The sequence below is a fragment of the Leptonotus elevatus genome, chromosome 1, assembly GCF_054856555.1.
Source record: "Leptonotus elevatus isolate MCC_2025b chromosome 1, RoL_Lele_1.0, whole genome shotgun sequence".
Taxonomy (NCBI): domain Eukaryota; kingdom Metazoa; phylum Chordata; class Actinopteri; order Syngnathiformes; family Syngnathidae; genus Leptonotus; species Leptonotus elevatus.
This window is the reverse complement of record NC_141239.1, coordinates 17,090,946-17,666,054: the sequence shown is the minus strand read 5'-3', so window position 1 is coordinate 17,666,054 and position 575,109 is coordinate 17,090,946. Positions and strand designations below refer to the sequence as shown.

General features: G+C 39.5%; 34 protein-coding genes, 5 long non-coding RNA genes and 1 other non-coding gene across 65 annotated transcripts; 24 read left to right on the top strand and 16 right to left on the bottom strand.

Annotated features, from left to right (window-relative positions):
* Positions 1-60,172: 60,172 nt before the first annotated feature.
* Positions 60,173-62,743, top strand: rgs5b (regulator of G protein signaling 5b). Its single transcript, XM_086076664.1, has 5 exons — positions 60,173-60,331; positions 60,421-60,510; positions 60,659-60,717; positions 61,868-62,031; positions 62,110-62,743. The coding sequence occupies exons 1-5, from the start codon at positions 60,288-60,290 to the stop codon at positions 62,317-62,319; spliced, it is 567 nt and encodes a 188-aa protein (XP_085932790.1). The 5' UTR covers positions 60,173-60,287; the 3' UTR covers positions 62,320-62,743.
* A 14,401-nt stretch (positions 62,744-77,144) lies between these two features.
* On the top strand, positions 77,145-95,253 carry LOC147181134 (carboxyl-terminal PDZ ligand of neuronal nitric oxide synthase protein-like). Of its 2 annotated transcripts, XM_086057923.1 has the most exons (10): positions 77,149-77,722; positions 77,994-78,065; positions 82,262-82,351; positions 82,427-82,485; positions 83,141-83,249; positions 84,735-84,864; positions 85,138-85,256; positions 85,540-85,701; positions 88,959-89,127; positions 92,861-95,253. In XM_086057923.1, exons 1-10 carry the CDS (start codon positions 77,618-77,620, stop codon positions 93,400-93,402), a joined length of 1,557 nt encoding a protein of 518 aa, XP_085914049.1. In that variant the 5' UTR covers positions 77,149-77,617; the 3' UTR covers positions 93,403-95,253. The 2 variants fall into 2 exon arrangements, with proteins under 2 accessions (XP_085914040.1, XP_085914049.1); XM_086057914.1 differs by having other exon boundaries at positions 77,145-77,722; positions 82,262-82,485.
* Positions 95,254-99,296: 4,043 nt separating this feature from the next.
* Positions 99,297-100,961, bottom strand: LOC147181133 (uncharacterized). The gene is made up of 3 exons (XR_015095421.1): positions 100,591-100,961; positions 100,152-100,270; positions 99,297-99,730 (listed from the first exon to the last, which is right to left on the bottom strand). It is a non-coding gene; the product is annotated as an uncharacterized LOC147181133 (long non-coding RNA).
* On the top strand, positions 100,098-111,774 carry ddr2b (discoidin domain receptor tyrosine kinase 2b). Its single transcript, XM_086079121.1, has 16 exons — positions 100,098-100,300; positions 101,143-101,245; positions 101,339-101,576; positions 102,952-103,099; positions 103,263-103,365; positions 105,217-105,400; positions 105,493-105,733; positions 105,870-105,935; positions 106,251-106,387; positions 106,479-106,686; positions 108,188-108,408; positions 108,498-108,625; positions 109,110-109,328; positions 110,661-110,895; positions 110,967-111,116; positions 111,223-111,774. Exons 1-16 carry the CDS (start codon positions 100,168-100,170, stop codon positions 111,355-111,357), a joined length of 2,649 nt encoding a protein of 882 aa, XP_085935247.1. The 5' UTR covers positions 100,098-100,167; the 3' UTR covers positions 111,358-111,774.
* Positions 111,775-112,407: 633 nt separating this feature from the next.
* Positions 112,408-120,539, top strand: LOC147181131 (3-keto-steroid reductase/17-beta-hydroxysteroid dehydrogenase 7-like). The gene is made up of 9 exons (XM_086079148.1): positions 112,408-112,548; positions 114,254-114,457; positions 114,534-114,626; positions 114,703-114,817; positions 116,251-116,445; positions 116,546-116,650; positions 116,727-116,783; positions 116,862-116,960; positions 119,255-120,539. Exons 1-9 carry the CDS (start codon positions 112,514-112,516, stop codon positions 119,381-119,383), a joined length of 1,032 nt encoding a protein of 343 aa, XP_085935274.1. The 5' UTR covers positions 112,408-112,513; the 3' UTR covers positions 119,384-120,539.
* Positions 120,540-121,133: 594 nt separating this feature from the next.
* On the top strand, positions 121,134-133,414 carry LOC147181130 (SERPINE1 mRNA-binding protein 1-like). Its single transcript, XM_086079135.1, has 9 exons — positions 121,134-121,507; positions 123,907-124,093; positions 124,184-124,324; positions 126,340-126,411; positions 129,198-129,272; positions 129,429-129,606; positions 130,852-130,917; positions 131,489-131,674; positions 131,971-133,414. The coding sequence occupies exons 1-9, from the start codon at positions 121,252-121,254 to the stop codon at positions 132,028-132,030; spliced, it is 1,221 nt and encodes a 406-aa protein (XP_085935261.1). The 5' UTR covers positions 121,134-121,251; the 3' UTR covers positions 132,031-133,414.
* Positions 133,415-136,804: 3,390 nt separating this feature from the next.
* LOC147181129 (nucleotide sugar transporter SLC35D2-like) lies at positions 136,805-144,005 on the top strand. Its single transcript, XM_086079099.1, has 13 exons — positions 136,805-137,042; positions 137,390-137,423; positions 137,524-137,610; positions 137,691-137,758; positions 138,555-138,626; positions 138,713-138,781; positions 141,585-141,687; positions 141,774-141,866; positions 141,978-142,045; positions 142,120-142,198; positions 142,270-142,352; positions 143,666-143,718; positions 143,808-144,005. The coding sequence occupies exons 1-13, from the start codon at positions 136,858-136,860 to the stop codon at positions 143,816-143,818; spliced, it is 1,005 nt and encodes a 334-aa protein (XP_085935225.1). The 5' UTR covers positions 136,805-136,857; the 3' UTR covers positions 143,819-144,005.
* mier1b (mesoderm induction early response 1b, transcriptional regulator) lies at positions 144,004-154,150 on the bottom strand. Of its 2 annotated transcripts, none has more exons than XM_086079076.1 (13): positions 154,073-154,150; positions 153,382-153,406; positions 152,065-152,213; positions 151,794-151,976; positions 149,715-149,865; positions 149,565-149,632; positions 149,409-149,481; positions 149,166-149,317; positions 148,568-148,649; positions 148,391-148,485; positions 147,941-148,068; positions 145,513-145,640; positions 144,004-145,429 (listed from the first exon to the last, which is right to left on the bottom strand). In XM_086079076.1, exons 1-13 carry the CDS (start codon positions 154,079-154,081, stop codon positions 145,122-145,124), a joined length of 1,551 nt encoding a protein of 516 aa, XP_085935202.1. In that variant the 5' UTR covers positions 154,082-154,150; the 3' UTR covers positions 144,004-145,121. The 2 variants fall into 2 exon arrangements, with proteins under 2 accessions (XP_085935202.1, XP_085935213.1); XM_086079087.1 differs by having other exon boundaries at positions 147,941-147,987.
* A 3,774-nt stretch (positions 154,151-157,924) lies between these two features.
* On the bottom strand, positions 157,925-160,870 carry LOC147181127 (dynein light chain Tctex-type 5-A-like). The gene is made up of 4 exons (XM_086084764.1): positions 160,450-160,870; positions 160,249-160,328; positions 158,446-158,570; positions 157,925-158,356 (listed from the first exon to the last, which is right to left on the bottom strand). The coding sequence occupies exons 1-4, from the start codon at positions 160,554-160,556 to the stop codon at positions 158,153-158,155; spliced, it is 516 nt and encodes a 171-aa protein (XP_085940890.1). The 5' UTR covers positions 160,557-160,870; the 3' UTR covers positions 157,925-158,152.
* Positions 160,871-161,681: 811 nt separating this feature from the next.
* Positions 161,682-180,187, bottom strand: LOC147181126 (SH3-containing GRB2-like protein 3-interacting protein 1). Of its 2 annotated transcripts, none has more exons than XM_086085793.1 (23): positions 179,785-180,187; positions 177,635-177,698; positions 176,328-176,373; positions 175,691-175,747; positions 175,380-175,437; positions 173,453-173,628; positions 173,324-173,335; positions 172,906-172,917; positions 172,350-172,374; positions 172,208-172,271; positions 171,944-172,014; positions 171,793-171,867; positions 171,661-171,726; positions 170,825-171,580; positions 169,057-169,178; positions 168,563-168,713; positions 167,898-168,009; positions 166,765-166,920; positions 166,437-166,569; positions 166,160-166,362; positions 164,304-164,368; positions 164,038-164,202; positions 161,682-163,939 (listed from the first exon to the last, which is right to left on the bottom strand). In XM_086085793.1, exons 1-23 carry the CDS (start codon positions 179,792-179,794, stop codon positions 163,917-163,919), a joined length of 2,622 nt encoding a protein of 873 aa, XP_085941919.1. In that variant the 5' UTR covers positions 179,795-180,187; the 3' UTR covers positions 161,682-163,916. The 2 variants fall into 2 exon arrangements, with proteins under 2 accessions (XP_085941919.1, XP_085941911.1); XM_086085785.1 differs by lacking the exon at positions 172,906-172,917 and adding an exon at positions 168,408-168,464.
* A 17,155-nt stretch (positions 180,188-197,342) lies between these two features.
* Positions 197,343-203,084, top strand: pik3r3b (phosphoinositide-3-kinase, regulatory subunit 3b (gamma)). Its single transcript, XM_086082263.1, has 10 exons — positions 197,343-197,688; positions 199,509-199,620; positions 199,713-199,811; positions 199,907-200,087; positions 200,365-200,481; positions 200,570-200,712; positions 200,785-200,961; positions 201,059-201,133; positions 201,222-201,392; positions 201,488-203,084. The coding sequence occupies exons 1-10, from the start codon at positions 197,634-197,636 to the stop codon at positions 201,759-201,761; spliced, it is 1,404 nt and encodes a 467-aa protein (XP_085938389.1). The 5' UTR covers positions 197,343-197,633; the 3' UTR covers positions 201,762-203,084.
* Positions 203,085-205,807: 2,723 nt separating this feature from the next.
* Positions 205,808-209,842, bottom strand: LOC147181124 (uncharacterized). The gene is made up of 3 exons (XR_015095916.1): positions 209,669-209,842; positions 208,691-208,849; positions 205,808-206,539 (listed from the first exon to the last, which is right to left on the bottom strand). It is a non-coding gene; the product is annotated as an uncharacterized LOC147181124 (long non-coding RNA).
* Positions 209,843-209,890: 48 nt separating this feature from the next.
* ipp (intracisternal A particle-promoted polypeptide) lies at positions 209,891-216,042 on the top strand. 4 transcript variants are annotated; one of them, XM_086078896.1, is made up of 10 exons: positions 209,891-210,087; positions 210,297-210,689; positions 210,783-210,994; positions 211,534-211,753; positions 211,860-212,012; positions 212,117-212,284; positions 212,361-212,498; positions 212,611-212,733; positions 212,866-213,086; positions 214,992-216,042. In XM_086078896.1, exons 2-10 carry the CDS (start codon positions 210,347-210,349, stop codon positions 215,214-215,216), a joined length of 1,803 nt encoding a protein of 600 aa, XP_085935022.1. In that variant the 5' UTR covers positions 209,891-210,087; positions 210,297-210,346; the 3' UTR covers positions 215,217-216,042. The 4 variants fall into 4 exon arrangements, with proteins under 4 accessions (XP_085935022.1, XP_085935014.1, XP_085935030.1 ...); XM_086078888.1 differs by having other exon boundaries at positions 209,891-210,091; XM_086078904.1 differs by having other exon boundaries at positions 209,891-210,327; positions 210,419-210,689.
* A 134-nt stretch (positions 216,043-216,176) lies between these two features.
* LOC147181122 (transmembrane protein 69-like) lies at positions 216,177-218,658 on the bottom strand. Of its 2 annotated transcripts, XM_086078971.1 has the most exons (3): positions 218,356-218,651; positions 217,617-217,659; positions 216,177-216,913 (listed from the first exon to the last, which is right to left on the bottom strand). In XM_086078971.1, exons 1-3 carry the CDS (start codon positions 218,376-218,378, stop codon positions 216,236-216,238), a joined length of 744 nt encoding a protein of 247 aa, XP_085935097.1. In that variant the 5' UTR covers positions 218,379-218,651; the 3' UTR covers positions 216,177-216,235. The 2 variants fall into 2 exon arrangements, with proteins under 2 accessions (XP_085935097.1, XP_085935106.1); XM_086078980.1 differs by lacking the exon at positions 217,617-217,659 and having other exon boundaries at positions 218,356-218,658.
* gpbp1l1 (GC-rich promoter binding protein 1-like 1) lies at positions 218,656-235,204 on the top strand. Of its 6 annotated transcripts, XM_086078959.1 has the most exons (13): positions 218,751-218,897; positions 220,122-221,005; positions 221,086-221,275; positions 222,448-222,562; positions 223,544-223,673; positions 228,171-228,502; positions 228,742-228,817; positions 228,923-229,119; positions 229,195-229,323; positions 232,950-233,105; positions 233,197-233,321; positions 234,426-234,528; positions 234,618-235,204. In XM_086078959.1, exons 4-13 carry the CDS (start codon positions 222,503-222,505, stop codon positions 234,789-234,791), a joined length of 1,482 nt encoding a protein of 493 aa, XP_085935085.1. In that variant the 5' UTR covers positions 218,751-218,897; positions 220,122-221,005; positions 221,086-221,275; positions 222,448-222,502; the 3' UTR covers positions 234,792-235,204. The 6 variants fall into 6 exon arrangements, with proteins under 6 accessions (XP_085935057.1, XP_085935085.1, XP_085935042.1 ...); XM_086078931.1 differs by having other exon boundaries at positions 218,656-218,759; positions 220,122-221,275; XM_086078916.1 differs by having other exon boundaries at positions 220,122-221,275.
* A 2,254-nt stretch (positions 235,205-237,458) lies between these two features.
* On the bottom strand, positions 237,459-243,358 carry LOC147181120 (nuclear autoantigenic sperm protein-like). The gene is made up of 14 exons (XM_086078804.1): positions 243,195-243,358; positions 243,013-243,118; positions 242,089-242,169; positions 241,882-241,985; positions 240,718-241,188; positions 240,584-240,642; positions 240,453-240,526; positions 240,198-240,271; positions 239,924-240,112; positions 238,602-238,768; positions 238,464-238,535; positions 238,132-238,224; positions 237,926-238,059; positions 237,459-237,848 (listed from the first exon to the last, which is right to left on the bottom strand). Exons 2-13 carry the CDS (start codon positions 243,111-243,113, stop codon positions 237,946-237,948), a joined length of 1,599 nt encoding a protein of 532 aa, XP_085934930.1. The 5' UTR covers positions 243,114-243,118; positions 243,195-243,358; the 3' UTR covers positions 237,459-237,848; positions 237,926-237,945.
* A 4,076-nt stretch (positions 243,359-247,434) lies between these two features.
* prdx1 (peroxiredoxin 1) lies at positions 247,435-250,417 on the top strand. The gene is made up of 6 exons (XM_086078866.1): positions 247,435-247,575; positions 248,754-248,869; positions 249,014-249,167; positions 249,258-249,380; positions 249,575-249,705; positions 250,095-250,417. Exons 2-6 carry the CDS (start codon positions 248,764-248,766, stop codon positions 250,175-250,177), a joined length of 597 nt encoding a protein of 198 aa, XP_085934992.1. The 5' UTR covers positions 247,435-247,575; positions 248,754-248,763; the 3' UTR covers positions 250,178-250,417.
* Positions 250,418-250,891: 474 nt separating this feature from the next.
* On the top strand, positions 250,892-253,768 carry zte38 (zebrafish testis-expressed 38). Of its 3 annotated transcripts, XM_086078835.1 has the most exons (12): positions 250,895-251,207; positions 251,385-251,529; positions 251,640-251,703; positions 252,152-252,188; positions 252,276-252,296; positions 252,389-252,415; positions 252,498-252,565; positions 252,655-252,803; positions 252,867-253,090; positions 253,222-253,270; positions 253,347-253,387; positions 253,457-253,768. In XM_086078835.1, the coding sequence occupies exons 1-12, from the start codon at positions 251,160-251,162 to the stop codon at positions 253,505-253,507; spliced, it is 924 nt and encodes a 307-aa protein (XP_085934961.1). In that variant the 5' UTR covers positions 250,895-251,159; the 3' UTR covers positions 253,508-253,768. The 3 variants fall into 3 exon arrangements, with proteins under 3 accessions (XP_085934980.1, XP_085934970.1, XP_085934961.1); XM_086078854.1 differs by lacking the exons at positions 252,389-252,415; positions 252,498-252,565 and having other exon boundaries at positions 250,892-251,207; positions 252,743-252,803; XM_086078844.1 differs by lacking the exons at positions 252,152-252,188; positions 252,276-252,296; positions 252,389-252,415; positions 252,498-252,565 and having other exon boundaries at positions 250,893-251,207.
* On the bottom strand, positions 253,544-261,819 carry aldh9a1b (aldehyde dehydrogenase 9 family, member A1b). Of its 2 annotated transcripts, none has more exons than XM_086078815.1 (12): positions 261,712-261,819; positions 261,325-261,534; positions 260,141-260,286; positions 259,876-260,005; positions 259,599-259,733; positions 258,155-258,351; positions 256,175-256,315; positions 255,902-256,090; positions 255,549-255,636; positions 255,280-255,421; positions 254,195-254,307; positions 253,544-254,085 (listed from the first exon to the last, which is right to left on the bottom strand). In XM_086078815.1, the coding sequence occupies exons 2-12, from the start codon at positions 261,491-261,493 to the stop codon at positions 253,991-253,993; spliced, it is 1,545 nt and encodes a 514-aa protein (XP_085934941.1). In that variant the 5' UTR covers positions 261,494-261,534; positions 261,712-261,819; the 3' UTR covers positions 253,544-253,990. The 2 variants fall into 2 exon arrangements, with proteins under 2 accessions (XP_085934941.1, XP_085934949.1); XM_086078823.1 differs by having other exon boundaries at positions 261,355-261,534.
* A 659-nt stretch (positions 261,820-262,478) lies between these two features.
* uck2b (uridine-cytidine kinase 2b) lies at positions 262,479-268,165 on the top strand. Of its 2 annotated transcripts, none has more exons than XM_086086813.1 (7): positions 262,479-262,643; positions 264,541-264,700; positions 264,986-265,082; positions 265,221-265,363; positions 266,638-266,735; positions 266,817-266,865; positions 266,946-268,165. In XM_086086813.1, exons 1-7 carry the CDS (start codon positions 262,539-262,541, stop codon positions 267,080-267,082), a joined length of 789 nt encoding a protein of 262 aa, XP_085942939.1. In that variant the 5' UTR covers positions 262,479-262,538; the 3' UTR covers positions 267,083-268,165. The 2 variants fall into 2 exon arrangements, with proteins under 2 accessions (XP_085942939.1, XP_085942946.1); XM_086086820.1 differs by lacking the exon at positions 262,479-262,643 and adding an exon at positions 262,807-262,930.
* Positions 268,166-268,399: 234 nt separating this feature from the next.
* czib (CXXC motif containing zinc binding protein) lies at positions 268,400-273,385 on the top strand. The gene is made up of 8 exons (XM_086086830.1): positions 268,400-268,434; positions 268,518-268,601; positions 269,942-269,998; positions 270,109-270,190; positions 270,269-270,300; positions 270,394-270,471; positions 272,301-272,366; positions 273,112-273,385. Exons 1-8 carry the CDS (start codon positions 268,429-268,431, stop codon positions 273,187-273,189), a joined length of 483 nt encoding a protein of 160 aa, XP_085942956.1. The 5' UTR covers positions 268,400-268,428; the 3' UTR covers positions 273,190-273,385.
* A 1,280-nt stretch (positions 273,386-274,665) lies between these two features.
* On the top strand, positions 274,666-277,286 carry timm29 (translocase of inner mitochondrial membrane 29). The gene is made up of 2 exons (XM_086087454.1): positions 274,666-274,826; positions 276,358-277,286. Exons 1-2 carry the CDS (start codon positions 274,721-274,723, stop codon positions 276,987-276,989), a joined length of 738 nt encoding a protein of 245 aa, XP_085943580.1. The 5' UTR covers positions 274,666-274,720; the 3' UTR covers positions 276,990-277,286.
* A 2,046-nt stretch (positions 277,287-279,332) lies between these two features.
* LOC147181113 (U6 spliceosomal RNA) lies at positions 279,333-279,438 on the bottom strand. The gene has a single exon (XR_015093790.1). It is a non-coding gene; the product is annotated as a U6 spliceosomal RNA (small nuclear RNA).
* A 2,284-nt stretch (positions 279,439-281,722) lies between these two features.
* scp2a (sterol carrier protein 2a) lies at positions 281,723-297,260 on the top strand. Its single transcript, XM_086087444.1, has 16 exons — positions 281,723-281,848; positions 282,983-283,040; positions 283,141-283,212; positions 283,333-283,464; positions 285,888-285,952; positions 286,827-286,953; positions 287,024-287,087; positions 287,169-287,255; positions 287,336-287,486; positions 288,903-289,050; positions 289,812-289,919; positions 290,731-290,884; positions 291,957-292,053; positions 292,862-292,991; positions 293,816-293,895; positions 296,465-297,260. The coding sequence occupies exons 1-16, from the start codon at positions 281,795-281,797 to the stop codon at positions 296,558-296,560; spliced, it is 1,623 nt and encodes a 540-aa protein (XP_085943570.1). The 5' UTR covers positions 281,723-281,794; the 3' UTR covers positions 296,561-297,260.
* Positions 297,261-300,938: 3,678 nt separating this feature from the next.
* slc1a7a (solute carrier family 1 member 7a) lies at positions 300,939-330,386 on the bottom strand. Its single transcript, XM_086078747.1, has 11 exons — positions 330,216-330,386; positions 325,147-325,226; positions 318,115-318,330; positions 312,315-312,357; positions 310,797-311,028; positions 310,612-310,711; positions 308,960-309,193; positions 308,296-308,490; positions 306,501-306,635; positions 302,508-302,607; positions 300,939-302,325 (listed from the first exon to the last, which is right to left on the bottom strand). Exons 1-11 carry the CDS (start codon positions 330,354-330,356, stop codon positions 302,059-302,061), a joined length of 1,743 nt encoding a protein of 580 aa, XP_085934873.1. The 5' UTR covers positions 330,357-330,386; the 3' UTR covers positions 300,939-302,058.
* Positions 330,387-333,809: 3,423 nt separating this feature from the next.
* Positions 333,810-335,164, bottom strand: LOC147181110 (uncharacterized). The gene is made up of 3 exons (XR_015094344.1): positions 335,101-335,164; positions 334,086-334,139; positions 333,810-333,958 (listed from the first exon to the last, which is right to left on the bottom strand). It is a non-coding gene; the product is annotated as an uncharacterized LOC147181110 (long non-coding RNA).
* Positions 335,165-342,009: 6,845 nt separating this feature from the next.
* LOC147181109 (protein shisa-like-2A) lies at positions 342,010-344,148 on the top strand. The gene is made up of 4 exons (XM_086086582.1): positions 342,010-342,215; positions 342,545-342,681; positions 342,762-342,994; positions 343,319-344,148. The coding sequence occupies exons 1-3, from the start codon at positions 342,037-342,039 to the stop codon at positions 342,944-342,946; spliced, it is 501 nt and encodes a 166-aa protein (XP_085942708.1). The 5' UTR covers positions 342,010-342,036; the 3' UTR covers positions 342,947-342,994; positions 343,319-344,148.
* A 1,381-nt stretch (positions 344,149-345,529) lies between these two features.
* Positions 345,530-348,271, top strand: LOC147181108 (uncharacterized). Its single transcript, XR_015095719.1, has 2 exons — positions 345,530-345,722; positions 347,928-348,271. It is a non-coding gene; the product is annotated as an uncharacterized LOC147181108 (long non-coding RNA).
* On the bottom strand, positions 346,029-350,436 carry LOC147181107 (uncharacterized). Of its 2 annotated transcripts, XM_086081706.1 has the most exons (3): positions 350,339-350,436; positions 348,364-348,517; positions 346,029-348,201 (listed from the first exon to the last, which is right to left on the bottom strand). In XM_086081706.1, the coding sequence occupies exons 2-3, from the start codon at positions 348,506-348,508 to the stop codon at positions 347,807-347,809; spliced, it is 540 nt and encodes a 179-aa protein (XP_085937832.1). In that variant the 5' UTR covers positions 348,509-348,517; positions 350,339-350,436; the 3' UTR covers positions 346,029-347,806. The 2 variants fall into 2 exon arrangements, with proteins under 2 accessions (XP_085937832.1, XP_085937842.1); XM_086081716.1 differs by lacking the exon at positions 350,339-350,436 and having other exon boundaries at positions 348,364-348,523.
* Positions 350,437-351,629: 1,193 nt separating this feature from the next.
* On the bottom strand, positions 351,630-353,875 carry tmem125b (transmembrane protein 125b). The gene has a single exon (XM_086083048.1). The coding sequence runs from the start codon at positions 353,463-353,465 to the stop codon at positions 352,749-352,751; it is 717 nt and encodes a 238-aa protein (XP_085939174.1). The 5' UTR covers positions 353,466-353,875; the 3' UTR covers positions 351,630-352,748.
* An 11,482-nt stretch (positions 353,876-365,357) lies between these two features.
* Positions 365,358-445,574, top strand: LOC147181105 (low-density lipoprotein receptor-related protein 8-like). Of its 2 annotated transcripts, none has more exons than XM_086078733.1 (18): positions 365,358-365,537; positions 365,921-366,037; positions 388,778-388,900; positions 405,830-405,955; positions 412,405-412,791; positions 419,933-420,055; positions 420,213-420,335; positions 425,855-425,974; positions 426,304-426,429; positions 430,901-431,072; positions 433,286-433,513; positions 434,674-434,792; positions 435,050-435,189; positions 436,837-436,978; positions 438,219-438,371; positions 438,783-439,028; positions 439,986-440,054; positions 442,616-445,574. In XM_086078733.1, the coding sequence occupies exons 1-18, from the start codon at positions 365,471-365,473 to the stop codon at positions 442,936-442,938; spliced, it is 2,904 nt and encodes a 967-aa protein (XP_085934859.1). In that variant the 5' UTR covers positions 365,358-365,470; the 3' UTR covers positions 442,939-445,574. The 2 variants fall into 2 exon arrangements, with proteins under 2 accessions (XP_085934859.1, XP_085934851.1); XM_086078725.1 differs by having other exon boundaries at positions 442,598-445,574.
* A 2,216-nt stretch (positions 445,575-447,790) lies between these two features.
* LOC147181104 (KN motif and ankyrin repeat domain-containing protein 2-like) lies at positions 447,791-461,432 on the bottom strand. Its single transcript, XM_086082561.1, has 9 exons — positions 461,084-461,432; positions 455,328-455,384; positions 453,292-454,666; positions 452,843-453,151; positions 452,676-452,760; positions 452,378-452,597; positions 452,165-452,307; positions 450,455-450,655; positions 447,791-448,131 (listed from the first exon to the last, which is right to left on the bottom strand). The coding sequence occupies exons 2-9, from the start codon at positions 455,344-455,346 to the stop codon at positions 448,036-448,038; spliced, it is 2,448 nt and encodes an 815-aa protein (XP_085938687.1). The 5' UTR covers positions 455,347-455,384; positions 461,084-461,432; the 3' UTR covers positions 447,791-448,035.
* Positions 461,433-467,949: 6,517 nt separating this feature from the next.
* LOC147181103 (angiopoietin-related protein 3-like) lies at positions 467,950-476,717 on the top strand. Its single transcript, XM_086078612.1, has 7 exons — positions 467,950-468,504; positions 470,433-470,543; positions 472,009-472,129; positions 472,543-472,656; positions 473,078-473,173; positions 475,165-475,437; positions 475,517-476,717. Exons 1-7 carry the CDS (start codon positions 468,001-468,003, stop codon positions 475,738-475,740), a joined length of 1,443 nt encoding a protein of 480 aa, XP_085934738.1. The 5' UTR covers positions 467,950-468,000; the 3' UTR covers positions 475,741-476,717.
* Positions 476,718-476,868: 151 nt separating this feature from the next.
* LOC147181102 (phosphoglucomutase-1-like) lies at positions 476,869-485,653 on the top strand. Of its 2 annotated transcripts, XM_086078579.1 has the most exons (11): positions 476,869-477,661; positions 479,073-479,235; positions 479,384-479,530; positions 479,621-479,746; positions 481,342-481,532; positions 481,680-481,834; positions 482,854-482,969; positions 483,048-483,183; positions 483,650-483,833; positions 483,933-484,061; positions 485,213-485,653. In XM_086078579.1, the coding sequence occupies exons 1-11, from the start codon at positions 477,404-477,406 to the stop codon at positions 485,300-485,302; spliced, it is 1,695 nt and encodes a 564-aa protein (XP_085934705.1). In that variant the 5' UTR covers positions 476,869-477,403; the 3' UTR covers positions 485,303-485,653. The 2 variants fall into 2 exon arrangements, with proteins under 2 accessions (XP_085934705.1, XP_085934713.1); XM_086078587.1 differs by lacking the exons at positions 483,933-484,061; positions 485,213-485,653 and having other exon boundaries at positions 483,048-483,256; positions 483,650-483,783.
* A 1,143-nt stretch (positions 485,654-486,796) lies between these two features.
* On the top strand, positions 486,797-489,403 carry LOC147181101 (leptin receptor gene-related protein-like). The gene is made up of 4 exons (XM_086078666.1): positions 486,797-487,136; positions 487,340-487,415; positions 487,765-487,951; positions 488,709-489,403. The coding sequence occupies exons 1-4, from the start codon at positions 487,121-487,123 to the stop codon at positions 488,823-488,825; spliced, it is 396 nt and encodes a 131-aa protein (XP_085934792.1). The 5' UTR covers positions 486,797-487,120; the 3' UTR covers positions 488,826-489,403.
* Positions 489,404-492,132: 2,729 nt separating this feature from the next.
* On the top strand, positions 492,133-533,044 carry LOC147181099 (3',5'-cyclic-AMP phosphodiesterase 4B-like). 3 transcript variants are annotated; one of them, XM_086078519.1, is made up of 18 exons: positions 492,133-492,280; positions 493,942-494,095; positions 498,319-498,426; positions 501,644-501,879; positions 506,266-506,460; positions 506,562-506,598; positions 507,402-507,472; positions 507,836-507,885; positions 517,535-517,647; positions 524,966-525,059; positions 526,067-526,278; positions 526,371-526,469; positions 527,720-527,884; positions 528,222-528,321; positions 528,490-528,644; positions 528,736-528,858; positions 528,942-529,124; positions 530,896-533,044. In XM_086078519.1, exons 3-18 carry the CDS (start codon positions 498,385-498,387, stop codon positions 531,232-531,234), a joined length of 2,214 nt encoding a protein of 737 aa, XP_085934645.1. In that variant the 5' UTR covers positions 492,133-492,280; positions 493,942-494,095; positions 498,319-498,384; the 3' UTR covers positions 531,235-533,044. The 3 variants fall into 3 exon arrangements, with proteins under 3 accessions (XP_085934645.1, XP_085934636.1, XP_085934654.1); XM_086078510.1 differs by having other exon boundaries at positions 501,641-501,879; XM_086078528.1 differs by lacking the exons at positions 492,133-492,280; positions 493,942-494,095; positions 498,319-498,426; positions 501,644-501,879 and adding an exon at positions 505,412-505,565.
* LOC147181100 (uncharacterized) lies at positions 514,302-516,129 on the bottom strand. The gene is made up of 2 exons (XR_015095385.1): positions 515,844-516,129; positions 514,302-514,860 (listed from the first exon to the last, which is right to left on the bottom strand). It is a non-coding gene; the product is annotated as an uncharacterized LOC147181100 (long non-coding RNA).
* Positions 533,045-543,702: 10,658 nt separating the features above from the next.
* Positions 543,703-551,497, top strand: fzr1b (fizzy/cell division cycle 20 related 1b). Of its 4 annotated transcripts, none has more exons than XM_086078542.1 (14): positions 543,703-543,875; positions 544,086-544,269; positions 545,199-545,300; positions 545,894-545,957; positions 546,040-546,170; positions 546,255-546,337; positions 546,408-546,591; positions 547,890-547,955; positions 549,532-549,634; positions 550,262-550,461; positions 550,528-550,761; positions 550,836-550,940; positions 551,016-551,108; positions 551,187-551,497. In XM_086078542.1, the coding sequence occupies exons 2-14, from the start codon at positions 544,192-544,194 to the stop codon at positions 551,226-551,228; spliced, it is 1,485 nt and encodes a 494-aa protein (XP_085934668.1). In that variant the 5' UTR covers positions 543,703-543,875; positions 544,086-544,191; the 3' UTR covers positions 551,229-551,497. The 4 variants fall into 4 exon arrangements, with proteins under 4 accessions (XP_085934668.1, XP_085934675.1, XP_085934682.1 ...); XM_086078549.1 differs by having other exon boundaries at positions 543,705-543,875; positions 550,280-550,461; XM_086078556.1 differs by having other exon boundaries at positions 543,729-543,888.
* A 127-nt stretch (positions 551,498-551,624) lies between these two features.
* On the bottom strand, positions 551,625-567,599 carry LOC147181097 (importin-13-like). 2 transcript variants are annotated; one of them, XM_086078454.1, is made up of 21 exons: positions 567,182-567,599; positions 564,824-564,949; positions 564,133-564,758; positions 562,752-562,892; positions 562,061-562,202; positions 561,817-561,983; positions 560,215-560,335; positions 559,823-559,898; positions 559,359-559,540; positions 559,252-559,278; positions 559,042-559,176; positions 557,787-557,933; positions 556,082-556,162; positions 554,908-555,045; positions 554,741-554,837; positions 554,610-554,662; positions 554,463-554,532; positions 554,324-554,382; positions 554,152-554,241; positions 553,831-554,012; positions 551,625-551,845 (listed from the first exon to the last, which is right to left on the bottom strand). In XM_086078454.1, the coding sequence occupies exons 1-21, from the start codon at positions 567,284-567,286 to the stop codon at positions 551,752-551,754; spliced, it is 2,859 nt and encodes a 952-aa protein (XP_085934580.1). In that variant the 5' UTR covers positions 567,287-567,599; the 3' UTR covers positions 551,625-551,751. The 2 variants fall into 2 exon arrangements, with proteins under 2 accessions (XP_085934580.1, XP_085934571.1); XM_086078445.1 differs by having other exon boundaries at positions 559,751-559,898; positions 567,182-567,597.
* A 52-nt stretch (positions 567,600-567,651) lies between these two features.
* LOC147181096 (uncharacterized) lies at positions 567,652-574,708 on the top strand. Its single transcript, XM_086078642.1, has 6 exons — positions 567,652-567,712; positions 567,838-568,030; positions 570,411-570,620; positions 570,733-570,903; positions 571,969-572,135; positions 572,294-574,708. The coding sequence occupies exons 2-6, from the start codon at positions 567,967-567,969 to the stop codon at positions 572,336-572,338; spliced, it is 657 nt and encodes a 218-aa protein (XP_085934768.1). The 5' UTR covers positions 567,652-567,712; positions 567,838-567,966; the 3' UTR covers positions 572,339-574,708.
* The last annotated feature ends 401 nt before the right edge of the window (positions 574,709-575,109 follow it).

Genomic DNA, 575,109 nt, shown 5'->3' with positions numbered 1-575,109 from the left:
CCAGGTTTTCTTTCTTGATGGAGTTGATGTTATTGTCATTGTTGTTACTGTTGTTCCCTAAGCTGTCTGGCCGAACAACGCTGTCTCCCGTAGGAAGGCCATTAGACGTCACAGGGTTTTCCCACAGGGCACACAGATCGACTTTGTGTAGTTTATTTTGGTGTGTGTGTTTGTGTGCAGTGCGATCTTCAATCAAGTATGTGTCTTATGCTGTGGCTTGAAGTTTTGCATCCTGGACAGGTGTCTGCTACGCTGTCATCCAATCTTTTCTGGTCGGACTGAAGGGCTGGATGGTGACCTGGCCAGGTGGACTGTGTCATCTCGAGGGAGAGACAACTCGTCAAAAGGGCGAGCATGCAGCAGTGCGGGTTTATGTTTTTTTTTTAGAGTGATGGATGGGCGAGTGATATGATTATAGATGGTGCCAATCAAATAGGACCGCCACTGATGGGAAGAGAGTATTTCTGTGTGGTAGCGGGGCTTGGGTGTTGTTTTGCTGTTTCCTGCCGTAGCTGCCATGTAGTGTAGTGGGTGGGCGATGTTTGTAGCGGCTGTCGCTCATGCCAAGATGGTCTTTGACTTTGAGGACTTTTTTTCAAAGTGTAGGTGGTCTGTAGGTGTGTGATTATCTTCAAAGGTTTGTTCTGTATAATTAGCATGGTGTCGTGGTGCGTCACCAAACAAGCATAGTCAATCACTGAGTATGTTATTTGTTTGTATGCTGTGGTTTCTTTGTTGTATCCAAATGTTGGACTGGCAAATATGATCTGAGCGAATTTAATAATTGAGTGGCCGAAATTCCTTGAGTATTTAAACAAGGAAGTAAACCCTAAAAAATCAATAATACAAATGTATTTTCTTGGCCGGAACTCTAGCACCATTGTTTAAAACAAAGGCAACCTTGATACATACCAAATTTGTATCCACATTTGGAAGAGGCCTAGTTCCTATCTGAGAATATCCGAGCTCATGTTTATTGTGTCACTTAAACCCTGTAATGTAAATCCAGCCTGATTGTTTAATTATACATGCATTTTAGTTTTAACATACACACTCTTAAAATGGGCAAATAACAGATGCAAACCAATTAGAGTTACTTTTAAATAATGCACACTTTTTGTTACAACTGGACAGAAACAAGACTATACAGATTAAATCATTAAGCAAAGTACCAAAGCTTTAATTGGAACAGAACATTTTTTTTCTTCACAAATTGCTGCATAATGGCTCAAGTCCTGGTGTGTACTCGGGGCACGGACTCATCCTGAAGGAACTGACTTTTTATACATGGTATTCGCATGACGTCATGTGCCACACATTGTGTGGTGTTCACAGGTGCAGGGAATGTCGGACGTCGAATGTAAACTAACAAAGGAGCATCCGAAGAGAATTGCAAGGATACATTGAAAATATTTCCAACCGACGAAGTCTACCGAAGTGTGTTCTGACCATTTTGATTAAGGTAAGTGTTATTCTAAAATGGTTCAAATGTTTTTTACCGTAATGAGATTGTGATATATGTGCCCACTAGCTATGGCTAGCTTTGGCTAAAAATAGATCTAAAAATGTATAGAGTGGTCAAAAGTTTTGATTTTATTATTTCTCCAAATATTCTATTTTTCTTTGCCAGCAGCCCAAAAGCTGAAATTGTAGTGTATGAAAATAAAAAGTGATGAGTCAACAATTAATTGGTTGTAGTAAACATGCTAGTGCTAGTAGCTTGCGCAGCCGGGGAACTAGCTAACTTGATTTCAAAAGAACCCGAAATTCTTCACCACTAATTCACAAATGATAAATGCACAGAGCAACCAATAAAAGCCGAAAGTACAGGATGTCCGTGTTTTGGGAATGAGCCATCCTACTCAGAGTTTACGTGAATGTCGCCACACCGGCAAATGTTTGTAATCCAATCGATTCCATTAATCAAACGTTTCAATGTGTACCGCTCCAATTTAAGAAGTGTTGATCTAAACCTTCTGCATACGTCTTCTTAACACAAGTAGCGTTAGCGTTGCTTACATTCCAAGTCTGCACTTCATAGTGTCGATGGTTTCAACACATTCGGCAGATTTGTTCTCCATTTGAAGTGCTTGACCTCAACCCTATGAGGAAAAGACGTTACCTGTTACCAGTGCACATCAAACACCGCCTTCATAACACTTCATGAGCTGAAGTCTGCATCTGCCTTATGCTCCAATAAACCACCTATCACCTGAAGAATTTGCATGTGCCTGCAAGAGCTAATGGATTCTAGTTGCAGTCCTTAAATGTTTCAAACACGCAATCCACTGGAGAAGAAAAAATTAGCAATTTGGTAAAAGGTAGACACGCACATGGGGGGATATTTGAGTTATAAATGCGTGCAAGCAGCTATGCACACATGCTCGCCTCTACACTCAAACGCGGGGCAGAGGCTGAGTGATAAGCGGTTGCTTTGGCTTGGCAGTTGTGGGGCTCTCGGAGGAAACATGAGCTCAGCTAATGTGAGTGTCTGTTTAACAAGCATGCTGGTGAGGGGAGGCAGAGGCTCAATGAAGGAGGAAGAGTTTGTGGAGAGGACGAGCCCATGGGAGGCATCCCAAATAATAGCTGATGATATGTCAGAGCCACCCAGATAACCGGCTTTAAGGGGGGGTCACAATTTAGCATTTTAAGTGTACATGACATGTGGTTGACCAGTGTATGGAGGACCAAATGGAACCACCAGTGTATGGAGGACCAAATGAATGAATGAATGGATGAATGGATGGATGGATAGTCATCCAATGAGGATGACAATGCGTGACATCAACTACAAAAATGAACTTTTATCCCAGTCACAAGTTTAGCCGTGTATATGTTGTGTATGATGTTTAAATAGTGAATTGGTGGGAGGAAGATTTGTTTGGAAGGTGTAACTCACATTATGGTTGTAGGCTAGCGGGCTAGCTAGCAAGAAGCTACAGCGCGTAGCATGCCGCTGGACTCTCAGCTCAAACTTTTGCTCCGAGTAAGTTCCAGTGAATAGATAGATTAATAGTATCAAACGCTTTTTTTAAGATCTATGAATAAGCCCATTGCATATTTATTGTTTTCTAAAGATGTACTGATTTCCTCAAGTGCTTCAGTAATTACAAGAACAGTGGATCTGTTTGGTCCAAAACCATACTGACTATCTGATAGTAAATTTTGTTCGTCTATCAATTTTTCAAATCTGATATGAAAAAAAAAATCAAGAATTTTTAAAAATGTATGTAGTAATGAAATTGGTCTATAATTAGTAAATAAATGTTAATTTCTCTCTCTCTATAAATATATATATAGATTGGTCAGAAATAATTATATTAGCATCTATTGTGGCAGTAGTAAGGAGCGTATACGACTGACTGGAAACACGTCTTTATTCATCAACTGCCAACAATAGAATAGCGAATATTGCGCCAACAAACATTCATATAAAACACACCCCCTGCTGTATGCCTACTGGGTGAGAGGCATGGTCCTAAAGTCCACCACACTATAATAATTACTATTTTCATCCACCTATCATCCATTTCCCATAATACTTGTCCAGCTGTCGCCAGTCAATCACAGGGCCATAATTGGAATTTCATTGAACAAAAGCAGGGGTTTGTTGTAGCACATAAAATGTGTGCAATAAAATCAATGCTAATGTCACTGTAGTTTTATGAATCAACAATGTTTAAATCTTCTTTTTCAGTTCAATGCTTCTCAAAGGTATTAAATAGCACATAATCAATTCCACACATCATATGGGAGGGATTTGAACAATTGCAGAGGAATTTTAATAAACACAAATCTCACATCTTGAAGGAAAATGAGTAAAAAGAAAAGAAAGACTGTAGAAAAAGATGTATGTATCGGTCACTCATGTCTCAAGAAGGTTCTCAATAGGGCTAAACTCAGGGTATGATGGTGGTCACAGCTGTTTAAAGCCTCAAAGGTGTTTTTTTGCAGCGTATAATCGTGTATTGTCTCGAATGATAATTATTTTACTGCATTACCATGACAGGAAAAGGTCAGGGAGAAACTCCCCATACTGTATTTTGAATTGGTCTCCAGCAGCTTGAAATACATGTGTGCTGCTTCTCAGTGACTTTTTAATACCTGTTAACCAAATGTGATACGTTTGCTTGACAAAAACTTTCCTTACTTCACCTTTATTTTCAAGTGACTCACAAATGATTTACCAGAATGAAGATTTTCTTGAAATGTCAAGTGATTTCATTATTTTACAAGGTAATGGACTATGCTACTCTTCATCGGCAGAAAGAACCATCTTCTTGTCCATTTTGCATAAAAAACCTGTGACTTGCATAGTAATGCGGAATTTTTTATTTTTTATTTATTAGGCTCACAAATTCTGAGCGCCCATACATAAGACTCCTGAAGGGCCCCCACGACTAGTCATCTCCCATACACACTAGTGTTGTTCCCATACCGTTTTTTGGCCCCCAAAATGTATTCATTTACATTAATTTGTACTGTATTGGGTGTTTGTTTGTTTCTTGTTGTTGTTTTATTTAAAAAAAAATTTGGGGGGGGGGGGGGGCATAAGGCTGTGTATGAATCAGTAGTGACTTGAATTAAGTAGCAAATTGGCCATTTAAAAGCAAACAGATTCCAGTCACATTGTGTCACAGCATTGACGTTTATTGTCACAGAGCAATGTTGAATGACTGACAAGTGGGACTACACACTCTGCATGGGAATATGTTGTTGGCTACTGAGCTTAAAATTCAACCGTGAAGCAGTCAGTGAAGCCCAGCTTGACAGTTTATCAGTGCCTTTGTCTTTGTTACTTCATTACTGGCATGTCACGCTGTCACAGCAACAAATAAAGAAAGTTTGGCCACTTGCATGCTGGAGAGGCGATGACAATAGCACTTAGCGCTAGCTAGTAGCTACCAATCCAAGTGGATGGATTTAAAATTGGTTCAAAAGGATAATCAGTTCATAAAATGGATGGATAGATTGTTGGAAGAACACACCGGGTTCTGCCATTCAACTGTACGGTGAGGAATCCTGGAAGTTAAAGTAAGTTAGCTTAAACTAAAGGTTGATGCTAAGTGCTATAAAAGTGCACTTCATTTACCATGATGATAACATTTTATTTATCTTTAGTAAATAAATATATAAATATATATATATATAATTAATTTTTTTTAATCCATTTGCTGTCGACTGAAGATGACGCCATTTATGCTGAGGAAGTAGGTAACGACCAACTATGGCTCGGTTTGTTGACCAAACTCAGAAAATAGGTGAGCCTTGATTGGTTCCTCAGCACAGGTGATGTCATCTTCAGTGAACAGCAAGTGGAAACATTTGTTTTAAAAGGTATTAATTGTACATGAAAAAAATAATTAAGTTATCAAATCAATTCTGGGCAAAATATTAAGTTTTTACTGCTGAAAGTGGCTGAATGAGTCAAGTATCCCTTTAAATGGTAAATAAACAGCAATGGCAGAGTCGGGCTACGATTCCAGAGATATTGAAAAATGTCAGAAGGCCATATTGCAAAAGCTAACGAGCCTCACTCAATATTAAAAGGGATTTAAATATGGGCAAATATATAAATACATAAATAACTAAATACAATGTAAGTTTACCGAATTTTAATGGCCTAGGAGACTCTTTTTTTTAAAAAACTAGAATGAAGTAAAACAGGCCAACCACTGTAAACTAAATACTGTATTTCCTCCATGCGTCAACAAAGCAATATATGGAATGTTGCCCTCAAGGATGGACCTTTGTGCCATAAAAGCAAATGAAGTTACTGATTAGATGGGTCCGAATAATTCAGTCCTGGCCATTTGCTCCTCGCTATCAGCCATAATCAACACCATCATCTTATTTCATTTGGAGAGCTGTGAGCTGCACAATAAAATGCTGAGGATCACTTCCCCGCCATGATTAACAACAACACAGGCTTTCGGATTTACATAAAGTCTTTCCATAACGAGTCATTCTGTCGCACACACAGAGGTAATACAAAGCGAAGGTTGCCATTCTTTACCCCACCCGCTCATTATTGCCCGAGCGCTAATGACACAGCGAGGATCAAGGAGCTGTATGCAGATGAAAGAGAAGATGGAGAGGATTTACAATGCTTGGCAGATCACTGATACGCGCGGCATAAACAGGAGTGTGCCTGGGGTTTGCACCACGAGGGATTTGGGATTTAGTCTCCTGATTCAGCGTCATCCTCTTTTAACTCTCAGCATTAGAGAGGGAGAGAGCAGAAATCCCGCTGAGGGCCACCGGAGCTCCAACCTGCAACATCTAAGAATACATTTAAAAAATAATAATAATAATAATAATAAAGCAGTTGGTTTGGAGATGCCAAGCTTATACACAGGAAGTACACGCTATCTGCTCCTATTATCTCTGAAGAGCCCGACGTATCCTCCTAAGTGGCTCTTCAGCACAACTGTATAATTGTCCATTAATCAGGATCTCGGGAGTGCTTGTCATCTTAAGAAGCTGATTATTTTTAACCAGATAATCAAGGCTTGCATTCTCTTATGTGTATGACAAACAGATGCAATGTAACTTCCGAGAGAGTGGCATATGGCGTGCAATGTGCGGCAACGTTTGGAGGACATTTCGTCACCTCATTAAGATCTTTGCTGCAGCAGTCCCCTCTTCCCCTTTCAAATGTTTACCCCCCAAAACACATTATAAGCTGCTTAAGTTCTAAAAAAGACATGGTTTCTTCTTCTTTTTTCTTTGGGGGATAACATAATTACAGCAAAACAAAATACTTCTAATGTGGCCTCACTACTTGTGAGCTTTGTCCAAAGGCTCGACGCTAGAGCTGTAAAGGGTTATATGACGGCGCACCGGCTACATATTTGTGAATTGGTCCCATGTGCTATTTGCAGGAAATGGCTCCATGTACAGTGCTGTATTTTTAATGGTATTAATGTACCAATTGTCAAACAAACAATTAGTATGGTTTATTTGTTCAGCATTTGTTGACTGCCTGAAGCCCTGCGGCACTTTCTGCACTCCCTGATCACATTAATCAAACTGTGGCTTTACTTTAAAAAATAAAGAAATAAAAAAGCATCTGAAGACCATTTTGTGATTAGGTAGGAATAAGCTCTTTAATAAAAGCCATTGGAATCAGCACTTCCAGCCCATGGGGACTGTTAGAAAGCAGAAGCTGCCATATCTGGACGGACGGTAATCTCACAGCTGGGGACCTGGTGGCCAATTATTGGGAGGAAAGCAGCATATCCGCGCACGGCTTAGAAAACCCGAGCTGGATGTAGTAATTACGTCTCAAAATCGCAAGCCATTGATCTCTCTAAATGTGTTGTTCGTCAGCAGAATAAATGAGCAGATTGTTTCCTTGTCTGCCGTTGTGCGTTCTGCTGAAGTAGCGTTGAAGTCACTAATCATAGGCGGGTGACAAATCTCACCTCCAGTGAAAATAAACTACCTGAATGCCCTTTGAAAGTTGTTGCCCCCTTCGCTCGCCAGGCTGTCTCTTCAATTAAGAGAGAATTCACTACAGCCAAGCAGCAAAGACTTCATCTTAACTAGGTCACAGTAAATCCAGTCATATGGTCCAGGCACATCGTGTCTTTTGCTTGTGGACCGGGTAATGCCACTGAGCTTTAGATCACACACACACACACACACACACACACACACTGAGTCACACACGTTCGCCGAGGCAGGGCAAGTCAGGTTCAGATAACCTGAGGAAGGGCAGAGAGATGTAAGCATTGACTTTTACTCACTTTTTAACATTCCGCAGCTACAATCTGCCCTCTGCAAGCAGCCGAGCATTATCACGTTGCTGCTGTTAACTTGCAAACAGTTGTGCCGGGTGTGAATAAGTAATTTTGGAACCGATTGGAATCGACAAATTACATTTGCTGCACCGGTTCACTTGCCTTTTGATGGTCATGGGGTGTTATTAACTTGCGGGGGCTGCTTCTTGTTTGGTTGAATAAAAAAAAACGTTTTGAAAGAAATAATTGATTTCTTGGCTTCATAAAACATTTTCTGAAAATATATGCCTGAAAAAATCAAATCTACTTGGGAGTTAAAACCATCATCATGCATGACATAGCGAGAAGTCGGCAAGTCTGCTTTGTGTGAAAGTGTTTTCAGACGATTTTCAACCAGGGGCCGCTGCTGTTCAGTCGAAGGACAAGTGTTGAGATTTTTTTTTCAATTAAGTGTGAGTGCAATTTCTGACTGTGGGTGGGCTGCATACTCTTTCTATTCTTGGCAGCACAGAGCGAGACGGGAACAGTCCAATTCTCGAGCTATGGCTTACCCTCGAATTATTTTTTTAAGATGGCTAGAGGAGTTGCAAAGGTTAAAAAGCGCGAGTGGATCTGCTGCAAGCTCTGGAAATTCGACCTAACGACTTATCCAGAACTTTAAAGGTTTTGTTCAGTACTTGCACCTCTTGACCTTTTTAATGTAGTCCTGGCTTTAGTTTCTTCCTTCTCTCATGTTTCCTGTGAGATCGAAGCGTTATCTAAAGAGCATGCAGTAGAATCTTAATTGACTTTCACCTTTGTTCCTACTGTATGATCTGATACATGAAGGTGCCGTCGAGACACCCGTCCATTAATTTTTTTACAGACCTTATTCTATCCAGGGTTGCTGTAGCCTATTCCAGCTGACTTGGGGGGTGTGGGGGGGGGGGGGGGGGCAGGGGGGGCAAACTACATCCTGAACTGGTTGTCCCTTAATTCGCACTGTCACTGAGTGGGAACTAAACCCATGCTCCCAGTACAGAAGTGTTCATCAATTATACCACCTAGAAATTTGACCTCATTAGTCGCATTCCTAATTTCTTACAAAAAAAAACATAAATTTGATTTTGCTAATATTTAAAGACAGTTTGTTAGCGTTTTTTTTCTGAGAGAGCTCAGTATTTTTTATTCGATAATCTTACCGATTCGACATGTCATCATCATTGCTCTCTCTCTCTCTCTCTTTTTTTTCTCTTTTTCTTTCTTCTCAAACCCATTCTCAATAACGTCATCTTTATTTTTCCCAGGATAAAATAAAGTAGTATCATCTGCAAACAGGATACATTTTAACAAATTAGAAACCGTTACAATATTGTTCACGTAAAGAAAGAAACATACTGGTTCCAGAACAGATCCTTGAGAAACCCCACAAGTTACATTACAGCATTTGGATTGTTTGTTGGTTTCAACAAATTCAGTTTTTTATTGTTTTTGTAACTTGTGGCCCATTTATGTGGAACATCGCTTGCACCGTATTTATATGATTTAATTCATTAAATAATATTTCATATAATAATATTTCCTGTTTTCCACATCTCTCTCAACCAACACAGGTGTTTCAAACGATCAGCCAATCAGTAAGCTCTGCATGAAGCCTGACAACAATCCTTAGCTGTATTGGCTGAGGGAGACATGGAAAACAGGCTGGATAGGGCTACTTGAAGGCCGCAGTTGAGAACCACTGGTATAAGGCAGTGGCGAGCGGTGACCTTTTAGAGTGGACATGCTGTAGTAACACATATGCAAGCACCCTAGCGGGAGTGAGCTGAAAAATGTGGGGGTATTTTTATTATTAATTGTAATATTAAATATTATTTAATTATTATTTCATACCACTACGGAGTTATAAGATTAAAGCGGAAATATTCTGGAACTGGCTCATGCCCATGAAGTGGGCTCAACCCGCAAGAGGAAAAATTGACATCACAGCAGAGCCGCAAGAGGTTTCAACTAACAATAAAGTTTGCTAACCTGTGGACAGCCAGCGAGCCATTTATGTTTCTCATACATCCTTGCTTGAAAGTGACGGATGAAATTCTTCCCCGTTTTCGTGATGATTAGGCTACTTCAGTAGGACAACCACTTGAAATTATATTACCTTGGGCATGAAATCTGGCATTTGCAAGCCCGCATCCTCTCCGGGATGCATACATCGTTGGAAAAGTCTCGTTGAGACGAATCCGGGGCTGCCCATACGTCTACGGTAGAACGTAAGGTTTGGGAGATACGGCCGCCTAAAGACTTCCAGGACACCAAGGATTTTCAAAAATTTACCCCACCGCCGATGGTTCCCATACCGGGTAAAAATCTGGCATTTGCCGGCCCTCTTCTCAACCACTGACTGTTTACCCGAGAACAAGCCAAGTAAGCCAATTATGCGCATGCGCGTTGTTAATGCTGCTTAATGTCAGCTTCTTTTTTTTTCTTTTAAAGGGCGCACGTACAGAAACAACCTGATTTCTCATTGCGAATGCGCAAAACAAGCTGTCAAACTTACAAAGCGCTTTACAGAAACACAACATAAAGTAATGGTGCTTCACTTATATAGCGCTTTTTCACCTTACAAGACCCTCAAAGTGCTTTGCATTTGTAACACAGACATCTTCAATAGTTTTTATTTATTACGGTGATTTAAAGTGAAAGGGAACTTTAAGCGATACATTTTTCTAATGCAGAATTTTTAAAATGTGTCACATGTGACATACAGTAAAACTTTACCTGTATGGTTCATAAAGGTTTTATGATAACGAACAGCTTACAACAACCAGCAACACAGAACTGATTGTGTTGGACCTCATTTGGTTCTATTGTTCCAATTTTTTTTAATAAGTACTGTATAAGTCAGTCTGGATCACCGTCCTTATGGTGCTATTTTGTATGGTAAGAAATGTGTCTGAAAATTATTCACACAAATACATCTGCGATTTTCACATATTTTTCATATCCACAATTTCTGTTTTAAAATCCACAAATATAGCCATGATTTTCATGTTTTTCCAGATACGCAAATGAATTGTCACGTGTTTTACAGATGTACAAATATATGCACAGTTTTCATGTTTTTCAGATATGCAAATATTCCATTCATTTTTATGTGTTTTACAGATTTGCATATATATTTTCACATTTTTCAGATCTACAAATATATCCGTGATTTTCGATTTTTTTTTTTCAGATCTACAAAAATATACGCAGTTTTCACATTTTTCAGATCTGCAAATACATCATCGATTTTCACGTTTTTCAGATCCATATCCGTGATATTCACATTTTCATATCCACAAATATAGCTATGATTTTCTCAAGATTTTCAGATACACAAATATAACCGAGATTTCACGTCTTTCTCAGATCCACTAATAGAGACGTGATTTTCAAAATTCAAAATAAATGTCTGTGCCTGCTGGACTATTAACCCACATTTAACAATTCATAAGCAGAGTTGAAAATTTGCAAATGATAAGGCATGATAAATACACACATAAAGAAAAACATAGGTGAAAATCGTGGATTTGTTTGTGTGAATAATTTTGAGATAAATCTTATTTCGGGGGTATCTGTCCTTATCTTGCTTATGGGGGAATAATGATTTATAATAATGCATCGGATTTATATAGCGCTTTTCTAGACACTCAAAGACGCTTTACAATGGAACGGATACATTATTCATGCACTCACACATTCACACTGTGGTGGCGATAAGCTACTTAAGTAGCCACAGCTGCCCTGGGGCAGGCTGACGGAAGCGCGGCTGCCAATGTGCGCCTACGGCCCCTCCGACCACCACCAAACATTCGCACCTTCCATACACCAGTGTGAGTAGCATTAGAAGCAATGTGTGTGAAGTGCCTTGCCCAACGACACGACGACACATGACTTGGGGAGAGCAGGGATTGAACAGCCCACCTTCTGGTTACTGAACGACCGTCCGTCTCTATTGCTGTCTAACAAAAAGTAGTCAGGAAAACAGGAAAAAAAATCGAATTAATTAGGTTGTTATTAAAAATGATTTGGGTTGTGTGTTTGCTGCCTACATTGTTGTATAGACAGAAACTACAATTTCATAATAAGATAATATGGTCATTTTTATGGTATAGGCAATAGTAAAATGGTTGGTACCCCACCATTTTTTATATACAGAGAAAACACTTATACCAGTCTAATTCAGTGCAGATGCACAGTATCTTCGCCCCAGGACAGCAAACGAATGCATTGAACAGACAGAATTTGACAAACATAGCAACATTTTGCAAACCAAAACAGAGTGAATTTACTCGCTAAGTGACACTCCAGTGACAGGACGAACAGCTCAAGGAACTGTTTGGTGACAAGCTCACAACAATCCCTCGTATTGCAAATGTCTTAAATTTGACACAATATCAGTTAACTGTCAAAAGCACAGACCGTTAAGAGATTGGAAATTTGAGTCATCTGACGCTTTAAACGGGTTTGATGTATGTGTATTCACAGCAGCCAATATGTGGGACTTCAGATGCAATACATACAGTGTGGGATTTTACCCTTGCTGCACCTCTCACAAATGGTTGCAGGGATTGAATCTGCAGATCTGCAAAAGTATGTATTTACTAGTGTCGTAGCTTGATTGCTATTGTAGTTAGACGGTTCAAATTAACACATTTAAATACACTGGTCATCTCACTAAATACTGACAGCAAGCCACAATTACAAACAGATGCCAGTATGATGTTGCGCATTTTCATTACACAAAACACAGTATTAATGCCAATGAAATGAACGAGTGAAGTTATAAGATCTATGCTCTATTGCCACGAGGTACGTTTATGCCCAAAATTTCTCCCTGCATGAAAAGAAGCCAAATTCAGTAGGATTCGACCTAAGCACAATAAAACGTATGATGTGAGGTCATCAACGTTGTAAAATTGCCGCCTGTCAAGAAGTTTGTCCTGAATTCAGTTCCGCCCCATTTTGAAAGGCAATACAATTTACACTATCCATAGTAAATTCCTGGAAACAGGATCCCTACCATTAAGCGTAACGTATGCTACGACCACCACTGAGAAAAATACAGATCTACTAGAGCAGGCATTTGCGCAAAAAAACAGGGAAAGTCTTCACGCAGGCCGCCCTGGAACTCAGCGTCAACACAAGCTCGTTTCCACATATGCTTCGGAGAGTGATCAAGCTTTACCCATACCGACTTCAAGTTGTTCAAAGCCATTGCAAATGAGAATCTGTTCTTAATTGCCTTACCTGAACAAATATTAGCTTTAAAATACACTCAGCAACCTGAAGTCGGTACCGGAAAAACTTGCCAAGGAAAGCGTTGGAGCAGTTTGACGGCCATAAAAAGTCTCAAACTGGCACTGGAGTAGGGGGGAGAAAAACTTCTTTCCAGGCGGCAATTATGCAACGCTTCGCCAAAGTCAACTGGCAAGCCATGGGCAAGGGAATGCTATGTTTACAAAAACTGCAAAGCCTAAGCTGTCAAATACTGACAGCCTCACATCTCTGTCCAAATGGTACTTGAAACAAAATCCTCCCCCCCAAAAAAAGAAGTGCATAGTTTTGAGACAACCGTTATATTAAATTAAACAATATGAATGTATTCACTTTGCACATTAAACTAAATTAAATGCTATGTGTAGATACTCCGGAGAAAAATAGCTATATGTCCAGATCAACCTTTTCTCTTTTGTTGGGTATAGTGAGGTAAGATGAGCCACTGGGTAAGTTGACTCACCCCTTGTATCTAAGCAACCGTGCTGTGTGTGGTCATGTGAACACAAAGTCAGGAAGCCCACATCATTTCCATCTTGCTTTGAGGAAAAGAAGCATGCGGGAAAAGAGGTACGGTATTTTTATAAGAAAAGTCCGAGTAAATTTTCTGCATTTCAGGTAAAATGAGAGTTATGTCAAAGAAAATAATTTGAGACTAAAAATGATAGGTTACACATATTGGTGAATTTGTAACGTATAAAAACATGTAAATCACTGACCTCAAAATTAGCCACGTTTTTTAACTCATTCACTGCCATGAATTAATTTTTTTTTAAAGATTATTACAAATTTGGGGCAAGAGGCAATTAAAGTTTTTAATCGTAATTAATCGCATGACTTCACGAGTTAACTCGCGATTAATTACAAATTTTATATCGGTTCTAAATGTACAATAAAAAATTCTAGGTTTTCATACTCTTGTTAACAAAAGTGGGAAACAAATGTTAAACTAATATAAATAGTTCAAATGAATTTTTGACGTCAATTGCAGTGAATGAATTTTAAAAAAAGAAGAAAAGATAAAAAATGTGGGGCATCAGGCGATTAAAGTTTTTAATCGTAATTAATCGCATGACTTCACTAGTTAACCCGCGATTAATCACAAATTTCATATATGTTCTAAATGTACAATAAAAAAAACTCTTGTTGACAAAAGTGGCAAAAAATGTTAAACTAATAGAAATAGTTCAAATAAATTTTTGACGTCAATAGTTGTCAAAGGCAGTGAATGAGTTAAGATAGCCAGTTTTTCACAAAATGGTGCCTATGGGGCAAATTGAGCCAAAGGCTTTGGGGTCAATTGAGTCAATGGTTCAACTTACCCTCATAAGGCACTGAAATTCGAATGAATCCTTGATGTATTAAATGCTATTTTACTGAAGTATGCGCAACCGATTTGCTGTGTTTATCATATTTTAGTCATTATAGTGAAGAAAAGAAAGCGATAGCATGCCGAGAACCTAAAGGAGGAGAACAAGCTGGGCCTCCACACCCCTTGAAGAGCTGGAGAGAGCAGTCAGAAGTAAAGAGTGGAAAGTCCATCAGATCAGTGCCAAAAGAAAGAAATGTTGACAGGTCAACATTAAGGAGGTACATGAAAAAGAGAGCTTTAAAATAAGTAAAAACAGTTGGATATGTTGCAACGGCAGAAGCAAAAAGAGTCTTCTCAGAGGATATCGAGAAAGAGCTTGCAGACCACATAAAGAACCTTGCAGAGCAGTTTCAAGGTCTGCACATGTACTTTCTTCACCAAGTTCACATCCCAAGGATCCTGGATGTGAGATTTTACCTTTACACGAAATCAGCAGCCCCGGAAACAAACAAACCGAAAGCGGGTGAGGACAAGAGTCCTGACTGATACACCTGAAAAGCTGGCAATTCAAAGTGCGCATAAAGAGCGGAAAAGCAAACAAAAAAAAAACCTGACAGATCCATCAAAGAACAAAGAGTGCTGAAGAGGAAAAAAAAAGCTCAGATGAAAATAGCAGAAAGCAGTTCTGAGGAAAGTGATATTGCAGTTCCATTAGAAGACACTCCTGACAGTTCCAGCAATTAAAGTGGACCTAAAAAAAAGTGTATCTAAAAGCAGGTACAATCACTAGATCATTCGATTGTCTTATTCAACAGCCTTGAGGGGAATGAAGTTAGTGCCAGATTCCTAAGAAGAATCCCAGGAATCACCGGCAATAAGAAACCCTTATGCTTTCAAGGAAAATGATGCGGCATCGTTTATCATGGAGAGATGTGCTGAAGAAACGGCCTCGACCTCAAAAAGCTGGAGGAACTGCAAGAAGGGAACAACAATTTAGATTTGACTGCAACCTGGACACTTGGAATATGTAGTTCTTTTGAGTAGATGGTACTGAAACAGCAAGTTTGTTTGTGGTTTGTTGTTCTCAGTGCAAAACTGCTTGTTGCAAAAGTATGCACAGGCTAACTTAAAAAAAAATAATAATAAATAAACCTTGTTGGTCAGTTTACCCCCTTATGGCTCATCTTACCCCTGACCTGGAAAGCTTAGTCTGATCATTTCATTTTACAGCAGACATCCTGATATGAAATAATATGTTTTCATTTTTCCTTGAATCCAGGACAAAATAAGTCAAAATTGGCTCATCTCACCCCACTCTCCCCTACTTATTGTTTTATTGTTGCCATGCATTAGCTTCAAATGTTGCTAATTAAATAATCAGATTAGCAGCAAATGATGAGCCATTAACACATCTGCAAACACACTCACACGCAAGAAAAGGTAGAGAAGATTCCATTTCTGTCAATCACGGTACAGTGTACACAAATATTCCACATCAGACTAATTACTCGACTGCACTGTATGTTCCCAAGCAAATCAATGTCAATAGCAAAATCAGCAAAACCTTTGCAGGTCACTGCAGTGCCGGTGTCAGAGCACATTCGGAGGGGGGCATTAGGTCAGTACCACTCAGTAAATAATAGATCGTTTTCATTTTCTGTCAACAAGTGAGACAAAAATCCATCTCTTGTACCAAAACATGCGTTTGCATTGCCAGAAAATGTGAGCATGTGCATTCTCACTCATACATTCAATAAACGTAATAAACGTGTATGCTAAATGCTTATCTTTGTAAGAGTTGTGGGCATGTTTTTATACTCTATGCGACATTACATTAAATGTGTCTCAGTTGTCAGTTGTTGATGGTTTAGCCCGCAATAGCAATGTTACTCAGTGTAAACCCACTTATGGAGTTTCCTGTATGTTTGTATTTAAGCTAACAGCTAGTAGCATAGAGCACTTTGTCTCTCATGAGAACTGTTAGCTAACTGCCAAACTAAACACTGTACTTTCAGGGATGGCTGAATACAGAGAAAACAGAAACTGCCGACCTTATTATAAAGAATAAATACGCAGATATAGCGCAAAGTAACACTTTAGCAAAAAATAATGCTAGTGCCTCAGCAAAATAGGAACACCGCCGCATGATGCCCGTGTGAGAAATAAGCAAAGTGCGCATCTCGGACCACACAGTGCATTGTGGGTAGGGGGGGCGTTACCCTCCTACCAAACAGTAGGAAAGCCATGGAGACTTAGACGATTTCAACCGCTTGAAAGTTGATGATTTAAAGCGTTTTTGTAGTCGCCGCGGATTGCCTGTTGCAACGAGGACTGCGTTCGGCAACAGAAACGGAAAGACGAACTGGCTGCCCTTGCGTCCAAAAGCTACCAGTCTCATTGGCAAAGGAGGAAGAGAAAGACGCTGTGAAAAATGACTAAATGTCATTGTTAATCGTTGGAGACAAAGTCATTTCTTACCCCTTGATGACAAGTGATGGATGGCTGGACGAAGCCCATGGTTTGAAACTATGGCCACCTTGCCCAACTCCCAACCGGGAGAGATCTTTCTTTACTGAGGGGGTCAATTGGGGCGCAGAAGCGGGTTTTTTAAATGACCGTCACTCCATTAGTTACTTTACACGTACGTCCGCTGGCAAGCTTCGTGACGCTTTCGTCTGTTCTCTCGGTTTCGGGATATTGACGAAATAAATGTGTTAAAGAAATGTTCCATTTTAGACTCTTTAATGTCTGTTTGGATCTTTCTTTTCTGTCTGGAAATTGTGAAGAGTGAAGGGAGGTTTACGAGCGTACACTTCCGTCGCCATGAGTGCACCTGCCGTGGCGTTTTTGTCACATTAGGCTGAAAGCCGTTTCTCACAATGCTTGCCACCTTTGAGGTGTGCAATTACGCTAACGCTTTCAGCACTCCATTCGCCGCCATTCGAACGACGGCTTGGTGTGGTAGCAAGTTTACTTCACTCTGCTTCGCTTATTACCAATTTAAATGAGCAGTTGACATTTCGACACGAAGCTGAATGCTAAATTAAGAACAACAAAGTGAATTTTTGGTGAGTTGAAGAGGAGCGAATGTGACGCATCTTTGTTTAAACCGCATGGGGGTTCAAATAACCCCAATGTTGTGGTCTTTCTCAGAACGTACACAAGACGTGAGTCCGTAATAGCAGCATAAAATGCATCTTGGAATATTTGGCTCGCCAAGGGTGTTCCGTGTGTTCTTGATTTAGTTGTACTTTCCCGTTGGAGCAGTGCGGCTGCGACTGATGACATCCCCTAAGATCCCAATTGACATAAGAACGGACAAGAATGCCAACCGTGAAACAGCTTAGTTCAGTCGTGTCTTGACTGAAATGCATTCACAGCACAGTTTTACAGACAGTCAATCCCCTATGTTTCGGCCTTCAGAACTTTTTGATCTGATCTCTCTTTCTTAAAGTTACAATGTATATCCAGAGCTCTTAGAAAAGTTGTTTCTCTGCCCCCATCTGGAAGCTTCTTGAACTCATTCAGCATTGTGGCAAGTTTCTTACTCATTCTGTGCCCTGGAGCAAGAAGCATCTCTATTCTCCCGAGGATGACAAACGATTCAATGATTGTTTTAGACTGAGGGAATCGCATCATTCTTTCACATTTCCCATCAGCTTTTGACACAGCCTGAACTGTTTTAGACCACCTTGAGCATTTGTCAGCGGGGAATGGCCTTCAAAGATTCCAATATCTGACAGTAATCTTGAGCCATAATGAATATATATAAAGCATATGCAGATGACACCCTGCTTTACTTCCTGGTCTTGTAACATTAAACTCCCCAATGAGCTGAAATGAGGACATGAAATGGTTGCAGATAAACCATCCTGCAGCTAAACCCGAATAAAAGTTGTTGTTTTTTCTCTTTTAAATACAGCAACAAATACTCAGAGGCCACCAACACTGATCGTGAACTGCATATCATACGATAAATACATCAAATCGGTTGTCAACATTTGATCACTTTTATCCGAGCTTACTTGCAAAGTTATTCTTTGGGCTTTCATTTTGACAGTTGCACTTCTCTCTGTAGGATTCCGTCAGTCGCCTGCAGCTTGTTGTAAATGCAAGCGCTTTGACTGCTCACTGGCGCTGAGAGACCGCGGCGCTCATGTTCTGTCCTCCCATCGCTGGTCACAATTTCAATTTACGTTACAATGATTTCATTATGAATGGTTAAAACTGCCTTCTTAGCCTTTAAGTCGCCAGTCACTCTTATTTGCACAAGAACGGGGGATGTAGGAATTTTAACCCTGGAAGCCATTTGGATGGCTTGCTGGCAGAAAAAACACTTGACTGGTCTTTAATGCTGGTGGACCGGCAAAGCAGCTGTCATTGGCGCAAATGTTATTGTTGGGAATAGCGTGCAGCGTTCATACAAACTTTTCACTAAAACTACGAACAAAAGTGACAAATAGTCCGGTTTTTATTTCAAAATATGCTGCAATGTCATCTCAGGCATAAAACTATTGTTTTGCTTTCTTGCTTTGTTCAAATGCAGAAAGTAGATCAACTATACTGTGAAGAAAATAAACAAAAGGAACACATAATCATCACAGTTTTAGTCCAAGTCAATTACACGCCGGGGTATTGTCCATTTGCAGAGCAATAACATTGAGGAATCAATTTCACATGATTATGCAAATGAGACAGGTGCATAGAAATAATTAATAGGACAACTGCTAATAGGGAATGTTTTTACAGGTGGTTGTCATGGTCAATTTTCCTCTTTCCGCCCTCTTGGACTGATTCCTGCTTTGTTACAATATCAAGAGTGAGAAAGCCAGTACAAGAGTGTGTCAGTAGTTTCAGATGATGAAGGGATTGTTGCTGTTGGCTGGTTCACCACTTCCTCTGAAACCCATCTAGCACATAATGTCTTCAAGCTTTTGGATTTCTAATGTCAATATCCTGTTCCCTTCGTGTTTAATTTTTTTGAGTCGCAATTTTTACGTTTTGTGCTTTTATTCCACTACAGGTGTCTTTACACGTAACTTAAAGACGTTAACAGAAAAAAGGAAAAAGGTCCCGTGATTCAACGTGTTGCTGACTGAAACGCCAACTACATTGTTACTGTCTAAGCACCTAGCTGGAATGAAGGCAAGGTGTTTGTGTTGTTTTATTAGTTTTATAGGGTTTTTTCATGAAGTGAATTACTGAAAAGGAGTTTTTTGTATGTTATTTTCAATTGAAGTAAAGCTAATGATAGCTTCTCATAGGTGGTTAATTAATGCTACTAGCTTTCTGTTTTAGCTAGCTTTTTCACATGTATAACTTAAAAGTGTGTTGAAGGTATATTTGACAATTGTAAGTTGTCAAATATGTTTATTATTTGTCTCTTTACGGCATAGGTGTCAAACTCCGGTCCTGGAGGGCCGCAGACCTGCAGGTTTTGGATGTTTCCGTTTTCCAACACGGCTGATATATGATCAGCTCATCAGCAAGCTCTGCATGAGCCTGATAACGATCCTGCTGATTGGAATCAGCTTGTGTTGGAAGAGGGAAACCTCCAAAACCTGCAGGACTTTTTGTTTTTTGTTTGACACCTATGCTTTACGGTATAGCTCTCACGGTGTGTCAATAAATGGAACAAGGAAGGAATAAAAAGTTCAAGGAACAGCAGTACGCTTCACCATTGTCTGGCTGAGTTTGCTACAAAGCTACCATACAATGCCAAACCTTGCCACTTTCTTCATATAGCACATTTAAAAGATGACAAAAGTTGACACTAAAGTGCTGTACAAGTGCGTGTGGGCTAGATTTGCACATAAAAAAAAATCGGCCCTGGCATGGCCCGACCCGACTCCTGCCTAACATGTAGTTCTGCCACTGATGTTTATTGATTATGTTTCAGTTTGCTATCTATGTTCGAACTGGATTAACGATTTGGTCCCTCTCAATTGTGGGCCAGTTTCTAGGGGTAAAACGTAGGAAAATAATAATTGAAAAGCACTGCATCGGCCCCAAAAAGAGGCCGGCCCACCGGGCTTCCACCCTAAATACCAGATGGCCAGTCCGGCCCTTGGTCACAAGGTACATCATGTATCAATGGATCTGCTATTGTGAAGCTATTTTGAATATGATTTTGATGATTTCACTTGGGATGGGTGAGTACACTGTTATTTCAAAGTTGTGCCTACATTGTATACAATATCAGCTGTCCTCTTGTGGCCATATTATGATCAGTTAATGGAAATTAGAAGAACAGAAAATTGACATTAATTTCATGAAATTTTAAGAAAAAAATGCTATATTGTGGTATTTGGGTCTTTCTTTAAAATTATCTGTCATTGTTTTTTTGTTTGGGGGGGGGGTTATGTATCAAAAGTAGTAGTGGTATCGATGGTTAGTACTAAAAGTCGAGTAAAAAAAATGTGGTATCAAACATTACTCATTTTTACTGATTGCTTTTTTTTTTACAGTTCTAAATGACCAATAAATGTAATTCATTCATCACGATCTAATTGATTAAAGTGTTGTTTTTTTTCTGGCAGTGTAATATATATGTGCATGGCACTCCATCTCTGCCTTTTATCAACATTCTGATAGGCCACAGTAGGCTATACAATACAGCAGTTGCGCTCGTTCAGGTATATTCATCTCTCAAGATGAAAGGAAACAGTGGCGCGCCTGACATTGCTTAAATTCTGTTTCCTTGACAACTGACTCCTCAATGCTGCATGCAAAAGCACCCAATTTCGCCATTTGATGCTTTCGTCCTTAATTTTACCTCCCATTAATCAAAGCCAATAAAAAGGATAGTTACAGCGAAAATAATTGTTACCTTCCCCCGTCCTTTGGAATGCGTGTGCGTACGCGTGTGCCAGCTTCAAAACAACGGAGGCGAAGTGAAGAGTGCTAACAAGACGTAAAGTGGTTAAAGATGTTTGAAAGTAAGACATGTCTTTCCTTTCTGCGGCTAAACACATTTGTACCATGAGCATGCACTTTTTTTTTTTTTTGGGATGATGAAGATAGAGTGGCTCAAGTCCTCCTGAAGATGAAAGAGATGTCTGATCCTCTCGGTGGATTCATTACTCTCAATTCAGGTGACTTTTACACACTCTCGCCAACGCTCTCTTTGCTGCTTCTTCCCACCCTCCACCCTCTCATTGGCACGGCCATGCAACCCCCCCGCTCATGTGTCACATCCCTCTTTGTGGCTCAGTGAAGTCATCTTCACACAGAGACGTCCGCCCAACGGATCACAGGGATGCTCAAAGCGCTCTAATGGGCAAATGGAGACAAATTGGCTGGATTTCAGAGATGGTTGTTACGTTTCACTGACTGGCTTCCTTGAAGCACGCACGTCTCAATATTGAGGCATTTAGCTGTTAAATGAACGGCAAACATGCTAACAAAATGGAGGGCAAGTCTAGACTTTCGCACCTAGAGATTTATGTATACATTTATTTGGACTATTTTGAAGTGTTTGAAGTTGTTTCTACATTTTCCTTTGTAGACCACTTTCAATATGACAGTACGCAACAGTGCCACAGCCATCATCTATGGAGGACCAAAACTACCAACAATAAAATTATAATTAAAAAATTCAATACAAAACATAAATATAAATGGAAATAAAAACAAATATATATATACGCACTTCACGCAATCATTTCCGTGACATCAACAAAAAGGCCGGTGCCGATGTAAAAATAAAAAAAATAAAAAAACAGATTAAAAAAAATCAATATAAAAATAAATGTGAAAAATATATATATATATATATATATATATATATATATATATATATATATATATATATATATATATATATATATATATACACAGAAATAAATAAATAAATATAAATATCAGTAAATAAAAACGCTCTGCTGTCACATTTATTTATTTCATGATGCTCTGTCAGGTCGAAATTTTATTATTTTCACTTTTATTCATTTATTTAGTTTTCCTTTTGGCAGTTTTGGTCTTCCATAATTATCTGGAGTGGTTCAGAATTAATATTTATCTAATAACATGAAAAAAAATTATTATAATCAACAAAAATCATACTCACATGAGATGTTGATTTTTTATTTATTTTTTTGCTAGTAGAAGTTGGTTGTTTGGTTTTGCTCTGCTCACGTTAATGTGGGCCCTGTTAGGCGAATTTGAAATGTCATTGATTCTTTGGAAATTTCAACGCCAACGGTCCCATTGCTAATATAGTTGACCTTACATTGGCCAGGACTACTGGTTCTGAAGGCCTTTAGCAGATTAGATTAAAAAGGCTGAAAACTGATTGGACAAAAAAAAAAAAATGTCCTCCGCATTCTCATACTGAATACAGTGGTAGTTAAAAAATGGAGCTCAATGACATCAAAAGCGCTGCAGAAGACACCATGGAGGACAAATTAAATGGATGCTTGCAGAATACTTTTCCTTGTTAAATTAAAAAGGCTTTCACATCAGCTACTAAAATCAAGAATACTCTGGAGAATAAAGTGTGTATCGTTATCAAAAAATACAACTAAGAGATGCCTTTGTGAAAGTCAATAGCGATGGTAAACTTCATATTTTATGATTTTACATTACAATATGGTTCATCCCCTGATAATGTTCAAGAACAGGAAAGCGGAGGGCCAATGTGCGCTTAAATATGTTTGTTGACGTGGTATAGTTGCTGACAGCGGCCGATGTGCGGTGAAACATATCCATCGACCGCCCCGCAACAATTTCGGCCTGGAATTGTTGTGTGTTTGGAGTGGGGCGGGGGGGGGGGGGTGTTTAGCAGAAACTGTATAGCATACATACATATACGTGCATTGGTCCATGGCCTTTATTCTTTAAAAAATAATAATAATCTTATTACTTCAAGAGCTCTGGTATGTTCATGCAGCAACCTTTGGGCACTTTTCTGCAATGTAGGCCTACAAGACCCCCGTACCCCTGAATATCCATGTGCACATCTCTACATATGCCCACATCAACCTCTGAAAATATTAGGGCTGAACGATTAGTTGCCTTTGCAATTGAATTGCTGTTTGACTTAAAAGCTGCGATTCAAATGTGGAGCGGAAGGATGGAAAGAGGGGGGCCTGGAACGTCACCGCTGCAACTAAAGCCTGGCTTCATAAGTGCATGTAATTTTGGTAAGGTGTTTTTGTCTCATGAGACCTTGAGACGAGTTTAACTTGTTTGATCTTGATTTTAAAACACGTCACCGTTGTGAGCAGGCTTGGGGAGTAACGGAATACATGTACGGCCGTTCCGTAATCAGATTGCAAAAATGTTTTAACTGTATTCCATTACAGTTATAGGAAAAAACATGTAATCAGATTACAGGTAGATTTATTAAAAATGGGGATTACTTCGAGGGATTACAATTCCTACGATGAGAGTGAGGCGAGAGAGAGAGAAGGACAGAGCGAGAGAGAGCGCGTGCACGCCCGCGCGAGTGGGACCGTTGCTACATGTCGGGGAGGTGGGAACGAACGAACGAACTGACTAGTCGTGTCCTCCACACGCGGGCAGTTTGAAAACGCTTCACGAACAGGAGGAGGAAATGGCGACCGGTATCAACTGGAACTTACTCGGAGCGAAAGTTTGAGCTGAGAGTCCAGCGGCATGCTACGCGCTGTAGCTACTTGCTAGCTAGCCTGCTAGCCTACAACCATAATGTGAGTTACACCTTCCAAACAAATCTTCACTATTTAAACATCATACACAACATATACACAGCTAAACTTGTGACTGGGATAAAAGTTAATTTTACAGTTGATGTCACACTATCAATAGCCTACATGCTTTTTAATTACACAAGGATTTTTGCTATTTGTAGGCTGCCCGGGTCCCTATCACCCTCAAATAGCAGAAGCACATTGTATAGAATATATATTGTGGTGATATTTATTTTTATTTTGTCTTCATGAGCATACTCAACATTGGAGTAATCCAAAAGTAATCCAGTTACATTACTTTAATATTATGGTACTTGGATTACGTTACTAACTACATTTTTTAGCAGGTAACTTGTAACTGTAATGGATTACATTTTAAAAGTAACCCTCCCAGCCCTGGTTGTGAGACCTTTCGGCTGCCGTAGTGTCGCACGTTTTGTTAACTGAAGTGTGCGGCCGGCAGCGGCTAATAGATTTGAGTTGTCCTATATGTTGAGGCTAAATAGGTCTGTATGTGGTCATATATTGTGTTGTCCAATTTCATGAATGAAAATTAGGACGAACGAAATGATTATTGCTCGTCTTTACTCACCGTCATTTAGGCGCCGCCGCCGCAGCCTCTTTTAATGTACATGTATTGTAGCGTTGGTGAACTAATCAGACCAAGCGGCAAACAAACAACTCTTTAATGCCGTAACTACGCCAGAACACAACAGCTCAGAACGCGCTTCACTTACCAAAACAAAAGTCTGTGTTGCCTTCATGGCCCATCCAGACCATGGGAAACTACCCAACCCGTGACTCACCCACAAGGATTGCTACAGAATGTTAGTGGTTTTTGAAATCAAATCGGAAAATGTTACTTTACTTGTGTGAGTTTACTGACTGGAGATCGCTAAGTTGTATTTTTTAACATGTATATTGAATTTATTTATTGATAAAAAAGTGCAGTGTTTACATGTCATGTTTCATGCTACATGAAAAGTTGGATATGTTGAAGTGGTAAATTAAGTAACTGTAATTGTAGCAATTGTAATTGATATTCTTTTTTTTTATATATATATATATATATATATATATATATATATAAAAAAGAATTTATTTATTTTAATATATATATTATATATATTTTTTTGTATGTGGGTGAGTATGTGTATGTGCGTGCGTGCGTGCGTGCGTGCGTGCGTGCGTGCGTGCGTGCGTGTATTTGTTAGCTCACCAAAAATCTATTAGAAAAAATCCCATACCGTTCACCTAAACCGAACACCGCCGTCAGGAGACCCGAGGGGACCAAAGAAAACCAAGGAAGGTGAAATCCAGCACCGACCAGACACCACCCAATTGTAATTGATTAATTAATAAGTTAACACTAACTTTGACGGCACTAATTATAATTACACTTTTGTTGGGTAAAAAATACATTGAAAAGAAACTTGCAGCCGCAATTTTTTTGCGGGGAAAATCAGCCTTTTCCATAATTGTCCAGCCCTAGAAAATATAAAAATGATCGCACCGATAATTTGTATCTTATGCACATTGAACGAATGAATGATGTCGTCTTATTCCTCACCCCTCACGACAGCTGCTTAATGAGGAAAACGCTTCCAGTATATCCATAAACAGTTTTCAGATAGTTACGCTTTTGCACCTCCTCGGTCCAAGCTTGCTTTCTGATAATTACATGTTTCTCTCGACTGCAATTATTCTGCCATGCTGTTCTTGGCGCAAATCCAGCATTGCCATGTGTGGTAAATCAGGTGCAAACTGCACTGAACTGTCAAACTTTGTGGGCGTTATGACAAGAGCAATAGCCTTGCTGAATAGGACGTTAACAGGGAGCAAACTGTGCGTACAAATGAAGAGCAATTTATGCCGCTATCAGCGGTCGCAGTCAAGTGTGTATTTGGCCCTCAGTTGGCTAAAACTTTTTATCGCCGAAAGGTTATGGTCACCCCACTGCTGCTGGTCACTGCAAGAAAAGTGTTTCCATTGCCTCGCCGAGCAGGGTCACCTCCTTACCGTCTTTCCCCATCTTAACAGAAAAGAGCAAGCAAAAAAATATTAAAACACTGTTTCCAATCAGTTTCGTCTCCAAGGCACCGATGAGGTATGAATGTTAGATGAGCACTTCAAACCATTTGTCACGGTTTCTCTTGACAGAGAGACGCCTACTGTATTCCGATCACCATCTTGTTCTCGCTTTTGTCAGCTCACTCTTAGTGTGGTTTCTACATTTTAGGATGGGGAGTTAAACTGAATGACATGCGTGCCTAAGAAATCATGTCAGGTACATTTTAGATTCTCCGTTAGAACACAATTGCCAGGAGCTGGTATTGACCTTACACTTGGAATTGATTTGGCCGGTAAAAAAGTTTTTCTGTCTCCGGAGGTAATCGAAAACTCAATTGTTGATGCATGCGTTGCTTATTTGACTGCACCCGACTCGCCCTCCTTGTTTGCTGTGTGTGCTTTTAAATTTAGCCACTCAGTTGTTGGTTACCTCTGATCAAGGTGAAGAAAATGTGAAGCTTCGAGTGATAGAAGAATATATTCCCTGTTCTGCGGCCACCTTCCGATCCTTTCACCGGCGGTGCAAGTCCTGCGGCGCCTTTCAACGAAGCCCTACCAAAGTGCCGTCAACGATGCCGTTTCCTGGGGATGACTCAGTACCACCACAGCTTTTTTCCTGATAGCGGCCGGTATCTCTGTTGACCAGCTTAGTATAAGCTGCGAAAGAAGTTTCCTGTGGTCAGAGAAGTGGCTTTCAAGATCTTAGCGATAAAAATCTTTCTTTATATAAGATAGGAATGTTTGATGTTAGGTGGGGGTGTTATGAGGTTGTGGCTGCCACCTTTGATCTGTCCTTTTATGTTTCCCAGGTTGCTGGCAGTTGATTGGACAACTGCCTCTTCCGGTTGTCGTACTCCCAACTGCGCCAGACGTTCTGATTATCTGTAGTTGTCCTCGACCATTGTTGAACATTTGTTTTTTGTCATTTTTCTTAATTGAATTACAGTCACAGACGATACATGAACAGAACATATCATACAGTAAAAGAAAAACAGAGACAAATAAACAAACAAAATAAAATAAAAAATAATATAAAAAATCTAAATATATATAAAAAATTAACAATACATAAACAAAATAAAAATAATCAAATCTAATAAATAATAAATAAATAAAAATATAACAAAAATAAACAAAATAAAAAAATTATAAATAAAATGTTAAATAAAATAAACAGTACCTATTCACTTGCCAATTCAATAATACAGTTCCATGTACACCAGCCCAGCTCAGTCTTAGAAATGTCAGTGCTGTGTACATCACAACACTACTGGGGTTCCGTCCAGAATCATTAAGTCACATTATTGCTTTGTAACTAATATTGAATAATCCTAAAATTTCCTGCCCAATAATAAAATCAAAAAATCAGGAACACGAGGCCACCATCAGTTCTAGATCTATGCAAAAATTGCCTCAATATCCTCGGGGGCCTCTTGTCCCATAAAAAAGACAATATAAGGCTCTAACTTCCCAAAAAAAAAAAAAAGCCTGAGTAAGAAAGATGGGAAGGCACTGAAAAAGATAAAGAAATCTGGGAAAGATGTTCCTTGCAACTAGCGAGGGCTGAAGTAGAGACCAAATCCTCTTTAACACGGATTAAGAGCGGAAGAATGTATATATTTGTTATTTAAGAAATCAGTCCAGATAGCAGTAGGCGTGGGCAACCATTTTGTTTTCAATATTTTCTCTTGCGTTTATATGGAAGGAGTCTGTGAAGAGACCTGCGTTTGATTTTCCTTATTTCGGGTTTAGGAAGTTAGGTTGGGTACAGTGGGTAGTTTTGTTTGATGTTGACCGCAAATGCTGTGACTTTGGGAGCGGGGGAAGACGGGATCACCTTTCATGTTAAGTACCGCTTCACCTAACACAAAAGAACACTAATGAGGGCTTCACCTGATACTCTTTAACTTGACATTGTTACTCAGTTAGTCATGCTGATTGCGTGCGTGACAGAGATGATGACACGGACTTTTTATCTGCCGCTGGTCATCTGTCCTCTTCATATTAGGGAGTGGAGAGAATAGGTAAGAAGGAGAGGAGAGAAACAGCAACTTGTCCTGACTCTATTTCACGGATGGCAAAGCACCAAAGACATGCAGGCTGACCGTGACACATTTGGCCACCGAGCTCATCCTCATAAATCTTTTGGGAACTGATGGAGTGATTTAAGAATCATACCCTCAATTCTGTCGTTATAGGAGTAACCCAGCGAGCTACGGAAGGAGATACAATTCAAGGGGATTCAATGTTTTGTGATGATGTGAATGTTCAGATGATATGTTTAACATTTGGATGAACTTATTTGTTAAGAACAGAAGTTTATTTTGACATCTGTACGATGTCACGCAGCGAGGTGAATTCCGTTTTTTTATTTAATTCCAGGCTGTGCTGGGAAAGATTACTGCTTTTGTTTTTATATTTCCACCAGTAATTTGATGGTGGGTAGCACGTCTTCCCCATCAAATCTCCATTTGGGCCTTGCTGTGTTGATTTTATGTTTTCACGGCTTTCTTTAACTCATTCACTGCCATTGACGGCTATAAACGTCAAAAATTCATTTGAACTATTTCTATTAGTTGTTAACAAGAGTATGAAAACCTTTAATTTTTTTTATTGTACATTTAGAACAGATATAACATTTGTGATTAATCGTGAGTTAGCTATTCAAGTCAAGCGATTAATTAATATTAAAAATTTTAATCACCTGACGCGATTTTAAAAAATAAATAAGAAATTACCCCCAATTAGGGGCATCAGGCGATTAAAATTTATAATCGGAATTAATCGCATGACTTCAGTAGTTAACTCACGATTAATCACAAATGTTATATCTGTTCTAAATGTACAATAAAAAAACCTAGGTTTTCATACACTAGTTGACAAAAGTGGGGAAAAAAATGCTAAACGAATCGAAATAGTTGACGTCTATAGCCGTCATTGGCAGTGAATGAGTTAAAGACTCGATTGTATGTTGTTCATAGGTCTGAATGTGAGTGTGAATAGTTTGTCTAATGTGCCGTGTGATTGGCTGGTAACCAGTCCAGAAACAAATTGTTGATTTTGTCTGACTGGAAAGCCTGCCTGTATAAATGTGCTTTAACTTGTTGTCTTGTTTTGTTTTGTCTTGTTTTGTTTTCTACTGACGAGGCATCTTTTTTCTCAAATGTAAGCATATTCTGAAATTTGAATTTGGGGGCAAGGCTGTCACCATTAGTTTTATAATATAGTGTTTGGCACATTAAGCAAAAGGTATTAAGCTGTCCACAGTCACAAAGAAATGACACCTAATCCACCAAGTCTTGAAGAGTCTGATCATTAATTCATCGTCAATGGTAGCCCAACTATTGCCCAAAGTCAGCTGGGATAGGTTACAGCTTACCCTCAACAAACACAAGGGGCTCTATTTTCGTAGAAAGCACATTTGCACTCAGGCGTAAAAAATGGCACATTTTCATTTTCTTGTTGGTGCAATTAGCCTCTTTTAGCATGTTTAGGTCTTTGTCAGACCACACTGTGCCATGCTCGACATCCCAAAGACATTTTTTATTTACAAGTCCTCGGCGCGCCTGACAATCTGGTGTCCGAATTTACACCTGCTGGATGCAGGTTTAATGCAGGTTGTGTAACAGTTTTTGTGAATTTGATTGCGTGTAGGCAGACCTAGCCAGACCCAGAGTGACAAACTTGGAGTGGCCTGCATTTTCCGACTTGGTCGGCGTGAATTCTGGACCTTTTGGCCACTATTTTGTGCAGAATGGATCATATACGCATTGTCGAAGCAAGCGTCACGCTCTCTCTCACGCTCTCCGTCTCCCCTCCTCCTCCCTCGCCAGCACAAACAATGTCAAAAGTCAAATCAGATAGCAGAAAAGAGTGGCACAGAAAAGGCAATTATTAAAGAAACTCAAATGTATGCCAGTAAATAATCGTAGAGCCCTGAGGTGCATGTGCCTGTTGGAGACGACAAAGTAAGCAACACAATGTTCAACACAAAAACAAACAATATACTGTAATGTGTTAAAAAAATAATAATAAATTTAAAAAATAATAATAATAATAATAAAAAATAATAATAATAATTCACATTTAAAAATAATAATAATAATAATAAAAAAATTAAAAAAAAGTAAAATTTAAATAAAGGTCCAATAGCATGTTTGGCTGATCATTTTTCTGCTATTAATTTAATGTTGTGGTATTTGTATTTGTTGGGAAAAGTAGGTCTACATTGAGGGGAAATAAAGCCATGCTGCCCCACTCAAATGAAGAGATAAATAGCAGGGCTTGCCCTGCTATTTGGAATTTAAAAATATATAGTAACTAATTACATGGAAAACAAATATAGAAATGACCAGTTTTTAAATGTAAGTGAAAATAACTTTTGCATTTTGTACCCAATTTTGTAAACCCTGTCGTTGCTAATAGTAATTCAAACACATTCTAGCACAAGTTAAAGTGTGATTGCAATATTGCAAGTGTAAATGGTTCGATGTTATGCCTGTTTAATTTCTGGTCAGATAAATTTCTTTAGCGCTCTTCTTGACTTTATGTTTTCATAATTGTTCACATATACTGATTGTCATCTAGTAAGTTATATTAATTTTCGATCCTATACAACATAACTATTGACGTTGGTTGGAATGTTAAGCTATTTTAGATTGACAATTAATGCATATAAAATTATACATCTTCATTAAAACACTGTAAACTCAAGTGGGCTATGGTCAGGGTCTGAGCCATGAAACTCAAGAGCTGAAAATGAGTCTCAGTCCGGCCCTGTTCATAAATATAACAATAGCGTGCTTCAAACCTTCTGAATCATTGTAGAAATCAATTCAGTGAACACATTATTACTACAGTATTAGCATTGTTAATTATTATTTTTTTAAATCATCTCTGTGGCCGCGTTGATCTCCTGCATGGCAAGTTATGCTTCTGGCCGTCTGCCATGTGAACCATGCACCACTCAGGGAATGAGAGGAGCTGCTTTCATTGGCTGAGTACCCAGTGGGCCCAGTGTTCACTCCCACAACGGCATAAATATGTTTCTACCTGTCTGCATCTGCGAATATAAAAAAACTAAACTAAACAAAGGAATCTCCACCCATTCACTCAATTACACTTGTGTGCTAAACTAGCACTGGGTGCGAAAATAGGGCCAGGAGGATATCAAATGCATGGATGGATGTGATTACAGCAGTTAGGACATCTAAAATTGAACTGACATATAGTCAATACCCTTTAAATTACAAGGTATCCGCTGGATACTGAGACTTTTTTTTTTTATGTTTCCATTTGCCATGACATCAGTGCTCATCATTTACGTGGCTATCATGGCCACAAGGGACGCTTCAAAGTGACCCGCAAGGCATGTTATCCTCTGTTAGTGAGATGTTACATCCACAGAGAGCATTCACAAGTGATTCTTAATTAAACATAATCAGTGCTGGCTTAGTCTGCATCTCTGTCTTGATAAGCCGTAAGAGCTCTCCTGGGTAAAGTGAGAGCAGCGAACATGCATGTGGGCGGATTATGATGAGCTCCAAGCCTCCGCTCGCCTGTCCTTGTTCGTCCTCGACAGGCCGGGACACCCCAGTGACTTTACTTACTGTGGGTTTTTGTCCTGTGGTCGTTAAAAGAACTCCCGAGTTGCAGCCGCTGTGCAGCCTCCGCGACTGCCATTTGAAGCCCCGTTGCAAACGACTGACTTGCATTCCGCGTTGCTCCTCTAAGAGGGCTGAAAAATATTCTAATTTAGTATATGATGTCTGCGATGTGTGTGTGTGTGTGGGGGGGGGGGGGGGGGTACGTTTTATGACTGCTATGGCAGATGGATAATGACCCTAAAAAAAAGATAGAATACTTTATAATTATCAAATTTGGACAGCTCCAGGCAGGACTGCTGGGAGATGGTAAAACGAGACAAATTATTGAACACAGCACTGTCCAGAAACATTTAATGTTTTATGTCATGCAGAAAACAAACATGCAGCTTAAGCCTTATTATTGTTTATTGCCTTTGGTCACGGTCAACATATTTCTGTAAAATATAAAATATTGCTTTCATCAAGAAAATGATTCGACTTTATCCATCTCTAGCATGGACTTACCAGTATACATGAATGAACTATCAATAGGCCCTTCATGGCTGAAGTCACAGGGCAGCCATCTTACGGTGCCACCGTGACTGACGACTCGAGTTATTTTTTGGGCCGATAACAGCTATCAGTGAGCGTTTTATGCTAGGTTCCCTGTTCGGAGTCATGAGAGCCTCTCAAAGAACGAACTTCACTATTTGATCGACCATTCAGAGTATATGATCTCAGTATCGTGAATCGTGTCTCACAGAGTTTAGTTTACGTTTCACCGTGAATTATTTCCCGATGGGCTTCGCTTTCATTTCATTGTTGATGTTTCTGACATCATGATGCAGACCAATCTTTGAGCATCACTCAGAAATAAAACATATTAGAGAGTACAGTAACAATACCAGGTATTGGTATCTGGCCGATGCCAGGCCTTATTTCAAGGTATCGGTACTTGCGACGGTGGCCGACACCAGTATCAGCCGTTCTCATGCGGCCGTTTTACGATCAGGAATTAGCCTACAAATTAAAAATGAGAAGAATAGTAAATTGTTATATCCTAATATGGCATTTTGTCCTTACAATTGCATGAAATGAATGGCAGTCTTTTTTTATTATCATTGTTTTTTGGGTGAAATTTTTGTATCAAAAGTACTAACAGCATCAGTACTTGGTACTAGTATTTTGACTAGGCCTGTCCCGATAAGAAATTGCTCCAGAAAGGATTGGGATAAACGATAATATTGTGGTTTCCATATATAATATAATGATAAATGGTATAATAATTAAATCCAAAGAATTCCCTCACATGAGCAGTTGCGTTTGGCTTTGATACCAGCTCCATTTGTCTGCATCATTTCCAAATGATGGCTCTCCCTAATACTCAGGGACCCTCGCGCTGAATCTGATGCGCCAAATGCGCTGCTGTTGTGCCAAGGTGGTTGCTCCCGAGGAGGTTTGCATCCCCTGCCGCGGGATCATGACTTTTACTACATAAAAGTGGCGATTTTTCGAAATTGTTCTTTGTTTCTTACCCTAACTATAACCTTAAACTTCACAAATGTGGAAGAAAACAGAAAAAAACATTAACATTAATGAGTCGTTTGAGCTTTTTCTACATATACTGAGATTTCCTACTGCGTGCGGGTTTACTGAACGCACCTAGACTCCATTGCAGAATACGAGTGTGTTTTTCTGTGATAAATATTATTTTTCTTGTTACAAAACCTTGTTTCTAAAACTCTTTATGCTCTTTATTGAAAAACACGCGTACCGTTTTTCGGGGGTAACTACTTTGGCACAGCACCGCCTCCAAGAGTGCGTGTCAAAATGATTCACTCCTCAATACACTAAGCACGGTTTAGGAGTCATTACAGGAAAGTTAGCTACTGTTAGAAATCATTTCTTTGATTTCCTGCATGTTCAAAATAAAACTCAAAGTTGAGATCTCGTGAAGAAGTTTCTTGCAAGCTTTTATTATTCAGAAATTTCCAAAGTCATTTTAGATCCTTGCCCAAACAGAGTGATCTAGAAGTGTGCTCTCCCTCTCTGCTCTTGCACACTTATACAAAAACATTGTTTAGAAAAAATACTCCCCCCCTGTCATCCTGTCCTGTCAGCAGAGTTACACAACTTAGAATCCTACACCGTTCCTATCTCAGTCCACTCCAGATGTGGGTAAACAATTGGTCCCCGGCACCTCCTTGCACCAGGAAATTTATGGACAGACCTCTGCTTGCACTTTCAAACATCCCCCATTTAGATAACTCAGAAACCTTTACTAGACATTTCTTTCCCAGAGAAGAGAACAAAGGACTATAGATTGACTAACATATGAATTAACTGTTGTCTTATTATTACACAGCTCTAACTAATATCAAAAACGATTAAAATATAAATTGAAACAGAAAAACAATGTTAATAATCTAACACTACCCAACCAGTGTCCTTGGTCAAATGCGAGGGTGTGTGTTGCTTTTTCGGCAGGCTTCGAAGCACAAGCAATGAATAAAAACAACACCGATAGCTGTGGTGCGGCTGCTAGCAATAATGCTACATGGCTATTAGCAGTGCTAATGCCGCGGCTCACAAATGAGAATTGCGTGTGAAGACCCGCGATGGGACACATGCGAACCAAAATGTTTAAACTGGTTTTAAAAGCCGCTTTACGGGCTCCGGGTGGCGGAGTGGTGTCGTCGGTGCAGGCGGCGTGGGTTCGCACACCCGCCCAGGAGACCATGTTCGTGTGTGTGCGTGAGTGAGTGAATAGAAAGGAAAAATAAGCCGCTTTACCCAGTTACTGACAGAGTGAAGCAACGGACTAGCGCGATGACGTATGTAAACAAACACGCACATACATGGCTGAGAATTATCGCATCCGGCAAACTTATCGAGCTCGTTTTTTATTATCGTGCAATTCATTGATTTATTGCATATCGCGACAGCCCTAATTGTGACTACTCAAGAGATGAGTACACGTACTGATGTCTTGCTGGAAAAAAAAGTGGTATTGAATATCCCTAATTTAAAGTCGCATACTTAGCAATGAAATGTAGTGCTTCTCCCACACTTGTTGATCCAACCGTATGCCACACAGTGGCATTTTCGCCATCACGGCAGAAAATAACATGAAAGACCGCGGAGAAATCAATACAGTGAAGTTAGGCAAGCTTAGCTGGTAGCAACGTAAGATGGTCGCTGGTGGCTTCTCTTCTCCCGACGGCGAGTAAGCGGCCATTTTGCTACTTGCTTTTGACTGAAACTGACATCACAGTTGCTCAGGGATCAGATAACGACCAATCACGGCTCAGCTTCCAAATGTCACATGACCAAACTCAAAAAAAACAGGTGAGCTGTGATTGGTCATTCTAAGCCCTGAGCAACTGTGATGTCATTTTCAGGTGGCAGTATGTGGCCAAATGGCCGCCACCTAAGATGAATAAAAACGAGTGGATTTTGATGCTTAATTCATATTCTACAAACGCAATATTAATCAGAATACCGCGTTTAGACTAGTGGCGGCGCATACAACTTAATGTAAAGAATTTGTTTTTTTATAAAAAATGTAAGACTCATCACACAATGTAAAAAAATATTTTTACCTTGAAGTGTGGAAAAAAATACATGTTTAAAGATTACTGTACATGTGTAGAAACTAGAGTAGCTGCAACATAGTGTATACCTTCAGGTAGCCTTTACATATAATAATTCAAAGGTATAGCCTACTTTCTTTAAGGGAATATCTCACACTCTAAGAATGACATCAAATGGTGTGATGCTTTACAAAAGAGATTTCACTCAGGGAGCTCCTTGTGCTGACTTGAAAAAAAAACAATAAAAGGCTCTAAGAAGAGAACTTGACCACATGAGGCACATGAACGACGAGAAAAAGATTGAACAAGGGATTCACTTCACTCCTCCATACTGCCGAATTGGCAAATGCACACGTCTGCTCCAAATCATGACAGCGTTGAGCTGGTGTCGGTGACCTCTCAGAAATGAGAGTTGTCATCTTGGAAGAGAATTCTCCCATTAGGAGCGTATAAAGGCCATCATTCAGGATAACCTCATAGATTTGAAGACGTTTGCCTGTGAGGGGACCAGCACATGAAAGCCTCCGGCAGCGCAGCAGATCCTCCGGCTGCACGTCTGCCTCCAATCATTTATTGAGCTTTTTCCTTTGTCGCCCGTGTGTTGTTCCTTGTGACTAAAAATACTATGAAATTCTCCTTGGAAGGCAGACAAATCATCTTAATGGATTTTATCTCCCATTTATGAAATTACCCTTTTAGCTTAAGTGCTCTGATGAATATGTTCAAAAACTCAACATTGTGAGGCTGTAGTTTGACTTTTTTCTTTTTTTTTCATCCTACAGCCCTAATTCTCCTCTAATAGGACAGAGAATCGCTTGGCATTCTGCCTCAAATGCTAGTTTAAAATAATAATAGCTACACTTGTGCTAAGGGAAGCATATAATAAACTTGGAGGTCACCATAGACAGTGTTTAAGCTACAGTACATACAATTTTTAGTGAAAGATATTTTCTTGGATTGTATTCTTTTTTTAATAGGCTGGGAGAAACGCATTCCGGCAGTTTTTATCTGCTCTCTCCATGCCCGTGCCATCTTGAGCCGAATAATTCTGAAAGGAGAAGTTTGGTCACAGTGGATGTTAACCTCCCACAGCAGACGTCATGACAATTACTTCAAAGTGAATCAGCAAGTGCACTTCTTCTTGAAATTGCCTTAATACACATGAATCAACAGTATTCAACAAGTGGGGATGAATAAAAAAAATATGTTGTTGCAATCAATTCATGCCTTTGGCAGGGAATTTGCAGTTGGAATCTCACACATTTAAAAAATAAATTATGTTGTACTGTAGTTTTCCTGATGTGTCATGTAAAGTTATTTTTTTCTTTCTCAACTGCTCCAATTTAAAACATGAGTGCAGTTTGATGCATAACGACTAAAACCGAACACCCATTTGCCTTTTACAATTGAACATGTTGCCATTACTAAGTCCATCACTATAATACTTGGACGGCAGAGCACAAGCCACTCAACAAAATGTGCCCATAAGTGCTCTTTCAGTGAAGTGTACATTTACTCCGACCAGCGGGAACACCAGTGACGTGCGGTCAGGATAGGCAAGGTAGGCACTGCCTACCCCAAGCGGAAATGAAAGTTGAAACCGTTTGGCTTTAAAAAAAAAAGGTTTAAAAGTGACAACATTTGGGGATTTTCATACCTCAATTACAAATGACTCATTACTTGCTGCAAAAATGATCCCTCCTGAAGGCACACCGCAACTGTGCTTTTCCCAGCCCTGTCCGTGTGTTCGCGCATGCGTAATGAGTTTCCCAGTAGAAAACTCCTTTACGAAAATAGACAGATGGCTACGCAGCTTTTTTACGTCGCTGTATTATTCCTATGCGAACGTACGTTCGCACAGTGCATTTGTTCAAATTCAAAACACACTTAGTGCATTCTCCACTCTGGAGAATCTAAAACTATTTTCATGCCTTTCTTTTGAGAGTTAGGGACCAACGCCTTAGCTATCGGATCTTCAGCAAAGTAAGGGACGAAGAATTATACGTACTTTTCACAAAGAGTGCCAGCTTGATTTTGTGAAGAATTAGGCTGTTTTACAGGGAGATATTCACTTGATTACATTCTTTCGGCATCCGGGCGGGTTTGAAATTGTCCGTTTTTTGTTGTGCGGCAAATGGGACGGCACTGCAAAGTTTACTGTGGCTGGCAGACCGCACACTGACTGCCCAGAACTTTAGCTGAGTGGCAAGTGTTGTATGTAGTGTTGTGGTACGAGCCCCGCTCGAAGTATATATATAAAAATTAAAAAAAGATTGCGGAGCAAAAAAATTTAAGACTTCAAAAGAGAGTAATGTTTTTTTGTTTTATTTTCTACCTATACAGAGGGAGGCATTAGTTAAAATAGTTTGATTGTATGACATCTTGTATCTGAGTATCAAGTATCTCGAAGTCAGGCTGAGAGTCCTCTTTTTTGGGAAATGAAAATATGGTCACCCTCGGATACGTTGTACACTCGCCTGCCGACACACAAATTTGTAATTGGTATGTGCGTCTCAATTTGCGACTGCCCCCCCCCCCACCCCCAAACCGAGAGCTCGCTGCACGTCACTGGGAAACACAAACACATTATGACCATAACTAACATTGTAAACCAGGGATGTCCAAACTTTTTCCTCCAAGGGCTGCATACAGAAAAATAGAAGGAAGTGTTTTGTTGTTGTTGTTGTTGTTTCAACTTTACTCAAATCAATCAAGCTACATTTTTGATTTGATGTTATTCTAAAACCCTGTCATGTCAAGTCTTTCCGTTAAAGGTGTAAGGTAATTAGTTTAGGATTTGTTTTTTCTTACATACCACTAGAGTAGATCCACAACTCCACTGAGCATCAGCTGAATCCTATTTCCACATTTAGAACCAAAATAAAAAAAAATATCTGTAGTAAAATGACCATACCTCAGAATTATGGGGAGAGATTTGTCTCAAAATTATTCACACAAATGATTTTCATGTTTTTCAGATTTCGCGATTTCCACGTGTTTTTCAGATTCACAAAGATATTCGTAATTTTCACGTTTTTCGGATCCACGAACATTTTCTTGATTTTTACGTGTTTTTCAGATCCACAAATATTGTTTTGCCTTCGCTCGAAAGACACTTTTCTTCTACTGTTAAATGTTCTTATTCTACGCCACTAAAGCAGCAGCGGCCAAAGAAGTAACAGGAGAAGAAGAGTGTCTTTCGAGTGAATTGGATTGACAATTTTAAACGGGAGACGGCTCGTCCCTATATGTGAATTCATTTGTGTGAATCATTTTGTGAAATCTCTCCCCATACAGGATCATTAACTCTCTCAATACATGACGTATCAATACGTCATAAGCTCTTTTTTTATGCAAGAGTGTACAGGACGGTCTGGCGCAGCTTCTGACTGAAGGATTAGCCTTGACTGCAATGTTATTTAAAATGAACCCGACTGTCATGACAAGTTTGCTCTATATTATTTATTTGGTTGTTACTAACATAACTATGAGATTAATTAAAAAATAATAAATTCCAGTTTAATACATCTTGTAGAAACTTTATATGGACGTACGATGCCATTGTTATTTATGTCGCAACGTATTCTGTGCGTAGTGACGTAGAATGGCGGCTGGCTCTCTGCCGAGCAATGTGAAACGCCTATAAATTTAAAAAAAAAGCAAGGTAAGCCTCCGTAGCGTTCCTAAAGGGACAATCAAAACTCTTGAATGCGACGAGAGCACGGCGTGGGGGGAGGGTGACTCTCCCGATCGCATGTTGTTTCTTTAGAAATGCTTAAGTAGTAGTTATGTTAGTAACAACTCCAAAAAATAATATAGAGCAAACTTGTCATGACAGTTGGGGTTCCTTTTAAAAGGAACGGCCAGCAGGTGGCAGCAAGTATAAGATCAGCCAGTATCACAAAAGGATCTTGTTGTATAAGAAGAGAAGCAGGAAGTGTAGATTAGGACTGGGAGTGTCGCACTGACATGTGTATATGTATATGGCGGCCATCTTGCTACTCCCACCTCACGAGCAGACTGCTGTATAAACTATACGGTATACGTACAGATGAGACATATACAGCTCGTAGGCAGCTAGTATAAGGCCGGAGGTTGGGTGGGAGGGTTTGTGGTCACAATTTTTTATCAAGTAAAAAAAAATAAAACATTTAACAAGTTGACAGTATGTGCTGCTTTGAAGACCCCCTTTTTCTTTTATCGCTAAGTTCCTTGGACTCCAATATTAGATTTGGCAGATAACAGGAAAAGATAGAAATACGCTTCTTTTTTCAGATTAAACAAGGGATTCTAATCTTTTTTTTGTATGTTCCATGTTTATAAAGTAATAGAACACAATATTCTGTGGGCCTTGCAAGATCAGTCAAAATCAAGTAAAACGGCTGGTATTCAATGAGTTAATATGATAAGAACATAAATGTTAAAGTGAGAGGTTATCAATGTCACAGAAATATGTACAACATTGAGTTTAGAAATTCAGCTGTCAGAATTTCTGACCTTAGGTTTAAAAGTAGGGTTTTGCTTCCACGCAGGGTCCCAATTTTTAAATGGGGTTGCAAAATAAGAGTTAAAAAAATATATCATGAACAGGATTTGCTTCAAAGGAGGGTTTACCTTCCCACGGGGTCACCATTTTTAACAGTTGTTACAAAATTCAATTGAAAAATTCAGCTGTCAGAATGTGTGACCTCGGGTTTTAAAGCTCTCTATATTCGGGAGAGGAAGTAAAAGCAGCTTGTTGGTGGTAGAAAATGACTGAGAATGTCATGGACGATTATAGCGACGTTGCGTCAGACATAGAAATGTCTGAGGCCGTTTCAGCTGGCTGAAGAAGAGACTTTTTCCTTGAGTAAGAGCAGCTAGTGCACACTTGCAACGACCCCACCGCTCCACACCGCCGGTTCTACAAAATAGCAGCTAAGGACGTCATTCAAGCTAGGACCATCACCGACTGGAGCCAGCAGCTGACTTTGGACTGTTTACCAGCCAAGCACAAGCAATGACAAACAATCGTTCCCAGTCACATTCACACGGCAGGCAAAAACACAAACTAAAAACACAGATATGATACGTACTACCTTTCAGTTATATCACACGATATGCAATGAATTTACTTTTACCAGGGGTGTTATCAGTTCAGTTTAATTTTATTTATTAACTCATTCACTGCCATTGACAGCTATAGACCTCAAAAATTCATTTGAACAATTTCTAATAGTTTAACTTTTTTTTCTTCATTTTTGTAGAGTATGAAAACCTAGAATTTTTGTTGCACATTTAGAACAGATATAAAATTTGTGATTAATCGTGAGTTAACTAGTGAAGTCATGCGATTAATTACGATGACAAATTTTCATCACCTAATGCCCCTAATTTTTAATAATCTTTAAAAAAAATAATAATAATTTAAAAGAAAAGATTATTAAAAATTAGGGGCGTCAGGTGATAAAAAAAATTTTTTATCGTAATTAATCGCATGGCTTCATTAGTTAACTCACGATTAATCACAAATTTTATATCTGTTCTAATACAATTTAAAAATTAAAAATAAAAAGGTTTTCATACTCTTGTTAACAAAAACGTTTTTAAAAAAATCACATGAATTTTTTACGTCTATATGGCAGTCAATGGCAGTGAATGAGTTAAACAATCTTATCAACCTCACGAACGCACACTGAGCAAACATAGCTGCTAAACAAATAAAGGTTTTTCTAATGAAGCCAATTTCCTTAGGAAAAGACGATCTGAACCAAAGGCCAAAGCAAATCACTCGTCAGTCGGCGCTGTCGCCACGACTGTCTGTTGGAAAATGGATTGAGAAGAATTGTTTTTTTTTCTCAGCAGTGAGCTGGAGCCTGCATGCCTGCTGACTCCGGGTGACCCTGGACTGGTTGGCAGCCAATCGCAGGGCACAGATCGGCAAACAACCATTCACACTCATTCACACCTATGGAAAAATTTAGAGTCTTCAGTTTACATAACATGCCCGTTTTGGGAATGTGAAAGAATGCAGAGAAAACCCACGCAAGCACAGCGAGAACATTGCAAACTCCACAGGCGAGATTCAAACCTGGAAACTCTAGTCTGTGCGGCAGAGGTGCGTCTCGCTAATGTTTATCAAAGGCACTAAGAGCAAGATGATTGCTCATGGCAGTGCACAGAGGGATAATGTTGTTCATGTGCATTCAAAAGACACAAATAACATAGTGGAAATGTTTGCAATGCAAGCCAAATGTAGGCACGCAATTGCAAAAGTGCTCATAATTGCACACATGCACACACTGATAAAGCATGAAAGCATCCACTTTTGTCTCAGCCACTTTTGTCGACAATGGAAAAATGTATGATAATGTTATTCTTTGGGGGGAAGATGCAAGAAAACACTGTAAAGTATCCACGGATTTCTGCAGGGTAAGAAAATTTATCATAAAGACAGAATACACATTCGCTTTCTGTGTGTGTTCTTACACACGTGAGTGTGCGCGTGCGTCTGTGATGCAACTCCATCCATAGTGTTAATTCAGTAGCTCGCAGGCATACAAGCTCTCACACAATCCTATTATGTGACACAAAAGCCTACTAAATGTTTCTAAAGCTTGGAATTTACTGATTCGCCTGCGCCGAGTGCACAATGCCATCTTAATAATGTGCAGTTCAAAGTATTTTCCGTTTGGAATTAATTTAGTGCGCCTTTTCATTTCAAGCATGCCTGTGACAAACATTTTTTTGTGTGTGGATGTCAGGTAAGGCACGGTAGCTCAATGCGTTGCGTTTTGCACAGAGAGATGTGACTCTGCTGCCACCAGCTGGCTACCACCAGAAATGCATGAATGCAGTAGGCCTACTTTATAAACATAAGTACAAGCATGGTTTTCACGTGAGGAATTTTACATTCATGGTCACAAAATGAGTTGCGGGGGTAAAAAGCTCATCATGTCAACTGACTGCATGATAATATTGAACAGTGTCATATTTACTGAGGAATTGAATACATTGAAATGATACAAAGTGTGTATACACGTTTGGAGGAGCACTGAGCCTAAACTGCTAGATTATGGGGCACAGAGAGAGAGAGAGAGAGAGAGAGAGAGAGAGAGAGAGAGAGAGAGAGAGAGAGAGAGAGAGAGAGAGAGAGAGAGAGAGAGAGAGAGATCGCAACTATTTACATGAGCTTTTAATGTGTGCATTTCTCATGACTCACATTTGTAAATATACAGTTTTATTTATGAGCTACCTGTGTGTTTGTGGAGCAAGGTGCACACGCATTTATTTTTGAGACAAACGTCACGCAGAGTAAAGTTATTCACACACAAGTTCTAAACAATCGCGTGTGGAAAGGTCCCTTCCTCCTCTGTCCGCTAGGAGACAGTGTTGCTGTCTCTATTAAATGGGCAAGGGGTCATACAGTTTTTCCTTTAGAAATATTATTTATTTATTTTTACATTGGAGTATGCAATGTAAAAACGGGAAACAAACTGTTATCTGAATTCTATTACGTGTTTATTAAAACAAAATACAACGGTAATTATTTTCTCCCTCTAACTTGCTTTGCCTTTTTTTCTTCTTCTACGCCAGCCACAACAGCCGCAGAGAAGCAAGCGGTAGCAGCAGCAGAAGAAGAACATATGTGACAGTGGTTCTGAAAAACATGGGTTTAAACATGTGGATATATTTGTGTAAATAATGACTGTTTTTCGGGGCGTGGCTAAAACGAAGCCCAGGTACGCACTTGGCCGTTCTGGCTTGAGTCGGCCCTCCTCATTTGCATAATTATGAGCACCTTCATCCCATTAATGGTTATCCAGCACGCAGTTAGCGGGAAGCTTTGCCTCCAACCCTAAGAATGTATTTTCCATTGATGCCCCGATTTTCAGACCAGGTAAGTGTCATGAGTCACTTATGTGTCACTTATGTGTTTTATTCGGGCTACTGTAGTAAGTTGGAACACAAAGCGTTGTGGGTTCTGTTAAAAATGTACTTCCAATAAAATATTGGCATAATCGGTTGTCGTTTTTATGTTAAGAAGAATTGTTGGCAACTGCTAAAAGTAATCTCACTTGTAATCCAACTTGGTTACTTTTAAAACCACAAAATCCGTCAACAAAGTTACTTTTAAAATCACCTAATCATCAAAGTAACTAAGTTACTTTTTCAAAGTTCCATTTATGGAAATGCATGACCAAAGCTTGGAATGGTGACGATCTCATAATGAAGAAGCAATACAGGAAGTGTGAGAAAATACTCATGTGTGAATATTGCTTGTGTAGCGAGTTTATTTGACCTTTTGGTCTCTGCTTAAGCAGATGTATTCATAGCAATATTCCTGATCAATTTTCTGTTTTATGTATCTTTGACTTTTGGCTCTTGTACTTATTTCCTCATTGGCGTTTTCGCTGAATTTCTGGATATGTAAATAATTCCACAATCATTCGGGAGGCCCCAGCCGCCGCCACCCCCCTCAAAGAAAGAATTTCCACCCAAGTGCATCTCACTTAGTGATGATGCGCAGTTTTCCTTTCATCCCATGGGGAGAGAGCAATTCCCACACATGACTGTGGCTCGCAGTCACATGGCCGGAATTTGGCAACATGGGAAAGTTGCTGGTCATTACTGTCACATTCATTTAGGAAGATAAAGTCGAAAACAGCTGTCAGCCTTTAACGCTAACAATCTGAAATTTATAATTCCACTAAAAGCCGTAATGAAACACAAATAAGTGCTTGGGGAAATCAAGCGTCCAATGTTTGCAAATATGTTATAAATAAATTGCTTATTGTGCTTTGAGCAGACACAGAACAGCCACTTCCTGCTGTTTTCAACTGAGTTGAGTGGGTTTAAAAGTGTCACGTTGTCACTACACAAGTTGCACGCTGGGTGATTTTCTCCTTTCATCCTTTATCAGCTGTTTTAGACACCACCTCCACAGTGGAACATATTGTCTTGTTTTGTGAGTGCAACCCATGAAAGAAGCACATCAGGTTAAAGATAACGATACTGTTTTTTGTAGGGGTGGGAATCTTTGAATGTCTCACGATTCGATTCCGATTTTTGGGGTGTGCGATTCAATTCAGAATCGATTTTTGATTTGATTGCCAATGATTTTTGCTTCAATCTATAGATGTGCAAGGAATTGTAATGATCTACTCCGGTCTGACTCGCTAATGCTAATTAGCGCACTACTCACGGCGCTTTTATCACTCAAAAGAATGGCTCCACACTGCAAAAAAACAACTTTGATTGGAATAACTTAATTGTGACTTTTTCCTTCTACTCTCTAATGTGGCTAAAACTTAACAGTGTATTAGACCGCGTGGAACCACACTGCCCCTAAGTGGCCAAATCGGGTAAAACATGAACAGCGCTCCAAATAAAGGCACAAACAGACAAAGGCAAGACAGTATAAAATTATTTAAATAAAATCGATTTTGGGACATTTAAAATAGATTCTGAATCATACTAAAGGAGAATCGCAATTCTTATGAGAATCGATTTTTTTTTTTTGGCACACCCCTAGTATTTTAAATGAAAATTTATTAGTTATGTAAGAACATTGTTTTTTAAGAAGCCTCACTTCAGATTGAATAATAACTAATTAATCTTTTGGTTATGTTTGTGGTTTGAGGGATAGTTCCGGTTTGATTAAATTTAGAGGATGACGAAGTCAGACAAAACCACCATCCTGGGATAAGGGAAGGCAATGATAGTCAGACAGCGCTTAGTCCTTGTTTAGTGACAAAAATGTGACAGATATAACCGGTATAAACGAGAACCTCAGAACAAGTATTTTTGAAACATGAATTGCTCCAGCTATGTTGATTCGAGTAGGAGTGGGATAAAAAGGACTCAAAATGTGAGTACGCCAGCGTCTTGTGCCTTTCACACCTCAGAGTGAATCTCTTACTATGTTTACATGCAGTCAATAACCCTTTCGAAACCCCAATATTGGCAATATTCGGGTTTTGAAGTGCAATGTAAATATACGCAAAAAAACCCCAAATATGCTCTTATTCGTTTTTATTAAAACTTTGATATATAATAAATAATAATAAATAATGTAAAGTTATTTATTTACATTTTATATCGATTCTGAATGGTAGTAAATGAGAATCACGGTTCTTATGAGAATCGATTTTTTGGGGGTACGCCTCTATCAGCCTTCCCAAACACCCCCTAACATCTCCTCCCCACCCCATTGGTTGTCAATTTATGAACAATCGCCAGTCCCTGGCGGAAAAAAGGCTGGGGACCTTTGATATAGAGTATTCATCCACACGGGAAAATTCAGTGTTCCAGTAATCTCCGCAATGAAAAGAACACAGTACAAGGCAAGGCAGGAATGTCGAATCACTAATTATTAACTCATTCACTGCCATTGACAGCTGTAGACGTCAAAAATTCACTTTAACTATTTTGATTAGTTTAACTTTTTTTTTTTCATTTTTGTTAACAAGAGTATGAAAAAAAATGTTGTACATTTAGAACAGATATAAAATTTGTGATTAATCGTGAGTTAACTAGTGAAGTCATGCGATTAATTACGATTACAGATTTTAATCGCCTAATGCCCCTAATTTTTAAAACCTTTTCTTTAAAAAAATATATATTTTTAATTTTTAATAATGTTTTTTTAAAGAAAAAATTATTAAAAATTAGGGACGTCGGGCATTACAATTTTTAAACGTAATTAATCGCATGACTTCAAAATTCTAGGTTTTTATACTTTTGTTAGCAAAAGTGGGGGAAAATGTTAAACTGGAAATAGTTCAAATGAATTTTTGACGTCTATAGCCGTCAATGGCCTTTCTCTCCCAGGGTGAGATTAAAAAGCCTTATGTGAGAGGGAAAGAAGGATTTTCTCCGTCTGCCAGCGCAGTGACAGCAACCTGCTCTTCTGCCTAGAGATGCTGCTGTTTCATGGAAGCTGATTTGAGGATTGTCCATGATGGGCACAAGCTTGTTCAGTGGCCACTGATGTCAGGATGTCCAAATCTGTGCCCACAAAAGGGCCTCCTTAATTTACCAAATGATCGTGTGGAGGATTCTGTTTAAGTTTCAACCATCATGTTTCATTTTTTTTTGTTGTTGCTATCTTTGAATTATTAAAAACAACAACAATGTTTCAAGATTGTTATCTCTCTGGAAATGCGCAACCAAAAAAGATCAGAACAAATATCATGCGCTACATCAAGGACTATAGTTGGACCGGAGAAAAGTTTGTCAGCGTGTGTAAGAATAGAACGTTTTATGTCACAGTCTTTGTCGTGATTTTTTTTTCTCACCCACCTTGTTTTGTCTTTGACACCACACCTGAGCTATATAACTTTGTCTGTGCACAACTTTATTGTCGATGTGCTTTATTGTCGATGTGCTGTGTTTGTGGATGCTTTTTGTTTGATGGGTTATAGCACGCTTATCAAATATTTAACATGCTAAAACATCTTCTCACACACTATCACTTCTCAGTGTATGGCTTTGTTAGCAACAAAAGTTAAAAAGAAGGCACTGGACAGATTCAAAGACCAAACAAGGGCAGCGGTGCATGGCGTATCGCCACACAGAGGCGCGATAGACTTAATGTTGGTAATTTCACAGAAGAGTGCAGGATGGCAGATCCCGGAGGAATAATGCATAATGCATTGTGGTATGCAGTTTAATACTGCAAAATTAAAAAATAACATAATGCTGTAATATTTTACTGTAGATTTTGCAGTCACAAATCATTACTTTTCAGTAACGCCCACCCCCAAAATGCCATGTTTGTTCAGTCATTTACTATAGATTAAGCCATTTTTAACACTTAAGATTGGTCAGTATTTTGCAAAAAAAATAACACTCACACTGACCAATAGTATAAATTTATGACAAAATATGCAAACGAAAACCAAATGACAAAAAAAAAATTTTTTTGTCTGAAGTGGCAAGAGTGAGTTTTCAGCTTTTTCTTTGCTTCCAGCCTAATGATGTTTAGAGCATTATAAGTCTGTGCTAGACTTGACTCATTGTCAACAGTGTGAGAAAGTAAATTACTACATTATCGCTGACCTAAAATGATATTTTGCAACTATCTTTCCATCTTCTGCCACAGGATATTATTTGCAAATGCGACCGAAAAGCAAATGATCTGCGCCAAAGAAAAGTCAGATAAACAACAATAATAACGCTGGATTCGGATTGACGCGGCCACATCGGTATTCATTAACATGTTCAAATAATGGTTGTCGTTAGTGGTCATTCGGATATACCCTACATCCTACTGAGAGGTCTTTCCATTTTTTTGTATTTACCTTATTTAGCCAAATGAGACGTGAACCTAATGAAGCCGCCACTCTGCACACAGACGTGTCCATTTCGCCAAGAATCCTGCTTAACGCTTCGCTGTGTGCTTTCTGACCACGCTGCGAGCATGACTTTGCAGCCTAATGAGCAGCACACGCAGGTTGACTTTCTGAGAAGAGCGCCTGCCTGCCACCCTTTCTCCACTTCAATATTGCCAAGCAGACTCTGGGAAGATGGACTTTCAAATTTCATCCAGGTTAAAAAAAAAAAAAGACGTAAGTTGCAGGGCAAGTCTACCTTCCTTGATGAAAAACAAACTCCAACAGCACTCAGGAGAACACAAGGGTCCGCTACTGCAAAAACAATCCTAAACGTGACCACCTGACTTGTTGACTGCGGACGTGGTCTTTTTTCAAGGTATTGGTACTCGTGACGGTGACTGATACCAGTATTCGATTCTGCTTAACAAATTAGATTCTTTATCGATTCTCTTATCAATTCTTTTTGGGGAAAAAAAGATGAATGAATATAGATTAGCATCCACTTTTTTTATGTTTTAGATGTATCTGTAAACAAGAGACAAACCAAGCCTTACAAACCCAAAAGTGAAGTTTTAAGGTCCACATTCGAGGACTCAATGGGGCGCCATGGGGTCCCCAGAAAAGAAAGAAAAAAGATTTGAAAATAAACACTAGATTTTAAAAAAAAAGGTTACTTTTAAAATCACAAAATCCGTCAACAAAGTTACTTTTAAAATCACGTAATCATCAAAGTAACTAAGTTACTTTTTCAAAGTGGCAACACTGTTACATTTGCGCATAAATATTGCACCCAATTCCATTTATGGAAAAGCATGACCAAAGCTTGGAAATGGCGAAGAACTCATAATGAAGAAGCAATACAGGAAGTGTGAGAAAATACTCATGTGTGAATATTGCTTGTGTAGCGAGTTTATTTGACCGTTTGGTCTCTGTTTAAATAAATGTTGAAAATAAACACTACATTTAACTCTTTGACCGCCAAAAACGTTTAATAATGTTTAGTAAAATCCAAATGAGTGCCACCAAAGACGTTAAAAGACGTTCACTATGTTATTTTTTTGTTTTTTGTTTTAAATGGGTGGAGTAAAGCCTTGGCAAGCTGTGCTGAAAGTATCAAGCAGGTCGAGTTAGTATAATGCCTATTTTTGGGCACTAGATGGCAGCGATGACTCTCTTTGGACAAGATCGGGTAGGCGTCAGTAGAAGACGTGAGGCGGAGCTAGAGTATTGAGGGGAGAATGGCTGAAGAAGCGAAAATGGCGACCGGTTGCAAGCAGCTCACGCTTGAGCATTTTTTTCAAAGACGAAAAGCATCGACCAATGCTAAAGAGCGCATTGATGATGATGATGGTGACTCCGAGGGTGACGCCGAAGTTGGTACCGTTGACGCCGAAAATGGAAGCGTCGACGCGGCGGCTTCGATCGTGTCGTAAACCCTCACCGGATAGCGATGCTAACGGCGGAAAACGAGCACTTCTGCACAGGCAGACGTTCAATCGGACGATGAAGAGTACCCCGAGTCCAATGCATATTCATCGAAGGAGTGGGTACAGTCTGATCACGGAGAAGACACTGGTTCTGGACTACGATGCCACCATGAATGGAGTGGATAAGATGGATCAGAACATATCTTACCATCCGGTATAGGAACCGAAGGACATGAGGAAGCCAGACGTAACACCACCGTAACGTAACCGTATCATGATCCTGAGAGTAGACTTGATGACAACATGGCCAAACACACACTGCAGTATATACTTGCTATTCCCCGGAAAAAAAGGCCGGCAAGAAAGTGCACGCGAAGGGGCAAACGCAGTGAAACTAATCTGTGGTGCAAATCCTGCTGCTGAGTTTTATACAATATACCTCACAAAAAGAAAAACTGTCGTTGAAACATCCACATAATTGTAAATAGTACCACAGTTGCACACATTTGTAAATAGCTTGCCAAATTGTTGTGTCAAATTGTTACACTGTTGAATGTAAATAAACGTATTTTGCTATCAAAAAACACTTTTTCATTGTTGGTGGTAGTGTTTTACAGAAGTAAAGCACTGTTTAGATGTTTGTGGCATCATTCATGGAAAAAAAAGGTTTCAAATTCACTAGAGTGCATGAAATAATATAGTTTCACTAAAAGCTTGATTTCTCCGTATTTTGGTCCATTTTCTATTGTTGATTACTGAAGAACGGAATAAGGTAGGAACAAACTTTTTTTTCTGATGAAAGATGAGAGTTCAATCTTTCATTTGGTAGTATCTGTGTTTCCATAGTCCAAACACAATTTTCTGTGGACCTTGAAAGATCAGTCAAAATGCTTAAATCAGCTGGCACCCACATATCCTCTTTTCTGAAAATGCTTGGCAGTCAAAGAGTTAAAAAAAAAAAAAAAACTCCAGTAACATTTCAACACTAAGATAAACTCTGAGCACTCAAAAACTCCTCCCTGTCTCAGTCAAAAGAGACGCAGCCAGGGGACTGGTGTGTGACTCAGTGTGGTCGTGTGGAAGTAACGAGTGTTGCTTTTAAGTCAAGTTGAATGAACCCTGATTTTAAAAAACACACACACACACACAACACTCGCGGGCCGCGTCATTTACCCTCGCAAGCCGGCGCCGTTTAGTGAGATATGGGATTTAACATCAGCAGTTACTAACGGCACGTTTCACATAAAGGCAAACTAGCTTTAATATAGTTACTACCCGTACCTGGAGTGTTGATAGGAGAGAACGCTTGCATTGCTGGCGGCCGTTGCTGCTGTGTTGATGCCACCGGGACTCCGTAGCGCTCACAGTCATCGCATGCTGTGTGTTCAAATGCTCTTGCATAGTGTTGGTGTTTCCTCCCTTAGACGAAATATCCAATTTGCAAACATTGCAAGTTGGCCTGTTGTTCGCTTTTCTTAGAAGATGTCAACAAACTTTCGAGCATGGCGCCATGTTTGTTGCGTGGCGCGAACGGAAATGACGTCATCGTCCCACACGGAACCGATAAGGGAATCGTTAGCAAAAACGGCAAACGATGTGACCGTTTTACGATCAGGGACTAGAGATTAGAAGAATGGAAATGTGCCATTAATTACATGCCATTTTAATGATTAATGCTAAATTGGGATACAAGTGTTGTCTTGTTTTCCACTAGGGTTAGGTTAAAAAAAATACCCGCAATAAATCAAATCCACAAAGTAGTTAGCTTTAGGTTTTACATTTATTATAAATGTTTTAAGGCTCTAAAACCCCTCACCACGCAGTTGATATACTTTTCTCATCGAGGCATTTACATTTTCTCACATTTCTTTCTTGTTTAAACATTTTTTATGTTCAAACTTTCCTAAATTTGATCAACTATGTACATTACTGAAATAAAATGCATGCAAAATTGCACACAAAAAATCCGCGATACAACGAGGCCACGAAAAGTGAACCGCGTTGTAGCAAAAAAAACACTGTATAAGGTTTAATCTTCAAAATGATCTGTCATTGTTTTTGGGAGAAAATTATATATCAAAAGTACTACTAGTGGTATCGGCCTCGGTGACTACTCAAGAGTTGAGTACTTGTACTAGTATCAATCTGATAAATAAATAAAAAGTATCAAACATCCCTAAACAACACTCAATAAGTGGTTGCAAACTGAAGACACTAGTTTTTGCAGCTTTGTAGAATGGTGGAATTCCTTCCCATTCTTTCTTGATCTATAACTTACAGTAAGTCTTTGGCCCGGAAGACATGATGGCCCTGATTTACAAACAAAAAAAAACACACAAAAAAATTGAAATGTGGACTCGTCAGACCACAGCACTGTTTTCCACTTTGCTTCAGTCCATCTTCGATGAGTTCAGCCCAACGAAGCCAGCTGTGTTTCTGGCCGTTGCTGATGACTTTCACTTTGCACGCTAGAGTTTTAACTTGCATTTGTGAATTTACTCACATTAAACATCTTGTTTTTCTTGTCATGTATTCTTGAATATAGATTGAAAATGATTTGCAAATCACTGTATTCAGTTTTGTATTTACATTATACACAATGTCCCAAATTAATTGTAATTTGGGTTTGAATGTCAATGTAATGAACCATAGGACTAGTAATGAATACGCTTGTGGTATTAATTATTGAAGGATCAAGGCTGAGTGAAAACGGTCCTAGAAATTCCTGGGGAACAATGAACCTATCAATATGTTACTTGCTTCCATCACTCCCAATACATAACCATATTTATACAAAATATGCCTTTTTGAAACCTTGCCGTATTTCCCATTCATCCCAGTGCGCATAAGGTTCGAAATGAGCATGTTGTGCAACTAAGTGAATCTAATAACCGCGGCAATAAATATGGAAGAGACGCCGGCGCCCTCATCACTCTGAGGTGACATCTGTGCCTTGTTTACTGACACCTTCTGCTCCCGCTTAACCTATTGTGTCAGCGTAGCAGCTATATTTCAGAATAAAAGTGGGCACATTAGCGGTATACAGCGGCGCAGACGTTTCCTATAAATCAGCTTTCTCTTGGCACACAAGCCCATTTGCGGCAATGTACCCAATTAGCTTTTGTGTCGCACATCCTGCTGATGCCTCCCTGCAAGCGTATTTGTTGCTGTGCTAGCGAGTCCAAACTTGTTAGCCTCCTGCGGCGTATTCTTCGGGAAAAATGAAAAGTCTTTTTTCTGACTCATACAATTCATAGAAGGGCTTACCGAGCATATTAACGTGATTGCAGGCAGCGGTGAAGTCCCAATTAAGTCGGCAGTATGGTCATTATCGTCATTATAAGAGAAAGCATGTGCAGCGAGGTAGCAGTTAGGTTCAAACAACCTCGTGCATGGACTTAAACAAATCCGCACAATTAAAAATACATCTCACATTCAGTAGCCGGCAGGTGCAGAGATCTGCTGAGGGAGATGTCTGCGGCCATGTCTTCTTTTTCATGTGCCGTCATTGATATTCTCCTCATGCCGAGGCTGCTTCACATGGATTTGTCGTCTTTGCTGCGGCAAGTCCGCATGTTCAATGTCCAGTTGACATTTGATAACACACAGATAGCATCATGTGCACCTGTGGTGGCCCTGAGCTGAGCTTCTTCGTTGAGATGCATCAGGTAAGCCTCCACCTGTTCTGTGAGACGGTTCACTGTCTGAATATGCAGATGATGGATTCTGCGTCCACGGCCAGATGGCTCTTCTTGAACAGGAGCTAAAAACGTGCTATCCAAAACTGGAGTTGGACAAACAAAAGTGTTGGCATAGTTCTCAGTTTGGACTTTCATCATGTAGACGTGATGGACATGATGAGATGGAGGAGGTGAAATGCTGGAAACAGCAGGCGGAAACTCTATTGGGCTTGGACGCCTTCCAGATGAAATCTTGGCTCATGTCAGCTGGGAAACTATGACTAGTGACTATTTGGGAATTCCATGGTATGTCCCTCTCTTCCAGAAAAAGGGCGGAGACAATTCATTAAAATCATTCTTGTGAGAGAGCCACAGGAAGTGGTGACTCTCCCCGTAGTATCGAGATAAAAGATTTTGACACAACTTTTATCAAGAAAGGTTGTGCAACATTTCAAGTAGCCTGTTCTCCTTAAAGTATGAGTCAGCAATAAACATTTCTTGACATTAACTCATTCACTGCCATTGACGGTTATAGACGTCAAATATTCATTTGAACTATTTCTATTAGTATAACATTTTTTTCCATTTTTGTTAACAAGAGAATGAAAACCTAGAGTTTTGTATTTTACATTTACAACAGATAAAGCATTTGTGATTAATTGTGAGTTAACTCATGAAGTCATGCAATTAATTACGATCCTAATTTTTCATAATCTTTTCTTTAATTGCATCAGGCGATTAAAATGTTTTATTGTAATTAATCGCATGACTTAATAGTTAACTCATGATTAATCATACATTTTATATATGTTCTAAATGTACAACAAAAACAATTCTAGGTTTTCATACTCTTGTTAACAAAAGTGGAAAAAATGTTAAACTAATAGAAATAGTTCAAATGAATTTTTGACGTCAATAGCCGTCAATGGCAGTGAATGAGTTAATATGTTATATGTGACCTCACTAGTCTAAACATGACATTCTGATTCATATTACATTTGTGGAATAAGAATTATGAAGCAAAATCCAGCAATTTTTTACCCATCTCAACGGGCAGCCATTTTGACACTTTATTTTATTTGATTATTTAACAATTATTTAACCAGGAATGTAGCCGCAAGGGTGCACAAGCCAGCGTCTTCTTGTGCCGGTCCCAAGCCCGGATAAATATAGAGGGATGTGTCAGGATGGGTATCAGACGTAAAACTTTGGCCAAATCAAACATGCAAATCAAATATATGACCCTGTTGACCTACAAAACTGGACTACTGTTGATCGAAGGAGAGGAGGAAGATGTGTTCGTAGGAAGAAAGAGAAGAGTAAGAATGTTGGAACGATGACAGGAAAAGGTAGAGAGCTGGTTGACATGATGCAGAGGAGGAAGATTGACATACTGTGTGTTCAGGAGACCAGGTGGAAAGGGAGCAAAGCTAGAAGTTCAGGAGCAGGGTTCAAGTTGTTCTATCATGGTGCATATAGGAAGAGAAATGGAGTAGGAGTTATCGTGAAGGAGGAGTTTGTTCGGAACGTCCTGGAGGTAAGAAAGAGTGTCAGATGAGCCTGAAGCTAGGAATCGAAGGTGTGATGATCAATGTTGTTAGTGGGTATGCGTCACAGTTAGGATGTGAGCTGGAGGAGGAGGAGAACTTTTGGTTGATGAAATGATGCAGAGCATCCATAGAAGTGAGAGAGTTGTCATTGGTGCAGACTTCAATGGACATGTTGGAGCAGGAAACACAGGTGATGAGGAGGTGTGATGGGCAAGTTTGGAATCCAGGAGCAGAACGCAGAAGGACAGATGGTGGTTGACTTTGCAAAAAGAATGGAAATGGCTGCCGGGGTGTGAATTGCCTAGTACCTGGCGATTCAATTCGTATCACGATTCATAGGTCACGATTCGATTCGATTCGATGCCGATTAATCCCGATGCCAATCTATAAATTGATTATTGCGATTTTTTTTAAACTCAAATTTAGAAAATACTAATCAGTAAACTTGTACATGTACACTGTAAGATTTGTATGAAAATGTATTTATTTATCTGAAAATTCAGGTTGCAGTCTGTTTCATGTTTGAACAGCACTGAAATCAAATATGAAGGCTTAATGTTCCATTAATATAACATTCTTCCATGCTTGATGCGTAAAATAAAATTGATGTTTAAAAATCGATTCGGCCGCATATTGAATCGATTCGAGAATTGCGTGCTGTAATATCGCGATATATTGCCGGATCGATTTTTTCTAACACCCCTAATAGAACGGTAGTGTGTAGGATGACTCTGGTGGTGAGGAAGACAAAGACGGCAAAGTGGAAGCTGAAAAAGGAAGAGTGTTGTATGACTTTCAGGAAGGAGTTGATCACAAGAGGTGCTTCCAGATGACTGGACAACGACAGCAAATGTGATCAGGGAGACAGGAAGGACAGTCCTTGGTGTGTCATCTGGAAGGAAAGGAGAAAAGGAGACTTGGTGGTGGAATGAGGAGGTGCAGAAGTGGATACAGAAAAAGAGGTTAGTGAAGAAGAAGTGGGACACTGAGAGGACGGAAGAAAGCAGGAGTACAGGGAGATGTAGCGTAAGGTGAACCCTGAAGGGAAAGGGCAAAAGGAAAAGAAGAAGAAGAACAATTATTTAACAAGGAAAAGCCCATTGAGATCCACAGATCTCTTATTCAATCTCTTTTGCATTACAACATAACACAACATTACATATAGTTGAAACAACAACAGTTTAATAATGACTTAATTTCCAGGTCCTTTCAAATGGGATCAAACTGAGCCAAAGTTATAAAATCTGGAAGTTGAATTTTTTTTTGTAAAGAATTCCAATCAGTTGGTGCCCGTCACTTGCTGTCGACTGAAGATGACATCACAGTTGCTCAGGCAACGACCAATCACAGCTCACCTGTTTTCTGAAGCTGAGCTGTGATTGGTTGTTACCTGAGACCTGAGCAACATTGATGTCATCTTAAGTCAACAGCAAGTGGCAAAATGGCCGCCCGCTGAGATGGATAAAAATGGCTGGATTTTGCTGCTTAACTCATAATCCACTAACGCAATATTAACCAAAATACCATATTTGGACCAGTGGGGCTGCATAGAACATATTATTGTAAAAATAAATAAAAAATGTTTTTGGGTTGACTTCCCTTTTAAAATGCCATGAATACAAATACGCACAATCATCACATCAATGAGTCGTGTATATCACCCTGAAGGTTTGTATTTGAATAAGAACTCAGTTCTTTGACTGAGACGTGGTGGTTATATTTAGGCAGTGATCCTTCATGGTCAAGTTAAATTTGCCTGCAGATATGATGATAAGACTCAGTTGATGCTTTCTTTGTACAACGTGAACGAGTGTGCTGTTTTCGATATGCTCCAAAGTTGTATTGAAGCATCAAATTAGATCAAAGGGAAACTGCAAACAAATAAACAAACACAACAGAACAAGTATAGTACTCTGAGCTGGCTGCATGGACGTTCGGTGAAAGCTGGAGTCAAATGTTGTGTGTTAGGTGCTGACCTTAGTGTGAGAGTTGCACTTTCCATAGGACCAAATGAGTAGCCTGCTCTAAAAAATAGCTCACCAATGACGGGACATTGTGATTTCCTAGGAATATAAAGATTTTTTTAAATAAAGTGTCGTTTTATTGATATTTATTTGTTTCCAACTTGGTGAAATCATTATTTAGAGTTATTGTGAGAATTTTTTTTACTTGATGAAAATTAATATCATATGTAGGGATGGGCGAGTAACAATACCAAGTGTCGGTATCGGGCCAATACCCGGCCTTATTTCAAGGTATTGGTACTCGCGACAGAGGCCGATACCAGTATTGTCGACCTATTCATTCTGTTTTATGATCAGGAACTAGAAATAAAAAATTAGAAGAATAGTAAATTGCCATTTAATTTCATGTTGTTTTAAGGAAAAATGCTATATTGGACACACGGGTGTTTCTTTTAAGTTTTCTGTCATTGTTTTTTTTTGTGGGGGGGGGGGGTATTTATCAAAAGTAATAGTTGTATTGGTTCTTGGCATCGGTATCAGTGACTACTCAAGTACGTGTACTGGTATTGGTCTGAAAGAAAGCGGTATGGAACATCCTTAATCATTAGTAATTATAATAACATAATTAAAGGTCGTTTGAGCAGATTTGTAATTTCTGAAGTGTGTAATAAACCCTTCGTATTAACCAGTACCTAAGAAGTAGCTTTCAGTTTCAAAAAGTTTGGTTGAGCAGTTCACAATCAATTGTTATCACAAAATCATGGCAAAGACACTGAGAAATTCAATTCAATCGAAAAACACTGAAGCCATTGCTTGCTCCATCGACATTAGCGAGGACAAATTTGAAAGCTGATTTAAAAAAAAAAAAGAATTGTTTTTAAGTGCTATTATTTGCAGTGTATCGTTTATATCGGCCATCACTCCTTGTGATTCTGAAGGCCCTGGGGCCGATTATTATGAAAGAGCAGAGCTTAAAGGCTAAAATGTGATTGGAGACAAACAAATAAATCTGACATCCGCTAGAAGCATTGCATCCAAGAGAAAACACTACGATACTAAGAGAATAGACTTTGAATAAATTAATACAATTTCATGGCACAAATATAATTTCGATTGTCAATGTAGGTCAGTGCTTCTGATGGCGTTTGGCCCAGCATGATCCGAAGCAACACAATCAGTGCATTGTTCATTTTTGATTTCATTCCATTCTGGGTCAGTCGTATTGTGAGGCATCAAGCTAAAATGACCACGAAAACATTTAGTCTTAACTTTGCACCATGTGAGTCGCAACCACATTTTATGCAATGTGTGTGTCTTTATTTCCTTCTAACCTAGATTGCCATCATGACACAATGCCGTCAACTGTGACTCAATGTAACTGTGTCACTGGATAAACAATAAGACGAGAATATACAAAAGGCACACATATTACAACAGCGGCCTTTTTTGTTAGATAACACCGGCGAAGCATCATATATTATATCGTTGTTGGGTCTCTGAATGAAAATGGTGCACAGGGACAGGCTGTGCACAAAAAAGCTCCGAGTGTGGTGCATTCAGCAATAGGTGAGCGAAAAACACGGGAAGGCTGAAGCAGAAGTAATCAACTTGTTAAGGCTTGTTTAAAAAAAAAAGAAGAAGAAGAATTCAATAACTGATGTATTTAGTGAAAACTGTTTTTGTGGCGTGATTAATGAAACCTGAACTGTAATTTAGTTTAAAAAAAAAAAAGACTAGGGAGGAATAATAATAAAAAAGTGGTTGAAAGTAGAATGTTTGTTAAGACATTTACAAATAATGAGTTAATCAAGTAAGACGAGATAAGCAGTTGCTTCATTCTATTCCGTTTCGAACAGCAATTCTCTTCTTTTGTAAACTGGTTTCTTCGGTAGTCATTATCATTTATGCAGAACCAAAACGGTTATATTTCATACTTGTTTTGTGGAATAGCTTCGTTAAATGTCTGTTGTTAAATGATGCTGTTGTTTTATTGTTATTTTAAATAAACTGTAGTAATGAGCATTTCTTTTCTAATTTTAGAATTATTGATGCACCCAATTAAACTCTAAGATCAATCATACGCGGTTATTGGACACTAGTCAACTTCTTATTTCTGGTTTAATTTTTTTCCCATATACGAAATTAGTATCCATTCATTTTCTTCTTCCCTGTGCCGTGGACTGCTCACTCTTTGGGCATTTTTAAGAGGAAGTGTATTTCATCCTGTTGTTATTCAATAGAAGAAGTATGTGTGACCACCTCACAACCATTTTTGATTGACTTGGATTCGGAACTGTTTGTCAGCGGTTGCAGATATAATGAAAAATAAATCCAGCGTATTGTTCTGCAAAGGAAATTGGCTCAGACACCTTCAATGAGTCACTTTTATCTGTCACCTTACATTCTCCTTCCCTGAGATTCTGTGAACTCAGCGAGTAACTTCCTGCTAATAATCCTTTATGCTAAAATAGTTTGTGTTTCCTGCACTAAACAATAGGTTTGGTCAAAAATAGCGCCGTTAAGCCTATATTTATCTGCTCTGCGTTTTACCAGGGAAAATAAATGGTCATTCGTCATTTCCTGTTGAGACATACAGTATGCGTGACATGGAGAGGACTTGGACTTTCACTGACATGAATTGTTTTGTGTTTGGCCGTTTAATAATGAATCAAATATCAAATCAGATCAGATAATGACACAAGATTAAATATTTTGTGCGCATGCGTGTTTGGTGCTTGTCTGATTGGCTCTCAGTGCAGCATTTGATAACATATTTTTGAACAGGCTGGAAACTTGGGTAGAATTAAATGGAACAGTCCTAAAATCGTGCAAGTCCTATCATGGGGAAATGAGTTATTTCATGATGATTGGAAGTTTTGAATTTGATTGAATGGCCATGATATGTGGGGGTCCCTCAAGGGTCAATCCTTGAACCCCTTTTGTTCACTCTGTATATGTTACTTTTGGGTCAAATGCTTCAGAACGCCAATGATGGCTATCATGGCTATGCAGATGACGCGCAGCTACAATATATTTATCGGTTTGACTCGCTGCTACAATATATTTATTAGGGGTGTCAGGCAATTACAATTTTTAATTGTAATTAATCGCATGGCTTCCATAGTTAACTCGTGATTAATCACAAATGTTATATCTGTTCCAAATGTACAATAAAATGTACAATAAAATATGTTTTCATACTTTGGTTAACATAAAAGCATAAAAATTTTATAAATATGGCTGCATCTTTTAGTCATTGGTAAAGTAATTTCATAATCATAAAAGAGTTCAAATGAAAAGATGTACTGTACTGTAAAAAAAAACTAAAAGTTTGATATTGATTTGTGTTGAGGTCATTTTTCTGCCACTAGAGGGCATAATTGCATTTGTAAGACGTTGGTGACAGCTCAGTTCTTTTCATATTAAGAGCTATCTAATATATTGTATACATACACATATACATGCAAAACAGACACAAATATTTTTTTTTCTTGATGAAAGAAGAGACTCTAATCTTTCTTTTGGTAGGTTCCATGTTTTTATAGCAATAGAACACAATATTCTGTGGGCCTTGCAAAATCAGTCAAAATCCAGTAAAACAGCCGGGAGTGAAGGGGGTTGCTTCAGTGAACAAGTTAATACTGCGCATTACAAAAGTATGAATATAAATGCTTAATGTATATCATTATGCACACATAGTTTTTGCTCAACATGAGCCAACACGCAGGGTTCATTTATTCATGATACGTCAGTTCCCAAACCAAAGTCCTTCCCGATGAGCTACTGCTTCCCCTGCGCGAAATTAATTTCCACAATTAGGTAATGTACTTCCAGCAACTCCATTCAGTGCGGCTGTGATCTGGATAAAAGTCTCCTCATCATCCCACTGCTCTTGTTCCGCATTGGCTGAGAGCTGTGATGTCACTGAGTGGACCACCCTATAAAAAGGCCTTCTCCCACACTCGCGTCACACCAACTGAGAGCTATCACACACATAAACAGGCAACCAGGCCAGGCTCTTCACAAACGCCCTGGAAATATCCCCTGCCAGCCCACCGGATTGCATCTCAACATGTGTCGAGGACTTGAACTGTTGCCAATCACCTGCCTGGAGAGGTAAGCGATTCCTCTTTCCTATTCAAATGTGCGGTTTATGTTTATTTCCAATTTTAGATGTTTGTTTCATTCTCTTTTTGTCATCACAGGGCAAAGGAGCTGAAAGCGCTGTTTGGAAGTTTGCTGCACAAGTCGGATCACAGCATCCCTGTGCAGCCCAAAAAAAGTGACACCCACAGGTAAGGTAGATATACCTCTTCTTTAGATATACTGGATCTGGAAAATTTATTTTTTTCAATGTGCAACGTAAGAATTGTTGCTTCATAGAATATAAATGGATGAATTTGTTTTATTCTTTCACTTATATCTTCCTCATTTGTGTTGCAGTGTTGTTGATGAGCGTCTGAAATGGAAAGACTCATTCGAGAAATTGCTGTCCAGTCAAAGTAAGTGCAGCCATACAAGACTTTTACTGGACACAACATTAGGCACACTTATACAATCCAGCGATTTACATGCGCTGACAAAAAAATAAATAAATCAAAGACCAATGTTTTGTCACCCAATTTAAATGATAAAATTTGATTTTAATACAGAAGATGCCATTTAATTTAGCATATGGGAAGTTATATTATTATTATTATTACTACTACTAATAATAATAATAATAATAAAAAGAGTAGTCTACTTTAACACTAAAATGAAGTTTAAAACATGGTTTTGAGATTTTGAACTGTAAATCTTACATATAAAGGGTGAAAAGTGAATCAGATTCAGAATATTTATTGTCAGTGTCACAAAGGAACAACAAAACGTCGTTTGGAGCATCCATACAGCAGAGTTGGTAAAGTGCAACCCCCCCCCCCCCAAAAAAAAAATTATAAATAAAAATAATCACATTTAGATTCAGTAATAAAAGCAGGAAAAAACATTAGCTAGCTTAAGCTAAATCAATCAATCAATCGCTGAATCTATCCTTATTTATATAGCACTTTTCGTACAACAAATTGCAACTCAAAGTGCTTTAAATAGTTTAAAAAGTTGAATCCTACAATACCGATCCACAAAAAACAAAAAGTGAGTACAATAAATAATAATAATAATAATAATAATAAATAAATAAAAGCATCATTAAAACTGATACATCATTTGTAGGAAAATGAATTGGGTATTGCTTTACATTTAAATCAGTGTTAACATTTGAATTTTAAGAGTTAATAGTACTAACTTTTTTTTAAAGTTTTTTAAGAATGTTTCAGTTATATTAAGGTGGAAAGTTTGTGGCATTGGCCTCCATTGCCAAATTTTCAGCATCACCCACCGAGTGTTATTAAACTAGCACAGTGTTATTATGGTTATTATTATGGTTTTCGAGCTGCACTGCACCATTCTGAGAGGTGCCTCTAATATTGTGGCTTCTTTCTTTAGATGTGAGAGGAGAAAAATAATAGATATACCTCCCAGTATGGTGCAGTTTCAGTGCAGTCTCATCTTTGTAGAGACATAGACAGCTATTCTATTGGATGTTATTTAATTGTGCAGGTCAAATGTTGGTTACAAAAGGTCATGCTAACTTTTGTCCTCTCCTCTTCTCAGATGGTTTGTGTCTATTCAGAGCTTTCCTCGTGTCAGAATTCAGTGAGGAAAATATTGCCTTCTACTTAGCGTGCGAGGACTACAGGACGACAAAGCCCTCCAAAATGTCCGTAAAGGCCAAGCAAATCTTTGATGAGTTCATCAGCACTGATGCACCGCGAGAGGTAAGAGACGTCGCCCCGAAATGGGAACATATAGTTAGGGGTGAGGAAAATGTCATTGACTGTTAATTCCTTTGACAGGTTAACCTCGATCACGTGACTAAAGCCATCACCAGGGAGAACATCGAGCATCCCACCCTGTCATGTTTTGATCTGGCCCAAGCTAAAATTTACACTTTGATGGAGAAAGACTGCTACCCTCGTTTCCTCAAGTCCTTGAGTCAGCAGAGCGGACAAGACCGGCTAAACGACTTTATCAAGAATTGCGCAACGAGCGGCCGGCAGATGTGATCCTTCTAGCGGAGGAGACGCCGAAGTTAATGACGGCTAGCCGAAAGGTACACAACAAACCTGAGCCGGGGAGTCATCCCCGAAGTTCAGCAGACTGGAGTCCAAGCTGAAGGACGTGAAGCTGTGAGGAATGTACACTGAGCTGCTCGTGAGAGACATCTGAACAAGTCCCCACTCAAGGCTGATGGCCACACGGTGGCAAACGACTTCAAACCACGCAGAAACAGATGGCGCCTTGCGTTCACACAACAAATTCATCACTGTGTTAATTTATTTATTATCTTTAAAGTCAACGTGTATTTATAATGAAAATCATGAATGTTGGCTTTCCAGGTGTTTAAGTGAAAGTGTCTTTTTTTTTTATTGTGAAAAGTGAAATGAAATGCACCAAATAAAGAGAGACACAAATGTCTCTGGAATGTGCTGTTGTTGTGAAGGTGCTAATTCATGTGTGGCCTTTTTTAGTTCCACTTGACAAGTAGGTGACCAAATGACTCATTTTAGCCAATGAATGGAAAGATCAGTTATTATATCGTGAACATGTTTTTGACTCATGTGGTCACTACAATTGATTTGGACATAGAGTGAACTCATACAGACTAATTAATAATGAGAGTGCAAATCCAAACAAACAATAGCTAAGGGCCCGCTTCATGCTATGCTAGCACAACACAGTTGTTAACTGAAATAGGGGAAAACCAGTGTGATTGTGGCCATTTGTGTTCACATCAAACTTTTGTTTAGAAAGGGTCCCAAAGATCCAGTATCTCACTATGAAGAGGAATTGTTTTGACAATGTTCTCATATTTGAGTTAAACTTCTCAAATATAAAATGCTAAATAACTGTTTTTTTTGTTTTGTTTTACATGTTTATTATTGTACTAAAAAATACTCCATACAAGTGCAAAATTATTTTACCGTAAAATGATATATAAACTAGTTTGTATTAATGACAATAGTATTTCTCCCCTAGCCATGCTAATCTCAGATGATTTACTTTGTTGGTCTATAATGTTGACTGAGGTAGACATTCGAACCCCGAATCTCTCAATATAATTTTTTTAGTTTTATGCTAGTGTCTCATAATGAATTGGCTTCTTAAGCAGGTGATAGTGTTGGTAATATTAAACTGCACAAGTAATTTAACATCATCTTCCTAACTACTTACAACACATTCAAACTATGAGAGCACTATTGCCACCTACTGTCATGGGAGTGCAATTACAATTTATTCTTGTAAGGCCAAAAAAAGAAGGAAAAAAACATGTTCCTTGTGGTCACACTATTTGAGAAGAATGGCCTCTAAATACTTAAATATGAAGATAAGAATGAGTACGTAAACTGCTTTGATGAGTTGAACATTGCGTAAATTAAAAAAAACGGTCTTTTTTTTAATCATTCTAATTATGCTTAGGGATGGGCATTATTTCATGGGATCGGTACTCGCGGCGCCAAATTAGAAGTTATAAGAAAAGAAAAATGCCATTTTGGGGGCAATTTTAAGGAAAAATGCTATATTTGTTACACCTGTCCTCTATCGCACAACAATCCGAAGTGGGTGATAAAAGGTAGTGAAAGAAAACTCCATACTGTGGGATTACAGATCTGCAAGCAAAGCCATCACTTATATAAATAGATTCCAGTGATATCAACTGAAATTACAGCCCATTTTATAACCGTTTTATAAATATTAGACGCCTTACAGTAATGAAAAAATGACTTTGATTTCAGCTCAATGTTAACATTTGAGGTGTTGGTGGCAAGAGGGGGCAACACTACGAAGACGATGAGTCACATCGTAGTGAGCCTCGTTGCCTTATTTTGTAGAAGCCACTCACTGCTTGAGTCAGAGGCCCTTCGTCACTAAGCTTCTTTCTTTCTTTCTTTCATTCATTGTTCCGCAGACCCTCATACAGTAGCTGCCTCGGAGGCGCGCTCAGCTCCCACGCATGGAGACTGCCGAGGTAGGATTCCGTTCAGATTATCGGGCCCTGAGGAGGCAGTCATTAACACCACCAGTCTAACACTCCTGAAAATGACTCACAGTGATTGAGATTATGAAACAAAGTCCTGCCAAAATGAAACGGCAATATGTTTTCACCAAAGAAAAGACTTGAAAGGGGAAGTCAACTAAAAAAAAAACCTTCTTCGCGATATGTTCTATGCAAGCCCAGTTGTCGAAACACGGCATTCTGATTAATATTGCGTTTGTGGAATATGAATTAAGCAGAAAAATCATTTTTTCCATTTCACCTTTCTGTTGACTTAAAAGGACATGACAGTTGCTAAGGGCTCACCTGTTTTCTGAGTTTGGTCATATGGCACTTGCAAGCTGAGCCATGATTGGTTGCTACCTGAGCCCTGATCAATTTGGGATGACATTTGCTTGCTGGTCAGCAAAATGGCTGCCCCCTAAGCTGAAAACCTACAGTAATGTCTTGACTCAAATATGATATACACACTGAAAAGCTATTTTTTCTTTCTACTCATGTATTATATGCTTCCCCAATTTGCTGATATCCGTGTAGAAACATGTTGGTATTATCCGTTTAGCAGGTTGATAGTAATACATAGGGATGTAACGATATCCAAACGTCACGTCACAATACGATATTATCACGACATGAAGGTCACAACATGATAATTATCACAATATTGTTGGGAGGTTGGCGATATAAAAAAGCGAATAATATTGTAAAAAAAATAATTTAAAAAACTCATACAAAAAAAAACCACAATGTTGTGCTTTTGTACATAACAGCAATGTATATACATCATATATGTAACACCAATCTCAAATATCACTTAATATTACGAGCCCCTTCATCTGACCATTAGCGTGGATTTTAAACATAGAACGGCCAAAACATGCCTTTTGAAAATTACACTGCACTCAAAAACAGCCACCAGAGGGTGCTAGAACTGCACAAATGGAAATCGACCTGACTTTTTTAACACGTGCTGCTTTTAATATCGTGACATGACGACGACGATATTTTATATTATATTATATATTAGTTTTAATATCGCCATCTCACGATATTGCCGTTATCGTTACATCCCTAGTCGGATTCTTTATCTTTCTTTGTCTTTATCTGCATTGTGGACTTTCACTTTTGTATTGTTTTGAATAGATTTAGTTTTAGTTCATGTCATGTCATGTTTCCTTGCGCATTGTGTGGTCCTGTCTTACTTTTTTCCACCTGTATCCGTCTCTTACCAATCAATTAGTTCCCTCAGCATCTCGTGTCTTGTGTTCCACGTTGCCTTTTCATTTTGCTTGTATTTAAGTTCCCTGGTTGCTTTCAGTCGATTTTCTGTTACCACTGGAGGCACGGCAGCTGTGTCTGCAAGAAGGCACCTAGCAGTGCATAATTGTATTGCGCTGCCACGAATATTGTGCCCATTTTTATTCCTATCGCACGTGCGCCAGTCCACCAAATAGAGCCATACATGTTTGGACACATTGTCTGACTATAAAGAGACATTCTATTAACCTTGCTAAGAGTTTTAGCAGTCAACACTCGATCCTACTCGGAGCTGTCAGTGCTTTGCAGAGAAAAAAATTATAATATATTTGCGTCTGCTAAATGTGTCAATTAACCCTTATCGAGCAACAATGCATTCATGTGTAACAACATAAAAAGGGGCGTGCCGTTCCCTTAGGGGTGTGCATTACTCCAATAAAACATGATTTGATACGTATCTCGATACATTCAGTGCGATACAATACAAAGACAATTAGATTTTCAAGTGGAATGATTCCGTTGAGTTAGATTTGGTGCGATTCGATTCAATATAGTACGGTTCAGTTTGAGAGGGTAATGATGCAATAAGTTTCTTGTTGTTAATTTACATACATACTGTATGAATGAACTTTGGTAGAAGTACATACACAACATTGTGAAAAAAAAAAGTTATGGTAAATACAGTTTCTTTTTTTCTTTTTCGTTTTTCCTTCTTTTTTTTGAGAGAGCTCAGTATTGTTCATTCGGTAATCTTACCGATTGGACATGTCAGCATTATTGCGCTCGCTCTTTTTTTTTCTTTTTTTGTATGTGCGTGAGTATGTGCATGTGCGGGTGTGTGTGTGCATGTGTGCGTGCGTGTGAACGTGTACTCATTAATTCACCTAAAACCTATTAAAAATCCCATACCGTTCACCTAAACTGAATACTTCAGAATCCAGCTGGAGTCGTGAGGTTGTCAGGAGACCTGAGGAAGGATCAAAGAAAAGAAAGGAAAGTGAAATCCATCACCGACCAGGCATCACCTACTACCCGCCGGGTTACCAACCAAAAATTAAGTTTATATCCCATACCTTTGCAAATGTATTGACGAACAAAAAGTAAACTAAGCTAATTCATAGTAACAATTGGAAGGAATACACCCTACCCGTATGTTTTGTTTTGTTTTCTTTTTCGTATTAGATGCTTCATTCGTTTTCTGTTGCCTCATTGTGGATGTTCCTCAGGTCTCTTCGGTCCCATGTTTTTCCCACCTTCCACAAGATCGCAATCAATCAGTCAATCATGATTTTTAGATCGTTGTCGAGTGTTTTTTTTTTTTTTTGTATGAAGTAAGGACGAAAAGGATAATGTGCAACTTTCTCATCTTAAGGTAGAGTAGCTCAGTATTTGTACTTTACTTCCTACCACTGCATCACATGGACAAACAGACATGTACAATAGGCTGGCATGCTCCATAACAGGGTATTGAAACGTGTTATGGGGGTGGGGTGGTGATGGAGCCCTACTTCGACATGTGCTCCACGTGTACAACCCACCTAACTGGCTGACATGAGCCAGCATCCTCATTTTAAAAACATATTTTCCATGTGACTGGTGATTAATAGCATTACTAATAGAGCTTGAATGTATGAAGTGTCGCATAAAAACAAAGCGCAAGGGAACACACCCTTGCAGCACAGACGACCGGCCTTGTTTGTTACCTTGTTTTCATTTCAGTTGCCTTTTTGTTTGTTTGTTAAAAATAGCAATCATCATTAGTGCTATTTAAAGCTAGCGCGAACAAGACTCACTGTTTTTGTTTTTAAGTATCGGTGGTGCATTATTTCCACGGCAGTCAGTCACATAATAGTACAGCAAATACGGTGACTTATCACCACAGTAAGGCCGCATACTGTGTGCTCTTTAGTATGGATGTACAGGAAACACGGGAAGGTTACAGCGATAGAAGTGACAAACTGCTTTCCAGTGTTCCCTCCACTTCCACTTAGTGAAACAGTAGCTACAGTGGATTGTAGATCATTGAGTTTTCAAACATCAGTTTGTGGTAGTAACTCATATGCAACCGTTCTGCAAATATTTGCATGTAATCAGCTTGAGAAGTTGTTTTCGTGTTCCAGAATCAGCCATTAACTCATTCACTGCCATTGACTATAGACGTCAAAAATTCATGTGAGCTATTTCTATTAGGTTTTTTTTTCATTTTATTTCATTTTTTATGAAAACCATTTTTTTTTTATTGTACATTTATAACAGATATAATACGATTAATTACGATTAAACAGCCCTTATTTTTATTTTATTTTTTAATTAGGCCCATCGGGCGATTAAAATTTGTAATTGTAATTAATCACATGACTTCACGAGTTAACTAACGATTAATCACACATTTTATATCTGTTCTAGATTTTCATACTCTTGTTAGCAAAAGTGGAAAAAAAATGTTAAACTAATAGAAATAGTTTAAATGAATTTTTGACGTCAAAAGCCGTCAATGGCAGTGAATGAGTTAAACTGCCTCCCTGGTTCAAAACGCAATTCCGGAACGTTTTGATTTTGTATTTCCCATGACTGCTGCGACCTGGAGACGGCGGGTAAATCTTAAAAGACAGCTTAATGCAATGTTATTTATCTTGCTTTCGATTTGTTGACATAATCATACATCAATTGCGTGAAAGCTGTGTTGTGAAACTAGTGCCTTGTTAAGGTCATGTCTTGAAATGAGTAGTCACGTGCGTTTGAGAGAAAAAAATCAAGCAGTTGCTACATTTGGATCAGTTCATTCGTGCCTCAAATGCACACGTTACATTTTTTTTTTCAACTCATGTGAAATGCATGTTGACAGTTTGACATGTGGCTGACCTGAGTCATTCTGTCCTGTGTGTGGGTGTGAGTGTTCGCACCCTCGCCTCCAGGATGGAAGGCAACCTCCAGAAATGTTGTCAGCAGCTGCTGGAAGGCAATTGCCAATTCAGAGCAGAACACTCTTCTGTCACATGCTGTCAACGCGCTCTTTTTTTCCCTTCTGCATTGATGTGTGCTTCAAAAGTTAGATACAATAAGAAAAAAACCAAGGAGAAGAAATGTATTGAATTAAAAGGTGAATTTGCATTTCTCAAAAATGAAAATCAAGAAAATCGCACATAAATAGTACATTGCTAAAATGACCGATAATGACCCATCTGGCACCTCTGACTTGATTTTTAAAAACCACTGCACCTGAGAAAAAACAACAAATTATAGACAGAAGGCGTGACGTGACGAAGTGTCGATCATTCTCATGGACTGGAAAGCACACGCCCGTGACTTTAAGGCAGAATATCCACCACAACAAAAGTTTTTTTTGCAGTTAATTTATCAAATTTGAAGCCCTGACCCAAATGCAAGCTTCGTCAAGACCTCAGGGGCGTATTCCATCAAGCCGGATTAAGGAAAAGCCTGTCTTATTTTGCTGAACCTGGCTCATTTTTTATCAGTTTCGTTCCATCAAGGTGGGTTATATAAATTCCCACATTCAGTAACCATGAAAATGTATGCTTCAGACCAAACCTGCTCCGGAGCAGGTTAACTTTCAAGCTTAGTTTAGCTGTGTGTCAAAAAAAAACGGCAAAAGACTGTTCCGTGGATTTTTGCGCTTGTGTAGCACCTGCAATGGTATATTTTCTTTTGTATGACATTGTATTTGATTAATGACATTTTGGCATATTTAGTTTTTTATAAGATGTAATTTAGCACACTGCCCTAGAGGGTAGACTTGCATCACTTATTTCATGTAATAAAAATAAAAAGTCACAAAATCAATCGCTTTAATAAAACAAATCCCTATAGAAGTCTTCAATTCACACATCAAATGTAACTCCAAGATGCCTTAAAATTATTATCATCATTATAAGTGCAGTAAGTAAAACAATATAGTCACATTAAAAATGCCTTCCCACCCACATGGGTCAGGGTTCCCCCCTCTATTCCCTCAATGAATTCTCCTGATGTGAATGGAGCAGGCGGAGGTCCCCCACCAGTGGCAGTGGCCTCAGTCTTTTTTTTCAGGTGGCTACAATGGTGGGCAACATATTTACAGCTCGACACCTATTTAGTCTTATTTTTCATATATATTCTTATAGGCTACTTGCCGACTTGTTGCCATGATCGCTTTTGGCTACTGTTGAGATGTAACAGTGAAGAATCAATATGTAGGTCAATTTGAATTGCTTTACATTAAATCGATAATTAATAACACTATTAATGTGAAATACACATCTAACATGAAACAATTGTAACGTATGTATTTAGTCTGTTGGCTTTTTTTATGCAAGCCTGGCTTACGTTAGCCTTGATTAGACGCGGCTGGAACGGGTTAGTGGAACGACTTGGCACTTTTTTTTTTCGGAAATGGTGTTCACTCCAGCATCGCTTTTTTGCATGAGCCTCGCTTTCTTTAGTTGCGTTGATGCAATGCCCCCCCCCCCTTCCTTTCATGTATCCAGGAGGCTTTTTACGAGAGTGCGCCTAATTGAATGTCTAAGCTGCATCTGCTGCTGTTTGATTTGGATCCTGGGAGCGCTGAGTAAACCTGTGCAAAAGTGGACTAAATGGCTAGTGACGTGCATGTGTTGCACTTAAGGTGTCAAAATAACACCTCACAAGATGAATGAGCTGTCTCTAAGAAGGTGGACCCCCCCCCCCCCAACAAATTGTTGTTACTTTTGAGGAGGATGTAACTATATGTGTACATTATAAATACAATGTATGTAGATCTCATACCATTCAGCTTCACTATTATTATTATTATTATTATTATTATTATTATTATTATTATTATTATTATTATTATTATTATTATTGTTGTTGTTGTTGTTGTTCGGGGTGTCAGGCTAATTTTTTATCATAATCGCATGACTTCAATAGATAACAAATTTTATATCTGTTCTAAATGTACAATAAAATGTATAATAAGTTTTCATACTCTTGTTAACATAAAGGTGTGGGGGGGATGTTAAACTAATAGAAATATGGCTGCATTTTTTTAGTCATTGATACAGTAATTTTATAATAATTCATAAAATTGAGTTAAAATTAAAAATGTACTGTAAAAAAACGAGTGTGATTTGTGTTAGGGTCATTTTTCTGCCTCTAGATGGCATAATTGCATTTGTAAGACATTGGTGAATGTCGTCTTGATTGGTTTTTGTGCATGGCAGGTCTTTGTTTTTCTCCTGGCAGGTCAGGCGGGAGGGTGTGGCTGGCAACTGATGGGACACACCTGGGCTCAATTTGTTCATCAACCTTCTCAATAAGAAGTCTGGTCTGCGCCCAGGAAGGTGCCAGAGAATTCCATCTCATCCGTTAGTAATGCACAGAACATCTTCCAGTGTTACTAGTTTTGCATTATGCCTGATGTACCCACAACGTTTTTGTAACCTGTTTTTGGTCCTTAAAGGATAGATCTGAAAAAGCTCTTTCGGAACTCCACCTCCACCGTAGACTATCAACAATGACCTTAAAACACACATACTTGCTCAGACATTCGTGACCAGCACAGAAGGTCATACGATTATCAAAGACAAGTGCCCCCATGGTGAGGATCTCAGTTCTGTGGGTTCATTAGTCTCGACTTATCCACGTGTTCAGCCAACGTTGCTCGTGACCACCCTGTCTACAAATACGGAGTATGGCAGTGACAGTGTCTCTATTAAAATAGAAGTAAGGATTTACATGATGTTATTGAATATCGTTGAAACTGTGACTATTAAAATCCTCACCACAGTGTCATTGCAATCATGCATAATTGGGCTCCCTTCTGACCAAAGTCTGCAGTCTTTTGTGTAGGGAGAGTTAAGAGTGATTTTTTCCCCCCCTCCCTGATCTGCTGGGAAAATGGTGGGGGGTGACAATGGTAAAATTGGTTCAATAATGTCACAAATCCCAGTTCCGTAATTAGGATGTAAAATGGAACATTTACCCGCACACAATCAGATGGGCAACTGGTTGTGTTTGGATAACGAGTCCCCCAATGCAGCTTTGAGTGCGAAGCACACATGCTCAAATTTGGCCCAATTATGTGTGTATGCTAGTACGCTCAACTAGTAATAACTTTAGCGGTACTAAATATTACTACCACTTCTGAGTATTGTATGTAATTACAGTAGTTAAGAAAGGGATTCGCAACTGGCGGCCACACTCTGAGTGGCCCTTTGATTCATTAATTAAATTATTTATTTTAAAAAGCATATTTTAAATTTTTTTATTCATCTATTTTTTAGGAGGGATTTTTATTTTATTTTTACAAAATTACACAAAAAATAATATAGGAGTGGGGGGACACTGCATATGCAAATCCACGGGTGCCGAACTGCAGTTTCAAGTAGTAATATCACCAATCACCACTAGATGACAGACATGTCTTAGTTAACTGCGTCTTATACTGCCAATACTGAACATGAGTTTGGAATGATATGCATGACAAAAATAGTACCTCAATAATGTTAAAATGTTGAGTGTGTTGATTTTTGTGAAAAATAGGTACAAACGTTTTTGTGTTTAACTCATTCACTGCCATTGATGGCTAAAATTACAAAAATAATAATTTTAATTTTTTTCCCACTTTTGTTAACAAGAGTATGAAAATCTAGAAAAAAATGGTGTACATTTAGAACAGATATAAAATTTGTGATTAATCGTGAGTTAAATAGTGAAGTCATGCGATTAATTATGATTACAAATTTTACTCGCCTGACGCCCCAAAATTTTAATAATGTTTTCTTCTTCTTTTTTTTATTCATTGACTACCATTGACGGCTATAGATGTCAAAAAATTATTTTAACTATTTCTATTAGTTTAACATTTTTTTCCACTTTTGTGAACAAGAGTATGAAAATCTAGAATTTTTTTTATTGTACATTTAGAACAGATTTAAAATTAGTGATTAATCGTGAGTTAACTAGTGAAATCATGTGATTAATTACAATTAAAAATGTTAATCTCCTGTCGCCCCTAAAAAAAAAATATGAATTTATAGCAGTGAATAAGTTGATGTTGATTTCTTGTTCAGCAGTTTTGTGCCATACTTAATATAAAATAATGCATTATTTGGTTATTTAGTTGATTGTTGTTTCAAACCCTTTGTTTTAGGACAGTGGATATTTTATAAATGCATTAGGAAAAAACATTTTTGTATGTATTATCTCAAATGAAATACATTTTACAATACATGTATTGTATATATATATATGCATGTATTTTGTCCATATTGAAAAGATCACTTTGTCATACTGATGGGAAAAAAAATGCTTTGACCTCACGTGGAAACGGATCGGCGGATAATAAGATCCACTTGATCCGCAATGAAAAGTCTGCGATGCTGCGAGTTGAAAATAACATAATGATGCAGATGTATGCTGTCCTGTTCACATAATTCACGTTGGTGAGGACTGCGGTGAACATCTATCTATTCAGTAATTAAGCCTTGCAAAGCCCGTTTCGTTGGAACGCCACGCACCAAGAAGATGGTCCTCCATATGAGTCATGCACATGCGAAGGCCTCCTTGTGAACCTGAGAGCATTTCTGTTCTCCCCAACTAATATCTCCAGTACACTTTGTTCCCTCGGTAGGTCACAGGGCCTTCTGCTCTTTTTGACCTTGATGGTAGATGTATAGCACAGTCAAAAAGAGCGCTGGTGAAGAAGCAAAACCTGCAAGGAGCCTCTCATTAAGTTTGACTTGCACTTTTCTGCTTGGTTAACTTTGACTTTTAAAAGACAAAGAGCTCTGTTGCCACCTACTGGGCAGAAAGCATATTACACAGAACACAGCCATGGGTGATAATCACCTACCTAGTGCACCATGCTGCCACTTACCACGTCATTACTTTTCCTTTCTGCTGGTGGAAATGCCATGGTTCTGATTTTCTACAGATTCACGTGGCATCTATTTAGGCTTCCATCTAAGTTACCAAACTGTTTCAATTTCTCATCACTTATTTATTGTATTTTATAGTTGACTCACCCGTTACAAGAAGAGTAAAGGACAATAATACAAATGATCATTCAACCAGCAAGTTACCATCATCATTTTAACCACTGAAGCACACCACAACTCCAAAACAGAAACTCAACCCTCAAAATAGTAATTTCAATTTCATAACATTGTTTCAAGCATATTTATCCTACATCACGGGTAATGTTCTTTGAAACACTGTCAAAGTACTAAGCTAAAAAGCAGGCGGTGCGATGCCAGGAGGGCCCATGTAACCATAGGGTAGCAGTGGCACTCTGATTCTTTTCTCTTTCTTTTTTTTTCTGGCAGATTGATACACCAAAAAAAAGCATGTTAGAGTTATTCTTTGTTGTTAAGTTGATATGTATTATTTTTTTTTCATTCTTGTTTTTCTTTAACGTTCAAAAGGATAGAATGTTATGCAGGTATGTACTTAAAACTATTTTAAAGACAAACGATATTTATAGTCAGAGCAGAGACTAAGAGAGTTGGGAAAATGCACAAAATGTTTGCTTCTTCCTAGGGGTGTAACACAAAATTAATTGAGAAGCACTTGGGTAAGGGCAACCTTCTCCAACTTAATCATTTCCATTGCTTTGGTGATCCATTCTTTCTGAGTTTTTGTCTTTTTCTCCGTGGGCACAAAGAAGGAGAGAAAGATATTTTTAGTCTTTGAAGATAAAATGAAATTATGCAGATGTCCCACTAGGGGAGTGGAATGTTGGTGCTAATAATGACTTCCTTTGTTATGCCTAACCAAAAAGTCCCATAAGAGATGGAGCAGAATTCCTTCACCAGCAATGCATTTCATTTTCATACATTTGCTGTCAGCCTTTAAGCAAATTTCATGGAGCTGTGATACAATCTGTTAAAAATCTTAAACTAAATGAGTTTGGTTTGTGTACAACCAAAGAATCAAGCCTTGTATGGATCATTAAAATGGAAGTCAATCCAAAAGTAGTATTTACAATAATATCTTCTATGCACCTTCACTATTCTGAACATAGCATTCTGATTAATAATGTGTTTTTGGAATATAAATTGAGAATCAAAATCCACCCGTTTCTATCTATCACGGGGGCGGCCATTTTGCCACTTGCTGTCAAGTGAAAATTACATCATCGGACTTTTCCAACCTCATATCAGGAAGTGTGCACAGGAACACCCCTATGAACTCAAAAGTCAGGGGGGAAAAGGACCTTTGGCAAAACATCATTTACACGAATATAATCATATGTATCTCTTTTTTATTTGTAGCATTAATTTAGCTATTGGAAATAACCCACTAAACATCCGACGTCCAGATAAAGTCGGTATCGCGTCGGCCGGTCGTGGACCGCATTTCTACGTCTACATGACCGTGTAGGCTCCACCTCTCTAGACTCTCCCATATGTGCCTTCAGGAAGTGGTCCTGCTGATCTGCTCAAGGTAAATTGCATTAAGATGTCCCTTTTATTTTCTTATAGCCACATTTATACTTTTCGTTTCAATGCTGTGTTGTGATCTGTCACAAGCATTATCAATGACAGGAGGACCTGCTGATAGGGATGGCAGAATTGATTCACAAAAAAATCAATCTTTTGGAACGTTCGAAACATCTCCTCATAGCGACATCTGGTGGCCAAGTGTAAAACATTACAATCAAACAGTAGATCAGTGTTGCCAGATCCCCAGTTAGGAAACTAACTATTGGCTGTCAGTCATCACTTAATTTACACAACTGGCAATCGGGCTATATTTGTAATGGACGCCATAAGAGAGAGAAATAATATCATGGGAAACAAAAACTGAATAACCCCCACCTCGTTAAAATAAGTATAGAAGTACAAATGAGCTTTTTGTTGCAGATACTTGGTTTGTTTTTAATTTTGCCTTTCAACATGACTTAAATGCTTTGAAGAAACCCGCAGTGCTATCACATTTAATCAAAAACTACATTTCAGTAGTTTTTTTTTTTTTTTTTTTGCGACAGGGCAAGTTTTGACAGAAAGTATTAGAGAGGAAAAAGAATGACCTGCAAAAACATGACAGCGCGAATTGAACCTGGGTTACCTGGATAACGGGACTTTTTTTCTCAGACCATTGTGCGGGTGCGTTACCACTAAACCAACCGCCGCGTTCAAGAGGATGTTGACATTTTATCATGTAGGGCGATGAACAGCAGGGCAATTTTACATACGAAGCATACTTGGGTTGGATTTTTTTCTGATTTACGGCATTTTAATATAGTGCAAAGGTCGGATTTTATTTAATTTTAGAAAAGGCACTTGCTGAGACAATGTGATGTTTGGAGGCGTAATGGAACGCGAAAGGCAACTGTCACGTGTCATCCTGATTCTGAGACAGATTTAGGAACGCAATTCGAATTCAAGTTCCGCCTGGGTTCCGGTACGTACCAAAACACAGTTTCGATTTTGCCATCACTAGCTGCTGAGCTCCGTTGTTTTGTTTAGTTTTTTAAGCGATGCGGCTGAAAATGGTACACGTTTCGGCTGGGCGTTATGCTAGGTGCTAGGAGCTAGCTAGCCACGCACCGACGCCACCGCTCGTTGCCACTGTTTACATGTTTCAAGATACTTTGGTCAAGTAATTATTCACCTCTTCATATGTTCTCCTTTTCAGATGTATGCTAAAGCAATGTGGGAGGAGGAAAGCAAAGAAGTGGAGGGCACGGTGCCATTCATCCGCACCGAACCATCCGATGGACACGTTGCAAGGCACACACATGGCTTTAAAACAAAAAGCCTATTGTGACAAACTGGATTAATACGCTATATCTTTTTTTCTTTATTGAGCATTTTCATGCATGATTTCACACCATTATTTCAGTCATTTTAAATGAGGAATATATGCCTACAATTTGGTCTATAAAGGACCAAAACAACGTTCATACAACCTGTTTGGAACCCGGATTCAACTTTTCACAGACGTTTTATATACGTCACTAATCTACATTGAAATGACGTTGACGAAATGACGTAATCTGATATTGCAATCTGCACCGAAATGTGATGTCTTTTCTACGTTGCCCATTACGTAGAAGAGACGTTTCTACGCCGGCTTGCTCAGTGGGAAGTAAGTAACTTCACGGAACACAACATGATTTGGAGTGACAGTGTTCTGGAACACCAAACCATTTATGTGACTCAGCCATCTTTGTTTCATTGGAGGGAATGAGGTCCGAACTGTGACAACCGAGTGGGATACGTATGACTTCCCACCTTCCTCGAATGCAACATTAAGCACTGTGATGCCCTATTCACTCGACAGCAAGTGGTAAAATGGCCGCCCTGGTTAAAAACAGGTGGATTTTTGCTGCTTTACTTTTTACTAATGCAATATTAATCAGAATGTCGTGTGGTGGCGCATAGAAACGTATTATTGTAAAGGGAATTGTTTAATACTTTTTTGCATGTTTTAACAATATTCAAAAATAGGTTTTCAAATGCATACTCATTGTGTCTCTATTCATTATTTTACATAAATGTTCTCTTTTAAATATAACATTTTATAAGTGAGGTTCAATACAGTTACTGTACATTTTTGTTAGTGTCCTAAAATTGTCGCCTGTGGATTTTCTAGAAACGGTATGTTCCCGGTGGTGCCACTAGATGTCACACAAACAAACAACATCCACTCCTGCTGGGAAAAAGACTCTTTGCTCTTCTCTTCCACCCACTTTAGATGATGATAAGCACTCGCCGCCTGTCAACGTTGAGCATTTGAAACAAACAGACGCTTGATGCGGACCTTGGAGCAAACAAGAGTCATGTGTTGAGTCATTTGCAGACCGACAAATCCTCCGTCGTGCCTCACAGCGAAGGACACTAGGGTGGGGGGGGGTGGGGGGGCGCACGGCTATACTGCGCACATCGATCACCGATCAGCTCAACAAGCCGAACTCTCCAGCTCAATCGATCGGGCTGGAGCGGTACGGCTCGACCCGGATGACCTCCAGGGAGTAACAGTGCGCAGAAAGATGCGCACCCGTGCTTGTCTTTAGGGTGTCTGAGGCTAAACAAGTGTCGAGTCCGCAACCATTCGATAAATGAGCGATGCCAGGGGTGACCAAGTACAATTTGGTGGATGACTCCCTCGATTTGAGGATCCCTATGCATAACGAGGAGGTGTTCCAGCATGGAGTCTGCTTCGAGGCAAAGGTAAAGACCCCTACATGATCATTTTTGGACGCTTTTGTCACAAGTAGAGTCTGCTTTATTTTCTCCTGTCTTTCTGTTTATTGCCACAAATGTGTGCCTATTTTAATTGCATTTGCATCACTTTTTTCCCCGCCACAAACATTTCCCATCGTTTTTTCTCTCCAACCATTATGTTTGAAGTGTCAATAGGAGTTTGAGTTGATGCAATATGACAGTAAGTATCAAGTGGTAGTTCCTTTCTCTGACATGGATTTCCTTTGGATTTTTACAGTACATTGGCAGCTTGGAAGTGGGTCGTCCTGGCAGCCGCATGGAAATAGTTGCTGCGATGAGAAGAATCCGAGTAAGAAACAAGCAAATATTGCATACCCGCGAATCGTTCAACTGCTGCAACAGCTAAGGAAGCACATTACCAAGCAATCGATGAAGTGTGTGCTTCCTGGCGGTTGTGTTTAATGTCACACCTTCTGCACAGTGATGGGAGGAGGACCCTTTCCCCCTCATCAGGCAATCCTTACACTTCACGTGGACCTCAGTTATTATACCCCTGCACTTTAGTTATTAAATGAGATCCATATTCTGACTTTATGCCTGAGGTTTATGTGCCACACCATTTGAAAAATCAACATCTCCCGAGGCTCAGACGAGGCCAGCGACTGCAGAGCAATTACTTCTCACTGCAGTGTTAGGGAGACGCGCTGGAGGAGAGGATTTACTATCTGTTGGTCAGCGCCGAGATCTAATCTAACATCCAACTTATTGAGTCGCACAGAGGCTGGTGGGGTCCTAAATGACACGCCATGAGGACTTAATCCTCATCTGGGATAGTGATGCCTTGTTGGCATATGTTGAGGAAATTTGATCTCCTTTTAAAAAGAATCCTTTGAATTAGAGATTTGTCACAGTGTCCGCCCTGAGTCCCCAGGCACAAACAGGAAGAACATAAATATACAGGGTGTCCCAAAAATGGCGATACATGATGCAGACAGACGTGAGGCCGTCAGCATTTGACAGTTTGGGCGTTTGCAGTTTTTGTAAGCATCTCATTCCCCGGTGATCTTCTTTTTTTTTTTCTGTCCTCGACTGCATTTCGAGAAACTTTATGGCTGTCACGCTGCTCCGCCTACAACAACGGCAATCGATGCTATCCACGGCAAGTTTCCTGTACCGACTTCAGGTTGTTGTTGTTGTTGCGCTAACGATCGTGCGCTTCAATCGACCAACTTTGAACAACCTGAAGTCGGCGAGGGTAAAGTTGTATCAGTCCGAATTGAGCTTTTGTTGGCGCTACCTGGCAGAGCGCACCTGTTCTAGCGGTTTAGCAATTTTGTCAGTGTAGGTATTAGTAGGCCCGCTTGCTGCATTGTTTGTCACAAACAGATCCTGTTAAAAGAAACTTGCCACGATTGTCAATTGTTGGAGCAGTGTGACGGCCTTAAAGCAACCTGCAAGCCTATTCTGTCAAATGCTGACAGCATCACATGATGATACATAATAGATGATAAAAAAAAAAAAAAAGAGAGAGAGAGAGAGCAAAAATGATGACATGTCGAATCGGTAAAATTACCAAATGAACAATACTGAGCTCTCGCAAGGATTTTTTATTTTTTTTAATGAAGTGGGTTGTGACTTTTGGGACCCCCTTGAACAGCATTTACACAAGCTAACATAAAGGTAGCACAAAGTGCAGTCTAACTATGCACAAAAGTGCCATTTTCTGTCTTTAAGTATTTTTCTAGACTAGCACAGATAGATTAGGGAGTTTTGCGCCGTTGTGGGAAGGCACACAACTGAATCCCGGCCAGTCGAAGCGGCTCCCCTCATTCTCTTTCAAATCAGGGTGATCAAAGCGCACATAGTGACAGACAAACTGCAAGATCTCCCCTTGCGGATGATGTAGTCGGCCGTGCATATCATGCAGACAATTGGAGACCATCTTGCACCCCTGGATCATGCATCGTGTATGAATCTTGTCCTCCCCGCCCCCACTGTTGTGCCAGTCAGAGGTGTGCGATTAAAATAAATTAAAAATAATAAATATTTTTAGATCATGATGATAATAATAATTCATGCAAATAATAGATTTGTACTCGGGGTTCACCACTCACAATATTTTGGCTGATCACCGATCCCCGATCTGTAAAAAGTCTGACCCGCTGATCCCGATTTATATTCATAACCAACACCATACACTTCCAATTTTGTTTTATTGTAAAACATTGGACAATACCCGTGAAACAATACATGTGTGTAGTCATCTCACAGCAGAAGAGAACAGTGGCTAACCTTTTGGTGGACAAGATCGGTTTTATTTTCAGCGATCGGCCCACTGATGCCCCAAAATTAAGGAAATCATACCGATCCCAACCAATCAATCGGTGCAACTCTAATTTCTACAATGATTCCGAGGGATATATTTATGCATGAAATACGATAACATTCACCTTCGCCTCCATAAAATCCACCAAAATCGCGTTGGAAAACCTGCACCACCACTTAGACCTGCTTTTTGCTAGTCTAAAATCTTGTTTTACTTTTTGTCACCAAATTGCCAGATGTGCACGGAGGCGCGCCCGCTCCGTCCACCGGAACATTCAGTGAGGCGTAACACGTTCCCAGACACAGTACGCTTAACTTAATCTGGCACGAAAATGACAATGCACCTGTTTTTACAGCGAGTGCGCTAAGAAAATAGAGCCCAAAGTGCATAAAGTTTTGTTTTTTTTGCAAGGTCAATTTACCTGGGTAATATTAACGCTGCGCAAGAGTGTTTTGTGTATTAAAGCAACACTAAGGAACTTTCAGTTTACGTTGATTATGGCGGCGCCATATGGACAAAAGCGGTAATGCTATGCCTTAAGGAAGACCTCATTTCCCATGAGGTCAAGCGCATTGCCTCATTTTTGGGCTCATGCCAGCGGGTGAAAGCCAGGCCAATGTTGATCCTTGACTGTCCAGTAATCGTGCGTTGACATTTAAATTGACTTCCGTCTTTGTAACGAATGGGGAAAGGGGGAAGTGACGCATGCCATAAAGCAGTCAGCACATTTGTAGTTTTTTTTGTGTGGCAGTGTTCCTACCATCCTCCTCGAAGTTGCTGAGTGCCAGTAAAAATGATACTGACCCCCTCAGGCCATGGCAAAGGTACCATTCAACTAGTTTTAAGTCGATGTTTCATCAGAAGAGTTATGAAAATATTTTATTAAGGTTGGAAAGTTCCTAAGTGCTACTTTAATGCCACAAATCTGATCTCTATTACTTTTTACCACATTCAAGCCATTCCTATTGTGCTCATGGTTCCCAGTTCACTCATATCCACTGTGAAACAAGAAACAAAACTCTATTGTAAGGACCCTCATTTTTGCTGTATTGCAATACGGTGACTCACAATCAATGGTTGAAATGACCAAATAAACAATCCCATGAATTGTAGTCCTATCAGTGTTTGTTGTCGTATTGCACAAATGCGCGTCTCCATAGTTTACACAATCTGTATTCATACTTCAACAGGACACTGGATAGAGAAAATGACTTCAAAACGTTGATTGTGTCATTGTGAAGATTGAAGAGTGACACACCTGTAGAGAAATTGTTTTCTTTTTTTAGTGCCAGGTGAATGTGCATGTAATTGTGCAATAGTTTCATCCAATGTTCCGCCTCATTTGCCTCTTGACGGCTTTGTGTGTTCAGATGGATGGCATTTCACCATATATACTCCAAGGAATTAGCATCTTGGATCCTCTACACGTGCACGCACACACACACACACACACACACACACACACACACTACCGAGGCCGCGTATCCTTCACCTGAGCGTCCACGATTCGGAATGTCAGAATAATTCCCTCCCCTTGATGAGATTGATGAGTGGTGAGTAAGAGCGTATGATGAGATGTATTATTGAATCTTGTGGACGTTACGCACGCGCGCATCACTGGCGAGTAGATAAATCGCTTAGTGATTCATTGCTAGGAATGTCATGGCTACTTGACTATAAATAAGAGTGACTTTGTTTGAAATCCCGACGGATGGATTTCAGTCTCTTGTGTCAGGACGAATGGAAAGACGAGTGAGAGGGTTGTCAACATGAGGACAAACAAAATATGACAAGGGGAATATCCTCAAATGACTTTGAGTGAGCCTCGTGATCAAACATGATTTCAAATACATTACGATGTCTATAGAGGAAACTCCGTCATTAATCATGAAGAGGGATGAAAGTGTGCCAAACATCTCCACCGCCCGCTGCGAAGTCTCAATTTGAAATCTTAAACAGCCTCCAGAAGGAGAAACTGAAAGCGCCGGCGTGTTTACTCAAGCTTGCATTTCCTCGGAGAGGACGATAATCAAAACTGTCGCGCTATCCGGACGATCCCGTCTCTCTTTTCCAATATATCATCTGTTACTGTGTAAAGTGAGCTGTCTCAGTGGGCGTGTGCGGTATTCATCACTCTCTCCGCCAGCGTGTTTTTCAACCTCTTTTAATTCGATTCCCCGACCTTGAAATGCTAACACCATTGTTTTGTTTTTTCACAGTATGAATTCAAACTGAAGAACATCAAGAAAAAGAAGGTCAACATTGTCGTTTCCACAGATTTTGTCAAAGTGATATTAAGAAAAAAGAAGGTCAGACTCGTAAAGTATCATTTTATGACTGCATCAAATGCTAACTCACTTTTGTTTGATTGTTTGTCCTGGCAGCGAAAAGGGTGGTCATGGGATGAGAGTACAATCTTGGTGACGCAGGATCCTATATTCAGGTGGGTTACAACAATTTTTGATTTTTCATTTGACTTTAGCTTCTTAAATTCAGAATAGATAGTCGCACATATCAGTATCGGCTCATTTCCATCATGAACTAGAAATGAGAAATTACAAGAATAGAAAATTGCCATTCATTTCTGTTACGGATTGTCTGGGTTGGACCGATCGATTTTTAAACATCAAATTTTTATGGAAATATTCAACAAAACGTCTTACTTAGGGTTAGGATTCACACATTAAGCATGGAAGAATGTTATATGAATGGAACATTAAGCCTTAATATTTTTATTTCAGTGCTGTTCAAACATGAAACAGACTGCAACCGGTTTGTTAAATGCAGTGGCTCACTTATAAACCAGAATTTTCAGATAATTACATTTTCATACAAATCTTACAGTGTACATGTACAAGTTTACTGATTTGTATTTTCTAAATGTGAGTTTAAAAAAAAATAATCGCAATAATCAATTTATAGATTTGCATCGGGATTAATCGGCATCAAATCGAATCGTGACCTATGAATCGTGATACGAATCGAATCGCCAGGTACTAGGCAATTCACACCCCGAGTTGTTACCAATCTAAATAAAAACCAGAGGCAATTTCATTAAGAAGAAGAACGAAAGCTGACGCAGTTTGTTCTGCCAGCAGGATTTTTTATGTCTCACATGATGCTCAAGACCTGAAGATCTTCAGCTACATAGCAAGAGATGGGGAAAGCAACAGCTTCCGCTGCAATGTCTTCAAGTCTAAGAGGAAGGTAAGCGAAATTCGCCACTAAACGATGATGTCATGTCTGACCACGAATTCGTAGTTTCACATGGACCTCAAACAAAACTGCAGCTAGTCCAGCAAGCCAGTGCCGATGTAGCGATGAGTTCGCGGAAAAGAAAATGTGCATTTTTATTGTCATAATATCTGCATATCGAGGAGAGGAAATCGACCGCCAAGGCAACGATAATTCCTCTGTGATCTTTTACCATGAAGACGAGACGGACAGTGACTTAGCTGAGACTTAATATTAATCATCCTCGTTGGAAGAGAAATGAGGTCTGTGAAACATCACCTCATTGTCTGGAGAACGGTCCGAGTTTGTATCTGGCTGCTGCAAAGCGCGCGTGTAACTGAGTAGGAGGAGATGGAGCAGCTGATACCAGCAAATTTGATTTGTTTTCATCAGCTCAGTGCATCTAAGGAGCGTTCGGTCTGTTGCGGCGTTGTAGAAGGTTTGATGGGGCAAGAGATAACCAATTACATAAGCTATTTTTGTTAGTTCATTGTCGTTTTGCTTTTCATATCAAATTTAAAGTCTCAAATATAAAAACTAGGGGTGTCAGGCCATTACAATTTTTAATCGTAATTAATCGCATGACTTTAATAGTTAACTCACAGGTAATCGCAAATTTTATTTCTGGTCTAAATGTACAGTAAAATGAACAATATATTTTAGTTTTCATACTCTTAACATAAAAGCGGGAAAAAATGTTAAACTAATACAAATATGGCGGTATTTTTTAGTCATAGATATAGTAATTCATAAAAATTGAGTTAAAATTAAAAAGATGTACTGTACTGTAAAAAAACAAGTGTGATATTAATTTGTGTTGAGGTCATTTCTCCGCCACTAGATGGCATAATTGCATTTGTAAGACGGTGGCAGCTCAGTGCATTTTTTTCCTAATCTTTAACATGAAGTAACTTGAGAAATTCTGCACTTTTTTTTAAAATCGTAAAATACAACTTGAACGCAGTTTCCGCCAACATATGCATTATTATTACATATTTTGACGCAGACATGTTTGCTGCGTTGCAACTGGAATTCCCCCAGTACAGGCTTTCTAAGTAAGGCGCGGTCATTAATTGTGTGTTAAAAAAAAAATAGCGGCATTAAAGTAACATGAAATTAACTCCAAATTAACTCACAAATTTTGACACCCCTAGTCAAAACGTCTGATAAGTACACAGCAAGCACTTTTCTTCCTGTCATAAAATCTTGACCTTATAATATAATTGCTTAATTCTGAGCTGACCAATTCATCATCAGAATCAATACAGAGTAGTTGAAGCTTCTCCCGTTCACGCCCACCACCACCCATGTATTCCTTTACTACCTCACTGTCCCATATACTACCCCCCCGCCCCCCACTGCAACCCTTCCTCCCATTCCGCCTCGGTTTGTCCCCGCTGGCTCCCATCATCTTGCCTCCCGCACACAAAAGACACACACTCTCGTCTCCCTTCCCAGTCTCAGGCCATGCGGATTGTGCGGACGGTAGGTCAGGCGTTTGACGTGTGTCACCAGCTGACCTCGCAGAAGAAAACAGATGACCAGGACGATGAGGAGGGGAAGGAGAAGGAGTCTGATGCGATGCCAGGTGACAAACATCACAAACCGTTCTTCTTGCTCGCAAAGCGCCTGCTGACAAAAGCACATCGAGGAAAATATGGCACTTTTCTCAAAAAAATCGTTTTCATTAGCTTGCAATGCTGCAGCTGCACTTTAGTGTTGCTGAGTCGTTTGAGTCATTGATGAAATCATTTGGGGGTCCTACACACTACATTGCCCCTATAGATGAATTGCACGCTGTCAAGCTCAGGGTAAAAACACGGCATGAAATGTCCCTTATATGCGTCTATTTTGCCCGCAGCCGACAAGAGGTTGGCATTGTCAGAGACCGACCTTGAAGCCACAACAGAGGAGAGTATCGAGTGCAACACGTCATCAGACCTGGAGAGGAACAAAAGGGTCCTTGGTAATAATGGGAAGGTAGAGACCGTAAATTATACTTGATCATTTTAGTGCCGCTAGTTGTTATTCCATTCAAACAATAGGAGGACTTGAGCACACAGATGACACCGCCCCCTTCCAAGTGACATTTATGGAGGCTTTCAGACAATTTACACGCAGCAGACTTTTTATTTGCTACGCCGGGAGAATCTGATGAGACGCAGCTGCACCTAAAAAAAATAAAAATAGGCCTTGGACGGATGAATCTCCATCACAGAAGTTTGTAACCGCAGTCTGTTTGGTAATGTCCTCTCCGCTGCAGGGCTCCGACGGTAGCTCTCTTCTGCTGAGCTCCCCGGCCAGAAAAGCTTCTTTCGCGGGTCAGTCGGCCGCAGAGGCCCCCAGCGCTTCAGAGCACCAAGTGCAACTACTGCAGAAACAATTACAGCAGCAGGAGCAACAGGCGCTGGCGGCATCAGCTCAGGTACTCAACATATATTTGGAATGTGGTTTTTAAAACACCCAAGCATACAATTGAAAGAAAATGTTTCGTACTTCATGAATGGTTACATCAATGGATAGGTCTAAATTGCAATTCTCATACATATACTACTCCAAAAAATGAAAGGGACAAAGTAATAATTCATTCATTCATAGCGTAAACACTTTGTTCCTTTCGTTTTTTAGAGCAGTATATATTATAGACATCTGGATTTCCAAATGAACCTAAAATAGGTGAACCGTATACGACCTCTAAACTTTGAATACTTTTTTTTTTTTTTAAGAGCTCAGTATTGTTCATTCGGTAATCATCATTGCTCTTTAAAAAAAAATATATATATATATATATTATTATTTTGTATGTGGGTGAGTATGTGCATGTGTGTGTGTGTATTCGTTAGTTCACCAAAAACGTATTTAAAAAATCCCATACCGTTCACCTAAACCGAACACCGCCGTCAGGAGACCCGAGGAAGGACCAAAGAAAGGAAAGTGAAATCCAGCACCGACCAGACACCACCCACCCGTTTGTTGAATACAAACGTCTAACTGTTTGCTGTTAGCAAGAAACTGAACATCAAAAAACAAGCTACAAAATAAATAAAAAATGACAAAATAACACTATTCGGAGCATTCCTACTACATTTTAGAGTTGTGTTTACACAATGCTGTGAAGTTGAATTTACTCAACATTATTATGTTGTATTTACTAAAAGTATTTGTGTTTAATTTAGCTGATATTGTTAAATAAAAATTAACAATCCTCATTATGTTGAACTTACTTAACACCATTATGTAGAATTAATTTAACACTATTTTTTCTTGATTTACTAAAATGGTAGCGCTTTTCCAACAATTAAAGCAAAATCAAGGGATGTTGTACTAAGTTTTGCATCATCATGGTCACTCAAGCGTCAGGTATCAAACCCACAACCACTGCTTTGGAAGACGACCACGCTACCATTGATCCATGCCGTTCTACTGCAATCACCTATGTTAAACACAAATTAATTTTGAGAGCAAAATGTGCCAAAAACTGGCCTAAAATGCTTGATGTGTTTGTCTGCGTTTTGACTGTTTGTCCATCTGCAGCAAATGGCCATATGTACATGCAATTGCCAATTAACATGCAAAAACAACATGTACATGCAAAAACAAAGCTGGTTTTGCAGGTAAATTTCTAGTTCATTATGCATATGGCCATTTGCTGCAAACTTAGTACAGTATCCCTCGATTTTGCTTTAAAAGCGCTACCATTTTAGTAAATCAAGAAAAAAATAGTAAAATAAATTCTACATAATGGTGTTAAGTAAATTCAACATAATGAGGACTGATCATTTTTATTTAACAATATCAGGTAAATTTAACACAATTGATTTTGGTAAATTCAACATAACATCAGTAATTTAACTGAAATAGTTATGTGGGACCGGTTGTCTTAACCGTGTTATTTAAATTGAGCTAGCTCAGTTTATACACACACACACATATACATATATATGATATTTTCAGAGATTGAAGTTGACATGAGATGTCCATGTGAATTTTGGTAACGATTTTTTTGTGTAATTAAGCAACATTTAGCTTTTGTACTTTTACACTTGTGCTTAAAAGTTTACATGCCCCAAGGGTATGTACATTTTCAAGCAGGACTGTATATGACAAAATATATATATATTTTTTAAATGCACACAATTGAGTTTTTACTACAAAGTACTTACCGTGATGTATTTTTTTTTATCTTGCACACAAGAAATGCACCAAAAAACTGAAAACTAATACTAAAACTAATAAAAAATTAATCTAAAATAAACCATTTTCGATTAAAGGTAAAAACTAATAAAACTAACAAAAAATTCTAAAAACAGAAAAAATATATATATATAGAAATAATGAAAATTCCAAAACTATTATAACCATGCTATGTATTATAAATCACTATTCATGACAACATGATGACATAAACATAAATGTCTACCATAGTGGTCCTGACAAAGAATAGAACCATGCAGTTCTCACAAGCTTCAAAGTCAGGCAGCACAAACCGCTCAGCCCTACAGCCAGAGTGATGAAACAGCCGGCCAAGCGCAGCCTTTGTTGATCAGGGAACCGTTCAACTCGATCAAACATACATCATAACTTACTTCATAATTGAGGAGAAAAAGAACATTACCATAAAATGAAATTATCAAAATGTCAGAGAATTGAATAAAAAAAGGCAGAGAAGAAAATGTGAAAAGTAGCTATAAAATCCCCGAAATTACCGTAAAATGTACACTAAATTGCCACCAAAAAGGACAGAAGATGTGCTTAAAAAAAAAAAAAAAAAGCAGAAAAGTAGATGTTTAAAAAGTAACTATAAAATGTCCAAAAACAAAAGACGAAATCCTGAAAATTAGCATAAAATGAACACAAAATTGCCCCAAAAGGTCAGAAAAATTATTTAAGAAAAAGCTTGAAAGAAAATGTTCACAAAGTAACCATGACATGTCCAAAAACAAAAAAAGAAATGTTGAAAATTAGCATAAAATTGCCAAAAATTTCAAACAAATGGCCATAAAATGTCTAAAAAAGGAAGATGAGAGGCAAAAAATGATGTCGGAAATTTTACACAAAGGCAACAAAGTCTAAAAATGTTTGGTGCAGCTCTAATTCGCTCTTGGGCCCTCAGTAAATTAGACACGAAGACACTGTTTTGCTCATCACAATGGTCAAATGTTTTGTGGCTCCAGACATTTTTTTTTGGGGGGTGGGGGCGGCTAAAATGACTCTTTTGACAGTATAGGTTGCTGACCCCTGGTCTATGCCTTTGTATGGACATCTATGTACAGTAGACCGAATTGCAAACAGTTAGAAGTGACGTCCGGGATGAAGGACGTTTGAATGTCGTGCCCCACCGTGCGCCTATCTCATGCATTGCAGAGGAGTCAACTGGGTGTGTCAATGAGTGCACATTTCTGTGCCCCAGACTGGATGTGACTTCACTAAGACAGACAACAAAGATGAATGAGACAAGTTTCCCCATCATTACCAATTTACAATTTATCCTGCTCATCTAAAATTAGATCCATGTGTGGTAGGGCGGTGCGCTAGTACTGACCAGCCGCCACTGGTTATCATGCCTCTTACTTTTAGTGTATGATTTCAGAGTAGAATGTGGGTGATGTAGGTCAAAACTACACTGAACATTTTTTTGATTGGATCTGATTTTGAATTTTGTTTCTGTTCGATATTGCTCAGGTGTATGTGCTGCGGGGCCAGCTGTCTGTGGAGGTTTGCGCTCGAAGCGAAGCCCAGACGAGAGTTCAGCGGCTGCTGCAGCAGAATACTGACTTGCTGCAGCATATATCGCTTCTTGTCAAGCAGATCCAGGAATTGGAACTCAAAGGTGGTGGAAATTTAACATCCAGTAAGTGGAATAGACTACTGCTATACCTTGACTTATGAGTGCCTCAACTTACTTTATATGGCTATTTTTCTTTTCTTTCCTTTTTTTTTTGCTTTGTCTTATGAGCCAAAATCAGGAGCTGGAGTCAGTTCCTGTTGTCACTAACTAGGCCACGCCCCGAATGCCCATTTAAAGGCACATGTCAACATTGTGTGGTAATGTGGTAAATTAACTTAATTTTCCCCACTTTTCTTTTAAAATAATCAACTCAAATATGTTAGATTAAAACATTTTAATGTGTAACCAATGTACATGTTTGAATTAAGTCAATTCTAAGGACTTGTTTACAGGCATGGAAGTTTTGGATATACAGAATTGTTACTTGTAGATATGCAACGCATTTATTCCCCAAAATGTATAAATACGTTCTATTTTAAATGTTTTTTCCCCAAACACGTATTTATAGTTTTTTTTTATGTTGTTGTTTTTATGCTAGCGCATACAAAAGGCTTTGATGCACTGAACAGAATGCTTGAAGCAATGATAGGCAGGTTGCAGCAGAGTATCAACCAAGGTCATGTTGCAAAAAGGCTCTTTTCACCAGTGTTTTGAACAGATTGGTGAATAATGATGAAATTTAGCTGTATTATAGTGCTAATTGCTGCAAAACGGAAACAGCTAGAAATGTACTTCTTCCCCCTCATGAAAGAAGAGACTCTAATCTTTTTTTTTTGGTAGGTTCCATGTTTTTATAGTGATAGAATACATTATTCTGTGGGCCTTGCAAAATCATTTAGAATCCAGTAAAATAGCCAAGACTGGAGCGAAGGGGATTGCTTCAGTGAAAATGGCTGGGAGTGAATGAGTTAAAAAATATTGTAAATATCAAGGATGCTTGGTACCACTTTTTTTCAGACACCTGCACAAGTACTCAACTCTTAAATAGTCACCGGTATTGATACCACTAGTATTTTTGATACATAAAATGTTGCAAAAAAAAGAAGTAAATGACAGATAATTTTATGTATTTATTATTTATTCATTTATTTACAATTTTCCTTAAAATTGCATAAATAAATGGCAATTTTCTGTTCTTCTCATTTCTATTTCCTGATCGTAAAAAGGCCACAAGAGGCATCGCGAGTACTGTATTGATACCTTGAAATAAGGCTGGGGATCAGCCCGATACCTGGCATTGGTACTCAGCCTCATCCCTGATAAATATAAAATAATACAAAATTAATCCATCCATCCATCTTTTGCCGCTTATCCGAGCTCGGGTCGAGGAGGCAGCAGCTTCCCCATCCACTTCAACCAGCTCCACCGGCGGGATCCCAAGGCATTCCAAGGCCAGCCGAGAGACATAGTGAGGGTAGGAACGTAGATCGGCCGGCCAATCGAGAGCTTGCCTCACGGCACAGCTCTTTCTTCACCACAACGGACCGATACAGAGTCCGCATTACTGCAGACGCTGCACCGATCCGCCTGCCGATCTCCCGCTCCATCCTGCCTTCACTCGTGAACAAGACCCCAATATACTTAAACTCCTCCACTTGGGGCAGGATCTCATCCCCGACCCGGAGAGGGCACGCCCCCCTTTTACGACTGAGGACCGTGGTCTCGGATTCGGAGGTGCTGATCTTCATCCCAACCGCTTCACACTCGGCTGCGAACCGCTGCAGCGAGAGTTGGAGATCACAGCTTGAAGAAGCCAACAGCACCACATCATCTGCAAAAAGTAGAGATGCAATGCTAAGGCTACCAAGCCTCAATGCCTCGGCTGTGCCTAGAAATTCTGTCTATAAAAGTTATCAACAGAATCGGTGACAAAGGGCAGCCCTGGCGGAGTCCAACCATCACTTGGAACGAATCCGACTTACTGCCGGCAATGCGGACCAAACTCTGACATCGGTCGTACAGGGACTGAACAGCCCGTATCAGGGGGCTCGGTACCCCGTACTCCCGAAGCACCCCCCACAGGACTCCTTCTCCAAATCCAAAAAACACATGTAGACTGGTTGGGCGAACTCCCACGTACCCTCCTGGTGCCAAGTGCACATATGGACACCCCTATGTTTGAACATGGTGTTCGTTATGGACAATCCGTGACGAGCACAGAAGTTAATAACAGAACACTACTCGTGTTCTGATCGAGGGGGCCGTTCCTCCCAATCACGCCCCTCCGGGTCTCACTATCATTGCCCACATGAGCGTTGAAGTCCTCCAGCAAAACAAGGAGTCCCCAGGGGGGCGCGCTCTCCAGCACAACCTCTAAGAACTCCAAAAAAGTGGGTACTTTGGTGCATAGGCACAAACAACAGTCAGGACCCGTCCCCCCACCCGAAGGCGGAGGGAAGCTACCCTCTTGTCTACCGGTGTAAACCCCAACGCACAGGTGCCGAGCCGGGGGGCATTAAGTTTGCCCAAACCTGCTCTGCGCCTCTCACCGTGGGCAACTCCAGAGTGGAAGAAGGTCATATCCTCTTGAAGAGGACTGGTACCAGAGCCCAAACTGTGTGTGGAGGCGAGTCTGACGATGTCTAGTCGGAACTTCTCGGCCTTACACACCAGCTCGGGCTCCTTCCCCGCCAGAGAGGTGACATTCCATGTCCCAAGAGCCAGCTTCTGTAGCCGGGGATCGGTCCGCCAAGGTCCCCACACTTGGCTGCCGCCCAGCCCACTCTGCACCCGATCCCTTTGGCCCCTCCCACCGGTGGTGAGCCCATGGGAAGGGGGACCCACGTTGCCTCTTCGGGCTATGCCTGGCCGGGCCCCACGGGTGCAGGCCCGGCCAACAGGCTCTCGCCAGCGAGCCCCACCTCCAGGCCTGGCTGCAGAGGTGGGCCCCGGTAACCTACGTCCCGGCCAAGGGAAACGTTTTGCCAATGGTTGTATTCATCATAAGGAGTCATGTAAGCCGTGCTTGGTCTGGTCCCTCACCTAGGACCTGTTTGCCATGGGTGAAGCCCCAGACAACATAGCTCGTACGATCATTGGGACACACAAACCCCTCCCCCACGATAAGGTGTCGGCTGACGGAGGGGACAAAATTAATCGATATTATTAATTACAGTTGTTTTAAAGTATTATACTTTTTTAGAACCACCGTTTAAAAGCAATGTTACTGTACTGCATAAAGTTAAAGTGTCTTGCATTAGTTACAATAATACATTACTTAATCTATATATAGCTAGACTTTTTTAGGAATAAAACTAATCTGCTTAGTTGTTATGAACACACAGGGCCTGCTATGTGGGCCTTGCAAAAGCAGTCAAAATCCAGTAAAACTGCTATGGGACTGCTATGTAGGTGTGTATTTTGTGTGTGGCTTTCAGTTTAATTACACTTCCCGTTTTTTATTATGTTTTATATTTGTGTTGTGTATGTATTTGTATTTTACATTACATTGCAATTTTTCATTTTTACGAACTTGGAAGTTGGAAAAAAAAAATTGTTTTGGGCAGGCTGGAGCATATTATCATCATTTCCATTCATTTAAATGGAAAGAAATTATTTGATACACAAGTAAATTGAATGACAAGAATGAGTAAAGTTCATAAGTCAAGGTACCTTTGGATTTTGTGTCTACTTGCGCAATCATATCCTTTGTGTATTTTATCAACATAAGTGTCTGTCCTGTCCATGCATGTGGAAATGAGTCGTTGTCAAATAGTCGAGAATTATTAGTCCAGTCACAGTGCACTTCCCCTTGCTCTTTGCTCAGAAATGTCCTTTAATGTGTGTCCGTCCTCAGTGGGCTCCCAGGACAGCCTCCTGGAGATCACTTTCCGTGCACGACCCCCCAGCACTCCCAGTGAACCGCTCACTCCGTCTCCTTCAACCGGCCCGTTAGCCTCTCTATCCCAACACCAGGGCGCTGACAGCGCTTGGGTCTCCTTCCCCGCGGGGTCCTGCTCCTCAAGCACCACGGGTGCCCAAACCAGCCCCCTGAACCTCGGCGGCAACGCCATACGTCTGGAGTGCTTCCGCTTCTCCTCGCGAGGGTCGGACGGCCAGGAGCAAGACCACGAGACGGACGGGACGGACCAGACGCCCAGCGACGGCGCTCCGGATGACGCTTCGCCGATGGGCGAGCAGGTGCTGGGAGCTCTGGAGCTGCTCCGGTTCAGGGAATCGGGAATCGGATCGGAGTATGAATCCAACACGGATGAGAGTGACGACCGGGACAGTTGGGGCCACGGGGAGGGAGCTGGGCTGGACGGCGCCGCTCGACTTTTCCATGTGTTGAATACTGAGAGTTTGCCAGACTGTTTAGGCGATGAGATGGCTGTGTAGAGGCACCGACATTGCACTCATGCGTCATCCTGCAGGTGTGAAGATCATGAATAAACTGCATCACAAAAAGATATATTTTCAAAAAGGTTGGTCAGTTGCGATGAAAGTAAAGTTCTGGTGCCCTATTTTAGTTCTAGCGCAAAGTGCAGTTAAGCTGTGCGCAAGTTTTCTTTCTTTTGGTATATTAATAGATTTTGCACAGGTAGAATTGAGTATAAAGGTGAACGGTTTGCCCCATTGTGCACCAAATCTGCCTGTGACAAATCCACCGAAATCGCGTTAGATCTGTGCCACAAGTTCGGCCGGGTTTGACCGAGTCTAAAATCTTCTTTTTTTTTGTCACCAAATTAGAGATGCGCTGGAGGGCTTGGCAGCTCGGTGTGCCGGAACGCCCAGGAAGGTGAAGTGCGCCTACCAAATTCACAAACTAGATTTACCCTGGCAGGAAAATTAAGATGCGCCCGTTTTTAGACCGAGTTTAGTCTAGTAGCTGTTACCAATTGCCAGATTTGGCGGGGTTCGCGGCTGCTGTGTCCGCCGGTGTCGTTTCCCGATGTGATCGGGCTGCCAGATCGTATCAGGTTGCCTTCCAATGATGTCACGCTGCAGGATTGGCTGGAAGTTGATGTGGAAACATTGGAAAGAAAATATTAAAGATGTCATTTAAATAACAAAATGTATGGACTGAAATTGTAAAAACGTAAATAAACCGAAGAATATGAGAGCAGGATACTTGAATAAATAATTTAAAAAAATAGATTGAACAACTAATAAATTAGCTAAAATACAAATACATATGGGGCTGGGTTTAAAAAATCGAATCAATATCGAATAGATTTTCCTTTTTGAGGCTGATATTGATTCATAAAACCATGATTATTTTAATCTCTTTTTTCCCATTAATTCATAATAAAATGGAATTTTAAAGGCTATTTTTTGTTATCTTAGTGTTTTCTTCAAATTTACTGTTCATATGAATTTAAAAGTATTTTCTTACATTCATGAAAGACCTGACGCATTGCACTTTAAGACCACTCAGAATCTTTATTTACAATTATTGAATTATTTAACCTGTTGCTGCCTACGTTTTGTGGAGTTTTTAATCATGCCATTGATCTTTAAGGAGAATTGTTATAAAAAGATGGTTCCATAATTAATCAATATTGATTGAATTGAAGCGGATCGGATTGAATCGAATCGGGAAAATCGAACTGAACCCTTGTGAATCGAAATCAAATCGATTGAGCAAATTAGAATCGATACCCAGCCCTTAATAAATAAATATATAAAAATGGAGACAAAATAGCACATAAATGCAAAAAGTAAAACAAATATTGATTATTTAAAAAGAAACCAAACCAAAGTGAACACATGTGAATCGCGCATTTTTTTTAAGTAGCGCTGCTGTACTGACGCCATCAACAGGCGCGAGGGCCACCGATACGATCTGGCAGTCCGATCACATCTGCTACCCACACCAGAATGCCCAGCACGGCTCAACGTGACCCCAAACACAATAGACTAGCCTTGCACCTGCACAAAAGTTGAGCCACGCCCTTTTTAAAAAAAAAAATTTAGAGCCCCTGATGTTTCGCATTTGGTGCGGTGAAAAAATGTCATGCTTCTGAAATTGTGGATGTTATGGCAAAGCGGGCTTGAAATCACATTTCTAACACATGCATGTTGAATCATAAATGTAATATGAGTAGCAAGAATGATACTGTCCAAATCAATGCAAATGCTAATGCAAAAGCAAATGTTTGTTTGTTAAAGATTGTCTACACATTTGGCTTATATATTAAAGGGTTGTCTTGCTTTCTGCTGCCAGACAGTTCACTCTAACAATATAGCATCCTTTTGGGGTGAGGGTGGGGGGGGGGGGGGCACTTGCACAAGCTGTAAATGAGAAGGAGTGTCCACACTCCTTTACTGATACTGTAATTCTTCATATTGCCTGGAGCATCTATTTTGGGTAAGGTGTTTATTTTAAGGGAGGCCTTTATTTGTACAAATGCATTTATATTTTTATGGTCGTCATAGTACAAGTAATTGCTTTTTTTTTTCTGAAGAGACTAAAGTAGGCATATGATGAAACAGATCAAAAGTGATGAATGGAGGTCTCAAACACACAAGATTAGTTTTTTTTTATCATTTCAGAATGTGGTCATAGTTACTAACTGTAATTATGAAACCTAAAGCTTCTGCATCCCCGTATTTATCTCTCTGCAGCTCCACAAGCAAAACGAGTCCAGCATCAGCATGCGTTGCAAAGTGCAAATTGTGTGCCAGCGTTTCTTGTGTTTGCCTCTGCCGTTTCTTCAGTAATGTATGCGTATATATTGATGACTGTGAACAGGTTGGCTTCCCTGCCTTGGCGACATCACGGTGCTCCACGCTTGTTGCCATACCAACCATATTGTGGTAATACACGTGACACATCCAGCAAGGATATGACTTTTTTTCTTTCTTTTTTTTCTTTTTATGTTTTAGAGAAGCGGGGACTGACATCCTGCCTGGTCGCAACTGGGCATGAGTTTATTCACATCAATTTTTGTCTTGTTTATTTTGTGGGAGGAGTTTCTTATTTATGTATGCAACATCACACTTTTGTGTCTTCTTTATAGCCCCCATTACATGTTAAGCATTATTTATTAACAGCATATTGCAGTAGGGCTACTGTGGCGCCCCACGGGGCCACTTTTGGAGAGGCTTATAAAACAAATCTGTGCCTTCCAATTCCTTTGGCCAACTGTCACTCCAGTTTTGGCACGCATGACTGCAAGCCGGCTTTCAATGGCTAAATTGTGGACACGTCGTTCAGTTCTTCCCCAAATGTACCCATCTCGTCTTCTATGCATCCTATTCCTTCCTATTTTTCCCTGATGTTCCATTACTTGAGCTCTCACTCACACACACTTTAGGTTCTAGGGTCTGTTTACATCAAGTGTACTGAAAAAGGAATGAAAGTGCACTTACAAACGCACCGTGTAATGTATCGCCTTGTGGAATTAAACATCATTTCTCATTTGTGTTTTGTTGTTTCACAGTTTTTTGCTGTTAGGTGTTACATTTTGCAAGGATAATGACAAAAATGTGACGCATAAAGGAAAAAGTCAATCTGACTTTTTTTTTAATATATATATATTTTTTTTTATTAATTTAAAAAAAACATGAAATAGGCTATAATATGTAATTTGTCTGTTTTCTCTAACCATGACATGGAAGCTAAGCTACAACACAGAGGCAACTTTAATGTCAAAGACAAATACGTACGTACCTACGTAGAGCTACAATGTTAGTACAGATTAGCTTTCTAAATATTTGGTGAGTTGTCAACCTGTGGTATTTGTGTTTGCTGCATGCACCATATGCACAGATCTGCACATTAATTAATGGTGTGATTTTTTTATTCTTTTTTTTTTTTTTTGTATGAGGTGTTGCATTTGAAAATGTCCACCAAAATCACGTAACACCACCTGCGCCACAAGATAGACCTGTTTTTTGCTCATCTAAATTTGAGTCTACTTTTTGTCACCAAATTGCCAGATGTGCCAGGGGCAGAGCAGAGCTGTCCTCAGGAACGCCCAGCGAGGTGCAACAATGATCCCAACACGGTCGCCTAGATTTGACCCGACACGAAAAATGACGTTTTTATGACAAGCGCACAGGCACTTGTCTACAAAAAGAGAGCCCTTAATGTAAATGTATTGTGCTTACAAGTTAAAAAGCCTACAACTGAACTCTACATACCAAATATACTGTACTGGATTAACTAAAGTTTAAAAAAAAATTCGCCTACCACTAGAGGGAGCCCACGTTCCATTAACTCATTCACTGCGATTGACGGCTATAGATGTCAAAAATTAGAACTATTTCTATTAGTTTAACATTTTTTCCACTTTTGTTAAGTTTTTGTTTTTGTTGAGTATGAAAACCTAGGAAAAAAATACATTTAGAACAGATATAAAATTTATGATTAAGTCATGCCATTAATTACGAAAAAATAATTAATCGCCTGACGCCCCTAATTTTTAAATAATCTTCTTCTTTTTTTTAAGTAATTTTAATTATTTCTATTTTTTAATAATCTTTTCTTTTTTTTTTAAGAAAGTATTCTTAAAAAATTAAGGGCGTCAGGGGATTAAAAAATTTATAATCATAATTAATCGCATGATTTCACTAGTTGACTGACAATTAATCACAAATTTTATATCTGTTCTAAATGTACAATAAAAAAATGTCTATGTTTGCATGATCTTGTTAACAAAAGTGGGAAAAAATGTTAAACTAATAGAAATGGTTCAAATAAATTTTTGACATCTATAGCCGTCAATGGCAGTGAATGAGTTAATGGTAGACGGACCAGTACCGCATTCCGCGATACTGACGCGACTAAAATCCTTTCGACACATCAAACTCAAATCGGTTCACATAATAGCGAATCTAGACTGAAATATGTGTATTAGCAGCGTGAGAGTTTTCAGTAGTTTGCACGAGAGCGTTTAAGAAGTTTGTGTGCGAGGTAATCCTGAATTCTATTCCTAACGGCCTCATCATAAGGATACCAGCCATCAACTCAAAATGCACAAATGTGATGTAGAACTGAGCTAAGGCTGCAGATTGGATGGAAAACGTGGAGAGAAAAAAAATCAGCCATTCGCCTGCCCACATTCAGCCACCACAGCAGGCAGCTCCCTGTAGCGCAGCTGTTGACACTTGATAATGATAGTGGGCGGACCCCCAGGAGCTGACTACTACTTTCATTTCATGTTATAATAACCCACCTCCTCACACCAGTTGTGATGTTTCTCTTTGGCCACAAGAGTTGAGCGGTTGCTCCTCTGTTTCAGTTCAGAGGATAACACCGAGTCTAATCATCCACTCACGGTTGCATTTACGGCATTAGAGGAACATTTTTCTTTTTAAGCGACATAGCTTAAAAACTTACGGCGATTTGGCACAGAGTTGGATTTGCACAAAATGCTCCACATTATGATCCAAAGAGGATATAGCTTCTTAATTCCCTGACTTTTTTGCAACTTGCTATATTAGATGGTCTAATGGAAATATTACAAACATGGAGCAGCATGTTACTGACAGCCCAAAAATAGTGTAGGCCCAATATTAAATGTGTGTAAGGGTAGGTTCGAAACTAAAGCGATATCAACAGAGGTCGCCCTTTCGAGTTGTTGTTTCTTTTATTGTGCTTACTAACTAAAATATGTTGGCTAAATCAACTATTTTCATGTGTATTGAGTTTTTCTCTTCAAATTTAAACATGAAAAGGATTTGAAATGTATTTGCACACAAATATTGGCTTTCTATTACAGGAAAATGGGCAACTGGCGACTGAGCGGTCCTTTGAATATTTTTTTGTTGATTTTTTTAGTTTTATTTTATTTTTATTTTCATTTTATTTCATCAACCCCATCAAAAAGAAAACATTCAATATATTTTATCGGGGAGAAATGGATGGTGGGTCCCGGAAAATAAACGGTAAATATCCTAAATATGAAGGGAAAAAAACTTTAATTAATAATAATAATAATAATAATAATAATAATCTGCAAATATGCAAACTGAGAATATGCATGGATCAACTGTAGTTTTAAGTTGCAATGTCACCATTCACCACTAGATGGCAGATTTTATTATTTTTTTATTTTTATATGGAATATGCAGAAGAAACTGTACTTCAATCATATTAAAATATTGAGTTAGTTAATTTTTGTGGATTTTTTTTTTTTTACAATATTAGTTCTTACACTTAATGTTTCTTAATTGTTCAGCAGTTTTGTGCCATCCTATAATGGTAATTTTATGCATGAGAGCCTCACCTGTGTACTGAGTAACCATTTTTCGATTTCCGAAAAAAAAATTCAGCCTCTAACACAGATTAACCAATATCTTGGTCAGAATGACTAATCACTAATATATATTGTTTGAAAACACTTAGAGTGGTTGTTTTAACCAAAGGATCTGTCGGACACATAACTACCAGCTAGATTGGTCAAATGTAACTCTTTTTTGGGGTTAATTTGACCAATCTGTTTTTAGAGTGTATTTTCCATAAAATGCACTGGGTGAAGAGTGGCACCGTGGCAGGCACAGCTCTCTACCTCTGCAGGCCATAATTTCCACCATTTGTGAATCAGGTGGCATTCTGGGAGGTTGGCCTCCCCCTCAAAACCCCAAAGTGTGTTATTTTCTCAATTTCTTTCCACCAGCCTCCGTTTCCTCTCCCTCTCTCTCTTCTTTCCACTCCCATAAAGTCCAGAAGAGTCCAGCGAGTAGAAGATGAGGACTATTCGCTGAGATTGAAGACTTCCTAACAGCAAAGACATACACAAGTAAGTCAAAATCATCATTTGTCGATCATTATTGATTATTATTATTATTATTATTATTGACTGATTTTTAAAGTTGATGTTGGCTTGCATCTTTGCATTGAGACGATTTGTGTGTACTGAATTACATCATGCAGGAAGACACATGAGAGGAAGTACACACACAGGAGGCCAGATCAGACAATCATTGCATTGGAATATTTTATCATATTTTTTGTTTCTCTTCGGTGTATTAAGCCACTAATAACTCTTATGCATATTGGCTTCAAGTTTGAGACATCAGATGAGCATACAAAGAGGATAATGTGTGTTTATGCATCTACAATGAAACCTTATTTTTGGAAGGATTATAAAAATAAAAACAACAACAACAGTAATATATCCTAAAAGAACAAGACTGACTGTTGTGTTTGCATGGATGTTCTCCACATTCTGGGTCGGTGCACGTGCAGCTCCTTGCGAAGCAACGAAGGTTATGGGAGCGAAAGAGGCAGCACGCCATGTTGTCTTCATCCTGCTGACTGCCGCAGTACGATGTCAAGTTAACCCAGGTAGATATTCATTTTATTCTGTGTTTTTCTTTATTTCAGTGACATTTGCAAGAGATACATTTCAGCAACAGAAGATGTTGACAAGTTGTAAAAGTACTAAGCTAGCTAACAATAAGCTAGCTAGCTTAGTACTTTTACTAAGCTAGCTAGCTTATGTGTACGTGATCAAAACCGCAGTGAGCTTAAAATAACATTTCTATATGGAGATATAATGGCAAGATGAATAAAGAAAGCAATATCAGGTGGGTGGGCCTAAAGCGCAGACTAGTGTGTGCGTGTGTGTGGTTTACCCGATGTAAGACAGCAAATACCGTCCGAACAGGCAGACCTTTCACAAGCGTTTTTTAGGCGTAGTCGTGGTGGGCAGCACACACAGCTACACACTCTCCCACTTTTGAATATTTTCACAGCATAAAGCGGATTCGTCCCGCTGCTCGAACAGAACAGACGTTTTAGCGGGAAAGGGAATCAATTGACAGCTTCCCTTAATTAGCAGGCAGGAACAGGTACAGAACGTCGTGGCTGTGACTTCGATGCAATTAGCGTTGAAATGAAAATCTTGACATTATAAAGTCAAACATGTGTCTCGCGTGGATGTGGTGGAGCTCTGGAAAAAGGAATGAACACTGAAGAGCAAGCCTCCTGAGACTGGCACGTACACAGTGACGCCTCTGTTCCGCTGTAGAGGCCTCGCAGGGCCGCAGGAAGGGGACTGGCAAAAAACACACACACACACACACACAACTCACCTCCACACTGCACTTGTAAATACACGGACTGTATACAAATCCATATGGTATGCGAATGTTTTCCTGTATCAAGGATGCCTTGTGTGTTTATAGAAATGTGCCGCTATCCTCTGGGTATGACTGGTGGGCAGATTCAGGATGAGGACATTTCTGCGTCCAGTCAGTGGTCTGAGTCAACTGCTGCAAAATTTGGGAGGCAGGTTATTGTTATTACTATTGATGCTTGTGGTCTGGAATCTTTGTTATTTGTCTTTCAAAATTTGTGCTCATCCTCTTAAACCCTGTCCAGGCTTGATTTTGACAACGGGGACGGAGATGGTGCCTGGTGCCCTGACGTTTTGTCCGAATCGGACGGCCTTAAAGAATATCTCCAGGTGGACCTACGCTCGCTGCATTTCATTACACTGGTGGGCACGCAAGGGCGCCACGCCGACGGCATGGGGAATGAATTTGCCCAGCGATACAGGATCAAGTACAGCCGCGACGGCAGCAATTGGGTGGGCTGGAGCGATCGAAAGGGGCGGCAGGTGAGCACCTCAGTGTCATCGCAGTTTTGCACGTACAGGACAGTGGTACCTAGATATTGTGTGGTTAACTAGTGTTCCCTCACTTATTTGTGGATTGGTTATTTTTGTTTACTTCATCTTATTACAGTTTTACCTCACTATTTTTGCTGCGTTTTTTTTTTTTTTACGAAAAATTCAACCATGAACATTGGAGCTCTACTACTCCGCCGTTTCTTGCGAGTGGGGAAAGGTAGACTGGTGGAAGGTGACATCATGCTCATCCCTGTGGACATTTAGTGTTAGCGTACGACACAATTGGGATGGAAACTGAAAAAAAACAAAAAAACAAGAGGCTAGCTTTGAGTACAGCCCAAATTCCAGTTCAGACTCCAAGAAAACTGAAAAAAAAAAGGAAAGAAGAAGAGTTTTTTCAAGCGCACGTACTGGCACGCGCTTGCAGTTACACTTTAGGCCAGAGGTGGCAGTCCCGAGTAAAAAAGTGACTCTCCAAAAAGTACCTTTAATCAAAACCAAGTTACCATGACTACGGTTCTCTATTTCCGTAGTTGCTTCTTCTTTGTCTTCGGAAGAAGAAGAATAGAAAAAAGAAGAAAAAGAAAAAGAAGAAGAAGACATCAACCAATGCATTTCAAAAAGATTAGCTGTGTTAGAATGTCCAAAAGAAAACAATGTAGTGCACTCAAAATTAGCCACAATGTACTTTAAAAAAATAAAGTGAACACTTTAAAAAAGTAGTGAACATCAATGGTCACACAACCAGTTGCTATAGACCACAATGCATTGCGAGTATGAAAAAAAAAAGGCGCGAGCAACAGCGGAAGCGCATGAACCAAGGCGATACATTAACTGCAGAAATAATTTGTTTTAGTTGAAAATATGTACGAGAAAGGAAATAAAATACAGTTGTAAAACATTTTTTTGTCATAATAAATAGTCGGTGGTCACGTGATATGCGACAAGGAGGAAGTAGTGCGCTGGCTCTCCGAATCGCCAAACAGAATGAGGAAACTATATATTAGGCAATTATATAGCGCGGGCTGTAAAGTGAATGAGGATTTAGCCGTTAATAGTGACTTACTTGATTACATTTTAGCCTAGCTATATACAATACAAGATTTTACATTTTATGAATACTAAAACCACATTAAAAACTTCAATACATAGAGTCAAAAACAAGTCAAGAGGATCAGCTAAGAACCTATCTCACCAATTTACTGATAGAATATTTCAGAAACCTTGAAATGTTTCACCTGGAGAGATTTACGTTAGCAAACGTCAATAATGCCAAGAACGTAAACGTCAACATCCACCAAATAGAGGCAGCATTCATTTACACCTGTGTTGCGTTAAGTCTCATGTGCCTCTCCTCTACTAGGTCATTGAGGGCAACAGGAATGCGTACGATGTGGTGCTGAAGGATCTGGAGCCTCCAATTATCGCTCGCTATGTGCGCTTCATGCCGGTGACTGACCACTCTTTGATAGTGTGCATGAGAGTTGAGCTCTACGGCTGCGAATGGCTTGGTTAGTCAGAAGCTTCATTTATTTTATTTTTTTATTATTATTATTTAAAAAAATGAAAAAAAAAAATTTTTTAATGAAAAAAAAGAAGCTTCATTTATGAAACTCCCAGTGTTAGTTTGACATTTTGATGATTCAAATTTTCATATCTCTGTTTGGCTTTTAGACGGTCTGATGTCGTATAACAACCCAGAGGGACACCAAATGATCTACCGAGGTCTGGATGTCTACTTCAATGACTCAGTGTATGACGGAGCATCAGCTGAAAAGTGAGGACATTCTGCAATTGGTCCTAATGCGGAAAATTTTGAGCTACACTTCATAAGTAATATATTTACATATAAATGTAATATCCATTTCGATCAGCCAATGTAGGCCCCGCCCAAAACATGCAAACTCCACAGAAAGCACGCAAATTAACAAGTCACGTGACACCAGGGAGGATAAATGTCTAATTGCACAGTTTCACTCAAGGGTCTACTCACTTTTGTTGCAAATGATTTCGGCACAATATTTTCTGTGTGTTCAGTTATACTAGCTCAGGGGTCAGCCACCTTTACTAACAAAGAAGCCAAAAAAATCTGTCAGGAGTCGCAAAACATTTGAACATTGTGATGAGTGAAACAGTATGTTTGCTAGTCTAATTTACTGAGCCCAAGAGCTAACTAGAGTTGCACACAGAAGTATGCAGCATCCACTCTGAGATTCATTTTCATTTCATCTTCGTTTTTGGATTTTCAATCAAAAAAGGAAAAAAAAACGCTTTTTGGGTTATAATTTTTTCTATTTCATTTTTGATTTTTTTTTTTTACTTTTCTGCCTTTCTGTTAAATTTGCAAAATTTTTGGCAGTTTTATGGACATATGGTAGTTTGCTGCCTCCCTTCTTTTTTGGACATTTTATGGCAATTTTTTGTCATTTTTGTCTGCCTTTTTGGCTATCAATTTTCTGACATTTTTGGCAATTTTGTGGACATTTTATGGTAATTTTTTAGATTTCCTCTTTCGTTATTTGGACATTTTATGGTTACTTTTTGAATATTTTCTTTCCAGCCTTTTCTTAAATCAATTTACGGCCTTTAAAAAAAAAAGAAATTATACTTTTTTTTTTGTGGACATTTTATTCAAATTTTCACGATTTATTCTTTTGTTTTTGGACATTAGTTACTAGGGGTGTTAGAAAAAAATCGATTGGGCAATATATCGCGATATTACAGCGCGAAATTCTTGAATCGATTCAATATGCGGCCGAATCGATTTTTAAACAAAAAATTTTATGGGACTATTCAACAAAACGTCTTACTTAGGGTTAGGATTTACATATTAAGCATGGAAGAATGTTATATTAATGGAACATTAAGCCTTGATATTTTATTTATTCAAATCGAATCGTGACCTATGAATCGTGATGTGAATCGAATAGCCAGGTACTAGGCAATTCACACCCTTATTAGTTACTGTACTTTTAAAATGTTTTCTGCATTAAAAAAATTAATTTTCTGACCTTTTTTATGCAATTTTGTGTACATTTTAAGTTAATTTTCGGGAATTTCTTCTTTTGGTTTTTGGCAGTTCATAGCTACTTTTAACATTTTCTCTTCTGCCTTCTTTTATTAAATTCCCTGACATTTTTGGCAATTTCATGCACATTTTGTGGTAATTTTTTGCTTTTCCTCTTACTTTTTGGACATTTTATGGTCATTTTTAGGTTAAAAAAAAATCAAACAAAAAAATATGGGCTCTAAAAAAAAATTTATATTAAATTTTTTTAACCATAGGGTACGACTACGTGGGCTGGAGCAACAGGAGCTCCCCCAAAGGTTATATTAAAAAAAAAAAATTATCTAAATCATTAATTAATTTAAATAATATTTGATGTAAAAAAAATCTAAATAAATATGTTTTAAAAAAAAATACTCATAGATCCACAGGAGAGAGCCCCTGGTTGCAGACCCCCTGTACTAGCTTTGCACTGACTACATTATATTGTAGCAAAGTGTAATTTCTCAAGTTTTGGCCAATGAAAAGATATAATAAAATTTTTACAAAAATGTGAGGCATACTCTCCTTTAGTGAGATATATATATTTATGTATATTTTTCTCATCAATCTCCCTTCCAGATTGACAAAGGGTCTGGGCCAGCTGACCGATGGAACTTGGGGTCTGGATGATTTCCTCCACAGTCACATCTACGGCATGTGGCCAGGATACGACTATGTGGGCTGGAGCAACAGGAGCTCCCCCAAAGGTTACGTGGAAATGACTTTCGAGTTCGACCACATCCGAAACTTCACTTCCGTGAAGGTGACAACAAAATATAGTAAACAGAGTTTGAGAGGGAAAAAAACAACATCTGTAGCTGCTTTAGATTGAAATTTTCGATTTTTCGCCCACAGGTTCACTGTAATAACATGTTCAGTCGAGGGGTCCGGATGTTCAGACAGGCCACCTGTTATTTCCGGTCGAGCTCAAAGTGGGAATCTGACCCGGTGACCTTCAGGCCACCTGTCGACTACGTGAGCCAAAGTGCCCGTTTTGTCACCGTGCCCCTCGGGGACCGTACTGCCATCGCCATCAAATGCCGTTTTCACTTCGGTGACCTCTGGATGCTGTTCAGTGAAGTCGCCTTCCAGTCAGGTGCAACGGGACATTCAAGTCATCTTCCTTCCATAGATTGTTTCTGTCCATTCCTATTTCATTTTGGGGAGACTGTTTGGATGCGTGCTGTCTCGCTCCATCTTTATTTTCTCCCTTTGTCTTTCCCCACTGGCAGGCTCAGCGGTCTACAACACATCTTTGACTCCTCGGAAACATGGGCACCCAACCAACACGCTGCCAGGTTAGGTTTGGTTATTCTTCTAAAAGAAGGTCCAGCAGATCATTGCTGCTGCTGGATATACTGTCGTATGTGTGTTGAACCAGAAAACGCTGATCGATTATACATCTAGAGTTCATTGCTTAAGTAGAATTGGTGCAAAGCATCTCGATGTGATCTATAATGCTTCATTCTATTACAAGGGCAGCTAATTGCATAAAGCAGCTTAAACAGGTTAGCTTATTTTTCATTGTAAGCAGATAATGCCCCCTGCTGGTAGACTTTCAGATTGTTCAAGCATCAAAATGTAATTCAAGTCTCATTTGCTATCTAATTTAGGGGATGATCCAACTCACAAAGTGGATGACAGCAATACAAGGATCCTGATTGGCTGCTTGGTGGCAATTATCGCTATACTTTTGACCATCATAGTTATCATCTTGTGGCGGCAGGTGTGGCAAAAAATGCTTGAAAAGGTGCGAAACGTTCATTTGACTGCAATTATTTTCCATGTATGCAATATCCAATAATTACAAATGGTAGCTATTATGTGTTTGAATATTAAAGGCATCACGGCGAATTCTGGATGAGGAGCTCACAGCACGTCTTGCGGTTCAGACTCAGGCCTTTTCCTTCCAGCGCTCCTCTACGTCCTCCTCTCTCTCCACCTCCAACTCCACCTATGAGAGGATCTTCCCCCTTTGCGCCGACTACCAGGAGCCTTCCCGGCTCATCCGGAGATTGCCCGAGTTTGCGCATTTCACAGGACACCTGGGTGAGCTCATGTAGGGTTGCAAAGGAGCCAAAGATGTCAGTCGATTATTGGATAGTTGCCAGTGATTTTTAGAATAGTGAAGTTAAAGCTACTGAACGCAGAAAATTCGATTTTGAATCGTTACTGCCACCTGTTGATGAAAAATGAAACTGCACACACCCTTTTTTTTTTGGGCTAAGTGTTTTATTTATTTATTTCCTATTTTGAAACTTTTATTGAGACACTCAGAATATAGTTACGTTCAAGAACATATCTTCAAACTGCACACACCCTTCTTAACGTACACAATGTGCACATGACGTCACATCCACAGCCTGAAGGCGGGAATTTCGAACGTGAATCCAGTCTGAAAACTATTGGCCAGAGGCTAGCAGGAGTGACCAATTAGAAGATGTTTCTGTCATAAAAGGTCAAATAAAAAAAGCTATTGTAGAGATATTTTGGATGGGGAATTTTGAAAATATTCCAATTAGAAAGTTTACATGGGAATTATTAGGAATTGAGTGCAATTTAATAGAAAAATAGACTCTTAAAACTGCTGGTTCAAAAGTAAGGTGAAATACATAGCTAACCAATTTTTAAGAGTGTTACATTATTTGCACTTTAAATTTAATACACAAAAAAATTGCCCCAAAAAAAGCCTACTAGCTTCAACTCCTCAGCCCACCCAAATCCATTCTTCAATCTAATACGATGGGTTAAAATGATTGTAAAAATTTTTTTTAAAAAGTGTTCTTTAAAGTCAAGATTACACAATATAATTTCCTGAATTATATTTAGGTTCCCTGTTCGGAGCCAATTTTTTAAAGGGATATTCAGTGATCCCTAGCGCCGTCTAGTGGTCAAAGAATAGCATGAGAAGCACGCAGGAGCATTCACACTACGGTGGCTCAGAGAGATCACATTTCGCAAGCCTACCACCAATTCTTATTTTATGTGAGCAAACGAGCATCTCTGAGAGCGACGGCGACTTGTCAGCCGTTGAGAAATCCGGTGAGCGACGCCGAAAGACCGAGCGAGCCGGAATTAGCCGGAAGAGCTAACAAGAGTGGCTAGCGGAAGGAGCTAGTTAAATAAGAAGCTAGTAAAAGCTTGTGAGAGAAAAGCAGAAAGTCACAAGCGATGATGGTGATGACCACCTGCAGCTGTGGGAAGTAAGCTGCGGGTCCGACACTCGATCCAATAGCACCCGGGCTAACTACATTCGCAAAGTTGTCCTTTGGGCATCTGTAGCAGCTTGCATGCTATTGACATAAACAGCCGTGTTTTTTTTAATGAATGTTTGATTCACCACGAGATGGCGCTAGGGATCACTGAATGTCCCTTTAATTTCGCAAATGTATAGTTTACGTCTGCCCCCCTACTAAATTCCAATTAATTTGGATACATTCTTACAGCCAGATTGATCATTGTGATTCATTTGCAAACCTATAGTCACATAATCCATTCTAAAAAATCTTCTCCCACTGCAATGATCCCTTGCACGTGTCTTCCGCATTAGGACCGAGCAGCTCCTACAGGCCTCTTGCAGCCAGCGGTTCAGAAGGCGCCCCGCACTACGCCGAGGCGGACATTATCAACCTGCAGGAGTCAGGCAACAGCAGCCACTCCATCACGGCCGTCAACCTCAATATCTTTGCTGGCGTGGATCCGTCCATGAGAGAGTTCCCCAGAGACAAACTCACATTCAAAGTGAAACTGGGAGAGGGCCAGTTTGGCGAGGTGCATTTCGCTCTGTGCCTCTTTGTGTTTCGGATTGTCTGGAAATGCAGTGGCATTGAAAATGTTAAATGTGCGTGGGTTTTATTTAGGTGCACTTGTGCGAAGCAGAAAGCATGCAGGCTTTCTTAGATGACGACTCGTCCGGAGAAGGAACTAACCAAGCACCTCTACTCGTCGCTGTTAAAACACTGCGGGAAGATGCCAACAAGAATGCAAGGTAATTTGCCAGTTATCCTTGATTCAAAAAAGAGGTTACGGTACAGATCGTTTTGTAAAAAAAAAAAATAATAATAATAATAATAAAGAAACTATGATAAAAGTAGAAGCTGGTTTACTTGAGTAAAAACAAATACAAACTCTGAAATGTTCTTAAAGAAGCTCCCACTCGTCTAAACGTGGCATTGGAATGTGAATTAAGCGGCAACATCCACCCGTTTTAATGCATCTCACAGGGCGGCCATTTTTGCCACCTGACATCACAGTTTGTCTCCGGTAACGACCGATCCCGGCTCACCTGTGTCCTGAGCTCGGGCATGTGACATTCGCAAGCTGATCCGTGATTGGTTGTCATGAGCTGGTGGCTATTCAAACTGTTGCCGTCGTTCTTAATGCTCTTGGTTCTTGCTGACTCTCAACGTATTTGTGCTTCATTCAAGTCATAAATATTTATCCAATTTAGATTTCTCTGTGCCACACCTTAGGAATGATTTCCTCGAGGAGATCCGAATTATGTCTCGTCTGACCGACCCCAACATTGTCCGTCTGCTGGCCGTATGTGTGGACACAGATCCTCTGTGTATGATCACCGAGTACATGGAGAACGGAGACCTCAACCAGTTCCTCTGCGGCCTCAGACTAAAGGAGGTCGATGAGGACTGTGAGGCAGGAGAGGAGGAGAAAGAAGAGAAGAGTATGGTTAGGTAGGTTCAATATCCTTTCATGTTCATTTTATCGCCAAGACACTTGAGTGCTGTATCAGAAATTCCTTTTGATTGAAGTTGTAAGGTTTTAACATTAGATTGTATTGGTGTGAAATGTTTTGGATCAGACTGTTTTTGTAGTTTTCCCCAATCACCACTGGATAGGGAATATCACAATATGAAACTCACAATAGGGTAATTATCACAATATTGTGGGGATGTTGGCCATATAAACAAAAGCTCACAATATTGTAAAAAATAATAATAATAATGATTTTTTTTTAACTCATTCACTGCCATTGACGGCTATAGACGTCAAAAAAAAAATTGGACTATTTCTATTAGTTTTACCTTTTTTCTCCACTTTTGTTAACAAGAGTATGAAAACCTAGAAAAAATGTTTTATTGTATATTTAGAATAGATATAAAATGTGTGATTAATTAGGAGTTAACTCGTAAAGTCATGTGATTAATTACAATTTAAAAAAAAAATAAAAATGTAAACGGCTATACATGTCAAAAATTAATTTGGACTATTTCTATTAGTTTTACCTTTTTTCCCCACTTTTGTTAACAAGAGTATGAAAACCTAGAAAAAATGTTTTATTGTATATTTAGAACAGATATAAAATTTGTGATTAATCAGGAGTTAACTCGTAAAGTCATGTGATTAATTACAATTAAAAAATTTAATCGCCCGATGCCCTAATAAAAAAAGAAGATTATTAAAAATTAGGGGCATCAGACGATTAACATTTTTTATTGTAATTAATCGCATGAATTCAATAGTTAACTGACAATTCATCACACATTTTATATCTGTTCTAAATGTATAGGTTTTCATACTCTTGTTAACAAAAGTGGGAAAATAATAAAACTGACTAGAAATAGTTCAAAGGAATTTTTGACGTCTATAGCCGTCAATGGCAGTGAATGAGTTAAAGATCATAATGGGGGGGGGGGGAACAACACTGTGTTTTTGTACACAATAACAACAGTGACAAAAAAATGTATTTGGCCATGTCATGTCACACGTCATTGTCATGTGCTCTTATTGGCTCTGCAGCGTAAAGTATCATGGTCGATGTAGTTCACGATGCTGTGTTCAGCTGAAACGGGTGAAAAGTCATGTTTTTTGACTGCGATGTTGAAAAATATTTGCTGGTGTGACTGATTTATTTGAGTGATAACCGCCACAGTGGCCAAAACATTCCCAACTGCACTAATAAACTAACCACCAGAGGGTGCTAGAACTGCCTTTTTAAACACATGCTGATCATGGCAATTTTATGGTAATTTTAATATTGTTTCTTTCTGACCTTTGCTCTTTAGCTACAGCAAACTAATAGACATGGCCATGCAGATAGCCTCGGGTATGAAGTACTTGAACTCTCTCAACTTTGTCCATCGTGACCTGGCTACACGAAACTGTTTGGTGGGCAAGAACTACACCATAAAGATCGCAGATTTCGGCATGAGTCGCAACCTGTACCGCGGCGACTACTATCGGATCCAGGGCCGAGCTGTACTACCAATCCGCTGGATGTCTTGGGAAAGCATTCTACTGGTGAGTGGTCTGAGGGACGAGTGACTCAATCCAATTCAATATACAAATATGTCTGCGTATCGGATTTCCAGGGTAAATTCACCATGGCTAGCGACGTGTGGGCGTACGGGGTGACTTTGTGGGAGATTTTGACTCTTTGCAAGAAGCAGCCTTACGCCCACCTCTCTGATGAGCAGGTGATCGAAAACACAGGCGAGTTCTTCAGGGACCAAGGCAAACAAGTGAGCGTCACACATATTGTAGAATCTTTTTTATCCATACTTAAATGTCACAGATTGATCAGGTCTATTTGTATGTGATTTGTTTCATTTTTCCATTTTTTTTCAGGTCTACCTGCCCCAGCCACCTTGTTGTCCCGACGGTGTGTATAACGACCTGATGCTGAGATGCTGGAGGCGAAATGCCAATCAGAGGCCGAGCTTCCAGGACGTACACAGTCAGTTGGTGGAGCACCTGGCGTAACAGATACAGGGACATATCGTTTCTGTCTGCTTAGCATAGCCTGCCTGGTCAGAAAATGGTTCAGTATGAATGTTGAGTCACAATCAACCCCGCAAATGTTATCCAGTTGTTTTAAACTAGTTTGCGACAAAGGGATTGTATATATGGTAATAAATGTGCAGTGTACAACTGAAGATACCTTTTGTATACACTATTCTCATATTAAAATTACTCAATGTATTTATTATTTTGTACTGCCTATTTGGTGTCTATTTATAGGTTAGAGTTGTTATTATTGCTGTTTGAAACATATTTGGGCAGCTTTTATAATGTATTTCTATTTTCATAAACCATATATTCTGTATAACCCATGAATAATGTGTAAAAAAGTTTGGTTTTTTTAAAGGTAAGCATAGATTTTTCAACATTTGAATGTTGGCTTTATAATTCTAATATGACCCCGTGTTTGGAACACGTAGCAACGCACAATGTTTTGCGGGAATAAATGAAAGTATAAAAAGATTCATTTTCTCACAATAAAGGACACTCATCTCACACTTTGGGACATTTTGACCTGCTTAATCTACCGAATGACAGTAAAATAGTTGTTGTTAGTCTGTCTGCCTATTTCAACATTCATTTGATGTGGTTTTAGATTACAATGACTCAGAAAATACAGGTGAATTTTTATTTTGGAAATATATACAGTATATGATCTGTAAAGCATTGTTTGGTTAATTGTGGTAGTGCTCAGGCCTGGTTTGATTTTGAAGTAGCAATATGGACCCAACTGCGTCATTCATTTGCTCCACTAGAGGGCAACAAGAGATTAAACACTTCTACACAGAAAATTGAAAATTATTAATTTGGGGGGTAAAACCCCCTGCAAAGCTCATTATATTTGACAATAAAAATGGGGTTTCTCTTGTAAAGGAAGTCGGGAGGGTAAGAATGGCCAGCAAAAAGTCTCTTGTCTTTTGGCTCGCCGTAGTTCGAAACTGATTGGCCAGCTTGTCATACCACGTTATCGTCTCGTGCACGTGGATTGGTTGCTTTGTTTACACCGAACTCGAACCATGGGCCCATGGGGACTGTACCAACCCTCCCACGAAAGCGGTTACTGTCTCATTCATTATTAAACTGTTGTTAGTCTACCGGTGACAACCCGCAGTCAGACATGGAGAAAGTTGTTATTGTAACCGGCGCAAACAGGTAAGTTGATTGTACATGTTATTTCCATATCGAAGCGAAGTCATCGGGAATTTGTGATCAGTGTTCTCATTGGGGTGGCTCGAGTAAGCTTCTGTGAGTCTTCTAAAACATAAACATTTGTTTTGCGTAATAAAGTATGGAAACAGTATTGTATGGATAACCATTGATTTATTAATCATCATAAATCACAATGATCAAACATGAACAAAATGCAAATGTATGTACGTTTACATCATTTGTAGGTAGGTACGAAAAGCCTAGTGATCACGTTAGATATGTGGGCATTCCGCAACTGTCAGAGTCTGATCTAATGACAGAGAGGTTACTGCGGTAAAACTAGCCACCTCTTTTTTTACGGAGTCAAGCCAGCCACACTTAATTTCAAGTTCGCCCTTTCTGTTTGCCCATTTCTAGGATTTACAGTAGTAGGCGCAAAGGAACGCTGGCGCGGAGAACGACATCCGGTTTTCAAAATACAAGTTCGATTTTAAAAATAACATTTTACTAACAAGCAGTTTAAAAGGTTTTTATATATTTATGGAAAACAGTTTATTCAGTATAATACATCACTAATTCCGTTTCATTGGGTATGCACTATTTTGGGGTAAATAGGTTCCATGACCTTGTATTGAGCTATAATGCTGATATGTACAGTATTACGTTAATTTCCAAAAAAATCCAAATCAAAAGGTGTGCATCATCCAACATACATGCCACTACGATGCAGCACTGATTTGGGGTAAATAGGTCACATGACCTAGAAGTGATTGAGCAAAAATGCTAATTTTCTTTGAAATAAATTCATTAAAAATAAGAGGAGATCTAAAATGAAAAAATAAGAGGTGTTCAACATCCAGCAGACATGCCACTATGATGCAGCACTGATGTGTTTTGGACTTTGTCACCAATAAATGGTAAATGGTACTTCTTTTATATAGCGCGTTTCTAACTTAAAAGGCCTGACTGCTGGATGATGCACACCTTTTAATTTTTATTTTTAGGTCACATCTTATTTTAATGATTTTTTTTCCCAACAAAAAAATTGCATTTTTGCTCAATAGCTTCCAGGTCATGTGACCTATTGACCTCAAATCAGTGCTGCATCGTAGTGGCATGTCTGCTTGATGATGCACACCTTTTAATTTTTATTATTAGGTCTTCTCTTATTAGTAATAAACTTAATACTGTACATATCAACGTTCTAGCTCAATGCCAGGTAATGAAACCGATTTACCCCAAAAGAGTGCATAAACAATGAAACGTGAATTAGTGATGCATTATACTGAATAAACTGTTTTCCATTAAAAAAAATAATAATAATAATATTTTAAACTGCTTGTCAGTAATATTTGTTTTGAACTATGACTTTTATTTTGAAAACCGGATGTCGTTCTCCGTGCCCTTTGCGCATACTACCGTAAATCCTAGAAAAGGACAAACAGAAAGGGCAAACTTTAAATAAAGAGCGGCTGGCTTGACTCCGTAAAAAGAAGAGTTTTACCGCAGTGAGAGTTTGGTTATTGTTATTTTAATTAATGTTAGTCAATAACCAGTGGTTATTAAAGACGCTTGTATGTGTTGCCACGTCAAATCTAATTTCCCAGGATTTTCAAACTCGGTAGTGCTGGAAAAAAAGCAATGCCTGCCACAGTGCCACTGTCAACATCATTCTCTGCCATTCTTTGTTTGGTTCTTCATGTTGCAGCGGCATTGGTCTTGCCTTATGTGAAAGGCTTCTCACTGAGCACATCCAGCTCCGTTTGTGTCTGGCGTGCAGAAACATGCAGCGGGCCGAGGCTGCCCGCTCTGCCCTCTTGGCATCCCACGCCAGGGCCCATGTGGACTTGCTGCACCTCGACGTGGGCTCTGCGCAGTCAGTACTCGCTGCTGCCCGAGAACTCAAAGCCAGGTCGATACATTGACACATACTGCACCTCATTTGACACGTTTGATGGATTCATTTTAGATTATTTTTTTTTCTGCAGGTACAAAAGAATTGACTTTTTGTATCTAAATGCAGGAATAATGCCCAATCCACAAGTGGATATAAAAGCATTTTTCAAAGGTTTGTTCTCAAGGTAAATTCAGTTTGTTACTCATTTGTTAAAGCTAACAGCCGGCGCACTGGTGTAATGTGTACCCTCCCCTCAACAGAAACGTCGTCAACATGTTTGCGACAGCAGAGGGTCTTTTAACACAGCAGGACCGCATCAACTCTGATGGTCTGCAGGAAGTTTTCGCCACAAACCTGTTTGGTCATTTTCTCCTGGTAAACACCCAACCAAACTATCCAACCCTGCATTGGACTGTGCAGGTGCCACAAATATTGTGAACAGGGAGTACATTTTGAACCGAGTCACTAGATGTGGGGAGTATAAGATCAAACACAGATCGTTCCGTATCAAAGCACCTCTCTACCTTGTGAGAGGGACATCAACAACTAAAATGGTTGGAGTCAGATCTGCAGTAGTCCAAATGGTCCCTAGTCAGTCCATGGGATACAGTTTTTACTATTATATTTTTTGTTGGACCGCTTTGTGGATACTACACAACACTGACTTGTTATGGAGGACCAAAAATGGCAAAATAAATAAATAAAAAATGAAAATAAACCGGCTATACAAATTATAATTCAATAATTATATACAAATAGTAAATACAAATGGAAATAAAAACAAAAAAATATATATGTATATAAATATATACATAAATAAAAGTAAGAAAAAAAGTAAAAAATTTTAAATAAGTATAAAATACATGTGGAAATAAATACAAAAATAAGTATATATTATTATTATATATATATTATACGTGTGTATATATATATATATATTATTTATATTTATCTGATGTTGCATACGCTCTCAGCATAAAATGCACAAATATAAGAGCAAAACTGAAACTAGAGTTTTGATTATTGATGATTTAGATTGAGAGACCCCTCGTAGCAGGAATGACTTATTATTGTTCTTTTAGGATGGAGCGACTGGCAACATGAAATAGTGTTTCCTAAACTTTACGGAGCCAAAGCACACATTTTACATTACATTATAAAAACTAGGAGTGTGCCCAAAAATCGATTCTTATAAAAATCCAGATTCTCACTTAGTACGATTCGATTTTAAATGTCCCAAAATCGATTTTATTTTAAATATTTAATACTGTCTTCCCTTTGTTTGTGTGTGCCTTTATTGGGAGTTCATGTTGTACCCGATTTGGCCACTTAGGGGCAGTGTGGTTCCACGCGGTCTGCTACACTGTTAAGTTGTAGCCACATTAGAGAGTAGAAGGAAAAAGTCACGATCAGGTTATTCCAATAAAAGTTGTTTTTTTGCAGCGTGGAGCCGTTCTTTTGAGTGATAAAAGGGCCTCGAGTAGCGCACTAGTTAGCATTAGCGAGTCAGACTGGAGTAGATCATTACGATTCCTTGAACATCTTTAAATTGAAGCAAAAATCATTGTGAATCAAAAATCGTTCTTAATCGAAAATCGATTCTGAATCGAATCGCACACCCAAAAATCTGAATCGAATTGTGAGACATTCAAAGATTCCCACCCCTTTTATAAAAACCTCACGACACACCACCAAATATGTAGAGTGGAAACAAATCTATGACAATATGGTACAAACTGGACATTACTTGTACTTTTGCATTCTACTGCCTGCAGTCTTCAGTTTTAACACTCATCTTTGTGTGCAAGGTCAGAGAGCTGGAACCTCTGTTGTGTGAAGCGGGTCGCACGTCACGTGTCGTGTGGACCTCTTCAAGTAATGCTCGCCGCACTGCCTTCAGCATTGAGGACATCCAGCATAAAAATGGGACAGAGCCCTACAGCTCCTCCAAGTATGCCTCTGACATGCTCAGTGTTGCCCTCAACAGACACAAGAACAGCCAGGTTTGTTTTCGCACTTCAAATATGAAAGCTTTTTGAAATGTATAGCCGTTGGCCTCTGCAAGGATTTCCTGTGCGGAAACATTTTCTTTATTTTCCCCAGGGGCTTTTCTCCTCTGTGATATGTCCAGGGCTGGTGATGACCAATCTCACTTATGGCATCCTGCCTTCATTTTTCTGGACTTTCATCATGCCAATCATGTGGCTGGTGAGTGCCAGCTGATTTTTTTTTGCCGCTGTTGCCTTTTTCTGAAGCGTCGCCTGCTATTTTCTGTGTTGAGCAGATCAGGATCTTCACTAATACGTTTACCCTTACACCATATAACGGAGCGGCGTCACTGGTAAAGTCAAGTAACCCATCAAAAGGAATGCTAAATTGTAAGCTTCTTAAACGTAAAATTATTCTTCCACTTCCACAGCATTGGCTTTTCCTTCAAACACCAGAATCTCTGGACCCACGGGCAAAATATCACAGCTTAACATCAGGATTTGGAGCAAACTACACAGAGCCGCGGCAAGTAAGTATCTCAAAGACTATTTTATATATATATATATATTATTTGCAAGAGGCAATTTGAAAACGGTGCCAAAAATGATGCCTTCACAAATTGTCAAAGGGGAAGTCAACTCAAAACTATTCATTACAATTATAAAATGTTCTATGCGCCTTCACTAGCCGAAACACTGCATTCTGATTACAATTGTATTTCTGCGATATGAATTAAGTAGCAAAATCCACCTGTTTTTATCCATCTCAGGGGGCGGCCATTTTGCCCTTTGCTGTCGACTGACAGTGACATCACAGTTGCTCAGAGCTCAGGTGATGACCAATCACGGCTCGCTTGTTTTCTGAGTTTGGTCATGTGCAGAGGCGTAGCTTGCCAACTGGCAAGGCAGGTAATTGCTTGGGGCCCCCTTAGCCACTAGGGGCCCCCACAGGGCCAACAGATTTGACACAAACTGCATATCCTTCACATTAGCAGTGTATGTATTTATTTAAAAATAATGACCATGTCAGTGTTTCCCAGATTTGAAATCTACTTGGGTGGGTGGCCTCCTGCGGTGGGGATGGGAGGTGGGTTGGACGGGAGGTAGGTCTCAGTCCTCTTACAACGTCTCCTCTAGCCTCACGATCCACAAGTGAGTGACGGCGAACTAACGTTACATGCGGTATATCCTGTCGCAACACGTTTTTTTTTTCTTTTTAACTATATTTTTGATACATTTTCTTGAAAACTTCTTGGGTGGTGGCCAATTTACTTGGGTGGCCCGCCCAAGTATTAACATGGTGTGGGAAACACTGCATGTATAGTAAGACTTTTTCCTCTCTCTCAAAAAGACAATGTATATATAGTAAGGCTTTTATTATTTAAAAAAGTGACCATGAGGCGGGTTTTTTTAACGACAATGTTTATAGTAAGGCTTTTTTTTTTATGACTACTTGTAGTAAAGCTTCTTTTTTTTTTTAACATTACCTTTTACTAAGGCTTTTATTATTAATTAATTAATTAATAAATGAGCATGTATAGTAATGCTTTTATAATTATTTTTTTTATAATGTTGCCATGTACTGTTTTCTGGTTCGCAGTGACTTGATTGAAGCACAATTAATGGTGATTGTTTATTGAAGGTGCAGATGTGCAAAATTTAGAAATGAAACCATATGTATACAAGGGCTGCTGGGGCACCTGATCCCTTCTTGCTTGGGGCCCCTGGGGAATGTTGCTACGCCACTGGTCATGTGACATACACAAGCTGAGCCATTGTTGGCCGTTGCCTGAGCCCTGCGTAACTGTGATGTCATTTTCACTCGGTAGTAAATGGCAAAATGGCCGCCGCCTGAGATGGATAAAAACAGGTGGATTTTGCTGCTTAATATATTTCCACATACCCAATAATGATCAGAATTCCATGTTTAGACTAGTGGAGACGCAGAAAACATATTACTGTAAAGAATTTTGATCAGTTGTGATTGACACTGTCAGATTGCGTAACAAATGTGTTGAGAATTGTAGTGGTATGTAACTAGATGCTATGCTAAAATGCGATTTACATTGTCAATCAAACAGATTATTTTTTATTTGTTCAATAAGTGAGTTTACATAAACTCATTCACTGCCATTGACGGTTGTAGAGGTAAAAAAATTCATCTGAACTATTTTTATTAGTTTAACATTTTTTTCCACTTTTGTTAACAAGAGTATGAAAACCTAGGAATTTTTTTATTGTGTATTAAGAACAGATATAAAAAAAATATCAATTGTGAGTTAACTCGTGAAGTCATGCAATTAATTGCGATTAAAAAAAATATCGCCTGACGCTCTTAATTTTTAATAATCTTTTCTTTCTTTCTTTTTTTTTAAATCGCCTCAGGCGGTTACATTTTTTAATTGTAATTAATCGCATGACTTCAATAGTTAACTCACGATTAATCATAAATTTTATATCTGTTCTAAATGTACAATAATTTTTTTAATAGGTTTTCATACTCTTGTTAACAAAAAGTGGGAAAAAAATGTATCTAATAAAAATAGTTCAAATGAATTTTTGACGTCAATGGCAGTGAATGAGTTAATTAACTTTTCAATAGTAATAAAAAATATGTAAACTCACTACTGTTACAGTCACAATGCTAAAAACTAAACATTATCTTTGTAAAAGCAGAATTTCTTGTTGTATTGAATCTAATTAGAGCTGGCAAGTGTCCTTGTGATATTGCAAAGTGTCAAACGTTATGAACACCGCATAAACGTCCTCAAACGATGCTTTACGTACATTATACAGCATGTAACAATCCCATTTGTGTTGTCAGATGGACATTGACGACAATATGTGTGAGTTGCTTTACGAGAAACTACTTGAATTGGAGAAAGACATCAGGAGAAGACTCACTGGCCTAAATCAACTTGAGTGTAATGACATAAATGTGTGTCCTACGTAATGGAAGGGTTCGCGGAAAACACAAACTGTGCTATCGATTCATGCTTGTCTAGTTTTAAACAAGAGTAAATAATTGCACAGTTATACTTTTTCCACAATCATTAGCCTCATTTAGTCACAGATATTCAACAAACAAACCCAGTAAAAATGCACTCAGCCGGTGAATTGCTAATCTCGTCCCAGTCCACAATAGACGACAATGGTGTCATTAACGGAGCTGATGGCTAATTTTGTGGAATTAGCAAACTGCCTCAGTGCTGGTTAAACAGATCATTCTCGGCCTAAAACATTTTCGATACAATTTTCTCTTCGGACATTAAATCAAATTAAGAATGTGTGAAATTATTTTTTTTTACAATGGAGGATTTATTCAACCAGCATATTGTATACTTTTTTTCTTATGTGCATTTGAATGATATGCACCATACTTAATACTAATAAACCCTGTTACTCACCTAGTCAGCTGTTGTAGGCTGCAGCCCACCCATGACTCCAATGAGGACAGGTGTTCGAGAAAATAAATGGATGAATATTTGGCTGGTACGGACCTTATGAGAAAGAAAAAAAATCCGGGTATGTGACGACCAAAAGCTTATTATTGCTAGTCTGCTGTTGCTATTTTTGTAAGTGACATAGTCTAAAAAGCAATAAAGTATCCAGGAAGAGGCTGTGGATTTAGACATAAGTGAGAGGCATTAAATGTGACACTTTAGTGAACCAGAGTGGGTGAGCAAAGAAGAAGATCCCACGGAGGACAGACAGATGTGTTTCCACCAGCTGTTACTCACCATGTCCCTGCTGACCACTTAAGTGCTGCTTCTTTCTTTTTTTAACTCATGAATCCAACGTAATCTCAGGAACAGCTGCTACAGCATTTTCAAAGTGGAGGACTTATTTATTTATTTTTTGTATTGGGACCCCTTGCAAGTGGTTCTCAAACTGGGCTCCGGGGACACCCAGGTGTCTGCAAAATAAATCACCAAAATGATGTTGTATCATTTTAAAATAGTGCATTGAGTACCTCCATGTGGCGACTGACATGCCAATAGAACAAACATAAACCAATTACTCCTCCATTTGGCTTTGGGTGAATTAAAACCTCTGATACGATTGAAACTGTTATCCCTCTTCTATGAATAAAGATTTTTGAAAATATAGTCCCTTTTTTAATATACAACATAAAGGTCTCATTCAGAATAAAAGGTGCCGTTTTTCACGAGCCATATTGGTTTCCTTCAGAGGGTCATTATGACTGTGAACTCAAATAAATGTATGATTTACATGACATAAATTGATTAAGGACTAAATTAAAGGCCAGTAAAAATTGTTTGTTGAAATATTATTTAAAAAAAATTAAGGGGGATTGGTAATTTGCAAGCTGCAATATCTTTTCAAAAGTGAAGTTGGTATTTTATCAAGAAACAAAATTGATTCACGTAATTTACTTTCGCGGGCCAGATATGGCCCACGGGCCTTGAAATTTGACACATGTGATTTAGAGCCTACTAATGCCCATGAAATTTTAGTAAAAAAAATAATAATAAAAATGCTGAACGTTTTTGTCCATGTTAGGGAGATGCTGTTTTTTTAATCACATGACTGGGAGCTGTCCGTGCATGTGATACCCAATGGGAAATTAAAAAGCAGATTACTCTATGCAGACATAAAAATGAGTCATTACATAATGTCAATAAAAACATTGCAGACGGGCGCGCGCTCGTTTTGCCGCGCGTCTCCCCGTGTCCCGGATGTTGTCTCGCACCGGAAGAGAAGGGGCCGATCTCCCAGCCATCTTGTGGCAGCATCCAGCGACTCGCTCGCATCAAGCCTCGTCGAATCGGAGGTGAATCCAGCTGAAGGGGCGCCATCATGCCCGGCCACCTGCAAGAAGGCTTCGGCTGTGTCGTAACCAACCGGTTCGACCAGTTACCGGACGACGAGTCCGATCCGTCGGAGATCCTGAAAGCTGCCGAAAACAAGAAGAAGGAGGGGGTCGCTGCTGGCTCCGCTAAGAGCGCAGCTCAAGCCGCCAAGCAGCCCAAGAAGGAGTCGCAGAAGGACAGGAAGAACCCGCTCTTGGATAAGAAGGAGGAGTCCCAGCCTCCGGTGCATCTGAAAAAAGAAGGTAAACAAACACGCGCAACGCAGTCGCTCTGTGTTTATTTTGGTGTGATGCTCGATTGTCTTGCTAACGTGCTAGCTGCTGCTGGACAGCGTCGGTCGGCGGGAGGTCAACGCTGAGCCATGCCTGCCTGCCTGCCTTTTCGTTTGTTGTTGGAGGACACATGGAGGTGGTGGAGTCCTTCACTCGTTGCTGCAACTCTTCACGTCATAGGCAGCGACTCGTGCATGCACGGCGTGGCGGACACATCCTGTTGGGATGTTTGCGCTTGTCTGGATGATGCTCGGAGTTGGTGCGCGGCTCGATGTAAACACGGATGAGGATTGGCCGTAATTAACGTTTGCGTGGTTGCTTGATCGAAGAATCGTCGAAATTAGTGTGTGGATTTAAAAGCAGTTGCGGATTTATGTTTCATCAAATCGAGTTAAATACCTGTAGTTCAGGTTCTCAAAATTGTTTGGGTCCAGAGACGAGGTGAGGGATGCTCAAGTTCGGTCCTCGAGAGCCCCTATCAGCCTGTTTTCCAGTGTTTCTCTCCACTAACGCACCTGATGTATTCTCAGGATCGTTATTAGATTCAGCTGTGCTGCCGGAGGGAAACAGACAGGATAGGGTCTCTCGAGGACCGGACTTGAGCACCCCTGGACTAGGGGAAGAATTTTCATCCAAGGACTCCCTTATATTGCCATTGCCACTGGGCACCGTCAACCTTGAAAATGAATCATGAGTGAATTATTGAGGAAAGAATATCTCAATCAGGTTAGTTTTCAAAATTGTTCAGCCCTAATTACAGTGTAAGTAGTTAATGTTTACGACAACGTTTTCGGCTGAGTGCTCCTGGTGTTGAATAATTTGATAGCAAGAAAAGAAAATATAATATAAGGCCAGGGTTCTACACTTTTGAACTGGTAGCACTGGTGCGACCAAGTTGTCTCGCCCTTTTTGGCGGATTTGGGAGGTACAGCATGACCTTATTTGCTGATGTAAGTTTGTCTTAATTGACATTCTATTTCTTTGTAAAGATTGACAGTGACTCAAAATATATAAACTAAATATTTTACTGCAACGAGTAGGGCTGGGCTATAAATCAAATTAATTCGATACATCGTCATTTTAAAAATCAAATCGTTGAAAATTTGCTAAATCGTGAAATCAAATTTTGTCTTTTGGATTATTAAAAGCTGTTGTTCTTATGTTCTGTTACATTCAAATGTAATTTTGTGGCAGAATACTGGATGGGCGGTTTACAAGACATGTTTACAATAGCTACCAACAACTTAATTGTGGCTTTTAAGAAAAAAAATGAATGTTAAGTTTATGTCAAAACAAATTTAGAATCAGTATACATGATTGTTGTCTGAACATTTTGCACAGGAATTATTTTTGAATAAATAAAATTTTTAAATAAATGTTTGTTGGGTTTATTAGATTAAAATCGTAATCGTCCTGAGTGTCTGTAAAAATCGAGATTCTATTTTTGGGGCCATATCGCCCAGCCCTAGTTACGAGGTATTTCTGCAGCAGGCAGTGGCTGATAACCAGGTTGATTGTATTATGTCATTTTAAAAGATGACATAACAAAGGCTTTGTGTGATCATTATTTTCATCACTTTAATGGGGCCAGAGAATTGTCTCAAAATGATGCACTCTGATATATCCACGATTTTCACATGTTGTAAATATTAAATTTTGCTTGTGAATTGCTGAAGGCGAGTTTGTCGATCAGTAGACACCTTTATTCACAAACACATACGTAAAGTCCGCTAAGAGGCAGTGTTGCTGTCTCTGTTGAAAGAGAACGAGCCATCCCGTTTTTTTATTTTTTGTTAAAGAATTGGAATTTGTCAAACGGAAAACGAGCCTTTCATAACATGTTTACTTCACATAAGTTGGGAAAAACTATACAACCGTAATTTTTTCCCCCTCAAGCTTGCACTGCCTTGAACCCTGAACACCTACTGTTACCTCTTTGGCACCTCTGCAGCTGCTGCTGCAGCGCCGTGGAAGAAGAAAGCAGCAACAGCCGAAGAGGTAACAGAAGAAGAAGGTTTTCCGGGTCAGGGCAATGCCAAGGCTGGATTCTTTGTTCTAAACAAATCACAGGCTTTCCCCAGTGCTTTATGAACCACCATACAACATTTCAGTCACTTTGAAGCTTCGGTTTTTATGAAAGAAAACACATCCACCTCCTTTATTTATTTCTTTTTTATTTATTTTTTTAGAGCTCAGTATTGTTCATTCGGTAATGTCATCATCATTGCTCTTTTTTTTTTCTCTCTAATGAGCTCAGTATTGTTCATTCGGTAATGTCATCATCATTGCTCGTCCACCTCCTTTAAACCAGCATCAAAGAGTGAGTGATGTCAACCCAAGATTCACAAACTGCGCTGTGTGATTGACAGGCATGAGGCGAGTGGGTCGACGGCCAGACCAGCAACAGGGTCACCAGGGCTCCCAGCACCAGGGGGGCCAAGGGGAGGGCCGACCCGGAGACAAGAGGCCAGACCGCAGACCTCCTCGTGAGCGACGCTTTGAGAAACCCACCGAGGACAAGCCAGAGGGCGGCGGCGGCGACTTCTCTGCAGACAGGTGAGAATAGCCATGGAGCGTCACGTGACCATTTTAAGTGTACGAATGCAAGAGCATGGTTGAGCTTCTCTTTCTGTTCCTTGTCTTCAGGCCCTCCGGAGACCGGCCCCCGAGAGGGCGTGGCGGCGGCCGATTTGGGCGCGGTGGACGAGGGCGGGGCATGGGCAGAGGAGAAGGCTTTGACTCCCGTGGCAAACGAGACTTTGACAGACACAGCGGCACTGACAAATCGTGAGTCCGGATTTTTAAATGATTGCCATTTATTTGTATGTGACGTATTTGTATTTTAGTGTTCTTCAGAATTACTTTTTTCTTTATAATTTTTTTTAAAAAGCCACCTGCCTTGGACAGATCTTTGAAAATCCAAAATGCTTAAGTTGTAAAGTGCATTAAAATATTTTCCCCTGCAAAATTAGATGAGCTTAGGTACCAAAGAAACAGTTACCCGTTGCACAAAATCATCCGACACAAATCTGTAGATAGTTTTAGGAGTGACTTAATTTTTTTCGATGAGCAATACCACAACTGCATTTTCTAAAACTAATGTGTGTGCAAAGTTTCATGAATTTACTCCCATGTTTAGACCCTCAAAAACGGCAAACAGTGCATCGCCACGGCAACAGCGTGCGACAAAATCAAAACTTTCAATAACTTTTCTTTAGATCGTAGGGCTGTGCGATTAATCAAAATTCAATAACAATTTCAATTATTACAATCCACAATTACAAATTCGGCATAACCGTAAACAAAAATAAAAGATTATTAATACTAATTTTGAATTGGTTAAGTGTATATATTTGCACCTTTTTTATTTTGAAATGACTAATTTAATAAGTCTTGTTTGGTCCAAAGGGAACTTGCATAATTATAGTGTTTCAAATACATTTATTTTCCTTTTTATATTTTTTACATGTTTAATAAACGTTTTCTTGTTTTGTACCAAAAAACAAATGATTGTCCTAATCGTGATTTCAATTATTACCAAATAAATCGTGATGAATATTTTCTTCATAATCGAGCAGCCCTAAATGGATATATTCTGTAGGAGGAGTTGGTTTTGGAACACTATAAAAAGCCAAAAATGGAACAAAATTCCTAAATAAATGCAAAATGGCCTACTTCCTGTTACTTTTAGCATATTGCTATAAAATACTTTTTGTAGGTCTTGTTGGTGAAACGTACAACCAGGAATACTTTGTCAAAACTGTGTAGGATTCGCTATTGTGCCATTTATTGAAAATTTCACAAGAAATCTCAAATATTGATGTTCATGCCAGGTCTGATGTGTATGCTAATTTCCGTGAGTTTTAGCCCAGGTGCCACAAACAACAGTGTGCCACAAAATAAAAATAAAAACTTTATTTTAAACATCTTTATATGAAACACACAAAGTTTGAAAATGATCAGATCATTTCTGTAGCAGTTCATTAACTCATTCATTGCCATTGACGGTTATAGGCGTCAAAAATTCATTTGAACTATTTCTATAAGTTTAACATTTTTCCCCATTTTTGTTAACAAGAGTATGAAAACCTAGATTTTTTTTATTGTACATTTAGAACAGATATAAAATTTGTGATTAATCGTGAGTTAACTAGTGAAGTTATGCGATTAATTATGATTTAAAAAATGTATCGCCTGACACCCCTCATTTTTAATAATCTTTTCTTAAAAAAAAAAAATATATATATATATATATATATATATTAAAAATAAAATTACTTTAAAAAAAGAGAGAAAACGAAATGTAAATGTTTTCGTAATTTATTGCATGACTTCACTAGTTAACTCACAATTAATCACACATTTTATCTCTGTTCTAAATGTATAATAATTTATTTCTGGGTTTTCGTACTCTTATTAACAAAAGGGAAGAAAAAAAGTTAAATAGAAATAGTTCAAATGAATTTTTGACGTCTATAGACGTCAATGGCAGTGAATGAGTTAAAAATATGATCTTTAGAAAAGGCCAAAGGTATTCCAAGGTAAATCAAAATGGCGGACTTCCGGTTTAGCATATGGCTCCAAAATACTTCTTTTTCCCCCACATTGTGGTCTGTTACTAATGCCTCCACACCAGTGAATATAAAAAAATTCTAAATTTCAATTCCGAATTGCTTTCAAATTCTGGTTCTATAGCAGCAATATGAACGAAACTGGGTTGTAAACCGAAGCCCCCGTCGCAAAGTTTGACTGTCGACTGCATGCGTTAAATGTTATCTGACTTTCAAATGGTCTTGCCTCAGAAATCAGAAGAGCGAGGAGAAGCGCAGTGGCAGCGGCTCACACAACTGGGGACATGTGAAGGAGGAAGCCAGGTGATAATTCACTCTTTAGCACGCGTCCATTTGCATTCCTGCGGGGCTCCAAGTGTCGAGCTGGGAGTGTTGAAGGATACCACGGCAGTAACTAAACTCATTTCCATGCATTGTCAAACCAACAAAGATATTCCTGCCTTGTTTCTATCAAAACATTTCTCTGAGGTCTCAGGCTTCTACTTTAATTCCATTTCCATAAAGAACTATTGGATCAGTTAATCAATTTATTATTTCTGGAATTGGTTGTTGGCCAGGCAAGACATCGCTGTCTTTTGCACCCGCGTCATAATCAAGGCTATTCATAGTCATCTTTGACCTAGTGTTGTCACGATACCAACATTTTGACTTCCTTAAAATACCTCCATATTGGTACTGAAACGGTACATCGACAAAACGCAGCAAAATTATTTGTATTAATTCAAAATGTTGGGCTCTATGCATGTTAATTTATGTAAATACTGAATGTATTTATGCTGTATGTGCTTTCACATTGCATGCCATACTCTTGACTGCATTTGTTGTTATCCGTTTTAAATATTGGTAACACAGTGGCACTCCTCCCATGACTCAACGTAATGTTGCAGGTCTCTGCTCTTCCATTCCGCTCCCAATTAGTCCAATGTGTAATCAAATACTACAAACTGGGAACAAAATAATTCACACTCGACTTATTTTTTTTAAGGGAAGCGTCACCAAATGTGTCACAACCTGTCGCTCTGTCAGTCATCTGAGCTTTTTCTACGTATGTCTGTGATTTCCTACTTTGTGCCTGTTCATGGAACGCACCTTAAGTCCACTGCGAAAAAAACATTTGCTCTTGTTACAAAACGTCACGTCGGTCGGGCCATGTTGAAAATTAGTCACTCAAGCAATTGCATATCATTTATATATTACAGTCTTTTTGTTTTTGTAATCACTACCTGAACAGCATCTACTTGTATAATGAAAATAGTTTAGGATTTTGCAGTGGTCTAAACCCTGGAACCCGCCCGAAAATATTAGCCCCTGCACTGAACAACAACTGAATCCCAGCTCAACATTCAGAACCAAAACAGGAGAAATCTCAAGTCTCAAGCTGGCTATTTTAAAAGGAGCTACTTGGGAATCATTCGTGTGATATTTTCACCATTTGGACCTTGACGCAGAGAAAAAGTGGAGGACGTCATTTTTTTCATACTCTTGTAAACAAAAGTGGGAAAAAAATGTAAACTAATCGAAATAGTTTAAATTAATTTTTGACGTTTATAACCGTCAATGGCAATGAATGAATAAAAAAAAAAAGAGAGAAAACAAAAAAAAATTGAGGCGACAGGCGATTAAAATTTGTAATCATAATTAATCGCATTACTTCACTAGTTAACTGACAATTCATCACACATATTTTATATCTGTTCTAAATGTGCAATGAAAAAAATTCTAGGTTTTCATACTCTTGTTAACAAAAGTGGGGGAAGAAATTAAACAATGGCAGTGAATGAGTTAATCATCTTTATTCACCACTGTGTTATATATAATGAGTATCAAAATGTTACTAGTTTAGTTGAATACAGTTCATTTGCATGTTTTGAAAAGCTCTACACCTACAGTATGTAAAACAAAGTTATTAGCAGCAAATGTCATTTTTAGCGTATGCTGTAGGCCACTTAAAAATGGACAGTTGGGCACACACCTAGGTTACATGTATCATAAGAAATTGAGTATAAGAATGATTCTGGCCTCTAGGGGCAGTAGAAGCCAGGGTAAGAAAATGATGTGCCATTTGACTTATAGAGAAGAAGGGTGTTTTGTGTCAATAGAAAGTCTTAAGACAAGAGAATAAAGATTGAGAGCATCACGTGACGTAATTTGTACTTTTTATGCAGTTTGAGTCAAAGAAACAAAGACAAAGCAAGTCACTCCTGCCTTTTTGTTTCATAGAAACTACCAAGTTGCGTTGCTTCATCTCTTCTTTTTTATTCTTTCATTCTGCTGCCTTGTCTCTCATAAAGTTAGTCTGATAGCTCAAGAGTGTGCCACTAGACAATTTAAATTAATTGGTCAACTTTTTGTTTCTATTGTTTTCTTTACTACAACTAATGTATATGTTCATCTATCTCGGCTAGCGACATATAATGACAGGAACTTAACACGTGTAATTGTGTATCTACTGATTGCTATTTACACAGCACACTAACACTGCCATTGATGGCTATAGACGTCAAAAATTCATTTGGACTATTTCTATTAGTTTAACTTTTTTTTTTTTTTTTTTTTAATGAAAACCTAGAAATAAATGTAATTGTACATTTATAACAGATAGAAAATTTGTGATTAATCGTGAGTCAACTATTGAAGTCATGCGATTAATTACGATTACAAATTGTAATCGTCTGACGCCCCTAATTTTTTATTTTATTTTATTTTGTAATTAGGGCGTCAGGCGATTAATTTTTTAAAATTGTAATTAATCACATGACTTCACTAGTTAGCTAACCATTAATCATACATTTTATATCTGTTCTAAATGTACAATAAAAAAATTCTAGGTTTTCATACTCTTAACAAAAGTGGGGGGGAAATGTTAAACTATAATAGAAATAGTTCAAATGATTTTTTTGACGTCTATAGCCGTCAATGGCAGTGAATGAGTTAATAGCTTTGTATTTAACTGAACAGGCCCGCTTTTCAACTCAATATTCTTCATTATAAGGGCGCGCAATTGATTGTTGTTTTCATTGTTAACTGTATGACGACGCGGTCCAGCAAAGGTTGCGCAACTCAAAACGGATGCTCTTCATGTGTTTCAGTGAGGCTGAACTAACCCCCGCTGCCGAGACGACCCCGGAAGGAGAGGAACACGCACCCGCTGGCTCTGAGAACAAGTGAGTGTCATTGATTGCGTTCCCACGTGCGAGGCTTGACACTTTGGTTTTGGTTTCTCAAGTCTCATTCCATTTCTATCTATCTGACATTGACATGAGATAAGAACATTGTTATGGACCTTGTTATGGACCTTGTCGTGCACCGGGGCTCTGCAGGGAGAACGAGGCGGAAGAAGTGAAACCCGAAAGTCCTCGAGAGATGACACTGGACGAGTGGAAGGCCATGCAGGACAAGGAGCGAACCAAAGTGGAGTTCAACATCCGGAAGCCCAACGAGGGTGCAGACAGTCAGTGGAAGAAAGGATACGTGCTGCACAAGTCCAAGAGTGAAGATGTGAGTACGGGCAACCTTTACTGGTAAAAGAGCCATTTTAGGCAAAATAAATAACAACAAAAATCGGTCTGGTGCCGCAAGACATTTGAACATTGTGATGAGCGAAACCGTGTGTTTGTGGGCCCGAGAGCTAATTAGAGCTGCACCATAACACAAACATGCAGCATCCAATACTTAGAGATTTATTTTCTTCTACCTTTCGTCTTCGTTTTGGGATTTTTTGTGTGTGTTTGGAATTTTTTCAAACGTTTTTGGACTTTCCTGCCTTTCTGTCAAATTTACAAAATTGTTGGCAATTTTATGGACACATGGTAATTTTATTTTATGCCTCTCTCTTTTCTTTTTTTGGACATTGTTCCTGCTTTTCTTGCTATCAATTTTCTGAGATTTTTTGCACTTTTGTGGCCATTTTTCTGTCCATGCTTTTCTTAAATCAATTTTCTGACTTTGTTGTGGGGGCAATTTTGTACCAATTTCTTCTTTTGTTTTTGGACATTTTATATTTACTTTTTTAATGTTTTCTTTTCTCCTTTAAAAATATATATATATATGTTTCTGACCTTTTCTTGGCAAATTTGTGTACATTTTATTGTTATTTTGGGGATTTCTTTTATTTTTCAACATTTTATAGCTACTTTTCACATTTTCTTTTTTTTTATTCTGACATTTTAGGCAATTTAATGGACATTTTATAGTCACTTTTTGGCCTTTTTTGTAGGTAATTTGTAAAAGTTTTTCTTCTACCCTTTGTCTCTTTTTCTGACAACTCCAAAATTTGGACTCTGACATTTATTTAAAGTATTAAATTATTTGTTTTACCCAAATCATTAATTTATTTAAAGAATATTTTATCTAAAAAATGAATATGTAAAAAAAAAAGAATAATTTCTACCCCAAAACATTTTAAGGAGCCACCGGAGAGGGTCTAAAGCAGGGGTGGCCAAGTTCAGTCCTCGAGAGCCCCTATCCAGCCTGTTTTCCGTGTTTCTCACCTTTAACACACCTGATTCATGATCAGGATCGTTATCCAGCTTCTGCAAAACTTGCTGACGAGCTGATCATTGGATTCAGCTGTGCTGCAGGAGGGAAACAGGCAGGATCGGGGCTCTCGGGGACCGAACTTGGCCACCCCTGGTCTAAAGAGCCACATGTGGCTCCGGAGCCTCCGGTTGCAGATCCCTGTGCTAGTGTGACTTCAAAGTGTTGAAAAACTCTGCATTGACGTATTATATGTTGAATTTTCAGAGGCCTGTTGGAGCTCTGATTGATTCCACAGAAACGGAAGTCGATGCACACTCTCTGTACCAAAAGGTGGGTAGTTATAATATTAGCCATACGATGATGACATGTCAATGAAAAACTTGTACAATTGAAATAAGCCCTTGAACTCATTCACTGCCATTGACGGCTATAGACGTCAAAAATTCATTTGATCTATTTGTATTAGTTTTCCACTTTTGTTAATAAGAGTATGAAAACCTAAAAATATATATATATATTAACATTTCGAACAGATATAACATTTGTGATTAATCATGAGTTAATTATTGAAGTCATGTGATTAATTACAATAAAAGAAATTGCCTAATGCGATTAAAAAAAGAAAAGATTATTAAAAATTTGGGGTGTCAGGCGATTAAAAAATTGTATTGTAATAAATCGCATGACTACATTAGTTAACTCACGATTAATCACAAATGTTATATTTTCTAAATTACAATTAAGAAAAATCTAGGTTTTCACACTCTGGTTAACAAATGTGGAAAACATGTGTTAAATAGAAATAGTTCAAATTAATTTTTGACGTCTCGAGCCGTCAATGGCAGTGAATGAGTTAATTTAAAAAAAAACTGCATATGAACTTTCGCTACTGTGCGCACAGAGCACCACTGATGAATCTGCCGACCACCACTTTCGCAAACCGGCCAACGACATCACATCTCAGCTGGAGATCAACTTCGGAGACCTGGGCCGTCCCGGCCGTGGTCGTGGGGGCCCTCGCGGGGGCAGGGGCGGCCGCGGTGGGGGAGGCAGCAGGCCGGCGCGCGGCGGAGGGCGCTCTGAAAAGGTAACAGCGCGAGCAACGACAAAGCTGAAAATGTGCTCGCTGCGGCGCAATGATAATAAACGACTAAGCCTAAAAGCACTGATGTGGAAAAGCTGCTCATGTCGGCGCGTGCTGACAATGGGGCTCATCCACAAGTAATACTTTTGCAGCACCAATTATCAACACCGATCGTTACTTAGGAGGGCCTTGGAAGAGTTTGCAATTTTTATCTTGAAATGACATCTTATTTATTAGATTGATTTTTGTTTTTTTAATAAAATGTTGAATGCCAACCTGATGTCTTGTTTTCCCACCAGGCAAGTGGCGTGTCGGTCCCCAACGTGGACGACCCCGAGGCCTTCCCCGCCCTGGCCTGAAGGCTCCTTTAAAGCCAGCAGCCCTTCCGTCACCCCCCCCTCCCCCAGCCCCCCCACCCTCCATTTACGAGGCTTGCATGCTTACCACATTCTCAGATATATACAAAATTGAATGACTAAAAAAAAAGACAGTCATCCCCTACTCGCACCACCAAGAGGACTTAAATTTTCCCTGAGAACAAGACAAAAAAATGGAAAAGGACCTGTTGTTACACTGACATTTTGTATTTTGAAACATGACAGCGGGGATGTTTTCATTCTGGGGTTTTTTTTTTTTCATCCATAGTTTCTGCAATGTTGCTGTTTCAAGTGTGAGTATATCTGGTCGAGCTCAGTGTTATAAGCTCCTAGAAGACTTTGAACTGGAGTGTTTCTCTTCCCTCGCAGTGCATCAATACACACTGATGTGGTTGCACTACACTACATATGAAACGTGTCATAGATAGCTCAAGTGTGACTTTGAAAAAGTGTAATTATCCTGACGAACCATTTCCTTTTTGAGAGGCAAAAAAAAGCGAAGATGGGTAACCAGGCAACAGTGCTATCCTACTCAAAAAAAAATGCTTGGGATTTTTCTGCTTGTTGTGCAGTGAAAATAAATGCCTCTTTCTTTCTTTCTTTTTGATGGGGAGGAGGTAGGAATTGTATTTTATTTTTATTTTATTTTTTTAAATAAAATCGTGGACCAGTGGTTAGTAATGCTTTGTATCCCCTGATCCAGATGTGCCGCCTGTTTGCAGGATGTGTGTATTTTTAGGCTGGTCCTCTTAGCTCATACGGACTGTACTACTTGTAAATTCAGGACCACTAAACAAATGCTTTTATTTTTATTTCTTATGTCAAGTGTGTGTGTGAGCGTGTGATTGATTGTGCTACTGTGACTGCTAGTTACTAAGAAAAGTATTGGTCTGCTACACATGGTCAAAACCATGAGCGGTTCTTAGGAGCATGTGTAATGTCCACCGCATCTCAAGTCTCTTTGAAGACTCCCACCCATTTCTGTAGACCATGTTTGGTTGTATGTTGTGTTGTTATTTTTTGGGGAGTGCAGCAGCACTATTGCATAAATGTCTGCTGTTGTTGTGGAACAATCAGGATCTACAGAATGTAATGTAAACTATTGTTAACGCGGAGCCACCCGCGTCGCCAGAGAGCCTCGTATTTGGCGGATGGGAGGGGCTGAAGTGTAGCTAAGTTAGTAGTACAAGTGCTGTATTTGAAATGCAGTGCTCTGCTTTGACTTGCTGGTGATGCACTGGTAAGAGGGCTGAAGTTTTTTGTTTTTTTTTCTTCTTTCCCATGTACGACTGTTTGAGCCACATGGCGGTAAAACTTTGTGCAAACATCCCTGTTCTAATAAATTGCTTTAGAGGTGTAATATGTACTCTATGGAAAGTGAACTCTTCATTATGCAAAAAAAAGAAAGTAAACACAACCACGTTTATTTCGAACCTCCCATATACCATTTTTTATTTCATTGTGTTTCAGCCATGTACCCTCCAATGTTCAAGATTGATTCTCATAAATTAAGTGAAAATCTATTATTAGCTTGAAAAATACTACAGTACTATAGTTAGGTTTACAGCTTCACTACAGTTTATGAAGTGTCCAAGCATCACAGAAGCTTTCATTAGTTTTCAACATGAATCGTTCTTTAATTAATCCATCCTTCATCATAAATTTCAACAATATAAAAATGCCAAATCAAGTGTGTCAAGGATTCCAACTCTGCAGAAATGAAAATGACATTCATCTCATCTCAACCAATCTTCAAACATTTATCATGTTCTTTGTATAGTTGCTGTTTGAATGGAATACAACACACAAATGAGGTCAAGGGTCAGCAACTTTTACTGTTGAAAGAGCCAGTTTAGGCCAAATAAAGTCTGTCAGGACTCAGAGCCGCAAAACATTTGAACAATGTGATGAGAGAAACTGTGTTTGTTTTAATTTACTGAGGGCCCGAGAGCTCATTAGAGCTGCACCATAACACAAATATATGCCGCATCCTTTCGTCCTTGTTTTTGTTGTGTGTGTGTGTGAGTGAGATTTTTCAAACATTTTTAGACTTTTCTGCCTTTGTCAAATTTACGACATTTTGGGCAATTTTGGTAATTGTAATGGTCATTTTCAAGATTTCTTCTTTTGTTTTGGGACATTTTAAGGTTATGTCTAGATCATTTTCTTTCCAGCTTTAAACCAATTTTCTGCCTTTTTTTTCTCTTAATTTGCTGGACATATGCTAATTATCAGGATTTCTTCTTTTGTTTTTGGACATTTTGTAATTAATTTTTAATCGTTTTCTTTTCTGGCCTTCAAGACCATACTATAGACCAGAGGTGGGCAATCTCGGTCCTGGAGGGCCGGAGTCCTGCAGGTTTTGGAGGTTTCTCACTTCCAATACAAGCTGATTCCAATCAACAGGATCGTTATCAGGCTTATGCGGAGCTTGCTGATGAGCTGATCATATATCAGCTGTGTTGGAGAAAGGCAACAGGCAAAACCTGCAGGATTCCGGCCCTCGATGCCCACCTCTGCTATAGACCATAGGTGTCAAACTCGGGTCCTGGAGGGCCGCATTCCTTCAGGTTTTTGATGTTTCCGTTTTCCAACACAGCTGATATATGACCAGCTCATTAGCGAGCTCTGCATAAGCCTGATTAACGATCCTGCTGATTGGAATAAGCTTGTGTTGGAAGAGGGAAACCTTCAAAACCTGCAGGACTGCGGCCCTCGAGGACCAGAGTTTGACACCTATGCTATAGACGATACTTTCGGCCTTCAAGATGATACTATTCTATTAATTTATATGGGGGTCACTTTTGTGCTGACAATTGTGAGATGACGTCACAAGCCAAGATGGCCGTCAATTTGGTGAACGAAATCTATCTGCTCATTGAAAAGCGTTGGACTTTGGATTGTTGTCATTTGATTTGTGAGGATTGTTTTAAAATGTGATGCGATGTCGTTTGTATGATAGTCACAGGGAAAAGCATTACAATCTGCTGTTTGTTTTCACCGTATAAAGGAAGCATTTGCATTGGGGACATATCAGAAATGCCCGGATGTTCGGAAATGTCAAAGGTAGTTTTTAAATAAACACTACACACACATAATAATTAATAATACCCCACAACCTATTAGGGCAACATGACTGCAAGACTTGTAGCATAGAAGTAACTTACAGTTATGGTTTGTACTAAATAATAGCTAATAATTTAGCTAATAAAGCTTTTTTTAATACGATTAACCTTAAGAAGCAAATCAATATTAAAATGGGATCTTTAAAAGGTGCTAAACTCTAGTTAACATGACCCCTCGCTGGCCTTCACTCTGACCTTTCATCTTCATGCGTCTTTTCAGCCTCTCTTTTCTATTGGATTGTTTTTGCGGGCAGAGGGGCAAGGGTGTGAGCACCACTAGAGGTCTACCTGTGCACGCCAGTGCTGGATGGCAAAAAAATGTTTACTTATAATTTTAGTAGGACTCACAAGGCAAAATGGAGGTCAACTCTGTGAAAGGACGCTCTTCTCTCCGCTCATTGAAAAGCATGGGACTTCGGACCATGTTATATTATTTTGATGTCAAAATGTGATGAAATGTCATTTGACCATCGTAATAATCTGCCTGGGTTGTATGATAGTCACAGGCAAAAACGTTTAATTGCATTGGGGACCCCTTATGCCCTCAAAATCCTTACCCTCTCTAATCATTTTTCCCTAAAGTGTTACGGGTCCCAAAGCCTTGGAATTCCGGATAATAAAAAGATTAGGGCCGCCGATTATAATCAGTCGATTATTGCCCTTCAAACATCTGCCAAAACAATTGGCCAATTAGTTTCCCCTGTAAAAAAAATCCGAAGTTTCCAACGCTGTAAAGGTACCCTGAACGCATCATTTTGCTCGTTAGCATTAGCAACTAGCAAGTGTGTAGCATATGTTATTCTGGTTATTCTGTTGTCCCCCAAACGTCCTTTAAGATGTTTAATGACATCCCAGTTGGAGTTAACTGTAACACTAAACACACGACGGTAAGAATTACATCCACTGTATTTTTAAATACAAAACATGCTTCGTTTTTAAAACATCGCTAGCCTAGCGCTAATGCTAAAAGCGAAGGGAGGTTGTTAAGGCGCGATCTGCGACTCCTGCACGATCTGTGACGCGCATGCGCAGAAGAACGGCCATCTTGGATCACGAGCTACGGCAAATACACTAAAACAAAATACCTTTATATGCCTGCGCGATAGTGCGCGGTCCTAAAAACATGATCCAACATATAACAAAACTTGTCTGTGGTACAGTTCAGATCAACATTGCGCCAAGATTTTTTTTAATTGAACAAAATATACAATTACAAACAATCTGGGCATTTGACAAGTCAAACCAAGTCAAACATCTTCATACACAGAGCCATACAGCATTTAAACAACAGAATGAAATTAAAAAGACAAAAGAAAAAAATAAAATAAAATAAAGGGCATTAAACATAAGGGCATTAAAACAACTTAACTTTCATCAGCAATAAAATAAATTCCATGGCTTTTTTAATCTTTACAAATATCAAAGATTTTAACCACAAACGTAACTCATTCAACCAATGATTACAACAAGGTTTTGTTTTGAAAAATCTAGATTTGTGTATAAAATATTTCCCTAATATCAGCAACCATTAATAACAAACATTGCGCCAAGATGGTAACCATCTTTTCATTTCCGCTTTCGTCGCAAGCACCATTCGTTCCGCTGTCTACTGCGCATGCCCACTAGAGCGCGCAGCTTTCCGCTTGACAAGTCTCCCAGCATCAAAGCGAGTGCATTTGAAACTATGACAGAGCCGCAGAAACGTCGACGTAGATTGTCACTTGCAGCTGAAGGAGCATCCCCACAAGCCAACAACAACAATTTGGATGTCGGCTCCACGGTGCTTCCCAAATTGCTGGCTGCAGGTTTTTACGGAGTCAGTTCCTTTCTCATCGTCGTTGTAAACAAAAGTGTCCTAAGCAGCTACAGGTAAAGTACAAAGTACGAGAGTGCGTAATTGCCTCGGTGTGGACGTGCGTTTGCTTTCAAAGTTTGAGAGAGAGAACGTATGTATTGGAAAAGGGCCATACTGCAACAAACTTAACCAGAGCCCTCCCGCAAACAGGGAAAAAATAAAAGTGAATAAAATGTTCCGGAAAAATACGTAATGTAATGATTATTTTTATTTTATTTTTTTTAATTGTAAATGAGTTAGCCAATTATTTAACACAATAATTACAAATTATTAAATGTACTACTGTACAGTTTATAGTATTTACAACCGATGAATTAGTTTGTATGTGTCAATATTCATTCGTTCATAACATTTATTACAGATTTCCATCATCAACATGTGTTGGGATTGGACAAGTGAGTACTTCCTGTGCATCACTAATAATAATAATAATGCATTCGATTTTGGTCATGTGAACAGCTTTGTTTACTTTGCCCCACTTCATTTATTTGGCAGATGCTGGCAACAGTCGTGGTTCTGAGGGTTGGCAAAATGTTGGGTGTCATTTCATTTCCAGATGTGGACTCAAGTATACCACGCAAGGTGAGGTGTAAATATCAGATTGTGATCGAGTGTAGAAGAAAAAAAGACTTCATGAAGGTAACCTGTTATTGGTCTTGCAGATATTTCCACTGCCTCTATTCCATGCTGGGAATCAGATATCCGGACTGTTTGGGACTCAGAGACTCAAGTTGGTTTCTAAGAATTAGGCTCTGTTTTCAGCAAGCGATACAGTTTTGTTCTATTTACTCTTTATTGCTTCCGCTGTAGGGCAGCACGGTGCAGAGGTTCAGGGGTTCAAATCTTATCTCGTGTGGGTTTTTTCATGTTCTCCTTGTGCTTATGTGCATAAAAAAAAAAAAAATGCAGTGAATATTAAAAAAATTCTGCCCATATTTAAATTAGGACCCAAGCCATTTTAGTTCTAGTTTAACCTTCCAACAGTGAGGGAAATCAACAAAAATCCAAAAAGTCCAATTTGAAAATGTTGTTTTTGGGGGGGGCAAGATTAAGAAGCAAGATCTATCCGTTTTTATCCATTTCGGGGCGGCCATTTTGCCACTTGCTGTCGACTGTAAACGACATCAGAGTTGCTCAGGGCTCAGGTAACGACCAATCACAGCTCACCTGTTTTCTGAAGCTGAGCTGTGATTGGTTGTTACCTAGCGACCCGAGCAACTGTGATGTCATTTTCACTCGAGGCAATATGGCTGCCTTCTGATATAGATCAAAACTACTGCTTAACAACCGATCACGGCTCAGCTTCAGAAAACAGGTGAACCGTGATTGGTCGTTACCCGAGCCCTGATTTTGCTGCTATATTCGTATTCCACAAGCGGAATGCAGAGTTTAGGCATACAACAAATTATTGTAAAGAACATTTTTGGATTGACTTCATTTAATTGTGGTTAATCTGAACTGTACCACTCTGTGGAGTATCACGACACAAGGCAGTTTTTGTTACACTCTTGTTCTTCCTGTATTAGTTTGCCCATGTTTACCGTTCTGAGGAGGTTCAGCATTCTCTTCACAATGCTGTGTGAAGGCATCTTGCTAAGGCAAGTCTCGTTCGATTCCCAATAATGTCACTGTGCCAACAATCCAGCACAACTTTCGCTTTGCTTTTTTTTTTTTTTTTCATCAGAAAGACATACTCGACTGCAATCAAAACCACCGTGTTTACTATGATCTTCGGTGCTTTGATAGCCGCCAGGTGAGTTCACAACGTGAGTACACCCCGCACATTTTTGTGAATATTGGGTTTATAGGCGTTTTCCCTCCCTGATGTCATGTGACTCATTAGTGGTCTCGGCTATTAATTGGAAAATAGGATAAATGATGTGTTATTGCCATCCATCCATTTACTACCGCTTATCCAGGGTCGGGTTGCGGGGGCAGCAGCTTTAGGAGGGAAGCCCAGACTTCCCTCTCCCCAGCCACTTCGACCAGCTCCTCCGACGGGATCCCAAGGCGTTTCTATGTCAGCCGGGAGACATAGTCTCTCCAGCGTGTCCTGGGTCGTCCTTAGGGCCTCCCGCCGGTGGAACACACTCCAGGGAGGCGTCCAGGAGGCATCCGAATCAGATGTCCCAGCCACCTCGGCTGGTTCCTCTCAACTAGGAGCAGCAGCGGCTCGACTTTGAGTCCCTCCTGGATGACCGAGCTTCTCACGCTATCTCTAAGGGAGAGCGGAGGAAACTAATTTCGGCCGCTTGTATCCGGGATCTCGTTCTTTCTGTCACGACCCACAGCTCGTGACCATAGGTGAGGGTAGGAACGTAGATCGACCGGTAAATCGAGAGCTTTGCCTTTCGGCTCAGCTCCTCCTTCACCACGACGAACCGATACAGAGTCCGCATCACTGCAGACGCTGCACCGATCCGCCTGTCGATCTCCCGCTCCCTTCTGCCATCACTCGTGAACAAGACCCCAAGATATTTGAACTCCTCCACTTGGGGCAGAATCTCATCCCCGACCCGGAGAGAGCACGGCACTCTTTTCCAACTGAGGACCATGGTCTCGGATTTGGAGGTGCTGATCCTCATCCCAACCGCTTCACACTCGGCTGTGAAACGCTCTAGTGAGAGTTGGAGATCACGGTTTGATGAAGCCAACAGCACCACATCATCTGCAAAGAGCAGAGATGCAATGTGGAGGTCACCAAACCGGACCCCCTAAACACTTCGGCTGCGCCTAGAAATTCTGTCCATAAGAGTTATGAACAGAATCGGTGACAAAGGGCAGCCTTGGCGGAGTCCAACCCTCACAGGAAACGAATCCGACTTACTGCCGGCAATGCGGACCAAACTCTGACACCGGTCGTACACGGACCGAACAGCCCGTATTAGGGGGCTCGGTACCTCGTACTCCCAAAACACCCCCCACATGACCCCCCGAGGTACCCGGTCGAACGCCTTCTCCAAATCCACAAAACACATGTAGACTGGTTGGGCGAACTCCTCCCATGTCCGAGTTTTTGCCTCAGCGACCGCCAAAGCCGCATTCCGCTTGGCCAGTCAGTACCTGTCAGCTGCCTCCGGAGTCCCACAGGCCAAAAAGGCCCAATAGGACTCCTTCTTCAGCTTGACGGCATCCCTTACCAGCGGGTTTGAGGATTGCTGCCACGACAGGCACAGGCCACCTTACGGCCACAGCTCCGATCGGCCGCCTCAACAATGGAAGCGCGGAACATGGTCCACTCTGACTCAATTTTCCCTGCTTCCCTCGGGATAAGGGAGAAGTTCTGCCGTAGGTGGGCGTTGAAATTCTTTCTGACAAGGGATTCTGCCAGATGTTCCCAGCAAACCCTCACAATTCGTTTGGGTTTACTAGGTCTGACCGGCATCTTCCCCCGCCAAGAGCTATTTAGAGCTGCACCGCACACAAAAATATGCCAATACTTTGCCATTCATTTTCTTCTACCTTACGTCTTTAGTTTTGGGATTTATTTAATTTTATTTTTTGGGTTGTTTTTTGTTGTCTTCTTTTTTTGGAAACATTTTTTGGCTATTTTTTGACAAATTTGTCTGCCTTTTTTTGCAGACTTTTGTGGGCATTTTATGGTCATTTTCAAGATTACTTCTTTTGTTTTTCGACATTTTATAGTTATAGTTGTATAGTTTTTAAACCTTTTCTTTTCTGGTTTTTAAAAATACGTTTTCAGACTTTTTTGTGGCAATTTTGTGTACATTTTATGGTAATTTTCGGGATTTCTTCTTTTGTTTTTGGATATTTTACAGTTACTTTTTTAACATTTTCTTTTCTGCCTTTTCAAAGAAAAAAATTCTGACTTTTTTGGGCAATTCCCCCAAAAATATTTTGGGGTAATTTTCTGACTTTTGTTCTTGGACAGTTTAGGTTACTCTTTGAACATATTCTTTTCTGCTTTTTTTTCTTTTCTACCTTTTTTTTTTTAATTCAATAAAAAAAAAAATAATAATCATTTATTTTTTTCTTACATTGGGCTCAAACCTATGACCCTGAGTTTAAGAGGCTAGTGGTCTACCGACTGAGCTAACTAGGATCTTAAAATTCAATTCTATAACATTTTGGGCAATTTCATGGATATTTTATGGTAAATTTCTGCGTTTTCTCTTCATTTTTGGACATTTTTAGGTAGTTTTTACAAACGTGTTCATCTTTTCCTGGCAACTTCAAAATTTGGATTTGATATTTTATGAATATTTAATATATATATATTTTTGATCTAAATCAATAATTAATTTGAAGAATATTCTGTCTAAAAAATACAAATAAATGTGTAAAATAAAAATAAAGTTAATCTCCAATTTATTTCTTAACTCATAAACGGTGATAAGATGTTTAGAAATGATTGGCTGTCTGTGGAGTTATTTTGAAGGGACAGCACATTTACAAGCTTTACATTCAATTCCTTTACATTGTGTCAAAGTGTCTTTTTTTGTGCTGTCCCATGACAACACTGAATCAAATATTGCCAAAGTATGAGTGTACTCACTTGTGAGATACTGACTGTGCTTGATCCGTGCGTTTGGTAGCACCGACCTCGCGTTTGACCTTGAGGGCTACACATTCATAATGCTGAACAACGTGCTTACAGCAGCCAGTGGTGCTTACATGAAGCAGAAACTGGACGGCAAGGTGAGAAGAGCTGCTCACAACATCTTCATTTATTCATGTATTTTCTTTTTTTCCGGATTGGAACTCATTGCGGCTTTTTTTTACAGGATCTGGGCAAATTTGGACTTCTCTACTACAACGCTCTGATCATGATTTTACCCACTGTGGCATACGCGTACTACACCGGAGACTTGAAAATGGTGATGGTTGTTGTTTTTTAACTTTACAATAAGAGTACCATTAGTAAGGCTTTAAGTCCTTGGCATAAATATAAACGGCTCTTTTGTTGAGACATTCCTTGTATGTTTTAGAGTTTGGAGTATGACGGATGGTCCGACCAGCTGTTTGTTGCGCAGTTTGTCCTCTCCTGTGTTATGGGGTAACTTTTGACAGCACACTATGAATGGACCGTACCTCCGACACTCGTCTAAGTCGTCATTTATCCCTCCCCAGATTCATTTTAATGTACTCCATCATGCTGTGCACACAGTACAACTCTGCGCTCACCACCTCCATTGTGGGCTGCATCAAGGTAAGCCAGTTGATTCTCAGTGTCATCATTAGAATTGCACAATTGACCGTTGCTGTGGTTGTTTGTTGCAGAATATTCTGGTGACCTACATTGGAATGGTCTTGGGTGGAGACTACATTTTTTCCTGGACGAATTTTATTGGTTTGAACATAAGGTAAGACGGCAGTACCAAGCTATTGAAATTGTGAAGCGAGGTAGAGGAGAAGTCAACCCCCCCAAATTCTTGACAATAATATGTTCTATGCAGTACCACTAGTATACATTCTGGTTAATATTGCATTAGTGGAATATGAGTTTTAAGCAGTAAAATCCAGTAGTCTTTATCAATATCAGAAGGCGGCCATTTTGCCACTTGCTGTCGAGTGAAAATGACATCACAGTTGCTCAGGTCTCAGGTAACAACCAATCACAGCTTCAGAAAACAGGTGAGCTCTGATTGGTCGTTGCCTGAGCAACTGTGATGTCATCTTCAGTCGACAGCAAGTGGGTAAAATGGCCGCCCCCTGAGATGGATAAAAACGGCTGCCTTTTTTTCAGATTTAGAGAAATATTAGGTCAAAAAAATTCTACAACACACTACACTATTCCAAACACGGTATTTGGATTATTATTGTGTTTGGGAAATGCGAGTAAAGAGACAAAATCCAGTTGTTTTTATCCATCTCAGGGAGCGGCCATTTTGCCGCTTGCTTGTCGACTGAATTATTTATTTTTTGTCATTCATTTCAGAACGTCAACTCAACCCCCATCTAGGATACACACACCATATCAAGGTCAAAGTGGGTTATTATGGCTCACAATCAAGTGTCTTATAAACCTAGATTGCTGTGAAAAAGTTTAAAATTGGAAAAATTGTGGCCTCACACCCTCATTTGCTAATTACTCCAAACATCAGCAAAGGTTTCCCAGGCCTTAAAATGGACATGTACTGTAATCAGAAATCAAGGATAATAGTTTAACTTTTGTTCAAGTGACTGTTGGAAGGGGTTTGGTGTCAATTAAATGCTTTTAAATGCAATTAAATGAGGTGACTACGTCATGCGGAACCAGTGACGTAGTCGTAGGACAAACAGCTAAATTGAGTTTATCCCAGTGTTACCTGAAGATGGCGCCAAACAGACGCTTTTTGCCCCCAATTCAAGCTCGAAACAAACATGCACTAAAATGTCAAAGTAATAACCAGGACATGTAGACAGCATTTGTAGACACCAGTTTATCAGCAAAAAAAAGTTGATTTGGTGTTGAGTTATCCTTTAATTTAAGTTTATAACTCTTAAAATGGAAACGCTTCGCACTGCGTAATAGACTAAAAGGGTTTCACTTTCTGAAATGAGCGACAAAAACATTTTTTTAGATGGACCTGTTTATCGTTTTTGATTGGTAAAAATGGGACAATACAATCGCTTTGCTTCTGCTGAAATTTGTTGAGCTGGATTGTGTTATTTTGTCATTTTTGTGTCTCCAAAGCATTGCAGGGAGCCTCGTGTATTCCTTTATCACCTTCACACGGGAGCAAACAAGTAAGGACGTTTTAAGTATTTCATCACGTGCAATGGTGCATTTCTATGGTTCAGTACACTAACTCAACATTTTTACATACTTTCAACAGAAAAGTCGTGATTCTCAACAGACCTACTCCGGAGAAGACACCCATCAAATTTCAACTTTATTATGAAGTGCCTTCGGTGTACGATTATACTTTGACTTATTACGCATGTGGTCATATTAACTCCGTGTTGTGATTTATATTTTTTATATTGAAGCAGGTCCCTAGCTTTATCAAATATAACCAATTATTTTATATGTATGATGCAGTCTTTTTTTATTTATTTAAGTCATTTACAGGGTTTGAACAAAACATCAAAAACAAGACCGGCTGGACGAATGTGCTTTGAGATGAAATGGTCTTAATCTGGAGTGCAGACTGAAACAATTTAAGAGGCAACTTCATCGAATTGGTGGAGTAGTTGAAAGATGTCATAAGCTAAGATCAACCTGGTGCGTATAACTGTACGTAGTGTTGCCACCACAATGACTTTCAAAAGTGTTGGTTAAACCTAGCAACTCTTAAGACCCAACTTAAAATACTTTGAAATGGATTAAAAGTCAAACGAGGAAAAAATTGGAATGGCTCCTATTTAAATGACATATTTCAGAGCAACACAGGCAACGTGCTTCCGAGGAAAGCATAGAAAGAAAACAAACTGATGAAAACTATTTCAAAATGTACCAATGGATATAAGAAATCTATACAAAGCTTAGAAATCACTGACATTCTGCCTAGTAAAAAGAAAATGTCAAGCAAAGAAGCCCATTCTGAAAATTCCAAAAAGCGGACATCTCCTACATGCGTTACAATACAGGACATCACTGATGTCAGCGGCTTGACACAAACAAACCTGTGGTGGTTTATTTCTCCCAGTAAAAATGTCATTCTGCTGCTGCTGCGTGTTGCTGCTGCTTCTCAACCACAGAAATGTACAATGAAAGTGCAACTAAAGTGAACTAGCAACATTACCAGCTTGCCTATGCTGAGTGTGCTCCATCGAGGCAACTTTGAGCACAAAGTCATTTTCAACTCTCTGCTGTTCACAAATGTTCAAATGGCTTGAAAAGCAAAAACCCATCATAGACTTTTTTTCTTGTTAAAAAATATAAATATCTTGTGTAAAAAAATATTAATGGGAATCGTTTTCTTTTTTTTCTTTGAGTACAAATAGAAAAAGAGAGATTCTTTGCAAAACGCTGTCAGTCAGTCAAGTAATTACAGACGACGGTTAAACAAGTCCGGAGCTACATGGATGGGCTGGAGAGGCGTCCAAATCTTTCTCCTGCTGGAGGATCAACGGCATTTTTGGTTGACTCATCTGACCCCTTTTCAACAGAGAAAATCAGCAATCCCTGCAACACAAATTCAGAGTCTTCAATTCTCCTGTGTTCTGGTAGGTTCCACTTCACTTTGGGCCAAAGGCTCCGTCTCCATCTTGAACCTCTTGGCCGGCCTGTCATGCAGCACGGCCGTGTCTCTTTGGTCTGTGGGAGGTTCTGGAGAACCGTTTTGCTCGTGACTGGGGGAGCTGGGGTGGCTGCATCCGTTGGAGTTGTTGTCTGACGTGGGAAGGGCGCCGTCGCCTGAGGGACCGTTGGACTGAACGGGCTCAGGTTTCACTTGGTTTACTGGGACAATATGGGTACCATCTCCAACATGACTGGAACTGTGGCCTGCAATACCTGTCGCAAAAAAAAAAGAAAAGCACATTGAATAAGAAGTTTCCGAATATTTAGAGCAGGCGCGGGCAACACGCTGAGCTCACCATTGTGACCGCTGCTGTCTTCCCTTTCCGAGTGGCTGGCGCTGCTGCTGGACGTGGTGGGAGGGGGCGACGCCGCCCTGCTGGAGGCCACGCTCTCCGTCTCGTCCAATAATCTGTCCATGTAGTCTCTGATGGCACACAGCGACGTAAAGGCACGTTACACACGTCGTCTCAGACTGGCAACGCCAAGTCTCTGTAGTGAGACCAGTTTAGGGCTGATTTGCTATACGGCGCATCCGCAAAGCATTCACAAGGCGTCACTTTTTCGACGTCCTAGAAATGGATTTAATTCACATAAATACCCCATAATGGTATGACGGCGTTTTAGGGCCATGTATGAATATATATATATTTTTTAGAGGGGTCGCAATATTCAGAGAAAAAAAAAATTTGCAAGTTGAAAATTTGCTAGAAAAAAACTCATACATTTGCGAGTTTATGCAGTGTATGACGAGTAATGTTTAAATTAACTCATTCACTCGCAGCCATTTTCACTGAAGCAACCCCCTTCGCTCCTGGCTGTTTTACTGAATTTTGACTGGCTTTGCAAGGCCTACAGAGAATATTGTGTTCTATTGCTATAAAAACACGGAATCTACCAAAAGAAAGGTTCTCTTCTTTTATCGGGGGGAAAAAAAGTGTATTTCTATTTGTTTCCGCTTTGCAGCAATTAGCATTAGAATATAGCTAAGTATCATCATTATTCACAAATCTGATTAAAACAGTGGGGAAAGAGCTTTTTGCAACATGGCCCTGGTTGATCTCATATACTCTGCTGCCACCCGCTGGACGTTTTTGTAATAACTACCATTGCTTCAAGCATTTTCTACAGTTCAGAGGCTGCATCAAAGCCTTCTCTATGCTCTAGCTTAAAAAAACAAAAACATAAATACATTTTTGGGACCATGTTAATAATTAAAATAGAACGTATTTCTACGTTTTTGGGAGCAAACGAGTTAAGAATAAATCTGTCTCCATCCTGCCTTTTCATTTTATAAACAGTGTTCCATTACCCACCAACAAATCCTCATGTTAGACTATCTACGCTACATGTATTTGTCGTAAGTTTCTGAGTTTTGTCTCTCAAATTTGCCACTTTATAAAGTCCCCAACAAATTTCACAAGTTTTCTCTGAATATTACCCCAATTCTGAAAAAACCCCGACATGTATATATATATATATATATATATATATATATATATATATATATATATATATATATATATATATATATATATATATATATATATATATATATATATATATATATGTGGCCCTAATACGTCGTCGTATAATAGCAATGTGAGAAATTACATTTTTTTTCTCGAATGTATTAAAAATAAACACCTTAATCACATGTATAGTGGAACCATAACTTATTGAGTTTGTCACATGAACAAGGTCGTAACTCAATTTATTCATTGTTCAAATAAATGTTCCCATTGAAATTCCATTAATCTGTTGCTACGGTTACAAAAAAAAGTTGTACTTTTTATTTCTTTTGGAGGTGTGGGGTGAATGAATTTTATTTTCAGATAAAAGCCCAAGTGTGTAGCCCTTAGCGCCATCTAGTGGTCGAAGAACAGTATTTAGAAGCAGGCAGGAGCACGCACTCTACGGTGGCTTAGAGAGACCACATTTCGCAAACCTACCACCAATCCTTATTTTGCGTGAGTAAACGAGCATCTGGGTGAGCGACGGCGACTTGGCAGTCGTTGTGAAGCCCGGCGAGCAACGGCAAAAGACCGAACGAGCCGGAAATAACCAGAGCGGCTAACGGGAGTTAGTCGGAGCCATAGGCTGGAGTGGCTAACATGAGCGGCTTGCAGGAGGAGCTAGTAAAAAAAAGCTAGTAAAAGCTTGCGAGAGCAAATCAGAAGGCATTAAGCGACGGGAACCCGAATCACGGGAGTCAGTGACAACCACCTGCAGGCCCCAGATGTGGAAGGTAAGCGGCGGTTGACCCATTGGGTCCGACACTTGATACAAGCACCAAGCGGGCTAACTACATTTGCGAAGTTGTCCTTTGGGCATCGGTAGCAGGAAGATGGCGGCGAAACATGACAGCTCTAGTAAGGTGATGCTACAGCCATGGAATATAATTAGTGATTACTAGACCTATGATTATATATATATATATATAAAAAAAAAACACGTTTATGCGATACAACGTATTTTTTTGCATACTATTGACAGTCTGTTTTTAAAATGAATGAATTATTAGTTCACCAATAGATGGCGCTAGGGATCACTGACCGTCCCTTTAAGGCTGTATCATAACAAAATGTGGGGGAAACTTAAAACACTGTGTGGACTTTGTGTATGCACTGCTTTGGCTTGCTTGCACTTCTGGTTGGACCGCAAACCAACACCCATTGTGTGAGTACATTTAGACAGAGAGGAAAGGGGGAAAAAAAAAACACTTACGTGACACCAGGATGAAGGTTGTATTTCCTTTTTCCAAGTCTGGTTTGCTGTGCAAAGAAATCATAACGCTCAGACTTCTTCCACATGTAATAAAAGGCCACACATTCTCCTACAGACCTAGTTCTCACCTGAAAGATTTAATGCAGCGGACATGAAATAGCCATTATTACCATCGTCAACACAATATACACAAGGAGACAAACAAAACTTTAACTGTGACATTCGTGTCGAGCTTATCAAATCTATTCGGTGATTTGATTGTGACTTCGGCCTTCTGGCATCAGCTTATTTCCTTTTTGTTCATAGAATTGTAACTTAAGATTTATAATTGTGTAATGGGTTTCAATAAGTGATGACATATTTGTGTTGTATTTTCAAACAACTGTAGTCATTTGTTATGGCTCATCATCAAGTATGAGCAGAAAGAAAACATTCAGTCGTTCCGCTTACCTTGTTGGCCTGTATTAAATGAAAGTCTTTCCCATAGGATTTTAGTCCTTGTTCAAAATTTCTACATTCTTCTTCAGTCCAGACAGAAAGCTCCTCTGTAAAAACGACAGCATCAACACTCAAATGTACAAACTTGCCGTCCAAATATGAACTTCTTTGTTGGAGGCGAGAGTTTACCTCTGGCTGCTTTTACATTAAACCGAAGTCTTCTTAAAGCTTCCTCTGTGTCAAAGTCACATTTCACAAGTTCATATAATGCCTGGAGAAAAACAGATTTTTTTTAATTTGCCATACGAAAAAAATGAAGTTAAAGGGGAAAATTGACAATAGCATGTTCTATGCAACCCCACTAGTCTATAAATACAGTATTTTGGTTAATATTGCTAAGCAGCTAAATCCAGTAGTTTTTATCTATATCAGAAGGCGGCCATTTTGCCACTTGCTGTCGAGTGAAAATGACATCACAGTTGCTCGGTCACAGGTAACAACCAATGACAGCTCAGCTTCAGAAAACAGGTGAGCTGTGAATGGTCGTTTCCCGAGCAACTGTGATGTCATCTTCCGTCGACAGCAAGTGGCAAAATGGCCGCCCCCTGAGATGGATAAAAACGGCTGGATTTAGCTGCATAACTCATATTCCACAAATGTAATATTAATCAGAATGTCTTGTATTAGACCAGTGAAGTCACATTTAATATATTATTGTCAAGAAATGTTTAAGGTTGACATCCCCTTTAAGTGATGTTGTTGGGCTCGGGCGCTGTGCAGGTCTGACCTGTTCATTGTCCTTAATGTGGGATCCTTCCGGGATGGCGTCGACTCCCTTCTCTTCTCCCGTACGTCTTGATGCCTCGATCAAGAACGCTACCACTTTGTTTTCAGGTATACACTCCGGGTTCCACAAGAGTTGGTCATCATTTTCATAAACTAAAGACATTAGGAGAAAGAAGCAGGATTGAGAATCAGTGCGCTGCAATCCCTTCGACTCATTTTTAGTTTGCATTTTTTACAGCTTTACCTTTTTCATTGTCTTTATATTTACATAAGCCAATGGGGGTTTCTGCCTGATACATAGAACCCACCATGATCTCCTGTTGGATGTTGAGACAAGATCGTTTAAAATACGGGTTAGAGAGACGAGAAACAGAAGTGGTCAAGAAGAATTACGAAATACCTTTTTCCAGTCTTCAGATGGAACATAATCTTCATCTTCATCGGACTCCTCTTCTCCATCGTTATTACCTGACACACAGCATCACATTTCATGACATAACGGCAAGTGATTCATTTGAAGAGCAAGAGATGTGATGCAACAACAACATACTTTCAAAGTACTTGTGTTTCTGTGGACGAATAAGTTCGGATGTGCCGAGGCCCCGAACGGAACGTGTGCGGCACTCCGTGGTCATCGGGGCCTCCTCCTCCTCCTCCTCCTCCTCCTCCTCCTGTGCTGTCGAGACCTTTAAGCCGTCATCCTGAAATTACACATGAAGGCACACACTCAGCACCTTTGCAGTACTTTCATCAAATTACGAACATAGTGAAGTGCTTGTCCAAAACACATCTCGCTCTGCCTCCAACTGGTCTCAGGGGTCTGCAACCTGCGGCTCTGGAGCCACATGTGGCTCTTTAGTCCCTCTACTGTGGATCTCTTAAAAAAAAAAAAATTAAAGTTGCTTTTTTTTCCACATATATAGATTTTTTAGTTTTAGATCAAATATTCTTTAAATAAATTATCGAGATAAAAATTAATAATTAAATATTTAAAAAATGTCAGAGTCTAAATTTTTTATCTATCAGAAAGAGAGATAAAAGGTAGATGAAAATGTTTTTTTAAAATTACCTAAAAATGTCTAAAAAGTGACTATAAAATGCCCCAAAAGGGAGGGAAAATTGGAAAAAATTTCAATGATTTTGCTAAAAACGTCAGAGAATTCAGTTTAAATAAAAGGCAGAAAAGAAAACGTTCAAAAAGTAACCATAAAATGTAAAAAAAACAAAAAAGGAAATAAGAAAGCCAGAAAATTGGAATTGCCAAAAAAAGGGCTGAAAATGTATTTATATATTTAAAAAAAAAAAAAAAAAGAAAGAAAAGAAAAGAAAAGAAAACGTTTAAAATGTAACTATAAAATATCCAAAAACAAAAGAAGAAATCACGAAAATTACTATAAAATGTCAAAAAAAAATATTTGACAAAAAAAAAAACAACAACACACACACAAAATTTATAGCAAAAAAGGCAGAAAAAAATCTAAAAGTGGAAGACGAAATGTAGAAGAAAAGTAATCTCAGAACATTGGATGTTCCATTTTTCTGTTATGGTGCAGCTCTAACAGCAAATTTCCGTTTTCCGTACTGCCGCCGCAAGGAATAGAAAGCATTTGAGTCCGCGTGTCAATTCACACCAGCTGCAGTGCGTTGCGTATACGGTGCAGAACAGATGCGGCGCTGCAGAAGGTTTCCGCAAGTGTTTTATTTTTTCCGGACACCGCATGCGCATTTTCATGAAGCTGAAGAAATGACACGAGCTGGACAGGAAGCCAAGCGTCGGCATCAAGGTAGATCCGGTATATTTCAAAATAAAACCGTTTGCGAACAAATTTTTTGGGAGGGAGGGAAGCTAGCTAACTACATAGCATGACATGAGTCGGACATTTAAGAGAGAAAAAAACGAGCTCAGAATCAATTAAACATGACAAAATAGCACAATTTAAACACAAAACGTACTTACCCATGGCAGAAGTCCCAGAAATAATGTTCAAAAGGATATTGATCATGTGACAACAGGCAAGTGTGGCTATTGTTTACCAATAGGACTCTACATACACGGTTGTTATCGCGTGAACTCCACTGTTGCGCAGTCGGTGTAAATTGGACGTCATGCCAAGTCAAGTTTATTTATATAGCCCTTAATCACAATAGTCTCAAAGGGCTTCACACACCCTAATTAGCTCTTGAGCCGTCTGTACATTCGACTAACACTAACACACGTTTTCCTTCATCATAATCTTCAAATGTTTTGTGGATCCAGACAGATGTTTTGGGTTATTTATTTGGCCTAAAATGGCTCTTTTGACAGTAAAGGTCGCTGACCCCGGGTCCCAGTTAAGTCCGCAACATTCGCAGGAGCCCGGGTCCAATATGTAATCATTGGAAATGTATATATATATATATATATATATATATATATATATATATATATATATATATATGCAAGAGGAATTTTGTTTCTAATCCAAAAAGCTGGGTATATTTCTCAATTTTTTTGATGAGTTAAAAGGATATCATATGATGGCGTTACATGCATTTAAAAGTCAGTTTTCTTTAGTCAATGTAAATAACATTTGAGGCGTAAAAAATATTAACGCTGTGTTGCCAAGATACTCCAGACACATCAACACACCTCATTTATTTTTAGCTCGCCAGTGCCTCTGCTGCTTTCGTCATTGTCCAGCTCATCATCCTCATCCTCTTCTTCATCCTCTTCTTCCTGTTCATCCTCCTCCTCCTCTTCATCCTCATCTGGTGGCGGAGCACCCCCATAACCATAAAGATTTAGGAGCTCATGAATGGGCATTTCTCCTTCCTAATAAGAGAGGGAGGTAAGAATATCTTGTTTGTGAGACACAAAGCAGTAAAAAAAAAAAGAAGATCTAAGCAATCTGTAAACTTACACGTGCAAGATCTTCAATCTCATTGGCATTGGCTTCATCAGCTGCCTCCAACATTTCCTCCTCCTCCATTGTACGTTCATCATCAAAATCATGGACAAGCATGTCTGCTGATGGGTCGAAGTCCTGGTCAACGGAACCCGCTGAGCCCCCTACAAAAGCGTTATATCAAATGCAGTAACCACATTTAATAATAAAGATGGATGAACAACATTTTTGAGTGACATCAGATCGAAGCAACTCAGTGGTGTCAAGGTAGACATTATAGATATTATTCTCTCCGACTTTGCGACTTGGACCTCCCAGTTTGATTACGGTACTGTTCCAGTGTACTTTTCCTGGTCAGAGGTCAGAATACTCCAACTTTCAACTTTTCTGCAATGCAGTACATGTACGCGGTTTTTACTACCTGTTGTCTCACCAGTACATGTAAGCGAGCCAGAGATGGTAATAACGTGTAAGACCCTCGTTCTCCGTGGTCAAAGAGTCTCCACAACTTGCTACCACAGAACTCAATTGTGCCTGTCAACAGCTCTACGTGCTTACTCTCTAGTTTCAATGACCAGGTGGAAGTCTTACAGTGTTGTCTGCCATGGAGTGGTGAATTGTTGCAACTTAAAGCTGATCAGATGCGGTAAGGGAAGCATTTTTGTTAACGCTCAAAAATGAATCAAGACACACAGAGTTGGCACGAACCAGCTGGCCATCCCTGACAGTGTGCCAACTTGATGACTTTCTCGCTAAATCTGGCAACTTTCCAAAGCCTCTTGGCGACAAATTTTTTTGTCAAAAGCGACCGTTTTAGTGACTTTTTCTGGTGCATTTTAAAGTTTGTTTTTTTTACTCACTTTTTGCCTCTTCCACATTATTCCTCTCTAATTCAGCGTCCATTACTATTACATGGTCAGGTATGCAAATTACCAGTAGGCAATGATGTCTTCTAGCAAGTTTTAGGCCAAACATTAGCTACTTTCCTTACTGGCGAGTTGGCAACACTGATCCCTGATATTGACAAACAACCATTCACAAATATGACGACTATGAACAATTTGGAAGAATAAACAGGTACATTCTTGGAATGTGAGAGTAAGCCGGACTACTTCAGGGGCAAACAGGCAAACGCCGCATAGTTAGGCCAGGGCACAAATTTGGACATAAGCGTCCAAATGTGAATAAATGTCTTACTGAATCATCATTAATGCATTCAATAAATTAAGGAATCATTAACACCTTAGCCATCACATCTGCACATTACTTTTCTATTTGCAAAATGCAAGTGTGACTAACAAATGTGATGACGTAAAAATGAACGTTACATACCTGGGCTCGAATTCCCAAGGGAGGACTGCAAGAAAAAACAAATTTATAAGCAATAGCTTTAAGAGAAACAGCACAAGCATTAATAAAACAATGAATAAGCAGCCTTTTGCCAAACGACAGTCCACAAAAAAGCGCGCCTACAACTGTAACTACTTCCTGCTGCTGGGAATTTAAATTTGACTTTATTTGATACAAAAAACACACACACACACACAGCCGTAGTTGTGGCGCACTGCTTCTGGTAAACGGTCCGCGTTCGTTTACTTAACTAAACTACAGTAAAACTGTAAATTGTACGCTAATTCGAATTAAATAGCAAGCTAACCCTTTCAAGTTACGCGTGGTAACAACAGCACGTACTAAAAGGCAGACGAAATCGCCACTAAAACGCACATTCACAAGACACCCCGGCCGGCAATACATTGGCTTCAAATAGCAAATACAAAAAAGGAATTGTTGATGAACAAAACCGCAAAGTCGCTAACGCCGCAGCTAACGCTAGCCAAATCTGAAGTTTACTAAACATGCTAATATAAGAACAAATTGTAACTATCTACGAAAGCAAGCAACGCGCTGAGGATCTCATATGTTCAGGATGTATAAAAAACACGACGCATAAAAGCGGCTGAACGCATTAGCTTTGGCTAGACATATTTGGGTATTTTCCCGATTATTTACTTCACTTTCTTACCTCCGCCATGTTTGCAATCCTGCAGGGTCACGCGAGTACCCGGATGAAGAACCCCGCCCACCTGAACTCCACCAGGACGAACGTCGTTCGTTTGTTGTTCGTTACTTGATTCGTCGTACGGACGACTGAGTAACTGCTCTGCCATTGTGTGCGTGTGTGTGTGTGGACGGAGGACCACGCGTCATTTTCTTGTCACAAAAGAAACAAAGACCTTAATTACTGTAAAGGTCACAATTTACTTCAAATTGTATGTAAATGCTCAATTTTGATTAATAAAAATTTTATATTCACAGTTGTCCCAACCAAGACTAATTTAGTTGTTTTTTCCCTATTCTTTTCACAAGTTATTGTATTTACTATGATGTATTCCTATTACTGTGCATGATCAAAACATTTTTGGGGGGAAAATAACAATAATTGAAATTCACTGCATCTCTGCCTGTGTTTACATTATGTTTATATGAGCATAATCCCAAATCAAAAATCACACTGAACTTGATTTACACAACATTCCAAGTAATACAATACGAATTTAAAGAAAAAAAGGTGTCATGCTTCTGGACCACGAATGTCCGTCCATACCTTTTCCGCCGAGGGCCACATTCAGAAGTTATTATCAATTGAGAAACTTGTACCAATACAATTGTTCAATATATTTTAGGGCGGCATTTTAATCTGTGTAAAAATGGAAGAACATGTGAAATTTTCATGCAGCTTTTCTTGCTAAAAGAAATACAAACAAACCCATTTAGTAAGAAACATGGCCGACACACTTGATCAACTTTAGTGGGCCACAAAAAATGATGTTCCTGGGCTTCTTCTTTTTTTTTTACATTCAAAATGCAGTCTTTGAGATTTAAGAATTGCATTGCGATAATTTTTTCATCTCTATTTGAAAACACCTCAGCATACTAACAAACATCCTATGAAAGGGCAAACGTTCAAAACAACATTGTAATTGCGCATCATTTCCTTCAATCTTAATCTTTGACAATATTTATATCTGCCTTCCGCCCCCCACCCCCCTCATGAGTCACTACAATTTAATCACCTGCAAATGCAAGTGTCCTTTCTCAGAATCTGAGATTGTGTTCATGATAGTATCCACAAACTCTTCTATGTTGCTATTTATCAAGCCAGGAATACTTCAAGTGCACCATTAAGGCAACCCTTTCCTTAATCTATGGCACTAAAAGCCCTGCAATTATCTCTCCTTGATTATTTACAAAATGTTATGCTCTTAAAGTTCTTATGCAAGATGACGCTACTTCCTGAAGGTGTCTGTGTAACATCAAGTAAATAAAAGGGCTGATCGGGGCAGCCATTTTTCATGAGAATCAGCAACAGCGCATCATGAGATCCGTCCTCCCGTTGGCGATGCTGCTGTGCATGTGCTGTGCAGCACAGGGTCAGGTGCTGGCCAGCACAAATGCACTACGGCTCTGTGGCCGGGCGTTGCTGCGGGCGGTGGTCTTCACTTGCGGGGGGTCCAGGTGGAAACGACTGACGGGAGACGCTTTCACAGATGGTCAGTTGGCGTATCGGCTACTCTTTGCAACAAGTTCGGGATAGTCGGCTTTCGGATGATGATTCAGAATGAGACTGATCAGATGTCAGCATCAAATTTACAGGGGGGATTAACTTGGCCTTGTTGAACTTTGAATGCAAATTTCCAACTGCTCAGTGTTTCAGTACTTTTTGCTGTTTTCTCCTGTTATTAATTTTGTTGTTTAACTCCTTGTCAGAGAACAGCAAGTTGTGCAAAAACTACCGACATATTGAACAATTTGACATGTAAAATTGTTATTTAAATTTGTGGCGCCTAGATTTATTGAGCTATTCAACCCCCAATAGTCAAAACATGGATGATTCCAAGAAATGTTTTGAAGAAAACAGAGCGGTTGTTGCCGCCGGGCACAATGCCAGGATTTGTTCTCTCCTGGGCCGTATGTGGGGGGCCTGACAAAATAATTGATTTTCATAACTTCACTTATGGTTCTCGTTTTTTTTTCAGTTAAAGCATAACACATACAACTATTTGTCAATTTAAGAAATTGTGTAATAAAAACATTTTTGCTAAATGTACTAGGGAGGAATAATAAAACAGTGGTTGAAAGTACAATTTTTGTTAAGGCATTTACGAATAATGAGTTTAAGTAATAAGTGAGATAAAACGGGATAGGACTAGATAAGCAGTTGCTTCATCCTATTCCATTTTGAACAGTTAAGTTTTTTCTTTTGTAAATGAGTTTCTTTGGAAGTCATTATTATTATTGATGGAGAACGAAAACATTTATATTTCATCCTTGTTTTGTGGAATAACTTAAATGTCTCTGTTATTTATTTATTTATTTTACACAATTGTCAAATTATGCTATTTTGCTATTATTTTCCACTTCTTCAAACAAGAGTAAGAAAACCTAGAGAAAAAAATATTGTGAATTTAGAACAGATTAATCGTTAGCTAACTAGTGAAGTCATGTGATTAATTACAATTAAAAATGTTAATCGCCTGACGGGCCTAATAAAAAAAAAAAAAAGGGCATTTAATCGTAATTAATCGCATGATAATTTTATATCTGTTATAAATGTACAATAAAAAAATTCTAGGTTTTCATAAAAATCTAAATGAAATGGAAAAAAATAATAATACTTCACATGAATTGTTGACGTCTATAGTCGTCAATGGCAGTGAATGAGTTAATATAAATGGCGTTTTAGCTGAATTTGGTCCCCCAAAAAATCAACAAAATAAAATAAGAGTGAGCACAGCGCATTGGCAAAATCTTAAACCAAACGATACAGGGGTAGCACAAACGTGGAAGCAAGAAATTGGATAGGAACATAATGGCTACTTGTAAACATCTTAATGTGTTTAACTAACAGTGTGTAATCTTTAGCGCCATCTCGTGGTAAAATAATAATTAATTCAATTTTAAGACCCATGATTGATTTTAGTAATATGCAAAAAATGTGCGCGTCACTTGCATGCGGTTAATGCTACGCCCTACATGAAGTACATTAAAAACCAACAGCTTACAATCGTGTGAAAATGAAGTTTAAAGGTAGCTTTAAATAGTAGTTTAGATACATGATTCTCAAAAACCTATTAAAGGGATACTTGACTCACTGAGCCATTTTCAACAGTAAGAAGATTTCGTCTATAATTTAAAAAAATATATTAACAATTAATACCTTTAAAAACAGATTTAGCTACTTTGCCCCTTTCCATGTTTCTTTCCACCAACACACCTGATTCATGGTCAAGATTGTTATCAGACTTCTGCAAAGCTTGCTGATGTGCTGATAATTAGATTCAGCTGCATTGAAGGAGGGAGACATGGAAAACAAGCTTGATAGGGGCTCTCGAGGACCGGACATGGGCACCACTGCTTTAAAGTAACATGCGGTGTGCCTCAAGGTTCCATTTGAGGTCTTTTCTTGTTTCATTTATATATTTTGTTCAAGAGCAAAAATCACATTAACCAGGTCAAATAAATATTATAGTTGGCCATTATTTTCCAAATATACAGTATATTTTAAATTGATAAGCGAAACAGTCCATTTTTAATTGAAGTTGAGCGCTGACTGCATGCTGCAATAAAATGAGTATGCAATGAAATGATTTCTGTCGCAGACAGCCCGAAATGGCCGTCAAAAAAAACAAAAAAAACATTCAACCATTTAATGTTGCCGGCTGGTTCGAAAGGTTTACGCTACATTTGAGGTTGATTCTGAAATGACATCCGAAACACGGACTCTTTCTAAATAGTGTTGGTAAAAAAGTCCCAACTTGATCATTGGTTTGAAAATGTTTCAGCAGGCAGCGGGGCCCCAAACTTCCTCAAGACAACAAACGCAGTGCCGGTGATGGCTCAATATCGACGTGACCAAGACCAGGCCTTGGTAGCGGTGTGCTGTCAGAAAGGCTGTCGAAGGAGTGACCTCTCTATGCTCTGCTAGTTGGGCGCCATCACTTGACACAGGAATTCATTCGTAATGAAACCATCGCTGATTTCTAGCCACAAATAAAAGACTGAATATTGGTTACGCCTTTTATCTTTGTTCAACAGTCTCGCTTCACTCAAAGTAAACAGCATAGACACTGGCTACGCCATACAGAGAAGTGTTCTTGAAAGACCACGACGCAAAGGTGTCATTTGACGGGTCCCACAGACAGCGGCTGCTGATCTGCATGCTCTGCCCGGCGAGCTGGCCAATGTGAACCAAGACGACCAGCTTGTATCTTCGGATCACGAGCTCCTTAGCGCGGGCTCGTATCACCTGAGGGAGGACATCCGAAATAATCAGCCTGGACACTCAGCGGGGAGACCGATTGGGCTTGTTGTGATGACTTCCTCGTAGGTGCTTACCTCACATAGGGTTTTAGTCATTTGCCGTGACCTTTCCACTTCATATTCTTCTTCTTCGAGATAGTTTGTGAGTACATCCTTCAGTATTTCCAAAATAGCAGGGGTAGGGAAGCGTTTGCGAGGTCCTGTTATGAGAACACAGAAATTATGAACAGATGAATTCATGTTGTAATGTGAGTTAAAATGGTGCTTTTATTAACTCATTCACTGCCATTGACGGCTATAGACGTCAAAAATTCATTTAAACTATTTCTCTTAGTTTTACATTTTTTTCCCACTTTTGTTAACAAGAGTATGAAATCTTTTATTGTACATTTGGAACAGATATCAAATTTGTTAACTAGTGAAGTCATGCGATTAATTATGATTAAAAAATTTAATCGCCTCAGTTCTTTTCTTAAAAAAAAAAGATTATTAAAAAAAATTACAATTACTTTTTTTTTTTAAAGAAGAAGAAAAGACAAAATTAGAAGTCAGGCGATTAAAATTGTTCGTAATTAATCGCATGACTTCACTAATTAACTCACGATTAATCCAAAATTTTGTATCTGTTCTAAATGTGCAATATTTTTTTCTCTAGGTTCTATACTCTTGTTAACAAAAGTGGAAAAAAATGTTTAACTAAAAGAAATAGTTCAAATGAATTTTTGACGTCTATAGTCGTCAATGGCAGTGAATGAGTTAAGTTTAATTGCAAATGAAATGTAAAATACAAAATGATCTATTTTGGATTTAAGGGGAGGTCAAGTTAAACATTTTCCTTTCAATAGTATGTTCTATGCGCCCACACTAGTTTAAATACGGCAATCTGATTAATATCGCGTGTGTGGAGTATGAATTGGGCAGCAAAATTCACCCATTTTTATCCATCTCAGGGGGCGGCCATTTTGCCACTTGTTGTCGACTGCAAATGACATCACAGTGCCTAAAAGCTCAGGTAACGATCAATCGTCGTGTGACATTCGCTAGCTGAGTCGTGATTGGTCATTACCTGAGCCCTGAGTAAATGTGATGTAATCTTCAGTTGACAGCAAGTGACAATATGGCCGCCCCCTGAGATGGATAAAAAGGGGTGGATTTTGCTGCTTAAATCTTATTCCACAAACATACTATTAACCACAATACCGTGTTTAGACTAGTGGTGCCATTTAGAACATATATTGTAAGGATTTTTTATTTTTTTTACTTGACTTCAACCACATAGCTTTGCCTTGTAGTCTGCTAGCTTAATGCGATTACAAATTTAGTTAATTAAATATTCTTATTTACACTCATGTCACCATATTACTGATCAACGGATAAAAGTGAGCAACAGAAGTTTGTCAGCAACATAAAATATTCAAGAACAATAAATAAATTAAAAAAAGTTCTGGTTGTACAAGAATGATTCAATGGAAAATTTACTTACACTATCTCAAATTTTGGGACAACATGCCACCATTTAGGGGTAGTCTGGAGCTACAGGCCTATATAAACAGTATATTACTGCTTTTCTTAAAAATAAATGAATAAAGAAAGAAAGAAAGAAAGAAAGAAAGAAAGAAAGAAAGAAAGAAAGAAAGAAAGAAAGAAAGAAAAAGAAAATGTAGTTCTAATTCAATTTTTTTAATGATATTGGTGGATAAAATTGCTTCTGCAACTAGCATGAGTGATTTTTTTCAATTTTTTTTACATGTGTGCTTTACTGCAAGTTATTATACATCAACACAAAATCAGAAAGTCAATGTTATTTAAATCGATAGATAGGCCTACTAATGATGCCATGTTTTTTGGTCAGATGGGTGGTTATTTATGTAAATTCACCAAGCTGGTAGGTGTTCTCAAGTGTGACAACCATCCGTTCATCATGATGTTCCTCTATGCAGGACACGTTGCTTAAAGAGCTGAAAGACAGATTAGAATTGGAAGTCTCAGAAAAGGTATCTTTATATCGTTAACAGCAGTTTCAACAGGACATTAATGATAGAAAAAAAGTTTTGTAAGGATAGAAGGGTGTCGACTCACTCCTTGGTCTTGCCAACCGTGTTTTTGACTCCGTGACTTCCCTCCGAAGGCACCCTGCTGGTCTTCTTGTCTCTTCTGACAGATTTATCTTTATGCGCCTCAGACATTTTCTCAAGGCAATGAGCTCAAATTCCAAAGAAAACATACAGAGGGAAAAAAGTGACAAAAAAACAAACAACAAACGATCTTACATTTCAAATCAGCACGTTCGCATTTATGGCCATCTTTCTATTTGTAAACCGACACTTTTAAATCAAAAAACAAAACGCGGTAGGAGTCCAACAGGCGTTTTACAGTTAGGCGTCGTCATGACAACTGCAACTTGGGGGCGGAGCTTCCTTTACAGAAGGTAGATTTATGTTTGTTTTTTAGCTGTATATTTTCCTGCACCCAAAATGAAAAAAAATGTAAGCGTTACACGTGTTTGTTATTCATTTTTAATAAATACTACAAAACATACAGAATGTCATAAATGAATGAAAATGTCGCATTTGTAACCAACGTGGTTGCGTCATTACCGTAACGCTTGGTGACGCTGCGCATCTACTTGATGACCACGGATGATTAGACGCACGTAAACATGTAGCCTCCTCCATGTTCATTTAAAATTACGTAAGCATTCATTTATTTACTCTTTTACATGACATGAAAAATGTTCATTGTTCACAAAATATGGTAATTGGTTTTATAACTATATTTTATCCTTGACTCATGATAAATATAGTTTATATTATTTCAGGCTGCTTGTGTTACCAAACTGTTCTTAAGTCATGATAATTTTATTATTGTGAGCAAGTACAAATGACGGATTTTTAATTCTTACATGTCGCCGTTTCTAAAAGAGGACATTTTTCTGAACTACTTTTTTTTTAAGTGAAAATTGAGAGTATACCCACTTCTCCAGAGACCACTACGCAACTGAAATATAGGGATATTGGGCCATTGAGTGAAATTTAGGATGACCCTCTGGTCTAAACATTTGAAAGCGCATGCCCAATTGTTCAATGTTTCAAATCAATACAGTACTTGTAGACCAATTGCTGTTCTCTAAGGATCTGACCAGCAAAATTCACAACAAGATCAACAGTATGTGGCCTTGCATATACAGTATCTTTGTTTGTTTGTTTTGGACATGTGCATTCAAATCTGGTTCTCCTGTAAAGGATATAGTGCAAAGCCCAAATATCCCTTCCTTTTTGGGAGCATTAAAAAGTACAAATGAGAGCGATGAATTTACTGTATTTTCTTTTCTTTATTACCCGAATAAAACAGGTATTACATTATATTGACTTTTTCACATATTTGCTTTCCAAATCTTTGGATGGGAAATGTACATTAAATGTTTGCATATTCTCTGTGTATTTAAAGACGTACAGCCATTAAAAACATCATGTTCAATATGCTCAAAAATAAGGCAAAGAAAAAAGAAGCAATTCGAATTTGCCGTTCTTACACCTAGGTCTTAACTGTGAATCAACATAGTTGATCAACTCTGAAGATGAAATAATGAAATATAAATGCAAAAAAATAAAAAATCAGGTGCTTTGTGTGCAGATCAAACATCTCCATCAGACGACATGCCAAATTCAATGAAAATATGTTTTTTCCAGTAACAAACCAGGATAGAACTGTAGATAAAGTAATAGCATGATTATACAATATTACACCTTACTGACACGGAGAAGCATCACAATGAAACAACGGGTGAAGAGCAATGCAGACTTCATGCGGCACCGAAGTTATTCATGAATAGTAACACTTATTTGTATACAGGAAACACCCATGGTAAACAATAGATGAGGAGAAATGCTGTTGTTCCATATAATCTAAACGCCATATGACCTCAATAAACAAACAAGCACAAACACATACAGTATCCATATGCCCAGAGAAATATTTGAAACATAGCTCTTTATCTACACTTTTTACATTTAAATATTTCAATATTGCTATTAGAAAAATGATTAAACATAGAATCAACAGGGTGAAAATAAAGTCAGTCACAGCAGATACATACAGTACATGTCTCTTTTTTCATCATGTTTTGAGGTCCACCAGTTAATCAAAACCTCCGAAAAAGATATCAATAAATATCAAGCAGCATTACGTCTCCCTAATACAGTATTACTCTTGAAATAACAATCTCCTTTTCCCGATATATGGCACTAACCTTGTCGATCTTAAGGCTGAGTCTGACAATTAACACAAAGTGGAAAAAAGTGTTTCATCACTCACACGCAGCCATAGTCCTCTTCCTCTTATTCTTCTTTTTTTGTTTTGCATTGCATAGCGCATGCCCCACAGTGTTGTGATATATATTTTTTGTTTGATTCAAACTACTGCAGCTGATTGACTGACAGTCTCTACTCTTGTCCTTGCAAATGAGTGGCAACAGTTGTTGTTTAAAACATATCTACTGTATATCAGCCTTAATGTCAACTAAATTTCACTTTGAACACAAATGTTTTTATTTATTTATTTTTTGTTTTGTTTAAATTGCACACACAATAGAAATATCCTTATGAGATTTTAAAGTGGAACATTTCTTGACAATAATATGTTATATGTGACCTCACTAGTCTAAACATGTGATTAATATCCCACTTGTGGAAATCAGAGCTATGAAGTAAAATCCAGCCATTTTTATTCATCTCAGGGGGCGGCCATTTTGCCACTTGCTGTCGACTGAAGATGACATCACAGTTGCTCAAGGCTCAGGCAATGACCAATCACAGCTCACTTGTTTTCTGAAGCTGAGCTGTGATTGGTTGTTACCTGAGACCTGACCATCCCCCTGGGATGGATAATAACGGCTGGATTTTGCTGCTTAACTCATATTCCACTAACACAATATTAACCAGAATACCCTATTTAGACCATTGGGGCTGCATAGAACTTTTTTTTTTTTTAAATTGGGCTGACTTTCCCTTTAAATTAACCTGTTTTACTTCTTACAAGTTGAAGTTTTACGTATGACACATAATATGATGTGTCAATGCTGCACACATAAAAAATAAAAAGCTTTGACAAAGAAATGACAAAGGTCAGTCAAATGGGACTGGAGATAGAAATAAAAATTATATATATTTTTTGGTTTGTTAATGATCTCTAAATTAATATAATTCAATTGGAAAGTAACCCTCCCTATCATATACATTTTTGTACATTTTCCACCTTAAGATTGCGGTCATAATATATAATCTATCTTTTATAGTAAATTTACAATTACAACAAGTTAAACAAAAGTAGGGAGGTTTGGCGGCATCACTATATGGATCCACAAAATTCCCAGGTGTGAATTAGGATTTCCCTCCTTCAGAGCCCAAAAGTGTTTTCAAGTAACAAACTGAATATTTTGCATACACTCAGCAGCCGTCTTTCCGCCGGCGGATGCTGTAAAGTTTAAAATACATGAAACTGAGGACCGATTCATTGTGTTCCCCTGTTTGTGTGCCAAGGCAGGTCCGTTAGTTATCTGCCAAATATTTCCCTGCGGAGAAAAAAAAAGTTTTTTTTTTTTTTTAAGAAAATTAAAATGAGTCAAACTGATTTAAAAAGAAAGCCACGTGGCAAATGGTTCAAACTGACCTGCAGCAAATCTCTTTTTAATCAGGGATAGCCTGTAGCCAGTCCCGAGCAGTTGGATGTCGCAACCGGACATCGTGCTTCCCTCACTGGCGAAGTGAACTGCAAGCTGGGATGGTTTGCATGGACCCTCTGTCGTCTGGAAACGGCCCAGGAGAGCCCCTACTCCTGCAGGACACAAATGCAGCCGCAACTGATTTTAACATAAAATTATCATGTGTTGTGAAAGAAACAGAATAAAATTTGTAAGGATTTCAAAAGTAACTTGCCTCCGTTTTCAGACCTACTTGAAAGGCTGGGAATCTTCCACTGTATCATCTGCTGCTCTGGATTCCTTTAAAATAAACAATGGTGTGGTTTTTTTCCAACTCAGCAAGCCAAATTCATTTAATAGCACACAGTGAATGTCACAATGCAGAGCAGAGTTTCAAATCGTCTTTACCCACTGAAATGAATGGCAATGCAATTAATCCATTCCAGCTTTCCAGAACAAAAATAATGAGAAAAAAAACAATGAGAAAAATAGCACTCTATAATAGTATACTTACTTAAAACATACAGGAATTACATAGTTAAAAATAATTTTTAATCACACTTCATTCATTCAATGCATATTATATTGCTCATTCTGATGTGTGCATCTTGTCAGTCTATACGTCGCTGACACTGATAGAATAAAGCCAGTGTTGACATAGATACCTTGAAAGTAACGTAATAGTATAGTTACTTTGCAGGTTACTTGCATTAAAAAGTAACTAAGTGGATTTACTGATTACTTTCTATAAAAAAAAAAGTAGCAAAGCTAGATTACAAGTTACTTTGAAGGATCTTTGTGCAGTTTGTCACTTTTTTACTCGCGACTGCCACTTCTGGCCCAAAGCGTAACTGCAGCATCTGTGTCAGGCTCGTTCATGGTGCGCGTGCGAGTATGTGCACGATCTTAAGTGCACAGCACATGTCCGCTACTCCGCGGGGAGGCGCATTACTTTACCCTCTACCACTCCATCCCTCCCTTCCCCAAAGAAACTGTGTGCGGGGTCCGCACACTCCAAAGGGAAGATAAAAGCTGATAGGTGCAGTCAGAGTAAAACAGTCAGGGCTCTTCATACTCATCTGGGCATTGGTGGAGCATGCATGATGTAGAAAAAGCTTTAATATTACCTTTTTAAATGACACAATGCACCTTTAATAGTTACATTTAGCACATACCGACAAACCTGCTTAACAAAAATGACACCCGGTTTTGCCACTTAATTGAAAGTGTTTTTAACAGTGACGTTAAAGAACAAAGTTTTTTTTTAAATAAAAAATAAAATAGACAGCAGCCTTTTTGACATAATTTTTTTTTTTTTTTTTTTTTACAGATAATATTTTCAGTATTTCACTTACCACATTTGCTACTTGTTTTCAATTTTAAAAATCTTTTACATTTTTTATTTGTTGTTATTTTAAAGAATTTAAACATTGTTTAAAAATACTTGTTTTTAATTTAAAAAAATCTTTTACATTTTTCATTTATTTCTTTTGTAATTTTAAATAATTTAAACATTGTTTATAAATATCATGATTAAATTTGGGGACCTCCTGCAATCAAAAATTGTTTTTAATTTTTGTTTTTGGACATGTAGATAACACTGCAGACTGTGCAACAATCCTCAAAATTTTTGTTTTTAGCAGACATAACATTTAAAACAGTGACTGTATATATTTATGGACACGTGAGTTTCAATGCACTGAAAACGATGATGTCACTCCCTCAGATGAGAAAGTTAAAAAATTTGAATACTCCCATAATGCATTTCAGTACGTTCAATACTAGAGTTTCCCTTATAGGTCTGTGTATAATATATAGTTATTTGTTTAGTGGGTGAGAAGAGTGTGCAGTTCATTCAATTGTCAATTCTTACTGCCTGGTGGCTTAGTGTTAGTACATGTGGTACTTAGAGGTGACACATAAAATTATCAAAGTAACTTACAATGATATCAGAAGAGTAACTATAGTCTGATTACACAACTCAAAATAGTGTAATTGTTACTTGAAAATGCGCACATTTTGGAGTAACGCTTTATCGGCATCACTGATTATGAGTAGTGAATACATACTTCTGATGTAAAAAGCCCTCACCAGGTGGCAGGTGGGACCATAGCCTGGAGTTTGGCTATGCTTCCATCCACAGGAACCAGAAAATGGACGTTGTGAAGCGGAGCTGGGGTTGCCATCGACTCTGAGTTGTATTTGTAGTCTATTCTTAGGTCTGTGATGTCGGCATCACCACGCCAACTCACGGCTAGATTGAGAGGAGTGGACTGGATTCCATCTGCTGACACCTGGGATACACATAGGGAAGGATTTGATGGACGGGTTGATGGACAGATTTATGGGCAATGGCATGGATGGATACCTGATATTTGATCATATCCACATTGTAGTATGTGGCCTGGGGCTTCTGCTCAGCCACTTTCTTAAGATGACTCATCAAGTTTTGCATATTCACCCAGAACTCCTTGGTGTCTACACTGCCTGTTGGGGAATCACTAAAAGGATCAGAAGAATAGACGGCATTCAGTGATTAAAAAAAAAAAAAAGATAGCATCAAAATGTGCATTTTATTTTTTTATTTTATTTTTTATTTAAAAAAATAAAAAAATAAAATAAAATTTAATTAAAGAAATAAAAATTAAAAAAATAAATAAATATAATGTGCATTTTCTATTGCTGCATATTCGTACCAGCACAGCAGCTGTGGATTGGGAAGCACCTGCTCCAGTCGAGTGTAGTTGCTGATGCTAAAGATGAGGACTGGTTGAGTCGGGTGGCTGGCGAAATGTCTGGTGATGCCTGCTGGGAAGGAGAGCACTAGTTCGCCTGTGATCTTCACTACACACCTGAAATAGCAGTAAAGAAAGAGGCTGATGTGAGATCTAACAGTAGCACCCTATAATGTAATATTTTCAGAAAACGTAACACCGCCTGAAAAAATAAATAAATAATTGCACTTAACTCATTCACACTTAAAAATGTAATATTTTCACCAATAATCTCATTAAAAAGACTGACTGATATTTTAATAATATTTGTGCTGATAATGTAATAGCTTGTTATATTATTGGGTATTCATTACATTTTTAGGTGGGTCTTTCCCCCCCCCCCTCAAAACTGATCATGTAAAACTTGACAGATAATGTAGCATATATGTTCATTTTCATGTTCTAAATTTTTAATTTTGAGAATCTTGAGATTATTACTTGGATTGGAGTGTTATAATGTTGGTGTTAACTGGTTCAGAGTTGATTCCAACACTCAAATTGTATTTTTAACGCTGTCTGATTTAAATGGAGGTCAGTGTTGGAGTTATTTGAGCGTGATGATAACTAACTCTGCAGAGAGTTAATCAAAGTAAGCTCCGCCCACTTAATTAGAGCTGTTCTGCCGCAAAGACTTCTGGGAGTGCTAAGTGTTACAGTAAAATGTACCGTTCTTTTTTTAATTTAATAATTATGTTATTAATTATGTTCATGTTTTATAGTTAAACAATCATTAACGAGCTAAGTTCACTGCCACATTACATCAGAGTTATAGTGTTGTTATAGTAACGGGGCATGTGTCACCCTATAATGTAATAATTGACTGAAAGGGATTTTAAATAATATTATCAGTGAAATTATGACGTTATTGATTTTTATTGCATTTTTGACCGAGTTAAATGCAAATGTTATAAAAAAAATTATTATTATATTATAGCGCGCTACACTAACCAAGAAAACATTCACAAGAAACTGATTGTCACAGTCATATTTGTTGTGTGTATTCCAATATAATGAAAGCATGATAGTTTAAGCATAAACATCAGTCGTGGGCCTACTTGCTGGGGTCAGCGCCTTTGAAATAGGCGTTGATAGTTTCTGTGAAGGCAGCTGCCACTGGCAGAGTGTCTTGCGGTCCCATGGTAAGTGGGCTGGGCCCTCTTGAGCATCCTAAGTGGGACAAATACAGATCAGCTGTGTCAGAGCAAACATTCAGCATTAGGTTATACAGCATCTGCAGGGTTTTAAAGCACAATCAGTCCGACTAGTTCAAAATAAAGGTAGCAAGATGCGGGATGTGATGAGCAATGAGGTTGATTAATAAACAGAAGCGGGGGACAGAACTGCAGCCGTGTTTTAGCCAAGCACTACCGTTCAATTCAGTTCAAAATGTATCACATCAGTATGCATTCATTTACAAATACATTACTACTCTTTGTTGAATTATTTTACACTGGTATGATGTCACACGAAAAGCAAGTTAAATTCAACCGCATTGCTTGGCGGAAGCATGACTGTATCTAAAGGTTCCTATTGCATGCATACAGAAACCTTCTGACTGGACTCACCCTCTAAAGCTAAATAAAATCTGCTGTGGTCAAACCAGACCAGAGGCTGTGTGGCCTCTAAAAGTGAGGAGGAAAGACCAATGAAGAAAGACGTGACCGTGATCCAACGACACAATGATGAGCAAGATGGAAACACACACATAGCCTTAGTGTACCTGTGTTGGACAAATAGAGGTCCCTCCCTAAGGTAGGCGTGGACGCCGCGCTCTGTGACGTTATGGAGGAGATGGAGGAAGAGCTCTCCGCCCGAGCCAGTGGTGCAAAAGGTGGAGGGCTTCCAGATACTGGAGGACTGAATGGCCGAGTCTGGATGCGTAACATAGTTTGATTATGGCAAGCAACCGCCATTATCACACAACAAATTGTGAATGTGAATTGCACAAATTGGTGTGTAATATTTTTGCTTCAATGTTTGCTTCACTTTTATATGTGCATAGTCATTATCTGGTAAATGATATGATGTTATTCTATTTTATAGTGAGGATTTGTTTATTATAATTTTTTTGTCGTTACAGTATTCATGGCACAGCGCAATCGTTTAGTGCCATTGTGTTTGTTTGTAATGTTATTGCATTAATATTGAATAGCCAATAAAACATTCGGTAAGTAAAATGCAAGGTCAAAGGTCAAACCTGGGCGCCACACATACCAGGTCTGGGATTGGTTTTCCGGGGGGCAACTTTGGCCGCGAGGAAGGCCGTGGCGGAGGAGGAGGAGGGACCGGACTGCCTCGGGATTGTGGCGTGACAGAACGGGCTGGCGAAGACGGGCCTGAGGCACATACCAGAGTCTGAGGTTAGCACCGCTTTTATATCAAAGCAGGACAGATTTATTTTCAAATGACAACTTTTCTCGTTTGCTGAATGACTACAATGGGTCACAGAGGTTCTTGTCAGCAAACTACTGCTAACAGTATCATCCATCTTTTAACCACACTTTGCCTATCATACCACTAGATGGCAGTAAAGGCTCATTTATTTTTACTTTTATTTATGAATGACAGGCGATTGAGAACAGATTCTCATTTGCCATGCCAACCACATATACAGTAATATCTCAACATTAATGAACGAATGAATAATATGTTAGATGATGATTCTTTCAGATATTATTATTGCTTCAGTGTACGTATGGTTAGGATGATATTACTGATTAGCTTACTATATAGATTAAACAAACAGATTTATTTTATTTTTTCTTCAAATTTCTTTTTTAATACAAATTGACCTCTCTAGGGTGGTGGGTAACCCAGCTGAGTTTAGGCGAGAGTCGGGATACACCGTCCATTGGTGTATGTTATTGTTGTGAATGTTATTGAATGGCCTGTACAAAGCCCCCAACTTGAATGCCATTGAGAATGTTTAGGGAGAACTGAAGAACGAGGTCCATAGGAAAAGAGTGTCAAATTTAGGGGATCTTGAGAGAAGAATGGGGTTAGAGATTTAAGACTTGTGGAAAACAATAACAAAATATTGCAGCCTATTATCCAGCAAAAAAGAATGCATGATTGCCAGTTAGCATCAGGGGAGCTAATAGTCTCAGGTAATTTTTGTTTTTTGTGGAAAAAAAACCTTCCTGTGTGTAAAATGAACCATTAGAAGCATCCTAAATTTAAGTATTATGCTTGAAAAATATGTTAAAATTAGGGGTGTCAAAATTTGTGTGTTAATTTAAAGTTCCTTCAACGCCACAAATTTTTTAAACGCGCGATTAATGACCGTCCCTTACTTGGAAAGCCTGTACTGGGGGAACTCCAGTCGCAACGCAGCAAACACGTCCACGTCAAAATTTAGCAGTAATAAATGTAATAATCATGCATGTATTTGTGGAGATTGGGGTCAAGTTGTATTTTACAATTTTTTAAATGTGCAGAATTTCACAAATGACTTCATGTTAAAGATGAGATAGCTCTTAATATGAAAAGAAGTTGTCACCAACGTCTTACAAAGGCAATTATGCCATCTAGTGGCAGAAAAATTACCTAAACACAAATCTATATCACACTTGTTTTTTACAGCACAGGACATCTTTTTAATTATAAACCAATTTTATCTCTTATTATGAAATTACTCTATCAATGACTAAAAGATGCAACCATATTTCCCTTAGTTTAACATTTTTTCCCCTATTTTATGTTAACAAGAGTGTAGAAAAAAATATTATACATTTTATTGTACATTTAGAACCAGTATAAAATTTGTGATGAATTGTGAGACTATTGAAGTCATGCGATTAGTTATGATTAAAAAATGTAATCGCCTGACACCCCTAATTAAAATGCATTGCTCTCTTTAACAGTACTTGGGAAATACTTAATAAATAAAACAAAGTCATGGGGAGGGCAAATTATACTGTTCTCAAGTCTATACAATAATTTTGATCAATATTCATTTGAAGAGTTCAATAGTCACGTCTACCTGAGTAAGGCCCAGGGGAAGACATAATCGATCTGTATGTGGTTGGAGGAAGAGGAGGTGGCGTTCCGCGGAAGCTCGGCGTTAGCTCTCTTGGTGAACCAGTGAAGTCTGGGATGTCATCTCTCAGGTGCACTCCTTCTGGAGTCCTTTTCCCCCCTACTCCCCCCAAAACCAGGGGCGATAAAACTCCCGCTCGAGGGGACTTTCTCTCCGCTGGCAGGGGAGGCACAGGACTTATTGAAACTCGGGAAGGTGAGTAATGTGCAAACTGCAGCACCTCCTCATCAATCGCCTCCTCATCAAGGCAGACTGCTGGTGAACTTGTGGGAGAGTAGTAAGGAGGCAGGGGAGGTGCTGGTTCATCTGGAGGAGGAGGTCCGAGCATGATGGAAGGGGGTGAGTCCAGTGGCGTAAAAGGAGGCAAAGATTCCGGGGAGAACACTGGAGGTGAAGGTGGGGGCTCATTAGGAGGCGGTCCAGGTGAGAGGCACGGGGTGGAGGGTGTGGACGAGGGAGTGTCTGGGGCAGGAGAATCTGGCGGAGGGGGCGGAGCGGGCTCATCTGGTGGTGGAGGTCTGTCATTTGTGAAAGTAACCCATCTGGTGGACGTGATGTCCTCAGTGGTGCGCGGGCTACCCACGAGGCCAAATACATCGTCAAGGTCAGGGGCTGGGGATTCTCGGTAGGAAGAGGGGGACAGGATGCTCAGGTAGATGGGAGCAGAACTGCGAGTTGCTCTGCCGTTGGGTAAATCAACTGCAAAAAAATCATAATCATGGCAATCTTAGGTAACTGCATTCAAATCCGATACACAATGCACTTGGAGGGCTGTTTACCAGCAGATTGTGAGGAGTAGCCTTGACTCCGTGATATAACGTTTTTGGGAGGGAGTGGAGGAGGAGCTGCAAAGACGATTCAACACAGGTCTCAACATTTTAGCAATACAGAATATTTATACACAAACTTACCTCCTGTTGGGAAACTTCTGCTCAAAGGCGACTCCGACCTGGGCCGAGATCCTCCCCAGACATCAGCAGGAACCACTGGAGAGATGACAAACAATGTTGCCGCTGTAGTCGCTTTAAATGTATTTACTGTATGTGATATGAGTTTCTATACCATCATATCTGGTCATTTGGGTCTCTGAGGGCAGTCCAAAAAAGGCAGGGATGTTCTGTGGTAGTCTGTCACTGCAAAGAAAATGGTGTAAAGTCTTCGAACTTGAAGTGAGATTCTAACTTCATGTTAGTACAACAGAAAGTGGAGCTTCTTAGCTGTATAGGTGTACACACAATGTTGAGTAGAGAGTGTAGAAAACCTTTGCGGGCTTTGAAATTCAATTTAACCAGGTTGGTTGCGTAATAACAGCCAATAATCAAAGACCTTGGGGTGTCAGGGGCAGGACTTGGCGTGGGGGTCGAGCGTCTCGGTCGAGCAATCTCTTCACCTGGAAGAAGCATAAACCAGCAGATAAACCCGCTGCTCTGTAAAATCTGCATCAAAAAAGCAAAGAAGATGCACTTACATGACAGGTGCCTCTTTATCTGTCCCTGGGGGGGAAAAACACCAACAAAAATTGACAGACTTTCAAAGCAATATCTTAAATCATTTTATTTTGAACAAGGAAATATTAAATTGTCATGTATTTTTAAAGAAACTGTAAAATAATCAATTTTGTGAAGATTAGAACATGACAGAGAAACCTGAAGTTAAAACTGCGGTTATCTAAAACACGCTATAATTAAGGTTGACGAGTTGAGAGTTGACTTCAGTCTAGGTCCAGTTCCCATTTTCTTTCCCAGAGACAAATCTCAACCAAACCGTTGTTGTGATGTTATTTGAACTTTTGTTAAGAGCCTTTGAGTGTACTGAAAAGTGGCTTTACGTTTTATTTCATTGTCACTAACTCAGCACTACTAACAACATACTTCCAAGCTACTACCTCCAATTCAAGTCATCACTTTTCTGAGCGTGCCTAAAGAACTGTCTGCCAGTCTTGTTACATTCTGCACTGCAGAGGAGATGAGAGGTTTTGGGGGTGTCTGCTTTGAAACAGTCAGCAGATGATGCCACAAACTCACCGGGCTGCGTCTCTGAGACCAGCAAAAAGGAAGAGAGAACAGACCTGGGTCAGAAAGTGAGTGACAAATCAGTCAAATGTACGTCAACTAAAACTGCACACAGTGTTCCTTCACTTTAACTACAGAGATTTCATAATGCAATGTGAGCCATAACACACAAGAGATTAGAATGATGAATATTTACAAAGTAGGTTCCAATGAGACTAGCTCAGTCATCGTGAAGACTTGTGTGTTACGTTTGTATGCATTACGTGACAGCCATATCAGTAAAGCTATACTGTATATTCACTGACAGACAGTAATCATGCAAAAATAGGGCGCAGCTCCAAAGGTCATTTCATTTGTGGTAAGCACGACAAAGGGGAGACTCTCGGCGAGTTCTCATGCAAACGGTTAAAAATAAAATGAAATGGCTTACCGGACTTCTCTTCTACAAGAAGACAGGAGATTGAGTTTTAAAAAAAGACAAAGAATGAGATCAGCAACAACAGAAGTCATTAAATATCTCCTTAAAATAAAGACGATTTTTGTCCTTAAGTTCTCTCACCAGAGACGGCGAGAGCGCCAAACCTCCCACTGAGGCTTTTAACTCATCCACTGATGGAGGGATGCACTTGGCGCTCTCAGCCACCAGCGGCTTGATCTTGATTTTAAACTTTTTCTTGCTTTCTTCATCGTCCTCTGAATCGCTGGAGGAGAAAAACTGCTTTCCTGTGGAAGCTGGTGAACATTTGTCAAGGACTTGTTCAAAGGCACTGTAAAAAAAAGAAGAAGAGTAAAATAACAGTAATTTTCCAGCAACTGGGGCGCCAGAAAAATACTGTGAGATAACAGAAAATTACTTTTTCGTAAAAACCCATTTTTTTTCCCCATAATTAAAGTACAGTTTTTAACTGTAATTTTAACAAGATTGTATGTAATATACCAGTATATAACCAGAAAAAATAATGTGATAAATTTTTCAAAACATGGCCAATAACTAAAAAAAAAAACTAAAATTAAAATTGTTAGGGTAATTCATTTATACAGTACAGCATTTTTACCCCTAACGAGGCTCTCAAACTGCTTTACATTTTGACTACCGATAGTCACTCACCTTCTGATGACAGCATTTGGAGTTCAGTGTTTTGCCCAAGGATACTTCAATGTTCATCAAGGGGATCAAACCCATAACCTCAGGGATACCAGACGGCCACTCTACCAGTGATCCACGCTGCCACTGATGTTTTTTAATTTTACATCTCATGAAATGTATACTTGGTAATGCTGATGCAGCATCCGTAAGTCCAATTATTTGCTTTGCGTATTATTCACCTTCTCAAGCTTTCCCCTGTTATATTGTACTGTTATATTGCATACAATCTTGTTAAAATTACAGTTAAAAACTGTACTTTAATTATGGAAAATTAGAGTGGGTTTTTTTTACGAGAAATTAATTTTCTGTTATTTCACAGTATTTTTCTGGCGCACCAGTGGCCGGAAAAATACAGTTTTTTACGAGAAAGTAATTTTCTGTTATTTCACAGTATTTTTCTGGCTCCCCAAATGTCGGGAAAAAAACCGTTTTGTTTTTTAACGAGAAAGTAATTTTCGGTTATTTGACAGTATTTTTCTGGCTCCCCAATTGTTGGAAAAATACCGTTTTTTTTATGAGAAAGTAATTTTCTGTTACTTCACAGTATCTTTCTGGCGCCCCAGCTACCGGAAAATTACCGGGTTTTTTTTTAACATTCTGTTGTTGTTACAGTGTACTTTTCAACCTTCTTCAGCATTAAAATGAAATACCTTGAGATATTAAGCTTTGTATGAAGAGAAAAGTTTTCTGAAGCTGAACCGTGATTGGTTGTTACCTGAGCCTTGAGCAACTGTGATGTAATTTTCAGTCAACAGCAATTGACAAAATGTCCGCCCCTTGAGATGGGTGGATTTTGATTTCAAAATTATGGGAAAATATAGTTTGCCTTGCTTTGATTTATAGATTTAGAACATGTTGGAGCCCAAACATCTCCCACTTGCTGCAACAGTGTAGTGAGACATCTGCCGAGTGTCCCAGTTAACAATATTGTACTTGAGGTAAACAACACTCTTTCTCAGCTACACCTTCCTGCTTAAGGGGGTTTCCTCCATGCCAACTGTCCTGAATTTAATTATTCACATGCCGTGGAAGCCTGCAAGAGCCAAAATTCTAAATGCTATTGAAGCTCAGGTCGCTAGTTAAGAAACCGTGGCTGGGTGAGACAACTCATTCCATATGCACCCAGCACACTGATGGTGTAGTGGTCCATTCGCTTGACTGAATTTGGTGCAGGCAGCATGGGTTCACTTCTCACTCAGGGACAGTATGAATATGAGAGTGAATATTGTTCATCTCTCTTCCACCTTTCACCTGAGGTCAGCTGGAAAAGACTCCAGTGACACCAAACAGGATAAGCAGAATAGAAAATGGATGCCGTCACTGCTCACAAAAAGGATATCATCACCTTCATCACCAGGACGTTGGCTAAAACCTTCCTCATCCACATCAGGCGATGCCTGAAATGACAGGGATAAAAATGGTAAAATACCACAAGTTTCTTTGAACTGTTCTCACAAGAATTTTGTAGGAAACTCAATTGTAGTAGCCGTTACTGACACAGACACATTAGCTAATTTTCCTAAGATATGAATAAATTCTTGTGAAAACAGGCGCACTAAACACGGCGAGCTTGTGCTCTGTTAAAACCAGTGCTCACATGCAAAAGTGAAAGAGGTATCAGCAAGACAAGAGTTGGCAGTGAACACTCACGTATCTGTCCCAGTCAAATTCTCCATAGAAACCATTGGGTGCTCCATTAGTCTTTTTCTGTACAAAACGACAACAAGGAAGCTCAACATCATACTAGTCTGACAAAGAACTACAAGTAAGATAAAAAGAGAAAGAGAAAAAAAAAAACAATGGTATTCCTCAAAAATTTGGGATGAGATTTGCTCAAATTATGAATTGGAACTAGGCAATTTACTTGGACAACGATTCCAACTAACATTTACACCTATGGACAGTTGAGTCTTCAACTAACCAAGCATGCTTGTGTTTGTTGTTTTTACATGTTGAAGGAAGCCGGAGTACCTGTGGAAAACTCATGCAAGCATGGGAGAACATGCAAGGAAGGCCGGGATTCAAACCCAGACCTTCTCGACTGTGATGTTAGACGTGTTAACTACTACACCATCATGCTTCCACCCAATAAACATGACAGATCATATTAATAGTATACGAGTGAACCGGAAAAGATAGCTCGCAATTAATTGAAGTGAATTGCAAAATTCTTGTGAGAACAGGCACTTTCCCTCCAGCATTATATAGTAGTATAGTCATACTGTACACATGCTGAAAAGTACAGAGGAGAAATAGCTACAACAATAAATATCTAACATATACCCACGTTTCCTTTCTTTCCACTTCCAGTTCCTTCTTTGTCAGGTGAGCTCCTGTTAGAAAAAAAAAAAGAAAGGTGTAAATACAATAGTGTGACTTGAGCATCCACACTGCTCTAGGTATACTCTATATTGGTTTTCATTTAAGAGTTCCACAAGCATTTGAGCAATGAAAAGAAAATGTTGTAGGAAAGAATTTCAAAATTAAATGTATTTGTATTGTAAAAATAATATTTTTTTTAAAGAAAAGATTATTAGAAATTAGGACCATCAGGTGATTAAAAATTGTAATCGTAAATTAATCGCATGACTTCACTAGTTAACTCACGATTAATCAAAAATCTGTTCTAATACAATAAAAAAAATTCTAGTTATTGACACTCTTGTTAACAAAAGTGGGAAAAATGTTGAACTAATAGAAAAAGTTCAAATGAATTTTTGACGTCTATAGCCGTTGATGGCAGTGAATGAGTTAAAGATAATATTCCAGGTATCTGATCTAAATGTACAAAAAAAAAATTCTAGGCTTTCATACTCTTGTTAACAAAAATGGAAAAAAAAGGTTAAACTAATAGAAATAGTTCAAATTCATTTTTGACGTCTATTGCTGTCAATGGCAGTGAATAAGTTAACAAGGAAGGCACCAACAGAACAGGAAATGCTCCAGGCTCCAAATGTTATGTAACATTTCAACCAAATAATACTTTTTTGTCTCACATACTGTATCTACAGGTTATCTTTACAAAAGCAAAATCGGGATTGGGATTGAAAATGACTAAAAGTAGTCAATCCACAGTACAGTACAGTAGACAGTAGACAGTAGACAGTAGACAGTAGACAGTGAAGTATAAGCATAGTTTGGTCAGAATTAAGAAAATTTAAATACAATTGAAACCACAAATTGTATCCCACCGGGATGATTTTGGATTGGTATAAAGATCTATTTTCCAAAATTTCAAAATGTTTCTGATCTTAACCCAGTTTCATCTGAATAAAAGGTGTAGTACTGTACTGGATGTGTCAACATGGGCCACATTGGTACAGCCTTCTTGAAATGTGATTTTATTTTTATTTTTAGCATAATGTTTAGAAGAATAATCAAAACTGTAATTGACCAACTTTCCTACTCTATAGAAAAACGAAACTTAAATTGTGCTTTTATCCACTTTCATATGGGAGTAATCATATATGAGAAAATCAAAAGCATGCCCTGTCGGACACATTATCATTTTCTACAAGCTTACATTTCTAGTTACATTTAACTTGTTTTAAGTACTTTTGCAAAGGTCATACCAGCACATCCAAGGTCACTTACGTCGTCTCTGTGTCCTTCTCTTTTTTCCGCAAGCCCAAAGCTTTCCTGGTTCGTTTTTTCAGTCCTAGAGAAAGCAAGGGGACTCTGCATCATGAAGAATTAGCATCGGCATCGCGTGTAGTAAAATCATGTATTGACATTTAAATCAACTTCAAAGTAAATAGCACGGAAGAGCAGACTATGAACCAAGACGCTGTGTATTATCTTGACATTAAAATGTACTCAATAGTAAGTGGAGTAACTTTGAGAAGGTTTATGTAAAGTAACCCGGAGGAATTAGTATATTGCCTTAGGGCAGAAACATTGGCTATCGACAAACAGCTTCCACAGAAAATGAAGCTGCACTCTGCACAGACTCAATCAACTTATGAGACTTAAAGGAAACACAAGCAACTGTTGATTAATGTGCTCACTTCATTAGCGTAATTCAAGGGGAAAAGCAGTGAAGAGGTCTACTCACAACCTCCAACTGCTCCAAGGGTGCAGAAACTGTACAAAGGAGTCACTTTTTACAGCAAAATGTTGCATCTTTGGCTGACCTTTTCTGTGATGCATTAATAATAATAATAGTAATCATTCCACTAAGTAAATATACACAGCTTTAAAACTAAAAAGGGGAAACGTTTGGGAGGCCCTTGTTTAAACACTGTGATTTCCTTGTGTATTTATTTCAATAAAAGGATTGAAGTCCTGCCTCTGCCAGGTGAATGACCAATGTGTCTCACAATGTGTATATAAAAAGTCTACACACCCCAGTTCAAATGCCAGATTAATGTGCCATCAAAATAAAAAACTATTTCAAAACTCTTTCCACCATTATTGTTCCAACTGAATATATATTTTTTAAAGATCTTCTTGAGAAGGGAAGTGAAAATAAACAAATGAAACAATGTGGTTGCATAAGTGCGCACACCCTCATAACTGGGATTTGCCTGAGGTTATAATTAACCAATCACATTCAAACGCATATTAAATCACAGTCAGCACACAGCTGCCACCATTTAAAGTGCCTATGATCAATCCCAAATACACCTCGGTTGTTCTAGTAGGCTTTTCCTGACATTGTTTTGCTTTATGTCAAAAGCGTGAAGGGTTTGTGCTAACACTGACTAGTATTTCTGTCCATAATTCCCTTCACCTTATCCAATGTCCAAGTTCCAGATGAAGAGAACTCCAAAGCATGATGCTGCCACCGCCATGCTTCACCATCGGTAGAGTGTTCCTTTGGGGATGAGCAGTGTTGTGTTTGGACCAAACATACCTTTTGTAATTAAGGCCAAAAAGTTCGACCTTGGTTTCATCAGACCAGCACACATTTGCCACATGAGTTTGAGAATTTGAATTTTTTTTTTTTTAATTGTGTTGAACTGGTTACAGGCCACATTAATGGTGGAAAAAAGGTTGCAATCTTGGAACAAACAAGCCGGACAATAGTTCCATGCAAGAACATTTGCATGTTCAGTCGTATTGAACACAGCACACTTGATAAGAGCGGTTAGCGACATGAGTTGCTAACAAAGGCTATGAGTGGCGTATAACACGTGAATGTCCTCAAGCTCAGGAAGTACATATAACACCACGAGAAACTAGCTGCAGGTCATTGGCCAATTTTAGCTGCCGACCATTTGCATGTTAGCACAGCATTCTAAGACGGGAACCTGTCATTAAGGTTGATGTATATGATTTACCCATGCCATAGTTTATCATTTGATTGACTTTGTTTTGAGGATAACTGAGTACTGTTAGCACAAGGTGCAAGATGCTGATCACCTTAGAGCCATCAATACAAATACAGCTCACAAACTCTACATAGCACACATAGCAATACACAGACAGACTACAGTGACAATGATAATCTATCAGCACATGACAGGACACCAGCAGGACTACATTGCACCAGGGCACCATCTTCTTCTTCTCTTTTTTTTTTTTTTAAACCACACCTCACTCGCCTTTGCATTCATCAAACATAGCTGGCCAGTGCACAACAATTCAGTCACCATGCTTAGTAATGCACGGACAAAGTGTCCCTAGCAGTCCACACTGCATGACAGAGCACATCAATGTATTCGGTTCTTACTGGCCCGGCAGGACACAAGAGGGCAAAAGGGAGGACGCAAAGGTTGGAAGACATTGAGTGTACAGATTACCTTGCATCATGGTTGCGGATTTTCATCCTATACTGCCGCTGGTGTGTAGATGGGCGTAAGTGGAAATGATTCCAGCTGGTCAAAGGATGCCTGGGCAGGGCATGGTTGCGCGGTTCCCCGGCGAAGCACGGAGGTTGACTCCCTCCTCCCCCAGAGGCCCGACTCCCATATACAGAGATGAGGATGGGGGGGTTGGGGGCAGCAGCTGTGGAGGACAGCAGGGGAGAGTAAGAGATAGCAAGGGAGCTGTGGGGGTATTCAGCAAATCCTGGAATAAGGGGTCCTATTGGTGCACGCTAAGTCCCGGACGCCCTGGCAGCACCAACGCACGCCATTTCTTAGAAGAGAGATGCTCAGGAAAGGAAAAAGAGGAACACAGAACGGTAAGGAGAGCGAAGAAGACTGAGACGGAGGTGGGAGGGGATGGGTGCTTTGCTGATGTCACAGCTGCACTAAACCAATCCCTGCATCCGTGGTCACATGGCCGCTGTCCCCTGATGCCTTCGGCTTCCATCGAACAGAAACATCAGCCAAATGCATGCAAATTACACATGGAGGTTACGCATGTATTTTTTTAAATTATTATTTATTATTTCAAAAACAAAACAGAATTGTGTGCATTGTGTTTCAGCTGTAGTTTTTATTTTCTAGTGCATCCATGCAGTTTGGAGATAAATTGACTCCTCTATGTTACACCCTGTGAACAAAAGAGCTGTACATTGACAGCAATCAAAAGTAAATACTGTAGAGTGACATGGGAGGTCCTCTTCCCGTCTATCACGACAAAGTACTATGTCCTTGTAATTATAACATAAAGCTCACTGAGAAGTGAGAGGCGGACAGTTCGGCCTTCCGCCTCTCGCATTTGCAGCCTGCACTAAGATAGAAAAGGACAGCCAGTCTTACGAATAGAAATTGGAGAGGAACAGAGTGACTTTTTTCATATCAGAAAAGACAACGGGCTCTATTTTCGTAGACAGGTGCGCGAGCGCTTGGCATAAAAACTGCCGCATCTTCATTTTGGAGCTGGGGCAAGTCTAGTTTACCGTGTTTGGGGATTTGGAACGCTGGGCATTCAGCGGACCGAGAGCATGTTCTTTTACACGCCCTTGCACTTGACAATTTGGTGACAGAAAATAAAATGAGAAATTAGACCCGCTAAAAGTAGGTCTAAGTTGTGGCGCGGGTGATGTAATGTGATTTTGGTGGATTTAATAGAAGCACAGGCAGATTCTGCTCTCCACTGATATGTCAAGTGGGTGTCCTCATATTTCGTACTTGTAGAATAAATTAATTAAACACAATTTTTTTTATCATCAGCTTTACAGCTACCACATACATAGCATGAAATATCCTTTATTAATGTTTGAAGATGTTGTTACCTTGCATGTTAATGAGCTTATCTAAACTGCAGTAACAGGCCACAGGCTCGTCCCGTGTGCTTTCCTTAACAAGCTCCTTACGTAAGATGCCAGGACAGGGTCAGAAGTCACGCCAACATGGATTTAGCCAAGGAGAGGAGAGTATAACATAATGAACTCCAGAAGCATAGAGCTTTGGGATAGTGACAAACTACTGATGCAGCTCGATGTGGCACATACAGTACAATGCGCAGGATTTGGTTAGCATTGTGTACATTCCTGTTGTCAGGTACTACCTGTATATTGCAAAGCTTTTAGCCCAGGGCAGCCAAACACTGCCACCTACTGAATGGCAATATGGACACTGTGTACCATTGATTGGCCATACCTTTCTTTTGTTGTTCAGTACAAATCAGCAGAGTTGGGCACTTCAGTCTCCTGCCGTTTCCCGTCGTTTACGCTGCCTATCTTTCAGCGAGTCCACAATGATGCGAAGCCTTGAATAAATACACCAACTGAGCGCTGACTGAAGCACGTTTATGTTTGCCGATCGGGTGAGTACCGGTCTCCCTCTTTCCGTGTGTTTTTGGGAGGCTTCGCATCAAAGCACTCGGTAAAAGGTGGGCGTCGTCAATGACGGGAAACAATGGGAGACAGAAGTGCCCACCTCTGCAAATTAGCTATGTAATTAGGGTCCGACTGATTAATCGTCCGGCTGATTTAATTAGCTGATATTAGCTAATCAGCAAAAATCTGACAATTTTTTCGTTCTGTTGCCAATTTTAAAAATATTTGATTGTGAAACAGTCAAATGTCCTGCCAGCAATTTATATATTTATTGTTGTAAGTAAGCATTAATTAATTCATTATATATTTTTTATTAATCGGCCCAATTAATCGTTATCGGAATTTTATTTAGCTAAATATCAGAATCAGCATCTGTCTGAAAAAAATTCCAGATTGGTCAAGCCCTAGTTAAAATCCCTACTTTGTTTTCTATGTTTCTTTGTTATCACAGCCAAATCGTCTGTTTTGTGCATTGTGTAGGGATTAAGACCACAACAATAGTACTTAATAGCAGACATGAAACTTTAGCAGGGTATCAATTAGCCACAACTCATCTATTTTGCTAAATAGTTGTCCATAAGTATCTGCTGTATTTAAATAAGAGAAATTATACAGTATTTCACATGGTGTGTTTTAATTTGTTATAGTAAACGGCATAGATGAATTTCATTTAGTTATTTCTATTTCTGTGATGCAGATGTGACAATTTTTTTCAAATAATAATACTCTAAGTTGTGCGTTGGTGTAAATGTGAATGGTTGTTTGACTTTAGTATCCTGCAATTAGATTAGTAACCAATGAGGACAAGCAGTATGGACGGCTGGATAGATAATCTTGTAACTAGGGAATGTCATTTCTATAGAAATTGCATGTGCATGCTGAAGAACTGACAGTGAAAAGAAATGCTGTTGAATTAGTTGAATGCTGTATTTGTGTTATGATTGTGACAATGTTTTTTTTTTTTTTTGCTGAATTATAGCAATAATATTATGTTAGCTGTTAAATTGCTAACATACCAAATGGCGTTCTTACAAATAGAAAGACTACAACCTTAAAAGTCAAAGTGATACAAATACAAAAAAATTCATCTTGCCCTGTATTCAGGTTTTATTTATCATCTCAGTTGATGAAATGCTGACATGCTAACAGTGGTAATCCTAAAATAATGATAAAGAATTTACATTTGCCCTGATATTGAACGTTACTTACTTCAAATGAGAACTGATGAAATGCTGACATGTTAAAAGTGGTTTTGACAACTTTCAGCAAAAATAGCAACCTAGGTAGTTAGCATGCTGAGTCAGATTGAAAATAATAATATAATAAAAAAAACAGCAGTTGCTATGCTAACATATAACAAAACTGCAATGTGAGTGTTAAAGGCACTAGATACACATTTTATGTATTTCCCTGTATTCAATCACCATGCCTAATGACATTTGCTCAAATTATTAAATCCTAGTAATAGCCTCACAAAAATAGTGCTAACAATTTATACATTAACATTAAGCATTAACATAAAGCAACGCAGAAAACTGATTAGATAGTGTTAATTGTCATGACTTGTTTTTATAGTTTGGATTTCCTCCTTTTTCATGTCTTATTGGTTAGGTATACTAGTTTTGCACACAAAAATAAATAAATAAATAAGTATTTATTTATTTTTAGTTCATCCTGCGCTCGGGCCTTGCTACCACCACAACTTGCACCTTGTAACAGTTATGGCTACTTAATTAGAATTACCCTGCAGGTGAGTATTATTTCACATTTGAAATGGTAAAATGCTAACAGTTGTATGTTACCTTACAGCAAGATAGCAACAAGTGTAACAAAAGCGCTAAGGGATTTAGTTAAGGTTTCGAAAATATTTGTCAGATGAACACAACATTATTATGTATCTTCATCTCATAACGGAGGAGAACATGAAAGCAGTCTGATTGGATGACTAGTAAGAGTGATGATCCTTTAATAGCATGATCTTGCTTCTCAGTCTAGGACTTTGCTGTTGAACTTTTGGTATTGGGTCATATTTGATTACCAGTGTTTTTATTTATTTATTTTTTATTGAAAAAAGCTGAAACTTCAATAGGGATAGTCAACAAACTCACCCAATGAATACAGTACATTTGCTGGTTTTGAAAAATTTAATTGTGCTGAAATGTCTTTAACTGCGTTTTTTTGTGCATTTTTCCCCCCCAAAGCTGATAAGGAGACATTAAGTGCTCATTGAAAGTCTCTTATACTGTAGCTATATAAACATAGCCTACCCGTGAGTGTCAGTTTAGCCGCATGATTTCACACACATACAAGACATTTAAAAAAAAAAAAAAAAAAAAAGTGAGGGGGGTGTAATAGTCTACAAAGAAATTAGCAAGTTGAGGAAAATGTAAGCTATTTTAGTAGCAGTTTGGCCTATTTTTTCCAATAAATAATAGCGCAATACATATGACGTAAGACTCGAACTCCCGCGTTCTGCCACTAGATGGCAGATTAATACCTACTAAACAGTAAATACAAGCCTCCGGTCATCACAATAGTGTCGTCATACACGTCTTGCACATTACGTTCAGAAAAACCTGTCAAAATATGAATGGTGTGTCATTGTTACATGTAAACTTACGCATATACAATGTTCCTCTTTATTTCGAGCAATTAAATTTTTAAATCCAATCTGCGTCAAAGAAAAGGTGCTTCAGGTTTGCAGGTGGATCAGGAGGTGGCAGTGTTATACACCAGTGAATTAACCAATTGTCTCTGGGTAGAAAAGACTGAACAAGGCTAACTGTGGTAACGAGAAACCAGAGCTAAAAAGATGATGTAATCCCTTAAAGGGATATTCACACCCACACAAAATATGACCGCGACAGACGACACAAGGTCGTGTTGCATGGTGACCCATTAAAAAACGAATGCTATGAGGCAATGCGATCTCAGAGTTACCCATTCTTAAAAATACAAAACTGATTGTTTCCGTTTACAAAGGCAAACATTTTATGTCACATGGCGACCCTTGTGAGGACAAGCGGTTAAGAAAATGGATGGATGGATGGATGGATGGATGGATGGATGGATGGATGGATGGATGGATGGATGGATGGATGGATGGATGGATGGATGGATGGATGGATGGATGGTCATAAGCAATGGTGAGGTGGGACAAAAACTATATGCATAGAGTAATTTGTGCTAATGTGTTCACTGAATTTCACCACATTTTGGATGTTGAAAATACAGTACTGTTGTCTGTTTGCATTTTCAATGTATGTCATATTCAACATAGAGTAATATTTTTACATAGTATTTTTATAAGTGTTGGTAAACACAATCCACCCATCCTTCCATCCTTCCATCCTTCCATCCTTCCATCCGTCCTCTTTAGCATTTGTCCCCAACAGGGTCATGAGTAAGCTGAAGCTATAACCCATCTAATTTTGCGTGAGCGCCAACAGTAAGCCAATTGCTAACCAATCACAGGGCACATATAGACAAGCAACCATTCACATTTAACTTCAGGTCACACCTATGGACATTTTCATTTTTGGAATGTGGGAGGAAGCTGGAGTAACCGGAGGAAATCCACACAAGAACAGGAAGAACATGCAAACTCTATAGGCCAGAGCTAAAATTGGAACAACAAACCTCTGAACTGTGAGGCAAACGTTAACCACGAGACCAAATACAACATGTGAAACTAGTTTTTATGTTACAGTTTCTTTCGCAAATTTGCAGTGATCAAATTATTAGATTTGGGTTATTAAAATATGTTTTATATGAGCAGACTTTTTTTGTAATAAAATATGTCCAAATAATCACTCCAACATTGAATTTTGAGGACACTTGCATCTTAAATATTAACATGTTCCAAAGACCGAATGGCACGTATCTCAGGTGTTACACATGGTGCCCGTCCGTGGGCCTGTTCTAGGTAAAACTCACCAGTGGTGGTGGTGGGACATTGTGATTTTCTAGAAATGTTGTACAAGTGATCATTTGAAAATGTGAACATTTCCAGAAATAGGAAAATAAGTGTTACATATTGATTTATCTCTTATTATTTATCTATCTATTATTTACTGATTTATCTGTTTCCTAATTGTTGAGGGAAATCATTATAATGGTTATCATCAATTATTAATAAAATAATGATAACATTATTAAAGGTAATTAGAACAAATTGTTCATTTCAGAAGTGTGTATCTAACTAGCAGCCACTCACATTAATCAGTGCCAGATGTTGTTGTGACTCCAGACAGATGTTTTAGTCAGGTATTTTAATTTTTTTTAATGGTTAAATACGAGTATTGATTTAAATCAAGTAATTTGAATGTGAAAGTCGGGGGTTTTTTTTCACGTGACAAAAGGCAAACAGTCCATACCGTATTTGGTTATGAAAATTATTGAAGAAAATCCAGGATGCTTGCTTTTCTCAGTTATAGTGTGACCATGTAGATTGGGCCAAAGAAAAAAAAAGAACAAGTAATGAGCGGCCCTTGTATAAATTCATGTGATATGTACATTCAAAAAAATTGAAGCCTGTTGGTCAACATGGACCTGAAAAAACAAAATAATTTGCGCTGCATTAAAAAAGTGGAGCTTCAGGATCTGCCTTGTTTGCATATGACCTCAGCTCCGACGCCTTGGGCTAAACAGAAACACCATCCATTATGAAGAGTGGTTAACCAGCTCCCTCCCAAATTACAGTGACTCTGGGCTCCCATTTGACTGATTTAGCGGTGTTGTGGTTTGCCATCTCATGTTACTGACTGTAATGGTGAGATGTGCTCACGCAGGCTATCCTCCCCTTGTAAAAAGTGAGCAGGGTACTTTGTTGGCCATTTAATAAGCACCAAGTGAAGCACAATTACAGATCTGTCACAGGGCCTTTCAAGGTTATTTGCTCAATCTACGAGAGCATATTTAGTCCATCGAACCCTCAAAAGTAAGAGAGGCAGATCATGAAGGGCTTGAGTGACTGAAGCTGGCGACATGTCATCAGTCTTACTGCAGTATGATTGTGATTGGCAGCAGGGAAGAAGCATCCGGACAACAACGTGCTTATACAGTTGACCCTGCTTTTAACCTGCTGGCACAACTCTTACCGTCACAACACCTCGGCATACCCCTGGTCAAACCCGACAACATTGACCCAGCGCCTTGTGCTCCCCTCTTCTCCATCAGTCGTTCAGACATCTGCCCCTCTTTATTACTGCACTTTGACCTCGCAGGCTAAAGATAAGTTAACCTTTCCTACCATGCTGAGCTACCAACATGGGCTCTCTCTTTTTAGCACCTATGTTCATATGTCTGAGCATAAAGAAAAAAATAAATGTTTTAAATACTTTTTCAATTACTCAAGGAGTCAAAAGTATGAACAAAACCACCGCTGTCTGAAATTCAAACAGCTTGAGTACTACTGTATTTCCCCACTTTCTACAAGCTTTCTGACAGCACTAATCAAGGGATTGTGCAGCCCACCATCTCCAGCTGCAAGCCTATTTCCGGATTGTGTCGTTCATTTTTCAGTTTGCACACTTCTCTGGAATGAGAGGCCATGGAAACTAAGGGTGGCAGTGTGGGCTAGGAAGTTCTGGAGGGAGAGAAAGAGGAAGGGGAAAAAAAACGAGGTACATGTAAGAGTGCAAAAGCCAAACCTGTACTGAAATAGCACACTCAAGAATCTTTGCGGTCAACAGAAACTGAAATATGATGAGGGGCTTAACAATGCGACATGAGCAACGTTCTTTACTACTTCACGTTGAGTATTGCATTATCACATTTACTTTGCAGGCGGGCTTCTTGTTTATTTGGCAGGGCATGCGTTTCTCAGAACATCCTATTACACGACTATGTCGCCCCACTTAAAGCTGTTAGTGACCTGTTTGTTTACCTTGACATTTGCAGCGCTGACAAAAAGTAACCCTCTCTGACAGGCATAATTATGAAAAGTAGGCGGTAATAGAAGCTTAAGAGGCCTTTGACCTTCAGGTGACATCCTTTATCCTCGTTTGATGACAAAGATTCAACCCAAGCACTAAGATCATTTTTGCCTTGACGCCATGTGGCTTACAGGATGAACATGTTACATTTGAGATGCCAAACTATCTTATAAATGCCATTTAGACATCATTGGATTGACTTGTTTTGCTAATAGGGGCACCCTGACACTATCTGTGCCATGCTTGGCCAAACATGACACCTAAAGTCAACTTCTTTTTACTGCAGTACAGTAATCTTTTTGCTGGCTTCTCTGTGACATTGAATAGGCATGAAACCTGGATGTGATGTATAATCATCCAATTGTTCCTCCCATCACTTGATAACAATGATCTGTCAATGCCATGTTTAATTACCGAAACAGTGCATAAGAAAATGCACAAAAATATACATGTGTTATCAATATACATGTGTCGTAGTTAACCTCCATGTTGTGCTCAAGAAAAGGGTGGTATTTTAAAAAAAAAATCCACTGTAAAAAATTTTTTTTTTTTTTTAAAGAATATTTACTTGAAAAAGCCTAGTCAATTTTGAGTACATTTTGTCAGTGTATTTATTCATTTATTTTAAAAATAAGTTACTCAAGCAAACTCATGACCTTTAGCTTGCAAGACTCTACCACCGGAGCCATGCCACCCTTGCTTTTTGTCACTATACTGCATTGCTAGTGTGTCCAAAATGAGACCAAAAACAGGTGTTGGAGGTACACAGCATGGCTCAGGTGGTAGAGTGGCTGTCTCCCAGCCTAAAAGGTTGTGTGTTTGTTCCTCAACCCGTGAGTAGTTTTTTTGGTTTTTCCAAATAAACTGGTAAAATCTACTCAAAACTGTCCTTGTCAAATTTGCTTAGAATTTCTGAGTGAAAAAAAGTAGGGTTTTTTCTAGTAAAATAGTTCTCTTTTTTTTTCCTTTCCTTTTATTTTTATATATATATATTTTTTTACAGTTTTGGAGTTTCAGATCAAACCACCCAGCGTTGTGAAGAAAAACGACTCTCCTATCAGGACAAAGAATTGAGGAAAAAAAGATCTGCATATTTTACTACTATGTTTAAGAAAAGGTAACAATAACATGCTTTGATTTTTCTGAACCTATGCGATTGTAACTATAATCACAATCTAAATAAATTCCCCAATGTGTGACGGATGTATGTCGTGGTGTGATAAAGTATCACTTCATTTGTAGTGTCACGGTTTTATGCTATAATTTGTTCCAAAGAAGCAGTATTTTATTTCTTTTTACTCACTTTATTTTGTAATTATTGTATGGGGGGTAACAAAGAATCCAAATTTCTACTTCCACATTCAGATTAAGTCACCGCATAGTAACTGAAATATCTTTGATGTTGCAGGCTACATTTTAGGACACTGTGTGGAAATACTGTTAGGAAAACATGCAAGGTGGTTGTTAAAATGTCAGTAATGACAAGTCGAGTAAAACTTGCGCCATGTTGAAGATGTATATACTGTGTATTTGTTTTTATAATTATTTTTTTTTCCAATTCGAAAAAACTATCTTGTGAACCTGTGGCATTAGAGCGATGCACATTTGTTTTGAGTGAAGTAATTGAGAAGGTCTGGGAAGGTGAGAAGCCTCGTCCATCATTTTTCAGGTTTACGCATGATCACGTCTGCCTGTTTCATGGTACAGTATTCTCTTGAGCAGAATTGTTCATACTAGTATTGAGTGAAAGGTGAAAAGCCAGTCAGAAATTAGTGTTAAAAGTTATGACAACAAACTTAATCAGTATTTCGCAACAAAATGTAAACTAGTACAAACTGTGCATACAAGCAGCATTTAAATATGGCGTGTGGAAAAAAGTGAATGTTTAAAAAAAAAAAGTAGGAGAGATAAGGAAGATGAGGACACGGTGACCTTTTGTATAGTTCATCATGTCATTCATATCAAGGGAATTGTTTATTATGTTGGTATTTTGAGAATATTTTTGGGGTAAATGGGGGTAGCGGAATCACATATCATTTGATTTGGTAGTGTAAATTTAACATTAAAAAAATGACAAACGTGGTAAGGCTGTTCTTCGGTCGCTGCCGCTGATGCGCAATCTTGCCAGAAGTCCTCGACGACTCAGGGACAAAGTGAAGTCAAACAGATAGTGGTTTTAATTCTTAACTTTCTGGGACATATATTGTAACCAGGCTTTTAAACGCCAAGGTAAATCCCAATGCTAAAGATGAGATGACTTGCTCTGGATGTGGTCCAAGGATGTCTCCTTCATGCAGGTTACCACTGCTGCTAAAGTCTTTGTCCTATCCTCGTATTGTTATGTCTCCACAGTGAACGCTTAACACATGTTGAAATAACTTCCTTAAGACCTAGGTCAGCAAATACCACTTAAAGTATTTGTATGGCCGCGCTTGAGAGTGCATGTGTAGGAAGGCCACTACTTGCGTGCAGGACAGCGGTGGTTTGTTTTGTCAGCAAAATGTCAATCTGTCTTTGGGAGGTTATCCCATATGATCTCCCTAAATGTAATGCTCGGTCGCCCATCTGGTTGGCAGTTGAGAGCTCCCCCCTCCCCAAAACACCCGCCGCCACCACCGCCACCACCACTCACCCTGGTCTGGAGGTCTTGCCTTTCTACCTCCCACTGAGAGGATATGAAAAAGCAGACAAAGCTTTCCATTCTCTTCTTTTACTGTCAGATTTTTGGATCAGTGTAATCCAGAAATGGCAGCAACACGTGCGCAGCGGTTTGGTTGCTCCCTAACAACTAACTTGAGAAGCAAACATTGTGACAAATCTTACTGGAAACGGACATTCAGATGAATTTTGTCAGCACACACGCACACGCACTCATATAGTCTGGCAACTTCCCAACATCCCTTAAAACGTACAAAAAGCTCGATCTGTCGCGTCGAAATGGCCTTGGGCTCCCTTAAACTATTCAGCATGTGCAAATGAAAGATACGTCTTGGAACAGCGCAAGCCTCTGAGAAGTGCACAACTCGCCAGGCGCAACGATACACACATCAGCCCTCTGGACAAGTTTGGCACCCACGCCAGCAACTGTAGGCCAAAACTCATGTTGCGTGCTAACTCACTCCCTCCCCCCATCCCCTCACGCTATCCCGCACTGCAATTATATGCATGCTCCCACCCAAACATGCAAGAATAAGCCTTCTCAGTCAACAGACAAAAACGAGTCATTCTGTCCTCAACCCATGACATCATGACTTTTTCACTCCGGCGAAAAATTCAGGCTTAATTTAACTTTTGTCAAGAGAGGGGAAAAAGTGGTATGTGGCACGGTGGCAGAACACAGCGGTGGTGTGAACACTTATAAATTTCAAGGACAGTACTAAAACTTCTATGTGCAGTGTTCCCGCGCTATAATGCGGTTCACTTTTTGCGGCCTAGCTGTTTCGCGGATTTCTGTGTGTGCAATTTTGCATGCACAGTAATGTACCTATTTTATAAAATGTATGAAGGTTTGAACATAGATCATGTTTAAACGAGAGAAATGGAAAAAAAAAGAAAAAAGTCAAGTGTATAAACTGTGTGATGAGGGGTTTTAGAGCCTTAAAACATTTATAATAAATTATTTATTTTTTTATAATAAATGTAAAACATACTTTGCAGATTTCATTTATTGTGGATATTTTTGGGAACCTAACCCCAGCGAAAAACCAGGGAACACTGTACAAATACATCCATCCATCCTTCCATTTTCCGAACCGCTTATCCTCATTAGACATCTTTATAGGAAGAAATAATCTGGGGTATCTATCTGGGGGGGAAAGCTTGAACTTTGACAGTACTTACAAAAGAATAGAAGCAGAAGTAGAATTTTTTTATTAATTACGATTAATTACGGAAAATTGTGTGATTCATTAGTTTTAAAAATGCAATCGTTTGACAGCACTACTAAATTCTAGACTGCCTAAAAGCACGTCTATTGTGTACCGCTGGTGGTGTAACATGATTTTGGTGCATTTGATCAAGGTGCAGACAAATCGGTGCGCCGGCATCGTAATTCTTTAAAAAATATGACAACAGTGTGGGACAATCCCTCTGAATCCTTATAAAAATCAATTCAGTGAACAAATTATTATCCTAATCATCTATGTGAGTGATAATCTCATCTCTAGGAGTCCAGCAAGTCAATTTGCTTCCGCAATGTCAAGCTTGGACCGCCTTGATTTGAATATAAATGAGGGATGCCACTATGATTGGCCGGGAGTCGGCTATGTTCCATCCTATAACAATGCACAACAGTGCAAAGGCCCCTTTTATGCCCAATTCTACCTGCGCAGTGATCATACCCTTTTCAAATTGAGCTATCCAAGCTACAGAACACGAATTTGCTCATAGTTGGAAATGACTTCATGGCTATGCAGTTTGTGGAAGTTTCATGGTATTATTGCAGAAGTGGCATCTATCAAACTGCTGACAGCTTTTGTGTCAAGAACACCTCACTCTCCAAATCTGCCTCGCAACAGAGTCCTCTCCGCTGTCCTTGCGGCTCTGGGAGGGGTCCTTAATAGCGGGTGAGCACTCGTGTGCGTATGCATGTATATATGTTAGGACTGAACCAATGACAGCAACCTTAGCCCATCCCAGTCCTCGCAACAAAAAGGCGGGTGGGTTTCATTGCAGACCCTCTCTCTCTCCCACACGCTCATAAATAACCATACGGACTCTCTGCCCTGGCCAGGGGGAGAAAAGAGCTATTTAGGCAGCTACTCTCCTCTCATGCCTTGTAACTGACCTTTTATAAGGGTCATTCGATAGAACCACAACCCCCCCTGACCCCTCTACACCTCTCGACACACACCTCACGTTCTCTCCTTACTGACACCAACCTGAATCCTCCGAACGCTCCAACTCTGGAGAAGCCACTTAGCAAGCTTGCGTCATTGTGGAGGGGGTGTTTAAGACCCAGAAGGGAGAAATCTTTACAAGCTCAGTCCTGGAGCATGTGAGATGGCAGCACGGGTCAGAGGTGAAGGTCACAATATGGGAGGAGGGGAATAAATCCTGTATCATGAACAACAATGGATGCAATCCCCACTGACAATGATGCCATTGTGGGCTATCGGTTGCTTAGTGTGTCCTGGAGCTGTGCCTAATAGAGTTATAGTGCTGATGTGATGGCTGCGTAGTGAAGAGTGTAGTATCCTTTTATATGAAGGAGGCAACTGCCTAGGAGCTTGAAAAGAGGTCTCAGATTCTCTGATTTTGCGTGAAAGCCTGGTTTCAGCCATCAGGGAGGAGGCACCATAAATGACTCCTCTTTCTCAACGCTAACAAGATGCTTTGGTGTTTCGTTTGCTGATAACAAAATCAGTGTTCTTATTTCAGCACAACTTATAGGAATTGTCTTCTTTTTTTGGTCTAAGCACTGCCATCCATTCTTTTTCTACCACTTATCCTGTTCAGGGTCATGGGAAACAGAGGCTATCGCAGCTGACTTCGAGCAGAAGGCAGACGACACGCCAGTCAGGGCACATATAGAGAAAGTGAATGTTTCTCAACTCACAAACTGTAGCTGAAATGGAAATGAACAAATGTTATCAGTGAAGTAAGATTACAGGTATATTTCTTAAAAATGGGGATTACTTCGAGGGATTACAATTTCTACGATGAGAGAGGGATATATATATAGAGAGAGAGACACACAGCGAGAGAGAGAGCGAGAGAGAGAGAGAGAGAGAGAGAGAGAGAGAGAGAGAGAGAGAGAGAGAGAGAGAGAGAGACCGATGCTACATGTCGAGGAGGGGGGAACGAACGAACTGACTAGTCGTGTCCTCCACACGCGGGCAGTTTGAAAAATCTTCACGGACGGGAGGAGGAAATGGCGACCCGTATTCACTGGAACTTACTCGGAGCAAAAGTTTGAGCTGAGAGTCTAGCGGTATGCTACGCGCTGTAGCTTCTTGCTAGCTAGCCCGCTAGCCTACAACCATAATGCGAGTTACACCTTCCAAACAAATCTTCCTCCCACCAATTCACTATTTAAACATCATACACAACATATACACGGCTAAACTTGTGACTGAGATAAAAGTTCATTTTGCAGTTGATGTCACGCATTGTCATCCTCGTTGGATCTATCTATCTATCTATCTGTCTGTCTGTCTGTCTAAACTGTGAGGTGTGGTTGCTTTCAGTGACAGTTCGAAAACAGCATATGGCCTTCAATCAATCACTCAATCAATCAACCAACCAATCAATCAATCTATCTATCTATCTATCTATCTATAGCCTACAGGCTTTTTAATTACACAATGATTTTTGCTATTTGTAGTCTGCCCGGGTCCCTATCACCCGCAAATAGCAAGAGCACATTGTATAGAATATATATTGTGGTATTTATTTTTATTTTGTCTTCATGAGCATAATCAATATTGGAGTAATCCAAAAGTAATCCAGTTACATTACTTTAATATTAAGGTCCTTGGATTACGTTACTAACTACATTTTTTAGCAGGTAACTTGTAACTGTAACGGATTACATTTTAAAAGTAACCCTCCCAACCCTGCCCTCGACCTGAGCAACATTGATGTCACCTTCAGGCGAGAGCAAGTGGCAAAATGGCCACCCCCTGAGATGGATAAAAACGGCTGGATTTTGCTGCTTAACTCATATTCCACTAACACAATATCAACCGGAATGCCATATTAAAAAGGCATCATGAGAAAGATAAACACATTCAGCATTTCATGAATATTTGCTGCTTGAGCTCTACACCGTCAAACCTTTACTTGAGGAACAGTGGACCCTCATACCACGACCTCACTCAGACATTTACAACGGTATAGCTGGCAATGTGCTGGTCTGCCACCGAGTTCCTCAGTTGTCACCTCCGAGTGTAAGTTTAGGCTGTGGCAGAAAGAAGTGACAAATTATGAGCGGCGGCTATGACCACTGTATGCTTAACTAACAACAGTGCACAGAAGCAGCTTGATTTGACCAACAGAGCCAGACAGACTGACACCGGAACGTTAGGAAAAATTATAAATCATTTTTTTCTGATGCTCAAATTCGACATTCCCTACACCAAACATTGGTTTTCTGTTTGTTTTTTTTCCCCTTACTTATTGGCTTCTCTGTGACCTCCTTTAAAGAACAAGCTATGTTTCCCAGGGTCCAGCTATTTGAAGCTCATAGTTTTGGTCATCTAAGGTTTTCAGTTCCATTCAGACACTGTCCCCACTTACATTTCCACAATGACAAGATCCTGGGGGCCAGACCATAGCCGTCCTACACTCTGCCCACAGTTGCGTTGCCTCTGGCAGGACTACTGCATGCTTTGTGTGCTGGTTCTGGCCACCAACCAGGGAAACCCCACAGTCTCTCCATGGTGAATGCTGAACACTCTGCCAAGACCATTATGCATCCGTTCAATGGCCGTGAATAGCGGCACACTACAGTACGGCAGATTGTTAAGATGTGCAATTCACCCTGGGCTACATGTGAGACCGTGACACATATACAAACACTGGTGAACTACACTAATCTCTGATATGGTTTCTCAGTGTTGTGTCTTTTGATGACGGACAACAAACAAAGCAAATCCAGATAAAATGTGCCCTACATTGAAAGCTATGAAAACAGTTGAGGAATGATGTTCCTTGACACAGTTAGTGGGCTAAAGCTAAACATGCATTACACCAAAAAGCCATGGGATTACGATCAAAATTTGGTGGCAGCGGGAAGCCTATCAAATGCAGATTTAACACTCTTATGTAGGGATTAATGGTCACAATTTCACGACAGCGTTAAACAATATCAAACCAAACAGAATGAAGTACATCGAATGAACAAAATGGCTCATTTTCAAATGAGCCTATATTTCTAGCTAGTTCTGATCTACTTTTGAGGTCATAGATACATGACCTTATGCTTCTGACTATTTCTTTACCATCGTTAAACTCTTAACGTTCATTTGCATATTGCACTTGTGGGTCTCAAGATGAGTCACACCAGCCAGCAGGCAGCGGGCAGGCCTCTGGCGTTAATCTTACGATTAGCCCACATTGATCCCATCAGGACTGCCTCGATCTGTGGAGAAGAGCCTAAAGGTTTATCCCAAAAGTGATCTGTCGCTAACCCTAACCACAGCATGCACAAATGGGGCACGCAAGCGAATACAAGGCACACCGACAATATTCCGGCTGCTTTAAATACTGTTTGTAAGGGCAACATATCTCTAGAGATCATCATGCCATGCCTGCCTGTCCTCGCCTGACGTATCTGGTGCTGTTGTGCGTTAAAGAGTGTGGTGGTGGTAGTGAAATGTGTCACACGGGTCAGACCCAGAAGTTAAGGGGGCAAGCAGTGTGCCCTTCTGACACAGAAGGGGGCGAGGGGGGCGGTATAGCTTCCAAATGACATGCTGTGACAGGCTTCGAGGCTTCCCAAAGTGGGAACGGCGTGGAAGGCTCAAAAGCAAACACTGGCACATTGTATTTGCGGCCAAATGTTCACACACTTGTTTGAACCACCTGCAAAGACGTGAACGTGAAACTCCAGTCAGTATGTGTCTCTGAGACATTGTCAGCTATCTTACACTATTAATATTTTCTATTCAGGCCAGTTAGTTTTAAAAGTTTTATGGACACAGGACAAAATCATCTTACTGATGGGGAAAAGGAATGCTGGAGGCAATTACCTCCCTGACTCTGTGTCCTTAGGTCAAAAGGGGACCAGCCATAAACGCGCGGACACCAACAGAGACAGACCTCTGTCCACGCAGACCTTGTTTCACTCTCCCTGCAGCCACACACATCAGCTGGGGGAAGAGGCCCTGGTTGTTTTAATTTACAGCACCGTGTCATTCTGTGTCATGAGAGAACCACAATGCTTGTATTCATTGGACATGAACACATACATTAATGCTAATATGTTGGTAAATTTCATTATTGTTTCCAGGTACCCATTTCATTTCACTGTAAAGAGTGTGCCACTTGTGTTCTCAACTGAATGATCTCAGCGATAATTACAAGTGTCACACACACACACACACACACACATGCGCAAACGTTGACAATTTTGCTGCTGAACGTGTTTGACAAGCTCAACAAGAATATAACACACACTCGAGAACTACGTAGGCGACACCATCACTACTGAGACAAAGGAGCTACATACAGCAAATGCTTCCTGGATGCCTTCAAGAAAAACTGAAACACTGTTTGGTTATAATAACATGCATAGCATGATGTCATGTTAATGCTATCGACAGTCATTTATTTTGAAGCAACTTGAAAATGATAACTATCATCAGCAATTCATTGTTTTGAATGTAAAAACACAAAACAATGAAATAAGTACGTATATTTAATAATTCTAAGACATGAATTACGTTTTTGTCTTTCATTCATGCCATTCAAGCCATGTTCAGCTGTTACAGTGCAGTTTGAGAGGAACTGAATGAAAAGATCTGGAACGTACCATTCCAGGCTAGGGGTAAAATTAATTCTAAAACGGTATAACAGTTCGAAAAATACAATAACATTCAACATGTTGTTTTGGAAGTTTTCTGCTTGATTCTGATCGCCAAATACAAATATAACAGCGACTGTTGCGTCTGGTTGTGACGCCTGTTTGGAAAATAACCCCCCTACCGTCAGCGCGGGTTGGACCCGTCCAAGATGATGTTAGAACTGCCCTTTAAAGTCGCTCGACTTCCTAGACGAAGTAAAGACGAGGTACAGGTTGACAATCCGCATCTCTTTATAAAGTCCACGGGCAGAATCTATTTAGACGTTGGGATGCTTTATGAAGCCAGAGTTTTCGAGGGGGGGTTCTTTTGGTCGAATCAATTTTTAGGACGTGCAGGCTGATTTGAAGTAGCTGAAATTAGGCTCAGTTGCGAAGGAACAAAGGTGCATTTTTCTGCCTCCCCCCCCCCTCCCCCTTTGTGACAACGACAGGAAACTGGACTACTCTTGTGAAACGGGAATGATTTATCCTCCTGAAGGTTTATTCTACATCGAGATGGATCCAGTACCACCAGGTAACACAAACTACTGCAGCCATTGTCTGTCTTTTAGGGGGGTTAAAATCGCCTGTCAGCTCCCGTTCACTTGGTGTTCAGTTTTAATGGCGTCGTGGGGTAATAATGTTCAGATTGACATGTGCCAAATGTATGTACTTTTGTGTGTGTGTGTGTGTGTGGGGGGGGGGGTGTTCCAATGGTCAAGTCGTGGGCGCTGCGCCTCCTCTGTGCTATTGCCCAGGCATGCATAGCGCAATTCGCTTGCCAATTACGTAATACCTCAGCGGACCAGGCGCAGTGGTTCGGGTCGTTTTCTTTTGTCCCAGCACGTATGACTAATTCACGACAAGCAACACCGTTGAGTCTCGCCGAACCCTCATAAACCGTGACAGGACCCAGTGGACACCCATGACAAGGCACGGGAAACATTTTGAAGGAAATGTGGTGCGTCAATGGACACCGCATGAAACGACCGCTTTGTTCTCCTCTGCAGCCAGCCGTGCTTAATTAGTGCTAGCTCGCAAAGTAGGCTAGAGGCGAGCGGGCTAGACGATCCATCTCATGCCATCATTGGCGTGAACCATTTTTCCTTTACTTTGTCATTTCCCTCGTTATATTACACCGTACTCGACGTTTTATTTTTTGACAGCGTTAACTTGCAAAACTATAATTGTTGACGTGCATACTCGGAAAGCTGGAGAGCAAAACACGACATTGGCCACGAATGCTAAGACTTTTTGACACTGCATCTAAAACCATCCATGACACGACTGTCCCTATAAGTGACGCCTACAAAAGAGTCCGTTTACAATGGAGCAAAACCAGGCTTTATCGTGATTAATTCATTTCTTTAGTTCAGGGTTAATGGCTTGGCTCTGGCTGGTACGTGACTTTTGGAATCCACACACAAATTTCTTGGCAGGCAACAGGAAAAAAAGGAAAGGTGTGCAGGTTTAATTTTGCTGGGGCCAGCAGCAGCAGCTTTTTTAGCCTGCCAAAAAAACTGCTGCTGCTGCACCTGACTTTTGTTTATTTTAAGGTCAGAAAAAAGAGAGCTGATGGTGGGTGAAAACCCACATTTTCTCCTCCTCATAGGCAGCTCTTGTCTTCTACCCAACTGCCCCATGAAAGGCACTTTTGTCCTGAGGTGAAATATATCGCCCCTCACCTTCTCTTGATGCGGTTTGCCTTCCTTTTTCATCCTTAGGAAAACGCTTAGACTTTTGGCCAACTCAAATGTTCTTTTCCTTGAAGGCTGTTGGAAAACTTTTTTGCAAGACTGCAGTAATTACAGAAAGATGGGTCATGAAGTTCAAAATGTAATTTAGTTCTGACTTATCCATTTATGCATAATTGGCCAATGAAATGTTGAAAAGAGTGCTCAAACCTTAGTTGACTATTATGCGGTTTAGGCAAGACCTCGATGATGACATCATGCTGTAACAAACTTGTTCTAATCATCATCACATATTTTCAGATTAGTCTGGAATATTTCATTGGAGCCCCAACAATTACGTTCATCAAGTATCGCAGTCAAAAAGACACAATGCAGGGCAACTTTCAAATAACATTCAAATTCGTGATCAGTCATAACACAAGCTCGTGCAACAACTACCCCTTGGGTGTCAGTCAGGATTTGTCATGTGACATCTTTTGGAAACATGCCTGGACTTGTCCCTGACAAGCCACCAGGCAAGCCTGTGACCGACTTGCATGAGTAAGAGGTGTTTGGTGATCATAGTCTTTGAGAGATTTTAAATGAATGTTTTTAAAAAGATAAGTGTTCTTTCCACGAATTGTCCTAATCAATGACTTTCTCTCATTTCTGTGCCTAACAGCTCTCCCTCCTCGGTCAACAAAGCCAATGTCTTCCGCCATGAACAATAACTGCCTTTCCCCACAGTCCAACTCTCTACAGGATGCTGAATGGTACTGGGGAGATGTAACCAGGTAAAACAACAGGAGCAAATTTAAACACATCCACTTCGATTGCCTTTAAACGTGTCGTCGCGTTTAATCTGTTAACTGATTTTTTCCCTCAGGGATGAGGTGAATGAGAAGCTTCGTGACACACCTGACGGCTCCTTCCTAGTACGTGACGCATCCACAAAGCTGCAGGGAGACTTTACGCTAACGTTAAGGTAATACGAGTTCAGAAAAATTACAGGGAAGTGCATTGTAAAACGGTTTTGTGTCCTATTTGACACTAAATTGTCCAACAAATTGTGGTTCACAGGAAAGATGGCCATAATAAACTGATCAAGATATACCACCACGATGGGAAGTATGGCTTCTCGGACCCACTCACATTCACGTCAGTGGTGGAGCTCATTTGGCACTATCAGCACCATCCATTAGTGGAGTACAACGCCACACTGGATCTGATGCTCACACATCCAGTGTCTCGAATCCAACAGGTTAGTTGAAAACTACTACTGTGACTTTAGATTAGCATTGGTCAGTAGTCTGCAAAAAACACGATTGGGAGGAATTTTTATCTATTTGGAAACTTTTACTGTTGTATTTTTGTTTTACAATTACATTTAAAAACAGTACTTTCTTTGTATTTTTTAATTACCGTTTTTATTACAACTTGCCTTTTTAACTTTTGCCTCTGACTGCGTAATTGTTTGCTTGCTGTGATATGTTTTGTAAATTCTAACCTTTTATAAATTGGATTTGTTTTCACATCAGGCAAAGGAGAACAGTGTTGATGTCGCTGGAAAAAAGCTCAAAGAGGTCCATTGTCAGTATCAAGAGAAATCGAAGGAGTTTGATCGTCTTTATGAAGCCTTCACTAAGACGTCGCAGGTAATAACTAAAGTTGAAATGGCCACTGGTATTCCTAAGACTTTCCCTTGACCAGTGTCCGCTAAACTGATTAATTCTCTGATGTTAGGAGATCCAAATGAAACAAACGGCAATCGAGGCATTCAACGAGACAATGATGATCTTTGAGGAGCAGTGTCGTGAACAGGAGCGCTACGGAGAAGAATTTGAGAGGAACAATCAATCCGAGGGAGCCGAGAAAGATCTTGAGAGGTACTACTAGTTCTAATACGCTTTGCATAATAATCCTGAAATGTTATTCAGACTTTTGCTTCTTTTCTTTAGCTTTCTGATAAACTATGAAAAGCTGAAGTGCCGTCTCAGCGATATCTATGACAGCAAGATCCATCTGGAAGAAGACTTACAAAGCCAGGTAGAAGACTACAGAGAGACAGACAGAAAGATAAACAGTTTGCGGCCAGATCTAATCCAGTTGCGCAACATCAGAGATCAGTATCTCAAGTGAGTATATTGAGGTAGAAGATTGTTGTCATAACTCCTTGCAGTCCGACAAATCGATAATGTTTAACTTTTATTGTTTGTTTTTTTTTACTTGCAGCTGGCTCAATCACAAAGGTGTACGGCAGAAACGCATAAACGACTGGCTCGGGATACTAAAAGACAGCCTCGACGAGTACGTATGAACCAAAGTGTCATTAGAAACACGGACAATCTGTCCAATTGGGTGCAGATGAATAAAAAGTTCACTTTTGTTTTCACAGTACATACGTGTTGAAAGGAGACGAGAAGAATTTACCACATCAGGACGAGTCGAGTTGGTTTGTCGGCGAATTGAGCCGGACGCAGGCCGAAGAGATGCTTCAAGGGAAAGATCCCGGAACATTCCTGATCCGCGAGAGCAGCAAGCAAGGCTGCTACGCCTGCTCTGTCGTGTGAGTTTCTTCAGCAATAACTGGACAATGACGCAACTCTTGATATCCGTGTGGCACTTGTTGATGTCTGACTTTGTTGTGTTTTTCAATTTCAGCGTGAACGAAGAAGTGAAGCACTGCATGATCTACAGCACGCCACATGGTTACGGCTTTGCTGAGCCCTACGACGTCCACTGCTCACTGAAAGACCTTGTCCTGCACTACCGCTTGCACTCCTTAGTGCAGCACAACGACGCCCTGGATGTTAGGCTGTCCCATCCAGTCCACGCCAAAGCGACCGCATTGCCTTCGCAACACGCAGAGGAGCACAAACTCTTACAGACTCCCAAACAGACAGTGAGGCTCCCGCCGGCCGCTCCAGAAATGTAAACCAACTGAGATTATATAAAGGACATGTTTACTGTATCCTGCGAGAACGACTGCATCGAGGTGCATTGTTGAAATGTTGCACTAAAGTGATTCCATCAGTTTTTGTGAATGCAATTTCACAGATGGAAGTGGGACCGGAACTTGAATGTCAGCTTCTATTATTTTAGTTTTCAAGAGACTGTTAAATATTTCCGAAAAGAAATTGTACTTCATATGTTGTTGTTTGTTCGTTGGACGTTATTTGGTGGCGATGTTGACAACCGCTAAATTGCTCCTAGACAGCAGATGCCGCATCTTTGTGCGACTTCTGCAATCTGAGCTGCCGTTGCCAGAGATTTTGGCGCACACACACACACACACAAAAAATAAAATATCGGCTATGAAAAGTGATCAATAGGTTACATAAACATATTAGATTATTACTACTACTTGTGCGGAGAAAATGGTGCTGTACACGGGCTGTTTCTGTCATCATGGTTTGGTGGACCAAACCTATTTCTGGGTAAATACCACTTGTGAATATGTGAAAAATTGTGGTGCATCTTGACAATTTGCCCCGTTCATACAGTGGATATTATGTAGCATTAACATCTATAGAAAACTATTATAAAAGCATACTCAATGTTATACCCATTGACCAAAGCACTTGATAGAGCAAAAATACATGCCTGTTTGTGTTTTGCCCAATCAATGCATTTGGGCAAACCTAGGGCAACTATCTACACCTGCTGATGTGCTGATGAAAACATAATCTGAAGTACTGTACGTTATATTCTGTTACTCGAAGAAGTATAAGCTTTTTGTATTCTATATTTTTTCTACAAACATGCCACAAGATGAAAGCTTGAAGAAAGTGCAATCCAACAGTATTTCTATTGTTGCAGTGTGTGACGGTGGTGTGAAGGTTAAGCTGTTATGAATGGTTGACATGCGCCACAAAAAATGCACTCTTTGGTGGTGTCGGTAAGATATGGCCTCCGATGTTCATTTAAACAGTAAGAGGTCCGGAAGTATCCTGCCTCCATTACTTGAAATGTGGCATTGCTAGAGCTATGAATGTGTTTCATGACATGCAGCCTACATAACTAATGGCGCAAGGAATCTGTTTAACTTGGCACATTTTTTCTCTCCAAGTTTGTGAACAACAGAAACTCTGTACTACAAAATTAAAATGTATTTCTGAGGTTCTTACTTTGGGTGAGCCTCATATAGTAAAAACTCCAGATGAGGATGGAGGAAATGCCTGGGGTGAAGCTGAGCAATGTGAGATCCTGATGTTTTCTTGCTGAAAGACAATAAACTGATGAGGGTTTTGTCATCTTACGCCATGTCGTGCAGTTTTTTTTCTTCATAGTCCATTTGACATTGACGGCATGCTTGACTGGATTGCATTATGTTAAATATTTGCAATCAAAATTGAAAGAAACATTGTATTAGGCCATCTAGCATTTAGTTGGCATCGGGTGGAATAACCCCCCCCCCCCAAAAAACCCCATTGTCAAGCCAAAATTTCACGGTTGAGAGCAAAATTTTTAACTTTAGGTCAATCATTTGTGAAAAATAACAGATCCATATGAGGACTAATCAATAATATCAATTTATATAACTTAATTGATCACATTTGGAGATGGGAGGTTTCGACCCAACGGCAGCTATTTGTAGTTTATGTAACCATTGTATTCCAATGATTTTTGCACTGGGTTCATCAGAGATAGAGGTGGAGGAGGACGTACTGTGGACAGATGGAAGAGAAAGGAAGTGACAAAGACAATAGCAGGATGTGCTGTGGAACTTGTTGCCCGGCCCGGTATAGCCGCATTATCTCACTCCAAGAAAATCTGGATCATTGTGAACATGGAATAATTTCATTTCAGGGTAGAAGAAAATATGTGAATGAAACATAGTTTGCAAACATAATGTAATGAGGGGCCTCAATTTCATTCACTGAAGTGTATCACACATCATTGCAATGTAAAACATACAGAAAATATCTTCTAAAATAAACCCAAGTGCAATCAGTTCAGAAGCACTTGTACAAAACACCGATATATAGAGACCACTGATTAGGGCTATGTCCCCAGTTGACACCACTGTGACCAAGAACAACATGTGGCCTCTTTCAGCCTTCACATAAGGTTCACATTAGGCAGGGATTATTAAGGTGAAGAGGGCAGGGATGTACTCGAGGAGAGCCTCAGTTGCAGGCCATGGATTATTCACCCCTACCTGTGTCAGCACATAGATGGTGGAAAGGTCCCATGACAAGGACCATTTGGATGGCCCCCTTCTCTATAAATGAGAAAGTGGAGAGATGTGTGGGATAAACAGGAAGAACGGTGTGTGTGTGTTTTAATTCATGTAAAGAATCATGCGAATTGAATACTTTAATGTAGGTTACATTGGTCCCTTGAACATTTCCTGCAACCTGAAATATTCCCCCAAACCTAGCTACTTCCCAGAGTAACTTGCAGCAGTTAAACTAACACAACTACTCTCTATTTCTTCCCCAAGCTCCCTCCCTCAAGAAGTAAAAACCCAGCCCCCACGCCCTTTTGCTCTCAAAAATAATATACACATACTCCTCCTGCATTTCCGTCGTCGTTCATTTTCATTCCTATTTTCATTTGTCAGCACACGCACATGAACTCGCCCTAGTCTCCCGTGCTCTGAAGTTCTCCATTTAAACAAGTCCGAACTGAGGGAGCAGTTGGGTGAATTAGTTTTGTTGTCACACTTTAAATGTTGAGTGGAGCGGGCATTAAATGACTTACAGGCTTTCAGGAAAATAGGTTTAGGAATTCAGCGCGGCCACGTCCAATCATGTCACTCCTCCTCTGTCTCCGTCCGATTCCTCCGCGTTCGGGCCAGACTCTCAGCCAATGGGTAGCCGAGAACGTGAAGCGTGTCATCCAATCCGGAGCCAGTTGCTATGTTGAAAGAAGGATCGATAGTGGGATTTTTTTTTTTACCTTCCCCTTTTTTTATTAGCTCACGATATAGCTGGCTCATAGGCTGAGGACGAGAGTCCTTGTTGCTTACCTTTCCAAGCAAAGAGTAAACTAAAGAATTCGACATACACGCTTCACATTTACGATGAATCTGCTCGTACTGTACACTTAACACTGTTCTGTTAAGCAGGAGTTTGCATAAAACCATGTTGAGGGCAAACGGCATCCTAGGCAGAGGTGGTTTTTATTATTATTATGATTTAATAATAACAAGCGCTCTTTTTTTTAGTTATATTATGCAGGTTTGGAAATTATTTAAAATATAGATTTTTTTTAATTGGATGGATGAAACTGTCTTTTATAAAAAAAGCAAGTGCTCAAAAGACTTAGAATGTTACTATAATCGGTTTTATATAACATTTTATGCAGATAGGCAAATTCTAATTAAACTATTTGTTTATTTAATTGGTCATAATAATTGGTCATATTTGGTACACTTAAATGAAAGTATTGTACTTAAGAGGTTAAAGCAGGTTATCTTTTTTTTTAAACATTGCTAGTTATTGGTTAGGTTACTGATCAGTTTGAAGGGCTTCAAGTTTGATACAGAGGTGAAATTTTATTTTATTTTATTCATAACTCATTTATATTAATCAACTGGAAGACACCAATCATGTTCATGACCCCCCCCCCCCCCCCACCCAAAAAAAAACTATTGACAATAATTTAACAAGGCAGGAAAAAGATAAATATCAATACCATGCAACACTTTATTTGGTAAATGGTACTTTATTTATAGGCCTATAGCGCTTTTCCACCTTACAAGGCCCTCAAAGCGCTTTATATTCGACTACTCATTCACCTACTGAGTGATGATGTAGCATCAGGAGCAACTGTTGCCCGTTACTGAATAGCTTTTTTTTTTTAGAAAAGACCAGCGGGTTAATTATGGGATCCTTGGGGTCTTCCAAGCAGGCACCATGTTGGTGACCCTTGCCTAAAGTATACTTTATGATGCGGCAAAAATACTCAATAAACTAAAAAGAAAAAGAAAAAAAGACATAGATGTACAAACTGGACCCATTTATTTAAGCCAAAATTAAATACAGACAATTATGCTGTATGTACTTCAGTACAAAGGTAAAAAAAATATTTGGTTTTGTCTATTATATACAATACTTGACAGCACAGGGGAGAGTGTTTAGCACATCCGCTTCACATTTCTGAGATTCCTCTCATATTCCAAAAAAACAAGCTTCTTAGGTTAAAAGTAAAAAGTTGTCAGGAAAATAAAAAATAAAATACATGTACCTGAAAAATCTACTTAAGTACAGTAAGCATTTGCACTAAATAAAAGCAAAGATAAAAGCTGTATATGTTTTGAACCATCGTGTTTGCATAAGAGCTTCGTGTCACACTGATTAAGGTTGACACTAAATCAGCTACAAGAGACTAATTTAGCACTGCCAATTCATTCAATGTAAATCCGCTCATTATATGATGTTTGCCCACCAAGCTTATCTGTTGCCAATACTGTTCATTCCAACTTTCTAGTAGGCTAAATATTAGCATCACTGTGTGACAAGTTAAAGCCACATGAGCGAAAGTCCATACAAAACACAGCGTGAAAAGGAATACACAAGGACAGGCTTGTCTGGAAAAAACAAAAAACAAATCCGCAATTCAATGGCTGCACTAGGCCCCGTGGTTTCCTCAGAATCCCAGTTCTTCATTTACCAAGACGTTTTGGGCAATTCTATGCTTCCAAAATTGCGGGCAGAGTTTGTGGAAGTTCCCTGTCCTTTCCAGTATGAGTATGTGCTAACTCCACTGTAATAAAAACAAGGTACAGAAAGGCATGGTTAGATCACTTTGGTTTAGGAGAACTCGTCACAGAGCCCAGAAACTGTGTGCCAGGCCCTCTTGTCCATCCTCAGTGACCTTCGACCTTTTAGATGAATAGACAAAAATTCCCACACACTACATAATTGTCCTCTGAGTTGAAGCTATTACAGCTGTAAAGAAGGGATGAAGTTTATTTTTTCCCCAAATTTGACTCCCTAAATGTATCTATATTGTCTATACACGATAATATATGTACAAATTTCAATTTTAACAGATCATTTCTATAATTGATTTTAGTGCACACAAATGGAAGTTTGAAGCATGCAACAATGAGTCAACCAATCTCTTTGTTAAAGTTCAGCTTTTAAATTGATTAGAAAAAAGGGATCACGTGCCCATGGTCCAGTGTCACAGGACTGTCCTTTGGAAGTACACTTGTTCATTCCTTTGCATGGTGAACTCTTTTGTAATTAGGGCTTATTGCAGAACAATTAGTCCTTTAAACACAGTCTATGAGCCTAATTAAAGAACTAAAACCTCACAGCATGTAATTATTTTTCAACAAACTTGAATCTATGATCTATTCCCATAAAACTAAATCTCATGATGTTTTCATTTCTGGTGGAGACAAACCAGAGCACAGGGATCCAACGGAAAGCCAGACACATTGCTTTTTTTTATTTTTATTTTAAAGAATGATAATTATGGTGACCCCATTCCATAGAATGGACCTCACACTATTTATTTTTTTCCTCTAACCTCATGAGATTCTGCAAGAAAGTCTTTATTTTCCCCATCATCACGTTAGCGATCACATGGTGATGTTTGACAGGAAGATAAGTGGAAAAAACGATCACATCCATGACAAACAAAAAAAGAAAAGTTGCAAAGTAAAACATGGGGGAATTCTGTCATCTAAAAAAAATACATTTTTAAATGTAAATATTTGGTTAGATGAACCACATTCACAAACACACTTTTTTTGTTACATCAAAATGTGTGTTTGTCTCCCCAAAACAATTAGAAAAACCTATTATCATTGAGAAAAGATAAACAACACAAATAATGAAAGTCACTGGTAATGTCAGAATTATTTTGGGCCTTTTTTCCCTGTCCACCATGCGTTTTCCTTGGCCGTAATATGTTGCATGTCTTGTTGATTGAATGAAAGCCTTGTGGCACATTACATAGAAACAACTCTTGAATTGCAAAACAGCACTAATCACCTCCCAACTGCTAAACATAATATGATTAAAATATCCAGCATCAGAGCCTTGTGTATGTTCATTCATACTCAATGGAGGCTGATGAGAGGGTGAGAGAGGCATTTATCTTTCAACATTGTCTGATCAGCACTGAAACCAAAAGGACACTCAGACCAACCCCTCAAGTCCATATAGTTTAATTATGACAGTGAAATTAATTAAAATAAAGTATATTACTTCCTGTAATGGGGACAGTCGCTAACCAACCCTAAAAGATTTTTTATAATAATCATAAACCTGACTTTGATAACTGATAAATCATAATTACATTTTTTTAATTTACATTTGACACTCTGACTGGGAGCATGACATCTCTTCAGTTTCTATGCCCCCATGGGATGAATAAATGTTTGTGAATCTGAATAGTGCTTGTCCTTATTAGAGCCATGGGTGAACTGGAGCCTATACCAGCTGACTTTGGGCAAGAGGCAGGTTTCACCCTAGACTGGCCACTACCTGATTGCAGGACACATAGTGCCTTGCAAAAGTATTAGCAATCCCTTGAACTTTTTGACATTACATATATATAATTGGATTTTGAGGGGGGGGGGGGTGAAGAATCCACACTTTGTATACAATACAGTATTTTATTTTGCTTTTTTTTTTAACAAATAAAAAACAGAAAAGTAGGACACGCAAAATTATTCACCCCCTTTTCTCTCAGTGCAGCCAAGAGACTCCACACAATTGGGGAAAATACACTCCACACTGAAAGGCCACGGATTGGATTTAAATATATGAAAATTCGGTTCTGTGATTGAAGTGCTCAAATGCATGAGTCTCAAAAAACAAAGGGCATTAACAATAACCGCCATTCATTTTGTGTACCTTTTGAGCGCTGTTTGACATTTCTAATTTTTTCAATACTCACCACACATGTCATACAGGCTTCCTGTGAAACAACACGAGAGATGCAGGGCCACACAAAGGACCCAATCTGGCGTGTTTGTCAAATCAAGTTCATTACACGATGCCCTATGATTGGCTGGTGACCAATCCAGGGTGTCAGCTAGCTCCAGCTCCCCCACAACTGTAATGAAATTAAAAATAATATATATATTTTTTTTAATGGATGGATGTGTGTTTTGTGACTCTCATTATGAAACAGGTGAAAATAATTAAAAATAAACATATAGATGTGACAAATAATCCTCATTATATATAATTAAAACAGATATCATAGTGTCTACCACAAGGTACAAGGGAAGTTTATCATTATTTAGCATACAGTAACACTTAACAAGTAGGCATTCTTTGCAACTAATACAGACTAGAAGCCTGTGGAAGTGGTTAGGTCTGCAGAAGAAGAGCTAATTATAGTTGAATGGAATGCCAGAAATTTCCACAATAAACACTGAGGTAAAAATGTTACAAAATAAAACATAAGGACGGTTTCTTTTGGGGTGTTGTCAAGGATTCTACTTCTCGCACTTTCCAACATTTATTGTTAAATTCTTACACTTTTGTTTACGCGCAACACTGTCACCTGGCGTTGCATTTTATACTGGTCAAACGAGTGCGAAAGTACAACTGAAAAAAGAACAAGATAATTAACAGCTATGCGGGGGGTGTTATTAAAATAACATCATTAAGATTTTACACAATGGACAAATACCGCAATTATGGCACTCTAGCTCTAGTGATTGGGACCAATCACAGAGCAACATTGTGTTTGGGGGGTGAGATCGATCAAACAGATTCCCTTGGTGGTGTAAAGTTTTTTCCAAGGGAAAAGGCTTGGAACGGCATCAGGTTCCAGGCGTCTGACTTGACTTTAGCTCCAGCCTCCAACAGAAATCCTTGCAGGTGAAATGCTAGTGTAGACGTGCTGCCCAGTACCGTCACTTGCCTTTGAATGTGGTACTTCCTCCCGCCGAATCGCTCAAATCATTTTCTGTTTTAGTTACGTGTCGCAGGGAAACGAATGAAAAGAAAGGTAAGGCTGCTTTAATAAAGTTTAAAATGCAGGAAGACCATCCCAGTATCAGTATGATACAGTGGCTTTTATTTTTCGCCTACACCGTTCTCTGGGAAAAACACCGGAAGTCGCGAAACGCAATGAATACGTGTTTCCGGCCACAAAATGCGGAAGTGTGAAAAGGGTCGACACAAAATGTTTTCGGCTTGACTCCGTGGCTATAAACGAGAACTCCAGGAGCGTATTCCCGTATCTCCGTAAAGACGGCTTCCCCGGAGGCGCCGCGAATGTCTGTCGAATATCGAATATCCAACCTAAAACTAACTTCACCTCGGTTGCTAACAGCTGTGGCAAGTAGGCTATTATCTATCATGTAGCGATTGCAAAGAAACGCCAAGTCTCCCTATTCTACTTTTTCATTATTTTCCGACGTTAAAGTATCGCGGGAAAATGTACTAAATGTTTGTCGCTCAACCATTTCGGGCATCCGTTTTGTCTGATACACGTATGTGTAAATTTGTGTTCAAGACTTCTTCCGTGTCTGTTTTGTGTTACGTAGAAGCAAACGTTTGGGAATAATGGCCCACATGGTAAGCTATCTCAGCTGTCATGTTGTCCTCCACCAAATGTGTGTCATCATCCATTTGTGATGGTGATGCAGCTACTGTCATGGCAACCCAGGCTTCTGAGCAGGCTCTGTTGGGCTCAGATCGCTACGCAAGGCTCATCCTGGCCCAGTTGAACAAAATGAGGCTGCGCACAGACTTCTGTGATGTGCGACTGAGGGTCGGCGGCAGAGTCTTCAAAGTTCACCGGCTGGTGCTCGCTGCTAGCAGCCCATACTTTTCAGCGCTCTTCTCTGGAGGGATGAGCGAGGTAGATAAAGAAGAGGTGGATATTCTGGGAGTAGATACCGAAGTCTTTGAGGTTTTGCTGGAATTTGTTTATACAGGTATTTTTTTATTTTGAAAGACACAGCATTATTTTTTTGCAAAAACTCTCCAGCAGTTTATTAATTGAAAATGTGCTGCCTTTTTTTTTTAAGGCACAATCAATGTGACGGTGGAGAATGTTCAAGAACTGATGTTGGCAGCAGATATGCTGCAGTTGAATGAGGTGGTCTCCATCTGTGGTGAGTTTCTCAAGGGCCACATGGATCCATCCAATTGTGTGGGCATCTTTCAGTTCCTGGAGCAGATTGCCTGCATGGAATTGCTGGAGTTTTCCGAGAATTATATCCATGTTCACTTCCTGGAGGTATGAAACACTTCATCATTTTGGTTTATTTTTCCTCTGAGTGTTACTGTTATTGTTCATCCTGTTATGTTTAGCATGAACCAGCCATCCATTTTCTATACCGCTTAAACCAACGGTGGGCAAACTCTGTCCTCGAGGGCCGGAATCCTGGAGGTTTTGGTGATTTCCCTCTTCCAACACAAGCTGATTCCAATCAACAGGATAGTTATCAGGCTTATGCAGAGCTTGCTGATGAGCTGATTATTTACCAGCTGTGTTAGAGAAGGGAAACGTCCAAAACCTGCAGGACTCCAACCCTCGAGGACCGCGTGTGCCCACCACTGACTTAACCTTATTAATCAGGGTGAACTGAAGCATACCCCAGCTGACTTTGGGCGAGAGGCACACCTGTACAATTTAGAGACTTAAACACAACATTAGTTTTTTTTCCAGAGGTTCAGCAAAAAAAAATTCTTCAGAACTGTTTTATTTACAAAGACTGTTTTTACCCTTAATTATCCACTTTATTTAATTAGTCTCCATCATTTCCCTCCCTATAGACTTGTGTTGGTGATGAGTTCAGGGGGCTCTCAAAGGATCAGATTGTAAAGCTTCTAAGAAGTGAAGAGCTGAGAATTGAGGATGAGTACCAGGTGTTCACTGTGGCCATGGAATGGGTTCTGCAAGATGTGGCTAAGAGAAAAAAATACGTGGTTGAGGTGTTGGAACCCGTGCGCTTCCCTTTACTTTCTCCACAGAGACTTTTTAAGTACATCGAGGGTGAGGAGACTTTTAACATTTACTCACACTTCTTTTCACTTCCTCTTTTGAGTTTTAAAATGGATTATGCCTGATTTAAAGTTTTAAGTTGCTCATTTTAATCAAGGCATGACTGACTTCAGCCTGAGGGTGGCACTGCAGACCCTTTTGAAGGAGTACATTGAGGTGGCAAAGTCTCCAAAAGACAAGATGCACAGCCAACTACACCAAGTTAAGATGAGACCGAGAAGAAAAGCCAGGAAATACGTTTATGCCATAGGTACGGTTTTAAAGTCGTATTTTAGTCTCATGCGCTGAATCCTGTGAGGTGCTTTTTAGCGTCGTCGTGTGAAGAAATAATGTTTGCTTATTTTTTTGGGGCAGGAGGCTACACTCGTTTACAGGGTGGTCGGTGGAGTGACAGCAGGGCGTTAAGTTGCGTGGAGCGCTTTGACACTTTCAACCAGTACTGGACCACGGTGTCATCCCTGCATCAGGCTCGCAGTGGGTTGGGGGTAGCAGTGCTCGAGGGCATGATTTACGTGGTGGGAGGTGAGGAAGCTGGGACCATAAATGTCACATAATCGGCGTGATAATAAGCCTCAATCAAAAATGTTGTCTTCACCAGGAGAAAAAGATTCAATGATTTTTGACTGCACAGAGAGATACGACCCAGTGACCAAACAGTGGGCTGCTGTGGCTTCTCTGAATTTCCCTCGCTGTGGAGTTGGCATCTGCCCTTGCCATGGAGCGCTTTATGCACTTGGTAAATATCATTACAGTATTGTTGGCAGAGTATGAAATGAATTTACCCTTGAGGTATTGTAACCAGTGTAATAAATGACTGAAATACTAATTTACAATGATTTCCTATATAGGTGGATGGATTGGCTCCGAGATCGGGAGCACAATGGAACGTTACGACCCAGAGGAAAACAAGTGGGAGGTCATCGGCGACATGGCGGTTCCCCGCTATTATTTTGGTTGCTGCGAGCTACAAGGTGTGTTACTGTCTCTTTGCGCGTGCAAACTTGAGGTGCAACCTGAAGGCCACAACGGCAATTGACACGTTAAGATGAGATTTGTCTCGTCTTTGAACATTTCTCCACTGATGTCATTGTTTCTTTTTTCAGGTTTTATTTACGTGATTGGGGGAATCAGCGATGAAGGCACAGAGCTGTGCTCAGCAGAGGTCTACGATCCCATCAGCCGTCGCTGGAGCTCCTTGCCTGTTATGCTTACGTGTCGAGCGTATGTAGGAGTGGCCTGCCTCAACAACTGTATTTACGCAGTGGGTGGTCGGAATGAGGCTTTGGGCGCTTTGGAGACGGTGGAAAAATACTGTCCTGAACAGGTAACTTTGTGACAACCCTGAACTCAACTTTATTCTTAGGCAAAATATGCTTTCTATATCCCCCCCAAAAAGTTGAATTGAGGCAACTGGACTTTTCTTGTTGAAGAAATTTGACTTCAGTTCTAAATTTTAGTTGTGGGGTTTCTGTATTTATGCCTCAGAGGATATGTCCCCTGGACAAAATCCTGAATGTAAACTCAGCAGTCTTGTTATGCAGTGAGGAGTGCAATGGCCTCTACCTATGAGAAAACAAACATCCATTCTGTTCATTTGCATCTCAGGAAGAAGGGATATTTCTTTAAGATCGACGGCGTAAACATTTCGAACAGGGAGGACTGCTGGTTTGGAAGAGGTTAAAAAAAAAGGCCATCCATAGTGAAAATGTGCAAAACGAACATGCAGTTTATGTCTGTCAAGACACTCTGCTGACTGTCAATAAAAGATTAATGTTGGCTACTTTAATTAATTCTAGAAATATTTCAATTTCTTTATCCCCCCCCCCCCAAAAAAAAATACAGTACCACACTTTATTGTCCGCCGCCATTTTATTAATATGTACATTTGCCGCAATAACTGGTCAAAACGCGCAGTCCTGCTATCGTTTATTCACAAAACCTGTTTCCAAAGCCATTCATTATATTTTATTTTTGATACACTGAAAAAACACCCTCTTCAAGCGTAACAATGTTTTGCGAATTTGATACTTTTTTTTCCTTTCAAATCAGCATTTTCAATCAACAGGTTTATTTTCGCAATTTTTGAAAATTTGAATATAAATAGGTGGATGGTAACCCACCTTACGTCAACTTAGGCCTCGTCCACACGAAAGCCAGTTTCAATGTATCCTCACAAGTTTCTTACCGTTTAGGCCGTTCGTCCAAACGATGGTGCGGTATCTGAGTTTGAAACCTTTTGAAACCGGGCTCCAGAGTGGAAAGATTTCAAAACGTGCCCCGTACGCGTCCGTCTGGACACCATATGCAGGATACTCCTCCAGTGATGACGTAACGGTCGCAGCTCGATGACATATGCGCCAATTCTCGCGTGACCGTCAGTCTGTCAACAACAATGGCGGATAGCCGTGCCGTAGTCGTTTTGCGCAGCCTCCTTAGCTTGCTTATGCTTTTGCAGCAAAATATTTTGCTTCTTTATTCCCACGTTCAACAAGCGGTGTTGTACTTGAATCGCCCGCCATTGTCACTTCTCCTGTGTTCGTCTTTTTCATGTTGTTTTGATACATGCAAAGCCAGGTTTGTTCTGTAGATTGCAATAAAGTTAGAAGAAAAAAAAAAGTGTTCCTCTTCTTCGCAGATTTTTTTCTAGGCTTTCCGTTAACTCCCTGTGACTGCGCTACAGCGCCACTCCAGACTTGGCATATGCATTACAGTCGTTAAATGTCCTCAGCGTCTGCTTTTGGACACACGCAAGTCTTGAAATGCTTCTGTGTGTACTAGATTTGTTTGAGGAACGAAGCTGGCTTTGCTTCCGTCTGGACGGGGCCTTAGAAAGGCCTTCTCTAAACAGACCTTTGAGGCATCATGTCGTCTACTTGGAACACTGTCTTGACATTCCTCCCTGCAAAGATTCCCTCATTCCATAGGAAGAATAGCCCTAACGTGGCATTTTGCCACCAGACAAGTAAACAACTGATTGGTTGCAGGACAATAGTTTACAAGCCACGCCGCGCAACAAAAACACCCTCCAGGGCATGAATAGGGAGACTCTACAAGAAATTTAGAACTAAAGAAGAAGCCCCTTGAAACATTTTCAACAAACAAAAATGTCCAGTTGCCTTCATTCAAACTTTGCGGATTACCATGACATGTGTGACTAAAACAGACAAAATACACCATTTGGGAAATGGATTAATAGTTCACACCTGTCTGTGTGGGTGTCTCTTTCCAGGAGAAGTGGTTAGAAGTGGCCCCGATGTCCACAGCGCGTGCAGGGGCGTCAGTGTCGGCAGTGAACGGGTTGTTGTACGCTGTCGGTGGAAGGGCCGCCAGCAGAACCTTCTCAGCCCCCGTGACGATCGACTCTGTGGAGATTTACGACCCCCACCTGGACACCTGGACCGAAGTTGGCAACATGATCGCCAGTCGCTGTGATGGCGGCTTGGCAGTGCTCTGATCACCTTTTGCTGGAGTTTTCCACTTGACTGTTTAGGAACCCACTTCAAAGGAAAAGTTGCAGTTTAAGATTACACCTGCTCCACATCTCTGCATATAATTTATTTATACGTGAAATTTGTGTTATTTCCAATTGATGTGATGGAAAAGTACCCTGACTGTTTCTGCCTAAATCTTGTGTGTCTCTATTATCAATCCCACCCATTGGTTTTAAATTCTACAATTGACCAAGTTTAATCTTCTCTTTTGTTTTTTTGGTGTGTGTGATAATGATCTAGTTCTTTTTTCATGTATTTTGAAAGGCTTTTGTCCAGAGGACAGTGCATTGTTTTTGGATCAGATATGAAACCACTTTTTCTTAATCTTTCTTTCACTTTCTTCAAATATGTCAACAGTGTGTGTGGTGCTACTTGAAAGTTTTATCAAAGCATTTTTAGCCTCTATCTATAAAAGAGAATGACACTTGTGGTCTTTGTGGTACCTGGAAAAAAAAAACTTTAAACTGAGGTTGCAAAGCATGTGCTGTTACTACTGAATTATTTTCATACTGATGAATAGAACTGTTTTGTTAGCGGAAATGTCATATTACTCATCCAGTGTTTTTTTCCCCCAGTTTGGGTTAAACTGACAGAGAAAGACCTGAAAAATGTCAGTGTTTTTTTCCACTATGTCTGCCCTTTATCAACCCTAATACAAGTGATGGTAACGGATAAAGATTCGACACTATGTTAGGTTTGCATTCAAGTGACCTGTAATGTTTCACAGAGATTTGAATTCTGAAAATTGACAACAAAATACATACAGTATAAACTAAACACTTAAAGCTGTGTTTAAGCTTCATCGTCTGTTCAAACATTGATACATCTTGTAATTCGGGAAATGTGTCCTGAGCTATTGATAGCATTTCCCATGTTGCAAAATTACTGTAGCAGAGTTCAAGCAAGACCAGAGCACATCTAAGTTGGTTAGGTTAGACTTTTAATTATGTTTACGTAGGTCAAATTGAAACATTTAACATGTTCAATTGGTGCCCTTTTTTAGCGTCTTCTCAGTGCAGACCTTCTTCAAGATCAGCGTTGCCACCAGTGAGAAAGTAGCAACCAGCGTGAGGACAGTTCTCATGGCTTTGAACCAGGCTGGGTATCCAGGTAGCAGTGTCAGGTCATAGTGTAAAGACAGTCCAAGTCCCATTAAAACGACCATAGCACCTTCTACAACGTTGTCCCTGCAAAGCAGAGCCAGCCAAGCCAGAAGTGATGGAACTACGCTGTTGCCCAAATTCATCCAGTCAGGTTGAGCAGGACTACCATCAGGAATGGCAAACCCCCAGCGGGCACCTCCCAGGAAGGATACTATACAAGCGCCGTATAGCATTTGAGAATATGCCACTTCTGGGTAGAAGGACTGAGTGGTCGCCATGAGGAGAGGGGCAGTCACAAATGGGATGAGCCCAGATAAACCAATGTACAATGCTGGTTTGGGAGCCTGGGTCATGGCCCTCAAACTGAAACCTTCTTTGGTTTCTCTCTTGTCTGAATGGCAGAGATGTGAGGCGGCCCAGTAGATAGGTTTGGTGCAGAGTAGCTTGTTAGTTGAAGCCAGTTTGGACGGAATCAACAACGAAGAGAACCTCGAGACCATTTGAACATGTGTTGGGTTTGATGCGCTGTCAAGCCATCGAGGACTCCACACTGGAAACTGGGAAAATAGAACGTTTTGATGCTACTAGGAATTCAAATAATAATGGACAAGGTCCACAAGAACGAGAGTTACAACTGTAACTGCGGTTCTATGAGTCCCTCCCGACCGCCAGATGGCGGTGCTTCAAGCACTGAATGTTTCCTTCGCGCATGCGTAGGAAACATTCAGTGCTTCAAGCACCGCCATCTGGCGGTCGGGAGTGACGAAATAGAACCTACTTTGCCACAATATTCAGAAGCTGTTTGAAATCAGAGACAGTGACTATGATTTGAGGGGTACAAGTGTCTAAAAAATTTAAAACAAGAACAAATATTAAGCAAAGGTGTGTTACAATTAAAGGTGTAAATTTGTGGAATAATTTTGGAATGAACCTGAAAAGTTGTGTTTAAAAGGATGTATAAAAACAAAGTACAACAACAATATTTAAATCAGGTATAACCCAGTACAAATATAGAAAATAGAGTGCAATTAAAAACGTATGTGTAAGCCTTTGTGCTGATTTATATATCTGAAAATGTTTAGCTTATCAACTAAATGCACAATGCTGTTGGCATATCTATGCGCGTAAAAGTGCAGCTTTTTATGTGTAAGTTTGTGTTTTGTTTTGGGACTCGATTTATACTTCTTCCTACTCCCTGTTGAACAAAAGAAAAGAAAACTTTTCACATCAATGTCTTCGGGGAAAAATACATTGACTTACCTTAAGTAGACATCTATGAGGTGCAAATCCTAACATTTTGAATCTAAAAAAAAACATCCTGCATTAATATGTACACAGTATTAAATGAATAAATGTATGGTGTTCTACAGGGTTCGATTTTGGGGCATCTGCTATTTTCATGAGAATACTCTCTGCTGCCCCTGGGTTAAATCTTAGAACAATAGTAGTGGTTCTTTTGAAGTACTCTATAAATATAGAATTGAGTTGAGTGATGGGAGTCAGCGTCCTTACTGCATGATTTGCAATGCCAATTTTAGCAATTCTATCTAGTACAGTACAACTAGCTATCTAGCAAAACTAAAGGAACACTGGGGAATACAAGAACACAATGCTTTCTGAATTCAAGGTTAAGATTCGGTGAAAATGCTACTCTCCCCGTTGATTTTGTTCATCAGTAGGTCTTGCATTTGGAAAAAAATAAAATCATATTTTATTTTTCAATAAAAAAAGGTTCGGTGACTGTGGAAACTGGTGGGGTTGCAAGGTCAAGCAATCGTTCAGCAGCAATCTGCATGTTAAAGTACCTAAACGTTCTTTGGAATACGTGTCACTTGTTAAATCCACATGTACACAAACTTGTCGATTTTAACGTTTTGACTAGCTTTAGCTTTAGCTTTAGCAGGGGTTGTTGTTGATTATTGCATCGATGTTTGTTTAATGTTTCTCTTTCTCTACACTTTATAAAGGCATTAAAGAACAAGTGTTTACGATGTCTTACCTTATGAAATCGCATCTGATCATTTCAGACTTAATCGAATGCGTCCTTGCTATGAAATCGTGCCGTTTTTCACAAACTAAACGTGACAAGTTCTGCTATCGACTATTTTGTCTGTCCATGGAAGTGGAGGTTTACATGTGCTATTCAAGAGGGCAAATGTTTACTAAATATCGCCACAGTATTCTAGAAATGTTACAAATTAAATGTATGCCGTGTCGTATAAAACAAATATTTGCGTACGAATGCATGAGGTATTTTAAAGTATATTTAGTTATTCCCAAATCTCAACTGTAAGCCGTTAAAAGCGTACCTCACAGAGTGGAACCTCTTTCAGTTGCATAATGACGTGACTTCTTGAACGCAGCCTCAGTGAGTGTTCGAATCCCTAGGTGCCAGCGCCAGTGGTAAGCGCACAGATAACCCAAACAAACACCAATCGCTTCTCCACCACAGCGTTATACTCACACTGGAGTGTACTTTCGTTGTTATCGGACTACTTCATACACCCTCGCATCTATTAAAGGCTATTTGCTTGGTAGAAGGTACGCGGAATTGTGAGGAAACATTGCAAGTTAGCTCGCTAGCACTTAGCAAGCTGATGAATGTGTGCTGCCGCTGCTAAGGTAGCCATTTTGAAACTGTGTTGTTCCAACGATGCCAGGACTATTTACCTTTTCTGTCCGTTCGTGACAACTGCTAAAATGTGCTATCAACACGATTTTTGATCATCTGTAACGTTTTAGCGAATTAGCCGTGTGGTGAGTTGGGCCTTGGAACCATTCGAGCTCATTGCATTCCACCTCACAGTTTTCGGGTTCAGTTAACAGGCTAGGTAACACCAGCTACTAGCTAACACTTGCTACGCGAATGTTCACGTCGGTTAGTACACAGATGAGTTAGCAATCGAGTGATAGTACATTTTGGAGCACCGTCCGGCAATGTTTGGCTTTGATAAGTTTAGACATTAGAATCGCTTTTTGTCACAATTGCACCTTTGAACATTTTTCAACTTGTCTCGTGAGCGCGGTGAAACGTGTGCTCTGCGTGTTGAATGTGTCCCCTGTAGAGTAAGAAGACACGTTTGTTTTATTCTTACAATGGTAACGTTTCACTTAACACTTCTACTTATACTGCTAATCCTGCTGTGGAACATCGCTGCTATCAGTAGTAGCGTGTGTGTGTGTGCGTCGCGAACTCATTGATGTTAAGCTATTATGTAACAGTTCAGTGCGAGTGCAATGCTGTTTGCACCGAGCTCGTTTCATTAGAGTTAAATTGTTTCATTAGTGCACATATGAACGAAAGAGGGTTCGACAATCTCAGTTTGTTTGTTTTTGTATCACAGTTACAGCCGTGTTGTGCTGTAGAAGTAAGAAAGTGCCGGGGTATATTTTTGCATTGGTATTAATATTTCATTACAAGCCACCACACATTTCAGCTTTCGTTGTGTGATGGCTGCAAGAGCACCGAGTCTTTGGTTTCGATTGTCTGCTCGAGAGAGTCGTTTTTGTGGCATACAAATGTGTGGATTTTTTTTTTAAAGGTTTGAAACATCTTTTAGTTTTGTGACAAATTTTTTGAATAATAGAAGTTTGTTTTGCAGTTTCATAGGCATATCTCGCTATAACGAATAGAATGTTCTGCTCCAATAATTAGTTCATTTTAATGCCTGTGGACAAATGTGTTAATTCTACTTGAGTTGATGTTTATGGAGAATTTGTGATTGTTGAATTGATTGTTTTCTGACTTAAGTCTTTGATTTGCAGGTGCAGCTCCTTTGCAGAATCAAGTGGAACACCAGGAAGTGATCAGAAAACTGTCCAGCAAGGCATAAGCTCCTTCTCAAACAAGGAAACCATTTTGTGCTCATTAAGGTTTTTGGGGTGTTTTTTTCTGCAAGCAAAGGTTTAAAGACTGATCGATACATGGGAGCTCTTTACCAGTTGTTTGAGCTTGCATATCTATGAAATCAGAGTTTCCCCGACTTTCATCTTCCAGAAAACTCCACACAGTTAAATGGGCATTTTACAAATGTGAAAGCAAATCAGGCAACGATAAAGACATCTTTATAATGCATCGTCAATCAAGCTCTCTGCTTCACTAACCAGAAAGGAAAATGACGGCAATGTAGCTACCACAGGTTTTGTTTTCTTCATTGTCATGTGACTTTGAATTAGCAAGCTTCATTTCCTTCCAACTCCGGCAGTCTTTTCACCACATTAATGAGGTGAGCAGTGGGTTTCCTACAAAAGACTGCCCCTGAACTCCTTTTTTTTTTTTTTTTTTTTCTGCATGCGTTTCACTAGATTCTAAAATGATTTGGTAAAAGTTGAATTGACGCCAAAACCTACTGGCCCACATTGTGGCAGGACAACAGTTGTTTCGTTCTCCCGACTTGGTGTCAAAGTGGAACTGCGACACAAACTGCTGTCCATGTTCAACCTTCTGCACGTTGACAAGATCGCAACCTAGCTCTTCTGCACCAGTGGGACAAATGACCTCATCAGTATAATCTTTTGCCGTTTGACAAAGTGTGATCATGTTTCACGTGTCCCAACTAAATCATTGAACAACTTTAAACCTTATCACCCGGGACGTGATTTGCTCAGGAGCAGCTTGGGAATTGTGTCCCTCAGAGACTACTGCACTTGTGCGTTTGGAAATCCATCTCCTTCCTTTTTTGGCCAGTTTTCTGGATCACAAATTCCAGACCGTTCCTGCATCTCTTAGACCCATCTTCCAGTGTTCCACCCTGGACGAAGTGATCTGCCTCTTGGGAAAGGGGCCGCACTGTCCTGGCAGAAGTTTAGAGGGGTAGACTTTGTGCCGCTCCCCGTCCGTCAGTGCCAACAGGCCTGAAGAAGAGAGGCCAGACGTACGCAGGGAGGAGGCCGAGGACTTCAGAGCCATTGACTCTGGGGTAACTACTATTGCACTCTTACATGGCATGATAAAAACATATTTTTTCCCCATCCAGCCTGCCAACCAGATATTAGTTCAACTAGTGCTTTAGCATGCAATTCTAGTTTCCCACTGGTTTTAATAGCAGGCTCCTTTTTCAGGGCCTTTATGCGTTGAAAAAGACGGCGATAAAAAGACTTGAAGTCGAAGATGTAAAGCCGATTAAAATATTGAGTATATATGAAATTTGTTGATTAGCTCATTCTATGGACCTGTCATTAAAAATATAGCAAATCTGAACTTTTTTGTGGGTAATGCTTAAGTTAGCAATGCAAGCTGTGCAAAGAGTTGTTAAAAAATAAATAAAAGCATTTTGCAACGTAAGTCAAACAGCATTCAGCTACTGGTAACACAAACACGTAAAGGATTCCTTATAACTTGATTAATTAAATGCATTGTGCCACACAGCGCATTCAGGGAACTGAAAAGGAAAGTAAAATTTTGGAACAATGTATTTACAGTTGAGCCCCGCAAATAGGAAAAATTAAGGCTGATTATCGGCGCAGATATTGAGCATTTTAACAAATACTGGTAATGGCCTAAAAAAAAAAAAATCTGACGGCCGATAAAAAGTCTAACACAATTTGAAACTCAGGGAACTATTTTCAGTTGGCTCTATAAGAGATGCTTCTGTCCCTGGAAAACTTGTTTTTGTTCGACATTATTGAAACAAAGGAAATCTGAAAGTTAAAAATTTCAGGTATTTTTAAATGTTGGCATTGTCTAAGATTAAAACAAAATTTGAAACATTTAGAAAAGTCTGAAAAATTGTTCATTAAAAATGCTTTAAGACATTACAACAAAGTAAAGATTGGCGCTTGTATTAAAAAAAAAAAATGACGTCACTATTCCCCCCCACGCCCCCTTGAGTGAAAATGAGTATCAACTTCAAATATCTGTTAATCGGCCTCCTTGGCATAGTTATCAGCCCATAAAATACCATATCAATCTATCTCTAGGAAGAAGCCGCATATAATTGATACCATTGAAATGCATTGGGGGGTTCATTTTATGCATTATATGTAAAACCCCATGTTGATCGGGCCCAAATGGATTCATGATTCCATTGGTGTAACTTTGCAGATTACGACCCGTTTGAATGACATATCTAACGGCCACCTCTCTTGTCAGATCCTGGCCATGAGGTTTGATGCCTCAATCCACTGACCAGAAACACTGGACCTAAATGGCGCAGCATGACTTTGTCCCTGCCTGGCTTAACTTCTCCACACCCCAGCCTGCCAAGGTTTGTGCGCGCACGTTACGCATGCATATGAGAGTGCGTGAAGGAAACATCACTTTGATTATTCTGCTGTTATCATGTGTGGGAAGTGACATTGCACCTCATTATCTTGCAAAGTGCGGATTTGAGTTGAAATGTGCTGCAGCTCAATGGAGATTGAAGAATTGCAGTTGTCAGATTAAGTTGAGCAGATGTGGCGCACAAAGCACATCGTTGTTGAGTTGTTTAATTGTGCAGTGATTGTGGATGTGCTCTTGAATGTTGTCTGCAAGTCAGGAAGTTTCCCAGCCGGGCGACTGACCGTAAAATGCATTCAAGACTGAGAAACGAGCGTCCACTGCCTTGCCAACACTGCTCTGTTTGTGCAATGATTGCAGCATGACGTTTAATGCCATTGTTTTGCCTCTGGTTTTATGGTGTTTTTTAAACCGCCCGTCCAGTTACCATGATGCAATGTCAGATGATGTCAAGGGGATTTTAGTGGGTCATACCAAACCCCGATGATTCTGTATAAAGAATTGTAATAGAATAGATTGATTTTGTTCATGTCTGTTGTTTTTGAACCAGGCCAAAAAATATTTGAATAAAATCCCCATTGTTCAAAATAGGCAATAGTTGGCTCCCATTTCTTGTAAATTTGGTTGGATTTTTGTCAAAAATGTGCTGTTAAGTTAGATCTGACCATGATCAAGAAGATCATGCATCCAATTGTATTACTTTTGATGGTGTTCAATTTTGGAACATTACTAATTATTTGTTGTGCTTATGAAGGCACTTTTTTTTTTTGCATTTTGTTTCATGCATCTGGAGAAAAAGAAAACCCGACCTGTTTGCTATTTGGATCCTCATTCGTAGCCATTCACAAACGTCTGTGCTCTCTGTGTGCTTGTGTTTACACATCCAGCTCTGGTTGAGAGTCTTGACTTTGTTTTGAGAATTGTCTTTCCGTCATTGATTAGAACAATTTCTTGCCACTTCCTCCAGTCCCCTGCTGCCACCCTCGATAAACAAGGTGAGCCCCACCACCACAGAGAAGGCCGAAATGCTGTGAGCCGCCGCCGCCACAACTCTTCCGATGGCTTCTTCAACAATGGCTCCTTGCGCGCCCCGACAGGTACCAATCATGAAGAAAAACCTCTTTGTCATATCAGGGAATGCTTGATGCGCGCTATTTAGATCCCATCGAGGTACGTCTAGCTAGCTGGCAAAACTACATTCACATTGCAGCTGGTGTCCCCGGTCATCTCTTCCGTGGCAGCGATTAAGCCCCGCTTCTGACGAGTGTTGTTATCGCGGAATGAGGACAGGGAGGAAGACGAAGAAATCTCATATACAGTCATTTAGGTTGCAATTGCGCGCGCCAATACAAGCCATCATTTATTAACGATCATGGTTATAGAGTAATGATTATGTTGTGCAATTGAGCAGTAGGGGTATAATTATTTTTATCCTATTAAATATTGGACCGCAATAACCATCCCACGGTAAGAATTTCTGTACTTTGGCAACTCTGTTACTCATAGTTTCATATGCTTTGAATCGGGTCATTGTTGCGGTTTGTCGAAAACAACACAAATTAGTCCAGTTAGTAAATGAGTGTGTTTTGCATGAATGTTCTGGACAGAATTACTGCCAGTTATTCTTTTGTTCTCCTAATGGAAGATACTATAGATTAGATTCATATTTGTCCTGTAGCTAATGGAGACACTTTTCTGTGTGTGTGTGGAACACGGGTCACATTCAACTGTAATATTACGACCAGTACTTCAGATAAGGCTGGGCGATAAATCAAATTAATTCGATACATTGTCATTTTAAAAATCGAATTGTTGAAAATTTGCTAAATCTTGAAATCAAATTTTGTCTTCTGGAGGATTAAAAGCTGTTGTTCTTATGTTCTGTTACATTCAAATGTTTTTGGGAGTTACTTTGCACATGTGGCAAAAAGCTGGATGGCTGCTTTACAAGAGCTACCAACTACTTCATTGTGGCATTTAAGAACAAACTATGAATGTTAAAACTAATTTAGAAGTAATATACTTCTAGTATACTAGATATTGTTGTCTGAACATTTTTGCACACAAATTATTTTTTAACAACCAAAATCTTTTAAATAAATGTTTGCTGGTTTTATTAGATTAAAATCGATTAAAATTGTAATCGTCCTGAATGACTGCAAAAATCGTGATTGTATTTTTTTGGGCCATTTTGCCCAGCCCTTGGTCGATTTTAATTAAAAAATATATATTTAAAAACTAATTTTTCCGCCCCTTAGTGTAGATAAAGCGCTATATAAGTGCACTTCATTTACCATTTAATGATTACATCTGATATGTATGAATTGAGGCAGACTGTTTCACAATACTTTGTTCTTAAATATTTGGAGTAAAACTTTATTTTTACCATTTATGGAAAAGGCATCCCCCCCACAAGGTTCACCTAATTGTGTGCGATACACTATGCCTAATCTCTCGGGCTGGATCTACACTGCATCGTTGTAACTTGTTTCTGATTAATTTTTATTTGTTTGTAGTTTATTTCATTTTCTTTCCCTACACTCAAGTGGCAGTGCGCCATAGCAGAATAAAAAAAAAAGCATGGAATTGGATATAATCTAGGGGTGGGGTGATACGGATAACTCTCGATTCGATACTGTGACAAATCGTTATGTGGCCCACAATAACGATAATATCACGATGCACCAGGTGAGTGAATTGCCTAGTACCTTTAGGATTTGATCTGTATCACGATTCGATTCGATACCGATTAATCCTGATACAAATCTATAAGTCAATTATTGCGAGGTTTTTTATTTTATTTTTACTCAAATTTAGAAAATACAAATCAGTAAACTGTAAGATTTGTATGAAAATGTACTAAGTTCGGGCTTATAACTGTGAGCCACTGCATTTAACAAACAGGTTTCAATCTGTTTCATGTTTGAATAGCATTGAAATAAAATTTTAGAATATTCCATTTCGAATCGCTACTGCCACCTGCTGACAAAAAAATGAAACTGCACATACCGTTCTTCACATACACACCACGCACATTACGCCACATCCGCAGACAGGGCGCGGGAAATTCTAACCCGAATCCAGTCTGAAAACTATTGGCCCAGACGCTTGCGAGAGTACCCATTGTGAACAGCTAAAGTGTTAATCTCGTAATTAGAAGACATTTCAGTCATACATGGCCAAATAAAAAGCTTATTGTAAAGTTATTTTTGGGGAAAAAGTTCCATATTGCAGCTTTAATATAACATTCTTCCATGCTTCAAGTGTGATCCCTAAGTAAGACATTTTGTTGAATATTTCCATCAAAAATGTATGTTTGAAAATCGATTCGGCTGCGTATTGAATCGATACAAGAATTGTGTGCTGTAATATCGCGATATATTGCTGAATCGATTTTTTTTTCAACATCCCTGCGATACACGGCATCGACAATAATCAATATATTGCCAGATATCTTCTCAACGATATATCGCGATATTCAGTATGTGAGTGACAGTGAAAACTTGCCGACTGTTCTTCTTCGCAAATAGTGTGTCGACACCAGTTCTTCACCACTGCTTCTGCCTGCTTTACCGCCATTTAGGGGATTAGTGTTTCTAAAATCTAAACATCACTATTTGACATTTGAGTTGAATGTTTTTTATTTATTGGTGTTTTATAAAATAAATGAAGCCAACGTTCTATTATTTTCTCTTTTTTTTTGTAATGAAAAAGACACAGTGCAATTTAAGGCACATTCCCTTCCTTTAAACATGGAAAGCTAATTACGAAGTAGCCTAGGTCAAGGATATTGAAAAAGAAGTAAAGGAAGCAAGCCAGGTCACTCATTACTGTTGCTAACCATTTTTTGGGTATTGCGCTTCAGGGCCACCGTACCAGCCAGGCATTCATGCTAACACTAGCTGCTAGCCACTAACGTCGGAGACTTGGGCCGTACCATTCGATGACGGCGTGATTAAATAGTGGTTTCTTAGCATCTGAAACAAGCTTTTAAATATACTTTTTGGATGGCATTGTGATACTGTTGGTAAAAAAGATTTTTTTAATTTCAATAAAAACTTATATAAGATAACACGTCAAAAAGGGAAGTCAAGATGGCGGTATCGTCACCATGCAGGCTGACTTCAAAGTAAAACCTCACCAAGGCTGTTTCATTGGTCAATGTATTTTTTGGTAAAGCTTTATTTTTTAAGTTAGCCTTAGCGTAGGCGGTGTGTGTCGTTGAGTATGTTTCCAGCTTCATTGACATGTCTGAATGACGTAAATCCTTTATGTGCATCGCGTTGGTGTGCTGTCATAAAATATCGATACCGCCGTCAGTGTATCGATACATTTATTGCAACAGAGAGCGTTACAATATATTGCAATGTCACCCCCCCCCCCCCCCCCCACCCCTAATATACTCTTATCGGAATCGGGCCCTTTCAGATGTTTATAAATATTCAATTCTTATTGGACTGCAGCGTATAGTCAGATCAGATGTACAGGCCTCACTCTATAAAAGCAAGCTGCATATTATCAAAATACACCAATTAGTGATGTGTATATACACACCAGCATCTGCTCAAACACCACAGATGCATATATGTGGGGAAAACACTCCAGCTGAGAATCTATGCCCCAGTGAAATAAAAGAAGATTATGCTCTCAATATGGTACATTAATAGAAACAAATTGATCATTAACAAACTCAAGTTTACTAACATCTTTTGTCCTTGGTGGTTTTAAACTTCCACCAAACTAAGTGATTGTAATTCAAATTGTTGCTCAAGTTTTGGCAGATACTTTATTTGTTGACTATTATATAGCTCCCTAAAAAAAAAAACCTCCCCCGTACATCTGGAATACCCGTTAGAAGACTATCGCAAAGGCAGAGCACCATAAAAAATCTCATTGATTGTCCTAGAATTGAAAACAGATGATTTATTTTTAGTCTTTTCTCATCTATTTATATGTTCTCAAAATACATATTTGTGCTATCTTAAGCATTTTGATTGAAGAATTGTGAATACATAAAACATATCAGAACGTCACAAAGGAACATCAAACCTTTATGAGAAATGACATTCTTGCATTGTGTCACATTTCTCAAGGCCAATGGTAGTCAAATGCAAATCTTCTTCGAATCAATCAGTCAAAGGTCCATTAATTGAGGTCGGTCAGGCCACATACAATAATACTTTATTATTATTGTCAATATTTTTAAAAACAAAATGTTCTGTTCGTTCAACAACAAAATTATAAGCAAAAATGAAATGTCACTTCCATTTTCTAAATATTACTTGAATAAAACTGAAAAGGGGATTGGTTTCATTTGAGCTTTTGTGTCTCCTTTGTCAGCCTTCAAACATTGTGCCCATCATTTGTCATTTTTTTCTTTTCTTTAAAAAAAAATCAATTTACGATTTGTAATGTGCAAAAAATATATAAAGTTTACATTTTGTTTGAAAAAATATTTCAATGCTTTTATTATTTTAACAATCACAAAATATTTGAAATGTGTTTGTTTTTTTGTTTTTTTTCACATTTTTTATTGTGGAAACCTAAATCTGTAGTTGGTCAGCCATCTGACTACCCTCTTCTTCTTCTTTTAGGTGATGGGTGGCAGCAGCCGTCGCTCCTTCTGAGACATGACTCTGTGGATTCAGGGGTGGCCAAAGGAGGGCACAGCGGGTTAGCGGGGGGCTCGTGTTGGAAGGACACGCCCAGCTGGCACGGAGCTCCGCGGGGTGCCCAGGACGGCCACCACCACCATCAAGGGCGCCACCCTAAACGGGGAGGGGGCGACAGGGACAGGCAGGGAGGGCACCGGCAGCGCAATGGCAACTACCATCCCCGTAAGGGCAACTCGTACCAGGACAAGTTTCCCAATGAAGAACGCAAAGACAATAAGGATGACAAGCTGAAGTTTGTGGAAGAGGACTTTGTGAGTAGCAGCATTGGGATTTGTTGAAGATTCCTTACATTTTCATTATTATTATTATTATTATTATTACTATTAAGTGGATTTCACTTCAAAGAACCAATGTTTTAGAAGCCTTTTTGTTGTATTCTTGTACATCGCAAGCCTGAGCAGGCATGATCAACACGCGGAGAATTCGCTGCTTTTCCATTAGAATGCCAGAATTTTCTCCACAACAGCCAATTGTTGTGCTTCTTTTGTAGCCTTCCCTCAACCCTGAAACAACTGGAAAGCCCGGGACTCAGATGAGAGCGGTGGCTCCCCATGCTGGAGTGTGGGGTAAGAGCTCCAAGGCCATGAGCAGACTTGACAGTTTCCTCCGACACTCATTTAACAGCTGTCTTGATTTATTTATTTATTTTATTTTGTTTTTAACCCTGACAGAAAATCCTCCCAGCGGCAAGCAGATGGTGTCCAAAATGTTGGTTATCAAGAAGGTTTCCAAGGAGGACCCCAGCACTGCCTTCTCCGCGAGCTTTGCCAGCGCCGGCGCCTTGCCGGCCAATGGCGCGAAGGCTCCCATCGCAGGCTCCAGCGTCTACAAGAATCTGGTCCCAAAGCCTGCTGTGGCTCCCACCAAAGTACGACGGACTGTCCTGTGCCACAATTCCTCTGGAACGTCTTCTCAGCAACCCATACAATATTCCTTTTTTAAGAACACCCAGTGGAAAGCCGGCGCTAGGGAGATCGCCAAGTCTGGCCGAGATTCCGTCTTTACCAACCCCGTCTCTGCTGCCAAATCCAGCACCCCGGTCAGTGCACCGCAGCACAATACCCCAAAAGAGGTGAGATTTTTCAATGAATCAACTCAAACTTCAATCCAACACACATTTGGGGACGAAAGGAAATGATTTGTTTAAATTGGGCAGTAGGCTTTATTTATTTATTTATTTATTTATTTATTTTAAGGGTGTCAATTAGCGCGTTAACTTAAAATGCCTCTGGTCTTAAAGTACTCCGGCACGGTGCCGGATTTTGGTGGCGTAAGAGCCACCAGCGCAATGACAAATCCAGCGCAGTAAACAGTTTACATGTGGGGAATATTGGACACGTCTGGCAAAACACCGCCAATGCGGACAGAAGGCCAACTTCAAAATAAACCTTCCCATACAAAGTAATATGTGGAGCGCAATGCCAAGAAACGCTTTTCCGGTTTTCCCAGGAGCGTTTTGCCAGTCGAGGCGCGAAGGATGACTTTACTCGTCCTTCGGAACGTTGCCGTTGCCGTTCTTATTGCGAGCAAAGTCAACAAAACAACTTCGTACAGAAATCCTGTTCGATCGCCAATTAAGGGCACTAAAAGAATTAATTACGCTCACATCGTATTGCTCGGTGCCTGTTGCCAGTGTTTCGGGCGTCTACGGTGTTAGCGTGCTAACGGTACTAGCGGCTGCAGCTATCAGACTACTTTTCAAAGGCAGGCTAATTGACGGGATGATTTACACACTTTGATGCTGACAGACGGACACAATAAACCCATCTCACTCAATTGTGCACTTGACGGTCGGCAAAATCACAACTGTGGTTCTGACGTCACTTTGTCTCATAGACTAAAAACTACTCGACTCGGAATTTCATTTCATACAAAGTGCTGTACATGAAGTAAAAATCAGTCATGGAATAAAGACGGGTAAAACAAAAATAACACTTAATTGGGTAAATGAATAAGTCAATAAAATAACACAAGTAGGTAAGTAAAGAAAATTAATCAATTAATAACAAAATACAGCAGGCACCATAAAACAATGATATAATAATAATGTTGTTTGACTCATGCCGAGTCAAACAACGCCAAAGAACAAAGATGTGTTTTAAGAGTGGGTAGAGAGGGAGGTTGTCTAATATGTAACGGATGGTCATTCCAAAATCCATTGGGAGAGATCTCTCCAAAATCTCCCTAACATTCTAGGGAGGAAAATAATGTGCTGTTAAGCACAATTTAAATTTAAGTAAAAAAAAAAAAAAGTTATCTAGAAATTAAAATTGGTCGATCATTAGTAAGTGGAAATGTATTATTAATGTCTTCTTCACTCATAATTGTTCTTTCACCATGTGAAAATATTATTTTTTCCAACTACCTGATTATTCAATAACATTTTCATACGATATTTGAATACCAAATTATTCTATAGCTGCAGCACGAGAGGGGACTGCAACCTGCAGTGCTATACTGTACTTGTACATAATATAAATGGACAATGAAAGAGATGACCTGACGCTTGGGGAGGACTGGCCATCGGGAATTTCACGAGTTTCCCAAATGCCCAGTCCATCCATGGCGACCAATCGAATAGTAATTAATGTAATGGCTTGATGTCGGTCGAACAACGAATCGGCACGTTGGACGCTGCACCACTGCTCCCCAGAAAAAGTTCAGGCTCAGGATTTAATTTTTTTTTACTTTAAGTCCTGTGCTTTTAACGGCACAATTTTTTTTAACGCTCGATTAACCACCTTCCCTTATTTGGAAAGCCTCTACTCAGGGAATTCTAGTCGCGATGCAGCAGAAATGTCCACGCCAAAATTACCCAATAGAAATGCACTGTACTACACTGGAGGTAAAGCACACAATGTTTAAAGGGCATAATGTTAGCGTGGAGGAGCCATTTGGACTGTGTAGCACGACCTACCCCTGGTTTCCCTGCTTTGAAAGAACGCACTCGGTTAGCCGTTAGAAATGAGTTAGGTTGCTCCAGCAAGAGGTGTCCATGGCACTCTCAAACCCTGTGAGAACCAGCAGCTGAATGGACGCCGTCTTGTCAGTTGGAGTGACCCCAAGCCACTTGATCTCTAGATGTGAGGCGTATTTTATTCAGCAACTCCAGAAAATAGCTTGTCAAGTTTAACACATAGTCGTGTTCTTTCTGGCTTCAGGCTTGCAGTAAAGCGGCGTCACTTTACAATTAATGCGCATCCGAGAACTTAACAAAATAAAAGCATTCAACGTCGTGCAAAGGAGTCACTAACACAATTCAGCAGTAATAAATTAAATAATAATGCATATATTTGTGCGGACTGGCGTTAAGTTGTATTTTACAATTTAAAAATGTGCAGAAGTTCGCAAGTTACTTCATGTTAAAAAATTAGATAGCTCGTAATATGAAAATAATTCAGTAAAGTTGAGTCATTTTACAATGTGCATCCGTATTGAATTTAACAAAATAAAAGCTTTCAACGTTGTGCAAAGGAGTCACTAACACAATTTAGCAGTATGGGTACTGGGGTCAAGTTGTATTTTACTTAATATGAAAAGAAAAATGCACTCACCATTGTCTTACAAACGCAATTATGCCATGTAGTGACAGAAAAATGACCAATCAATGTCACACTTGTTTTGTTTTTTTACAGCACGGTATCTTTTTTTTTTTTTATAAATTATGAATCATTATGAAATTGCTGATTCAATGACTAAAAAAATGCAACCATATTTCAATTAGGTTAACATTTCGTCCCACTTTCATGTTAACAAGAGTATGAAAAATTTGAAAAAAAAATATTGTACACTTTAATATAAATTTAGATTTAAATTGAGTTATAAAATGTGTGGTTAATTTGCGATTAATCGTGAGTTAATTATTGAAGTCACGCGATTAACTACAATTAAAAATTGTAATCGACTGTTTTCTTCTTCTTTTCGGGGAAAAAGAATCGACTGACACTTTTAATTTATTTATTTTATTTATTTATGTCCAATATTTCATTTCTACATAATTGCTTAAAGGGGAAGTCAACTTTTAAAATTTCTTGACGATAATATATTATATATGACTTCACTAGTCTATACATGACATTTGGATTAATATTACATTAGTGGAATATGACGCAAAATCCAGCCGTTTTTATCCATCTCAGGGGGGCGGCCATTTTGCCACTTGCTGTCGACTGAAGATGACATCACAGTTGCTCAGGGCTCAGGCAACGACCAATCACAGCTCACCTGTGTTCTGAAGCTGAGCTGTGATTGGTTGTTACTTGAGACCTGCGCAACTGTGATGTCATTTTTATTCGACAGCAAGTGGCAAAATGGCCGCCTTCTGATATTGATAAAAACGGCTGGATTTTGCTACTTAACTCATATTCCACTAACGTAATATTATATACGAGTAAGGCTGCATAGAATATATTGTCAAGAATTTTTGGGGGGTTGACTTCCTCTTAGAGAAGTGCACGCCACATGTGTACATATTATTTAATGAAACGTGAAAAGCTGAAGTGATAAAGCCCAACTGGACATTATTTCAAGTTAGTAATCATTGTTTGGATGAGGTGGCGTCACCGTTGGACAGCTAAGCTACAGCTGACGAGCTCAAAACCAATAACGGGCTGTCGAGTGTCGGCTCAGAAAGGCAGTCGAGAGAGAGAGAGGGGAAAAAAATGAAGCCGATTGTTCTGGGTGTCATCATCTCCGCAGCATCCTTCCAGCACGACTCCTCCCATAGACATCGCCCCATCAAGGCTGAAGCTGATGCGCCGCGGCCCCGACCGAAAGAGCGAGTTCCTGCGAGCGCTCAAGGACGAGGGCACCGGTGAGCTGACCACAAGCAGCAGCCCGGGAACATCAGGAGAGGTCAGTCTTTTGCATTGTTCGCCACCTGCACTAAATGGAGAGAGAGAATGTTTAGACTTTTGATTTTGAAATGTTGTGTGATTGTGTCCAGGGTGAAAGCAGCACCCCAGAGCCCAAAGCCTACAGCGAGGACGTCTGCCATGAGAACGGCCTGTCCTACTCCCTCAGCGACTCTGACACGGAACATCTGTCCAGCTCCCTGGAGGCTGAGCACAGGTACGACACAACACACACACACACACACAGTTTTCGTCTGTTCCAATTGCCATGGGAATTTAAAAAATATGTATTTGATGGGGGGGCAATTGGATTAGAATCAAATTTTTTTGTGCTAAAATTTAAAAAAAAAGTTTTGTTTCAGGATGATGATGAATCTTCTAATAAAGTTTTATTTTTCCAACAGTCATTATAATATTAAAGTCAAAAGTAGGGGGATGTTCAATACCAATTTTTACTTTTTCAAAAGTAAAAGTACTCAACTCTTGATTAGTCACCGATACTAATACCAAGAACCGGTACCCCTGATTCCCAATATTTCCCCCAAAAAACAATGACGGGTAATTTATTTTAATGTTCATTTGACATATTTATTGTATTTAAAAAAAAAGATAGTTTTTAAGAAAGGACTAAATATCCAAATGCAGCATTTTACTTAACTCATTTACTGCCAGCCCAGTTAAAATGGATTTTTGACGTCTATAGCCGTCAATGGCACTGAATGATTTAAATTGCATGAAATGAATGGCAATTTTCTATTCCTCTCATTTCTAGTTCCTGATTGTATAACAGCGGTATCGGCCACCGTCACAAGTAGTGTTGTTCCGATACCGTTTTTTGGCCCCCAATACCGATAACCAGTTTTGCATTATCGATCGATACTGTGCCAATACCTAGTTGTTGTTTTATTTTATTTTTTTTACATGAAAAAGCTACCCTGCCATTGGTTCAGATAGGATATCGGCGTGTTACTTGTTAGTACTTGCCGATATCGGGACCTCTCCCAATACCAGTATCGGAACAACACTAGTCACAAGTACTGATACCTTGAATTAAGGTCTGGCATCGACACTCCCCAATTCCTAATTTAAAGTGAATTTCAAAAATACAACTTAATTCTTGTAAAATTACCTCTTTTTATTCTGGAAATGATGTTTTTATTCACCCAAAAATACGGCTACATTTTTGGGGGTGAAAATTTTTTGGGGAGGGGGGGGGGTTGCACGAAAACATTTATTCCATTTGTTGTTTAAAAATATAAATAAATATATATATTCAAGCGGGGATGTCATCAATTCAATTTTGAACAACATGTTTGTGCAGGTTACTGAAGGCCATGGGCTGGCAGGAGTACCCAGAAAACGATGACAACTTCCTGCCTCTGACAGAAGACGAGCTGAGAGAGTTCCAGAAGAAAACCGAGCAGGTGAGCGACGGTCCTTTTGAATGGCGCGGCGCCAAAAGATGAGACGTGAGCCGACACGGTTTGTGCGTCTGTCGGTGTTGTCCGTGCAGCTGAAGCGCAACGGCCTGCAGAAGAACGGGGTTCTCCCGAGGGCGCGGGGTGTCACCCTCCACTTCACCCCCTGGAGGAGTGTGGCGGAGGCGCACGTGGAGGAGGGCTCCGAGTCTGAAACCAGTAGCAGCAGCCAGACCTCTGACGACGACGACGACTGCATCAAATCCTAACGTGGCTTTACGGAACAAAAAGAAAAGAGAAACAACGCAGCAGCCAACACATCTCAGCAAGCCACCCGCCCTCCTTTCTCTCTCATCTTTTGTTCTTTTTTTTTTTTGAGCACCATTTTGAATTTTTGATTATTTTTGTTCTTGCACAAGGGAAAAACCAATCATATCCCAGTGAAGGGGGAGATTTCTGCTCTGCCAGACGTTGTTTTCCCTGCGTTTCCTCCTTCACTGCAGTCCTGCGATCTGGCCCCGCCCCCTCCGCCTTTTTCTTCCTCGCTTTGTGGAACTGAAGTGTTCATCAAGAAAAAGGGCAATGAATGCACACTTGATTCTGCTTTAAACAGACTAACTCATTTCATTGATGATGCTGATGACACATTATTAATGATATTAATAAAATTGGTTCCTGACAAGCTGTTTCAAGCTGCTGACTGTGATGTGTGAGTCGGATGGATTTAAAAATGATCCTTTTTCTTTTTTTTTTCTTTTTTTCATACTCTCTGAGAGAGCAGCCATGCGAGTATGCACAAATTACAATGGAATAAAATGTGGCCCAAATTTTTTTTATTGTGAAATGTTTATAAAAGAAAAAATAGTTTTATAATTGTGTGAAATGCAAAAAAAAAAAAAAAAAGCTCATGGCAGCAAGTTGGACCCTATGATTACTGGTTAGCACGAGTGTCTCAGTTTGAAACTTTGATGTAAAGTTAGCATTTTCTCCAGGTAGACCACCTACCTCCCATAAAACATTCATGTTAGCTTTACACGATCAGGATTCTGGAGCCGGCTACCAATCTGAGTAAAAAAAATATGGATTTGATCAGATGTCTCCATCTAGCCAAACTAAACAATTAACTGTACAGAATAGCCAAATTTCACATATAGGCCTAATTGTAATCAAAATGCATTAGGGGAAAAAACATTTAAAAGCCCCCCCCCCCAAAAAAACCTGATACACGGATTATGGGGAAGGGGGAACCCCAAAAGAAAAGCTCAAAATTATTTTTAAATATTGTGGAAAAAATGGTGGGGACTACCTCTATGCTAAACAAATTCTTATTGATGATGGCAGCAAAGAGCGCCTCTGGAGTGAACTAGAATATGATCGGCAAATTATGACATTACAACGCTCAGATTTGACATAAAATGAAAAATATCACAGCCGAAGATCTGTGTAAAGTCTAGTTCACTGAACAGTTGTCCATCAGTGTGACTGAGTAGTTATTTGTGAACTGTGATCCAGCATGTACCCCACTTCTCAAGTCAGCTATGATAAGGCTCAATCTCAATTCCAGCCCCTCCAACCTTAAAGGGACAGTGTGTATTGTCATTTAGAGGCGAACTAATAGAATGCAACCATTTTTATGCACACGCACTACGGTGCCTTAAAGAGACCATACTTTGCAAAGCTACCAAGTCAAGTTTGACTTAATCACACAAAAGTCTCAAAAGGGCCTCACATGCCTACAGTTGACAAATATTAACGACATCCCCTGATCAAACCACAAGAGGGCAAGAAAAAACATCAGGGAAAAAATGAGAAACCTTGAGAAGGGACCGCCAATTATAACTACCAATTATTTGAAATGAGCAGGAGCAGCGTGCAAGAGCGGCTAGCAACAACTTGCTGGAGCAGCTAGCTACAGCAGCTAATAAAAGTAGCTAGCGGGAGCAAAGGGAGACCATTGGCAGGAGCGCGAATCACAGGACTCGGGCCCCGTTCAGACAGAAGCTAAGCCGGCTTCGTTCCTCAAACAAATCTCGTACATACAGAAGCATTTCAAGACTTGCGTGTGTCCAAAAGAAGACGCTGAGGACGTTTAACGGCTGTAATGTATATGCCAAGTCTGGAGTGGCGCTGTAGCGCAGCCACAGGGAGTTAACGGAAAGCGTAGAAAAGAATCTGCGAAGAAGAGGAACACTTTTTTTGCTAACTTTATTGCAATCTACAGAACAAACATGGCTTTGCATGTATCAAAACATGAAAAAGACGAACACAGGAGAATTGACAATGGCGGGTGATTCAAGTATAACACCACTTGTTGAACGTGGAAATAAAGAAGCAAAATATTTTGCGGCAAAAGCATAAGCAAGCTAAGGAGGCTGCGCAAAACCACTACGACAGACTGACGGTTTGCGCGAGAATTGGCGCATACGTCATCAATCTGCGACAATGCGTCGTCATCGAGCTGCGACCGTTACATCATCACTGGAGGAGTATCCTGCATGTGGTGTCCAGACGGACGCGTTCGGGGCGCATTTTGAAATCTTTCCACTCTGGAGCCCGGTTTTTAAAAGTGATCGGTTTCAAGCTCCGAAACCGCGCCATTGTGTGTACGAACGACCTAAACAGTAAGAAACTTGTGAGGATACATTGAAACTGGCTTTCGTGTGGACGGACGGGGCCTCAGTGACGAGCCACCTGCAGTCCCCAGCTGCGGAAGGCAAGCAGCCATGTCAAACCTCCTGTAATGCGCGGTGCAACTTATGTCGTATAATTAGCAATTACTAGATCTACGATTATATAATATGATGCACCTTGATGTGAGATCTTTTTTTTTCTGCACATTACCGAAATCAATGTTAAAAAAAAAAAAGATTAGTTCACCACTAAATGGTGCTAAATAACTGTCCGTTTAATAGAGGATACAGCATGGAAAATGGATGTCACATTTGAAGTCTTTTTATTAGGCAAAACAAGTTATTACAATATCAGGAACAGAGCAGTGCAATAATGCAGGGTGGATCAATGCCAACATCGCTGCTTGCTTATTTAAAAGGAACCAAAGCAACCAAACGGGTGCAATCAAGTGGAAGGCAGGATGGCACAAATGTTGCTAGTACATCAGAAACCATACGAGCGTAACAAATCCAGCAATGTTAAGACCCTTCGATGTTGGCATCGTTTCACCACAACTTCATAGATGTACAAAAACGACATTTTTTTATTCAACTGTACAAAATCGGAACAAGAACGAACAGACGTGAACACGATCTTGGAAGCGATGACGTGTCCTTGTTGAGGTAACGTGAGAACGAAGAGGCCCCTTTAACAAACTGTAAGAAAAGAACAAAAGCTCACCACCAAGCAAAATTACTTCAAGGCCGTTTCAGGAGTTAAAAGCAGTCCTCACCTCAAAAACCTCCACATTGCTTAGTGTGCTTCAGTGTCGCCGTTGGCCTTTTGCACACCATGAGTCTCCCGAGCAACATCCTGCCTCAACTTCTTGACGACATTCTCTTCCGCAGGACTCTCCTCCGGCTTCCTCTGAAACACAAAACATCTGGTTTAGACCGAGGCACGAGTGCCGCTCCGTTCGGGATTAACCGCGACCCCCACCTTCTTTCTGACCAAGTGGCTGATGTCAGAAACCGGGGCATTGGCAGCGGACCCGTTGGAAGAACTGAATTTGGTCGTTGTCGAGTCGTTTGTCTGAATCGGGGAGGAGGAACAACATGAGCGCTTCAATTCATTTTACACAAACGTGTGTGCATTCGCCACCAGGGGGCGTAGCCATCATTTCACAAACACAGGAGTAACACAACTACCGGTATGCGCAAATGAAAGTGAAAATGAGTGTTGTGAATATCATCTGATATAAAAAGAGAAAAACACTTATTTAGGACACCTGCAGGAGTCCTAAATCTGTCAAACTGAGCTTTGGGACTCACTGGTGAAGTGGTTGGCGCGTCACCACTCTGTCCAACGGGGGGTGCGGACGAAGCGGCGGCGGCGCCGCCATCCTGACGAGCAAAACACATAAGCTCGTAGTCAAATCTTTGTAGCGGCCGGATTACGTGACGACTCACCAGCACAGCTTTCACGGCCTCGCCGTTTGCCGCTTTCAGGCCATCGGCGGCGTCCTCCACCTTTTCCTGGATTTCTGGCAGCAGAGCCTTCAGCTCCTCCATCTCCCGCCTCTCGTCAGGAAACTCCTCAGGGCCGGAAGCCTTTGAGATCAGCTGCGTCAGGTTTCCTGCCAAAACAGAAACGGTCAAATCGTGCGATGATAAACGGACTTCAGCCGTACAAAAAAAAAAAAAAAAACCACAAAAGGAGCAAGGTTAAGTTCAAATAAATAGTAAAGGAAATTAATGGCAAACACCACTGCGGATCAATAAATTTCAATATATTCAATTCGGACATTATAACTGTGAGCAAAAATATCGCTGTATCACGGTATTAAAATGACAACGCTAAAGTGACATTTGTTTTTTTTTATAAATACTGGAGTAAATAAAAACAGCATTGCTCCTTATCTTTAACCAAAATATAGAATGTTCAGTAGAAAAGAAACCTAGATCATGTTAAGTTGAAACAAATAAATGTTGACATTCTAATACTAATTTAATTATAATAAGTGGCGTGAGAGTGATTATTGTTGAGGCTGAAATCAGATATGTGGACAATTTAAGTTAAACCATGGCTGTAAATGATTAAGCGATTATTAAAATGATTAATTTCAAAATCGATTAATTTTGACCGCTCTAAAAGCTTAAAATGTCAGCTGCATGATTAAAAAAATAAATCTAATAAGATGAGAAAAGTCAACCCGATTTAAAAAAAATCCTTCATAGGAGAAATGTGCAATGTGATCCTACATAATTAAAAAAATATATATTACAAACTGATAGACGCCTCTGAAAATGTCAAATTTGATTTTATGTTACATTTAAACGACTGCTGAAATTGAAATCTGGATCAGGATGTGGATTAAACTTCATTTTGAAACAAAAACTGCAGATGAAAAAATATTTTCACCCGTTAAATTGATAATCAAGTGGATTACCAATAAAAGTTAACACCCTTTAAAAGTACAGGAGCACTTAAAATAAAGACTAATTACTTATTTTTTATTATTATTATTTTCTGTTTTAAGGAATATGTTTTTCTTTTTAAGTTGTCATTAAATAAATAAATAAAAATATATATATAATCCGAAAAAATAAGAAAAAAAGAGCAAACAAATTTAAATAAATAAATAATATTCAGAAAAACTGAAAAAATATTCCCAAAACAGAAAGAAAAAAAAATCCATAAAACGAATTTATTATAAAACTAAAAAAATATTACAAATGAGAAAAAATTGAAAAACCAAAAAAAGAAAATGACTGCTGGCCTTCGCTCTCACCCAGCCTCTTCTCTATGACAGCGATGGAGAGCTTCAGCTGCTCGATGGCTTCCTTGCACTGCCGGTTCAAGCTGAAGGTCAGACCCAGCTGGTAGTGCGTCTCCGCAATAAGTCGGCTGTCGGCGTCCAAGTGTTTCAGCTGCAGAGAAAGACACTCCTGGAAGTCCTCCAACGCTTGGGTGTAGTTCCCTGCGGGGCAGCGGTAAGAGAGCGTTGGATTCTCAGGAAGGTTAGAAGCATGGGGGCGAGGTGGCGTTCCGCCTCTTCAACCTACCCGACTCGGCAGAAACTTCACCGAGCTTTAAATGGGCCTGAGCTGCCATGAGCTGCTCCTCCTTGGACTTTTTTCTAGGTTCAAGACAACAAAAGGTAAGCTACATGTTGCGCTCCATGAATATGCCATATCAAAAATATAAAACTAACACTAAAAGTAATGTAAAAAAATATATAGAATTTTCGAAAAAGAGACCTAAAAACTAAAAAATATATATATATATTAAAGTCCAAATTAAATAAAAACGTCACTGACCTTTTATAGATGACCTTGGCTACTTCCAGCATCTCCCAGGCCAGCTGAAGATTCCCCACCTCCTCATCACTCTCCTGCAAAAACATTCATGTTCAACCTCGTACGTGCTCGTCTTTTGCAGGTTTTGCTACCTTTTCTCCAGTGTCGTCGTCCTCGTCCTCGTCCTCGTCCTCGCCTTGCTCCTCCTCGTCTTCATCGAAAACAACAAATGAGTTCAAAAGACTTCACGACACGGAATTGCAACTAGTCAAGGAGGTCGACTCGCCTTCAGCGCCTTCTGCTGGTTCTTCCTCCATCTTCTCAGCTGGCTCTTCTACCTTCTTGTCAGCCATTTTGTCCGACGCTTCTTCCTTTTTGTCTGCTGCACCGTCGTCCATTTTCCCTGACGGCTCTTCAACCTTCTTTTCCGTTTCTCCATTTTCCATTTTGTCCGCTGGTTCTTCTTTCTTCTCGTCAGTTGCATCTTCTTCCTTGTCTGCTTTTCCCTCTTCCATTTTGTCAGATGCCATTGCAGCAGCTTCCATTTTGTCGGCAGGTTCTTCTGCCGTTTCCTCCTGCTTGTCTGCCACTTCTTCAGTCTTGTCTTCAGCTTCCTTTAGAAGATCCGTTTTGTCAGCGACACTTTGCTCCAATTCGCCTTCACACTTTTTGTCCCCTTCCTCTTTCTTTGGTGCATCTTCAGGTTTCTCCGCCATGGCGTCATAAACTTGAACCCTCAATTCATCTCTGGTCTTTTCTGTTATGTCAAGAGGACACAAAAAAAATCTCATTTATTCTTTTCCCCCTCTCCAATTTACAGTACAGGTTCTTTTAGGCGAATTTTCAAAAGTGGATTTAATTTGAACTTCCATGAACTTTTCAATGAAAATGTCCAATTATTTCACATTAACTCATTCACTGCCATTGACGGTTATGGACGTCAAATATTAAATTTAACTATTTCTATTAGTTTAACTTTTTTTTACACTTTTGTTACTAAGTGTATGAAAACCTATTTTTGTTATTGTACATTTAGAACAGATATAACATTTGTGATTAATCGTGAGGTAACTCGTGAAGTCATGCAATTAATTATGATTAAAAAATGTAATTGCTTGACGCTCCTAATTTTTTATTATTATTATTATTTTTTATAAATCACGTCAGGCGATTACATTTTTTCATTGTAATTAATCGCATGACTTTAATAGTTAACTCACAATTAATCATACATTTTATATCTGTTCAAAATGTACAATTTTAAAAAAATCTAGGTTTTAATACTTTTGTTAACAAAAGTGGAAAAAATGTTAAACTAATGAATTTTTTACGTCAATAGCCGTCAATGGCAGTGAATGAGTTAAAGTGCCACTGTCCCGCCGCCCCATCCAAAGCTCAATTTCCCTAACATGGAGAGTACTAAATTTTATTTTTCACATTATTCCCTCACCATCAACATTTTCTGCGCCCTCCACGTTGGAATCTTTCAGTTTCTCGTCTTCATCGCCCTCTGGGACTCCTTCCAAAGCATTACCGAGTACAGAGTTCTCTATCCTGCGTCAGAACACCGATATTCAGCTATGCCATTTTTATTAGTGAGATTTTTTATTATCTAAAAAAAGAAAATGCTCAAATGGGATAAACGTAGAGTTCATACCTTGCCAAATCCAACAGCGCTTTACCACACCAAAAGAATGCCTCTGCACACTCATCTGCAGTGTCTCCATATGCTTTTGCTCTGAAAATTATTAGAAAAAAATAAGTATTTAGTAGTTTAGTCTACACCTTTAAAGAAAATAAAACCCACCGTATTCAGGTGCACTCCACAATGTATAATTTTAGTTTAAGAAATTTGATTAATAGAAGGAATTTTGGGCCATCATGATGTTAAAAGTAAAGACTGCTCGCTCGCTTGCAAAAACATCTACACATGGCCACAGGAAAAATAAAGCAATAAGTCAAGTCATTAATAGTCTCATCTTGCATGTATTCACAAAGTCTTTAGACATAGGGGTCGGCAAACGTTTGTGCTCTATCATTTGTTGATGAGGTTAAAAACAAGAATTAAGAGAATCTATTTTAAATGTAGTAATAGATTAAGCCAGCGGTTCTCAGCCGCGGTCCTCGAGTACCCCCATCCAGCCTGTTTTCCATGTCTTCCACAAGCAACACAGGCAGTTTCAAACAATCAGCAAGCGCTGCAATGAAGCCTGATAACAATCCTCAGCTGTGTTGACTGGGGAGACATGGAGTACTCGAGGACTGAGGGTGAGAACCAGTGAATTAAGCAATACACCATTCAATTAACCAATGTATTGCTAAACGAATCTTAAGTTGTAAAGTTTTCAGCTCTTTGTTGGAGAACTAGAAGTTGTGTAAAATGGACAAAAGATTCAACAGCTGGGCATTTATACTCAAAAGTTTAGAGGTCAATTGAGTTCACCTGTCGAGGTTACATTTAGGTTCATCATGAACAATGTCAATCATTTACTTTTTGTAACTGATGCTTATCAAAATTAAAACATCACTTGACAGTCTAGAGAACATGTCCAAACGTTCAACTTGGAACAAACTCACTCACAGTATTCCGCAGGCCTCCTGTAGAGTTGTCACCGCTTCCACCACTTTGCCCATCACCAGGTGCTTCTTCCCCGCACCGATTAGCTTGTTGGCTTCTTCCATGTTGACTGAAAAGACGAAACAATGTTTTAGCGCCGAACAAAAAGGCGTTTACTTGGAAATGGATAGGAGCGCGTAACAAACCACGGCTGTGAGGATACGCGCTTTGAAAGGGGACGTATGTCGCTTGCTAGCGTGACGTCGTGGTGTCGTGCTACTGTGTTCCACTGATCTGGTCTGTTCGCATTTGGCGCCAATTATTCCTAACCGCTTGGGGCGTCTACTTCCGGGTCCAGCGAGAGAGAATTCTTAAAGGCACAGGTCTTTTATTACTTGCACACAATCCATAGGATGAGTCAAAGACAATTAATATCAATGGTGAATCGTCAGGGTCAGTCATGTCTCCTGTGTTGGGCCTGGCCCATGTATGAAAAGCACTTACTTACGTTTACAATTACAACCCCGTTTCATGATATTCCCAGCTACCAGGTGTTCTCAGACTCACGGCCTGAGGGCAACTTTTGGCCCGCAGGATTATGTTTTGCGGCCCCCGACTTGACATCAAAGTTTAATATTAGTGCAGCCCCACCCTTTTTGCCGTGTTCTTAACTTGTTGCCCTTGGCGCTATGTGTGTGTGCGTGTGTGTGTGTGTGTGTGTGTTAATCACTGATGAGCTACCACATTCCACTGAGGACGTCTATTAGATGTTGAGACCAAATTTAATCCGTCTTTAATTGGTCTATATTTTAGCCCAAATCTAGACAATACAATTTATCAAGTGAATATTAAACAAATTAAAAAAATTAACTAAGTTGTATAAATTATGGTAAAATGTTGGATGACTACATTTTAAACATTGATCAATGTACAGTGTTATTTATATTTAGACTTGATTTAGATGGCTAAATCAAGTCCTCATTTCACGTTTCTTTAGACCAAATCCGGACGATTTAATTAAATATATATAGCTCAGGCTCATGCCAGGCTTTGGGGAATCGTGGTTCTGAAGTGACAATAAGTGTCAGGAAAACATCCTGCCACCCAGAGCCAGTCATCTTTTTCAAAACCTGTGAAGAAAAAGGTTGGCAACGAGAACAGCCAATTGCAAGAAAAACAGGATAGAATGTCTTCAATACACAGAGAAAGTTGCAGTGCTCAAGAAATTATTTAGAGATGCTGAAAACCAGGACCAAAGTTGTTCACCTTTTCAAGACCTGCTGATGTTCTCAACTGCTAAGATTGAGATGTACTTTTATTTATTTATTTTTGCCAAAACAAAACAGTCATGTTTTAAAAATGCAACAAAAAAAGTGAGAGGGTAACATTTTGGGGAGACACAGTAAAGAAAGCCCACACTGGTGACTGCCATGTTGTCATGATGCATCTTCTATTTTTTAAATTGTTTTATTTAACAAATTGACATCAAGAGCCAAAATGATGCATCTTGTATGAACACGAGGTTGCGCGCATTATGACATCACAAATATGCGACACTACCATAGGAGAAGGGTGGGGTTGAGGAGTTGGGCACAACTTAAGCCACAACCACAACAGATGGACCAACGTGGTAAGTCTATTATTATCACCGGATTTCTTTATTATCTGGTTTATTTGTATGATGTCAAATTGGTTGATAATTGCCAATAATTATCGGCCACTGTTATTATCCTGCATCCTTAGTACCTGCTTTCCCAAAATATGTACCTTGATTTGAAGCTCATCATTCGAATCACATAAGGGTACAATTTGCAAAACGACGATGTGAATTTGTTACTGTCCATGAGGGGGTACCACATGGTTCTGCAATGGGACCCCTTGTATTTGTCATTTAGATAAATGACTTTCTAGGCCTGAATTTGTCCAATTAAAATGTGTATTTATATGCAGACTACACTGTTATTTATACTGCTATGGATCAACAGTTTTTCAGGCTGTCAAATCTCTCCAGAATTATCTCAGAAAGACAAGTTTAAATAAAATTGTGGTGGTGTTATTTACCGTTCACGCTAACCTGTGTTTTTTTTTCCATTTAAGATACAATTGAATGTTGTCCCTGGCTTTTGGGGTGACAGGTCAGCCTCCTTCCCTCAGACACAACACTGCAAATGTTGCAGACCAGTCATTACTAGGGTAGTGGGGTGTAAGTAACACAGGAATTGAAGGCATTTGTTGTTTTACTAAATGCTTCTGAAGTATTGCAGCTCATTGCTGTTCTTGCTTGACCAGTCTTGATGGAAAATCCAGAGAAGACTTTTAGCAATCAAGTCCGCGTGACAAGACCAAAACAGGCAAAATGTGTTCTTGACCCATAAAACTCTACTTATGATGCTATAAAAACACAACATTTGAATTTGTTATTGCTTACCTCTATTTAAAGAGGCTGCTAGAATTTCAAAAATAACACTTTCAGGGCAAGTCCAGTCCAAGTTGACACGTTTGTCTGAGGCAAGACAAAGTTTGAGGATTCTTTTGCAATATGTCATTGGTTAAGCAGGGTCTACATATCGCAACTACAAAGCCGAATTTGAGCATTTTTGCCCACTCAGGATCAAAGAGCAAGGCCCTGTTATTGGATATCACTGTAAGATTGTCCTGACCGATTATGCTGTGGTGTGGGCTGTGTTAAAAATGATGATTTCCCCCTTCTCTATTTCCTCAGAAAACTGAAAACTTTCACATTTAAAAAAATCCTTTACGATATTAAAAATCAGTAGGTGCGAAACCCACTTCTCATATTATGGGACCTGTCTAGAGTGGCTCTGTCACATCCTGCTGTGATGGAAAGCATGTTTTTACCCTCCCTCCGCTCACTGCCTCGTTATACATGTCTGGACCTGGCATCCAATCAGTGTCACACTGAGATAGACCTGTTCAGTTCTTGTTGTCACTACATACAGTGTATGCAACCCCACCCCCCCACCCTCCTCATTGCCTCACGTCATCATCATCATTGTGTATACTGAATTCAATAGTACCTGCACTTTGAGGGATCTGTCATTATCATTACTGTCATTATCACTGTTAAAATAAACATCTTAATGTGTTTTTGGGTGCATCAGGACCAAAAGGAAGGATGCGAATGCCCTTCAAAAACATCCGGATGTAGCAATTACAGGCATATTGTGAAAGAGCAGATGACAACAGCGTTTGATCAATGCGATGCCTCTCATAAGAGGTTATTATTGCGTGTGTACCCTCTTATCTGGCCCTTGATGCGGTGCCCATGGCAACAACGTGCGAGGACAATCACTCAGTGACAGCAGAGAGATGGGACGCGGTGGAGGGTAGTAATTTGGTAAAACGTTCGTATTTGAGTTTGAAAGTAGCCCTATTTTACAGTCAAATCTTTTCTTTTCTTTTTAACCAAAAAATTTCACTATTGTTGTCAGGGATTAGGAGTTTGTGATGCATGATGAACTTTTTAAAGAATTAATTTAGACAATGATTTGGTAAATTGTGTTTACCTTATATGCCTGAATAATATCTTTACATACTTTTAATATTAAAACTATTGAACATAGCTTTTGTTTGCTGTTTCCTTAATGTATGCAAATCACCGTCAATTGAAACAGACAAGCAGGAAATACGAACATGCAGCACAGGTTAAGTACAGAGTGATGCAAGAAATAATGCATGTCAATGTTTCTTCAAATATACAGTAATAGGCCATGCTGGGAAACAAGAAGGAAATTCACCAGCAAAATGTTTTTTACAACCTTATTGAGCTACATTCTTTACTCTGTTACAGTTTTTGTGAATATGATTTACTGACGAATTAATCCCTACAATTTATGTATTTCACAGTACCATATCACATTTTTCTAATGCAATCTGCTGTCATTTTCATTTAAACAACAACTTTCGCAGTTCAGTCCAAGACCTTTTTAAATGGTCTATTTCTTTGAAGGGTTCTTCAATCAAGACCATTGTTCGTTGGTTTAATCAGCTGATTTTTTTTTAAATTATTATTATTATTTTTTAATCTCAGTCATGGGGTTTGTCTGTGTGACCCCTTCCCAAATAAATAAATACATATTATCAAAATTGATTACAATAAATAAATAATAAAAAAGTAGTAGCCTAGTTACATGCCCACAGCTGTACATTTTAGAAAGGCAGGATGTCTTTTTTGTGTGCGTGTTTGTATTGCAATTTGTTCCGTGTTCGACTATCTGACATTTATTTACGATGTGGGATTGGGAACAGCAGACTATCAAGAGCACTACATGAATTGAATTTTTGGATTCAAGTCTTGTATGTAAATTGTTTGGCTCCCTAACCTTTGTCATTAATCTGAAGTGGTTTCAGGGTCCGCACAAAAATTCCTGGAAAAGTGCAAAGTCATGCTGTCTGTGCTCATAACTGGAGTGGATAGGGAAGTGCATAACCTGAGATCCCGTTTCTGAGGCGTAATCTCGCGGGAAGTGGTTTGCTATATAAAGTGTTCCATCCGTTTGCGCCTCTTCTCCAACGTTTCCTCCTGAAAACGCGCAAGCGGTGAAGTCAAACCAAGGCTGCAACAAGGTATGTGTTGCAAATATTACGAACAAACGCCATCTTCTATAGTTACAGTTTATATTAACAGTATTGCTAGGAGTTATTACCGTATTGGGATGTTTTGTTGAGGTATATGGTTCAACAAGTAATTTTCAGCAAGAACATGTTCAACTGGAGAAACAAGTTCATTTTGTTCTCATAGTACAGTTAGGAAAGCCTCATTTAAAGTGAAAGTAATCCATTCCTGCTCCGACGATTGTGTAAGTTTCATGTTCATGGTCGGTGTCTTTTGCAGCTAAGCGAACTTTATCTACACAAAAACGTACTGTACAGAAGGATAAGGAATTAAATGAGTGTATCTATCTGTTACAAAATGTAACCAATTAACGTTCTTATTCTGTTGGCTATACATTAATTAATCAAGCACAAGACAAGGAAATGTATTTCATTAGTAGTATTAAAATCGTGTGCCCTCTTAAATAATGGCCCAAGTCATCTAAAAAAATAAAATAAATAAAGCCCAAACTTTGTCCTCAGGATGCTGGCCACATCTGCTCAAATCGGCTACACCCTTAGTTAAGCAGATCATTCATTTTTACCTCTGATATTAAATTATTACTACATATGCTACTTGTAATACTATTAATCATTATTCCCCCCCCTCCCTTTTTCAGGGTTTCTTTTTTAAACAAAAATAACAAAAATATTTAACGCCAATATTTTAGGAGTGATAAAGTGTTTCAGTATTTACAGGATCAACTGCCTCTTATTGTTTCTCAAAGTTAAAAATAGCACAAATCAATGGTCATCCATTAGATATGTGCTGTACTAAAAAATTAAATAAAAATAAAAACAATGTAATGGTTGATTTTTGATTTGTCTAAAATACTTTCTAAAATTGACAAGTAACATTTATTATGTAAAAGTATGAATAATTTCTAAATGTACAGTACACTTTATATCTATGTAGGCAAGTGCACAGAGAGCTCCAGCACCCGTTTGCCTAGGATGATTTTTCCCCCCACTCCATTAATCAATTTATATTAAAAATACAAATTAACTCAACTGACCCAAGTGTTTTGACATCTGGCGAGCATTTATTTGAGCCCTTGTGAGAATTGGTCCCCTCACTAATTGCTGCCCTTTACCTCGTTCGTTAATAGTTTTTTTTATTAACTGTGTTATGAATTTTGTCTACTGTCCAGTTACCGAAAGATGGCTGCAGGCAAAGCTCAAATTGGAAAGATGGCTCCAGATTTCACATCCAAAGCTGTGATGCCAGATGGCCAGTTCAAGGACCTCAAACTATCCGACTACAAAGGTAGAGCTTCATTCAGTGTTCGTTCAATGTCTCATTCAAGAGATGTATAGCTTTGATGCCGCTTTCCTCTGTGAAATACATCAATATTAATGCGGTCGTCGTTGCCACATGCCGCCTGAATCCTTTGTTGCCATGTTGATGCAGGGAAGTATATTGTCTTCTTCTTCTATCCACTGGACTTCACCTTCGTGTGCCCGACCGAGATCATCGCATTTAGCGACGCGGCCGACCAATTCAGGAAGATTGGCTGCGAGGTCATCGCTGCCTCTGTTGACTCTCACTTCTCCCACCTTGCATGGTATTTGATCAGTAAATGATTACGTCAACACCTGCTTGTTTGCCCGTGCCGTCATCAAACGTTGACATTTTCTGTTTGTGCGTTCGGAAGGACCAACACTCCACGCAAGCAGGGTGGTTTGGGCCCCATGAAGATCCCACTCGTGTCAGACACACGACACACCATTTCCACAGATTACGGTGTTCTGAAGGAGGATGAAGGCATTGCCTACAGGTAAGTTGACAACACAGGGCCGTGCTAATAAGAATTGCTTTAATGTCCATTGATGACACACTTTGGTGAAACAAAAAAAAAAAACAGTCAGTGGAATGTGAAAAGGATCTATTGCACTGGGTGGTGTTCTACTCTTAGGCACTATCCAATAAATGTTTCTAACATGAAATTTGAAGGACATCTTTGTATTTCAGGGGTCTGTTCATCATTGATGACAAGGGGATCCTGAGACAGATCACCATCAACGACCTTCCTGTCGGACGTTCTGTCGAGGAGACCTTGCGTCTGGTTCAGGCTTTTCAGTTCACTGACAAGCACGGAGAAGGTAAATAATTACTGCAGGTGTCCTTTTGATTATTAGTAACGATCTCAGGAAATACCATAATTATGTAAATATTTACACCTCTGACTTACATTATATATCAGAATATTTGCTCCCAATCATGTAGTTGATAATTCACAGTCTACTGGTCTCAATACAACTTTGCAAGAAATAGTGCCATAAAAATGATATGTCAAGGGTGAGGCTCTAAGGATCAAGGTTCAAAATGATCATCACCTCACCGTAGGGGATTTCAATAATTCTGAGTATCAAACCACATCTTATTGCACTATTGTTTGCCTGTTATGCAAACTGTATGTATGAGTAATAGTTAAACATTTTTAGTCTTTCATGTAAGCATCTGGGACTCATTATAAATCTTTTTTTTCCAGTGTGCCCAGCTGGCTGGAAACCAGGAAGTGACACCATCAAACCTGACGTCCAGAAAAGCAAAGACTTCTTCTCCAAGCAGTGATAAAACCAAGGCCATAATCTGCTGCCCGCTCTAAGAGATTTCATCTAGATAATGTTTGCAGAATTTTTTAAAAATATATATTTTGTTTGTGGAGGTGTTGCTAGGTGACAGTTATAGTCAGCCTGTTGCATCTGATTGTCTTGTGTGTACCGATGACCAAAGGTGTATTGTTTAAATGTCTTTGGTGCCATTTCTTATTATAAAATCAATGTACTGTACCTGACATTATGTGGGAATGAATGATGGCTCACCGGTTGTCTTTTCTTCTCATAGTAAGCAGATATTCTTTAAATGTTAAAAGGAAGTGCTCCCTTACCCTACAATTGATGTATCACCTGTTGTAGTGAAGCAACCAGTCAAGTCACAAGGGTGATGTCAACAAGCTTTTTGTTTCACTATGACTGGCTGCACATGTACACACACACACACACACACACACACACAATTATCAAATAAAAAAAATAAAAAAACATGGAGGCAAAGTGTCCAGAGTTGGAAACTTGCTTCTGTTATACTGTATACTGGTTTCTCTTAAGTATAGCCTATAAGAAAAGAGAGATGTGTTTCTATGTGTGTCATGTGCTATATTTTAGTTTTAGAAATAAACATTAAAAATACAAAAATATATATATTTTAACTGATGAGAGACATTTAACTGCAAAAAAAATGTAATAAAGTAAAAAATCTAACTCGGAAAAAAATTATAATGAACCTTTCATTGACCACTAGCTTAAAAATATTACACGAGTTTAATTCATCTAGTTTAACGCAGCAAGCGGATACTTGATGGCGGGAACCTTGCTCGTTTACGGCTAACTAAACGTGCCTCACATAATTCACTGAAGCTATTAGAAGCAGAAGCTGATAGTGACGTGAATTTGTGATATATACGGTAGCTAATAGCCTCGTTTATTCAGACTCGTCATAAGGAGAGCTAATTAGCATTAGCAACACCCAGCCGAAACTCGTGGAAAGAACGAAGATGGCAACTGCAATGTGCATCAAGAAGAGCAAGAATGATACTGATGAGGTTTGAAAAATAAGATACAAGTAAACTTTCTTAGTTTGAACAACATATGAGTCAATATATGTATACAGTATTGGCCTCTGAAGGCTGTATTCGTTGTAACTGCTCCATCTTGTGGCTAATTGTACATTATACCTTAACTGTTACCTCATTATCAAACGTGTGCTCTGTACTTTGAAGTGGACTGGATTATTTCCGAGCGACCTCAAGAACAAACAGGGGTCACTTGTCTTCGTCAAGCGAATGATGGCGGTGGCCGTGTCCTCCATCACTTACCTCAGAGGCATTTTCCCCGAAGAGGCCTACCGCTCTAAATATTTGGAAGGTGATCACCAACAGTTAAGACTGTAGATTTGGAGAATCGTGAATTCACATTTGAAGTAGAAATGTGAATATAACAGTACAGTATAACCAGCTTGTTGCTGTTTTCAACAGATCTGTGCATCAAACTTCTGCGGGATGACTGCAGCACCACTGGAGCCAACAAAGTTGTCAAATGGTGCTCACAATAGTTCCACTTTTGTAATACGTACACACATTTTACATAATGAAAACCCTTACGTGACACCACCAAACAAAAATACTGAAATTACAATCTCTTTTCAATTTACTCACAAATTGACTTACTTGCAGGAAGTCACTATTCACTTTGCTGTTGTTGTACGAATGGCAACAGGTGGATACACATTTTTATTGTACATTCTGCCATAGCTGGCACACATAGATGAGCAAGATATACTTGGAATTCTTTCAGGCAAGATATAAATTGGAATTGGCCCCAATGATGATCTCTCACGGCACCCTGGTTGGGAATCACTGCTCTCGTTCGTTTCTGCTCTGGTTTACAAGGAGCAGTTGTAAAAATGGATCTCGATTATGTTTTGTTTTTTTAAACTACTTTTTCATAGATTCAGTGATGGTTTAATCTGAATAATCTTTTTGTTCAGGTTGATGGGCTGTTTTGATGCACTGGAAAAACAATATGTATGTATATAAAGATTTCAAATATTTTAAAAAACAACAACTAATCTCTTATCTTGACTGTTTTGTTTTATGTTGTCCTCTTAACAGCTTCAAGTTGTGTTCATTGGAGTAAGTAATTCAATTCAGCAAAGACAGAAATTACAGCTAAAACACCAAATACTCTATTCTGCCACTGACTGTAGTTTTGTTGCGCAATCTAGGTGTACAGAAATCCTAATGAACCTAATGTAAGTTCTCTAAATATTTACAATTTATTTCCAGAGTTTAAGGACAACCTAAAATAAAGATGTTATCTTTTTTTCTTTTTAGCGCATTATTGAGTCCTACAGTTTCAAGTTCAAATACACAGAGAAAGGCCCAGAGATGGGCATATTTAGGTTTGGCACATTTTGTTGTTTTTGCTGGTATTGTTATAACTCGGGTTGAGTCGGGGTGAACTAATAAAAAAAATATTGTGAAATCACAGGAACAATGGTGTTGAATTGAAGGTCACATTGGAAGACACCAAGACAGCGTCTGTGTTGCTGATCAAGAAGCTCTTTCTGCTCATTCAGAACCTTGGCGTCCTTCCCAACCATATCCACCTGTCCATGAAGCTCTACTACTATGACGACAGTGAGTTATGGAACATCTGAGTCGAACCAAATGACAATCGCAATGGTCCTTGTTTTTCCCAAGTTACTCCAGCGGATTATGAGCCGCCAGGCTTCAAGGAGGGCACATGCGACAGCATGTGGTTTGAAGGCACGGCCGTGCACTTCACAGTGGGTGACATCTGCACGACCTTCCACACTTTTGAAGTGCGAGTGTCTGCTGACAAAAGTCGCCTGGAGCAGCTTCAAGATGAAAGCCATCTGAACGACATCAAGCAGATGGCCACTTCAGGGAAAGATGGCAACGAGGTGGGAGTAGTTTTAAGTGCAGCCGTTTACACGCATGGACATAATAGTTGGTTAAAGAAAGAAAAATATGTGCCCTCAATTTAAAACACATTTCTAAACAGTGAAGCATCTAACGCCAACTTCCATTACAGGGACCTGGCAAGATGCCACCCGCTGATGTTGAGCAGTCTTCCGGAGATGGTAAGTTGATCTGCCGCTGTCATTAAAGAGCTGACATCTATATAAAGCCATTCACTCTAAACTTGGCTTCATACAGAGTCAGCGCAGTTCAAGCAGCCCACAAAACCTGTGGTAAAGGTATGCTGCATTCAAAGCACTGCCACGCAACGTACTGGCGGCAATGTTTAGCTCACCTTTGTGTTTTAGAGAAAGACGGCACCCAAAAATGAAGCAAGAAAGAAGAGAAGAAGACTTTGAGTGTGAGATTTACCAAAACGATAATCAACACAGTGATCACAAAATTGTTCCTCATTTTATTTGTACAACATTGAACACCGTAATCTTACATCATTGTATTTTGTTCAAGCTATTTTCACGTTACTTATATACTTCTCACAAGGCACTCAATGTACCATTTGTAATTGGAGCCGCGCACAGTAAGTTGTTCTGTGAATTTGCATGTTCATAAATATATTTTTTTCAGTGAGCGTTCAATAAAAAGTCTTAAAAATATTAAAAGGATGTTTTCATGAATAAGAATGAACGCCAGCATGCAATATATGTGAACAAATTAAAAATCTGTTCTTAATATATTAATATTTGTCAGTCATTCAAATGTCTCAGGGAGTGCAAAACGATTTGATGGCTGATGGCTCGCTCAACAAACATTCAAAGCTTAAACGAAGCGTGTGCATATAGTTTTACTTTACTCATAGTCATCGTTCCAGTACTTGCCGTTCCCTAGAAGAGGCTGTCAACGTCCCCCATCTCCACGTACACCGTCTTCAGCTGCGAGTAGTGTTCAATTGTCACCTGGCCATTCTCCCGCCCTATGCCTGGTCAAAACAGGGAATATTTAACCGATCAAAACCTTTGTTTGTTTGTTTTTAGATCTAAAATTGGTAGTGGTTTGGGGAAAGCGTAGCGATTCAGACCAGAATATACCTGACATTTTGAAGCCTCCAAAGGGAACCTCCACAGGAGTGATATTGTAGTTGTTGATGAAACAGGAACCAGCCTTGAGGTGTTCAACCACACGGTGGGCACGCTTCACGTCCCTGAACGAACGGGTGAAAAGATTAGGAAAAAAGTAAAAGTATGATAGACTTGGTTTTTTTTTGTTTTTTTGCACAGCCTGTAGTTTTTTTTGCTTGCACCCGTTTATTTGGGGTACAATTCCGCTGTCGGCCACTAGATGGTGGCACAGTATTATGGTTTGCACCGTGTATTTGAAAGGAGAACAGTTAATTTATTTACATACTATCAATATTCTGGTTAAGGTCAAAATTCTGGTTTCTGAAAGATTCGGAATAACCTCTTTCCGTGCATGAGTAGACACAGTAACTGCTTGTATTTCAAGTAGGTAGCGTGCATATGCGTGAGACAGATGTGCAGACAAGTACTTTCTGTACTCATAAGACCAAGATTCCTTGTAAATAGAACACGCGCAGAACACAAACTAATGTCTCGTTTGATTGAGAAACCTCGATACGCGTATGTAAGACGAAGAATTCAGTTTAGAAAAGGGGGTAACGGTAAGTCAGGGGTCTTATTCTGATTTTTGCGTGTTTACATCTTTCAAAACCGGAAAATTGCCAATACAGTTTTGAAAGGGCTATTGACTTCATTTAAACATAGTCACTGAAAACAGGAAGTATTTCAAGTTCAGCCTATTTTTTTGCTAAAGATAATTGAATTTAAAAAAACTAATCCTGCTTTTAACGCCTAAAGAAAGACATATTTGGGTATGATTTGGTTACTGTAAACACATGGGGGATCATTACAGTGTAACACTTATATTTTCATCTGGAACATAAACCCTGCGATGGGGGGGAATTACTATATATAATTTTAAGTCAATACCATTGTCAAATCTCATCAGATGAAGTTGACATTTCTTGTTATGTTGGATTCAACTCGATTTCATTTGATCTATAAACATTGTAACAGTTTACTTGAAGGTGACAAGGTCTCTTGGTCAATTTTGTTCTCCTCTATGCAAGAGTCGTTGTGTTGCATTCAACCCTAACCTGGTGAAAAGTCCTGCAGCTAACCCCATGGTGGTGTCATTGGCTCGCTGCAGCACCTCCTCTTCCGTGTCGAAGGACAACACTGACATGACGGGGCCAAAGATTTCCTCCCTTACACAGGTCATGTCATCTCGGCAGTTGGCTAGAGGGAAAACAACACGGATGAGAATATGGACAGAAGCCAACAGACAATAATATTTAATAGCACATGCAGAAGGCACTAAATCCCTGTCACATTCTAAACCTAGGCGAAAACATACAACGCTTACACAGTACACATGGTTTCATGTAGTATCCATGTCTGAGGTTCGGGTCTGAAGGGACAAAGGGCTCACCCCCACACAATACAGTGGCCCCCTACAAACAATGAAAAACAGTAAAACAAATGTTAATGTTGACGTTCTGATACTTTTCTTTATATAGTGTATAAAACGTTTAGTCAAGTTGAACCATCTTTATATTTGCTAAAGTTTAAATCATTGTAAATATAATGTAAATACAAAAAAGGAAAAATACAAAGTTTTATTTTATTTTATTTTTTACATTTTTGTGATGACACATTGAATTTATGTGGCTAGTTGTCACTTGCCACGATATGATAAACAACAGTAAGCAGCCACACCTCCTTCTTCGCCTGATCCACAAAGGCGAGGACTTTGTCCAGATGTGGCCGGCTGACCAGCGCTCCCATTTTGGTACTCTCTAATAGCGGGTCGCCAATCTCAATGGCCTGGGTCCTTTTGACAACTTCATCCACAAATTCTTGCAGAATATTCCTCTGGACAAAAACTCTCGTGCCATTGCTACACACCTGTGATATAAGGAAAAGAGCACCGACTGACATTGACGTAGTGGTTTAATTTAGTGATATGACTTGAAGAGCAGCAGATTCTACCTGGCCTTGAGAGAGGAAGTTTGCCATGAGGGCGCCCCGTACAGCGTTTTCGATGTCACTGTCCTCAAATATGAGCAGGGGGGACTTGCCGCCAAGCTCCAACGTCACTGGTTTGACCCCTTTGGATGCCATTTCCATAATCTGTGGGATCACATGGAAAAATATTAGTGTTGTCAAAATTAAAGCGTTAACTGATGAATTAATCACAAAAAATGATCGCATTAATCATGAATTAACGCAGATTAATCGCACTATTAAGTCATTCACTGCTATAAATTCATTTAAAAAAAAGATTATTAAAAATTAGGGGCGCCAGGCGATTAACAATTTTAATTGTACTTAATCGCACGACTTCACTAGTTAACTCACGATTAATCACAAATTGTATATCTGTTCTAAATGTAAAAATCTAGGTTTTCATACTCTTATTAACAAAAGTGGAAAAAATGTTAAACTAATAGAAATAGTTTAAATTAATTTTTGATGTTTATAGCCGTCAATGGCAGTGAATGAATAAAAAATAAAACGTTAAAAATTTGGGGTGTCAGGCGGTTAAAATTTGTAATCAAAATTTATCGCATGACTTCATTAGTTAACTCACAATTAATCACAAATTTTACATTTGTTCTAAATGTACAATAAAAAAAATTCTAGGTTTTCATACTCTTATTAACAAAAGTAGAAAAAACTGTTAAACTAATAGAAATAGTTTAAATAATTTTTGGACGTTTATAGACGTCAATGGCAGTGAAAGAGTTAATTTTGACCATAGATGATCCCTTAGCGTGACAGCGGATAGCTACGTTTAAGGTAGCAGAAGGTTGTGTTTGAGCAATAAGCATAACTACATGCATTAAAGTAAAGCATTTAATAAATGTTTGCGTATCACATTTAGAATATTTGTTTATGTCAAAATATTGGGGTCATTTTTTTCCATTTTAAATGATGCAAGAAATTAACTGTTTAGAAAAAGATAAAGATGAGCGTGTGCAGTGGATCAAAAAATGTTGAGGACTTCCTCATAACATTAAATGTCAAAAGAATTAACACATAAACGTTGCTCTTCAAATTTGGCGGGGAAAAATGTTGATTAAAAAAAACTTTTTTTTATTAAGTGATTAATCAAAATTCTAAGATGTGATTAATCTGATTAAAAATGCAATCGTTTGACAGCTCTAAAAAAAAATACACTTGTTTAAAAAAAAAAAATCAAATATCTTTCAAGTGTAAGAAAGTGGCATGGTCAAGTGGCTGGTAACAAGAGTGAAATCCCACAGCGCAGGATTGCTCCTCAGAATGTAAAAGACCCCCCTTTAAGTATAATTGAATGATTCTATTTATTAAAAATATACATTTAGAGGGGATCATCTACATACATGAACCAATATTAAATCGTGATAGTTTGCTTAACCGTGAGCAAAAAACATTGCGATATTGATGTATTAAAATGACCTATTTTGAAATATTTGGGTACATAAAAACTATTTTTTCTATTGAACACAATCAATATTTGATATAGAAGAAACATGTACCATGCAAAGTTCAAATAAATAAATGTTAACGTTCTCATTTTTTTATGACAAACGCACATTATCAACAGAGCAAAGGCATCCGTGTTTGCACAGTGTATTGCTCCCTCCCTTTTCCTCCGTGTGTCACTGCTCACCCCTCCCCACTCTGCTCACCGAGCAAGGGAGGGGTGCTAATCGAAGGCAACTGACTTCAATGGGGTGGCTGGTTTACTCAACTATACATCCAAGCAGCCGATCATATTGTGCCCGCTTTGACGTCGGTCAACATTTCAAACATGAGACACCAACAGTATAACAGCATTTATCGAAAACCTACTTTCCATATGTTGCCCTGCGAGTAGACTCAATTTCCCATCATTTTGTTTTTATCCTAACTGTCAACTCCTTGAGGGCCCAACACACACACACAAAAAAAATAATCCCACACTCTGTATAATGTTAAACTCACTTTCTGTCCAGTTAACACGCTCCCAGTGAAGGACACCTTTGCCACATCAGGGTGGTGGCAGAGTAAGCTGCCGGTCTCCTGCCCCCCCTGCACCACATTGAGGAGTCCCTCTGGAGCTCCTGCTTCAGCAAAGATCTCTGCCAGCATGACCGCCGTCACAGGCGTCATGGGGGATGGCTTGAACACCATAGTGTTGCCTGATTCGTGAAACGCGAGAGAAGAAAAAAATTGCTTACATGCAGGTAAAAGAATATTAGCACCTGCCTAATATGAGATAGTATCTAATATTTTCTTCATATATACAGTGGAACAACAAAAGTTTAAAAATATATATTTTAAAAATCCCGAGGATGCATCATTCTGAGCTTTGGTGGTCAAATTTTCTTTGCAATAAAATGTGTGCGCCCCTCACTTGTTTAAACACGACATTCTGTTTGTGGCATAGGATTTAAGAAACCAAATCCATCTATGGAGCGGCCATTTTGTGACTCTTTGTTGACTGATAATGACATCACAGTTGCTCAAGACTCGGGTAACGTCCATTTACGGCTCAGTTTGCGAATGTCACATGACCAAACTCAGAAAATAGGTGAGCCGTGATTGGTCGTTACTTGCGCCCTAAGCAACTGTGGGGCCATTTTAAGTCGAGAGCAAGTGGCAAAATGGCCGCCCCATAACTTGGATAAAAACGAGTGGACAACAAGGTAACAACAATCAATCACGGTAAACTGTGTTTGGTTGTTACCTGAGGCCTAAGCAACTGTGATGTCATTTTAAAGCTGCTCTTTGTGACAATTCACCCCCCACAATCTTTACAATAGCCTTTTTATTTGAACATTTAAGACTGTAACATCTTCTAATTAACAGATTAACACCTTAGCTGTTCACAGTGGGTACTCCGAGTCCTGCAAGCCTCTGGCCAATAGTTTTCAGACTGGATTCGGGTTTCGAATTTCTCGCCCTCTGTCTGCAGATGTGAGGTCATGTGCGCGTTGCGTACTGTACATGACAGTTTCATTTTTCGGCCACAGATGGCAGTAGCAAAATTGAATTTTCTGCATTTAAGATGACAAATGGCAAAATGGCCGCTGCCTATGATAGATTAAAAAACAGGTGGATTTCGCTGCTTAACTCATATTCCATAAACAAAATATGAATCAGAATACAGTGTTTAGACTAGTGGGGGCTGAATAGAACATATTGTAAGGAAAATATTTGGGTCGACTTCCCTTTCTTAAGAGACAAAATGTCAAATGTTTTTTGACGACAACAGTTTAACCCTGAAATGGAAGTAGTGAAAAATCCATTTTGAAATCCCCACAAATCGGACATCCACCGGCATTGTGGAAATGATTGTGCCTCGACCTTAGTGGTTCCACTTTACTGCATCACCATCTATCGGTCAAACATATTTCCTGGGGAGTGCTTCGGAAGACTCCCATACCGCAGGCCAGCGCTGGGGCTGATTTCCAGGCAGCAATCTGGAAAGGATAATTCCAAGCGCCGATGCCAACGCATACGCCCAAAGGCTCCCTGCGCGTGTAGGCGAAAGATCCACCTGGCAACTGCACATGCTGACCTGGACAAATTCAAAACACGACAACATAAAGAAATCATTTTAACACTTCTATTACGTATAGAGATAAATGTGTAACATGTCGTGTTTCTTGTATTCCTTGAACTTCTAAAGTGGTTAAAATCCCACGTTGAGGTACGCTAACCTGCAAGAGTGCTGGACTGTCCCGCGTAGTACTCGATACAAAACCGTGCGGAGTCCACATCCAGACGTGCTTCTGTGATGGACTTCCCATTGTTGACTACTTCCATTTCAGCAATCTCCTCTCTCCTTTTCTGTGCGTGTCAAGCAAAAATAATAGAAGAAACACAGACTTACAGACAGAAGGCAATTATATATTTTTGGATTAATCTGTAATATAAAAAGGTGTCCAGACTACATTGAAGGCAAGTAACAAAACATAAACACACCTCAATGGTGTGAGCAGCTTCTATCATCACCCTTGCTCTCTCCATCCCGGACATTTTACTCCAAGGGCCAAAGGCTGACTTGGCCGCCTCTACAGCTTGGTTGACCTCTGATGAACCACACGGCTCCAATGTGCACAGGACGCGCCCTGTAGAATAAAGTCAGTTGACAGCTTGTCTGTGTCGATTCTCAGTCATCCAGATCATGGTAAGATGCAAAGGTTGAATTGAGGCAAGCAGAGTGAGTTTCTTGTTTGTTTGTTGAAGACTCAACAAACAAGAAAAGTCTGGTTGCCTTGATTCAACATTCGTGGACAAAGTTCAATTCTTACGTCAATACAAATCATGTCAGTCTTCTAATTAGAAACAACCTCTGATTTTCAACACATGAGCTTATCGAACCTCTCAAATTGAATTCAGCGCCAGCGCAGCCCATGATTCAATAACTTGAAGTATTGTCTGTTATATCACTACTATGGATGAATTGCTCTCACTCTCACTCTTCCTTTACTCCATTTCTTAAATTGATGGACGTTTGCAGAGATCATTCACGGTGCCGCTACAGCATTTCATCAGATTAAAGTCTGGACTTTGACTGCGCCATTGCGTCTATTTTGGTCTATTGATAAATTAATGGTTAACTCAACTCAAGGTGCTCAGGTCCTGTGGGGGCGGGACGCTAAACATGGCTTCGGGCATTATAGATAAACATTTCCTTCAGACGGAACAAAACCAAGCAGTGTCGGAATATTTGTTTTGAAATGAAGATGTGTTTTCCTGGAAACTTGTTGAAAGCAATCCTTTTCACTGTGGAACAATAAACTTCTAATTGTTTTGAAATGCTATTTTAACACTTGCCAGATATTTGGGCAACAACAACTGCGTCACTAAGATCATTCCACATATCTTTCCTCCTTGGTGTGAGTTAATGAACACCAGAATGCTCCACAGTAGCAAAGCAACCAGCTTCTAATCTAGCTAATCACGTCCGTCGATGATCAGTTAACCAAAAGTACCCTTCTATAGCAACTTCTTTATTACCATGGAATGCAATGCTGGTGTTGCCTTGCATCGGGTGATGTGAAAATGTGTCAGAAGTTTAAATGGAAAGAATTAGGATTTATGTTATGATAAAGGATTTGATCTGTCAGAGTTGCATGCTCACTGTTTTGAATGCTTTTCATTACCTGTTGCAGGTTCGAAGACGTTCTCCCCACCTTTTCTTTCTTTGCACGGTCTTCTTTTTCCACCCCAAAAGTTTAGCGGGGCCGTGATGTTCGCATAGCCCGTGGAGAGGCTTCGTACTGCAGTCGACAGCGGTATCGCTCGCGGGAGTACAGTGATCCTTTGGCGCATATTGAGCTTGGTGGATCCACTGCTTTCAATTGCACCGACAACTGCAAAACACATGCAGTAACTTTACACACTGTCAAGTGTCAACTCACAAGAGCAAGTTCACATTGCAACGTGACACAAACTGACACTAGCAGCAAGCAACAAAAGTACTGTAAATAGACACATTTTCACTTCCTGTCATTATATTAGTATGTTTCACTGTTTGGAGAGAAACTTACCATGAGACTATGCTGACACGAGGCGTAAAATCAGTGCAACTTTGTTCAATTTTTTTTAGTTTACATTAGCCTGTTGTGCAGATTTAACTTGGAGGCGGGACATACAGATTACGTCACTGTACGTGTGATACGATTGGATATCTTTTATTTAACACGGAAGTTAGAATAAAACAAATAATAGTCTAATTAAAACATCAAGTGCCTATTTGATGGTGAGTAATTATTATAATAAGAAAAACAAATAATTATATTTATATGATCCTCTTCTACAAATTGTACTTGAAGGCGGGACCAACAAGAAACGTCACTGTGCATACGATGGATTTTTTTTCAACCCAGAAATTAGAATAATAAAAAAGATCAATCGCTGCTAAGTGACAGTTTACTACTGAGTAAATATTGGTAAATTAATGAATAATTTACGTAAATTATAAATTTTACTTTAGCCTTTTCTGGAGTTTCAATTTGGAGGCGGGACACACAACTACGTTACTGTACGTATCATACGATTGTGTACGTAAATTATAAATTTTACTTTAGCCTTTTCTGGAGTTTCAATTTAGAGGCGGGACACACAACTACGTTACTGTACGTATCATACGATTTGATGTAATTTTCTGACACGGAAATTAGAATTTAAAAAACGTTAATTAAAACACATAAGGTGCCAATTTTGTGATACATAAATAGAACTAAAATCTAAATGAGCACATATAAAATGTTAAGAAGCACATTTCAGGAGTGGTATAAATCAACGTGTGTCCATATGGGAGGAGCTCAGTCTCAGTGATCTTCCAGCACAGCGGTCTCAGCAGCACATTGCAACTATGGCCGGCGACTCTGAAACACGCCTTCGGGACCGGGGCGACAATAGCGACGTAATACGACAACCTTTTCTCATCGGTGTCTCTGGGGGCACCGCCAGTGGAAAGGTTGGCATCGTAGCTAGTGAATTGGGTGACTATATAGAATGACCACTCGTTTTGTTTTGTTAAATGACGTGTCACATCTCATGTGTCTGCCGGCTGCTGGTTGACCGCGTGGCTTTGGTGCCGCTTGATTGACAGCTGTATCATCTGTTTTACTGCCCCGCTCCCAGCATTCACCCGGTTTAACCTAGCACGAAAGAACGTCATGTAGTCTAGCCATATAGTGATTTCAGTCGTGGTTTTATTTACTTAAAATTGTCATCATGAATCTCGATTCGCCAATTGTGTAGGTGGGGATGCATTATTTCATTTTAGCTGCCAGGCTAATAAATTCCAACACACGCTAACATAGCCGGCGGAAGACAATGGCTAGTGCTAGCGTTTTTAGCCAAGTTGTTTGTAAACAGTTCCAATAATTTTCCCCCCTCGGTCCAGCATATGCATATTTTACTTTAAACAGGGTGTAGTTGTGTGTTAGGAAACTATAAAAATGCGGGTTTAAATTATATCGAAATAAACGCGCTTTGAAGACTACGGTTTAAACTAAAGTAAAGAATGACCCATATTCGCCATAGCGCTGTGAAGCTTTCCCCTTACTCAGGCGCCCACGGCTCTTTGTTCGTATCATTGGTGAACGCAGCGCCACCAACGTCAGAGTTTCAGTGACATAATCTGAACCATCCATTTTGTTAAAAAAACAAAACAAAAAAACGTTAGATTTCTTTTAAAATAAGATTACGTTTTAAGAAAACTGAAATGTCTTATCATAGATAACCTATCGCTCGAGACAATTTGAGTGAAATGTCATAGCAAATATAGATTTATTGGCACTCGTCACCTTTTATCATAATCGAGAAATTCTGTGACTCCTGTCTGCCTGTGGAATAAATACAATTAAGTACTGTTTAAAAAAAAACATGGGTCTGTGTGCTGCCATTTAAGCACGTGAAATTATAAAGCAATTAACACTTTTGCTTTTTGTTGGTGAGGCACATATTTAAAGCTAAGATGCCCATTGTGGGTGGTTTGTTACAATAAACTTCTGCGAAACAGTAGCAAAACCTGTATGATTACATAGCTGTATTTCATCACAGGGATATTTGGATTAGAAATTTAAATCCTCCAAACTAGAAAACTGGTAAAACGGATCCACCCATTCTTAAAACAAGATTGGAACATAGGTTATAATTAAGCAATACAATCAATGCATAGTATAATATGCTCTAATATACTGTGGTTTATATATTTTGGCTCCTCCCTTTACCACCAGTCAGTGGCAATGATTAATTGCCGCCAAGCCAGTGTTATTAGGCACCCAGGTAAACAATTCTCCACTAATGATGTACAGATCTGACTTCACAAATAGCAGAATGCTTAGTTTTGATTGCCGTTCAGAGAAGAATGTGTTAAAGTATACAATACCTGCACCACATCATACTGAGAGGTGTTGCTAATGTTTTCGCTTTCATTTTTACGGCAGCCAAGATAAGAGACTGCCTAAAAAAAAAATATATATATATATATATATTTATTTATTTGTTTTTTGGCTAGTGGCTGTAATAGAAAATTGTGTAAAAAAAAGTCCTGATGAATTCCCTGTAAATCAGTGTCGGAGATGTCTGACATTTGAGCGGCTCGATTTGATAGACGCACCAGCATAGCCGCGGGCAGCCAGACAGAATGTCCTGTCAGCATTCACCAGGAGACACAATTAGTTGTCCAGGTCAACAAGGACGCTGCAGGATGGGAAACAATTACAAATGTATCCAACCGGATTGAGCAGTTTAAAGTTTTGAAATTATTATTATTTTACTTGAATTACTTATAATAAAATGTTGTTCTTTCTGTAGGCTACATCATTTGTTAAAACTGCTGTCTTTCCCTTGATTTGTGCGTGCAGTCGTCCGTTTGTGGGAAGATAATGGAGCTGCTGGGCCAAAACAAGATCGACCATCACCAGAGGCAGGTGGCCATCCTCAGCCAGGACAGCTTTTACAAGGTGCTGACCCCTGACCAGAAGGCCAAGGCACTCAAGGGCCAGTACAACTTTGACCATCCAGGTATGCAAAAGTGAGAAAATAAAATGTAGACGTTAAGGTCCTTCATTCCGTGGAAGGTAAAGCTATGCAGAAGCCCGACCTCCGCTCGAGGATTGCCTTTACCTCCCGTAAAGCGTCTTCTTCCGGTTTCAAATCCCAGCAGTCGGCAGGCCTTTCTCAGAGGCATCTGCTCAGAGATTGAATCAAACAGCTGTTGGCCGAGGGTTACCAAACGTGCCGCGGCAGTCCCTCACGTGTCCCCGAAGCCCGGGTTAAGAAAAGCTGAGCAAGTGTGCTTGCTTTCAGATGCCTTCGACAATGAGTTGATCATGCAAACGCTCAGGGAGATCCTGCAAGGGAAAACTGTCCAGATCCCAGTTTATGACTTTGTCACTCATTCCAGGTGAGCACACATGTGACTGTCTGATGCGTCTTTCTTGTCACTGACAAGTGCTATGTGCGGTTAATTACAGTTAAGTCAGCGACGCCGGTTTCCGAGCACTGGGATTGACTCACCCGAAAACATTTGTGCGAGTTACAGGAAGGACGAGTTTGTCACAGTCTATCCAGCCGACGTCGTCCTCTTTGAGGGCATCCTGATGTTCTACTCGCAGGAGATCCGTGACCTTTTCCAGATGAAGCTGTTTGTCGACACCGACCCAGACACGAGGCTCTCACGTAGAGGTGTGTGGAAAAGGGCGGGGTTTACTTTTAGATGCACACAAACCACACTAATATTAGTGTACATCTGGTGATCCAAATTGTGTTCACCTAGCTAGTATGGCTGCTTTTGAATTTACTTTATCAGATATGGCGAAAATTATCCTTTTTTTTTTTTAAATTTTAGGCTGTGCTTGTAGCCCGGTATGAACACAATTTATAGCGGAATGTCGGTTTACGAGCAATTCTGTTTAAAAAAGAAAAGAAAAAGAAAAAGGTTATGGTAGATTAAACACTATTTTTGATTTACAAATGCTCTTTGCGTGGCCACGGAAGGTGCAGATATTTTAAGCACGCCACATAAACAAGATTAAGTTCTCTTGTTTTTTGCCTAAAATGGCCGCCACAATCCAATCAGCACTAGTTGGAGTTGGTGGCTGTAACCTGCACTTCACTTCTGTCAGTTGGTAGGCTTTGTGTGATAACGCCCCAGGTTTGTTTGCATTTGAATAAGAATGAATGATTTGTGTTAATGCCTCTTTTGTTCAGTAGAATTTTGTGAAGTTGTCCTGGCCGCGCGGTTAAGACTGCAAGTTAAACAGTTTCATAAGTTAATAACTATAACTCAAGTAGATGAATCTTATATTAATTTGTAGTTCATTTGCCTTTATTGTAGCCTAAGCCTAACATTTAAGATCAAAACATTTATGTATAAACAAAATCTGAGATTACTGTTAAAGACATGGGACGGCGACAGTGAAAAAAATATTGAATATTACATCGCAATATTGAGGGAGGGGGAAGAGTCACAATTTTTTTTATTTTTTTTTTAAGGTTCAACACCAACATACCATATATTTATTTCACAAAGTCTTCCTTAAAATGATTTTTATTTTATAACCATGCTGCACAACAAAACTGAACACCTTTAGATATGGCTATCAAAAATAAGAAACCATGAACATGTATGGGAAAAAAAATTATGGTAACAAATTTCTGTCAGCTTTGCATATAATCCTTGATAGAGATCCAATGAGTATGGAAAATTACTGTAAGGGGAATTACCCATACCACATTTTGAGCAGAATTTCTGGAAGGGAAGGAGTCGAGGACACAAAGTTATAAGACATTGATCCAACTTTTTCCAATCTTGTTGGCCATTACTCTGCTAAAATTCCCTTTTTATTCTTAATGTGGCCGTCGTATGAATCATTTTGGGGCTTACTGTATTTGACAGTAGGTGTCTAACTAATTCCCCATTTTCATCTTTTTTTCAATATGTGCCATTTTTGTTCCAGTTTTGAGAGACATCGGAGAGCGCGGGCGGGAGCTGGAACAAGTGCTGGCACAGTACATAACTTTTGTGAAACCGGCCTTCGAGGAGTTCTGCTTACCAGTATGTGATGCGGCCAACTCCATGTGGCACTTTCACAGTTTCCGCTTTTGATCCTTTTTATGTTTTGTCTACTTCAACTAGACGAAGAAGTATGCTGATGTGATTATACCCCGCGGAGCAGATAACCTTGGTAGAGCTCCAATCATACTCTACTGTATACATTTCCCTGTGGCGGTTTTAGGCGGTTCATCGTTTTCCTTTTGTCTTCAGTGGCCATCAACTTGATAGTACAGCACATCCAAGACATTCTCAACGGCGGCCTAAGCAAGCGTCACAACGGCTGCACCAATGGCCACAGCATCCCGCGGCAACGAAGGACGTCCGAGTCCAGCAGTCGGCCGCATTGACCTCGCCGCACCTCTCTCTTTTTTTTCCCGCAGGGCGAAGAGGGGTGACGGGCCAGCGCTGTAAATAATGCCTTGTTGGCACCACTGTATTTAAGATGAGTGAAAGGAAAAATGATTTGCATCAAGAATCAAAATGCCTTTTTATTACTATGACTACTCCTTGCTATGAGTTACATTCATTGTCATTGTTGAATTTTGGGATTCACATTTATGTCAGCAGAGTTAAAACGAAGCTCTTAGTCTCATGATGAACTTGGGTTTACATGGACCCACATGTGTTTTTCTTGCAAGTTTAACTTTGCTTTCAATGTAGCCCCTGTGCATTTATGGAAGTTCATGCTTATGATGAATAAAAGGGGAGAAGTTTTTTTTTTTTTGATCTGATGAAACTTGAACCGTCAATAGTCCGGGAGTCTTTGTTTTGCTGGAATCCAAATATGGATGTGTGCTCCAAGACAAGGTTGAACAAACTCAGATGGTACTTTGTATGACAATCTTGGTATTATTTCCTATTGATTTTCAGTGTTCCTCCGTTCTTGTGAAGTGTAACGTGCAACACTACAGCATATGATGAAATGCCAGGCTTATACCTCGCCAATGATGCCAATAAGCAGTGTGAATACTTTCTATGGCATGGCTGTTTCGTAATTGGACTACTGTTTGGCCGTAGCCCACTTGCTTTGTAACAATCATGGAGAATGTGTACAAGGTGTTGCAAGCTAAATCTTAGTTGTGATTGTGATTTGAAAAACAATTAAAATATTTAAGCATCACATATACAGTATACTCAGGTTGCCAAAAGGGTCATAGATACAGCAGCAATATCACCATGCTCCACCACAATGCCTCCATGAAGTTGCCTCAGGTAGCATGCACAGCAAGTATCCATGCCAGTTAACAGATGGACTTCATGGTACAATAAAACGCTTTGAAACATTTTTTTTTATATATTCCCTTTTTTGTATTTTGTATGATCCGATTTACTGAATAATATACAATATTACACTGGGTAATACTTGAAAGACTTGTAAATGGATGACGTCATCAACTTAATGGCCAATAAAAATAAATTGATTTGACCGAGTCTGTTCGTTCTCTGTGTATGTGTCTCGTTTTTTTAATTTTATGTACATATCTCCCGACCAAACCACAAAAACTCATGAGCAGAACGTAACTGTAAAAAATAAAATAAATAATTGAAGTATATTTTAACAATTATTGCATTCCTTGAAGCAACAAAGGTCGCTAAACCCCGACATTGGTAATCAAATGATTATCGCCCGTTTTGTTTTTATGAGAGTTCCAATATTTACTAAGGGTTCCTGAACGCAGCAGAAGAAACCAAGATGGTGGTACGTTGAACTTCTGCACGTCTCGTTATAAACATCGAAACCATTGCGCTCATTTAAATGTTTTCTTGTCATTCTCCTGACAGAAATTCGGGCTCCAGTTCAAAGCCACTCTTGAGAATGTCACTAATGTGAGACCGGTGGGCGACGATTTTCGCTGGTTTCTAAAGGTAGGATGTCTACCATGCTAGTGTGCTTATTCTGACTACTGGCTAGACAAGTAAACAAGTACTGCATTTTGCTTTTAAACTTAAAATCCGAGTTGTGCTGTGGAGTTCATTACTGACCTACATATGTGGTAAGCACTCGAACTCTACACTTGAGTAGAAGTACAGATACGTGTATTTAAAAAAAAAAAACCTGAGGGAAAAGTAGTACTGTCTCTTGTACTTGAGTAAAAGTAACGAAGTACAGAGGTTTACGTTTACTTTAGTGTAAGTTTAATTTTGTGTATTTTTTAAACTGTCAATTAGAAGTCACTATTAATTCATCAATCAACAACTAATCAATTATCAAATTAATCAAACTTTTAACTCATTCACTGCCATTGACAGCTATAGACGTCAAAAATTCATTTGAACTATTTCTATTAGTTTAGTTTTTTCCATTTTTGTTAACTAGAGTATGAAAACCTAGATTTTTTTGTACATTTAGAACACATTTGTGATTTATCGTGAGTTAACTAGTGAAGTCATGCGAATAATTATGATTACAAATTTAAATCGCCTGATGCCCCAATTTTTTTTAATATTTTCTTTTTTTCTTCTTCTTTTTTTCAATATATATATATATATATATATTTGTATATATATATATATATATATATATTCTTTTTTTTTTAAAGAAAAGATTATTAAAAATTAGGCATCAGGCAAGTACTATTTTTAATCGTAATTAATCGCATGACTTCACTAGTTAACTCACGATTAATCACAAATCTGTTCTAATACAATATTTTAAAAAAACACTAGGTTTTCATACTCTTGTTAACAAAAGTGGGAAAAAATGTTAAACTAATAGAAATAGTTTAAATGAATTTTTGACGTCTATAGCCGTCAATGGCAGTGAATGAGTTAATACTCGGGTAATTGTTTACAGCCATTGTTTAACTTAAAATGATCCAAATCCCAGCGGCTCACCTGTTTTCTGGATTTAGTCATGAGACGTTCGCAAGCTGAGCCTTTAGGCAAGATGTCATTTTCACTCGATACAAAATGGCACTACAAAGCAAAAAGGAAGCCACGATTGATGAATCAGGTGGATTTTTTTGTGCCTAATTTATACTCCACAAACACAGTATTAATCAGGATACCGTGCTTAAAATAGTGGGAGCAAATTGAAAATATTGTTGGAAAAACGGAAAGAACATTTTTGACTTCCCATTTAAAACAGCTGGCAATACAGTGAGTGAGTTAATATGTATTTAATATTTTATTACTTAATGTAGGTCATTTATGCCGTACTTGACACATTTTATATAACATGATTACGTTATTTTCTCTTTATTTAGCTCAAGTGTGGAAATTGTGGAGAGATTCCAGATAAATGGCAGTATATAAACCTGGCGGTAAGAATGGTGCTTGACATTGTGTAGGTTGCTATGTTAGGTATGTGTTGTTTATTCAAGAGGCACTTTTTTTCTTTTTTTTTACACACTTTTGTTTACTGTGTGCTTAGGAGAGTGTACCGTTAAAAGGAGGAAGAGGAAGTGCCAGCATGGTGCAGAAGTGTAAACTTTGTGCCAGGGAAAATTCTATCGGTAAGAGCCAGCCAGCGCTGTCAATGTTTAAACTTGATAATCAAATCTGTGTAGATTCATGATGATACTTTCATGCAGATATCCTAGGGGACACCATTACACCATATGACGTAAGCATACAGCCTGAACTGTACCAGTTTTCAAGTCTGTCATTTGTAAACATTGTGTTTCTCTTGACCTGGTTGACGTCTACTTGATCAAAGGCTGAGGACAGTGAGAGGTTCAAGACGATGGTGCAGTTTGAATGTCGAGGTCTGGAGCCCGTTGACTTCCAGCCACAAGTAAGCACCTATTACAGTGGAACCTCGATTTAAAGGAGTGAAAGGGGCGAGGGGTCGTGCATTAACTCATTCGCTGCCATTGACGGCTATAGACGTCAAAAATTCATTTGAACTATTTCTATTAGTTTAACATTTTTTCCCCACTTTTGTTAACAAGAGTATGAAAACATAGAGAATTTTTTTTATTGGATATTTAGAACAGATATAAAATTTGTGATTAATCGTGAATTAACTGTTGAAGTCATGCGATTAATTGCAATTAAAAAAAATTATCGCCTGACGCCCCTAACTTTTAATACTCTTTTCTTAAAAAGAAAAAAAAGATTATTAAAAACAAAATGTCTAGGTTTGCGTACTCTCGTTAACAAAAATGGGGAAACAATGTTAAACTAAGAGAAATAGTTCAAATGAATTTTTGACGTCAATGGCAGTGAATGAGTTAATGGTTACCCAACAAATTGAGATTGACTTTTTCATGGCCTAAATCACCCAGTACAGTACAAAGATATTGCAATTTTGGGACAAAAGGACAAAATTAATCATCAACTATAGATTATTATTATAGTATTCATAATCACGTAATGTGCCACACATTGTGTGCTGTTCATGGGTGCACGGAATGTAGGACGTCGAATGTGACCTAACAGGAGTATCCGCAGAGAATCGCATGGATAAATCGAAAACATTTCCAATTGACAACGTGTGTTCCGACTATTTTGATTAAGGTGTTATTGTAAGATGGTTAAAATGCATTTTATCATAATGCAATCGTGATATGTGACCCGCTAGCCGAGGCTAGCTCTGGTTAAAAATAGATCTGAGTGGTCAAAAGTTTCGATTTTGAGAATTCTTGAAATACCCTCCTTAAAGGCATGGTCCGAAGTTTTTTCCGTTGCTTTTTGGTAAGCACAACATTCAAAACTCACGTTCGAGGAAGCAGCCAACCAGAAACGAGTGTGAAACCAGCCCACCAATCAGGAGCGTGTGTTCGCACAGCAACATTTGCATATCGTCCCAAAAACGTAAAAATAAAGAAGAAAAAAATAATTTAAAAAATGGACATAAGTGTTTTTCACATAGCAGCGACGATATGCAAACAAGACATTACACTGGACTCAAACGCCTAACACGTCCGCAGAAACAATCCACCAATCAGGAGCAGGTGTTGGCACAAGCAAAATTTGCATACGATACTGATAGTAGCTTACTTCCCGTAGCTTGTCTGGAAGGAAAAGAGTCCCCGCCCAGAAACGGCCAACAATGATGTCGTTGTAGTAAACATGCTAGCGCTAGTAGCTTGCGCGGTCAGGGAACTAGCTAACTTGGTTTGAAAATAACCCGAGATTCTTCGCTTCTAATTCCCCAAATGATAAATGCACATAGAAACCAATAAAAGCCCGAAGTACAGAAGACACAAGAACGTCCGTGTTTTGGCATCAAGCGATCTTACCTCAGAGCGTACGTGAGAGTCTTCAAACCTTTACGTTCGAAGCTATCTTTAATGGTCGTCCACTTACTACATCGTCCAACGATCGGAACGATCGGAACGATCGGAACGATCTTGAGGCCCTCACCCCAAATCCACCAAATCAAGACTTAAGCCATCTATCTCTACAGTCGGCATCTCACTGAGCGGCGCAGGCCTGTGAGGCGTATGGAGCGAGCGTATTTCGTCCGGTTTCGCTCAAGACTGCAAAACGTTGCAGGGGTGTTCGGCAGACCCTCATAAAAGCATTTTTATGTTCAGAATTTCTTTGCGAGCATAAAAACGGTTGATCAACTAACAGTAGTGGTAATGTGGACATTGTGTTTTTTCAAACCCTCTTCAGGCTGGCTTTGCTGCACAAGGAGCAGAGTCGGGAACAACGTTTCCGGAAGTCAACCTACTAGAAAAAGTAAGCAAGATTTGTTCATCTGATTCTCCTAGGCTGAAATATTATTATTATTTTTTTTTTTATGACTGACGTCATTCTTTACTGCTGTTTTTTGTAATAATTGTGCTCTTCTGAAATGCCATAGTAGTAGTGTAGTTTAATTTGAAAGCATTCACTGCCATTGACATCAAAAATGAAATATTAATACTATTTGTATTAGTTTCACATTTTTTTCCACTTTTGTTAACAAGAGTATGAAAACCTAGAATTTTTTTTATTGTACAGATATAAAATGTGTGATTAATCGTGAGTTAACTATTGAAGTCATGCGATTAATTACAATTAAAAAAATTAATGGTCTGACACCCTTAATTTTTTTATTATTATTTAAAAAAAACTTTTTTTCCCCCATGCGATTAGAATATTTAATTGTAATTACAATGACTTCAATAGTTAACTCACGATTAATCACAAATTTTATATCTGTTCTAAATGTCCAATATTTTTTTCTCTATGTTTTCATACGCTTGTTAACAAAAGTGGAAAAAATGTGAAACTAATAGAAATAGTTCAAATTTTTTTTTTTTTACATCTATAGCGTCAATGGCAGTGAATGAGTTAAAAAGAAAGTACACATTCTGCTAGGGTGTGTAAACTTATGAGCACAACTTTAAGCAAGTGCCCTGTGATTGAATGTCAGTCCCCCGTTTCTTGCTCCAATAATTGAACGTGTTCATGCTCATGTATTTTGTTGTCCACATTTCAGGATTGGACAGACTACGATGAGAAAGTCAAGGAATCCGTGGGAATATATGAGGTCACGCACCAGTTCATCAAGTGCTGATGATGTCATGTGACGTGAGGTGCGAATGGACACTATCGGCAGATATCGTCTATCCAGTTTCCAAGCTGGATAGACATGTGGATGATATCCGGGGGGCACAATGTGGCTTTAGTAGGTGGGGCAGACATCAATTTATATGGGCATATAATTACACACGTCAATAAAATTGAGACGATACAATTCTGAGGTTGACAAATCTTGCTTCCACTCTTGTTTTTCTTTCAGATTTCACTCAGTAGTAGAGTTAGTGCTGTACCGTTCTGATAGCAGGCCTGATATGTTAATGGGAAAATAAAAATTAAAACATTATGGAGTTTTAGAACAATACTTCCTCGTGACCATATTTATCATTTCATATAGGTAAAAATGTTCATTGTAAATAATTTTGATTCTCACATTGTACTTCGTAATATTAATTTTATTTTTGGTATTATTTATACTTTATTAATGTTATACCTTGATTTTTTTTTGCTTCATCCTCTCAGGCTCATGTGTTTTGAATTAATGTTTTATTATTTGTCAAATTTTATTTAATGAAAAATACCTGTTAAAGTGACTGTTCTTTTTTAAATTATTATTGTGTATAAATATATATATATATATATATATATTAGGGGTGTGAATTGCAGAGTACCTGGCGATTCGCTTCGTATCACGATTCATAGGTCACGATTGAATTCGATACCGATTAATCCCGATATGAATCTATTAATTGAGTATTGCGATTTTTTTCAACTCAAATTTAGAAAATACAAATCAGTAAACTCTTCCATGCTTAATGTGTGAATCCTAACCCTAAGTAAGACGTTTTGTTGAATATTCCCATAAAAAATTGATGTTTAAAAATCGAATGTCGCATATCGAATCGATTCGAGAATTGCGTGCTGTAATGTCGCAATATATTGCCGAATCGATTTTTTCTGACACCCATAATATATATATATATATATATATATATATATATATATATATATATTAATATTATTATTTTAAATTATGATTATATTGTTAAATAAATTAACATTTATTACCACAAACAGAAGAACAAAAGTATGGAAAATTGGTACTGTTCAGTACTGGTATCGATAACCCAGGTGCTGAGAATTGGAACCGAACCAGTTCAAATGTGAAAGGAACCCATCCCTACTTGTGAGTGAACGCAGCACTTTTTTTTTTCTCATCGTGGTCCGATAAAGGTTGCAAAGCTGTTTGCATTTTTGCAGACAGTTTTTGTTGACGCCATAAAATTTTTAACATTTAAATTCTCCACCCCAAACCCCCCAAAATGTCATCATATCTGTCATTATGGACAAGTGGGAGACATTTAAGGGATAGAATTTGTCCAAATACGGCTAAACAAAACAAAAAAAATCACCAATGAATGGATTCTGGTCAACCCTCCTAACCAGTAGGTGGCGGAAATGCATTAGTACGTTGTTTGCCAACCTCTAAAAATTAACAAGAAGAAGACGACGGCAGAAGAAGAACCACACTGCTGCCAGTCTGACCGACCAAAGATTTGCCCAAGATTATGGCGCTGCGTTTGGTAACCAGAAGGATGTTTTGTGCTGTAGGAGAAACAGCAATCGCTCCTCCATCAAAAAGTCGCTGGGAAAAAATGAAAAATAGTAAAGCAGGTGAGAAACTGTTAGAAGCGCATGATTTACGTTAGAACGTGAATTAGGCAGCACGTCAGGAGCCTCCACTCTTGTAATAAACGGGAGTTTTCTTTTGCACCGTTCACGACAGATGCATAAATGAAGTCGAAGTGCACGTTTTGGATAGTAGTCCTCCACCGAACAGTTCCTCGAAAACCTTAATATTCTTGCCTAAATCACAAAAGTTTGTTACTTAAAGCTAATGGGTACGGTACGTTTGGTTAGCTGCTATAAAATGTTTTTTTTTTTTTTAAATTTCAAAGCAGTGTTTGCCAACCTTGATTTGAGGTAACATTTTATATTTATAATGTGTTCATGTAAAAGAAAACACAACACCAAATAAAAAGGTCAATAAGGTCATAAAAGTGGATAGATACACAGGCTTATGCCGTTTAGGTTAAATGAACAATTTGTTAATGGCTAATTTCTCGACTCAATTGACAGGGTATAACATTAATCTTTATTTGATAGAGATGACACCATGAGCCAAGTTGTGGTGGCCCTGTTAGAACTGGTACAGGCCCCATATAGTCTTGATATGAAAGGTATGGAGGTAAATTTGGTGCAAAACTAACTTGTGCAAAAAATTTGTACCTGTAGAAAAAAGTCTAAATTTGTATCTGTAAAAGTCGTGATTTGTATCTGTAAAAAAAAATGTGTGCCTGTAAAAAAAAAAATTGTGTCTGTAAAAGAAATTTGTACCTGTAAAAAAAAAATGTGTATGTGTAAAACAAATTTGTATCTGTAAAAACAAATTTGTACCTGTAAAAGTCATGATTTGTATCTGTACAAAATTTTTTTTGTACCTGTACAAAAAGTATAAATTTGTATCTGTAAAAGTTGCGATTTGTACCTGTAGAAATGACAACTTGTAGTCAAAGAAGTCGCCACTAGGAGTCACAAGTGGTTTTTCTGCTGCTGTTCAGTGACGTGAGTTTTGCCCCATTTGTCGCGCTACAAATGGAGCAAAACTAATTTGTACTTGTAGAGCGCCGTGATTTGTACTTGTAAAGAAGGGGGCGGGCTCTGGTGTAATGAAGGGTTGTTTTGACCAATCAAGTGAGAAGGATTTGAGCGGATTGGAGCGCAACCTCATTGGTTTAGCGAACGACGGTGGCGGGACTCGCGGAAGGATACAAGCAGGACACATCGTCGCCAACCAACATACATATTAAGAATACTTCTTAATATGTATGTTGAGGAAGAATACTTCAGTATTATTAATATGTATGTTGAGGAAGAATACTTCAGTCGACTTTTACAGATACAAATTTAGACTTTTTTCTACAGGTACAAATTTTTTGCACAAGTTAGTTTTGCACCAAATTTACCTCCATAGAAAGGTTTCAATGATTATTTATACTGCAGTTGTGCAGTAACTGTCCCACAGTAATGTGCTTGGCATAATTTTAAAAACAGAAATTCACACCAATTCTTCTAGAAGTTAACCCATTGTGGTTTATTTTAAACTCCATGTCTAATGTTATTTTGCATCTTTGACCTTGTTTAGGTATATGGATTCGCAGTCTGGCATCTGACTACAAAGAGGCGTGTCTCGATATAGTTGTCGGCATCCGTGAACATCCCGTCAAGGCATCCGTTTACTTGAGCGCGCTCGGAGGCGCATTCACCTGTTTCTTCACAAAGCCTGATTACTCCTCTTTTGAAGCTTCCCTACTGGAGCGCTCCAATCAGCTAGCTCTGCTGTCATCGTGGATCCGCAATGCAACCTCCGATTGCCACGTGCAGAACCTGCTTAAGCTTCGCAATGAGGGCCGTCTGTGCCATGTCAACCTGGGACTACTCTCTCTCATTTATTTTAATGACCATGCCCCGGACAGCAATCTGTATGAAGCTCAGTGTTCTAGTTTGTCTGTACTCTGGAGAGAGTTCCCTAGACGTGTAATGGATGTCGGCTTTGCTGGTCACTGGTGGATCCTGGACTCAAAGATGACAAACTATGACGTTAATGAAGAAGACTTTGCTTACCTACCCGTGCATATGCAGCAAACGTCACCGCCCAGTGCTCAGGTGGTGGAAACAAATGAGCGACTGCACAGAGAGTCCTGGCTTGCGCTGAAAGTGGAAGCTGAAGAGAAAGAAACGATTGAAGTGGGCAAAAGCAGCGCAGTAGAGAAATAAAATATTGAATGAGGATTTGGTTTTTGGAATATCATCAATGAACCTACAGCTGAAAAGGCCCCAATTTTATTTTTTTTAACTCATGGGATTAAATGTGCACCAAATGTTTTTGAATGGTTTCTTGGTAATTATTGGCTGCTGATTCAGAAAGTGACATCCATTTTTATTCAGCTACCTCAAAATAACCTAAAAACTTTTTGGGCACCAAAATATGTTTTGATCAGTGCTATATTTCATTTTAAGGCAATGTACTTACCGGTAATTAAACCATGAGTAAATAAATATACAATAAATGTAGTGCTACCAGTTGTATTATTTGTGGTTGTATAAGGGAACATCTTTGTTACTATGGTTGGGTGAGTACCAATACCGGGTACCGTTATCAGACTGGAGCATTTTCCTTTCAATCATGGATGTCACAAACAAACACACACAGGTCTTTGTATCATCGTGGGGACGTCTCATTGACATGATGCATTTCCTAGCCCCTTAACCGAACCCCAATAATAAATAAAAAAGATTGCCTCCCCTGATTCCTTACCCTAAACCCAATTCAAACCTAAACTCTAAAACCAAGTCTTGACCTTCAAAAAGAGGTCTGAACTTGTGGGGACCAAAATGTCCCCACAATGGTAGTTAAACCTGGAAAAACACGCGTGTATGGGCCCCACAATGTAGCAAAGACAAAGGCACACACACGTATATTGGTGCTGACAAAAAGTGAGGTGAAAATCAGTTGAAAATCTGATATTTGAGTTGTTCTTTTTTCTTTACAATGATATAATCAGCACCGCTAGTATAAACACGACAATATGGTTGACATTGCGTTTGTGGAATATATATACAGCAAAATCTACCTATTTTTATCCATCTCGGGCTGGCCATTTAGCAACTTGATGGCGACTGAAATAGACGTCACAGTTGGTCATCTATCAGTTAACCAATCACGGCTCAGCTTGCGAATGTCACATGATCCAACTCAGAAAACGAGAGCCGTGATTGGTGTTACTTGAGGCGTAATTGTTATGCTCCCTTCGTGTGTTGTGGGGGGTTGACCTTTACCACTTGAACTCGTAATTACGACTGAGTCTTGTTCATGTGCTTTTGTTGTCATAGTAATAAATAAATAGATAAATGAACATGGCAGACACGCCCACCCTACTAGCTGCCGTCGTCTTTGCTCGTAAAACCGAACAATTACGGCAAATAATGAGTTGTAAAGGATAGGACATTGAATTGTGGACGCTAAGTAATTGTTTAGATTATAAAACAACTTGCAAGCGGACGATAACGCCTTTATATGTTTTTTATGTCTTACCATTCATGAATCAGACGCTCTCTGCCATATTGAAAGTTGAAAAGTTATCTTAGCTCGAACTGGAGTATTATACTGCCTCCATCATGGTATCTAAATTATGGTAAATGCCGACGGAGTAGAAAATTGCGCGTGAACGCCCCCTCGTGTCGTATTTCTCCACTAGACAACTGGGAATTTATTTGATACCCGAATTTCCAGCTGAGAGAGCTTTTCACATCCCTGAGATAGATAAAAACGGGTGGATTTTGCTACTGAACTCGTCTTCCACAAAGGAATTTTTTAACAGAATCCATACATTGCATTAAAAAATAAATTGGATTTACTTGTTTCATTTCAAATCTCTCTACAAAACCCATGCACCTGCTCAAATGGGCTTTTCTTAAATTCTATATTTGTGTTGTGTAACTTGGCTCCGTTTATGGTTTTGGTTGCAAATGATGAGCCCATTTTGTAAAACGTCTTTGAGTGTCCAAAACAACAACAACACACAATATAAATCGATATATTTTTTATTTTTAATACACATATATTGCCCAATGGGAACAAGGTGGTGAGTGAATTTGTCCATGTTATTTTTGAGAATGTAATTTCTGTTTCAAGAAAAGAGTCAAACTAATGGATTTTAAAAAAAAAGACTATTTGTAATACATCAATTGAACGAAAAAGTTGTCCCATCCAATCCACATTTCAAGCGGACATTGCCTAAATCAAGTCTCGCCTCAAGAACCATCAGTGTCCTGTCCAAAAAAATCTCGAAACAGTTGTGAGAAGAACATGCTGGGCTGTGGATCCTCAATTCGCTCTCGTAGACTAATAAGACGGGCGATGTTTCTTCTTTTTCGCCGTTCTAAATCCGTTATCTTGGTGTTATGATAGCAGAGTAAATACTATATATTGTAATCCCCAACTCGCCCACCCGGTGGCACTAGAGAAAATAAGGTGTAATTCCCAATGCATCCACCAGAAGGCAACAGAGTAAACACTACTTATACTGATTTTTCAATTTAAATTCTAAAAAAATCATCAAAAATTTAGAACGCTTCACGAATTTGCGTGTCATCCTTGCGCAGGGGCCATGCTAATCTTCTCTGTATCGTTCCAATTTTAGTATATGCGAAGCCGAAGCTTCACAATCTAAATAAGCAGCAGTCTGGTATATAACAGAATGCCCAAACAACACTTCTTACAGGTCATGTGTCAAACCAGCACCTAATAGACACATAATATGGCTTCAAATCTCCATTTAAGAGGGCATATGGAAGCCATTTCAACAATATGTTAGGTATTGTGTCATTGTAAGCAGCAATTCACAGAAAACAAACTAAAAAGGAAATGCCGGCTGAGCCACACACAGAAGTCTGATAGGGTGCCTGGCAAACTATGTAAATATATTTGATATCAGATGATTGCCATTGGTGCAGACACAATTTCCACATTTTGGGGGACACGCAGCCATATATACCAACTGCTAGCCTAACAGACATTTTTTAAACGCACCTATTCTAAAAACAGAAGAAGAAAAACTACAACTATAGCAACAGTCAATTTCCTTTGTGGATTACAATGACTTGGATAAGAAAAGGCACAACTTTTATAAATCACATTAGTGATTTAAAATATATAGATATATTTTTTTTGACAAAAAGTTAAAAATGACTGGTTATCAGGCAAACTCCCCAATGCACTTTCAGCCATTATCGAAGGGGACAAGCATCCAAACACAAAAAATACAAAATTAAAACACAAGAAGAGTGCAACAGTTGTCAGTTCAGTTCCTTCAGTGACCGAAAAAAAGCCACTTAAGCACGGAGGACCTATTACTGGGTCTATATGTGGATAACTGCTACCATCTTGTGGTGGAACGGGGAATGAAAGTTTTTACTTTTTATTCCAAGCGAAACATTATGGGATCGAGACCTACTCAGTCTCGGAGAAGCACATTTTTATCATCAATGCACCATAAAATGCTGTGCGTCCTCCGCTCGGTGAATGATTATTAACTTTCATATGTAAGTCCGTGATGAAAACTCGTGTCCTTTTTTTCCTTTCGTTTTTTAAACATTTGTTGAACATAGGTGAATAATACAAATATCAGTCAATCCAATTTACATATATCAACAACAACAAAATATATAAAATTATACACCATGAATATCAACATAAATCACATAAAAAAGAGGGGGGAATTAAAATAAACCACACATAAATATTAACAATTAGCTCAGTGAGTTATTTCTTAAATATTTCTGCATGGATAGTAATTATAGTAATTATTAATTGATATTTCTCGCTTGTTATCAATTTAAAAAACGTGGTTTATTAATTGTATTTTTTTAAGGGGGGGGGGGTGATATTTTTTTTTTGAGGGGTTGGGGGGAAGCTGGGCTTTGGTGGTGGTGGTGGTGGGAGGGGGTGTTAAATAAATCAATTTTTTTATGGGGCGGGGTTCATAAAGGGTGTGGGTGGTAATTAAATCGTTTTTATATGCTTTTTTTTCAGATTTAATGCTTTTAATGCTGCGAAATGAGCAATGTTTTTTTAAATGAATCTAGGTATAAAACGTGTGCTTTTAATGAGACGATCCTGTACAAATAGGTCGGAAACAATTGCGTTTTCATTCTGAATATAAACTGTCACGAAAACAAGACGCGTTTGTAACTTAAAAGTGTGTTCTGCTTTCAAGCTTATACCTCGCTTTGAAATGCACCCCCTTGATATTTCTGGCTTAAAGGTTGATGAGGGGCATTAAACTCATTCTGGTTAGTCTCTTCTGTGTACAGTGAAAAGCATGTAACAGAAAATCTGGCTCTTATATTGCCAGATTAACAATGATCTCATCCAAAGGAGACCCAATACTGCCATCTGCTGGCCATCAGTGTATGTACAGTACATTTAAGCATAGAAAACATTCTGGGTCTTAGAAATGTGCCCAAATACAGGGGTTGTCTTCTTAAAATGTCTGAAAGTGAATGGTTTGAAATGATGTAAAGACTACAAATATTTCGTAAAGGTTTATGTATGTGTGGATTGTATATCACTTTGTAACTTATTTTGAAAACTAAAATGAAGTTAACATTTTATTCGGTCTGAAATATAACACCCATTCAAAGTTAATATCGCAAGGAGGGGGGGAGGGGTGCTCTCATTAACCAAAGACTGAGCTTTAATTCTTGTTTGCTGTGGAAGAGTACTTACTCTGCGCATTAGTTAGCGAAGCTTGTACAAATACTAGTGTACACAATTTTTATTTGACATCGCCTTCTATCCAAACAGTTGTACAGTACTACACGTCCATTTGAATACTGTGCATGTATTTATTTTTTATTTTTTTATCGAAGCGATTGCAATACTAACTTGCTACTCGCAAACCCGTAGTGACGCCTTACCTCACGATAGTCGATCTTTTCCCACGGGTGGGAACACCGGAAATGTTTTGCTATCACTGCTGACATTCGTGTTGGCGGACTGCACAGTAAAACAACGAACGATGGCTCCAGCAAGCAAAAATCGGGTGTTTGTCATCGGCGTCGGCATGACGAAGGTAAATGAAATAAAAGCTGCTTGTCACAATAATGTCGAAACGTATCTTCATAACGAGGTTAGGTTAGTTAATCTGCAGCGCAATTGTTGATTGTTGTGAAGTTTTTCCAGAAGTTCGCAGTAGTGAAGTGAGACAGTTCTTTAAAATTCAAAGCAACATTCCACATTTGCAAGATAATTTTGTTTAAATAAGCCCAAAACGTTTTGCAATTGGGTGGTCATATTTACGAGTTTAATACATGTTGTTATTCGTTACTTATGCAACGTGTTGAGCACTCTCAGTCCATAGTTCATGTCCAAGAAAAATGTGTGCCAAGGTGCATTTGACCCTTACCCTCATTTCCCCTGTAACAGCCTTCTATCATTAAATGTCCAGTGCATTTTTTTGTTTCTTGAACTAAAATGGTACACCAAACGCAGTAAAATATTGTCTTGTGTACTCCATTGACTTGTGAATGTGTTGTAAAAGGTGAATTTATAAATAATAATAAAAAAACAACAACCCTAAACTCTAGAACACTATCCAGAATTTTGATGCTGATTTGTCTCACCTGTGGTTGAATTCTTTTGAAGTATTCAAATTCATTGATGTTTACTTTTCACAATATTTAGGTATTAACGGAATTTGTGTAAAGATTTTGGAATGAAAGACCCATATTTGTAGGTAAAGAGGTGAGTCGCATCACCCGTAGTCAGTGTTTCTGAATCTTTTTTGAGTCAAGGCAGATATTTCGCGCTATGGAAAAAAACAACACACCACTAAACATAACAAAAATATTACAAAAAAGCGGATTCCGAGGTAAGTCGGTGCCTTCTGCCATCTTGCATGGAATTGTTTGGTCTGTCGTTGTAGGTCACTGGCGCAAATAGTTGAACAAAGATACAATATTGTAAATAAATACTTTTCAGATGAAGATCAATTAAGTGTAGTTGGATAATTTCCCACAATGAAATTCTCATGACACACTGGTTGGGAATCACTCAAAGTATGCAATTAAAAAAAACATGATTCTGGAATGATTTTTGTTGTTGTTGTTGTTGTTGTTGTTGAGAATATCCAGATTATATCACTTGCTGTTGGATTTACCATAATCTTATGGGATGATTATGATTTTCATATATGTTTTTGCTACAGTTTGACAAGCCCGGAGCTCGAGGCGACTATGACTACCCGGACATGGCCAAGGAAGCGGGTGCTTATCTGAAGAAAATGTGGACATTGCTCAGCCATTCACAAGAACATCTGAATATACTTTGACATCTAACAGTATCGTCATCTTCGTTCTTTTGCAGGCCAAAAGGCTCTCGCAGATGCGGGAATCCCGTACTCCGCCATCCAACAAGCCTGTGTGGGATATGTGTATGGTAACGCATTTCATTTATAGTCAGCAGAAATCCAATCCATCTGTAATGATTCCAAAAAGCCATTCTTGATTTTTGTACCGATAATTTCCATCTGATGGAGCTTTTCCTCTACTGTGTTAGGGGACTCTACATGTGGACAGAGGGCCATTTACCACAGCCTGGGCTTGACCGGCATTCCCATCATTAACGTCAACAATAATTGCTCCACCGGCTCCACTGCCCTCTTCTTGGCACGGCAGCTCATCCAAGGAGGTGAGTTAAGAAGGGTTTAAAAGAAATAAATAATTATGTGTTGCTTTCAGGCGTCATTTGCCTTTTTACAAAATGCGCTTAGAGGTGGATTAGTGGAAACAAATCATGTAATTTAATAGTCATATTATAAGTACATGGTAGGTATCTTTTTTTTTTGTGTGTGAGTTTTTGGGAGCCAAAAATGGAATCCAATTGAAGTTCAGATACGCCGCTGCTCAAGTGAAGTGAAACTAAAAGGAGCTCAAGAGTTGCTAATGCACTTTCAGCTGTTTATTGTATTGTACAAACAGTCACACACAAATATAACATGAGCACACTCACAAGTGGCCAAAATTCACGTCGAGACTGTTACAGAGACGAACTGGCCATGTTTGTGACAGTACTCGTTAGGTCATGTCCCCCTTCATGAAAAATGCACTTCAAAAAAGTAGTTCATTTTTTTACATTTTACATTTTTTATTCTTGTCATGCATACAACAATAAGCCCAGCCCGCATGAGTTTACAAGATACAAAACAATCAAAATCAAAATGGAACCAGAATAAAGCAACAACAACAAAAATGTCATGAACAATCTGTCTTGTCTTCTTTTCCAGGCTCTCGATATAAAATTTGATATTACAAAAACATCAAAATCAAAAAGCCACTTTATCTTTTCTTCATCTGGCCAGTAGAACATGTCAGGATTATATTGTTTAAAGTCATTAAATATACATTCCCTTCGATCATCGTAAAGTGTAGAGTACAAAAAAAACAACAACTCTTTTTTCCAAGACATGCAAATCACACATTTCACATATTCTATCATCGTCTGGTATATTAGTAAATCGACCAGTTTCAATGGCTAGTAGTGGTGAAAATCTTTGCATGTCTCATGATTTGGTTCCGATTTTTGGGTGTGCGATTCGATTCAGAATCGATTTTTGATTCAAAATGATTTGATTGACTGATTTTTGCTTCAATTTATAGATGTTCAAGGAATCGTAATGATCTACTCCAGTCGGACTCGCTAATGCTAACTAGCGCGCTACTCGCGGCACTTTTATCACTCAACAGAACGGCTTCACGCTGCAAAAAAAAAAGTTTTTTATTGGAATAACTTGATCGTGACTTTTTCCTTCTACTCTCTAAGTGGCTACAACTTAACAGTGTATCAGATTGCGTGGAACCACACTGCCCCTAAGTGGCCAACTCGGGTACAACATGAACAGCGCTCCCAATAAAGGCACACACAAACAAAGGGAAGACAGTATAAAATAATTGTAATAAAATCGATTTTGGGACATTTAAAATCGATTCTGAGAATTGCGATTCTTATGAGAATCTTTTTTTTTTTGGCACACCCCTAATGGCTAGATAGAGAATACTAGACCTTAACTGAGCAACCAACAATCTTTGATTTCTAGACAGTCAAGATATAACATATTGTTGAGGAATAATCCTGTCCTTGATTTGCATATATGTTCTCAGTTTAGGCTTTAATGAAACTCCTTGAGACCAGTTTTCTTTGAACTTAAAGAGAAGCTTATTTTTAATGGAGTGAATATTACAGCATAGGTTATTCCTATAACCTTACATTGTCTTATTTGGTTTTTATACAATACAGTGCCATTTTTCTTCATTAAAAAACTTGTAACTAAAAACTGTGACGGTTTCCTGGGGCTGAAGCAAATTTGATGGAATTTATTTCAATATATTTCAAGGCGGAGTAGTGATTTCATACATGAGGTGGTATCATCCTGACCATGATGGGTGACTACCGATACCAGGCATCGGTATCTGTGCCAATACCAGTATTGAGCCGTTTTACGATCAGGGACAAGAAATGAGAAAATACATTAATCTAAAGTTGCCATTAACTTTATGCAATTTTTAAGGAAAAACAATATATTGGGATACATTTCTTTAAAATCATCTGCCATTTATGGGTGGGGAATTTTATTTTCCAGTGGTATCGGTATTTGCTATCAGTAGCGGTGACTACTCAAGAGTCACCTATCGGTCGGGAAAAAAAGGTTATCGAACATCCCTAATCTTGACCATGCGCCACGACGTGCATTTAATCTGTAAAATCAACTGACTCGCTTTCATTTTTTTTTTTTTTTACAGGCAACATATAATAATTCCATCTTTCAATAATAATAATAATAGTTCCAATAAGAATATGACTATTCTCAAGTTAAAATTCATTATCAGTCACTTAGGTTGGAGGTGGTGCGCAAATAAGGTGGAGGTGGCCGCCTCTGAATTTTGTACACAGGAAAAACACCTGCAGTAAATTTAGTAAGGAAACCAATTAAACTGATACATCAAGGTAGGTACCACTGTAACTTTGTACTGTTAGATGTGGACATAAAGTATCTTTATTCAAAATGTAAAAAACATATACATAAGTTAATGAAATAATTTCTAATTTGCCTTTAGGTCTTTCAGACTGCGTGCTTGCACTTGGATTTGAAAAGATGGAGAGGGGCTCTTTGTCCTCTAAGGTAAAAAACAAAAAACATCCAAACTGCCAACGTTTTTTTTTGTCTTTTACAGTACTATTAAAGTTCATACTATAGAATAAAAAAAAGAGAAAAATATGATATGCTTACCGGATCTATATGAAAATTGAAAGAGTTCTTCCGTTTTATTTGATTCAGTTGATAGATGAGCCAATAAAATAAAATACAAATAAGTCATTGTGTTTAACATGAGGGGATGTCTCATATAAGGACGACAGACTCAAATTCTACATACAAACTCTGAACAAACTTGACCAAGGCAACAAAACTACTCTTAACTCATTCACTGCCATTGACGGCTATAGACGTCAAAAATTCATTTGAACTATTTCTATTATTTTAACATTTTTCCACTTTTGTTAACAAGAGCATGAAAACCTAGAATTTTTTTATTGTACATTTAGAACAGATATAAAATTGCGATTAATAACGATTAAAAAATTTAATCGCCCGACGTCCCTAATTTTTAATAATCTTTAATCGTGTCAGGTGATTTAAATTTTTGATGGTAATTAACTGCACGATATCAAATGACAAATTTCATATCTGTTGTAAATGTACAAAAAAATTTTTTCTAGGTTTTCATACTCTTGTTAACAAAAGTGGAAAAAAATGTTAAACTAATAGAAATAGATCAAATGAATTTTTGGCGTCTATAGCCGTCAATGGCAGTGAAAATGTTCAGGAGAACACGCTGCTAAATGAATACATCAGTGTCAGTCGAAACGGAGCATTATCTTTCCCTATAAGCAAATTCAGCCCTTGCATTAAATCTCATTTCATTGTGCCGGTGTATGAAATGTGGCCGGTGAGCATTTCTATGGTTCGAAACAGCTCAACTCTTTTCTTATTCTAGTACATGGATAGGACCAGTCCCATGGACAAGCACATGGAGGTGATGATCAACCGTTACGGGATGGTGGCCGCTCCACCAGCTGCGCAGATGTTCGGCAACGCCGGCAGGGAGCACATGGAAAAATACGGTACACGTGGCATTTATAGAGCTGCGTTGGAACGTAACGGTCGATTGCGTCTAACCAGGGTCGTTTGCAGGCACGAAACCGGAGCATTTTGCCAAGATTGCCTGGAAAAACCACAAACATTCCACCAACAACCCGTGAGTTACAAAGAATGCACAATGCAAACACGAGGCCCGTTTTGGTTCAATGCGAATTCATGAATGCTTCTATATGTGTAGTTATTCTCAGTTCCAAGACGAGTACACTCTGGAGCAGGTCATGAACTCCAGGAAGGTGTTTGAGTTTTTGACTCTTCTGCAGTGCTGGTAAGAAACTTCCCGTTGAGTCAAAAGGCACAAATAACACCATAATAAGAGCGTATTGTCTTCTGCGATTTTCTCACTAGCCCCACATCGGACGGTGCCGGTGCTGTAGTGTTGGCAAGCGAGGACTTTGTCAGGCGTCACCGTCTGGAGAAGCAAGCAGTGGAGATCCTGGCCCAAGAGATGGTCACCGACCTGTCCACTACGTTTGATGAAAACAGCTGCATTAAGATGGTGAGAAATGGCTTTGGTGCGTTTCTTTTCTGCGCTTTAGTTGTCCAGTAACGTGCTAAGAGTCCGATTTGAAAACTTAATGAGACAAACAGTCTGGCATTAAAAACGGTTGCAATTTCTTGCTTACTCAGTGGACATTATAGGCGACAAGACTAACCGGGTGGAATTTAGCAGTGTAAAAAAACTCTGTGAAAAGAAATGCAACTAAGTCGTATTGCAGTGAAATGATCTCTGGTCTGGAGCCTTCTCTGCTGTAGTACATTAATCTTACCAATAGATGACGCTATTGCTCTGCGTCTCAAATTCTTTTGCATATGCCAACATTTTGTTGTCAAAATTCTTGGCTATTAACATACAATGTGTTAGTTTGCGTTGCCTTTATCTAAAAATAAATAATCAACGCGGAAGGTAACGCTTGAGAATTAGTGAAATATAAACAATGCTTTTCCTAAAAAAAAATTTGAAGGAGCTTTGAACCCAGTCCCACCTTCACCTTAAGTCCCCCAAAAAATCCTTATTGGTTTTTTTTGTATTGTTTTGAACAGCAACGTTTAAATAATAATAATAATAAATGAAAGATTTTAAATCGATGTATGTTTTGCTTCAAAATCCCTACATCCATCAATTATTAACACGTAAGACACATTTGTCAGTTGCTGGTTGATCTGATTGTCAAATGGGGGTACGTGAAGGCACTCCAGGGGGTACGCAAGATTTTAAAAATAAATTTAAAAAGCTGCATCCATGCAAAACATCCTTTAAAAATAATGATTACATTATTTAAATATTTCTGGAAATTCAAAGTTAATAAAAGGAATTTTATATTCAGTAGGCTTTCCTTGTCCTGCTTCCTCAAACCAGAATGGTTTGACCCAAACTGTCAGTTTTTGATTCATTTTTGAGAACAGATCTTTACTCTGATCACTTAATGGTAATCATTTTTATGTGGACAAATATTTATTTGTAAATAAGTTAATTATTTCCTTCTCTTTTTTTTAAAGTTTTTTTTTTTTTGCCTTTTGATTTCAAAATAGAGACCACTGTACAAATGAAGCTCCAAAGTTAACAAATGACAATGGCACAGCACACTCTGTTTTTTGTTCTTTTTTCTACAAAAAATATTTTTCACTGGTTAGGGGGTACTTAACTGGAAAAAAATATTTCACTGGGGGGTACAACCACTGATCTAGCTCACTGACTTTCATTTATTTTCACATTTGTGATATCTGATGTTATCTATCATGTCTGTGCATCCTTCAGAGCTATTTCAACCTATAAACACCAACTAACTAGCTAGCTAGCTAATTAAATGCCTGCCTACCTACGGAAAGACACTGTTTTCCGCACAAGCTCATTTTGGTTAGTCTCCTCATCTTTCATATATTTATGACCACACTCTTCCTTACGTCTCTTTAGGTGGGTTACGACATGTCACGAGTGGCGGCCAAAAAGTGCTTTGAAGCATCCGGTCTGCAGCCCGCTGATGTTGATGTCGTGGAGCTGCACGACTGCTTCTCTGCTAACGAGCTAATCACTTATGAGGCGCTGGGACTGTGCCCTGAAGGTACTCTTTAACTCACTCACTGCCATTGACGGCTATAGACGTCAAAAATTCGTTTGAACTATTTCGATTAGTTTAACTTTTTTTCCCCACTTTTGTTAACAAGAGCATGAAAACCTAGAGAAAAAAATTATTGGACATTTAGAACAGATATAAATCGTGAGTTAACTGTTGAAGTTATGCGATTAATTACAAGTAAAAAAATTAATCACCCGACGCCCCTAATTTTTAATACTCTTTTCTAAAAAAAAAAAAAAAAAAGAAAAAAGATTATTAAAAACAAAATGTCTAGGTTTTCCCACTTTTGTTAACAAGAGCATGAAAACCTAGAATTATTTGTATTGTACATTTAGAACAGATATAACATGTGTGATTAATCGTGACTATTGAAGTCATGCAATTAATTACAATTAAAAAATGTAATCGCCTGACGCGCTAAAAAAAGAGAAAAGATTGTTAAAAATTAGGGGCGTCAGGCGATTACAATTTTTAATTTTTTTATTTAAATTTTTAATTTTATATCTGTTCTAAATGTACAATAATAAAAGTTCTAAGTTTTCATATTCTTAACAAAAGTGAAAAAAAAGAAGTTAAACTAATAGAAATAGTTCAAATGAATTATTGACGTCTATAGCCGTCAATGGCAGTAAATGAGTTAATATGAGGAAAAAATGTTAGGTAGACTGGATTAAAGCTTACCAAAGCGTCGTCTATAGAGTAAGTAACCAAACGTTGCCGTGATTGGTGGGTTCTTCTCTCAACAGGTAAAGGAGCCGAGCTGATTGACAGAGGGGACAACACATATGGCGGCAAGTATGTGATCAACCCCAGTGGCGGCCTCATCTCCAAAGGGCATCCTTTAGGAGCTACAGGTGCATACTTACTACTTTCTATATTTTACCCTCAAAGATCATCAGTCACTCTCCTAGTATGCATGCCTGCAATCAATTAAAGTGACTGAATTATAGATTTCTGCTTTGACTTTGAATCTTGCACTTACTGATGGGAATTTATCTGCATCTCTGCCTTTTCCCTCCTGTATCAAAGCCCACTTTATTCATGTATAGACTGTCAAGTGGGTTATCCACGTGCCTAACTCATCAACAGTGGTGCTCTTATATTAACTCATTCACTGCCATTGACGGCTATAGACGTCAACAATTCATTTGAACTCTTTTTATTAATTTAACATTTTTTTCCACTTTTGTTAAGAGTTTGAAAACCTAGAATTTTTTATTATTATATTAAAAAAATGCGATTAATCGTGAGTTAACTAGTGGTCATGCGATTAATTATGATTAAAAATTGTAATCACATGACGCCCCTAATTTTTAATAATCTTTTCTTTGGAAAAAAAAAGTTTATTAATTTGAATTAGAATTTTTTTTAAAGAAAAGATTATTAAAAATTAGGGGCATCAGGCGATTAAAATTTGTAATCGTAATTAATCGCATGACTTCACGAGTTAACTCACGATTAATCACAAATTTTACATCTGTTCTAAATGTACAAAAAAATAATAATTCTAGGTTTTTATACTCTTGTTAACAAAAATAGATTTTTTTTTTTATAGTTCAAATGAATTTTTGACGTCTATAGCCGTCAATGGCGGCGAATGAGTTGAACCTGATTTAAAAACGCTCGAGTGTATGTACACTCACGATATGCCATCTTTTGACTCAGGGCTGGCCCAGTGTGCTGAGCTCTGCTGGCAGCTCAGAGGTCAGGCTGGCAGAAGACAAGTCCCCGGGGCGAAAGTGGCCTTGCAGCACAACATTGGCTTAGGAGGAGCAGTGGTTGTCACGCTTTACACAATGGGATTCACACAGGAGCCCAGGTACCGTGTGTTTTGGCACGAGTCATGTACAGTCAATCTTTTATGGGTTAGACAGAAAGGTGGGGGTCGGGGTTGGTGGTGCTGGCATATATTCCCGACTGGACATGAAATACTGCAGATTCCACGTTGCTCATATCGTACAATATATCACTACCCTATTATTTTTATTTTGGGCCGTACTAGAATAAAATGTAATTGTACATCCACAACAGTAGGTGGTGCTCTCATTGTCAGAGTGCGCAAATAGTGGAGGCTAGGTGCACTTACAACAAGATACTATTTATAGTCATGGCGGAGATTTGTGGAGGCATAAAATATTTTCTTCTTTCATCGGGGGCTAGGGCTGCTCGATTATGAAGAAAATATTAATCATGATTAATTTGATAATAATTGAAATCACAATTAGGACAATCATTTGTTTTTTAGTACAAAACAAGAAAATGTTTAAACGTGTACAAAATATTTAGACAAATACATTTATTTGAAACACTATAATTATGTAAGTTCCTTTTGCATCAAACAAGATTTATTAAATTAGTCATTTTAAGATTTTTTTTTTTTAAATATTTGTATGTTTCTGTTTCGAAGCAATTAGCATTAGAATATAGCTAAGTTTCAACATTATTCACCATTCTGTTCAAAACACTGGTGAAGAGAGCCTCTTTGCAACATGGACCTGGTTGATCTCTTATACTCTGCTGCCACCTGCTGGCCGTTTTTTTTGCTTTAAGCGACCTCTTCAGATCAGAGGCTGCATCAAAACCTTCTGTATGCTCTAGCATAAAACAACAACAAAAAACATGGCAATATTTAAAATAGAACGTTTTAATATGTTTTTGGGATCAAAAAAGTGAAGTTTTATTTTTGTTTACAATTATGCCGATTTTGTAATTGTGGAGCGTAATAATTGAAATTGTAATTGATTGTAATTTCGATTAATTGCACAGCCCTAGGTAGTCCAACAAAAATAATTGACAAGCACTGCCTTATTGTACTCCTTGCTCATTGTTTGACCTAAGATGGAGTTAGTTATGAGACCACGGCTGTTTTTTGTTTTTTTTTGCCTCCTCAGGTTACACGTCAGCGCGGTAGCCACAAGTGCAGGCAACAACTTGGAGGGCTTTAAAGCATACTCTGTCTTCAAGGAGATTGAAAAACATTTGCAGGAGGTATGATGGCATAGCAAGGCTTATACTATTTTTGTTGTTGCTCGCTTCGATTTGAACACACGAGCCTTTTTTGACGAAATATTGATCACCTCTTTGTCAGTCAAGAGGTTGAAACCAACATTATATTAAAAGTCGAGATCCAATCGAAACCAGCCAAGTTTTTTTTTACACGTGTACTAATCATATTTATTTTATTTATTATTATTATTATTATTTCTTTTTTCTTTTTAAGAGCTCAGTATTGTTCATTCTGTAATTTTACCGATTTGACATGTCATCATCATTGCTCTCCTTTAAAAAAATAAATATTATTATTATTATTTTTTTTATTATTATTATTTTGAATGTGTATGTGCGTGCGTGTATTCATTAGTTCACCAAAAACCTATTAAAAAACCCCATACCGTTCACCTAAACCGAACACCGCCGCCAGGAGACCCGAGGAAGGACCAAAGAAAAGAAAGGAAAGTGATCATAATCATATTTATTGCTTGGGATACTTTTCAAGCTCAATGAAAATGTCTCTCTCTCCTTCAGGTAGAATTTCAGTCTCAGCATCCAAGTCGTCTAAATGGTCTTGCATGGTCTCATTTCAAATACCTTTTTGTGTGCAGTTAGTTGTATCGGACCCGTTTTTGATGGGTTCTATTAGGTCTTTCTCACATGTTGACATGCTGACAGTGACACGTCTGATGCCTTTTTCATTCAAATGCATTCGCGATCTGGCTTTCTTGACTTGGGCTAGGTTCAGTTTTCTAATATCGGTTTGGTCCCTTGACAATACAAAGGCTTTTTTGTCCTCTTGCAGGAAGGAGCAAAGCTTGTGAAGAAGGTTGGCGGCGTGTTCGCTTTCCAAGTGAAAGATGGACCTGATGGGAAGGAGGCGACTTGGTTTGTGGATGTGAAAAATGGCAACGGTCGTGTCACCACTGAATCAGGTACTGCTGTGCCATTTCAAGACGCTACGCGATATAATGGAACCTCCCCTCCATATATGAACAATTAGGTTCCCCTTTTTTTATTTTTGTTAAGGGAAGTCAACCGTAAACATTTCTTGGCAATAATAAGCTATATGTGACCTGACTAGTCTAAACATGACATTTGTGGAATATTACAAAGCAAAATCCAGTTGTTTTTTTTTAATCCATCTCAGAAGGCGGCCATTTTGCCACTTGCTGTCGACTGAAGATGACATCACAGTTGCTTAGGGCTCAGGCGAGGACCAATCACAGCTCACCTGTGATGTCATTTTCACTCGGCAGCAAGTGGCAAAGTGGCCGCCTTCTGATATTGATTAAAAACTGCCGGATTTTGCTGCTTAACTCGTATTCCAGAATACTATATTTAGACGAGTGGGGCTGCATAGAACATATTATTGTCAAAAGAAGAACGTTTTGAAGAGTTGCCTTTTCACGGGCACTGCTTGGACACGCCCTGTTGTAGTTACAAAAACAAACTGTGGATGGTTTTGTTCAATAAACTTTTGATTGCAATGGAAGTTAATATAATTGAATAACTTTTTAGAAAAAAATGAACAAAAACAGCAAAATCATATGGCGAATAATGTGTATGGTTATATAGGTAGGTGAAAAGCATTAGAATGCTGCAAATTGCTCAATTTAGACACTGGCGCGTGTGAGGTTTTAGAATAAAAATGCAATTCAAAGATGGTTTGGTCAGCCGTCATGCTAATTGATGTTTTTTTAATTTTATTGATTTATTATTATTTATTTATTTAAAAACAAATATATGTTTCTTTCAGGTACAAAGGCAGACTGCACTTTGACCATGAATGATCAAGATCTTCTAGATCTGATGACGGGAAAATTGAACGCTCAGATGGTATGTGCCAAAAAAGGGCTCCGGCTCTCTCGGTCGGCTGTTTTAGTTTCTATGATGTCGAGGACATGTTTTTTTCTTCTTCATTTTTTGTAATCCTTTGCAAAAACTTCAGGAAAAAAAACGTTTCCTTGTTGTCACCAGGGGGGGTTGCATCACATGTACAATTTTGATGGGGTGTATTATTTATTATTTAATTTTAGAATACGGTTGCAACATGATGAATGGCTGCGTATCCAACATCGATGGCTTGATCCTGATCTGAACATGATCTAGTTCCATGCATTATTATGATTACTATTATTAGCATTATTTTGTAAAAAATTTTTTTACACTTTCATGATGCATATGTGAATTGTGCGACCAAGCAGTATAAATCCAGACTTAGAAGATTAACGAATCTAACCAAAAATGATGGCATGATTAAGTTTAAAAGCTAACATATACAAATTATATTTCAAGCCGACGTTAATTGTTGAGTTTCCAGCGTTTTTCCAGCCCAAGTATTGAGCGTTTTTAAAAAAAAAATTAAAATTATTTTATAAGTACTCTACCTATTCATCTGTGCTCAAATGGAGTCCATTTTATCCCTATCTTTGAGCAACCAGCTTCGACCAGTTTCTTTGTATGTTCTGTCATTGAATTCGAACAACATCAGAAAATATGTAACCGCCAAAAAATCTTTCGGAAACATTATCTTTTCAGGCCGCGTCTTGTTTTTATTCTTGAAATGGAAAACCCTGAACCCTTTTTATGAATTATTTTTTTTTTCTTTTTTTTTTTTTTCTTTTTTTCTTTTTAAAGAGCTCAGTATTGTTCATTCGGAAATGTCATCATCATTGCTTTTTTTTTTTTTTTTAATTTTATTTAAAAAAAAAAAAAAATATATATATATATATATATATTTTTTTTTTTTTTTGTGTGGGTGAGTATGTGTATGTGCGTGCGTGCGTGCGTGCGTGCGTGCGTGCGTGTATTTGTTAGCTCACCAGAAAACCTATTAGAAAAAATCTCATACCGTTCACCTAAACCGAACACCAGGAGACCCGAGGGGACCGAAGAAAACCAAGGAAGGTGAAATCCAGCACCGACCAGACACCCCCCACCAGAACTCCTCCCCAGCCCAAGAAACATCCAGACCCCAACAAATCCAAAAAACATAAAATCAGGGAGGCCTCAAGAGACCAAAGGAGAGACCGAGAAAAGGAAGGAAGGACAGACGAAGCCGCGTGAGATCCGAGACACCAGCCTCCACCGATTCAATAACCTGAGGAGGAAACAGATTGTGTCTGAGTTTCGGTAGATGCTGGTGTGGTGGATCTGGCATGCATGAAAATCTCCACCAAAGAGGGGAGCCGTCGACCCCCGCCGGAACAGAGCAAGCGCAACACCTCAGGGCCCCCCAGGCCGCGGCAGCGCCAAAGGACGACCCCCGGGCCCCGCCAGGGCCACCGGCCGGAGAGCAAACCCAGGAGCAGGAGCGCCCCCCGCCCCAACACGGCCCGCGCCCCCGGCCCAACGCAGCAGGACGGGGCACTGCAGGCCCACCAGGCACCCCACCGGCCCCCAACCGCCGCCCCCCCCCCCCCACGACCCCCCGCCCCCATCCACCCCCGCCACCCACCCCAACCCAGCCCCAGCCGCCCCCAATCCCCCAGACACCCCCCCGCAACCCCCACCACCCCCCCCAACAAAGCCGCGCCCCCCCCCCCGACCAACCGGCAGCCCCCCAACCCCCGACCCCCAGCCCCCGGGGACCACCCGCACCCAGGCACCGGCGCCGAAGAGGGGCCGGACAGCGGAGCGGAGAGGGCAGCCGCGCCCACCCCACCCCCCGCCGTGTGGAAGGATGGAACACCGGGGGCAGAAGGGGGAGATGGGGGCACCGGAGGGCGGCCGACACCCCCGAACCCCAGGCCCAGCGGGGGAAGGCCCCGGTCGTCACCCCAGCGTTCTTTGTGAAAATTAACCCCTGTTACTGAGTCCGCCAGCTCGCGGACTGGCGAACTCTACCCCTAAACCGTGAATGTGACCCCACCCAGTGTATATACAAGTGTGTGTGTGTGGTGCATTAAAATTAGGAGCAGGTGAACCGGAGCCGATGGAAATGATATTCCCACGCTCCGATCCACCCGCCACCCAAGCATGTTGCTGAGTGTATGTGGTGCATTAAAAAAAAATAGATAGATTTATGAATTATTGTTTATTGAACAACCACCAGAAATGCTTTCAAAAAGGCCTACAAAAGGCTAACATGAAATAAAAGTTTGCTCTTACGCGTTCAATTCACTTCTTATTCCGGCCTCCTTAAGAGCATCTGTGGTCTCTTGCAGCCTATGAATGCTATTACTTCGTTTTTTATCTAAAGTAATTCGTTACTCAACAAAGTATTGATCAATTGTGAGCTCCTGTCCAGTAGGATTGTTTCATTGACTTTTGAGATTATGCTAGCTATAATTGTCAGAATTGCCCCAAAAAAAACGATTTGAAGTGGATTCTATTCTGTCATTCTCACGCAACACGGCATTCAGATAACAAATCCGAGTTCCTCGTTGAACCTGTGTCTCCTCAGGCCTTCTTCAAAGGCAAGCTGAAGATTGCCGGGAATATGGGCATGGCCATGAAGCTGCAGAATCTTCAGGTGGCACCAGGAAAGGCCAAGCTGTGATTAGCGTGGAATTGGATCAGACGTCAGCGCTGAGAAGCTCAAATTGAGCCGGGTTCTGTGTTGACGGTTTGATCAAATAGTTCTGCTATGAAGCGTTAATGTGGTCCCATTAGTCGTGCAATATATGTATATACAGTGTATGTTTGTGTGTATACTGTAAGTATATATACACACACATATATATATATATATATATATATATATATATATATACAGTATGTATGCTAAACTAATTGTGAATTAATTAATACATTTTAATAAGTAATTGTTGAATAACATATAAAGGCAGAATGAAAGAAGTGCAGAGGCTGTCTGACAGTCATTGGAGCACGTAAAGCGAGCGGTTGTTAGGCTGATATCATGTGAAACTGTCCACGATAATGTACTTTTATTTTTATTTGTACACAATTTGAAAATTTTTGTTATATGGACGCGGGTGACAAGGACTTGCACAAAAAGCCAAAATCATGTCTGAGAGATGGTGACGATTGTGTATGGGAAACTGGAGCGACTAAAATGTTGATTGTTACCATCAGAACATTTAACAACTTAGTTTAAGCTTCTGGACTTTCTCTTTTTTGTTTTCCTGAGAAATAAATTGTGAAACATAATCCTTCTGAAAGTGGTTGCTGTTAATCTCTCTGGAACATTTAACACACTCTGCTCCCACAATATGTTGAATAAACACCAGCAAGATTTCTATGTGTGTGCTTTTTTTTTTTTTTATCCCCTAAGATTAAAACAATCCTTCACACTCTTTTGAGTTTAGTCAGATGCGATGAGGAAAAAAAGAATTTTCAATCGCAATGGTCATATGCAGATTCTGTTCAATATAATTCCATATTTAAAAAAGAAATGTTTTGGGGGGTATGACTGTCATTTCCCAGCTGAACTCCCACCCGGTGTCCCTCAGGGCTCCCATCTTGGGCCCCCTCTTCTTTATTTTCTTGACAAGATTTCCCATAAATTCAATTGACACTTTCACTGTTATGCAACTGCTTCTCTCAACGTAAACATTGGTTGTCATTCAACTTTCTACAACTCGACATCGATGACCTACTGGTGGGTACCAAAGCCACTCGAGCCAAAATGGACAGTTTTTCCATTGCACTTGATAATTCCTCTGTTTCCCCTCACCCTAAAAGTCTTGTCACGATCAACAGCCGACATTCTTTTCAATCGCACATGAACATCACCCAATCTGCATACTCTCATGAAATATAAAAAACTGATCTGCACTTACTAGGCCACCTCCTTCACACTGCTACACGCTCTCGCTCCCTCAAATGTTCGTCCTCTCTCCACTTAACCGTCCCTTCTTGCCAGTTTGGCCTCATCTTTGGAACTCACCCCCACCCGACCTCCGTAACGCAGACTCATTAACTCAAAATACACGTATTTGGAACTGCACTTTAATGTTGCCTTTATCATTTACAATTTTAATTTACGTGTTATGTTATTTTATTGTTTACTGCTTGTTTTCTTTTATTTACATTTGTATGGTGATCCAGAGTGCTATGAAAGGTGACTATAATTAAAATTATTATTATCATTATTTTACTAAAAATATGAGATTCTTTTAAATTGTATTATATAATTTAATTTTACATTAATTTACTGCCATTGACGGCTATAGACGTCAAAAATTCATTTGAACTATTTCTATTAGTTACATTTTTCCCCTACTTTTAACAGTATGAAAACCTAGATTTTTTTTTTATTGTATTAGAACAGATAAAAAAAATGTGATTAATCGTGACTTAACGTGTGAAGTCATGCAATTAATTACGATAAAAAAAAAATGTAATCGCCGGATGCCCTAATTTTTTAATAGTCTTTTCTTTAGAAGAAAAAAAAAGATTAGAAAAAAAAGAAAAGATAAAAAATTAGGGGCATTAATTTAAAAATCGTAATTAATCGTATGACTTCACTAGTTAACACATTTTAAATCTGATCTAAATGTACAACAACAAAAAAAGTTTTTCATACTCTTGTTAAAATGTAAAAAATTAAAAAAAAATCCAACTAATAGAAATAGTTAAAACACATTTTTGACATCTATAGCGTTCAATGGCAGTGAATGAGTTAAATTGAGTGATGTTATGAAATTAAAGACTACAATATTTAATAATAGCCACAGAGTCCGACATTGGGTGTGCTCTGGTTATGTCCGTGCCTTCACTGTGGCAACATTTGTGAGGTCCGTTTATTGCTTCCAGATTCGTGCTCATTTCCGTGCCAACATCCTCTTCACACATCTCAAACGTTTCCATGACTCGCTGCCCTCAATTGGTGGATCACGACCGCTTTATAACGGGAGTCTTGGGAGACTAAAACGCCATTGCAATACATTTTAGGTAGTCAGGAGACGTCATTATTTGGTTTCATAATGTCGGCAAGCAAGACCACAACACTGCCCGACCTCATCACTCAACACATCATGTGACCTTTTCCCATTACACGCGAGTCACCTCATCATTTTTTGCTTCCTAGCAACTGCCTCAGTCCGTCCCCTTGAGCCTTTCCTGTGTATTACAGATATCTTCGCTATTGTATCCTTTTCAAATGATGATGGTGGAAATGCTGTTTGAGTTCACCAATTGTTTATATAATCGCTGATAACTACCATTTCACCGTGCTGCCAATACGTCAGAAAAAAAGATTGTATTAATTAAAAAAAAAAAAAAAGTATTAATGCCAGTAAAAGCACATTTGCATCTAAAATACAGTGTGTATGATATACCATCAAGCTTTTTCTCAGGATGAATTAGATTTTTTAGTCCATGTGAATTTTTCGGTTTCCATCTAGAAGTCTCCTTGATGGCCACTCATCCCATGTGCACCTTCGGCCACGTCCAGACTGTGCTGCCAATTATTCCCATTTTCCTGGTCCACCCCCACCTTCCCCACTTGTCCGTGTGCCAGGGGCCGCATAGACACATGGTGACGTCCAATAATTGCACAAGCTGGTCAGGCTTACTGTCCATAAGCAGTGGGTCACTGGGTCTGGATTTGAAATACATCATCAAGATGTGACTGTGTAGATGAAGTACAGAATTTCAGCTTTCATTGAAGAGATTGTTTCATCAGGTATTGTATTTCTGATTTTGGAATTTGTAGCTCAGACACTTGACCTAGGTATAACCAATAAGTGCCATAATTGGATAGATATCTATGGAGGCACAATAAGATTTGGTATAAAAAAAAATATATCATTGTGGAAAAAGCTGGATTGACATTGAAAATATTGGCATTGTAAAATGTTGTATTGAAAAATAAAATACAGACATTGTGAGCGCCATTTCAGCTTATATATATTTTTTGTTATATATTTGATTTAAATATTTGATATGTTATAAGTTTATTTTTTGGTAAAAGGCAAATTACATTTCATATGTTAGAAATATATATTTGGACTGAACTATACAAAATGTTACAGCAGAGGGCGCAGTGCATTATTATTCTACACGAAGAAGAATTGTCTCTTGTTGAATTGAGAACGAAAAAGATGGCTGGCGGAGCAACACTTGTCTTTTTACAGCAGTCTTGTTGTCACACGCTTAAAGACAGTGTCTTTGTCAGTCATTTGTTCATAAATTCGCCAAAATAAGAAATTAAAAGGAAGAGTGTGGTGGTCGTCATTAGATGACTCTTATTAAGAAAGCAACGCATGCTTTGTGCTATGGACTATCTGCCACAGGGAATTCAGGTATTGCCTCTAGCCGACAGTGGACGCTCTCTCCTCCTCTCCTGAAAAGCTGGAAGGCGTTCTCGCGCTCAAAGCCCCGCCCCTCCACGTTAAAACACATAAGTTGAAACTGAAAAAAAAGAAGAAGTCAAACTGAAAGCCAGAGAGTTAAAACTGAAAACCTGTGACACACGAAAAAAAAAGAAAAAAAAAGTGTAAAAATAAATACATCTGCAGATTGGCATTGAAAAAGACATAATACAAAAAAAAAACATGCTTAGAGAAGTGTTTTTTGTTTTGTTTTTTCTGGAGAGCTCAGTTCATTCGGTAATTTTACCGATTTGACATGTCATCATCATTGCTCTTTTTTTTATTTATTTTTTTAATTCGTTTTTATTTTGTATGTGGGTGTGTATGTGCATGGGTGCGTATTCATTAGTTCACCTAAAACCTATTAAAAAATCCCATACCGTTCACCTAAACCGAACACTTCAGAATCCAGCCAGAGTCGTGAGGCCGTCAGGAGACCCGAGGAAGGACCAAAGAAAAGAAAGGAAAGTGAAATCCAGCACCGACCAGACACCACCCACCGCAGGGGCCACCGGCCGGAGAGCGAGAGATAAAAATATGTTTTTTTTAAGATAAACTGATAGAAAATGAACATAACACACTGCACAAACAGCACATGTAGCCATTTTCAATGTTCATGTTTAAGTTCATTTCAAGTAACACAGATTTATAAAATATATATCTTACATTGGATTTTAGTCGATTGTTGTTGTGGAATTATAGTAAACATGAATACACGTCAGAAATGTTGGGCTCTTTGATGACCAGAACGGAAGTTGACTCCCTTCCCTTCGTTAATAACCGGTGCCTAGTCTTGAGGCTAATATAAGTCAGCTAATGTAAGCTAAGCTAGCACTTTCGACCAAAAAGTGAAAGTCTTGGTTTTATTTGTCTTTACAACCCATAACTAATATGAACTGATGGATGAACACACATAGGTTGCTGTCCCAGTCTTTCTGTCACACTCCTTTTTTACTTCCTGGTAGGCTACTACGTCAGCACTCCCATATATGGGCATGCTGGAAAACTGTGCAGTCGCCACCTCCAACATGGTAGCCAAACCTGATTTGTGGAGCACTATATAGTGAACAAAGAGTGATTTTGTACACAGTCATCGTAGCAATTGCTAAAACATCAAATCATATGGTGGCCGAAGAAATTTTGTTCATTGTTCTGTATGCATGCTCCAGTAATGGAAAAATGCCAGTGAAAGATTGACGTCTTTGTTCATGATTAAAATATAGAAAAAGTCCATTTAAAAATATACTATCCCATACCAAAACAGGTCATTACTATATATAACTGATGCTAGTTTTATTTTTCCACAGTCCACAGAAGGATAAGGTAGATTATTATTATTTTTTTTAAATAACTCAATCTCAAATAAGCTTTTAAGCACTCCCTCCCTTTCTCCTTGTGAGCTGACTCACCCTTAATACAAAGAGTAACCTTGAGCTCAATAAGCCCAAGCCCAGCATCACAACTGGTACCGAATGATACATGTTACATGTGTACACTCACAAATACGCAGGTCATTGTTAAAATACTGTAAAAAAAACAAAAAAACAAAAAAACAAAAAAACAAAAACAGTCTTTATATTCTATTTCATCTGCATTCATTCACTTTCCAACTGTTCCTAGATCTGGCTGGTGCGTGACCTCAGTCACGTCATTAGAGGAACATGCTCGTCCTCTCCTGCTGGGATCGGCAGCTGAGCGCTGAGAGCCGCTCGGGCATCTTCTACACGTTGGTCTCCAGACCGTTCATGTCGACGGAACAGTGGTCCTTGTCTCTGTGGCCTCTCTTGTGGTGAGAGGAGTGAGCGTGTTTCTTCTTCTCGGTCGGCCGAATGCCCTCCTCGAGCTGGATCAGGCGGGCCACGTCCGGGGAGAGGCGGCCGTGCTTGCCGCCCGGCGGGGGCGGTTGGTAGCAGCCGTTCTTCTGGTTCTGGTAGGTCATCATCTGCTGGATGCTGATCATGGGTTTTGTCTCGCAGATCAGAGGCACCTGGTGGAAGACAAATGACTTGAAGTGATATATGACGGAAGGCTGGAGTTGCATTCTTTCTTGGAAAAATTTAAATTTCAATACAATAAGATTTACACTATACTTAACATTTTAGACTGTATTGATTTCATATCATACCGACATTAAGCATCTAAACCTGTAACAAAATGTCAGGCTCTCACCTGTTCGCCTTCTTTAATAAAATCTTTTCTGCAGATGTGGGCCATGATACCTGTGGCCAGGGCGTCGCCCATCACATTGACCATGGTCCTGAATCGATCCCTGCAGGACAAAATCAAATGTCATTAGCCCCGAGTGTGTGCGCGTGACCTCAGGGAACATTCTTTATTTACTTTTGGCTGTACTTGAATGAAGTGTAATTATACATCCTCTACAGCAGGTGGCAGTGGCGCTCTCATTGTCAGAGAGTGTACAAAGGAGTAGTAGCTCTTCTGCAGAGGCAAATCTTTTCCTGACAATTAATTAATAAATAAATGTACTATTTTTTGCTTTTTTACTGTCAACTTAACCTAGGTGTGACAAATAGCCCCTTTCTGCCAGAGACCCCCCCAATAAGCGAAGTGCGCATTTCGTTTGCGCATGCGTGAGAATCAGGTTTGAAAAAAAACTTGCTAGCAAACCAAGCCGTCATTTGAATGGCGCCGAATGGAGTGCCGAAAGTGTTTGCGTAACTGCACACCTTAAAGCTGGCAAAGAACGCCAGGTGCACCTGGTGCCATTCTTATAAACGTCCTAATGGAGTTTATCGGCAAAAAAAACAAACACCATGGCAATGCTCGAGAAGACGGAAGTGTACGCTTGTAAACCTCCTTCCCAATTTTCAGACAGAAAAGAAAGAGCCAAACGGACGTATAAGAGGCTAAAATCGTTTTTTTTTTTTTATATAACACATTTATTTTGTCAATATCCTGCTTTTAGCTCCAATTGACCCCTTCAGTGAAGAAAGATCCTACCCATCTCTTGATCGCGTTCCGGTGTTGTGTCCTCGGTCCAACTCTAGGTAAAGTGCACACATTAAATCAAATAATAAACACTTAAATAGGCTTAACTGTCGTGTCCCGGCAGAGGGTAGTCAGTAAGGACATGCTGTTCATGTTTAAAATAGATTCAATAAAAATCATTAACTTTCCAACGGTTGAAATGGTCCAAATCAGCGTTAGACTCCATCAGTTTTCAATGACAAGTTGGTAGCGGGCTACCAGCCGGCCTACCCATAATGCACCGCGCTGCAGAGATGCGCACTTCGCTTATAGTGCAACCTGACAGTTTAGGTAAAGTTCTAAAAAATGATAATAATAAAATAAAAAATAAAAAGTGAATGGAAGACTTTGTTTATTTGACTTTTTTTTTATAGGAATATTTTTCCCTTTCTGTTTTATGGAATACTTTTTTTCCCAGTTTTTTTTTTTTTACTTTATTTTCTTTCACAAAAGAAATCTTCAGAAAAATAGTTTTCAAGTGAATGCAATACACTTCTGTATGTTTCCAGTAAATTAAATAAATATATATACAAACAAATAAAATACAACAACAAAAATAGTTGTTGTCTGGAATGCGTTTATTTATTCTTTTAATTTCTCTGAAGTTTGCAAAGTGCTGCTTTGTGATGATAACTTGCACCACGTTCCCATGGTGAAAATTGCCTAATGTTGCCCCACGTGGCATGATGAATACTGTTTTCTTTCTTATAGTGCAAAAATGCATCCAGATTGTTTGGAAGTTGCACTATTGCCACAAATCTTTCAGCAGCAACAACTTCAAATACACCACATCGCCAACATGATATATACCGAGATTGAATATTCAGGGTAGGAGTTATGTCAAATATCTGTGTACTTTTACTTTAAAATGGAAGTCAACCCCTCAAAAAATTCTTGACAATAATATGTTCTGTGCAGCACCACTTTGTCTAAATACGGCATTTTGATTAATATTAGTCAAGCAGCAAAATCCAGCCGTTTTTATTCATATCAGAAGGCGGCCATTTTACCATTTGCTGTCGCGTAAAAATGACATCACAGTTACTCAAGTATCAACCAATGACAGCTCAACTTTAAAAAACAGGTGAGCTGTGATTGGTCGTTGCCTGAGCCCTGAGCAACTGTGATGTCGTCTTCAGTCGACAGCAAGTGGGTAAAATGGCCGCCCCCTGAGATGGATAAAAACGGCTGGATTTTGTTTCATAACTGGTGCTCCACAAATGCAATATTAATGAGTATGTCATGTTTAGACTGGTGAGGTCACATATAACATCTTGTGAAGAAATGCTCCAGGTTGACTTCCCCCTTTTAAGGATGTGAATGACATCACTCAGGTCAGTGTTTCTCAACCACTGTGCCGCGGCACACTAGTGTGCCGTGAGATACTGTCTGGTGTGCTGTGGGAAATTGTCCAATTCTACCTAATTGGTAACAACCAGTGTTGGTCATAACGGCGGTTAAACTAACTCCGTTCTTTTTTCATAAACGGTCTAATCTAACTAATTATTCTCCCCATATTTCAAACACCGTTATTGTTATTGGGTGTGAAATGTGTTGCGTTACAATTCATTTATTAGTTTCAAGGCTCGAAGTTGTGCGGTGACGGGCTCTGAAAAATGTCATTTGCGCACAGTTAGCGGCACTGTTGTTGTCGGACCTCGTCGCAATAAAAGTGTCTGACAGCTGAACTGTGTAGCGACTTTTATTTTGGAGGTGCAGCGGGAAGTGTGTCACGCCGTGACGGACGTGTCTTCCTTCCTTAGCATTTTAGCAAAGAGTCCACGTCCCTCGCCTTCAATTGCGGGTTTGACAACGTTGACAAGAGTGACATTAATCAAAATAACGGTAGATATTTGCCATGAGGAACGATTTGTTGACAATTCTGTTCTACCGAGAACCATTTACATCGCGACTCCACAAGCACCATAACAGCGATAAAGAAAAGCTACAGAGCGGTAAGTCTTAGCGACACACTCCTACTACACCTAATTGTGTAATTTATAGCGCCGACAATTGTGTTTCTCTGATTTCACGAGCGCTAAACGCGGGAAAAGTGTTGAAAGTAATATGCAGGGAACACCCGGCGCTGGACTGGCACAGAAAAATCGGCCCTGCCTGGCATTTTGACTTATGCCCACCGGCCCGGCTCGACCCGACTCCTGACCGTACCTGTCTAACACATTGTTGTGCCACTGATATTTTGACTGATGTTGGTTCAGTTTGCTGTTTATATTCAAAATGGATTAATGGGCTAGTCCATCTAAATTGTGGGTCAGGCTCTGAGGGTAAAATAGAAGAAAATAATAACTAAAAGCACTGCATTGGCTCCAAAAGATGCCGACCCACTGGGCATCTGCCCTCTATGCCAGATGGCCAGTCCAGCCCTGGGAACACCAAGTGAGAAACGGTGTGCAGTTGTATAACATTTGTATGTGAATGATGCAACATGAAAGCATGGAATCGGACAGTTTTCTGACATAAATCAATCATTAAACATGTATTTTAATGTGTACAATTATAAACTGAAGATATATCACCATACTCTCTAAATTGAAAGTGTACAAAAGTATGATTTTCAGAGAGATCAAGTGGAAGCTGATGATTTTGAGGAGGTAGTAGTAGTAGTTATAGCAATGTTGGCCATGATGGAACTAAGCACTGCATATTTCTTAGCACTGGCAATATATTTTATATAGATTGATTATAATGTGCATAATGCACCTGTAAGAATATTTAGATATATATATTAGATATAATATAAGCATTAAAGAATGAAACGCTATAGACGTTTTAGTTTAGTCATTTTTTTCCTTCTATGGGTTGTGTGCCTCGGGATTTTTTCAATGAAAAAAGTGTTCCGTGGCTCAAAAAAGGTCTACCCCTATCCAGCCTGTCTTCCACGTCTCCTTCAGCCAACACAACTGAGGATTATCGTTATCAGGCTTCATGCAGAGCTTGCTGATTAGCTGATCGTTTGAAACACCTGGCTGGATAGGGGTACTTGAGGACCAGGGTTGAGAACCACTGATTCAGGTGACTGCAAATTGTGCTGTTGCGGCGATTAAAATGGCCAATGTGCCTTCAGGCAAAAATAAATAAAATAAAAATACTGACTCAAAGCCGGAAAATTACTTGCTCTACGTGCACCTGACAGACTACTGCTGGAGTACTTACAAAGCCCAGTCAACAGCAATGATGAGACTGATGTCATCGGTAGGCAAACCTACAGAGGTCAGCACGATCACCATGGTAACCAGTCCAGCTTGAGGGATTCCAGCTGCTCCAATACTGGCTGCTGTGGCAGTAATGCTGAAAAAGTGCACTTTTTATTGATATTGTTATGTTGTACTAGCTTCAATGCATATGCAAACGTTGCATGCTTGCATGTCATTCAAGGAGCAGTTGGGGGTTCCATATTGTGCAAAAGGACGCTCGGGCAAGAACGACCACAATTCTTTGCGCTGCATGAAGCTCTGGGGTCAGGAGCCAAACAGCACGGGAAGAGAGGGACAAATTATGATAATTCTGGCGTGACAAGAGAGACGAGTCATACAGGTCATATGGGTTTTACTGCCAAGGGATTACGAGGGAATGGGCACAGCCTGAAGCTATGGGCAAAATGTTTGCCTAATGTTATTACATGAGGACATGCCATTAAATCAGTGGGACCACCGCGCACAACCCCCCCACCCCCGCGTGGAATTGTTTACCTGTTGCAAAGGTAGAGAGCAACAGTGTGTGAGTGCTGGACTACTTTTTGTGCAAGCGTCTGTGTCGCTGTGGCTTCCAGACTCATTTGGCAGAAATCAGATCAGACTAAGAAGCTCACATGAGGTATAATCTGTGTGACATTTACATACTGTATATGTGTACCTAGTAAATCCCGTAATATTTGCAATCATTTAGAAAACTCAATATGTGATGTGATTAATTCAAATGCTGCAATGGAAAACACCAAAAATATGCTAAACTCGCTTGCTCAATATGGAGTAAAATGGTGGATCTCGTCCATTAGTCCAATTTCAAGTCCTTTGAGGAAGACAAGTTAAAAATGAAAAAAATATATATATATATGCAATCCCAACACAGTGTTCTGATTAATATTACCTTTGTGGAATGTGAATGAAGTAGCAAAATCTACGTGTTTTTAACCGATCTCAGTGGGCGGCCATTTTGCTAATTGCTGTCGACTGAAAATGACATCACAGTTGCTCAGGTGACGACCAATCACGGCTCAGCTTGTGAATGTCACATGACCATACCCAGAAAAAGGTGAGCCGTAATTGGTGGTTACCCTGAGCAACTCAGATGTCATTTTCAGTCTACAGCAAGTGGCAAAATGGCCGTCCCCGGAGATGGATAAAAACAGCCAGATTTTGTTATTTATTTCTTAATAAAAGTCCACAAACACAATATTAATCAGAATGGCGTGTCCGACTCGTGGGGGTGCAAAAGACTTATTTTTTTAACTTGACTTCCCCTTTTGAATTTATTGTTTTTTTTTAAAGTGAACTAAGAAAGTCTTAGTCTCATAATATGACCAGTTGTAACTCATTTCTATGTATGTATATTCCTGGTTCAGCACCTGCAATTTCCTTATTTATGTTAGATTATTTTTTTTATATATATAACAAATATATATATATTTTGTTTTCCCCCTCAAAGTAAACAGTTGTATGTTAATCCTGTTTAATTCAATAACTTTGTGGGAGATACTTATTTATTTCCCCCCCATCCATTTATAATGGCTGTTAATTATTCACAGATTTTCACTATACGCAGCCCTGTCCGGTCCCCAACTGTACTCTATCATAATCATAAAGCAGCCTGGGAAGGAAACATATTACTCTGCCTGAACCTCAAACCTCTCAGAACTCATCAGAAGTCAAGTTCAATCACCCTGTATTTCATTTTCCATATTGTTGTCCACTTCCAGCTTCACTCAACTTTTACAAACGTATTTTCTTACCTAATGGTGATGATTTGCCCGAAGTCAAGTTCATAGTTATTCACTTGAGCTATAAAAATGGCCGCTACAGCCTCGTAGAGGGCGGTGCCGTCCATATTGATGGTGGCCCCCACAGGCAGCACGAAGCGAATGATGCGTCTGTCGATGTGGTTGTTTTCTAGCAGGCACTTGAAGGTTATAGGCAGAGTGGCAGAGCTGGAAAAAATGTACAAATGTACAAATGTCATCGAGGCTGTGAAAAATAATAAAAATTTGTGATAGACGTATTTTATTTTTCTGGGCAGTACAGTTGCCGTGTGATTAGCACTTCTTTCTCAGTTATGAATTTGGGGGTTTAAATCGCTGTATTTGCGCTGGTCGCCCACTTACGTAGGTGTTATGCACTCTTTGTGTTTTTGCTAGAGAAAAGAAGGACCAATCATAACAAGAGTTGTTAAACGAAGAGTTGAAGAAGAATATGTCAAATCAATTCCTAAAAGAAAACCTGGTGGTCAAACCATAATGTGTGACGTCACATAATAGGTCAGAAAATCATAACTTTTTTCTGTAGCTTTTTATCGCTGAGTAAACGCGTGTACTTGAAACAACCACCACACACTTCACCATGCCCGGGACAAAAAACAGCTTCATGAATTTGTCTAGACGGACTTTATTATAACCTTACCTGGATGAGGTGGCCAAGGAAATAAGTAGGGCCTGCAGAATTCCTCTTATGTAAACAATGGGACTCTTCTTGGTGATAAAGAAATACATGGCAGGCAGGATGAAAAGACCATGTAGCACCAAGCCCATTACTACTGTGATGGCATAAAATCCCAGTTTCTTCCCCATGGCTGATGGATCGTCCATCTCCAAGATTTTCCCGGCAACCAGGAAAACAATACCAAAGGGGAAATACCTAAAAGTGAAGGGACAAAAAAACAAACAAACATCTTTTTAAACTTGTACTGTGTTAGGGTATATCAAGTTTTGCTATAAATCAGTGATTCTATTCTTTTTACGACATCCTAGAGCAGGGATCTTTAGTCCCTCTGCTGTCGCTCCCTCTGTATCTCAAAAAAAATTGTAGAAAGTTTTGTTTTTTATTTGTTCATTTTACCTTTCGGAAGTAATATATATATATATATATATATATATATATATATATATTGTTAGATAAAATATTCTTTAAATGAAGGATTAAGATAAAAATGAATAATTAAATGTTTAAAAGAAAGTCAGAAAAAGAGAGATGAAAAGTAGATGAAAAAGTTTTTAAATAACCTAAAAATTTCCAAAAAGGATGAAGAAAAAGTCGAAAATTGACATAAAATGTCCATGAAACTGCCAAGAATATCAGAGAAATACATTTTAAAAAGGCAGAAAAGAAAACATTCAAATATCCCAAAACAAAAGAAGGTAGAAAATGACCATAAAATGTCTTTAGAATCGCCAAAAATGACAGAAATTTGACTTAAAAAAGCAGAAAAGAAAATGTTCAAAAAGTAACCATAAAATACCCACAAAACTGCCAGAAAAAAAAAACGGCTGGAAAAAATTTAAATAAATTAATAAAATAGCCATAAAATGTCCAAAAAGGCAGAAAATGACCATACACTCTCAAAAGAGTTGGGTCAAACGTAACCCAATTATGGATATATATATATATAAAAAAGGACCGATCCACTTTATGGGTCAATTTGATGCAACTTTGTGGGTTGTTCTAAATGAAATCACCCAATTAGTTTTACCCAAAGGTTTACTAAAATACCCATTTCTTGACTCAAAGTTGATTGACCCAAGTAGAGGATCGGTTCCTTTTTGACCAATAGTTGGGTTATTTTTGACCCAACTTAGTAATGTGTCCATAAAATTGCCCAAAGATGTATAAAAAACGAAGCATGAAAGATTACCCCCCCAAAAAAGGGAAGAGGAAAGTATACGTATTGGATGCTGCTGTCATATTTTGGTGTTGTGGTGCAGTTCTAATGAGCTGTTGGGCCCTCAGTACATTAGACTAACACTAACACAATGTTTCTTTCATTACAATCTTCAAATGTTTTGTGGCTCCAGATAGATTTTTGGGTAATTTATTTGCCCAAAAATGGCTCTTTTGACAGTAAAGGTTGCTGACCCCTTGGCCTGGATAGTTACTGGTAATTATCTAAACAATTTAGACATTTTTTGTTTCTTATAAAATACCACCAACCACCAAGAGTATAGTTCACAGGATTTAACAGGATTTATTTTGAGCCAAGTTAAAAATAGGTCAAATTTGGCCTGCTTTTGAGCATATTTTAAGGTGAAGGTAAATCAGAAGAAGGTAGTAGTTCTTACCAGATAACAATAGCGACAATCTTGAGAACTGCTTCATTCAAACTTTGACAGAAGTTGACCAAAGCACTTCCATTGGGCCCCATTCTCCCCAACATGATCCCTGCAAGAGTCACATACAGTCATAAATCTTACAATGTATGAGCATTTCGTCTCATGTGTATGTGCCCAAAGCATGCCACCCTTACCCATGGTGGCGGAGAAAATGACAATGCCCAGCACGTTCATGCCCTCGCTTGTGCCCGCCGATGTCTTCATGATGACGTCCGGCGGCGGCGTGAGATCCAGGGAAAAGTTCTGGACGTCGGTTCCATTGTCATCCTGGATGCCGTAGATGAAGACCCTCCGAGTGGTGGTCTCATCCAGGAGCTGAGCCACTGTTGGTTTAGGGATATATTCGGGTTCTCTTCGGGTTCGATACTTGAAAAGCAAAAGGGAGAAGAGGCACTTAAAGCTTAATTAGAGTTTAGAGCTCCTATATCTAATTTTATATTATTTACATTATTGTTTTTAATTTTATTTTGGAAATGTACTTTTCTCACTATTAATTTTCACCTTCAGTTTTTATGCTTTGTTAGACTGACAAACAAGAGCATATTGAAAAAGGTCATTATAAAGTCAGTTTTGGTGCAGATTTCCATTCATTTCAATGGGAAGCATTAGAGTGGTCCTCGCTACTTTGCAGCTCACGTATTGTGGATTCACTCTATCGTGGATTTTTATTTGGGTGAATAACTAATTCATTGTGGTTTACTTCGGATTGTAGCTCGATATTTCGTGGGTTTTTATGAGATTATTTCCCTAACCCCCACCCCAAATTTACTGTAGCATATATATATATATATATATATATATATATATATATATATATATATATATATATAGTGTAGTGTACCATAGATATCTATAAGAGCATTAGATGGCTCAAGGTGGAATGTTTGGGTGCGCTGTGCTGTAGTCGGTGGCAAGGTAGATGATTTTTTTCACTTAAATACTTATAACTCGTTGAATTCTTGACAGATAAAAAAAAAAAAAGATTGGTTTATTCCAGTCCTTATTAAAGTGGCTATGATTTATGCTGCATTTTTAAATTGAAGATTTAAAAAATATATTTTTTTAAATCCTGCATAGTTGCTTTGTGTCGGCTTTTGTGTCATACCTAACAAGAACAATGAAAATGGGTTGAGAATTTGGAAGAGTTGAGCAATCTACAGCTATTTGAAAGTCCGTGCTCCATTGACTGTGTTGTTATGAATGCTCGAGCAGCCCTGTCCCAAGATGGCCGCCCTGTCACGTTACTTCTCATTGGCTCACAGCACGCATGAGTCATCTAGTGTTCTCATAAATCTATGTACAATACAGTACAGCTATTTTTCTTATTAAATTTACTAAGTTAACAAGTGTTTAGAAGGGTGATAAATTAGTGGTCGGGTTGTTATGGTATGGATCAGTAGATGCGAACTCGCCCCACCCCAAAAAAGTAACACAAATATATTTTTACATTTTATAATTTTTTTTTTACAAATTCTACTTTGCTGAAATTCAACTATCGCAGGCGGGTGTGGAAGGTATCACGCGTGAAAAGTGAGGGAACAACAAATGAATTAAAGGCATTTCCATTGTATTGTACATTTTGGTGCAGGATAACATTCTCTTTAGCATTCACTCAACAATAAAATTGTAAAAATTGTAACATTCTAACTTACTTGTTGAAATGTAGCTTGAACCAAGTTTGCTGGAAACATGTTGCTGCAGAAGAGAGGTTGAAAAATGTATTCAACAGATTACATATGAAACAGAAAGGACATGCAGTACAACAGTGATTGTGCAATGTATAGAACTGTGAACTTGAACCTTGTGAGCCAGTGATATAAACATGTTCTTCAACAAGCAATAGCTACTTATCGAAATTATTTTCAGCTAACCCTTTTTAAATTAGTAGTATTATTATTTTTTAATTAAACAACACAACACTGGAAGCGGAAAGCCGACTGGAGGAACCACTCATCCTTTTCCCTGAAGCACATGCAGTACTTTCTCTACCAAGGCCAGCTATGCAGCACTCTAAGAGTGGCGACACATGTCCTTGTGGATATTTATCCACAAGTTAAATATATAGCAGAGGGGTATACAACAATACAACACTGATGACTCACCAAGACATCACCAACGAGCCGAACTAAAACATGGGTTTCCCAAATATCGTTGGAGCCATAGATTAATTGTTGCCACATTTTAATGGAAGCGCCATCACCAGCACCTTCATCATGTTTATACTTATTCCTACTCCTTTTTCGAACATCGGCATGTTATGTGTTGATGTTTTCTAATTAAAAGTATTTTATTTATAAAAATCCCACAACCAATTCAGCTACGTGAACAGGAAATGATTTACTTTAATATTAATATTTAACCACCTTACAATACGGGGATCCTAATAACTTGCTTGGAGGCGTTTCTCAATGCAAATAAGGCTAGACTGGCTCGAGCATGGCAGTTTAGAAGAAGTGGGATTTATCAGCACACATCCCTTACTGGTGCGTGTACAACAGGTGTCTGCACGTTTGATGCAATAAATACAGAATTTTTGTACTTGCGCATATCAATTTTCTAAATTGTACTGACTAATTTTCAGTCGTTTGAGCACATTTTGAAGCTGTTCTACACACTAAGCCAAACCCTAACTAAAGCTTGAAAATACATGTTCATTAACAAAATAAAATGAAAAGTGAATATTTGATTTATGGATGGATTGATATTTTTAAAATATTTTTGAAATTAATTTTTTTGTATAATTTTTACTTCACTATACTCACCATGGTGTGTGTGTGTGTGTTTTTTTTTTTTTTTAAATTGCACACAAGTAATAAACACAATAAATAAATCAAATCAAACAAAAATTAAACTAAAAGGAAGCATAAAAAAACACAATGAAGCCCAAAATACATACAAAAACCATAACTCAAAACGAAATAAAAACTAGCTATAATGAAAATTTCAAAACTCTTATAACAAGGGCTGGGTTAAAAAATAGATAAATTGAATATTCGATTTTCCTTTTTGAGCCTGATAACAATTCATAAATCCATTAATAAATTAATTTAATATCTCTTTTTCCCATAAATTCATAAGAAAATAGATTTTTAAAGGCCATTTTTTAATCTTATGTTTTCTTGAAATGTACGGTTCACATGAATTTAAAGAATAACTTAACACCAAATCAACTTTTTGCTGATAAACTGTATAAACTGGTGTCTACATGTCCTGGTCATTACTTTGATATTTGAGTGCATGTTTGTTTAAAGCTTGAATTTGCCTCCTTAAACGGCTTCTTTGTGAGTTGCTGTTGTCAATCACAGCCAGACCACGCCCAACCCTCTCCCCATTCGCAACCCAACGGTCCCCCCTTTGAGCGCCAATTTCAAATCTTAGTGAGGGGTGGAGCAAGAGTCTGACTTTCTGTTGAGTAATCCTTTAACATAATTTTTTTTTTCATTTATGAAAGACATGACTTATTGAAATTCATAATATTTTTAATGTATATTTACAATTATTGAATTAGAATTATGAAAATATTTTCATCTCGTCCTTGCTGATGCCAATGTTTGTGTAACGCTTTTAAGTAATTATAACATGTATTACTTTTGTTAATAAACGCAATCATCTAACCAGTTACTGCCTCCGCAAAATTGTATTTGTAATTTAATGTTCGTGGAGTTTTTATCATGTCCTTGATATTTAAGAAGAAAGGATGTTCCATAATTAATCAATATCAGATTGAATTGAATCGGAAAAAAAATCTAAATTTCATCGAACTGAGGAAATTCGAACCGATACCAAGCCCTAATAATAACCCTGGTCCAAGACGACGCAAATGGAGCTAATGTACTATTTTCATCCCTCACGTGCTTAAGGATCTCCATATTTATGAACACTACGCTCATTATGCGTGCTTATCACACACACTGACATGCACACTGGGCCTAAGTCAGACACTCTGGACCATTTGTGAATGTACCAGTAGAGCACGACTGCATGATAGATGAAGGCTTTAAAGAAGCTTTGCCAGATAAATCCAAAGCACAGCTGTGCTCTTCTACAACACACACACACACACACACACACCCCCCCCCCCACACACACACACACATGGAGAACCTGCGAACGTCACCACTGTGACACATTATCAGTACAAAGTTGAATTGTATAGAAATTTGGCTCATTCATTCATCCATAAAAAGACATTTTATTTCCACTGTAATTTGATTCTGACAATGAAAATAGACTAAATATTTCAAGGATATTTTTCTTTAATAAAATCGAATGGCCTCTTCTTTACATGTTTAGTTTTGAATACTAATACAAATAACATTGAAGTACAACAAAGGTTAGGCTATGGTGTTGCGCCTATTGTTGGCCTACTGTCACACTGACACAGCAAAGGCCCTTAATATAGTTCACCTCAAACACACCCTGCTGGGCTTGAGCAGCGCTAATTAGCTTAGCACGTCAACCCGCTGGCACACATCACTCACGGATTTACCCTCCTTGCTCTAGCACTACACATAAGACTTGTTTCAATTTCATTAATGATACAAGTGTGGAGTAAATTGACAGTAAACCGGTAAAATGACTTGCTTTTTACGCAAATTTCAGATCGATGATTTCTCAAGTAAGGAAAAGGCCAGTGAGACCTTACACTGTCAGATACAATGACCTACTTTTACAATTAAATTGACATGGAATTAATTTATTTCCATTACTCAACCCTCTTCAATTTAAAACATTGATTTTGGCTACACTGCTTCCAGTGCTGTATGTGGATCCTAGTTTTTTTTTGTCCAATCAGATTTCAACCCATTTGTGTTGCTATCCCAGTCAAGTCAGCCCAGGGCCTTCGCCATCAGTAGTGCTGGGCAAAATAACTTCATCTAAACACAGCATTCTGATTAATATTGCGTTTGTGGAATAGAAATTAAACTACAAAATCCACTCATTTTTGTCTATCTCAGGGCCATTTTGCCACTTACTATCAACTGAAAATGACATCACAGCTGCTCAGGGCTCAGGTAACGACCAATCACGGCTCAGCTTGCGAATGTCACATGATCAAAGAAAAAAGGTGAGCCGTCATTGTCAGTTGCCCTTGGAGATGGGTAAAAAATGGTAAGCTATTTCTGAACCTTGCATCTCAGTTAGGATAATGTAACATATAGGTTGGGCAAAAATCATAACCAAACCAAAAGGTAAGTATAGCTGTCGTGTTATGATGGATAAACATCAGCTAATAGTATTTAGCATTAGCTCCTGATAGTTGGCAGATACTGAAATGTTTGCTGAGGTTGTCATGGCAGTGTATTACTAATTGCTCTGTTTAATTCGGCGGCTTGGTGAGGAAGTGCTGCCTCCACAAGTGACCCAAATACAATTTATCTCCCATATTTTATTGTAGGGAATGTGAGATGAAAGTCTGCTGTGTTAAATTCTTGCTAGGCAAGGCAAGGCAGCTTTGTTTATATAGCTCACTTATAGATAAGGTAACTCTTGTGTGATTAAGGGCTATATAAATAAACTTGACTTACCCAGGATTTAATTTAACAGCATTTACAAGGCTTACTTGACTTCTGTAGACAGCTTATTCCATTTGGGTGCAGCATAACAGCTAAATGCTGCTTCGCCATGTTTTCTTTGAACTCTGGGCTCAAAATGTTCACCCGAGTCTGAAGACATCAGAGCCCTACTCGGTTGATATCCATTAGTATTTCTTTAAAGTGTTCCATTCAGTAACAGAACAATAGCAGAATTTTGAAATGTACTCTCTAGCTGACTGAGAGCCAGAGAAAACCAAGACTGGACTGGAGCAATACATATATTCTGATCTCATTGTTCTAGTCGGAGCCTGAGCTGCAGCGTTCGGAATGAGCTGTAGCCCAGGCTCTGACTAGAACAATGAGATCACGCGACAGCGTGCAATGTACACAGTCGCGTGCTTTCCTCAACAAATAACAGCATGGCTCTGAACAACGGTCAAATTGATGGCCCTGATCTCAGTCAACCCTGGGAAGAACTTGAAAAAAAATACGGACATCTTGACTATACTTATTCTAAAACAACATCCAACCATTTATTGATGTGGATGCATGACAAGCAGTGTTTGTTTGAGAAGACAATGTCCTTTTAATAACAGGGATGTGATTTGACCAAAGTGAAATTATCTGAAAATTTAGCCGGGGGTCTGGGGGCCGCGGGCACTCAGCTAGGTCCAGAGCTCATGGGTTTTCCGTGTTTTTAAGTACTTTCAATGCACTCAGATGACAAAGAAATAGACAAAACAACAGCATAAATTTTCAATGTATATTGAACTATCCCATATAAAATTGCAGTTTTAGTCAACTCAAAATCAGTCACATTCAAAAACATTGGACTGCCTTTGCTTTTAAAAACTATCACTGAGAATATCATCATATATATGTACCATGCAATAAATCATTTAATCAATCATTCTTAATTTAATACATAATGCATAACAAAAACATAAAATACCTCATGCAGCAAGCTCTGGTAAAAACACAATCATGCATTCGTCGAATGCATGATTGACTAAGATCATCTCTGTAACTGCATACATCAAGACAGTCAACATATTGAAACCTGAAAAGTGCAAACATGCAGCATTCATTTGAGTTTGTGTCAATGATTAACCATGTTAAATATTTATGGCCATTTTTATTACGTTATAATATTTTCGAAAATTTGATTTCGATTAATTTGAAAAGTTTACCACCGACCTCAAAATTCACGACTGTCAGCAACTGATACAGGTTGTTGGGGTGGATCACGTCTCTCTATTACCGCTTCCGATTGTGATGTCAATAAGGGATGGAGGCCGTAAAGTTTTGGAGTTTTCGTTTGGGCACCGAAACTTCCAGCGATGGAATAATTTGTTGTTCTTGACTGGAGTTCTTTCACGTGTTTTTTGCTCTTTGCGTGACTTTCAAGAGCTTTGAAACCTCTCCCACCATAGTCAATGGTATCATGGCACCAAATGCAAAGCGCTTTCCCGGCACGATCGATCTTCCGAATAAAGTCACTGAACAAATTCGTCACAGTCTTCTTTCCAACATTTGTAGATATATCCTTCTCTAACCAGTCCCATCGAAACTTGTTTTTTACGATCTTGTCAATTTCCTTAACTCGCGGAGCATCTTTGCGTTCGATCACGGACATCTTTCTTTAAACACCCGGCAAAAACGTCTGAGAAATGAACAATGGCATACGCCTATGCCTTTATAACAAGCGCGTTTATTGGTCAACAAACAATGGCATACGCCTATGCCTTTATAACAAGCGCGTTTATTGGTCAACACGGAGACTTCAGCCAATCGCAAGATCAGTTTCATTTCAGTTACGGAAACACTAAAATGGAATGCTGTCGAGAGGAAAAATCACATCCCTGTAATAATTAACTGACGCTGAACACGGAACGCCTTTGACAATCTGCCTCACCGAATGAGATCAAGCAGAGCGTCGGCCGAGCTGGTCATCGGCTTCTTGCTCTCATCCGAGTCCTCCTTCTGAGCAGCTCCTCCGGGGTGGATGATGTACACCATGATGATGCCCACCACCACAGCAACAAAGGTGGTCCAGAGGTAGTAGGAGATGGTCATGATGCCCAGTCGACTGGAGCATTTGGCATCCAGAGCAGCCAGACCGGACATTAAACTGAACCAAGGCGCAGGGTGGAGAGAAGAAAAGGAAGAGGAAAAATATTTAGTGGACATTTCTGTGTGCTTTCAAGAGGCTTTCATCCTCATCCCACACTCAACACAATAATGGTGCTTGTTGTGTTCCTAGGGTTTCCAGTCATTGCAAAGAACATGCACCAGTACTAAAATAAAATAAAAATAACCTTTTGATACAATTCTGATTTGGATTAGACTAACATGTATTTTTGTTCAAAGCCTCCTACATTATTACTTTTATATACTTTCAATTCATACTTTATACCAGGGCTTAAAAAAATCAAATGCAACCAAACAAAACAAAAAGCCTTGGCTAGGGTTTCAATCTAGGGTTAAGGTTGCAAAGTAGGGTTAGGATTTCAAATTAGGATTTAAAATTAATTAAGGTTTCAAATTATGGTCAGGGTTTCAAACTAGGGATAGGGTTTAAAATTAAGACTTCAAACTACAGTTAAGGTTTCAAACTGGGTTTAGGGTTTAAAAATTGGGTTTCAATCTATGGTAAGGGTTTAAAGGTAGGGTTTAAAACTAGGGCTAGAGTTTCTAAGTAGAATAAGGGTTTCAAATTAGTGCTTCATACAAGGGTTGGTGTTTTAAAATGCGGTTTCAAACTAGGGATATGGCTTCAAAGTAGGATTTCAAACTAGGATTGGGGTTTTAAATAAGGGTTTCAAACTAGGAGTAGTTTTCCAATAAGGGTTTCAAACTAGGGAATGGGATAGCATATCAACATCAACATGGAGATTCAAATTAGGGTTTCAAAGTGGGTCAAGGTTTAAAAGCAGGCTTTCAAACTATGCTTTGAGTTAGGGTTTCAAACTAGGGTTATGATTTCAAAACAGGGTTTCAAAGTAGGGGTAGGCTTTCAAATAAGGGCTTCATACTAGGGTTTCAAACCAGCGGAAGGGTTTACTAATAAGAATTTCAAACTAGGGTTAGGATATCAAAATATGGTTTCAAATTAGAGTTTGTTTTTTTGGTTACAGTTTCAAAATGGGGTTATAAACTATGATTAGGTTTTCGAATTAGGAGTTCAAATGATGGGTAGCGTTTCAAATAAAGTTTCAAACTAGAGTTATCAAATCATAGCAATGAATAAATAAAATGTTGTAAATAATAAAGTGTTGTTTGAATACAATTAGCACTGATTACCTGATTGAGGCTTGTTCGACACACACGCTAATTATATTAGTATGCCATTAGAAGCCCACTCAATTAGTCAGGGATGGGCTCAACCACAATAATCTGAATTATTTTAGACGTAATAAATTCATGTATTTAAACATTTTATAAACATGAAAATCCCACTGAGATAACTCTATTTTGCCTCAGGTAAAAATTGGCATGATTAGAATAGCAATGAAACATATTACTGTGTATGAGTACGAATATATTGCATCAATGTACGCATGAAAGAGCTCATGTAAGAGTTTGTCCTGCGCTGGTCACCGATTAAACCGCAGTTGCAAAATCCAATCACAAGGTAAAATTCAAGCTGAGCTTGATTGATAGATTTGCAAAAACGTGCACACAAACGGTTTCAATTGCATTGTGTTGTTGCTGTCCAGATGTTTGATTGTATTGTCCTGCACTATGCTGGGAAGCTAAAACAAAGGATGAAAACAATCCTCAGATACAATTTTTTGGATTGCTTGATGAGAGATAAAAGTTCAAAACAACTGATCCGGCCAATAAATTAAAACAACGCTGAGCAGGGAATAACCAAGGAGGAGGCCAGCCCTGAACCACAGACCTCCAAACTGTGAGGCAGATGTGCTAAGTTGCTAACGTGTCGGCCACTGTGTTGCCTGATTCTGTGCATTTCCTCACCAAATCGAGTGTGAACAAATTGCCCAACTATAAATGATAGGTACAGTATATTTACAATAATGTAAAAGTTGTACAAATTTAGTCTGTCCATTTTTTTTAAACAATTATAGTTAATGCATGCAATGATATTCCAATTATAAACCCAACCAAATGATTAAATAATAAACCTGTAGATCACTATTATCATTATAGTTTGTATCATCTAGCATAGGGACTTAAATGATGGAACAGGCCCACAATTTTGGGGTGCCACACACTTCATAAACAGAAGGGTGCGGCCATTTTGCCACTTGCTGTCGACTGAAAATGACATCGCAGTTGCTCAGGGCTCAGGCAACGACCAATCAGGTCTCAGCTTGTTAGTGTCACCTGGCCAAACAAAAACAACAACAGGTGAGCCGTGAATGGACATTACCTGAGCCCTGAGCAACTGTGATGTAATTTTCAGTCGACAGCAAGTGGCAAAATGGCCGCCCTCTGAGATGGCTTAAAGAGGGTGTTTTTTGCCGCTTTGCTCATATTCCACAAGTGCAATATTAATTGGAATGCCGTGTTTATATCAGTGGGAGCACATACAGCATATTATTGTTTAAAAAAAAGGGGGTTGACATCTTATATAAATACGTGCTGGCCCACAAACAAGGCTGGCCCGCGAATACACAAAATGCACGCAGAATTGATGCCCATTGAAATGCATTGGGAGAATTGGGGGGGGGGGGGAATTTAAAATACATTTGTAAACCGCCCAAAATTCTTTGCTGATAAACATCCATAATTAGCCTGTCATTTGTTTCCCCATGAGAAACCATATTAAAAACAAACAACCAAATAAACAAATTAATTAATACATTTAAAAAACAGGTGAATCTGCGGGTGCTGAACCACGAGTACGTGGGGTCCTATTAGAGAAAACATGTTTGTAATTTGGCCCACAAAAAAATAAGAAAAAAAATCATATACATTTTTTAATTCATGTATTTCTATATTTAAATTAGGGGTGTCAGGCGATTAATTTTTTTTAATCGTAATTAATTACATGACTTCAATAGTTAACTTAGGATTAATCTTTTTTTTTTATATCTGTTCTAAATGTACAATAAAATCCATCAATTTTCTTAACCGCTTGTCCTCACAAGGGTCGCTGGAGCCTATCCCAGCTGGCTTCGGGCAGTAGGCGGGGTACACCCTGAACTGGTTGCCAGCCAATCGCAGGGCACACAGAGACAAACAACCATCCACACTCACAACCACACCTATGGACAATTTGGAGTGTTCAATTTACCTGCCATGCATGTCTTTGGAATGTGGGAGGAAACCGGAACACCCGGAGAAAACCCACGCAAGCACGGGGAGAACATGCAAACCCCACCTAGGAAGGCCGAAGCCCGGACTTGATCTCACGTCCTCTGCACTGGGAGGCGGACGTGATAACCAGTCAGCCACCGTGCCACCCCGTACAATAAAATATACAATAAAATTGTCTTACCCCGAAGTTTTCATACTCTTGTTAACATAAAAGTGAAATAAAAATGTTAAATTAAGAAATATGGCTGCATATTTTAGTCATTGATACCGTAATAATTCATAAAATTGAGTTAAAATTAAAAAGATCTACTGTACTGGAAAATACGAGTGTGATATGGATTTTTGTGAAGGTAATTTTTCTGCCACTAGATGGCATAATTGCATTTGTAAGACGTTGGTGACAACTCAGTGCATTTTTTTTCATATTAAGAGCTATCTAATCTTTAACTTGAAAAAAAAATTGTGAAATTTTAAACATTTTTAAAATTGTAAAATACAACTTGACCCAAGTCCAAATATATGCATTATTATTATATTACTGCTAAATTTTGACATGGACGTGTCTGCTGTTCTATTCCCCCAGTACAGGCTTTCCAATTGGCAGTCATTAATCACACGTTAAAAAAATTAATGGCGTTAAAGGAACTTTAAATTAACTCAAAATTGACGCACTAATTTGGACGAGAGGCCACTCAGAGTGTGGTCGCGGGCCACATGTGGACCATGGGCCACCAATTGTCAATCCCTAATCTAGTAAAGGTTACATTATCTTCGTAGTGGTAGTAGTAGTAGTAGTAGTGTAGGATATGTTACTTGCACAAATGCACACACACATCACTTCAAAAGTTTAATCTGGAGTCAAAACAGAGTAGAGAGCACAAAAGCTGTAGTCCTGCCGCAAGAGTTTGAAGCATATGGGGCTTACTGTCCATTGTGTGCCTTTGCTGAGCAAGAGCATTACAGTAATCCTTTCTTCAAAATAGAGAAGGCATTGAAGCATTGTTGAAGGACAAGTTGTTGTATGGCTTGCCCCCAAAAGGTCACATTAGTGTTCTTTTACTAATTGTATGGCCTATACACTATTTGCAAAAGCATCGACATTTTTTTTTAAGAAGACACTCATTAAAAGGAACCCCGACTCTAATGACAAGTTTGCTCTATATTATTTTTTGGGTTGTTACTAACATAACTATGAGATTCATTTTTCAAAAATCATTTTCAGTTTAATACATTTTGTAGAAACTTAAATTTGGTCGTACGCCGCCATTGTTATTTACGTCGCAACGCATTCAATGCGTAGTGACGTAGCAAGCATTCCTCAAACTCTTGAACGCGCCTGGTGAATGACAAGAGCACGGCGTGGGGGAGGGTGACTCTCCCGATCGCATGTTGTTTCTTTAGGAACGCTACGAGCCTTAACTTGCTTTCTTTATAGGCGTTTCACATTGCTCGGCAGAGAGCCAGCCGCCATTCTACGTCACTACGCACTGAATGCGTTGTGACGTAAATAACAATGGCGGCGTACGACCAAATTTAAGTTTCTACAAAATGTATTAAACTGAAAATGATTTTTGAAAAATGAATCTCATAGTTATGTTAGTAACAACCCAAAAAATAATATAGAGCAAACTTGTCATGAGAGTCGGGGTTCCTTTTAATGAGTTTTACTCTTTTCTCCTGAGTGTCTTCTAAAAAATGTTTTTGATGCTTTTGCAAATAGTGTATAGGCCATACAATTAGTAAAAGAACACTATTGTGACCTTTTGGGGGCAAGCCATACAACAACTTGTCCTTCAACAATGCTTTCTCTATTTTGAAGGTCCAAATAAAGTTTATACAAAATGTATTAAACTAAAAATTATTTTTGAAAAATGAACCTGATAGTTATGTTAGTAACAACTAAATAAATAATATAGAGCAAACTTGTCATGACCAATCGGGGTTCCTTTTAAAACATAAAAAATGTCTAGAAATGTCGCACTATATTGTTTTCTCTAGTATGTCCATAATTGCAGTGTGCCATTAGGAAAATGATTCCCTGCATGCATTTTGATTGTTACATTTTATCTAAGGATAAAACATTTTTTATTACAGCAATCTTTGTATTGAAATGTACTTTTTATTTGATGAGTTGACATTAATTCCAAGATTTTACTCAAGTAAATATCTAGTACAAGCTTTGGAAACAGCAGTAAAAATAGCTGAAGAAAATGCAATTAATCACGATTAATTACAGAAAATTGTGAGATTAATTAGTTATAATATTTTAATTGCTTGAAAGCAACTACTTAAAATGTTTTCATTCGGATTAATTTCTGATAGCAGGCCTACATGCTCATCATTCCATTAATGACAATCTTTGGCTGACAAAGTATGAGTCTCACTGTAACCTTCAAGTGGCAGATGACTCATCAGCTTGCAACCACATCTTTGAAAGTATAAGCAAAATTGCCATTACTAGTACATGTCATGTATTGATGATGTACATTAATGGATTGCGTCGATTGTGTGGTGTAGACGAACACAAATGCAGTAAAGGGAGAGACCATTGATTCTGCATTACACGTCCATGGGATAATCTGGTTTCCTCTTTGGCTGGCGCGCAGATGGTTGGGAGGAGGGAAAAAAAATGGGGACAGACAGGCAATAGGGCTGGGGCAGATATTTCACCCCTCGATAAGCCGTGTCAACCAGCTGATCTGTGCATCGGCAACTAGATACGTTCTGCAGCTACAGAATGACCACATTATGTGTACGGCTGAACATGTATCTCTGTAGATATAAGCAAAGATTGGCTGTGGGCTCATGTTGCCTCCCTTGGCTCCTTGCCTATTATTTCAGATTAGTTGTAGTGATGCCTTGACGTGCTTCACATTTCACATCAACCATACATACAGTATTTCCTGCTCTATACGTGCGAAGCGAAAAAGCAGGACACACATGAAACTAAACATACTCCTCCTTTTCAACATAAAAGGAAGCACTGACATCAAGAGACAGACCGCAGGAGGGAGGATAGATTAACTTCTCATCCAGACTTTGCTGGTGCATGTATTGTAAGTAGCTTATTGCGCAAAGCACCCTGCATGTTACCGGTGTGTTTGCCTGATTTGTTTTTGGAGGTTTTTTTTTTTTTTTTGTACTGGACATCACTGACCTCATGCAGGCAACGAAGCGCTTTGGGACGAAAATAGTCATTGTGGAGAATTTGTGAGTCTATGTACAGTATGTAAACATAACCCCTAACCCCCCACCCCCCCATCACGGAGTTATAACGGAAAATTGTATTTCAATTCAAGTGAACACAAAGATGATGGTTGCATTCGTGTTTACTTTTATCCAATGCCAAAAGAGGACCTTGTTGTGCTCCATGAAATGCAAACTAAAGCGTAAAGGTCAGAGTCCATAGAAAACTGAGATCTTTGAGAACCCTTATACTGTATTCTTAAAAAATTCACTATGCTACGCTAGTCAGAGTCGGCAAAATGGAAAGCAGAAACAAATTATAAGATAGAATTGAACACAGTGTGCGCAGTGAAGGATTAATAGTGGCAATGAAAATTAGGAAATACACTCACTGAAAACTGCAGTATGTTATTATTCCAAAAATAATACAATCCAGTAAATGTTTTCTACTTGACAAGCATTTATCTGTTCTTACCTGGAAACGACAAGTGGCAAGATGAGCATTTTTAACATCCTCATTAGCAGTTCCCCGGGAAACTGAAAGTACTTCACCTCCTGCAACATAAACAGACATTAACTTAAACATGTAATTATTTTTATAATGTACACAGCACTGTTATTTTATACCCAATGCATTGGGTGGAGGATTTAAACCGGCATGTTGGGGCGAGATTTTGATACGACAAATGGTAAAAACTATCCAACGCTACCAAGAAAAGGATTACCGGGTTATTAGTACAGCTGTGTTATTAAATAATAATTAATTTTATTTCATTATTATTCAAGCTTGGGAACCAGGGATCCAACTGGATGCCAACATTGGTACCCCAACTCCCGTGTTCAAGGTCAGCGATGTTACCCAACGAGCATTCCAGCTGCCACTGTTTTCTAAGAATGGTGCATTAAATTTACTTCAACTTTAAAGTGGCCACCAGCTTCAGCTTTTCAGCCCACCCAAATCCAATTAACCCAATCTGCTCAAAATTTACAGCTACCAAGTGAGTGGGTTAGGAAAATAACCCAATAGTTTTTTTTATTTATTAATCTTAAGTTTATTTTATGTGGCTCATCCAAGCATCCTTTTTTTTTCATTTGCTCCCAAAAATGTATAAATACGTTCTATTTTAAATATTACCATGGTCCCAAAAACGTATTAATGCGTTTTATTGGTTTTTTTTTTATGCTAGTGCATACAGAATGCTTTGATGCATCCTCTGAACTGAAGAGAAAGCTGAAATCAATGGTAGTTATTAGAAAACGGCCAGCAGGTGGCAGAAAAGTATAAGAGATCAACCAAGGCCATGTTGTAAAAAGGCCTTTCCCCCAGTGTTTTAAACAGATTTGTGAATAATGATGAAACTTAGCTATAATATAATGCTGCAAAACGGAAACAGATAGAAATATACTTTTTTCCTGATGAAAGAAGAGACTCTAATCTTTCTTTTGATAGGTTCCATGTTTTTATAGCAATACAACACAATATTCTGTGGGCCTTGCAAAATCTGTCAAAATCCAGCCGGGAGCAACGGGGGGTTTGCTTCAGTGAAAATGGCTGGGATTGAATGAGTTAATACTGATTGTCCTTATTAGGGCCATAGAAAGAGACGGGGTATACATTTGCAGTGATTTGAATTTTAAAATATGATGTGGACAACCATGAAAGAGTCATCTCGTCATATGAAAGCAATGCAAACTGAAAAAAGGGCTACAATGTTTTCTTTTGTCACCACTCAAAATAATTGCTTAAATGATCAATTACTATAATGCTTTAATAGTATTGGAAGGACAAGAAAACAGCTGCTGGAATGAAAATCGAAACGTATTTAGTAAAAAGAAATGCAGGGATTTCAATAAAAGTCCCAACTGTGCAACAATGGGGCAAGCAGTAAAAGCTTTTGCAATGAGGGAGCTTTAAGGGCCAAAGTTTGTTTACGTGTGCATGTGTACTGTATGTGTTTAAATGTTTGTGGGAGGAACATGTGTACTTTACTACGACACAAAAAGCATGACGTGCATTCACTCGGGTGTAAAAATGTCTGCTTTGAAACATCTAAGGAATTATACAAAGGCATTTTCTCACTAAAAGAAAAGACCAAAACGAAAAAAGACAACCTAATGGTAAAAAACAATATCATTAAATAACCTTGCAGTCACACCCGCCAAGCTGCGAACCTTCCGACCCCCACCCACTCATAATTGTGCCGCGCGGTCAGGGAGGTGCCATTAAAAATATATTTAGGACGATAATTACACTAATACGTTCAAATAAGGAGTACCAAATGTTTGCCTGTGCCTCGATCAAATCCACCAACATCACATTACACCACCCGTGCCAATAGATAGACCTGGTTTTAGCGGGTCTAAAATCTAGCCTATATTGTTGTCATCAAATTGTAAGATGCGCCGGGGGCGTGACAGCGAGGCATACCAAATTTGACCAAATTCAGCAACATATTGAACTAGACTTTCCCTGGCATGAAAATGGAGATGCACCCGTCTTTGCGACCATATTGACAGGTGCGTCGGGGGCGAAGCAGCTGCAGTACGTAGGTTGGAATGGCCAGAGAGGCGCAACGATCCCAAACATGCTAGACTTGTACGGCGCAAAAATGAAATTGCGCCCTTTTTTACGCCAAGCGCATAGGCGCCAGTCTACAAAAATAGAGCGCATAATATCAAGATGGTTGATTTTGTATTAACAATCTCACCTCATGTTATTTTTTTTTTTAATCAAGAAAATGAAATCACATTCATTTTCAATGACATCAGTTTTTGAGCAATCTGTAAGATTGCCTCTGGAACGCCTCTTTCATTGCCAAAGTTGATATAAGACCCACCCCATGTCTTGTGACATCAATTGGACATTAGGAATGTACTATTCAGTACTATACAACTTTTCAGGGGGGAAAAAACAAACGCAGTCAAGAACCCATCTCTGGCGCCAAAACTAGGGTTGGTCGATTTCCTTTTCTTTTTTTTTTTTCTAAAAAGAGCTCAGTATTGTTCATTCGGTAATGTCATCATCATTGCTCTTTTTTTGTGTGTGTGTGTGTGGGGGAATTCTGACTTCATAGTGAGAATTCTCACTTTAATCTCAGAATTCTGAATTTAAAGTGAGAATTCTGACTTTATTAGTGCTACTATTATTCTCACTTTAAAATAAGAATTATGTGATTAAAGTGAGAATTCTGAGAATAAAGCCAGGATTCCGACTTTAAAGTCTGAATTCTCACTTTAGAGTGAGAAATTGAAACTTTATTTTTTCTCTCTCCACTGGCCCTAATCCTCTTCCGTATCTGTCTTTTGTTACAGGAGGGCATGTAGTGAATTTGCTGATAGAGGATTTACGGCTGCTTCTCAGCTAGCATTAGCAAGTACCCTTTTCAGATGGGTGTGTATAGCCCTTACTTAAGCTTTGTTATATATAGTGCATGTCTTTCAAGCAATCATACTAATAGTCTCATTTTTAGTAAAATTCTGACCGACACTGTTGATAGTTTAGTGCGTGAAGCCACCACCTGTTGATTGATGATGTTGACTGATGATACGCGATAAATTGATCTTGCACTATTTAATGTTATTATGTAGTGGTAAAGTCAACTCAAGTGAACGTCCTATTGTTTTTCTTCCCTTAAATGATCACTATTGAAAACCTATTGTTGAAATTAATCAGCCAAGTTGTACTGAGCATTTTTTTTTTTTTTACCCCTCTCAACTAAAAATCTTAATGTGATCATATGGCGAATTTGAACATGTCTTTAGAAAAAAAGTGGGCTCCCAGTCTAGGAAGGCGGCGTGGGAGAACGTTGCTGCTCGGGTCAATGCATACATTTAAATTGATTTCTTTGCAATCACAATATGAATACAGGGGAAACCTGTTGAATGGTAACTCAATAATTCATTTCATTTAGGTGCAATCCTGCGGGGGAGAAGCGCACTAGACTTAAGATGAACACACAATATATGCTGTGATGTGAGCGCATGCCATGGTGACTCGACGAATCGGGGCTCCGTTGATGTGGGCTTTTTAGTGTAGAGGCAACGCCAGGTGAAACAACTCTGCGTTGATATAACTACCTCAAATCAGCTGTCCTAAAACCGAAAACGCAGAGTTTCTTATCTCAGGGCATGTCAACTTGCTGTTCAGGGTTAGTCTCGGTGTTTGTTGAACATTCTTTGTGAAATGGACCCCTGCTATGTGAAATACACCCCCATATGTATTATCCAAAATAGGCTATGAGGGTACGAAGCTTGCATGGCTGTTGCCCAAAACAACCTTGACCGTACTGTGGAGTATCGTGACCTATTAGGGTCAAGGCATTTTAACAAAGCATTCTGCTGTAAAATTGGATTGTGTTGATTATCTAGGGGGGTTATAGGAGTGTGTCATTGTGCGTCAGTGACATGGCCAACATAGTTGGACAATTCTGGGTAAGTTTCATCATCTAAAGTGCCACTTGTGCAAGGCTGTACTACAAGAAACACTTCTATGATCCCTGGCATTAGGTTGTTTGTGTTATATGGTTAATGTTCAATAATATTTCAGCACGTGTTTACATAGCACACATGAGCTATACTAATGACGAGTACATGGAAATTAGCTCTGAGATCCACAGTAAATTAAAATGTCGAACTTGCCATATCAGTATTTGAGCTGCGTATGTCAACATATCACATAATGCAAATGACCTGATGTACCCTGGTATAAATATTTTGTCCCATCCCTAATCACTATTTTTTTTCATTTATTTCATTAATTAGTTTATTTATAAAAATAAATAAAAATGCACGCAGTTTTCTTTTCTACTTGTAAACCTTTGAGATCTTGTGATGTAAAGGGCATTACATTATAAATCAAATGTATTATTATTATTACTAGGCTGATGTAAAAGTGACATTGTAAAATGTAATGAATTGAAGTGAGGTTTACAGAGGTAAAACCAGATGGCGTATGTTGGCATACAGCATATTCCAATCACATTCTTACAATTCTAATAAGCAAGAGTCTAGTCTCGCAGAAGTGCAATACGACTGGTGTTCCAATCCAGCGCCCATTCTGACTTATGTGAATTATATAAGTGAACATGGGTCTGTTGTTGAACTGATGTCACTGTGAGTGATTGACTACTAATCTCCCCACCGGGAATCCCGATCCATAGATGTGCCCGGAAGCAGCTCGAGGCAATCTGAGAGGCAGATGGGAACATGCAAAGGAGGCTTGTGCCATCAATTTGGCTTCATCTTGAGTCGGGAAAGAATGGAGAAATATAACCTTGCAAGAAATGTTTCTTTTTGATGCACATAAACTCAATCACATTTTTGTTTTATTTAAATGTCAATAAGCAAGAACACAATTCCTTCTTCATTCATTCCTGCATGAAACGGGCTAGGGAAACTCATATATGCACAGTAAATCTGTGCGACTGTGAAATGGCCTTTCTAGAGATGATGATCTAAAATCCTATGGTGTCCAGAAGATCGGTGAGAAATGGGGGCACGGATGTGTTAGGGGTTACAATAAACGGAGCATTTGAACCGACTGACCTGTTCGGAGAGCTGCTTCCCTCTCAGGAAGAAGCCAAGCAGGCAGCCAATTACTACAGCCAGCACTGACAGGATGAGTAGACCATTCTGCTTGCAGACATTCTTCACCCGCCCCCACACTTCCTCCAGCGCCACCGCCATCCTCACCCCTTCCTCCTAAAACAGCTTGGTCCTGACTGCAACTTTGTATAACCCCCCCCACCCACCCACAGAGAAGAAAATACCCACCAAAGTAGACCCCCCCCCCCAACTGTCGATTATTCATCCATATAGAAGCCTGCAGTGCACAGTCGACAGCCACCTGTGCAATCTACTAAGACCTACATGCACCGCAGTTGGTCAAGGCAGATTAAAAACAGACCTATGGAGAAGGGAGTGGAATCAAACAAACGTGAGAAAAGAAAAATTGGAGGAGATTTGGTTAATTGAGGATGGGGCAGTAAAAAAAAAGAAAGAAAGAAAGAAAGAAACACTCCGCAAAGTAAGCAGCAATTCTGCCGGGGCCAAACCGAACCGCTTCCCGGGATATTCCACATGAGACTGACAACATCACACAGACAACCTCTCGATCACTCCGTCAATCACCTCTCTCTCGCAGTTTGACGGCTTCGCCCCCGCCCTTACACTCTTCCCGGTGGCCGACAGAGGGCCCTGCAACAGCTGGTGCTATTGTTAATACTACGATCCTATTAGGTTGTGCTGCACGACTCCCATCTAAGGCCGGATTACAGGGCTCTCTGAACAATTGGACAGCGGATTGTTGGAGACCACAAAAATGAAATGCATAAAAAGTTTGGTGTTCACATAAGTAGTTCACTGAGCATAATATTACCTGAATGACTCACGCTTTTAAAGTCTTATACTGTATATATGTTTGGATGTTCGATACCACTTTTTTTTTTGACTGATACCAGTAAAAGTACTCAACTCTATAGATACCGATCTGAAATACCAATACCACTAGTACTTTAGACAATTTCGCCCAAAAAAACAATGACAGATCATTTTAAAGAAAGATCTACATATATAATATAATATGAATTATATAATTGTTTTGCACCCCATGTATTGCTAAACGTATCGAATCGTCTTTTGTGCAGATAGATAGATACTTTTATTGTCATTGCAGAGATGCACACTTTAAAAATCAATCAATCAATCAATTTTTGGTTTAGAAATATAATTAAAAAGTGTACACTTTTAAGTCAAAGAGGTCTAAAAAGAATCCAAAGTCTGAAATACATTAGAATAGTTTTTAGTTACTCTATGTCATAAAATAAAACCATAAAATACAACCATAAAATACAGTTTATAAACTTGTGTTGTGATTTCACACTATTCTGAAAACCCACATTTCAAAAAGAAAAAAAAGTACAAGACAAAAATATTTTCTTAAATACATTACACATATAGGGTGTAGATCGATCCTTCTCTAAATTAACTACATAAATTGTACAAAGAATAAACTTAAACACCAGAAAAGTTCAAAATGAATGGTAAAAATTACATTCAAATACACAATTCCTTCAATTTAACTTTTTAAGTATGTTAATTTTGATGAATCTATTGATTTTTTTATGCAAATTACACTTTCTTATGTAGGGTGTGTTTTCTTCCAACTCTCAGGAATCAATGGTATATTACGTAAAGCAATATATATTTTTTTAAACCAAATTAATTGTACAATTATCGGTAATTAATTGCGATGAATCACACACAAATTACGTCTTTTTTAGGATATGCTCTAAAATTGATTAGTTACTGTTTTATGTATTATTGACCTATTGACAACAGTTAATGACAGCTCCAATGCTTTTTCTTTCTAAATTCTTATTACATTAGTTGATTGCGTGATGGCTTGATACACTTGTCGTTTACAGTATTATATATTTTTTATTTTAAATAATCCCTCATTTGTTTTGATCATCATTTGATCATCAATTTGATTCTTCCAACTCAGTAAATTTATAGCACTTTTTATGAGATATGTTTCGCCAAGTTTGGCACAACCCTGTTAGACACTAAATAACAATTTGTAACAGGGTTAAAAATCAATGTTGATGTTCAAGTTTTTGTTATGTTTTGGTTTTGTAGGGGTTGGGTTTTGTTTATTATGGGTATGTTTGTTGTTTTTGTCTGTGGTTAGTGATTGTTGTTATGTGTTCCTGATTTCTCCCCTTGTCTCGTTATGTCTGATCACGTCCACCTGTATGTTTCTTCCCTTCCCAGTGTGTGGCCAATCAGTGCCCTCAACCTATTGTGTTCACCAGGTGTCTCATTAGTGTTGGTGTATTTAGTCTGTGGTGTTTGTCCAGTCTGTGTCGGTCCATTGTCATTCCCAGAGGAAAATTTTATTGCTCAAAGCGTGCTCGTCTATGTCTCGTGAGACATATTTGAGAATCTCACTACAGTCTCATTTTAATCTCTCTTTTGTCTCAAACGTTTCTCATTTGTTTCTCCTAAAATTCACTAGGAGAAATAAGGGAGACATAGTAATTAAAGAGGGAGTCATACCTGAGACTTAATGGAGATAATTTTGAGATCTAATTTCAAGTAGAAAATGAGCATAAGGAGAAATAAGTGAAACTATGTGAGACAAATGTGAGAATCCAGAGAAATCCAAAATGTGTCTTTTAAAAAATACAGGCATGTAAAAGTGCAACATTACAATTGTTTGTATTTTTATTGAACATATAGTCCAAGTGAATCATAGTGTAGTGTGTACATTCCTCAGTGATGTCATGAAGAATTATTTTTTTTCTGCCTTACTGTTGTTATCTTCCTCTTCTCGGTGGTGTGTGTTTCAGGTGCTCCCCAGCATGTTTGCAACCTTTTTGTTTACCTTTCAAATTGAACACTGCTGATCAGAAAACAAAAACAATGTTGGAATATTTATGATGATTGGATCTTTAAATAACAGTGACATGAGGAAAACTTACCAACTACGGTAATTTCCCTTTCCGCGTCTTCGACCCCAAGCGCCGCTAAAAGGTTTAACTGTCATTGCCTGAAACAAGCAGAAGACCGTAATAAACATTTTTAGTCGAGGTGCATTTTGATTACTGCGTTCTTTGATTGTCATAGTTTGTAGTTATTATTACTCACAAGTTAAATTAACTATGTGTCTGGTTGCTTGGTTGTTGAGCTGTAGCTGTGTTTGTGGTGTTGGAAATGGGAGATGTGCACCTAAACAATATCAACAACACAGCATGTAAGTTTCAAACATACTGTAAAAGACAGCAATACAGCATCATCAAAATTAGGTAGTGTTCCGAATCATCTACCTGTTCTGCTTTCCTCCTCCTCATATTAGATTTTGTGACCAGAACATAAAAAAAAAAACAAAAAAAACATTCATAGCCCGAAACCTGAGCACAATTGACATTATATTAATATGTTATGTCATATTATGAACTTTGAAAATATACCAACATTACCTTAAAATGTTCCTCTTTGCTATATTTTGTCTTCATGGGAAAGACGTGTGCATCTTCTTCCTCCCCATTTAAACACTTGGATGTGGTGGAAGTTAGTTTACCTCAGCTCTCTTTGGATTCTTCTAATACTTTGTGGGTGTTTGTTCACCTGACTGTTTTCTTTTCATGGAGTTGAAGTTGACATCAAGCTCAGGACAAGGTACACCATGCCTTCTAAGTTTGAATAAGTAGTAAATTAGCCATCCGGTTTCGAAGACGCTGGCACCACCCGTAAACCGTTTGGCTCGTCAAAACAGTACCAACAACCTGTACATGAACAGAAAATATATTAAAAGCAACAAAGTACAACATCTATATATTTGTTATATTATAGTGTGACACTAATGCAATGTTCATCATTAGCTCAATAATTAATATAAAGCTTCTTACTTGCCTCATCAACTGAAAAACCTGCTGCATGACAGATGACACCTCTCTGCTTAGTTTCCTGATGAAAGGAGTTACAGTGAGAAGAAAAAGAAGTTACAGATCAACTTCGTGAATACATTTCTACACCATTACACTTATTTACTCATTTACTTTAAAAACTAAACCTAACATGTAACATATTATACCATTGTTATTAAATGTTCTGTCTTCAACTGTTACGATAGCATGTTAAAAGTAACTTTAATAAGCTTTATTCATGTACTTAAGCACTCATGTCCCGTTTCAGTGCAGTTGGTTAGCTTACTAGCATATGTTAGCAACACAGCACACCTTGCTTTCATTGCTAATGATGAGTTATTAACATTGTTTTTATTTAGTTTCAATTTATATTTTAGCCGTTTTGGATTTAGTTATAGCAGTATGGCTCAATGAATAGAATTGTATTCTTATCTGTGTTACTTTCATGAGAGAAAGGGCAACGGGTTTGTACATTTGCTATCTTTAATGGGAGGGCCGGTCTCTGCCGGTCGGAAGAAGGGAGTCACAGGCTTATTATTATTGTTTTTCTCTAATCTGATTTATATCCATGGGAACAGATTATCTTGTATTCACTGAGTTGTAACCAAATGTACTGTGGGCTGATGGGTGGAGACATTTCGTATTCGCCCACTTTTTAATAAATAAGGATGTGACGGAGAGCCGGACACAGAACCTGATAGAACACGGCTTCAGTGTAGTCAGCCTTTTGTCATCAGAAGCTTCTGATAATTATTTACCTTTGCAAAGGGACTTCTTCACCAGGATCTCACCATTCAGTTAATTGAACACGCAAAGAGTACAATACTTAATATTGTCTACTCTAACACTAATACATTATTAGCAACTTAGCTTCAACGTTTAGGATGATTCAGAATAATTTCTTCAGTCAAACAACCTCTAAAGACCACTAAGTTACAGGAGTGAAAATTATAGAGTGATACACATTGTGTTTGTTTTATTTTAATGCACATTTTACCAACCCGAAACACTGCCACTTTTGGATTCCCGCTCACAGCCACAGATTCAAAAGCAAGGAAAGTCGAGATTCTTCTTCTACGCAGTGTGTGTCTGTGTCTGTCTAGTTAAAAACATGGCGCGCCACCTGGTGGCATAACTGTGAAACTGCGATCCAACTTAGATATTATTAATTCATTTGCTATTTGTTTTATTAAATTGAAGCAAAACTCTGGTCAGATGGGTAAAGATTGTTTCGGCAGCACCTAGTTAAATATTATGGCATTAAAAGAATAACTACTGAGGAAAATTCTGGATAACCACTGTCAAGAAGGGTGTGGTTTGGTGGAGGACCCAGTCGCAGGGACGAAAAATAGCCAGGCAAGGATGCAGTTGATGGAGCAAAAAAAAGATTTAAATTTCTATAAAACAAAGAGCTTCCAAATTACCAGGGAAACCAAAACATGGGGAAAACAACAAGGCAAAACGGGCAGAATGACATGGTGGGAAAATCCAAGGCAAAAACGGGCATCATCACAAGGGACAAAACAGCCAAGGCAAAACCGGGCAGCAAGACACGAGGAAAGACAATGAACCGACCCAGACAGAGGGGAGACAGCAGACTAAATACACAGACACTAACGACACAACAAGACACACCTGGGGCAAGACACAAGTGGTTGAGGGCACTGATTGGTTCACACGAGGAAGGGCAGGATGGCACTTAAACAAGACCAAGGGAGACACACAAGGAAAATAGAACCCAAAACATGACAACCACAAACACCAATGTATGTGCCAAATAGACAAGACCAAAATGTATATGAGGCTATAAAATATCAAATGTAAGACGAAAGGGAAATTATATACTTACTCTTGAATCACAATAAAAAATTGGTGACTGCTTTTTACCTTTCAAGAACTTCTCACCGGCACGTAACATGCACATACTTTGCACATTTAAGTACAATAAATACAAAGTCTGATTGTTTGAGCAGAAACTATTGATGGGACCTGAAGCAAAATTAACATAAAACTAACACTGTCAAATAGCAATAGTATTTGTAGTAGTGTAAAACAAACAAACCAGGAGCATGCAATTACAAAAAACAACAACACTCCTCCAGAAGAAGTTGAAAGTGAAACAATATCACACGGCTAATAATTGATTACCATTTTCTGAAATAGGTTAAACTGTATTTTCATGATATGCAATTGCGAGTAGTGTAGTTCTGATTCCGCAGAGCCATCCACATTTTGTTGTTTCCCAGAAAAAAGTGTTTTTTTAACTTTATTTTTTACTTTCTTTAAAATATTTTTTGCACCGTTTATTATGTAAGTAATATACAGTATAAGATATAAGATTTACAAGATAATTATGATTTATATATAGAGATATATAAGGTAAATAAGATATAAGTTAGCATTGTATAGTATAACTATAGAACTAATAGTACAAGCAAATTGACGAGACGACCCGGACAAGACACAAGTGGCGAACTGAGAAACACTGAGAAATATGTGAGACCTTATTGAGATATCATCTAAAACCCCAAAGGAGACTCATTTGAGATTAAGTGATTAAGAGAAGTAGATGAGACACAGGAGCAACACACTTTAGTCTCAGTTTGGTCTCACACCAATCTCATTGTTGTCTAGGAGAAGTAAATGAGACTTATTTGAGACCTCAAACATGTCTCATTTGTCCATTTTGTTTCTTCTGGGTTGCCACGTTTTGTCGTTTCATCCATATCTTGCCATTTGAGTTTGACCTTGTTGTTTCCTGTTTTTGTTTAATTAATAAAACCCTTTTGTTTTTTGGACTCCACCTCAACCTTCTCGCTCTGCCTCCCCAAACTTGGGTCCACAGTTACAGCCAACCGTGACGGTTTTCGCCAAAGAATAAGATGACTGTTTTATCTGTTTTGCTAAATGATCAAGAGAAACAATTTTGATAATGTGTGTTTTTGTGATCATATGAGTAATGCTGTTGCAGTGGTTGGAACGACAACACTCCATTACGGCTGAAAACATTGAAATGGAAAATAGAAGAGAAAACTTACTGTACCTTAGGACTAGTGATGGGTCAGAGTAATTGGCTTGATAATGTAATTTCTGCTGAGTCATGTCATTTATACCCCCCCCCCTCCACACACACACACACACACACACACACACACACACACACACACACACACACACACACACACACACACACACACACACACACACACACACACACACACACACACACACACACACACACACACACACACACACACACACACTCTCTCTCTAGATGGCTAAAAGGTTGTAGTAACAAAGTTGCTTGTATGTTGACAGACACGACTCCAAAGGAAAATTGCTAGTATTAAAAAATATCTGTGATGTGTGAAAAAAAGCATTTCGGGCCATGTTCAAACGGAAATTGGTATTTTTGAGCTCTTTTTTTCTTTTTCTTTTTTAAATATTCTTAACGCATGCTTTGACGATGGCTAAAAAGTCAAGCTTATGAAAATCGACTGGGAAACGTGCAAGTTAGGATTAATTTTCTTTTTACATGCATTGCCACTGATGGGAACGTTGCCACTACTAACATGGCCACCACGTAGGTATGTTGCTAACTAGAGCCAAATAGTTGATGTGCTGCCTAAAAGGCAACTTCTGCGTCGCATTCTTTTTTAGTATTTTTGGTGAAATATCAAACTTTCAGGCTAATGCAAGGCAGCTATGTTACAGTTAGCTGTGTCTTTTCCAGACACATCACAAATGATGACAGCTCAGCTTCAGAAAACAGGTGAGCCGTGATTGGTCGTTACCTGAGCCGTAAAAGGAGCAAAAGACGCCTTCTGAGATGGAGAAAAACGGGTAGATTTTTCTGCTTAATTCAGATTCCACAAATGAAGTATTAATCAGAATAATGCGTTTAGACTAGTGAGGATACATAAAAAATACTATTGTAAAGAAAATGTTGGCGTTAATTCCCCTTTATAGTATATATTTTTTTAAATCCCTCGTATTCGTCCATCTCAGATGGCGGCCATTTTACCCACTTGCTGTTGACTGCAAATGCGATCACAGTCTCAAACGCTACGTTCAGACCAACAGTGGGGGAGGCGTTTCCAGTGGCGCGATTGCATTGTAGTCAATGGACTTCGGGCGCGTTTGGGATGTTTCCGGCGAGCATTTCACTACTTCGCCCATTTCGTCACCGTTGGCTGAATTGAACATTTGGCGCTGTCGCGTCAGACGCTGAGGACGTTTAATGGCTGTAATGTATATGCCAAATCTGGAGGGGCGCTGAAGCGCAGCCACAGGGAGTTAGCGAAAAGCGTAGAAGAAGAATCAGCGAAGACGCTTTTTTTCCTAACTTTATTGCAATCTACAGAACAAACCTGGCTTTGCATGTATCAAAACAACATGAAAAAGACGAACACAGGAGAAGTGACAATGGCGGGTGATTCAAGTACAACGCCGCTTGTTGAACGTGGGAATAAAGAAGCAAAATATTTTGCTGCAAAAGCATAAGCAAGCTAAGGAGGCTGCGCAAAACGACTACCACGCGGCTATCCGCCATTGTTGTTGACAGACTGACGATTCGCGCGCAGTCACGCGAGAATTGCCGCAAACGTAATCAATCTGCGACAATGCGTCGTCATCGAGCTACGACCGTTATGCCATCGCTGGAGGAGTATCCTGCATGTGGTGTCCAGACGGACGCGTACGGGGCGTGTTTTGAAATCTTTCCACTCTGGAGCCCGGTTTCAAAAGTGATCGGTTTCAAGCTCCCAAACCGCGCCATCGCGTGGACGAATGGCCTGAACGGTAAGAAACTTGTGAGGATACATTGAAACTGGCTTTTGTGTGGACACTTGTGTTTAACAGTGTGATGTTTGTCTAAAAAATAAATGCGTGTGCGCAACGATCCACAAACGCACTTTCGACAACTCGCAAGCAAAAGTCATGGAAAATGCACATACACAATTGACATGTGAAAATCACACATTTATTTGTGTGAATATTTTCTAGACAAATCTCTCCCCATACACCAACGGCAGTGGGGCAGGAGAGAACAAACAAGGGGGGCAGTGGGCTCTTAAAGGGACATGCTCATTCATTCAAGAGCACCACAGCTGGGTCTAGTTGACACTGATGACAGACGAGCAGGCAAGTGCCAGCAGCTCTTAAAGGGACAACCCCACATATGAGCTCAACAGCAGGGTTGAAACTACACTGGTAAAAAAAAAGAAAAAAAAAAGAAGTTAATTTGGTTTTCACTTTAATAGCTAAGTTGTGTTTAATTGGTTTCTCTTGAATCAAGTTGAATCAAGTGATCTTCCAGTAAATCCTATGTTTTTTTATTTCATTTGGAACAAATATTAAGGAGGTTCATGACAGAACATCAAATGTATTGCATGAATGGATACCGTTGTTGGCAAGTGGAGCAGACAGTTCGATAAAGTGGTCGATAAAGAGTTAAGAGATGCCATTACAGATGCTGGCATGATATTATTGTACAAGTTATAAAGTTTCTGATCCAAACAGTCTTTTGAAACACTAGATTCTCCTCAAATTACATAGGTTGCATTTGGGTCAAATACAAAATGAGATTTCAGTGCCTCCTGGGAAAGCATTATCCAGTTGTTGGCATAACAAATACTGTAGATGTTTGGTACAACATAATGAAATGGCCACAGGATGAATGAGATCCACTGAAAGATCAGTAAGGGATAAATTGGATGGAAGGACAGCTGTGTGCTCTTCGCCTGCTCTATTAATAGCAAATTGTGGTCGTAAATTAATAGCAAACTGAAGTACGCTACGATTCAAGAGTATTGGAACAATTTATTATTGCTGTAGACTGAAAATATTCGGGTTTGACTCATAAGATAAATATGAGCTAATAAATGAACAATTCATCTGTTATTTCCACTCTTCCACTAGTTTAATGCTAACACACAAAGCAAAGCGCTAATGAATAGCATCGGACATCCCCGTGTTACAGCCCTTTAAGCAACAGAAATTTAAACATTAACGGTGCATCAATACATGTAGAGAGACAACATAACAATACTCACACGCTTATATTCTTTATCCTCTGCAAAAAAATAATACATGACATAGAAGGCAAGCAGAAGGAAAAAAAAAATGAAGTCAAGGAAGAGATTACGACAAACACATGCACAAAGCAAACATCACATTTAATTTCTGTCCATAACAGCGTAACAGGCTTTGGCATGATGGATGATATTACTCTAATTGCAATCCCAGATGTCACATCTGCATGTGCTGCTGCGTAATCTCTGCCTGGGCTCTGAAATGTGATGTTGTCTGCAGGCCACACACATGAGGCCACAAAGCATGCGTAACCCACGCACGTCTTTGAAGGTGGTCACAGAGGCAAAGATGCCCATTAACACTTTCTGTATGAAATGACACCTGTACTTTTGATCCACTGTAGTTGTCAGATAAATTGTAATATTGTAAAAATGTGGATTGTGCTCAACATGTGCATTTGTATGTCTCGATGGGCTTCAGAGGAACTTGTGTGAGTGTATGTGAGTAATGTTTATGAACAAGCGGTTGTTTGACACAACAACCCCCAACCACTGTCAAATAATCCCCTTTCTTCTGCCAATTTTTTTCCCTGTTTCTGGATTGGACTCAAGAGATAATCTGGGATTAGAGCGATCTGTTCGGCCTGGTGTTCTCCTCATTCATTTTGATGGCCAGACATGTTCAACACCCAAAGTTCATTCACTTTGAACTGTGAGGATATTCAATTGCATGCTAGAACACTTTCAGTTGTAATGTGCATCTGAACCATTAGCCGCAGCATGGAACGAAAACACATTTTGATCGTGTTCAGTTAAGAGATGTCCTTTTCTGCACTGCCACTGCTGTTCCTCCAACAATGCGCAGGGGAATTAGGGGATGCCTGTTCTTCATGAAGTCCACCACCATCTTCTTGGTCTTCATGTTGACAAAGATTTTTGCACCAGTCCACCAGATGTTCTACCTCATCTCTGTATACGGACTCACCGTTCTTCGTGATGCCTGGAGGACCATTGGTTTGCCAATTGGATTGACAGCAGCAACTCGCTAAGAAGGCGTTTAAGGAGGCATGTACTGTCGGTGGCAGCTGACATCAGCCAAATTTTGTTTATCCCAGTGTTTAACGTTAAGATAGCGCCAAATACACGTTTTTTATTTTTTATTTTTTTTTACCTCAAGTCAAGTCATCTTTATTTAAATCCAAGTTTTCAACAAACACGCACTAAAATGCCAAAATAACGACCAGGACATTTAGACAGCATTAGTAGACACCAGTTTATACTACATTTTATCAGCAAAAAGAAGAAGAAGTTGATTTAGTGTTGAGTACACCTTTAAAGTAACACAAATTAGCATTGGGTTTTCGTTGATTATGGCGGCATCTCTGGACAAAAGCGGTATTGTTTTCCCTTGAATTTCCCTTGAAAGAACCACATTTCCCATATACACTTTTACCATTTCCCTCCCTTCCTCCATTACCGCGATGCATTTCACAAGCATTCGTAAACAAGAAAGAACACAACTTTTGAGTGTTGCGTGGCTGGTCGGGTCAGTCTGGAAGGGCAAACTGTCAACCTGATGGCTATTTATTGCTAACCGAAAGCGCCACGAAAGCAACCACCATCATATCCACTAGTTTTTCAAAATAAAAGCTCACTGATACGGCAAGAGGAAGTATTCAAAAATAAAGCCACGACCGTTAAAGAGAGAGAGAGAGAGAGAGAGAAAGAGAGAGAGAGAGAGAAAGAGAGAGAGAGAGAGAGAGAGAGAGAGAGAGAGAGAGAGAGAGAGAGAGAGAGAGAGAGAGAGAGAGAGAGAGAGAGAGACCCTCTGTCATTGATCATAACCAACGAGCATTTCATCATGTACGCAGTCCACCTGTGGAACGCGCAAGTTGCAGTCTCAGCATGAGCGCTGACTGCAGCAGCTACCTCAGCACGGAGGAAGTGTTTGTGGCCGCCTTCTCCTGCCCCAAAACGGGAAATGTTGCTGCTCGTTTCTGTTGTGGATTTAATGACTTGAAGTACTGCTGTGACGATCCCAACAGCTTTTATCCATACGACTATGCTTACATGTGGTGGCTCAGGTAATTTGGAACGTATTTGCACGATTGCACTGATATCCTATAGCTAAAAACAAACAAACAAACAAACTGTCATGACTATAAATTCGAATCTCATCCCCACCTGTAGATTTATTACAGCCGATATTTTTTCTTAAAAAGTCATACATTCATAATATGTGATACAGAAAACTACCTTACATAATTGTAAGTTGTGACTTGTTGCCAATTTTCCCCTCAAACTGTTCTATGTAATAAAGTGTATTTTAAGTAATTAGGCCACAGTAACAGTGGACCAATGTACTGTACAGTGTATTTTCCTTTCTATCACACATCCTTTCCTCTCCTTTTAGTATATGGGCTCTTGTTGGCCTGTCTTTTGCAGCGGTGGTCCTTCTAGCGTTCCTCATAACAGTTTGTGTGCTTTGCTACCTCTTTATCACCACCAAACCAAGTCGCCGTGACAACAACATGCCCTTACAGGCACCAGGTTAGTGTGTGTCTATCATTCTCATTAGATTTTTTTTTTAAGCTATATATTTTTGATGCATATGTCTTTGTGCCTTTCAGTACGTGATCCCCAGGAGGGATCCAGCCTGACCGGAGCGGCGTGTGCCTCTGGTCCGCAGGGATTCAGAAAGCACTTCATGAGCAGGAAGTTGCATTCCGATAACCAGCCCCCAGACCCCGAGCGTCTGTTTCAGAGGTGTTTCACAGCGACTGCTGCAGGCGTTCGAGTGGAGAGTCCCTCATGAACACTTTTAGTGGGACGTTCTGACAAAAGGACAGAAGCAAGATGGAGGGTTTGTTTCTTTTTTTTTTTCTTTTCATTTTTTTCTTTTTCTTTTTTTTTAAAGAGCTCAGTATTGTTCATTCGGAAATGTCATCATCATTGCTCTTTTTTTTTTTTTTTTTTTTAAATATATATATATATATATATATACACATATATACATACATATATACATATATACATACACACATACATACATTTTTATTTTTTTTGTGTGTGTGGGTGAGTATGTGTGTGTGCGTGCGTGCGTGCGTGCGTGCGTGTGTTTGTTAGCTCACCAGAAAACCTATTAGAAAAAAAAAATCTCATACCGTTCACCTAAATCGAACACCAGGAGACCCGAGGGGACCGAAGAAAACCAAGGAAGGTGAAATCCAGCACCGACCAGACACCCCCCACCAGAACTCCTCCCCAGCCCAAGAAACATCCAGACCCCAACAAATCCAAAAAACATAAAATCAGGGAGGCCTCAAGAGACCAACGGAGAGACCGAGAAAAGGAAGGAAGGACAGACGAAGCCGCGTGAGATCCGAGACACCAGCCTCCACCGATTCAATAACCTGAGGAGGAAACAGATTGTGTCTGAGTTTCGGTAGATGCTGGTGTGGTGGATCTGGCATGCATGAAAATCTCCACCAAAGAGGGGAGCCGTCGACCCCCGCCGGAACAGAGCAAGCGCAACACCTCAGGGCCCCCCAGGCCGCGGCAGCGCCAAAGGACGACCCCCGGGCCCCACCAGGGCCACCGGCCGGAGAGCAAACCCAGGAGCAGGAGCGCCCCCCGCCCCAACACGGCCCGCGCCCCCGGCCCAACGCAGCAGGACGGGGCACTGCAGGCCCACCAGGCACCCCACCGGCCCCCAACCCCCGCCCCCCCTCCACAACCCCCCGCCCCCCATCCGCCCCCATGCCCCCAATCCCCCAGACACCCCCCACCCCCAGCACCCCCCACCCCGCAACCCCCACCACCGCCCCCCCCCTAACCCCCGCCGGAACAGAGCAAGCGCAACACCTCAGGGCCCCCCAGGCCGCGGCAGCGCCAAAGGACGACCCCCGGGCCCCACCAGGACAGTGAGTCTTATTTGGGATATTGCTGGAACATTTGTTGCAATTTCGTAGCCACATCTGTGACCGTTTCTTCAGGTACTTCAAGTGCATGAGGAGATTAGACTGTCCTCACCACAATAAAAGTTATTACATGTGTTCTCCAAATGCTTGTACGTCATTGTAGAATTGAAAATGTCAAATAAACTGCACAAAATACAGAAACCTTCACTTGCATAAGCTCTAGATGTCAACTTCTTTGCTATTAGTTTTGTTGACTTATGTAACTTATAATCATCTCAATATAGACATTACTGAAACCTTTTTAGTCATTGAATTAGATGACTCAGCATAAAATGACATCCAGCTAATTGACCTTGTGTAGACCTAAGCCTCACTTCAATTTTTCATGTATTTTGAATGTTTCCATATGTGATGGAGTGCGTTACACTAACAGTTTTTTTTTACAATTGCATAAACACTAATGAAATCATGTTGATATGTTTTGGGGAGAACAACCATTAGACTGAGAATCAATTAATACGTTTAGACCAGCAAGATTTATTTAATTGGAAAATGTGCTAAATGTGGGCTAATTGTGCTAACTGTAGGCTTTTTGTACATAACAATTTGTAAAGATGATCTGAGAAACTTGAGACATGAAATCAATGAGAAATGCCATTCTGTTGTGAACCATTGCATGTTGGTTTGGAGATGTGTCCGTGTTATATTAAGAATATCATTTCGTTCAAGAAATGAGCCTAAACTAAGAGAGAAAAACTGTTAAAAAAAAGAAGAAGCATGAAACAACCATCTTCAACAATCATTCATCATCAACAAGAATTATCTTTTTTTATGCATCAAGCCATCAAGGATTAAGTCATGTTCGGTGCTTCAAGCTCACATTTATTTTCTCATGCTATTGTGGGGAAGAAGAGCATGGAGTCCTGATGACATAATTCTCTTCACATGCAGCGCTCACTGGATTACTTTGTATCCTATAGAAAGGCAGCATGATGAAATAGAGATTTGTCTGCCTCTTTTCACTTCCTTGTGTGATTCCAAGGAAACGGTTCATAATTTAATGACTATTGATTGGCCTGGTTTTGTCACCATATAATGTCGCGCTCGCCTGCTATTTATAGATTTTTTTTACACACATTTTCCCACAATAATCACGCCACTCACACTTGATTTCTGCTTAGTGATGTTCACAGGTAGCAAGCTATGCTAGCTAAGCTAAGTTTCTAGCATTTTAACACAAATTAGTTTCCATTTACAACGACAAACACAATGCAGTATGAGTACTAGCGATACTATAGTACTGTCATGTTTTGGGTTCTGTTTTCCTTGGCGCCACATTAACTGGGCCCATCGTCCAATTGAAATACAGGACTGATGTCACGTGACGTCAAGACCCAATCAACAGACGCTCAGTTCTATTTCGTCCCTCCCGACCGCCAGGTGGCGGTGCTGAAAACAGCACACCGTTTTGGCGGATGGCAGCATACAACAGTAAACTGGATTGGTTTTCATCGGGAGCAAAATGACGACGCAACAACAAACCAACAATAGGAATGAAGTAGATTCGTTGATGATGTCACCGCTCAAGAGAGAGAGGCAGCGCTGCAGAAACGGAGAGGGCAAAACACTTCAGCTGTCTCGTTATGAAAGAAGCTTGTGACTCAAGTGAAGGTGAGATTTTGAGATTTTATGGCAGCACTGCTGGACAGCACACTTTTCAGTAATTTCAGCAAAACGTTTCCATGTGTTGAATTTAAAGCAGCAAAAAAAAAATCTGGCTAATTGGAAATAAAGTTAAGATAGAAACTGAGCTGAATGAACTACACTGGTGAGTAGCATTTTTATTTATTATTTTGGTAATAATTGAAATCACAATTATTTAAATGATTATTTTTTTTATACAAAACAAGAAATTGTTTAAACATTTCAAAATATGAAGCCAAATAAAATGATTTGAAACACTATAATTATGTAAATTCCTTTTGGAGCAAACAAGATTGATTAAATTAGTCATTTTAAAATAAAAAAGGCGCAAATATATACATTTAAACAACTAAAAATTTGTATTCATAATCTTTTATGTTTCTTTTCAGTTATGCCAATTTTGTAATTGAAAAGAGTGTAATAATTGAAATTGTAATTCGATTTCAATTAATTGCACAGCCCTATTTTGAACCATTCGAAGGTTTTATTCATAGCCTTAGCCATGTCCTGTGTAAGGCTACGAATGCTAGGCTACTTCATTTATATAGCGCTTTTCCACCAGATTGTGATCTTGAATTGAATTAGAATTTATTGTGTAGGCTTTGCTGCTAGTGGATGTAAAGTGCCCACTTTTGTGCCCCACTCAACTTTTCATGCCAGAGACGCCACTATGTACGGTCAAATGTCTTGGACCACATTTTTTGTGCTGATATAAACTATATTCTGCAACATGAATGTCACTCAGCAGAATTCAAGCCTATTCCATGACCAAAGCGATCACAGAACTGTAAAAAGGTGAGTTGGTCTGTCTCTTTGTTAGTTAGCAGGCTGTTTTTCTGATTCATGGAAAATTGAGTGGTGCCACAAGGATTTTTAGAGTCGAGAGTTCCATTGATACCGCGAGGTCACAAACGCACAAAGTGAAAATACATTTCTGTATTCAGACTCCATCCTCACATAAAATGTTGTCGCCCCCACCACTGATTCTTGGTTCACAGACCCGCTATTTTGCACATTTGATTGTAACTTTATTGTTCTGCCTCCTGTTATATTTGAGGTGTGTTTCCATTGCCGACCACTAGGTGGCAGCACACTATTTGGTTTGACATCAAATTTGAAAGAAGCAACAGGAAGTACCTCAGCTCAGCCTAGTTTTTGCTGAAGATTATTGAGTGTGAAATACGTTGTAATCCTGCTTTTAACGCCTACAGGAACAGACAGCTGTAGGTTAATTTTATGATTATTGATGAATTATGTGTGATGATAAGTTTTTTAGCTATAAACACGTGCCTCGAGTGTATTTAAATCGGGTTTTTCTTTATCACGGATTTGTTGATGTTGATTATTTCTTTCTCTTTCTCTCATTTACAAAGTTTAGAGTTTATTTTATTTTATTTAACTGATCTCATTCACTGCCATTGACGGCTATAGACGTCAAAAATTTATTTGAACTATTTCTATTAGTTTAAATTTGTTTCCACTTTTGTTAACAAGAATATGAAAACCTAGAGAAAAAAATTACTGTACATTTAGAACAGATATAAAAATGTGTGATTAATCGTGAGTTAACTATTAAAGTCATGCAGTTAATTACAATCAAAAATAAATCGCCTGACAAAAAAAAGAAAACAAAAGGAAAGATTATAAAAAAATTAGGGTTTTTTATCGTAATTAATCGCATGACTTCACTAGTTAACTCATGATTAATCACAAATTTTATATCTGTTCTAAATGTACAATTTAAAAAATTCTAGGTTTTCATACTCTTGTTAACAAAAGTGAAAAAAAAGTTAAACTTATCGAAATTGTTCAAATGAATTTTTGACATCGATAACCGTCAATGGCAGTGAATGAGTTAATCGGGCTAATTGACTTTTGGACAGTTCTGCACTTCCTTAGGTGTTGAGTGACATACTGTCCATAGAAATACACAGGTTCAGACACACAGTCATATTTATCTAAACATTGTTCATGATGGGTGCGTCTGCATCCGTCAAGTGATAAAAGTTAGCAAAAAACAACAACAACACATTACTCTCATCTACTGTATCTCATCCAATTGTGAACTGCAGATCATCATCATCACTATCCTCTAGTTCATACTCCTCCTCATCTCTTTCCCTCTCCGCCCGTTCCTTCTCACTGGTTTGGATGTAATTATCTTCAATGAAGCCGTCGTCGTCATCCTCCAGTGTGCCGACGGTCCCTCTCATCGCACCTACTCGACCTGACACACTGCTTGGGAAGGACGCATCCTCTTGACCGTACTGGCTGATCCCGTCAGCCTCTTGCAGCAAGGAGTGTCTGTAGCTGGCCAGAAAGCGATGCAAGAGGCGGAACTTGACCGACATCACAATGACGAGCGAGACAGCGATGGCCGTGCCCAGTCCAGCGGCCAGATAGGACCATTGCGTCGACCTTTGGGTGTTGTCGTCATTGGTGAGGGCTGAAAAGACGGTGGGAGAAAAAATGCATAATATAAAACAATAAATGTGTGTTGGTTGGATTGCAGTGCACCAGCGTTGCAAACAGGATTCTTGTAAATCAAATGGCAGAGCTCAAAGTTCTATAACACATCTTGTAAAATGTGTGTTAACTATTGACTTACCTCGAGTGTCATTGGCGTTACTGTTGGCAAGATCACCGTCCTCCATCAGAAGATGTCTTTGCGACAGATTCTCAGGTTGGTATACGGTTGCACAATGTGCTGTTCTCATCAGGAACACAATGATGCTGCAGAGCCAATTGAACATTTTTCCAGCCTGCGAGGAAACCGAATCAGACAAAACACTTTTGTTCCCCCACTGAGGATAATAGAAATGCCTTCCGTCTTTCATATCTGCTTTTCCATTGTAGGAAATGCTGTCCAGTGAAACATCAAAACGAATTTGATAGCCATGAATTGGCAATCGTTCAGAATTGTTTTTCAATATTAAGTTCAATATCAATATCATGGTCAATTTGACATTTTAATGTCATACGTTTCATGTTTTAACAAGTTATTATGTGATTAAGTACGACTTCTTCTTCTTTGTTGGTGTTTAATCAAAGTGGAAGTCAACCCCCCAAAAATTATTTACAATACAATGTGCCCCCGCTATTCTAAACACGGCATTCTCATTAATATTGAGTTTATGGAATGAGTTAAGCAACTAAATCCACCCATTCTTATCGATCTCATGGGGCGGCCATTTTGTCACGTGCTGTGAACTGTAAATGACATCATTGTTTTTCAGGGCTCAGGTCGCGACCAATCACAGCTCACCTGTTTTCTGAGTTTAGTCACGTGACCTTTCACATGCTGAGCTGTGATTGGTCCTGACCTGTGATGTCATTTTCAGCTGACAGCTGGCATTATGGCCACCCCAGAGATGAATAAAAGCGGGTGGGCTTTACTGCTTTAATCATATTCAATGCACTATTAATCAGAGTACTATGTTTAGACTATTGGTGCTGCTGCATAGAAAATATTATTGTCAAGAAACATTTGGGGTTGACTTCCCTTTAACGGCAGTCGGCATCGGTTGCAATGCATTACCGCCATCTTTCGTTTCCTTCTGTTCTCTCGAATACATTTTCGATCTACACTTGATAAATTCTTGACAAAAGTCCAATCTTATTTAAACAAATATTAAGGTACCTTTGTTATATTATTTAAGTATTCCACTTCCCTTTATCCCACGGTCTAATATCGCTGGCGTCAATTCTCAATATGGCAAATTTTATATTTTTTTCAAAAATCTGCGCTTTTCGTCAGTCCACATGTGTGGGTGTCCTTTTTTTTTTACAAATTATTGACCAATCTGAAGTGTTGAAATGTTTTTTCTTCTTCTCTTTGATGATGCAATGTTGATGGTTGAGCAAACATGCCAAATTTGGGGTCTCCTGAAAAAAATGACGATTTTGGAGGCACAATAGGTTTTGGCTCTTCACCATTTCTTTATTATTATTATTTTTAATTCCTGAACAAAATAAAAAGCAGCCATTTCTTCTGGTTCAGGTCACTGTTATTAGAGCCATCTTCTTTTTAAATCTTCTATCTTTCTTTTCTTTTTTTTTTACAATATTATAGAAGAGTAGCGTTGTTGCAAGTAACTTTGATTTATGAGATACAAAAAGTACCCCAGCAGTGACTTGAAGTAAAAAAAAAAATTCTAAATACAAAACTATACAGGAATTAGGAAGAAAGAGGCTCAATCTTATTTCCCTAATACAAACTGCCGTTTTAAACTGACTGATCACGTTTTAACGTTAAAACGTGAATATTATCATGTTAATATGATATTGATTTTTTTTTCTTTTCGTTGTATCAAACCCTAACCAGAAATGCATCCGTTATCAAATCAGGTCGCGTTGTTGAAAATCAGGACTAATGATTGAATGATTGATTGACAGCCCCCCCCCCCCTTTCTTACTTACTTCTGCTGTCTGTGTTTCATTTGAAGCAATAAACAGTTAATGGCAACATAGGTAAAAGATTTCTGCAGATAAATGCTAACATCTGACTGACCCAAATCAACCAAGTCACATAATACTAACTTGTCCTAACCACAAACAAACAAGAACAACAAGCGACAACTTACCAAGTGGAAACTCTTTAGTGTGCCGTATATTTAAAGTTCCTGGTTTCAGTTTTTGAGGGCCTTGTTGTTCTTCCTCTCCTGTTTTGCCTTCTTGAAGAACAACTTAGTGGGCAAAGGTTGCAGGATATGCCCTAACGTCAACCTTTCCGAGCCGTGCCCATAAGGCAGAAGTGTTAATGAATAACGTTATTTGGTTTTGCTATTTGTTAACACCCCTTTGCTTTTCCACCATGTCAAGCTAAAACAAAATTGAACCCAGGCGTGACCGTGTGTATTATAAATAATCCAATGAGGAATGAATACATCTGTGCCTTGAGACTAGATGGTGGAAGTGTCCATTCATATTAGCAAAATGTGGCGCTGCATCAACTTCATATTGATTGGCTGAAATTTGGCTCTCAGTGCATCTCCTCTGAATTAGTGCTGTAGAAAGAGAGCAAAGCACATTGACATGACTACAATAATGTCTTCTTTTTTTCAGTGCAGTATTCATTGTGCCTTTCGGTTTCAATTCATGTGATTTCATTAAATGGCAAAGCGTGTCTTAGGAATTCTGACACATGACAAATGAACGCTTTGGAGATACTATAATTAGATGTGGCATATCTTTTTGAACAATACCGTCCCTGCCATACAACTATCAAAGACAACGTTTTATGCGTCCCCACTAGTCTTAACATGCCATTCTGATTAATATTTAGCTTGTGGAATATGAATTAAACAGAAAAATTCCCCGGTCGACCATTTTGCCACTTGCTGTTGACTGAAAATGGCATCACAGTGCCTAAGGGGGCAGCTCATGACCAATCATGGCTCACCTGGATTTGGACGTGTGAACAAGCTGAGCCCTGAGGCCCTGTGATGTCACCTTCAGCTGACAAGAGGCAAAATGGCTGCCTCCTGAGATGAATAAAAAGGGGTGGATTTTGTTATTATTGTAAAGAATATTTCTGACTTAGCATACTAATGATATAAAAAAAAAAATAGCATTACATTAAAAAAGTATATACACACACATAATGCTCATGCTAAACACAAACATAATTTGTCTTTGTGTTAAATAGGACAATGATTAGAAAAGTTGTAAATCCTTTAAGAAAGGTTTGCTACGCATTTTTATTTGCACTTATAAAAAAATGGAAAGAGTATGAACATTACATCACAATTATCATAACCAAAATGTTATCCTCATATTACTGAAATTAAAATATGTACTGTATATATAAAATCAGCAACTCTCTGTACAGGTACCTTTTGAAATTAGAACAGCAATGTACAGGTATGAAGGAGAACATGAAAATGAAAGTGATATATTAGTGGTGATGTAATGACAAGTACTGTAAAATCCCGTGAATAACACAAACAAACATTTATTTGCTTTAATAATGATCCCAAATCAGGGGGTTACTAGACAGGAGGCTTAATGAGAAACTGAATTTTTTCACAATGTTTTGACGTTTACCAGTACCTAAGCAGTATACCTAGGTAAAATTTAATAAATAAATAGAATCACTGATTTAATAGCGGAATTCATGCACAACATAACTGAATATGCTTCACATACTGCCATTAAAAGTACAACATTTAAAAGCAGTTACGAACAGAGTTAAAAAGATTTAAAGGCAAAGTCAAGAAATAAAAAATAGCCTACTAAAATTATTAGAACAGTGTAAAGTGCAAGAACAATATTTTCGAACACATGATTTTTCAAAAATACTTTGAAAGACCTTGAACATAGGTATGGGAAAAGAGCACATTTTAAAACCTGGAATGAAAAGCTTTTGCACTTTTTTGCTATGTTTTGAATCTTTATTCATTCATAATATTCACTCTGATATTGATAATAAAGGATACTAACAAATCGGGGGACCATATTATGCAACAACAAAAGAAAAAAAAGTAGCATTTACTTGAAATATTTAATTTTTATTTATTTAATTTTAATATATTATAATAAATTATATTTACTTGAAGTACATTTTACAAGTAGAGTTTTTAGTAAATTTGACGAGTTTATTAAAAAAAAAAGGATACGTAAGGGTTGACAAACTAAACAAACCTACAACGTTCAGGTGGGGAGTGTCAGGCGGAATCCTTACAACAACAAAAAAGTTTCGTTTTAGACACGCAAGTAATGCAGTATAGTGGCAAAAAGTGGCTCAGGTGGTAGAGCGGCTGTCTCCCAAGCTGAAAGTCATGAGTTTAAAAAAATGAAATAAACTGGTAAAATGTACTCAAAACCCTCCTTGTAAAATTTACTTTGAATTTCTGAGTGAAAAAACTTTACTAGGTTTTTCAAGTAAATATTACTGATTTCAGGGTGTGTATTAAACATGATTAGTCACTGGATTTCACGGTACTTCCTGTTTCAATTCCAAGGATCAACCAAACAGTACATAGTTGCTTTGACTCAGATCAGACTGCTTCTGCTGGAGGCAGGCTCTCTCCTGGCCTGGTACATCTGTCCTCCTGAGACACAGAAGACACGGGCAGACCCATCTCCAAGCCTCCGCGTGCTAATAGCTCTTCTCCTCCTGGAGTACTCTCTTCTTTTCTCAAGGTAGCCCAGCAGACTGTACGCCACTAAAGCCAGAGTCATGCCAAGTCCTGCGGCTATCAGCACCAGACCGGACACCAGCATGTCCCTGCTGCCATCACCTCCGTTGCTGATCGTGGTCGCACATAGTAAAACGGTCCCACACAGCATCACTGCCAAACCTACAACCAGGATGAGCGCCGGGTCAGCCCGTCCGCCGCTCTTCAGCTGGTCGATTCGGCGACGGCTGTGCACGCAGTTCATGTCCTGAATGGCGGAGCTGAGAAGCTGCTTGAGCAGAAGTGCCAGGGAGAGGAGGCACAGGGTGGTGCCCACCCCGAGACGCCACTCACCGGACATGCCGGAGCTGGTGGCGGAGAGGAAGCCGACGCCACCCAGGCCCAAAACTAATATGAGAGCGATCGAAGCGCAGTAACACACGAGGGACTGGCGTGGCTCTCGGAACCACCACAGCTCAGTCTGGTCTTCCAGGGAACGCTGTTGGAGCAGGTCCAGGTAGAGGCTTGGTGGTTGATGAAAAGTGCGGCGAGACTCGTAGGAGACCTCCATTTCAGGCATGATGCCGGACATAACTCAGGGGCACGGAGGTCTTGTAGTTGAAGGAATCGAAAAGAGTTGAATATCTCGGGCATCCCATCCTGAAACGCTGTCCACAGGTTTGTTTGGTCCTGCTTGTAAATGACTAAAAACTGTCAATAGCTTTAGTAATATCCTCCCGCTTGTCACTTGATTAAACCCAAAACCAGGCGCTTGGTAAATTTTTGAGTTCTTTCAGCAAAGACCCTCGGTCATCATCGACACCAGAAGCTGATGAGCCACCCTCTCATCATGCTCTCGATCCCAGTGCCAGGCAGACAACGTCCGGGCAAAATGACAGGTCACAAATGTAGCGTTAGATCATAGTTTGAAGATTTGTTACACAATGACCCCCACACAAGAGCACGACGTTGACTGATGAGCACAATGACTGTGCTGCCCAAGGTGGCTTGTGGTGTGTGTGAGGCCTGAATGAGGTCAGCGTGTCACAATAATGGCGTTTCTGTGATCCAAAAGATGACGTCACGCTCACATAGCTGGACTGCATGGATTGGATCAAGTGAACACTAGTTTTCATCAGGACGGTGGTCACATAACATAAATACTCTTGTGAAGTAAAAATAAGAAAGAAAGAAAGAAAGTAAATGTAAAGTAAAAAGAATCCTTTCATTTCATTCATTTCACAGCGCGCATGAATCAAGACCCATGTGAATGTTAAGCGTCAGTGGGCGACGTCAGAATGCTGATGCGTTCAAGTGCACCATGGAAAATTGCCAAGTTCCCACAGTCCTAGACTCACAACCGAAGCATGGAGGTTTTTGATCTTTTTAGTGTGCTTTTTTTTTCTTTTAACACAACCAAATCATTTAAGAACATTCTAGCTAGGCTTGAGCCTACCTAAAATAAGCCTAACGACAGCATTGGCCGAGGGACTGGATCTGGCCCGCCACATTTTATTCGGTCCACAACAGCAAATAAAGTCTACTTCATGTTTCTTGCTAAATGGATTTATTCCTTTCATTTTGGCAGAAAATCTGTATCGGATTGGCAAATCTTTCATTTGAACCGTTATTACAAGCACTTTTTCACTAAATCACTTATAGAGGAAGTCAAGAAAAAAACATATTTGTAATACACAATAATTGGATTAATATTGCTTTTGTGGAATATGAATTAAGAAGCTAAAATTCACCCGTTTTAATCCATCTCAGGTATGAATTTATATATGAATGGACTAACAATGCCGCTTTTTCGTCAGCAGAAGAAGTGGAGCCACCGGCGGCAATCTTACGTTATCACTCGCTTAACCCGTCTAACTTGAAAACATTGATTTTCCCTGTAGCATTTTCACGTTTATTTTCTGTCTCTACGGTGAAAATTCCATTGCGTATGGTGTATGGTTTTACAAGTTTGGGAGAAAGGCTACATGCCTTGTCATTGGAAAGAATGTTATTTTAAATGTTCTATTATGAATTATATCTCAATAAGATTCAGCTGTATCACATTGCTAGAACTATCAACAATGAAATGAAAGCGAAGCCCATCGGCACAAAATTTGCTGTGAAATCTAAACCTAAACTGTGTCAGGCACGATTCACTATACAGAGGTAATACACTCTGAATCGCCAATGTTACATTAACACTAAGAGTAGGGATGGGAATCGAAAACCGGTTCTTGTTGAGAACCGGCTCCCAGCGTTTCAATTCTTTGGCATTGTTTTTTGCTAATGATTCCCTTATCGGTTCCGTGTGGGACGATGACGTCACCACGCGCGCGAGTCGTGGGACATTTTCGTGTGCCCCAAGCAAGAAACATGGCGCCACGCTCGAAAGTTTGTTGACATCTTCCAAGAAAAGCTAACAACAGGCCAACTTGCATTGTTTGCAAATTGGATATTTTGTCTAAGGGAGGAAACACTAACACTATGCAAACGCATTTGCACACGCGATGACTGTCTGTCGTGTTTGTGAGCGTTCCGGAGTCCCGGTGGGATCAACACAGCAGCAACAGCCGCCAGCAATGCAAGCGTTCTCTCCTATTGAAATGTGTCTTCTGCCTAGATTTAGTCATAACTGTTTTAATTTCCTAATTTCCTCAGTAGAGCTTTGTTCTGCGGATATATCCTTGTGAGTGTTATCGCTATTTCTGCCAGGTGTAGTCATGACTGAATAACTTCCTCTATTCCTCAAATGAGCTTTGTTCTGTGTTTGAATAGTGTCCTTGAGTATTATCGCATGTCCGGTTAACTTTGTGAACTGTTTACTGGAAACTTTGTGGTACCGCCCTTCAAGATAGTATAAGAATGTTGTAAGTCCTCTGTAACTGCACACTTGTGAGAAGCTACAGCCATTGCCTGTAACTCATCTCTGCCCGGAATATTCTGTAGAAATAAAAGCTCTGAAGGAACCGTTCATCGATCTCCAGCCTGTATTTAGATAACCAACATTCTCACTACCCGAAAGAAAACGAACACGCGGAGGAAAAAGCTTATCCTTCCAACACTATCAACACCCCAGGTACTGCTAGTAACTATATCAGCGCCATTTTGCCTTTATATGAAACGTGCCGTTAGTACAGGTAACTGTTAATGTTAAAGCCCGTATCTCACTAAACGGCGCTGGCTTGCGAGGGTAAACAATGCGGCCAGCGAGTGTTTTTTTTTTCTTCAACCGGGTTCATTCGAGGTTGCAAAACGTGCAAAGATGTACAGAACGAATCATGACTACATGCAACACTCTCTACTTCCACACGACCACACTGTCTCTGCTCACGGGAGTCACACACCAGTCTACTGGCTGTGTCTGTTTTGACCGACACAGGGAGGAGGAGTTTTTGAGTGCTCAGAGTTTATCTTAGTGTTGAAATGTTACTGGAGTTGGACATTATTGTCACAAAATAATCTAGGTTATATTTTGTAAATTTCTACAGAAGATGATTTAAAAAAAATTGTAAATGTGCTTATTTTTCAAATCTTTTTTCTTTCTTTTCTGGGGACCCCATGTAGTCCTCAAACGTGGACCTTAAATCTTCACTGTTGGGTTTGTCAGGCCATGTTACTTTTAAACATGTCTCTTGTTTACAGATACAACTAAGACATATTTTTTTATGTTAATCTATGTTTATTCATCTTTTTCCCAAAAAATAATTGATAAGAGAATCAATAAAGAATCGATAAGAGAATCAATAAAGAATCGAATCGTTAAGTCTAATTTAAAACGGAATCGGAAAAATCTTATCAATTCCCATCCCTAACTAAGAGTGTTAAATCTAACACTAGAAAAGTGTTTATGTGTGTCACAGGCTAAAACGGATTGTGCCAACACAGGCACTCTGAGGCCCTAACCAATAAGGTTTCCAGCCAGCAGGTTGACTCCCGTGGGGCTCAACAGCCCAGCCGGACAACTCTCTCTCTCTCTCTCTCTCTCTCTCTCTCTCTCTCTCTCTCTCTCTCTCTCTCTCTCTCTCTCTCTCTCTCTCTCTCTCTCTCTCTCTCTCTCTCTCTCTTCATCTCTTCTTCAAAAAACGGGCTTGGCCGAATCTCCAATCCAAAGAAAGGTCTGCGCTTCTCGGGCCAACACTAAGACCATCTGTAATTACAACTTTGCAAACATTAACCAGATTGGTGCATCCAATTAGGTTAAACAACTAGTTTAAATGTGGGTCCTATGTTGGTTTGATTAGGAAATCCATCACCTCGGTTAAAACCGTTTCTCCTTTCTTGTTTTTGTTTTCTTTGATTATTTTATCATTTGAGTTCTTGTTTTATTTCCTATCACAGTAGTTAGAGTTTTGCTTCTTTTAAGTTCCAAGTAGATTTTCCCAAATAGATTAGAAAATAAACGTGCACAAAATCAAAACCTGATTCTGTACTGTGTGTGTGTGTGTGTGTGTGTGTGTGTTTGATCAATTTATAGGAATCTCTAAGCTGAACAAAGAACTCACTAAATTGTAAAAAGGGTACAGCCTTCATTTTAATGAATGATTCAACGAGGTTCTCATCTGTTGTCCTGATAAAACTCCGCAGTTTTGCTCCACAGGTTCCACTCAAAATTAATTTAAATATTGAGTCTCCTTTAATTAACGAGTCAATTGATTATGAAAGCTGAGAAATACGAGTTCCACTCCCCCTCGGTCCAGTTCCTAGGCTTTGTGGTTGAACATGGGCAGCTTCGGGCAGATCCCGCGACGATTCGTACAGTGTTGGGATGGCCACAACCTTCCACACCCAAACAATTACGATTTTTTTTTCAATTTTTTTCAATTTCATTTTGGGGGTTTGCTAACAAAGTTTGCTATCTTTTATCGTTGCTTCATCAGGAAATTTAGTGAAAGGGGGAGACCACTTACTAAGTTAACGTCTACGAAGTTCTAGTTTCGTTGGACTAAGGAGGCAGAGGAGGCGTTTGTGGAACTTAAGGGATTGTTTACATGCCCGCCGGTGTTACGCCATCCTGATCCTCTTCTTCCATTTGTTGTTGAGGTTGAGGCATCCTATTCAGGAATGGGGGCTTTGCTGTCTCAACGCTCCCCAGTCGACTAGGTGCTCCAGCCCTGCGCCTTCTACTCAAGACAACTCAGCCCGGCCGAAGTCAACTACAACGTAGAGGACAGGGAACTACTGGCCATCATATCGGCGCTACAGGAATGGAGGCATTGGTTGGAGGGAGCAAGAGAACTATTCACGGTCTATACAGACCATCGTAATCTGGAATACCTTGGAGCTGCTAAGAGAATGACTCCTCGTCAGGCCAGATGGGCTTTGCTGTTCACCCACTACGATTTCACCATTTCCTTTCGGCATGGTACGAAGAACAAGAAGCTGGATGCCTTGTTTCACCTGGCCCGGGGGGAGTTCGGACCGAACCCATCCTGTCGGCCACATTGTGGGCGCTCTCCAAGGTGACTGATGCATTGCAGGGCGTGCAAACTCCCACTGATTTCCCCGCTGGACGACTCTTTGTGCCTGTGGCCCTGAAATCCTGAAGTGGGGGCATGATTCCAAGGTGGCTTGCCACCCTGGGGTTTCTCGGACCCAGGACTCCATTGTTCAGCGTTTCTGGTGGCCTGAATTGCGCAGGGACGTGGTGGGCTATGTTGGTGCATGTGCCGCCTGCGCCTGCGGGAAAGCATCACACCAACCCCCAGCGGGACTGCTTCACCCCTTAACTGTGCTGTCCAGACCCTGGTCCCGCTGTGCTCTCAGCCTGGTGTTTTGTATCCACTTTCAGTTCCTGGTTGAGTAAGGGGGCTCAAAGTTTACGTAAGTTGTGTTACGTCGCTTTATGTTTCTCAGCTTTGTGCTGTTCCGTTTTGTAGTCATTGTTTAGTCACATTAGAGCGGTTTGTAGCCTTTGGGTGTGTAACGAATATTGCCCGTCACCCTCAATATTTTTTATTTGCCTTTTTAAACACTTTCCCCTGGGGAATGCACATGCAAGCCTCAACCCTGTGCGGTCTCAAACCAACCAGAGACAGTTCAAAAAGGAAAAACTCTTCCAGCAGGGACTGGATTTCGTTTTTACAACCCACAGGAGACACATACCTCAGCGCCTACCGAGAACTGAAAGCCTGTTTAGCAAGCTAACTAGCGATAAGGCTGCTTATCAGTCCCCAGACCATGTTTTATGGTCTGGTTTATCCACAGAAATCAGCCGAGAGCCGACCCACCTACCTTCCACTCTCTGAATCACGCAGCGCCCTGCAGAGGCGGTTCCACGACGGCTGTTAGGCACGAGCCGCTGCGCACCAGCGACCCGTTTCTGCTCCAGCCGTGCGCCCGAGACGCCTTGCAGCGCCCAAACCAACTGACTTTGGCCTCTCAACCGTGGAAGCACATCACCACCAACCAGGACTTGTCCCAGCCAAGGACCTGCCACGGCCTCTACGCCACCAACCGGAGACCTGCAGCGGCCTCTGAGTCGTGCGCCCATCACCATCAGCCAGAGACTCCAGTGCAGCATTCCAGCTGCGCATGCGCCGACCACCCAGATTGCCTCCAACTGTGTTTTCTTCAACTGAGGATCGACGCTCGCCGAGTCTCTCTCTCTCTCTCCCGTGCACCTGAACCAGTCCGTAAGCGCGCCTTCATTGCAATCTGACCATATACAATTGGTGCAGCGCTTTAATTCAAATATAAAAGGATTGACAGGTCAAAACGCTTCCATCTCTATTCCCCATCTACCTGTTTCATCTACCTTTTTTTTTTAATCTTAGTTCGTTAGGTTGCATGTTTTCTTTTTATCTTTGATTTACATTTTTATTCCGTTTTATTAATAGGTTAGGCTGTGACTGATATATGTGTGTGTTTACGAAATAAATTTGTTGTCTAGAAATTCAATTTCTGCCAAATCATTTTTGTTTTCTGAGTGGATTAGTAATTCTCATATTGAAGCAAAGAACTCCATGATTAATTTAAGTAGCAACTTCAGAATATGAATACTTGATGATAGGATTTTTATCGTTTATTTTGCTCCTATAAACAAGCAAAGTCAATGCGGTGCCCCCAGAGGTTGCTGATTAATTTACAACTCCCCTCAGTACCGTCTAAATTTCTCATTCGCTATTACGGCAACCCAAATAATCGCTACAGGTGTATTTTGGTTGTTTCATTTTTCCCTTGCCTGTTGCAAGCTCCTTTTGTGCTGTTTTCTCCTGGCCTAGTCCAGCGCTTTTTGTTGTATTGTTATGGATTCCAAATTAAACATTGTTACACTTCCTTTTGTGGTCTGCATTTTAGTGTACCTGGACATAATAGTATTTAGAGAACGTGAATTTGTGCTACATCAAATCACCCACAGCTGTTTGCTATTCACAGACATAACTGCAGACAGAGAACATTGTGGTAAATGGGCTGCATCTCTGCAAGTTATTTTCTTACTTTAAAAAAAAAAGACAAAACTAGTTTGATGGAAATTGTATGATGAATAGCAAGTTATGTGGTACCGTACCAAAAAAATCAGAATATGAATTATTCACATGTACTATAAACCCAATACATGCCTGGCTAAATAATGCCTTCTCATTTAATTCCCAGCTGTAACCCTTTAAAAAAAATCAAGATGTGTAATCTTCTTACAGTAACTATCACTGCCATCATACAGTATTATCTTATTATAAATAATGACCAGAGAATTAAACAGCATTTTTTTTCATTCGGATAATTACATTAATCATAGCAAATCCATCCCCTGGGGTGAAATGCTATCATGCCCTTAAGACTTACAAAAATAGGTGATTCGGTGAGGACCATATTTTATTTTGCAGATCAATTTTCAATGATTCCACGATGTGGGGAAAAAAATCTCATCATCTTATTACATGGAATGGGGACAGGTAGGCCTACAGTGAACATTGATTATTGACTGGTACTATATCATTTAAATAATTATTCATCGTTAATTATTAAGTCATGCGAAGAAAACACAAAGAAGCATGTAAAAAAAAAACATTTTTTTTTGACTGAACATAGTATGCTTGTGAAGAGTCAGCCAGGTAAATTTAAGGTAAATTAAAAACGCCCTGGTAAGGGTAGAGTTCAGAAAAGAAAGGTCAGGCTGCCCAAGCTATTTGGATTTAATGAAATGTTAATGACATACAGCATGTACAAGACAATAGCATATTATATTCTATACCTTGAACTCAACAGGCTTTCAATTCCATTTGAATACAGCTTGTGTTAAAATAATTAAACAACATGTTGTCAACATCAATTTGTATGATAATCGCTGGCCAATAGAAAATGAGTGAGCCTCTCAAATTCTGCTGCAATACAGAGACTGACTGTACAGTATAATTCCATAACATGGACCAAAGATTGGAGTACAAAGTTCTCCAGTAAAAAAGGTACAGTCGGTCTCATTTAAGTTCAACAATTCAATACGCATTACAGGTTACCAGAGAATTGTTTCAATTATCTACTGTAAAATTTGGTGGCATGGTGATTCAAGATTGTTGAATAAAGACACAATGTAGAGTAATATGTGTCCATATCCACAGCTTTATTATCATCACATCATACAACACGCCAAAGGGTAAAATCACACGGTTTTTGGTTGTGCGTTGAGGCTTTTAGCTTGTGGTAGTAAAATGTGGCAGAGTGTAATTTGTAATTACAACCAGCAGAGGAAAGCAGAGGAGCGCGCAGGACTCTAGATTTGGTCATTCAGCACAGTACTGATACTACATCATTGCAACAGGGTCAACTACCAGCAAGAGATGATGAATGCCTTTTTTTAAAATGTATGTTTATTTATTCACAGTGCATAGTGGTGAAGATCAAGTTTTGCAGCACCTTTAAAAAAAATCACTTCAATGCCCCAAATTGAATAAATAAATAAATCCATGAATGACAGTGGCCTTTAAAAAATGCAGCATTGAAGTGGTCCTCATCACATCCCGTCCACGCCCTCCAGGAGAGGGAGAATAACTATTTTCCAAGAACTGCTCAACGAGTTTTTTCAATTTTATATTTAAAATGAGAATGGGAGGCTTTAGCTTTCTGATGGTGGTTGCTCACAGTCCTATATTAGACTTCAAACTGATTTTTACAAAGTCTTTATAAAGGCTACTTGACCCACGACAGCCGTCATTACTGCAGTAATTCAATGCAGTAAATGTTCTTCCACTTCTCCACCTGATACAATTTTCAACTGAATTTTCTCACTGCTAATCAGGGATCACTGCCTGGCACTAATAATACTTGGCGCACATAATTTTGACATCCATTAAATGGATCAATTTATACAATCTTCTTGTAATTATTATTATTATTATAGCGAGCATTGACGAAAAAGGACCGGTGAACATTTGCAGTTGAGGATACAGACTTCTTCTCAAATTCGAACCCATGGGAATATGTTGCTTCAATGAGCGTAGGCGTTCTTGCAGCGTTAGGAAGCACGACTAGTCCAAGCAGTCACGCTCAGGTTGTCCACACCTGCTGAGCCACCCGAATTCAATTTCAGAGCACAGCAGACCCGTGCGAGCAGATAAGAGAGGATCACAAGGTCAAGCAATTTTGTATCCCCGTGATGCTTTTGTGCTGAGGTTTGGGGAGAATTTGTAAAAGCACGATTAAAGTTCCTGGAGGACTGCTGGGTGATATGATGGATTTGCACAACGGGAGGAAAAAAAAAGAAAAGAAAGAAAAAGGTTTGCTTTTCTCGTCTGACTATTCAGCTCATGGCTCCTGTGCGATACCTCATCCTGTTCAACAACTCTTTTATTAATACATACCCTCAGCAATAATGTGATGTTTCTCATTTATATGCAAATGATGTGAAGGTGAAGCAGAGGGAATATGATTTTGAACAGGAAAAGGACCCTTGTTCATTTTTCATTAACTAAACTACAAATGATTGCTCTTTCTTTGCACAATTAGGTAATACTTGAGTGCAGATGTAAGTGCACGCCACAGTATTTACAAGGTCAGGGGCTTCCAGCGTGAGCCAAAAAGGACGTCTTTCGAATGTAGGCCACAGCATAATCACTTATTTTAATGGAGATGAGCTCAACGACAACTAATCCCCATGGCAACCTCAACATATATGGGGACATGCGTGCATTTCACATTACAGTCAAGTCGTTTTTTCCTCTCCAACTACATTGTAGCCTCTATTTCATACAGAACCCAAAATGTTTAAGTTGGGTCAAATATGAATCGTTTTGTTACGAGTCAATGTTTTGCTCCAATTTTCTGATCATCATTGTCTCTCTATCTAGGAACTAGGTATGTTGGATAGCATTTTATAGTACAAGTACTCAATGCCAATGCCAATTAATACCGATAACACTAGTACTTTTGAAACATAACCCCCCCCCCCAAAAAAAATCAATGACAGATAATTTATAAAGACCTATCTATCCCCAAATGACATTTCCCCTTAAAATTGCATGAAAATAATGGCAATTTTCTATTCTTCTAATTTCAAATGTCTAGTTCCAACAGTTGTGCTTGAAAGTTTGCATGCCCTTGGGGTATATCATAGTTGAATCAACCATTCACACACAGCCCTTCCATATGAGCAACTTTGTACAGATTTTTCCCATGTTTATTTATTATTTGCACATAGAAAACAAAACAACATAACATAATCAGAAATCCATCCATCCATCCATTTTCTGTACCGCTTGTCCTCACAAGGGTCGCGGGGATAATCAGAAATATTGGATGAAATTGAATAAAGTGCAGGTGAGATAAAAAAAAATTGATTTCACCTCATTATACATCTTCATGTTCAATTAATATACATATTCATATTCAGTATACAAAAAAATAAAATACAAAATAAAAATAGCCTTAGTACATTGAGGACATAGAAGAAAAAAAACATTGTAGGAATATAAAAATAAATATATATAATATCTGTGGTTGAGAATAAGATTTAGTGACTTTGACTTTTCAAATATGTTTTAAGCTTGGTTTTAAAATTATTTAGTGAGGTTGACTGAGCTGATATTTGGATATATTTGTAAATAAAAATAAATTAATTATTTATTGACCCTAATAATAATAATAATAATAATGTATTAGATTTATATAGCGCTTTTCTGGACACTCAAAGACACTTGACAATGGATACATTATTTATGCACTAACACATTCCCACTCTGGTAGCGGTAAGCTACTTAAGTAGCCACAGCTGCCCTGGGGCAAGCTGACGGAAGCGTGGTTGACAGTGTGCGCCTACGGCCCCTCCGACCACCACCAAACATTCGCACCTTTCAGACACCAGTGTGAGTGGCACATATGAGGCATGTGTGTTGCTCAAGGCAAAGTGTCTTGCTCAAGGACACAACGACACATAGAGCTGGGATCCAACAGCCAACATTCCGATTACTGGACGACCGTCTCTACGCCCTGAGCAAGGTTATTAAAGTTTTGGAATTTTTCATTTGAGTTAGTTTTTATTTTGTTTTGAGTTTTGGTTTTTAAATTTTGTTAGTTTTTATTAGTTTTAGTTATTTCATAAATGCTTAGTTTTAGTTTAGTTTAAGTTAGTTTCAACATTAGTTTTAGTTTAAAAAAAAGTGTATCACTTGTACGCAATATTTAAAAAAACACCATGGGAGCAACGTCATCTGAAGGTGCTTTTCTATTGGCTGCTGCTAGATGACGTCACTTTTGTATTCCGGTTAATATCAAAATAATCTACTTAAAATCACATTTAAAATCATCCCTAAAGGCTAATGCATTAAATTAATTACCAAAAGACTAAAACGAAGGACATTTGTGCTATAATTATAGTTAGTTTTAGTTAGTTTTGTAAACATGAAATGTATTTTCAGTTAGTTAAAAAAATCTTTTTTTCATTTTTATTTTATCTCGTTAACGAAATCGTTTTTGGAATTTTAGTTTTAGTTTTTTTGTTAGTTTTAGTTAACTAAAATAACCTTGACCCTGAGCCACGGCCGCCACAATATGCTGTAGAATAATCTCTAATAGACAGTTAAAACAATTAATAAAATAAAAAATATATTTAAAAATTAAATTTTACAACGATATGTTTCAGATTTTTATTTTATTTTACTGCTGCAAGAGTTAAATGAGTGCATTTTTTTTTTTTTACCACCATCCTCATTTATTTGTTTATTTCTTTTTACACAAGTATTTGTCATTCTATTTGCAGGTCTTTTATTTTGGATCTCGTTAGACTATGCAATTGTATCTAATTTTATGACTAGTGAGTAGTTTAGGGGTAATTAAATTAATTAAAGTTAACAGCACTTAAATCACAAGAGGGGTTTCCCCCCCCCAAAACATATATAATTCTATTCTATTCTATTCTATTCTATTCTATTCTATTCTAGTCACCGCCCCTTGTGGTGTCGTCATGCCGGACAGCCAATGAGATTGGAGAGGATGATGTGAGGGGGCGTCATGGAGGGAGGGGTCGGTGTGGATGGTGGAGGTGGTGATTGTGGTGGCGTTGGGGGTTTTTACAACGGCCGCGACATCCTCGCTACGAAGCGAGCATTTTTTTTGTTGGTACGGGCTTTGTCTAGTGCGCGTGAATGAGCCGCATCGCCTCCTCTGGAAATGTGGACGGACGTGAGGATATTGTTACTTTTTTACATGGCACTGCCGAGGATTCTCACCTCAGAAGGTCAGTGCGTGGGAAATGAAAGGATAAGACGTGAGACGGTGGCGCGCGCGCGTGTGTGTGAGTGGATGCTGTGAATGAACGTGAGCGCATGAGGATGCTAGTTAGCGTCTGTCATGTGTTTGCTGGCTGCCATGCTAAAGGAATCTTTGTTCCGGCCAATTTATTATATTTGCAATCCCGATTTGTTTACACACTATACTCTTACCACGTACAAAAGTCCATTTATGAAAAAAACATACCCCGCGCTCGCCTCGGCTAATTGACCTCAATGCATGATGCATATTAATTAGGCATTCATTTGCAAATGACAGTTGGGGCAGCAGACATATTCGTTTGTTATTCACCCATCTGGATGCTGATTCCCCTCTTGTTGTGTCCCCAAGTGACGGAGGAGTGTGAGGATGGACAGTTTCAGTGTAACAACAAAAGGTGTATACCCACTCTGTGGAGGTGTGACGATGACGACGATTGCTCGGACAACAGCGATGAAGAAAATTGTCGTAAGTAGTCACGTCACACGTGTTACAGTTTTGTTGAAATGAAAATATGTCAACGTAAGTCCCTGTGGCAGGAATATAGCATGGAAGCACAACTTGACCTACACTCACCTGTCAGAACATTAGATACGCATGCATACAATACTGCATACAATACACGAGCTGTACCTAAAAAAAATAAAATAAAAAAATCTTCCTTCTCATTGTCTTCACTGTATTATGTTTTATTTGAAACAAAAAACATTATAGCTGGCAAAATGCGATTCCCACCCGTAACCATAACACACATGAGCTACTATTATTATGTCTCCCTTCTTTAATGCACCGACATGATACTGCTGACTCTGCTTTGGATGACATGTGACTTATTGCATATGTTGTGCCATGAATCGAAACCTGCAAATTATTATCTTTGTAAAGACTGGATTTTTATTTTTGATACAGCTCTTGTATTGGATTTCATTAGCTAGCATGGGGAACAACATTTTTGCTTCTGGAACATGTGCAACCTGTTACCCTGGAGCCCAATAATTAGCCTTAGGAGGTACATTAATTTAGATGGTACACTATTAGAGGAACATAATTTGACTACTAATTTCAGTTAGTGTGCAAGGTGTGTGAGGAACCTGGACTGCTATCACAACAGATACTCAAACTCAAACTTCAAACTATGAGTTTTCTCCTTTAATTATGGTCTTTGCTTTCGTTAAGAGATAAAGAACATTGCCACGCTGGAGCAACCTTCCAACTCACCAGACCTGGCTTTGTTTAAATTTTTTTCCTCATTCCCAAGTTCAAGAAGGTCATCAAGGTGACCCAATTTGAAAACAGAACTGTGGCGGATCCTGTCAGAACCCTTTTGAAAGTGCATGAACGTGTGTCAGACAACGGCAGGAAAGTGTGCCAGACGCCAGAGGGATTACTTCCAGAGGATGTAGTTTGTACATTTTTTTGTTTTAAAATCACACCAGTCCTGGAACTTTTCTGACATACTTCCTATGTCTTTGAAAGGTGCTTTCACTTTTGCACAAAAGAAGCTTAAATAACACACTCAAAATGTGGTGCAAGCTTGTATGTGTCATCTACTTGAACAAAATGGAATTTCAGTTTGCTTTCTGACGACGTGCCAGTGGCCTATATTTCTGAAGAAGCAGTGAAATAGTGCCAAAGCTGAATCCAAGCTGTTTTTGCGTACAGCTTTGTTCTTTTGTGTCTGGGTTAATTATGGCTCAGGAGGAAATCTTGCACCTCCTCACATGCAAACATGCATGCGCACGTTTTTCTACCCATGTGCCCGTTTGCCTCAAGCTCTACACTCAATCGTGCCGCTTGGCCTGATCTGCGTGGCCATGTTGGTCTTTTTTTTAACGTAACATTTTCACCATAAAAAGTACCACCAGAGTTTTTGTACGTTTTGCTTGCTTACAGCGAACATAACAGCATGTTGTTTTACATCGCTTTTCCTTTTCAAGTGTAGCGTGACATCCAACACAGGGCCATAGAAGACTCCATTGAGCTGCCCCTCTTTTCCAACCGTGTGCACACAAACACCATTTTCACTCTGTTACTAGCGCCATGGGTGTTTCTGCTTGAAGAAATTCTATATCCACACAGCTTATACAGAACGTAATGCGTGACATTTGGCATGACACTTCCATCATACACTACTTGTCAAACTTAAGAGAACATAACACCGACCCAAAAGCAGAAAAGTCCAAAATGCTTGTTTAAAGTGTGTCTCTGTAGTGTCATTTTGAGGTGTAGATGGGGAAATGGAGCATATATTGTGAAGTTTGATTAAAAACAACAACCGACTCCAGCCTTGCTCCCAAAGGGGAGCATAGTAGGAGCCTGGAAAACCCCCCACACATAAACAGCACATACAGACATTTCCAATCGATCTCAGGACTTGTACATGTAGGAGAGGATGGATTGGGGGTGCGAGAGGGACGTGAGGGAACTAGGCTGGAGAACGAGCAGCTCAGCCCAAGCGAGCGCTCCAGCTCAGATGACGTCACGGGGTTCTTTGAACATGTTTAGGTGGTCTCAGGTAGGGATGCACCAAAATTAAAATGGTCGGCCGAAACCGAAAACCGAAAATAAAAAAACGAAATTGCGAAAAAAAATGATGCCAATTTTGACTATCATTGCATTTATTATAATTAATTAAAATGATAATATTATTATAAAATATAAATTTAGCACTGGCATTTTAACCAAGCACAATATAAATTAAAACATGTTCGCAGACATGCTGGCTAATGGTACATTAAACACCAAACGAGGGTTGAGCATTTTCAATGTAGTTCGCACACGCGGGGACGGAAGCGTGCGGCGGGACAAGGTGCGGCGCACTTAAAATCGGCACATTCACATTATCACCAATGTTAAAAAACACATAAATACATTTGTTCGCACCAGCTAATCGTCTTCGGGAACGGACTGCAAAGTCACACACAGCGTCCTGTACAGGTGTGTCGCCATCCGGAGATAGCGCTAAGTGTTTCAGTGTTTAAAACTCTTGATAGCAAAAGTGCTAGCATTAGCTAAAGTACTTAGCACGTCCACCGGGATGCCGGTGAAAAAGTGGAAGCGATCGAGGAGCTCTTATAAAAAAAAAAGGGGAAGACGCTGTGGGAGAAAGAGTTGCTCACCTGTACTGCAATACACGGCAGTTGTGCCTTTTTTCAACCCGCTTAAATGTTGTACACCAAGCGACGCCCCTCTTCTCCGGTGTGCGCAATGACCCCGTGAGCTGCTGGGACCGACCGGTGCAAACTCACATGATGAAAAGCCAACGTGAAGAAAAGGCGGACACTCACCCCCGCGTTCGCTGTTTAATTCAAACAGACGCTTGCTTGCAGCGTTTTTTTCTGCTTGCGTCACCGCAATCTATTTTTGCCATATTCTTTCGGCTTAAATTTTATTTCGGCCAAATACCGAAAATGGCAAAAATAGCCACTTTCGGACGAAAATTTTTTCGGTGGCCGAATATTCGGTGCATCACTAGTCTCAGGTAACGTTAACAACACCTACAGTATGTCATCACCTTTAAGTGGATACTTTACTAACTTTGCAATTTTCAGCAGAAAAAGTTAATATTTGGTCTATCATGAATTTAATAACGTTATTATTATGTACAATTAACACCTTTAAAAAGGCATTTGCCACTTGCTGTCGACTGAAAATGACATCACATGTTGAGAGCTTACCTAATGTTTGCAAGTTGAGCTGTGATTGGTTGCTACCTCTTTCCTCAACACAGGTATTGTCATCTTCAGTCGACAGCAAGTGGCAAAATGTGTTTTTAAAGCTATTGTCAAAATAATGAAGTCATTGCATCATTCTTCTTACTGTTGAAAATGGCCCAATGAGTTAAGTAATGTTAATGTTGCTAGTTACATTGAAGTGCTCTCTGTATTTCCTCAAGTCTATTGCAAAACATTCGAGGCTCTGTTTCAATGTTCCTTTCACATTTCAAATGAAATTGCGGATGAGTATTTTTGTTGCTGTGTGTGTATTCTGTCTATAAAAACACCGTTTGACTCCTGTGTAGAGATCCAAGTTATTTTACCCCCCAAATTTTACTATAATATGTTGGATGCAGCCACATTCATCTAAACACCGTATTGTGATAAATATTGTGTTTGTGGAATATGAGTTAAGCAGCAAAATCCACCCGTTTTTTTCCCATCTCAGGTGGCAGCCATTTTGCCACTTGCTGTCGACTCAAATTGACATCACAGTTGCTCCGGACTCAGGTAACAACCAATCACTGCTCCGCTTGCAAACGTTACATGAAAAGTGAGGTGTGATTGGTCATTACCCGAGCCCTGAACAACTGTGATGTCTTCTTCAGTCGATGGCAAGCAACAAAATGGCCGCCCCCTGAGATGAATAAAAATAGGTGGATTTTGCTACTTGCTTCATATTCCAAACACAATAGAGGTAGTCCTGAACTTACGAACACAATGTGTTCTAAGAGGTTGTTTGTAATTGTAAATCGAATTACAATAAAAAATTAAATGTTAAAATAATATAAATGTATAACAATTTTTTAACATGAAACAAATTATATGCAGTATATACTTTCTATACAGTAAATAAAATATAATTAAAAAAATAAATAATAAAAAAATATAATAAACTACATCATCCATCCATCCATTATTTGAACCATTTTTCCTCACGATAATTTTGATTACATTTTTACACAGTACAATGCAACAAAATGAAATAAATATGCTTACTGTACATAGTTATTGACTTGAGTCCATGTGAGGCTGCTCAAGTGGAAGGCATTGTTGGTGTAAAGTTCCCAGCAAAGTATGTTTTCCAACTGTCCGTGAAGTGTACATGAATGTGATTGGCGCCTATGATGAGTCAAGATGGCGTCCGCTGAGTCAAATTCAAGAGATATTGTATGTTTCGCTACTAGGCCGATAAAGAAAACGACTGAGAGTTGTGTAGGCTTTCCTCTGTGCCCATCCTCATCATGGCTCCACATGAGTACACAGATAAGGCAAGTGGTCCTGGGTGGACTCATAGCTGTCTGTCACAGCGTCCTTTTGCCGAGGCTGTTTGCTTATCTGACAGGTTTGGCAACTCGGTAAATGTGTTAGTATTCTCGCGTGGTTGCTGCCCGTGCATCCACTCAGTGTGAATCTGCGCAACATATTCTGTGCAGGGTAAAGGTGTAAGTACGCGCCAGGGAATCTGGCTTGTAAACACCGAGAAAATACATACTTGGTTTGTCTATGAAGTGATTTTTGTTTTTCATAAGGTTTCTGAATATCTAACATGGTCCACATTTGGACAACGATGGATACAGTCTACACAGCTTCCCAATATCCTATCCTTATGAATCAAAAGCACCGTCTATCCCCCCACCATGTTGTCATCTCCCCATGCCCCACTAAACCACCCCCATACTGCACTCATATCTCTCCATCCACCGCACCATCCCCCAATCATTCCCACTGAAATTCCCCACTGACCTTCCACTCTCTGTATGCACCCAAACATTCATAATCACACTCTCAATCGTGCATGTACACCGGTACGGACCAGTTGCATGCATAGATAAACAAACAAATAAAATACAATTGTGAAACAATGGATGTCAGTGCACTGCTAAATCGCGCTCAAGATTACAAAGCAGAATCTCCGTAATCCCAAATGTGCATTTGTCAGTGTCATTTGTGAGGGATTAGATTTCAAAGCTGAGCCGTTTTTTGACTTTGCGTGGAGTCGATGGCATCGTAGGTGGCAAAACAAAATTTGTCCGCATCAAGTTTATTAAGTCGAATATTCACCATTTCTGACATGGAGCTCGAGTTGCCCTGATTATAGAAGTATTTCACGGTCTACCGTGTCCTTTTCCTCTCATCCTTAGATGTGATAACGATCTGCTTCATTGGTCGTCATGAATTTAACATCTGCAACTGCAGGGGGGCAGAGTCAGCGAAAATCTCCCGTCGCCTTTTTTCTTTCCTGTTTTGCACATCCGCATTAGGGCCAAAGCCGTGTTTGAAACCGCAATCTTTCCTCCTCCTGCTTGTGGTTGTCTTCATTTCGATATAACAATAGCGTTTTTAAGTTTGTCTGCCTCAATGTTAGGAGATCTGTATTCAAATCTCTGTTGTGGGTTCACATTATGTGCATGATGATCGTGCGCTTCCCCAAATCCAGATGGGATACACGTCATGCACTTATTACCCGCGCCTCTAAAGCCCATATCTTGACGCTGAGCGGTGAAGGCTTGTGAGGGTGTGCGCATATAGCGGATGTTATTTTTTTTGTCAGGGTTTGCTCAAGGTCACAAAGCATTGCAAAGACATTCGCCAGATGTTCGCCAACAGTTCTAATAGCTGCAAACAGTTTTTCTTGACGCCAAGAAATTTGTTTGAAAAAAAACCCCATTAAAACTGTTGCTGAATGTCTAGCGACATCTTTGTGACGGGTCCACAAAATAAGACGTTACATGTTTTATTCATGAAGTTTATCTCCATTTACTTAAGATTTTTCCCCCCTTCATGCATTTCAATTAACAACAATTATCCCTGGGGTAATCGACTACGAAGCAGTGATCAGTGATTTGTTTTGTTAATTTCTGATCGGTGTTCGTCAGAAAAATCCTGATCGTGTCAAAACCTACCTTGAATGAACCCTGACGGAGAAACAACATTTGCTACGATACTACGTATTACAACAACATCCTCGTAATCCTCAGTGAGATACGAGCCTAATGAGTACAAAAAATAGGCTTTACACAATCGGGATTTTGGAATCCATTGCTGATCAGTGAGTTAAAAAACAACGGATCACCGATCCGTTCAGAAGATGGAGTGGCAGTGAGTACAGGGACTGGCCTGGCCCACAAATAGCCAATATTTGTGTATAAATGATGCCTATTAAAATGCATTGTGTAAAATGTTAAATTAAATTAAACCCTAAAAATTATCCCAAAAATTGCTAGTAAATATTCAATACACGAAAAATGGGCCGGAAATAAATAAATAAAACAATATGAAAAGAATCCAACTATATTCAGTAAATATGCTGTGAAACTTTTGATTATTAACTATGGCAACACAGAATGTCCCTGGAGGGAATAAGATCCTGTTTGCTGTAATGTTTTATTTTGCGGATCCGACCATACACGTCGTCGAGCAATCGGCAAATTATATACATCACCAATTTTGCCTAAATAAGCAAAATATCGCCAATCCGATCCAGCCGATCAGATCTAACTGTTAAGTCTAACAAAAAGTATAGAAAATGGATGGAAACGACTTCAAGTACTGACATGAGAAGTTGCAAAATGGACGGTCTTTTGGGATATGCCTTTTCATTCACTCAGCCACTTTGCAGTGTCTACTGATTGGCTAATCTGAGATTTCTTATATTACTCTGCAATACTTCAAACTCAGTAGCGTCAATTTAGAAATCCTGCAATATCATCAATACCTCCTTTTTGAAATCCTTCAGGTGCTCCATGGGCAGAGATTCAAAATAGATTGAAATAATAGTTAAATGTGCCCTTACTTATTTAACGATGTGTTTATGTGGACTAGCAAGCAAGGGAGTGATATTTTCACCAATACGTAGTGTCTAACCTTTAGCAAACAAACTGCAGCAACAGTTTCCCGCTTATCTCAGTGTGGCTGTCAGTGTGGCTACTCGCGTTTCATGCAGCTGAACCGTCATCCTTCCAAGGATGCTGTGGCTCTTTTAAAGAGCATTTACTGGCATCTGCTGTGTCACTCCATTTCCTCCTCTGCTGGTCCAACGTCAACAAGTGAAGTGGAGACAGTTGTGTTTGTTTACTTGGTGAGCCCCACTGGGCCACTGCGCTGGATGGGGATCTCCTTGCAGCATGCCCAAAGTGATCATTAGGAAGCCTGCAACTCCGATTGAGCTATTAACTCAGATTAGTGCATGTCGTTTTAGCAAGGATGCCGAGTGAGAGAGGAGGAGAAGAGCGGAATTAATGGGTGGTTATAAACATTACTCAGCCTCAACCTTTTGCCTTCACTCCCCTCTCCAATGCATTTTAGCCTCATTAATGCCCCAAAAGGGGGCATTCTTGCTTCATTAGTTCTCCCAAATAGAGGATTTTCCAGGGGACACGATTTGCATTCCTTGCATTGTCTGCCGAACGCATCAGTATGATGTGACGTATGTACGTGGGGAGTGCACATACGTGAATGTGCGCACTACATTCTGCACAATGCCCGAGAGCGTATGGGGAAAATCCAACTGGCTGATGAGCCTTAAATACTTTGAAGAAGTCAGTTAATAAAACACAGTTAGGCCGTTTATCAATGACTTTCTTTCTTCACTGCTGGCTTCTCACGCCATCACAACTGCATACGAAAGGAGTTTAGCCACTTGGACTTCGGATAGAAGACGTCACGTTAGCTTAGTGCTAGCTCGCTGGTACGACAATACAGATGGATTTGCTGGGCCACTATAGAATATTTTTAAAATCGATTATCATATCGATTATTCCATCGAGTAATCGACTAATCGTAGTAGTCATAATTTATGATCTTCTTTTCATATGCATTATTAAACGCCAACAAAATTAGCCTATGCTAAACGGTTAGCCAACCTATGGCAGAGTGCTTCTGCATTTTGAGCAAATGCTTTATGACGCAAATCCTCGCAAAAATACACAGAATGTGAGGGACCGTCTGTAGTTAGTCACCAAGTTCGACGGACTTAAACCTGCTTCCGTGTATTTTTACGAGGCTTTGCGGCATTTGGCACTCGTTGAAAGGTGACGATTAATGGAAGTGGCTGCGTCAATGTTACCTACATCAAATACCTACATTATGCGTCCTCAAATAAGTGAGGAAATGCACAATAAGTAACCGATTCAAGTTCATTATGTGCTCGTTGTTAATGTGAACACAAATAACGAGTGTGAGTCTGAGCTCTACTAGTGGCACATTATTGTAGCATTCTGAAATGAAGGACAAGCTACTTGTAAGGCTAAAGTAAAATGTTTTTGTTCTGTTGGCAGATAATTTTGCTTATTTGAAGTAATACTTTTCTTATTTTACTACTGTCCTTTTTGCAGGAGTCCCAGTGAAGTCATTTTACACAATAGTAATGCTTCAATCACTGCATTTAACAAAACCCATTGTACCACATTTTTAGCCTCTTTTTTGAACAATACCTCACAACATAGCTCTCATTTTAATATACATTATATCAAAAAAGGCGAGCTTGCACTGTGACTATATACCCGTCACAGTGGCAATGACGTTTTATTAAGTAATGCAGTTTTTCTACTGCACAGCCACTGTCACATACTGCAAATCCAAGTTTCACTGCACCGTGTCATAAATACGACTGGCAGCAATAATATACAATGTAGGGTCCCATCAGCCACAGGAGGAGATCAAGTAGAAGTCAGCGCGACAGTTAAACCAAATGTAAAGCAAACACATCAGTCAGTTGATATGAATCATCCATTCATTTATCCATTTGCTTTAGTGCTTGTCCTCATTAGGGTCACGGGTGGGTTGGAGTATGTCCCAGTGGCGAGTACACCCTGGATTGGTTGCCAAACAAGCACTGACACTGTCAATAGGCTGTCGCTATCGAATATTTTTTACAATCGATTAATCAGATAATTACATTTTGCATTAAAGTGCATTACAAAATCCTTTTTGCCCATTACTGTTTATCAGGGTCGGATAAAAAAAAAGAAAAGGCAACGGTAGGCTTGGGGCCCTTTCGAATGAGAAGACAGATACATATATTTTAAATAAAGATGTTCAATACCGCTCTTTTTTTCATACCGATACTCAACTGTTGAGTAGTCACAGATACTCATACAGATAGCACTAGTACATAAAAATTCCCTTTTCAAAAAAAGACATATTATTTTAAAGGCAGACCTATACACCCAAATATAGTATTTTTCCTTAAAATTGCATGACATAATTTTGTAACCCTCACAGCACATCCCTGTCTCGTTCTGAAACAAACACACACAACGCAGTATAAGGCTTCTTATTCAGTGGCATACTTAAGTGCTAATGTAGAAATTTCCGCTGTATCTCTGAGGCAAATACTGCACTCCCTACTCCACTATTGTACAGTGCTCAGCATAAATGAATACACCTCCTTTGAAAAATAACACTTTAAACAATATGTCCATGAACACAAAAACAATTTCCAAAATGATGACACAACTACATTTATGTAACATCTGTTTGACTTATGGAATTAAGGTGAATAATATTAATTAGAGAACAACATTTTCAGTTTTACTCAAATAAGGGTGTTGCAAAAATGAGTACACCTCACAGAACGTCTCAAAGTCCAGTCTCATGATTCATTACACAGGTGTCAAGCAAACAGTTGATTATCAATCACTTTCCCATTTGTTTTTGTATTCATTGAGATATTGTTTCAAATGTTACTTTTCAAAGGGGGTGTACTCTTTTACACCGAGCACTACACTATGCAGTACATTATGTTGCCGGTTACATATTTCAAACCCTTCCTGCTCAGCGAAAACCATATACCCCCAAAATAAGGATTTAATGCGTAAAGTGACTTCTTAAGACAAAACTCTGGGCCACTTTGGAAAATGCATCATGACAAGCCTAAAAACAGGCTGGCTGCAACTCACAGGAGAAACAAAAACAAGCGATGCTACAAATATATCAACATTGTTTAAAATGTCCAACAGCACATGAAATCATTTAAAATGAGCTTAAAAATGTCACGTAGCCATGGTAGTGACCTAAATGTTCTAAAAATCATGCGAGTGGTAAGCTGCAACGATAACGAGCACTCACAAGTTCAATGAGATGAAGAAATACTTATTAATACAGGTGAAATGTCACCAGATGTACAGTTACTCACTACTTTTGCGTTCCCAACAGGCATCGATCTTGTTGTTGCATAGATGCAGTGAAAAGACCGTATTTGTCATTTTTGGTAACTTGGCAATAAACTTTTTGCTTCCTTTTTCTTTTCAACCCCACTGGAATAACTTTGTTTCATTTTTTACGTTCTCCTTCCTTCTCAGTGTTGCTCACTTCTCTTTTTTTCCCCCAATTTTCGTGATTTTTTTTCCCCGCCGCCCCTCCCCTGCGACATTGTGGAAAATGCGCTGATATGAACTTATGGTAAACGTTAGCGGGCAGATGAGTTTCCCCTGACCTCTCACGCTTTGAGGAGGTTACATTATGATCAAAGTTCAGCTGCTAAGCTCAGCCTGGAGATGGATACTGGTTAGCTGCCGGACAATTGCATGCACACATCAACGCAGAGCGCACACACATTTCCAGCGGACTAAAAACACATTCATTGAAATACTTGATGTACATGGACAAGCATAACAGAATGAGAGCATTTTGATTGGTCCGTACAGAAAACGCTGAAGCCCCTTGCAAATAGGTCGACAAGGCTATATCAAAGAAAGCCCTTTAAAGATGTTGCGGGTCAGGATGGGTGCAGGGAGGAGGGGCGCTGCAGTCATTGATTTCAGAGTGTTTTTGTAGAGTAGATGGACATTTAATAATAATGATAATAAGAAAAAAATAGTATGTCCAAAAGGTCATCTTTGAGGTTGGGTTTTAATCTGCCACGTACCACCGGGTGCTATTGTCTGCGTACAGAACAGAACAGAAGATAGCTCATGTTCCCCAGAGATTTCGTCAGAACAATCACCATGGCAACAAGGTCACAATCTGAGCATGAAAACAAGACCAAGGAAATCAGAATTTAAACAGCTGCTGTAAATGACGACGTGCTTTACTAACGTCGCTTTTCTGACTTGCAGCAGTCTGAATGCTAGCAACAAAAGCAAACCCGATCATGAAAATAGGATTGCTGTTGATTTGACAATGATTGTGCTCGACTATATTCTGCAAAATGTTTATTTTTCCTCCAAATTTCAAGACTGCAGTTGGTAATTACGAATGCGCAAGTTGAAACAGCAGCAGTCCCAGAAACGGGTTTGGATCATGTTGTGCGTGAACATCCCCTATTGTAAAGAATTTCTTTATATCTTGACATTAATGTGCCAGCCTGCGAGTGTGATTCAAAGGAAGGCTGCCAGCCCCCACTGCAACAAATTCAAGTTGTGAAAAAGATTTACACGTACCCTTCAAAAGAACGACCAACATCCTAAAACCACAGAAATGATGCCGTCAAAAGAAGCCAATGTCGTCACTCAATTTTTGAAGTACATTTTGTTTGCGCAGCCATATTCAGAAAAAGCATGTGGCTGAAATATTACTCAGCCCAACAAAGCCGGAAGTGACTTAAAAAAACAACAACTCATGAATCGCTTCACTTGATCTCCCTTTGGATGAAATGAGGCCAGCCGTAACGTCGCATAAAATGTACCGTGTTTTACGTGGAACCATCTGAGCCGAGCATGCAAGCAAGAAACTGCGTAGAAGTTTCTGCTTAGTCAACTTCAACATTTTTGGAGCTAAAATTAATTTGCACAAAACAAATGAAATTTAGTCCTTCTAAGATTTCTAAACTTTCTAAATTACTTAATGGTGTCTGAAAATATTTCACTTTTCTGTTGGTGCCCCCCCCCCCAGCTTTTTTTTTTAAAATGTCAAATTACCATGAAAATAGACTGTATAAAAAAATTGACTTGAGTGTTTGAGAGATCTTATTTTTTGTAATATGAGATCTTAAATCTATCCAGTCATAAAAAAATACAACAAGCTCTCACCTCCCTCTTAAATTCTTTTACTCTCTCTTAATGTAAATGACACCTGATGGTTTTGCCAAATAGAACTAAACAGTACATCGAAAACTAAAAGTATTTTAGCAGTTGGTGACAATTGATGACCCAATAAAAACTGACCCAGGGACCCCGTTGGGTTGCAAGTGCAACCCTATCTTTGAGAAAGGCTGAGCTTTGACGAGAATATAGCTAATGTCCAATAATACACGGTATATACAGTCATCTCCAAAAGTATTGGAACAGCAAGGTCAATTTCTTTGTTTTTGCTGTATACTGAAGACATTTGGGTTCAAAAGCTGAATATGAGACAAAAGTTCAGAATTTTTTGCACCACGATATTTACATCTAGATGTGTTGAACAACAGCATCTTTTGTTTGAAGTCACTTTTCAAGTGGACAAAAAGTATTGGAACGTGACTGATGGGTGTTTCTGGTTGCCTGTTAGATTGATTGCTTAAACATTAGATAGATTGGATGAGATGGTCGAATACCAAAGGACATCCTGTATGGTGAATTGGCCACGGGTCATCGACCTGTGGGACGGCCTGCGCCCTGCCCTATGCTAAAAAGACGTATGCAAGCCTGACCTGAAGGCAGGTGCCATTGATCCATCACATCTGGAAGAAGTGGCCATATCCATAGTAAAGGCAGGCGTCATGCAAGCTGAGGAGATGAGAGAGATCAAATGGGAAGAACAAAGAGCTCGTAGACAATCCAGGCCGAAACTGGTATCCAAAAGTATACAGGGAATTGACTTCATCTGCACCAAACGCAAAAGAATTTGCCACTCATGCATTGGACTATATAGCCATAGCAGGAAATGCAAAAAAAAAACACAGGCTAAGATGGCGCAAACTCCATTGTTTTACGAGACAGAAGGCTATCAAGGAGATAGATTAGAGGGCTTGTTCTTGGCTTTGGGTTTAACCTGTGACAACTGAATTTGTTGTTAAGCCAGAGACCACGGCTCACTTGAAAAGTAAGTGGCTTCAAAAGGTGGTCTGTCCTGAGATGTTTTAAAGCATTTAGGTGTAAATACCATGAAATAAAAGCTGGAATTCTCAACTTTTGTGTCATATTTTGAGCTGAAACCCAAAATGTCTAACCTGGCAATAGCCAGATTGATCATTGTGATTCACTCAAGAGAGTTCTCCACAATAACAATCTGGGCCTGCTGCACGGTGATTTGCTCAGGAAAGGCGGGACATTCCGTACAATACTTCGAGCTGATTGGACAATGCGGCATCTTCTTCACGTTTGTTTTTGACCAATCACGGCATTGGATGAAAACGTCGTCTTCGGTCTTGTCTTAGGGAAAAAAAGCACGAACATCTTCACCAGATAAAAATGCACGAAGCGCCGCTGTTCAACTTTCAACAAGGAAACGGTGAGTGATTCTGCAAGAATATAATTCATTGCAGCGTCCATTCGTCCATGCTAGATTAGTTTGTTTCCCACAATGTCGGCGAACTCGGCGCTTCCTGGTTTCGTCACAGCTGCATATCCCGCCCCCAAACACAATGTCACTCTGTGATTGGTCCGAACCACAAGTGAATCAGATCGGTGGAAATCAACGGGCACCAGATGTATTCTCCGGAGTTTGTGAACTCACAAATACCGCGAGAATTCAGTTTGCAGAGCAAGGTTACAAAATGTCTTGAGTCTACAACAAAAACAAAGGACTAGGGCTGGGTGATGCTCTAAAAAGTATATCACGATATTTCAAAGAAATTTGCGGTGACGGTATTTTGGACAATATTGGTAATAATTACTGAACAATAGATTTGTGATTGGTGCTTCGGAATATCACTTTTATTGCAGCACAATATTTAAGCCACCTTTTTTCACAATTGAAATGTAAACAAAGTGCAAATATAGCAACCATAATGGAATAAAATGGAAATAAAAACAGGTCAGGTAGTGTTTAACCGGCAACCCTTCTGCGAGCGTTATTCTGCCGTAAATGTCTCTGATTGGTCAATGATCAGAGGAGCGAGAAAATGCTGTGATTGCTTGTAGGCATTACTAGCTGGTATGAATAACACAAATGTGCATTTTTACGCAGCTCGCCGAGAGCACGTTAGCTTAGCGGCCGGTTAGCATCACAAACTCGCGTGTCGTCAACTAGATGGTGAGTTACTAGTCACGGTAAAATAAACACAGCGGGCTGTTTATCTTGGCTAAACAATACGCGGCCGCTTCTGTATTATCCAACCTAAGAAAAGAAAAAGTATTATCCAACATCCGTCTGCTTTCTTTTTTTTCTTTCTTAAGGGGTGCGTGTAATCAAGAGTGCTCCGGTAATGAACTTTTGTTCACGCCTGTCAAGGCGCTATCTGTGACCCCTGCACGATCTGTGACGCGCATGCGCGGAAGATCGGCCATCTTGGATCGCTTACTACGGCAACAACACTAGAACAAAATATGCCTGCGCGATAATGCAAGTTCGTAAAATGATACATGAAAAAAAAATCTTAGGTTCTTGATGAATTTTAAAATAACTAACTAAGTAACTTTTGATCCTATACGTTTTAAAGATGAACATTTGACTTTTGACCCCATTATATTTCCAGTGTGTCTGCATTGTTATACTTTACAGTAGGTCTGCGGTGTGTGACCCCCACCCCTAACCCAGTCTCAACCCCTATGCTATTGTAACCCTAAGATGTTGTTGTCGTTTCCAGAGGCTGCGTAAAAGGCGGGCTATGAATAGCTTAGAGTTGATGTTTTCTGGCATCTTCCTGCTAAATGAACCAGACACGGCAGGACAGGATTCAAGCACGTCTCTCTTATTTAACTCTCTTCTCGAACGAGGCTGGCTCGGTTACACCTCTCTCTCTCTCTCTCTCTCTCTCTCCTCTCGACACAAAACACTTCAGCATGTAAAATTAAAATAAATACAAAACCAAAGGTAATAATTCACAAAACAAATATAAGTCAATTGCAAGTAAATAAAAAAATACACATTTGCAAATGTGTTACACTATGATAATGGCCACACATTGTTGAAAAGACAATAAAAATAAACCGTACCCACTCTCACAGAAAACTATAATTACAGTATGTGTCAAAATCTTTTCTATTCGTACAAGATATGCTTGGGTGCAGAACTGCTTTGATTAAATAAACAAACAAAAACAAACGTGCACCTGACCTTTCGCAATGTCTGTTTAATTTTGCGTGTGTGGTTGCTGTAGTTAGCGATCCAAGATGGCCGATCTTCTGCGCATGCGCGTCACACATCGTGCAGTTGTCACTGAGCGTGCCTTGTCAACGCCAAACAACTCGAACCATTTCCATGTCCTCCTTGCGTGTCTTTAGCCTGCGCCTTCTCTTAACTTTAACGGCAACAGTTTTCCTGCACAATTTGCAAACGATTCTATGTTTTTTTTTTGCTTCATATCTGACCTCTTGTAACTGAGCAGCCTCCATACGACGAAGGTAGCTCACTCCCACTTTGCCGAAGACGCGACGGAACTGGCTCACACGCTCCGACATTGTTTTTATGCAGCGGCGAACGATGTCGTGATTACGTCATCACGGAGAGAAAAAAAGACAAAATTTGTAGCTTAAAGTGCAGAGAAGCAGAAACAGTCCAAGTGTGCGTGTGAGGTGTTTTGGAGTTTTGTTCAAAGACAGAGTGAGTGGTAATTACGCTGCCTTGTTGCTGTAAGCAGATTTACTCGAGCAAGATATTTGACCTCGGGCAGTATTACAGTTATGCAAATTTTTATCGGCAGAGAAAAATGTATAATCCTCATTTTAGTGTCTTGTCACGGCAATTTGAAGGCCTCAGTCTTGAGGCCGGCGAGGGTCCTTCATTCTGTAGCTGGTATTGAGCTCGATATTATTGGAAGGAGGTCTTTGCAAGACAGATATGCCGAAAGAAAAGAAAGGAAAAATAGAGATGCGTCTCATTTTCTACTGTGGCTGAAAGGCTAATCTCCTAATTCCCATTAGAGTTCATTCCCTCGGAAAATAGGTTCTATTATCCAGCATGGCACAGATTCCCTTACTCAAGGGTAACTGTGCCGTAGGCCGTCTTGCCGTGTATTCAGGTCTGTGACAACCAGGGCTCATCATGTCAAGTGATCATGAATACTGTAAGGGCTGTCATTGGTATTACAGTTGTCTTATATATTTGTTTGGATTTGACCAGAAATTTATGATTCTATTTCAGTTCTCTTTTGAAAAAAAAACAAAAAACATCATTCCGCAACAGTTTCACTTTCATTATCATTGTTTGTACAGTACCGCTTTGGCCTTGTTTTGTTTTTCTTTTCCGTATGTTCTCCTAATCTCCTTCTCTTCCACCTTAAGACAAAGAGTGAAGAGAGGGAGAGAGAGCAAAAACGAGGACATCAACATCTCTCGTGATTATTTCAGTAGAGCTGTACTTATTCTTAATAAACTGCAAAATGGGATAACAATTCCATTCTTCTAAATATTTCAAAACTGTTTTTTAAACAGCTTTTAGGCTTTGTAGTGTTGGCTTTTAATCAGAATTTATTTTGCAACTTTACAGCAGTTGAACCGTTTCAAGCTTCTATTCACTCTTGGCCTCAGCTTCAAGGGCCTAAATATTTGAATGTCAAACTCACAGTAGACAGTCAACCTTATCGCAAACATTAAAATAACAGAGAATAATATTGCACTTGTTTTTTTCCCCCCTTCATGGTTTTACTAAAGTCGCATAGTTAAAGCATAAGTAGATGGCGGTGAATAATTTTAGTTGACAGGCTTAGTGGTTTACAACTGCATCAGAAGCCATCTACGTCAGGTCTCAAAATAACCACATCATGGAGCTGATCCATTTCTATAAACGATGGAGATTCCGTGCACTTTATTACAAGCCTGTTTATAATTGAAACATGTTTGAAGCTGTTATTTATAAATGGCTACATATTGCAGTTTTAAGGCTTAAACCAGTGTGTAATCGGTAAATATGTGGTGAGCCTGCTGTGTCGGAGATGGGGAAAAACAAGGCCCGCAGGACAGAACGACATGCAGAGTAACAGAAAGCAGAGGGTGCAGCCTCAGCAGAATGTGTTAAGCAGTTCCTCCAGAATCTTGGGTTGCTGAGGCCAGGAGAAAGGAGCATCTGGCTGCTGTGCTGATTTGGTGCCAAAAAGTGTCAGCTGTCCTACTAAGCAGCCTGCCCCTCAAACCGTGTGTGTTTTCTGCATCAGGTCGGCTTTATCAGTGAAATAAGGAAGGCGACAGCATGCACCAATCAGCACGTGTGATTTAATTTGGATAACACCTCAGCGTGAAGGTTTCCCGATCCAAACCTGTGTTTCATCTCAAATGCTTTTACATCTTTCGGAAAAAGCCTGTGATAGTTTTTGAAGAAGTGGCTCTTTATCTTAATGAGCTCTCATCGTTTTATCCTACCAGAGAGAAGCCTCGCCATCTGCCAAGCAGGATTAGTTTCATCGGGAAGTTTACTGTGTTGCTGCTCATTTCCGATAAAAGTGGGGATTTTGGGGAGCTTGACAGCTGCATGACCCTTGCTATGGAATTAACAAGAACAGCAGGGAGAGGCCGGGGTGCACACAAACTGTTAAAATCTCATCTGCTTTTCTTTGAGTCTGCTATGAGTACAATGTATATGGGGCTGCGTTTAAAAAATCGATATATCGATATCGAATCGATACTCATTTTCATAGTCCAATATAGATTCATAAAACCATAAATTTATACTTTTGAATATGGTTACCAAATGGAAATGTGCCCTTCTGTTATTCAGAGTTCCTCAAGATCGATTTCAATTATTATTTATTGTTTTGATCAGGTCATGTTCAATAAAATATAGATGATTAATGCAACTGCATTGGATTCAATTTTAAATGTAAATATTCCTATATTTTTTTTTTCATACTAATGTGCACCAATTAAGAGCAAGACGTTTCTATTTGCAGCATTGATACTTCTGAGAAGGTCTTCAATATAAAAGTAAAATTGGCATGAAATCGAAAATCAATGTGAATCGTGAATCGAATCGAATTGGGGCCTTCTGTATCGAATCAAATCGATTTTGGAAATCTGAATCGATACCCAGCCCTAAATGTATATGCTCCCTGCAAAATATCCAACCCTGACAGTTAGGGAGTGGTGTACAAATACTTTGTTGCTGTTTTTAAGTAGATTTTTCTATCGGTACTTTACTTGAGTGTTAATTTCTTATAAATCAAAACAGATACTGTATCTGCATTTTCTACTCAAAATAGATTTGTTAAGTTTTTCCAACTAGATGATGGTACCACATAAAAAAAAGATGTAAATAGGGAGTTGTAAAGTCAACTTTGTTTGAGGTCTTGACTAATTGATTTAGATTAACCCCAGCCTATGGCCGCGACTAACTCCCGCTCATAGCTCTTGTTAGCTGCTCCGGCTAATTCCGTCTTGCTCTGCCTTTCGACGTCGCTCGCCGGGCTTCACAACGGCTCCCAAGTCGCTTGCCGAGATGCTCGTTCGTTCACTTAAAGTAGGAATTGGCGTTAAACATGCGGTGTGTGTGGTCTCTCTGAGCCACCGTAGTGTGCGTGCTTCTGTTTGTATTTTGGCTGCCTTCTATGCTATAGCAACATCTAGTGGTCACTTATTACACACTGTACATTTGAATGCAACAGATTTGGAAAAGCAAGACATTCCCAACTTCTCAAGGTTATGATAGTTAACAAAAACTAACAAACATTCCAGTTTCTGTTTAAGTATGAGCTGAAGTGATGTCAAATCTACCTGAATAGCACCAACCTGCAAGACGTGTTTTTACATATCACACTTTTAAAATGTATGTCCGCTGGAATCCCCACGATTTGCTCGTTTTCCACGCATGAATTCTTTTCAGACTTCTGCAACAGAGATAATCATTAAGAATAAAAACTGTGTAAGTATAACTGCACGACGACCACATACGCAGTATGAGGGCTAGTTAACATTACAGCTGGTTGCATCATTGATGCTATGTTTCTCCATTTGCAATTCAACAGCGAGCCTCTTATATTTGGAATATTTCATTATGCTCCCGTGACCTACAATCGTGTGGACTTAATGATGATAAATCCTGACTGCAAACAAAGGAAATGCGTGAGTTGCATCACTCTGCTCCAACAGTGCATGTGTAGTAAAATACGAGTGCTGGATGTCATAGTGGAATTAATCATGAGTATGTAATGTCTTCAAATGTAGGTTATGTCAACACAATCCACACATTCGGCACGAACATCAACTGTAGCGTCAAATTCTATTCTATTGAATGGAATGTCAACAAATTCGAGCTTTCCTGCTGCTTGCCTGGGTTAGTGCATAGTTTCCTTTTGTAATGATATTATTTTCTCTAATATTCCTCATACACAGACGACAGCAGATGAAGCCTGCTCGGGCGAGCGGCGGAAAAGTCTTCAAAGACAACCAGAACAGTCCAGTTGCGATCGATTCAATGCCCTGAGAAATGCATTGACGCGGATGAATGAGAACATTAACAGACATCTGGTGTTTATGAGCAGGTAGAGCAAAAGGAAGAACATTTTGTGGAAGTGTTTTCATCAACACTTTGAGTTCCATCTTAATGATTGAAGATTTTATTTAAACATGGATGCTGCTCAGCAGTGATCATGGGCCCGTCAGAGTTCAGGCATCAAGGTAAATCTCTCGGTGTTTAGCCAAGCTGAACTAAACCACCTTCACTATAAATCACTCTCAGGCTAGCCTGGAGGGACCGAGGCGCTCTGCTGGCTGAGGCTGCCCAAACTCTTCACTGGTCGTTAGCGCCGATTGGAGCTATAATTAACACACACACTCCGAACTTACAAAATGCAAAGACTGTACTCTGAGCAGCCGCCCGTTACCTCTGTCATGTGACACAAGTTCACGGCGTTGAATCATGAACTTGCAATTCAACAGAATATGCGGATTGAGTTTTGATTAATCGGGCCAGAGGCACACCCTCGACCTGAATATGAAACTGAAATAATTGTATGATACTAATCATTTCCTTTGCAGTGCTCAATGTATCAGAAATGTTATGATGATACCACCCAAATGTGTGCAAAGTCCATACAGTAAATGACACGTATGAGGTATATTCATTTATTCAGTTAAATAAAATCTAGTCCGATCTTTCACACAGATTTTTTTTTAACCATTTATGTGTGTGCTTTTGGTTACGACCAATCACGGCTCCGCTTACAAACATCACATGACCAAACTCAGAAAACAGATGTGCCGTGATTGGTTGTTGTTGTTAACTGAGCAAACAGCAAGTGCCAAAATGGCTGCCCCCTGAGATGGATAAAAACAGGTGGATTTTTACTGCTTAATTCATATTCCGCAATATTAATCAAAATGTTTATTAGACAAGTGGAGTCGCAGAATATATTGTTGTAAAGAACATGTTGACTTGACTTCCCCTTTTAGGGACAATATGATCATTTGGCTGTATTTGTTATGTGGTTTTACTTACAGTACACCATATGTGATGTGTGACACACGCAGTACATTTACGATATGTCAGAGGGCTGACCCTGCCTTTGACATTTTTACTGACAAATTTTATTGTCTTTTACACTTTGCATTTGGTCTCCATAAAACATTATAACAACGTGACACAATCCAGCTCTGCATTACTCCCACCCCGCCTTTTCCCCATCAGATCTCTGCTTTCTTCTCATTCCTTGGTACCAATATTCTTTAGCCTGGCCCCCTAACTAGCGTCCCCTATGAGCCTTATGTTTTTGAATCTGTACTAATTAAAACAGAAAGCCACTCTAAGCAGATGGCATGTCATAGCCTGGGTAATTATTGCCAAGTGAACCACAGCCCCTGTAGACCTTGACTCAAATCAGTAGCTGGCTCGGTTGGACTCGATAAGAAGCAAACATGATGATGCGGAGGCCTGCCGAGAGCACACATCACGCCAAGCTCAGAATTACAAGATCTTTGTCACGTCATGTACACTAGTTAAGTGTTATGTAGAAGGTTCTGCTACGACTTCTCATTTCGTGCTGCAATGCCCGTGATACTTTGTCTCCCGATGGATTGTCGATACGCCTGCACAAGTATCGCGATATTTGTAGTTAATATCCATTGTTCATTACTTATTGAGCAATTACTTGGCAGGCCGCTAGGGGGAGCAACCTCATAAGAGTGGCGGGGAAATGTATGGAATTCTTCAGGCAAAGTTTATAAAATGAAACAATTCGCTATGTAACTGACTGACATGTTGCATGTTTAAGAAAGACACAAATTTGTTCACAGAAAGTGGTCTCTGTTAAAAAGACATTTGTATTTGTTTAAAAAAAAATACACTCAGCAGATTTAATATTTTGTTTCAGTGATCGTACAAAAATAAACTATTTTCTCATTGAAAAAACATAAATTTATGTCTTGAGTAGTTTTATCCTAGATTATCGTGGATTTATTACCTGACTAATATATCGATAACCGCGGTATCGTCCTATCGTGGCTGGACAAAACTCACTCATGTGTTTAAGTACATCACAAATTTAGTATGCTGAACACACGTGTGAACATACAAATTAGTTGGATGCTAAGCCACATTGGCAGCATAACAGTTTCTATCAAAAGAGTATCTTTCAAAAAGTAGAACTTTTTAAATACATCTTTTGTAGTGCTGCAGCTTTTGGATGTTTCCCTTCTCCAACACACCTGATATATGTTCAGCTCATCAGCAAGCTCTGCATAAGCCTGATAACGATCCTGCTGATTGGAATCAGCTTGTGTTGGAAGAGGGAAACCTCCAAAAACTGCAGGACTGCGGCCCTCGAGGACCGAAGTTTGACACCTATTGTGTAGATTAAGTTGTTGCCAAATGCATCTCACACTCTTGTAATTAATGAAGGACAAATGGGAATATTTGCCTAGTGACTCAAATCTAAAAATAATTTATTACGTGTCCATCAAAAAGAATGAGCAGCAGCCTGATAGTGTCGGTTAATTCTAATGGCAGGCAAACAAATATCACAGAAAAAAAGCTCTTAGTGGAGGCAGTAAAGAAACACACTAAATGTTAATGTCTTCTACGGAGCTTCTGTGTTTAGAGATGGGTCGTTTTCACAATGGAGACTTCAGCTCAGAGCCTTTTTACACTTTTAACAACAAATGAGGAAAAGTGGCCTTGCTTGTGTTATCCACGTACGCTTAAATTGTGCGTGTGTGCTCTGCAGTTTGTAACGAACACAATGGCAAGATAAGAGGTTTAACCTCCCTGAAATCACAAAGTTTAGTGCCCCATCATTAAGAAGCAAAATATCAATGCTCGACGCTTAGTTTATATGCCAAGAAAGTGCGAAGGGTAATTAGTGAGGGACAGCTTGATGAGGCTTGATGGCCAGCATTTAGTTAATGGCACCAGTTAGGACTGAGATTAGGCCTAAAGGAACAATGATCTTAACATCCTTTTTAAGTCTGTCCTCTCTTCTTCCCTCTCTCTCTCTCTCTCTCTCTCTCTCTCTCTCTCTCTCTCTCTCTCTCTCTCTGAGCAGCCAGGAAAACGTGTGCCCCTACAGAGTTTGCCTGCCTGAACGGCCAGTGTGTCCCAGGGCGCTGGCGCTGTGACGGGGAACCGGAATGTCCCGACGGGTCTGACGAGGCAGAGGAGACGTGCAGTAAGTGAAACCACAGAACCTCTCAGATCAAGGGCGCATGTAAAGGCCTAGATACACCAATTCGACGTGGGCCAAAGGTAACCGACGCCTAGCCCCTGTGGCGTCGGCCCAAACGTCGGCACGTGGCGTAGAAAAATGATGTAAATACGCATCGACACGACTATTGCGTACCTTCAGCGCATGTGCGAAAAGTAATTCCCCTCCGTACCATCGGCGGCGGTAGTCATTATTCCTAAAGGCAACCGGCAACCTCTTTACGGGGGCGGGATATAAAAACGTAAACAACTCATACCGGTGTTGACAGCGACGCCGGGGTAAATGCGGCGGCCAGCTGGTGAAGCGAAAACGGGCGCTGGAACAAGCTTCGTCCCCTTCTCGTTCCCGAACGCATGTCTGTACTCCGTTGTGGCGTATCCTGGACCCTGTCGACTCCTGGCTGCTACCGATCGTCGGTTCACCCGGAAAGCTTCGGCCGTGCTGCCCTCCGCGTTCTGAACGCGGTGCCGACCTCCAGCTTCTAAAGGAGCTTCCTCGAGCCCGCCAGACGGAAGGGCCGTGCACTCCTGCTGCTCCCACAAGAATCACGCTGTTAAATGCAACAAAACGTTAATTTTCAGGGAGTTTTTCCTTTCCAACAACTTGGATTTCCTCTGCCTGACGGAGACTTGAGTCGCCTGTGAGTCCACCGCTATGATTGAATTACTACTGGCTGGCTGTGCTTACTTGGACGCTCCAAGGACGTCGGGCCAAGGTGGAGGAGCGGCAACTATTTAAAAAAAAAAGAAAGAAAAAAAAAGAAAAGTAAACTATGTCTATTTACCACATCGATCACAGCTTTGAAGCCACCTTCTTTGAAGTCGGCCAAACTGTCACTGTGCTGTGCGAGTGTCATTTACCGACCTCCAAAATACAATAAGGGCTTTTTAAACGACTTTGCAAGTCTTCTTGTCAAAATCATGTTGAAATATGATCATATCCTCTTTATGGGGAACTTTAATATTCACGTGTGCTGTCCTGAAAAAACATACAGTTGAGTTGAGCACTGTTTATCCGCGTTGTCACTTGCTCTTCTTGCCCCGTGCGCTGATTCGCTAGCTAACAGCCCATCACATTGATCAAACGAAAGAAACGCCCCCCCCGACGTATTCCAACTCGATCCGACTTCACGACAGTAATTTATACACTGATCAACTAACGCTGTCAAATTGGTGTATGTAGGCCTTAAAGGACGTTTCCGCTTCATTGAATTGTTTTGCGGTGCTTGCTAGAAAGAGTTGTGAGATCTTTGCCCTTTTTAGCGTTTTTTTTTTTAAACTCCTAACTTGGGCTGTCACTAACGAAGCTTTTTAGAATCGATTATCCTGTCGATTATTCCATTGATTTCCCAGGTAATACCCGCCCAAATGTCTGACTGTCTACACATAACATTTTGGTTTGTCAAACACAGGTTTGTCAAAATAGATTTAAAATCACATTATACTCACTTAAAAATAAAAACAATTGTTCATATTAATTTTCTCACCATAGATTTTGGTCTATAAGATAAAGTGACATCAGAACCTCAGTAGCGATTTTGCAGGCTAAGTCAGCATCAAATTTATTTACGCCTATTAAACTGCCTTAGAAAACTAATTTGACTGTTGGTCTCAGACTATAAGCGGCACTTGCTTGTTGGCTAGGTGCTAGCCGCTAACGCTGGTAGCTGCAAACGCTTTTTCATAGACTTTTCCCACAATAATTAAGTCTCTTTACACTCATACTCATAAGACCACTGCTTAGCAATATGTTAATAGAGCAAGCTATGCTAAGCTAAGTTAGCGTGATAGTGCTGGTTTGCTTAAAAAGCACCAAAGCGGAATTGTTATTACCTTGAGTGAGCGTCTGCCGACCAGCTGACCTTCTTGTCGGCACACATACACGTTCACTTACCAGTAATTACGTAAAACTTTGTTTGTTTTTAGTTTAAAATGACCTATTCTTCTTGCGCCACAGAAGTCTGTAATTTGTTGTCCGTATGGTAAACACGAAAGTGAACAATTATTTTTAAGGTTGTTGCAAATATGATTTAAAATTTGCATTAAAGTTTTGAGGCAGACGTTTTTGTGTCGGCCAACTTTTGTGGTCGACTTAACCGAGTTAGCCGATTTTTTTCCCCACAGCCCTATTCCTAATTGTTAATAGGAGACTCAATTTCGCCTCTCCCCTCCCCCTTCCTCCCCCTTGCTGCCTCTCCCTCCTCGCCTCTCCCCGCCCGTCCTCCGCCTCCCTGTCCCCTCTCCCTCGTCGCCCTTCCTCCTCCTCTCCCCCTCTCCTTGCGTCCCTGCCGCTGCCCCCTGCCCTTCTTGTCGTCCCCTTCCCTCCTCCCTTTCCCTTCCCCGGTACGCCTTCCTTCCCCTCCCCTGGGCCGGGGGCTCCATCCATGGCCCGGGTCTCGGTGCTATGGGGGCCGGCGGGGGTGGCTGGGGTTTGGTGTCGTGCCCGCCCCGCTCCGGTGGGCGTCCTGACACCTCGGGCGGGACCCAGTATCCGGGGGGCGAGCCCTATCGCCCCGCCGGACGGGTCCCATATGCCCGCCGGGGTCCTGGTGGGGTGGGTGGGGGCTTGGTGGGCCGGTGCGCCTCCTGCCCCCGCCCGGTTGGGGGGGGCCCCGCTGGTCACACCTCTTAACTCACTACACTAGGTTTGCACAATACACTTTTATAGACATATAGGGCACATAACACACTTTGGGGGGTGGGGTAGGGTGGAAACACCGTCTTCACCCTACAACTCCCCTCCAATTTTAATACACCACACAACTTGTGGGTGGGGGGGGGGCTTGTGGGGGTGCCATCGGTTGGGGGCCGCAGTATAGAGCAGTGCTGCGGTCCCCTGTCCGTGTCGCCACCCGCCCCCCCCCCCCCCCCCCGCCCTATCTATTTTTTTTAATGCACCACATACACTCAGCAACATGCTTGGGTGGCGGGTGGATCGGAGCGTGGGAATATCATTTCCATCGTCTCCGGTTCACCTGCTCCTAATTTTAATGCACCACACACACACACTTGTATATACACTGGGTGGGGTCACATTCACGGTTTAGGGGTAGAGTTCGCCAGTCCGCGAGCTGGCGGACTCAGTAACAGGGGTTAATTTTCACAAAGAACGCTGGGGTGACGACCGGGGCCTTCCCCCGCTGGGCCTGGGGTTCGGGGGTGTCGGCCGCCCTCCGGTGCCCCCATCTCCCCCTTCTGCCCCCGGTGTTCCGTCCTTCCACACGGCGGGGGGTGGGGTGGGCGCGGCTGCCCTCTCCGCTCCGCTGTCCGGCCCCTCTTCGGCGCCGGTGCCTGGGTGCGGGTGGTCCCCGGGGGCTGGGGGTCGGGGGTTGGGGGGCTGCCGGTTGGTCGGGGTGGGGTCGGGGGGGGGGGGCGGCTTTGTTGGGGGGGGGGCGGTGGTGGGGGTTGCGGGGTGGGGGGGTGCTGGGGGTGGGGGGTGTCTGGGGGATTGGGGGCGGCTGGGGCTGGGTTGGGGTGGGTGGCGGGGGTGGATGGGGGGCGGGGGGTTGTGGGGGGGGCGGGGGTTGGGGGCCGGTGGGGTGCCTGGTGGGCCTGCAGTGCCCCGTCCTGCTGCGTTGGGCCGGGGGCGCGGGCCGTGTTGGGGCGGGGGGCGCTCCTGCTCCTGGGTTTGCTCTCCGGCCGGTGGCCCTGGTGGGGCCCGGGGGTCGTCCTTTGGCGCTGCCGCGGCCTGGGGGGCCCTGAGGTGTTGCGCTTGCTCTGTTCCGGCGGGGGTCGACGGCTCCCCTCTTTGGTGGAGATTTTCATGCATGCCAGATCCACCACACCAGCATCTACCGAAACTCAGACACAATCTGTTTCCTCCTCAGGTTATTGAATCGGTGGAGGCTGGTGTCTCGGATCTCACGCGGCTTCGTCTGTCCTTCCTTCCTTTTCTCGGTCTCTCCGTTGGTCTCTTGAGGCCTCCCTGATTTTATGTTTTTTGGATTTGTTGGGGTCTGGATGTTTCTTGGGCTGGGGAGGAGTTCTGGTGGGGGGTGTCTGGTCGGTGCTGGATTTCACCTTCCTTGGTTTTCTTCGGTCCCCTCGGGTCTCCTGGTGTTCGATTTAGGTGAACGGTATGAGATTTTTTTTCTAATAGGTTTTCTGGTGAGCTAACAAACACACACACGCACGCACGCACGCACGCACACACACATACTCACCCACACACACAAAAAAAAAAAAAAATGTATGTATGTATGTATGTATATATGTATATATGTATGTATATATGTGTATATATATATATATATGGATTAAAAAAAAAAAAAAAAGAGCAATGATGATGACATTTCCGAATGAACAATACTGAGCTCTTAAAAAAAAAAAAAAAAATAAATAAATAAATAGGAGACTCAATTTGTTATTTTGTTGCGAAAAACCAGACGGTTCTATAAATTGTCTCTTTGTGAGGCGTTTAGATCCAATTGTGTAAAATCATACCGTATACTTCTGTGTCTGCTTAAAAACGATGGCTTGAATACAGTCCCAGACAAGGATATTACGTCTCCTTGCAATTGAATAATGAATGAACCAGAATTTTCAGTTGTTTCCTTAAAATGTGTTTGTTTTTTAAACTGAGGTGAACCATCTGACAGCTTTGCTGTATAAGTACATTTGGCAAATTAGTTTGGACATTTTGGGTGTTGCATCTTCAAATGCTGTCAGGTATTCAACTCGTGTAGAAAAGCTTCCATTTAACTCTGCCTGTGAGAGCCTGGCTAATTTCCCTTGTCGTCTCGGCTCCTGTGGCACTTCAGCCGCCTTGCCAGCTTCCACTCGCCCACACACTTGAACACAAACTCATGTGGCGGGTGGAAGAAAGGCGGTGATTACCTGCAGCACCGAGAGCGGCAGTTCTCTGGCTGTCACTCAGCAACGCTCACCCACTCACAAATGCTGGCGGGGGGGTTAGATGCGTCCAGAAGAGGCATAAGTCACTTATTTGTTTTATTTGTGTTCGTTTTGCCCACATCTGATTGCAGCAGCATATCTGGTTTTCATCAATGCTCAGTTTATGTATTTATCTTTCCAAAGTCTGCTCAAATGGGGCCATCCCTCGGCATATTACAAACAGTCAGGGATAAAACAGTTTGACGCAACCAATGTATTTTATCCGTAACACATTTTTTCACACGCGATGAATACACTGCAGTAACTAAACAATTACAAATTGGGAATCTTGATTTTATCTGTCAACCACATTTCAACTAGGGCTAGTTTAAAGTCAATAAAATGAACCAAATAATTTTTTTTTTTTTTAATTAATCCCTCATTCTCTGCTCTTTCTGAAGGTTACTTGACTGGCTTTGACTGAAAGTATTTGACTGTAATTTTTAAATTACCAATCTCGGGGATATTTACCAGAACAATTACAATTCATCGACAATAATATGGTGTCATTTTAGATATCTGATAGTATTGTGTTACTGGCGAAATTATTCATGATGTGGGTTTTGTATATTTTGTGGCCAGACAGCCTCATGTATTCCACGCCTTGGTATGTCCAAATGTCTATTGGCAAGATTAGATACCGGTATGAAATATAAAACACATGCTCCAAAGACCCATTGTCATGAACTGTAATCTGGACTAGCATAATGTCATTGAAGAGAGACGGACGATTATCCAAGACTTTTGCGATGTTTCTTAATTTTTTACAAACTCAATCACACTTTGACCTTGAATTCAAATGTAGCTGCTTGTATATTTTCGCCTCATCTTTGTCATCGCTTTATTTGTCAGTTGGTGAGTTGGATGAATAATGTAGGGAGATGTCTCCCTCAGAAAGTTGAGAGCAAGTAGGACCACATGAAGCGACCTCTGATGGAGAGCATGTTTGTTTTTGGAATCCAATTAAAGATAAACGAAGTAGCGATTCTGATCGCCTGACTGCACAATAAGGAGACAGAAATCTGGACTGACAAAAAAAAGCCATTTATATGTAAATCACTTACAGTATGCACTATTTTCACGTGATGTTGCACATTGCAATGTCAGATTTTCACAACACAAAAAGTAAATAACTTTTTTTAAAGGCTTCTGGCAGTTTCCTCTTCATGGCATAGAGATTCGGTAGTTGTGTTGAAGGATTAAAGTAAAAACAAAACAAACTAAGCCTAGAATGAATCAGGCACATGTCCACACAGACATACTACATCCCACCGATGGGTGCGAGCGCGCAAGGCGTCTCAGCTCTCTGAAATTCTTTGGAAAACTGAGACAGACACACTCGCACCCATCGACGTGAATGCGCAATTGAGGGGGCACAAGAGTAGAAGTGCAAGTATTGGGACGCGGCCTATATTTCGCAAACAATAACTAACTAGAAACAGCGTAGGTGTGTGACATACGGAAGTCGGAAATCCTATTTAGTTTCACATTAACGTTCTTATTCTCATCCGCATCCGCATCTAATTGCTAGCAGCCTTGTTTTTGTCATCCTGGAAATAGAACTATTTCCTGCTTCCATATCTAAGAATCATGGGAAATGTAGTCCTACTAGCCTAATACAGTGATCGTCGGTCATATCCAACTCAAGATGAGCTTTTCTTCCACTGTTACAATGCGGGACCGACATGAGGTAAACAGCACAGCCAATATCCAATAGCTGCCGGGACCAAGCAAAAATTTTGGATAATTTAGCGCTGTTGAACTGTCAACCAAGATAGCGTTTAGCTTTAGCTAAAGTAAAACCGACAACCTCCCACCCCTCCGTCAACAAATAAGATTAGGTATGTCACACGTCTTACGCTAGCTAGCTAGCAAATATTGTTACCATTTTACCGTCCTTTAGTTGTTAGGGCAACACATAATTCGACTAGCAAAACATGTTAGTAGCGATCTGAACACATTTCATTAATGCACACAATCATGCTATCATCAATCTGTCCGGTAGGACTTTTTTTTCATTAATCAAATTTCAAATTCACCTCAGAAATCCAACTAGCTAGCTAGCTACTAAATACTGTTAGCATTTGATTTTACCATCTTCTGATTGGTTGGTCAGAGCAACACTTAATTCGACTAGCAAACCATGTCTGTAGCGATCTGAACACCTCACATTAAACAAACATTAACATCTCTGGTTAGTATGATGTATGTTATTTAATGTTTTATATTTTTAACATTGCTTCTCAGCCAATCCAGATAATGCACAGGGCACACTTGGTGTGCCGTTCATTGTTGGATGGAGGGTTGGATTAGGTCCAGCTAACTTTGGGCGAGAGGTGGGGAACAACCTTGACTGGCCTTTAGTCAATCGCAGGGCACTACAGACAACCGGTCACTTTCACATTCACATCTATTGGCAATTGAGAGTCCTCAATTAACCCTGCATGCTTGCTTGTTTTTGGGATGTCGGCGGAAAACAGAGAGAAAAACCCTTTAAGCACGGGGAGAGCATATCAACTCGAATCGAATCCAGAAGCTCTCGACTATGAGGCACATTAACCACGCGATAACCCTAAACTTGCAGCTGCCTCCCGGATGGAACGATGAAATCCGTTTCATCACATCCACCTGTTGGGCTGAATCCGACTGTTCGATAATCACATTGCCTATAAAAAAGGAAGGGAAGAAAGACTCCAAGTTGTGCGTTTGTGTGGATGTGCAAGCAGCATTTTAAGCGATGGCAATTGCGCTCGAATGGCCTACCCCATTAACTTAATTTCACTGCTAAACTACCCATCAGTCTCTGTCACTGGACGTGTTTCAAAAACAGTTACGAAGCAGAATGACTTTGAAAAACACTTGCGGTCACATGTTTTTAAGATCTGCAAAGTATCAAAGTTGTTTGTTATGTATGTTCAATGCGATGTATGTAATACATTTAACGGTTTCATTTACCAACTTTGAGAGAGCAGGGGCCAAAAAAGGTTATTTTTTTCTTGTGAAGTTAACAGCAAAACTAAAAAAATTAATCTGTTGGATATTTAAGATGAGTTGTTTCTGTTAAATTATTTATCCAGAAAAAAAGCCAATTAACGAATAAATATGAATTGGTCCTCCGGAACTAATTGACTTGCACAAAGACGTGACATTACACCAAATGGCAATGATTTGTTTTCAAAGGAAATTGCTCTACCTCACATTAATCAATTAAAGCACAGCTTGTCAGGCTTTATTAACATGAGAAGGAAGGCTGGACTTTCACGCTGACTGCATCCAATCTTTAATAGTGGAGAAACATGTATGCCATTATGCAAATAAAACAGACGAGTGACTGGATAGTGTTTCACATGGGCTAATTTGTACATCTAGCACTGTATACTTTTAAAGTATTAAGCTGTAGTTTGACTAAATCTTAAAAGCTAAATATAATCCAGGCAGCACTATCAAAAATGCTCTGGAATAGTCATGCTGTTATTTACTTTGCCCTTCAATTCTCATGTTCTGTCTTGTTCAGTTTCACATGTGCACGAGCACAAAGTTCATACACGCACCGCCGAGGCTTTTCGGACTAAGACATCTGTGCCATAATCATTCTGGCTCACTGAGTGGATCCCCAATCACACGCTGGAGTAGCGTTACCGTGCCATATTAAGAATCCTCTCTGAGTGAGTTACTCGCAAAACCATGAAAAATGAATGAGAAACATAGGAAGAGCCAAAGCTCATAATTTTTGGATTAAATTAATGTGTAATCAAGGGGGAAGTGGGCCACTGTAGCCAGATGTGCAGCCTCTTTATGAAACCTTCTTAGCCAAGTTATGACACTCAATTACCGTTGTATTCTTTTAAAATATACACCATAGTGTTAGAAAACACTTCCAAGCAAAAAGAAACTCGCAGTGTAATGCTCACTGTGTCTGTCAGCACTATCCATTTTTCACCAAGAAAAACTGCTGTGTAAAGGTCTTTAAGTGTCCCAGTGAGATTAAGGACTGGACTTTGGTATTTTGTTGTGCAAAGTTGGATTGCACTCCACTTTTCATTGGTTCCAGCCAGACGTCTGTGAAAAGTGTACTCGATCACCCAAGCACTTACTTCCAGTGTTAAACACGCTAGCTGTGTCAAGCTAAGGGTAGCTTAGCAATTAGCATGGCTAATTTCAGGTTCAGAGCGGCTTCAAGCGGAGCTCCTTCTTCCACTACGACAGAAAAATTACAAAACTTTGAACATCGCTCTTCAATCTGGTGACTGTTTATGTTATTAATTTGCTAAATGCTATCTTGGTTGGCAGTTCAACAGCTGTAACTTCCTCACTCCCATTCTCAACGCCTTTTTGGTTCAGTGCTCACAGTCCGCAATGATATTGTCCTACATTGTTTTTATTTCACCACACCTTTGTGTTTGTTTGTGCTGTTTAGCGGCACGAGTAGCCAGCCGAAACTCGTTGCTAGCTAGCTAGCTGGTGCGGCGTAAGTCGCTAACCGAGCCTCAACCTTCTGTGATGCTCCATTTTAAGGTTTCCAACCAAGCCTAAGCCTTTTTGGACCGTGTCAGCGGTTGATTCTCAGTTTTGCTGGTCAAAAGGGTGTAAAATGCTCATATTGCCACGCAAACTACAATGCAAAGAAACCTGGACCTTTTTCTATTGCTCCAGAGTTTAATGTTAGTGCCTATTAACAATAGCATATTGAAGACGTCTCCCCAATTAACCTCACTTACTGTACATTATATGTATAAGAAACTATCATATTTTTTTGTCCCACTCCCATAAATTGTGCTCTTACGTTTACTACAAAAAAATCCATCCAATTCAGTAGTTGGTATTTTCATCAGTCTGTGTATTTGGCACTCAACACTTTCTAACAACTTCAACTTGCAGAGTTCAACTCAGTTCTGTAAAGAGACTCTGTGCGCCGCTTTTAAATTGATTGGACTTGACAGGCATGAGAAGTGTATCCTCTTTCATTAAATGAGGACGTAACCCTGGAATAAGAGCCGTTAGGGAGACGTGGAATTCTCAAACAGAGGGAACTTTTCTTTCTATTTTTATCCGCTGTATACTGAGACGATTTAAGAATACAAACCCCAGGACCCATATTGAATTACCCCAACAAGCAGAGAGATATGAATCTTTTTTCTTTGAAAAAGGTAGTCTACATTTATCTTTCTTTATTTTTTCAAATAATAGTTGACCTTTTAAATGTATAGCTGGAAACTGAAGGATATTTTGACAGTTGCCAAACAATTGAGTCGTGCTGTTTAATTAAAATAATAATCAGGCTGATTAAAAACAAACAAAAAAAAACTCAGTTTCACTCATAGTTTGGTGCTTTGTGTTATTGAATCCCTTCAGATTTTTTTGCATGCGTGAAATTGTGTTATAACACAAGTGTCCTTGCTGTATTTTTTATACAGTACATCTGCTATAAAGCTGTAAATTGTTGGCAAAGCAGACATACGTTCCAGTGCTCCAGTTATAACGACTAGTGCACTTTGCAAATGGGAAAACAAGATTTTCCCATCTTGTAGTTTCTTAAAACATGCCTGTTCCTTTCTGTAGCATTTATAATGCAGGAAGGAGAAACCCAGACGCTCCAAGTCAGCATAATGAAGCCATGATGTCTGACTCATGTTATCAGTTCTTTTGCCTTTTCAGCTCCAAGGCTGAAAGACATGTCCCTTTTTTTTCAGTGTCACGGTTCCCTTTAATTGCTTCACACTGATACTGTGTTGAGAAAAGAAATGAGGGAAATCAGACCTCATTTGCTCTGAATGTAGAGCAGCTTGATCAGCTGTCAGTTTGCAAAAATCACCCTCCAGTGCTGCTTTGGATGAGTAGAAATCAACCCCGGCTGCTTTTTGTTCACACTATTTCTATCGATCCATCCATTCATCCTTCCGTCCATCCTTTTTCTATGACTTATCCACATAATATCATGTGTGAGGTGGAGCTTGATGTAGCTGTTGTATTGCATCTAATTCAACTGTGCAGGTGTACCTAATGAACCCAGTTAACAGCGATGCCGGTAAACGCGTTGCAAAGTAATGCGTTAGTCCTAATTGTGAGCATTTTTTTATTAACGGCTATTCTAACATGTTACTTTTTCCTGTCAAATAATTGACCAGCCTTAAATATACAGCACATACTACTCAGCCGCAATGCCTCCCTCCCTCACGCATGTATTGTATTGTAAAACTAATAGTTAATGAATAATAAAATACAGGAGGACACCTGATTCCTAACTCTATAGTACTCAATAAAGTCACTTAACAAATAACTAACCAAAGTGGAACTGGTATTTACGACTTGAACACTGAATGGCATTGGGGGAGTCTTCAAATTCACATTGTCTGAGGGAGTGACATCAGCGACATTTTCAGCGCATTGATGATGCACGTATCAATAAACAGCAACGGTGAAAAGAGTGAGATTCGGGTTTTCAAGATGGAAGTACAGTCACTATTTTGAGTTTGTGTCAGATCAAATAAAACGATTAAGGTTTAAGGCACACTCTGTGCTGTCTACAGCATGTTAGGTAACTTCAATAACAATGCATAAAAAAATAATAATCATGGGTCGCAGGCAGTATGCATTCAAGCTTAAAGAGAAAGTCACACCAAATTGGGTGGTCCCTAATGAAAATTGTTACATTTATAAAACAATGTATATTACAAATGTTGAGTTTTACCTTTACAACATAAGTCGGGTTTCCATCCAATTGGACATGCGATTTTATGCCCGTTTCCATCTGTTCTTCTTTTGCGAATATTGAGATGGGACTCCGCTACTGTAGGTGGCGGTATACACCATAGAGATGTGATCCACCAGTAATTTAAAAGAAGAAGAAGACCAGGAAGTGACTGCGCCATGCGATGACGTATGAGTTTTCTTTTGTAATTCTTGATAAACCGTAGCGTTTCTTTGCTGTTTTCCATCTAAAATAGCATTAATATTCGTTTCTTTAATGAATTCTAAAAAGATTTCTGTTTCGTCTCCTTTTATTTAAAAATATATTTATGTGAAGTGTAGAATGACTTTCTTTTAATTATTTTTTTTATGTTATGGAAAAAACAGAAAATACTTTTAACACTATTATGTTAAGTCAAACAAGTTGTCTTTGTTTTATTTTTAATAAAAGTAAACTTCTTAAATGTGACTGTTAAAAATGCATCAATTAAGTGGCCGAACCGCGGGTCAATTTTATGTTAAGCAGGGTTGTCGGTATCTGATAAATGTTACTATTAAAGTAACTTGTAATCTAAGTAAATTAACTAAGTTACTTTTTAAGAGAAGGTAATCAGTTAAGTAACTAAGTTATTTATTTATTTTTTTTTTTTTAAGTTGAATTGTGGCAACACTGCTTGTTAATATGATTTATGAAAATGTAGCCCAGTCAGACTTGCAGTGACTCAAACTTGGAGGAGCAAATAAAATGTACTCCTATTGGAGCGTTGTGTGTGGACATGCCCGCTGGTTATCGTGATGGATCTCAAACAGAACAAGTCCCCGCAGTGGAGATGAATCCTCGTCTATCACAGTATAGCCTGTTTGTCTTTTGAGTAATTTTCTTTTATTATATGGCCTCCTACCCAAGAAAAAAGCCATTAGGTATGTCTTTATAACTGCACTAAATCAATATCTGTCTCCTAGAGCAGTGAGCTCCCACTTCTTTGTCACAGTGAGGTTGGGCTTCTGCGTTTGAGAGGAAGCGAGCTCACACTTTATTAAAGAGTCATCAGTTAAAGGACAAGGCGGGTCGGACATTTCGGCGGCTCAATGAATTCAAATTCTGCTCCACGCGCTGCCTGCCGGCTCTTCCTCCTTCATCTCTTTCCATTCGCTATGGCTGCCTGTGATTTTGCTTGAGGATTAGATTGGGAAAGGTCAGGGAGCATCTTTTCTTCTTGCTTCTGATACGCTTTTATGAATTCCCTTTTACCTAAAAGCTTCTCCCTGCCCTCCTCTTACCTCATTTTATTGTTTTCTGTCAGGCCATGTTTGGTTGAACATCAGTGGGATTCATTTCGACAGCAAGTCATTACTCAAAGGCTCTGACTCTGTGTAGCTCATCAGAAATGCTCTTTTTTTCATCCTTTCTTGCCTGTCTTTCTTTCCAGACATCGCTCCTTATAATCAGTCACTTTGATTGCTTGCTCATTCCTGTCTTGATTGCTCACTTGACATTCCGCAGTGGACGCATTTTGCAATACTGTAGTCAACTGTACTTACATTTAACGGTTAGCTTTAAGCAGCATTAGCAAATAGTTAAGAAAACAACTTGTAGGGCGGGGGTGGAATTGATGATAAAATGCAATAGTTCTTGCTCATGACATACAGCTCATCCATGGATTTTCTGTATTGATTAAGGTTACAGGGAAACAGCTGACTAGGGTGGGAGGTGGGATACAAACTGATCATCAGACAAACATCCGTTCGCACTCAAATGTGCGCATATGTTAACCCAACATACTTTGTTTTGGACTGACAACCCACACGAGCATAGCGGAAACATAAAAACTCCACAAAGCTTCAAACCCAGATCGTGTTGTTATACAACTTGCTAACCAGTTCTGCGCTCTTTCGTAACAAAATAAGGATTTACAGTATTGAATGCAATGCGTCAAGGGAAGATACCCTACATATCACTAGCCTGTTGGGAGATGAGGGAAATCATATTTTCCATAAAAAAACTGTGCTGTTCTTAACCCTTTTAATGCGCTAAAGAGTTCCAGTTAACATTAAAAACCTTTGTTTCTTTTTTCTTTTTTTTTTTTTTTAAAAGAGCTCAGTATTGTTCATTCGGTAATGTCATCATCATTGCTCTCTTTTTTTAATTGTTTTTAATTATTTTGTATGTGGGTTAGAGAATGTGTATGTGCGTGCGAGTGTGTGTGTTGTTTCTTTTCCACAAACCTTTCTCACTTTCTCTTTCAGCTTATCTCAAACATACTTTCTGCCAAAGAAAAGATGAATGTGTGACCTTATACGTTGATCTTCAAATACCTGATGCAGAATAGTCTCATTTATTTACACTGGGTGCAGTCTTCAAAGCACAGTATGTGCCCTGGTAGTAAACTTCTCCGCAACACTCTTTAGTTCAAACATTTGAAGTAGAAGATACCAAACAATGTTGCAATGCATCATGATATGAGAGGTTTCAATGATTATGTCATACTTAGCGTCTTTATACTGCATTATTTAAGCTTTTAAGAAAATATGACTTCTGTTGTTAGTTTTGCGTATATATATATATTTTCAAGCAGTATAAAATCTCATTGAATATTTAACCTTTGATTCACAACCACTAATAGTAGTAAATAGAATTTGCACAGATTCGTTCGACTGGATCAGATTGGCAGATATTTTGCATTTTATGCAAAATCGTGCATCAGCTGTAATGTCATAATTTGCCAATCCATCATTGATTGCATTGTCCTATTGTCCATTGTCCAATATTTTACAGCATATACAGTCAGATTTTTTTTAGGTTATTCTACAATATTTTAAAAATAATTTGGTTTTCTTTGGGTGTCGGGGTTTTGACACATTTTCCATGCATTGAATGTTAATCTGTGTTTTTGTAAGAAATTATTATTTTACGAAATACATTTTAATGAGCATCAATTATACTTAAATTTTATCTATTTGTGTGCCAATCACCGGCAAATACAATGAACGAGTTTATCACAGGGGATGAGGCTTTTGCACCCAAGCACTGACAAGACACAAGAGTTGGGAAATACACAGTCTTTGTATACAAATACAAAGTAACAACAGAAAGCAGGGCTGGATTCAGATTGCCTTGAAGCAAACACTTCACGGAGAAACTTTGACTAAGAACCTTGAACGGGCAATTCTATATGACAGAAGAAAGGCCTATATGACTAGACTAAGAGTGGCTAATAGTATAGCAACTGACAACATTCTCATCTTAAGGGACATTTATTATGCAAATAGATAGAAAACTAGGAGTGGCTAATACATTTTCATCAAACATTATCATCACGAGGGACATAGCATCTGTACAGCAACTATGAAATAAAAAACAACTAGACAAAATAGGACAAATATCTCATCATCATAAGAGACAACATAATTGAAGACCATAACAATTCAATGGCCCAATGACCTAACCCAAAACCACAACAAAGTTGTTTAACTCATTCACTCCCAACCATTTTCACCGAAGCAACCCCCTTCGCTCCCGGCCGGTTTACTGGATTTTGACTGATTTTGCAAGGCCCACAGAATATTGTGTTTGATTGCTATAGAAACATTGAACCTACCAAAAGAAAGATTAGAGTCTCTTCTTTCATCAGGAAAAAAAAGGTATGTTTGTATCTGTTTCCGTTTTGCAGCAATTAGCATTAGAATATAGCTAAATTTCATCATTATTCACAAATCTGTTTCAAACTGTGAGGCTTGTTTGCAATACGGCCCTTGTTGATCTCTTATACTCTGCTGTCACCTGCTCGCCGTTTTGTAATAACTACCATTGCTTCAACCGTTCTCTGCAGTTGAGAGGCTGCATCAAAGCCTTCTGTATGCTCTGGCATAAAAAACATAAACGTATAAATACGTCTTTGGTACACGTAAAACATTTGTACGTTTTTGAGAACAAATGAGTTAAATAGAAATATTGTTCCATCTTTTGATAAAATCAGCGATCTGTTATTATTATTATTATTATTATTATTATTTTATTTATTTATTTTTTACTCACTGATTGGCGATCAGCCAATCACATCCCAGTAATTCGATTATGTATTGGGACATAAGAAATTAAATGGAGTATTTGGGGTACAAAGCAAAAATGTGTGTTTTTATTGTATTTGTTTATGGAATTTGTACTGACCCATTCGGGCCAGCGTCTGTAAGGTGCCATACTGGCCCAGGGCAAGCGGGCCATTGTTAATGTGGGACCAAGAGAGCACAGTAAGACCGAGCTATTCAGAAGCAACCCCGTGGCACTGCAGTGACCAGTGTTTTTTTTTTTTTTTTTGTGGTGTCTACTGTCTAGTCTTGGCTGCGTCAGCCATTCTCACCACTTGCTTACTTGCACTTCCCAGGCACCAGCTGCTTCTCTGGCCGACCAAGCCCATCTCACTGCTGTCACCTCTCGAGCTTAAAGCACAAAAAGCAATTGGCAAATACTAAAATGTGTGCGCTTCTAATTTGGCATGTTTAGTACCATATTAGGTTGACGTCATTTGGATTTCAGTTGAAGATTTAGAAAGCATTATTCATCATGAGTAGCCTATTTAATAGTCAGTATCACTAACATACTTTGTATTATATAAGGGTAAAAGGGTCATTAAGGTCACTTTTATTGTAAGAATAATAATCGTATAAAACAGTCCTGATGCATGGTTGAAAATTAAGAACGACATTTTCTTGTCATTCCACATGAGAAGCTATACTTTTCCCTGTCAGTTCCAATTAGCCACAATCCAGTTTACCCACAACATGGCAAGAGGCCTCATCATTCATTATGGAGCACGGCTGACATGTTAGCAAAGAATCTTTTTTTTTTCATATATATATATATATATATATATACACTTTGAACGCTCATTGAATGATAAGACCAATGAAAAGCTTTCGATAAAATGGTGTGAAATTATCAGAGATCCATAACCTTTGATTTCGTTATGGGCATCTTAGCAAACCTGTATAATAAACAACATGCTTCATAATAAACACACTGTAATCTGGATCAAACCCACCCGCTGCCAACTAGAACAGATTGGCATGGAAAGGAGGAGGGTGCTGAGTTGTCCTTTTGATTTACAGCCAACTGTGCACTTCCTCCTCAAAAACATTCCTTTTTACTTGCATTGTACTTTGAGTTTTAGCCGCATCACGAAGGCGATGCGATTCCTGGTGTGTGCTGTGGTGTTTTCTACATTGTTTTTGTATTCATGGTTCTAACAAAAAAAAAAAAAACACCAAAAAACAAATCTGCAGTAGTCGTCTTCTCATTTTCATCTCTTGCCCACAGGCAAGCAGACTTGCCCACCAGAGAAATTCGACTGCGGGGGATCCAATAAGTGTGTGTCATTGTCATGGAGATGTGACGGCGAGAGAGATTGCGAGAATGGGGCGGATGAGGAGGACTGCGCATCTGGTGAGTTTGCCACTTTTGAAAAATTTAATTAATTAAATAATTTTATTTTCATTAAAAAAAAACTATATACTGTTTATCTTATTTTTGCAAGTATAAACTCTCGCTACTCTAATTGGGGTATTATCAGATTTGCATAACATTAAAACCCTTATATAAGCCTCATCATCGAGAATAGGGCTTAGCAATTAATCAAATTCAAATTGATATTGCAGTGTAGTATGATTCAAATGTAACTTAAACATTTTTTTTTTCATTTTTTTTTCATTAAATTGTAAATTTTAAACGACAAAGGCTGTGGGGTTTTTTTTGGGAGTGGGGGGGACTCTGCTTTGGCATTTTCTATTACACGCCCCCAGTGCACCTGACAATTTGGTGATTGAAAGTAGACTAGTCATTAGCTCGGAGCTGGTCTAAATTGTGGTGCAGGTGATGTAACACGATTTTGGTGAATTTGATCGGAAGTGCAGCCAGACAATGCATCAATGGTATCATCATCTTTAACCCTCCGGGCGGCGGGGGTTCACACTTCGAGATGAGAGGAGCCACTTCCGTTCTCTGGGAAGCAAGTCAGCTTTGTTCTCTTCACTCAACTGTGCTCGTCTATGAAAATATCAAAAGAAAATTCCATTTGTGCTCGGCACGAAAATAGGGGCCAAAGAGTTTCGTAAGTTAACAATGCTAATTAAAATAGATGAACAAACGGTCTTTCATGTTAATTCAGGGTTCATTTGCCTTTTATTTTAGCGTAAAAATCATCTATAAAACCAAAACATTTATGTATAAGAAATCTGATATTTTTCATTGTAAGATTCAGTTGTTGCTTGTCTTTGTTAAAATTACATGGGAAAAAAGGACTTTGAAAAAATAAATGCATATGTCATCGCAATCGCAATATTGAGGTAAAATAAAAACATTATTTTTGAAAATCGTTCACCCCTAATCTGGGGTCTTAAAAACATTTTCTACTTCTAAGGATTTGGTGTAAATTCTGTGGTTACGCTCAACAACCAAGTGAAGAAGCACTCAGTTTGGATGAGTACCTGTGGGCTGCGGACTTTGTGTTAAGGTTCGAGGGCTTGTGTCAGTCATTCCACCTCAAAACAGGAGTCTTCTCCGTTATTCCTGACATTGCTGCCTAACCAGCCAATAAGACGATTCCGTCATTATCCTGCTCCGCCTCCCCTCACCTCCCTGCAGGGACCTTCCTTGGCCTACTTCTAAGGCACCGTGAAAAATCATCCTCTGCCTCATGCCTCTTCACGTCAAGAGAAAGCGATTGAGGCTGTTGGGGGTGTGGTGTTTAGACTTTGAAGATCCTGTAAAATGGCATGTGGAAGGAAAGTACACATTGCGGGTGAAACTTGGGGGGGGGGGGGGGACATATTCTCCTACAAAATGCAGGTATTAGCTTTCCTAAGTGGAATGTTTGTGCATGTGTGGGCGGTAACATTGTGGCTGCTTTGAGCAATTTGTGTCTGGAGTACAATACAGAATTTTAGAATCCAGCTTATTAAAAAGACCTAGAAAAATAAATTAAACCGAGTGTCATCCTGAATTCTCAACAATTTCTTATCAACCTAACAGCAAAGCCTAATTGCTGTACCCCCCACACACACACCAGACTAACGGTAGGCAACTTTCAATACTCAGAAGAGCCATCCAATCGTCTACCAGAGACCAAAAAAGAAAAAAATGGTAGACACTGAATACTTTTGGCATCTAGGATAAAAATTTTTTTTTTTTAAAGTACAGTATAGTGAATTGTCACAAAAAACGCAAAATTTTAGTTTTATTTATTTATTTGTTTATTATTTTTTAGGTCTTATTTATATTATTATATTATTTATTATGTATACTAATTTTTTTTAACCTTTTTATTTATTATAATTATTACTATTTATTTATTTTAATTTCTGCGTGTAACAGGAACATTTTGAACTCTGAAAAAAAAGACACTTGCATTCCAAAAAAACCCAACTCAATATCTGTTTAAGCCCTCATACTCATGGAATTAAAGCCACATTTGAATTGTCAACCTGCAGGCAACAAAAAGGCGGTTCTTACTATGCAGTCATCTATGAATCTGAATAAAAATTACTATAAAATAATAGCAAATTAGAAAATGTATTTTACTTAGATAATGTGATTTTCGCTCTTCTTGAACCTCAGCTTGCTGCGTCAGCACATCGGTGCTGTAGACGTCACCTTCATTTTTACCTACAATTGTAAGCTGTCATCTGTGAGACACGAGTGATTGCTTTTAATTAATATAGTTCATCATGTTCATGTAGGATGTAAATGTAACTTTTCTTTTCTTCGATGTATCCATTGTTTATTTACTGGAGGCCGAATAGCTTAATAAATTTGGTTCTTGCTATGCTTATTTTGAGAGCTAAAAAAAAACAAAAACGTAAATACTGTATTTTAATTTTAGTGTTAAAGAAATACTCAATTATTTTTCCAAAGTCACAGAGAGCCACAGCAGAAGGTAGAAAGAGCCACATAGCACTCTGGAGCCACAGGTTGCAGACCCCCACACCAGAGGAAGTCATAATTAGCTTTAGCGTTAATACCTTCTTAGCTTGATGGCTTCTGCTGCCTTTTCCGTTGAGAATACATCCGCACGAATCATTTCTTCTCTTCTAACATCACTCTTAAAGTTACAGCTTCAGCTTCACACTGCTGTCACTCAGCCGGTCGCAACAACTCTACTTAAACTGAAGATTTCAATCATTTGAAAGAGCCTGTTATTGGGAACCGTCCAAATGTTTTCATGTGCTACAGTATTGCTGTGAATTGAGGGCGCCAGATGACTCGCATTGACATTCAATTGACTGCTTCAATCTCTCGGGGATTCACGTCGAAGCGGTATGTTTTGAGTTTTGAAATAAGAAGCTAAATTGCTGATTGTTTTTAAAATAATACAACCAAGTGAGACGGGGACCACTTGTTAAACTGATTGTTTTGTCTGCATATCGTTGTCAAATTTAACGAGCTCTCTGTGGGAGCGAAAAACCTGTGTAGCCTATTTTAAAAAATCTACAGAAAATTCATTAACTCATTCACTGCCATTGACGGCTATAGACGTCAAAAATTCATTTGAACTATTTCTATTAGTTTAACTTTCTTTCTTTTACACTTTTGTTAACAAGAGTATGAAAACCTAGAATTGTTTTATTGTACATTTATAACAGATATAAAATTTGTGATTAATCGTGAGTAAACTAGTGAATCTATGCGATTAATTACGATTAAACATTTTAATTGACTGACACCCCTAATTTTCGGCGATTAATCGCATGACTTCAATAGTTAACTCACGATTAATCACAAATTTTATATTTGTTATAAATGTACAATAAAACAATTCTAGGTTTTCATACTCTTGTTAACAAAAGTGTAAAAAAAAAAAAAAAAGTTAAACTAATAGAAATAGTTCAAATGAATTTTTGACGTCTATAGCCGTCAATGGCAGTGAATGAGTTCATCTGAGTCACTCTTACTTTGGAGAAGAAGAAACTGGAGACGTTTGGCTCATTTTTCATCCATTCAGTCATTTCCTATATTCAACTCGGGTAACTGGAGCTAATCCTGGCGAGATGCACCCTGGAATGGGTGCTAGTCCCTGACTAAACTTACTATACCAATCACCTGTTTAATTTACTTTCACAAATAATCATACATGAATGTCAATTTTGTTTGTCAAGATTCCAAAGACTGAATTTTATACATTTAGTACTTTCACTAAAGATTTTCATAATTCTGCTGTTGGCCAAGTTTGAATAACTGCCACCTACCTGAAGAGAGGGGGGGGGGGGCGGGGGGGGGGGGGGGGGGGGGCTACAGCCAGAAGCCAATTTACCCAAATTAAATTTCTTGAATTTACATGACAACTCAATCCAAGTTAAGTTTATTCTTAGTGCCTTTTTCATGTGTTAATCCTTTTCACTGCGAGCAAAGTATTCCACTTTTTTCCCCTCAAGTTTAGCCAGGGTCTTTGCGTATACAAGTACATTGATTACATGGCCAACCTTAGCGAGCCTCAGTAACCTTTGCAATATGAATGAAATTTACTAAAACCATTGCCTTAGTAAATAATTCCATGAGGGCATTTCTGCTAATTGAGTCATCCGCATGCTGAATTATGCATCAGCTCAAATCGAGCCATTCGCTGTAGGAAGTTTTCCCTGATCAACATTTCTTTAGCTAGCAGCAGCTCTGCAAGAGCGCGCCACAAATATGTTAACTGCGTCTGTGACCCTCAGTCAAATGCAGATTGTTGCTTGCCTGCCAGAATTGTGTTCATGTAATAGAATCATCTGGAAGTTGTGCTACATTCATACCACTGACGGCTGCTGGTCATACAAATGAGGGGACAATCATCACGCAGTAGCCGAATGTCTGGTTCCATAACCAACCCACTCTACGAAGCAGCGCCCGACTGTGTAAATAAATAAATAAAAGTGTCGTGGATGAATGAGAAGGAAGTCATGTCATTTAAAAAGTAGCTGATTCCGACCAAAAGATGAAGTATTCTAGCATATAATGAATTGTACACACAGCAGTGCATGTTTCATTACTTTCTTTTTTTCTGGGGGGAGGGGCATTTAGGGGAAGCTGAGCTTCCCTTGCAGTCTTCGAGCATTCACCACTGATTCATATGGACCTCCGCTACGGCATTTTGCTGCTCAATACGACACGGACACTGAAACAGGAGTTTCTATAGAAGTGAACTGGCAATATATGGAGTAAACGTTTTAGACTGTTAAACTCATTTGAATGAACAAGTTTGCAAAAATGTTTGGATCTATTTGCCAATACTTTTGAATGTACTTGTAGCCGGCTAAATGCTAAAACCATAGATTATATATATATATATCGATATGCGGCAGAATCGATTTTTGAACATCAATTTTTTTATGGGAATATTCAACAAAAGTTAGGGTTAGGATTCACACATTAAGCATGGACGAATGTTATATTAATGGAACATTAAGCCTTAATATTTGATTTCAATGCTGTTCAAACATGAAACAGACTGCAACCTGTTTGCTAAATGCAGTGGCTCACAGTTATAAGCCTGAAGTACATTGTTATACAAATCTTACAGTGTACATGTACAAGTTTACTGATTAGTATTTTCCAAATTTGAGTAAAAAAAAATCGCAATAATCAATTTATAGATTTGCATCGGGATTAATCGGTATCAAATGAAATCGTGACCTATGAATCGTGATACGAATTGAATCGCCAGGTACTAGGCAATTCACACCCCTAATATATATATATGAATTATTATTAATTCATTTATAATAATTCTACAAATAATATGTTTGGAAATTCAAAAATCAAGTAAGCATTGTTTATTCATGTTTTTTATGATTTATTATTATTGTGTCTGCAGTGCATTTTTTCCCATAATGCCACGGGGTATACAGATGCGCAAGACCCTGTGGCATTATGGGGAAAAAAATGCTAAGTTATTAGCATTTACCTTACAAGTACATTCAAACAATGTTTGCAAACTCGATTGAACATACTTGAACGTGTTTCAGCATTTCATCTACAAGCACGTTCAAATGTTATTTCAAAGTGACAAGAGCGCCCGCTATATCTCCTTCAAAGTGTTGTGCAGACAGAAATTCTTTTATTTGAGCAATTCTCTTGTCGGATTAATAGAGACTGTCAGGCACATGAAATATGATGAAAGAATAGCATTCAGTAGGTTGATAATTGGTTTTGGAATCGTTAATATACATGACGTATTTGAAATAACCATCATGCTCGTGTCGACAAAGGTTTTCTTAGCACAGGTGTGTGAGGCCTCACAGTAAAGGTCATCTGCTTAGTTATTTCCCAGGAGACGTGCTGTGACCCGGCTGAACCAACAGGAAATGTTATTTCGTCTCCGCGTGTGTCACGACGGCACGCTAGTCCTGTTTTGTCTTCGTCACTCTTTACCTGTCGTAGTTTAATAACGCGGTCCGCAAGATTGCAGACGATAGATGCGTGTAATGGGTCAAAATGTACAAATAAAGTTTGTTATTGGAGGGGAAGATTGATCGTGTTTATTGTAGATGTCGTGCGCGTGCTCTCGAGTGGCCGGGCTTGTCATGCGTCAAACCTGTTGCTGGAATGAGTCTTCGCTTTCAAAGCACAGAGAACAGTCCAAAATGTTCCCTCAGTCCACATAAGATATGGAAATGAATACACCCTTTATATTATTTTATGATTTTCGGTCTACGTGTTTCTGTCGTGCTGTACCATGTCAAAGCTCTCACACTCAAAAACGTCTCTCAGAGTCTTATAGTTAAATGTCATTTTTGGCTTATGCAACTAGTGTGCATCTTTCTGCGCGTCTGCATCCTCCCCAAAATGTCAAATGATGATAAATGGAAAGTCAGACACGCTTTTTGATTCCATTTTGTTCTTTCCTTTTGGCCCACCAGACGCCAAAGCCTGCCCCGCTGGCGAGTTCATGTGTGCCAACCGTAATTGCTTGGCTGCCGTCCACGTGTGCGACGGCGACGACGACTGCGGCGACGGCAGCGACGAGCTCAAGTGCACTTCACCTCTCACCTGCGGGCCCAACCATTTCCGCTGCAACAATTCGGAGTGCGTGCCGCTCATGTGGAGCTGCGACGGCGATCCCGACTGCGCCGATAGCTCGGACGAGGGGCCCGAGCGCTGCGGCGGCGACGGCGTCCATCCGGCTAACCGCAGGGCCAACTGCACTGGCGAAGAGTTCCGGTGTGCCAATGGGGAGTGTGTGCGGATAAGCTGGAAATGTGACGGCGATCCTGACTGCAAGGACAAGTCGGACGAGTCTGACTGCCGTGAGTTTCTTTTTTTCATTCTTTAGTAATCACTGCCGTGTCGATGACCTTGATACCATTCATACTCGCTGGCAAAGTAGCCTACTCACTCACTGCATCGTAGGAGTGTAGATACTGAAAAAGTCTGAAAGTACGGATTCAAATTCTGTACTGAAGTAAAACCCAAGTACAAATGTAAAAAATATTCATATTACCATTTTTTAATACTTACAATACTGCTTATAATAAGCAAAAGAAAGAAACAATCGCTTGTCACTTGTTGAAGCGCTAGCTAGCTAGCATTGGCGCTCCTTTTATGCTATCAAAACAACATGTTAGCAGTGCTAACGTTGACAACTGAGTCACAAAAAAAGGCTAAATTATTGAATGTGAACTTCAAAATTTCACATTAAATAGAAGAATTTTGAATGCCACAAGCTAGTGTTTTTTTAGGCTGGCACAAGACAACATATCCGCTACGAATCATTCTTGTAGCTCATAGCATCAAACAATTAAATAAGGCCATGGATGGGTTGTGTATATCTTGCTTCTCTGAATCCTGCTGTCAACGTTCATCCTCCCTGGTTCATGGTCCTCAATGTTTAAAGGACCACTGATTGTTACACCCATCTAAGTGGGGTGAAATTTGTTCTTCGCATTTGACACATCCACTGAGGGAGTGGTGAGCAGCAGCAGGGGCTTGCGCTCGGGGATCATTTGGTGATCTAACCACCCAGTTCCAACCCGTAATGCTGAGTGTCAAGCAGGGAAACAAATGGGTCACATTTTTATAGTGTTTGGGATTGAACCCACAACCTCCCAGTCTCAGGGCGGACGCTCTACCACTAGACCACTGAGCTGCCGCTGTCTTAAAGGTAAAAAATATCCATATTTCCCTCTTTTGATACTTACAATACTGCTTATAATAAGCAGAAGAAAGAAATAATCACTTGTTGTTGAAGCGTTAGCTAGCTAGCATTGGCTCTCCAAGTCTTTTTTTTTTACACTGTGTTGACAACTCCAGAGAGTGGAAAGGTGACACGCCTATTTTGACAAAGGAAAAGGTATAACGTACCAATTTTGATTTGAGGAACTGAATCAAATCATTACATTTTAAAATCCTTGCATCCTTGAATCAAATCGCACCCCATGTAATCGAGATGAGTATTGAATCGTCTTTTACAGTATGAGAGATGCACAACAGGTGTAAATTGGTATAAATCATTTTGACGTTGCTGATGATTTATTGTTTCTTTCAACTTAGTTAATTAACTTGATTAGTTTTGGAGATCTTTTACATTAATGATATTAATAAACATGACAAATCGTAATCACACTGAATTGAACTGAATGAAATTGTTACATTTTGTGCTGTCACTATCGAATTGTTAAGAATCAATTAATCCATAGATTAATCTGATTCATTTAAATTTTGCATTAAAATGTATTACAAAAGCATTTTTTTCCCTGAATAATGCTCATTAACTGGTGATTGGTGTTTATTTCGTATTTTGTATTTGTATAGTGATTAAAAAAAAAAGGGGGGGTTGATGTTGTACTATGTTAGTGTTTGGTCGTTGTTTAATTAAAAACAGATGTTTGCAAATGTCTTATTTTGATTAAACACAGAAGATAATCAGTCTTTTTTTATGTTATTTAGTACTACAGAAATCAATGAACAATTACCGTTGATTTGGTATTTGGATCATTTTAAATTAAAAAAATGGCTCCAAACGATTACTCGATTATTAAAATAGCTTTCGATTAATTTGATAATGGACTACTTGTCGATTAATCGATTAATTTTGACCGCCCTAGTTACATTTCAAAATAATGACATCCTTGAATCATATTGTACCTCATGTATCGAGAAACGTATCAAAATGTCTTTTGTGGAGAGATTTAAAGCCTGAATAAGGAGTAAAAGTTTAAAGTCTATACAGCTCAATGCTCATAGAGTAAGTACAGATTCTTTAAAAAGTAATACAGTATTTGTATTTTTGTTTCTTCCCACCACTCATCTGATATCATCCAATGGCGAATGCATAATTCTGATCTGAAGTCACACTTTTCCATCTCTCGCTGTTCTCGGCACCATCTGCTCCAACTCCAGCTACTGTATTTGCAAGTCAGATTTGCACCGCATAATGCTAATATATTATTACATAATATTTCTGGCTCGTGTTCGTTGGTTGTCATACTGAGCATGAACATGAAAGGGCACATTGCAGTATGATGCAGATTATAGACACTAACATAATTGTCCAATGAATACCTTTACGTGTTTCGTAACAGTACTTGAGAGCGTAACACCTGCCAAAAATCACACAGACTGGAGGTGACCTTAATAGTGTTTTGTTTAACAAATTTGAATGTACACATACATGATGTAGATTATGACAGGTGGGATATACTGTATACATTATCATTGTTTTGGACCATATGTTTCACTTTTCAAATTTGCCCTACACATAGTTACATCTAGAGTACGCTACATCACATGGCTAAGAGATATACAGTAGATTAGGAATTGTGAAAAACTATTAATCACATTTTAATGGCTCACTACAAGTTATTTGTGATGTGGAAGGGATAAACCTGCATTAACAATTACATTGGCACATTTTGGGTGAAAAGTTAAATCCCTAATGTTTTGATGACGAGGATTTTTTTTGTCCCTGTGGTAAAAGGCTGTGGCTCATCATTCCCACTAAAAAAAAAATTTTTTTGGGGGGTCATATTACTTCTGTAATAAATTGCTTGGTGTCACTCCTTTCTCCCCTTTGCTGCTTCCTGTGCAATGTCACAGTTGGATTTATATCCTTTAATTTGTAGGCGCCCCCGCTCATCTAAACACAGCATTCTATCTTTTTACGTTTGTGGAATATGAATAAACTCATTCACTGCCATTGATGGCTATATACGTCAAAAATTCCTTTGAACTATTTCTAAAAAAAAAATCCCACTTTTGTTAACAAGAGCATGAAAACCTAGATTGTTTTTATTGTATTAGAACAGATATAAAATTTGTGTTTAATCGTGAGTGAAGTCATGCGATTAATTACGATTAAAATTTTTAATCACCTGGCGCCCCTAACTTTTAATAATCTTTTCTTAAAAAAAAAAGATTATTAAAAATAAATGTTTTTTTTGTTTAAAAGAAAGATTATTAAAAAATTAGGGGCATCAAGGTGATTAAAATCGCATGACTTAACTAGTTAACTCACGATTAATCACAAATTTTATATCTGTTCTAAATGTACAAAAAAAAATCTAGGTTTTCATTCTCTTGTTAACAAAAATTGAATTTTTTTTTAAACTAATAGAAATAGTTCAAATGTTGTTTTTTTTAAGTCTATAGCTGTTAATGGCAGTGAATGAGTTAAGTAACCAAATCCATCCCAAGCCATTTTGCCACATACTGTTGAGCGTGTAATGACATAACAGTTACTCGATCGGTGCTGAGGTTGCAACCAATCACAGCTCGCCTGTTTTCTGAGTTTGGTCATGTGATGTCCATAAACTGAGCCGTGATTGGTTGTTACCTGAGCCCTGAGCAACTGTGATGTCATCTAAAGTCAAGTGCAAGTGACAAAATGGCCGCCCCCTTAGATAGATAAAAACAGGTGGATTTTTCGGATGAATTCAAATTCCGCAAATGCAATATTAAACAGAATACCGTGTTTAGACTAGTGGTGCTCCATAGAACATTGCAACAAATTTTTCTACTTGACTTTTCATCTATTTAAAATCCTATAACACACTAACCACCGAAAAGTTGATAAACACTTATTTTTGCTTTATCATGAGACAAATATGTGCCATTTTCTTGAAAACTGCAAAACATTGTGAATACGTATAATAAGCTTCTAATATTGAGCACGGAGAGAAGTAATTACCTTGAATATGTGTTTTATTTCACTTCATTCGGGTATACGTACTCTGTCTTCTCTCCGAAACCTGCTTTTTAATCTCCCCCTCAAGTGTTATTTTGCCATTTAGCACATTTCCTCCTCTTCAGGCCACACGCTGTGTCCAATAAAGGATGCGTCTGTCTAAATAAATCCAATGTGAAGATGGGGACATTGTGATAAAGCTTCCTAATATCTGGCCAGGGCAGAGGGGGGGAGCCCTGAAGCTCTTGTCGCACCGTGGTTGAGTGTGGAGCCGAGATAGTCTCACATGCCATTAGGACGATGTGTGACGCGCACATCAAGTCCGCTACTCTGGTGTCATGTGAGCAGCGTGTAGAAGAGGGTCTGGGGAATTGCTTTTCTCTAAGGTCACCCATGATTATTATTATTATTATTATTATTATTTTTTTTTTTTACTTTCGCTACCTGTTCAATCTTCCACCAGAAGGATGATCACGCATTCGAATAACATTTTGCACCAACTGCTCAGCTGAAGACAGTTGGCTGTTTTGATTCATAATGGCGAATTATAATTTTTTTACTACCAGCTGACTATTGTTTTTTGATTATCCAACATTCAGATAAAAAAAACAATAACAATAATAAATGTTTGGGAATTAGTTGAGTCTGATGATTGTTGTTTTCGTGCATTGTTATATTGTTTTGTGTGGTCCTTTTTAGAGAGATGTTGAATAAATGGTGGAGGAAGTGGTTTTATGCCGTAAACTACAAATCGATTTTGTGACGCTTGGGGACTTAATACACTGCAGGGATGTTGTAAACATAATTATATTATTAGGAAAACGGTTTATTTTTAAAGCTATTCATAGATTTTTACATAACGTAACAAATTGTAAAAGTTATATGGGGCAATATGGATCATTGGAGTGGTACTTGGATGAAGCAAATAAGGAAATAAAAAAAATATAGAAGAAGATGGCAAGTTCTCAATAAATGTTTAGGTCCACATTAAGACTAATATGGATACCATGGACTTTATTCTTTATTGATTTTTATGAATTTTTAAGCTGCGTTTTGTTGTGGCAATGACTTTTGTGTTATTTATTTATTTATTTATTTATTTATTTATTTTTTGTTGTAATGTCAATTGTTTGTTTTGTGTATAGTGATTATGTTTTTTATTTTTTGACTTAAAGGATGTTATTGCCCTTGTCTTGTTGTAACGTGTTAATGTTTGTAATCAGGGCCGGTTGTAAGCAGGTTTATCTGAGGGGGCGGTCAGGAATGGGGGCATCATATGTACACATCATTCGCCAGAACTTTTTTCGCCCTGGGCTTATAGCAACACAGTTTATTTTATTTTATTGAGGTGTTAGCTATGTGTCCAGCTCCAACGTAAAGAAGTGGATTCCACTTAGTCAGGCCTCTACCTTCAGGGGTGTATTTCACAAAGCAGGTTTAGTCAGAACCCTGGCTCAAGAAACCCTGAAATGTGGGAAACTCTGTGTCTTCCGTTTCAGAAAGGGAAGTAACTGAAACCAGAGAAAAAGAGGTAACTATAGCCTGTTTCATAAAAAGAGGTCATTTAAGCTCTCGGTCAGTTACCGTAGTAACACAGTCCATAAACCTAACCTGGTTGGTTGCAGGTTTTTCACAATGAACCTTGAGGTTTTCTCTGTCCCCGCCTCCTTTCGGCCACACATGACATTTCATTTCCTCATTCATAAAGTCTGTTGTGGTGAGTTTTTGCGTAAATACGCTAAAGTCACAAACATGGCATGTCCTTTTGACGGACCGTATTGATGAAGGTGCCGCTTTATTGCGCAGGGAATTAAATAGTTGTCGCAAGATTGTTATCAGACCACGCATAGATATGCTGGCATTTCCGGACAGTTCTCTTTTTGAGCGGTACCGTTTCACATCACAGTCCTGTTTGAATATTGTTTGATATTTTATCTTAAGTCAAGTGCGCTTCTCCCCCGTAGGATTGCACCTAAATGAAATTAATTAATGAGTTACCATTGGCAAGAGGCTAATAAATAGCCGACAGCCGACTCGTAGAAATCGGCCTACCTTTTGTTTCTCCTCTACTTTCCTTTTTCTAAACTGGGCACCTGATGGCTTCTTTTCAGTTGTACTTTTGATCCTTCATCTTCATTTAATTAAGTCTCAACATCATAGCCCGCTAACACAGTCTGTTCACAATCAACCGGAGTCACGTGACGTCAACACGTTTGTCTATCCCTCGCCCCCTGCCCCTCTGGAGTCGCAAATTGACTCCCCACGCTCCACCCTCCCACTTGCCTCCTCAGCAAATTTGACGTTACGATGAGGGCGCAACCGCACCTACTCCACATCTCAACACGGAAATGTGCGGTAGTACATCGTTTTTTTTTTTTTTTTGGGGACGCCCTCACATTGACAAAAAACGCAAAAATTTTTTTGATTTCTCAACTTCTGAGTTGAGGGGGCAAGACATTTATTTGAGGGAGCGGTGCCCTTTCTTGCCCCTGGGTGTAGCCGGCCCTATTTGTAATAATATTTTTAAATGGTATTTTGCGCCTTTGTAGGCATGACGTGATTCGCTGCCTCGTATTCCCTTTAAATGCAGAAGTAATCCTTGACGTAATCATAATACATAATCATTAAAATCCTCTGAAGAAGAAACTGATTTGCTCAAGTCCTGCGGCAGGTCAAAGCACACAAAGTCCGTTTATTAGGAAGTGCAAGCAGGCATTCACGAGCCGGTGATGTAAATTTGGCCAAGTTGATCACACATCAGTAAAGCGGCCACTTAATGGTGACCATCTTCCACCGCGATCGTTGGTGTCCGTGTGAGAATCTGTCTGCCTGTGCCTCAAACAAATTCACCAAAATGAGGTGGTGCCAGCATTTGTAAAGTTTAGACACATTTCTGCCACTAAAATGTCAGTTCCGCCGGCGCATATCAAAGGAAGCCAGACCGGAACGCCAAGCATTGGCGCTGAGAGATGAATCAGATTCCCAAACAGGCGCAATGAGGCGGCAGTTTTTATTCGCTCAAGAGCAGATGTGCCGTCTACCAAAATAGAGCTCATCATGATGAAATAAGTCTGCCCTAAATCACACTTCACAACTATAGGGCGAAAAGGCAAAAACAAAAAAACCATCAAAAATACAGCAAACTTACTTTCACGGTGAGGCAACATACTCCTGACTCTCTCAGAAAGATTGATGTTTACTTCATGTTTTATCTCAGTTTGTGGTAATGTAGAAGTGTGTGTGTGTGTGTGTGTTTTTGTGCACAGCCCTGCTGACTTGCCGTCCTGATGAGTTCCAGTGCGGTGATGGTTCTTGCATCCACGGCACCAAGCAGTGTAACAAGGTCACCGACTGCCCCGATCACAGCGACGAATCCGGCTGCGTCAACGGTGGGTTCCGGTTTTGTTTTCCCTCTTTGTTTCTCTCTGTTTTTATATGCAGTGTTCATTTTGAATACACCTGGATATTTGTTCAACATTCCTCCTGAGTCCTGTGCAAACAGATTCTCACACAATGTTTGACTTCTGTTTTGTATCTGTGTTGCAGCCACAAAATGTGGGGGCCCCCTGAAGTTCTTGTGCAAGAATGGGGAGTGTATTGATAGTTCCAAAGTGTGTGATTCTGTCAAGGATTGCAAGGACAGATCAGATGAGCCCAAGAAAGAGTGCGGTAAGAGTCGACTTTCTTATCGGATGTGAATGCTCTATTCTTCTTCTTCTGCTTCTTTTTCATCTTCTTCTTGGCCTTCTCTTCCTTTATCTTTTTTTGTGACTCTATACACACTAGGGGTGTTTAAAAAAATCGATTCGGCAATATATCGTGATATTACAGCGCACAATTCGCGTATCGATTCAATATGCAGTCGAATCGATTTTTAAAGATCAATTTTTGATGGAAATATTCAACAAAATTTCCTAATCAGAGTTAGGGTTCACACTTTAAGCATGGAAGAATGTTATATTAATAGAACATTAAGCCTTAAAATTTAATTTGTTTGTTTGTTAAATACGGTGGACCATAAGCCTGAAGTACATTGTCATACAAATCTTACAGTGTACATGTACAAGTTAATTGATTAGTATTTTAGAGTTCACAATAATTGATTTATAGATTCGTATCGGGATTAATCGATATCGAATCGAATCGTGACCTATGAATCGTGATACAGATCGAATCGCAAACTACTAGGCAACTCACACCCCTAATACACACGGAGATCAGACTGCATTCCGTTACAGTACAGAAAAAACCCAACATGTAATCAGATTACAGGTACATTTATAAAAAATGGGGATTATTTTTAGAATTATAATTTCCTACGATGAGACAGAGAGAGAGACAGGGCGAGCGAGAGAGCGACGCGGCTGTTGCGTTCGCGTTGATGTTGTGTCTTCCGCACCCGCACGCGGCCCATTTAAAAAGCTTCACCAACGAAAGGAGGAAGTAGCGTCCGGTATTCACTGTTTGGAAACTTGCTGAAGGACCGATTAATCTTTAACAAAGAAAATGTTTGAGCTGAGAGTCCTGCGGCATGCTACACTGAGCTTCTTGCTAACCATATGCATAATGGGAGTTACCTTCCGAGCAAATTTTCCATCCACCAATTCACTATTTAAACGCCATACTCAATATACACGGCTAAACTCATGACTGGGAGAAAAATTTTGCAGTTGTTATCACGCATGGTCATCCTCATATCATTAGTGCATGCATGTATGTGGGTGAAATGATCTACCGTGGGAAATGTTGCGTCTGTCTGTCTGTCTGTGAGGTGTGGTTGCTTTCAGCGACAGTTCGAAACAGCATATAGCCTTCAATCAGTCAGCCCATCTATTCATACATTTTAATGTGTGTCAATTATACAAGGATTTGTGCTATTAGTAGGCTGCCCTGGTCCCTATTACCAACAAAATAGCAAGAGCACATTGTAAAGAATATATATTGTGGTGATATTTATTTTTATTTTGTCTTCATGAGCATGCTTGGTATTGGAGTAATCCAAAAGTAACCCAAAGTAATCAAGTTGCATTACTTTCATATTTTGGTACTTGGATTACGTTACTAACTACGTTTTTTTTAACAGGTAACTTGTAACTGTAACCGAATACATTTTAAAAGTAACCCTCCCAACCCCGTTTATGAGTTGATCACAATGACCATGTATACGAGAGTAACCTCTGTCCTGTCGCTCACGAATGTAAACAGGTTTTCCCGAATGTTTCAGAAACGGAAATTTTGACTGCATGCAAACGTAGTCAGAAGAGCAGAGTCAGCATTTGTTATTCTTTCTTTCTTAGCATGAGACGGATTAACTGTACACGTTTTGACCATAGGAAGTGTGTCACGGAACAGATGCTCATGTTTGTGAACTTAAACAAGAATTTGTTCATGTTTTATCAGCCTTGTACATTTAAAGAGCATTTACACGTTTTGTTTGCAAATGAATTCATGCGCATTATGTCAAATGGTCCTCTTTTTGTATGCCTCAACTAACTGACTGCAAAGACGGAACATCTCTCCGGTTACCTCCGATTTCAGAGGCACACTCCAATTAGAAGAAGCCTCGCTGATCACAACAAGAGTCTGCTTGTTCTAATTACTTTCAAACGGAAGGCAAAAGTCGCGTGTGTTGTGTGATCGTCTCCTTGTTCTACATCCTGCTCTTGATATCATCTCTTCTTCAGGACTAATCAGTGGACAAAGGCCAAAATGTTTTCACCCCATCGCTTTCACCCAAAAGTTCAATGTAACGTTATTCCTCGCAATGGCATCACATTGAGGATGGAATGCTGACGACCTGTGCTAGGGAAGCTAATTACGAAATCATGAAACAAAGCAAGCATTATTGGGCGTATTTATCTTTCATTTATCACCTCTTTGCCTTGTCTTCCTATGTCCTTTTATTTCCCGCCCATTGTCCTTCAACTCTGTTTTGTTCACAGCTTGGCAAAAAGTGTCTACGCGCACACACGCTTCACTCATCGCTCTGTCCTCTGGACCATTCATTTCCAAGATGTTCTTCCGAACACTCACGTGCCACAATAGCGCACTGGAACACACGGACACAAAAGTATGTCTGCGTTTACAACAGGGAGAATAGATGCCTGGCATTTCCCCCTGTACTTTCCCAGCTCATTAGAGATAATGGCATATACAGTGCAGACTCATTACTTAGCAAGCCGGTCGACTGTTAACGCGGCACTCTCAATTCATGCTTTCCCTGGGAGAAACTCTTAAAACTGGCCACTACGTAACGGGGTTGTCATGGTGAAAAAGAGCTGGCGGAGGCGTCGCGAAAATGCAGAGGATGTTGGCGCTTGTAAATCACGGCTGGGCTCGGTGGAGTTTCTTTGAAAAATACATTCCCAGTTCCCCTCTGTCGCTCCTTAAGTGATGTAGTCCAGGTCCAAGAATCAATTATACTGATCATTAAAATTGCTGTCATTGAGGTCTTTTTGTCTTTCTGCACTTCATCCTGAAGCGCATTGAAGGAGACCCAAGTGCTGTCACTTATCCAACTGTGAGTTGAGAAATTGAGTTGTGACTGCTGATCTGCTCGATGTCTCCTAGCATTTCGTATGTACTGCAGTCTACAACTTCTCCACATTATGACACACATATACTCCCTAATAAATGATCAGATTCGCACCGTTCCAATTTCAACATGTTCCTGAAATTCATGCCACCCAGGGTATTTTTTTTTCATTTTAGAAATGTATGAGTCAGTGTACATTTTCTTCTTATAATGACATATTTTCCATCAAACGTTCCGCGTTCATTTTCAATGCTACAGTGAATATTTAACTCATTCAAACTTTCAATTTTTTCTTATTTATAAGTTTTTATGTTTTTTTTATGCCAGAGCGTACAGAAGGCTTTGATGCAGCCTCTGACCTGAAGAGGTCGCTTAAAGCAATGGTAGTTATTACAAAAAAAACAACCAGCAGGTGGCAGCAGAGTACAAGAGCTCAACCAGGGCCATATTGCAACAAGGACGTTTCCTCAGTGTTTTCAACAGGTTTGTGAATAATGTTTAACCTTAGCTATATTCTAATGCTAATTGCAGCAAAACAGAAATATACAAATATACTTTTTTCCCGATAAAAGAAGAGACTCTAATCTTTCTTTTGGTAAGTTCCATGTTTTTATAGCAATAGAAAACAATATTCTGTGGGCCTTGCAAAATCAGTCAAAATCCAGTAAAACAGCCGGGAGTGAAGGGGGTTGCTTCAGTGAAAATGGCTGGGAGTGAATGAGTTAATAGCACTCATCATTCCAGATCATTTGATAGCATTTGAAAGCACCAATCGTTAAACATTTTTTACCAATATACCATATATCATTCAATATACATCCAGTCAATATGATTTCACATCATTTAATGTCTTCCAATATCATTCATTACCGTTCTACATCATCTGACTGCTTTCAACATGGCAACTTTGGTTCAGTTGATAGCGCAGGTTGCCCAGTACACAAGAGGTGGTGGATCATATCCTGACTTGCACTGGTTCCATGTCATTTAATGTTGTTCAATTATATTTAATATCTTTTTTTTTACACAATTCATATATTTCAATATCATTCATAAGGATTCCACATCATTTTATGTTGTTTTTATTATTCAGCATTCACACACAATTTCTCCAGACTAAAAGGATTTGTCGATCTTGTTTTGGATGTCACTCGATTGTGCCCCGGGGTACCTATTGCAATGTAGTGTCTACTAATTGCACATACTAAACATACATGTGAAGGTCAGAATGCATTGCGCACCTTACAAGTGGAGCTTGATTCACAGTGATGCAGCAAAATGGATACACAGGTGCTTGTAAATTCATTAATGCGTAACCTCAGAACAAAGTTTCTATATAGACTCTCTCTCTCTCGCTCTCTCTTTAATGTACTGAACGAAGCCCTGCTCTCAATAGCAGGCAGGCTGAGTGGGTAACAAATAAAGAGCATTTGCAAATGTATTCAATTAAGGAGGCTGTTGGCAGTGTTAAATATTCATGGGCTCATTTTTTGGACTGTTGTTTCTTTAGTAGTTTAATCCATTTTCTCATTATCACCACAACACAGTCGTCAGTCGTTCGTTTTGCAGCCGTGCACGTTTGTTTGCACAAAGCCTTTCAGCAAAGCCTGACTGGTTTTTACGAGTATTTTTGTATCTAGTCTGGTTCTACTGGTTTCCTATCTTGATCCAAGTATTTACTGATCCAAGTCAAGGAAAAATGTGGTTTTCAAAGAATTGGAGGAGAAATATACAGGGGTGGGCGTGTCAATAAATTTTGAGCGCCCATCATAGTGGGGCACACTTCCGTTAGTGTCAATCTGTCAATATTTCAAGCCGAACCTAACTGTAATCATGAATCCGTCAATGTGATTTGAACTGGGTTTTGTCATCGCTTAAATTACAGCCGCTATTTTAGGACCGACAGGTAATTACATGGGCACAGTCTGTCAATCGACACTCTTGTCAACCTTATTTTAACCACGCTTCTGTCTAGTTAAATTACATTTTGTCAGCACTATTTTCCGCTTGAGATTGTTTATGTTACTATTATTTTCCTCACTAATGTCGCCAGTATGCGTACACGGTCGTATCGGCCTCAATAATCCCCCTTATTTAGGATCCCCTAAGCTGTTCAACCTGCCTGATGTAAAATGGTGCTCCGAAGGACCCCCGTGCTGTCTAACAACGTGCTTGACGTAAACTCTCAACTAATGCTTGCCTTAACGTAACAATAACAAGGAGGAAAACATCATCGCGGTCTGTAGTCACCCGAGCTCTACAAGGCCAGCTATCAGTATTGGGACAACTTCCAATTTTAGCTTCTTCCATTTAATGAGACTGAATTCAAGCAGCACATCAGGTCTCCGGTGCTTTCTCACTCCGTAACTGGCATCTCAGTATCTCCGCTCACAGCCCTCGTCGTCGGCGCATGAACCGATCAGTGATAATGAGTCTCTTTGATTCGCGATGGAAACAGAGCCGGCAGTACAAGACCAGAGATAACATGACATTGTTTGAAGATGAGATTCCTCATGTTCTTATATCTTTACCCAACATCTGACTTTTTTTCTTTTTGCTGCACGACCGAGTGAGACTGACGTGTTTTACGTGAATCCATCGAGCGTGCATCCGTATCTTGTTTCTGATTAGCTGTGTTCCCTATTTTTTCTAGGGCTTAACGAATGTATGATAAACAACGGCGGCTGCTCTCACGTCTGCATGGACCGACCGATTGGGTTCGAGTGTCAGTGCCCCGCCGGCTACCAACTACTGGACAAGAAAACGTGTGGAGGTATTTTTAGACTGACAGTATGACTAACCGAGTGTGTGTTGCTTTAGCAGTTCTGTCCCACCCCCTTTAAACACAAATGTTTTAAAGAGTATAATATTGGAGTAGTTGACACAGAATGTCACCTCGGATGTCTTCTTTCCATTAGTTACCAAATTCAGCACCGTATCATCACCTAATATAGCTCTTGTCTTTCTGAAATGCATTACTTTACTTCGACTTTAGTCAGGCACTCATCTGGTGGCGTTCCTGAGCGTGAATCAATGACTTTCTGTCTCTGCCTGACGGTCCTGCAGCTGATTGATAACCTCTCCTTCCTCTCCTCCCCGCAGACATTGATGAATGTGAGAACCCGGACGCCTGCAGCCAAATCTGCATCAACTACAAGGGGGATTTTAAGTGTGAATGCCACGAAGGGTACGAGATGGATCCCGTCACCAAGACCTGCAAGGCAGAGGGTGAGCGCTTAATCATTAATTGAGAAGAAGAGCAGCTTGTGTGACATGATAGGATTTACATTGAGGGCTTTTTATCGATGAGGCTCATTTATAAGCTGACGCACCACACGGTTTCATTCACAAATCCACTTGAGAAAAAGCTCAAAATAAATACAAATAAAAAAAATCCGCTTTTTACATTTTAAAACCTCACTTCTTTCGGCAGCACAGAATTTTAGCTGACTGTCGTGTTAATTTTTTCCAGAGATTTTTTTAATTTAGTCTAAGTTTTATTAGTTTCAATTACGCTTGTTATCATACTCAAACTCATCCCGTTTTTATTTAGTCAACTTATATATAGCATTTTCGTCTTTATTTTCATCCAAGAAAACATAATTTTATTTGTCTAGTTTAGGTCGACAAAAACTGTCAACGTTTTAGTCTAGTAAGGACAATCATTTTACCCGTGTATATTTTTTGTCAGCAGATAATGTTGAACATTTTGGGTCTAAAATTATTTCACATAAAATGTTCTCTAATTTTTGGGGGATGAAAAACAACTTGACACACAATTACAGTATATCAACAAGTGGCTACAATGGCTCCATGCTATAAACTAGTTATTTAGCCAGCATTCGTTAGCTGTCGGATTAACATTATTGTTGGAAGGTAATAGCCGTTGGATTAACGTTATGTTATAACTATAATTGACTTTTTTTTATGTGTTTGTGTATGTTGCACTCACTAGCTGCAGATTTGAATGGGGGGGGGGGGGGGTGTCACTGTGTCACATGGCACAGATTAGCAGGGACAGGATTTTACAAAATCATATCATTTTTGTCTCGTCTTTGTTCATGAACTAAAATGTCCAAAGATTTTAGTCGAGTTTTTATTAAGTAAAGTACATTTTCGTCTCGTCTTCATTAGTTGACGACGATGCATACTGGTTTAGTCCCAGTTATTGTTTATTAATGACGGTTTTAGTCTAGTCTAGTGTAGTTCTCGTCTGGTGAAAAATGTGTGTTTTGTTTAGTTTTCGTGAACGAAATGAACACTAGCTGACAGGTTGTGTTCTTCGCTCCCAAACCGGTGACGTGGTCGTGGTGGAGGTCCAATCTCCGAGTAGATCTTGAGGCGAAAAAGTTTGGGCTTAGAACATTATGTCATTATTTACTCATTTGTCAAGTATTGTATTCGTATTTGGACAAATCAAAATCATATCAGTCTTCAGGATTTGTGTGATTGCAAACTTTTAAGAGGCCCCCTAGCGCGTATCATTTGGATGTGTTCAAACAAATTTGCCATCTCTTGGTTATATTGTTAAACTGAAGCTATTTTCTCCATAATTGCATTGCTTCAGTGGCATGATTACATTCTTTCACAGTGTCAAACTCCCATAACAACCAGTCATGTGAGGTTCTTGTAATTGCTGTGCACAAGATACTTCAACACGGTTGCCGTTGGAGCCAGGTCTCAAATTGAAAAATGTGTTAGCAGGTGCACGAGTGACACATCCAGTCGTGCTTAATTAAGATTCAGCATAACAAGTCTTTAGGGACAACTTGATCGGCCATGGTGAGTACTAATCACATTTCAACTGTTCTCCAGTTTATTATAGATTTGTGCTGAACAAAGAGGACTGATGAAAGGCCAATTTGTGTGTTATGACCTCCAACCATAAGCAATATTTAGTCGGGATTGCAAAAAGACGCCAGATTCTGTTTGCAGAGTCCTCCTAAATTGTTTCTTAATTGGCTCGATGGATTCAAATGAAATTCTGTCGGCCCTGTGGCTCTCAGGCAGTCATTTCCTTTCGTGCAATTAAGCTAAGTTGATATTCCGTCCAATATATTGCAGCACCGTGTTCTTATGAGTGTGTAGATTGTGCCTTATGCACTTTTGTGTGTTTGTCTTGATGATGCTGGGGGACAACCGAATGCCTAAATGTGTGTCAAGAGCAGCGCAGATGCGGCAGCTCCACGCTGTTTGGAGTGAAGGGTGGACTGCTGCGGTGGTCCTTCAAACCAGCAGGGGATCATTTGCTTGTCATTGAAATGGACACTTTTTAAGAACTCCCGTTGAACAGCACTATCTAGCAGGAAAATGTCAGACAGGGGGAAACATTCTTAAGCGTGATACGACAGTCTTTGAAACAGACTGTCGGAAGGAAAGCAAGGGGCAAGTGCAAGTGAGTCATTAAGGACAGAATCTCATGTCTGCCTCTGGAGAAAAGTGCACTTCAGCTGCCATCCTATTACCACGCAGTTGTAAAAACATGGGTCAGTAAACATTCTGTTGAGACAAACCATTTGGCGTTTTCCCGGCTGGCTGGAATGAAAAAACAACAACACATTGTAAATGCGCCGCAAGATTGTGTTCAATGGAGGGTCTAATTCAAATGTGAGCTGGGCGACCTCATCACAAACATAGGCTCTAAAAATAGGCTCAACTATCCCCGAAATTGCCACAAGGACACACTTGGGTGAAGACAATTGTTGCTAATGGCTATGTGTGCTAATGACATAACAAAGCTTCCGCATACACAACCTCAATTATATACAGTGTCTACCTGACACCAATGGCCTACTTATGTTCCACTTCTTCACTTTTGATCTAAACTGATACATTACTCCCCTGTAGTGCTGCCTTTAAAATTTACCGTCATTTTTTTCATGCAGCATACCTCAATTTTTGAAGGAAGTGTAACTTGTAGTTTCCAATGTTAGACTTCATGATTGTTTAAACTCATTTATTGAGCTAAGAAAAGCTCCACAGTTCTTGTGTAATACCTATTATCCTGAGACATTTTGGGAAGTCGCTAAGGAGAAAATTTGAGGATTGGCCTAAGGGAATGCAGTAAGATGTGAAAAATAGGGATACAATTTTAATCGTAATTAATCGCATGACTTAAATAGTTAACTCACGTTTAATCACAAATTTTATATCTGTTCTAAATGTACAATAAAATGTACAATAGTTTTCATACTATAGATAACCTAAAAGTGGAAAAAAATGTTAAACTAATAGAAATATGGCTGCATCTTTTAGTCATTGATAGAGTAATTTCATAATAATTCATAAAATTGAGTTAAAATTAAAAAGATGTACTGTACTGTAAAAAAAATGAGTGTGCTATTGATTTGTGTTGAGGTGATTTTTCTGCCACTTGATGGCATAATTGCATTTGTAGGATGGTGACAGCTCAGTCAAGTTTTCTTTTCTTATTAAGAGCTATTTAATCTTTAACATGAAGCTCATTTTTAAAATTGTAAAATACAACTTGACCTCAGTCTCCACAAATGTATGAATGACTATTAAATTTATTACTGCTAAATTTTGATGTGGATGTTTCTGCTGCGTTGCGGCTGGAATTAATTAGTAGTGTTCACTCAAAATGAACAAACTAATTTTGACACCCCTACTAAAAAATAACAAGTCTGAATGTTTCAAATTATTGTGTTGTTCTGATCCTCAAACCTCCAGTGGAGCTTCAAGACTCTTTATCAGCCGTCAGTGGTTTGGTTGTCACACTTGAAAGACTGATTTAAGATTTGGAAGGATCATGCTTTGAATATAAATCATTGTTGTTGAAGAGATTTCCAATGAAGAAACAGGAAACTGTGGGAAAAAAAAGGGAGTCTGCTTCGGAAACAAAAAGAAGATCACTTCCGGCTACAATACATGTTTTATTCATCATGTGGATAGACACATGCATACATTTCCGTGCACGTTTACATTTTTGGCCTTTCCCTTCCTTTCTGCAACAAACACATCAATCATAAAATAAACAAACCTTGGCTTGGGCAAAGGTTATAGTTGTTTATGGTAATGAGATTGTGATTGAGTTTATCTTTCATTCATTTTTTTATATGACTCAGGGTCAGGGTTGGTCTCCAAGTGGCCACTTCATGGCACAGATGTGCTTTCCGCCATGTTGATACTCTAGCGCTGTGCTGCATTTAATGGGAATGAAAGGAGTTGCAGCCCTCCCTATCATAGATTTGCCTGCCTGTGCTTTTCTGTTAAATTACCAACATCAGGTCTAACCCGCCTCCACGCAGAATTATGCCGTACGCCGAGCAGGATTTACACTAGTCACGAAAATATAGCCCTGCATGTCGTTTACTGACCCAAGAACATTAATTACTGGGGGGGGCAAAAATTGATAAATTGATGGGCAGTAATATTATGATTTGGGGTGAAAGTGATTTTTTTGGGGCATGCATTCAATTTTTTCAATTGTCATAGTTTGACCTTCATATTAAGATTTGTCACCATGGAACTCAATATTTTTTTTCATTATAACCAAAACTGTAACTTTCTCCTTTTTACAGTAATGACCTTGAATCACCTTAACCTGATTTACGATGACAAATACTATCACAAAGATACGTGTGAAATAAATTATCCAAAAACTGAATTATCCTGTTTTGCCTTAAGAGTTGCATTTCAAAAGTAGAATGCTGAAAATATTTCTTCCTTTTGTGTGCAGGAAAAAGCCCTTATCTACTGTTCACAAACCGCCATGAGATCCGACGTATTGACCTGGTAAAGCGAGACTACAGCCAGGTGGTTTCAACGCAGAAGAACACCGTGGCTCTCGACCTCGACGTGGCTAATAACCGAGTCTTCTGGTGTGATCGTTTCCATCGGAAAATCTACAGGTATGACTGTAACACAAAGTTTTGATTGATTTAGTTGTTAGCGTTTCCTTTTTAATCTTAATTTCTGAAATTTAATTGGGCAAATCTTGGCTGTGGTCTCCTATTACATTTCACCCCTTGTTGCTATCCTAAATTCATTTCCTCCCTGGAGTAAATTCTAATTGGAACAGCATGTTCTTTTTTTTTTTTTGTATCAAATGGAGATCTCTGGGGATAGTAAAAGGGAAGTTGCTGCTTGGGAACATGGCCGGCTCTCACCTCTGTCATGGTGACATCATTTGCAACGGGGACCGCCCCTGAGCGAGACCTTGTCTATTCTGATAAGTGGTCCATTCCAGAGGGACTCTAACCCCTGCATGAACCTGCTCAGTGCTTAGCTCAAGGCGTCAGCGTCACTTGAACACAATGTAAAATAGGTTTCGCCATAAATAAAGCGTTTGCTATTCATTTGACCTGTAATAAATTAATTTGCTTTCATTTGAGTTTTATAGTGCTCGAAAGCCTCCTACACTCTAAAAACAGTTGGGTTAAAAGTAACTCAATTATGGACCGATCCACTACAATGGCTCAATTTGATCCAACTTTCTGGGTTGTTTTATACAAAATGACCCAATTTTTTTACCCAGATTTGGGTCAAATTGACCCAAGTCAAGAATCTGATCTAATTTTATTGGTCGTTATTTACAAAATGACGAAAAAGTTTTACCAAAGTTTAGGTCAAATTGATCCAAGTAGAAGATCTGATCCAACTTTCTGGTTTCTTTTATAAAAATTTTTTTTCCTAATTTTGTACCCAAAGTTGGATCTAATAGACCCAAGTAGATGATCTGACCTAACTTTCTGGGTTGTTTTATCCAAAATGACCCAATTTCTTTTTTTACCCAAAGTTGGGTCAAATTGTCCCAAGTCAAGAATTTGACCCAATTTTATTGGTAGTTATATACAAAAGGACTAAAAAGTTTTACCCTAGGTTGGGTCAAATTGATCCAAGTAGAAGATCTGACCCAACTTTCTGTTTTTTTATTTTTTATTTTTATTACCCAATTTTTGACCCAAAGTTGGGTCAAACAGACCCAAGTAAAGGTTCTGGCCTAACTTTGTTGGTCGTTGTACACAAAACGACCCTTTTTGTGCAAAACAATCCAGTAAGCGGAGTCAAACTGACCGAACTAGAGGATCTAACCCAATATTCTGGGTTGTTTTATCCAAAATGACCCAATTTTTTACCCTGAGTTGGGTCAATTTGACCCAAGTAGAGGATCTGACCCAACTTTTTACCCTGAGTTGGGTTAATTTGACCCAAGTAGAGGATCTGACCCAACTTTATGGCTCATTATATACAAAATGACTAAAAAGTTTTACCCAGGGTTGGGTCAAATTGATCCATGTAGAAGATCTGACCCAACTTTCTGGTTTGCTTTATAAAAAATAACCCAATTTCTGACCCATAGTTGAGTCAAATAGACCCAAGTAGAGGATGTAACCCAACAGTCTGGGTTGTTTTCTGAAAGATCTGACCTAACTTTATCAGTTGCTGTATTCAAAATTACCCTTTTTTTGTGCAAAAATGACCCTTTTTGTGCAAAACAATCCAGAAAGCTGAGTCAAATTGACCCAACTTGAGGATCTAACCCAACAGTCTGGGTTGTTTTATCCAAAATGACCCAATTTTTGAACCAAAGTTGGGTCAAATTGACCCAAGTAGAAGATCTGACCCAATTTTCTGGTTTGTTTTATTAAAAAAAAAAAGACCCAATGTTTGACCAAAATTTGGGTCAAATAGACCCAAATATAAGATCTGACCTAACTTTAGCAGTTGCTGTATTCAAAATTACCCTTTTTTTGTGCAAAACAATCCAGAAAGTTGAACTAAAATGACCCAAGTAGAGGATGTAACCCAAATTTCTGGGTTGTTTTATAAAAAATTACCCAATTTTTTCACCGAAAGGTTGGTCAAACTGACCCAAACACATGATCTGACCCAACTTTCTGGGTTGTTTTATAGAAAATGATCCAAGAGGTTATTTTTTTTAACCTGTTTTTAGAGTGTACGTAGCTGAATAACCAAAGCAGTGTAACCAAAATGTTAATAACCCTTCTGTGTGTTACAATGCACTAATAATGTTGTTAAATGAATACATCACTTAATGAACATTTTTACAATCTTTGGACACTCATATTTGATCTAGCTAATGCTGAACCCACTCTTGCAGTGCCTTCATCCACGAGGCCAGTGACCCGTCTCAGCAGGTCCAACTGGTGGATTCGTCGCTGCAGACCCCAGCTGGCCTTGCTCTGGACTGGCTGCAGCACAACCTGTACTGGACCGATTCTGGAGACAAATCCATCTCTGTGGCCTCAGTAGACGGAACCAAGAGACGCATCCTTATCAACACTGATCTGAGTGAACCTCGAGCCATCGCGCTGGATCCTCATCATGGGTGAGGAGTGGGGTCTGTGCATTCTGTATGGAATCAACATCATATGACATTGAATTTAACATCTAATGCCTCTTACATAATTCGTTGGGTTTAGATTGTCATCATAGGGATGTACTTATTTGGTAATGTTCTCTACTGTATATTGTATGATTATATCAACAAAGTTACAACCCAATGACCCATTTGACATTTGAAAAATAACTTTTCGGAATCCTCCTCTCAACTGTTGCTCTTCTTTTGCTCATGTCCTCTGGTGATTTGAATTCAGATGACAATAAATAAATAAATCCAAAAGCCTTCCAGCTCAAACCGAGTCCTGTACAAACACAGAACTAATAATTCATACTCGGGAAGAATGTGGAGCATACAGAATACAGAATGTGACACCAAATGACAGCTTGTATTTGCAGAAAAATTTGTTGGTGTTGGAAAGTAGACATTTTTATCACTCCGTGTTGCTGCAGTGGATTGCTGATTGATATCAAGATTATTCTTAACGCGGCTGGGAGTATAAATAAATCAGATGCTTCCTATAGTCAATTTCCTCAAAATAATTGAATAGCCTGGTAAAAAAAAGAAGAAGATAGAAAGCAAAATTAACACTCAAGAAGATCATATACAAATTGAAAGGAATTAAGCAAAACATGTTTATATTGCTAAGCAAATAAACTTTGAGTGATGTTGGCTTGCTCCCAGATAGATTTTTAATAGGATGCTCGATACCCCAAAAAATTTCAGACGGATACCAGTTTGAGTACTCAACTCTTGAGCAGTCACCAGTACCAATATCAAGTATACCACTAGGTGCTTTTGATTAAAAAAAAACCACAAACAAATAATCAATGAAAGATCATTATAAAAATAAAAAATAAACCTATGTGTAGCATTTTACCTTCAAATTGCATAAAATAATGCCAATTTTTATATTCTTCTAATTTCTTGTTCCTGATCGTAAAACATCAACAAGAGGCTAATGCTGGTATCGGCTACCATCGCGAGTTCCGCGTATCTGGTATCGGTACTCGCTCATCCGTAATTGTTAATGTAAATAAAGGACAAGCAACATAATTTAAAGTGTTTTATTGCAGTTTTCATGCATTTTTTATTCTGCATTTCCACACTCTGCCAACCACTAAATATTCTTTCTTTGTTCTATCCAGTTTTATGTACTGGTCCGACTGGGGCACAAGAGCCAAGATAGAGAAGGCCGGCATGAACGGAGTGGACCGACAGGTGCTGGTGGCTGATAACATTGAATGGCCCAATGGCATCACTCTGGGTGAGAGCAAAACAGCTGTTTATCAAGTCACACAGTGCTGTCAAATATGATTGATAATGACAATTTAAGTCAGATTATGCTTTGAAATGCAATTAGGCATTTCACAGAGCTTATGGATGACACAGAGAGAACTTGTGATCGTCTCATTGAGATCATCTTCAATTCTTTAACATAATCAATGATGGGATTTGTTGGTCAGAGTGCACACGCGTGCCTTGTGGGCAAACGATCGATCTGAGCGCTGTTTGTGCACTCAGATGTAGCTAACCGTCGGTTATACTGGGTGGATTCCAAGCTGCACCACATAGCCAGCGTGGACCTGAACGGAGCTCATCGCAGAACACACATGACATCTGCAGAGAGGCTAGGACACCCCTACGCTCTGGCTGTGTTCGAGGTTTGTGTCATTTGATAGATTTATAGTATGAAACCTCACGTTAGGTTCCAAGGCTCCTGCACGGTATCATCATTCCTCGCTCTTATTAGAATTGCAGCCGGCAATAGTAAATGTAAAGTACTTCACAACAGATGAGTTTGTGTCCTTGTGTGTCTGAACCCCAGCGGCACATGAACAGGTACTTACTGCCAAGTCTATGAGTCCATTATAACTTAACAGGGAATAGCTGTGTGACAAATTGTGGGCAAAGAACCCTTTATTTGTCCTCCTCAGTATACAGTTACCCTCCTACATCGCAGCGGTTACAGTTAAGTGCAATCCGTGAGATAGAAACATATCTTTTAAGTAGTCCCTAGGCAAACATATTGTACAAACAGTGCTACAGCGCACTCACCCCTCTATGTTTACAGTAAACAAATCCCATTTTTCCCAACTAACAAGCTTATATCATCTCACAATATACAGCAATAATCAAGTCCAAAAGATGTAAATTACAAAATGAACTTTAAGTAGTTGCTTTCTGTAGGTGTAAAAAGCAGGATTACAGAGGATCTGACATTCAATAATATTCAGCAAAAACTAGGCTGTACTTGAAATACTTCCTGTTTTCGTTTATTTTATTTTTTATTTTATAGTATCAAACAAGATAAGCCATCATGTAGTGTTCAACAGTGGAATTACATCTGAAATAATGAGGAGGCATGACAAATCAGTTATAAACTGTACAAAAAAAGAAAAATGTCTGCGAACTATTAGGACTACCAACCCGGAACCAGCGATGGAGGTGGGTGAACTGTTTACAGTTAGCCCCCATTTACAGTATCTCGGGGGGTATATTTTAAATCTACCTGCAAAAGTTGCATTCTTTGCATTACACATTTAAACTTGCTAAACTTAGCAACCAAACCAAGAATATCTCACTATAACGATCAGTGTTTGCTGTTGTGTGCGTCACATTTCTATGGTCATTCTGACTCACTGACTGACTCATCAAAATCAAGCTTGTGTATCGAGGTGTGTCCTCCTGCCACCGACTAAGAATTAGTTTGTAGCTTCTAAAGCATTAGCAAATGTGGGAAAACAAACAATCTGTCTATTGTTTATGGCTGTTCTATTCTATTTTTGTTTCTATTCCATTCTCATTCCCACTCATGTTCACATCGACATTTATGGAAAAGTCTTGACCCACCAGAATTAATGGCAACTGCTATTTTCTCTTCTTTTTTTTCTTTTTCTTTTTTGCAGGAGCCTTAGTCTGTGTTTTTCATTTAAAAGCACACCTAATGTTTGGTCTGTCACATTTTTGAAATGCAAATCAGATCAGATGAACATGTACAATTAAGTCTGGAATGGCAGAGTATGTTCGAATCATACAGGACATGTTTGAGGGTCGCAAAACAGTTTTGAAATGTAACTGGCGAGTTTAAGGTGGAAGTTGGGCTGCATCAGGGATCATCTCTAAGCCCCTTGCTTTTTGCAGTAGTGGCTATGCTGTTCATCTAATCATGTTTTTCTTTGATTATAATGTTTTTATCATTTTTGTTTCGTTTGCTTTTATAACGTGTATCAAATTTTTCATAAGCAAAACACAATTAATTGCCCATCCCTAAAATGTATCATTTCTCTTCTCTAAATGTTTTCCTGCAGGATCGTATCTACTGGACAGACCGAGACGAGGCGTCAGTCTTCATGGCCAACAGACTGACAGGTCAAGACATTCACACCCTGGCTGAAAACCTCAACGATCCGCACGACATTGTGGTCTTCCACCAGCTGCGACAGCCACAAGGTGCGTGCGTGTATGCATTTGCACGTTCTCACGTGCTCCATCACACCCGCCGACACCGAGATTGGGTGTGAGGTCAATCGCATCATGTGGCCACTCTGTGGGATTGTGTTAACCCGCACACATAAATAAATGATGAGGTGAGGTTTGTGAATGCACCGTACTCATCAGAGCACTAAGCGGCCAACCGATGTCGCTCCAAACTTGCTGCCAATTTGACTTCTTTCGCAGAATGGAGTCGAATTGATTAATCATGCCATTGATTGTTTTGCATTTTTAATAGGGGGTGTGCAAAAAAATTTATTCTCATAAGAATGAAAATTCTTATTTACTACGATTCAAAATCGCAAAAAAAAGAAATTTGCCCTTGTTTGTGTGTGCCTTTATTGGTAGCGCTGTTCATGTTCTACACGATTTGGCCATTTTATATTCACCTGTTTTGGATATATATAGTTCCCAGAATGCATTGTGTGGCGCAGTTAATGACGTTATAGGACGTTAATCCATGACATATGTATTTGTGTTACAAGTAGCTGGATGTGTGTCGTAATCACCACGTTTGTTTTGATTTATGTTGATCTATGTGTTTTTTTCCCCCAACAAACCGTAACTTTAGGTTGCGTGTAAAATAAATAATGACATCCAAGTCAATTCCGTGCACAAGTTGCATTGGTCATCCGAGGATTGCTTGTGAAATTACATTACTATGTTTTGATTTTGGCCGTGTGATTAATTGATCCAACATCATTCATACTTTACAAGATCATCTCGCGGGCCGATTTAAGCCCCTTGGTGGGCCTGATCCGGCCCGCGGGCCGTACGTTTGACACCACTGGACTACAGGAAGTGAGGTAGACCGAGAATAAAGGTACTTTCCTTACAATTCAAAACGTAATAAATGTAAAGAAAAAAGAAGACGCTTCAATTTAATTTCAATCAAATCATTTAGAATTAAAAATCGTTTTGAATGGAAAATTGATTCTGAAACAAATCGCAGGCCCAAAATTCTGAATCAAACCGTGAGACAGTCAAAGATTGCCACCCCTATTTTTTACGTTTTTGTGTGTGCATTGAAATGAAATATTGTCTTGCTTTGAATGTGCATATTTGTATGCTAATCTTTTCTATTCAATCTCAGCTTTGACATACAATAACAGAATAATTATTATACTGATGTGAGCACCTGTAAGGCAACATTGTCCCTTTGCTGGACTCTCATATTCTCCTCTGTCGCCGTGTGCAGGTCCAGACAGTTGTAATCTGGGCAGCGTGGCCAACGGCGGCTGTGAGTATTTATGTCTAAAGGCGCCACAGATTACCGAGCACTCTCCTAAATACACCTGCGCCTGCCCCGACGGACAGGACCTTGGCCTTGATATGAGGGCTTGTGTGCCAGGTGAGACTTTGGAGTGGAGGAAATGGAAGATGATAAAGCCTTAAAGGGATTTGTGAAACTATAGGATGTTTCCACGCCAGAAGTAGACACTCACTTCAATGCATTTGGTGCACGACATAAACAGAGCTGTGTTACAAACTTTGCATTTACAAAGAGAGAAATTCTCATTTTTGATTGACACTTTTGGAGAGGTTAAAATACAACAATTGTCATTTTCAGCATCTGAAATGGTTGGTCATTCATTATTTAGAATTCTTCATCATACTGTTATTACCTTTTACATGCTGTGACAATAAGCTTGACACATTGTTGACCATAACTCACCAATCAACCACCATCAAAATGTCAACGACAGTTTCAATTCATAATCCTCCTACAAGGCAAAAAAACAAAAATCCTCTTTACGTGCAGCGCCGAGAAACGACATGACGCCTTCACCTGCGCCTGATGATCTACCAGCATCAGAGGGATTCTCTCAGGCAGACGTCACCCCACGTTTGACCACGTCGCCTCTTCCTGCCCTGGAGCCGCACACCGCCCTAAGCACGCTCAAGGCAGTGTCATCACAGGAGTCCAAGGCGCTCGGATCTCACTCAACCGCCACCGTCATCGTTGAGTCCACCACACCTGCAGGGGACAGCAGTGTGTCACAACACTGTAAGCAAGATGGGAATGTATTTATGTGTTCATGTCATGTCGGATTTGACCTTGTAGGATGCATAATATTAGATATTAATTGTGGTTAAAAATTGTAATTGCCCGACAGCTCTAATATTAAAGATTAATTTTGTTATCATAATTAATTGTGTGACTTCAATAGTTAACGCAAATTTTATATCTGTTCTAAATTCATATTAAAATGTACAATAATTTTTTTCCCCTGAGTTGTCATACTCTTCTAAATATAAAAGTGGAAAAAAATGAAATATGGCTGCATATTTTAGTCAGTAATTTTTATAATAATTCATCAAATTGAGCTCAAATTAAGAAGATGTACTGTAAAAAAACGAGTGTAATATTGATTTGTGTTGTAATTTTTCTGCCACTAGATGGCATAATTGCATTTGTGCGGCAGTGGTGACAGCTCAGTGTGTTTTTCTTTTCCTATTAAGAGCTATCTAATCTTTAACATGAAGTCATTTGTGAAACTCTGTACATTTTTAAAACCGTAAAATACAACTTGACCACAGTCTCCACAAATATATGCATTATTATTCAATTTTGACGCGGACGTGTCTATTGCGACTGGAATTCCCCAGTACAGGTTAGTGGTGTTAAAGTATTTTTTTTTTTTAATACTCACTACAGAGGAGGTTGGTGGAGGTGGAGCCTAGATGGATTAACTTTAGATAGGAAAGCAAAATGGCCACTTCAGGGTTGCGCTTGAGACTCTCAATTCATATCGTAGATTTATTCAGCCTCTTTACCTCTTTGTAGAGCTCGTAAGCAACTGCTGCCAGTTTGTTTTATCACCTTTCTTCCAGCTGCCCTCCAGTTTCCTCCTTATCGTTTCTCACACAATTTCATACCTTAATTATCTTTCCCCCTCTTTATTTACACTCTGCCTCTCTCCCGTCCCCGTATCCTTCTAATGGTTCTTCTCTCTTCCTCCAGCTGGAAGTGAACATTTCCTCCTTGGAGATAACCTGACTGTGGCTGTTTTAGGAGTGGTCATCCCCATTGGTAAGTCCCAAGAAAGCTCCTCCTCTGTGTTTGTCTGCTGCTGTGATCTACTGTGGCACCAGAAGAGAAGCTGGGCCCAAAGGTCGTCTTCTTTGACGGTCCTCAGGAGTCACAGTCTGTGTGTCTGACATTGCTGCTGCATTCACTCCACATGGCATTGTGTTGGGTTTGACTTTCTTTGGACCGTGTATTTAAGATGACAGATTAGCATCTCCACATTTATCAGAGAGGTATTTAAGAATACGAGGCAGCTCTATTAAGTTGACAGAAATATTAGAGACGCCTGCCAGTATAGTGCACTTTTACACGCGTAATGTTTAATCAATAGCTCCCTGACTTCATCACTCCCGACTGCTTGTCGTCATTTAAGTCAAAGGTGAGCAGGAAAATGTCCAAATTGACTGTGAGTGAGAGGCGATGTACACCCTGGACTGGTAACCAGTCACGTACGGATCATTTTGAGTGTTCCGTTAAACCAAACAATGCACGTTTTCCCACGGAAGTGGGAGTCGCAATGCAGAAAGTGCAAACTTCACACAGTAGAAGCATAATTAGATCCCGTAACCTCTCAACTGAGGTAGACGTGCGAACCACATTCGACCACGCTGCCCTATCTGACTTCAATTGGTTTTGATTAAAATTTTTGTTAGAGACGCAAAGGGACTTTGGTGTCAAACTCATTTTCATGGCGAGCCACATTATTGTTGTGGTTTCTCTCAGTGGACTGTTTTGAATGTGAAAACCTCCTCTGCCTCTGCTTTTTATTGGCATTTTAACAGCAAATTGAATTTGAAAATAATTGGAAATAGAAGAACCAAATATTTGCACATACCACTAAAGTTAACTTATGTGATTTATTCATTCTATGACCAAAATCAATTATTTAACTTACTACTTAACTTAGCTTGCGGATATTTTTTTTAGCGGCTATTTGGGTGTTATCCCAGGGTTAGCGTGTGGGTCAACAGTAGCGAATTAGCAGCTATTTGGGAGTTAGCGTGCGGGTGAATGGTTAGCCCACGAGCTAACTGTTAGCTCGCGAATTAGCGGCTATTAGCCCGCGAGCTAACTGGCTAGCTCGCGAATTAACAGCTATTAGGTTAGCCCACGAGGTTAGCTTGCAGGCTAACCTAATAGATGTTTTTTAGAGGCTATTTGGGAGTTATCCCGGGGTTAGCGTGTGGGTAAATGGTTAGCCCGCGAAGTAGTGGTTATTTGGGAGTTGGCATTATAGTTGGTGCAAAAGCTGATGGCAAACAACAAAACCTTAAACATGTTGCAAATCACAAAAGCTGTTTAATAAACATGTGCTTGAAGGCATTTAAGCTGTCAAGTGCTGGAGTTTTTATTATTATTTTATTCTTAAAAAATTTTACACCAACTTTTTTCCCCCCGCAAATTATATCAGCTTCAAATATCGGTTATCAGCCTCCCTGACTACCGATAATCAGTATCGGCCCTGAAAAAAGCATATCTGTCTATCTCTAGGTTGTATCTGCAGTCTCCAGGAGTACCTGATCCCCTAAAATAAAGACAGACCAGTACACACCCATCCCTAACAAAAACATAACAAAAATACATGCACAATAAACTCATTTTATAAAGTGTAATTAAACATTTTATCATGCAATTACTTCAGTGTGAGTGTCGTTTCCATGCTCCTTGTGAGTGTCTTCATTTGTGTGTTTGACTGTTTGCCCCTTTTTTAATAAATGGCTAACTCTAACACTGAACTTGGGCACTTGTATGTTAGAAAGGTACATGGTGTAATAATAATAATATATTAATAATAATAACACTTATAATTAGGGATGTTCCATTACTTTTTTCAGACCGAAACCGATACTCATCTCTTGAGTAGTCACCGATACCCATACCAAATACTGATACCACCAATGCATAAGCTTAACATTCCACCCAAAAATGACAGATAATTTTAAAGAAAGACTTATATATTCCAATATAGTATTTTTCCTTTAAAAAATGAAAATAAATTAATAGCAATTTTCTATTCCTCTAATTTCTAGTTCCTAATCCTAAAACGGCCACAAAAGGGTGGCCGATACTTGTATATAATGTGTATAAGCCTGTATCGACACTGACACTGATACCTGGTATACGTACTCACCCATCCCTACTTATAATAATTATAAATAATAATAATAATAATAACAATAATAATGTCTGTTAAAAGTGAAGACAATTGACACACTTGGTCCAGATTTTCTTCCAAATTGAAAATAACATCCATTTAGCAAGAAACATGAGCACACTTTATTTGCTTCAGTGGGCCATCAAAAATTATGTGGTGGGATGGAAGTGGTCCCCGCGCCTCGAGTTTGACACAATAGCGTGAGTTGAAAATCCGAAACAACCTTGACACGTATGGCCTTCGCTGAGCCACTCCATCGCGTTCGCGCCCCCCCCCCCCCCCCCGCATGCCGCTTGCGCCCCTCCCTGCGTATCATTTCACGCCATGGACTCGTTATGCCTCATTAACGCTCCTCCCCCTCCCCCTGCGGCTGTGTGTTAAACGCATGCAGTTCCTATCGTTGCCACAGTGGTGTTCGGCCTGGTCTGCGCCGGCGTCTACCTGGTGTGGCGGAACTGGAGGCGCAACTCCACCAAGAGCATGAACTTCGACAATCCCGTCTACCGCAAAACCACCGGCGAGGGCGAGGAGGACGAGATCCACATCGGACGGACTGACGCCATGGGGCACCACCACGCGCACCACCACCCGTACCCACAGGGCGTCGGCATGGGGGTGGTGAGCTCAGGAGGCGGCGCCTGCCCGCAGTTCATCACCTTACCACTCGGGGGCGGCATGCCCGACCCGGGGACTCATTGGTATACGGAGCAGCCCATGCTCTCCACCGCGTGAGCCCGGAAGAAGCGGCTTCAGGGGAAAAGATGGCTGCCGTGGCACACAGGGAGGTCAGGTCAAAGGTGACTGAGGAAGTACATATCATCAAATGCCATCCACAGCCATGTTCGATGCCAATGTTTTGACAAGATTTCGACGGCTTCATACTTGCTGGATCTATTTTTCTCGGGTCAAGTCATGTTTTGCGTTGATGGAGTGTGTTTCGTGTGTCATTTATTTTGTAAACGAGCCTTCTTTATTTGGGATTCGTGTAAAGCGGGAGTGCCCAACGAGTCGATCGAGAGGGCGTAGTGGGGGGAAAAAGGCAGGTTGTATATGTGTGTTATTATTGTCATGTACTAAAAAGTTTTTTTTGTTTTACATTTTGACCTAAAGCCTCACTCACTTCCTGACTCTTCAAATATTGATCTGAGCTTTGAGATGCGGTCGCTGTATGTTTGATCCCCGAAATTGTTGATCTGCGTTGATGGGACAATCTGTTCATAACAGAATCAATCGTGTCAAAACAAATTGTGTTGCTGTTTTATTTGACAAGTGATTTATTCTAAGCAAGTTTCTGCTGCTTTCTCACCAGTCCAGACACGGGAGGTGACGTATTTGTTCTCTCCGAGTGCCATTGCGCTCTGACCAACTGAGAGGATTTTTTTCTTTTTTGACCTTCAACACTTTACAAATGAAAGGATCTTAGCTGTGGACTGACTGCCATCAGAAATAACGACAGAGCGGGTTCCTTTTTTTTTTCTCCACTGTGATGTTTAACTATTAAAAGGTTTTGAGGGGAGCAATATATCAGAGTCAGGAGAGGATATTGCAATCATGTTTGTCTGGTATTTCAATAAATACACATCACAATAGAGGATAGATACAGTAGAGCAGGGATGGGCAACTTAAATGCTGGAGGAGGTGGGAGGGGGGTATTTTTTCATCAGTGGGGGCCAGATAGGACCACGGACTCCCTCACCAGATGTATGACAAAAACAATGTTTTAAATATGAAGGACATACGTGCATATGTACGGAAATATGGAACTGCCAATGTAAACATTCTTAACTGGCAAATACATATTTACAAATATGCTTAAACTGATTTAAATACTTTTGAGAGTGTCTGCAAATATGTTTTTAATGAATTTAAATACGTTGAAACGGATTTAAATACTTGCAAAAAAAGTATGTTTAAATGTATTTAAATATCTTTCAACAAGTTTGAAAATACATATGAGCATATTTAAATACGTTCAAACATTTGAAAATTTGCAACTACAAATAAAAAAATAAAAAAATTGTTTGCACTGTAAATCATTCCAAATATGCAAAAATAAATAAATACATTGATGTTCATGTTGTGGCATACGGCAGTATAACCCACTGTATGCGCAACTGAGACCTGCCATCTAGTGGTGAACCGAGATATTACATCTTAAAACTCGAGTCGACCCTTGTATATTTGCAGTTCTTCACCCGCGGATTCGCATATTCAGATTTTTCCCCCCCAATATATTTATAATTTTTAACTGGGATTTTTATCCGTATTTCTCTGTTTTACATGGAAAAACACATTCAAAATGTTTAGCAGCCTTTTTTTTATTTTTTTTAAATTCTAAGAAACAAAAATTGTGAGCAGTTGCCAGTTGCCCATCCTTGCAATTGAGAATTGAATGTGCATTTGCATAATATTTGCATCACAATTCAACCACTCATCGTTACAGGCAGGGCACACAAACATGCAAACATGTCTCACGTGTTATTATAATTATTATTATGAATATTATATCTGAGTGTGAGGGTCATTTCTCCCTAATTTTGACACTGTGTTCATAACCTGTAAACATTTCTGGTTCATTTGTGTGAGTGCGTGTTGACTGTAATGCATGTGAGTGCTCATGCTCATCCCACGGCCATATTTGAACAGTTTGGACGCTGTGTGTTGCACAACCCTCTTTGAATGCCTGCCGTGTCGCATGAAAGTTTTGTGCACAATGTGTGGATGAACGGCTGCGTGATTGTGTGTGTGTGTGTGTGTGTGTGTGTGTGTGTGTGTGTGTGTGTGTGTGTGTGTGTGTGTGTGTGTGTGTGTGTGTGTGTGTGTGTGTGTGTGTGTGTGTGTCCGTGATGAGGGGGCTTTTTGACTCATTGATATGTAAATATGTTTTCATAAGGTTTTTGATAATGTATAATAGCCTACCATGATGTAAAAGAGAAGTTGTACATAAGATTTTAGATAAAGTGTTGCCGGGTATAATAATTTATTTGTACAAAGAGAGCACTGCATTCCCTGCTTGTAAGAAATCCAAATTGTTCACCAAAGTTGTCAGTGTTGTTTCTTATTGTGCATTTATTTTTATTTTTTTTCATGAGCCAGCCTTAGTTCTGTGTTAGTCCATGTAAAAAAACTGAGCACCCTCATGACATTTTCTTCTCACAGTTCACATTACATCACACGCTTGGTGTTGCAATTAATGTAAATCTGTTTGTTTGTGCCTTTTTTTTTTTTTTGCCTTTTTTGTTTTTCTGCTTTCATGAAACACTGGACAAGAAAAACTTTATTAAAACCAAACTGGTTCCACGAGTTGATTTTCTGTATCACTTTTGATTATCTCTATATATTGGTATATAAAATTTGACTGGAAAATGTCTCGTCGTGTGTAATTTTATTTCAGTGTAAATAGGGCTGTGCAATGAATCGAAATTCAATTTACAAATTCAATGATTACACTCCGCAATTACAAATTCGGCATAATGATGTCGATGCCACGGACTTCCGACTTCCGGGTTTCACACATCTGTGCCATTTCCGGCCAGAAGCGTTCCAACACTCGCAACCCCACTCCTGCCCCCCCAACCACCCCCCCCCCCACCCCCCAACCGCCGATGGGCGGGACCGCGCAGGGTGTCTCGGCTCTCTAAATGCTTCGGACAACTGAGAAAGACACACTCGCACCCGTCGCTCGGGAACGGGTAACCGAGGCGCGGCCCACACGTCGCAAACAGGAAACAGAAACAGCGCTGTGTGAAAGCCGGAAGTCCCGCCTCCTCGTGGCATATACCCCATTGTAAACAAAAATAAAAGATTATTAATACAAATTTTGAGTTGTTGAAATGTATGTATTTTTTTTTATTTTGAAATGACTAATTTAATCAATCTTGTTTGGTACAAAAGGAACTTACATAATAATAATGGGGCACCACACGATATATGTCACCACACTTAATTAATATTCATAAGGCTAGCGAGGGGGTCAAACTCAGCCGGCCAGTCTTGCTCGACGCATGTAAACGCTACTAGCAAGATGTCTACTGCGCTAAATCTACAAATTCTGTCCGAGAATGATATCCCTCGTGCCAAATTCACCGGTATAGGCATACTAATGTTCAACTGAAGAGATGGCTTGAGTATACATAGTAGTCACATGACGTCACCGACCCAGCAAGCCTTTTGTGGGGCACACGACCAGCAAGACAACGCAAGCAAATGCTGACGAGCGCTCGTGTTGCTTACGACAATTTACTTTGATTCATTCATTCGTTCCGGATTTTCACAAACCGCTTCACAATGGTGCACAAAATTGGGCAAACAAAGACGTGAAATGAAACTTCTCTATAGTATTCACGTGCCGTTATTTGCCACGCATTGTGTGCCGGTCCATGGAATGTCGAATGGGAACGGGAAAGAAGTGTCCGGAATTACAAAGATACATTGAAAAGGATTTCCAACCGACAAAGTCTACCAAAGATTAAGGTAAGCATCATCGTGTGTGCGTGTGTATATATCACATCATGGGGATCATTTTTGGGGGTTTTACTATCGTTGTGGGGACCATGTGTCCTTGTGGGGACATTTTGGTGGTCCCCATGAGTCCAAACCTCTTTTTGAGGATCAAGACTTGGTTTTAGAGTTTAGGTTTGAATTGGGTTATGGTTGAGGTTAGGGTAAGGAATGGGGGTAGGCAATCATTTTTGATGGTTGGGGTTAGGGGGAGGGGCTAGGAAATGCATTATGTCAATGAGATGTCCCCACTAGACATGTAAACCCAACGTGTGTGCGTGCGTATTTATTTATTGATTCTTTGAGGGTTTAAGGTTGCCGACCCCTGGACTAAAGGGAACATTTACTGTCAATTGCTTCTTTACTGAACCTCAACACCATTTGGATATATGATGTATTAAAGTAGTTTGTAATGGCGTTGAAGTTCAAATTCATGAAAGAATTTGGAGAGAAGAGTCCACTCAAGCAAGTCTTCATCATGAGTGGGTCCTTCTGCAAGCAAATCTCAGTGTGCGCTCTCCTTCAGTGGAGCGTTAACAATTTGTCGGGTGTCACTTTTCTGATTGTGGGTCACACTTCAAAACCCTTTTACGTGTGTGGATTAGAACGCCATATGGATACATGCTATATACTGACAATGGGTCCTTTAAATTTGTTGGACCACCTGTGGTTTGTCATCCATTTGTCCATAAATTAATAGAAGGATTAAAAAAGTTGAATTGAAAACAATTAAAAGAATATCTAAGAATAAAAAATAGAAAGCTTCTGTGGCTGTTATGATAAAAACTGAGATGGAGGACATGCGCCATCTGCTGGTCAAGTTTGTCCATACAGCAATAAAGCTGACTAATAAGTTGATCTTAAACCGTCGCATGGATGCGAATGTTTGCATATGTCAGGTTTGTGTGACTTAAACTGCAAACACATGCATCAGAATGACAAACATTCCCAGATGTGTAGGCAACAACTTTTGAAGTTCTGTATTTCACAAGAGCTTTATTTAAAAATGACTCAGCATTTTTAAAAAAAATATGTACATTAAACAAAAAACATAGATGCTCTTGTGTGGGGAAAATAAAGAATGTCTGTGCAAAGATCAGACTAAAGTATGAACAGCAGCAACAAGGCCATAGAACTTAGCCACAAAAAAAAAAGTACTGTAATTTCCTAATTTCATCAGTTCTAATAAAACACTCATGTAACACACGAATCATGTGGCGTCTTTGAAGAAGATATAGTCGACCAAATGCTCACTCGCATAACCACTAAAGTGAGCAACTTCATCATGAAACAAAGACAACTTGAAATCCATTGGATGTCTCTCAGACATCAGGGCAGAGCTCGAACCTTCGCGTGGGCTTGCAGAAGAGCGGCCGTGTCGCTGTGGGCGCCGAGCATGGCGACGGAGAGAGCAGTACGACCACTCTAAAAAGAAAGACGGGAAATGAGTATCATTTAGGAGCAAAACTGGTGTGACACACCTCTTCCTGAAACAGGTATTCAATGAGGCCAGATATCCAAACTACAGAGCGGGGGCCATTTGTGGCCCATCTTCCATTTTTGTAGCGACCCACATCCCTTACTCAAAATAACATTAGGGATGGCCCACATCACTATTTTATTTCTTTTTTTTTCTTAAAAGGGCGATATGAAAAGTGTGAACGTTGAAAATGTGGGAGGGTTGTGACACACAAATGCCCAATTCAAGACAACTACATCATGTCGATAACTATAACTACCACACTAACTATAACTAGGAACGTGGGGGCGCTGGGATGCAACCCGCCAGGCTTCTCGTTCTGTTCTTAGGCGGGTTGTGATTTGCTCTTTTTGGGATCAATAAAGTAATCTGAATCCGAAGCTAGCTCTAAAACGTGGGTTAATGTAGAGCTTTTCTAAATATTGTCAACCTAATAGCATGATTGCCCAATTTTCAGAAAACAATAAAAATAAAGCAACATAAGTCTAAATGCCTCGATTCAACCTTCATCATGTTTTCTGTAAAGGACTTTATTTCAGCTCCAGCTGTTAAATAAAGGTGAGTTGAGTTGTTGAATGAGAATCTACACAGACATCAAGAAAACTATTTATTGACTTGGGCAGTTATGCTACTATGCTAACAATGTAAAGAGACTGGCAACTAAAATCGTAACAAAAATTGTCTTCATTAAGGTAAATAACGCTAATAAGCAATAATGGTTTCCTACATTTGCTCCTTCTCAAGGTTCAATTAAGGATCCCCCCAAAAAATGTCAAATTACAACTGATTTTAGGGATGGGAATCTTTGAATGTCACATGATTCGATTCCGATTTTTGGGTGTGCGATTCCATTCAGAATCGATTTTCGATTTAGAACGATTCTTGATTCAAAAATGATGTGATTGACAATGATTTTTGCTTCAATTTATAAATTTTCAAGGAATCGTAATGATCTACTCCAGTCTGACTCGCAAATGCTAATTAGCGCGCTACTCGCGGCACTTTTATCACTCAAAAAAACGGCTCCACGCTGCAAAAAAACAACTTTTATTGGAATAACTTGATCGTGACTTTTTTCTTCTACTCTCTAATGTGGCTACAACTTAACAGTGTATCAGACAGCGTATAACCACACTGCCCCCAAGTGGCCAAATCGCGTACAACATGAACAGCGCTCCCGATAAAGGCATACACAAACAAAGGGAAGACAGTATAAAATAATTTAAATAAAATCAATTTTGGGACATTTAAAATTGATTCTGAATCGTACTAAATGAGAATTGCGATTCTTATGAGAATCGTTTTTTTTGTTTTTTTTGGGGCACACCCCTAACGGATTTCTCTTGTTTTGGTTCTCATTGCGGAGATCCACATAATGGCAGGGACTGATCTTTTCTAGTGGGTCACAGGGCTGCTCACCACCCCAGAATTTGCCACCTCACTTCATAACAGAAAGTTGTCATGAGGTAGTAGTAGTAGTTGTTCTTAATAACTACATTTTATAAACAATGTAAAAATGCTTGGAAGATTTTTTTACCATTTTTAAGGGGCTCTTACATATTTTTCTGTATATGTATCCCCTCGGATGAAAATCTTTAGACGCACCTGAATTTTAGGCCTTTTGCTCACCTTTAATTCTTCATTTAAAGATCCTTTAGACAATTCTATGCTTACTTATTTGTGAAGACCGTTTGGGTTAATGACCTTTTCTGTTCCAGCATGACTGTGTCCCAGTGCACAAAGCAAAATGGATGATTACGGTGTGGAAGAACTTGAGATCAATTACCCTCTTCTTGTCCAAATTTGGACCTCACAGGACGAATGAACAAAAGATTCCACAGACACACTCCAAAATGTTATAAAAAGATTTCCCACAAGAGTGGAAGCTCTTTCAAAGGGGAGACCAAATCCACTTTGTCACTCCCTGTAGGAACCAACAATGCTGGCCTCACTTTTGTCCAACATCTTTTTTGGAATTACTTTTTAGTACAACACACATTTGCCACAAATGGAGTATAATTTACTGAATATGATTTAAACAAAGGGACAATTGACTGTACTGTAGTAGTTATTATATTTCTGATTCGATTCTTCCTCCCCAGTGAGTTTCATGCTATTCTGAAGAATTCACACGTTTATATCATGTCCCTTTGTATACTTTTCTTTGTTAAGTGGCGAGTGACCGAATTCAGCTTTAGCCTTCATCTTTTCGTTTTCTGCTGTGCCAGCCACCGTTAAAAGGCCTTTGTGTATGTTTTGCAGTATCACCTGATCAGTCAAGGTCAGATCGCACTGGGTCCTCTCCAGCAGCAGTCTTGCGATGTGCGTGTAGCCTCTCTCGGAGGCAAACATGAGAGCCGTGGTTCCCTGAGCGTCCTGGATGTTAGCGTCTGCGGCGCAGCTCAGCAGCAGGCGAACCATCACCACTCGCCCGTGCCTCACAGCCAAATGCAAAGCCGTCTGGCCTGTCTGTAGGACGACGTGTGTGTGGTGGTTTTATTTTTATTTTTTTAATTCATTCAGTCAATTAATTCACATGTCAAACATAACAGTTGCATATTTTCCACCATGAGGGCAACCTGACGTTTACCGTAGAATTACATGTGAGCGAGACGCCCAACAAAAGCTACATGAGGCTTATTAGGTGAAACGGTCACGAAAATAGATGGACAATAAAGACAAAAGAAAAACAACGACAAACAGTAGGTTGATCCCAGTCAGTAGATTCTGCCAAATGATAAGTATCTCGTTAATAATTCCGATTTTAATTTCCTCTTAAAGAAGGGGCGAGATTGGGCATTTTTGAGGTGAGCATCAAGATGGTTCCACATCTGTGGGCCATAAACCGCAAAACTTAAACTGGTTGTTTTGAGCCTTCACGTCTTCCTGATGTTGACGTCTTTATTCCTTATGCCATGTCCATGTAGAGAGCAGCTGAGACCAGGGTTTAAATTATTAATGAGTTGATAGATCAAACATCCGTTATGGTAAATACTGAGCTCAGGGAGTCTTAATATGCCATGGTGACAAAAAAAAAAAGTGGGCTAGAGAGGCCGTCATATTCAGACCAGGAAAAAAGGAATAATAATGCAGATGATTACTTGCGATATTGTCTGTCCATCAATTTCAATATTTTGCATAATCTTGTTTTTGTGTTTTTGTGTGAGAGCGAAAAAATCATAAAGTTATTTTTTTTTAGACATTCAAAAACAAAATTAGTTACAATTAAACCATTTGTCAATTTCACAAAGTTCTTTGTTTATAATTCGGTCCAGTTCAAGTGGACTCTCGTGGGCCAAAAAATAGACTAGTGTCATCCGCAAGCATGACTTTATGGAGAGCTTTCGAAGCGTTAACAAAATCACTGATATCCAGATTAAAGAGAAGTAGAAGTGGTTTTAATATGGACCCCTGTGGAACACCATATTTAATAATTATGCTAGTTGTTGTGTTGTTTGAAAAGTAGTTCTCAAAATACTGCTTCTTAATATACTGTAGATTTTACAACCCCTCACACTGGGATTCTGTACCTGATTTCTTTTGAAAAGTGCTACAAAGTAACATTGTAGCAGCTCGATCTTGGGGCAAATAAAAATCTTCTCTGGCTTCCTCCCACTTTCCAAAAACTTGCAAGTTCGATTCTTTGAAGACTGTAAATAATCCTTAATGTTGGTTGTCTATATTTGCCCTGTTATTTGGCTGGCGACCAGTTCAAAGTGTAACCCGAGTCGCTGTCATCTGAGGCTACGCCTCCAGCCTCACCGTGACCCTAATGAGATTATGAAAAATGGATGGATGGATGAACGGTTGGGCGGATTTGTAGTTCTGTGATTGACTTCTGATCAGTCCGCAATTTCTTTTGCCTTAAATTAGTTGGCTTCGAGATCCAGATGCATGGATGGCCTGCACATTTGCATGTGACCAACGTTTATGGTCAGCCTCAAGTGTTGTGTTGCTTATTCGGTCCTCCTCCTTTACCTGGCTGGATCTGACGTTAATGTTGCCAATCTCCATCAGCCTGCGGACCACTCCCATGTCGCCAGGATTTTCAGGTGCTGTGAGTGAGGCCAGCATCACTGATGTGTATCCTGCTTTGTTCTGGAAATTAACATCACTTACTCCTGCATGGTGGGGAGATATTCATCGTCGACGTTTGTATGTCTTACTATGGATTGCAAGGATATGTCGTACCTGTGTCCAGCAGCAGACTGACAATGTCGTACTTGCAGTGGGAAATACTGTAATGGAGGACAGTGTTGCCGTTATCGTCAGCCAGGTTGATGAGGAAGGCCGAAAGTGAAGGTGTTGCCTTTTTGACCTCCCTCAAGTACACCGCTACTTTTTTGGCCACTGAACTCTCCTCTGCTGCTGTACTAAACCAGTCCTGGAAAAGCACCACAAGGGCTCTCCTCTGCGATGACGAGGGGGAAACAGAAGATTTAAAACAAAAAAAGAAGCTGTGAGGGCGGAAGGATTATAATGTACGCACTGCGTCATTGGTAGGGTTCTCAATGTTGTCCATGTGCTCGTTGAGGAAGTGACAAGCGGACATGAAGTCGGCATTTACCGTCTCACTTGGTACAAAAGACAGAATGAGAGATATTAGGGCAAAAACACAAAAAAGAAGTCACACCTCGTGTGTTCTGGCCCTCTCACCTGCCTTGGGTTGACTTGGAACCAGAATGGCCCTCCATCTGTTTTCCTGGGGGCTGGGATTTCATCATGGACGTTTCCATTGGAGTATCGGCCCCAACAGATGCCACCCCTCCATCCGTCCTCCCCGATCTCGACCCGTGCGATATCATTGGCCTCTTCTCCTCCGTCCCTGTCTTTTGCTGTTCTGCTTCCACTTGGGTTGCAGCCATCTCCCAAGGCCCGATGCTGTTCTCTTGCTGCTCGAATCTGCAAGCCACCTGTGGTACATATTCCTGACCAGCTGGACTGTCAAGAGCATTTTGTTTGCATCTGTATAATATGTAAGGGACAGAAAATAAAGGGCATTCGCAGGTCACGTTAATCCCATCAAAATGAACGCTTCCCTCTCTCGATACGCATTTCCATTCCACAACACAGGATTAAAACACAAAAATAAAATGATTACTAACCCTTCCTTGTTGAGGTCGCCTCCATGACGAACGGCGTGTCCATTCTTGTGTCCGCCCTGAGCGTAGTGGGAGGTAAGGATATCGATGAGTCCCATTATCTCCTGCTGGAGGGAGATAACTTGAGGGCGTTTCTCATCCTCTGCCACACTCAAACACTCCCACTGCTGATCCAGGAGTCGCTTGATCTTATTTATGTGATGGATGACCACAGACGTGTCTGGAATATCAGCGGAAACCTCCATCGGCAGAAAGCTTTCAGGGGATTCCAAATCATCTTTGAGATGAGCACTTTCTCCATTGGTGCTTTTTGACATCGCCGTGATCTCGTCCTCCTCCTGGTCGACTCGCACCCTCTCGGCATGGACCCACACCCCAGGATTTGCGACACGTCGTTCAATCTGTTCGTCTTTACTTGTACTTTCACTCTGCTGCTGCCTCAGCCGACCTGCGACCCTCTGAAGGTCCAGCTCCGTCTCATGCAGCTTCTGTTCCAACATGGCGACCTTAGCTTGGAGTGACGTCACCGTCAGCAGCTCATCCAGATCCGTGCTCATCCTCCACTCATGCGTAGGATTGCAATCTTGACTAGTACTTCTGCATTGTTCATACCGTGAGCTTTTATTGTTGTAATGGGTCCCATTGGTTCCATTTTGGGAGGGAGGTTGAATTTGTGATCGCAGCATTTCTTTTTCCTCCTGCAGCAGACAGATTTGTGCTCTGAGGTCTGGAATGACCCGTACCTCCCTCTCCAGCTCCTCCACACGCTCCAAGGCATCCCTTAGGCGCCTCAACAGGCCTGAGCAATCTTGGGTGTGAGGACTCTCTGGGGAGTCAAAGATATCTTCATAAGACTTGTTTCTGTCTTCAAGGTGACCCCTTGACGTTCTTAGGCTTCTAGACTCCTCCGTTGGCTCCAGTCCTTGTCTCAAAAGCACCGTAAGAGGCAGACTGGAGGCCCGGAGGAGATGGGGTCGGATGTGCTCACCCAAAGGCTGCTCATCAAACTCTCGGATTTTAGCCTCAATTTCTGCTCGGCCTTGTGGCGAAATGGACGACCTGTAGTCGTGCAACCAGGAATTGGAGCCGTGGTGGTGGTCGTCGGACAGTCGAGACCTGGGGCCAAGTGCTCCGGTTGATCCCCAGGGGCTTGGACGGTAACCGTACCCTGAAGGATTAAGGTGCCGAGGAAGAGTACTGGCCCGAGGGCCTTTGCTGTGGCGCTGGATAGATATTCTTTTTATGGTTCTTCCTTTCTCAATGTCATCAACATACTTCAGGAAGTCCAAGTCGAGACGGAAACCATACGGGGTTTCCACTGAGTATGGAAGTTTGCCTTTAATGGCACTTTCTGAAGCTTTGGTCGGTTGCTTATTACCTGTGAACATTAAAACAACAGTTTTAACGATACAATAAACATCAACCTGTCACGTTCTGCTAATCTCCTGTTCACTTTGTTCTGAAGCGCCAGTTGCTGCGAGACATTTCTTTGTGCCTAAGATTGACCATACCTCGTTGGTAGCCCACCTGTACCCTGGCCTATTTAACCAGCTCTTTCACCTCAGTGCCAGAATGTCACTTGCATTTTGCAGTACCATCCAACCATACCTGAACTTGTTTTTGGTCCTGCCTGATCTCGGACCCGGCCTGTTTTCGCAACCCCTGCCTCTAACTACCTTCTTCGTTTTTTTAAATTGGATCTGGTTTTGGATTTTGGACTGATTGTGAAAAGTGTAGACACCGGATTACTGGCTTTGGACCTGACTTGAAGGTTTGGCTCTGATTTTGGATTGTGGACCCCCACCTCTCCCTCTTGGCCGATCATAGAGCACCTAGGCACATAATATTCACCTGTCTGCCTATAGAGCCTCTTCAGGTGGGCTACCTGTTAGCCTCAGCTAAGGCCTAATCACCTCTTCAGCCTCTTTTGGACAATTATTTTCCTGTCACCACCTCAAGCTCATGCCATCGTCCATCAACACATTTTTACATGACATTCCATTTTTTGTACAATTATGAGACATTTTGAAACATTTTACCATTATGTCTTTCCATCATTTTGCTGGGTTTGTTGTCACATCATCTGTTGGGGATGTCTGTCAAAAAAATAATAATAATCACAATTTAAAGAAAACAATACATTAAAATAAGTGCCGGAGCCTTTTTACAAGCAACGGAAATTGTTATGTGGTTGTCTCATAAATATATAAAGGCTGAATGAATGATTACATAATGACTATATTCATGGGTTGTGGGACAAAAACAAAACTATTTTGGCACCGGCAGTCGTTGAGGTTTTGCTGTGGTATTTTTGGTGAGACGACTCATCATTCAGAGGATTACTCTTGACAGTGTTTTAGCTTAGTGCACAAAACCCAAACAATTGCACTTAATTGCTTTTCTTCTTGGTCCCTGATGTGCTTCTGCTGCTTTTTCTCCCACACTCATTTCTTCCATGCACATGGATGGTTGTTATTCTCCCGTGGCACGTCTGATCTTCACTTGATTACTACCCTGCTGTTCATGGTGGGAGACGGGAATAACAAACTCTGTTTTAAGCCTTGCAGCTATGGCCAGCAGAAAAGAAAAAAAATATATAATTTTGCAGGCATACAAGCATTGTTATGACTCATTGCTTCCCTCCCTTCTTGTATTTTCCCATCCAGTTTGTTGTCCCTCTTTTCTTAAATCAATAGTTTGTTTGTTTTTCGAACATCTCACAGTCTTTAACTTGATCTCCAGTTTAGTACCATAAAGTTCTTTTTTTTCCAGAATCAGCATAGATTTTTGTCATTGTACCACAGGGTGCAACGAAACGGAACAGACACAACCCGTCCAGGAGACGATGACCAACTGGGGGATAGAGATCAGGGATACGCCGGGTTGCCTTATTCCGTTTTCACAGATGGAACAAAAAAAAAACCTCAAGTGCAGGGGGATGAGGGGAAAACAACCCCTGACTGAGCTGCAAGTGGAGCACAGTATGTATTGGGAATAAAAAAAACTAAAACTTAAATCCGCAAACGGGCCCACATTACTTTTTCATTATATCGCTCAAAAGTGAAGATGGCTGAGACCTCACACATTATTGATTTTGAACCCCAAAATAACTGAACTCGGATTGGTAGATTTTAGAAATACTTTATGCAATCTTTCCATAGGACATTTGTTCAAGGAATTTTGAAAATATCTAGTAAGACATTTTCCATAGAAATGAATTATATGATGATCATAATGCTGATGATTAATGGAAATTTAGAGTTAATTTTTTTCCAACTTAACGCACAATTCGGTCATAATATCAATAAAATCAGTAACTATGACTTTTTTTGTATTTATATAGTCAAAATTAAATAATATAGTGCACATTCTTCCAACTAAATATAGTCATCTCCTTCCCAGTGTCGCCCTACTGACGACCTTGTGTTTCCCCCTCCCTGCTCCAGACCACCAACCATCAACCACTGTGGCAGTCTGCAATGCCAGCTATGCAGTAAACAACCAACACTAAATGGTCTGCTGGGAAATTTGACCTCCATGACTTAAAAACTCATGAATAAACCTCAGTAAAAAGCAGAATACATGCCTAATGGATTGACAGAAGAGATGTTTGCGTTGGGAATGTGGATCAGTGCTTCATGATGTAGATAGCATGCTTAACTCATTTACTGCCAATGACGGCTATAAACGTCAAAAATTTATTTGAACTATTTCTATTAGTTAAACTTTTTTTCTTCCACTTTTGTTAACAAGAATATGAAAACCTAGAATTTTATTTTATTGTTCATTTAGAACAGATATGAAATTTGTGATTAATCGCGAGTTAACTAGTGAAGTCATGAGATTAATTCCGATTAAACTTTAATCGCCTGACGCTCCCAAATTTTTTATAATTTCTTTCCTTTTTTTTTTTATTCATTCACTGCTGTTGACGGCTATAAACGACAAAAAATAATTTTAACTATTTCTATTAGTTTAACATTTTGTTTCCACTTTTGTTAACAAGAGTATAAAAACCTATTGTACATTTAGAACAGATAAAAAAATTGTGATTAATCGTGAGTTAACTTGTGAAGTCATGCAATTAATTACAATTAAAAAAAAGAAGATAATTTGCCCCTAATTTTTAATAATCTTTTTTTTTTTAAGAATTTATGACAGTGAATGAGTTAATATTGGGCCACTTTCTTACAATGACATAAAATGTCATCAAATGTGTACTGTATATAAATATTTCAGAATTGAGTAATCAGATTTTTGAGTTCGAAAATATTCAGGAACAACGTGCATCTAAACGTTGTTACTGCTTCAACATTTCATTTCATTTTGTATTGTCAGTTTTGTGAACTGGAATTTTTTAATTATGAATATGAAAGTTCTTGTATTGCTTTTTACACTGACACTCGCAGACTATATGAACTGTATGCAAGTGGGTTTTATTGTTGGCAGGAATCTTTCAGCACTCATGCTGGCATGTCTTAACTTAGACCATACGTGGTGTCAAGCTGTTGTACATGTCATCAGGTTAGATGCAGATATTATCTGTCACTATCTTTATTTTAGCCAACTAGCAGATGATCACAGAGTCGAATCCACTTAGTAGTCTTTTTTTTCTCTCGAGAGCTTACAGTAGCAACATCCTGATTTGGAGTCCAAATTGAAGTTTATAATAAAATGGATCTCTTTTTGGAAAAAAAAAAGGTGACCTTGGAGAAAATAAACGCTTGTTTATGTTTTGGGTTTTCCCAACACAAACATAAGTACATTTGGCAAGGTGTGACTGCGTGCCAAAAAACAAATATGAGCATCTTTTACTTTACTTTGACTTCACAAAATCTCATTGACATACATTTCAAAATGGTTCTGCTCTTGAACTAAACAAGTGCGTCTGCACAGCCTCTCTGCTTCTTACACTTAAATATAGTCGTACATTTCTCTCTCACCAGCATGACCACTAAAGAAACAATACTGCATCTGGGTTAGGAATCTCCCAAGAGTCATTGCCTAACAATTTGCACATTTCCATGGCACATGTTTAATTGTGTGTGCTTGGAGCTGTTGGTCCACCTCCACCACAAAAGCAACCCAAAAAATGAGTGTAAAATAGTCACTTTACCCCAAAGAGGCCCCTGCCAAACATTACTACTGCCACTGTGCAGCCAAAATTAAATATCAAGAGTGAGTTTAATGCCCTTGGGATTTTCCAAACCAGTGTTTTTATGGTATTTAGTGGAAATGTGTCATATTATAGTTTACAGGAATACTATAGTGCATTCTCTGCTTTTTGTCACATCTTTGACACCTTTGCATTCACCATACATTCATTCATAAACTAACCCACAAATTACATCTAAAGCCTTGACAGAAACAATGCAGTATTTCATAGGTATGTGTCTTCTACTTCTACATGGGACATCCAACGACACACGACAGCGGTAATGAACGACAAACATTCAAAACAAAGGACTTTTCCGACTTCATACCAGGAAGTATGCACGAGAATGCCCCTTTAAACTCGGGCATCCGAGGAGCAAAGTCGGAAGGAAAAAAAGGACATTAAATTAGCAAGTAAGTAACTTTACGTAACCCAACATGATTTCGAGTGACTGTGTTATCCATAACAACAAACAATTTATTGAAATCTTTGTTGTTAAATTCACTTTGAACGCTTTGCAGTCGTAAATGGGAGATTCCAAGTGGAATATGTCCGACTTCCCACCTTCCTTGAATTCAGCAAACTGACGAGACAACAAGTCACACCTGGGCTGACGAGAACAGGTGGAATCGAAAACCTGACGAGCAAGACAAGGCATGGGGCACAGGAAAACCATGACATGACATGAGGCAAAACGAAAAATGACATTATGAACTCACATCTTTGACTAAATAAGGCCATGTACACACAAAGCAGGGTATTTTTAAAAACGGATATTTCCCTCCTCTGGGTGTAGAAAAAATAGTGTCCACACCACCACGTTTGTAAAAAAGAAAACATCCACAGCTAACCGCATTAATGCGTTTTTAAGTACGTTCATAACCATGCCAGAAAATCCTATCCAATCAGAATACGCCTCCGTGTGGCTACGCCACTTCCACAAATTGGGCCTACAATGAGATGCATGCCAAGCCTCTAGGCGGCAGTAGTTAGCCAAATACTGCTCGTCTCTTAACGTCACTTCACCATACGTCACACAAGCTCGGACTGCCAGCCGATGATCTGTATATTGACTATTTGCACCGACGTCACGTGATCATGTGACTGCCCTATGACGGACGGCGGAAGGAAATGATTGTCGAATGGAAGTGGACGTGACCCGGAGCGGTTTAGTGACTTAGCAACTGTTATCTTACAAATTAAAAGTTATTATTGCCCATAGAGCCATGAAATCTACTACTTCAACCAAAGTTCGCCTGTCGGTCGAAGTTGCACATTTAGTCGGGACTCGTAGAGCGCGATATTTACTTAAGTTGAAGATCGCTAGTTTGAAAACAGACCCTTACCTTCTGTTTCCTGCTGTTTTTACCAACTTAATCAAATCACTGACTTAGCCAGAATTCACAGTGCACGGCCTATATATATGATTATATAGTCAATGCCGTCTCTGGGACGAGATGCCAAGCTCACACCGGGGGGCAATATACCTCGTAATGCAAAGGTAAAACATGTTTATCATGCTAACTGTCTTATTTTTACATATTCCGTTCTATATTGAAACGCTGTGATGATGTTATGTTACTATGTTTACTAGCCATGGAACAAATGACTATCGTAGTGGCAAGCTATGCGGTCATTTCATGAATATGACTCAGACACTGTATTTTGCCAGAGAAAATTCATCAATAGTTGATTCTACACAATCAATGCATTTCATTGGTGTAATGAAAAGAAGAAGAAGGTTAGTGAAAGTTTTTTCTGAGCTGAAATTGATGTTACATTGGCTGCTTGTCAGGCTAGCATGATGTGAAAAAGTTCAACTCTTCTACTTGTTGATTTTTGTCCTGCAAAAGATCTGACAGACCAGATATTCCCCAATTATATCGCTAAGTGTCTGGCATTTTTAACCAGTTTCTGTCCTAGACAGATTTGTGAGGTATTTCTTCATTTGTGTGAGGTTACCGCCGCATTACACCAATAACATCATCAGGATCGTTAGCATAGTCCTAAATGTGAGCTCCGATCATCTATTTTGTAAAACTTAACTTCGGCCCTCTCCATTCTGTTTTCCTTTCCACTGGTCATCTGTAATAGAGTTTTGTCTTCTCATTTTTATGATCTTTGTTCTCTTCCTAGAAAATCCTCTCTTTTGGCTGAACATTCAGCATTTTTTCCAGCGCATTAACTGGAAGAGATTTCGATTCTAAAACCAGCGGTTTGGCTTGATTTTCTCCATCAAAACGTCCATTTTTTTGTGGTTTTACTGCCTTGTTTCCACCGTGTAGCCAGAGCGGTATCGTGTCGGAATTGCGGCCGGTCCTGTCACAGTGCGCTTTGTGCTCTCCAACAGCCACAGAGTGTGAGTGATGTAGTGCGGCATCGAAGCCACATTGTGGGCTCTGTGCAGACAAAGCTCATACCTTCAAACAGCTGCCAGAGATCCAACGCCGTACGGTGAAAGGTTAACCGTTTGCGGCTTTGCGTGCGATTATATAGTCATACATCATTATATAGTGTTACGGTGTGACGATCCCTTACAATGTGAAAGTGTAGCTATTCTGCGAAAAGTATGTCACGCACGTTCTCAGGCTAAATTTAGAGCAACAATTAGTTGGAGATAACTATTGAATGAAAACTTACCTTAATGCAACCGAAGTTCACTTTTGCTTCTGCGTATCTTGCCGGTATGAGTAGTCCCCAGTTTGCCCTCAGCGCTGTGCACCCCGAGTGTGTCTGCGAGTGTGTGCCGTGCCGCCAGGGAGAGTGACATGCCAGGGGGCTGTTTGATAAATGCCAATGCGCATGCAGCCTCCGCCATAACAGAAGCGGGGTTTGCCTCTGTGCGAAACGAGAGTCGAGAGCAGGGAGGAGCTTGCGAGCACGCCGTCCTACTTGAAACATTCTCACAGGCAAGTTTGGCGGAGAAAGCCAGCTGTTCGTCTGGAGGCATTATGTGACAGGATGGGCCATTTATTCGAGTATGGTGTGAAAGAAAAAAAAAAAAAAGTAGCCCCCAGTAACCCGAGTGTCAATACTGGACCTCCCTTGTACAGAATGTGTAACTCTATCCATTGCGACGGCATCTACGGCAAGTCAGCAGAAGGGCTCGGTGCCATCAATGGATTGCATAGCTTTCATTCTTCGTGGATCCACTTTCAGCCTCCATCACGCCAGGAACAAAGAATATCGCCTGCTCTTCATCAGCGCACACAATAAGCAATAATATCAGCAAAAATAGCCTTCTGGCCCGTGCGTTCACAGCTGTGTTTGGAGCTAAATATCCCAAAACAGAATTGTAGGAATTCCACACAGACATTCATAGTCCTAAGATGAGCCAAGTGTCTTTTTGGCGGTCCTCCTACTGTTGCAATGTAGGATGAATCAAAAAATATTATCAGGAGAATTATAATAATTCACCTTTTCTTATCTGGACCATTATTTGGAATAGCCATGACTCATGCGCAGGGTGAGGAGCCAACACGTGTCCGTGTAGTGTAAATGCTTCAATTGTTCGTTTTGATCAGGGGCGAGAAAATCTACGGAGACCCAGTTAAGCCGCTCGGCCATTCTATTTGATATTCTAAAATATATTTAGGAATTATTTAAACTATTTAGCCTCGGGAGAGAAAGAATCCTGGAGCCGTCCCTGGTTTTGATGTAGTCACTCTCGCTTGCACTATTTTTGTGGCTCAGTTTTTGTGTGTGTGTGTGTTTTTTTTTTATGCCGGGTGTTCTTTCTCAGGCATAGCGGTTAGCACAATCTCGGCTCCAGCATTCCTGTGTGGAGTTTGCATGTTCTCCTCGTGCTTGTGTGGCTTTTCTCTGGGTACCTTGGCTTCCCCCTTGCGTTCCAAAAAACATTCTTAGACCACCCTTGTTATTTTTCAGTTTCTTTATCATTTTAATTTCAAGGTATGTCCAAAAGGGACCGCGTCAATGCTGGGTTATTTATACCCAATTACCCATAACATTAAGTTCAGGATTTGACCCAGCATATGGGGTCAATATTTTGATCCAAGAAATTTGGTTACCAGGTTATTAGTATGGCTGTTAATAAAAATAATGTTCATTTTATTAGCAACATTTTCTAAGAAGAAGAAACTTTTGTCTGTCATGACATGTTTGTTGTTTGACAAGTTTTACACTGGATGCTTGGGTGGAGTTTTCTAACAGTGCTACATTCAATAAAATTTTCTTCAGTGCACAACAAAACTGTCAAAAACAGCTCTTCAGCCCACCCAAATGTAATTTTCAAACCAGTCTGCTGGGTCAAAAATAAGTAACTCAACCTTTGGTAATAGTAACCCAATCTTCTCAAAATCCACAGCTGCAAGTAGGTTAGGGAAACAACCCAGGTTTTTTTCCTTTCTTTCATTTTTTAATTTTTTTTTACTGAGTAGGCATTCCATATTTTCTTTACTGTCTGTCCGTCACATGATACACATTCATTGATACCTACCAGGCATTAAAAGTCTATATTTTTCCATGACTGTATGTTATGTTCATTTAAGACGATTTGATAGGGTGTACCCTACCACTCACCCAAAGTCAACTCTGATAGGCTCCAGCTCATCCATCACCCCAATTAGGACTCTAATTTTTTTTTACGTTTGTTATGCTAGGTGAAGTCTTTCTTTTTTTTGCTCTTGATTGGTTTCATGGTGAACCCTTTAGTGAATACACCTGACCCTAACTTGAATCTATATAGAATATGAGCTGCTTAAAAAGCTGCTACCCTGCCTTGTCCTCCACCAAGGATGGAAAAGGAATCATTAAGTATTAACAATAAAAAAAATAAAAAAATAACTCATTTTCCATTACACAGGCAGACAACTGACTCCATGAGGGATTGTGGTTCACAGCAGAGGGAGCGCTAGGGGGGGAAGAACTGCCTTTATAGCTTTGACAGACTGTACGTATGCTGGAGGAAAACTTGGCTGTCATGCGAAAATCTTAGTCAGTAGCAGTTTCAAAGACAGATTTGGAGTTGCATCACATTTAAGTGGTATATTGGTTCAAACGTACTGTTTTTAGATTTATTGACAGTGCTTGTTTGAAAAATTACAAAATTAATAACTTAGCATAGATATTTTTGGTCAATGCAGTAAAAGCTTGCCAGCCGTCGGATATTAATTTAAGTTTTCCTCCCATTTGACTCCTCCAGGGGAAGTTGCCTGTTGGCGGAAAGTGTACTTTGAGGAAAGTTGAGGCGCTTGAGGGAGACTTTACAGGCAACGAACACAAGGTTAGGATGATTTTGGAATGTTCACCGAAGGGTTTTTATCACTTAACGTTTATCGAATGTTTTTCCATTCAACGCAAATTTAAAGCAGAGTCCTTTTAAGTGTCCTGTTAGGTCAAACATTTGAAGTTTGTTATGTAACGGTGGCTTGTGGGAAGAGGAGTGACGCATTGTGCTGTTGCTGCATTGGTCAAGTGAAACACTATTTACATGAAACGGTGACCTAAGGATCGAGGCCTCACAAGAAATAGGAAAAACAATCCTTCAGTCATGATGTCCAAATGTAGCGCTACTTTACATTGAATGAGATTCATGAGAAGCCTTTCTTCAACATTTTCTCTCAAGTAAATGTTACATATCGTCGCTGCTATGTAAAAAACACTTATGTCCGTTTTTCCCATCCATTTTATTTTAGTTTTTTAGTTTTTTGGGATGTCTGCATCCAGTTTCATCCCAAAAACCCCAACATTTAAAAAATAAAAATAAATAAAAACGGAAATGTGTTTTTCCACATAGCAGCAACAATATGTGTTTTGTAGAACATGTCGAATCTGAATAATAGATGACTGGCTATTGGTGTTTTAAATGGTTAGCTGAGGCTTCTCTATCACCGTGACCCAGATTACTTCCATGCATTTTTTGATGACTGAAGTTTGTTTGTCTTTTTGTGAATGATCAGTCACCCCACCGCCACTGCCTCCACTCCTGCAGTGCACAAGACAAGCCCTAAACACTAACTTAAAACAATACGTTTGTCTGATGTTTTTACAATTTGACGTTTGATTTTAAATTCATTGACTGGATACTGAAAATCTGCAAGTAGTTAAACAATGTACTGATATAATAAAAGGCACTGCAAAATAAATGGTCACCAGTTCGATTTCATGACCTGCATAGATATGAGTGGGAGCTACCTCAGCTGCTTATAACTGTTCCTAATCAAGGACAGTCTGGAAAGGTGCACATCAGGAAAAATATATTTCATTAATGAATGTTTGGAAATGGGGGCAATTATGATCCCACTCAATGTCCCATTCACACTAGCTCTGTGACATTAATGACTCGTGACCAGATCAGTGTACGCCCTTAATCAGCTGGGATTATTTATTTATTTTTATTTATTTATTTATTTTTGAGAGAACTCAGTATTGTTCATTCGGTAATCTTACCGATTCAACATGCATCATCATTGTTCTTTTTTTATTTTTTAAGTGCGTGTGTGTGCATGCATGTGTGTGTGCGTGCGTATGTACGTGTGTGCATATGTGCGTGCGTGTGAGTTTGTGCTCATTAATTCACCTAAAATCTATTAAAAATCCCAGACCCTTCACCTAAACCGAAGACTTCAGAATCCCGCCAGAGTCGTAAAGTTGTCAGGAGACCCGTGGAAGGATCAAAGAAAAGAAAGAAAAGTGAAAACCAGCACCGATCAGACACCACCTACTACCCAAAGGGTTGCAAACCAGAATCTTTCACCAACCCCAGAAACATCTCAATTCCAACAAATTAGGGAGACCTCAAGAGACCAAAGGAAAGACTAAAGAAAGGAAGGAAGGATAGATGAAGCAGAGTGAGATCCACAGACATCAGCCTCCACCGATTCAGCGATAGCCCAGGAGTCGGTGCCAGAGAGGGGCCGGACAGTGGAATAGTGAGGGCACCCGCGCCCACCCACCTCCAGCCGCGTGGTGGGGCGGAACACTGGGCACGGAAGGGGAGAAGAGAGCACCGGGGGACGGGCGGCACCCCCGGACCCCAGGCCCGGCGGGGAAAGGCCCTGGTCATCTTGCCAGCGTGCTTAGTGAAAACTAACTCTGTTACTGAGTTCGCCAGCTCACAGACTGGCGAACTCTACCCCTACACCGTTTATGTGACCCCCACCAAATGTATATACAAGTGTGTTGGGGGGGGGCTGGGGGGGGCGTGCGTGTGTGGTGTCACGGTGCATTAAAATTGGGAGCAGGTGAGATGGAGCAGAGGGAAATGATACCCCCAAGCTCCAATCCACCTGCTTCCCAGAAATATGTTGGTGGTGCATTAAAAATAAATAAGAGGGCGTGGTGGACCGCAGCACTGCTTAATACTGCGGTCTGCCCCAACCAATGGCTCCCCACCCCTCCTAGTTGTGGGGTGCGGTGTCTCCACCCTACCCCACCCCCACAAGGAGTGTGTTATGTGCCCTATGATTCTATTTACAAAAGGTATTGTGTAAAACGAGTAGAGTGAGTTAAGAGGAGCGACCAGCAGGGCCTCTCCCAACCCGGCAGGGGCAGGAGGCGCACCCGCCCCCAGCACTGGGATTACACATCAGTAATGAGCAAAATCGTATGGCGAACTTGCTCATTTGCCTGTTTATGGCTTAAACACCCCCTTCCACGCTCCTTACCCCTCCAAGGCCAGCAGTCACCCAGAGCCTCCCAGAAAGCGGGCCACTGTACAACCAGCATTTGACTTTGTTGTAATCAGTCCATGTGGTTGAAGTCAGGCTTGTAACTCTTGTTTACTTTGTAAACAAAAAGGGCCTCATGCAGTGCTGCTGCTACATGAGTGGTTAACAATTAACAAAGCGCTTGTGCCATCACTCTTTGGAGATTGCCGCTTCGGATAAGCATCGCTCGTGATCCTCTTGTTTGTCTGTTTGCTAATCGTGACCAACATACCATTGCTGAAGACCGAAGAGGTCATTCTTGGGATGTTCAGAACACAATGAGGCTGTTTTGTCTTGGTTTTGCTGCTTCCCAACCAAGGACGTCAAATGCCCGACGACCTTATAAGATTGTCCTATAATATAATTCTTCTCTGCAAGGTGTGTTAAAAGTGGATTTGTTCTGATAATAAGGTCCGAATCGAGCCGGGCAGACAATTTTAAATATTAAATGTACAATATTTCTAACCAAAAATGTTCTGTCTCTACGGTGAACATGTCACCAGTTGTACTAATAAGTCTGTGAGAAGCACTCCATGCACTTTTCATCAGTAAGAATATGATTTTAAATTTTCTCTTACATTAATATATGAGTGCTACTTGAAGAGTCATCTGCATCATGTTGTGAAAGCAAAGCCGATCTGGACTAAATTTGCTACGAAAATGTAAACCTAACCTCTGTCAGTCGAAATTCTTGATACTGAGATAATATAATGCGAACGGTTGAGGCAAACAGTGAAGTTGGCTCTTTGAGAGTCTCTCATGACTCCATACAGGAATCCAAGTGTAAAACACACACTGATAACGGTGTTTTCAGCACAGGTGGGCATTCCGTCAATATTGATGAAACGTCCGTCAGTCAATCTGTCAAAGACGGACGGCCATTTTGTTGACGATTGACGAGAAACTTTGAAAAATTGACACATTTTGCATTGACGCAAGTGGTTTTCGTCCATCAATGTAATCGTCAATCCGTCAAAAATGTGGCTATCCGTCATTGACGGACGCTCATTTTGCTGCGACATCAACGAATGAAAGATTGACGGTTCCGCTTGAAATATTGAGGGATTGACAATGACGGAAGGGTGTCCAGAAAGTTTGACGATTGCCGAATGATGGACGCTCAAAATTCATTGACGCACCCACCTCTGGTTTTCAGCGAAAAAACAAAACAGAAGTTGCCTCTCACAGTGGCAACGTAAGATGGCTGCCCTCTGGCTTGGGCCGTGAGGAGTCTATTGATAGTCCATTCGTATGTAAGTTTGTGCTACTTTCGAGTCATGTGACTGACGCGAAATGGAATGTAATCATCATCAAAGAACCACCCTGACTGACGAACAAGGAAGCAGCGTTAAATATAACAAAACTCACCCCACCTGAGGTTATTTTTTGTGAAAAAGTGGATTTCCCAGACGGCAAGACGTATTTCCCAAAATGGTGACGTAGTATGGTACAATGGAGGGAAATTTCAAGGGCACACAGGTGACACTGCATCAGAAGCAACTGATGATTCAATATCTTGCTTGAGTGTTCTTCAACTGCACTAAGTGGCAGTCAACCCAAATTTACTGCTGGGCGATTATTTATCGCCCGTCCAAAGGGAACAGAAGTCAATAAACCCCAACCAAACTGAATCTCACATCTGTGCAACATGTGTAGCACGCTAGAATATGATAATGATGAACATTAAACGACGGTTAGCAGTTTGAATTTCCAGGCTGGCACGCAGAGAAAGAGGAGACTCCAAACACACAGGAATTGATCTGATCCAAGTGAATCATTAACATGCTTGTGACAGTGTATAAAGCTCATGATGTTCCCCCTGTGGCTCCTCAGCCAGTCACAGAGGAGGGAGACGGCTGTCAGCGGTAGGATAAGCAGAACAACAACATGAAAACAAGTCTGATTTACTTCTTTGTTCTCGCTGGCGCCTGTCTCCCTGTCCTGTGCGGCAAAGAGGAGCAGCCCACCCCCGGGCCCGTGGCTTCTGCTGAAACCCGCTCGCACTTTGCAGCTCTGGATGACGTGCGACTCCTGGCCAACGGCCTCCTCCAGCTGGGCCAGAGCCTGCGGGATTTTGTGCACAAGACCAAGGGCCAGATCAATGATATCTTCCAAAAGCTCAACATCTTCGACCGGTCATTCTACCAACTTTCTGTGCTGGCCAGTGAAATCAAGGATGAGGAAGAGGAGCTGAAGAAGACGGCGGTGGTTTTGAAAGCTAACAATGAAGAGATCAGGGGCATATCTGTCAAAATCAGCTCCAAGGTGGACACCATCATGCAGGAGAAGATCTCTCTGCAGAGCAAAGTGGAAGGCCTGGAAGAGAAGCTGAGGAGTCTGTCTCAGGGCTTGTGGACCGGCGACCAAGTGGGAGAGATCGTTGGCCTTAGGGTAAGGCTTCGCCCTCCACTTGCTTCATCCAGGAAGTTCAGCAGAACGATTTCATAAACCTTTGTGTGATGCTGAATTGTAGTCATCAAAAAGCAGCTACGCCCTAAAAGCGATCCGCTGGACTAAACAAAAATCTTTTTAAAAATGCTATAATTTGTTACAGCTAAATTTCTTAGTTTTTCTCAAATTATATTCAAGATTTGGTTGAAAGCATCATTTTCAATTTAATATAAATCAAATATGTTTATTTTGGCACAACCCAAAAAAAATAAGTTACATTCAAGTAACTTTTTACTTTGGAATAAACTAATTAATTTGCTTTTGTTACAGTCAATTTTATTACTTTGCCCTGAATTGAATATCTGATTCAAGTATGTATGAACAAAATTTGTGGGGTACAACCTGAACTGGTTGATCAAACATCCACATCACCACATCAAGGGGCATTTTAGTGTTCAATTAAACAACCATGCATGTTTTGGGAGGAAACTAAATTACAGTGGAACCTTGGAGTTTGAACGTCTCGGAACTCGTACAATTCGGACTTCAACCAAAAAATCGGAGTAAAAAATGCTTCGGAGTTTGAACTTATTTTCGGAGTTCGAACTTGGGAACGGATTAATTGCATTTACATTATTTCCTATGGGAAAACATGTTTCGGAGGTTAAACAATTCGGATTTTGAACACTTCGCAGGAACAAATTATCTTCAAACTCTGAGGTACCACTGTACCTGGAGAATGCCCACGGAGGGACCAGGAGAATATGGAAGCTCTGATTAGGAAGGCTGGAGGCTAACTTTGAACCCTGGACCGCTGAACTGTGAGGGTTATGTGCTTACCAGTGGGCCACCAAGCCAGCTAAGTTTCTAGTTCAAATTTATTTGCAGTTAAATAGTAAACTGCTATGTTATTGTAGGAAATTTTGACATTTTTTATGAATACAAATGAGAATTTAAGACAGGAGAAATTGTTTTTTAGGCAAGTTTTTCTTACATTAAAAAAAACAGTTTTATGTTTATATATTTTTTATGTAAAAACTTTTATAGGGACAGTTTTCCTGTTTTGCTGCCATTTTGTTATTTGACTACAAATATATTTTTGTTTTATTTTAATTGCAAACTTAGCTAGCTCGGTGGCCCACTGGTAAGACGTCCGCCTCACAGTTCAGCAGTCCAGGGTTCAAATCCAGCCTCTACCCAACCTGTGTGGATCTTGCATCGTAGGTATTCTGCAGGTACTCTGATTTCATCCCCCAAGCGTGACACGGTAGGTTAATTGAACACTAAATTGTCCCTGTTGGACAGTCGTAGAGATGATGCTGGGCAGTGATGGCTGCAGTTGCATGCAAAGCTCAGTAGATGTGCGGATTAGATGTCCACAAAATGTTTTTTGTTTTTTTGTTGATGGGTGGTAGGAAGGGGCATTTTTACTATTGCAGTGTCCATCCAACTCAGGGTTTGAACTCACGCCGATCCCACATCACTGGTTTGGAACCGCAGAGTGCTGAACACAGCTAATAATCCAGGCGGCTTCTGTGGTAGCTCAACACCTTATTAGACGGTGTTGACTCCAGAGGACTGTGCTCAAAATAATCGTTTTTCAGGCCTCAACATCGTTTCTCCAGAGCACATTTTGTGAAGCTCCTCTTTTTTTGGTGGTGATTTGATCATCTGATTATTTTGATCATGCACAGTGATCATTCCCACTGACAGGCACTGTTTATACTCATTTGCATATTTCCACATTGATTGAGATGTATGAAAGGAATGTGCTTGGCTTCATGCGTACGCACAGATTCATGCATTTATTTATTTATTTTTTTGTGCATGCGACATTTTCTGGATTTGTCCGTACGTCATGTTTTAGTATGAACAACAGGTCTTACCCACCGCCCCTCTTCCCTAACTCACTCGTTTCTTTCAACCAGGGAGTGATGAACACCCAGGAGCAAAGCATCACAGAGCTGCTGAAGGCTGTGAGGGAGCAAAGTGATCAACTCAACTACCAGAGAATTAAGATCAAGAGCCTGGAAGAAAAGGTAGTGGAATATTTAAAAAAAAAAAAATTTAACAAAGGAATTGCCCTGACATGTCCAAATCACGCACATATTAGAAATAACCTGAAGTGATTCTTGGTTCAGGATTTACACAAAGGCAGCAGTGATGAAGTAGCTGTCCTTATCTTGAATATCCCAACAGTATCAAAAGTACTCGCTTGCAATTGTAGTAACGTTTGAAGCAACGTTAACATTGCTTTTCATATTTTTGTTGTCATTTTTGTACCTGCACTAGCCAAAGCATTTCTGAAGCGTTTTGCTTTTACAAAGATAAGAATGCTCAGTTTTATTGATACTGTCAGAAAAGATTTATTATTGTGCTCGTAGTTTCCGTTGGGTTATAAATGCACTGCATTTTTCTGAGACTAAGTATTGGACACACCCCACATTAGGATGCTGTGTTGTGACGATGGAAAAACTGTCAATAAAACCTGATGATTATTTTCTAAGACCAGAGATGGGCGCGTCAAAGAATTTTGAGCGTTCGTCGTTCGATACTCGTCAACAGTCGTGACACTCATTCATCATCGTCAATCCATCAATATTTCAAGCTGAACTAAACTGTAATCGTCAATGTTATTTTAACCGGGCTCCCGTCATGCTAAGCTACATTTTATCACCACTATTTTGTTATGTTCCTATTGTTTTCCACATGAAGTATGTGCACACAGTCGTAACCATAGATATGACCCCGAGATGTCTCGTCCGCGCTGTGAGCCAATGGGAGGAAACGTGAGCACAGGGCAGCCATCTTGGAACAAGGCTGCTCGATCACTCATAACATTACAGTCAATGGACTTAAAAATAACCGTAGATTGCTCAACTCTCCCAAATTCTCAACCGATTTTCATTTTTGCTGTTAGATATGACACAAGAGATGATACAAACTATTACGTGGTTTTCAAAAATATTTTTTTTTTTTTTTAATTCAGCCGGAATCATAGTCATGTTAATAAGGTTTGGAATAAACAAATCAGTTTTTGAATCCGTCAAGAATTCAGCGAGTTACGAGTATTCATCCATTTTACCACTGACTGCAGCACAGCAAACCAGATAGTCGCCTGTTCCAAGATGGCCGACCAATGGTCACGTTGCTGATCACGTGATGAGACATCTAGTGTTTATATTTATGGTCCGTTGGTACTGACTCTGGTTATTGATTACACTGATGGACAAAACCCACTTCCAGCAAGGCTTAGTCTGTCAAAAAAAATTCTAAGATTCCCTTCATTCGTTAATCGTCAACAAAACGGGCGTCCATCATTGATGCTTTACTGGAACTTCCGTCAATATTGACAGAATGCCCAGCTCTGGTAAAGACAGAAATGTTCATACTGCTCATTTATTGGTTCTTAGAGAATTTGCAACTAAATGTGTTTTAGTCTCAACACTGAGGTGGATGTATTATGTGTATATAAATAATAATAAATAAATAAATGTTTCCTAGCTTACAGCCAGCACATTTGCCCAAGACACAATTGAAAGGATGCCTGAATCCTTCAACAGCGATACACCAACACTCAGCCCTTATCTGGTCTCAGACTCCAGCAAGAAAACTGCAGATATGGGTGAGATCAGTATCAGCGTCGCATGGGAGCTTCATAGAATATTCGAATTGCTATCTGTCAGGAAATGTGTTTATTCAGTCTGACTGTGTGTGTGTGTGTGTGTGTGTGTGCGTGTGTGTGTGTGTGTGTGTGTGTGTGTGTGTGTGTGTGTGTGTGTGTGTGTGTGTGTGTGTGTGTGTGTGTGTGTGTGTGGTGTGTGTGTGGGTGTGTGTGTGTGTGTGTGTGTGTGTGTGTGTGTGTGGGTGTGTGTGTGTGTGTGTGTGTGTGAGATCAATGTGTTAGATTTCCCAGACATCAACCCTACTTTTGTCTTAAGTGATGCCTGGCATACAGTATCTGCAGGGCTTACTGAGCCAAATGGTTTGACTTTAAACGCTGCTCATTTCAAGCTTGTTTTGCTCCATTTGAAATAGATCTCCCATCAGACTGCAATGAAGTATTCAACAGAGGTGAGAAAATCAGTCAAGTGTACGCCATCAGACCGAATGGATCGGAGCCCTTCAAGGTGTTTTGTGACATGAGTGCAGGTAAAGTAATTTCTCGGGGGGGAGGGGGGGTTCATTCTTCCAAACTTTCTTCCTCCATGCTACAGTATGCTGATTACTTGCTTTACATATCACACAAGCAGGTGCACCCCAATAAAGTAGATTATCACAGATTTTTTTTTTGTAGTTTTGTAATTTCGGCATTTAAAAAAATGAATTCAATGTTTCATATAAAAAATTACATATAAAAAAAAAAAAGTGTATTGAATCTATATGAAATCTGTTCGATATGTCTTTATATTAGTACTTTCTGAGTTGAACCACTGATATACTGTAACTTGAGTTTTCCACAGTATTTTAATTTATTTAGACGCACCATTTTTTTCTTTTTAAACTATGCTGGAACAAAAGCAAAATGAAAAAAAAACTTCATTTTTTATTTGTTGTATTGGCTTTCTTCTAGATCATGGAGCAACTGTCATCCAGCGAAGGAAGGACGGCTCTGTCAACTTTGATCAAACTTGGGAGAAATATGAAAATGGATTTGGAGATTTTCACGGTATGTCAAAGAAACAAAAAAAAAAACTTTATTTATATGATAGGCTGCAAAGGCCAAAATAACATTTACCTCTCATTGCCGTTGTCAAGTAACCCAAGGGTCAGCTGTTCAGTTCCTGCTATCTTCAAGTCATGTGTCATTGTGTCCTTAGGAAAGACACGTCACACACGCCGCTCACCCTGGTGTATGGCAGGTGCAAATGTTTGGTGGTGGTCGGAGGGGCCGTAGGCGCACACCGGCAGCCACGCCTGTCAGCCTGCCCCAGGGCAGCTGTGGCTGTAGTTTACCGCCACCAGTTAGAATGTGCGAGTGCGTAAATAATGCATCCGTTGTAAGAGCTTTGAGTGTGTGAAAACAAAAGATAAAGCGCCATATACAGTAAATGAAATGCATTCTTATTATCATACACAAAAAAAACTCACATCTAAAAAAAACTTCTCACACATACATCTGCCACTTTATAAAGTTAAAAATTTGCGAGAAAAAAACTCGTAGGGTCGCTATGGTCTAACGTGAGGATTTGGCGGTGGTTAATGGGACTTCGTTTATCAAATGAAAAGGCGGGATGGAGGCAGATTTATTCTTAATTTAAACTTTACTGTCATACATGGCAGCAAGAGCGACAACACTTCCTGATCCCCTATCAGCTGACTAACACTAACCAATCAGAAGCTAGCATACTTTAGGTAAATACAAGTGAATGGTGGGGAGCAAAAGATTCGACACATCAACTTAGCTACTAGCCTACTTGTACAAAAAAAATTAAAATAAATATATGAATGTGTAAATAATAATTCTGGAAACGCAAATGCACTAGTAAATTTATGTTTTAACAAATTACCTTAAATGCTTGATCATCAGGGTGGGGACATTCGCAAAGCAAGCGTCTTTGTCGCTGGCAGTACCCAACGCTTCAAAGTTGGATCGCTTAACATGATATGGTTAAAGCCATTACTATCTTCTTATTTGAAAACCCGTCCGAAAAGTATTGGCACACACATCGAGAGTAGTACGCGACGTGTATTCCTTGTAAGTTTCTGAGTTTTTTTCTTGCAAATTTGTTCTCTGAATATTGCCCCCGCCCTCTAAAAAAAGATACTAATAAATTATGCGTGGCAGTAATACGCTGTAATACTTTTACACTCTAACAATAGCCAACTTAAATAATTGCTTCAATTGGTAACACACAATTGAATTAGGTTAATCCAAAGTGAATATTTAAATTTAATTAATTATCAGTTGTTCATTAAACTAATATATTTGGATTAATTTAATTCAAACGTGTGTCACCAATTGAAGCAATTATTTAAGTTATTTAAAGTGAATAGCCTATTTAAGTTTAATTAATTACCGGTATCAGTTCTTCATTAAACTCATATATTTGGATTAACTTAATTCAAATGTTGTGTCACCAATTGAAGCAATTGTTTAAGTTGGTTCAACAATTCTGTTTTTTGAGTGAAACACTTCTTTTATTTTGTGAGTGAGACTTTCTTTTTTTTTACTTCATATTTTATGTGTGAGAGAGTTTATTTTGGTGTGTGTTTTTTTTAATTTTTTTAATTTATTTATTTTTTATTTGTAATACCTCACACACTTTCAGTCACCATCAACGTTGTCTAAGAATGTTAAATAAAATTTACTTCTAAAACTATCCAAAAATGCCGGCCGGCTTCAGCTCTTTCGTCCATCCGGGTGCAATCTTCAACCCAATCTGCTCAAAAGCCACAGCTACCCATTGAGTGGAGTAGGAAAACAAGCCAGCATTTTGAAGTAAAGTATCTGCTTAAAAGACGCTATGCTAATCAATTAATTCCACTCCAAAATACTTGGGAGTGTTGTGGTCATTTTGATACATGTTGAAGTCATTTTCTTACTGTGCGTCTCGCAGTAGTCTGTCGCTGCTTTGTTTGTGCAATGATGTGGCTGTAACTAGCCCTCTCGTGTTTCTTTCTGTGCTTCTCATTTGTGGTCAACCATGTCTCTTCCAGGGGAGTTTTGGCTGGGTCTCGGGAAGATTCACTCGCTGGTCGCACGGGGCAATTCAGTCCTCCACATCCATCTGGAAGACTGGAAACAGAACAAGCGCTTCATCGAATACACTTGCGGCCTTGGCGGTCCAGAGAGCAACTACACTATTCACCTCAAGCTGCTGTCAGGAGATCTGACCGACCCCATGAAGAACCACACGGGCATGATGTTCTCCACTAAGGACAGGAACAATGACAAGAACCGGGACCCCAACTGTGCCCGCAACTGCACAGGTAAAGGTGATGTCATCGCTTGACAAATCAAGGCGTCTAAACTATATTTTTGGTTCATTTGTATGTCTTGAAACTTAAGGTGGTTGGTGGTTCAATAGCTGCGGAGACACCAACTTGAACGGAAGATATTTCCTCACGAGACACAAGGGACGTTCGGACCGTCGAAAAGGCATCCATTTGAAGCCGGGTCGAAAAGCTTCTTACTCGCTTAGATTCACGCAGATATCCATCCATCCCTTCAACGCGTCCTCGTCGTCATCTGAGACAGGTGGCTTCATCACAAATAACAACAGCAAGCGCTGAATAGGAAACAGGAAACAGTGTGCGGAGGCCTCTTCGGGAAAGCTTTGCTATGTGTGGGCAGCCATCATTTCAGAAGGTATTGGCTCAGTGTGGGACTGGTCACAGGATTGAAGTTTAAAGCAACACCGTTAAGTGTTGTGTCAAAAAACACAGGACATGCTAATTGCTAGGCTAATTGCTAGGCTAATTGCTAGGATGAATTTAAAATATATATATATTTAACATACAATTTGAATATTTCCTTCTGTATATTTCTATTTATCTATCTATCTATCCATCCATCTGCCTGTTAATTAAATCATACATTAAAGAACAAACGGGGGGAAAAATGTCAGTTTATTGCAATAAATAAATAATTTCCAAGTATTTTACTCTTCAGTAAACCTGTAAACAGTCATTTTCTATTTAAAACATGATCCCCTTTGAGTCACATTGACAAAAGTGAGTACCCCCTCTTCACATTTGTGTAATTATTTTTATTAGATCGATAATGGTTTAACACTAAAGAAATGACATCCAAAAAAACATGCTAATTTAGTTTTATGAATGTCTTTAGAGTCATGTTCATCAGAAATGAATGAAGGAGAGTTGCTAAAAGCCTAGCACCATTTTTTTCAAGTATATAAATATAAAGAGAAATGGTCAAAATTGGCATATTAATTGACGCTCCTTATAATTACCATGGTGGGATCGAAAACGATAATACAATAAGCGGGGTTCCAGTGTTTTACAAACCAATTTGTGCAATATGTCTGCCATTGTATCTGATGATGTGATTTGTATTACTTAACTTAGCAATGGCCAACTTCGCCTAATGTTGATATAGTTTCTGGTGAAGATATCCCTAATATTATATTGATAGAACCATAATTTAGATCTGTATCTTTTATTATTTGGTGTATTTTATCCCATATGGGGGGGGCTCTTTTTTCTGGCATCAAACACTTGTGGGTACTGTTAATAAACAGTAGAGGGCAGTGCAGTTCTTTCTTTTTAATGTACATTGTACATGGACCACACACTTTTGCATGATTGCATCCAATCTGCTGACTCATATTCTGAGTTTATACTGAGACTGGCAACCATTCCCTTTATTTTCCTTTTTTATCGAACTCACATTAAGTTGAATTGCACTCTTCGTGTGTTTTCCCTTTTTGCTGTAATGGACCAGTGCTAACCACTGTGCTGTATCTATTATTAGAGTAGATAATGTGTTTTGTCAATACGCTGTCGACGCCATATTCTGTATCTCCTTTCAATTTCTGTCCAGTGATATTTGTGATTGCCGCTTTCAATGCTAATGCTCCTCCTTAGAAGTGAGATGCCATCCATGTTTTGCATGTCGTTACTGTGGAGCCTTGCTGCGTAGCAAACAGCTCGCTTCCACAGACACACCCAAACACAACTTTATGGCTTGACAGTGATCTCCCTGCACATGTGGGAAGGAGCGTCTTCGGTTACTCGCCCCGCGTCTGCGCACACACACATTAGTTTGAAAGGTTATTTTAGGTCCAGTAAGAACCACTGTGCACACTGCGGGGGAAATAATAGGAGCAGTCAAGATTTCAGCCAGCAGTTGCGTCCCTGTAATACGTTCTCTCAAAACAACAGCTTTCCTCGAGCCTGGTCTGCCGCCGCACTGGGTTGAATTTTCAAAACAAAGATGGACAACAGTCCTTTGCGGGTGCTGACTGTCCCGACATCCCCTTACCCTGACCAGAGACCTGGTACCAACGGTCTGAGGAGAAAGGTCCATGTCTTCCAGTCCAGGAGGAACTATCTGCACAACTTCATTCAGAGTATCTTCTCCTCCGTTGACCTCCGTGACCGCCAGGGTTCGGCAGTGGTGGTGGGGGGAGATGGACGCTTCTTTAACCAAACAGCCATTGAGGTTATTGTGCAGATGGCAGCTGCCAACGGGGTCAGTGACACCATCTGTGTTCATTTACTTAATTTGTCCATGCACAGTGCGAGCATCCTTAGAATTGTTACTTTGTGTGTATAAACCAGTTATATAAGTCCTTCATTGTTTTTGTTCTAACTTGGGTTATAAACGTTTTGGAATTTTCAATACAGCTTTTTTTATCATTTTATTATTGTTAATTTATTATTATTATCATCATCATCATTATTATTATTATTAATATTTAGTTTTGTTTTTAAATTTAGTTAGTTAGAGGAGGTTTCTTAGGGCCCCCCCCACCCCCAAATGCTGAATTTTAGTTTTGTTTGCATTAGTTTTAGTATTAGCTTTAGTTTTTTTTAAGATATCTCAAACCTCATAGAGTTGTGTTTTGTTTTTTTTATAACATTTTTAAAACCACTATCTCCAAACCAACTACAGGTACTGTATAGCAGTACGCAGACTTTAAAGTACAATGAGAAGAAGAAGAAGAACAATAAGGGCAGTGCATAATAGTGCTTCTAAAATTAGATGCATCACAACCCTCAAGTCTTCAAGCTACGTGTTATATGTGCCCCCACTAGTCTAACCACAACATTCTGATTACGGTTGTGTTTGTGGAATATGAATTAAGCAGCAGAATCCACCTGTTTTTATCCATCTCAGGGGGCGGCCATTTTGCCACTTGCTGTCCACTGTAAATGAGATCACAGTTGCTCAGGTAACGTCGACCAATCAAGGCTCAGCTAGTGACGTCACATGACCGCACTCAGAAAACAGGTGAGCCGCGATTGGTCATCACTTGAGTCGCCAGTCACTGTGATGATGTCATTTTTGATCAACAGCAAGTGGCAAAATGGCCGTCCCCTGAGATGGACAAAAACGGGTGGATTTTGCTGCTTAATTCATATTCCATAAACGTAATCAGAAGGTCGTGTTTAAACTTGTGGGGCTGCATAGAACATTATATTGTAATAATTACATTTAATAATAATTGTATTCCAATTAATTTAATACTGAATATGTTTGAATGAGGTCAACTAATAGTGTAAGGGTTCAGTTTTCTCTCAGAATCAGAGTGAATGTCAATGTCAGGTTATTTTTCTGCATGTGTCCTGCAATTATCATGCAATCAATTCAGGTTGTAGTTACCAGCTCCCCATAAACCTAAACAGGTAAACAGTATAGAAAATGAAAGGATGGTTATATCTTTGCAGTACATCTTCACTTTCCATGCTCAGGGAATAATCTTGACGCAATTTACAAGCGTGAAATACACAACCTGCTCTTCAAGTGCCTCAACTTACATTGGTGAAGTGAAATTTTACTCCTTGGAGCAAGAAACACATCAAATCCACAAAAGTGCTATGCCTGCTAACACCAATTCGAGTAAAACACGCAATGACATGTACCTGTGACATTTTCTCAGGTGGGCTGTCTCATCATTGGTCACCATGGACTAATGTCCACACCGGCCTGCTCCTGCGTGATCAGGAAATTCAAAGCCATTGGTGGCATCATCCTCACCGCCAGTCACAATCCAGCGGGGCCTGATGGAGACTTTGGCATCAAGTTCAACACTGCAAATGGAGGTATGCAGGAGCATCAGTTAAAAGTAATAGTATCCTACGAGAGAATGTTCTCAGAGTCACTGAGCCAGACTGTACAAGGCACGAGATGCATAGAGATGTTTGAAACGAAAAAAAAAAAAAAACATTCACTCATTCATGCCTCATCAAGGACCGGCCAATGATGCTGTCACCAGCAAAATCTACCAGATCAGCAGAACCATTGAAGAGTTTGCCATCTGCCCCGGACTCAGACTGGATCTAATGACGCTGGGCAAACAGACATTTGATCTGGAGAATAAATTCAAACCTTTCACAGGTAATTTAATCAAAAGCAAAATTGAAGAAATGTACATTTTGACGCACAAAACCAGCAAAACTCAAAGTTTCTCCTCCATGTCATTTCAAGTTGAAATTGTGGATGCTGTGGAGTCCTATGCTAACTTGATGAGGAATATTTTTGACTTTGCTGCCCTGAAGGAGCTCCTATCCGGCGAGGACCACATCACGATAAGACTGGATGCCATGCATGGAGGTGAAAACGTAGTTTAGGTGTCGATCTATCTGATTAACGAACATGTAAAATCTTTGTTTGACTCCAGCGTAGCACGTGTTCACATTGTTTGCATGAGGTTCACACTTCTTTTCCTGAGGGATTCAATTAGAACCAGTGGTCAGTAACCTTTACTGTCAAAAGAGCCATTTTAGGCCAAATAAATAACCAAAAATGTTTGGAGCCACAAAACATTTGAACATTGTGATGAACGAAACTATGTGATCGTGTTAGCCGGATGTACTGTGCGCCCAGGCGCTTAACTCATTCACTGCCATCGACGACTATAGACGTCCAAAAATCATGTGAACTATTTCTCTTAGTTTAACATTTTTTTCATTACATTTTTTATGAAAACCTAGACAAAAAATTATTGTACATTTATAACAGATATATAATGTGTTATTAATCGTGAGTCAACTATTGAAGTCATGAGATTAATTACAAATACAAATTTTAATCGTCTGACGCCCCTTGTTTTAAATAATTTTTTCAAAAATTAGGGGCATGAGGCGATAATTCTTTTTTTAATTGTAATTAATCACATGACCTCAATAGTTAACTAACGATTAGTCACACATTTTACATCTGTTCTGAATGTATAATAAAAAAAATCTGTTTTCATACTCTTGTTAGCAAAAGTGGAAAAAATGTTAAACTATTAGAAATAGTTCAAATGAATTTTTGACGTCTATAGTCGTCAATGGCAGTGAATGAGTTAATAGAGCTGCACTATAACAGAAAAAGATGTAGCATCCAATAGTTTGAGATTCATTTTCTTCTACCTTTCGTCCTCCGTTTAAAAAAAAATAATATATATATATATATATATATATATTATTTCAGTCTTCGTTTTTCACATATTTTTAGGCTTTTCTGCCTTTCTTTAAAATGTCTTACATTTCTGGTAATTTTATAGACATATTGTGATTTTCAGCCTCTTTTTCCTTTTTTAGTACATCTTGTGGCTATTTTCTGCATCCATTTTCTGACATTTAATTTTCAGTACTTGTTTTGGATATTTTATAGTTACTTTTTTTCTGCCTTTTTTTTTAATTCATTTCTCCGACATTTTTGGCAATTCCATTTTTATTTCATGGTCATTTTCTACTTTTCCTCTTCCTTTTTGGACATTTTTAGGGTGTTTTTTGTAGTTGTTTTTAACTTTTTCATTTACCTTTCGTCTGAGAATTTTGAACTGACATTTTTTGAATATTTTAATTATTCATTTTAAATCCAAGTCATTAATTCATTTAAAGAATGTTTGATCTAAAAATAAATATAAGTATGTAAAAAAAAAAAAAAAAAGTAATTTCTAGTATTTTATTTCATTTTTTAGAGATCCACAGGGAGCAATAGGAGAGGGACTAAAAAGCCGAATGTGGCTCCAGAGCCGCAGGTTGCAGACCTCTGAGTTAGCCTCTTTCAGTTGTCCAAAATATCTATCATCAGCTTTCTGTGACTTACAATAAATGTATATGTTCCCAAGCTCAAGTCCACAGTCCAACTTCATACAACAGGTAAGCCGCCCGCAGGTTCATGTTTGTCTTATAGTGTCCCACCTGTTTCCACTGTAGTGGTAGGTCCATACGTGAAGCGTATTCTGTGCGAGGAGTTGGGCTGTCCTGCCGATTCTGCCGTTAATTGTGTCCCAATGGAGGACTTTGGAGGTCAACGTCCCGATCCCAACCTCATCTACGCCGCAGACCTGGTTGACAGCATGCGGGATGGAGAGCATGACTTTGCCGCAGCGTTTGATGGTGATGGGGTGTGTGCCCCTACATTTAGATGTTAAGAAAACAATAGAAGCAAATTGTTGTGTTTCGCAATTGAAATAAATCAGACATCTGTGACTAGAATTAATGTGAACCGGAGGTCTTTACTCATTCTTTCTGTCTACTTATTGGCTCTGTAGGATCGAAACATGATCCTCGGGAAGCACGGCCTCTTTGTCACCCCGTCTGACTCTGTGGCCGTGATTGCTGACAACATCTTTTGCATCCCATACTTTCAGCACCGAGGGGTGAGGGGCTTCGCCCGCAGCATGCCCACAAGTGCAGCCTTAGACAGGTAAAACGCTTGGCCTGGTAATGTGTTGATTGCAGTAGAGCCTCTTGAGTTGAATGCTACAAAGTTATACAAAATGTGACCCACATTTTCAGGAGAGAACAGATTGAATGCATTTGCGCACACCAATCTCATCTCTCAGACCCTAATGAGTCCATTTCTGCTTCCGCAATGTCAAAGCATGTGTATACTTCCACCGCCATGATTTTTAATGGGAACAGGGGGAGCGGCTTCGATTGGCCGGGAGTCGGCTGCATTCCATCCCGCAATGGCGCAAAAGCTCCCTTACGCTCAATTGTTTAACTTTATACAGCTTGAATATTGCTATATAAACACTTTATATACCAGGGGTCTCAAACTTGTGGCCTGGGGGCCATTTGCAGCCCACAGGATGGTATTTTGTGACCCACACAGTTGTTTGTTTGTAAACACTCATGGGCTACCACATCTCAGACTCCTGACAGCTTTCGGTGAAACGTAATTCTGGAGTGACTTTTTCAAGACTTGATATGAAGAGAAAAGTTGGGAACAAGAACAGACAGTTTGAAGAAAAAACAGAGACGGGTTGTTGTTTTTATAGTACTGGAGCGCCCTGCCATGTCATGAATGCACAGATGAGTTGCAGTGCTCAAGAAATCAGACTTCATGACTCATTGCTCATCTAGACATTCTGAGAATTTGTAATATTTTGAACGGTTATTAATAAAGACTGAAATTATTGGATTAGTTGTACTTTTTTTAATCCTATATACTTTTTTTTGTGGAATACTTGATGCAGTCCAGACCATCAGACTCTATCTCCGGCATACATTTCCATCATTTTATGGGACTGGGATTGGTGTTCGACCGAAGAGGTTCCATTGTATATTAAAAACCAATGAGCTAAAGCTTGGCTAGCTTTGACTATCTTTAGATAACCTTAGATGACCTTCAAATGTATTTATCACGTTTTGTGGTTTTGCTTCAGTCTCAATTCTATCTGCGTGTGCTTCAAATAATTTCTATTTCTGTATTTCTTGCAGAGTAGCCAAGGCAACAAAAATAGAGCTATATGAAACTCCCAATGGGTGGAAGTTCTTTGGAAACCTAATGGATGCTGGAAGACTGTCTTTGTGTGGAGAAGAAAGCTTTGGAACAAGTAATACTTCAGCCTTGTTATGACATATTCTTAGTATTTTTTTAGTGTATGATTGCTTTGTCCCATATCATGTTTCAGGTGGAGACCATATTCGGGAGAAGGATGGGCTTTGGGCTGCGCTGGCGTGGCTGTCCATCCTTGCGACAAGAAGGCAAAGTGTGGAAGATATACTTAAATACCACTGGCTAAAATATGGAAGAAACTACTTCACCAGGTCTGATGTGGCCAAAAGCAGCCGAGTTCAGGGACTGCCACATTTAGACCTTCTGTCATTAAATGAATCAAAAGTGAGAGATAGCAAAATCATTTGCTATGTTAGGTTCATTGAAAACTCTGCATGTGTGAATGTATTATGTTTACGTGGAGACCAGCACGAGGTGTAACCGCCTCTTGCCTAAAATCAGATGGTATAGGCTCCAGATTACACATGACCTTAATGAGAATAAGCGGTGTATATTACAGATTGGTCAAACCAGATTTGGAGGGGGAAACGTTTTTTTTGCTGAGCATTACTGCCATCTAGTGGGTGTTACATGCACATGCACGATCTAACCGTCTTTGTGCATGTAATGCAGCAGTGTAGTTTAACATTCTAAATTCAAGAGAAACACTTCTGAAGATGTTGGATATTACATTAGAATACAATCCTTTTTTGTTTTGTTTTGTTTTGTTTGCTCCAGATATGACTATGAGAACGTAGACATTGATGCAGCCTGTGAAATGATGGAAGATCTGGAGATCATGATTGCAGACAAGTCCTTTGTGAAGCGACGATTTGCAGTGGAAGACAAAATCTACCGAGTGGAAAAGGCGGACAATTTTGAATACACAGACCCAGTTGACAGCAGTATCACGCGGAACCAGGTGCTGTGTATCACAAATACTGCATTACATTTAAATACACTGTGCTGTGTGGTGTGTCAACACAGTCGAAATGTCTGTAAATTGACATTTCCTCTGTAGGGTCTGCGGATAATCTTCTCTGATGGCTCTCGAATCATCTACAGACTGAGTGGTACATGTAGTGGCGGGGCCACAGTTCGAATTTACTTGGAAAGCTATGAGAAGGAAGATGTCTTTCAGGAAACACAGGTAAATATGCATAAAACCAACTTACAACAAAATAATTTGAAATATATAATTATTTGTCTCCAATGTTTTAAGATTGTAGTGTTAGAATGCTGGGTGTCCAAACTTTTTCATCTTCTGGCCACATACAGAAAAAATACAGAAATTATTTGTCTTGAATGTATTTAGCACACTGAAATCAAGCAAGCAAACAGTTATTTATTCTTTATATTGTCTAGTTATTTTTGAAAAACTGCAACATAACAGCTTTCTGATCGGACTTTGACACAGAGCAGAAAGTGGAGGAAACAATTTTGCTTCTCAAATTGAATACCTCCACCACATTGTTATTATTCAGTCATAAATTGTTTATTCTTATCTTTGCATAATCTAAAAAAATATATATACAATATATAAACCAATTTATTAGTAGTAGTGGCATCTATTTGTTCGACACCTTCCCTCATTTTGAGTATATGCCGTGGCCGCAAAAGTGGATGGTGGGCTGCAAATGGCCCCCGCGCCATAGTTTGGACACTCCTACAATATGCCAGAAGTTACAAGGATCTTTTGGAATTATAAATTCATTTAAAAATATATATAAAAAATTAGGAGCAACAGGCAATTAAAATTTTATTTGTAATTAATCGTATGACTTCACTAGTTAACTCATGATTAATAGCAAATTGTATATCTGTTCTAAATGTACAATGAAAACAATTCAAGGTTTTCATACTCTTGTTAACAAAAGTGGAAAAAATGTTAAACGCATAGAAATAGTTTAAATTAATTTTCGACGTTTATAGCCGTCAATGGCAGTGAATGGATTTTTTTTTTTTTTAAGAAGAAAAGATAAAAAATTTGGAGCGTCAGATGATTAAAATTTTAATCGTAATTAATCACATGACTTTACTAGTTAATTCACGATTAATCACTAATTGTATATCTGTTCTAAATGTACAATAAAAAAGTATAGCTTTTCATACTCTTTTTAACAAAAAAGGGGGAAAATGTTAAACGAATAGAAATAGTTCAAATTAATTTTTGACGTTTTTAGCCGTCAATGGCAGTGAATGAGTTAATCTGCAGTTTATAATAATGCAACTTTGTGACGTCGACTTTTTTTTTTTATCATATCATTTCTACTCTGACCATATGTTGTTTTTGTGGGACAGGTGGTGCTGGCACCGCTAGCTACAATCGCTCTCAAGATTTCCCAGCTCCATCACAGGACTGGTCGAACCGGTCCATCAGTCATCACATAACCAAAACCGCAGTTGCTTTTATTTAAAATATGAACTTTATATTTCAACTTTTTATCCAACACATGTCTTTGAATTTGAGGCAACTGTATCATCATTGCACGTGACTGTGCCACATTAAAAAGCTTTTTATTTTTGATTTATGACTTGCTTCCTTTTTTTTTTCCACGTCATTTTTCATTCTGCTTCATCTGTTTTATTGTCCTTATCTATCAATGTGTAATTTGTATTTGTGAAATAGTATCACATGATCATCCATAACGCTTCATACTGGAAAATTGGAACTCACCAGTGAATGACGTCTGCAAATTGGAGTGAAATTGATGACTGCTGAGGGATGAAAAGCTGTCTTGCTCATGCATACATAATAAATACCTCATCACATAGCAGGTGATAGTTCCAGAAAATCATAGATAATAATAAAACTTAATTTGAGTTAGTATTGTTGTAGATTAGGTTGTATACCAACAATACAAGTTTCATACCACCATCCTACTTTATAAAGTTATGTACAGAATCTTCTTTTTTTTTTACCACTATGTTAATAGATTCCTTATAGACTAAATTCTCCAGTGATTGTAATTATCTGTATTCCATGGTTTTAGTGTATTGTGGCCCTCGTTTTCCTCTGGTAATACGGTACTATCAAGAGGAAAATGAGGGTCACCAGACCTAAAAACAAGGAGCATCAAGAAAGCCTGGGCTTCCCAGGCAATGCCACGGCAAAGGGATTCCCAGCCAACTACTGAAGATTGATATATCGTTTTGAAATATACCATCCATGCAAGAATCATTTTTTTCCATGCAAAACCACAATGCATACTTCCCAAACGTGATTTCTTCACGGTATTCTAATTTGGGGAAATCCTGTTTTCATGGGGTTGATGAGCTGGAAGCCCAAATAATGTAAAGATAAACAAATAAATACTTGAAATCAATTAAATTGTGGCCCCTGAATCTATAATTTATGAAAGTTTGACTTTTTGAATGGAATTGTGGAAATTATTCAACTTTTTGAGGATATAAAAAAAATTGATGAGCACCTGTATGTCATATCTTTTGAGGTCAAGTTACATCCAATTTGTACGAAACCGAAGAGTACACGGTGCTCAAATTTTTGGATCATTCCAAAATTTCCAAGATGGTGTCTTCGTTGTGCACATTTTAATTGTTATCCTTTCCACCATACTCTGGTTACCTGCCCGTGTTTTTATTTTTATTTTAAACAAGGGATCATTTTAAGCTTGCTTTTTGCTTAAGCTTCTTTAAAACGTCCTAACTTTTTTTTCATTTTTTATTATTCTTATTGACGAAGTTTCAATTAACAAGAGTTTTCAACAACAACAACAACTTTTTCCAAACTATTTTGTAGTTACATTAGTCTTGCTTATTTATTTATTTATTTATTTATTTATTTATTTATTTATTTGGTCATGTAACGTTTGCAACGTGTTGTATGTAGTCTTGAACGAAACGTGACGACATGCCAACATCGCTCCAACCACGCAAACCCCGCGCCGCTCGGTTGACGCGGGTTTTAACGGTCGGTTGAGTCCACCACAAAGTTGTCATGTGGTGAAATCAACGACTTCACTTCACCGCGAGCGGCTTTGTGTCACATTTGCAAGAAGTGCCTGAATTGAGTCATTGTGGTGGTCGTGGGCGCGCGTGAACGTCAGCATTGTCTGCTTACTTTGATGGGTCACGTGACCAAGGAGAAGGAAGGGAAACCCTGGTGGGACACGAGAAGTCGGTCCACTGTGACGCGCGGCACATAAACAGTAGCAAGAGGAAACCAAAATCACCGACTAGTTGTTCACAATGCCTGGTATCAAAGGTATTTGCTCCAGTGTGAAAGCAGATTACTTGTTACTTTTGACTTTTCAAGTAGTTTAGCTTCTTGGCAAACTTTAGCATCGTGTAATTGGTATGTGAACGTTTGTGGAGTTATTCATCCTAATGCAAACGTAATATTTAAACATAAGTGGTTTATGTGGTTTGCAATCATTTTCTCGTGGATGTGGTTTTCTCTTCCTCTAGCGCTGGTCGGGTTGTCTTTTGCAAGCGCCATCGGGCTGACGTTTCTGTTTGTGAGTTGTGCAGCGGACCAATATGGGTACGTTGTTTGACACACAAAGGCTTTAAACAACCGTGTATGTAATCATGCGTCTTTGTAGAGTAAAGTGCGGTTATTGCTATTATTACAGTGACGTGCTGTGAACACTAAATTGCCATGTTTATTCCATGACATTGTATTCATTTATTCCCAAATGTCAATTTGAATTATTTGATAATTGCCTCCAAGTGATATTACTGCTAAATCAAACATTAACAACAAAATCAACCAGAAATGGGATATAGCAATCACAAATCACAATTCAAAAAATAACTGTAACCTCTAGTTACCAGTTGTATCATTGGTAAATTATTTGGTTCCTCTTTTGCTTTGTCTTTTTCTTCCCCAGAGTTTACTGGCCAGTATTTGTGCTGTTTTTTTACATCCTAAGTCCTGCCCCACTTCTCCTAGTCAACCGTGTCAGTGATGACTCAGACAACTCCAACAGTGTGTGCAGAGACCTGGCCTATTTCTTAACAACCGGAATCGTCGTATCATCTTATGGGTACCACATTGTCCTCGCTAATAGTGGCTCAGTGAGTTTACTCTCAACATGACATATTTGTATCTTTTTTTGGGGGGGGGTCTACACAACATCATTGTCTCACCACCGTGTATTTGTAGAGCAACTAATGGCAGTGATTTTCTTGTATTGTAAGTCCTTTGCCCCTTATCATGGTATGCGATTAGGGCCCGGCGATTTTCTAAAATAAATAAATAAATAAATAAATAATAATAGCAATTTTTTTTAACTGTTAAATTAAAAAAAACTATATAGGCCTACTGGCTATTCCTGCTGTGCTCATATTGGTCTCTTAGGGCATGGAGATACATTAAGAAGAAAAAATACACAAAGATTGTGTCTTTATGTGTTTTCAAAGCGTTTGTGTATGAATATTTGTTGTTTGCAGGGTTGAGGAATCCAGGTCCAGAAAGTAAAAAAAAACAGTTGAATAGAAGCACTGTTGGCTAAAGCCAATCTGTTTCAGGATTTTTACTTTCTGGACCCGGATTCCCCAACCTTGGTTATTTGAAGGAACATCACTCCTGGAACTCAATGCTGATTTTCTATTTAGCCTGTCAATTAGGGCTGCACATATTTAATATTTTTCAGAGTTGAGTATTTAAAGCTGTCAAATGATTATTTTTTTTAAATCAGATACATACACACGGCTTGCCATTAGGCACATTAGTTGTTTTGTTTCAATTCAAAATGTTTTTGTGATTGTGAGAAGCCAGAATGGAAAAATTAAAATGCCCAGCCTCTTTAACCTCCTTCTTTCTCCCTTACAGATTGAATGGGGTGCCTGTAGTCTTGCACTGACAGGAAATACCATCATCTTCTTCACAATCTTCGGCTTTTTCCACATGTTTCGAAGTGGCGAAGGGTTAAATTGGGAAGAGTGGTAAAGTATTTTGTCCAATTAGGCAAGACCACATGATTGTATCGATTAACCTGACTTGGCTTGTATTTTTTGTATGCTAATTGAGCTTTGTGTTCCTGTTGTTTTAAAAATGTAATGGCAGGAAAAGTCATCCTTACTCCATGCTACATCTGACAACCAGCTGTTGTATATCTTGCAAATGAACATTGCATTTTTTTTCTTCTTTTTCTTGTGAAACTGATGTAATTTGCAGTCGACGGCAAGTGACAAAATGGCCGCCCCCTGACATGGAAAAAAATGGATGGATTTTGTTGCTTTGTTCATATTCCACAAACGCATTTTAATCAGAATACTTCCCCTTTAAATTTATGTTTGAAGTAGTCGAACCAGTTTGGCCCACTTTATGGTAAACCTGATCTCATCATCTCATTTCCTGAAAAACAGCTGTTTTCCTCACGTGTATGCATGTCTCATGACAGCGTGAAGGGGTTACAATTAGGTTTTCAGAACGAATAAGTGCTTCGAGACTCATAATGACTTTTATAAGCTCTTGACTATATTTTGTTTTCTAATATTTATTAAAATTGTAAAACAAATGCCCAACCTTTGTCCTTCTATTCTGTACTATTATTCGGGTCTGGCCTCATTTGGGCACTGCTGTACGGATCTGCATTCACACTATCAACATATAAATATTGAGTATTTTCAAATTTAGGACAACTGACTTTATGTGGAGGGATAGGGTGTGAGAGAGAAGTCAAAGGAAGCGAGTAAAGAACAAATGCTTTACATTAAAACACAAATGTGACACATGTTTATGATATGATGACATAGACAAAAATGTTCTTAGCACTAATATGTTTTTATGTGTCTAAACACTGTATTGTGATTTATATTTTGTTCGTGGAATAAAGCAGATGAATCCATCATTCTCATGGTGCTGCCATTTTGTCCTATACCGCCCTCTACTGTCGACTAAAATTGACGTCGATATTGGAACTATTTACGCCTCAAAAATACTTTACTATCTTAAATATCTCCATTGAATGATGACTTCGGGTCAAAAAAGCGGTATGACAAAAGAAATATAGATACAAATGCTTCTTATTTAGCGACGTGATAGAGATTAACAAGGCAGCCTCATTCAATTTGAGTGGTGCGTTTTCACTCGTGTTCGCATGTTGGCAATGCGCTGTAAAGGCACTACAAATATACTGTATAAATAATTATCATAAATGATAAATACTGCTGTTGGAAAGGGTGGTAAATTATACATTTTCTTGCCAAACAACACATTTGATGGCATTCCAACATCTTTAGAGTGAGTAAATCTGCCACACACAAAAAAATATTAAAAAAATACTGTCCTGCAGTAATACTGAACATGATTTGAGTGAGAAAAACAAGGAAGGATAAAGTAAATATGGAAAGGATGAAAGAGCTCTGGGACACAATTCACTTCTGTTCTCGGACAGCTGTTGCTTGGCAACAGCCGTGGCGTTCAGATTGTTCGCCAAGATTGACGCACGTGGCCTTGAACACAACACCAATACGTGAGTAACAGTAAAAAATAAATAAAAACGTTTAAATGATGGTGGAAAAGGCTCTGAAAATTTGTCCACAGTCCCAACTGTGCACTCAGCACACGTGTCCACTTTATACGCAGCGGTCAGCGTGTGATAATCACATCATAGATGTATTCATCTCAACCAATTCAGATCATTCAAATTTCCAAAGATTCGCAAAATTCAGAACATTTTGCGGCAACTTTCCAAAAATCCACACTTTCCCCAGAATTTCACATTTTTCAACAACAAAAAACCCCCAAAACAAAACATTGAAGTGAATTAGATGAGTTCAGCTCATAATCATTTTATCAAAATTCCACATTTTACTAGAATATTTTGATTTAAAATATTGTTGTTTTTTGCCTGTATACACCCCGTCAACATTTCTTCACTGATTCAAACTTCAAAATATTCAAACAATTCAGGAAATGTAGGTCATCATATTCCCCAAATCCTCCAAAATTTCCACGGTATAATGGCCAACTTTAAGAGATACCGTTCACATTTTTTGACCAATTGAGACTTTAAGTCTCACATTCTACATCTAAACTATTAAATCAGTTTCAGTATTCACACACAAATTGTTACTTTTTGTTTTTATTATTATTATTATTATTATTATTATTGTTGTTGTTATTATTATTATTATTATTGTTATTGTTATTATTATTATTATTATTATTATTATGATACCTTATTTCAAACATTGAGAAGTGCAAAATATAAATGGTGCTTACTTTGATATGCCATCACCACTACAGTAACAACAATTGCATGAATGTAATAAATTGTCATTGATAAAGTGAGACCTGGGATTGTTGTCACATGGGTTGGTTGTCACATTGCAAATATCTTCTCCACCAGAGAGCACAACAAAAAGGGGAATGCCATTGTTCTTCCTCTTTAAGGTCGGGAGTCATGTTAGTGTCTGAAAAGAGAATAATAGCACATTGTGATCAGAGATGAGTGCCAATTGGTGATGATGATGATGATGATGATGATGATGATGATGATGATGATGATGATGATGATGATGATGATGATGATGATGATGATGATGATGATGATTTATGATGATGGAAATGCCACAAATACCTGAAATATCTGGTCTCTCATCTGGTATACATTTTGTTTATATAGTGATTCCAAGAAGTATTTGAGTGTAAAAAAGTGTGACATGTAGCCCCAGTACCACCTTCAGTCAAAATACATACTTTTCTTATTAACTCATCCTATGTTGTGGATGTAAGTATGAGTTGTGCGCAATACCTGGAACTCAGTCACAGATGACAAATACATCACATTTACAAACATACAAATGCTATTTAAATGAGAAATACAATATCAATAAAATGGAAAGCAAGGGATGTTGATACATTTTAATGTCAAGGAAAAAAACAGCACACTGGAATAGCAATGATAACATTTACAACACTGAATTAATATTACAATGTAGATACAACTATAATGTAGATAGAACTATATTTCATTTGATACGTATATTTTGGGTTGTGTTAATTCAATGTGTAATCCGTTTGACTGTCGTTCATGATTCACGAATAAAACTGTTCATAGAGGCGCTCCATCCAGTAAAATCGTTTGTCGGTGCAACAGCTGCTGGAGCAGACGGGTGATGAGTTCCATTCTTTACAAACGGCTGTGTGTCGGATGGATCGCGGCGGGAGTGGGGCGGCACATGGGGGCGTAGCACACAGGCATTGGCTCGCGGAGGGATTTGCGTGGCCGGTGACAAAGCCAATCGATGAGCTGTTGGGCTCGCTAGGGCCAACGAGCGCGAACCGCACAAATAAAGAAGGGCGAGCCCACCGAGATGTGAGACCGAGCAAGCAGCACTGGTGGCCGGACTGCGGACGTTCAACGGCACCGCTGGATTAACCGCGAACTCTTGGAGGTATACACACTTTAAATGTTGCTGCTTCTGTTTCCGAATGTATTTTGTTTGACTCGACCTATTCCTGCCCAGTGTCCGCCCGGTCTAACGACACAGTACAGTGAACAAACAGTTTGTTTTGTTAAGTTTGGCGACATTGAGTTGTTCATCAATCGATGCTGGCTTTGATGTACTTCACATGCGTTTTTTTAAGTTATTGCAAACCCCACTTACACCATTGCGTTGGCAATTTCCGCCTGAAGAAGATGTACACAGAATACAGCCCACTCGTTATTGGCTATGGAACGCAGAGACATGGTCATATTTGTAGAAAAGGGGATTTTTCATTTGTGGGAGGGATATGTGGCATATTCCCACAAATGAAAACAACGTTGTTGTTTTTTTTACAATGATATGCCGTTACAGTACATAAACAATCAATTAAGACATTAGAGCAACCAAGAATTTGACCTTTAGTTATTTGAGTTGAACTATCAGAAGAGTACAGTACATGTATTAATACTAATGATAATGATGCCTATTTGAATTGTAGCAATAGATAGTATAGTTAGTAGCAGTGTTCCCCACACCATGTTAATACTTGGGTGGGACACCACCCAAGAAGTTTTCAAGAAAATTTATTAAAAATATGTTTAAAAAGGAAAAAAAACGTGTCGCGATAGGATATACCGCATGTGACGTTAGTTCGCCACCACTCACTTGTGGATCGTGAGGCTAGAGGAGACGTAGTAACAGGACTGAGACCCACCTCCCGTCAAACCCGCCTCCCATCTCCACCGCCGGAGGCCACCCACCCAAGTAGATTTCATATCTGAGGTAAACACGAGTAGTAGTTGCAGCAATGCCTGCTTATCAGTGTCAACAACTGTTTTTAAACAAAGCATTAATGTGTATACCAGGTGTCCGCAACCATTTTGAAACTGTGAGCTACTTCTTAGGTACTGATTAATGCTACCAGTCTGATACACACTTCTGAAATAACAAATTCGCGCAAAGAATCTATAAAGTTCTTATTATATTGCGGGTCGTCTCCTTGTCTGATCATTTACCGCATGGCCACAATATGCAATCAAGTATATTAATTTATTTGAAAACTGAAGATACCGTTCATGTACATGAATTCTAAAAATGATTAGGTTTCCACCTTTTTAAAGGATCACTTCTGCAATGTTCCTAGGAAATCGCAATGTCCCACTATTGATGAGCTAGTTTTAGAAGGACCACAGGCTACTCATGAGGCTTGCCTGGTGACTGCGGGCACCACGCTGGTGATCCCTGGTGTGTACTTTGCGCAATCAAGTAACCCATTACTTTCCATTAAAAAATTAGGTCAACCAAGATTTCTTGCTGCAATCATATTGATTTGACATTTGGCAGAAATGTATTATTATTATTATTATTATTATTTAGTAGTAGTAGTAGTAGGTGTGGTAGTGACTGCCTATCAGCGTCATCACTTGTGTTATTCATTGGACCCACAACTCATTTCCACTGTGGTTGTTTGTGTTCTGATTTAACATCTTGATCATTGTGATAACTCTAACCACACATTTTCAAATGTTTGGCAGAGTCAAGGAATTACTGAATTCCCCTTCAATCTGGTATATGTGCTTGGGGCGAACACTAATACATTTCTGCTAACACTCTTCCTTTTTTTTCAGGGTTACGGGGGCGCTGGTTGCTATCCAAAGCTATAACATTGGACAAAAGGCAGGGTCAGACTCCGATCAAGCCTGGGTTAGTCAATCACAGGCAACATAAAGAGACAGACAACTATTCGCAGAACTGAACCCACGCTATATGCACTGAAGTCAGGCAAGTACCACCACCACACCACAGTGTGCATCCCAATTCAAAGATAATGAATACTTGCTGTGTCTTAGTTGCCATTTAGCGATTTAGAGATTGTGCAGCGCTGCTGTAAAACAAGCATCACGTAAGTTGGCTTTAAATGCCATCATGATGTGGCATTCTGTTTGCCCCATTATAGAATAGAATAGAAGCAGTTTTACATTTCTGGCTTTGTTATTCATACTGGCATCAAAATTTGCTTTTACTAAAGCACATATACCCGCAGTTGGTTTATTCGTCTTTTTATTTATTTTTTATTACTTTTTGTGGCTTATAAAGAATAGTGTGACTGAGTGATTGATTACATGTGTTTTTTAACTTGGTTTTGCCAATTGTAATTTCCCGACAAGCTATTGGTAGAGAGGAATTTCAAAATGTAAAATGGCACTCAGTGGAGCTGAGACTATTGCCAAGGCTGAGCAATCCTAATTGGACTCAGCTTTGTACATTTTCACTATTATCCACCTCCCGCTCAAGCCTGAATTTTGTTACTGCGATTCATGCATTATTCACTGACAAGTACAGAAAAGTGGAGCAAAAGAAGCGGAATCTTGATAAAAAAAAATAATATTTTTTATTTTCTAAAAGAGCTCAGTATTGTTCATTCAGTAATCTTGATAATTAACTAAATACCAAATAAAAACATCCAATAGCATCCTCAGCATATGTACACATTTTAGATTTAATTTTAAATAAATTATTACAATTGCATTTTTAGTGGGCTACAGATTCAAATCGAGTTTACCATTAACACAAGCATCTTGTTTGCATTTATTTACATCACAATTTTAGACATCAGTCAGCCATATGATGAGATATTCAGTTTGTGAACAGTTGATGTTCATGTCTAGTCAGTTGAGACAGGACTTCACTTTTAATAGTTTAATAGGATTTAAACAGGGTGTACTTTTCGGGACGGTCTCTTCTTTTGTATTCTTTTTATTCACAATCTGATTGCTGATTAAACACTACAATGCTGCTTTGCCTTTGGCCGCAGTCACTACTTCATAATCAATTGTACCAGAATTTAGATTGGGCCATTTGTAAGAGTGACGTAAATACACTCACCCTGTCCTCACTTATCTCCATTCCGACTGATTGACTACGCTGAATCTAATTTGGTTTTGTGATCTCATCTTTCTTTTGTTCAGTTGTTTTTCCTGTTATGGAAACAGATGTGGTGATTTAATGTATGTATTAAAAACAGCAATGTCATACTTTTGGTTAACCTTTTGGCAGCTGTTGCTGCTCACATCCTGAGAATGTAATGTTTTTCAAGTCAGTACACATTGGATCTTTACCGTGATAATGTATTCTCTACATACAGGCAGGCTTTCAGCAGTTTTACTTCACGTCAATGTCATGCAAGATGTGGAAACCTCATCTTTTTATTTTATTTTATTTTTTTATTTTTTTCAGCCCAACCTTTTTTTTCTTTCTTTTTTTAACCCATGGCCACATTACAAAATAAGACAACAATTCAAACATTCCCCCAATGACACATTTTAAAAGAGCTAATATCAGCCGACTAAATTGGTCGGCCGATTAATCCAAGCCCGAGTTTCATATCTGGCCCGCGTGGTGACGATAAAAAAAGAAAAGAAAAAAAGAAGAAGAAGAAGGGGAAAAAAACTGATAATAAGGAATGTGACAATATTCACAGTATTAAAAGTTCCTTGCTATCGTCGTGGTCTTGTTTCGCTGCAAAATAATGAGCCTTTCTGCTTACAATGTGCTGCAATTCGCGTTTACCTTCCGTGTCCGTGTTACGCGGCCAATTGGGTGCCTGTATTCACAATTCACAATACAGGCACCTGATTGGCTGAATAAACCACATGATGATTAACTGACTAGCACATAAGCCATTTCTCGCGGGAGCTGCAGTGTGTAAACAAAAGCCAGCCGTGTACGCTTGGAGCATTACTATTCAGATTTTTTTTTAAACGGAGAGAAGAAATAATGTGATTTGAAAGACGCATAATAATGAACACTTTCTCCCATAATTCCTGAATGAGCCCTGCAACATTTTGTACAGGAAAACTTGTGCCTCAAGGTCAAAAAGGTCAAAATTCCCTAATCTAAACTATTATTATTGGTAAATTTAATTTTTAAAACATATTATATCACCTTTTGGGAGGTGAGTGTGAGCCGTTGATTATTTGCGTAAATTCGCCTATTGCAGTCCGCAAATATCAAGGTCCCCTGCATGCCATTCAGGTCATAATATAGTCTTTTATTCATAACCGTGTTTTATTATTTGGACTCTCTCGTGAGTTAGTGAATGACTTATGAGCAATTCTTCATGTTATTTTTGTGCACATGGTGTTGAATGCTCTTATTATTCGCTTTGATTAAATAAGCATAATTCGTTGCAGTTTAAATGAGGATTTCTTGAGCTTTCTTTGTTATGGCACCATAAAAGCAAGTGCTGTGTCATTTTTAATGTATGCCATTCATTCACGCTGCTCTTCGCAGCTCTCAATTGTATATGAGTGGCAACACACTATAATAGATGCTTGCTGAAGTTGTTCACATCGGTACACACGCGTTTATTGTTTGTTTACTAAACAGTCAAAGCTGGTGTGATAGAGGCAACATGGGGAGATACCAGGACAGTAACTGTGTTGCCGCACACAACAGCTTATTGGTGTTCCAATCAATCTCCAAACAAAATACTTGGCGAGCAGCATCTCAAGTGCCACTTCATGGTTGCTACTTCTCCATCAACAACCAATTACTTGTAGAGGCACAGAACGCCACCATGGAGACGACCTATTGCAAGGTTAACATGCATTGAAAAGGGAGGTGTGTATTTTCACTCCATTGTTTGATCAAATAAGCAACTTGTGTTTGTACAGTTGTGCTTGCAAGTTTACATACCCTTCATGCCCTCTTCCGTCATCGCCAGTCCGCCTTTTTTTTTTCCAAGCCGCGGCCCGTGTGTCGCAGCAGTGGCCGGAAACAGTGTGGGTGTGTGACATACGGAAGTCGGAAGTCTGTGGCATCTACCCCAAAGGCGGGAGGTGGGGTTCAACCTGGACTGGTTGCCAGCCAATCGCAGTGCAGAGCTGCAGCGATTATGTTATATAATTAAACACTCTTCAACACTCTCACAGCAATAATCTAAAAAGGCTGCATCAGTGACGTACCTCAACATATCTCATTTTGTGACCCTAACTATCTCACAAAGAACTCCGACAGTCCTAGGTTCAAGCATGGTCGTCATGTTAAGTACAGGGCTAATGTGGATGGTGAACGGAATCAATAGTGACATGGAAATATTGATCCATTTCTGTCACAAAGATTAGTCACTTATGTCTGCCTTTTGGTGAGTTTCCAACTGCGGTTAGTTTATAATTGATAAGTTTAGGCGTTATTTTCAGGGTCAATTGGTACAAGTTGCTGGGAAGAACATCAGGCATATATTTTCAGCATGAACAATGTGAACCTGCAATTCAGTTTATTCTGATGTAAGATTTTAAAATGTGATTGCTGACAATAGGAATAGGAACGCTAATCAATTAGTTTGCTCAGTAGGCTGCTTTACTGCAGCTAACATGCTGATGTTTTTCTGTTGTTTAGCATGCAAAGCACAATCAATGGCATTTGGCAACACATACTAATTACACAGCACAGTTAAAGTCTAATAGGAATTGAGCTAATGGGGTGGGTACTTAAAAATCCCATTAAATAGGCAAAAAGATCACATTAAGCACTGATCCATTTGTAAAAACAGGGCTGATGTCTAGTAATGCGAAAGATCTTCCAACATCACGATTTAATTAACAATAACAACAATTATCTAAAGTAACAGGTTGGAAAGAAGCATTATTTTGTTAATGTAGTTTACAGCATTAGTTCACTGGCCTTCTTTGTATACCTTTTTCTTTTCTTTCTTTTTTTATAGTTATGGCAAAGTTACTTTGCTGGGGGGCGCGCGGTATGGAGGGCATCTTTTGGTCCATTGGTCTCTATTCTTACTCTGGTGTTGCTGTTGAACGGCAATGAGTAATGTTGCCACAGATTCTACTATAACCAATATAGTAGGTGATATGAGGTCACTATGGCAGTGACAGGGGTGCTAATGTCCTGATTAAAACCTCGTGTGCTATCTGTGTAAGTGGGAAAATAACTACATCGAGAGCGGAATAACTAACTGTGCTTCTTATTTATACTTCCCATCGCAGGTTTACTGGTGATATTTCCAAAGCAGGAGAAGAAGAAAAAAGCTGTTGAACTGAAAGTGGCTCATAATGAAGAAAAGCCGTAGTGTTCAAGGAGTCACTTCGGGAGACGTAAGTATTGATTCTTCCCGTTAGCCTTCAATGTAACAAGAATCCAGTGTTCCGGGACACATTCATTACGCATCCATTTCATGGTATTGCGTAAAAAGATTCATTATGACTCAAAATGTTTGTTGTTAAACTGTTTCCTATGGAGGCAGTCTACGGATATGCTCAGGCAGTATGAGTCAGTGGGTCTGTGTGTAGTTTTTGACTCAAAAAATGACTGTACTGTGTGTGTGTGCGTGCGTGTGTGCGTGTAAAGAGAGTGTTATGATGATGATTGAGTGAGGTGGGAAGAGGACAAAGAGTGTTAAGACAGCCCACGCCAGGATGACATTTTGGGCACCGATTGAATGGAAACATACGAGGAAGAAGGATGGATCTGAAAGAGGGGCCCATCTGTTTCTTTTCTACTCCTTTCTGTTTATGACTGCGATGACTGGCCAGATCATTTACTTTGACAACGTCCAATAGGAGCTCGAAGGACAGATGATAATTCCCTACTGTGTCTGGCTCCCATCAGACTCTGGATTTATCTGTTCCTTTTGTCTGTTTTGTCAAATTAATTCAGAAAACATTTGTATAAAGCGTGATCCAAGATGCTTATCTATTCTTAACATGGCATCCATGTTTTATACTAGGGTTGTGCCCAAAAAATCGATTCTCATAAGAATTGCGATTCTCATTCAGTATTGATTTTAAATGTCCCAAAATCAATTTCCTTTCAATTATTTGGTACTGTCTTGCCCATGTTTGTGTTTTGTGTGCCTTTACTGGGTGCGTCGTTCATGTTGTACCCGATTTGGCCATTTAGGGGCAGTGTGGTTCCGTGTCTGATACACTGTTAAGTTGTAGGCGCTTTAGAGAGTAGAAGGAAAAAGTCACGATCAAGTTATGCCAACAAAAGTAGGGTTTTTTGCAGCATAAGGAAGAGCATATGCCGGTGAGTAATGTTAAGATGCTTCTCTGTATACATTCCGGAAGCGTTTTGTATGAATAGCCGTTCTTTTGAGTGATTAAGGTGCCGCGAGTAGCACTCTAATTAGCATTAGCGAGTAAGACTGGAGTAGATCATGACGATTCTTTGCACATCTATAAATTTAAGCAGAAATCATTGTCAATCAAAAATCGATTGTGAATCGAATCGCAGACTAAAAAAATAATCGGAATCGAATCAAATCGCGAGTCAAAGATTCCCACCCCTACCGTTCACAGCAGGCAGGGTGCTCTCTGGCAGGTCATGTTTAGACAAACAGACATTCAAACCTATAGAATTAGTTAAGAGTCTTCAATGCACCTAACTTGCTTTTTTTATGTGGGATGAAACGATAAAACCCATGCAAGCACTGGAAGAACATGCAAACTCCATTCAGCAAGGCTAAAGACAAGTTTTGCAGCCCGAACCTCAAAAGTGGGAGGTGCTGCCTCGAGACTTAATATACCGGTACTGTAATTTGAAACCTTTTATTTCCCGGTATGTAATGCGCTGAAAATTATGGGCGCTGAAAATTATGGGCGCTTTCATGCCCAGCGTAAGTCTCGCTAGTGTCTGTGCTGTTGTGGGAGTGAACACCTGAGCCAATCCCGGCCAATCGGAGCAGTGCAAGTGCATGCAGTACATAGCGGAAGCATAACGGACTCGCTGGATTCCATGCAGGAGAAGTACGTTTATAGCAAGAAATCTCCACTTGGGGATGAAGTTGGCCGCTGTAGAGTCGTGCCTATGTGTTTGAACTTAAAAAACAAAACTAAAAAACAAATCAAAATAAAAAGGAAACCTGCATTTGTTATATATAGAACTCATGTAACATTTGGTTAAAAAAACTGAGCTCCTTTGAATACTCAGTCCCCTTTAACAGGCATTTAAACTTACTCCTAAAATATCAGGAACAAAACACTATTAATATTTAGTAGTTTTACTCCCTTTGCATCAGTCATCTGAGGTTTTATGATACACTTTGCTGTAATTTTGCCGTGGCTGTGCCACAATTTATTGTCTCCCAGAGGATACAAGTTGTAGCGCACACATACCATTTTATTGACGGGCTTATGAAATGACTGAATATTTTCATCTTGGAAATACATTATTACATTTTTCCATGTACCGTACTTCCTGCAATATGTTCATGCACCCCTGTTTGGGAAAACACGCGTTGAGGCGTTGTAGCCAAGAAAGCTCTTTCATCTCCATGTATAAATCACCCACTCCACCTCCACTAGTCATTGTGGCTTCGCTTTGTTCATTTTGGCATGTTGTACCTGTCATCTTTGCTCAGTATGTTTCATGACCATCTTTCTGTATTGATGATATAAAAAAAAAAGGCAATCAAATTCAAAACATGTTGTTATCCTGGTTCACGTAAATGCATGACAACACTTAAAGAGAAATTGCAATGTTTCCATCAGTTTCTGCCATTTGAGCCAAGAAATCAATAAAGTACTAGAATTATGTTCGAAGGTCAGTGATGCGATCAATAGTCAATTGAGGTAGAATTGTAATGCTGTACCATAATAAAATATTGATGAGGATATTTTTGCAGTGCATGTGTTTTGAAAATTGGTCCCCAGTGGAAACATATTTCAGGAAACATTTGCGGTATTCCGAGTCTCAATTTTCACTTTTTACCCAGGATGCACATCATACGATACGTCTCAAAAACCGGCACAATATATCAGACCGATTGAATTTCCAATACTGCAAAGTCAGCAGAAAGACTCCTAATGAGTAGCAGACTTCCTTGCTCCTTTAACCATAAGGTCAATTTCAAAATGACCCAAGGGCAAAATTATATCTTAACTCATGTCTATTTCATGCTTATTACTGTATTGATACCCCCCCCCCCCACACACACACACACTCCAAAGTGACTTATTAGCCCTTCTCATTTGTTATGCCAAAGCTCAAAATAATGTAATATTTATATCTTTTTTTATGTCTTTCAGTTTGAGAGGTCGGCACCAATATTCAGTATTTTTTCGAATATCCACATCGGCATCAACCAACGGCCGATAATAAATCAATTTAAAACTGTGTACTTCAGGGAAGTATTTTGAAGGCAATGTGAAAAAAAAATGAGTATCAGCTCTAAATATTAGTTATCAGCCTCCTTGACTAATAATCAGTATCACTATCAGCCCTGAAAAAACACATTGAGCTTCTTTTTTTTTTTTTGGTGTTAATATCAAAACCACAAATTAGCTGTCACTTGTCATTGTCTCTCAGCAGAAGAAGGATCAGCAATATCCCTTGGGTAGCACCCTTGCAGTAGAGGTGTGCAAAGTCCATCGGCGCTTTTCTGGCAACCTGCAGCTGCCTCCGTTGTCATGGCGACAGGCCGAGAAGGAGCGGGATAGGGGAAGTTTGCTATCCCCAGAGAAAGACTCAGTGACTCACACCAGGCCAACGAGTCTACCTATTGCTTCTCTCCCCCGGATTGACATCACAAAGGCTGACACCAACAGGTGAGGCTTTGAGTTTTAAAATTAAATGCCCTTTGAAATAGTCTTTTGCAACTTTCTCTCAACTGAATGTCCAAGAATCCCAAGGTTGGCTTGATAAATCACTAAAGGAATTGGTTTGTAACCCATGCAGTTACTTTTGAGACTCAAAACAAAACAAAAAAGAAGTCTCTGTGGTGACTTCCATAAAAAATAAAAAAAAGAACGGTAATATGACATTTTGTTTGAATCATTGCACTTAATTTATTAAAGGTGATTTATCTCTTTTTTTTAGATGCTGTAGCAAAAATAGATGAAAGCCTCCCCTTATTACTGTATCGTGATTTTTATGAGTGGCTTTTAGCTGACTTATTGTTTGAAGATGAACTTTGTTTGTCGTATGTTGTATTTTGCTTTTATGTTTGCAGCACTCGCCCTCTTCCCTCAATACTTTTTGAAAGCGTTGGCTCCATTTTGCCTGAGTGATGGTCAGGGGCCACATTTGCTTGTTATTTATTGGGCAATAGACTACAAGGTTCCATTGTTGACAGTGTTGCAATATTTTGGTTACTGGTTGATATTTAGAAATATTTGAGGGATACAGTTTTCACTTCACTGAAGGACCATTCTCCCGTCACGTGTGCGATATTCTCACAACAATTCAATTGCTCTTCCGGGCTTCAAGCTTCGGCAATAATTGAGACCTTCTAAATTATAGGGTATTTATTGTAACTTAGGTTAGCTATGTCAGTTGTACTTGAAAGTTTACCTGGTATCATGTAAGGTTATGAGCATGCTCTATGGTGAGAAAAAAAGCTTAATACCCTTTAAATACAAAACACTGTGGGAATTATTTTGCTATTTTCCGAGGTGGAAGACGACATGAGTAGAGATGTGCATGTGAATTTTGGTAGCTTTTTCACTTCCCTTCTCAGAGATACTAAGGAATATGTGCTGTGTCACGTGTGTAACATTGGGCATGAGGACTGATGAGCCGAACGCAGAGTAGAGCGGGTCATGCCGAAGAAAATAATCCTTATAATGTCCTGCGCTGTGACTGTGGCCTGAGGTTTTGGCTCAAGGGAAGCTCTTTGTCGCCAATCAATGGAGACTTGCTCACGGTGTGGCTTCGATCCCCGTGCTGGGCACCGCCGGTTACACGCTAACCTCCATAATCTAGTTTAGTTTTGTAGTAGCTTAGCTTTTAATTTATTTTAAAGTAAGTTAAAACACAAGAATTGTGGTAAATACTTTAAGATTCTAATGGTGACTGTTTTCACTATTTTTGTTCATTGTTCACTAATTATTGTTTAACAACATTATACTGTACATTTGTCTCATGGTGAATACATTTTACATGAATTCGAGCTGTTGTGTTTTCAGTAATGACTACAAATTGCTCTTAATCTAGTCATGATAATTGTATTATTTTGCGACCAAGTACAAATGAGAGATTTTTCTTGTAAATTTAAGATACACCCACTTCTCCAGAGACTACTTCATCACTGTAATCAAGTACAAAAATGAAAAATAACTTTCTGTTTTGATAACAAAAATGACAAATTTAATGATAACAAGTGAAAAAAAAATACACCTTGCACCTTCTCTAGATTGAGAATTTTTTAACTCCAGCGTCTGGTGGTTTCTAGGCTGCCACAAGACACAACACATTCATCACAAATAATTATTGTAGTCGTCGTCAACCACTTCTCATGAATGAAGCTATGGATGGATAATATTTGCTTTTCCAAATCTGTTAAACAGAGCTTGGTAGTAACGAGTTACATTTACTCTGTTACATTTACTTGAGTAACTTTTTGAAAAAAATGCACTTCTAAGAGTAGTTTTACCACACAATGCTTTTTACTTTTACGTGAGTAGATGTGTGAAGAAGTACCGCTACTCTTTAACTAGAGTTGTTAGCCACCGCCCCATTCATACATTAGATTTACCGTATTTTCACATAAGAGCTCCGCTTGACTTGACTGTGTTGGAGCATTTCTGCGGACACTATTGATGTGACGTTCACGAACGTCTTTTGAACGGCTCTTCAATGTGACGATGGGTACCGAGTCTTTATAGAGACCCGTTCAACCCAGTCAATCATCTCAGTCAATCAAGATCTCACCCATGGTTGACTTTTTTACAATCTAGTGGGGGGGGGGGGGTATCTTCATGAGGCTATTTTTGACAAAGTAATGAGTCCAGATATCTGTTTTCAAATGTTGGTCGTAAAAGTGGTCTTCATTATGTATTTGAGCAAAACAGTTTTTGGTCTTTGGCATCAGAAATCCCACCAGATGGCGCTATTGCTTTGGCCTGAGCACAAACCCATCAAGTAACAGAAGATAGTTTCCTTCGCACAAAATCCGTGAAGTACAGCTACCTGAAAAAAATCTACTTAAGTAATGTTTTACAAACAGTACTATTGTTTTGTACTTTGTTACTTCCCAATAGTGCTGCTGAATAAATACAATGGCTGCTAATTTAATGGGTTCTAAAACACAGGTTTAGAACGGCACCACACTATGAATGTCTGCTCTGCACTTTATGCAGTAGAGTCATGCATGAAACATTTTTCTCATCCGCTAATCACTACGTACATTATCAGGACAAAAATATTGTGACAATTATTTATTATTAGCTATTTCAGCAAACTTCGCATCTATAACAGCAAATCATTTTGCGTAAACATATTCTAGTTTTGGCGGCACGGTGGCTGACTGGTTAGCACGTTCGCCTCCCAGTGCAGAGGACGTGAGATTGAGTCCGGGTTTCGGCCTTCCTGGGTGGAGTTCGCATGTTCTCCCTGTGCTTGCGTGGATTTTCTCCGGGTACTACGGTTTCCTCCCACATTCCAAAGACATGCATGGCAGGTTAATGGAACACTCCAAATTGTCCATAGGTGTGTTTGTGATTGTGGGTGGTTGTTCGTCTCTGTGTGCCCTGCGATTGGCTGGCAACTAGTTCAGGAAATGGATGGATGGATATTCTAGTTTTTTTTTTTTATTAAGATTTTGTCGCTTTTTGGTTGGGGTGTTTTTTTTCTTCATAATATTGAACATCAGTTTCGTCACTGATTTATTATTTAAGGTCATGGATCTTTTATTCCAGCGCTCCTTGTTATTCAACACCACACTCAACAAACTATGCCTTCATTGAACTGGATTTAGAGATTATGGAACAAATTCCCAATCCTATTCCCAAATTGTTCTCATAAAACATGGAAGCATAATTGTCCCAAATGTACAGAGGGGGGAAAAAATGGAAAACAATAATACAGTACTATAGCCCAAACCCCTGACTGATTTATTTAGTATTTTATATGTGAGCTATTTCATGTGTTGTATCGTTGTACAGCGTAGTCATTTGGGTGAACTCACTAGATAATCCGTAGAGGTTTAACATGGAAGGAAAACAGATAGTCAGTCAGATAAACACTGAATCCTTTACTTGTGGTGCAGCCCAGATGTGCCCTATCCATCTGCCAAGCCTACGTTATCCGAGCATGTAGTCTGTGACTGGACAAAAAGTCTGTTGTTTCTGTGTGTGTCATGCACGTGTTCCTGAGTTAATAGTAACAGCATCAGTGTCTCTCGAAACGCTTGAACCCCGATGAGAGGAATGTTACGGAAGTCTGTCCGATGCCGAGTTGGGTACTTTGATTTCAGCGAGGAGATGGTCAGTGAAGCGCAACTCTCAGCCCCCAGGTGACTCTTTTACTGAACCTTGTTGCCTTTTGTTTCCGCTTTGCGTATTTCTGCATTTTTGTTTTGAATTGCAGCACATAATCTTAGAAATGCTGAGGTTGTTTTAAAAAAACGCAATGTTTTATTATGTCGGTCTATTAGTTTGGATCTAATATCAGAAAGTTCACTTCGTTAGAAAACTGTCTGTCGCAGATTATGAGATTTATGTCATGAAAGCGTTGTGTTAATGTGTCAAATTGGTATTTAGATGACGTGAAATGAGACGCAGATGACGCAGTCTGTCCCTCTTGAGTTTTCACATTAATCAGATTTTGTTGGGCAGAGGTGCGGTGCTTTGTGTCCTCAAGACTCGCTCGATTGAGTAAATATAACTGAACACAAATGCCAAAGGCAATATTCTAGTGAGGCAGAGCTGTTTGACCAGCAAAGCACACTTATTTATTAAGCAAAAGAGTTGTTGTTTCTAATCTAGGTCAAAGGCGGACTGATGCGTAATCTTTTCAGGCTTTATGCTACCACCTCTTTTACTTGATGGGATTTGTGAGAATGTTGCACAAGACAGCACTTATTGAACCTGCAAATGACATACAGTAGATTTCTTCATAAACGCATAGGTCGATGGTGAATCAAAATTGTCAGCATTTTCTTAAAATGCAGAGCGTCACATTTTTCTTCAAATTTTTTAATCTCTTGTCTTCAGTTTGGAGGGAGAGAATGGCCCATCATTGTGCTGCAGTCCCTCAGACCCACAAGCCTCCCCGAGTTCGGGCCTGGTTCTTCATCCCAACCTGGCGAGCCACGGCCAGCGTCGAGAGTCCTTCCTCTACCGCTCCGACAGCGACTATGAACTGTCACCCAAGTCCCTTTCTCGAAACTCTTCCATCTTTGGAGAACTGTGAGTCGCTTCCTGTTTTTATTGCGCCTGACTGCCGCTGTACACCACTATCAGGTTTTTTGATGATGATGATGATGATGTTTTTTTCCCTCTCCTTTTAGCCACGGAGAAGACTTGATAGTGACCCCCTTTGCCCAGGTAAGCAAACTGTGCAGAAGCAAGCAAACACCAGTTTCCTCTGAGTGATATGTAGATGCAAAGCTGTTGCACTAATATCAGCAGTTAAGTAACTTCTCTGCCACCTAGTGGCTTCTAGTTCAGTTTCAGCTGTAATTTTTCTATTTTAATTGATTATTATATTTCATCCATCTATTTTCTGTACGAAGCCTATCCCAACTGATTTAGGGCATTAGGTGGGGTACACAATACCAAATAAATACATAGATTAAAAAAAATCCATATTGTTATTGCATTGTTTAGGTTACTAATATTTTTTAGATAGATAATGAATAATATGTCAAGCAATGCTCTTAAGTTCTCATTTGAACTGGTTCCATATGGAAAAAATACATTTTGGAATAATAGTCACTAACTGGTTGCGTAACGGTTCACTGACGTCCACACAGGGCATCATGACTTCAGTTTCCCCCCCAGAGAAAACGTGACTACGATTACCGTAGTTGTCTGTATGTTTATTTGCCATGTGACTGACTGACAACCAGTTCAGGCTTTAGTCGACCTTTTGCCGGATATCTGCTGGGATTGGCTCCAGCTCCCCGTGACCCCGAACAGGAAAATCGGTGTATAATAGTAAATCCCAATTTTTGTTTGCTGTTATTCATGTGTTTGTCTATTCTCTATACAGGCCAAACAGATTATTCCTGCGTATGCTCCAAATACAGAATTGTTTCCAGATTTTTTTATGATGTTTTTAAAATTATACATCTGTATATATATTTAATTGCAAATATACTGTACAACTCTGCTTCTTATCCAAAAAGGTTCTGGCAAGCCTTCGCACCGTCAGGAATAACTTCACCACATTGACAAATGTGCAATGTGCATCTAATAAGTAAGTCAAAGGTTTTTGATACATTTACTGAAAGCTATAGAGATGTCTCTGTTTTGAAGATTCAAACGTATAACACTTGGGGGCGCCACTGTATAAAAAAATGTAATGCAAAATTCCTCTAAGAAACCTCTACTTGCCCTATTTACACCAAATGAAGTATACATTTAACAGAAATATAAACAATGTTTTCTGGTCATGTTGAGTCTACTGTTGAATACTACATTGCTTTATAGCTGAACTTCCACAATATGCAATACAAGTCAATAGTATGAATTCAGTGAGAGAGAAATAATTCTCACGCTAAAAAGTAAATACAATTTTCTTTTGATATTTTTGACATTTTCTGTTGATGTGTAATTATAGGAGGTCTCCTGCTGCAAATCAGCCTCCAGTTACAAAAGTCTGTTTGTCTGGTAAGTTCTGCCTCTTACGGTTTATGATAGCAGCTCAATTAGAATGATGTAACTCTGGGGAAGGCCTCACCTTGCGTGCAGTGACGTGCAGAAATTGTTTTTAGTCTGACAGTTCCAGGAATTACAAAGTCAGCTCATCTAATCCTATGACGATGCTCTTCTCAAGATTTGAATGAACACAAACTTCTTTGAAACAACGTTTACACAATTTGAAGTCTCATGACTGTGTTTTCCTTGTGAGAAGCATGAAATGACACAAGAAGGGGGCATAAGGTTTTAGGAAGTTGTGTTAGAGATATTTTGAATAAACAGTATGTTGAATGATTTAATTATTTTTACACCTGGATAATTTCTTTAGTGGAAAGGTGACCTTTTACATCATTCAGAGCCCTAAAAATGAGTATGAATTATTTCCAACACGCTTCTTTGTGGTGTTTAACATGATCTCCCCGTGTTCATCTGGGTGTTCCGGTTTCCGCAAACATTCCACACCACAATTTGTTAATGAATTAAAGACTCTAAATTGCCCTTACGTATGAATGTGAGTGTGGATGATTGTTGGTGCCCTGTAATTGGCGTCCCAGTCTCTGGCCGAAAGTCAACTGGGTTCCGCCCCAGCTCACATGCGACATTAATGGGGACAAGCTGTATAGAAAATGGATGGAGGCATGTATATGTGTAAAAATGACAAAAGTAATATCTTGCACAATAATTTTGCCAAATTTCCAGCTAAAAAAATAACCATTCAGGAAAACTGACTTAAAAACTGACATTTATGGCAAATTTATTTAGCCAGCGCTTGAAAAGTTTCAAGTGTAAAAGTATCAGATTCAGAAAAGATTGAGTTTCAAATGACGTCAGGAAAGTGCGGATGAGAGCAGGCGAAGAGGGAGGTATGGACATTGTTTCCTGCTGCACTGGTTCTTCAAGCCTGATTGACGTCAGCAAGGCCTTCAAAGCGGGCGCGCTCCACTTCCTATTATCACAGATGGGCTGCTGCAACATCCCGCAGCAGGAAAAAAACAAGACAACTGTAAGCTTGTAATTGTCGACTCCTCACTTCTCACAACCGTGACCTTCTCTTTGCGATTGCTTATGCGTACGACTATCCGTTAAGACGAGGGGGGAAAAGACAAACCCGTCACACTTTGCTGTTTTGAATGCAGTCTGGGACCCTCCTTCTTTGCCGTTGAATATGTCATCAGCTACTTCTGAGAAAACAAAGAACTCACACCTGCTTCTGAATAATAGTGATTGTTCCTTTGTGCTCTTTTCTGTCTCGTTTTCTCATCTCTCTAAACGGAAAAGGAGACCAGATTTTTCCTGTTTTGCATTTGCGGTCGCAAAGAAATCATCCCCCAATAGTGATAAAAGATGAATTTCACACTTTGCGGTCTGTCTTGAAATCCTGCTGGTAGTACTGTATGCATTGAGACAAAAGCTCAGTTGCCGCAAGGGCCATAGAGAATTAAGTGAAAAATGGCTCATCGTTTTCAACCACTTAAATCAAGTTTGATATGTGAGAATTGAAATAAACAAAAAGGCACATGGCCACAGTCACGCGCTCTAAGTGGAGAAGAGGGGTGGGGGGTTATTTTGCCACTTCACACTGTTTACGCTATCAGCCTGCACCATTGAATGTAAGGCAACTCAAATGTTGGTTATGAGAGCAGTTTTTTCTCCACACACCATCTTGACCTCATCAAACTCTGTCCTGTGAGCCCAGCGGCCAACAAAGGGCTCACTCTTCCCTGACTGATTCAGATTATAGGCTTTGCTCTGTATTATACTTGATAAATGCAACTCGCAAAGCTTGGGTATGACGTGCTTGACCGTCACTTGTGATTACTCTGTAACGGCTATCAGGAGCATTAACTGCATGTTGTCACAGGAGTTGGGGATAGTTCATACTTGTATATTGTTAGATTTAGGCAGAGGGATCAACACTAGCGGGTCACAATACTTTTAATGCAGTACCACACAAGGTGGCCAACATTTATTTGTCCGGTCATTGCCTCACAGGCCGCCTCACTCCAGTTCAGTCTGGCGTAGTTACTCAAATCCAAAAAATGTGCACAGCTAGAATCCGTTTCAGGTTTTCCAGGCTGACAGCCAGAGGAGAGGATCCTGAGGGCTGGAAGCTGCAGCTTGGTTAAGTATTTGAATTATGTCATTGACGTCAGCAGAGTCATAAACCTTGTTGCGGCCCATCCCTCAAGCTGTCCCGTGCCAACAAAACTCCATGGCGCATTGTTAGAGGGTCGTCAAACAGGCCTTGATGAAGTGTGTGCGTGTATATGTTTGTATAACAACTCAAGTCTTTAGTTTTGATAGGTGACGAGGTTATGTCACAATTAGAAACTACTCCAACAACATTCAGAGGTGTTAGTTTATGGATAGAACGGTTTCAGTATTGATGTGAATTTTTTATTTGATTTGGTTTTTGAGCAGATCACACAAATATCTCATGTTCTAAAAAGCCAAACACAGCACAATACATTATAACAAACAAACAGAAAATTATCATGTCAAAAACAGCCATCATCATGTACACCAGTGGCAATAAAGCAAGGTCAACATGTGCTGCCCATAAAAGGAGTGGGAAGAAGAGAACTTATTAAATCCCACCCCCATCTTCCATTAATATACACAGCATTCATGCAACTTCCGCTTCCCTAATATTAAAATTACAGCCATACAAGTCCTACTGATCAATAATAGGCAAAAATAACTGGAACATTATATATATGGATACTATCTACATGATAATACGATTTAGAATACAATATGTTGCAGCAGGTGCGCAGGTTCAGAGCAATCAGATTCAGGAGGGCCGGCTTTGGGAAAAGCCTGATCCCGGCAGCCATAGCCGCCTTAAACAGCAGGCCCCGCTGACCAATTCAAATCCGCCACCCTGTCATATGCCATATATATTGCTATGTCTGCCATCTGTCTGTGATGCATGTAAAGTTGTTGTCTTCTTCCGGTACAGTCTAGTGAAGATGAATTTCCCCACGGGGACCAATAAACCAATTAATCAATAATTAAATACAAACAAAGGTAATACAAATATATACCAACATGGTAAAGTTTCATGAAGGACGTACCCATAAAGTAATGGAATGGAACATACCAGCATGGTAAGAAACAACTAACCAATACCAACAATGGTAAGAAAAAGCCAGTGCAGAGCAATTAAATAGGGGTGGGAATCTTTGAATGTCTCACGATTCGATTCGATTCCGATTTTTGGGCCTGCGAATCGATTTTTGATTCTAAATGATTTGGTTGACAATGATTTCTGCTTCAATCTATAGATGTGCAAGGAATTGTAATGAAATATTCCAGTCTGACTCGCTAATGCTAATTAGCGCGCTACTCGCGGCACTTTTATCACTCAAAAGAACGGCTCCATGCTGGAAAAAAAAAACTTTTATTGGAATGACTTGCTTGTGACTTTTTCCTTCTACTCTCTAATGTGGCTACAACTTAACAGTGTATTAGACCGCGTGGAACCACACTGACCCTCAGTAGCCAAACTGGGTACAACATGAACAGCGCTCCAAATAAAGGCACACACAGACAAAGGCAAGACAGTATAAAATTATTTAAATGAAATCGATTTTGGGACATTTAAAATCGATTCTGAATCTTACTAAATGCACCCCTACAATTAAAGCTAAGACCTGCCCCCTTTATACTAATACATACCAAAGACTATAAAAAATGGGACCCATTTACCTCCCTGCTTGACAGCTTGAGGGTTAGAATTTGGGGGTTAGATCACCAAATGATTCCCGAGCGCAGCCCCTGCTGCTGCTCACCGCTCCCGCAGGAGATGGGTCAAATGCGGAGACAATCAGTGGTACTTTAAAAAAAAAAAAAAAAAAAAAAAAACGTCAGCCTCTAACACAGATGAACCAATATCTTGGTCAGAATGACCAATTTGTATCGGTTGGCCCAATCACCAATATATATATTGGTTAAAAACACTTACCATTCTAGAAGGGTTAATTTAACCAAAGGATCTGTCGGACACATAACTACCTGCTTGATTGGTCAAATTTAACCTTTGTTGGGGGGTAAATTTTGACCAATCCGTTTTTAGGGTGTATGATCCTTACTGCACGTTTTTGCGATATGAATAAGGGCTCTATGAAACATTTATAATTGTTTCCCCATAATTCAATGCAATAGATGAGATATGGGAGAACAAAGGAACAATATAATATTCCGAGAGCATCATGATCTAGGAATTGCTTTGTTTTATTCATGATTGAGAGGCTTTTGGAAATTTTGGTTCTTATGTGGGCATTCCACAACAACTTGTTATCAATTATTAAACCCAAGAATTTTGATTCCTTTATATTTTCTAATTGTACACCATCTATGTATATTTTCAACTCTGCATTACTTTTGCATTTTATCAATAGTTTTATTTAGTTCATATTTAGAATTATTTTGTTAAGATCCATCCACTTTTTATTAGATTTTGTGTTCTGCATTTACTGTACTCACGAGTTTGTTATAATTGTCACTACTATAGAATATATTTGTATCATCTGCAAACATTAAATAGGTCATTTATGTACAGTTACGTACAAGCATGTAAAAGTACAAGGTGGCAATGTGAACGTGCTTTGATTTTAATTCATTTTCACATAATTACACATTATGCTAAAACAGTATACCCATCTTACTAAAACTGTACATTTGTTAGACGATTCTAATGAATCACTTCCTATCCTATGTCAGCAGGACAATTACTTAAAGTAAATGGTCATGTCAAAATGAAAACTGTTTTCAACAAGTGTAACATTAGCAGTGGAACTGACCTACATAATCACATTCAATTCAAACAATGAACGTCATATAACATGCTAAATTAAAATCAACTCACCAAACTGCTAACACTAAGTCTTTATGAAGAATAAATGTATTTTTATAGCTAAACGTAATTATATCTGCTTGATGTTTTAATTTGCTATCAAATTGATTCGACAACAGTCCATGGCGGGCCACCAGGTTTACAAAGCACTGGGAGGAAACCCTGCAGTTTCGAAATATTTATATATACTTTTTCCACATTGTACACATTCAACCATTCAGCTGTAAACATTCTTCCGTTTTCTTTCTCACAATAAACTGACGTACATCAGTTGCGATAAGATGATTTAGTACTTAGTCATTTGTGTGTCAGCGCCTCGTGTAGTGAGAAGTCAAATGTATAAAGAAGCATTATTGCACATATTGGTGTCACAGTCATCTCTCTGTCTTTCTCTTTCACACAATGCCATGAGGTCAAAGTGAAGAATGTTTGTTTACGTACATGCTAACTGGTGACTCAAGCCTAAGTCACATAAGCATGAAGAAACTCAACATTAGTCACAACATCCACATCAACTTCACAACTTCATCTCTGCCCAGTAAATAGCTCGCACACATCACCCTCTAGTTACTGATGAAACACTTTGGTGCTCTTAGTAGAACATATAAAGCCATTAATACTGGTTACATGTAGTACCAGTAGTTTTATATTCCCTTATATAACACGCGTGCGTTAAAGTAATCGTCTGCTCGTGTTGCTGCTGGCTGAAACCCTTCACAAGGTGGCATAACGGATAAGGCAGTGCAGTTTTGCAAACCACACTTCAGCCAGACAGCCAAGGAAACAGGTTTGGGGGGTAGAATGAGCACAGAGAGGGGCAGTGTGAGGCGGATGAGAGCGGAAGGTGTCTTGGCCAGGAATGGATCTGGGGGGGATGTTTTAGCCCAGCCAATGTTGTTAGTGTTGTTGATGGCGCTCACAGAGGCTGGTCTGTGGCCCTATAGGGGAGAGCGGGGCGGCAGACAGAGTGTGTCTGGACACTGAGGCCTGTTGTCCTCATAGAGGCCGCCCGCATATGGCCAAGGCATTAGGACACGCAGATGAGAAGAAAAAAAAGACCTCCATTGAAAAAACAGGCTGGAAAAGTACCCCACACCATATCGGAGTGTAGGTTTCTCAGGCTGAGCGTGCGTCACGCCACTTTTGACTGGTGACGGTGAGATACTGTATGACAGGTAGCGTTGAATCCCTGAACGTGAAGGTAGATGAAGCATTTTCAGCTGGCACCACAATGGGCCCAACATTGAAACCCTTTCTCAACACAGACAATTTGTAGTCGTACCATTGATTGTCACACACACCTAAGTGTGGGGAATTTGTTCTCCTGAAGAAACGGTGAGCAGGACCGGTGCCGCACACGGGAATCATTTGGGGATCTAGCTGAGTCTAGCTCAGCTAGATCACCAAATGATCTGAATGCTGAGTCTAGCTCGAGATTTTACTTTCACGGTTAGGCGGTGTTTGTCATGGTGGCGTGCAAAAGGCAAAAAAGGCAAATAGACTCAATCAAGCAAGCCAACAAGGAAAAGCAAGAGTGCAAGGTTTATACTCAAACAATGAAAATAAAAAGTAATAAAGAAACATGAGGAACAGACTACCAACAACCACAACAAGACATGAGGCGACGTGACGCGACATAGGACAATATGAACCGAGAACGAGTGAATGAAAACAGGGAATTAAATACAAACAGACTGCCGAGACACTCCTGGACAAGATGTGCTGACCAGAACAGGTGGAGACAAAGACAATATATTAATAAAAAACAGATCGTGATCATAATACCTCACAACCCACATTTCATGACAGATTCCAGACAACCTAAACAGAAACTGTCCCAAACAGTGTGGGCAGAATTTGGCCTGGAGGGTGGCACGAGGGTGAAAATGCAGCCTTGTTGAAGGTCGACCAGATCAGCAAAAGAAAGAGGCCCGTTTCGGCCAGTCTGGCGGACACCAGACATATGGTGCTCGGCTGGAGGAGGATCGGATGGCAGCCGCAGACTGGGTGCCGCCGGAGCCACGGGTGACTGGCGTGGTGGGTCCGGCCGCCCAGTTGGAATGTGGTCAGGTGACTTGCGTGGCCGGCTGGTCGGAGTGTGGTCAGAGACAAAGACATAATAAGCAGAGAGGGAAGACAAAACAGAACGTAATCACAACATTGAAAGTCAAATGATCTTTATGTCATAAATCTAAATTTTAACAAAACTCAAATCATGACATGCTGGAAGTTACAGTTGGGTCAGAAATAACCCAAATTGGGTCTCGAATGGACTTTTTGGGTTAAATAACTTTAAAATGTGGGTCAAATTCAATTAATAACCCACAAAGCAACCCAAAGCTTGCTGATTAGCTCATCGTTTGAATCAGGTGTGTTGGAGGAGGGAAACATCTCAAACATGTAGGATAGGAGCTCTCGAGGACTGGACTAGTCTCTGATCTAAAGCAAGCAGGACTCGGCCCGTGAGGAGCAGAATTTGATACCAGAGTATCTTCTCCAAAATTGTACGGTAATAACATGGATAGTAATCATATCTATTTTTAAATTAAGACGATGCAAACGGGAAATGTTTTTAATTGTCTAACATAATTTCTTTGTTTTTTGCCACTTGCTTGAGTCATTTACAGCCACAAGGCACCTATCAGGTCTTGTAGCCAACTTGACATAATCTACAAGTGGAGAGATCTCCTTGTAGTTCCTTTTAGTAAATGCACTGTGCACACACGACCTCCTGCATGTGCGTCTCTCGAATGAGCCGCTTCAATTGGCCCGAGAGTCATCTGCATTCCTTCTCACAATGGCGCAAATGCCAGTTTCTATCTGCACTGGTCTAGCAAAATACCCCCCAGATATTTTTACTTAATATAGTGACAACTTGGAGTTCCAATAGAATACGTACACGTACACGTACAACATGCTCACCTAAAGGCAAACATTTTGAAGTCATAATACTCATCAATATTTGTTCAGCAGCCCTTAAGACTAATTCTAAAATGATCTTATTTGCAGCGTAGATGAGCCAAGCCTTTGAATTTCGATGACTCTATTAGAACTGTCTGTCTCCATCTACCTTGACTGAAGGGAACTGGCGCAGGATGTGGTTGCACCTTCTTGGCAGCATCGGGACCGAAACCTCCACACGTTGATGTATACCGAGTTTCAAGAGTTTGCCGCATTTTTGCATGGAATGGCTTTGATGTTGAATTTTCAGTTCTGTGCCGCTGACTTTTATGTGACTTGGATGCCCTGATTCTTAGAATAGTTTGGCCACAAAGCTCGGTGACCAGTAGTTTGTAACCAAGAGTACTTTGGACCAGGCGCACAAGTTGGGGGAAATATTTGTAACATTACAAAGAGTAGCCATGATTTTTGCATTTTGGTTCTCCTTTGCATTCCATTTCAATAGTGCTCGTTTTCTTCAACAGCACACGTGTGCAAATGAGATTTCCTTGATTTTCTTTGTTCTCAGTTGAGTGCATATGCCAATTTGGTGCTTTGAAGTGCTTTGATCCACTATATTGACGTAAAATAGGGAGCAGCATGCTGGCCGTCTTGTGCTAAGCAGATGGGGTAAATGTATTACATGTGTGACGCTTTTGAGGTCGATGGGCCTTTTTCAAGGAAAAAGGAAGGTGGGGAAATCCAGATGTGTGCAGCGTCAACTCCTTTCAGGCACAAATTTGTTGAATCAACACTCGCCCCGGTATTTGCGCCGATTTGCGCTATTTAGTTTGAATTAGCTTCTTCACACGTCATCATCCAAATAATCAGCACAAGTCTGTGTTTTGCTTTTCACATGAATGACTGCCTTGATTGTCATTTTGCAGTCACTCTACCTTGTTTTAATTCCGCTCCATGTTTTATGCAGGTTCAGGGTCAAATAGGAAGTACTTTGGTTTCTTGGCACATAGCTTGGTCCTGGTTTGGCCTCCCTCCAGCGTCAGAGTCAAAGTTTGCCTCTTGTGTTACTTGTGCAAACAGGGTTTGATGTCTGATATAATATCCCCCCTCTCTTCTTCCTCCACGAGGTTGAGAAAGGAGAGAGAGGCATTTTGTGAAGCGAGCTGGCGTGACGGGAGTTCCTGCTGCAGTTGATCTAAGTTTAAGTAGAAGACGTTGGGAGGCTAAGGAGCTGCCTTTTCTGCGCAGACAGCACAAGTGCATCAAAACACTTTAAACTTGGAAGATGATAATGCAATTTGATGAAAAGAAACTGATTATACTGCAGGTTGCTTTCACTAAAAATCACTCTTGCACCAAACCAATTGGGTGTTAAATTAACAGGGGGTATTGTCGGGTGGGGACACCACGCCAACTGCAGGAGGCAGCACACTGCCGAGTTTGCACGCTGCTGGTTTTGTAGAATGGCACCGTGAGCAAACGACGGAGAGTCTGCGAAGGGGTGGGGGGGAGCAGACCGAGTAGGGAGGGGGTTTGACGAGCCCACGGCCGCGAGCGAAAGCGCGGGGTATGGAGAGAAAGGGGCTACTGAGAGAGTCAGCAAACAGTAACTGTCGCCTCAGTTTGTCTGAGAGTTGAACTACTCTGAACGTTTTGAGGTGGCGCAGTGCAACAAGATGAAGGAGCTCTGTGTGCACAACTGCCCGTCTTCCTCCGCACCTCCCGGGTGTTCAGTCGGCCAGTCCGCCAGAAGATCAAGCCATTCGGGCACTCTTGGACCTCCGTGCATGGCGCCGGGGGGTTCCAATATGGATTTAGATCCTTTGGGCCCTGACTACGTGTCCATGTGTCTGTTGGCAGATGAGTCTTACCAGAAACTTGCTATGGAGACCATGGAGGAGCTAGACTGGTGTCTGGACCAGTTGGAGACCATCCAGACCTACCGCTCTGTCAGTGACATGGCATCCAACAAGGTATGACTTGGATTTGTTTGGTTTCTTATTATCAGCAGTCTGATGTTTTTACGCATTTGTTTGCTTGGTTATGTTAGTTTTTCAATCTTATCAGACAAGCAAAAGGAGCCATAGGTAAAGGAATGTCAAGAACAAAGCGCATCATTGCTGTTTACAAGTTTATAACCAACTCTCTCACGGCTTGTATTTGAAACCACGAAAGAGGTATGGCGATATTATCTAGTTAAACCTTGTCCTAAAATTTGAAGTTGAGATATTGTCATATTAACTCTAATGCATATTTCCTGCTATAGACTGGTGTGTCTATAACATTTTACATTATTCAAACAAGTACAATACGCCTATTACATGCATAATTGACATCTGAGTTCCTTTTAAGTCATGTTTCAGTTCAGTTGTGATCTCGTTTGTTGAAGACTTTCTCCAGTGATATCATCACAAAGAACCACACTTAAATGAACAGTTGTGTCAAAACTATAGTTTATGTTTAACAATTAAATTCTGAAATAGACTTTCTGTGGTAGGTCAAATCAGATATTTTTTCTTCCTTTTCCATCTTTTTCGTGTTCTGTTTTGAAAGGTGGTCATCATTATTAAGCAGTTTGGTCCCTCGAAATTTCATTGAATTAAAATATTCGTCATGGCCCCGAATGTGTGCAACTATGGTCAAGAAAGTTGACCTTATGTCGTCATAGCATAAAGTTCACCAAATGTCAGGGTCATCACTGCAAAGAATGTATCTCTTTATTACAATGTTGAGCCTCATGTTAGGTCTCCATGGGCAAATTTGGAGCAGTTGTTTTCAATCTGTGGAAATTACATTTTTCATGGCCACGCTGAGTATTTTAGCCCAATTTTTGAGTGTCAACTGTTGAAAACAGCCTGTTAAATATACGTCATGTTTTGTAACTTGGTGGTCCTCATTCCCTTTAATTTAATATACACAGACTTTTTTGAGTTTATTTGATTTGTGTAAAACTGAACTGAATCCACACTAGTAATTATTCCTCAGCCCCCACACAGACACAGGAGACTGTGTGGCGACATTACATTATAAACACCGAGGGTGATGTTGACCATTTCCGTCCAAACTATACACTATGGTTCGTTGCTGATGACTGACCGTGACCGTTTCCTGTCTCTGTATTTCCTGTGCTCCTTCTGCCATTGCTCCATTCCCTCGTTAATACATGACAATGGATGGTGTTCTGACTAGGTGGTCAAATTGAATCTTTACGGGCAACCACGTCACTGGGACAGTGAAGACAAAGAGCACGCGACCCTGCAGACACTCAGCAAAATGTCAAAGTCGTCAGGCAGACTAGGAATATTGTTCATGAGTCAATGAACTCCCAAATGACCAAGTACCATCACAAAGCACTGTTGCCAAGGTTAATAAGCCATGGCGCTGTAACTAATTTTAAAGGCGAAGTCAACCTTAAACATTTCTCGACAATAATGTGTTATATGTGACCTCGCTAGTCTAAACTTGACATTCTGATTAATATTACATGTGTGGAATATGAAGTAAGTAGCGAAATCCACCTGTTTTCATCCATCTCAGGTGGCGGCCATTTTGCCACTTGCTGTCAACTGAAGATGACATCACTGTTAGTCAGGGCTCAGTCAACAACCAATCACAACTCACCTGTTTTCTGAAGCTGAGCTGTGATTGGTTGTTACCTGAGACCTTAGCAACTGTGATACAACGTTCACTCGACAGCAAGTCGCAAAATGGCCGCCTTCTGATATTGATAAAAACGGCTGGATTTTGCTGCTTAACTCATATTCCCTTAACACAATATTAACCAGAATACCATATTTAGACTAGTGGGGCTGCATAAAACATATTATTGTCAAGAAATTTTAGGGGAGTTGACTTCCCCTTTTAAAGAGAGTGCTACCATGGAAGTAAAGTTTTTATTGTAGAGATACTGATACAGCTTTTTTAGGGCCGATGCGTAGGCCGGATGCCGATATTTTGAGCCGATATTCACTTTCACTATTGGCAACAAAATAAAATCTAAATTCCAACTCTTGTCAATGTTTTTAAGCCTATATGTTTATTGAACAACTTTTCAGATTAGCAAAAATGTTGATTTTTTGGGGGGTTCAAATTCTAGCAAAACGTTTAGGGAGCTTTTATTTAAAATGGATTTAAAAGTTAAATGAAACATGTAAATAGTTTTCTATTGTTTTCCAAAGTTTAAAAATATTTGTAATGTTAAATATTCACTTATATTAGTTTTAATTTCAAATAATAAGATGAGGGTACGGTGGCTGACTGGTTAGCACGTGAGATCGAGTCCAGGCTTCGGCCTTCCTGGGTGGAGTTTGCGTGTTCTCCCCGTGCTTTTGTGGGTTTTCTCCGGGCATTCCAGTCTCCTCCCACATTCCAAAGACATGCATATCAGGTTAATTGAACTCTCCAAGTTGTCCATAGGTGTGTTTGTGAGTGTGGATGGTTGTTCGTCTCTGTGTGCCCTGCGATTGGTTGGCAACCAGTTCAGGGTTTTCCCCGCCTACTGCCCGAAGCCAGCTGGGATGGGCTCCAGCATCCTCCGCGACCCTTGTGAGGACAAGCGGTTAAGAAAATGAATGGATGGATGGATAATAACATGAGGCGCAGAGAGTTCTTTGGGTCAGCAGGATCTCTTAAATTAACTGATTTTTTTAATAAATAGTTCGCTGAAGTTAACATAGATTTAAATGGATCCTTTATTGGCCGTCAGATTTACTTTGTATTAAAAAGGCCAATGCCGGTCAAAATGCTGAATATCTGCATCGATAATCGGCTCGGCCGATAATTGTCTACTTTCACATTTGACCAAACGCATCATCACCGTAGCGCCCTCGTGACTTTTTTAATGGCACATTAGTCAGAGAACTTGTTTCTTTTAGGAACCAGAAGACATAATTGAACCCATAATCAGACCCAGGGTTTCTCCACTTTCACTGTCCAAGGACACAGGTGTATCCGGGGGTCTGGGACCACACACCCTGTTGACCGCTAGCCTGGTCCCGATGACCTCAGGATGGGGAGCTGCCTCCCCGTCCCTCACTATGATTAGCCTGGCCACACTTCCACACTGATGCTAGTGACGGCCTTGGACAAACATTGCCATCTGAATCCAGTTAGTGGAGTTTAGCGTTCTGTGGGCTGCCATGCGAGCAAGCCCCTGGGCTGCGTGCACGCGAGTAGGAAACTTTAATTCACGTGTGGTCACTTGGTCTTTGAAGTGCTGCCGTCTTCAGAGGGGGGAAAAAAAGACAAAATGGTCGAAACAGATGTAGCGCAGGGTCTGTAGCTGTGACGGGGGAAATGGGCATTAAATTATAGTGTTATGATTCCATGTGACTAAAAGTATGGCCAGGACATTAGACATGCTTACAGTAGTGATCAGAGTGTCTAATTAAACTTTTTTTTTTCCTTGTGACCATACTCTTTTTTTTCTGATTGCTCAGCATTTACAAAGAAACGTCTGTCTTCCAGTCATGAATGTGGGCAAAATCCAATCTGTGTTGACATTCTAAACAGACGTAAATGAGCCAGAGCTCATTGGCTCATTCTGTGCTTTGTAAGATTGCATAGTTGTTTTGCAATATGCGTCTTCCTGTCCATCTGTTGTTTCATGCCGTAAGACATGTCACAGAAGCTGATGAATGCTGAACACGCATGCTGCACATTTGATATTTGTAATTTTCCGCAAAAGCACGTCACCGTTGCCTGATCGATTGTCGTCTGTGGCTTTTTATGAATGTACTCGTGTATGTTTCATACTTGAAACCGGGTATGTAAAGCATGTGTGTCTAAATGATCTTCGTCAATGGCTCTGTCATCTAAGAAGTGGAAGGGGAAGTAGGTGGAGGCAGGTTTTGCCCCAAGGTGGTGGGCGGAGCCGTCAATCTGTTGTGAGACTGTAGGCCAGTCAGTTCAGTCCGCTTTATCATTATACTTTCGGTCTGAGGTCAGGGATCAGGCAGAGTTGCTGTACAGATTGATCTCTGTTTGGAATTTTGCCACGCGACAATGGGATTATGTTTTGGTGAAAAAGAGAAGACAAACATTCAGATGCTAACTAGTTGGAGTAAGGTCAGTGCTGGTGTTTATTAATTGTGCTTTGGGATGTACGGACTGCCCTCATTTGGTCATTGATTTGCGCTTAGATCATACTAAAACTATTAATATTTCACCAAAAAATATTTATTTAGACCTGAACATTTGACTGACTTTAATCCGGTTCCATTTGAGTTTGCTGACGTTTGTGCCACTTTACAAGTTGTTGTTAGTTGATGATGATTGTTTAATTTTTATTTATTTGTTGTTCAAATATAAATGGCTGTATCAATCAGCAGCGTGCCCCACAAACTGTGTTTGCTTTATTTTCTTGAGTGCCTGACATGCGGCATTGTTTCCTCAAAGTCACCTAAATTCACACCTTCCCACTGCTTCAAAGAATCACTCAGAAATCTCGGTGAATAGAATAAAGGCGCCTAATTCAGGGCTCCAACTTTTTTCTTCATGAGCACGGTTTGAGTTTCATGGACTGCCTCCGGCAGTCTCGTGAGTGCGGCCGAGTCTTTTCAAGTTTTTTCACAGTCAAGTAGATGTTTGCTTCTTGCTTGACAGACCTCTGTTGTGAACTGTAAAAAAAAAAAAATTAACAGGAAAATAAAAGATAATATTGTTGGGACGAAGGCTAGAAAATAACAGAAATACAAATGTCTTCGCACATGGACATTTTTCACGTGTCACATTCTACATTGCAAAATAAAAATTGGGTCAGTGGTTGAATGCCTTTCCATTGTTGAGACTTTTTTTTTTTTTTAGCAACAGTGGAACATGAGCGTGCACCTGCACATGCATTTGAATTCTACTGTATCTACTGTATGTGATGCAGTGCCGTTTGTTTTAGTGGACCACCATGAGAACAGCAGAGGGGGGCACGTGACTCTGTTGCCATGGCGTTGAGGTTGTCGAGCCATTGGTGGTACCCTGGTGGGCTGCAGTCTGGAAACTCATTTGTCTCTCTTCATCTTTGTCTGCATCTTTCCTGGAAGAATACGTAGACAGTGAGATGGCACATCCACAATGTAGTATATTCTACACTGGCGCTAAATGGTAAAGGAGGACTCATTTTTAAACTGTAGCATAATGATAGACTCAACTCAGGCCAGCAACTCCTCAAAGATGCGTACTGTGGTAAATGAATACCCAGCATTTCCTTTCTTACGTGATAAAGACGCTTGTGCTTACAAGCCTCACATTGCGCAGTACGCATCGGGTCTGTTCTGCATTACTGAGCAGAGGATAGCAATTCGAGACGGTGAGGACACCAACAGTATTATGAGAGAGAGAGAGAGAGAGAGAGAGAGAGAGAGAGAGAGAGAGAGAGAGAGAGAGAGAGAGAGAGAGAGAGAAATAGCTAAAAAGGCGAGAAATTTTATGGGGGGGGGGAATTCCCTCAACTTCTGTTTTCTGCAGTGCTGTGCATTGTGGATTTGTTTAGCAGTGGGAGAGCATTCACCAGTCTTTTTACCTCAGGAGACTTTGCAGCTACAGTGCAACCCCTCATAATCTCCCCCCACACACACACCTCGCCATATCTCTCTCTCTCTATCGCTCTCTTGTCTCGCTCTGTCTTGGAATCTTCCCTTCTTCTCTGCCTCGCTCAATGGGAAGAGGAAGGCTGGATTTCCCCCTCCTATGTCACCGGATTCCATCTGGATGGTGGCTGGGGGCGAGGGGGGGTTAGAAAGGAGGTCGGATGCAGCAAGAACAAGAAGACAAAGGGAAACATATTGATTGCATCGAGGGGGGATTCCATCACATGTGCCGTCGCTGGGATTTTGGAACGCGCCGGACGGGCGTCTGAGGGAAGATGCGGATCTCTGCCGCAGCCCCTCTCCTGCCATCGACAATATTGGAAATCTGAGCGAATCGGTTGCGCCTTGGGGTCTTGGGCTGCGGGTCTGAGCACAGCCTTGGGGGTCCACTCAGAGAGGAGCACGCAAGGCTTCTGCTGAGGAGCGCCAGGGGCTCAGCACAACTCAGCACCATGCCTGAGGCCAACTACCTGTTCTCTGTGTCCTGGGGATACATCAAGGTGTGTTTTGGTGTGCTGATTGCATACACGGGTATCCTAAATGTTGTTGATGTTGTCCGGAAAGGAATCCGTGTGAGGAGTCCCCACAATGTACTAGAGCCAGAAAAGTGTGTATCTGTGGTCTTCTTTTGGTTAAGGTCATAATAGCAGTCATGGATGATGTTTGGGTAAGACCCCATAAAATGTCCGCATTGCTATATCCTCTGAAGTGTTAGCAACGTCAATTTTTTTGTAGTACACAAACTGTATGTTGAATTTATTTTGGTAGCTGATAAAATGCCTCCGGTCAGACTGATTGTATCATCTTGACTGAACAATGTAAACATTATGCCACTGCATCCTCCATAGCATGTTCAGCAAATTATTAGTCAAAATGGGAAACAGGCTGTGTGGAATATAGAGGCTCGAAACACAATATAGCATGTCTTGATGAGTTGGACAAGTCTCATTCTCATCCTATTGCATTGGGGATGGGTGAATACTGATACCATGTATCAGTATCAGCTAAATTTCAAGGTATGGTACTCATGAGGGTAGCCGATACCTGAATCGGTTGCCCTCTTGTTGCCATTTTACGATCTATTTTTTAATTATTTTTTAATTAAAAAAAAAAAAATGTATTCGTGTATCTAAAGTACTATCGCTGTGATTGGCTGGCAACCAGTTCGGGGTGTACCCCACCTACTGCCCGAAGCCAGCCGGGATAGGCTCTAGCGCCCCCCGCGACCCTTGTCAGGACATGCGGTTAAGAAAATGGATGGATGGAAAGTACTATCGATATCAGTACTTAGTGTCAGTATCAGTGACGAGTGATGTTTGATACCCCTTTTTTTCAGACCGATAATAAGTACTGATACCACTTGCACTTTTGATACATAAAATTTCCAAATTAAAACAATAGATAATTTTCAAGAAAGACCTATCTATTCCAATATAGCATTTTTTTCCCCTAAAGTTGCATAAAATGAATAGCAATTTTCTATTCTTCTAATTTCTCATTTCTAGTACCTGATCGTAAACGGTATCGGCTGCCATCGTAAGTACCGATACCTTGAAAAAAGGCCAGATTTGCTACTCAAGAATTCAGTACTCATACTGGTATCGGTCTGGAAAAAAAGTGCTCTCCAACATCCCTATTAACAGCAATGAAATGTTGTCAATACTGTATATACCTTCCCGTTAAACCTAATTTATGTTTTGTCTCCCACCAGTTCAAAAGGATGCTGAACCGGGAGCTGAGCCACCTGTCTGAGATGAGTCGCTCAGGCAACCAAGTGTCCGAATACATCTCCAATACCTTCCTCGGTGAGTTCCTGCATATGACCACGAAGACATACACACGCTCTCGATGTTTCAGTGCAATATCATGTCCTTGAAGAGTGCCATGTAGCAGAGGAACGAGCTGGTGTGCACCACCGCCTTCAAACCAGTCTAATCTGGTCAGGAGGAGGGAGACAGGGTCCCCTTGCTCTGATTGCAGTGCGATGTAGAGGGTGAATGGTTTGGGGGGGGCGGGGTCTCGTCGAAAGGTCTTTTCCCCGGGGAGATCAGGGCAGAGTGCGGGAAATGGAGAATGTTTTTGCACTTTTCAATGTGAGCCACGTGCATGTGCGTGTTTCAACAAGTGCCCTCGGGTCCCGAAAGACTGCGTTATTCATCACGGGGGACAGCCGGTTTTCTGCCTCTCTTAAAAGCCTGCCACCATTTCACCTCTCACGCTGCCCCAAGGCTTCTCCTCCTTACAAATCTGTTCGAACACAAGAAGACCTGACGTGAACGCATGAAGAGAAAAACAACGGAGCAGCAGCCCGTTAAAAGGGAGCGAGCGCCCCGCGCTCACACAAGGACGCTCAGCTCATCCGCAAACAGATTTGCTGTCATCTGCATTGCAGCTAGCAGCCGTCATGTGGAGCAGGAATTATTTACCTCATGTACTTTACTGCTGGCTTTCATCCGTCCCCTTTCTGCGGGCGCGTGTGGCTCTTGCAGCATGTGAGGATGTCGCACGGACCCTTGCACACGAGCAGGTTCCTTCTCTAAACAGTTCTCACTCGTAGTGTGACTGGCATGGGAGTATTTTTTTATTTTCCAACGTCTCATTTGTAGCCCTCAACCCCTTTTGTCATAGCCACACAAAATATGTCATTATACTGTCATTTCAGTGAAAGGATTACTTGCTAATTAAATAGCTCACCGCCGCTTTTATGATTTCGCACATGTGAGAGGTCAATAATCTGCCGGTGTGACTGCAATCGTAAACTGCGCCGCATACACAGTGCGCTCATTTTCTCGTCCTCTTGTTTGCTCCACAGACAAACAGAATGAGCTGGAGCTTCCGTGTCCCGTTCCCAAGTCAAGAGAAAGAAAGCGGCGGCAAGGCCAGCAGCACCAGCAGCCGCAGCAGCATGGTGGGATGATGAGTCCGATTGGCGGGGTGAGGAAGGCCAGCTACACGCCCTGCATCTCTGGAGGCACCAACAATCGCTTTGGGGTCAAGACAGATCAGGAAGAACTACTGTCAAAGGTAATGGGCTCATCTATCAATGAGGAATGAAACAACAAAAGTGAATCTCTTGGCCTTACAATCCTCTTTGTACATCGTTGGCTTTCATTTAGGACCTGGAGGGGATCAATAAATGGGGGCTGAATATCTTCCGGGTAGCAGAACACTCTCACAACCGGCCCCTCACGTGCATCATGTATGCCATCTTTCAGGTCAGTGTCCGTCCTGCCTTTTTTGACCTTATTATTCGAGATATGGAATATTATATCACAAATTTTCAAGTGAACGTTTTTATGGGCTTTTACACTACACAGGCAAGTCCAAATTTAGAGTTGCATTACTTAAGTGTCATAGCATATCCTGCTGCAACATGGCATACGGGAATACTTGCAGCCTAATAGAAGTCATCGAAGATAAAGAAAATAAAGGAGAAGTAAACTAAAAAAAAAACAATAATAGAATAAAGTTTGCGTGTGAGTACTGGTGCAACAATTAGTTGACTGACAGATAATGGATTATCAAATTAATCAATAATTATTTTTGATAATCAATTAATCAATTAGATACCTTTTTTTTATTTAAAATACATTTTTATTATCAGCTCCTCAATAGTAAATATTCTCCAATTCATGTAGGCCTCCTTGAAAGTAGACTGATTGATCATCTTTGTGTTGAATCAAAATAAAATATAAATCATTGTTTTCCAAAGTAAAAATCTATACTTTGGAAAACAATGATCAATATTTTTGCATTTATATATATATATATATATATTATTTATTTTTATTTTTTGCATGTTTCGGACCAAACCAATTGCTGAATCATGATTCATTTATGTTTGTGAATCTTCCACATTGTCAATTAGAATTAAAATCCAGTTTAAGGGATGGAAATTAAAACATGTTTTTTAATCCCATTCTTTAATTAATTGACAAAATAATCGACATGTTAATCGATTATTAAAATAATCGTTGGTTCCAGCCCTACCTGTTAGTAATAGCATCATGGCAAAATTTGAATGTTGCTCCATGTGTGTTAAAGCAGCAATTGTTTGAAGGTTTAAAGTTACCGTAAAATCAGTGCTAATTTCAATTAGCCCGTCAATGGTGTTTCACATTCAATTTTAGCATTAAGATAGCAGACTTCTGATATCAACGTGACAATACAATGTTTAATTCTCTTTTGTTTTTTTGTGTCAGTTTTACACTAAACTTCAACAAGGGTGCAACAAATACGTATGTAAATATCAAATAATAATAAATGTTTTCGCATCGTCTTCTATTTCTGGACAGCAAGAGCGTAAGAACAGGCACTAAGAAATACTTTAAAAAGTATGTTTTGTTGCGTTTAAATGCGTGAGAAGGCTTTCATACGGTCGAGAATGCGCACTCGGATACAACGAAAGGTCAATGTATTTGATTGAATTGTATTCCCTAACTTTTGATCTGTGCGTGCTCCACAGGAGCGAGACCTGATGAGGACGTTCAAGATTCCAACTGATACTTTTGTGACGTTCATGCTCACCCTGGAGAGCCACTACCACTCTGACGTGGCTTACCACAATAGCCTGCATGCCGCCGACGTCGCCCAGTCCACTCATATCCTGTTGTCCACGCCAGCTTTGGATGTAAGTGTGTCATCGTCAAAACACAATTCGTCCATCCTGAGACGGAAAATGCAAGCATGTTGATGTAAAAAAAAAAAAAAAAAAAAAAACGTAGATACAGTATGACTCGCGTATTCGTTCTTTTAGTAACGCATATTCAGTAGCTTACTTGGAATTGTACCGGCACTGTGACGTCTGTGCCCTCATTTTTAATCGTTTAATGAGCTGACTAGCATTGACGTCAAGCCGAATGAAATTGCATACCAGACGGTTAACACAAAGAGGGATCGGCTCCAAACACATGACAATCCTGCTCAGCCAGTTAACTCATTTATTTGACTGTCCTATGAAAACGCAGGCTGTCTTCACTGATCTGGAGGTCCTGGCAGCTATTTTTGCAGCTGCAATTCATGACGTGGATCACCCGGGAGTGTCCAATCAGTTCCTAATCAACACGAGTAAGTGCGCTTTTCATGTGTCTGTGCAACTGCAAGCGTTTATTTTTTGCACGCTTTATGGGGATCTGCCTAAAGGCAACGGTGTGGGTGTTTGGGGAGACATTGCATGGTTGCCATGGTTACCTGCGCTCCATTTCATTTCCCTGTCATTGCTCCCTCGTCCCGCAGACTCCGAACTGGCTCTGATGTACAACGATGAGTCAGTGCTGGAGAACCACCACTTGGCCGTGGGCTTCAAACTGCTGCAGCAAGACAACTGCGACATCTTCCAAAACCTCAGCAAGAAACAGAGGCAGACACTCCGCAGGATGGTCATCGACATGGTGAGGAAGCGAGGCCGGGTTCCGGGCTCAGCTTGCGACAGCGGCCGCTGAATTTTCCTTCACCCTGAAATGACGCCCGCTTCCGCTTCAGGTTTTGGCAACGGACATGTCCAAACACATGAGCCTGCTGGCAGACTTGAAAACAATGGTGGAGACCAAGAAGGTGACCAGCTCGGGAGTCCTCCTGTTGGACAACTACACAGACAGGATGCAGGTAACTAGCATGGTAGTATCACCTGGGACAAAGGCGGACACAAAGATCCAGACTCTTAACCTTAATCTTAATTTTTTCCGCAGGTTCTTCGTAACATGGTCCACTGTGCGGACCTGAGCAATCCCACCAAGCCCCTGGATCTGTATCGGCAGTGGACCGACAGGATCATGGACGAGTTCTTCCATCAGGGAGATCGAGAGAGGGAGCGGGGTATGGAGATCAGCCCCATGTGTGACAAACACACGGCGTCAGTGGAGAGGACGCAGGTGGAGTTTACGCACTAAAACACAACATGAGATCAGCACAGGTGGAAAAAGTACTCACCATTCACTGTCAGCCATTTTAGAGCATTTGGACATTTTTAAGACCCACGGGGTGTTGCGTTCAAGGATTATGTAAACACACACACCAAAGATATCACACGAAAGAATAGACTCTCTCCTTTCGCCAGGAAAAAAAGTAGAGTTGTTTCCAAGTTTGAAATTCAGCACTCCCTCACTTATCCCCGTTGAAAAAGCACAATTGACAAGTATACTCGTCAATATACGGAAACGTGGAACTGCCAATGTGGAGTTCACATTCGTTCAAACATATTGAAATACATTTAAATGTGCTTGAATGCATTTGCAAGTACGTTCAAATCTGCTTACAAATACATTTAAATTGCATCCACAAATACGGTCAAACATACTTGCAGGCTAAATGCTAAAAAGGTAGCATTTTACTGAAATGCTCATTTTTGTTAGTATTTGGCCTACTGTTTGAAAATTAAATCAACATTGTTTACTCATCATTTTTACCATTGCGTCCGTGGTGCATGATTTGCCTTCATCATTTTTTCCCCGCATAATACCAGAAAAAAAAAAGAAACGGAAATCATGGACTGCAGTCAATAAAGAATACAATTACGAATCAAATAATAATAATAATATTCAATTTTATTTGTATAGCGCTTTTTCAAAAGACTCAAAGACACTTAATAAAAATAAAACTGGTAAAAACTAGAATATAAGTAAGACTTCTAAATATGTACAACTAAAAGAAACATCTCAACAATACATCATGTGAAATAAACTCAGAAGAAACAAGACAAAGGACAATAATCAGAGATTAAAAGCAGTTGTAAAAGGTGGCTTTTGAGGTGAGATCAACAATGTTTACCCAATTTTTCAACGTATTGATATAATGTTAGCCAAATGCTAAACAAGTCAATACCCCGTGGCATTATGAGAAAAAATTCATTTACCCTGCAAGTGCGTCAGAACGTATTTGCAAATAAGTTTGAATATATTTTCCAGTCAAATATTTGTACTCCACATTGGCAGTTCCGCTTGCCCAGTTTTGGGCATTGACAAGTATACTTGCCAATTACGTTTTTTGCAACGTATTTGCCAGTCAAAAATGTTTACTCCACATTGCTAGTTCCACACTTGCGGCGAATGACTTTTAAAAAGACTTCTGTGCTTAAGTACAAACAAAAAAGGAAAAACTCTGAAATGTACTGATGTTTAAAGCTGCTCTCTGTAACAATTTGCCAAAAATAACCTCACAATAGCCTTTTTATTTGACCATTTGTGACTGGAACATCTTTTAATGAGCAGATTAACACCTTAGCTGTTGGCAATAGTTTTCAGGCTGGATTGGGGTTCGAATTTCCCGCCCTCTGTCTGCAGATGTGACGTTGCCGTTTTGTGTACGTGAAGACGGGAGTGTGCGGTTTCATTTTTCGGCCACATGTGGCAGTAGCGATTCGAAATTCAATTCCCTGCATTTAGCAGCTTTAAAGGTCAAAATATAGATATATTAATGTTTACTGTCAACATTGAGCCTATTTGGACAAAGAGTGCAGTAAAGTACTTAGAAAAGCAAAAAATCTGTCAGAAAAATACAACCTATATACCAAATAAAGAATACAAAAAATATTGGACACAGTAAGGGGGTATTATGACCTTTGTTACCTCCCACCACTGGTGATCTGTCGTCCGAGCGAATTCCTGCGAGTCACGTTAAACTGACGCCGTCCTCCATCCCTTCCAGGTGGGCTTCATTGACTACATCGTGCATCCTCTGTGGGAGACGTGGGCCGACCTGGTCCACCCGGATGCCCAGGACATCCTGGACATGCTGGAGGACAATAGGAACTGGTACCAGAGCATGATCCCCCAGAGCCCCTCCCCTCCCTTCTATACCAGCGAAGTGGACGGGGGCCCGCACGGGGAGGTGGAGGGCGTTCCCGTCGCCAGCAAGTTTCAATTTGAGCTGACGCTGGACGAGCAGGAAAGCGAGACCGCCGCGATGGAGACGCTCCGAGGTGGAACCCCCGATCAGGGCGGGGGCGACGTGGCGACGCGCGACGTCTCACCAGCCGAGACATAGCCGGACCGAGCGCTCGTTTGGAAGGGATCCGTTTGATTGCAGTGGAGAAATCCTGCAAAGTTTGCTCTTTGGAGCTTCCCGGCTGAGAGGGCCTTGCCGAATGTGGGGCACCCCTGCCCATGAGCCTGGGAAACCCAAGCCGGGATGGAAGGTGGGGGACTTGTGTGGAACTGCAGAAGCTTGGGAACGTGCTGGATGTCACAGACGAAGTTGTGTACTCGGACTGGTGGGAAATTCCCAACTTGCACTTGAGGACGTTTGTTGAACTTATTTACAAACTCAACGACTTTCTATTGCGTTTGGATGAAGTGTCCAATCGAGACAACTGCTCAGCAAGTTATTTGTAACCAAGCCGTATTTTTTTTTTCTTTCTTTCTCTAACATGTCTTAAATATGAGTGTGTGCCTTTTTTGTTTTTTTACAACCATGTCCTTTTGTAAATGGTTTTTTATTTCTAATTTATTGAACACATTGATGTAGCTGTAAGATGTGTACCGTTTTCTACAAAGAGGACATGTTTGTCTCACGCAGTCTTCCTGATGTTCTGGCAATATTGTAAGCTCATTCTCACTGAAGCTTTCAGTGGCTGCATCTCCAAATCAAAATCACTTGGACTTCCCAGCACACTTTGCACTTTGTGGCCCAAAGTGATCCAAGAGGGACGATGATGGTCAACATGTGAAACCAAAATCATGTCTACACTCTGTGTATTTTTCACAATAATGTACCACATGAGCAATTAGTAACTCCATTTATTTATTTATTTTTAATCCAAAGATCTTGTCATTAGCGCACTTTGATGGCTTCCCTTGCCATGTTGTAAAAGCGTTGAAATGGTTGTGAGGTGGAAGGATGACATCAGGCGGACGAAAGCCAACAATAAGTCCAAATGTCTTGCACGCAATCCCATAACTTTGTTTCAAGCCGCGCTACTGACGTCAGCTTTGAAATCCCTTTCCATGAGGTCAAGCACTTACGTTAGCCGCACACCTTCCAGTCCTGTGAATTCACTTCTCACCGCGACTCATTCTCAACGTTAACCGACTGCAGACACATGCGTTGCGCATTTAACCACACGTACGTGCTTTCATAATTGTACCTTGTCGTTTTTATTGTGGCACTTTTGTCGACAGTTCCTGCAGCTGGTTGCCGATCTGTCGACATTCCCTTAAAGGTACCCACGTTGTTGAGTGCAAGCTTCATTATGAGGAGCAGCTGGCCGTCATGTCACGACATGAGGCGCTTTCTCCCGTGTGTGTGCGTGCGTGCGTGTGCGTGTGTAAAATGATCACAGAATTGCACAGAATCTTGTTGCACCCAGCCATGTTGTGCTGTTTGTAACAGTCTATTTATTATATTTTCCTTGTACAGTATACTATTGATATTGGTTCAACATTGTCACTGTATATTTGTTATTTATATGCACTAGCACATGTCAAATCAGTTTGACTGAACATGTCTGGTGGCTCTGTTTAATCGTGCTCAGCTATTTTCTTGTCACACCATGACCTGACATTACGCAGTTCCAATTTGAACTATTTGAAAAGTACTGTACCTTTTGGGTTTGAGCGAGAGATGTTTGGATCCACCTCAGTTGGGGTGCTGAATGTGTTTGGCTTTAATTAATGGAAGCAATGAAGTTGAGGATAACGTGTACGGTGACGGGTCATTGTACAGCTCGGGATATCTGTTGAAATGTACCATCAGATTTATTTTTTCAGTGTTTTCTTCACAGTAATTATGGTAAAATGGTTTATGTTGTGCTCAGCAAATGTTTTCTATCAGATTATTAAAATGAGCATGTACTACATTTGACTCACTCTGGTATTTTTTTATATGTATATATTTTTTTATATGTATATATTTTTTTAATTATATATATTTTTTTATTATATATATTTTTTCTTCTTTTTTTATATAATTTTACTCACTCAGTATTAGACACTGTTGAAGATAATTTCTAAACATTTGCAAAGACCAAGAACGGTGGTAGTTTTAACAGATTTTTCAAAAAAAAATCTGGGTTTATTTAGCTCCACACTATAGTTGACTTTTGTTGACACTTTATAAATAGTTAACCATTTTACACTGGGCCAGAATTACTTAATTTATTTACTTTGATTAACTCTCTGCGGGGTTGGCTTATACACCCCAAAAAAAATCAACTCCATCAATTAACTCCAACACTGAGCTCCATTTAAACCAGACAATGTCAAAAATAAACGTTGGGGGTTGAAATTAACACCAAAATTTTAACACTCCAATTTTTGTTGTGTTGGGAGTCTGAATGAGTCGCCCCTCACCTACTATATAAAAACATGAGCGCCTTCATTCACATTATCCGGCCCTCGGGATTGGCGAGTACCGATACTAGGTATCTTATCAGGTCGATAATGGCTATATTTCATGGTATCGGGTACTCGTGGAGGCTGCTGCTACCTGCCATGATACTTACATTTATTAATTTTTTATTCTGACATTAAGTAAATCCTCATCAGCAATAGTTGCCGCTATACTGGGACATTTTGATACATCACCTATGTCATTGTGTTAAATTTAATTAAATTGTGTATTTCAAAAGCACTAAAAGTATCGGTGCTCTGCATCGGTGAGTAATCATTGTGAAAAGACATGATATCAAACATCCCTAATCCAGCGCAATTGTGACATTCAGTTAGCTAGTTAAATGCCTTCACATCAAACCTGCATCTTCCCATCGGACTTTAGAGTGCCACGTTGTCAACCATAAGTGTGCGCACATCACGCAGCGACCCAGAAGTGCAAAGAGGGGGGATGTTTTTTTTCTTCAAAAGCCCGACTTGGCAGGTAGCTGTAGCACTTTGTGGCTGTGCGTGTGGCCACATTAGAGCGCCCCATTGTCATGCACACAGCATTGGAAAGTTAACTTTTTACCATTCTAAAGACTCATTTTATACATTTGGCAGTTTTTTTAGGTTGTTAAAATGTGTGCCTGTTGTCAAGAGCACGTCTCTGGGTGTGTCAAATTTAAAAGACATCCTGATTTTCACTTTACAAGAACAATCAGCATTTACGTCATGGCTTTTTGCTCAGTCAGCAGAAAAAAAGTACAACATTTGGTAAAAATGTAACTCCACAGGTGAAACTTGTGCAAATGTCGAGGAGAAAATGTGCTATTCTCGAAGCACTGGCATATCGCATGTATCCCTTATGAGTTCAGTCCCCTGGCCACAAACTCAATGCAATGTAAACAGGAAGAATAGAAGAGATAGTGATGCTATGTGCTTAGCCCTCAGGTCATTCACTCTCCCATGGCCTGGAGCACCTTGACCCAAACTGATAAGCACCTGAAATACACGATCCACATGCCGGGAAGGAAAAAGGAATTAGCATGAAAGCACAGATGACGTCAAACAGCTTTGAGTTTCTGACTAAGTCAATAAGACACAAAAGGAAACACTTGATATCATCTCAGCTGAGAATTGTGTGGCTGTTGAAAGACAAGCATTCATACTAATATGGTTTCGCGTCAAAAAAATGTTGTGGGGAGATTGCTCAGTATCGAGCATTCATTCCAATATTTCCTGCGACGGTTTGTCATCGCTCAATTACGACGGCATATTAAAATGCAGATTTGCGAGGAGAAAAACTCTGAAACTTACGAGAAATACACGTAGCATATTTATAGTCTAATCATGTGAGGATTCGTTGGTGGTTAATGGAACACTGTTTATAAAATGAAAAGGCAGGATGGAGACGGATTCATTTTTAATTTAAACTTACTCATCATACATGGCAGCTAGAGCGACAACACTTCCTGATCCCCTTTCAGCTGACTAACACTAACCAATCAAATGCTAGTGAATGACGGAGAGCGGAATATTGCCCTTGCCCTCTAAAAAAATATCTAACTATACATGGTCCTAATACGCCACTGTACTCAATGGATGTTCAGTCAATTGCCAGGGGAAAAAACATTCTGAGCTTGTAAACTTGCTGTTATTGAAAAAAATAATTGACTTTCTCCTTTGCATCTCTTTAACGTAATAGAGAGTTATTGTATATGCATGTTTAGGAAATTTTGGACATTTTATGGTCACGTTTTGGACATTTTGATGTCAGTTTTAAAACTTTTTCATTTACCTTTCACCGCTCTGACAACTTAAAATTTTGGACTCTGACATTTTTTAAATATTTATCTATTAAAAAAAAAAATTTCATCTAAATCATTTTCAGTTGAATATTTTATCGAAAAAAATATATTTGTAAAAATATATATTAAAGATGCATTGTGCCGTTTAAAGAGGTCATGTTAAAGCTTTTTCTGCATCATGCATGCTCCATCAATGCCCAGATGAGTACGAAGAGCCCTGACTGTAACTTTGACTGCACCTATTAGCAATTATCTTCCCTTTATAGTAGCGTGTGCGGCCTGCACACTCCACAGTTTCTTTGGGGAGGGAAGGGGCGGAGTTGTTCTTACCTCATTTGAAGTCATGTACTCGCAGGCGCACCATGAACGAGCCTGACACAGATGCTGCAGTTACGCTTTGGGCCAGAGGTGGCAGTCGCGAGTAAAAAAGTGACAAACTGCACGAAGATTTAATTTATTTTCTTTAATTTCTTTATTTCCTTTAAGAGATGCACAGGGAGCCACAGGAGGAGTATTAAGAGCAGCGTTGCAGACTATTCAAATTAATGCAAAATAACAACAACAACAAAAGTTTTACATCATACCCTTTCAAACTAAACCGTACTAAATCGAATCGTATCATAATCCCGCTGAGTCAAACCAAATCGAATCATTCCACTTTCAAATCGAACTGTCCTTGAATAGTTTTGGAAAGATGCCCACTCCTTGTATTTGCTGTGTTACAGTATGCAAGGCTTAACATGAAACTTGAACAATCTTCCTGGACATTAACACTGCCATTCAAGGCTATAGACTTAAAAAATATTTATATTTTAACTATTTCTATTAGTATAAAAAAAAATCCACTTTTGTTAACAAAAGTATGAAAACCTAGATTTTTTTATTGTACATTTAGAACAGATATAAAATTTGTGATTAACTCATTCACTGCCATTGACGGTTATAGACGTCAAAAATTAATTTGAGCTATTTATATTAGTTTAACATTTTTTCCCACTTTTGTTAACAAGAGTATCAAAACCTAGAATTTTTTTATTGTACATTTAGAACAGATATAAAATTTGTGATTATCGTGAGTTAACTAGTAAAGTCATGCATTTTTAATCGCCTGACGGCCCTAATTTTTAGTAATCTTTTCTTTTAAATCGCGTCAGGCGATTAACATTTTTTAATTGTAATTAATCGCATGACTTCAATAGTTAACTCATTATTAATCACAAATTGTATATCTGTTCTAAATGTGCAATATTTTTTTCTGGGATTTCATACTCTTGTAGTGTTAAAAATGTTAAACTAATAGAAATAGTTCAAATGAATTTTGGACGTCTATAGCCGTCAATGGCAGTGAATCACTTAATCATGAGTTAACTAGTGAAGTCATGTGATTAATTACAATTAAAAATGTTAATCGCCTGACGGGAAAAAAGAAGAAAAGATTATTAAAAAAAAAAGAAGAAAAGATTATTAAAAAATTAGGGGCGTCAGGCGATTACAATTTTTAATCGTAATTAAGTGCATGACTTAAGTTGTTAACTCATTATTAATCACAAATTGTATACCTGTTCTAAATGTACAATAAAAAAAATCTAGGTTTTCATACTTTTGTTAACAAAAGTGGAAAAAAAATTGTATATCTGTTCTAAATGTACAATATTTTTTTCTGGGATTTCATACTCTTGTTAATAAAAGTGTTAAAAATGTTAAACTAATAGAAATAGTTCAAATGAATTTTTTACGTCTATAGCCGTCAATGGCAGTGAATGAGTTAAAAAAAAGAAAAAAAGAACGGCGGTGTGTCAGTAAATACAGGCGCAGTCATTTTTTTCCATGGACGTGCTCCACTCTTCCATGGTAACAGTCAGGGAGTTTCTTTAATAAATGTCTAGCAACAGTCAAGTGGTTTGTCACCGACTAACGTCACGCCACTAATCCAACTCTGGCAGCGCCGTCTGCGAACTGTCTGGTTTCGGGTTGGACCGGAGGTTCCTCACAGCCGCTCGGCTTCCTCCCTCACCGGCGTCACCGCTCTACCAAGCAGGTCCCGAGAAGGCCCGCACTATTTGGCTGAGGCAGGGAAGGAAGAGAACCACTTCCTGCAAAACAAATCTGCTCTTTCCGTATCCACATTACCAAAACAAACGTCTTCCTGAAGTTTTTACTCAGCAGCTGCTGTTTGTTTTCATTTGGATTGACAGTGAGTAGTAAAGTCAACTGGGCAGTCCAGGGGAACAAATTGAAGGGAATATTAGTGTGGGCGTTGCGGGGGAATTCTGTGGTCGCTTGGGCCTCAAGTGCGACGGGCAGTGATGAGTTCAGATGGCCTCAGACAGAAAAGGAAGGAAGAAGGCTGAAATAGAAATGGTCAGGAAAGTGATGGATTTGGAAAAGATAAGATGCAGCAATTTGCCAAACGGAGGAGTCTCTCTTGCTCGATTTTGAAATGCAACATTCGGACAATAACAGGATGGGTGCTTCCCAGTAAATGTCATCAACCGTCAGGTTATCAAACATTGGCGGGAGTCGCTGAAATGCTGTTTTGTTTTTGTTTTTTTATTCAAGTGTTGTTTTGCTTTTACTTCACGCAAACATCCAACATATAAATTAATAAAGTGATTAATTAATTACTCAAACGTATCTAAATTAATAAAGTAAACTAATCAACTTGAGTAACTTCTGAATTTCAAAAATGTACTGTCGTTTTTTTTTAAAGGAATGAACCGATTGCACTCTTGTCTTTATACAATTATATAATAACGATAAGACATCGCAACACGCGATAAAGTTCCTCACAAATTCATGTATATCTGAGAATTAACACCATTTATTTTTTCAATATATTATTGTGTGAATGCAAAATGGCTGCCACATTCTGGCACTTCAGCTCACAGATCTCTCTGGTGTATTGCAACAACATAATGAGGCTCTCCAGTGACAAAGATGGACTATTTTTAGAAGAAGAAAAACATTTAGATGTCTTTGCATTAATTTTAATAGAAATTATTATTATTATCATTATTGTATTTGTTGTATTTTATTATTATTATTATTATTAAATATTATATTATTGTATGCATTTTATTATTATTATTATTATTATTATTATATTATAATTTATTTTTATTATATGTATTATAAATCATGAAACTTTGCTTGAGACATAACAGTAAAGACATTTTGGCATTAAAAGTTTAAAAACTGTTACAACAATATAACTTCGTTTCAAGAAACAAATATTATCATGCTCACCCATATAAGTAAAATTGATTTTCAAAAGGAAATTCAGGGATGCATGTCCTTACTCTGACTGAATGACGTGAAAGTGACTTATGCGTACTGCATATCATTAAATGTGTGATCGGTGAGAACATAATATAAATAATAAAAGTGAAACATACTAAAAAGACAAAACAATGAACGACAAGAAGATGGTCAGTCCGTGCGTATTTATCTTTGCTGTGTGTCAAATCACATTTCTCACGACGAATTTCAGGACATGGAACCAGGCTGACATTCGCACTCAGTGACCTCGAGGCTCTTCAGCCGTCGTGCTCAGGAATGGTTAAGGACATCGAAGGGGAACATCCCTGTGGCATCAAACAACAGCATGATGTCATCTTACAGAGAGGAAACACAAACGCGGCTTGGCTCTGCATCGCGATGATGATGATGATGATGATGATGATGATGATGATGATGATGATGACACAGACTGTGTCATGGCGGAGGAACAAATGCTGCAGGCAACGCTGATTCCCACAGACCCATTTCCACATCAGTGAGGGTTTTTTGTTAATGTCAGATTTCCACGTCCACAGACGAAGATCGACAATAAACCTAATCCCATTTACCCCCCCCCCCCCACCTTCTTTTTTTTTTTTTTTCAATACATCCATAATCATTCACACAGCGAGGGAAGGGGGAAGAGCGTCTCTTTCGGCTCTCCCGTGTGTCAAAGTGAGCAAGTGCGTGGGAGGGGATGCTCAACGTGCACCGCAGTGACAGTCGGTGGCGGCGGGGGAAGACACTGCATGTGCCAGAAAAAAAGCGCACATGAGGCTTGCACAAACGACAACATCACACTTGGCTGCATCGAGATGGGCAAGTATAAGCACAAAAAGAGGAAAATCATCAAGTTGATCAAGGATGTTACAGTACAACATGAAGTGTGTAACTAGACACGTGAATGCCAAAAAGCTGAATGCGAACATTTGAACGCACGTGGAATGCTTTGGTATGAACAATAATGTGAAATGACATTAACTTAATGGGATGTTAAAGCTGCTGAATGCAGAACATTGAATTTCAAATCACTACTGCCACCTGTGGCCCAAAAATGAAACTGCACGCTCCCTTCTTCAAGCGCACGATGGGCACATGATGTCACATCTGCAGACAGAGGGTGGGAAATTCAAACCTGAATCCAGTCTGAAAACTATTGGCCAGAGTCTTGCAGGAGTTCCCATTATGAACAGCTAAGGTATTCGTATACACATTTAAAAATGTTTCAGTCATAAATGGTAACATAAAAAGCCTGTTGTAAAGATGTTTGGGGGCAAATTGTTACACAGAGCATCGGACAATGATTATTATCTCTTTTGTTAACGAAAGTATGAAAACCTAGACTTTTTTTAATTGTACCTTTAGAACAGATATAATACCTCGATTAATTACAAAATAAAACATTTAATCGCCTAACGAGATGATTATTAAAAATTAGGGGTGTCATGACTTCACTATTTAACTCACGATTAATCATAAATTTGATATCTGTTCTAAATGTACAATAAAAAAAATCTAGGTTTTCATACTCTTGTTAACAAAAGTAGAAAAAAAAAGTTAAACTAAAATAGAAATAGTTCAAATGATTTTTTGACGTTTATAACCGTCAATGGCAGTGAATGAGTTAAATTAAATTGAAGTTGCACTCAAATGTATTGGTGGCTGTTATTGTTATTGGAGTAGCAATACCTTCAAATAAGGCTGATATCGTCACCGAGACTGATTTTTAAAAATCATGATGCCGTAACTGGCACGTAGGTTATCGTATATTCCTTAAGAAACACGGAAGAAGAAAAGCAAAAGAGGTATTCCATCTGGTTGCTTTATTGAATATATATTCCATATGATGGAATTTTAACTGTGACAAATGTGTTATTGTACACTCAACAAATGCTGTTCATTGGCAAACATATGAAAACAAAGCAAGCATTCTTTGTTGTTGTCTCAATGAATAGAAAATCCGTGTGTTGTACGATAAAACCTGACAAACAACACGTAGAGCTGATGTGATTCCAGAAAGTGATTGTGTTTTACAGTAAAACCTGACTGGCCTCACTTTGTCATACACAAGCGCTATCGCTAGGAAAAACACCGGCCACCTACAATAAGGAAAGCTCCTTTTTTGTCAGTTTCACCAGAGTGATGTAACAGATATGACTAGCCTGTTGTTTTGTTGTTGTGAATTCCCGTAAGGATCAGACTGCACTGCACGGAGCCAGCTTCCTGTGTGCCCGCTGACTTGTTCTCTATTACAGGAGCGATAAGGAAGCCAAATGCCCCCCCCCCCCCCGCCCTGCTTGTAGCCGCTTTCCACACGGTCGTCGCGGCCTTCCTGAAACCTGCTGCCGGCCGCACGCTGCTCCAAGTGCGACTGATGGGGATGCAGATATGATTGTGTTGTGACTGGACTGCGACGCTGCTGCTCGCATATCCACGTGTGTTTATGTGGCTGTGTGTTGCTGGCATGTGCACAACCAGCAGTGAGCTGTGTTAATTTCAGGAAGATTTGGATAGTTTTATCAAATCTGTAATGTAACATGGATAAAAGACACACACAATAGTTAATGTGTCATATTTTCTTTTGTCATGTTTCATTTTTGGGGGGGTTGGGTTTTTGTCTGTGGTTGGTGTTTTTTGTCTTGTGTTCCTGGTTTCTTCCCTTGTCTCGTTATGTCTAACCACGTCCACCTGTGTGTGTCTTCCCTTACCCAGGTGTGTCTCAGGGCTGGGCACACTCGGTCCTCAAAGGCCGGAGTCCTGCATGTTTTGGATGGTTCCCTTCTCCAACACAGAAGACGAATCAGCGAAGAAGACGAACACTTTTTTCTAACTTTATTGCAATCTACAGAACAAACATGGCTTTGCATGTATCAAAACAACATGAAAAAGACGAACACAGGAGAAGTGACAATGGCGGGTGATTCAAGTACAACGCCGCTTGTTGAACGTGGGAATAAAGAAGCAAAATATTTTGCTGCAAAAGCATAAGCAAGCTAAGGAGGCTGCGCAAAACGACTACCACGCGGCTAGCCGCCATTGTTGTTGACAGACTGACGGTTCGCACGCAGTCACGTGAGAATTGCCGCAAACGTCATCAATGTGCGACAATGCGTCGTCATCGAGCTGCGACCATTACGTCATCACTGGAGGAGTGTCCTGCATGTGGTGTCCAGACGGACGCGTACGGGGCGCGTTTTGAAATCTTTCCACTCTGGAGCCCGGTTTCAAAAGTGATCGGTTTCAAGCTCCGAAACCGCGCCATCGTGTGGACGAATGGCCTAAATGGTAAGAAACTTGTGAGGATATATTAAAACGGGCTTTCGTGTGGACGGGGTCTATGTCTGTTGTGTTTGTCCAGTTGGTGTAGGTGCATTACCTATGTTATGTATGGAAGTTTGTGCGTTAAGTCCTCAGTCATGGCGGCCAGTCTGCTCACGTCCTGTCCAACCAAGGCGACCAGTCTGCTCACGTCCCGTCCAGGGAAGGCCACTAGTCTGCTCACGTCCCGTCCAGTCAAGGCGACCCGTCTGCTCACGTCCTGTCCAGTCATGGCGACCCGTCTGCTCACGTCCTGTCCAGTCATGGCGACCCGTCTGCTCACGTCCTGTCCAGTCATGGTGACCCGTCTGCTCACGTCCCGTCCAGTCAAGGCGACTAGTCTGCTTACGTCCCGTCCAGTCATGGCCACCAGTCTGCTCAGTCCTGTCCAGTCATGGCGACCAGTCTGCTCACACCCTGTCCAGTCATGGTGACCAGTCACGGTGACCAGTCTGCCCAGTCACGTCCAGTCATGGCGACCAGTCTGCTCACGTTCCGTCCAGTCAAGGCGACCCATCTGCTCACGTCCTGTCCAGTCATGGCAACCCGTTCATTCACGTCCCACCAAGTCATAATAAAATATCACACACTGCACTTGATTCCTGTTTCCCTGCATTTGGGCCCACCATCTCCACTCACGTTCCCTCATGACACTTTCATACTTAACATGGGATCAGTGTCCAAACTGCATGATTTGCATTGCCAATTTGAGCAATTCTATGTCTGTGCAACAATCTAGCAAAACCAACACTTCTTTAAGATGCATGAAAATAGGGAATACAAGAACACAACACTTTCGGAATAAAAGGCAAAGAGAAACAGATTTGGTGTAAAGGTGTTCATTTTGTTCGCCAGTAGACCTATGTCTTGAATTTGAGGAAGAAAAACAAACAATAATTTTATTTATTTTCTTTTTTTAAAGAGGCAAATATTTTGTGTGCAACATGTGATTATTTTTGCCACTTCTGAGTATACACAGAAAAATAAATGTTTAAAATTATTAAGAAATACATTTTATATATATATATATATATAAATAAATGTACAGAAAAGGCAGTCTGAGTAGATCCATACACGGTGTCCGCCCTGATGATGTTAGCACTCTGCTAACATGTACTGCAAATATAGGTTGGGTGTGTGTCTTTGTGTCAAAGGGCAGCGTGGCAGACAGGCCTACGTGCAGATCTGAGGGCTACCAGAGATGCCGCATGGCAACTCGACCATGACGGTCACTGCCATTAAAGCCCTCGGAGCAGCAGCAGAGCGGTTTGCTTGTCTTTCTGTGGGTTGTCTTTGAATAATTGGTTGTGTGAAGCACATTGAGGTGCCTTGTGTTTGAAATGTGCTATACAAATAGTTTGCTTTCCATTTTACTGTCAAAAAAGCATGTCTGGGAGATTTTTTATTATTATTATTTACAAACGCCCAAAACTGTCAGAAATTGCTGATAGAAAAAAATCACTATATAATTGGGGGAAATAAATCCTGGAAAAGACAGGGGGGGAAAGTAAATTTAAAAAAAATATTTGTTTTAGATACGAATCAGCGGGTGCTGAACCGCGAGTATGAATAAGTCGACTGACTGTACAAGAGCAGAAAGATTTGTTGTTGTTGTTGTTGTTGTTGTTGTTTTTATTTTAGGGAAACAGTGCTACCTTGTGGTCATAAGAGAGAGGTACCCTCTTGTAACAACGTCGACGAGTGCAAGAACCAGGATGCGCCAATATGTGTCGCTATTGAGTCGCTCGAAGTCAGCCAAAGAATGTTCGCTTCCAGCTGATGCCGTCGCCATTTTTGTTGCGAACGTAAACACCAGCAGTGTGACTGGACTTGATCTGATTTCTCACACTTACGTTGGGCCACAAGCGACGATTACTGAAGATGAGAGGGAATCCCGGGACCTGAGCGCATTGTCAGTGAGTGGGGTATGAGGTTCCAAATGACATGATACTGCCATTTCAATATCTGTCGTTTTGCCATGTAAATAGCACAGTAAGGCTGTCACTAGCGCATCATGATAGGGTTGTTTTGGTCTTTTTGTATTAAACTTCACCATAAGATTTAACCTAAAATGTCCACGTGCCAAGACGCTGTGAGTTTACCTACGTTGTTTATTTTCCAGATGGGGGTTCCGCGTGGATTCCCTCGCCGGGAAGGAGCGGAGCTTTAAACCGGAGAGGGGAGGGCAGCAGAGGGGGCCTCGGTGCCCGTCCGTCAGCCCGTTTGACATGGACCAAGAGTATGAAAGGCGTCTTCTGAGGCAAATCAACCTTCAGAACTTGCCCGCCGAGGCCCGGCTGACCAGGGTGAGATCCGGGTGGGAGAGGGAGATACGACCCCGCGATCAAACAACATCATAAATATCCTGAGGGTGCAAAAGTAGAGTGTAGTAAAGGAAGAAATTACATTATTATAAAATCCTGCTTTTTCTATTGACAATTACGAACATCCGGGAATTTCTGATATTTCTTCAACGCAATGCAAACGCTTCCTTTGCACGGTGAAAACAAACTGCGTATTGTATTGCTTTTGCATGTGACTAGCATACAAACCAGGTAGATTGTTAAAAGTTTCATCACATTTTTAATTCTAAATAAATCAAATGACAGCGATCCAAAGTGCAATGCTTTTCAATGAGCGGGGAGCGTCATTTCACAGAGGGAGACCGCCATTTTGACTTGTGAAGAAAGCTCAGAATTGTAAATACAGCACAATCAAAGCAAAACTGGCATTGTGTGCTCTCGCTTAATGTATTGGGTTCCAGTTAGCAGACGCACAATTAAGTCACAAATAGAAAAAACACAAATTACCAAGTTAAAAGCAAAGTTAAATGATAAAAAGAGCTGAAAATTAAAATTAAAAAGTAAAACATAATTTAAAAGCCCAGCTGAAAAAAATTGACTTTAGCCTTCCTCTTAAAAATAATTCTTCATTAAGTAAAAAAAATGAAAAACAACTTAGTAAATATAATGCAGTAGTCAGTTTTGTTTGTCACTGTCATAGAGGAAATTCACGTCTTGATTACTGTAGTTTTAGTATGACGTGTGAGAGTCTAAATATTAGGAACACTTCTCAGTCGCAGCGCAGTACTGTATTGTCAAACTAAATAACTCTGACAGGGACGGTCAAAGCTGATTATTATTATCTACTGTACACTGTTTTTGATGGTTAGGTACCAACATGTCTGTAAGTAAATAACAATGGTACCGTTTCCAAATGGCCCACCTCTCCCCAGAGTGGAAATGTTACCTGCAGCCCCATCAGTGTGAAGTCAGGTGACCGCTTCATCCCCACCCGCGCTGGAAGCAACTGGAGCATCAACTTCCACCACGCCAACGTGAGCAATTTCCCTATTAACTTATTCACTGCCATTAACGGCTATAAACGTCAAAAATTCATTTGAACTATTTCTATTAGTTGAACATTTTTTTCCACGTTTATTAACAAGAGTATGAAAACCTAGCAAAAAAATCTTTATTGTACATTTAGAACAGATATGAAATTTGTGATTTATCGCGAGTTAACTAGTGAAGTCATGCGATTATTTACAATTAAAAACTTTAATCGACTGACGCCCCAATCTGTTAATATTTTATTTGATTTTTTATTCATTCACTGCCATTGATGTCAAAAATTCCTTTTAACTATTTATATTAGTTTAACATTTCCCCCCCCCCACACTTTTGTTAACAAGAGTATGAAAACCTAGAATTTTTTTATTGTACATTTAGAACCGATTTAAAATTTGTGATTAATTGTGAGTTAACTGGTGAAGTCATGGGATTAATTACAATAAAAAAAATTCATCGCCTCTTGCCCCCAATTTTTAATAACCTTTTAAAAAATAAAATAAAAATGATGGCAGTGAATGAGTTAATTAATGACAAAGTCACCTGCTCAGGTGATCCTCACTGATCCTCCTCCTCTCAGGAGAACTGTCGCTCCCCCAGCCAGAACCATAAAGCAAAAGATGCCAGTTCGGATTCAGGCAAAGGTCAGGAATCCTCTTTGTTGCCTGTTAATGCGACCGGTGGCCTTGATGATATCTCTCAAGCATGATGCGTGACTGCCAACAGATACAGTAGCGTATGCCGCCCTGTTGAGGAATGAGTTGCTGGGTGCGGGCATAGAGTCTGTGTCAGAACTTCACGCAGACGAAAGGCGACATGCCGTCTACTCTCCCGGCTCACGCGGCGGCCTCTTTCGGGTAGGAGGGTTGAAAACACTTCTCAGCTTAGAATCTTTTGTTTCGCGAGCCATTCAGATGATTTTGTCTCTTATCGATCCACAGTACACCGTCCACACTAAGAGCGTGCCTTTTGATAGCGATAACGAAGTCTCGCCCTATTCTCTTTCTCCGCTTACTAACAAGAGGTAAACTACACTTACACTACACTCACTGAAATGACACAAACCTCGATTCATCCCTCATACTCTTCTATAGTCACAAGCTGCTCCGCTCGCCTCGGAAACCGGCCCGCAAGATCTCAAAGATCCCCTTCAAGGTGCTGGACGCCCCGGAGCTGCAGGATGATTTCTACCTCAACCTGGTCGACTGGTCGGCGGGCAACTTGCTCAGTGTCGGTTTGGGAGCCTGCGTCTACCTGTGGAGCGCCTGTACCAGCCAGGTCATATCACCGTCACATCCGGTTATGACTGTTCAGAACTGTGGGACATTTATTATTATTATTATTATTCATTTATTTTTAATCCACTAAGGTTGGGCATACGTTGAATTGAATGGATATAACAACTCATAATTTATTCTTTACATATGCATTATTAAACACAGACAAAACTTTAAAAATGACCAAATTTGTCTATGCTAAATAGTTAGCAATCGCGATTAGCATTAGCAGGCAAGCGATTTCCATTTAAGGTAAACAAACACGAACTACCATTTAGTTCACATATTTATCATTACACACGTAATAGTGTCTTGAAGTGTCGTCTGGAAGTGACTTTTAACATTATTCCATAAGTAAACAAGGGTAGAGCTAGCTGTTAGCTACATGAGGTCAATAACTTCCTGTTCCTGTCTTCTTCCGGGCACGTTTATGCTGCATTCGAGGAGGGTCGAAAGTCGGACTTTTCCGAGTTTAAACCAGGAAGTGTGTACGGGAACTCGGAAATTGTACTTGCGAAGTCGAGGGAAAAAAAGGAACCCGACTTCACGACGGACTATAATTTGACGTCACTCTACAATGGCGACCCCTTTGGTAACACAGACCGTGATTGTTTGCAATTTAAAAAACAAAACAGAAAAAACGCAATTTACTCAAGTATAAAACTAGATAGCTTTCTTCATTCATAAATATTCTTCACGTAACACAACGTACGTGACGGTATGGCGCTATCTCCCTGCATGAAATTATACGGTGAACTACTGCAACTGTATGAAATGCTTATAAAATAAGATAAAAAAACAATAAATTAAGCAAAATTGTGAGAAGGCAAGTTTGCTGGTGGTCAAAATGAGTTTTGAGGACCAAAATAAAAAACTATTTAACACTATCCGCCGTTTTCGTTGTTTACTTTAGCCTCAAACGCTTTCAGGTCGGAACTGGGAAAAAACAACTCGGATATATTCGACTTCCGACCATCCTCGAATACAGCATAAGTGCATGACTGCCCTCTACTGGTTAAGTGATGAGCACCTTAACCGAGTTACAGGTTATATTTTGAAATAATTACAGCCCAGGTGCTTTTTAGGAAGTTCAGAACTACCTCTCCTGTGTTTTGAGGAAGCTCAATGTTCTGTATAGTCTTAAATAAAAATATGTACTAAGTCAGTGAGCGTTTTTAAGCAGACAAATGACATCCACCTTTTGGCCACTAGATGGTGCACTAAGAGAAGAATGACCCACAGATCTTTGGTTTGTACTACAGTGCAGTCAAGTGCAAACTGTCTGTTTTGTGCTCACAGGTGACACGGCTGTGCGACCTTTCGGTGGAGGGCGACTCTGTGACTTCAGTGTGCTGGAACGAAAGGGTGAGCTAAGCCGCAAGCCGCAAGCCGCAAGCCGCAAGCCGCAAGCCGCAAGCCGCAAGCCGCAAGCCGCAAGCCGCAAGCCGCAAGCCGCAAGCCGCAAGCCGCAAGCCGCATGAAACCAATTGGTGTCTCATTGGAGAATCATGACACGTTGCTACGTTTAGTCACAGCAAGTTGGGGGCTTAAATCTGATCACTGATCATGATGAGCAGTCAATGAGCACATCATTTGATGTTAGCAAAAACGGCATTGCGTGTTGGTTGGGTAGGGCCGGGAAAAAGAGTTGACCACGTCAGTTCATTTGACTTGAAAATGTGTCTACTGAACATGTCTGCCTCAAAGCTCCGGGCCTTTTTTGCGGATGCACAAAGTGGACAACAAAGGCAGCTCCAGTCGTTTATTAATTGGACTGTTGTGACTTGTGTAATTTAGATATGATGTATGTGTGAACTCAATGATAGTTCGTGTTTGTTTACCTTAAATGGGAATCGTTAGCGTGCTAATGCTAATCGAGATTTGCTAACCGTTTAGCATAGGTTAATTTTGTTGCCGTTTAATAATGATCATTCACAAAAGATAATACATAATTAGTAGTTTTATAATACATAGTAGTTTAGTAGTTTATCTATGTAGATATAAGGACGTATGTGTTAACTAAATGTTTGTTAGGCTAAAATGGTCATCGCTAGTGTGCTAATGCTAATCGTGATTGGTAACCGTTTAGCATAGGCAAATTTTGTTGCCGTTTAACAATGCTCATTGCACAGAAGATAATAATTAATGAATATCCGCTAAATTCAACTTGCGTTAAACCTTAGTCGATGAACAAAACAAACATAAAAATAATAATAATTATTATATTTATTATTGAGGGGGGTGTATTTGATAGAATAATCGTTTTTTTTTAAAACTTGATGGTGGGAATGTTGGGAATAGAAATGGACACAACATTAGGTACATCTCTCCCAAGATCCAATATAAGAGTTGTATCTAAAGTGATTGGTGATTATAATTTGAGATGTTCAATATCACTTTTGTCCTTACCAATACCAGCACGAGTACTCTCTCTTGAGTACGTATAAAATATTATGTAGAAAGTTGTCATACAACCCGAATTGAGTTAGCAAAGAAACAAGGGATGGGTGAGTACCAATACCAGTTATTGATTAGGCCTTTTTTTTTTTAAGCTATCGGTATCAGTATCAGCCACCCTCTTGTTGGCAATTTCATGATCAGGAACTAGGAATTAGGAATTAGAAGAATATACATTTTATGGGTGGAATTGCTACATTTGGATATGTAGGCGTTTCTTTAAAATTATCTGTCATTTACATTTAGGTGACACAAGGGGGGCTCCTCAAGTATCGGTGGCTGGTATTAGCTGCCTTCACTAGTACTCGATACAGTGAACTAATGCCCAACACTCATCCCGAATTACAACACTCTTTAGCAATATCTAAATCAAGAGGCCATTGTAAATTAAGTATGTATTTGGTGAGAAAAAGAACACAATTATCAATCCAAATCCATCTTTGAGCGATCTGAACACACAAAACTTTGCAACATTCTGTCTTAGGGGAGTCTGGTTGCTGTTGGGACCCACAAAGGTTACGTTCAGATCTGGGACGCGGCGGGTGGGCGAAAGCTGACCAGTTTGGAGGGCCACTCAGCTCGTGTGGGTGAGTTCAACCCCCCCACCCCCTATCGCCGGTTAACTCATTCACTGCCATTGACAGTTATAGACGTTAAAATTCAAATTTGTGATTAATCGTGAGTTAACTAGTGAAATCATGGAATCATTTACGATTACAAATTTTAAAAGCCTGACGCCCCTAATTATTCATAATCTTTTCTATTAAAAAAATATAATTACTTAAAAAATAATCTTTTCTATTTAACAAAATATTTTAATTATTAAATTTTTAATTATTATTTTTTAATCTTTTTTTTAATTATTAAAATTATTTTTATAAAATTTTTAATTTTTAATCATCTTTTCTTTAAAAAAATGTTTATTATTTTTTTAAATAATATTTTCTTTTTTATTATTATTAAAAAATTTGGGCGATTAATTTTTTTGATCATAATTAATCGGATTGACTTCTCTAGTTAACTCACGATTAATCACAAACTTTATATCTGTTCTAAATGTACAATACAACATTTTTTCCCTAGGTTTTCATACTTTTGTTAACAAAAGTGGAAAAAAATTTAAACTTATAGAAATAAAGTGCATTTTTGACATCTATAGCCGTCAATGGTAGTGAATGAATTAAGAACCTCTTGTCTTATTTTGCCGTGACGAGCCACCTCTTGCGTCCAAGGCGCGCTGGCGTGGAACGGCGAGCAGCTGTCGTCAGGAAGCCGCGACAGAGTGATCTTGCAGCGGGACATCAGAACGCCCCCGTCTGCTGAGAGGAGGTTGCAGGGACACCGGCAGGAAGTGTGCGGCCTCAAATGGTCCCCCGACCATCAGCATCTCGCCTCTGGCGGCAACGACAACAAGGTAAACGAATCCCACTTCCATCACGACATGACGGACTCGCGCGTTGACTTCCATCTTGGTTTTCAGTTACTGGTGTGGAACAGCTCGAGCCTGCTCCCGGTGCAGCAGTACAGCGACCACCTGGCGGCCGTCAAGGCCATCGCCTGGTCCCCGCACCAACACGGGCTGCTGGCGTCGGGGGGCGGCACGGCCGACCGCTGCCTGCGCTTCTGGAACACGCTGACGGGGCAGGCGCTGCAGAGCACCGACACCGGCTCGCAGGTGTGCAACCTGGCCTGGTCCAAGCACGCCAATGAACTGGTAAGCAATGAAATGGATCATGCGTATTGATCACTGGAGATGAAATGAAAATGGAGTCCACTGTCGTTTCCCAGGTGAGCACTCACGGCTACTCTCAGAACCAGATCTTAGTTTGGAAGTACCCGTCGCTGACGCAGGTGGCCAAGCTGACCGGACACTCCTACAGAGTTCTCTACCTGGTATGACATCATCATCAGTGAAACCCGATGACATCATCATCGTGTTCCATAAGCAATGCGGCTCTTTTTTTTTAGGCCGTGTCCCCAGACGGCGAGGCCATCGTCACGGGCGCGGGGGACGAGACTCTTCGCTTCTGGAACATCTTCAGCAAAACGCGCTGCACCAAGGTACGGATCTTGTGAGGTCATGTGATCGGCTCGTCAGGGAATGGCAAATCATGTGTTACTTATGTGTGTTGTGGTCAGGAATCCAAGTCCGTGTTGAACCTTTTCACAAGAATCCGATAGAGGAGCGCTTCCCGCAAGATGGTGGACCCGCAGCACTTCATCACCATAACTCTTAGTTGGCTGTTTTTGTTGTTGTTTTTTTTGTTTTACAAGTGTATACACTCTAAAGTTGGTGATGTTACACCTTTAAACACGAAAAAATGTTGGCGTCTTAATCATGACTTTTGTTGTTGTTGGTTTAGTTTTATGTTACATTAGCAGAAATATACATGTTGAACAACTGACGTCATGTTGCTTTTTTTTTTTAAAGACTGCAGCTAAGAGAACAAGTCTGACTTTTTGTGTGTCTTTGTTGGGGGCAGATTTGGAAAAGCGGTAAATATTATGAAGGCAAAACAATATATAACCCACATCAACACACCATTTCATAAAGAATGACAACATTTTTATTCTACTTTGAAGACTTGTCATGAGTAAATCCACTCTTCCTGTTATTAGTTAACAAATGTCCAACATTTTGTTTCAAGTCCTCGTGTTTGTTTGAATCTTTCTTCTTACGGAATCTCACGGGACGAAATGTTGGCTAGTAGTCGCAGTGTCCGGACCCCTGCAGCCCTCGGCAAAGCAGCGAGAACTCCTTCACCATTTCCTTCACACGACGATTGTTGCTTTGCTCCCTTGTGCAAACAAACATTTTGCTTTTGTAAAATCAGACTTTGAGCCGGTAATGCATGATCAAAATATAAGGCTTGAAAAACATGCTTTAGGAATTACTGCCAAACCGATTAATCGACAGATACTAGTGCTTTTATGTATTTATTTATTTACATTAATACATTACAAGACTAAAATAACTTCAAACATGCTTCACGATTTTTTTTTAAATTGGTTAAAGATAATGGTGTTCAGCCGTTCTTCCTTATATTATATATTTGCACCGAAGTCATGTGATCACGTGACTGCCCTATGACAGATGGCGGAAAAAAATTATTGTAGAATGGAAGTGGACGTGACCCGGAGCGGCTTAGTGACTTAGCAACTGTTATCTTACAAATTAAAAGTTATTATTGCCCATAGAGCCATGAAATCTACTACTTCAACCAAAGTTCGCCTGTCGGTCGAAGTTGCACATTTAGTCGGGACTCGTAGAGCGCGATATTTACTTAAGTTGGAGATCGCTAGTTTGAAAACAGACCCTTACCTTCTGTTTCCTGCTGTTTTTACCAAGTTAACCAAATCGGCAACTTCGCCGAAATTCACAGCGTACGACATATATATCATAATGTAGTCAATGCCGTCTCTTCTTACACCGGGGCTGATTCAAATCAATTATCAATCAACGTCTTTTGTCTTCACTAGTAGGTATGTGATAAAAAGCAACATTTGGTTTACTCCTTTGTCTGTACAACCGACCGGCACAGCAAGATATGACCATTTTATAATAATAATAATTGATTAGATGAACGACTTGAACGACATTCAATACAGGCAAGTGGTTCTTGTGCCGTCCAGCGTCCCGGAGGGGGCGTTCCCATGAGGGCGGTGACGTCACGTGCAAAAGGTCAATTTAAAAAAGGTCACTTTTTTGTCGACTTCTTACTGATGTAAAGTTAAATATGGGCAATAAAAAAAAAAAAGCAAATGTGTTTTAAAAGTCACATGTTTTGCCTGTAATGTATATATTTATAGTTATTTTAGTCATTTGAATTTTTTTTATTTATTATTAATCGGCTGATTTTTTATATTTTTTTCATTACTTTTCTTTCTTTCTTTTATACAATAACCATTACAAGATTAGGTGAAAGATATTGAGGTTCAAACATTCCCCTGCAAAAAAATGGCTGATTTATTAATGTATTTATTTATTTACACAACCTATTACGAGACAAAGATAATGACGTTAAACCATTGCCACACGGAAAAAAATCAGGAAAAATGTTTTAAAAATTGTTAACACATTACAATATTTAAGAGATTGCGTTCAGTGGCGTTCACACACTACCTCTAATTAAAAATTTTAAATATGATTTTTTTTTTTGCAGATTTCTCTCTCTGATCTGAAGTTTAACAAATACAGGCAATAGAAAAGTCACATGTTGTGCCTGTATTGTTGTAAGCATTAAGGAACCAAAAAAGGCCATTTTATTCTTTTGATTTTGATTATTATTATTATTATTATTATTATTATTATTATTATTATTATTAAGAATTTTATTTTTTGCACTAAAAATAAACCCCCAAAAACAGAATTTTATTCTGTAAAATATCAGAATTGGCTTCTTCTTTTTTTAAATGCATCTTAGTCAGACTCTATTAGGAACACCTGTACAATCCTAACAATTTCCATTCAAAAATATACTATTATAACGCTGATAACGGTCACTTAATATTACAAAAAAAATTGGGTGTGATGCAAAGCACACCAGTGAACTGACAATTAACACATTCAATGCAGATTTTTTTTTTTGTCATTTCAGTTGCATAGAGCTGCTTGGCAACATACTTAGCTGTTTTTAACAAAAAAATAAATATGACTTGCTTACAAATTACATACATGCGGTGTTAATAATTACACATTTAAATTTGGGGAAAAAAGCTCAAATATTCTTCCCAGATGCCATTTTATTTAGCGAAGAGCAGTTGAATTGCTCAACTGATGTACCTGAGGAGCTGCTGAGTGAAGTTGCGTTTGTGCTCCGCGGAAACGTGCGCTGAGGGGAATCCTGGCGACTGGAGAAGTTCTTTGAGCCACTGGGCCAGCAGAACCGGACAGTGCCTGCTCAGACTCAGAAGCACCTCCGAGAAATAATCCGTCAGGCTGCGAGGAGATCCGCCGCCAACCGCCTGAGACACACACACACACACACACAGAGGCAACTCCCTCAAAATACTTTTACTTAACTTGTAAAATAAATCAGATGGCATGAGAATGGTTTGACACTTGATTTCTCAAGCCGGTTAACTAAATACGAATGGGACTGACGTGCAGGATGGTCTCTGTCAGCAGCTTTCCGTCCCTCTGCAGCACCTCGCCAAAGGACGACGCGTCTTTACAGCGAGACACAAACTCGCTCTTTCGTCAAAAGGACAGAAACAAAGACAGAATTGTCACTGAGCATTTAACCGTGCGTTATTTCGACCTAACTTGAACTTACAAAGAAGAAGCTGGCTGCTTTAACTGTGGATGTTTCAGGAAATTTAAGTGACAAAATACCTGAAAATGACAAAGGCAACCATTTTTTTTCTTTCTGTGTAAATGTGAAAGTGTTTTTTTTTTGTACGCAAATTACTCACCGCAGTAAAATAGCGCATTCACATCCAGACGATCAGATTCAAGGTACAAATCGGGTTTTCTTTTAAGAATCTATACACATAAAGTTTGGATGTGAAACTTTGAAAGTGATGCAGGAAATGTGGCGCCTTCCAACGTTTCCAACCAACCTGAGCATGAAGGTGCATGAAGGACTCCGCAACATCAGGATGATCCCGGATGCCTACAAAATCGCAATATTCATGAAAACAAAAAAAAACAAAAAAACACTCACTTTAAAAAAATAACAAAATAAAATCACCTTGTTGAAATATCGTCAGCGTGGAAGAAGTAAGAACTTTAAGCAGGCTTTTAATGGACGACACGTGGTGTTCGTCTCCAGCAAAGATAAGAACCATCTAAGTACAAGAGAGCATGTTTGTAGTCTTGATGGTGTTTCCTTTGGTTCTGTCCAAAACAAATAAATACCTGAGACGCCAGGTCCAGCGCTGATGCTTGCGGGAAGCTGTTGTAAATCTGGCCGAGCGTCTCACTCAGCTGGGCGACCAAGGGTCCGAAATCACTTAGGAGACTTCGAATGGATTTATCAAATAGTCCACATATTGCCTGCAGAGGGGAGGGGGAGCGCTGACGTAATCATTCGTGCAAGTGGAGACACACAACAATATAAAAACAAGGTACTGATAAAGATTTATTGAGGCCAAAGCCAATTCCATTAGAGTAAAATTCTGACTGAATCGATGAATCAGCCAATTAATTAACAAAAACATAATGAATAAAATAACTTTTTGGGTCCCTTAACACTGACAATAATAAAGATATGAAGCACAGGCAGAACTTTTGACGGTTTTACATGATTGTCCTTTAAGATTTGTTTAACAACAGAGAGAAGTTGGCCGATTTTTTTTGCCAATTTTTAAATATCATTATCTTTGTCTTATGTTGTAATGTGGAAAACTGTAAAGGGGAAAAAAATGGTCCAATTTAAAATTGCTAATATTGGTCGATTAAATCAGCCAGTCGATTCATTGGTGAGGCCCAAGGTTATTAACCGTACAGTTAATGACAACGAACAACAAAATGTCAAAAAACAAAACTAGAATTGACCAAATAAAATACAAATGAAAATGCTTTAAAGAAAAGAAAGAAAAATAACTGAAACAGCATTTTATGTTTATAAAACTATTTTAAAATAATTTTGGCAAAATTGTCCTTCGTTTTTTAAAAATTATTTTATTTTTTATTTTTGGGTCAATCAATATCATATGTGAGCTTTCAGGAGACATTTAAAAATATATTTTCTTTGGTATTACTGTTCGGCAGTACAGAAGAAGATTGAAAAGTCATTTGGAAATTGTCGTTTACTTTATTACACAACACTTAGCGATCTTTTTTGTTTGTAATCGTGCACTCAACAAATACTAAAAAAATAAAATAATAAACTTGCTGTACAACTAATTAAAAGTAAAAAAAAAAAGTTTTAAGTGAAAACAAAATCAAAACTAACTATCCAAAACTATAACCCTGGTTAAGCCCTAATAATTTATTTCTTTTTATTTGAAAGAAAAACAACAATTTCACTCTACTAGAGCATGCAGGTGTACCTAAAAATGTGAAGGCAAACATTTCTATGCCTTCTTACCTCCACCACCTCAGAGTCCTCCAGCCATTTGCTAAGGATGTTCTGGATCAACGTGTACACTTGCTGTAGTACAACCACAACCTACACAAAACAAAAATATCATATTGTGGCATATGGAAAGATATTTGAGCATTTATTTGATATCCTTGATGATATACAGTACAGGCCAAAGCATGCGTAAGGCAGTTGCTAACTACTACTTTTTTTGTTTGGGCAAGGTAAATAAAAAGAAAATTAGATTCCCAAAAGCGAGGCTTGAAATCTAAATAAGATAAAAAGACTTATATTTTACCCCTTGACTGACCTTCCGCCGTTCTACGCATCGTATAAATGTGATAGCGCGTTAGAATTTCTGGTACATTGCCAGATGACGTTCGTTTCCGCTCCAACTCTCGAACTAAATTAAATGGCTAACGCTACTATAAAACTGTAGTATCTATTATTTCTAAATATTTTAGGCACATGTAAATTGTGCTTAACTGTGCTGTTAGTAGGGCAATACCTTTGTCCAATCACATTCCTCGGATAACCGCCGCCCTCCCCCTGCCCTCCCCCGCACAGAAACGCCACTTCCGTTAGCGAAATGTGGTTGTGTTTTGGGGTTTTGTGTTTTTGCGCTTACCTTTTTGTGTTTTGTTGTGTGCGTGTGTTAGTGATTTTTTTTGTATTATATTTTGTGTTTCTTTTATTTGTGTTTGTGATTACTTTTTAGTTTTTTTGTTTTTTTTTGTGGGTTTGTGTTTTAGACTTGTATTTGCGATTACCTTTTTGTTTTTGTGATTTTTAAAAAATTGCTGTTGTTTTTGTTTTTGTGCTTTTTTTATTCGGTTTGTGTTTTTTGGTTTGCAGTTGTGTTCTGTTTTTGCGTTTTGCACTTCAGGGCCACCGTAGATAACTGCCGATTGCAGTTACTTTTTTGACACGCATCTCAAATGTCAACATATTTAAAAAAAAAAAAAAATCACATTTTTCTCAATCCAAATATTAATGGTTTTCCCTAAAGTCAACATTTTTTCACCCAAAAAATCCCCATTCATTCCCATTTAGGCCAAGTTTTCCCCACAGGTTGTTTATCGTGCATTCCAATGGAACATTCGACATTTCACATTTACATCATTTACATTTTAAATTTAAGTCATTCAGTTCACCTTGGGAATGATGTTCAATGGCCAAAATTCCTGCTGACTAAAAATGTATCATTTTCACTATTACAATACCCCCCCCCCCCCCAATTTATTCCCTATGACACTTTCATCAAAACAATCGGTTTGATCCCAATTGACATTTAAATCCTTCGGCTTATTCAATTTGCATGCCAACAATTCTGATTTACAATTATTATTTTTTTACATTTTCCTAAATAAAGTTCCACCTAAAAAAGATCCTGACATTCAAGAGAACAGATTCCCATCATTCTCATTCCGTATTCTAAATGTTCAGCTCATTCAATTCACTTTGGAAATCCTTTTCAACACACAAATGTCCATGCCCTGCAAACAATTCCACATTCATTCCCAATGACACATTCAAAAAACATTAGTTACATTCAACATCATTTCATATTATTCTATATCTTTCAATATCAGTCCATATTTTTGAATATCATTCCACATTGTTGAAAGATGAGAGATGCGTGTCCTATCTTTTGTCTCTTACGGGTTCACATTTTCCCATGACAATGAATGTGCGCCTCAACTGATCTTACTGGGTGGTGTGTGGTTCGAGGGCGAGGCAGCGAGGCGCAGGCCACTCCCTCGAAGCTGTCTGCTTGTCTGCTGATGTCCAGAGCGGCGACGAGGCTGGACAACATTCCCAAGATGTGAATTATTGACGGTTTATTGGCAGGATCAACCTGCGCAGAAAGAGACACACAATATATTTGTATTTTTTCTACAATATTGTAAATTGAATATTATAACGATATCATATTAAGACGTTTGGAGATCATTGCATCCCTGTTGATAGCATTTATATTTTTTTATTTAATACAGTTTACAGTCATTTGTAGACAAGAACTAAAACTACTCGGCATTAATTGAATGTAAACAGACATCACAATGCACTACTCTGCAATTTCCAAATCCCGAAGGCTGCAATTTGGAAAGTAAAAAATATGATTCATTGCTTCATTTCGGTTGGTAATTAAGCCAACTTAATTAAGCGTATTTTTTATATTTATAGTGTCTAGATCAGGGGTGTCCAAACTTATTATTGAGAACCACATGCAGAAAAAATTGAAGGATGCAAAGGCCACTTTGAATTTATTTGTATTTTATTTTACCAAACACATTGAAATCAAACAATCAAGCAATTATTTATTGTTTATATTTTGTAGTTATTTGGGGAAAACTGCTCCAAAACCATTTGGGATTTTGGGATATTTTTGGGGTGGCCTCGGTCATGTATCCCTGTAGACTCAATCCACAAACAGACATAAACTGACCATTTTTTTAAACAGGTACTTGAGGATTATTCATGCTCAGAAATCAGATCTTGGCACAGAGCAGAAAGTGGAGGAAATCATTTTTGCTTCCAAAGACATCATCAAATATTAAATCGCAATCTCAGTTGTTTGTTTTTAGGCGGGTGGGGTTGCAATTTTATGATTTTTCAATGCCCTGGATTGGCTGGCAACCACTTCGGGGTGTACCCCGCCTACTACCCTAAGCCAGCTGGGATAGGCTCCAGCACCCCTGTGGGCCGTGACCCTTGTTAAGAATAAACGGTTCAGATGATGGATGGGTGGATGGGTGGATGGACAGACGGATGGATGGACGGACAGATGGATGGATGGACAAATGGACGGACAGATCAATGGATGGACAAATGGACGGACAGATCAATGGATGGACGGACGGACGGACGATTTTTCAAAACTGCGCCACTCTAATTCAGACCGCCGTCATAATCTTTGTGCTTGTTTGCCAAGTCCATCAACACATTCTCTATTTTTAGCTCACCGCTTCTTGGGCCAGAGTGTCCAGCTGCTGGATGTGAGGGCTGATGAGCGAGTGAAGTTTTCCCAAGATCTCGTCGGCCGGCAGAGCGGAAAGCAGGTAGCCCAGAGCCTGCATGAGCCACACGCACTGGCTGCTCTGCACATACACCAAATCCAATCACACATGCTTTCCTCACTTTTGCTACACTCACTTTGAGCTAACTTCACTCACCTTGTGGATCTCTTTCACCAGCACATCCTGCAGAGTTTTATGTATTATTATTATTATTATTACCTGTATGGATGTGATTTAGTCAGCAGTGCGAAGTCGTGTGTGACCTGCGACACGGCGAGAATGTCCCGAGCGAAGGACCCGAGATTGTGCCGACACTCCCTGCAGATCCTCTTCAGAGTAGAAACACTGGACACGGACAGCTCGGGCCTAGCAAGACCCTGGAGCACCATGGGTAACGTGCCCCCGAGCATCACCGGGTGGTCCGCCAGCCACTCGGCCAGGGATCCTTAATGACATTCACAGACGCAGTACAGTGATACATGTGCTTGCTAACAGTACATCTTAAGAAAAAGAAACAAGTTGATGTAACTGTAAAACGTGAAAAAGTGAAACGTGACTTAATTGCTGTCATTTTCAGTCGTCATTAAGTCTTTGCAATGGATTTCCTCAAACTAACTCATCAGGTTTTACAGTGCACTATTAGTAATCCACGCACCAATTGTGTACATGACTGTGTCGGCCAGCATGACATTACTGATGTTGATTCTGGGGATCAGGCCAATCAGACCTGGGATCACATCCGAGTAGTTCACATCGATGGTCTCGGCTATGGACTGGAAGCCAAATAGCAACGCTTCTGTTTCCTTCAACAAGGAAAGTAGAAAAGAAAATGAAAATGAGGATGGAACTATATGGATGAGGAACTAACACATGTATTGGGACACTTAAGCGAAGTAAAAAAAAAAAAACTCATTTAACTCATAAATGCATTTGTGACGTCTATAGACGTCAATGGCAGTGAACGAGTTAAAGCTGCCTGCGGTTTCTGAATTTTGCGATAAAGCATAAAAAATGCCAACTTCAAACAGCAGGATACCTGTTATCAGAATTCCAATAATGTATGCTTCATCTACATCTACAAAATGTATTATTTATGGCAGTGGTGCAATTATTTACTACCTGCCATTCTGCTGACTTCTGGGGGTCCATCAGCTGCCTGCCCAAGCGGTCGTAAAGGTTACTGAGCAGCTCAGCTCCCAACATTTCGTAGACATACATCAGTGTGTCCGAGATGTCCACTCTGGAAGGTAAAACAATTGATTTCTTGTAAAATAAAAAATAAAAAATAAAAACGAATAATATTAATAATAATAATAAATATTTGTTTAAATAATAATAATAATAATGATAATAATAATATATATATTTTTTTTTAATAATAATAAGAAGAAGAATAAATAAAATGTTTAATTAATGAAATGCAATGGAACCGTTTTCGTCACGTGTACAAGTACAGAGCAACAAAATTCAAAAAAGGTATTTTAAACCGTTTTAAATCATGTTTTTTCCCTTTTAATTATTATTATTTAAATTTTTATTATTATTATTTTAATCTTCCTTACGCTAAATGTTTTCATTAACTCCCAGCCACTGAAGCAATCCCCTTCACTCCCGGCTGTTTTACTGGATTTTGCAAGGCAATATTATATTATATTAAATATATATATATATATATATATATATAATACAATATTGTGTTCTATTGCTATAAAAACATGAAACCTACCAAAAGAAAGATTAAAGTATTTTCTTTCATCAGGAAAAAAAGTATATTTCTATCCGTTTCCGTTTTTCAGCAATTAGCACTAGAACATAGCTAAGTTTCATCATTATTCACAAATCTATTTAGAATTCTGAGTAATTGAGAATTTTTTCAACATGGTCCTGGTTCATTTCCTATGCTCTGCTGCCACCTGCTGGCTGTTTGTGTAATAAATACAATTTATTCAACCGTTCTTTGCAGTTGAGAGGCTGCATCAAAGCCTTCTGTATGCTCTAACATACAAAAAAACTTATAAATACGTCTTTGGGACACTTACATTTTTTTAAATAGAACGTTTTGGGGAGCAAATGAGTTAAAGTTTGCTGTGTAATGTTTTAACATTGTCAATGTATGTTATTTTAGTAAATTTTGTAACCTTTTGTTTTCTTGCTCTGTTAACTAAACTACTGTGTTTGTCGATGCTTATCTTCTTGTGTAAAGCACATTGAGTTTCCTTGTGTCTGAAATGTGCTATACAAATAAACTTGCCTTGATTTAGTTAAAATCATTCCATGTCCACTCTGCAAGGTAAAACAACCGAATCCTTGTTAAAATAAATAAAAATAAATAAATAAAATAAAATAAAATAAATGTTTTTTTTTATCAATGAAATGGAATGGAACCTTTTTTGTCATTACATGTACAAGTACAGAGCAACAAAATTCCCTTAGTTACAACCCTTTCAAGTGACATAAAAAACAATGACCAACAGAGGGACAAAGAACAGAGAAGCCTAAAAGGTCGCCAAACAGCGCCCCGATTTTCTTTGATGGAAAGGAAAACACAATGGAAGGCTAAGGGGAAAAATGTAAACATACAAAATGTATACACATTTCAAACTGGGAAAATGCTCATTAAAACTAAAGTGTTTTCAACCATTTCATGCCCTTTAATGGCTTTCTGAAGGTAGAAATGAACACCGCTGCCATATGTAAAATTGTTCATTTCATCTGTCTCACCTGTAGATTCTGAACTGTTCCTTGTCATCACAAGTCCAGGAGGTGTACTCTTCCAGGGAAGGATAATGAGATTTGTGTAGTAACACATCCACCAGCTGGAAGTAAACGGGCCTGTAGACTTGCAGATAAATGACTTGCTTCTCCTCCTCAAATGACAAGATGTCATCCTGAACACAAACATAAGAATGATGCAACTCGTGTGAAAGGTTTGCAGGTTTCCAGCAAGTAACAGTTTGGTCCCCACCTGTAAGGTGTACCAGAAAGTGAGTGTGAGGGAACTGGTTGTCTCGCTGATCGGGTACTGGCCAGGAATCCCGGTACAGAACAGAATCATGTTGACCAAGGCCAGATACTGCTGCCAGTGCTCCACCTGCTCCAGCAACACCCTGTCATACACATACACGACTCTTAAGAACATTATTACCATGATATATTTGATATTTAACGCAGAGTAATAGCTCTTATTATTATTATTTTATTATTTATATTTTTGTATATTTGTTTAAATATTTTGTTTGTATTTTTTTAATTTTTTAATGTTTTAATTTTTTATTTTTTATTATTAATTTTATTAATTTTTATTTTTTTTATTTTTCAATAAAAGAGTAATTCCCCTAGTCACAACCAATCCAAGAAACATGAAAACAAAAATGACCAACAGGGGGAGACAGAGCGGGAAGCCTGGCGGGTTGCCTTTCAGTAAACGAAAAGAAAAAACATAAAGAAGGGGGAGCGAAGAAAACAAGGACCAAGCCATGCCGCTATAAAGGGGGGCACAGTATGGACCTGGAAAAAAACCTCAGCCACGTAAAGCCACGTAATAAAAGACATTACAACAGAACTCCAAAACTTGCATACTAGCATGTAGCCATCCTAAACTCCGTTGCACATAACAACACACTGTGCTGGCAATCAAAGTGGTTTTGTGTGTGCACCTGGAGTGCGTTTCACCCATAGCGACGGCAATGCGGCAGATCCCATGTGAGGTCTCCATGTCCCCTTCTTGAGCTGCAGACTTTAGCTGATCATGGAGACCCAACACCAGCGGCATTAAACTCATCAGAGCATTGCTGTACCTGCATAAATACAGATATATAGATTATACAGATTTGACATTTTACTAATTTTCTTAAATGACAATAATATGTTATATGTGACCTCACTAGTCTAAACATGACATTCTGATTAATATTACATTTGTGGAATATGGGTTATGCAGCAAACTCCAGCCGTTTTTCTCCATCTCAGGGGGCGGCCATTTTGCCACTTGCTGTCGACTGAAGATGACATCACAGTTGCTCAGGGGTCAGGCAACAACCAATCACAGCTCACATGCTTTCTGAAGCTGAGCTGTGATTGGTTGTTACCTGAGACCTCAGCAACTGTGATGTCATCTTCAGTTGACAACAAGTGGCAAAAAATGGCCGCCCCCTGAGATGGATAAAAAACGGCAGGATTTTGCTGCTTAACTCACACTCTAAAAACAGGTGGGCAAAAAAATAACCCAAATTGGGTCAGAATGGACCAACCCACATTTTTTTGTTATTTAACCCAAAAATGATTAACGCACAAAGCAACCCAATTTTTTGTACTGTTTTCTGGGTTATCTATGTGACACATCTTTTGGGGGTACTTTAATAACTCACTTGAATTGGGGCAAAAATTAACGGACCCAGCTTTTTGAGTTATTTAACCCAAAATGTTGCAAGCAATCAACAGTCCACAAAGCAACCCAAAAACTGGGGTTGTTTTGTGGGTTATTTATGCGACCCAACTTTTTGACTAAATTGAGAAACCCAAAAGTCGGGTTGGTCACTTTTTTAACCCAATTTGGGTTATATTCGTCCCAACTGTTTTTAGAGCGCATATTCCACTAACGCAATATTAACCAGAATGGACCTATTTAGACTAGTGGGGGTGCATAGGAATATAATACTCGTGATTTTTTTTTGGGGGGGGGGGGGGGGGGTGGCGGGGGTTGACTTCCCCTTTAATTTAATTGTAAAACGAATTAATAACTGAGCAGTGTGTCATTTGTAGTTTTCTTTCTTCTGGTATTTTACGTGACTAGTGCAGATAGAATGGAATGGAACGCAGCCGCCTTCCGGTCAATCGAAGCGGCTCCCCTCATTCCTGTTAAAATCAGGATGGTCAAAGCACACACAGTGCTTGACTGTGCATGAATTCGGTTTCTCCATTATTCTCCATATTATCCTGACAACCTCGGGAATTTTCAGAATGTTTCCAACTCAAATTCACTTCACATACACACAAGGTTCCGTCAAAACTATGCAGTCGCAGTGCATGTGTGCTTACCTCTGGCAGTCAGGTTGTGAGATAGCGTTGACAATCGTCTCAACGGCCGTGTCAAACAGCTCTGGGTCGGATAAAGTGGCGAAACAATCCTGAACCAGTTCCTGAGTCTCCCCAAGCGGCACATCCAGTCCCACCCAGCTGGACAAGCATCGGAGCACCTTCTCCTTCACCTGCTTGGACGAGTCCTGGCTTTGGAGGAGCTGACGCAGCAGGGGACAAACGGCGCTCCACTCCCCGACCAGGGCTTCCCTCAGCTGGCCGCGTCGGCTCCGCGCCAGCCGGCTGCTCTGAAACTCCTCCGGCAGCACAACCAGGAGCTCCAGCAGGGCCAGGCAGTGCTGGTGAGGGTCCTGCTTGGCCTTGGCACCTTCAGGGTTTTGCGGTTGGAAGGCTTGTACCATGTCAGCAACCGGCTGCGACCACACGTGCGGAATTAAGTTTAGCGCCATGGAGGCTAGCGCGACACATAGCCTGGTTAGGACCATTTTGGGCCCGCAGGAGAAGTACAAAATGTGGGAAAGGAGCTGCACTCTCAGGTGCTCAGGTTGGTCTGCAGGCAGGTCGCTCCAGTGAGAGGAGATTTTTTTGTGGAGGGTGCTGGCACCAAAAAACTGCACCTCTGGGAGCTGGGGACCACACAAGTAATGAGCGTACAACAAGCGTGCCTAAAGTTTGAAGGAGATGGTCAGACCTTGTCTGGGCCGAGCAGGGCCCAGCAGAAGTGCCACGCCTGCGCAGACGCCTGGGCCTGGCTCAGCCACTTCTGGGCCGCATTCTTGCGCTCCATGTCTGGCTCGAAATACAGCTGGTAGAGAGCCTGGAAAACAAGTGGGGCTTTACAGATAACTTACAGATACGTTTGAATGTAATTGCGTGAATATTCATACTGAAGGTCCATTTGATTGAAAAGGGTACCGACATTTTTTTTGTCATAGTGACTAATCCAACGCGCACTGTGCTAGCTATTATTAGGGAAGCATCTGCTTATAGTTGGTATCATGTTACAAAAATGTCTGCTGGGCCTTATCTCCCCCACACTGTCTCTTTTAACTGCTTTTGTTTTGATCTTGAAATGTTATGTTAAACTATATTGACTCATTCACTGCCATTGACGGCTATAGACGTCAAAAATTCATTTGAACTATTTCTATTAATTGAACATTTTTTTCTCCACTTTTCTTAACAAGAGTATGAAAACCTAGATTTTTTTCTATTGTGCCTTTAGAACAGATATAATACCTCGATTAATAACAAAATAAAAAATGTCATCACCTGATGAAATGATTATTAAAAATTAGTGGTGTCTGGCAATTAAAAAAAAAATCCACTTTTTTTTAACAAGAGTATGAAAACCTAGAAAAAATATTGTACATTTAGAACAGATGTAAAATGTGTGATTAATTGTGAGTTAACTATTGAAGTCATGCAATTAAATCCAATAAAAAAGATTAATCGATTAAAAAAAAAGAAAATATTATACAAAATTAGGGGCGTCAGGTGATTAAATTTTTTTATCGTAATTGAATCGCATGACTTCACTAGTTAACTCACGATTAATCACACATTTTTTATCTGTTCTAAATGTACAATAAAACAATTCTAGGTTTTCATACTCTTGTTAACAAAATTGGAAAAAAATGTTTTTGAAACATTTTTGACGTCTATAGCCATCAATGGCAGTGAATGAGTTAAAGCCTAGATTTTTATTTTATTGATTCGATGTTTTCAGCACATAAAAGAGAACAATAATTAAACTGGAGGTGGTATTCAGTATTTTATCTCCTTAAATCATTGTAGCCCAAAATAACAAGAACATGCATGACTAAGTTAATGTAGTAGCGTAACTACCAGCCTTTATGTCAATGCTAATGCTAATGTCATTCTATTTCTTTTTCGTCATGTCAAAAAAAAAAAAACTATTGTGAACTATCAATACAAAGACTTGAAATCTTTTTATTTTTATTTTATTTTATTAATTCAATTGAGAGGCAATACAGCATACAGAAAACACATATTTGTTCTCTAATGTCTTTACATTAGCGATATAGCTGATCATATTCAAGACATGAAATCTTAACGCTGTCATTATGTAATTAAAAGATGTATCAGTCATTAAAGTCAAGCATACTAATGTAATGCGTTTTATTGTATGTATTTATCCTGGTAAATCCATTGAGATGCCAAAGAGAATCAAACACAAATAGATAAGACTACAAACTGCACAATGTGATGTAGTTATGCAATACCTACACGACATTACAAATGTAACGTTAGTATTTAAGTAATAATGTGACAGTATGTAAAATAATATGATTTACATATTTATTTTCCTTTTTCCCCCATCTAAGAAACTTGGGGCGCTAAATTAGCGGACCACCAGGCATCCCGTTTGTTATTTGTCATGTTTCTCAGACAGGTTGTGACCGTGACGACAGATTTCTTGTGTGTGTTTTTGTTTTACATACTTGGCCAACAAATCTGATCAATGCCGAGACGGAAAAACAATGCAACGGTATCATGCATCAACATTCTTAGTGCTTACTACATATCCAATCAGATTGCCATATGAGTTTCCAATAGTGGTGCCCAAAATATTTTCATAATATTACAGTGTCATGTTTTTTTTTTTTTTTAATCCAGTACAGGATATTTAAGTTAAGCACAGTTAAGTGGTATTTATCTTTTAAGTCCAATACATTTGCATGCATTCATTTACAAGAGGTTTGTTTCGGTACAATTTTTACTTAACATTGATGTGCAATGCATGATGTTGAAGTGGCTTACTGTATTATCAAAAATACATTTAACACTTTTTTGATGAAAGCTTGGGCATACTACTCTTTTAATATCGATCATTATAGAGGGACTTGGCGATTTTAGAGCTGGTACTTGGTGAAAAAAAAAGTTTGAGAACTACTTCTGCCTTGCTGGAATTCCTAGGAACCATTGCTATGAAAATTAGGCTGCAGTTAACTAAGCTTCATGGTCTATATGTAAATTGTTCTATATTTGTCAGCATTCAAAATCAAAACGATGACAAGCAACTCACCGCCTCCACATTTTCCACTGTCAACTCCTGCAGGTCGTCAACATTAGTTGCACTTTCCGTCGAGTGCAACACGAAGGTCTCTCCATGTTGCCTCTGGATATCCATTCGGAATCACTCCTGAGAAAGAGGGATAACCAACTTGCTCAAAAGCACACGCAGCCCTCTAAAGAGTGTGAAAGCAAGCAGCCAGAGGACACCGAAGTGTGCCTGTCAGCTGTCCACGCTGACACGTGACCACGCTGACCTCTTGACGGACTTCAAGTCTGCCTCGCAAAAAGCGATCTTTTTATATAATAACAAAAAAAACAAATATCGTTAATTGACGAAGGTGCATTTATTTTAGCGCAACATGCATTATAGATAAAAGCTGCAACAACAACAACAACAAAACAGCGGTCATGTGCGTTGAGCACGACAGGCGCGCTTCTGACGCACTCGCGTCTGATTGGCTGAGCGTTTATGCATAAGCAGGAATCAGCAGCTCGTGCTAAGCTTGCAAATTGCTACATGTCGTGGAGTGGCGAGTAACAGGTGAACATGCGAGTAAAGTATAAATACTAAAACACTAAATGCCTTTTTCTTATTGCTGTGTGCGCATGTGTGTGCGTCTGCACGAGACCCCACCCATCCCCTCCTCTTCTGCCCGACTCCCCTAGGATATTTTTAGCCCGGATGATGTCCCTTCACGTATCACGTAACGGAAACAAGCACCGATCAACAGAACCGAGCCGCCGAGGAAAACGCAACCCGGTGCACTTCGAAGTTGCTTTCTGCAAGGGAATGAGATGAAATCAGCTTTTCTTTTTGGATTTGTGATGGTTTTGCTTACCGGTTCATCCCAGGCAAGAGGTGGGAGTCATCGCGCCGCGGTGTGTGCGCGTGTGATGATCGATCGATAAAATGATGCTGGTTTTACAGTCATTTGCTGATTTTATTCCACGAAAGGGAAGTTCAAGATGTGCCTGTAAACATCCAATTTAGCCGATCAGAAGCTCGGCATGTTATGTTGTGTAGAGTCAATGTAATGATTTTTGGCTTGGTGTACTATGCAATCTCACAATTTTAATAGAAACTCAACAAGCAACTGACACATCGATGCTGAAAGAAACTTAATGACTTGAACATTTATAAGATTGCATTTGGGAGATTCAAAAGCGATGGTAAATTAGAAAAAATCATTAACATATATAACATCTTGTTCCCACACTACGGGAAAAAGCAACCAAGCCCTGTGGCCAAAGCAAAAATCTGTAAGTAATTGATACCACACAAAAGGTTTAAAATGCCCCAAATTGGCAGTTAAGCATTACTTTTGTCTAAATAAAACTCCTCAAAATTACGTCAACATTTAACTCATTCACTGCCATTGACGCCTATAAACGAACATCAAAAAAAAATTAAACTGTTTTTATTAGTTTAAAATTGTTTCCACTTTTGTTTAAAAAAAATTAAAATAATATTTATTTATTTTTAAAGAAAGAAAAAAAGAAAAGATTATCAAAAATTAGAGGCGTCAGGCGATTATTATTTTTTTAATTGTAATTAATCGCATGACTTCAATAGTTCTAATGGTAACTCACGATTAATCACAAATTGTATATCTGTTCTAAATGTACAATATTTATTTCTAGGTTTTTATACTCTTGTTAACAAAAGTGGAAAAAAATGTTAAACCAATAGAAATAGTTCAAATGATTTTTTTTTTACGTCTATAGCCGTCAATGGCAGTGAATGAGTTAACTTTGGCACTAAGAGGCCCCTAAAAAATACTTTTGTGGCTTTGGCCTAAGCACACACACAAAAAAAGCAGTGAATAGGTGAGCATTTTAGCAAATAGCAGAGGAAAAGGACCACCTCACCTCTCCCCTCCAGGAAAAAAAAATAGATAAAGAAAAAATAAAACGGTTCAATTTTAAACATGTGATTAGCATTATGCTACTCTGACATGATTTAAAAAAATGAGCATTGAGATTACATATTGCACAAAACTTTCATTTGATGCAATGTAATTATTCTCTAGTGCTATGTTGAACTAATTGTTATTGCTAACTCACCATCCAATATTTAAATTCCGTTTTAATTCAATCCACTTTCCTATACACATTCACCAAACCCTTCTTTCTTGAAAAATAGAATTATATTGTTTTGTTTTGTTTTCAAATTCAAGCCATAGGTTGGCTATAGAGTTTACTGGTGAACAAAATGAAAAGGGCGAGTAGCCTTTTCATCAAATCTGGCTCCTTTAGCGTTTGTGCTGGACTAGAATTGCTCAAATAGGCATTGCAACTCATGCAGTGAGGATGCTGATTCCCGTCACTCAACTCGACTCAAACTTTATTTATAGAGCACTTTAAAACAACAACCGCTGTTTTCTTAAGATGGAACCCAAAGGCAGCAGATACAATGAAAACAGCAGAGGCCCTAGAATTGAACCCTGTGGAACACCATATGTTCTGTGATACATGTGATTTCATATTGCACATGTTCATCCGACCACTTTCTTTTGTTTGCTTGACATATGAAGGGATTACAATAATAAGGAAATCACACGACGTACCATCACAATAGTCGACTACTGAGCGCACCAAACTCTCTGCAGCACAGATTGGCCGAGCAATGTTGCGTCATCACCTGCAGCCAATGATGGCCAAGCAGGGCTAATCATCCTGAATCGCTTGAGTCGGGTGTGTGTCCGCTGTGGTTCGAGACAATCCAGGTTAACTCATTCACTGCCATTGACGGCTATAGACGTCAAAAATTCATGAGAACTATTTCCATTAGTTTCACATTTTTCCCACTTTTTTTTAACAAGAGTATAAAAACCTAGAAAAATTATTATTATAGTATATTTAGAACAGATATAAAATTTGTGATTAATTGTGAGTTAACTAGTGAAGTCATGTGATTGATTACAATTTTAAAAAAATGATCGTCTGATGCCCCTAATTAAAAAAAGGAAAATAAAAGATTATTAAAAATTAGGGGCGTCAGACGATTAACATTTTTAATTGTAATTAATCGCATGACTTCAATAGTCACTCACGATTAATCACACATTTTATATCTGTTCTAAATGTACAATAAAAAAATTCTAGGTTTTCATACTCTTGTTAACAAAAGTGGATTTTCTTTTTTTTAACTAATCGAAATAGTTCAAATGAATTTTTGACGTCTATAGCCGTCAATGGCAGTGAATGAGTTAAGAACCACTGTTTTAATTATTCTGCAGGTCAAAGTGTTGCTGGGCCTCCCGCTGTCACCCTGTCAACCTTCTTAATGCGTCACGCTGGTACCTCAGAAGTTCCCGACTTGCTACAAGGTCACCTGGAGGACGTCCCGCACCAAACACACGATCCTGCAGATGTTAAGACAAACGCTACAGCGGTTACAAGTCCTTCAGATTCTCTTTTCACCACTGCTCAGCCAGGAAGTGAATCAGGTGAACAAGACAATCGTATATGAGACCTGGAAACATTTACAGTACGAATTATAAAGCCATGTTTGATTAAGATTTGCTATGAGTAAAAGTGTGTCTGGATGGCCCCTCTCAGCCGCTCCACACAATCTGCCATTTTCTCATCTCGTGCATGTGACCGCAACGGAGGGCAAACATGCCTCCACTCAGCCGCACTCAAGGACCCCGTGGAGAGCATCAAGCCACCGGACCCCCGCTGCAGGTCAACACCCGGACGCCCCCTCTGAACTCAACATCGGCGACGAAGGTACGCTAACCCACAAGTGTGTGCGTAATGTCCAAACACAACACAATAATAATCAGGCTTGGGGAGTAATGGAATACATGTACCGCCGTTACGTAATCAGATTGCAAAATAAATGTAACTGTATTCCATTACAGTTACAGGAAAACAAAAAAAAACAATCAAATTACAGATACATTTATTAAAAGTGGGGATTACTTCGAGGGATTACAATTACGGTGAGAGAGTGCGAAAGAGGGCGAGAAAAAGAGGGCGAGAAAAAGAGGGCGAGAGAGAGAGAGAGAGAGAGGACAGAGAGAGAGCGTGCACGCCGCGCGAGTGGGACCGTTGCTACATGTCGGGGAGGTGGGAACGAACGAACTGACTCGTCGCGTCCTCCACACGCGGCCAGTTTGAAAAAAACTTCACGGACTGTGGGAGGAAATGGCGACCGGTATCAACTGGAACTTACTCGGAGCGAAAGTTTGCGCTGAGAGTCCAGCAGCATGCTACGCGCTGTAGCTTCTTGCTAGCTAGCCCGCTAGCCTACAACCATAATGTGAGTTACACCTTCCAAACAAATCTTCCTCCCACCAATTCACTCTTTAAACGGCTAAACTTGTGACTGGAATAAAAGTTAATTTTGCAGTTGATGTCACACATCGTCATCCTCATTGGATGACTATCTATCAAACTGTGAGTTGTAGTTGCTTTCAGTGACAGTTCGAAAACAGCATATGGCCATCGATCAATCAATCAATCATTTAATCAATAGCCTACATGCTTTTTAATTACAGAAGGATTTATGCTATTTGCACGCTGCCCGAATCCCTATCACCTGCAAATAGCAGGGGCACATTGTATAGAATATATATTGTGGTGATATTTATTTAGATTTTGTCTTCATGAGCATACTCAATATTGGAGTAATCCAAAAGTAATCCAGTTACATTACTTTAATATTATGGTACTTGGATTATGTTACTAATTACATTTTTTAGCAGGTAACTTGTAACTGTAATGGATTACATTTTAAAAGTAACCCTCCCAACCATGATAATAATATTGATGTGAGCATTTTCCACCTAGACCTCAAAAGGCAACGGCCGAGGTCTTACGCTGCTCTGGATCCGTTCCTTGCTGGGCTATTGTCGGTTTTCATCATCATCACTGCTATGGTCTTCATCGTCGTCTTTCTGCGCTTCCGTCAGCAAACTGATCAACCCGAGTTCCGTCGGCTCCAGGACATCCCCATGGTAGGTCGCATACGCACTGGGTCATCAACTCAAATCGGGTTTGTTTTACTTTTAAAGTAAACCACAAAAGCTTTCCGGTACACGTTGCAATGGCACACATCTATCTGGCCTTTGTTTACTTTTCCGATCAAGTATGTTGTTTTGTTCCCTTCCTCCAGGATGACTTGATGGAGGACACGCCCCTCTCCAGATGCACTCACTGATGGAAGCGACGCTCACCTTTTCAGCAAGCAGAAACCAAAACCAAAAGGAACAGCGGCATGCAGGGCTGGATTGGCCATCTGGCATACAGGGGAGACGCCTGGTGGGCGGGTCTCTTTTAGGACCGATGCAGTGCTTTTTAATGATTACTTTCCTACATTTTACCCCAAGAGACTGGTCGACCAGTCTCTTAATACATTTTGAATTAGGGGTAGACTGATGTTTTTTCCAGGGCCAATACCGATACTGATTATTAGTAGTCAAGGAGGCCGATAACCGATATTTCAAGCCGATACTTATTTGCAGTAGGAGAGAAAATATTAGCATTAAAAAAAAATCTTTTAATTTTAAACACAAAGAATAGACGACCGCTTTTTGTTAAAAAAAAAAAAAAAAAAACTTGCAGGGAGCTTCCAAGGTAATCAGCATGTGTTAAGCTAAATTAAAAACTAAGGAAGTAAATAGTTCTCTAAAGTTTTCTACTGTAAATAAAGTTTTCCAAAATTTCAACATAATTTCTTAATTTTTTAAAATATTTTGTTTTCATTTTTAAAAATAAAAATTAGTGTTGTTCCGATACTGTTTTTTGGCCTCCGGTACCGATTCCGATATCAAGCTTTGCAGTATCGGCTAATGCCAAAGTTTTTTTTCTCAACATGAAAAAGCTGTCCTGCCATTGGTTCAGAGCATTCAAGGGCCAATAGGATATCTTAGCTTGGCATGCATGTCACACATCAGTGAATGTCGTGCATGAGCAAGACACAAGATGCTGCATCCAAAGTCAGAATTAATGGTATCGGCATATTACTTGTTAGTACTCGCCAATACCACTGTAATAATGCAGTATTGGGGCCTCTGCCGATACCAGTATCAGTATCGCAACAACACTAATAAAAAGTGTAGGAAGTTTCCAGTGTCAGCATAATCTTTTATTAAGTGGAAATTTAAATACATCCATAAATGAAAAGTTCCCTGTATCTCACTGAGCAACAAATGCATGCGAAATTGCGAACGTAGCTAATTGAGGGTTTTCATCAGGGTTCGTAAAAGGCTCATAAGATCTTCACACAGTAAAAAATTGTCTAAATAGGTTTGAAATGTTTTTGCCAAAAGTAAAACATGTCTGTGAACATCTTACAAATCCTGATGAAAACCCTCAATTTCGCTACGTTCGCAAGCATACACCGCTCAGATTCAGATTTGTCAAAATGCAGATGCCGATATTTGTCAAAATGCCAAATATGGGCCCGGCCGATAATCGGTCTATCCCAATTTTGAATTTAGGTAGCAAACTGAAACGTCATCAATAAACAACAGTGGCAGAACTACATGAGTTAAAATGCCAGGGCCCATTTTTTTCGTGTGCCAATCCAGCCCTGGCAGCATGCAAGCGCTCTGTGGGCGACTTCCTGGGACCGAGAACCCGTGTCATTTTTTTCCCACAACTTTTCCCTTTTTTGTCTTGAGGCAACTTAGTCGATTGTCTTCTTCCCTGACGGACTACTTCTCTACATACAGCTCATTAACCTGAAACATCACAAAAGGGGATGCGGGGGTCATCGGAGGTCATGACATGGCTCACAGTTGCACGAAGTCCTCGACCCAGGTCAGCTCAGGTTTATGTAGTGAACGAAGCATGACAATTTATTATGATCGCGTAGCAGACCAAATATTTAAAAAACGCACTTTGAGAAAATGTCGCCACGGTGTCTTAAAATGAACGAGAGTTCTTCTGGAAAATTCAATTGGAAAGGTTTGTCCTCCCAAACTGTGGTTTTCAAACTGGGGTCCCAGATCTGCAAAATAATATAATTTTGCAAAAAAAAATTGTTTGCAATTAAAAGGTTAATTGGCTTAAGGGGAATTATGAGGTCTTCTCCAACCTAAAATGCTTGCGAACCCCTGCTCTAAAACAACGCAAATGTTCTGGAAAACTCATTTCACTCTTGCACTTGAAAGGAAATATCTATGTAGCACATACTCACATATGCCAATTGCTTCTTTTCTTTTCTTTTTATCATTAAAACGTGTCAACTAATAGTGTCAACATTCCACATTACCCTTAAAATGTTAGCAAGGTAGAAAACGCCCATATTGTCGATTGTGTTAAACAGAGACAAGATGCTTCTGTAGAAAATGTCGAAGCAAAATTGATTGTTGAATGTTGCACATATTGCAACCTCTATTTTTACTAGTTGAAGAATGATGCAAATGTGCCAAGCCATTTTTATTTGATGATATTTTACTTACTATTAAGTGCCAACAGTTATCTATGATATGAAGCTATTGTGTACTAGATGTCATTGCTATGTGGATGTTTACTAATAAAACAAGACGGACTTCAAGGTTCCAATTAAATGCAGATGATCCACGCACTGAGGTCCTTGGCCTGATTATTAACTCATTCACTGCCATTGACGGTTATAAACGTCAATTTTTTTAAACTATTTCATTTAGCTTAACATTTTGTTCTACTTTTGTCAACAAGAGTATGAAAACCTAGATTTTTTTATTGTACATTTAGAACAGATATAAAATTTGTGATTAATCGTGTGTTAACTAGTGAAGTCATGCGATTAATTACGATTTAAAAATAATAATAATCGCCTGACTCCTAATTTTTAATAATCATCTCGTCAGGCGATTAATTACTTTAATTGTAATTAATCGCATGACTTAACTAGTTAACTCACAATTAATCACAAATTTTATATCTGTTCTAAATGTACAATACATTTTTTCTCTAGGTTTTCATACTGGAAAAAAATGTTAA

Bases quoted from the DNA above. Each gene is read 5' to 3' on its own strand.
- rgs5b (XM_086076664.1), top strand. From the start codon at position 60,288: ATGTGTCGAGGACTTGAACTGTTGCCAATCACCTGCCTGGAGAG. The intron at 60,332-60,420 runs GTAAGCGATTCC...TTGTCATCACAG, and splicing joins CCAATCACCTGCCTGGAGAG to GGCAAAGGAGCTGAAAGCGC. The intron at 60,718-61,867 runs GTAAGTGCAGCC...TCCTCTTCTCAG, and splicing joins GAAATTGCTGTCCAGTCAAA to ATGGTTTGTGTCTATTCAGA.
- LOC147181134 (XM_086057914.1), top strand. From the start codon at position 77,618: ATGCCAGGGGTGACCAAGTACAATTTGGTGGATGACTCCCTCGATTTG. The intron at 78,066-82,261 runs GTAAGAAACAAG...GTTTTTTCACAG, and splicing joins CTGCGATGAGAAGAATCCGA to TATGAATTCAAACTGAAGAA. The intron at 85,257-85,539 runs GTAGAGACCGTA...TCTCCGCTGCAG, and splicing joins TCCTTGGTAATAATGGGAAG to GGCTCCGACGGTAGCTCTCT.
- ddr2b (XM_086079121.1), top strand. From the start codon at position 100,168: ATGTTCTCCACATTCTGGGTCGGTGCACGTGCAGCTCCTTGCGAAGCA. The intron at 105,936-106,250 runs GTTAGGTTTGGT...TATCTAATTTAG, and splicing joins CCCAACCAACACGCTGCCAG to GGGATGATCCAACTCACAAA. The intron at 106,388-106,478 runs GTGCGAAACGTT...TGAATATTAAAG, and splicing joins GGCAAAAAATGCTTGAAAAG to GCATCACGGCGAATTCTGGA.
- LOC147181131 (XM_086079148.1), top strand. From the start codon at position 112,514: ATGGAGAAAGTTGTTATTGTAACCGGCGCAAACAG. The intron at 114,627-114,702 runs GTAAATTCAGTT...TCCCCTCAACAG, and splicing joins TTCAAAGGTTTGTTCTCAAG to AAACGTCGTCAACATGTTTG. The intron at 116,651-116,726 runs GTGAGTGCCAGC...TGTGTTGAGCAG, and splicing joins TCATGCCAATCATGTGGCTG to ATCAGGATCTTCACTAATAC.
- LOC147181130 (XM_086079135.1), top strand. From the start codon at position 121,252: ATGCCCGGCCACCTGCAAGAAGGCTTCGGCTGTGTCGTAACCAACCGG. The intron at 121,508-123,906 runs GTAAACAAACAC...TGTGATTGACAG, and splicing joins GGTGCATCTGAAAAAAGAAG to GCATGAGGCGAGTGGGTCGA. The intron at 124,094-124,183 runs GTGAGAATAGCC...CCTTGTCTTCAG, and splicing joins GGCGACTTCTCTGCAGACAG to GCCCTCCGGAGACCGGCCCC.
- LOC147181129 (XM_086079099.1), top strand. From the start codon at position 136,858: ATGACAGAGCCGCAGAAACGTCGACGTAGATTGTCACTTGCAGCTGAA. The intron at 137,759-138,554 runs GTTGGTTTCTAA...TTCCTGTATTAG, and splicing joins TTTGGGACTCAGAGACTCAA to TTTGCCCATGTTTACCGTTC. The intron at 138,627-138,712 runs GCAAGTCTCGTT...TTTTTTCATCAG, and splicing joins TGTGAAGGCATCTTGCTAAG to AAAGACATACTCGACTGCAA.
- mier1b (XM_086079076.1), bottom strand. The intron at 149,633-149,714 runs GTATGTTGTTGT...GCTGTGTGTCAG, and splicing joins GAAACACAAGTACTTTGAAA to GTAATAACGATGGAGAAGAG. The intron at 149,482-149,564 runs GTATTTCGTAAT...AACATCCAACAG, and splicing joins CATCTGAAGACTGGAAAAAG to GAGATCATGGTGGGTTCTAT.
- LOC147181127 (XM_086084764.1), bottom strand. From the start codon at position 160,556: ATGTCTGAGGCGCATAAAGATAAATCTGTCAGAAGAGACAAGAAGACC. The intron at 160,329-160,449 runs GTGAGTCGACAC...TCTGTCTTTCAG, and splicing joins ACGGTTGGCAAGACCAAGGA to CTCTTTAAGCAACGTGTCCT. The intron at 158,571-160,248 runs GTGAATTTACAT...TTCTCATAACAG, and splicing joins TGAGAACACCTACCAGCTTG to GACCTCGCAAACGCTTCCCT.
- LOC147181126 (XM_086085785.1), bottom strand. The intron at 171,868-171,943 runs GTATAGAAACTC...TCATCTCTCCAG, and splicing joins CCAAATGACCAGATATGATG to TGGTTCCTGCTGATGTCTGG. The intron at 168,714-169,056 runs GTATGTGTGGCG...TTACGCATCCAG, and splicing joins GAAAACCAATCCCAGACCTG to ACTCGGCCATTCAGTCCTCC.
- pik3r3b (XM_086082263.1), top strand. From the start codon at position 197,634: ATGATTTATCCTCCTGAAGGTTTATTCTACATCGAGATGGATCCAGTA. The intron at 201,134-201,221 runs GTACGTATGAAC...TTGTTTTCACAG, and splicing joins CTAAAAGACAGCCTCGACGA to TACATACGTGTTGAAAGGAG. The intron at 201,393-201,487 runs GTGAGTTTCTTC...TTTCAATTTCAG, and splicing joins TGCTACGCCTGCTCTGTCGT to CGTGAACGAAGAAGTGAAGC.
- ipp (XM_086078896.1), top strand. From the start codon at position 210,347: ATGTTGTCCTCCACCAAATGTGTGTCATCATCCATTTGTGATGGTGAT. The intron at 211,754-211,859 runs GTGAGGAGACTT...ATTTTAATCAAG, and splicing joins ACTTTTTAAGTACATCGAGG to GCATGACTGACTTCAGCCTG. The intron at 212,013-212,116 runs GTACGGTTTTAA...TTTTTGGGGCAG, and splicing joins GAAATACGTTTATGCCATAG to GAGGCTACACTCGTTTACAG.
- LOC147181122 (XM_086078971.1), bottom strand. From the start codon at position 218,378: ATGATCAGATGCGATTTCATAAG. The intron at 217,660-218,355 runs GTAAGACATCGT...GTTTTTTTTTAG, and splicing joins ATCAGATGCGATTTCATAAG to ATTCAAAATGTTAGGATTTG. The intron at 216,914-217,616 runs GTAAGTCAATGT...CTATTTTCCCAG, and splicing joins CTCATAGATGTCTACTTAAG to TTTCCAGTGTGGAGTCCTCG.
- gpbp1l1 (XM_086078931.1), top strand. From the start codon at position 222,503: ATGGCGCAGCATGACTTTGTCCCTGCCTGGCTTAACTTCTCCACACCC. The intron at 222,563-223,543 runs GTTTGTGCGCGC...CACTTCCTCCAG, and splicing joins CCACACCCCAGCCTGCCAAG to TCCCCTGCTGCCACCCTCGA. The intron at 233,322-234,425 runs GTACGACACAAC...ATGTTTGTGCAG, and splicing joins TCCCTGGAGGCTGAGCACAG to GTTACTGAAGGCCATGGGCT.
- LOC147181120 (XM_086078804.1), bottom strand. From the start codon at position 243,113: ATGGAAGAAGCCAACAAGCTAATCGGTGCGGGGAAGAAGCACCTGGTG. The intron at 242,170-243,012 runs GTGAGTGAGTTT...AATAATTTTCAG, and splicing joins CAGGAGGCCTGCGGAATACT to AGCAAAAGCATATGGAGACA. The intron at 240,643-240,717 runs GCGAGTCGACCT...TTTTCGATGAAG, and splicing joins ACCAGCAGAAGGCGCTGAAG to ACGAGGAGGAGCAAGGCGAG.
- prdx1 (XM_086078866.1), top strand. From the start codon at position 248,764: ATGGCTGCAGGCAAAGCTCAAATTGGAAAGATGGCTCCAGATTTCACA. The intron at 248,870-249,013 runs GTAGAGCTTCAT...ATGTTGATGCAG, and splicing joins CAAACTATCCGACTACAAAG to GGAAGTATATTGTCTTCTTC. The intron at 249,381-249,574 runs GTAAGTTGACAA...TTTGTATTTCAG, and splicing joins GATGAAGGCATTGCCTACAG to GGGTCTGTTCATCATTGATG.
- zte38 (XM_086078835.1), top strand. From the start codon at position 251,160: ATGGCAACTGCAATGTGCATCAAGAAGAGCAAGAATGATACTGATGAG. The intron at 252,189-252,275 runs GTATGTATATAA...TCCTCTTAACAG, and splicing joins ATGCACTGGAAAAACAATAT to CTTCAAGTTGTGTTCATTGG. The intron at 253,091-253,221 runs GTGGGAGTAGTT...CTTCCATTACAG, and splicing joins CAGGGAAAGATGGCAACGAG to GGACCTGGCAAGATGCCACC.
- aldh9a1b (XM_086078815.1), bottom strand. From the start codon at position 261,493: ATGCGCCAAAGGATCACTGTACTCCCGCGAGCGATACCGCTGTCGACT. The intron at 259,734-259,875 runs GTTAGCGTACCT...GAATTTGTCCAG, and splicing joins ACAGTCCAGCACTCTTGCAG to GTCAGCATGTGCAGTTGCCA. The intron at 256,091-256,174 runs GTAGAATCTGCT...CTTATATCACAG, and splicing joins ACTTCCTCTCTCAAGGCCAG to GTGTGTAGCAATGGCACGAG.
- uck2b (XM_086086813.1), top strand. From the start codon at position 262,539: ATGGCCGGCGACTCTGAAACACGCCTTCGGGACCGGGGCGACAATAGC. The intron at 264,701-264,985 runs GTATGCAAAAGT...GCTTGCTTTCAG, and splicing joins GTACAACTTTGACCATCCAG to ATGCCTTCGACAATGAGTTG. The intron at 266,866-266,945 runs GTAGAGCTCCAA...TTTTGTCTTCAG, and splicing joins CCGCGGAGCAGATAACCTTG to TGGCCATCAACTTGATAGTA.
- czib (XM_086086830.1), top strand. The intron at 270,301-270,393 runs GTAAGCATACAG...ACTTGATCAAAG, and splicing joins ACACCATTACACCATATGAC to GCTGAGGACAGTGAGAGGTT. The intron at 270,472-272,300 runs GTAAGCACCTAT...AACCCTCTTCAG, and splicing joins CCGTTGACTTCCAGCCACAA to GCTGGCTTTGCTGCACAAGG.
- timm29 (XM_086087454.1), top strand. From the start codon at position 274,721: ATGGCGCTGCGTTTGGTAACCAGAAGGATGTTTTGTGCTGTAGGAGAA. The intron at 274,827-276,357 runs GTGAGAAACTGT...GACCTTGTTTAG, and splicing joins AATGAAAAATAGTAAAGCAG to GTATATGGATTCGCAGTCTG.
- scp2a (XM_086087444.1), top strand. From the start codon at position 281,795: ATGGCTCCAGCAAGCAAAAATCGGGTGTTTGTCATCGGCGTCGGCATG. The intron at 283,213-283,332 runs GTAACGCATTTC...CTACTGTGTTAG, and splicing joins CTGTGTGGGATATGTGTATG to GGGACTCTACATGTGGACAG. The intron at 289,920-290,730 runs GTGCATACTTAC...CTTTTGACTCAG, and splicing joins GCATCCTTTAGGAGCTACAG to GGCTGGCCCAGTGTGCTGAG.
- slc1a7a (XM_086078747.1), bottom strand. From the start codon at position 330,356: ATGGCGGTGGCGCTGGAGGAAGTGTGGGGGCGGGTGAAGAATGTCTGC. The intron at 318,331-325,146 runs GTAAGAACAGAT...GCCTTGGTTCAG, and splicing joins TTGCCACTTGTCGTTTCCAG to TTTAATGTCCGGTCTGGCTG. The intron at 302,608-306,500 runs GTAAGTACTCCA...TTTGTCCTGCAG, and splicing joins ATTGCTGTTGACTGGGCTTT to GGATCGATTCAGGACCATGG.
- LOC147181109 (XM_086086582.1), top strand. From the start codon at position 342,037: ATGAGCGCTGACTGCAGCAGCTACCTCAGCACGGAGGAAGTGTTTGTG. The intron at 342,216-342,544 runs GTAATTTGGAAC...CTCTCCTTTTAG, and splicing joins GCTTACATGTGGTGGCTCAG to TATATGGGCTCTTGTTGGCC. The intron at 342,682-342,761 runs GTTAGTGTGTGT...TGTGCCTTTCAG, and splicing joins CATGCCCTTACAGGCACCAG to TACGTGATCCCCAGGAGGGA.
- LOC147181107 (XM_086081706.1), bottom strand. From the start codon at position 348,508: ATGTTCAATTGGCTCTGCAGCATCATTGTGTTCCTGATGAGAACAGCA. The intron at 348,202-348,363 runs GTAAGTCAATAG...CCGTCTTTTCAG, and splicing joins TAACGCCAATGACACTCGAG to CCCTCACCAATGACGACAAC.
- tmem125b (XM_086083048.1), bottom strand. From the start codon at position 353,465: ATGTCCGGCATCATGCCTGAAATGGAGGTCTCCTACGAGTCTCGCCGC.
- LOC147181105 (XM_086078725.1), top strand. From the start codon at position 365,471: ATGTGGACGGACGTGAGGATATTGTTACTTTTTTACATGGCACTGCCG. The intron at 420,056-420,212 runs GTGGGTTCCGGT...TCTGTGTTGCAG, and splicing joins CGAATCCGGCTGCGTCAACG to CCACAAAATGTGGGGGCCCC. The intron at 440,055-442,597 runs GTAAGTCCCAAG...AAACGCATGCAG, and splicing joins AGGAGTGGTCATCCCCATTG to TTCCTATCGTTGCCACAGTG.
- LOC147181104 (XM_086082561.1), bottom strand. The intron at 452,761-452,842 runs GTGAGAGGGCCA...TTTTGTACCAAG, and splicing joins TCCAAGTCAACCCAAGGCAG to TGAGACGGTAAATGCCGACT. The intron at 452,308-452,377 runs GTACGACATATC...CCCACCATGCAG, and splicing joins CAGTCTGCTGCTGGACACAG to GAGTAAGTGATGTTAATTTC.
- LOC147181103 (XM_086078612.1), top strand. From the start codon at position 468,001: ATGAAAACAAGTCTGATTTACTTCTTTGTTCTCGCTGGCGCCTGTCTC. The intron at 470,544-472,008 runs GTAGTGGAATAT...AATGTTTCCTAG, and splicing joins TCAAGAGCCTGGAAGAAAAG to CTTACAGCCAGCACATTTGC. The intron at 472,657-473,077 runs GTAAAGTAATTT...GCTTTCTTCTAG, and splicing joins GTTTTGTGACATGAGTGCAG to ATCATGGAGCAACTGTCATC.
- LOC147181102 (XM_086078579.1), top strand. From the start codon at position 477,404: ATGGACAACAGTCCTTTGCGGGTGCTGACTGTCCCGACATCCCCTTAC. The intron at 481,835-482,853 runs GTAAAACGCTTG...TATTTCTTGCAG, and splicing joins ACAAGTGCAGCCTTAGACAG to AGTAGCCAAGGCAACAAAAA. The intron at 482,970-483,047 runs GTAATACTTCAG...ATCATGTTTCAG, and splicing joins AGAAGAAAGCTTTGGAACAA to GTGGAGACCATATTCGGGAG.
- LOC147181101 (XM_086078666.1), top strand. The intron at 487,416-487,764 runs GTACGTTGTTTG...TTTCTTCCCCAG, and splicing joins TGTGCAGCGGACCAATATGG to AGTTTACTGGCCAGTATTTG. The intron at 487,952-488,708 runs GTGAGTTTACTC...TCTCCCTTACAG, and splicing joins TCCTCGCTAATAGTGGCTCA to ATTGAATGGGGTGCCTGTAG.
- LOC147181099 (XM_086078510.1), top strand. From the start codon at position 498,385: ATGAAGAAAAGCCGTAGTGTTCAAGGAGTCACTTCGGGAGAC. The intron at 507,886-517,534 runs GTAAGTTCTGCC...GTCTGTTGGCAG, and splicing joins TACAAAAGTCTGTTTGTCTG to ATGAGTCTTACCAGAAACTT. The intron at 526,470-527,719 runs GTCAGTGTCCGT...CGTGCTCCACAG, and splicing joins TCATGTATGCCATCTTTCAG to GAGCGAGACCTGATGAGGAC.
- fzr1b (XM_086078542.1), top strand. From the start codon at position 544,192: ATGGACCAAGAGTATGAAAGGCGTCTTCTGAGGCAAATCAACCTTCAG. The intron at 545,301-545,893 runs GTGAGCAATTTC...TCCTCCTCTCAG, and splicing joins TCAACTTCCACCACGCCAAC to GAGAACTGTCGCTCCCCCAG. The intron at 547,956-549,531 runs GTGAGCTAAGCC...ATTCTGTCTTAG, and splicing joins CAGTGTGCTGGAACGAAAGG to GGGAGTCTGGTTGCTGTTGG.
- LOC147181097 (XM_086078445.1), bottom strand. From the start codon at position 567,286: ATGGATATCCAGAGGCAACATGGAGAGACCTTCGTGTTGCACTCGACG. The intron at 562,203-562,751 runs GTGCACACACAA...TGTGTATGACAG, and splicing joins ATGGGTGAAACGCACTCCAG to GGTGTTGCTGGAGCAGGTGG. The intron at 554,013-554,151 runs GTCAGTCCCATT...TGTGTGTCTCAG, and splicing joins TGACAGAGACCATCCTGCAC to GCGGTTGGCGGCGGATCTCC.
- LOC147181096 (XM_086078642.1), top strand. From the start codon at position 567,967: ATGAAATCAGCTTTTCTTTTTGGATTTGTGATGGTTTTGCTTACCGGT. The intron at 568,031-570,410 runs GTGGGAGTCATC...ATTATTCTGCAG, and splicing joins CGGTTCATCCCAGGCAAGAG to GTCAAAGTGTTGCTGGGCCT. The intron at 570,621-570,732 runs GTGAACAAGACA...GGCCCCTCTCAG, and splicing joins TCAGCCAGGAAGTGAATCAG to CCGCTCCACACAATCTGCCA.